The 576,716-nt window shown below is 38.1% G+C and overlaps 1 protein-coding gene across 1 annotated transcript; it reads left to right on the top strand.

Annotated features, from left to right (window-relative positions):
* Positions 1-107,842: 107,842 nt before the first annotated feature.
* LOC145983754 (solute carrier family 4 member 11-like) lies at positions 107,843-506,282 on the top strand. Its single transcript, XM_083116803.1, has 14 exons — positions 107,843-108,503; positions 321,102-321,186; positions 413,510-413,633; positions 422,878-423,087; positions 424,440-424,647; positions 436,380-436,493; positions 469,475-469,681; positions 470,585-470,786; positions 474,150-474,256; positions 477,328-477,493; positions 489,438-489,611; positions 495,591-495,786; positions 500,972-501,141; positions 506,216-506,282. Exons 1-14 carry the CDS (start codon positions 107,843-107,845, stop codon positions 506,280-506,282), a joined length of 2,691 nt encoding a protein of 896 aa, XP_082972929.1.
* Positions 506,283-576,716: the final 70,434 nt, after the last annotated feature.

Here is a 576,716-nt window from a genome sequence, read left to right as displayed (position 1 = left end):
TGCTTCAAATGTGGTGGAGGATTATACCGATGGAAATACAGAAACAATCCAATACTAGAACATCGTCGATATTTTCCATTTTGGCCCCTGTCTATAAACCTAATTTCAGATCGACAATGCGGTTGATGTTTTAATTAAATTAATTAATATTTGTTATCCAATATTTTCTCAATATGACGTTTATGATATTCTGCTGATTTTTCTCTCACCATTGATCTTTGTAATGCCCCGCCCCCTCCACCTTTTTTGTCCAGCACATGCTTGGTTTGCTACGCGCGCATGCGTCTCAAAAACACACCCACGCATTTCTTCAAATGTATACCTGCACGCTGCGACATGCAGTATCTCGCAGTTCTTAGTCATGGAATCCTCTATTTCGATGCCGCTGAAAAAAAGATTTCAACCGTACACTAATTTCAAGGGGGTTCTTCAGAAAGAGAGCGATCAGCATTTACCTGAAGAACAAAAACAAGTAACTAGTCTTATACGCCAGTCGGTATTATTTGATCACGTCTACTATTTGAATGCTTCGAAAACAAAAGTTATCTCAATCGGACTTTCCTCTCATCTGGATTTCCAACCTGTGGTCAGGCTACACAGAAGCGGGGCGGCCGGTGTTGAACTACAGTTGCAGGAGTGGCACGCTCTTCAGGAATTGTTTCCAGTAATCGACAATTACATCGCTATTCCAGGTGAGCAGCCTCGTGTTTCCTACCCACTAAGTGAGCAACATGAATTGCTGATAACCACACTGTACAATCGTCGTCAGATCATTATAAGGAAGAAACCAGCTTACGGTTCCCTGGAGATAGTGTTCATCGCAGAAAGTTCGTGGCGGAACTTTATGAAGATATTTGTGTGCATCGAGCATGCGAAAGTTATGTGTGAAACAGTGTCGCCGTATCTGAAATCATATTTTGGAAACTGTGTGGAATCTTGCATTCTCGACCTTCGCGAACAATGTTTCGGTTGCACAGATATTTCCCCTGTCCATGCATGTCATAAGGAGAAGTTTGTGCTTTCCCATCTACATGGATGTACAAAACCTGAGCCTTTGTCTATACAAAACATCGACGGAAAAAGACTTTCCAAAGAAGTGTTTGTTTTTTGCGAGAACATGCTTGTGGAAAAAATAGTGAAACATTTTAATTCAGTGGTTGCAGCAGAAAATGGATATGATAGTGACACAATTCCTTATGTGGGTGAGTGAACAAACTTGAAGAATAAAAACTTGTTAAATAACATGCTGATAAACTGGTGACACAATATAAACATTTTACATATGTATGTGTGTGTGTGTGTGTGTGCGGCTCTTTTGAATTTTGTAAATATTGGTAATAAACAGGGATAAAATATATGTCTTGGCTTTTTTTTCACTTAGCACCCCCTTTAAAAATCCTCATGGTTTATATTTTTACTGGTAACAATCGTTAATAACAACATTAATAATTAACTATATAATGAAAAAGTGTGTATTGTGGACTTGTCGAAGATAAAGCATGAGAGCTTTTCTTCACACTGGTAAAACTCGGTGTTAATAACAACATTAATAATTAACTATATAATGAAAAAGTGTGTATTGTGGATTTGTCGGAGATAAAGCATGAGAGCTTTTCTTCACACTGGTAAGAATCTGTGTTAATAACAACATTAATAATTAACTATACAATAAAAAAAATGTGTATTGTGGACTTGTCGGAGATAAAGCATGAGAGCTTTTCTGCACAGCGCTGGACACGCAAAGGCAAGTATCTTTATTTTCATTCTATTTCTAACAATGATTCGCTATTTTTTCTTGTCACTATAAAAAACTAATTCAATTTTTCTTTTATCACATCTGTCGCCATTTTGCTTGTTTTTGTTTAATTCCTCTTTATGCATTGAGGTTAATCGAAACATAACTTTAGACTTTTACATGGAATTGAAACATAGAATCTTGCCTCCTTTGATTGAATCGAACCTGTGACTCCTCTTCGATCACAAAACAATAGTGACGGCCATCTTGGTTATTTTACCTACTCTTTATGCATTTAAGCTAATCGGTACTGGGGCCCCACACGGCAAAACAACAGATTCTAATTTATCTTTATACATTAGCGGTAAAGTCTTTGCGTTGTAATCAAAAGGCATTTTGTTTTGATTTTTAATATCTGTTCCTGCCTAAATACTAATGGGGACTCAACACAATTCTTTTTTTTTTTTTTTTTAAACAACATCATTATCTGCCAATTTGACATTGTGAATCGAACCCGGGGACCTTTTCATTACAGCATAAACATCCTATTTCCAATTAGTTCATTTTCTCTTTGTGCACAAAAAGCTAATCGGAACTTTTAAACAAATACAATTGAATATCCAATTTTCACCAACATTGGGAATCGAACCCTCAACCACTTGGTTAAAACATCTCGCGGAATAAAAAACACCCCCCGCGCCGCGCCGCCCCGCCCCGCGCCGCCCCGCCCCGCGCCGCCCCGCCCCGCGCCGCGCCGCGCCCCAGTCGCCGCCGCCGCTAAACACAAAACGCGGCCGCCATTTTGATTTTATTCAAATACTATTTATGCACAGATGGACTAATCGGGACCTATAATGGCGGGACAAAACAATTGGCCTAATTTAACTACCTAGAGAATCGAACCCGCGACCTCTTCATTGCCAGGTGACAACATTAACCACTAACCCAACTCGATTTTCGAACTCAACCATTTTGTTGCCTTTATTTACACACAGGCTAATCGAGACCATTCAATATTGACATCGTCGCCTTGTAATCAACGGGTCCCAGGTTCGATACTCGGTGGAGGCACATAGTGGTCCGAATCACCACTTTTCAACTGTAGCTCCAATCCTGATTAGTTTTGCCGTGCATAAAACAGACTTAAAAAAACTAACTCAATCTATCAACCAATCAATATTGACTCTACCAGGAATCGAACCCTCGACGCCTCTTGTTTTACAGAGCAATAACCTTAGCCGCTAAACTTTCGGGGGTAAAGCACCTTCGGCGCCATCTTTAAATCATTTCTTCATGTCTTTGAATCATACGCAATGGTTGCGCGCGCATTTCCTCCACACACACACAAACATACGCACGTGTTAGTTTAGCATACATCAAGAAACAACGTGACAAACCCATTGACCCCCCTCCCCCCACCGCTTCCGATGTCTTCAAGGTGATCAGACACGTTCTGCTGACTCAACAATAAAATCGCTCGTACCCCGCTACAACCGGATGTAACGTAACACCAGGCGCATCAAATTTTTACTGACGCATAGGAACAAAATGCTGTCATTCTACTATCCCAAAATGTTATATTAGTACGGCCGACCACTGAAGAGGCACATTTTCACGATCTTTTGATATTTTCGTGGTATGTTGTAGCCGAACTTGTATCGCTTGATAGTGATATTTTTTATCAATCTGAAAAGCTCCTGGGTTCAATTCTCGACTTATTTTACTGTTATTATTACAAACAATTATAGTGTATTATTTGCTTTCGGTTATTCACACACCCAATTACGACATGTTGCAATGCTAGAGATGACGTTCCTTCCTTCATTTTTCATCGTGGAGGCAGAAAAAAACAAGAATTAGAGGGTTGTGTTTAAGTCCACTTATTGCACAGATATCGGAACTGGATCTACAGTTCAAACTGGATTATGACCCACGACCTGCCTCCACCTGGTATCGAACCTGGGACACCTAGATTACAAGGTGACGATGTTAACGCGACGCCATAGGGGACACACTATAAATACAAGGACATTATATGACTGTCAGAGAACATTTTTATTCCTCAGAAGCCAAAAGGGAAAATCATCCTATCAGATAGAATCACGTTTCGCAAAAAATCAGTAGAGATGCTAGAATTTGGCACTGACTGACATTGACAAGCTGATGTAAAGGAAATCAAACGAGAATTAACCAGCGAGGGCCCGGTTCGGTTTTGTACATGCTCGAACAGGAGAGAAACTGCCAGAATGCCTCCCCGCGAATTAAAACCGGTTGTTAGTGATCGTACCCGCGACAAGCTATTGCCTCAAGCGACCGTTAAAATTTAGACCACGCATCCCAACAATTACCTTGAACTTCTTTTCCCATGAGCTCTTTTCATTGCAACTGTGAGCTCTCTCGGTGCTGTGGCGAACCGCGCCGACCGTTCATAATAAGTTCAATGCCTTTGTCTCTGAATTTGGTAATGAAACATTTCCGAAAACTGGGACAAGTTGTCCATATAACACCACTAAAATTGAAGTAAATCTTCCGTTTCATATAGCTATTAGTATCTCATCGGTGCCCGAGGGCATTCACTGGTCGACATATATCGCTTCCTAGGATTCTGGGTTCGAGACCCCGACTGGTCATCGCTTGAGATTTTATCTTCTTCAATTTTATCTTATTTCATTCATCATCGCGATTGATTTACAGAGACAGAAAAGCCGTGAACAGAAAAATGCAAATATGCAAAATACGCACTATACTACTCTCAACAAATTTCGTGAATGATCCCACCCAGGCCCATTTCTTATGCACAGTACTGTGCGAATTACGTTTCTTGCTTTTAGGGGGTGTCCCCTCAGTGGCGTATTTGCGACATCGTTTTTGGGAGGGGAAGGACAGTTTAGTTTTTTGTGGTACACAAGCTTACCATTAAGAGACCATAGTGTGGGGGGCAAAATGTGAAAAAAGTAGGGGACAGCTGCCCCTCACGTACCCCTAATCGCTGCCACTTCCAGTCAGTAAAATAAACTGCCTTGCGGTGCTAAGTACTGTAGATTGATTCTAAGCAAAAAAGTTCATATGAACATGGGTCCGATTTTGAACGTTAACAGATATGAACAGAAATAAAAATGATGTAAGAAAACTTAAACAAAAACCGTAACAAGTAAAACATGGCAATGTAATGGTAATTGTGTAAGTAAATACGAGAAGGGACATGCTGATACTAATCTTGATTGCATGAATTTGTGGTGTAGCAGCAATTGGTACAAAATCGGACCCATATGATTCGTTTTAATGAAGGCATTAATTATTTTTTTTATATTCGTGGAAACTGCCATTATGTTGCGTTGATTCTACTGGCCTGTTTCAGTGTTGGATGGCAGGTAGATAATGGTCTAAAATAGTTTCCCCATTTATAATATTATAATTCATCATCTTTCTTGACATGAAACTAATGATATAAATATTCAAGTTATAAGATAATAATATAAAAGACGAAAAAAAGGTTTCGAAGAGTTTAATTTTCTTGCAAAATAAACATGACGGAAGAAATTAATTTTCTTATGTATTAGAAATAACGAAAGTCATTTAGTGAAGTCCAATTTTCCTGTAGGAGCGTTCTACACTGCCCAGCTTCAATACGTTGAAGACTTGGCATTTCTTCTTCTCAGGTTTCAAACACGAAAAGATTCTTTCACACGCTGCATTGGAAACTGGGATTGTTACAGAGAATACAACTAGAGTGTGATCCTTGTGAAATGCCAATTTATACTTTCCTAGGATATCGAAGAAATCCATTAAGTGAACTACTTTCTTTCCATCTTCGAAACGCTGAAGAGATTTGTGTAAAATCTGCGTTTCACCTTTCAGGGAAATAATATCACAGGAATAAAAATCTAAAAAAGGTTACAGTTTTCTCATAATTCAAGAATTGTTCTGACCCTGGTGCACCTCTCACTCTACCACTACACAATTACAGGCATCTATGGAGTTCTTGTAAATAAGTTCTTTGATTTTGGTATGTGCAAAGAGCGAACCTGCATCTAATGATTGAAGAGCGGCAAATCATAAAAAAATGTTCTTTTCCTGCCCGCGATACAAATTCCAGACAATTGACAACTGTTCCTTCCTCCCAATGTCATCTGTCATCAATGCGATTAGATTCGCTCTTCCACTTTCTGGCTTATTTTGCTGAGAATAAATGTGTACATTACGCAGATAAGTTTGTTTTGAGTCGAATTGTAAGTATAATTTGCATTTTAATGTTCAAGATCAATACAATCCCGAAAAATATTGCCTCATTTTGAAATTAACTTCAAGAGTACCAAGAAATGACCTCTGTTAAGGCTTTCCTCAGACTCCTCATCATCTCGAAAAGCAAGTCCCTGAATAGTAAGAAACCGCGATGCATCCACTACTGACATGTAATGTTGGTTTTCTTGAAATACTTTCACAAATTAGCGTTTCCACTAGCGATCCACTGTTAGAATAATTTGCCCGTACTATGATATTTTGTGGTCCTCAGGATGTCCGCGATGTTTTAAAACCAACCACATTTAACGCTTCTTTCCAGTTCATAGAACTAGTTAAAACTTAGGTTAATCGCGTCGATTACATGACATAAATGAATGAGATATCGCCCATGTCCAGGTCGGCGCTGGAATCTTGTCACACTAAAGTCACACTAAAACAGAATTATGTTTTTAATCAAGTTGGTATTATAAGCAGGAAAAGTGATCTCGTGAAGAATACACCACTTAGTAAAGGTGAAGATTGTCATACACTTAGAAATGAACTTTCTTATTATTTGATATTTCATTAACATCAGTTAGGGGTACCGGGCGAATTGTCTGACTGGTGGGAGCCCGCCCCCTCTTCCACCCCCGTCTGGCGTCGTCATTGGAGGGGGGGGGGAAGCGATTGAAGTTACCCGCCTTCGCAGCAGCGCGTACTGCTTCCCTCTGCTCACTTGATTTCCCCCCTTCTCTGCCACTGTGCTCAGCCTTGCTCCTGAGATACTGGGACAGGGTATATGGTTATGCCCCACGCGGCTTTGCTCTAGAGATATCCGGGACAGAGTATAGATAGACATGAAAAATCAACTCTTGCAGTCCTCTCCAGTAAGGGACAGACACGAGGCAGAGGAAATAATTAATGATTATGGAAAAAATGGTGAAAAACGTCCTAGTTAAAAAAAAATACATGACGGAAGCGTTATTTCAATTATTAAAAAAATTATTGTCTTTTCAATGAGAGCGATACTTGATGTATGTTTTTCATTCCAAACCCTAATTCACCACAAAATGTTTTTTTTTCTATATTTTCTGGTATAACAACATAGTCCCACACCATGTAACAACTAGCACCATCTCGTCTTGTTGTGACAGTGCACACTATCGGCTGAAAAATTATATTTCCACAAAAACTGTTAAATGCATTGCCTTTTTTTAAATTAAGATATAAAAAAAGATTCAAACAAAACCTAAAGCGACAAGCAAGTGGCAAAAATGGAACTTCTATCCCCAGTTTTCCATGTACCTTAGTTAAAAGTTCATAGAGTACAATCGTTTCACACATTGCTTATTAGAAACTGATTTTCACTTTTTCACACAAAAGCGGATGAGAACTAAAAGTCCACTGAATTTAGTGGAAGGAATTGCGAATTATTTATTTTTAATACGAGTCTATTTAAAATTTTTTATAAACGACTGAAAAAGGTAAAAAGAAAAATATTGCTTTTTGTTGAGTGTCTATACCCTGTCCCAACTCTCTCTGGAGCAAGGCCGGGCATAGCTGCAGAAAAGGGGAGGAATCGAATGGGCAGAACGAAGCAGTACACGATGCTGGGAAGACTGGTAACCGCATCCGTTTCAACCCCCCCCCCCCCCCACGCAATCCCGTTCCTCTTACGTGTTCTTTGGTGGAGCCATCTCGCGTCACTACTTGCGCATATACTTGTTTTCGTTTGCTTGCTCCAGAGATATCTGAGACAGAGTGTGGTTGGTATGGCGTCTGATTTCGCGGGTAACCCGGGTTCGATTCCCGGGGTGGGAGATCTAAGGTCTGAATATTTCCGTCCTTGTACCTGCATAAAGCGGCTCTGGGGCTCGCCCAGCCTCAATCCAATGGCGTGGTGCTGATGACATCACATTCAAAATGGCCAAGATCGAAAATGTGTGGACTCTACCCCCACATCCCCTAAATGTGCCTTCACGGCACGCTGCTATATGCACTGGGAACATAAAGTCTGGCTGCCTTAGCCGAGACCATGGACGGAAGTGCGCATGCGCCAACCGGAGGCGTTCAGTGGCTAAATAGGGGTGACGGAGCTTTGGACAGGAAGCGGTTTCCTTGAAAATCGTCTGCTGTAGAAACAGCAATGAAGTTTCAACGTAGTAGCCGCCAAAATACATACAGAGATATTTAAGGGTTATGTAAGCCAGTCATATACTATATCAGCAAACAGAACATATCAGGAAAGTATTCATATCGTCACATTAGTAGATAAACTTGTTTGTAAACCAGGAACTTTATTTTAGATCATTCAATTAAATTGATCTTCTTAGTAAATATTATAATTAGCACAAATGTACACAACATTAATCAGGATAGTATTCAATAATAATAATATTGTTGTATATAGTATTATAAATATAAATGTAGTAACTGAATGGCTTGTGACATTTTCTAGCATAACGAGTATGTTTTGTAGAATGTGCAACAGGGGCCAAAACGTCCCAATTTTCCTCATTCCACTTCGAAACGGTTTGTTGCGAATTGTAAGAGCCATCACAAACACAACAAGCGAACCCACGCAAGCGAAATACCACAGGGTAGTTTGGCGAGTGCTTCTCCCTGCTTCCCCTCTCGCGTTTGGAATCGTTTTCTCCAGGTAATAAGATTCAATGGAAAGTCCAATGGACAGACGAATTCTTTCTTGAACATGCATCACTGACTGACACGTACGTTTTTCCACACCAAGTCTTTCCTTTCTCACTTAATATTTGTTCAAGAACACAAGTACATTTACATGAATATTGAATTCATAAGTTAAAGTCGGCCCTTTAAAGTATTGAGCATGAAACTGAACCATAAACTTTCAAATCTTGTAAGAAATTGGCTCGACTGACTTTGGGATAATCTAATGGATCGTAAATTTTGGTTGTGAAAGATTAAATTTGGACACCGTGATTTTCAACCGAATCACCACGTAGGATTATAATGTTCATTTATGCGAGCTTGTCAGCATCAAATAAACAAACAAATTGCCACTCCATAACATATTTGACGCGAAATTGTTGACTAAAACGACCATAGCCAATGAAACGACACTAAAAACTGCTTCGAAGTCGTAAATGTTTGCGAATTGATCCACAACCAGTTAAATACTAAGTGAGGCATTTTGTACTTCCAGAATTCCGCAGTGCGATTTGAGAGGTGATTTTGCATAATACTGCGCTCTGTGGATAATTTTACACCTGTTTCTGATCTTAACGTTTACCTTATTCGGCACGAAAATGTCAACTTTAGAATCTTAATTAAGGAAGACCTTTTGAAGAGTTTATATCATTTAGACGGACAGGCTTCTAGAGTCGACTTCGAAGTAAGTAGAATGTTGCACCTTTTAGTCTTTCAGAATACAATTAAATGAGCGGATCCGTCTGTCAACTCTTATTCTAAACATTATAAGTTCTAACCTCATTGAAATTCTCACTTCAATTTTTCACAATACATTTTTGAATGAATAGATACCGTGAGGCCCGTACCAAACGGAGTGCCAAGGGGGAAATGATCCCCCTGGAACTGGAAAATGTTATAATGTGAACCTATAAATACCTTCGAAAATAACAGTGACAAGTTTTCAGATTTTGAAAGTTCGATTTTGTCCTTTGCATAAATGAAGGGATTGTTCGTAGAGAGAGGTAGGCTCCAGAAATCTGAGCCTGCAATATTTGGTAATTTTATTTATGCAAGGCTACCAGATTTCCTGATTTAGCGGACCCAACTTTTTCCTCGAACTACAGTCGTGATGCGAGAATGTCCCTTGTTGTGTGAACACACATTCAGATGTTCTTCATTATAATTGATTGATTTGCTGTTTTAAGTCCACTGTATGCACAGTAAGGCTAATCGGGACTGGACCTACAGTTTAAAGTGGGATCCGAAACACCATGTGCTTTCACCCGGTATCGAACCTTGATTACAAGGATACGACGGTACCACTTTTTTTTTATATTTACATTTCTTTTTACATTAAATTATCCAAATTACAATTCTTCTTACATTAAATTATCCAACTAAAATTTGCAAATAATTTGAATACATATGTTTTTTTCCATACACCACAAGAGTTTGCATAAGTATTACAAAAGTCTCGAAAATTTTCTGAAACCGGATTTTCTATATTTTTATACATTACAAAGGTGGCTAAAAGCCACTGTAAAGATTGTTGTTTGGTAGCCGGAAAAAAAAGTGAACTCCGGCTTTAAGATATAGTCTACCTTAACACTAGTGGGTGACAAACGACACATTCTACTTATACATTGTTGTAAAAATAACCTTGCCTCTTTCATTTTTCCACACTTAGTCAGGCGATGTTGGATTGTATCAGTTTCATTACACGTGGTACATAACGCATCTATACTAAATCCTAATCTAGCTCTTTTTTCTTTACAATCTATTAACTCATTTATCGCTCTAAACCAACATGATCTTTGTTTTTTTGTAAGGTGGCGTGCAAGTATATTTTTCCAAATTATGTTCCCTTTATAAGTTCGATATTTCCCCATTATGTGAAGCAGAAGATTCCTTGGCAATATTTTGTTTATAGATTTGACGTACAGTTTGTTTTGTTGGATCGTCATTTCTCATCAAAGCGTATATTAAATCAATGATCACAGGAGAGTAATGACTGAAGAAAGGTGGCACCTTTGGTTTGTTTACAGAAGACACCAGTGGAATTTCAGTGAAAAATTGTCGTAAGAAGTCAGCATTTGGTTCATTTACGCTGAACAGCCGCGCGACAAACCACTAATAGAACAAGGTTCTCGCTTTCACTTGGAAATCGATCAATTCAAGGCCACCCTGTACACAGGAACGTGTAAGACTAGATTGTCTAACTGTAAAAACGTTATTTTTCCACACAAATTTACCAATCAGGCCCTTGATTGTGGCCGTACATTGAGGTGTTAATGGTAGTATCTGACAAGTATACTATAATCTTGACAGGCCATATATATTTAAGAAAGTAATTCGTGAAATTAAACGTAAGTCAAGATGATTATATATGTGTAAATAATACCTTAAATTTGTACATAATTTCTGATAACTTAAGTTTATACTTTCTTTAATGGTAGAGCCAAAAATTATTCCCAATATCTTTAGCGAATTTTGCATTGGGAACACTGTTGTAGCTGAAACAGACCACTGTAACCCTAAAGCCATACAACGTGTTTTCAAATTGTTGACCTTGGCACCGGATACTCTCTCGTAATCGATAAGACACTTTTTTAAGGCCAAAGCATCTGCAGTGTGTTTACAAACAACCGTTACGTCATCCACAAAGGCGCTGACCTTCATGTGGAATCCGTTTACAGAAAATCCTTGAACTTGTTCATGAACATTACATAGAAAGGGGGCCAAACATAACGCAAATAGCGCCAGAGACAAGGGATTACCTTCAGGTAAGCCATTACTTACTAAAAAGGGCTTAGAGAGAAAATAATTTACCTTTGTTTTGATGTGTATACCTTCCATTAAATTCCGAATTTGAGTAATAAGGACCGGTTGTATACATGTAATTTAACACCTGCCATAAATTCTGGTGGTTTACACGGTCAAACGCATGAGAAAAGTCAACAGACACTAAGAAAGCATCTGTCTTAGTATTTTCACACAGTGAAATACAATCTCTTATGTTGGATAGCAGATGATATACTTTTTGATTACCTAGTACTCCATATTGAAAGGGCTGAAGTAATGTTTCTATATTGTTTTTTAACCTATTTAAGATACATCTAGTTAATATTTTATAATCCGTATTAAACATTGTTTTGGGTCTATAATCAACTGTCTTCCGTGGATTCTCTTTTTTTGCTATGAAAATTGCAACCCCCGTTTTACATAAGGTTCTCAGTTGCCCTGTCGTAAAGACTGCATTTACCCATTCTGTTACCGTAGGTCCTATAAGGGTCCAAAATTGATAATAAAAGGTACCAGAAATTCCATCTAGGCCTGGGGAGGATTTCGATTTTGCCGCACACACTGCGTGATAAACTTCGTCTATCGTAAATTCTGTTCCATTTTGTGTCTCATTTTCAAACTCAGCATGAGAACAATATTGTTGGATATATTATGTGGGATCAGACGGGAAATTACTTGGAACATTATATATTTCACAAAGGTTTTCCCGTAATAAATTACGTACAGTTTTCGTTTCTTCGAGAATATTTTTCTAGAATTTTATCCATTGTTGCTCGTCTTACTAATTTTACATATACACCGCGAACAGTTGTCGGTATCTGTATGGCATATATTTCATCTAATGTCAATTTAAAAGTTCCGTATATAAATTCATATATTTCAGTAGCACTCGGTTTAGTTGTTCCATTATGAAAGCTTACCTGAATGGTATTTTCACGCTGCATGATAATCGTATGTTGTCGGTTCAAGTCCATGCACAATTTCAGTGGGAAAATTCCCAATTTGATCGCGTACACAGTTAACCACGGTACTCGGTTAATTCGTTTGCTCACAGCAGCTCGCGAAACGTCTTTACTCTACTGAGCCGTGGCACTGACTGTTACTGCGCCATCGAGGAGCCCCTTCTTCAGTATAAGAATCATTGCTAATACGTATCATTTAATATTATTTCCTAAACATAGAATTATGATGGCTGGATAATGGTGTAAGAAAATTAAGAACATTTGAAAATATTTTAATTTTCAGAATACAGTACAATTCGAAAACTGCTGAGAATTGTATGTAAACAAAAAGCACTAAGCTGTACGGCATGTGACAGCCTTTATCTGTTAGCCAGTGTGTTCTTGATTGCTGGTTCGGTCAGGGGGAGGTCCATTGGTGAGTTTTTTTTTTCCATTCATTCATTCTTTGGATCATATTATTACAACTCTACAATTCTACGTCTAGCTATAGTACTACTATAGGGTTCGTGATCACATCTAATACTCAACAGCATTTAGGATCTTTTATTTTTTCCACATTCTCGGATCTTCCAGGTAATGTCTTCCTGTAGTTTGCACAGAGCCCTTCAAAACTTGTTACCTACTCAGAAATACAGTACGTGGCTAAGGAATGGAGGAGTGGAAGTTACTCGTATTACTGTAACCGTCATAACTACCATAAATTCAAAGCTTTCCCAACACTTATTGTGTCTGGATACTTCAGAAGACTGGTCTTTTATTGCCTTTGAGATAAATCGGAAAAAAGGAACCTTCAAGTTGAAAGATTTTTAAATCTGCAAAACTTTGGAAAATTAACTTTTCATCGTTGTTACGCGGTATAGAGATGTTATCGAGCAGATTGTGTTCTTTTAAATATAATTTCACTCTTTTCATACAGAGCTACGTTGTTTTTATAGGAGTGCCTCAAATCTTACTTTCATTGTATCTACCACAATGTGAATGAATGTATATAGTCAGTCATTTCACAAGAAGTCATACTTAGGCATTAACAACGAGAAAAAATTTCCTCGTTACATTATATTATAAGATGATATTGGAAAGGTTCAATTAGAACTATATTTTTTAGCAAATTTTAGCGTTATTAGTGGGTCAATAGAGAATGTGACTAAAACAATTTTTGAGGGCCCTATCTTATTTTTTCATCAACGAGCTGTAGATCAAATCCCGCTGCTAGTTTTCATGTTGTCTCTACAAACTTAGCGATTGATTGATTTGGATTTTACTCCGCATTTCTGCCAATTTTGGCTAATCGCGAAGATGAGGATAGTGATGATATGATGAGATTGATGAAGTGACACTTACAAATAACAACCATGCTGAGGCCGAGATTTGAACCCGGGACCCCTGGCGCCGTAGTGCATGCTGTGCTAACCACACCAACACGGAGGTCGGCGTCAATCTGGACGAGAGATTTTGCATATTTTAAACAAAAACCATGATCATTTCTTGTACCGTCATTCCATCTTTGTACCCTCATCTCATTCTCGCGATTAACTTAACGAATAAAATACACGATAATAAAGGTGACCAGCCAATCAGCATCAGGCTAGAGGTTGAGGAAATGCATGCATTAAAATCCTCCCTTAAAATAACATTTCCAGAAGTCGGGTTAGCTTGTAGGTCCCGCAGAAGATGAAAAATACGCACCAGTGGACATTGAAACCAAGAACTTTCCGAACTAAGTGAATAAGTCAACAACGTCAAACATGCCAATTTGGAGCGTAGAATGCTTTTCTGAGAAGCTGAAATGCTAGTTCTTTTGCTGCGAATTCTTGATACTTTCTGGTGCAAATTGACGATAGAGTTCAGATCCCAATCCGGGCAGTTTGTCATTTTTTTAAAATATATTTTTACCGAAGATTTGTTATACAACTGTGTCGTCTCGCTACAAGGAAAAGAAATCAGGTAACTTATTAAATAGGATGCTGCAAAGTTATCAGAGTTTGATGCATTTTCTTATTATCACGCCGACACGGCTAGGTACCTCTTTCAGTCCACACACAAGAATGAGACAGCTTTGCAGTCGACACAAAATGGGTAGACAGCGCTTTTCGCATTTCGACACAAGACTTCCTCCAGAATATAGAAGGAAACATTGGTTTCAATGCAACCCACATACGTGCATTCCTTTTCATTCAATGATAAGCTCCTTTGCTCTATCTTTCGAAAATCTGGGCTCCTCAGGAGCCCCATTAATCTCAGAAGGTAAAGTTATTGATTTTGAAAAGAAATCATAAACTTTTCTTGTTTGTGAGCTCGCAACACGTTAGCCTAAGACGTGGAGAGAAAGGGCAGTTTTCACACAAAAAAATAATATCAGGATTTGAGAACTAACTACGCCAATAATACCGTGGCTCTATTGAAACTTCATCAATTTTTCCTCAATGAAGAGAATTCCCGTTTTAACTTCAAGGAACAGAATTTCCAGAATCGAAGAAGGAGAGAATTGTTAAAACCTCAACTCTAAGGCTAAGCATTAATGATTTTGCAACAATATAACGCTACACCGGAAATAGGTTGGATTTTAAAACGCTAACTGGAAGTATGATCCTTCAATTTCATTGTGCTTTTACGAGAAAATTGAGTTGGACATCAATATTGGGAATTACTGTGCAGCAGGTAATTCTGAGTACCTTGTTTTCAAAGACAGTTTCGTGGACTCCAATTGGTACCGAGACTCAGCCAATCACAGCTTTTCCTCTGTTTCCTTTGTTAAAAGCGGATCTATATTTTCCTGCTCATTGTTAGAATTATAATTTACGCACCAAGAAAATAACGAGGCAATCTTTTAGTAACTATTCTAATATCTTGAATTAGTTTTTTATTATTAAATTGATACTATTAGCATTACATACATATATATGTTATTATATTTGTACATTGTTCCTTACATTAAAAGTAAATGTAAGTATAACATGGGTGTAGGGAATTAGAGCGCAATATATAAGAAAGGAACGTGCACACAATGAATCATCCTACTAACTTGTCGGGAAATTTTACACCGAATTGACAAGCTACACGCGACGTGTCGCTTGACATCCAAGTGGCATGCTAACTGAAAATTAACCTTAAGAAATGAATGCAAGCTTTCGCTTAGGAATGAAGCAACACGTTAGACGTGTGTATATAGGGTATCTCAAAAGTAATAGCGCAAACTGACACAGGTGAAAGTACACGATAATAAAAGCAAAAAAGTCTCAGTAAACATGGGTTTGCAAACGAGCTGTTTTCGAGATAATCGCGAATGTGTGGTTACAAGCCGCCACTGACTTCATTGTTTGTAAACGTCGTCCTAGTTGGTAAAATGCTAATAATACAGTAATAATAATGCTCTCTGAGGCGCTGATGTACCCTTGTAAATGTGCGGCTCTCGGGGTGCCTTCGAGCAGGGTATTTTTCTTGGTACAAGCGTGCAGCCTCCCGTGCATTGCCGATAGCCAAACCATACATGCATTGCATATCCGCATACTCTTCGCTGCTGTAAGGTTCCATTTCACTACGCAGTACAGCACAACTGACGTGACTCCCACAGTACGATTAGACTGTGTACTGATTGTATCCATCCTGTTTGATTACAACGCCACCTCTCGGAAATGTTCTGTTTTGTAAACAAAGAGCAAACCTCGGAACGCGCAAGGAGTAAAGCACTCTGTGTTTACAAAATGCAATCAGTGACGGCTTCCAACCACACATTATTAGCATTTTGCCAAGTATAACGACGTTTACAAACAATGAAGTCAGTAGTGGCTTGTAATCACACATTCGTGATTATCTCGAAAACGGCTCTTTTGCAGTCCCATGTTTACTGAGACTTTTTTGCTTCTATTATCGTGTACTTTCACCTGTTTCAGTTTGCGCTATTACTTATGAGACACCCTGTATGTAGGAAAAGTTAAAATAAAGACATCACAAGCAGGCCTGAAGAGATTAGGAGGAGAAAACCAGCTTTCAATATTATCGATAGGATTGTCAGTTAAACACAAATTATTATGTTTGAGTGACTGATTTGGTTTAACTTACTACGCTTTTTTGCCACTTTTTACTGATCGCGAAGATGAGGATGACTGACTATAAGATAAAATTGATGAAGGAACACGCACAAAGAATGTCCATGTCAAGGCAGGGTTTCAAACCAGGGACCTCTGGCGTCGTGGCGCGTTGTGCCAAACACTCCGCCACGGAGATCAGCTAACGTCAGTTAGAAGAGGCTAAGAAAAGTAACAAAACGAAGCAATGAAGTGTGAGAAGTTTCGAAGAAGTTTATGCAGAAAGATATTTGAAATCCGACAGAAACAGAAATCTTAAAGAAGGAAATATTAGAAATAAAAGTTGTGAAAATCATCTCAATCGTCCATTTGAAATCCAGTGAGTCTTTGCGGTATTGACGAATTGAATGTCATCAACATTTACCCGGGAAAAGATTTGGACGTAGGTGTGAAAGAGCCAAACGAATTTAAATCAATTAGACGTCATACTGGGATTTTCTTTTTCGTGGAACCTGCTTTGAACCTTGATGTAGATGTAACAAAAATATCAAGGACTGAACACTGCAAAAATGTAAGATACCACATAATTCTTTTTTCATTTTTAATTCAATTTTGAATTACTCCAATAAGTAAATTGCAGTTTTTGGGACTTAATAAAAAAACACGCTGAAATTCTGACAACTTACACTCTATTCTGAAAAACAAGCTTGCATCTTGCATTGCTTATTGATTTTTACCATTATCGAGCTTGTCTGTAAAAGGAAATATAAATTATATTGATGTCAGGGTGTACTTTCATAATTCCATAAACTGGAGTGTTTAACACAGAGCTTCAGGGGTCCCGGGTTCGAATCCCGGTTTGCGCATGGATGTTCTTTGTGACTCTGCCTTCATCAATTTCATAATATCGTCAATCATTCTTATCTTAGCGATTAGCGAAAAGTGGCAGGAAAACGAAGTAAAATAAACCAAATTAAAAATGCAAAATAAAATAATTCCATAAAAACTGAAATTTCATCTTGACTCTGATGTTAATTCAAAATAAAAGAATATTTAGTAGCATGTAAATATGAATAACTAACAACACCGTGCCTCATCTACCTCATTTCAATTGACGTTGTTCCGCACTGACATTTTTTACAGAAACAGTCATAGGCTGATCTAGATTTTTCTGGGGGAAAGGGGGCATCATATGATGTACTTGCGGGAGCGCGCATACACGTACATTTGATTGATTGATTTAATTTATTATTCCTTGCTTTCCTGCAACTTTTGGCTAATCGCCAATATGAGAATGAATGGTAATGAGATGGATGAAGGGACAATCACAAACATACATGGATGACACAACATGAGCCGCACCGAGGATTATACTGGCTATGAGTCCAGACGTCAGGGCCTCGTTAACCTGCACATTGCAGTCAAGGATGTACAGTCACGGACAATTTTGGATTGTAGGAATACCATTATATTTCAGTCGGACTATAACAATCCAGAAGTGTCCGTGACTGTACTACGTGGAAGGGAGGTAGACATTTATGTGTGTTTGAAAATGGTCACCCCATATACCCCATACGTAGCTACGTTTGTGTGAGTAGAGTGTGTATAAGGTGTTACCATCGGTGATGAACCTTAACAGCGTGTGGAGGACATTAACTCGACAAATTGTCTTAATAGTAATTTCCTCGTTTCGATGGCACGATTCCTTGAAGAACTGCACTTTGTATGCTATATGTATGCAACCACTTGACACACGAATTCGTTATTTCTGCCGGAGAGTGGCAAAATTTGTAGTACGATACGGTGATAAATGCACAATTTAAAGGAATATCATTGATTTCACCCTGAGTCTCTCTTCTACCATGATATTATTTCCATTTCGTACTATCGCTTTTAGAACCTTATCCGACAGAAGAAATAAATGTTAGTGGTAACTAAAAAGCTGTTATATGGAGTGGCGTATGGTTTTACGATTCCTCACGATACCTTTACAATACAAGCAACAAAAGGTTGCAGTTAAGTAAATTCTAATCAGCTCTTAAATTATACTATATTTTTTTTGCGTTCATATGACACTGTGCATTTTGCAAAAAAAAAAAAAAAAAAAAGTTGTATGTTAATGGCACTCCAAGTTCAATTTCCTAAATTTCTAATAGAAAATTCATCAACTCTTCTACTGTGTAGTGGATACTCCTATTTCTATCCTTTAATTGTAAGCCATTCTGCGACAAGAAGAATCGATATGAATTACAGAAGGACCTTGATGTTTGTAAAATAAGGCGAGGATTTGTAGACTTCTGCTCAGAGGTGGCACCCCGGTCATTCCTCGGGGTACAGCGAGTAGATATAACCACACAGTCATAAAGGAACTTTTGTTCCATAATATAAAGAGCATAGAAAACTTCATTCTATGAAACTTAATATGAAATTCGAAACAAACCAATTAATATTTTGTAAGTACACAAATTTGCACTAAAGATACAGATTTTTTTGACATAATAACATTAGAAGAAAAAAATCTATATAGTTCGTTACAGGATTCCTCATTACGCAATTTTTCAACATCTTATCTCTTGTTCTTTCTAAACTTACAGATTCCCTATCAGCGCCGTATGCTGAATGATTTCAATTATCTATGCAAAATTGTCGATGACAAAGTTTGCTCCAACTCACTCCTTAGAAAGGAATTCCGCTTTGGAGTGCATATGCGCACAACACGTAACACAAATCCATTTTACATAGAAACATCTAGATTGCACATTCAAAATATATCCCTCTTCTACAGACTTCCCACACAATATAATGACCTCCCATCAAGTGTTGACAGATTGTCTTTAGAGTATAGCTTTCGGTCTTCCACCAGAAAAAATCTTATTATCAAATAGTGCCATCTTTGACTTATATTTTGAAAAATTTTGTGTTATTTTGGTATTATTATTTTTGCTCTTTTCATTGCTGACAATTTCAGCGTAAAATGAACATTTGTGCTGTACCTGAAATTTGCTCATTAAATAAATAAGTAATTGTACAAAAAGTGGTGGTAACCAAGTACTTGGTGCAGAGTCTGAAGAAGACCTTGTTAGAAGGTTGAAACGGTACGTTTAGTTTATGTTTTATAATAACATAAATTTCTGCCTTGGTCAGCATATTGAGTTTTTCTTAATATATTTGCTTCGGTAAGTTGAAGAACATCAAGTATGTTCTTGCGAAACGGTGATTTTTATGTTCACATTTCATTATATCAAACGTTGTCAACTCTCACACTCGATTGATTGATTGATTTGGTTTATTTTACTTCTCTTTCCTGCCACTTTTGGCTAATCGCAAAGATGAGGATAAGTGACGGATGATATGATTGACGAAGGGACACTCACAAACACCCATGCCCAGGCCAGGATTCGAACCCGGGACCTCTGTCATCGTAGCGCGATGTGCTAACCACTCCGTCACGGAGGCTGCCCTCACACTTGACTTCGTGCTCATACTCACTCGACCACTCAATCACATATTATCACCCTGTCTCTTGAAAGGGTGAGTTCACCCGGAGGGTGAACACAAAAAGAGAAGTTTAGAGCTGCATAGTTAGTTATGTATAGCGATCAGCTCTTCGAGGATTTAAGTAGATTGACCTAAGCAATTATCTTATTAAGGTAAAGTTTTAGCTTGTTGTAGCAGGAAGAGACGCTAAACCACGAGTAAGACAGGCGAACAGGAGATTGGATACGGAATTTTCGATTGACAACGGATGTAGCGGATCTGAAGTGAGGCGGTAGACCACATCGAGTTAGGGTCGAGAGTAACTTGTAGATTGTTGCAGGAACTTCCTTCTTACGACTTGGCATTTCAACATTATCTTTATATCTTTGAACAACTTTGATGCATTTATCCTTTAATTGACTTGTATAATTGCTGGCATGAATTAGGATATCGCGATATATTTTCTAGTGTTATTTGTTTTTTAATATAAGAAGATAAAGTTCCACTTGCACATGGGATCGTGCCATCAAGGCATATAGAGGGATGTGGATGTAGGCTCCACACAATCTCGAGCTCGGTCATTTTTAGAGGTGATATGATCAGCACTACGCTCTGGTCGCCTTTACCCTCAATTTATTTGACAATGGGGAAATCCCGGAACCGCTTTATGGAGGGACAAGCCTGGATAAATTCTGACCTCAGATCACTCACTCCGGTAATCGAACCCGGATCTCTCGAGTGGCAGTAAGACGCCCAATTGGACCACAGCGGCTCCCGGGACCCCTTGATTATAAGGCGACGACGCTACCACTGCGCCATCGGGGAGGCTCTCCGGTCTCGATTAGTCTTTCTGTGCATGAAATGAACTTAACAATTCAATCAATCAATCTAAGAGTAAATATTCCCTTACTTACTTTTTTAAAACTTATATTCCATCTCTTGGAAGGTAAGCAATGTTTACTCTCCATTAATAAATTTACGGATCTCCTCGGTGGCCAAGGATGTTGAATAGTCGACTCTGTATCTAGTAGGGTGGAATTAGGATCGAACCCGGAAGTAATTACTACAGAAATGATCATTGGGGGTGTTGTTAATCTACTTCAGGGTAACTAATAGCCAGAATGCCAAAACCGTACGCCTTGGGGAAAAATTGATATCTAAGGAACAATAAGAGGGACTAGTTAGGCTTTGTCATGAATATTATGTAAAATACTTTTTGCCACAAAAACCCTATCAGAAGGTTATTAAGTATCCATATATTGTATCAGTAGCTGAAATGTGTTACATTTCAATGTATGAAGGTATAATAGAGCGTAAAATTCGAATTGTAGAAGTACAGGGTGGCTCGTAAGTTACCTTAGACATTACACATGGAACTAATGACGGGATGAGGAAACAATGATCGAAAGATTGATTGATTTGCTTTATTTTACTTCGCTTTTTGTGGCACTTTTGGCTAATTTGCGAAGATGGGGATGAGTGATGATATGATGAAATTGCTGAATGGACACGGTATGTGCCAAGCATTTGTTAAAATGGAAACTGTCGGCAACATGCCGCGGCGCAAGTGCCAGTGCAAGCGCCGCGGACAATGGAAACAGCCTGCAGCAAGTTCCTTGGGCACAGGCATGCGTACTGGGGTAGAAACAGACGACGTGATCACGACACAACGTCCTGTTATTTGAGTGTAGTTTTTGTAGTTGGTTAGTAGTCCAATCAGCCCGGTTGAACGTCCTCTATTGGGGCTCAGGGGGCTCGCAGTGTTGCCAGCTGCTTATTCGAAAAAATCACCAAGGTTTTTCTTGGTCTTACCTAACCTAAAGCAAGGAGCTGGCAATCTTGCTTGAGAGTTCACAAACCGGAAGTGGGGCTCAGGGGGCTCGCAGTGTTGCCAACTTCTTACTCGAAAAAATCACCAAGGTTTTTTTTGGTCTAACCTAACCTAACCTAAAGCAAGGAGCTGGCAATCTTGCTTGAGAGTTCTGCAACCGGAAGTGGGGCTCGCAGTGTTGCCAACACCTACTCGAAAAAAAATCACCAAGGTTTTTGTCTTGGTCTAACCTAACCTAAAGCAAGGAGCTGGCAACCTTGCTTGAGGCTTGTTTTACAGTGCATAAAGCAAGGTTGCCAACCTGCTGGTACTTTTGCCATGGTTTTTTACAAAAAAGAGAGAGAAGAGAGGGAGGGAAGAGTTAAACGGCCGACAGCCTACCTACAGCTTATTTTGTCTAACCTAGCCTAAAGCAAGGGGCTGGCAACTTTGCTTGAGGTTTGCTTTACAGTGCATAAAGCAATGTTGCCAACCTACATATACAGGGCAAGGAGAGTCGGCACTGCCGTAAAAGAGAGAGATGGATGGGTGGGAACACTACACGGGTTCAACGTCATCAAGTAAAAATCGCCTTAATGGTTTTTTCTTGTAAGGCACGATCTCTATTTTCTCGCGGTGTTACCAACTCCTACCTACATTTTTTTTTTTAGTTGGCAAGGGCTAGAGAGAGAGAAAAACTTATAGCTGGGAACAGTAACGAGCGAATGCGCCATATCGTAATTTTCCAACTCCCCGGGGGCCAATGTTTGTATATCGCAACCTTTGTAAACCTCTCTCTCTCGGGGAGGGGTGATGTGCCACATACACGCACACACACACACACACGCACGCACGCACACACATACACACGCGCATGTGCGCGCGCATATGTATTGTAACACAAACAAACAAACAAAATAATAATTGTTGTTTTTAGGAGGCCTGGCCCCTATAACCTCGCCAGGGTGCGTGGTGCCCAACCAAAAATGTAAAAGTTTTCTAATGGCTGCGGTTATAGATTACCGCACCTCTGTAGAGTTTCACGTGTTTTTTTTTTTCTCAAACTATTAAAGCACATATTTGAGGAAAACAACGCCACCCATATATAAATAAACCCTCAAACTAACACTAATTAGAATTAGCCTACAAAATTTTTCTCGTAAGGTATTTTTTTTTGTAAACACTCTACCACCAACAGATCACATATAAATAAACATACCCCCCAAAAAAATGCAATCTGAGAAAAGTTGCCCTGTGTGCAAGATAACCATATCAAGCAAATGTTTTGCAAGACATCGTCGCACCTGCGTGCCAGGCAAGCGTGTAACCGCTAAAAAACCATGTCCCAGGTGCGGTATACCTATTACCATTAATAATTTAAAGAGGCATATAACATCATGCAAAGTTGTCGTCGGAGCACCTGTCCCACAACCGTCGACCAGCTCGACCAAGAGGAAGGCGGAAGCAGCCTCCATCAATGCACCATCCGCCAAACGCGTCAAGCCTGTGGCGAAAGCTAACCAGTCTGCTTTCCAGCGGTTGTTAGAAGATTTTGTCATCACTTCGGAGGGCTCATGCGACGTGCGTAGCTTTTTGGAGAACGTGCGAGCCAAAATTATTTCCATCCTCGGTGATGCGCTTGCAATGCACTCCACCAAATTCTACGCATTGTTACGTTGCCAGTACAAGAAGCCGTCTGATGAAATTTACAGCTTCTGCCACAACACCAAGGCGAAGACGCTGCATCTGGCGGATGTTGACAACCTCGAGGTCATCTACAACCAGTTTGCCGATGAGCTGGTGGCAAAACAAGAAGAACATCAAGCTAAAGGCTCGGGGGGTTCGCTGTGTGGCGAGCCTCACGAACTGTGCGTCAAACTTTGCAAGTTCATACCTCTCTCCGCCTCCAGCTACGTCCCCTTACCACCTACCATTGCGGCAAAGAAGGCTGTCCTGAACATTCAAAACAGTGACGCCAAGTGCTTTCTCTGGTCGGTGCTTGCAGCGTTGCACCCAGTTGAGCCAAAAAATAATCCAAAACGTGTTGGCCACTACCTACCCTATGAGGCTGAGCTGGAAGTTGCGATGGCTGGGATCGACTACCCGGTAGAGGTCCCGGATATTCGAAAGTTTGAGGCCCGTACACACAACCCTCGGTTAGCCATCAATGTTTACGGTCTCACTGACGAAAATGCGGTGTACCCCATCCGGGTGAGCGACGTAAACGTTGATGGTGCGCAGGAAATCCATCTCCTACTTATCAAGGACGAGACCCATCACCACTACACCCTTATTCGCTCCCTCTCTAGACTTGTTTCGAGCTAGCGGAGCAGTGATAGTCACCACGTCGAGGTGTGTCGCAGGTGCTTGTCAATGTTCGACGGACGGGATCAACACAATTACCAACATGTTCGAGGCTCCAACATCGCTGCAGAGAAGCTCGCCAGCCACAAGATCTACTGTAGTAACAACGAGCCTGGTGTGGCAGTCTTGCCCAAACCTGGCACCGTGGAGCGTTTCCACATGCACGGTGCCATGGTGGAGCATCCCGCTATCATCATCGCGGATTTCGAGGCCTTCCTCAAACCCCTGTCCACTTGCGATCCCGACCCTGAAGTTTCTTCCACCACCCCTTACCAACTCCACGAGGCTTCGAGTTATGCATACGTTGTGGTGCGACGTGACCAGCACATTGCCCCCGAGCCCTACGTGTATCGCGGTCCCGACGCAGCCAAACACTTCCTCGAGAGGATGGTTGTCGAGGCCAACGAGATAGGGAAGGTACTGTTGGCCCCCAAATCTATACTCCCACTGTCCCCCGACGATCAACGTAGACACGACGAGGCCATCGCTTGCCCTGTCTGCGTCAAGGAGTACACCGCCAACAACCGTAAAGTCCAACACCATGATCACTTTAACGGTAGGTATGTTGGTCCTTGGTGCAACGGATGCAACCTCATGGCCCGGGACCCGCGATTTATCCCTGTATTTTTTCACAATGGCTCGGGATACGACTTCCACCACCTCGTCAAGCATCTTGGGTACGACGACATGCGAATCAACGTCCTGGCGCAGAACGAGGAGCGTTACATCAGTGTGAGCAAGTGGGTGCGAATTTCAGGATCACACTCTACCGTCGAGCTTCGCTTCCTCGACTCCCTGAGGTTCCTTCCGGCCAGCCTCGATGCTCTCGCAGGGAAGCTTAGCGACGAGCAAATGCTTATTACCTCCGGAAATTTTCCGAACTTGGACGCCGGTCTCTTCAGGCGTAAGGGAGTCTATCCCTACGAATACATCACAGACCCTTCCAAGTTCGCGGAGACGACGCTACCTCCCCAGGCGAAGTTCTACAGTCAGCTGCGAGGCTCGAACATCACCGACGAGGAATATCACCACGCCCAGTCCATGTGGCGCGAGCTGGGCTGTCGAACTCTCGGGGACTACCACGACGCCTACCTCAGACTTGACGTGACGCTCCTCGCCGACGTGTTCCAGATGTTCCGTGCGACCGCAATGAAGATCTACAAGCTGGACCCTGCCTACTTCTACAGTCTCCCCGGACTGGCGTGGTCAGCCATGTTTCTGGTGACGAAGATCAAGCTGGAGCTTCTTTCGAACGTGGACATGATGCTGTTTGTGGAACGCGCCGTGCGGGGTGGAATGGTCCAGGTGTCGCAGCGACACTCGCGCGCCAACAATCACCACATGGCCACCGGCTACGACCCCTCACAACCGTCCAGCTACATCATGTACACGGACGTCAATAACCTCTACGGACACTCCATGATGCAGCCACTCCCTTTTAGAGGCTTCGAGTGGGCTGACCCTTCCAACTTCGACGTCGAAAGCTTCGACGATTCGGAACATGGGTTCTTCGCCGAGGTGGATCTTGAGTTCTCCGAGAAGCTGCAGGATTTGTTCTGCGATCTTCCCCCTGCACCCGAGTTCAAGTGTCCACCCGATTCCAACCAGAAGAAGCTCGTCATGGATTTCGAGCCCAAAGAGCGTTATGTCCTGCACTACCAGAATCTCCGGTGGTTGATGCAGCGAGGGGTCACGGTCTGCGCAGTTCACCGCATCCTCAAGTTCGAGCATTCTCCATGGTTGAAGCCATATATTGAAGTCAACACCAAACACCGCACCGCAGCCACGTCCGAGCTTGATAAGGATTTCTTCAAGCTTATGAACAATGCGGTGTTTGGCAAAACTATGGAGAATGTACGGAATCGCATGGACATAAAATTGGTAACGAGGAAAGCACAATGTCGCAGGCTCGTAGCGAACCCGTTATTCAAATCGAGGACCATTTATAACGAGCAGCTTGCTCTGGTGCATATGAGGAAGGGTGAGGTAAAACTCGACAAGCCAATTTATGTTGGTGCCTCAGTATTAGACCTGAGCAAGCTGCACATGTTCGAGACGTACTACGACATATTACGTCCAGATTATAGCCACAACATCTCGCTTCTCTACACGGACACGGACAGCTTGGTGTACCACGTTCGCACGGACGATGCGTACGGGGATATAGCCACAGCTCCATCTTTGGTTAACCTCTTCGACACCTCGGGCTATCCCCAGCCGAACCAGTACGGCATCCTGCCCCGAAACAAAAAAGTGCCTGGCAAACTCAAAGACGAGAAGGACGGTGATGTAATTCTCGAGTTTGCAGGTCTTCGCGCCAAGGCCTATGCCATCAAAGCCGAGGGCAGCGTTACCAAGAAGGCCAAGGGTGTCGGCAGACAGGTGGTTCGGGAGGATCTCACATTCGAGGACTTCTTCGATTGCCTCAAGACCAGGTCGTCGGTTCTAAGAGAAGAACAGCGCATCCAGAGCGTCGACCATGTGTTGACCACAAACAAAGTTAGAAAAATTGCCCTGGATCCCAACGACGATAAGAGGTGCGTCCTCAAGTGTGGTATTCACACATTGCCGTGGGGGCACTATCGCTTAGCAGAAAGCAAAACCTGCAACATATGTCCATCTTCAACAGAAGATTCATAAAAACAAAACAAAACAAAAAAAAAAAACACTTTGACTGTCATTACAAAAAAACTTTGACCGTATTCTTAAATAACCAGCATGCCTATGAATTTGTTCGGTTTCAAAAAACAGATCATTATGGAAACCATACCAGATCATGAAGTCTTACCTTCCGTGTTACCTAAACTCAACGGTCTGTTGATCATTCACCTCAACAGCATTTGGACGAAACTGAATGACGATGTGGGCAAGATGTTTTATGTTTTTAATAACAATTTAGATTTCTACGAAATTCCGATCGACGGGAAACTTCAAATCACCGTGAATCCGGAGAACGCAGGCGAAATCAAAATTTCTACCGGCAAGAACATTTTTCGAATCAAGCACGACAAGATGCTTTCTAACATTACGTACGATGTGTCTGCAGGAGATTATTTTTACATGGAACTCCTCGGAGATTACGACAAACTCATTCCTCTCTTCGTAGAATTACGAATCGTCTATCCTATTATAAATAACCGTTAACCAAAAATGCCTAACGACATTTTCGGCAACACCAAGCGTGTAGACCACGCAGAAGAGATTCTCATGTTGGACATTCGAGTTAAGAAGTTGAGGACCGATTTGATCGCTTTGCAGGAAACCTTAAACAAAAGTTTAGAGTCGGAAATCGCTACGCTCCAAACGCAATGTCTCGACCCCATTCTGAAAATCGATTCCGAACTGAAGACGCTGATAAAAAATTATGTCGACGTACCTTCTTACGACAGCGTTCAAAATATACAGTTGAGCGTGGATTCGCTTCAAAATGATTTGGCCAAATTACAGCAATTTCAATCGAAAAATGAAGATTTGGAAAAACTGAAACTCGAAATCGAAGAACGAACTTCCGCAATAGAAAAGAATTTCTCCGAACTTCAAACCGTGGTGAACGATATAGACGCAGAACGCTTGCATGTTGTTGTTTCCAAATTACAAGAAGAATTCACCAGCACGTTGGAAGAAATTAAATCCAAGTTGCAGACTTTGGAAGATACAATGACGAACCTACCATCGTCGGACGAACTGCAGGTCATCGGTAAAAGCGTCGCGAACATAAAAATTCAATTGGAGGCCTATCAAGATTTCGAACACATTCAAACCACCATCGCTACGCTTCAGGCGTCCTTGGAATTGATCAACGAAGAAATTAAAAATATTCACGCTGAAGCGAGAGCGTTGACGAGCATTCAAGACACGTTGAGCACGGTTCAGCAGAAGATCGAATATTTAGAAAATTTGAACGTCGAAACGAATCTCGCTCATTTTCATCACGTACTCGACAACATACAGGGTGACTTGGAATCGTTACGGACGAGCGTACCTTCGAGCGAAGATTTGGAAAAATTGAAAACGGCGGTGACGGCACTATCCGATTCGAGCGACATCAAAAGTTCATTGAGCGATCTCGAGAGTAGGGTGGCCAATCTCCCCACCTCCAAAGAATTGCACGTTTTGAAAAGAAACATATCTCGAATGCTGAAACGACTGGAAACGGAAACGGCGAACGTGGAACAGATTCGAGACGAAATTAGTTCGCTGGTGTCGACGCTGCCCACTTCGCAGAGCGTCGCCGACCTTCACACGCAGTTTACAGAGATGCGAAGCATCGTGAACGATCTTACCGAGAAGAGCTCGAAATTGAATCAAGTCGAGAACCTTCAGAACATCGTCGTCAACATCAGAGATCAAGTTGGAGTGCTGGAATCCACGCAGGAATCGACGCTGGCCTCTTTCGGTGCCAAGTTGCAAGAACTCAACGAAAACTACAAGCAGTTGAACGTGGAAGTGAAAATCAAACCGTCGTTTTCTACCGTAACGGATACCATAGTCGAGCATTTGCTGCCCATCGAAAATAAACTCGGACAAGTTCACAGTAACCTCGTTAGCGTCGACACTAAATTCGCTAAACTGCATTCTCTGCAAGCCATCGAAATCAACAGCGTACCCAATCAACAAAGAATCTCCACGTTCGTCGAAGGTAACAAACTGTACATGTTGCATCCTTATCATCCGTACTACAAGTTTCTCCTCGATGGCACGATTCAGATAAACGAATTTTCGTACTGGTCTCACGGCAGAAAAGCTAGCGTTCCCACCATGACTTTGATATCGAATCGTGGTGTCCAGAAAGCAGGAAACATTCCTCTGGCACGTTGGAACGAAACGCGCAACATATATGAAATACACGAAGACGAAGATCTCACCGTTTTCGACGTGAGTGCCGGCGATAAGCTGATCATTCAAAACACGAGTGAAGTACCACCTTCTTTGAATCCCATCACGCTGGTGCTTCTCTTGAAACGTAATCTCTAAACAAAAAAATGTCTAGGCAGGCCATCGTCGAAGAATTGCATAAACCTGCACGCCGCAACTACGAACGTTTGGCTGTGGTAACCAAGGGCATCGACGACCTCTGGCAAAGTGACCTCGTGGAGATGAGTAGCGGCAATTTGAAAAACGTGCATAAATTGAACAAGGGCAACAAGTACCTTCTCACTGTCATAGACACGTTTTCGAAATTCGCATGGGCTCTACCTTTGAAGGCGAAAACGGGAACATGCGTCACGGAAGCATTCAAATTAATTTTTCGCGAAAGCGGTGGCAGACGACCACGGTTTCTGCAAACGGACAACGGTAAAGAATTTTACAACGCCGTATTCCAAAAATTTATTCAAAAACACAAGATTCGACATTATTCGACCTTCAGTCACATCAAAGCCAGCATCGTGGAAAGATTCAATCGAACCTTGAAAACACACATGTGGAAACGATTCACGCTTCGGGGAAATTACAAATGGGTCGACATCCTGCCGGAACTCGTCGACACCTATAATGATACGGTACACAGAACGATAGGCATGAAGCCAGTTGACGTTACCAAGTCTGACGAGCAGCGTTTAATTTCTACAGTTTACTGTCCAAAGTACACACCCACGACAAAAAAAGCTAAATACAAAATTGGAGACCGGGTGAGGATCAGCAAATTCAAACGCACCTTCGAGAAGGGATTCACAAAAAATTGGAGCACGGAACTCTTTACGGTGGTTCGAGTTCTACCTGGAAACCGACACACGTATATAATAAAAGATAGTAGCGGCGAGATTTTGAAAGGGAGATTTTACGAAGAGGAACTCTCTAAAACGAAACACCCCGACACGTACCTCATCGAGAAAGTATTGCGTAGGAAAGGTGACAAACTGTTTGTCAAATGGTTGGGACTTCCGGAAAAGAGTTGGATCGACGCGGACGAAGTGATCTTGTAAGTACGTGGAACGTGGTGAAGCGTCTACCGGATCCAGAAAGTCAAACGAAGAAAAAGAACGGTGAGTTGCTTCCCGACAGCATCCGCTGTCTGATCGTAGGTCCTTCGGGGTGTGGGAAAACGACACTGCTCGTGGACAATTTTCTCCTCGCACCGAATTGGTTAGATTGGAAGAACAGGCACCTGTACGTGTTCTCGAAAAGTTTGGAGCAATCCAAATACCAGCAACTGATGAAACTGTACGATGGTCTGGATATTGCAACGTTCGCCTCGGAAATAAAACCGCTCGACGATTGTCGTGAAAATTCAGTCGTTGTGTTCGACGACGCCATCCTGGAAAATCAAAATGAAATTCGCAACTTTTTCACGCAAGGTCGTCACAAAGGAATGGATTGTTTTTACCTAGCTCAAACGTTTTCCAAAATTCCAAAACAGTTAGTGCGCGACAACGCCAATTTCATATGTTTGTTTCGTCAAGATCACACCAACCTCAAGCACGCGTACGATGACTACGTAGGCGGAGACATGAACTACAATCAATTTTCGGAAGGCTGCTCTACTTGCTGGAACGGTGACGATTTCGGATTTGTGACGATCGACATGACGAGAAAACCCAACGATGGAAAATACAGAAACAAAATCAACGACTTTCTAAACGTTGCAACGTTGTGAGAAACGACGTATATAAATAACGTCATGACGAAACGAAAAATCGAAGACGAAAATCTCAAGCTTCGCGATTACCTCGCGAAACGCTTTAAAGGTTGGAAATCCGAGAATCGCGGATTCTACGAAGAGAAGAAACGTCAGGATCAACCCGTGATCGATGCCATCAGCAGTCTAGGTAAAGAAATTAAAAGTGTCACGGAACAAAATAAAAATTTGATTAATGAACTCGTACCGCTCGCAGCTAAAAGTTACGCTGTACCCACACCCATTTCGAGCATTCCTTCGACGCCGTTCGAACTGAAGGATGCACCGGCACGACGTCGAGCTATTGGTAGCACGTCGTCGTCTTCGGATAAAATTGAGTTGGGACCTTTGGCACGAGACTACCTGAGCACGGGGAAATTCGACAAGGATGAAGTGTTCGGATTGTATCCCAGCATGGAAACCAGCGAGGGTGGTGGTGTGGTGTGGAAGATTGGGAAATCGAAGGTGACCTTCGAAAACAACAACATTAAAGTCAATTTAGGCGACAAGGATAGTTGGAACAGGTATCCGGGTACGGTGGGACTGTGGGAACTCGTCGCCAAAAAGCAGCCGAAAGATTACACCGACGAAGATTACCAGAGTTACAAGGAAATTCTGATCATGACGGATGCCTTGTACCAGAACAACGACGCCTCGCAGAATAGGGTGAAATCGAGCAGCGGCGAGAAGTACAGGAATCTCATCAAACCGATTTGGAACCAGGTCAAAACAGGCAGCGGCGTCAAACGCTACAACACGTTACCCAAAGAATTATTTTGGGTGGACCACGTTAGGAAACTCGTGGACCGATTGTTGGTGATAGCCGGCGAAGAGAATGCAGGCAACCGTAATTTCTACAACGAGAAGGTTGGCATCGTGGACATGATCAGCACGAAACTTTCCAACTTCATCGTGAACGACGACAAGGGCATAGGTTACCTGATCAAAATCATCAACACGCTGCCTCCGAAATTCTGGAACGTGGCCGAAGGAAAAGGACTCGTGAACGACATCATCAACAAGTTACCTTTCGAGATGCATCTACCTGGCTACCAGTACTGCGGACCGGGTACCAAACTCGAGAAAAGATTGGAGAGAGGAGACAAGGGTGTGAATCCGTTGGACGCCGCATGCAAAGATCACGACATCGCCTACAACACCACGCAGACGGATCTGGATGCACGTCACGAAGCAGACAGAAAGTTAGAGCACGCAGCTTTCGAAAGATTCGTGAGTAGAGACGCATCGTTGGGTGAACGGGTCGCCGCACTAGGCACCACCATCGCCATGAACACGAAACAAAAATTGGGGTGGGGTATATAAATAACATACAGTAAAAAAACAACATGGATTGCATAACTAATTTGCCACCCGAGCTACTATCTAAAATATTCAAAAAGGTAGTTAACGGAGATGTTAATAAACTTGTAAACATAGCAAGAACAATGCCGGAATTTCGCATCCCTTGTGAAATGGTTCTCAAGGACCTTCTTCGGGAGATCAGCGGCCTGAGGTGCGGTGATCTCAACATTCTGCTTTTGGCTGCAGGGCAAAAATTGGACGATAGGTCGGACGAACTGTACGAGGCGATGCAGGGAAGAAGATGGTATACTGATGATTGGTACAAGTCTATGCAGGAGAAGGAAGATATCACTACGCATATCCTCGCGTTCTCCGAAGCACGGACTTTCTTCCTCTGTTAAAAAAAATCTTCGATACAAAACGTGAAAAAAAAAAAAAACTTGATATATAAATAACACACATCGTGAAAAAAAATAATCTTCGGTATATATAAATAACACACATCGTGAAAAAAAAAAAGCAATTAAATTTCTCTCTAACACTTTGAAATTTTTCTTTGATATGACGACCGAAAAAATAAGCGATCTCCAAGCATTAAAACAAATGCTAAATTTGTCAGTCGAGTATGTAAAAATTCAGGAATTGGAAGTCGACAAACCTTACACGATAACTTCCGGTTCAATCGTTTCTACCCAGTATGGTCCCAAGGTACGCCTGTTGCTCAACGCACAATACAGTCTATTTTTACCAGATCGATACGCTAACATGTTATCCGACGAGAAGCTATCTATTTTAATCGAGAACAAAACTCGAATCGTGTACAAGGGGACAAAGGAACTTCTTGGCAAGAAAACGAAGCACGTAATAGAATTTGTGTAACGACTGCGAGGCCTTGAAAATATATAAATAACATACCGTAAAAAAACTACACAAGGAAAAATCTCAGAATATATATATAAATAACATACCGTGAAAATAACACATAGAGCATCAACATGAAGCCCAAGGGTGTCGTGTACCAGATACCATACTCCAATCTAAAAAATCTAGGTGCTCTCGATGGGTTACTCACCAAGAAACAACGCGAGAAGAAACGTTATTGCTTGTCGAAAGGACACGGAATGAAATTGCTGCTCAGCACACCTCAATTGAAAAGATTGCAGCGTTCGCGGAAACAGCAAAAGATCGGAGGTTTCATATTCAGCATCCCGGCCATCCTGGCAGCATTGGGGGCCGTTGGAAGTTTGGCCGGCGGAAGTGCCGCCATCGCGAAAACCGTCATCGACTCGAAGAAGAACAAGGCGGAATTGGAAGAACAGAAACGTCACAACCTGGCCATGGAGAAGAAGGGGAAGGGCGTGATGAAGAAGTTTAAAAAAAAGAAACAGAAGCACTCACCAACCGAGACATTGAATCTCTGATCGAACCGTTACAAATCAAACACTTCAGAGGAGTTTTCATGTCCGACTCGTTACCTTCAACCGTCAAAAGAAGAGAATGCGGAGTAGTCAACTTGGACGGTCAAGAAAATCCAGGCACGCATTGGATATGTTACCACAAAAATGATGATAAAGCATTCGTTTTCGATTCTTTCGGAGGCGTTCCACCTACAAATTTAATTCATTATCTGAAAACGAACAAAACCTCTATATACTACAACGACGAACGCATTCAAAATTTCGGAGACGTGAACTGCGGCCATCTCTGCCTTTCCGTGCTCGCGTTTCTCTCTAAAATAAATAACCCTACGATCGAGGATTTCCAGAAAGCACTGTGGAACCTCAAACAGCATCACTAGGATGGGCGTGTTCCATCTCACGAGCGAATCTTCAATCTTGAAACTCACGCTGCACGACGACATCGTCTATCCTAAATCCGTGGCTCTGCGTGCATTCTACAGCATGTACCTCATACCCAACGTCACGCAGCACAACAACAAAATTAGCGTCGGAAGCGAACACATCGTCGTCACGCCAGGACAATACAATCTTTCCACTTTGCAAGCTCAATTACCCAAAGGCACATACCTTTCTTAAAATTCGGTCACGCACAGAGTGGAAATCCTATCCGCGACGGAGACCGTGGACCTGGGCACCATGGGAGAACTTTTAGGTTTCGAGAACAACACCAAACTCGAAGCTGGCATCAAGCACGTAGCAACCAACATTCCTAAATTTTTGGCCATAGAGACTCTGAACGTACACTGTAACGTGGCCGAAGGTATGATCACGAAATCTTCGGACGGATTGTTAGGAAGTCACAAGCAGACGGGAATCATAGCCACTTTCAAACCAAGTTCCGAGTTCATGGAACCGATCATCTACACGCCCTCTTCGCCGATCTATTTTCCAGTATGTCGCAACCGCATAGACGACATAGAGTTGGTGGTGACGAACGAGAAAGGAGACGTGGTGGATTTCGCAGGTGCCACTACGACGGCCATCGTGGAGATCAACGTATAATAAATAACCATACATGTAAAATGGAGCAAATCGAAAGTTACGAATTGCAATCTTTCCCTCCCAACCGTCGCACGTTCGCCAATCTGAACGAGGCGAACAGAGAGATCGAATACGACGTGGACGTAGGCGACGGATTCGTTCATCCTCACAGAGCGGACCTCTACCTTCAATTCGACGTGGTGAAGAAGGAAAGCGGAGACGCGTTTCCCGCAGCAGCAAACTTGATACTCGTGGACAACTTCGTGCCTCACCTGTTCTCCCAGGTGGAGGTGAGGAAACACAACACCGTCATCGACAGAATAGATTATCCAGGCATCACGTCGACGGCAGTGGGAACATTGAAATTATCCAAAACGGACGCAGCGTACTACCAGGCGGGAGGATTCGAAGCCGGGACCAAAATATCGACGAAAAGTCACACGGTGCTCTTTCCCATGCGTCTGCTTCCAGGATTCTTCTCGGACTACAAGGAGATCATGTGGAAGGGAGGACTGAGGGTCACGTTTCGAAGAGCGGCCAACGACAACGACGCACTGATGCGATACGCTACTTTGGGTCCGGACGGCACCACACCGATAGCCAACACTTTACCCGAAGCGGCGAAATGCGTCATCCGGAGCATGGAATTGAGAATGCCGGTGGTGGAATACGAAACGAACTACGCCCTCAAGTACAAAGCGGAGATCTTGAAAAGTCCGCAGGTGTTGATTCACTTTCACGGTTACCAGTGCGTGCAGAAGATGGCGTCGGGAAGTCACATGGAATTCGACGTGACGACGCAGTTCAACAACATACAGTTCGACATGCCAGATTTCGTCGTAGTGCTTTTTCAGACCGGGCGCGATAACAATCAGGAGAAAGATTCCAGCAAGTTCGACGACTGCAAGATCAAGAACGTTTATCTGAAGAATGGACGTAACGAAGTGTTCCCGCGTGAGAATTACAACCTCGACGTAACCAAAGACGATTACCTCAAACTTTACGAAGCGTTTTCGGCTTACAAACGCGTGACCGAGGGAAGCGTGGACATGTACTACACGCCCAGCGAATTCAAAGCCCGGAGACCCATGACCGTCATCAACACATCTAAGAGGAAGAAGGTTGTGGTCAACGATCGAACCAACATCAAGGTCGTCTGCGAGTTCCACGATGCCTTGCCCGAGGATACCCTATGCAGTGTCATCCTGATTGCAGAGAAGTCCTTCGCCTACGACGTGAAGAACGAGAGGGTCACAGAGCAGTTTTAACAAGTTTTTTAACATCTATTTTCTTGCACAATAAGAAATTTTCTGCACTAGCACAATCAGTTACAATGGCACAATACGAATTTCACTAGTTCAGATCACTTACAAATGTTAATTTCATTAGTTATCAGTCACAATATCTTTTTTGCACTATAGCACGAGAGACAATCAGAAAATTTGCACAAAAAAATTTGTTGTTGTTTTTACACGTGAAAATTAACAATAATTTTTTTTTTTATCGTTTCAGATGCTGTCGAAACATCAAAAACACATACACACACACTAGAAAAAAAAGCATGCAACTTTATTTGTAACACACACGCATACATTCTCCATCTTCATCAAGAAAATATTATAATAAACATAATCATTTTTTATCTATCTCATAATAAAACTCTATATCCAAAAATATCACAACATCAAATAACACTAGAGTCGTTAGTACACGTTGCATGCATTACGGAGGTCCTCTGTAGGGTTTCATGGAAGTTTGGGGGGAAAAAAAAAAACACGTGAAACTCTACAGAGGTGCGGTAATCTATAACCGCAGCCATTAGAAAACTTTTACATTTTTGGTTGGGCACCACGCACCCTGGCGAGGTTATAGGGGCCAGGCCTCCTAAAAACAACAATTATTATTTTGTTTGTTTGTTTGTGTTACAATACATATGCGCGCGCACATGCGCGTGTGTATGTGTGTGCGTGCGTGCGTGTGCGTGTGTGTGCGTGTATGTGGCACATCACCCCTCCCCGAGAGAGAGAGGTTTACAAAGGTTGCGATATACAAACATTGGCCCCCGGGGAGTTGGAAAATTACGATATGGCGCATTCGCTCGTTACTGTTCCCAGCTATAAGTTTTTCTCTCTCTCTAGCCCTTGCCAACTAAAAAAAAAAATGTAGGTAGGAGTTGGTAACACCGCGAGAAAATAGAGATCGTGCCTTACAAGAAAAAACCATTAAGGCGATTTTTACTTGATGACGTTGAACCCGTGTAGTGTTCCCACCCATCCATCTCTCTCTTTTACGGCAGTGCCGACTCTCCTTGCCCTGTATATGTAGGTTGGCAACATTGCTTTATGCACTGTAAAGCAAACCTCAAGCAAAGTTGCCAGCCCCTTGCTTTAGGCTAGGTTAGACAAAATAAGCTGTAGGTAGGCTGTCGGCCGTTTAACTCTTCCCTCCCTCTCTTCTCTCTCTTTTTTGTAAAAAACCATGGCAAAAGTACCAGCAGGTTGGCAACCTTGCTTTATGCACTGTAAAACAAGCCTCAAGCAAGGTTGCCAGCTCCTTGCTTTAGGTTAGGTTAGACCAAGACAAAAACCTTGGTGATTTTTTTTCGAGTAGGTGTTGGCAACACTGCGAGCCCCACTTCCGGTTGCAGAACTCTCAAGCAAGATTGCCAGCTCCTTGCTTTAGGTTAGGTTAGACCAAAAAAAACCTTGGTGATTTTTTCGAGTAAGAAGTTGGCAACACTGCGAGCCCCCTGAGCCCCACTTCCGGTTTGTGAACTCTCAAGCAAGATTGCCAGCTCCTTGCTTTAGGTTAGGTAAGACCAAGAAAAACCTTGGTGATTTTTTCGAATAAGCAGCTGGCAACACTGCGAGCCCCCTGAGCCCCAATAGAGGACGTTCAACCGGGCTGATTGGACTACTTTGGTTATCTAGTTGTACGTGAGTGCTTGTTTTGTGGACAATATGAAGTGGTCGAAAGATAAAGTAGTAAATAAAACTCATAGAGCAATATGAACAGGAGTCAGTGTTCTGGAATGTCACCAGTTCGAACTATAAAACTCAAACTGTAGGGCGATGCCTTGCAACGAATTACCGACATCATTGAAATCACTGTTGAGTAAGTTGAGAAGAAACTCCACACACTCAGATCACAGTATTTGAGGAGGGCCTCCCCGATGGCGCAGTGGTAACGTCGTCGCCTTGTAAGCAAGTGGTCCCGGGTTGGATACCCGGTGGAGGTACATAGTGGTCCGGATGTCACTTTAAACTGTAGGTCCAGTCCCGATTAGCCTTTATGTGCATAAAGTGGACTTAAAACACCAATTCAATCAATCAATCACAGTATTTGAGGGAAAAAATAAAAATCGAAAAGAGTAAAAAAAAGTGGTGCAGGTTCAAAGGATTTTTACGTTCCGAAATGGCAATACTACAACTTACTGAGTCTCCTGTCATCGAGTTCAACACACAAGTTCACTTAACCCGGTGAGTAAATAATGCCTTTACCGTAATGAATAGGGTGGCTGAAAAATGAATTAACCCCTAACCCTTCATTTTTTATCATTATTATAATCACAAAACCCGCCATAGCTGTATTGTCCATCTTTACACAAGTTAAATCACCAACAAATTATTACAATACAAGAGAACAAACACTGAACTACTCTACAGCACTGCACACGCTACACTGCGGTCCTGCACTCCAGTGTTGTTGCTGGGGCATTTTGCAGACGTAGTTTTGAATTGGAAACAGTGTACTAAATGACGCAAAATGGAAACATAGCTTTATGAGTTCGAAAACTTTTTGCTTCTGCCCTCGAACGTTAAGCGTACTACATGAAACAGACTGTGTGGTGCCGGTGGTTCAACGGTTGTAGCCTGGTTAAGATGCTCTCTTTGTGTCCAGCCCCATATTACTGGGTCTCACTTGCTAGTTGGTAAAGTTTTCTAATGTTATACTTTTATGTAACCAGGTAAACTATGGTAACGAATTGATCTGGGAGGTGAGGCCCTCCTAGATGGTGCAGTGGTAGCGTCGCCGCCATGTAATCAAGGGATCCCGGGTTCGATTCCTGGTGGAGGCACATAGTGGTTCGGATCCCACTTTAAACTGTAGGTCCAGTCCAGATTAGCCTTACTGTGCATAAAGTGGATTTAAAACACCAACTCAATCCAACTCAATGATGGAGATGAAACGTCTGGGGACATTAAAACCTGCACATGTTATAAGAATGTGCCGAACATTTAAAATAACATTAAATACACAGAAGAGCGGAGGGTCCAGCTCTTGCATCAAATGCTTATGGATGAGACGGCCGTGTCCAATGAGAAGCCGATTTAGTATTATCCTTTCTCTGCCGGAGGGATCGTGTGAGGAACGACATGCATCAATCGTGGATTTGACAGGGTGGAGCTTGTTCCTGTCAAATCCCAAGGAGGAAAGAAATAATCACATTCTGAAGGTCCCTGGCCGATGCAAAGTGGAAAGCTCTTTGCTGTCTCCATCAGCAGACTTTGGCAGCACCAGAAGCTGCTTCGTTGACTTTGATGGCCACGCTGACAGAGAAGGACGCTAATCGTCGAAACAATTCACTGGACTGTAGGGTGTCCGGAAGAGAGTGGTTCCAGACTCTAGAGCAACCTGAAGGAATCCGAATAAATGAGCGCTTTCTGCAAAGTGTGAAATTCAGCAAGGTACAGCGCCTTTAGAATTGCACAAAGGTCTGCCATGTAGATGGAACAAGCAAAATGTAAAGCAAAGCTGTAACTGTGCAAATTGACAACAAGGCACAACCCACTGATTCAACCGATATGGACCCATGCGTACAAACAACAGTAATATTGGGGTATTCCGATGGAAACTGTACCCTTAGGTTCCCCTGCCTTTGTGATAGCAGTTATGAGTAGACCTCTGATTTTTAGGTTCTAAAAAGTGTGCTTTTAGGTTCCTAAAATAGACTCTAAAAATCCTAAAATAGGTTCTAAAAATCCTAAATTAGGTTCGAAGAATCCTGAAGTAGGTTTCAAAAAACTTAAAATGGTACAAAATTCCTGAAAAATAGGTACAATAGTTAAATACAAAGTTTCACAAGAACCGGAAGAAATTTTAATAGGTACATATAACAACCAAATATTAATTTTCTAACCAAATTTTCATTTCTTTGCATCATTCAAAATTATCTATAATTTATTGAAATACTGTACTTGTGATGTTAGCAAAAGTTACTTGACATGAAAAATGAATCACCTATGCATAATTTGGTGTACAATATGAGGGTGGCTTGGTGGCTTTGGATTCCTTGAATTCTAGGAATTATACGTAAATTATTGGCTCTGGGAATTATGCGTGAATGTTGGCAAAACGTGACAAAAGGTACAAGCAGATAACGTTTTCTCTATTTTATTTTCTTCTCTGTAGACGTGAAAAATCCCATTAAATTTATACATATTTTTAAATGTCTTGAAGCAAGTTTCTCTCAGTTTAACTTTCATCTTTATCGATGAATAAAAATAAAGCTGCATAGAAAATAAGCAGAATGTTCTCAATCTGTTTACTTTATTAGTATCTTTTGCAGAACAATTTATCTGGCAGACGAAAGATTATTGCAAAATAAGATATCGTGAAGTTGATAAATAAATCTGATGAAACTTCCTATATCCTGAATACATCAGGAAGTTTGCATAACACAACACTGTGCATTATTCACATACCACAGAGGATGAGACAACTGAAGTAAACAAGTGAATGCCCTGGTCAACATGAAGCATCCAGAGAGAGATTAAATAAAATATAATCTTATAGATTAATACGGATGGATGGGATGGCATCGAGCGCAGATGGTGGCAATATTGAAGAATAAATTGTCTTTGTAGAGACAACGAGGGCTCTGATGCCTCCAAAGACAAGTACACGACTGGACCGGTAAGAAATGCACCGGAATACAGATGAATACCAGCACGACGAATAGCTTTGAGGATGCGAAGTTGAGAAAGAAGGGCAGTGGAATGCACAACACACCCACAATCGAGCTTCGACTTAATGAGAGAACAATAAAGTCGAAAGAGAAGAATGCGATCAGAACCCCAAGATGTGTGACATAGCACGTGGAAAAATTGAGACAGAGTACTTTAGCTGGTAGAGATGAGATATCAAGAGGCCGAAATCTGAGAAGTGCTAACCACGACAAAGTGTGTTCGAATGGATTGAGAAGTTCAAAAACGGTCGGACAAGTGTTAAGCGCGAAGGAGCATCAGAATGGCCATTCAAATCCACTTCTCACGACAACATTGAGCAAGTCCGTGCCATGATTCTGACCCGCGAGTAACTATCGATGAAGTGGCAAGTCATCTGCAACATTAGTCCTCTATATTGTGATGCAAGTCTTCGGTAAATTTCGGTCCCTGATACACCTTCAGACCACAAAAGAGAGATTACTGATCACTGTTCTTGTTTGGTATAAATGGAGGGTGGCGCGGCCATTATCACCCTGAGAACAGTACAAGATAAGAAAACAATAATTGTGAATCTCAAAAATACACTACATCAATGATAAATGTACACTTCATTGACATACCTCCGCAGAAAGTAGTGTGGACAACCTATAGAAAATTAAGGCAGGAGTGCAGATAATTATTGACCGACCCTCGTATGTAGAATGATTCCCCCAAGATTCCCATTTTGAATTGTCCTTGCATTGGGGAACATTCCTATAAAAAATCTTTTCTGTAGTATTTAATTCCAGGTTGGAGCAAAGTTTTAGTGATCGCTGTTCTTATTTGGTATAAATGGATGCTGCTGCGGCAATTTTTACCCTGAAAACACAACAAGAAAAGAAAGAAAATGATTTTGAAGGTCAAATATACACTAAGTCAATGACAAACAAACACTCCATTGACATACTAGCACGAAATCAGTGTGGGCAACCTAAAGAAAATTACAACAAAAGTGCAGATACATACCCTCGTATGTAGAATGATTTCCCCAAGCTTGCATTCTTTGTCATTTTGAATTTGAGTTGTAGCTACTAACATTGAAGATCATAACTAACTAACTAACTCTCTAGCCTTCTTAAACCCGAAGGTTCATGGCTGCAGCAACACATGCCTTCCATCTGTCCCTATCTTGAGCAAGATGTATATACTCTTTTCCACCCCTACCGATTTCCTTTAGGTCCATCTCAACGTTGTCCCTCCATCTTCGTCTTGGCCTTCGTACAGGTCTCTTACCATCAGGTTTCCCAACAAGAATCCTGTAAACTCCTCTTTCCTCTCCCATTCGTGCCACATGACCTGCCGACCTAAGTCTTCTTGATTTAATTATTCTAATAATATCTGGACATGAATACAAATTATGTCGTTCTAAATTATGTAACCTTCTCCACTCACCTGTCTCCTCATCCCTTTTAGGTCCAACTATTTTCCTAAGGATCTTATTTTCAAATAATCTCAATTTATGTTCCTCTTTCAATGTATGGGAGCAAGTTTCACACCCATATAATACGACAGGCAAAATTACTGTTTTGTATATTTTAACTTTTAGTTTCTTAGATGTTAAACGAGAAGACAAAAGTTTATGAAGATAGAAGTAACATGCATTTCTTGAATTAAGCCTACTTTTTATTTCCTCTTTAATATAATTTTCATTTGTTAATATTACTCCTAAGTATTTGAATTTGGAAACTGGTTCAGACGAGTTGTTATCAATAATTAGATTTTGATTATTACCTAACACTTGGTTTCGGCCTGTAAAAATATATTTTTAATTTTCTATTTGTTAACTTCCAAACCTATCTCTTTAGCAGTTTTGAAAAATATTTTAGCATTATTCTTAATTGTATTTATATCATCCCCTAATAAGTCTACATCATCTGCATATGCTAACAACTGAGTCACACCATTTAATTTTAGTCCTTCGTTAGTTTCTTTTACCTTCTTAACAGCAAATTCTAAGGCAAATTAAAGAGTAATGCATCTCCTTGTTTTAACCCATCATGATTTGTAAATTTGTCAGACACATTAATACCCACACGAATTTTACTTTGTTTCACTGGTGCATACTTTTATCATATTAACAAGTTTCTTAGGTATTCCAAACTCGACTAATATATTATATAATTTATCTCTTTGACCGAATCTCTTTTCTGTAGTATTTAATTCCGGGTTGGAGCAAAATTTTAGCTAATTCCACCCAACTAATCTGGGTACAAAAGATTTCAAATTCGAGTTCTGGCCTGCTACTTTGTGAGTGTCCTTTGAATTTAATGTAGCTACCACTATATCCATATCATCGTAGCCAAACGTGGCAGAAAAGCGACATAAACGAAGAAAATGAAAATTGTCAAATATGCGTATGGAAAAAATGATTCGATGTTTAAAATTTTCTAGATTTCGCTGGCGTTTCCAAGGTGGTTGAAGGAGGATGTAACCCACTTTGACTATTATACCGGTCTCTGTATCGGATTGGTTAACGAGGTTCGAATCCTGGGTAAGGAAGTGATGTGGCGTTGTGTTTGCTCTATCATCCCATCAGCGCGATACGACGCCAGGAGTCCCGGTTTCGAATCCCGGCCTGGGCATGGCTGTCCTTTGTGAATGATCCTTCATCAATTCATCATATCATCACTCATACTCATCGTCGCGATTAGCCAAAAGTATCAGTAATGCGACGTAAAATAACCAAATCAATCAAACAATGGCAAACCATCATTCCGTCAATACCTGATTCACCTCCGCCGCGATTGAGCTAGAAAAGTATGCCAACGACATAAAATAAAAAATAGTCGAATACAAATAACTCAATATTTGAAAACCTGGTGAATTATCCCACTTTAATCTTTCGGGACGCGCGCCGTTTGTAAATTTTACAACAGCAATGTTCTTTTGTTAATAACAAAGGCATTTGCTATCGTTGCAACCTGGCGCTCGTGTCTAATCTTTCATTTCACTCTCCTCCACCACTTTCATAAGTTCAAGTAACTCCCCTAAAGGTTTGTCAGTGGCAAATAAGGTTTCGAACAATGAGCGTCAGGGAATGTTGTACTTTTTACAGCCCTTCTCGTGAAGTATTTTATTTATGTTTGTCGTGCTGTTTGAGAGTGATTTTGTTTTACTCAACATGTCACATAGGGCCTCCCCCATGGCGCAGTGATAGCGTCATTGCCTTGTAATCAAGGGGTCCCGGGTTCGATACCCGGTGGAGGCACAAGTGGTTCGGATCCCACTTTAAACTGTAGGTCCAGTCCCGATTAGCCTTACTGTGCATAAAGTGGACTTAAAACGCAACTCAAACCAAACATGTCACATAGATTAGACAAGTAAAATAGAACGTTTTTTTCAAGAATCTTCAGGCGAAGAGGCCGATGTAGGCGTAATTAGTGATTTAGATGAAAGTGAAAGTGACCTGAGTGAAGGAAATATTGAGCACAATGACCATTATGATGAGAATGAGAATGAAGGTGAGGGTGACAATTTAGAAGATGCAGGTTTAAAGTTTCAATAATGTGTTTATACAGAATTTGTGCGTGGTAAGTACTTAATAACTGTTTGGTGCACTACAGAGTTTGGTCAGATTTCCAAGACTTGAAGAAAAACATTCTCTTGAAGCAGCATTCCCAGAAACAAAACATTAGCTTACAGTATTTTGATGGTAAATCCTCTTGTATTCTTGAAAATAATCTTGTAACCAACATAAAATAATATAATAATTTAGAATAATAGAATTGGTGTTTTAAATCCACTTTATGCACATATATAAGCTAATCTGGACTGGACCTACAGTTCAAAGTGGGATCCAAACCATTGTGTACCATGCCTCCAAAATTAATAAAATAAATGAAAACAATTAAAAAATAAAAATGAAATAAAATATAAATGTAAGATCATAAAAAAACATAGTCAAGACGTACAAAATAAATTAAACTCGTGAAACCAGCTAATTTATATATGTTGTAAAAAGTACAACGTGCGATTACTCGCGTAAGTGAAATAAGCGCGCGCCCCCAAAAGGTTAAACTGAAGGTCCAGTCCCGATTAGGCTTCCTGTGCATAAAGTGGACTTTAAAATAAACTAAAAAAAACGAGATTTGAAAGCGGCACAATTACATGAAGTATAAAAAGGCCATAGGGGAAAAAGAAAAGGAATCACCAGAACCTCGGTAGCCTGCACCATACATTTTTGTAAGATGTCGAGGTCGAGAGTCTGAATGTTCCATTAATTTATTTGATGCTGGGTCCTGGAATTTGTTTTGAGGTAAAACTCTTGATACAAGGATGTATAAATATATTTCAAATTGGTTAATTTCCAACTTGTAATTTGGTTAAGAAACAGCTGCATATTTTAAAATATTTAACACCATTCTGCAAGAAGATGAACAGGAACGGAACGCCATCATATAATTGCCTATTTCAAATATCCTGCATGTGCAAGTTTCGTCAGGGAACGAGGAACAGAAATAATTTCCAAGTAATGAAATAAATCAACAATTCTTGGAGCTCATCTCCGGCGAAGAGAACACCCGGTCGCTCAGTTTACGAAGTTCAGCTAGCTCTGCGATTGTAGCTGCTTGGAGAATTGCAGCAACTTGTTACCCGAGTCAATTGGATTGTTCGATATTGATGCAATTTTCACAATGAACCTCCAGACATGTTGGCTTTGCTTGCTAACAAATCCAGTAAACTGTTTGTGTCGACTTGGATCCCAGGTCCCGCGCGGCGAGACCAAGTGATGTGCTGTTGGAGCGAGCGAGCGCGGTCGTCGGTCAATATCACTCGAGCGTTCAGATCTGGAAGGGAGCCCAGCCGACAGGTAGATGCTACTAACGAGAGGCAGCGGCTTGCAAATAGAGCATGACGATTACTCAGCTGTATGTCGAAAGGTTCTAAAGGCATTTTTGTTTTAAAAAAATCCTTTTTTTCTTTCAAATTGAAGAAAACTATTATCCGGGAATTTGATTTGATTTTTCATTTGCTTTTGATTGAGTTGGTGTTTTAAGTCCACTTTATGCACAGTAAAGATAATCGTGACTGGACCTATAGTTTAAAGTGGGATCCGAAGCACTATGTGCCTCCATCGGGTATCGAACCAGGGACCTCTTGGTTACAAGGCGACGACGTTACAACTACGCCATCGTGGAGGCTTTCGTTTGTTTGGTATTTTTGTGATTTATTATTATTATTATTTGAAGGGTTAAATTTAAGCATACAGTTTACTTTACACTGATTCACTAACTATAGCTATTAAAGCAGCATTTTGTCCTACATGAATTAATGTGTTAAGCTATACAGTTATGCCAATTCTTTATGAATACACAGAATATTAACAATTACAAATGTATACAATTGAAAATCATAAAGAAGAGTATATGAACATGGCATTGAGGTCACTTTTCTGCCCCTTTTGGCTAATCGCTTTGAATTTGAATTGTTGTTTTAAGTCCATTTTATGCACAGAAATGCTAATCGGGAGTGTACTTACAGTTTAAAGTGGGATCCGAACCACTATGTGCCTCGACCGGGTATCGAACACGGGACCCTTGGCTAATCGCGACGATTAGCATGAATGATAATGGGATGCAATTGATGAAGGGATAATTACAAAGAACTCGCATACCCGGATCGGGATTCGAACCCGGGAGAAATTATACGTAAAATCACAGCACCTGAAATTAGTGCGCTAAGCAACTTGAAAACGCCGTTTGTCAATTTCATTGCGGAGTTTTAAGTTATAACACCATTAAGCTTTGTTTCCATGATATGAAAAACACAATATGCTGACCAAGGCAGAAATTTATTTTATTTTAAAACATAAACTAAACGTAACGTTTCAACCTTCTAGCAAGGTCTTCTTCAGACTCTGTACCTAGCACAAATGAAACAAGGTACAAAACAGGAAGGTGTATATATATATACACAAAAATCACTCCCCTCCACCACAATATTAATAGAAAGTTGTTTTTTCTGGAACATTCCAGCAGGTGGCCTTCCCTTGTCAACTGTACTTTCACCTGACAAGCGTTTTAGCTAACCATTTCCTTTGATCTGGAAAGTGCTTGGACTCTCTATCTCACGCTCCTTTTTCCTTATCCTTGCTTTCTTCATTCCTGCTCCTTCTTCCCTCCTCTTTCGCTCTTGTCCTTTACACTCTTTCTAACACCTTCTTCCATTCTTTGTTTATCTTCAGTCCCCCATTCCAGTTCATTGTGTCTTCTTCTCCTCTCTTCTCTATTTCCTTGGCCTCCTTCCATTTTCTCACTAGTACTCTCTTCTCCCTTGAAAATCTATTGAAGATAGGCTCACCATTTTTACGAGAGAATATACATTTTACGAAATGAAAAGTTGGTAGGAGAAGTTTAGAGAGAAAATAAAAATAAAGTTGAAGAAGAAAGGAGAGGGACCTGGATGGAAAGAATAAAGAAGAGAAGAGAAAGAAGAGGAGTACACCAGAAGGGGAGTTGTGGTAATAGGGAATGTAGACCTATCAAAAGAAGAGGAAGCTTTTTTAAAATTAGGAAGAGGTTTCAAAGTTATGGAAAGAAATGTAGACTATGAAGAAGTTATATATGACATTGAAGAAGCAGTGCTCCATATAAAAGAAGAATCAGAAAGAGACAAGATTAGAAGGAGAACAGCAGCCATACTGAAGAAAGAAATGGTAAAGCAGAGAAAGTAGATAATTTGAGTCAAAAGGAAAGGGAAGGCATGAAGAAAATCAAGACAAGAAGTGATGTGGTGGTAGAGCAGGCAGATAAAGGAGGAGCCATTGTAGTGGTGGAAAGAGAATGGTACGAGAGGAAGTATGAAGGCCTAAAAGAGAACGGATATGAGGAGATTTGTGGATCAGAAGAAGAACAAACTGCAGGAGGAGAGGATTCAAGAAGAGCATAAAGGAGACAGGAAGACTGCCAAGATTGAAAGGCTTTCCAAAGATACACAAAGAGGAGATAAAGTTGAGACCAGTAATGGACTGCAGAAACAATATTTTGGAACCCCTGGAACAGAAGTTAAAGAAAGTTATTGAAGTGTTAGTAACACAACAAGAAAGCAGAGCAGTGAGGAACAGTGAACAAGTGGGGGACCTCAAAGAAAGGACTTAAGTTGAATGAGATGAAGACGACAATGTTTAGCTTAGACGTGAAAAGTATGTTCCCAAGCATCAAGAGGGGACACGTTTTGGACATTGTTAAAAAGAGAACGGGACAAGAAATTATAGGAGAATGGGATAGTGAAAGGGTAGTGAAGGCACTGGAAACCAAATGAAATAACGGTTACAGTAAAATGGGGGATAAAATAATGTTAATGAGTGAAGGACTGAATATAGGCTCTAACCTAAGCCCAGCATTGGCTGAATTGGTTATGGATGAATGGGAAAAGAAAGTGGTCGAAATAGGAGGTGACAAAATTATTCTGTTTTGCAGATATGTGGACGATTGTTTTGGCATATGGAAGGGAACACAGAAGAAGTTATGTATGTGAGGTGACAAAAATAAATTTTATAAAGTATATGGAGGACAGAATCAAGAAAATATGCACGAAAGAATGTGAAAAAGAAGGCAAAATAAATAGCCTATGGAAACAGCTGGAAAATAATGGCTACGAGAAGGAGGATAAACTGGACATAAACAGAAGAAGGAAGAAAATTGGCAGGGGAGAAGAGGAAACGAAAGAAAAAGAGAGGTGGTTTGGAATAAGGTGCATGGGGAAGACCACAGAAAATATATGCAAAGTGCTTAGGAAAGCGGGCATTAAAACTCTCTGGAAGGGAGTGCGAGGCATCTTAAGAATAGCAAAGAATGCAAACGAGAGAAAGGAAAATAGAGAAGAGGAAGAGGAAGGGATTATCTACGAAGTGAAGTATAAAGAATGTCAGAGTGTGTACATAGCAGAAACGAAAAAGAGGCTGAAAGACAGGTTGAAGCAATAGGGATGATGTACGATTTAAGAGAGAGAGAAATGCGATATTTAAACACACGAGAGAAACAGGACATGACATAGAGTGGGATGAGGCTAAGCAGATAGGAAGGGAGAAGAGAGTACTAGTGAGAAAATGGAAGGAAGCCAAGGAAATAGAGAAGAAAGGAGAAGAAGACACAATTAACTGGAATGGGAGACTGAAGATAAACAAAGAATGGAAGAAGGTGTTAGAAAGAGTGGAAAAGACAAGAGAGAAAGAGAAGAGAGGGAGCAACAGGAATGAAGAAAGAAAGGATAAGGAAAAAGGAGCGTGAGATAAAGAGTCCAACCACTTTCCAGATGAAAGGAAATGTTTAACTAAATCGCTTTTAAGATGAAAGTACAGTTGACAAAGGAAGGCCACCTGCTGGAATGTTCCAGAAAAAAACAACTTTCTAATAATAATGTGGTGGAGGGGAGTGATTTGTGTGTGTGTGTGTGTGTGTGTGTGTGTGTGTGTGTGTGTGTGTATACCTTCCTCTTTTGTACCTTTTCATTTGAAGAAGACCTTTCTAGACGGTTGAAACGTTATCTTTAGTTTATGTTTTAAAATAAAATAAATTTCTGCCTTGGTCAGCATATTTAGTTTTTCAGTATTAAGTTCTATAAAATATGAGATGAAATTAATTACTATGAGTTACGCTTGTCCTTTGTAATCCTAATGTTCGATCACAAAAACATAATTACAAAGAAACCTGAAAGACACATGCTTACCGTTCATTATTTTTCAATGCTTCATTTCATTTCATTCTATGCTTTCCAGATTAAACTGGATTCTCGATGTTTGTGACTCCACACACTGATTTCCGATTAGGCGTGAGAACACCATGTAAAATCTATAATCGTGCATTATGCACACACACACATTGTACTCATAATGGCGAACCTACAGCTGTAGACTACTACAGCAGTGGACCTGCAAATTAAAATGAGACCTGCACCACTGTGCAAATGTGCTTCCGTTGGAAATCAGACCCGTGACCCGTTGGTTACAAGGTCATATCAACCCCCTGCAAAGCTGCATTGACCCATGGTGCCTGGATGCAAATGTCGTTTGGAATTGGATTTACATGTGGCGATATTTGGACAGAGACCTCACCTACAACTCGGAAACTAGAGCTTTTGTGTGTTTGTCTGAGTATCATAAGCAGCCCTGGATTATAATGTGGAACCTCGAAGCTAACATCATAGTGAGGGCTCTCTATATTCAATTTAAGCAAAGTTTGTCAGTTTTTAAAAATAGTTTTACCACGTTCAAATATCTAATTTTTTCATTTTGTTGCTAATTTGAAAGCAGTTTTTCCCAGTCGAGGCACTTTTTGCAGATGGTGGCTGTAGCCGTTCCCCTCCTCCAACAGAACTGAATTCGGGAGGATCGCATGTGCTGGTCACCATATAATGAGATATTAGCTTACAATCACAGAACCACATTTTGAATTACATTGGGTGAACTCAACTCTCTTAAAGACTAGTTTTATAGTTTTATACAAAACCCCACACTGACCATTATATTAACACAGATAGTATACACTACATCAAGATAACAGACACCACTCTGTTTGTTGAATTGTTGAACGGACTATTGTTCACACAATACAAGTCGGGAGTAGTACAGTGTTGTCAAATATTTTCTCGTATTACTAGGCTTACGCATTACATTGTGTTCGAGGCCTCCCCGATGGCGCAGTGGTAGCGTCCTCGCCTTGTAATCAAGAGGTCCCGGGTTCGATACCCGGTGGAGGCACATAGTGGTTCGGATTCCACTTTAAACTGTAGGTCCAGTCCCGATTAGCCTTAATATGCATAAAGTGGATTAAAACACTAAATCAACCAACCAACCAAAATTGTGTTCGAACCCGGTGGAGGTACTAGTGGTTCGGATCCCACTTTAAACTGTAGGTCCAGTCCTGTGGTAATATCCTTCAAGGTGGGTCCCGAACTAAGAAAGGTTGAGAACCACTCAGTTAGAGAGATTAATAGAGGAGAGAGAGAGAGAGAGAGAGAGAGAGAGAGAGAGAGAGAGAGAGAGAAAGAAGAAATAGGAAGCCAGAGAGAGAGAGAGACAGAGAGGGAGAGATAGAAAGAAATAGAGAAGCGAAAGAGAGAGAAGAAATAAAAATTTACAAGAAAGGCAAAGAGAAAGAGGAGGGAGAAGAAATTGCAGAAAATCAATAGAAACGCACAGGAAATGAGAGGGAAACTTAATTAGAAAAAGAAGAGAGGAAGTAAACATGAACATACATATACATGGGTGTGTGCGCGTTCACATTTACTATATTCCGTAGATAGGTTACGAGATACGAGTGGACGTGGACCAAGTGGATGGTGCACAAGGTTAAAGACTAAATTTTATATTAAGGTGGCGTGATGCGAAAGGAACAGATGAATCAAGCTGCGACGTGTGGTGCGAAAGCAGGACACGTATGGAGACAGTTCAGTTAATCTCGGATGGATGTACTATTGGTTGCCTGATTCCCTAACCCCGGTACAGCTACCTTCGGTTGTTTGCTTCTGAGTTCTCAAATTGAGCCTCCCCGGTGACTTAGTGGTAACGCCGCCCCTTGTAATCAAATGGTCCCGGGTTAGATACCCGGTGGAGGCACATAGTGGTTCATATTCCATTTTAAACTTAAGGTCTACTCCCGATTAGCCTATCCTTGCGAAAAGTGGACATAAAACCTAAAACTCAAACGCTTCTCAAGTTGAGTTATCTGGTGCCATGAAAGTGTCAACGTCGTTCACTATGAGGGAAAGTTGTATTGGATTCCGGTAGATGACGCTACCGTATTCACAGAAACTGGGGGTAGATGTGTATGAAGGACCGCAGTACACAGTGCAAAGGTGCTCTTAAAACTGTCCCAGTACCGGACTACAACGTCATCACCCATCAGCACTCCCAGTCATCAGTGTGTTCTCTAAATGCTACCAAAGTTGAAGTGGAGAGGATGAAAATAGCCTTGCTCGTGAAATTTTCAAACTAGAATTTGGCACTTTCAAACGAGAAAGGATACGATTTGGTGACAGAAGTGCCGACATACCACAACTTGAACATGTCTTTCTCCTATAAGTAGAGCCGGACACTGGCCGAGTGGTTAGCACATCGCGCTCCGACTCCAAGGGTCCCGGGTTCGAATCCCGCTCGGGCTTGGTTGTTTGTGAATGTCCATTCATCAATTTCATCATTTCATCACTCATCTCCATCTTCGGAAATTAGCCAAGAGGCACAAAACGAGAAGTAAAATAAACTAAATCAATCAATCAATCCTATAAGTAGAGAGACATTGAGTTTATTGAGTTTATTGAGTTTATTGAGCAATTTTCACACCGATAGTACCCCTGGGGGCATTGGTGCATGTACATTACAAAAGACATGTTGACATCGCACATATATATATCTATACATCAATTTGGCAATTTTTTTAATAATAATATAACATAATATAATAGTAAAACACACAATGACAAATTATTTGTTGAAGTGAACTAGTGCTGTAAAAGTACATGTTATATAGTGTATACAATCTAAATTTATTTTATAAAGTTAGTTAATTCTTGAAATTCTTGAACTGAATATAATGTGTATTCCAATAACAATTTTTTCACTTTACTTTTAAAGATTGTGGTTCTCTCAAAATTTTTGTAACTTTTTGGTAATATATTGTATAACTGGATGCCTGAGTAAAAAGGTCCTGTTTGGAATGCAGTTAGCCGCACTTTGGGAATGTGGAAGTTATCTTTTTGTCTGGTATTGTAATCGTGAGTGTCTATGTTCCTTGGATAGTTCGATTTTGTTTCGTGTATGAAAGTAAGTGTTTCAAGTATGTACAGACTTGGAAGTGTTAATATACGTAATTTTTTGAAAAGCGGTTTACATGTATCAGTTTTATGTGCATTTGCCAAAATACGCAATGCTCTTTTTTGAATTTTAAAAATCCTCTGCGATTGAGCCGAGTTTCCCCAAAATTGGATACCATACCTCAAAATACTTTCGAAGTTTGAGAAATAGATATTTAGCAAACATACTGTATTGAAACTATTTTTTAAGGTTCTTAATTGGTAACATACGGTGTTTAGCCTCTTGCATAAATGATCTATGTGTACTTTCCAGTTTAGACACTCGTCTATAAATATTCCAAGAAATTTTGTATTGTTAGTAGCTGTTATAACGGCATGCCCTACTGTGAAATTATATTGCTTAATAGAAGAGTTTTTGGCTCTAGATACACCAAATTTTATTATATTAGTTTTTTCGTTGTTCATAGAAAGTTTGTTTGCTGCAAACCAGCTTTGTAGTTCAGTAAGAGCTTCTTCCGTTTTTTGAATTAATGTTACATCGTTAACAGAATCTACCAAAGCCGTAGTATCATCAGCGAAAAGAGTAATTTGGGCGGTATCAACATTTGCTGGAAGGTCATTTATGAACAATAAAAACAACAGGGGTCCTAGTATCGATCCTTGGGGGATTCCAATAACCACATCTTTCAATTCGGAGTAATATGTTGTTTGCGTCCCATTATTGGATATGCTAATTATTGCAACGCTCTGTTTTCTATTCGATAAATAGGATTCTATTAATTTGTTTGATACACCGCGGATTCCGTAGTATTTTAATTTCTCTAGTAGCAAGTGATGATTCACACAGTCAAACGCTTTTGATAAATCACAAAAAATTTATCAAAAGCGTTTGACTGTGTGAATCATCACTTGCTACTAGAGAAATTAAAATACTACGGTTGTTGGGGACGACAAAGAATTCACGGACAAAGGCAGACATCGTACTTAGTGAAGACATGACAAAATTGTCGGATGGTTCCAGTTCTTTTAAAAAATGGATTATGTTCAAGAAAATGGAAATCGGTGTATTGTTTTTATTGACACAACCGGCGAGGTTTTCGTTGTTTATGTGTACGCCACTTTTATCTCCTGTGCACGATAGTTCCGGTAACATCCATTCTGATGCTGGCAGCTCCGACGAAGCAGTGTATAAGCTGATGAAGGGCAAATCAAAATTGACATACACTGAACTCTTCACCAAGTTGAGGAGAATTGACTGACCGCCTAATGCTGTGGAAATGGACGTCGAAACAGGAGCAAAGCAATCGATGAAATTAGTGTTTCCCGAAACTTCAGTATCTGGTTACACACGACTACACAAATTGTCCAGTCGCAAATCTGGAAACAAGCGTAAGGAAAGGTTTTCAAGATGATGAAAAATCTATCCGCTCAATCCACAGGACACATTTAAAATTCAAGGTACTTTCTGTTCAGTGCATGACTTTTGGCTTTTCGGTTTTGATTTTTGTTATTTGGCGTAGCTTTTCTGCCACTCCTTGCTAATCGAGACAATGAGGATGAGTGATGATGATATGATGAAATTGATGAAGGGACATTCGCAAACAGCACCCTTGTCCAGGCTGGGATTCGAAGCCGGGACACATTTGAAAATCATATGTTGAGTTGATGCATAAGTTAGTAGCGTTTCTGGCAACACTGCGGTGTTGGGAGTTTGTTTTCCGTTTAACGTTCGTCATTTGGAGGGGTATTCTGCTTATGAATACGCATTGAATTTTGCAGATTTGAAGGAAGCTAGTGTTATTTGTGGAAAAGGAATATGATGTTTTAAGTAGAAAAAAACTAATACTTCCGACATATTCTTCTGTCTGAGTTTAACAGAGGAACAAAGGCAGCAGAGGCGACTCGAAAAGTTTGTGCCGTGTACGGGGAGAATGCCAACGGAGGAAGCAGCGCAGGAAAATGGTTTTGTCATTTCAAAGAGAGCAATTTTGACTTAAGCGTTTCTCCACGTTCAAGAAGACCATTGGGCTTTAATGAAGACCGTTCAAACGCTTTAATCCACGATGATCCACGTCAGTCGACCCGAGAATTATCAAATGTGATGAACTGTGATCATTCAACCATAGTGCGACATTTGTATTCCATGGGAAAGGTTCAGGATACCGCACGCTTGAAGTGAAAACAACACAAATCAGCGAGTAAGCCAGCAAGATTGCAAGTGCTGCTGCAACACCATAATGCACGCCCACCTCCGCTAACATGACAAGAGTTGCTATTCAGGAACTTGGTTGGGGACGACCACACCCTCCCTCCCTTACTTCCCTGATTTTGCGCCCTTGGATTTCCATCTTTCCCGCTCTCTATCCAACAGTCTTAATGGAAACTCCTTTGATAACGAAAATGTTCTTCAAACTTGGCTTGGCAACTTTTTTTAACTTCAAATCAGCTGATTTCTTTAGGTGTGGATTCGAAAAGCTGCCCCATCGTTGGTAGACGGTCATAGACAATGAAGGAAAATGTATTACTAATCAATTTCCGTGTCTTACTCATCTCAAATGAGTATCAAATAAACTTTAGCCACTTTGAAAAAATTCTACGAACTTATGCATCAACCCAATAGTTATCCAAATGTAACGGCAATTATAATACATACATGGGTTGCCTTTTCCATATACAGATTATTATGGTCATTTAACTGAGGGTGACAACATATCTCAACTGATTCCAACGCAGCCACTTAAGAGGGCTTATGAGAAAGTGACAGTGTGTGTAAGTTATTTTTCAAGAACACGCCGGGGTCCCGGGTTCGATACCCTGTGGAAGCACATAGTGGTTCGGATTCCACTTTAAACTGTAGGTCCAGTTCCGATTAACCTTACTGTGCATAAAGTGGACTTAAAACACCAAATCAGTCAATCAAGAACACGCTGCGCATAAACGATCTGCCAATTAGAACGGCTTCATAAACGCAATATAAAGTTGCTAATAGCATAGCTGCAGGGGACAATCGTGGATAATAAGGACGGCATTAGAAAGCACATTTCTTTGACCACCAAAATTAAAGCCAGTACACACGTGTAAGTTTATCCAAGTATTTCACTGATGTAAACAAATCTATTTTTGGTAATTGTGGGATATTTAACAGAAATTTTACCAAAGAGTACAATATTTATTTTTCCACTAAAGAAGGACTTATGCGATGTCTATACTGATTACGATAATGGTCAAAACGTGAAGAAAGAAAGCTTGAGGGAAACATACAACTTTGAGTTTTCGTTTTAAGCCCACTTTATGCACAGATAGGTTAATCGTGACTAGACCTACAGTTTAAAATGCCTCCACCGGGTATGGAACCCGGGACCCCTTTATTACAAGGCAACGACGCTACCAATACGCAACCGGTGACACCCATCGATTGAGAAAGACCTATTTCGGATAGAGAACGCTGTAGATAATGAGTAATCTCCCAATCTCATCTCAAAAAATGAAGTAACTCAACACATTTTTTTACTCAAAGACAAATGGACCCAGAGGCTTATATGTCGGCTAGATGATCAGTCAGAAAAACAGTAAAGCCTTTTCATGTTCGCGAGATATGCAGAAAGTTGCAGAGTGTTAATATGGAGGTGGGAATTAACTTGAGTATGAAGCAAGAGAACGAGAAAGTTAAGTTGATGGACATAATATTTTGAAAGTAGAGTAAGGTTGTCCAGGGGTCTCTGTTCTACAATACATGCTACGCTGAAACAGAGTTCAAGGAAGCTAAACTTATCAAAAAAATAATATTTCAGAAGCAGAACTAAAAAAAATGCGATTGCAAATCTGGAGTTTTCAGTAGAAACAAGGATGATTCGATGAATTAGTTACAACGCAATATTATCTGAAAGCAGACTACTTGCATTTTTTATCCCTTATGAATTTCAAAGTTTGGAGATATACGCGTATCATGAAAAAGTTCATTACACCCAAAATGGATTCTTATTTATTTTACATAAATGGAAGGTCACAGTCTAGTAGAAGGAATGAGAGAGTTCTGGCAACAATCTTGTCTATGATCAATTGATACTATGGTCTATTTTGGCCAAAATTAAGCTATATTTTCATATCTTGTGGTGGATTATTTAGCTAATTTCTAGGTGTAGCAAATTGTCTAATCATGCTACGAATTCTAAATCCTCGTACTATGATGATTAACATTCTTGAAATGTCTAGCTTGAGAATATTCTACTCTCAGAGTTAAGTGACACTCTGTTGATTGGTTGAGAGTGTACTTATCTTATGCTCCAAACAACTTTACTGCTAGGTGTTTAGTCTTCTTTGAGAATGGTGCCAAGGTAGGTTTTTTTAGATATGAAAACTACTGACTACTTAATTACTAGTTATTTTTAAAACACCCTGCTTTGCTTATACCTAAGGTAGTTTCTTAAATATTATTTTGGTTACTAATATTAAAAAAAAAAGTTTTGACGCATCCTATGTGAGAGACTAGTCTAGTCTAGTAAATAAAAATATATTTTTTAGCAACTAAAATTGTTCTGTGACTCTCTCATTCTTTACATCATAAACAAAAGTCTTCCCTGCAATAAGAATAACACTACATAAAGTGTTGTCAGGCAGAGGCTCATGGAATTCACATACAATTTTGATATTTGTTCTATCATTGACTACTACTCGTTTTCTTTTTGATGTGTTTATGACAAACATTGGCCTGTGTGTTTTGAATTCACTGGGAGTATAGTATACATCTATGTTTCCCTCAGTCACTCTTTTGTAAGCAGTGTAAGCCTCATATAATTTGAGATAGTCATCTTGTGCTATGTCCAGATTATAATTTTCACGGGGAAAAATCTCATTACGTCCATTTTTAACATACATATTTTTAATCTTGCAATTATTAAATTTGCTGGAATATTTTTCTTGTGTGTTTTCTCTCCCAGTCTCGAACAGTACAATTACAAAATCTGGCATATCATACTGTATACTACTGAATTGATTAGTAGCATCAAATTCGTAATGTCCACCAGAGGCTAGTCTTTTGACACACTGGTAAGTGTAAAATCCAATAGGAACTTGTGGATTTCTCAGAATATTTGCTTTTTATTTGAGAGCATAATTAGTTTCGTATTCTACTACTGTATCCTCAGCTCCATGGTTTTGATAATACACAGGGTGTTGGGAAGTGTTGTACCATCTGCATTTAGGTACTCTAACGCATAAGAGCATTATTATCATTGGCTTCCCTACGAAAAGTAATTCTCAAACCACCTTTCCATATGATGTCCTTGTAGTCTGAGAATAAACCTGGCAGCAGACGCATGGAGAATAGTACTGTGTGTTTTTTTGTCAGAATTTTGGTTCCTGATTCAAATCCCCCCCGCCTGGTAATATGTTGCATCTACTTTGGAAAATTTAAGTGTTCCTATGGTAGTAGAAGTAATACTAGGATAGTCTACTCTATCTATCACAGTACCATGTTTTCTAATTTCTACTTGAGAGAACAAGTGTGATACAAAATCATCTACTAGTTTTATGTTTGCACCAGGGGGAAATGCTTCATTATTTTCATTTTTTACTACTTCAAATTTGATGTACAAGTCAGCCCTGTGAGGATGTACAAAACTGTCACCCACGTACACGTCAAATTCAATTTCACGATTGGGTTAATTGAGAGTAGTGTAATTGGCTATACAACCAGGACAACAAATGATGAGCTCCCCTCGGGCAGAATTGGCCACACTTAAAACAAGCTCAACATGCTCATATGAGTTTTTTGCTCAAGTGTAGCACCCCGTCTAATCCAAGATTTTTGTAAAAATGCCCTCGGGAATTTCCCGAAGCTACAGTGTACAAATGATGAGCCCCCTCAGATTGATTTGCCTACACTTACAAAAGTTGCATCAGCCAGCTTGTTGTCCATAAGCTTGTTAAAAATATGCCCCTTTTTGATATTGTTTTGGATACACTTGAAATTAAGCCAAAATCCTCATAAAACACACACCCACCCACACATATTTACTTCCGGTTTAAGTTCAATTGGATACCAGGTTCAATTTGTTTATCTAATATTAAGACAATGTAATATGCAAAAATCTTTTAGAATTGTTCTGTAACTCTCTCATTTCTTACATCATAAACATATGATTTTTCACCTATGACAATAACACTACATATAGTGTCATCAGGGAGTGTATCGTGGAATTCACAGATAATTTTAATAAAAACTCTCGGAAAATTCCAGTGAAAAATTATGACCCCTCGGGAATTTCCCGTTTTTTTCTTCTCGGACCGGCTTAGGGTATATAAAGAGATTTTGCATTGCATATCAGCCAGTATTGTGAGAGTGGCTGAGGAGTACAGATGTGTTGTTACAGTGCTTCTCATACTACAGGCCTGTTTGGTTTAATATATAACATTTCTTATTATTCATATTAAATATATTTCTGGTATATTGAACAAAAAGGGCTTATATTTTGTATAAAAAATCTGATATTTGTTGCATCCAGCTTGTTTGTTGTAATCCACTCTTATTTAGAGTCAGGCTTATATCTGTCCCAGCCTGTTATACAAAAATCAATACATAACACTCAGCGCTAGGTCATTGCCTTTCTAGGACATGCATGTCTGTGCAGGCATTTGCGGAAGGTCAGTGTAGATCAATATTTATTCTCTTTTTCCACTTGTAGGCTATTAGCTTTACAACCTGTCATAATAAGCATAGAGTTTTGGTTTAAAACCCAAAAAATTTTATATAATAAACTGAGAATAAAAATTAACAATATTAACATATTAAATATACACAAGAAATATACAAAGCACACAGCTGAACAAAATATATATATATTAAGTACAAAATTTTGAATTGAACCCCAGGAAATCTTATATAATAAACCAACAACAAAAATGCCAAATCAAAAATATTGCAATCAGTGTAATAAAAATATATCCAGCCCCAATTGGGCCAGACACCAAAAGAATTGTGACCCAGGCAAATGCAGAACTCCCACTAAAATATGTCCTAAATGCCACAAAATATTTAGCAAGGCATATTTCAATAGACATGTGGGCTCTTGTTCTGCACAGTTATCAACATTGCCCCCTCAACCATCTACATCTGGTCTGAAAAGGAAGCATGAAACACCTGTTAATGCTGGACCGGCAAAGCAGCCACGCTATGAACCCATCCATAGCAGTTTTAACGGCCAATTAAGGGATCACCGTTTTGTATCAGAGCCAAGATGTGACATTAAGAATTTTTTGAACAGTATAAATCCAGATGTGCAGGCAATTCTAAATGCACAAAATGGCTCTTATAAGCTGTCTCTCAAATTGTTTACACAATATAAGAAGCCAAACGGCACAAAATTTACACAGCCCCACATAAAAGAAACTGTACCGGTATATTCAAATGCAAATTCAGACAAAATAATAAGCAGTTTAATAGATCAATTGATTATTAAACACTCTGAATTTGCAGCAAAAGAGTCTGGATGGAGCCTATGCGGAACTTCACACAAGTTATATGTTAATATTTCTGAATTCAGCCCATTACAAGGATCTACATATTTGCCATTACCTGCCAATATTAAAAACAAACAAGCCGTGGTTAACATAGAAAATACCGACCAGAAATGCTTTTTGTGGTGTATTTTAGCTGCTTTGTTTCCAGTTTTAAATCATCCTGAGAGAATAAGTTATTATGAACACAATTTCGATGAGGCAATGGAGGGTTTAGAATATCCAATGCCTGTTCAGAATATTGATAAATTTGAAAAAATGCCAGGCATATCAATGGCAAACAATTATCTATTAATGTATTTACTTGTTCTACTGGCCGTGGCAATTGCTTGATAGATCCTCTCAGAATCAGTACACTTGATGATGAATCTGCTATTCCGATTGATCTGCTCTTAATTAAAGGGGATGGCACAAATCGTTACACTCTGATACATAATCTTGAAGCTTTAGTCATAACACAACTAGACAAATCCAATACAATATTCAAGTTGTGCAGAAGATGTTTGTCTGTATTTGATGGTCAAAAAATGGTGAAAGGGGTTCAGGAAGAGAATGCAGAAATTGCTAAAAAGAAGTTACTTGAGCATCTGAAATACTGTGGCAACCATAAACCTGTTCATATGGTGATGCCAATGCCAAGTGAAAATGCAAAATTCAAAAAGTTTGAAGCCTTGTTGGAACACCCAGCATATATAGTCTGTGATTTTGAATCAAATCTCAAACCTCTTGCATTCTGTAGCCCAGATCCTGATGAATCTTCAATTACATCATACCAGCTACATGAACCTTCCAGTTTTTATTATGTGGTTGTACAGGATGGGGTTGTTAGTAAAGAATATTTATACATGGGAGCAGATGCTATCAAAGAATTTGCACATAGAATAGAAAATGAGTGCCATGACATAGCATCTAATGTCCTATTAAAATCAAAACCCATGTTGCCTTTAACAGAGAAACAGATTGAAGATTTCAACAATGCAGAAAAATGCCCGGTATGTGATTCTGAATTTTCAGATGCAAATATCAAGGTGAAACACCATTCTCATACAGATGGTAAATTCTTAATGGCCCTGTGTAATAGCTGCAATATTAAGATCCAGAGACCAAAATTTGTCCCTATATTTTGCCATGGTGCATCCAATTATGATTTTCATCATCTGATCAGGTACGAGGGGTTTGACAAGCAGAATTTAAATATTTTAGCTGAAAATAATGAGAAATATATTGCCATTAGCAAAATAATTAAAGTTAATGGTGTTCCTATTCACTTAAGATTTCTTGATTCCTACAGAATTTTATCGGCTAGCCTGGCTACACTGGCCACTCAATTATCTGATGATCAATTCAAAATCACATGTGCTTTGTTTCCAAATCAGGACCTGAAATTAATTAGGCGGAAGGGTGTATATCCATATGATTATGTTACAGATTTTTCTAAATTTGATGAGTGTTCTCTGCCACCACAACAAGAGTTTTACAGCAAAATCAGAGGATCTGGAATCACTGATGAAGATTATCACCATGCCCAGTTGATGTGGAACAATTTAAAATGCCAGACATTTTTTGATTATCACAAGGCTTATTTAAAACTTGATGTCACTCTCTTAGCTGATATACTTCAAGCTTTCAGAAAATCTTCCATGCAAAATTATAAGCTGGAACCAATGTATTTTTACAGTGCTCCGGGCCTAGCATGGTCTGCAATGTTTTTAAACACTAAAATGCAATTGGATCTGATCCAGGATCAAGATATGTATCTGTTTATGGAACAATGTATAAGAGGAGGCATGGTGCAATGTTCTCAGAGATATGCCAGAGCAAATAACAAATATATTCCTGATTATGATCCAGCACTGCCATCAAATTATATACTGTATGTAGATGCAAACAGCCTCTATGGTTATGCTATGATGGATAAACTGCCATATGCAGGGCTTGAGTGGGTTGAAAATTTCAATATTGAAGATCTTAAAGATTTTGATGACAGTGACTATGGCCTGTTCTTAGAGGTTGATCTGACAATTCCAGATGATTTACACAACACATTTTCTGATCTGCCCCAATTCCCGAGGTTAAATGTTCACCTGGCTCTAAACAGAAGAAATTGATGATGACTCTAGAGCCGAAACAGGATTATGTCATATATTACAAAAACCTCCAGTTTCTGATGAATCATGGTGTTCAAGTGACCAAAGTTGGAAAAGTTTTGAGGTTTAGGCACTCAAGATGGTTGAAACCATATATTGATACAAACACAGAGCTTCGAACATCTGCAATGAGCCAATTTGATAAGACCTTGTTTGAATTGATGGTCCATTCTGTGTATGGCAAAACAATTGAAAATGTCAGAAAACATATTGATGTTAAAATAATTACTGACCCCAGCCGGAGCAAAAAATTGATTGCAAAGCCCAACTTCAATTACAGAAGAATTTATGATGAGAATATGGCACTTTTCAACATGAAAAAAACAAAGATTAAGTTTGATAAGCTTATTTATGTAGGGGCTGTGATATTGGAATTGGCCAAATTACACATGTCAAAATTGTATTATGATGTGTTGAAGCATTTTTATAAGGATCGTGTAAAACTGATGTACATGGACACAGATAGTTTTGTTCTTGATATTCAAACAGAAGATGTTTATCAAGATATAGCACAGCCTGAATTGTTTAAATATTTTGATACCAGTGAACATACAGAGATTCAACACCACAACAAAAAGGTGCCTGGCAAGTTAAAAGATGAGACAGTTGGTGATGTTATTGTGGCATTTGCTGGGTTAAGGGCCAAGATGTACAGTTTTGAAACATGTAGTGGCGCTGTTGCCAAAAAGGCCAAGGGCATTGGCAGAGTTATTGTTGACAAAGAGCTTGAATTTGAGGATTACAAAAATTGTCTCAAATCATGTAGCACAATCAGAACATCAGAAAATAGAATTCAGAGTGTGGATCACTTATTGACTAGCAATATTGTAAGAAAAGTGGCTCTGGACCCACATGATGATAAGAGATGCATTTTATCATGTGGCATACATACTCTACCATGGGGTCATTGTGATTTGAAAAGTGGCAAACAATGACCAATTACAGAGCATGATTTGAAATAAATAAACATGCCTATGAACTTATTTGGGTTCAAAAAACAGGCTATTATGGACCTGCCAACACCACAACCCTCTTCTGATATGTTATCTAAACTAAGTGCTTTGTTAATTATTCATCTGAACAGCATACTTACAGATGTTGATGATGAAACAGGTAAAATATTGTACATATTTAACAATAATTTAAATCATTACCAATTACCTGTAGGTGGTCAATTGCAATTTATTACAACCCCTGAGGGTAATGTCAAGATTTCAGTAGGGAGAAATATTTATAGAATTAAGCACTCAAACATGATTTCTGGCACTGTATATACTGTTTCTGCTGGTGACTGCTTATATATTGAGGTCCCTGGATCCTATGACAAGCTTATACCTTTTTTTATAGAATTAAGAATCAGATATTCAATAATAAATAACCACTAAAACAAAATGCCTAATGATATATTTGGCCATACAAGGCATGAAGATCACAGTGATGAGATTCTGATGCTTGATGTCAGAGTCAAGAAATTAAGAAGTGATTTGCAAGCTTTACAAACCACACTCAATGCCAGTCTTCAACTAGAAATTACAAATTTACAATCACAATGCATGGACCCTCTTCTTAAAATTGATTCTGAACTCAAAGTGCTGCTTCAAAAATATACTGATCTGGCAACATTGGATAATTTTCAAAGTTTAGAAGAAGCTGTAGCAGCTCTTCAAGCCAAATTTAAGACCCAGGCCATCAACTCTGAACAATTGAAACAGCAATTGGAAGAGCAGATAAATAATGTCCAGACACAGCTCCAAACAATTGTAAAAGCATAAAATCACAAGAAGATTTTGATCTAGTGATTTCCACTCTAAAGGAACAGATTCAATCACTCCAGATACCTAATCTGGACCCCTTGAACAATGCCATAGCCGAGGTTAAAGAAAAAATTGAGACACTTGAAAATTTTATGAACAACTTGCCATCTTCTGATGCTTTGAGTGCAATAACTCGGAGTGTTGCCAACATCAAGCTGCAACTTGAAACATATGAAGATTTTGGAAAAATTCAAAGTACCATAACCCATCTTGAGGGTACAATAGCAGCAGTGCAAAGTGATTTGACAAGTGTACAAGAATCTCTAGAATCTCGCCTGCCTGGTATTGTAGACACACTTGTCAGTGTCCAGCAACAGATCACAAAGCTTGAAAACCTCAACACTGAATCTGAGCTATCTCATTTTCATCACTTGATCGATGATATCCAAACAAAGCTTGAAATTTTATAACAATCAACACCCACTCAGGCAGATATAGCCCTGCTCCAAAATGCTATGCAAAATGTGGCTGATGCATCTGAATTAAATAATGTGAAATTGGCACTTGAATCTTTGCAAAATACTGTAACAAATCTGCCTACATCACAGGAACTTAAAAATATTAAGAGAGCAGTGAATCGCATATTGGAATCAGAAGATATCAAGAATATCCACACAGAGATCAAACAACTTACTCAGACAGTGGCCACTCTACCAACTAATCAACACATTAATGAACTGCATGCCCTGTTTGAGGATATCAGAAGACAGGTCCATGATCTTACTGCTCAAAATTCAAAATTGGCAGTTATTGAAAATTTGCAACAAATTGTAGCTAATATCAAGCAGCAGCTAGGGACCATGGAATCCAATCAAGCAAATGCTCTATCTGTTTTTGCCACCCAGCTTCAAGAGATTGTGCAACAATACAAGAAACTTATTGTGGACATAAAAATCAAGCCAGGCCATGATGATGTTGTTAGGACCATCAATGAGCACCTTGAATCTGTAACAAGCAGATTGCTTACAGCAGAAAAAGAAATAACCGGCATAATCGAGAATCCTAAACATACAGTAATTCTTGAATTGTACAGCATCCCCAACAAAGAATATGATTCACCATTTACACCAGGTGGCAAAATATATATGCTGTCCCCTGCACAATTTTATTACCAGTTTTTTGTTGGGGGCACACTGAGACCAATCAAGATCAAATATTGGCTACAACCACAGGCACACCACTACCCCACCTTATCAATAACAAATGCTGACAACAAACCAAAAATCACCAGTGTAGAGTTAGAGGATTTTACAGATCCCAATACATTAGAAACATCTTATGCTGAAGATGATGGCTCTCTGGAATTTCATATACAAATAGGAGACAAATTATATTTAGAAAATCCTGTAGTATCAGCTGCTGAACACCCCATAGTTGCAATATTCTTGTTTTCATATTATGTCTAGACAAATTATTGTTGATGAATTACACAGACAAGCCAGACATAATTATAAGAGACTGCCAGTAGTCACAAAAGGCATAGATGATTTATGGCAAGGGGACTTGATTGAGATGGCAAGTGGACAGTTGAAAAACTTAGACAAAATCAACAAGGGCTACAAGTATCTACTCACTGTAATAGACACATTTTCAAAATTTGCCTGGGCTGTGCCACTCAAATCCAAGACTGGAAAATGTGTTACAGAAGCCATCAGGACAATCATCAATCAGAGTGGAAGATCACCGAGCTATTTGCAAACAGATAATGGCAAAGAATTTTATAATTCTGTGTTCCAACAATTTATTAAAAGCCAGTCAATACAACATTATTCGAGTTACAGTGATCTCAAGGCCTCAATTGTAGAGAGATTCAACAAAACCCTAAAAAATCTTATGTATAAACAATTTACACTTCAAGGTAATTATAAATGGCTTAATATTCTTCCAGAACTTCTACATAAATATAACAACTCGGTCCATTCCACAATCAACATGAAACCCTCTGAAGTAACTTCATCTGATGAGCAAAAATTGATCAGGACTGTTTATTATCCTAGATACCAGCCAACAAGAAGAAAGGCCAAATACAAGGTGGGTGATCAAGTAAGAATCAGTAAATATAAGCACTTATTCAAAAGAGGCTTTACAAGAAACTGGAGCACTGAATTATTTACAGTGGTTCAAGTTAAACCTGGGACCCTTAACAAAGGCAGATTCTATGAAGAAGAACTCAGCAAAACTAAACAGCCTGACACATATCTCATAGAAAAAATCATCCGCAGAAAAGGCAACAAGTTATTTGTCAAATGGCTAGGACTTCCAGAACACAGCTGGATCGATGCAGACAAAGTGATAATATGAGCACCTGGGATGTTATAAAAAGGCTGCCAGAACCTGAACAGCAGATTAAGAGAAATGGCAAGTTGCTGCCTGAAAATATTAGATGTCTTATTGTTGGGCCATCAGCTTGTGGTAAAACTACACTAATGGTTGATAATTTTTTATTGGCACCCAACTGGTTAGACTGGAAAAACAGGCACTTGTATGTCTTCTCTAAGAGCTTGGAACAATTAAAATATCAACAGCTGATGAAGCTATATGATGGATTGGATATAGCCACTTTTGAACCAGATGTTAAGCCACTCCATGAATGTCTCGATAATTCTGTTGTTGTCTTTGATGACATTATACTGGATAATCAAAACAAGGTTAGAAATTTCTTTACACAGGGCCGACACAAAAACGTTGATTGCTTCTACCTGGCACAGACTTTTTCAAAAATACCGAAGCAGCTGATCCGAGACAACAGCAATTTTATATGTGTGTTTCATCAAGATCATACCAACCTCAAACACATACATGATGAATATGTAGGTGGGGACTTGAGCTACAATCATTTTTCCAAGTTTTGCAGTAGGTGCTGGAACCAGGACAGTTATGGGTTTGTCACAATTGATATGACAAGAAAACCCAATAGTGGCAAATACAGAAATAAAATCAACAATTTTCTAGACATTGAAACATATATAAATAACCATGAAAAGGCCAATCATTGATGATCTTAAATTAAGAGATTATCTTGTAAAAAGATTTAAGGGATGGAAATCACAGAACCGAAGAATTTATGAACAACACAAACAAACAGAACAGCCTATTATTGATGCTATTAGTGAATTAGGTAAAAATATCAAAATTGTTACAGAGCAAAATCAAAATTTGATCACAGAGCTTGTACCTGTAGCTGCAAGGAACATATTAGATTATCCAATCACCCCACTTTCCAGTATTCATACACCTAGTCCTGTTGGTCCTCGAAGAATTGAAGCTACTCTGGATCCTATTGAATTGGGTCTTCTTGCTCAAAAATATTTAAGCACACCTAAAGACAACAAAGATGAGGTCTTTGGCTTATATGCTGACACAGAGCGTGATGGTAGCATCATACATAGAATTGGCAATTTCAGAGTAACATTTATGGGAGATGATATAATTGTATATTCAGAATCTCATCTTGGACAAAGAGGTGGTTTTGTTAAATATCCCGGCACACCTGGATTGTGGGAACTGATGACTAGGAAAAGGCCTGGCAGCTATACAGATCAAGACTATGAGCACTACAAAGAAATATTAATAAAATCAGATGCTCTATACCAGAACAATGATCCCACACAAAAAAGAGTCAAGTCTAGCAGTGGAGCAAAATACAACAATTTAATCAAGCCCATATGGTCACAGATCAAGACTGGCAGTGGAATCAAACAATACAACACCCTGCCTAAAGAATTTGTCTGGGTTGATGATGTCAGGAAACTTGTAGATAGGTTATTGGTGATAGCTGGGGAGGAAAATGCTGGCAACCACAATTTTTACAATGAAAAGGTTGGAATTATGGACATGATAAGCACAAAATTGTCTAATTTTATAGTGAATGACACTAAGGGGATTGGATATCTTATAAAAATTATTAATACTCTACCACCTAAATTTTGGAATATTTCTGAGGGCCGGGGGTTGGTTAATGACATTATAAACAAGCTGCCATTTGAATTACACATTCCAGGCTATCAGTATTGTGGTCCCGGTACAAAATTGGACCATAGATTAAACAGGGGTGATCCTGGTGTTAATCCCCTAGATGCTGCTTGTAGAGACCATGACATAGCATACAACACACATTCTGATCTTGACAAGAGACATGTTGCAGACAAAAAATTAGAAGAGGCTGCATTTGGTAGATTTGTAAGCAAAGATGCTTCTTTGAGTGAGAGAATAGCAGCATTGGGGACCACCATAGCTATGAACACCAAACAAAAACTGGGGTGGGGGTTGTGAATATGTATATAATAAACCTACAATGAAGGCCAAGGGTGTTATGTATCAAATACCTTATGCAGGTCTTAAATCTCTTAAAACTATTGATAGCCTTTTAACCAAAAAGCCGCGCAAGAAAAAAAGCTCTTGTCTTGCCAAGGGCCATGGTATGAAATTGTTGCTTAGTACCCCCCAATTAAAAAAATTACAACAATCTAGAAAAAAATCACATGTAGGGGGTTTCATATTTACTATCCCGGCCATCTTAGCAGCACTTGGGGCTGTTGGGAGCTTGGCTGGGGGATCAGCTGCCATAGCAAAAACAGTAATAGATGCCAAAAAGAATAAGGCAGAATTAGATGAATTGAAGCGCCATAATCTGGCCATGGAGAAACAAGGCAAAGTGTTAAGAGAGCCATGAATAAGTTTAAAAAAAACAAGAGCCGCTTACAAACCAAGATATTGAAGCTTTAATCAAGCCACTGGGCATCAAAAATTTTAGAGGTGTGTACATGTCTGATTCTTTACCAGAGCAACCACTCAACAAAGAGTGTGGCATTGTTAATTTGGATAAGTACAAAAATCAGGGCACTCACTGGATTTGTTATCTTAAATATTTAAAAGATGAGGCATTTGTGTTTGATTCATTTGGAGGTGTTCCACCTGAAAATTTAGTACAATATCTAAAATCAGCTAATCTTTATTACAATAATGCCCGTGTTCAAAATTTCAAAGATGTTAATTGTGGACATTTGTGTTTATCTGTTCTTAGATATATGTCTCAAATAAATAAACCATCAATTGAAAATTTTCAAAAGGCCCTGTGGTATTTAAAACATCATGGGGGTATTCCATCTCACCAGCCAAAATTCAATATTGAAACTCACATTACATGATGATATAGTGTATCCCGAAACAATAGCTCTCAGAGCATTTTATGGCATGTACTTGATCCCTAATATTACACACCACAACAACAAAATTGCAGTAGGGGATCAAAAAATTGTCATCACTCCAGGGCAGTATAATCTGTCCACTCTAAATGCTCAATTACCCAGAGGTATAGTCTTAACTCAAAATTCTGTCACTCACAGAGTAGAGATTGTATCTGCTACAGAAACAGTGGATCTGGGTACTATAGGAGAGCTATTAGGCTTTGAGAACAACACAAAACTTGAACCGGCCATCAAACACACTGCTATTAATATACCTAAATGCTTAGCCATAGAGACTCTGAATATTCACTGTAATGTGGCTGAGGGTATGATCACCAAATCAAATGGCATAGGCACTCACAAACAAACTGGCATCATTGCAACATTCAAACCTAATTCTGAATTTATGGAGCCAATCATCTACACTCCATCCCCAACATTATATTTTCCTGTGTGCCATAATAGAATAGATAACATTGAATTGATGGTCACTAATGAAAAAGAAGAATTAGTTGATTTTGCTGGAGCCACAACAACTGCTATCACGGAGATTAATATTTAAATAAAAATACATACAAAAAAAATGGAAAATATTGAGAGTTATGAGCTACAATCATTCCCCCCAAACAGGAGGACATTTGCAAATTTAAATCAACCCAACACAGAGATTGAGGTTGATCTTGATGTAGGGGATGGCTTTATACACCCCCACAGAGCAGATCTACATCAAATTTGAAGTTGTAAAGCTCGATGGTGCAGATTATCCGGCAAATTCAAATATAAGATTGGTGGACAATTTTGTGCCGCATCTGTTCTCTGAAATTGAGATCAGAAAGCATGGTGGTGTTATAAACAGAGTGGATTATCCCGGCATTACCTCGACAGCTTTGGCCACACTAAAATTATCCAAAACCGAGGCTTCTTACTACAAAATAGGTGGATTTGAGGCTGGTGATAAAATATTATCTAAGAGCCACACAGTGCTGTTCCCTATGCGCCTGTTGCCAGGATTCTTCTCAGATTACAAAGATATTATGTGGAAGGGTGGTTTAAGAATCACATTTAGAAGAGCTGCCAATGATAATAATGCTTTGATGAGGTACAGCACATTAAACTCTACAGGGGAAGCTCTGCCCAATACCCTAGCTGATGAAGGCAAATGCATTATTCAGACTATGGAGCTAAGAATCCCAGTTGTTGAATATGAAGCCAGTTATGCTCTTAAATACAAAGCAGATATAATAAAAAATCCACAGATTCCTTTACAATTTTATACATATCAATGTGTACAGAAGCCTGCCGCTGGTACTTATTATGAGTTTGATGCTACAAATTCATTCTCCAGTATACAATATGACATGCCGGATTTTGTGGTGGTATTGTTTCAGACTGGAAGACACAATAATCAGGAAAAAAATTCAAGTAAATTTGATAGCTGCAACATCAAGAACATATATCTTAAAAATGGCGGAAATGAGGTATTTCCTAGAGAAAATTATAATTTAGACATGTCCAAGAATGATTTCCTTAAATTATATGAAGCATTTACAGCATACAAAAGGGTCACTACTGGCAATACTGACATGTATTACACACCAGATGAATTCAAAACACAGAGACCCATGTTTGTCATCAACACTTCAAAAAGGAAACAAGTTGTGATAAATGACAGGACAAACATTAAAATTATCTGTGAATTCCACGATACACTCCCTGATGACACCATATGTAGTGTTATTCTCATAGGTGAAAAATCATATGTTTATGATGTAAGAAATGAGAGAGTCACAGAGCAATTCTAGAAGAATTACATTATTTTAATACTAGATATACAAGTTGAGCCTGGTGCCCAATTGAACTTAAACCGGAAGTAAATATGTGTGTGTGTGGGTGTGGGTGGGTGTGGGTGTGGGTGTGGGTTTTATGTGGATTTTGGCTTAATTTCAAGTGTATCCAAAACAATATCAAGAGGGGCATATTTTTAACAAATTTATGGACAACAATCTCACAGAAATGCCTTTTATAAGTGTAGGCAAATCAATCTGAGGGGGCTCATCATTTGTACACTGTAGCTTCGGGAAATTCCCGAGGACATTTTTACAAAAATCTTGGATTAGACAGGGTTCCACACTTGAGCAAAAAACTCATATGGGCATGTTGAGCTTGTTTTAAGTGTGGCCAATTCTGCCCGAGGGGGGCTCATCATTTGTTGTCCTGGTTGTATAGCCAATTACACTACTATTGAGATTAGCAAATGTATGACGATTGGGAGGAAAAGATTGTAATTCATAACTTTCAATATGATCCATGTTAATGGTTATTTTATATATTAATTTCTATGATTGCTGCAGCAAAATCTACTACTTCATCTTTTTCCTTGGTTACTACTAACTCTATGTGGTCTATACGATTGTGCGATACTGGAAAATAGATAGGGAGGAGAGTGTGTAGATGTTAGGCTCCATAAACTCAGAATTTGGTTTGAAAGTTGCTATGATCCAGTTTGTTTGTGGCTACCTATGCTGCCATCAGAATTAGTAATCATTCCTTCTGCTATATGTGGCCGCGGTGGCTCAGTCGGTAACGCGTCTGACTACCATGCTCAAGGTCCCGGGTTCGATCCCCGGCCGGTTCAAATCCGGGAACTTTTCTAACGATGGAAGCGGCCCCGGCGCCTACCCAGCGTCGAATAAAATGGGTACCTGGGGGAAACCCTGGGGGGTAAAGGCGGTCAGGGGCGTGATGCTGATCACATCACCCCCACCCACGACCGGATCAAGAAAGTGTGGGGCGTTACCCCCACACCCCCTATACGCCTTCATGGCGTGGTGCTTTGCACAGGGGAACACTTTACCTTTTTACCTTATCTGCTATATTACAATGAATATTCAAAGTCTCTATGGCCACGAATTTAGAAATATTGTCACCTATGTGTTTGATGGCAGGTTCAACTTTTGTATTATTCTTAGTGGACACATAACGTTCAACTACTACGTAAGGAAACAAACTTACGTTTTTAAAAATGGAAACCACATATAATTTTAGTGCAATTGGAAGTAGAGAAAAATTCATTAAGAATGACGTTTGTTATATTGTATTGATTTGCTTTATTTTGGTTCGTTTTTTGTGCCACTTCTGGCTAATTTTGCGAAGATGAGGATGAGTGATGATATGGTGAAATTGATGAATTGATACTCACAAACATCCATACCCAGGCAAGGACTCGAATCCGGGCCCCCTGGCGTCGTAGCGTAATGTGATAACCACTCCGCCACTGGGGCCGTGTTACATTGTAATACATCAGGTAGTTCTCAAGTAATTGTAACTTGAAGTTGACGCTTGAAACAAACATCTCAGAAGTAGGGCTGTGAGATATTTCTTTATCGAAGCGTCGATATCGTAAAAACATCAACGTCGATATATCGATATCGGTAATATCGATGTCGACATGTTGATAATATCGATATGTCGAATATCGACGTATCAGATGTCGACATATCGAATATGGATATCGTAAGATCAACGTTGACATTATCGATATCGATATATCGACATCGATGCTCCGATATTTTTACGATATCGACACTTCGATATTTTGAAATTATCGACTCTACATAGATGTATCGAAATATCGCACAGCCCTACTTGTGTGATGTTTGTTTCAAGCGCCAACTTCACGTTGCAATTACTTGAGAACTACTTGACGTATTACAATGTAACAAACGCTATTCTTAATTAATTTTTCTTTACTTCCAATTGCACTAAAATAATATGGAGTATGAATTTTAAAAAAGAACGTAAGTTTGTGTTGAAAATCATACTTCCTTACATAGTTGAACGTATTGTGTCCACTAATTTCATGAGCCCCTCTCATACATTTATATCTGCGAAAGTATATTTTCAATATTTATTATTGTTGACGAAATATTTCCGGTGGTAATTTTATGTGACTCACCCTATATATATACGCATATACACTGAGCGCTCACTGAATTGCGACCAGTCCTTCAAACAACAAGGAATAGCCCAGCAGCTGCCCTGATCACATGACTGGAAGTATCGTGGTGAATGTATAGACACAACGCTACATGGTATAGGTCTTTTCAGTTCTTACAGAGGGCGCTCTAGAAACTGGCAAGGGAAGTGGGGAGCAGGGAAGCGACAAATTCAGCGCGATAAGAAAGGCAGCAACCTGTAGAACGAGGTTCACGTAGTACTTATTTGCGCCACGTCGTATCTCTCGGCGCCACCGCTGTTGTCTCCTTGGGCTGCGGCGAATTCCCCGCCCCCCCACTTCCCTTGCCAGCTTCTAGAGCGCCCGCCGTAAGAACTGAAAATACTTATAGTAGAACAGCACACGTTAAAATGGGAGGTGGTCAGAAGTTAACGTCGTTCCAAAAGGGCATGATTGTGGGTGCCCAAGCATCAGGTGCGTCAATAACCCAGACAGCGACACTGATCGGATGCGCCCGTTCCAGTGTAGTGAAGGTGTACAGAGTGGCAAGACAACGGCCACCAAGAGACAGAATTGCAAGGGTGTACGGAAAGTGACACCGCGGGGAGAGCGTCGAGTCAAACGGCTCGTGACAGCTGAACGCACCATCAGCGTCCGGGAATTAAGGGACCAATGTAACAGTGGATGCACAACACCCATACCCCACGCAATCAATGACATAAAATTCATCAGTGACATAAAAAATAATAACAATAAAACTTTGGATCTAGTGTTAACCAATGTTAAAGACCGTATTAATGTTTTAAAAAGTATGTTTCCGCTCCTACCAGTTGACGGACACCGCCCTCCTCTTATATTTAATTTACCCTTTAATTTTAAGTGCTCTCGAAATAAATTGTATTCAGCTATGGGTTTTAACTTTAAGCAAGCTAATTTTTGAAGATGTATCAGTATCTTGCTGGTGGTAGTTGGGAAGAATTGCTTCAATGTAAACACCCAAATAATGCTGTTGATAAGTTTTATCAGACCTTTTACGATATACTTAATAAACATGTGCCAAAGAAAAGAATTCATGAAACAAACTCTTATCCTTGTTGGTTAAATGTTGAAATAATAAGAACATTGAAACGCAAGGAAGTACATAGGCGTAAAAGACATATTTCTAATTATCATAATGAATGGTTTATTCAGTTACGAAGAGAATCTAAGAAGTTAATAAACTTAGCCTACAAAAACTATGTAAACAACGTGCAAAATGAAATTCGAAATGATTCAAAACAATTTTGGCAATATATTGGATGAAGGAATGGAGAAAATGCTATGAAGAAAAGTTCAAGGATAGGACAAATGAGCAAGAACAAGATGAGGAGCAGGAACAGGAGGAGGATGAGAGAATAAGAAACAGAGAAGAGGAGGAGCATGTAGAAGAAGATATGATGATAACAGAGAATGAAGTGAGAGAAGTAATTAAACGGATACGAATTGGGAAAGCAGCAGGATGGGATGGAATAGCACCAGAACTCATAAAATATGGAGGACCAAGAATGGCTGAAATACTACTGAATATATTAAGGGAAGTATGAAGAACTAAGACTCTACCAGAAGAGTGGAAAAGGAACATAATTGTGCCAGTACACAAGAAAGGGAGTAATAAGGAATGTGATAATTATAGAGCAATATGTCTATCATCAGTGGTATATAAGATGTATACGAATATATTGGAAAGGAGGCTGAGAAAAATCATAGAAGGAAAACTTGAAGAGGAACAAGCTGGATTTAGACCTGGGAGGCAGACTCAAGATCACATTTTTATATTAGGAACAATGATGGGGAAAATGCTGGACAAAAATAAAAGAATATACTTAGCATTTCTAGACTTGAAAGCGGCATTTTACTCGGTTCCTAGAAAATATCTATGGGAGGCATTAGAAAGTAAGGAAGTACCTAAGGAACTTATTAAAGCAATAAGAAGCGTATATAAGGATGTAAAAGGAATAGTAAGAATAAAAGGAAACGAGTCTAAGGAATTTCAAATAGAAAAAGGAATTAAACAGGGAGATAGTCTCAGTCCTTTACTTTTCATTAATGTAATGGATGAAATAACTAAAATTTGCAAAAGAAGAACCCCAAGAGTGCAAATAGGATATTGGAATATGAGAGTAGTACAACTGCAAGTACTGCTATATGCTGATGATATAGTCTTAATTGCTAGCAGTGAAGAGAATTTACAGAGGAGCGTAATAGAATGGGGAGAAGAACTTGCGAGAAAAGGGATGAAGATTAATATTAAGAAAAGTAAAGTTAAGCAGGTGGCAAAAGGGGAAAAAGATCATGAAATAGCAATTAGATATGGAAACGAGAACTTGGAAGAAGTAGATGAATATGAATATTTAGGAACCATCATAACAAGTGATGGTAGGTGTGATGAAGAAATCCTAAATAGGAAAAGAAAAGCAAATACAGTATATTATCAGTTCAGTAAAACAATAATGGGAAAGAAAGAAGTGGCAGTAAAGACAAAAATGCAGCTATACAAATCAGTATTGGTCCCTACATTAACATATGGAATGGAAAGTTTACCACTTCAAGATAAACATCTGAGTAAAATTCAGGCTAGTGAAATGAAATATCTGAGAAGAGCTGTTAATAAGACTAGGAGAGATAAAGTGAGGAATGAAAGAATAAGAAGAGAAGTGGAACAGGAGTCGCTAGAGAAAATAATTGAAAAGAGACAGCTAAAGTTGTGGGGACATGTATTCAGAATGAATGAAGACAAAAAGGTAAAGCAAATTCTAGAAGTAAAGGTGCAAGGTAGGAGAGGTAAAGGAAGACCGAGGATAATGTTTGAAGACAGAATGAAAAAGATTGGAAGAGAAAGGAATAAGACAATAAATATGATGAAGAGAATGATGAGAAACAGACAGGATTGGAGGAGATGGATCGAGGCAACCAACCCTACGCTATGATGGCAGAAGGGGACTAGAGGAAGTAAGTAAGTAAGTAAGATCCCCGTGGAATCCATTCCACGTCGTGTCCAGGCTGTCAGCCGAGCCAAAGGTGGACCAACAAATTATTAAATAGGTGGTCGCAATTCAGTGTCTAAGAATCATGTGCATATTTTGTTTGAGTAACTGATGGACATTATGCTTATATTCGCATATTTTTCAAGCTTCTGCCTAATTTGAAATACATGATCAACAGTTAATCTGTTATGTTATATACACATTAATAATAATTCATAATTTCATTAGAATATTTTCCCGATAACTCAATAGTGTGAGTCAAATGTTCGAAAGGTCATTTGTAAGAATCACAGTTTTGACTTCAACGGGAAAAAATACTTTCAGAACCGACGGTCAAAGCTTTTGTATTCAACGACCACATTAAAACTATCAACAACAGCTGCCGGTCTATTTACATGACGCTCAAAGGTTTATAATGCAGTTAGTTTTATTACTTTTTAAACAACTGGACAAAAATAGATTCTTCCCACTGTTCAGAAATTTCCTATATATATTTATACATTAAACAAATTGATCTATCAATTTGCGATATTAATGTTTTCCGCCATGTTCATCTAGTGATTCAATTTCAGTACTTAATGCTTAATATTCACAAATGTGCGAAGCGGAAAAAAAATTCAAACTGTTATATATCCTTTACACGCAAAGATATAGGCTACACAATAACAAGCATTCTTACGAATTGAACGGCTTGTTAACGAACAAATGAAACTGACTGGTTTAATACCAACCGCCTGGGGCTTTCATTGTTAAACAACAAACGGGTTCGAATTCTGCCCGAGACTCCATGTTTTGTTCCAATTAAAGATCAAAGCATCTGTATTGCTTATGCAATTTATTGCTTCTGGCACAATGTATTCAAAAATAAATATATGGGGTGGAAGGAATTCGACGAACGTGAAGAGATCTGCGAGATGTTCCCACTGGATTTTCAATTACATGTCTTTTATTTGTTCCTTATCTTCTTTCTTTCGCAACACCTACAGAAAATTTCTCACGAACTGTAAATACGTATATATTATATTAATCACTAAAAATGTAGGTGTGACCGATAATAAAAATAATATATGAAGAAATACAAATACAAACACGAGTATAATGTCTACTTCCTCGTTTCGCAAACACAACCGGCGAAACCTTAAACGAAATCTGTTGCAGTTGTATGCCCAGTACGTATCTGATGTGTAATAAGAACACTACTTTGAGAAAAATGCCATAATAGCTGTTCGCCTAATATCATTCATGTTCATAAGGTTTATACCCAAGAAGCTGTAATGAACCTTTTTGTTTAAGGTTTTATATTCTTGAATTGTTGAATTTCGATTAGTGTTAATTAAATCGCAGCCTATGCAAGGTGTATTATAAGTAATGGCGAAAACTGACACAGTTGAAAGTACACGATAATAGAAGCCAAAAAGTCTCAGAAAACATGGGTCTGCAAACGAGCCGTTTTCGAGATAATTGAGAATTGTGTCAGGGTGTATCATTACTTATGATACACCCTGTATATCATTACCTAACGATGGGCTGGGTCTAAAACAAAAGAAGAACGTCGGGGGGGAAGGGGTGTTCAACAAGAACATGGTAACTAAAAACAGAGTATAAAAATAGTTTTGGTTTGCGTTTTTCCTTTTTGTCGATACGCCAAAGTACGGGAATTATTACGTAGACAGTGTCGTGTTTTCCGTGCGAAATGTACAATGTTAATTTTGAATGTTCTTGTGTTCTTGTTGATTGTTATTGAAATATTTTAAAAATTGTTGTTTGGGCTCTAACTGGCTAAACTCAAGAAATTGTACATCTGTATATTGATTGCAAACTTATGTACAACGTTTGAAACATGTGATTATCAATTTTTGTGTAACTTTGGAAACAAAGTTATATCCCCCCCCAAAAAAAAAAGCCTTGAGAAAAGAAACTGTCTCATGTTCCCCACACAGGGAGTAGCGGACTAACTTTGTGACGACTTGTGGCAAGTTAGGCATTTAAATGGAGGACGTTGCAGAGCATATTTATTCCCTGTGCTTTCGAACGTTATAGAATCTCACACGTCGAACCTACAAAAATGTATATTGGTATTCACGTGTTATGTACCTTAAGGTGTTCCTTTAAATTTAATAATTACCATAATGTGATAACAATATTGATCTAATTTTTTCAATTGAATTGTTGTTTTAAGTCGACTTTATGCACAGAAAGGCTAATCGGGACTGGACCTATAGCTTAAAGTGGGATTCGAACCAGTGTGCCATCTGCCTCCACCGGGTATCGAACCCGGGATACCTTGATTACAAGGCGACAACGTTACCACTACGCCATCGGGAAGGCCCATAATGATATAATTTATTACCAAAAGAGAAAGTTATCCATCCAGTATAATATGTTACTGCATATTTGATCGATATCTGTGGACATTATCATCAATGATTACATAAAATCTCTGTTACCAGTTGCATTGATATATTTTTGTTTCAAGTGGGCAGAAACAGGGTTCGATCGCATGGAATTACTGTAACGTTATTGACTTTGTATCTTTACATTTAATATTCGGTGGCTAAGTCAGAAATGAAGATCTGCCAAGGATAAATCTGTACCTAAACACCTCATAATGAAACTTATTCCAGATGGCAATTAGGAATAAAAATGTTCAGACCGGGCTTGTTTTTCTACAAGATAAATTGGATCGCGACAAGAAGATTACAATGAAGTATGAGGTAGCAAGAAAACTGTAGAGATCATCCATAACGTTTGTTAAAGACATCACTTCAGCTGTTTCCTCCAAGTTCAGAGAAAACCACCAAATTGTCCCCGTTTGGACAGTTGTCAGGCGAATATGAGTTCACCCACGTCATACCCAATCTTTCTTGGTCAATGTTGACAGTTTCTCCTCACAGTCAGTGCCTTCTAGAGTGCCACACACGTAAATTTGCCGTTGCGTAGAAACGAATTTTCGTTTCGTCTCCCTCTCTCTTAGCATCATGTGTTCTACCCTGCTCGAAAACCTTCGCTATTGTTGCCACATTGTCATTCCATTCCTGGACACACTCGCGCAAACATCATTGAAAACAATTGAATAGCGCTCCAGCTCGCGGTTCCCACCGTTCGGTAGGGACGCTAATGTGGCAATATAGCACGGCGTAGTGCTTGCTTCTTTTATGCAGTGCATGTTCATTGGCTAGCTAGTAACTAGTGTTGCCAACTGTAATAATGAAGCACTATTTCTGTCACGGAAGGGGAAAAGGCAGGTAAAGTGGCGGTGAGTTTTGTTGGATTGGAAGCACCATATTTTTATTTTATACTAAGTATTTGACCGGTTTGACGTTGTGTGCGTGTATTGCGTGTGTGTATGTAAAAGTGTGTGTTTGCTAATGAACGTTAAATTCCATAATGCCTCCAGTTCTGTCGAAGTTGAAATCAAAAACCTTGCATAGCCAAGCTCGGGAAATTCTAAGCAACGTGCACGAGTTCATGAAGGAGGAAGCCAGTCATGGTGTTAGCATCCCAATAAAGCATTTTGGCAAGAGCAGCGAACAGCAGCAACAAATTGTTCATATTTCATAATTTTGGAATTATTCAAAATAAATAAATTATGTGGCTCCAACATCATTTCAACTCTGGCTCCGGCACGTGTTCTTGTAGAAATTGCATATAGGAGGCTGTCATTTTTGCTGCTTAATGCGATACATATTGTTTTCTGTGTTAAAATTGCCATGCTTTGATGGGTGACCAAGTTCATAGCAGGGCCGGCGGAAGGGGAGGGCGAACCGTCCCATCGCCCAGAGCGGCAAAATTTGAAGAGAAGAAAAAAATAAGCCTATTGAAAACTGTGATCGAGCGAGATATTCTTTTGCGCTGAATAGTATTGAAATAGCATAAGAAGTCTCATTATTTATTTTATATTTTGATGTTTTAGTTAGGAATATATTGATTTTCAATTTTCCGTTGCTGCGTAATGACCGGGGGGGGGGGGGTCGAAATAGAGCGGCAGCTGCCGCCACTTCCCAGGGAGGCAAAATGACTAGCGCCGGCCCTGGTTCATAACAAAAGAAAAAGCTGCGCAGCTTATCGTCTAGTGGCAGTATATGTACTTGTTATTGTTGTGGAAGCCGGCATCCTTTGTAAATGTACAACAAAGGCAACCGACTGTCGCCGATCTCAGAGAGGAAATAATAATACTGCTTCAGGAGGAGTGTTATGGTGCAATTGTAGCGGTTTAACCCGTTGGCATGTTATTATCTGCCGTTGCAGTTCCATACCAGTGTATACGGGTTTTGGGAGTGAAAAGTTAGAACGCCACCAGTGCATTAATGCAATGAAAAATAATATATATATATTTTTATTTTGTTTGAAATCACTCAAATAAGGAATCTTATGAAGAAGTCTTCTTTGCAGCATTTTTGGTAATTTTACTTATGTGTTAGTTCATATTTTGCGAATTTTTAGTCCATATGTATGTAGCTACATACAAAGCCACTTGTTAGTACATATTAATCCTAGTCCTGGTATAATGCATGACGTTTAAAACTCAACGTTAGATAGACCTGAATTCTCTAATTTTATTGTTGTACGTAACAGCTGTGCATCGGCGCACTGCAGCGATTTTTCTATCTGCTCCATTAGCAACACTGCTTCTTTAGTTGTTTCGCGCATCGCACGGCAGAATTATCTGCGCTGGCCTCTACGTCTCACCGAGTTTCAGACGTTTTACAACTTTTTATAAATTACAAGTGTTTTTATTTTCATTGTTTATGCAAGAATTATAAGAACAATCCCATAGTTGTGTTGTTTCTAATTATGCCAATTCCATCCCCTAGACTCTACATATGCCCAATTTCCCAAACACATCTATTGCGATAAATTAGTATAGTCACGGACACTTCTGGGTTGAAATGATCCCATTGAAAATCAATGGGTTTTTACAACCCAGGAGTTTCCGTGATTGTACAAGTTACTGCATGAGTCGAGTTATGATCTCACCTCGACAGGTTATGACTTCGAGTTCCGGCCTGGACATGGGTGTTTCTTTGTGTTTGTACTTTCATGAATTGCATCTATTCATCAGTCATCCTCCTCGTCTCAGTCAAAAGAGGCCGAAAAATGACCTAAAATAAAGCCACAGAAGTACTACATGAATGCTCATGTTTCTTACTATGTACTTGTGAGATTCATTAAACGCATCAATGTGTATTCATTTACATAAAATATCATATTAATGTAATTTCAAGTATTGACATTTTGAATTCATGGAACCATTATTTTTTGGAGACCATATTCACTCAGCATGACAACTTTCAAAACTTCTCTACCTCATATATGCTCACTGAATCAACGTTTCAGCCCCATAGTGCTCCAACTCATCTCTACTATGATGTCAAAGCTTCGAAACGAGACTACAGGCATCTCAACTTCATGCATTAGGCAATAATGCATGAAATAGCCCCCCCTCTCCGGTGGCGTAGTGATAAGGTAACGTGATCGCCTAGTAATAAAGGAGTCCCTGGTTCGAAACCCGATGGAATCACACAGTGGTTCGGATCCCACTTTAAACTCTAGGTCCAGTCCCGATTAACCTCTCTGTGCATAAGGTGGACATAAAACCAAAAGCAACTCAAATACATGATACGGAATATATGAAACAACGCATCACTAAAGCTATTGCTGGGTTATGGATTCGGAAGCCAGAATACATTTTGCTTCACGAATGTTATTACTGTATGTGCTTAGTTACATGAATTGCACCCAGTCAAATCCACTAAACTGGATATGTAGTGTGGTTTATTATTTATTGATTTGCTTTATTTTACTTCGCTTTTGTGCCACTTTTGGCTAATTTGCGAAGAATGGGATGAGTGATGATATGATGAAATTGATGAATGGACACTCACAAACATCCGTGTAAAGGCCGGAATTCGAAACCGGCACCCCTGAAGTCGTAGCGCGATGTGCTAACCACTCCGCCACGGGGGCCGGCTTACGGGAGTTGCAAGCTGCCATTACCCACGAGGTGCATGTGATTCACCGCGAGCTGTTGTATCGCGTCATGGCAGACTTCTGGCGGAGAATGGAACTCTGCATTCAAGAGGATGGCCGCCACCTGCGTGACGTCATTTTCCATACCTGACTATGTCAACTCAAATGGTAACTGTTGCCCTTACGTTTCGTACAAATAAACTCATTTTCACTTGCGCAGCAACTGCGTTACTCTTCATTTGATAAACGTCCGTTTCCCACAAGTCACCCTTTCATTGAAACAATGCATTAAATTTCTTTATTAATTTATTATTAGGTTTAAACAAGTATGCTCTGTTATCAGTGTGCGAATTAACGGAAGGGGGCAGGGTGCCAGGGATTTCCCCGCAAAAAAGGTTATCCTTGCCAAAATAAAATTACTTTATCCCTGCCAGGTATGTTTTTATTTCCCTCAAGGAAAATAGAATTGAAAGCATTTAGTATGACATCTCTAAACGATGCAACATATGCAACTGAAAAATCATTCGTGTCCATTAATGATCCAGTCATCAAAGATTTCCTTGTCGAAAAGTATACAGTATTGTGGATTAAGGTACACCATTCTGCAACTGACCAACTTCGCCGAGCCGAGACAACAGCAGACTATTTTCCACTTAAGTTTTCATGGCATAGTGCCGGTATTGTACAGTCACGGACACTTCTTGGTTGTAATGATCCCATTGACTTTCAATGGCATTGCTGCAACCCAGAAGTGTCTGTGACTGTACATGTATTAAGGTGTCACAAGAAACTTGTTGGTAGGTTAGATGGACATTAAGTTTGAACTCGGCAATAGAAGTGTGGTGAAATTTTCGTTGCTACTGTTACATTACCGGCTCATGACACTACTAGTTCGATACCTATTTTTGTGCATTAGTTTCTTCTTAGAATGAATATATAAAGGTTGCCCAAATGAAACTAAGACTTTTGTCGTAGCGTCGTAGCTTAACTACGCAGAGCTTTGAGTTTGCTCTGGTAGGTGGCGTGTTATGTACGAAAGTATACATCGTATACGTGGTATGGTCTGACGGCGCAGCGTGATGTTTAAATGTGCAGAAGCACGTTCACAACATGGATTCGTCCAAACGGCCCAGCGAGCAGTTATTCAATTGCACAGGTGTGCGACGTTTCCGCTGGGAAGTCCTCGACCATCCTCCCTACAGCCCCGATATCTCGCCCTGCGACTACCACATCTTCGGGCTACTAAAAAATAAACATCTGAAGGGCCGACGGTTCGCCAACGATGCTGAGGTCCGTGACGCCGTTGAAGATTGGTTCCGCAGTCAACCACGGACGTTTTTCGCTCAGGGTATCCATACCCTTGTGACGCGCTGGGATAATTGCTTGAACAGACAAGGTTGACTATGTGTAGAAGATATGTCACCCATGGATCACTTTTACTTCCTGTATGTTCATATATTCCAACCAATAAATCATTACAGAAAAAAAAAACAGTCTCACTTTCATTTGGGCAACCCTTATTCTAAGTGTTTCTACATTACATGTCAATGTTATCATAAGATTTAATGACCAAAGTTAGAACCAATGTTCTAAGGCATTTAGAACCACAAGGCAATAGTTTAGTTTACTGACAGGTAGCATACACAAGTTTGCATATCCAAAAAAACCTAATTCCCGAAATGAAATCGCAAATACGCCACTGTCTGGGCACCTCCTCCAAAGCAAAAAGCTTAATTTGCACAGTGGCTGTTATTATTTAACAACTGCTACGAAAAAAACTCGAATTTAGAACACTTCGGCAACTGACAATTATAGCTTGTTCTGCAACAACGTTTTTCTTATGCTTTTCTGACATAACTAAACCAACAATCAAAGAATACGATACATGCCTTTGAAGATCATGACAATTGTTGAAAAGTCAAGGAAATATGTTATTTGCTTGTAGTAGGAAGAAATTATACATATTTAAAAATTAAAACTGGTCTAAAAGACACGTTCGTCGTTACAGGTTACAAATAATAATAATAATACTAATACACATGTATTGGAGATTCTGCCATAATAATTTTAATGGCTGAGAATCGTTGAATATGGCTGACCTAGAGGATTCGTGTTCACCTAGAAAGAATGTTCAGTGGCTGCTCACTTCGGACATTAACTCTCTCCTGTTTTCTGCCAAGTATTCGAGACGCATTGCCAACATAGCTATGAAGTGCTCATTAAGAAATTTTCTACGTGACTGAGATTTACATACTTCATTCACCGGGAACCACTTCCTCTCTCGTTTAATGAAAACCTTAAACGGCCAAGCTCATGTTAGTTAAATTAAAGAACCATTCTTTATTACCCTTTAAAGTCGAAAGACAGGTTTTCATTTTTTCTCTAAATTTCTATATACTGTACTCTTCTTACGCTAATACTGTAGACTTTTCTTTTGTGGATAGTTTAACCTCTGGGATATATTTTAAATTCATTTTCCTAAATTCTCAATTTCTAATGATCAAAATTCCATGGAAGCACAATTATTTGTACGTTATCGAATGTCTAGCGATAATGGAGGATGGAAAATTTGACCAAAGTTTGGGCAACAAGAAATTCAATTCAGCAATTTAAATTTCTTTTTACGGTTTTTGTCTGTGCAGTCATGCATAGCGCAATATAAATCCATTATCTTAAAACAATTATTTTTGTGAGTAGTTTAACCTCTGGGATATACTTTAAAAAGATATATTTCAATTTCATTTTCTCATATCAATTGTCTGGAAGTGGTAACAAATGACACAAGTGACTCTCATTTAATTTTGTTGGCAGATTGGGAATCCGTTTCATATGAGTTGCACATCATTTCATTGAATATTGATGTGAAGCTTATTTGTGGGTACTTTGAGATTGTTTATCCAGATTTTTCAACATGAGGAAGCGTAAGGAACGTTTTACAGGACATACAGAGATAATTTTCCACTGAAAATATTATTAAACGTTAAAAGTGAATAGAAAAGCCAAACGAAATGAAGACATTTCTGTTCGAACCATTTTGAAATCAATGGCAAGTTATATACTTACATATTTCAAATCGCGATTTTTCTGTTGTAAACCTCACCTTAGCATTTTATTTGTGCATCCTTGGGATATACTGATATATCGAAATAAACTTAACATGTCATATAGTCCCTTTTTTGGCCTCCTGAGACATCAGATAGAAAAGTAGTTAGTCAAGTAGCGAAGACTCATAAAATAGTTTCGCAAAACAAATTCAATACACTCAGAAAAAGTGTTATAGAATCCAACTATTTTCCTATACACTCCACACCTGGTTCAATATCTGCTCAAATCCTTTGTGTATAAGCAAACAGACAAAGAATTTAATGTTTTGTATTAGGAAAGTTCCTTAATTTGAATCTGTGTGACTCATAGAAACTCTGACGCCAGGGGTCCCGGGTCCGAATCCTGGCCTGGCATAGATATTTGTGAGTGTCCATTCATCAATTTCATCATATCATCACTCATCCCCATCTTCGCAAATTAGCCAAAATGGGCACAGAAAGCGAAGTAAAATAAATCAAATCAAATCATAGAAACTCATATTCAAATTTAGAATACATTTGAAAATATGAGAGTGCACGTGGAACTGTTATATGATAATTGAGGCTTTGGTTTTTGCTTTTCGTATTTAGCTTTCAAATGAGAAACTTTTTTCTTTGGTTTGCAACAAAGTCGTCCTTTTCTGCTCTATCCACCACCCCTTGGCTCTAATAAGTACTTAAAACCTAGCGTTCATTATGTTTTAAAGATAGCACGAAGGTAGATGTTGTTAGATTATGCCTAATTTATACAATCGACCATACAGTTAAGTGGTATGGTCACTACTACCTAACTGGCGACATTTTACCCCTTGTATCACCCTAGATAGCAGTGTGAACGTCTACTAGAGACACTGCAACCGCAGGTCTCGTGTCCAAACTGGGTGTCCTGCGTGGAAGGCATATGACTTATGGCCTTGGTCACTGCGGTAGAATAGCAGTGCAGAAACAATGCATTGCGCAAGCAATGTATAAGAATGAATTTGCCACTCTGTATTGATTTCCAGAATTAAACTCGTAGCTTTTACCGGCAACAATTTACAAACCAGAGATTGCGTTGTTAATGCTGTGGACAAAGAAGAACCCTCTCGGTTTGGAGGTCAACCATTTCTTCGATTCTTCTCAGTTATAGTTGAAGTCCTGATTCGAACGCCAGTTCGGTATCTTTGACATAGCTCGAGAGGAGCCGACCGTAGGCGTATTTTGTTTCGAGCCAGCACCTGTTTTTCTGAGAAGCGCTGTTGCCATTGTTACCTGTAGTGTTTAGACATCCAACACGAACTGCGACGACGTTACACTCCCAAGGTCTCCACTTTGTACACACAGAAAACTAAATGCATCATATCGATTGATGCACCACAATGCATCGATTGATGCACTAAAGTGTGTTTTATGGCTTCTTCAAAGAATCAGATTTACATTTGATGCATTTGAGTGCATTTTTGTATGTCGTGAAAGAAACACCGAAGTGCATCACTTGATTCAAGTGAGGATTTCTTTCAGTCGAGATGCACTTCAATGCATCAGTTGATATTCCTAGATGCACCTTCCAGCAGCTTTTTGGATGATGCGCTTAAACGTTTCGTCTGAGCTACAGAGTTTATGTAGCACAGACGATATGTTTAAGTGCATCATCAAAAAATATGCAGGAAGGTGCATCAAAACGCATCAAGGTGTATCAAAACGCATCAAGGTGCATCAAAACGCATCAAGTGATGCATCGAAGTGCATCTCGTCTGAAAGGAATCCTCACTTGAATCAAATAATGCACTTTGGTGTTTCTTTCACGACGTACAAAAATGCATCCAAATGAATTAAATGTGAATCTGATTCTTTGAAGAAGCCATAAAACACACTTTAGTGCATCAATCTATGCATTCTGGTGCATCAATCGATATGATGCATTTAGTTCTCTGAGTGTATATAAAAATTATAACACTACACAATAACACAATCTCGCTAAGATAACCGAAACCTCGCGTTATAGAATCTAAAGAAACAATTGGCAACATCGCATTTACTTCACGTGGACGACAAGTACTGTCAGTTCCTAAAACGGGCGCTATTGGTGGGATAGTTTTCAGGGGAGGATGAATATACTGTTCTCCACGTGAACTTGACATAAGGTTGGCAGAGGAGAAACTGATCTTTCGGAACTTCTTTGAAGTAAAGTGGAGTTTGAATCAGAACTTCGTATACAGTATCTGCCACCAAATAATGGAATTCCCTTCCAACCTCTATAACATCCATCCAGTGTCATAAGCAGTTTTTTGACATGTATGCAAGAACTACCAAAACTAAATGTGCTACCTTATACCAGTTATCCTAACCATATACACAGAAAAGTAAATGCATCAGCTGAAAAAAAATGCACGAAGTCTTAGCTTAGACCAAATGTTTAAGTGCATCATCGAGAAAGATGCAGAAGGTGCATCAAAAACGTCATCAACTGATGCATTAAAGTTTGACTCGATATAGAGGGAAATACTCGCTTGCATCATATGATGCACTTTGGCGTTACGTTTACAAATGATGTAAAAATCTGCATCAAACTGTAAACCTGATTCTCGACAAAGAACAAAAATCACTATTTAATGCATCAATCGATGGTTTTTTGGTGCATCAAATACATTTGCTGCATTTACGTTTCCGTGTGTAGACTCATGATGTGTCAGTGGCAAACATAGACTTTCTGGTGTAGTAGACAAGGCTGTGTCAAAATTTGTGCCGCATATTCAAAATAAAAATAGTATAGTGTATTTTCCTAACATTTACATTGTTATTGCTTGATCCAAACAACAATTTATTATCCAATAAAAGGAAATAAAGTGTTGTAGTAAAAACAAATTATACTAATCATAAATATTGCATTCCATGGTGTTAATTTTTAATTTCAGACCCATAGTTCAGAGGTTAGTGGAGCGCGCTTGGTAACAAGAGATCCTGAATTCGAAATCATCTAAGGCTTCGGGTCATATTCACTATTATTTACATACAGTGGACTCTTTGCAATTCGAACTTGGATAATTGGATTTATTCTGTAATTCGAACACAAATTTTCCTCCTTGGTTTTATTACATATTTCAATGTTAAAAATTCATATGTAATTCCAATTTCCGAACCTTTTACTTGGATAATTCGAAGGCAGCTATCCAGAGACAGCCGTAGGGAAGTAAATGTTTCTGTTTGGTAGTACGCAACCTTCATCCTCTCCTCAATAACAATTGATTTCCCACTTTTAGCAGCTTTTAGTCCTTGAACTCCCTCCCAAACTAGCCAATGATTTCTGAAAGCAATCTAATCTACCCTCAGTTATCAGTTGTGATTAGTCATTGTACATTCTTTGCAATGTCGAAGCATGGCACATTGAATCTCAAGCAAACGTTAATGATGACTTGTTTCACGCAATAAAGAAAATTTTGTTAACTGTGTAAAAATAAACAGTCAAAAGTAAATAAAAATCACCTTCTTTACGTGTATGTGATTTTGTGTGTTAATGCAGTGTACTTAGTTAGGTTTTCCATTTGCAGGTAACTTATTAAATATCGTGACAGGAATTGTGTTTGGCTTGCACTATAGGATCACTGGACCAAGCACAAGATACGGCAATTTTTACGATAAGGTCCACTCCCATGTTCATTATTTTCGTTTATATTGTAGAACAGTAGTTTAATTTCATTGAGTTTATTTAATAATGCATGTTTGTGTAAATTCATATTTTGGATAATTCGAATTTTTTTGGGCCCCTTTGGAGTTTGAATTAAAAAGAGTTCATTGTGCTTTCATTTTACTTTCATCACAAAATTTGCCTATTGCATTTTGAGAGGTGTGGGCCAGCAGGAGTGGCCAGCCTGATTTTAGGTCAGCCCACACGTGTCGCCTCTGTGATGTGCCAAAATGAAACGAAAGACATGAGGAGGAGAAGGAGTGAATAATATGTTTCACAAGTTTTGAGAAAAAGAATGTAAAAAAGTAGTGGTATTTACGGTAGGGACAGTGCCACTTACAAGTGTAGAAAAGGCGAGGCTATTTGATTGAACAATCAGATTTGCTTATACTTAAAACAATGCCAAGATGGGGCATGTACCCCAATTCTTCAGGTGTGATATGCTCTGATTTTTAAGAAATTCTGAATTTCTAGTGTAGAAAAGGCGAGGGCTCAACAGATAGATTTACCCATACTTAAGGCAATGGCAAGAGGGGCTTATACCCTAATTTTTCAGGTGTGGAGGTTCGGGTTTAAGTCCTCATAAAATATGAAGCCTCCCCTGATGGCAAAATGATAATATTGTTGCCTTGTAAACAAAAGGCTCGGGGTTCGAGTCCTGATAAAATATTTAAGATTGAAATACATGTGGCAAAATAATATGTCCACAAGTGAGATTTTGAGAATAATTACTGCTAGTTGATAGCCCCCAAATCTGAAACCCTGGTAAAACAATGTTTTACAACAATATATTGTACAAAAACTGAATTTCTCAATTTTCTTATTTTCTCATGTTTTATAACCACTTGCTCAATACAATAGAAGAATAGTGGGTAGGCATAATTAATTGCCTCCATGTCCTGCCGGCACGCAAGAGATAAAATCTACACGCTAGAAGGGAGCATTAATGATTTTTCTGTACGATTCACTGAAGGGGGCATTAATCTTTCTGTGCGACAGGGGGAAAAAGTGTAACATGTCTGCAACATGTAAAAGTGTGACAAAGATTATTGAGATAAAAATACATATTTTCACACAGTGGCAATGAACTGACCCCCTTCATGCTAAAAGCAATTCTATTCTGATAATATGAGCCTAGGCAAAGACTTAGAAAATATTATGGCAGTTCAAAATCCAATTTTGTCTGTATTAAGGTCTCAGAACCTAGTAAAATGTGGGCATATTCCATATTGAGAAGTGTTAATATTGTTGCATTGTAATCAGGGGCTTTGGGTTCGAGTCCTGATATAAGATTGAAATAAATACAACTGCCCACACATAAGATATTCACTGCTAGCTGGTAATACAGTTGAGGTTTCAAAGCTGGTAGAGTGTCTGGGGCCTCTCTGACAGCAAAGTGTTGGTATTATTGCTTTGTAATCAAGGGCCTCTGTGTTTGAATCGGACCTCTAGAATTGCTCCGTGACTCTCTCATTTCTTACATCATAAACATATGATTTTTCACCTATGAGAATAACACTACATATGGTGTCATCGGGGAGTGTATCGTGGAATTCACAGATATTTTTAATGTTTGTCCTGTCATTCACCACAACTTGTTTCCTTTTTGAAGTGTTGATTACAAACATGGGCCTCTGTGCTTTGAATTCATCTGGTGTGTAATACATATCTGTATTGCCAGTAGTGACCCTCTTGAAAGCCGAAAAAGCCTCATATAATTTGAGAAAATCACCCTTGGACATGTCTAAATTATAATTTTCTCTAGGAAAAACCTCATTTCTGCCATTTTTAAGATATATGTTTTTGATGTTGCAGCTATCAAATTTACTTGAATTTTTTTCCTGATTATTGTGTCTTCCAGTCTGAAACAATACCACCACAAAATCCGGCATGTCATATTGTATGCTGGAGAATGAATTTGTAGCATCAAACTCATAATAAGAACCAGATGCGGGCTTCTGTACAGATTGATATGTATAAAATTGCAGAGGAATGTGTGGATTTTTTAGGATATCAGCTTTGTATTTAAGAGCATAGCTGGCCTCATATTCAACAACCGGGATTCTTAACTCCATAGTCTGAATAATGCATTTGCCTTCATCAGGTAGGGTATTAGGCAGAGCTTCCCCTGTAGGGTTTATTGCACTGTACCTCATCAAAGCATTGTTATCATTTGCAGCTCTTCTAAATGTAATTCTTAACCCACCCTTCCACATGATATCTTTATAATCTGAGAAGAATCCTGGCAACAGGCGCATGGGGAACAGCACTGTGTGGCTCTTGGATAATATTTTCTCACCAGCTTCAAATCCACCTATTTTGTAGTATGAAGCCTCTGTTTTGGATAATTTTAGTGTGGCCAAAGCTGTGGAGGTAATGCCGGGATAATCTATTCTGTTTATAACAACACCATGTTTTCTGATCTCAATTTCAGAGAATAGATGTGGCACAAAATTATCCACCAATCTTATGTTTGAATTTGCCGGATAATCTGTTCCATCGAGCTTTACAACATCAAATTTGATGTATAGATCTGCTCTGTGAGGGTGTATAAAGCCGTCCCCTACATCAAGATCAACCTCTATTTCTGTGTTGGGTTGATTTAAATTTGCAAATGTCCTCCTGTTTGGGGGGAATGATTGTAGCTCATAACTCTCAATATTTTCCATTGTATGTATTTTTATTTAAATGTTAATCTCTATGATTGCAGTTGTTGTGGCTCCAGCAAAATCAACTAATTCTTCTTTTTCATTAGTAACCATCAATTCAATATAATCTATTCTGTTATGACACACAGGAAAATATAATGTTGGGGATGGATTGTAGATGATTGGCTCCATAAATTCGGAGTTAGGTTTGAATGTTGCAATGATGCCGGTTTGTTTGTGAGTGCCTATGCCATTTGATTTGGTGATCATACCCTCAGCCACATTACAGTGAATATTCAGAGTCTCTATGGCTAAGAATTTAGGTATATTCATAGCAGTGTGTTTGATGCCTGCTTCGAGTTTTGTGTTGTTCTCAAAGCCTAACAGCTCTCCTATAGTACCCAGATCCACTGTTTCTGTAGCAGATACAATCTCTACTCTGTGAGTGACAGAATTTTGAGTTAATACTACACCTCTGGGTAATTGAGCATTTAGAGTGGACAGATTATATTGCCCTGGAGTGATGACAATTTTTTGATCCCCTACTGCAATTTTGTTGTTGTGGTGTGTAATATTAGGTATCAAGTACATGCCGTAAAATGCTCTGAGAGCTATTGTTTTGGGATACACTATGTCATCATGCAATTTGAGTTTCAATATTGAATTTTGGCTGGTGAGATGGAATACCCCCATGATGTTTCAGATACCACAAGGCTTTTTGAAAATCTTCAATTGATGGTTTATTTATTTGAGACATATATCTGAGAACAGATAAACACAAATGTCCGCAATTAACATCTTTGAAATTTTGAACACGGGCATTATTGTAATAAAGATTAGCTGATTTTAAATATTTTATTAAATTTTCAGGTGGAACACCTCCAAATGAATCAAACACAAATGCCTCATTGTTTAAATATTTAAGATAACAGATCCAGTGAGTGCCCTGATTTTTGTACTGATCCAAATTAACAATGCCACACTCTTTGTTGAGTGGTTGTTCCGGTAAAGAATCAGACATGTACACACCTCTAAAATGTTTGATGCCCAGTGGCTTGATTAAAGCTTCAATATCTTGGTTTGTAAGCGGTTCTTGTTTTTTTTAAACTTATTCATGGCTCTCTTATCACCTTTGCCTTTTTTCTCCATAGCTAGATTATGGCGCCTCTGCTCATCTAATTCCGCCCTATTCTTCTTGGCATCTATTACTGTTTTTGCTATGGCAGCTGATCCCCCAGCCAAGCTCCCAACAGCCCCGAGAGCAGCTAAGATGGCAGGGATAGTAAATATGAAACCCCCCACATGTGATTTTTTTCTAGATTGCTGTAATTTTTTTAATTGGGGGGTACTAAGCAACAATTTCATACCATGGCCCTTTGCAAGACAAGAGCTTTTTTTCTTGCGCTGCTTTTTGGTTAAAAGACTGTCAATAGTTTTAAGAGATTTAAGACCTGCATAAGGTATTTGATACATAACACCCTTGGCCTTCATTGTAGGTTTATTATATACATATTCACAACCCCCACCCCAGTTTTTGTTTGGTGCTCATAGCTATGGTGGTTCCCAATGCTGCTATTTTTTCACTCAAAGAAGCATCTTTGCTTACAAATCTACCAAATGCAGCCTCTTCTAATTTCTTGTCTGCAACATGTCTCTTGTCAAGATCAGAATGTGTGTTGTATGCTATGTCATGGTCTCTACAAGCAGCATCTAGGGGATTAACACCAGGGTCCCCTCTGTTTAATCTATGGTCCAATTTTGTGCCTGGACCACAATACTGATAGCCTGGAATGTGTAGTTCAAATGGCAGCTTGTTTATGATGTCATTAACCAGGCCCCGACCCTCAGAAATATTCCAAAATTTAGGTGGTAGAGTATTAATAATTTTTATGAGATATCCAATCCCCTTAGTGTCATTCACTATAAAATTAGACAATTTTGTGCTTATCATGTCCATAATTCCAACCTTTTCATTGTAAAAATTGTGGTTGCCAGCATTTTCCTCCCCAGCTATCACCAGCAACCTATCTACAAGTTTCCTGACATCATCAACCCACACAAATTCTTTAGGCAGGGTGTTGTATTGTTTGATTCCACTGCCAGTCTTAATTTGTGACCATATGGGCTTGATTAAATTGTTGTATTTTGCCCCACTGCTAGACTTGACTCTTTTTTGTGTGGGATCATTGTTCTGGTATAGAGCATCTGATTTTATTAATATTTCTTTGTAATGTTCATAATCTTGATCTGTATAGCTGCCAGGCCTTTTCCGAGTCATCAGTTCCCACAATCCAGGTGTTCCGGGGTACTTAACAAAAGCACCTTTTTCTCCGAGACGAGATTCTGAATAAACAATCAGATCATCCCCCATAAAAGTTACTCTGAAATTGCCAATTCTATGTATGATACTGCCATCAAGCTCTGTGTCAGCATATAAGCCAAACACCTCATCTTTATTGTCTTTAGGTGTGGTTAAATATTTTTGAGCAAGAAGACCCAATTCAATAGGATCCTGAGTAGCTTCAATTCTTCTAGGAGCAACAGGACTAGGTGTATGAATACTGGAAAGTGGGGTGAATGGATAATCTAATATGTTCCTTGCAGCTACAGGTACAAGCTCTGTGATCAAATTTTGATTCTGCTCTGTAACAGTTTTGATATTCTTACCTAATTCACTAATAGCATCAATTACAGGCTGTTCTGCTTGTTTGTGTTTTTCATAAATTCCACGGTTCTCTGATTTCCATCCCTTAAATCTTTTTACAAGATAATCTCTTAACTTAAGATCATCAATGATTGGTCGTTTCATGGTTGTTTATATACGTCTCTACGTCTAGAAAATCGTTGATTTTACTTCTATATTTACCACTATTGGGCTTTCTTGTCATATCAATTGTGACAAACCCATAACTGTCCTGATTCCAGCACCTACTGCAAAACTTAGAAAAATCATTGTAGCTCAAGTCCCCACCTACATATTCATCATGTATGTGTTTGAGGTTGGTATGATCTTGATGAAACACACATATAAAATTGCTGTTGTCTCGGATTAGCTGCTTCGGTATTTTAGAAAAAGTCTGTGCCAGGTAGAAGCAATCAATGTTTTTGTGCCGGCCCTGTGTAAAGAAATTCCTAACCTTGTTTTGATTATCCAGTATAATGTCATCAAACACAACAACAGAATTATCGAGACATTCATGAAGTGGCTTAACATCTGATTCAAAAGTGGCAATATCCAATCCATCATATAGCTTCATCAGCTGCTGATATTTTAATTGTTCCAAGCTCTTAGAGAAGACATACAAGTGCCTGTTTTTCCAGTCTAACCAGTTGGGTGCCAATAAAAAATTATCAACCATTAGTGTAGTTTTACCACAAGCTGATGGCCCAACAATAAGACACCTAATATTATCAGGCAGCAAGTTGCCATTTCTCTTATTCTGCTGTTCAGGTTCTGGCAGCCTCTTTATTACATCCCAGGTGCTCATATTATCATTTTGTCTGCATCGATCCAGCTGTTTTCCGGATGACCCAGCCATTTGACAAGTAACTTGTTGCCTTTTCTGCGGATGATTTTTTCTATGAGATATGTGTCAGGCTGTTTAGTTTTGCTGAGCTCTTGTTCATAGAATCGGCCTTTGAGAATTTCTCCTCGGTGATCTTTTATTATATATGTGTTAAGGGTCCCAGGTTTAACTTGAACCACTGTAAATAATTCAGTGCTCCAGTTTCTTGTAAAGCCTCTTTTGAATAAGTGCTTATATTTGCTGATTCTTACTTGATCCCCCACCCTGTATTTGGCCCTTCTTGTTGTTGGCTGGTATCTAGGATAATAAACAGTCCTGATCAATTTTTGCTCATCAGATGAAGTTACTTCAGAGGGTTTCATGTTGATTGTGGAATGGACCGAGTTGTTATATTTATGTAGAAGTTCTGGAAGAATATTAATCCATTTATAATTACCTTGGAGTGTAAATTGTTTATACATAAGATTTTTTAAGGTTCTGTTGAATCTCTCTACAATTGAGGCCTTGAGATCACTGTAACTCGAGTAATGTTTTATTGCCTGGCTTTTAATAAATTGTTGAAACACTGAATTATAAAATTCTTTGCCATTATCTGTTTGCAAATAGCGCGGTGATCTTCCACTCTGATTGATGATTGTTCTGATGGCTTCTGTAACACATTTTCCAGTCTTGGATTTGAGTGGCACAGCCCAGGCAAATTTTGAAAATGTGTCTATTACATTGAGTAGATACTTGTAGCCCTTGTTGATTTTGTCTAAGTTTTTCAACTGTCCACTTGCCAACTCAATCAAGTCGCTCTGCCATAAATCATCTATGCCCTTTGTGACTACTGGGAGTCTCTTAAAATTATGTCTGGCTTGTCTGTGTAATTCATTAACAATAATTTGTCTAGACATAATATGTAAACAAGAATATTGCAACTATAGGGTGTTCAGCAGCTGATACTACAGGATTTTCTAAATATAATTTGTCCCCTATTTGTATTTTAAATTCCAGAGTGCCATCATCTTCAGTATAGGCTGTTTCTAATGTATTGGGGTCTGTAAAATCCTCTAACTCTACACTGGTGATTTTTGGTTTGTTGTCAGCATTTGTTATTGATAAGGTAGGGTAGTGGTGTGCCTGTGGTTGAAGCCAATATTTGATCTTGATTGGTCTCAGTGTGCCTCCAACAAAAAACTGGTAATAAAATTGTGCAGGGGACAGCATATATATTTTGCCACCTGGTGTAAATGGTGAATCATATTCTTTGTTGGGGATGCTGTACAATTCAAGAATTACTGTATGTTTTGGATTCTCGATTATGCCTGTTATTTCTTTTTCTGCTGTAAGCAATCTGCTTGTTACAGATTCAAGATGCTCATTGATGGTCCTAACAACATCATCATGGCCTGGCTTGATCTTTACGTCCACAACAAGTTTCTTGTATTGTTGCACAATCTCTTGAAGCTGTGTGGCAAAAACAGACAGGGCATTTGCTTGATTGGATTCCATGGTTCCTAGCTGTTGCTTGATATTAGCTACAATTTGCTGTAAATTTTCAATAACTGCCAATTTTGAATTTTGAGCAGTAAGATCATGGACCTGTCTTCTGATATCCTCAAACAGGGCATGCAGTTCATTAATATGTTGATTGGTTGGTAGAGTGGCAACTGTCTGAGTAAGTTGTTTGATCTCTGTCTGGATATTCTTGATATCTTCTGATTTCAATATCCTATTCACTGCTCTCTTAATATTTTTAAGTTCCTGTGATGTAGGCAGATTTGATACAGTATTTTGCAAAGATTCAAGTGCCAATTTCACATTATTTAATTCAGAAGCATCAGCCACATTTTGCATTGCATTTTGGAGCAGGGCTATATCAGCCTGAGTGGGTGTTGATTGTTGTAAAATTTCAAGCTTTGTTTGGATATCATCGATCAAATGATGAAAATGAGATAGCTCAGATTCAGTGTTGAGGTTTTCAAGTTTTGTGATCTGTTGCTGGACACTGGCAAGAGTGTCTACAATACCAGGCAGGTGAGATTCTAGTACATTTGCCAAATCACTTTGCACTGCTGCTATTGTACCTTCAAGATGGGTTATGGAACTTTGAATTTTTCCAAAATCTTCATATGTTTCAAGTTGCAGCTTAATATTTGCTACACTCCGAGTTATTGCATTCAAAGCATCAGAAGATGGTAAATTGTTCATAAAATTTTCAAGTGTCTCAATTTTTTCTTTAACCTCAGCTATGGCATTGTTCAAGGGGTCCAGATTTGGTATTTGGAGTGACTGAATCTGTTCTTTTAGAGTGGAAATCACTAGATCAAAATCTTCTTGTGATTTTATGCTTTTGACAATTGTTTGGAGCTGTGTCTGGACATTATTAATCTGCTCTTCCAATTGTTGTTTCAATTGCTCGGAGTTGGTGGCCTGGCTCTTAAATTTGGCTTGAAGAGCTGCTACAGCTTCTTCTAAACTTTGAAAATTATCTAATGTGGCCAAATCAGTATATTTCTGAAGCAACAATTTGAGTTCAGAATCAATTTTAAGAAGAGGGTCCATGCATTGTGATTGCAAATTTGTAATTTCTAATTGAAGACTGGCATTGAGTGTAGTTTGTAAAGCTTGTAAATCACTTCTCAATTTCTTGACTCTGACATCAAGCATCAGAATCTCATCACTGTGATCTTCATGTCTTGTATGGCCAAATATATCATTAGGCATTTTTGTTTTAATGGTTATTTATTATAGAGTATCTGATTCTTAATTCTATAAAAAAGGGTATAAGCTTGTCATATGACCCAGGGACCTCAATATATAAGCAGTCACCAGCAGAAACAGTATATACAGTGCCAGAAATCATGTTTGAGTGCTTAATTCTATAAATATTTCTCCCTACTGAAATCTTGACATCACCCTCAGGGGTTGTAATAAATTGCAATTGCCCACCTACAGGTAATTGGTAATGATTTAAATTATTGTTAAATATGTACAATATTTTGCCTGTTTCATCATCAACATCTGTAAGTATGCTGTTCAGATGAATAATTAACAAGCCACTCAGTTTAGACAGCATATCAGAAGAGGGTTGTGGTGTTGGCAGCTCCATAATAGCCTGTTTTTTGAACCCAAATAAGTTCATAGGCATGTTTATTTATTTCAAATCATGCTCTGTAATTGGGCATTGTTTGCCATTTTTCAAATCACAATGCCCCCAAGGTAAAGTATGTATGCCACATGATAAAATGCATCTCTTATCATCATGTGGGTCCAGAGCCACTTTTCTTACAATATTTGAAGTCAGCAAGTGATCCACACTCTGAATTCTGGATTCTGATGTTTTGATTAAATTCTGAGATTTGATGCAATTTTTATAATCTTCAAATACAAGCTCTTTTTCCACAGCTACTTTGCCAATGCCCTTGGCCTTTTTGACAACAGCACTACATGTTTTAAAACTATACACCTTGGCACTTAACCCAGCAAATTCTACAATAGCATCACCACATGTCTCATCTTTTAACTTGCCAGGCACCTTTTTGTTGTGGGGTTGAATTATTGTATGTTCACTGGTATCAAAATATTGAAACAATTCAGGCTGTGACATATCTTGATAAACATCTTCTGTTTTAATATCAAGAATAAAACTATCCGTATCCATGTACATCAGTTTTACACGATCACCATAAAAAGGTTTCAACACATCATAATACAATGTTAACATATGTAATTTGGACAATTCCAATATCACAGCCCCTACATAAATAGGTTTATCAAACTTAATCTTTGTTTTCTTCATGTTGAAAAGTGCCATGTGCTCATCATAAATTCTTCTATAATTGAAATTAGGCTTTGCAACCAATTTTTTGCTCAGGCTGGGGTCAGTAATTATTTTAACATCGGTATGTTTTCTGACATTTTCAATAGTTTTGCCATACACAGAATTCACCATCAATTTAAACAAGCCCTTATCAAATTGGCTCTTTGCAGATGTTCGAAGCTCCGTGTTTGTATCAATGTATGGTTTCAACCATCTTGAGTGCCTGAACCTCAAAACTTTTCCAATTTTGGTTACTTGGACACCATGTTTCATCAGGAACTGAAGATTTTTGTAATATATGACATAGCCTTGTTTTGGCTCCAGAGTCATCATGAGCTTCTTCTGTTTAGAGCCAGGTGAGCACTGAACCTCGGAAATTGGGGGCAGATCAGAAAATTTATTGTGCAAATCATCAGGAATTGTCAGATCAACCTCTAAGAAGAGGCCATAGTCACTGTCATCAAAGTCCTGAAGATTCTCAATATTGAAATTTTCAACCCACTCAAGCCCTGCATATGGCAGTTTTTGCATCATGGCATGACCATAGAGGCTGTTGGCATCTACATACAGTATAAAATTTGATGGCCGTGCTGGATCATAATCAGGCATATATTTGTTATTTGCTCTGGCATATCTCTGGGAACATTGCACCATGCCTCCTCTTATACATTCCTCCATAAACAGATACTTATCTTGATCGTGGATCAGATCCAAATGCATGTTAGTGTTCAAAAACGTTGCGGCCCATGCTAGGCCCGGGGCACTGTAAAAATATATTGGGTCCAGTCCATAATTTTGCATAGAAGATTTTCTGAATGCCTGCAATATATCAGCTAAGAGAGTGACATCAAGTTTCAAATATGCCATGTGATAATCACCAAATGTCTGGCATTTTAAATTGTTCCACATCAACTGGGCATGGTGATAATCTTCATCAGTGATTCCAGATCCTCTGATTCTGCTGTAAAACGCTTCTTGTGGTGGCAGGGAACACTCATCAAATTTAGAAAAATCTGTAACATAGTCATATGGATATACACCCTTCCGCCTAATTAATTTCAGGTCCAGATTTGGAAACGAGGCACTTGTGATTTTGAATTTATCATCAGATAATTGATTTGCCAGTGTAGGCAGGCTAGCCGACAGAAATCTGTAGGAATCAAGAAATCTTATGTGAATAGGAACACCATTAACTTTAATTATTTTGCTAATAGATATATATTTCTCATCATTTTCAGCTAAAATATTTAAATTCTCCTTGTCAAACCCCTCGTACCTGATCAGATGATGAAAATCATAATTGGATGCTCCATGGCAAAATATGGGGATAAATCTTGGTCTCTTGATCTTAATATTGCAGCTTTTACACAGGGCCTGTTTATATCGACCATCTGTATGAGAATGGTGTTTCACCTTGATATTTGTATCTGAAAATTCACAATCACATACCGGGCATTTTTTTGCATTGTTGAAATCTTCAATCTGTTCCTCTGTTAAAGGCAACATGGGCTTTGATATTAATAAGATGTCAGATGCTATGTCACGGCACACATTTTCTATTATATGTGCAAATATTTTGATGGCATTTGGTCCCACGTATGAATATTTTTTAATAACAACACCATCCTGTACAACTACACAACAAAGGCTGGAAGGCTCATGTCGCTGGTATGGTGTACTTGAAGATTCTTCTGGATCTGGATTGCAGAATGCAAGAGGTTTGAGGTTCGATTCAAAATCACAGGCAATATATACTGGGTGTTCCAACAAGGCTTCAAACTTTTTGAATTTGCAATTTTCACTTGGATTAGGCATCACCATATGAACAGGTTTATGGTTCCCACAGTATTTCAGATGCTCAATTAACTTGTTTTTTGCAATTTCTGCATTCACTTCCCGAACCCCATTTACCATTTTTTGACCATCAAATACAGTTAAGCATCTTCTGCACAACTTAAATATTGTATTGGATTTGTCTAGTTGTGTTCTCACTAAAGCTTCAAGATTATGTATCAGAGTATAATGATGTGTGCCATCCCCTTCAATTAAGAGCAGATCAATCGGAACAGCAGATTCATCATCAAGTGTACTGATTCTGAGAGGTGCTATCGGGCAATTGCCAGTGGAACAAATAAATACATTAATAGATAATTGTTTGCCATTGATATGCCTGGCCCTTTTTTCAAATTTATCAATATTCTGTACAGACATTGGATATTCCAAACCCTCCATTGCATCGTCAAAAAGATGTTCATGTTGTTTATAATAAGTTATTCTCTCAGGATTCCTTGAAACTGGAAACAAAGCAGCTAATATACACCACAAAAAGCATTTCGCGTCATTATTTTTTATATTGACCACGGCTCTTTTGTTTTTGATATTAGCAGGTAATGGCAGATATGTAGAACCTTTTAATGGGCTGAATTCAGAAATATTAACATATAACTTGTGTGGGGATCCGCATAGGCTCCATCCAGACTCTTTTGCTGCAAATTCAGAGTGTTTAATATTCAATTGATCTATTAAACTGCTTATTATTGTGTCTGAATTTGCATTTGAATATACCGGTACAGTTTCTGTTATGTGGGGCTGTGTAAATTTTGTGCCATTTGGTTTCTTATATTGAGTATACAATTTGAGGGACAGCTTATAAGAGCCATTTTGTGCATTTAGAATTGCCTGTATATCAGGTTTTTTACTGTTCAAAAAATTCTCAATGCCACATCTTGGCTCTGATACAAACCGATAATCCCTAAGTTGGGCATTAAAACTGCTATGGATAGGTGCATGGCGTGGCTGCTTTGCAGGTGAAGCATTAACAGGTGTTTCATGCTTCCTTTTCAGACCAGATGTGGATGGTTGTGAGGGCAATGCTGATGACTGTACATAAGAATTACACTTATGCCATTTGTAATATGCCTTGCTTAATATTTTATGGCATCTTGGACACATTTTTGTGGCTTTTCTGCATTTCTTAGAGTTACAAATACGGCAATGCCTAGCCCAATGAGAACTAGATATATTTTTATTACACCGATTGCAATATTTTTGTTTTGGCATTTTTTCTTGTTGTTTATTATATAAGATTTTCTGGGCTTCAATTCAAAACTTTATACTTAATAAAAAATATCAGTTGGGTTCAGCAGTTAGTGGCTGAGCTGGTGCTTTTATACCCAAACAACAGCAGTAACTAGGTTTTGGTGATAGTTTTGCTGATGTACAACACACTTCACCAGGTTTAAAACCTCATCTCTATATCAACTAAATACAATTCAAAATTGGATTTTGAACTGTGCAATAAATATTCTGTAAGTCTCACTTGTGTTTATATTAACAGAACAATACAAAACCAGAATTGTATTCAGGATTGTATGTGTTCATACAAAAAAGCCATATTTTTGACAAGTTTATAAACAACAATCACACAGATATAGCTTTTACACACATGGCCGAATCTGTCTGAGCAGAGGAGGGAGGGGGGTTTCAGATTTGGGGGCTATCAACTAGCAGTAATTATTCTCAAAATCTCACTTGTGGACATATTATTTTGCCACATGTATTTCAATCTTAAATATTTTATCAGGACTCGAACCCCGAGCCTTTTGTTTACAAGACAACAATATTATCATTTTGCCATCAGGGAGGCTTCATATTTTATGAGGACTTAAACCCAAACCTCCACACCTGAAAAATTAGGGTATAGGCCCCTCTTGCCATTGTCTTAAGTATGGGTAAATCTATCTGTTGAGCCCTCGCCTTTTCTACACTAGAAATTCAGAATTTCTTAAAAATCAGAGCATATCACACCTGAAGAATTGGGGTACAGGCCCCATCTTGGCATTGTTTTAAGTGTAAGCAAATCTGATTGTTCAATCAAATAGCCTCGCCTTTTCTACACTTGTAAGTGGCACTGTCCCTACCGTAAATACCACTACTTAAAAATACGTGCAATGTTAAAAAATAACTATATATTTTCATGTTACACCATCGATCTTTAACTAACGGTAGGGATGTCATAGGAGTTGTTGCAGGCTAACGAGGCTTTCGACCTACAACCAGAATTATCCATTGCGGGTTGTGTGTTTTATCATAGACAAGAAGACCATAACCTACTGTTTTGTTAATAAGAGGCTCATTAGCGCAAGATGATTTTTAATCATGAGATCTATCCAAATTTTTTTGTTGTAAGTGTTCCCCTTTCATATGAACAGTTCAATCAAACCCATTACCCAGAAGACAGTTCGAGCACCATCGCTATGTATGTAAGGTCTCCCCACCGATGGCGTATTGGCAACGTCGTTGCATTGTAATCAAGGGGTCCCGGGTTCGATACCCGGTGGAGGCGCATAGCGGTTCGGATTCCACTTTCAACTGTAGGTCCAGTCCCGATTAGCCTATCTATGCAAAGAGTGGACTTCAAGCAAGAACTCAAACCATCGCTATGCTCAGAGCTTGAATTGGAAAATGGTAGCTGGGGTGTTTGCTCGAGCCTTGGGTTTAGCTTGTGGGCGGATGTCCCTATAGTTTAACATGGTGACAATAAGACAACTGCGGGGGGGGGGGCGAAATTTTGCTAGCTGGGGGGAAACCATCACCCCTCATTTCGAGCACTGGTTATGTTATTGATTTTTATAGCTTTTGTCTAGTCTTCCGTCGGGCGGCCTACATGCTGGCAAGGGAAGTGGGGAGCGGGGAATACGCCGCAGACCAACCAGATAACAGCGGTGGGTTGTCGATAGGTAATTGCGTCTTTATTGTACTTAGCTTTTCTGCCACGTTTAGGTAATTGTAAGGATGAGGATGAATGATGATACGATGAGATAGATGCAGGGACAGTCACAAGCACACATGGCCGACACATCATAAGTCCAGCAGAGGATTATCCTGGCTACAGGTTCGGCCACCAGAGCCTCGTTATTCTGCAAGATGCAGTCCAGGGTGTTCTACATGGAAGTGATGTTGATACTTGAGAGCGTTTCGAATGGCACTCCTTACACCCCGATAGGTCATTGTTAATAGCGCCACAAGAGCATTCTTTTTTTGTGTACGTAAACCAGCAATACAGGATCGATTTTTCTCATTAAGTGACAGTCCATTACCTCATTTCGTCCACCCCACTCCCCATAGTACTTCCAGTGAGGACGTATTTCGAGTGTATTTGCTCATATAAAGGTTGAGATTTGTAAAAATAGTACTGAAATTATTATTTTTTAAAAACATTTCTGAGTTAATTTTTACCAGTTCGTAACATTTTGAAAGATTTTTGTCATCCTTATACCTTCCAATATGAGTGGGAATTCATGTACAGGGTGAGTCAAAAATATGGCTACACGCTTGAAGTAAATGTAGTGTGTTACTGTAGAATGTAGAGGGAAATGGCGAATGGAATATTAAACTTGACATTTCATTATTTTTTTCATTTCAGATAAGTGTCACGCACCGGAGGTTACGTCATTAGCCAAGATGGTGCTGAACATGCAGAAGCAGGTTGCAGTTTAAGCGTGGCCAATTGATCGTGAGACTGGCGAGACGTGATTTTAACGTAACATTTTTGCCGTCGACTGTGGGAAAGTGGAGAAAACGACTGCTTACATCAAATTGTTGATTAGTTTAAGTCCATTGCTGTGCTAACAGCTCTCACGATGATTCTGGTATGTAATTGCCCACGCTGCAACTGTAACTTGCTGCTGAATGTTCAGCACCATCTTGGCTAATGACGTAAGCTCGGGCGCGTGACACTTACCTGAAATGAAAAAAAATCAATGAAGTTTCAAGTTTAATATTCCATTCACCATTTCCCTCTACACTGTACAGTAGCTAAAACACTACACTTACGTCAAACGTGTAGCCATATTTCTGATTCACCCTGTAGATATCATGAAGCCACATTGTCACCAGCGTGACCAGACATGTGACAACTATTTTAATTTTAATAGGATGAACAGGATGAACTCCGCCTGTGAATAAGGCTGGAAGGCTATGAATACATTGTGGAGACATGAAAAATAAAAGAAGTCGAAAAAGTTGTTGGAAGTGAAGTAATATTATCACAAAACTGTTAATAATTATAATTATTATTATTATTATTATTATAATGTCGGCATTCTATTTTTGGTTGCCAGGGCCAGGGATTTACAAACCTAGTAACAAAGAGTAGTGTTGTTTGAATAATCTGTCTATGCTAGAAATAGCATTCGCCATTACAATTTTAGAGATCAACCATCACAGTTTCATAGCGCGTTGAGTATTCAACTCACGGCCTCGTCTTCAAGGATTCTTGATTCGAGTCCCGAGCCGACCAGAAACTTCTTTGTTTGTCTAATAATGCTACATAAGTGACGTTAAATTACAAAAATTCTCTTACTAGTTTAGAGAAAGAGAGAAAAACAAAATAAATTGCATTTCCTTTCTCGTTCGAATGTTTAGAACGTTATCCACTGAGAAATAACAATTCGATCTGGGTTAGACTTCTGGAAGACGTCTTGTTCGGTGACTGGTGGAAGAAGCTGTGATAGGCTTTGGGATACAACTCTTATCCTTGACGCCTTGATTCGTTTCGATTTCTCCACAAGCACGCAGGGATGTTTCCTCTTGGGTATCGGAGTCTGCCTGGGACTCTCACCAGACAGCCAATCGAGAATTCCAATTCAGCCGCGATCAAGGACATTGTTCATCATGATTATTTTACTACTTCGTCCTAATCTTGAACCCAACGGCAACAATGCATAATGTAGTGTTATCAAGTTCCGTGTCTTTGACTTTCCATTAAAGATTGACAACTAAAGTTTCTAAGTTTCTCCTCAGGCCCGTCTGGCAAATTCTGACCACACGTAGATTTCCTTATATTTTACATGTTTAAACTCATGATAGAAATAATGGGTTTTATCGAGTGATTTTTAATGCCACGATTTTTATTTCTACTTTTAGAAATCATAATATGTAGACAAAATAAGTTAAAATAGACTTTACTTTCACTATATATATTATTTAAAGACAGAAACTTCTAGAGGAAAACAATATATGCAATGTATGAATGTATATATATTTGGAATATTTTAGCATCGGGGGATTTAAGTTTTTTTGCAATAGTTCAATTTTATTAATATTATCTGTGCTTTTGTTTCACTTTTGTATAATCGCGGCTATGAAGATGAGACATGTGAAAAGAAACAGCCATGCTCAAGCGGGACCTTTTGAGGCCAGGGGTCCCTGGTTCGAATTCGGGCCAGGACATGGATGTTCTTTGTGAGGTCCCTTTATCACGTTCATCATATTATCGCTCATCCTCATGGTCGCGATTAGCCAAAAGTGGCAGAAAAGCGACGCTAAATAAAAAGATCAAATCAAGCGGGACCTTTGGTGAGTAGACCTTGAGACGACCATTCAACGTACTCATACACCGAGGAGGCTGTTATTAATATTATGGCTATTGGAAATAATACTTCAAGTTGTAGGATTTTTGATTGATTGATTTGGTGTTTTAAGTCCACTTTATGCACAGTAAGGTTAATCGGGACTGGACCTACAGTTTAAAATGGGATCCGAACCACTATGTGCCTCCACCGGGTATCGAATCCGGGACCTCTTGATTACAAGGCGAATACACTACCACTGAGCCATCGGGGAGGTCTCCAGTTGTAGGAATACTGTTCTTTATCCTGCGTTTATGAACCGATTCCAGTACAGAGACTTGCAATTTACAGCTTCAACGACTCATCCTCTTTAAGCTAGGCGTACATTCAGATCTGGACAGTATTGATTAGACTGTACGAGTTAAGAAGCAGGGAAAACAGACGGAAAGATGGACGAGGAAGTATATGCTGTCACCGTGGAATAAAACGGGCACATTAAATCTTTATTTGCACGGGTCGAACCGTAAAAAATGGCTAATAAAATTTCGTACGAGAATTTTAATTGCGTGTCTCAAGTTTTGCCCGACTTCATTTATTTCTGTCTACGTCGAAGTAACGGTCGAATTACAATAATATATCTTTACACATGTTCTCTGCGAACGTGACAATGCTGATGATTAATCTTTACAGTAAAGAACTGAGGTGTGTCACGTTAACATTATTAGCGGCACAATTTCGTTATTCGTTCGCCAATAAAAGTTCGCATTAGCAGTTCGATTGTTTTTGTTAACTTCGGCAAATGGTACGGGTCGTGTTCCGAAACGACCCATTTCCTGCCCTGCCATACCACCGCATGCTCTTTTCGGAACAGCACATTACGGAACGCAACGGAACGGTTCGCGATTCGGAATCAGTGTTTATATTTACATGCAGAAGGTGCGGGGGAATCATGTTGGTAATGCTCGCGTCGATGAAATGTCTCGAAGCATGCGTAAAATGTTGAGCAGCATCGTGAAGTTGGAGGTATTTATGAGGTGGTGTTGTGGGGCAGGGTTTGTGTCCGGGCCGAATCGAGCGAGCTAGGCTCAGCAGAGCTCAAGCGCAGGAGCACACCAGCCAGAGATCTCTAGTTCCGCAGTCTCCTGCAAGCGCGCTGTGGAGACAGTCCCGTCAGTTGTCAAACAAAGTTATACGTGATACGAGCTGCATTAGCCCGCTTTCTTGACCGTCCGTAATGTGATTGCGAGCAGTGTAGCTTTTTTGAGTGCTCACCTGTGATGCTTTCGTTTCGTTTCGTGATTTCGCTTCCAGTTCGCACGGGAAAAAGAGAGGTTGTTTTGTGCAGAAGTGGTGCTGTGTAAATTAGCGAGATATTTTGCGAGCTACTGATGAACATTTCTGTTTGCGTTCGTACTCAGCCATGGAATCCAGTCAGCAACAACAGCAAAAGCAGCAGCCTTCTTCCAGCCAACAGCAGCAGCAAAAACCTCCTTCCGGTGTCGAGTCTGGTGAATCAAGAGAAAAGAAAGCGCCACCAAAAACTCTAGAGTTGAAGTCGGTGCGGGTGGAACCAGAAAATAAGTGTTGTGATGTTGTCTCGCAGGAGAAAAAGCCGTCCCCGAGTGTTTCCGGCGAAATAACCGAATCTCACTATTCGGTCGCCGAGACGGGGTCTTTGGCCTCCTTGAAAAGGCCCGGGAAGGCGGCTGTCGTCGGGTCCTCATCCTCCCTGCCCCTTCCAGTATCGCCCCAACGAGAAGCCGATACTCCAACAACAAAGCCGTACGTTCACGGGCTCAGCAAGCCCCTGTCACCGGTCAGGGCCAAGGCTTTTGACAAAACCAAGGGCCCCCCGGTGGACCCGGTACTGGAGGAGGAAGGGTCCGACGACGCTGGAGGGGGGCAAACATTGCGACGACAACAAACGACGAGGACATCCTTGCATCATTTCCACGAACGTCGTCGCCTCTCTCGTCGGTCGTCGTTCCACACGGACATGACTCCCACGGCGACATGTCAATCGTGTCCTCTGCATCACGTAGCACCCGTGAAAACTGAACCCGTGCCACCACCAAATGTCCCTCAGACCCGACGCTGCTCCTTGACGCTACCCTATCCTAACCTATACGGTTCATGGCAAACTGCGGTGGTCCCTATTACAAAGAGTAACAGCAACGAGATACCACTGAACACATGCCCACCCCCTCTTCTGAAGAGGCGAAGCATGGTGCATCTCGACTTGTCTCGGCTTCATACAGGCTCCAGCACTAGCACTGCCCAGCCCATTTCAAGCGAGCCGCTTATCACAACGGCAAATGCCCAAAAACCGGCTTCAATAGCTCCGATTACACCTTCGCCCGTGACACCATCTTACCCGGCCGACCATCCGTTGCTACCGTGCAAGCCGCAGAATTCACCGGTCGAAGTGGACTTGATATACTGCTCGCTACAGAAAGTTCCAATGAAGGACTTTTGCGCGGAGGTGAGGGCCAGCATGGACGTTGCACACTTCATGAACCAGGCCGTTCTTTTACTTGATGTGACTGAAAACTCACTGGAACGAGTTGTGGAATTGATGTTACACAAAATGCTTGATAGTGAGGAACCCCACTGCTCAGTTGAAGAGGCAAAATCTGTCCTTTTCACCAACGATTCAGGTAAGTTTTACTATCCACTTAATATTTGTATTACTATTACATTTTGGTGGTGAACGTTACTCAACATGCCTAACTTGTTTCAAAGTCTTAATTGCAATAATTTTGTTTCAATATCAAAATTAACGTGGAACTAATAAGTTAAATAAAAATAAACGGTAACATTTTTAATTGGTAGAGAAAGGGATCTATAATAAATCGTATTTCTGATTGGTGTTTATTGACCCCTTTTTATTTTTACACAACCTTGGACATTATCTTGCAAGACAATAGAATGATATTTAATACTTATACTAAACAATAATGTTTCTAAAATAAACAGTATTCTCCCACTTTTATACTGAATAAAAATTAATAATATTGATTAAAGGAAACAACTTATGAGCACACGGCTTCATAACATTTACATAACAATCATCCAAATCAATTTGCCACGCTTGTCCCCCGCACCTATCTCGTAATTCAATACCACAACTGCGCCATCAACCGGCCAGTAACGAAAACAATAACACCGCACTGCTGAAAATATGACATTTCATTTTCCGACATTAAAACAATATTGAGACCAATGTTGTTTTAGAGATTATTAAATGAAAACTCGTTAGTAGCCAAACGTGTTAATTTAAAAGCAATTATTGTGTTTTTCTGCTTATGTGGTACTTTTGGATAATCTCGACGATGAAGGTTAATGATGAATAGATGAAACTGGTGAACGAATACGCATACTCAGGCCGGGACTCGAATCCGGAACTGTCGGAACAATGTACGCGCTCGACCACCAGGCCGGCTAAATATAAGTGCAAGCATGCAGCAATATCCGTCATTTATGTGGTGACAGGTTTGGAAGGTTTGGAACAATAATGACTCCCTCGTCAATTCTCATATTTGTGTAAATATATGTCCTGTTAAAATATACTTGGGGGAGGAAAGGATAATAGTCAAATACTCCGAGGATACATGCAAGATTTTTTTAGAAACTCGCTATGAGACGAGTCTCTGGTTCACTCTCTGCTAATGTGCATCGAATAAAATCGAATCAACAACATCGTTGCATCATAACATTTTAGTTTCAAATTCCATAATCACATTCAGATTGTTGAAACATGGCATCACACCCATTGATTCATATGATGCGTCAAGCGCCACGCTCTTTCCTTACATATACGATCCAGCATTTACTCATAAACGCCGGCTAGGCTTCCTAATAACGAAAAGTATTGCGAAAGTTCAGTAATTGATCTAGAGTAACTTGTTGAAGCTACATTGTAGTCTCATTCTTGGCAAATCATACATTCTAAAATATTTATATTGTATTTTCATAAATGATAGGGTTTGCGCGAACGAAATCATCATAACTACATGCCTGAAGAGGAAATAGGTAAAAATTTTGGTTCGTTGTATATTTAAAGTCGACATCTTTTTCCTTAGGAAACAGAAATAATTTTACGTGGAAATTTACCTTTCCATATAATTCCATAGCACAGTAAAATCGCCTTAAGTATTATCATGGTTGTTGAGGGGGGGGGTCTAACCGGTCCCTGACCTCCCTGGAAATTGACATACTTTATTTACAATTACAAGAAAGCAGAAAGCATGTCATTTTTAATGTTGATAACATAAATATAGTTCAGTTAGTATTCGAACAGAATAACCAAAATTAAATCGACGTTAGATTTTAAAACAATGAGAGTAAAATACAGGAGCCAGATTATGTTTTCTTCCCTTATTGCATAATTTAATCCAACGAATAAATGGTTCCACAGTTTTCAAAATTCAAAAAATTTAGAGTTTTATTTAAGAGGCCAAAGAACATAAACTATGACTAAAGTTTCCACACTAAAGTTTCTTGAACGAGGTATGTAAAAGTTAATAAGAAATTAGACGAACCATGAATTACACTAACTTATGAAATGCAAAATAAATAAATAAATATATAATGAAAAATACTTGGTTTTGCTGGATATTCACACATCTTGTTGATAGTAAGTAGTCTCCCCAAGATTGATTGATTAATTGATTTCCTTTATTTTACTTCGCTTTTTGTGCCACTTTTGGCTAATTTGCGAAGATGGGGATGAGTGATGATATGATGAAATTGATGAATGGACACTCACAAACATCCATGCCCAGGCCGATATTAGATCCCGGGACCCCTGGCGTCGTAGCGCGATGTGCTAACCACTCCGCCATAGAGGCCGGCAGTCTCCACAAGAATAACAATAATAATTTGGTATGAAAACGGTTTACTTTTATTACATTATAATAATTATTATTGTTATTACTTTTATATTCAAGCCTTATCAGTGCCTTGACCACCTAACAAGAATTTCTGGCGACGCCCATGACTATAATGTGTAAAAAATAACTTTACGACATATATATATCCATAAAATATTATGTATAACCATTATTTTAAGTTATACGAGTTTTGAAGATTGTCATTAGTAACAATATACTTTATTTAATTTAGAAAAATTGATTGATTGAATGATTGATTGATTGATTTAGTTTATTTTACTTCGCGTTTTGTGCCACTTGGCTAATTTGCGAAGATGGGGATGAGTGATGAAATGATGAAATTGATGAATGGACATTCACAAACAACCAAGCCCGAGCGGGATTCGAACCCGGGACCCTTGGCGTCGGAGAATTTAGAAAAATTATGTACTTTTTGTTCTTATTATATTTGAGTACATGTTACATGTATTACTGGTTTGCAGTTACTGATGATTATTTATATGCTATGATGCCATTTAAACATACAAATATACTTTCGCATACTCTCGAATACTTTAGGCTTCCCCGATGGCGCAGTGGTAGCGCTATCGTCTTGTAATCAAGGGGTTCCGGGTTCGATACCCTGTGGAGGCACATAGTGTTTCGATCCCACTTTAAACTGTAGGTCCAGTCCCGATTAACCTTACTGTGCATAAAGTGGACTTAAAATACCAAATCAATCGAATGCTTTAAAAGCAAAGGGGAACGAAGGTATATTTAGTATGCAACATTTTTTAAAATTAACCATAAAAACAACTATAATTACTTTCGTGATTTTAAAAAAAGAAGCAATAGTAAGTACGGACATCGGACTTGTATATTTAATTATAAAATCGACGGGTCCCTGTCTAGATTCCAACAGGAGTCAAATTTGAGTGATTCCAATTCCACTTAAACTGTAGGTTGAGTCCAGATAAGACTATGCGAGCCTTCTACAAATTTTTAAAAAATGGTAAAATTGTGGTGCACAGAATATGTTTCCAAAGCGTTCTTATTTTTAGAACATTTACGTGAAATTTCATAACATTGTTGGATTTTTTGAGTGTTTTTTCTTCAACCATATTTTCTGAGTTTATTATTGGTGTCTTATCACCAAAGGACAAACTATATTTCGAGTTAAAAGAAATACAATCTCCAGTGCACATAGCAATGCTGATTGGAGCATTCAGTTGCTTGTCATAAATTTGATCAGAACCACGTCCGATCGACTATATGCGTAAGAATTGATATCAATGTTTCACAAGACATAAGAAAGTAATGATTATACTAGCCGAACAAAGATCTAAACATATTTCTCGACTCGAAACTGCTTTCACTGAGAGAGAAAAGACATACGGTATATCTCCTTTATTGTAATTTTAGTTATTGAACTTCACTTTTATACTTTTTGAGAGAGGGAAAGGAGATCAGATAAAATAATAAAAAGAATAAACACCTTTTGCTTGACGAGGATTCAAACCCAGAACGCATTTGTAGAGATCGTAATACATAAAAAATTCCCGTTTCATACGCTATTTTTAAATTTAACGTAGAGAAAGAAATGCAACGAAAGTGAAACGCACATACAAACAACCAGGCTTCTTAAGTTGTTTCCATAATATCTCTCGTACTAAGGTTAAAGCTCCATAGCTTGTTCTGGCAGAGGTATAGTGGACTCTTCTCATTACAGAAGACTATTGGTTCTCTTTATTATTGCTGGCCCCCGTGGCAGAGTGGTTAGCACATCGCGCTACGACGCCAGGGGTGCCGGATTCGAATCCTGGGCTGGTCATGGATGTTTGTGAGTGTCCATTCAGCAATTTCATCATATCATCGTTCATCCCCATCTTCGCAAATTAGCCAAAAGTGGCACAAAAAGCGAAGTAAAATATAGCAACCTATCAAATCTCTTTATTATTATGGCTCATTACGCCTGGTTCTACGGCTATTATCCTCGACGTTGAAATTTGTAAATAACTACGAAATACAACTACACATGTAATTTACTTGCAAATATACGTAGGCAAATTCATATGTTTTAATATTAATATGTTTATAATTTTTCCTTCTGTTTTAAGGTTTACGTCATCAGGCTATCAGGCTTCCTAAATACTTATGAGCCGACCTCCGTTGCGGAGTGGATAGCACAGAGCGCTACGACGCTACAGGTCTCGGGCTCGAATTCCGGCCTGTGCATGGGTGTTCTTTGTGAGTGTCCCTTCACCAATTTCATCACTCATCCTCATCTTCGCGATTAGCCAAAAGTGGCAGAAAGGCGAAGTAAAATAAACCAAAGCATTCAGTCAATGAAGATACATATGAAGCCAGTTTTCTCACTATGCCTAATTCTAAGTAGTAAAAACCAAGTTTCAACTTAATTAGGGTTTTAACGGTAACTTGTATACTCGGATATGCGACGATAGATAACTTCGTAGCTATCTCAACTTACGGTGAAGCTACTAGGCCATGGTTCGAATCCCGGATTCTTTCCATTTGTTGTTTCATTTTCTGGGTGTTTGTTGATAAGAACCCTGCAAAAATCTATCTCTAAACTAATCTGTGTTGTAACTTTATTGAGAGCAGAGTTCTTATTTATTTTTCTTGCTAGCAGCTAAAACCTCGCAAGCGCGTATGCACGTTCCCACGCAAATTCTGACCAATCGCTACTGACAAGGCAGATTTCTCACCTACGTCCCTCCAAACGTTCTATACTCTATGCCCGGAATCTGTGGTGCAATAGCGCGCATAGCTTCAGAGAAGTGGGGGAATCTAGTAGCCAGAGCGAAGCAGTAAACGCTGCTGCGAAGACTGGTAACTGCAGTAGCTTGTCCCCACCACGCAATCCCGTTCCCTCTCACGTGTTCATTGGTGGAGCCGTCTCGCGTCGCTACTTGCGCAGAGACTTGTTTTCGTTCGCTTGCTCCAGAGATACCCGGGACAGGGTATACAAATAAGCCCACTGCATGCTGTTCGTTTTTAAACACACACAAACAAATGAAAGCATTCACACCGAATTTTCATAAAGGCATTGTACTGTACTATAAAGCTTAGACTTGTTTCAGGTCATCATGCTTCCAGTAAACCTAGCGTGTAGCATGCAACAATAAAATAATTTTCTTTAGCTTAAAAATACGTAGAATTAATATTTTCCATAAATATAAAGCAAAAGATAAGATCCGAAGGGGAAATAACAAGTTCGATGTAAATAATTGAGTTGCCTACTTATTTCCTTATTTTTAGTAGGTGTTTGCAAATATATTTAGAAATTTATTTTCAATTTAGTTATCCGTGATTCTTGCATTGTATCAATCTTATGATTTTTGTAACCCCATACGTCGAGAAACATAATCAGGATTGATTCGAGAAAATAGAGAAACAGTTGAAATTTCAAGTTGTGTTTATTTTGTAAATACATTTACAAATATGTTATCTTCTGTGTTTCTTCCCCACATTCTAATTCTTCCTGTCTCATTAGACAGAGATGGCTTTTTAACTAGCATTTTTTTTAAGAATGTTGCAGCTTTCTAGCGTAGCAACGTGATGATCATGATGGTGGTGATGATAATAAAAACGGAAAAAGAAGCATCTTTAAAAGTTAACTTTAACTGGTATTTCTCATTCTCTCTCTCTCCGCTTACGCACCGCGTTATGTTAATCGCGATAATGGAGCTGGATGATTATTGTTTGAAATAGATAATCGAACATAGTGTAACACAATGGGATTCACTCAAAGTCTATGTCGGCGAAGTTGCTAGTCAACTTTATGAGGTAGTATGGCAAACATATTCGGGTATAGCTGTATGGGGAAAATAGAAGAGTTTAGAACCTCCCTGATGGATTAGTGATAATGCCGTCGCCTTGTAATAAAGAAGTCCTTGGTTCGATATCAAGTGGACCCACACAGTGATTCGGATCTCACTTTGAAATGTAAGTCCATCCCCAATAAGCCTATGTCCAACAAATTCAAGAAATGTAAGATGCCAACCAATTATACAACTCTTAGAGAAAATATATAACTCGTGTAACATTTTGCTTCATACATTAACTGCAAGAAGACTGTCCTTTACTTACTGGTGACCGAAAAAACGTGCGTTAATTTTCATCGTTATATATGGAAATATAGAGTTTGGGTAGTGTTGCCCACGGGACGAGACGGGACAGGCTTTTAAAAATTCGAGACGAGACGAGATTGACCATGTGTCATAAGACAAACGAATATTTTCGAGACGAGACAGCATTTCCACGAGACTCCACGAGACGAGACAGGCCAAAGTCTCGTCTCGTGGGCAACACTAAGTTTGGGAAACTCAAAGTATACCTTAAACGTCACTGACAAGTAAATTCTTTGTTCATACCACTGTCGTAGGGAAAAAGTAATTGTTGCGTTCATTACTCGTTACCTTAAAAAGTAACTGATCGCTTCAAAAAGTAACTAGTTACAGTTAGCAATACTTGAAACAGTAATTTGGTTTGGCAATTAGATATTCACTAAACAAGGATGTGAGCATTTGAGCTTAATAATTCTGATATAATTTTCTTTATCTCGCTTGCATACCGTACTAGAAATCAGTGCGAATCAATTTACTTCTCGGTGTAATTGTCAACACTGATTTCTTGTCCAGAACATCGGAAGTTGCCAGGGATATAGTACCAATTCCCGCTGAACCCGTCTATCCCTATTCTAACCAATTTCATTAACATATTAATGACCGCTTTCATATTACATTGGGACATACGAAATGCTAATAACTGCTGCTATAGAACGTCGTGCCTACTTGTATTGACCAATGCTTAATTTTTAAATCAGTTGCTGAAGTTCACGTACCATTTTCTTCTCCAGCTTAGTTCAGGCAGAATAAATGTGAATAACAGATAGTATGTTTCACCTATGTTACTGTAAGAATGACGAAACCGGCCTCCGTTGGTTGGTTGATTTGGTGTTTTAAGTCCACTTTTATGCACAGTAAGGCTAATCGGGACTGGACCTACAGTTTAAAGTGGGATCCGAACCACTTGTGCCTCCACCGGGTATCGAACCCGGGACCCCTTGATTACAAGGCGGCGACGCTACCACTGCGTCATTGGGGAGGCCCAAACCGGCCTCCGTGGCGGAGTGGTCACCTTATCGCGCTACAAAACCAGAAGCCCAAGGTTCGCAACCTGGTAAAGAACAGGTGCATCCTTGTGTTTGTCCTATCATCAGTAATAATTAGTTCATCATTCACTCTTGTCGTCGCGATTAATCTAAGAGCTGCGTCAAATAACCGAAATAGAACAGAAAAAAAAAATGTAAAGTTGACGAACTGTATCTTTGCGGGTGATCTTGGCTACTCCGCAGCATTTCCGTTGTTGGCAACTACTCGTCGTTTGATTGGTCGGCAGCTCTCGCAAAGTAAGAGGAGAATGACGCTCAGTGGCTAAGGTGGCCTGTAGCTCCTCCCCTCGCTCCTGCGCAGTTGATCAGAATTCACCCGCAAAGATACAGTTCTTCAACTCTAAACCAAACGATTCAATGGAAGTTACTTCTGTGAATATTTTCACAGATTACAAACTTTCGAGAAATGTTACAATACCCTCAGCTGTTCTGTTACATATGAATTCTATCGGGCAGTTGGAGAGAAAACAGAGAGGAAAGCTGGGTGGAGGAAGGGGGGGATGAGGAATAATGAATTTTCTGAGCGTGACCTTTTGCACGTCGATTCTAAAGCAACAAGTAATGAAGGTAACAACTTCAACAAGTTCGCAGGTTTATATGCTTGATAGTCAAGTCTTACCGAACCACTTTGATGCGTGTGGGAGGTGGGAAGGGGCGAGTGAGGTGCTTTTGCGGTTCTGCGCTCACCTGTTGGGTCAACTGCCAGCCTCCGTTGCGGAGTGGCTAGCACAGCGCGCTACGACGCCAGGGGTCCAGGGTTCGAATCTCGGCATGGATGTTCTTTGTAAGCGCCCCTTCATCAATTTCATCATATCATCACTCATCTTCGCGATTAGCGAAAAGTGGTAGGAATGCGAAGTATAATAAACCAAATCAATCAGTCAAATGTTGGATCAACTGCCTCAATGGGCAGGAGCATTGCTTAAATCAGGGACTTTCCGCCCATGCTTTCCGATTTGAGTCCTCGCCTAGGCATGTATGTTTTTTGTAAGTGTCCCTTCAACAATTTAATCTCATCGCCGTCACGTCTATCCAAAATCAGCACAAAGCGACTTAAAACACATAAAAAATGTTGAACTGATGTGCAGGCCTTGTTCATCCTAAAGGAGGAAATGGAAAAACGAAGAAGGCTTGAAAGTTGCCTTTAAAGCAATATGTAATTAGCCAAAAAGTCAGTAAAGAAATAGTATTTGATATTTACTTATCTTACATAAGCCTTCTGTTACATTTTGGCCTCCCTGGCGCAGTGGTAGCGTCGTCGTCTTGTAATCAAGGGGTCCCGGGTTCGATATCCGGTGGAGGCACATTGTGGCTCGGATCCCACTTTAAACTGTAGGTCCAGTCCAGATTAGCTTTACTGTGCATAAAGTAGACTTTAACCACCAAATCAATCAACAATCAAACCTCCTTCTGCTTTTGGCTAATCACTGTGATGAGGATGCATGATAATCAGATGAAAGTGATAAAGTAACACTAAGGAAATTCCGTGCCTATGTCAGTGCTAGAACAAGAAACCGTCAATTACACCTTGAGTCGACAACTCAGTGCTCTTGGGCACCGAGCCAGTGGTAATTTAGTGTTTTACAGTAAAAGTTAAGGAAGCTTATCTTTAGTTTACTGGAACTAATTTTATTTTCATGTTTTCATATTACATTTATTTTAATGCTAACATGTTATACATTAACATGTTAATACAATATTATTTTCACAAATATGTTATAAAAAGTATTTACCTTAATATACCTATTTTTATTATTGTCCAATGGAAGAATCTCACTAGTCATCTTTCGTCGAATGTATCACTCAGCTTACCCCAAGGTTGGAGTAAGATCCTGAAGTGCCTGGACATTGATTGTACTGTATAAACTTTCATTAACTTTTTAGAGTAAAATTAATATATCAAATTTGATTCTAAAGCCTTGTATTTTATTGCAATAATATTTGCAGGAAAGTTTGATTTATTATTTGGCATTGACCAAAAAAACCACGGTCTCTTTTTCGATTTACCCTGCATATAAGAATTCTTGGAGATACAATATCTATCTCTTGTTCCGCGAAGAATGGATACCTTTTTGTTATTAAATTTGTTCAAATATTAGTCAGAACTGACACCCTTTTCTTCATCGCGAGCCGCTTGCAAGCCGTAAAGTTTTGGTCAGCATCTGATAGGGGCAGAGTCATTATAGTACTTCCAGAAACCTAAAGCATCCCATAATGCAGGTGTAATTATGTTTGTTTAAGTCTCGTGCAGACACCGGCCTAATTGGGAAGGGATCTGCTGGCTGTTTATTTTCCCCATTTTCTCTTCTTTCCCTCGGGAGAGCCATTCTCTGCGCTGGCACGGTTTCAAACAGTTCGATGTGGCGTGTAGTATTCCCAATGTGCGTTTATAAGCCTTTCTGCAGTGTGATTTGTCAGGTGAATAAGTGCCTGAGTGTGCTCGATATGGAAGTGAGTTACTCCCACTTTGCAAGCTTGTCCTTTTTTTTCCTATTTTTGCTGAAACAAAATATGATGTATACCTTTGGCAGTTTTAGCAGTTCTGTATTGTAAATCAACCTGTATCTGATGGCGACGGGCGACGTAGTGAAATGCTTATAATTTTCGTTTTCAATCATATGTGCGAAATTATAAACATGTTATCCATTATGTTGGAAATTCAAGTGATATAGTAAAACTATAACGTTTGGTTTCGATTCATATAATCGAAATACAAACGATATTCTCACAACACTGATAACTCGTTTTCATAATTTGATTTACATTATTACATTGTAATCAAGGAGATTCAGGTTCAATTTGTAACTAATTCCATTATATAGATTTCACTCTAGGCTGTAGGAATAGTTCCGATTCGGCTATCTTTGTACGAACAATGGTGTGAGAACGAACGTGAATTAATGCGATTTATTAGTTTGTCTTCGAGATTAGGAATAAACATTAGCACCCTTACAATTATTTTACTGTATCTCACGTTTGTTTTTAATGCACAGCATTTGGAATAAGATTATTTATGATACAAACTACACGTTCACATTTACCGAGATAAAACACTAAATGTAAATCTATCTCTGTGGAATTACAATTTAGTTGAATGAACTCACTGATATATGTATTTTATTGATTGAGTTGGTGTTTTAAGTCCACTTTATGCACATTAAGGCTTATCGGGACTAGACCTACAGTATAAAGTGGGATCCGAACCACTATGTGCCTCCACCGGGTATCCACCTTGATTACAAGGCAAGGACTATACCACTGTGCCATCGGGGAGGCCAATGTATTTTGCTACATGATAATATATTTTGCCTCGTGAAATGACTGTTAGTTTCTATAATATTATTTAAAAATTGGGAGCGATTTTGCAATAACATGAATTTCTTCATTTTGTTTGAAATTCGGCATACTCACTAATTTTCGCCCCCTAATCACGAATCTGCAATTAAAATTTGGCGCTCACACATGGAAATAGCAAAACAATTTCTACACCCTCGATTTCGGACTTTTTTTTTTGTGAACATTATGTGATGCTAATTATGAAGAACATAAATCTGGAGCGCGGAAAGTACTATTTACCAATGTATAGCCGACTGAAGTTCAGATATTGCCGTTTGAAATTTTTGAGTCCAAATTTCCCACCGATTCCGGGCTTCGCCCCTGGGGTAATTTACCTACCGCCCCTAACCGCTACCGCGGCCCCGCCTCCGCTCCGCTCCGGCTACCCGGCTTTCACTATAGAGTCCCTTTTAAAGGCATGTTAGAAATTGGCCGGATTCACCTGCCCCCAAATAAGCGCCATATTTCAACTGCACATTCATGATTACCATACCAAAATTAGTATAAGTACACCGAATTTCAAACAAATTGCAGATATTTCGGTTATTCTAACTAACGTAACCTATCCAAGTTTAAAAAATTCCAAAGTCCGGTCCGTTCGTAATTCAAGGCACCTTTTCATACCCCACATGAAAAAGTAACAATGCGGCAACTCTGTGGACACAGCAACAAGTACGCAACGAATACCGAACCTCACTTGTCCACATCAAATATGGCTACCGCATTAGTGTATAGACAATCATACCGGTGTTAATTCTACATAATTTAGGAATTTCTATACGTGAGCACCAAATTTTAAGTACAGATTCGTGATTAGGAGGCCCAAATTAGTAAGTATCCGAAATTTCAAACAAACTGGAGAAATTCCCTGTATTGTTAAATCATACCAAAAATTGTATCGGATTTACAATGACAAACACATACACGGTGTATCATGCCTAATCAAAATCTCTGTAATTAGAGAAACATAATTGCACATACAAGATATTTCCGATATTTGTTTCAGCAAACGAAAAATATTTTCAACTTCATCTAACTTACCTCTCCAGAATTGTATAGGTTGAAGGCATACATAGGAAACAGAACAAAATTATATTGCAGAAATTAACTAACTAAATACAGTCAGCACGTTTACTGCGTATTATCTAGAAGGCAAGAACACTCAGAAAAGTTTAATTTTCTCAATTTGTAAATATAGAAATGAGGTCAGTTAATTTTAAACCGTGTGACCTAGTTTCAAAACATATTTTAACGTCAGCGCGAAACAAGTAAGTCGAGTCACATTTTAACGAGTGAAGTTTCCAACTTCTTTGATTAAAAATAAATTAGATACGCTTGAAGCAATATGTCATACGCATTCGATCGAATATTTCAGGAATATTCCTGCAATGTTTTTATTTTGTACGCTCTGTACCTATTTCATCATGTAATTTGAATATAAGGCTTCTCCGATGGCCCAGTGGTAGCGTCGTCGCCTTGTAATCAAGGGGTCCCGGGTTCGGTACCCGTTGGAGGCACATAGTGGTTCGGATTCCACTTGAAACTGTAGGTCCAGTCCCGATTAGGCTTACTGTGCATAAAGTGGGCTTAAAAACTCCAACTCACTCAAATGAATTTGAATATAATTATAATTTGGAGAAAGTGTTGTACCTAAGATTCACGCCATTCTTTTTGTTACATAGTGTTCAAATTTAATTAAATAGAAATGAAGTGTCTGGCTAGAGTTGACGAGCTGTATCTTAGCTGTCAGGTTAACCCTGACCAAGTCCGGCTATGGGGTAACAAGGGGAGGAGCTACAGGTTTTCATAGCCAGTGGCCATTTTTTTCTTCGTAATAAATGTCGATAACCTCAAGGCGAGTAGGTGGCAACTGCGGAAATCTCTATCTCTCTCAAAATCACCCGCAAAGATACAGCTTGTCAACTGTAACTACAAGAAAATACATTCCGAGACGTTCCGACGTGTTGTCAATAGGTACAAATGCTAAACACAATATTCAGTGGCAGACTTCTGTGGTGGAGTGGTTAGCACAGCGCACTACGACTCCAAGTATCCCGGTGTGTGCATGGGTGTTCTTTCTGAGTGTTTCTTCATTTATTTTATCCTATCAATACTCATCCTCATCGCGATTAGCCAAAAGTGGGAAAGAAGCGACGCTAATTAACAAACATCAAATCAAGTCAAATAATAGACAGTGACGTGTTCACAATATTATAGTGCGGAAACAAACTTTTATTTTTTAATTTGTAGCTGCAAAAATGTCTACGTCTCCATCTTTCGCGTTCAATATGTCGTTAGTGTGCATCTTAAGAGACTTTGCAACCGACTTGTGTTAACTTCGCTACGTCGTCAAATTAATCGCGGCGATGACGAGTGATGATTAAATGAAATGGATAAAAGGACAAGCACCATAACCTGACCAGGATGTGAAACCAGATTCTTCGACCACTCGTCAGCTTCTCCTACATTTGCACAAGGTAAATGTAAAACACATGCAAAAAATATGAAATTTTGTTTACTTCCTCCCACTTTTAATATTAGATTTATAATCAGAAGATGCAAATTAGTATTAACACCATATTTACATGTTTTAGAAAGCTGTTGTAGTAGATATTGTGGAGGTAGGGCAACACACATTCTTGATTTCGGCTACACAGGTTGCGATGTGAACATACTCAGGTTTCGGCCGCCTCTTCCACCCTCCTCCCTAGGGTTGCCAATGGATTAGAGGATGCCAGGGGCTGCTTTATGCTGAAGAATTGCCGGAAGAATTCCCACTTGAGATTACTCATCCTGGGAATCAAAACAGTCTCTCCAGCGTGGCAGTCCAACATGACCACCGCAGCTTATAATTTCCAGATATGGTGATTTTCACTTTTTAAATGCACATTGCTAACAATTCCGCTCAGGTTATCCAAATGAAACAATCGCCCTCAATTTGCACACTATTTGTGAGACTACCCAAAATTAATTAAGTGGAATAAGCTGCATATAATCTAAAATTGAAATTTGCTGCACATGAGTAGACAGTAGTAACGGAAATTTTCAGGATCCTTTACTGTTGTTGAAGTCTAATAACTTCATCGCGTAATCTTCAGGGCTATGAATAGTATACTCATGATTTCGATGCCGAACGTTCCAGGTTCGAGTAACACTCTGGTGTGGGTGTTCCTTTGCGAGTACCCCTTCATCTATTTATTCTAAACCCCTTCAATCCTCATTGTTTGCTACCTGGCGCAGGCACATTGCACCGTATTTTGGATCCCACTTTAAACTCTAGGTTAAGTTCAGATTAACCTATGTGCATAAAGTGGACTTAAAACAACAAATCAGAATCAAAAACTCATTGTTTGCGATTAGCCAAATTGAAAAAAAAACGACGGCAAGTAATGAAAGTACATAATATGCTAGTTGATATGCAACCTCTTATATACGAATGCATTTTGGGTTGTCTAGCTTCCAAGAGAAACGAGAGAGAGAGAGAGATTGAATGAGAATATTTAGGCAAAGTTTAAGTTCACCTTGTGCTCAAATAGACTAATCATTACTGAATTTACAGTTTAAAGTAGGATCAGAGCCTCTGTGGTGGAACTGGTCGTCGAACTCGGGACCTTTTAATTACAAAGCGACAGCGATAGCCACAACGCTATCGGAGAGAGTGTAAAAGTATTGATTAGTTGATTTCGTTTATTTTACTTCGCTTTCCTGCTAATTTTGGCTAATCGCGAAGGTGAAGATGAATGATGCTGATGAAGGGACATTCAGAAAGAACACTCATGTCCAGGATGATTCGAACCCTGGATCCTTGGTGTCGTAGAATGCTGTGATATCCACTCCGCCACGGAGTTAGGCGGAGTGCAACAGGATTATGCATGTGTGGCATTATATAAAGGCATTATATCGCAGGAACGTAAGGATCTTAGTTTACTGAAAATATGAAAATGCTTATTCAGTTATGGATCTTTGGATCCAATGTGTTGTTTATTACCCAGGTCGACGATCGTCATCAACCTCCTACCTTCCCGCAGGTCGTGCTGTTTCGCCCATCTTCCCCAATTGTGAAGATAGGAATGTCACGTTCGGTCTTTTTCCCATCTCATCCTTCCCTTGGGACGTGATGTCCTTTAAGATGGTGTCTGGTAGGATGGCTTTTTGCGGTCGAATTGATCCATGGAATAACATTTTTCTCATCACTGTGGTAACTTGCGTTACTTTGCTCTATGTAATTGTAGTAATTGCCGACTTTTCAATGTTATGATATTGAGAATTCAGCATTCGTCTGTAGAATTGTTGTTGATTCGCTTTTTGTGCCACTTTTGGCTAATTTGCGAAGATGGGGATGAGTGATGACATGATGAAATTGATGAATAGACACTCGCAAATATCCATGCAGAGGCCAGGAGTAGAACCCGGGACCCCTGGCGTCGTAGTGCGATGTGCTAACTACTCCGCCATTCGTCTGTAGAAAATGTTGATTGAATGATGATATATCTTTATTTTAGAAAGGTCTTTTAAAAGGAACGAAACGCATATCTGGAAACATACATTATTGCGTACTTAGTAATATCCAGAACAAAACAAAGGACTGTAAGTACTGAAATATGTAAGCTTTTGAAACCTATTGTAAACAATTTGAGTGAAAAAAATTGTGCATTTTGTTATAGAGTGAATCCATGTTACAGAACGCCACTCGAAAAGGAACCTGATGAAACACATGCAACCTTTCATAACACATTAGTACTACACGTTGAACATATCAAAACTCCAAATGTGTGTCAAGTCCACTTTATACTCAGAAGGCTAAATTGGGACTGGATCTACCGTTTACAGTGGGACTAGAACCGCTGTGCAATGTGCCTTTACCGGGATCGAACACGGGATCCCTTGATTACAAGGCAACAAAAGCTGAACATCTCGCTTGTCACTTGGATGCAACTCTAACCGGGCCGTTTAATCTACAGCTTGTGCAGTTTCATCTTGGTCTGTTTGTTGCCCATGTACGACGAATGCTTCTTTCCAGACTGGAAAGAAATGTGGTTAGTCAGATATATGCAGTTATTGGCGAAGTGTTACTTTCCAGTTCATATGAAATCCACCGTGTTGCGTATCTCCTGTCACTTTTCACTTTGGTGATGAATTTGTTTTTATTTAAACAGTAAAGTTTTATGTGGCACTCCAACTTATTAAACACAGATTTGCAGTGATCAGGAGATCATTTCAATAAGATTTCATTTTTGTTAATTAGCGTCGCTTTTCTGCCACTTTTTACTAATTACGGCGATAAGGAGAATCATGAAATTCATGAGGGGACACTCACAAAGAACGCACATGTACTGGCAGCGATTCGAACCCAGGACCCCTGGCGTAGTACGTATAGCGCGCCATTTCATTAAGAATATAACATTTAATTCCAGGAACATTAGTTGACTTCCTGCGGACTCGAATTAATTGTTTCTCCGTAATAACTCAAAGTCTAATAAATAGATTTTGTCTAAATTTGTTTGAATGGACAGTCGATACCGATACAAACATGATATCGCCTTTCTCCCTCCTGTGCCACATCTACCAACTTAATTACATGAAATTTGAAAGTTTGTGTACCAGCAATCTTTGTTGCCAATTCCTTTCCTTTATTTCTATGAATGAAATGAAGAACAAATACAGTACTATGATTTTTCGATTTGGCAGTAGCGCACTTGATCTTCCATCGCATGCCAGAAGGCTCAACCACCTTCCTAGTTGAATGAGATTTCAGGGGTAACCAATTAGCGTAAATTCAAAATACTCGATAATTACCGGTGGCATCGTACCGTGTGTTTAATGAGGCATGCATTTAAGCGAATACACCGTAAAACTCTGACTAGCATGATTCAAAATGAGAAATATACACTATGTCGAGAAGTCGCAGTCACTAACATTTCCTTAAAGAGTCAAGGACCACACGAGGGACAGATAATAAATAATATCATACAATCAAAGCTATAATTAGTGACGTAACAGTTATCACCATTGCAAACTATGATATTAGCCTCCGGTGGAGACACATACGGTTCGCATCCATATTTAAACTGTAGATTCAGTGCCGATTAGCCTATCCGTGCATAAAGTGGAATTAAAGGGAAAATATAAAAAACTTGATATTGACCTAAAGCAACCATGAGTTTTATTGAAAACACACTCGTATGCACCGTAATTAGAAGAATACTGCGATAAAATTTAGCTAAAAACGTTTTAGATATGAAGATACAACTTATTTAAGGCACACTCAAGTTCAGAATAGTGTGCACGATTAGTAACTATAATGATAATACCGTGCGTTCATTTCGATCTGCACCCGAGAGATCGAGAGAAGCGTGGCGGGCGGCGCTCCCGCTTATTTTTATGGACTAATGCAAACATTTATATAAATATTGCAAAACGAGCACTAACCTGTGTTATAACACGCAAAAGTTCTTCTGTAATTCATCACACAAATAAATACGCTTTAGAAACGATGTTAAGAGCCACAGATAATAAAACATTTTAATCATAGTTTTGACCAGTAACGTCCTGGTTAAGTTTATATCCTTGAAAAAGTTTTGTATCGATGGGGATCGTTTGGAGGTTTCGAATGTGCAACACTGTATCAAGATTACGCTGCAGACGAAACCGTCAAAAGTCAATGGTTTTCGTGAGCTTCCTTGCAATCCGAAATCTCCGAGCTCTTGTTCCTTCACGACTAGATTAAGACAGAGCTGTGAGTATAGTGGCGAGCAGATGTATACCAAGAGCGTGTTAATTTCGTACTGTGCGCAAGAGAGTTATTCTTGGTTACTTGTGTTATTGCAGTGTGTGTGTGTGTTGTGTCAGTGAGACGATTGGAATGCCAGCTCAAGTTTCACTTTAGAACAAAGAATTTTTATGTATGACACTTACCTTAAAACAGACTCGTGTCGGGAAGTGTGTAGGCAATTTGTACATAAATTCCCAAGCGTTTCACCTCCACATAGAGATACGGTTAGACATCTTGTCCTTAAATTACGATAAACTGGATCGTTAAATTTTAAAACACCTAAGCTAAAACGAGTGATTCTAACCGAAGCAAAACTCGATGAAATTGGTGCAGCGTTAGAACGTTCTCCAAACAAACCTCTACGCCGTGTTTCACAGGAGATGGGCGTGTCAAAATCATCAGCACATACAGCCACTAAGGTACAAAAATTAAAACCGTACTCTTATAACAAAGGTTAGTGCTCGTTTTGCAATATTTATATAAATGTCTGCATATGTCCATAAAAATAAGCGGGCATTACAGGCCGCAAATGTCGGCATCTCCGTCAGCGCCGCCCGCCACGCTTCTCCCGATCTCTAGACCGAAGATCGAAATGAACGCACGGTACTTTGATTGTTTCTCAACATAGGTCCACATTTACTGCATAAATACACACTAAGTTATTCGTGCCCCACCAATATGTTAGGAGCACAATTTGATCAAAATTGAATTACATTGAAGTTTGATTACCTGCGCAACCTCCACGAGTTCGTGATCGGCGATCGCGTAGGACCTTGCTGAGCCTGACCCGAGACTGTGAGCTCGCGGTTGCACGGGGAATCAATCGCTCTGTATGTGCAATAGAAGAGAGCACTCGGTACTGTTGATTTAACGTCGATTTTGTGACGATGAGGATGGATTTGATAAGTGGACAAGCAAACACTCACGTCCAGGCCTGGGGCTCAAATTTTCAACCTGACATAGTTAGTCGAATACTCAACGCATTCGGTCACCGAAGTGGCAAGAGTATGTTTTTTGTATTTGTAGAATCTTAAGATTGTAAGAAATTGACGAGTTATCTGCCGGACGCTGCTGAAATAAACTGAAATATTTGTAATAAGAGTGTCAAATTTATGTTCACTAAAACTAACGATTCTTTGATTTATACCTCCTACAATGCTTTCCAGACTCTATATTTTAACAATATTTTGTTCCGACAAAATGGAAAGTAAACGGAAAGTTAATTCTTTCTTACGTTAGTTAGACTCATCCCTTTTCCCCATTAAAATATTTCTTCTTTCTTGTTTTGTTTGTATATTCCCTTTTTTCACTTTTGTTGATTCATTTACATTTTTTTGTGCTGTGTTTTCACAGCCTTCTACTGTTTTGTTTTTCTCGTCAAGGGTGAAGGGTGGGAGTTCATTCCTTACAAACAATCGAAAAACCTTACTAACTGAGGAAGTAGCAATCTCCTCTTTATTAAGATTCGAACCATTAGGAATATCAGTTTCTTTGTCTTGTAGAAGAATGCTAAATAATTCTCTCTCCGGATGAAACAAGAAAACGGATTCAGGCTTCCCTTCGTTATCTTCAAACTAAAGAGAGAATTTTGCAAAATGTCACTAAAGTCATTTCACGCAAGTTAATTGCAGTAATGAGAGTTGAAAAAAGGAACCAAAACAAGGACAGTAAAAATAATGTAAGAACAAATGGAGCCCCTCACTTATTCTTATGCAAAATTTGACCTCTGCAATACCTATTTAGGATTCTGATTGTTAATATGCAATTGTATTCGTGTATTGATATGTAGTTACTTTGTACGGATAATATTCTGTACTAATTAGTTTCTGGTACAAATTGTTTGAAGCATATGCAACTTTATTTCCAGCTTCACATGTTTTTATAAATTTAATTCATACATAAAGTCACGAGAAGTAAATATACTAAGTTACTACAGGATCCCATTGCTTATTAAGAGCATACAGAGCGAAGAATCCAATGGTGTTTGGATCGAATCCTGGATAAAAATTGATATTTCTTCGTGTTTGTTGTGTCATATATTTCGGTTGATAATGCTCCACCCTAGAGGTATAAGATTGAGGTAAGATAACAAAAGGACAAGTATTTTGTTTGCTTGCTTCATTTGCAATATATTATTGTACTCACTGTGAAAGTCATGACATATAAGGGGACGGTTAGTGGATGGCTAAGAGGTCGAGACTCCTTAGCTACGAATTCTGAAGGTTTAATTGTGCTCGTTCTTTCCTGGCTTTTCAACAGTCATATTTTTTTTTATTTCTCATATTTAGCGTCGGTTTTCTGCCACTTTTCGCTAATCGCGACGATGAGGATGCGTGATGATATGATGACATTTATGAAGGGACACTCACGAAGAATGCCCATGCCGAGATTCGAGCCTCTGGCATCGAAGCGAAGTGTGCTAACCACTCCGCCACGGAGGTCGACAACGGTCAGCATTCATCTCCGTCATCGCTAATAAACTATATTTTTGTCTCCGGAATCCGTGGAGTAAGACCGCGCATAACGGCAGCTTCAGCCGCGTTTTTCCCTCCATGCACTCACTTTCTCACGCATTCATTGACCGAGCCATCTCTAGCATACAAGTTTTGGAGACGGGTTGGATGTATGCATCGAGAAATCCATTGCATGCCTTAAATTACTGGGAATATGCAATACGAATTTGTGGGGCTCCCGTTGTGTCCTGCCCATGTGTGTTTGTAAGTATCCTTTCATCTTATTGCCATTCATCATCATCTTTGCAAGATCTAAAATAGAACAGACCAATTAATCAATGAGTCAACATTTGATGCGTACTTAGCAAATGAGAGTTACCAACTGAGGATTTATTTTGGAACTTTTTTCAACGTTTGTTCTTTGTTTTTTGGACGCAAAATATCTTTTGCGATGCATTTTGTCGGCTTGTTTTTCGTTAAAGATAATGGAAAAATGAATATTTTTCGGTTATAAAATATTTTAAGTAACGTTTTTTGTGAGTACAATACACATTTTGTACAAAATATGCTATAAATCTTAATAAGAGACAAAAAATATGGCCGCCCTTCGTGGCAGAGTGTACAATACACATTTTGTACAAAATATGCTATAAATCTTAATAAGAGACAAAAAATATGGCCGCCCTTCGTGGCAGAGTGATTAACACACTGCGCTCCGACGCAGGGAGTCCTGGGTTCGAGTGTGGGTATTCTTTGTGAGTGTTCCTTCATCAATTTCATCACATCATAACTCATCTTCATCTTCGCGATTAGCCAAACGTGGCAGAAAAGCGAAGTAAAATAAACCAAATCAATCAATCAATTAATTAACAAACAAAATATAAAAGAAATAAGCATATTATGCAGATGCTTGTTCAATCTTCTTGATTACACCAAGTTGTATGAGACAGATTTCGATTGACGAGTTAAACCCAGCAGCCACTGTTTATCATGAACAGAGTGTTGTGTGTCTTTGACATGCTTGAATGATGTTCTAATGGGCATCAGCAGATGAGCAAGTAGTCTCTGAAACAAGCGTAATTTTCTCTGTGCCTAATTGCGTTTATTTGATTACTAACGATCGTTAAAACCGCCAGTATCGCACGTGCGCGATATTTGTAATTGATATATTGTATGTGCTTTGTAAACTATGCTGTGAAATTAACTCTAAACTCTCCTAATTTACTCGCTTTTTACCACGTAGGGATACGATTCCCTTGGTAATCCTTTGTCTTATTTATTGGTTTTAAATTCTACACTGAAATCCATAATTTCTCTGTTATTGCATTTAATTACATTATAAAATAATAAGAATAGAACGAACACTAAGAATATACCGATGAGATATTAATTTTTATTATACACTTGTGGGAAACCGTGGACAAGTTAAGAAGAAACCACAGAATTCAATACAGATATTATTAAGTAAAACAGTCATAAATATATTAATAAATTCATTGCAACATAATATTTAACGAATTAATAAAAAAATGCACATTTCACGATTGGATTCCTCATATGTTTAAATCATCCGGTTTTGAAAATTTGACTATGTTATTATTGGACTTCTAACTCATACCGAGATTCAAATTTACATGCCCATTAGCGTGAATTGGTGGTGGAAGTAAGACTGAGTGGGCAACGAATTTACTATTTTATCCACAAAGGAAACATATTTAGGAGGAAAGTTACCTAGTCTACAGTTAAATGGCAATTATGTTATCTCTCTCCTTCCATACAAACCAAACAAGGAAAGTCAACCAAGCCAAAATTTAGCTTTATTGCACTGTAATTTGCTAAAGATAAGTGGAAATAAATATTCATATACTTTTAAAAACAATGACCTGTACACTGAAATAGCATCAAAAATGAACTTTCATTTTTGAGCTTTCATTAGTAATTGGAATAATTACATTTGTTCGCATGCTTGAGATTCAAAAGGATAAATATCTCATTGACTATATTGTTTCCATTCTCTAGACATTGAAATGTACAATCTGTAAACAATGTTGTCTGAGGTATTTATATATGCATCACAATGACTAGTGTTCACGTAGTGCTATAGGTTTGTTTGCATGCGCACTTAAGTGTATATATAATTCGATACATATCACTTGTGTAAAAGAAGAAACTTTAAACTTTGACCCTAACCAAGATAATAAGTCAAATGTTTTTCTTTGCGCTCCATGTCAACTTTATTTTACCGGTGTATCGAAAATCTGACAATTGTTCTAGATGCTATTCAATTCTAGTTTCGGTCATAAAAAGAAAATAAATGTTGGAAACGTAGCTTGAAGTGGATGTTAAATAGCTCTACCGGTCCCACAGGCAAGAAGACGAGAAAGAATAGGTTATCGTCAACTCAACTTAATTTTACTCTAAGTCCCAAGGAAATCAAATTGAATTTTAAATTACCTACTTACAATTCAAACAAGAAATCGACTTCCTGGCCAATTTACGTGGAAATATCTGTAACGATTTCCATTTATGGCATGGAAAGAGTTATTTTCAAAGTAGCATGAGAAGAACATTTTTTAATAAAAATGGAATGATACTCGTACTTAATGGCTTACAGAAGATTATTGCTTAAATCGACGTGAGTGAGTAGGAGAAAAACATCGCTAGTGGTAAAATATTTAAAGCAATTGATTGAATTCAGTATTCTACTAGAAACTTTAATATTTAGCCTTGTTTATGTGACATATCATTCCAATTACATTACATTGTAATAGCAATATACGAGGGGAGAGTGAAAAGTTTTAAGCCTCACAGGGAAGGGGTGTTTGAGCTACAGTTTCTCATTATGATTTCTCTACATAATCACATAATCTCTATAATCACCCCCAGATCAATGCACTTATGCATTCTGTGCTGCAATTTCTTTACAGCCATCTGGTAGAATGATTTGTCCTGAGTCTCACACAACTGAATGACCGCCTTCGTCCGTGTGGATGTGACGTCTTCGAAGTGAATTCTTCATAGCAGGGAAAAGATGAAAATCTGACGGTGCAGGTCGTGCGGTGAAGCCACACTCGACCATAGCTTTACAGTAATAAAGATTTTATGCATGAATTAACATCCTATGAAATTAAATATTGATAAATAAATTCTAGCATAATCATAAAGAGTAATAATAGTTTCATTACGTGTGTAGAATTGTTGACAAATATATGAATATGAATGACGAAGTGGTAATGTCGTCTCCTTGTAATTAAGTGATACCGGGTTCGATAACCTGTGGAGGCACATTGTGGCGCGGGTCCCACTTTAAACTGTAGGTTCAGTCCTGATAAGTATTTTTGTGCATAAAATGGACTTCAAAAACAGAAATTCACAACTAAAATATGATATTGGGATTATGATAGTTGTCAACCATTTTCAGCAGAACCTTTCGCAGCTCAGTATAGTTGATAAGAAGGCACGGTATCGTCTCGCGGCCCGGCAGTTGAGAAACAATGCACTAGATTACTTGACCATGTTAACTGATCTATTTTGGACTAAAGTGCCTCCATATTCTGGCTTTTTCAAATAAAAACAATCACATCGTAAACGGCAAAAACACGGCCTATTTTCACGATGTTGAAGGCAAATTACAACCTATAACTGCTTCAAAAAAACTTGATAAAGCAAAAAGAACGTTGTGCTTAAATCTTAAATCATTGTTAAAACATTGTACATATAGATACTTTATTATATCAACAAATTTGAGCTTCAAATACGTTGTAAGGCCTCCGGTTGGGCTCCCTTCTAAGTCTAAATATAGCTTGTTAGAGAGCAGCATTCACTGCGCAAACGCGAACAACAAACGGAAGCGACACGATGCACGATATTGAGAAAACGACACAGTCCGAGAGACACGTAAGCGACATTTCGACACGTGCATCTTGCCGTGCCTCTTCGGTCCGAAAGGTTGCATTGATTACTGAGGGTTCGCTTCCAAACGACACATGTCGCGTGTCGCATGTCTCTTCGGTGTGAATTCTCCTTAAGGGCTAGCGATTGTAGGTAACAGAACTCGGGAAAAGAAAGTTGAGAAATCGGTTACGGTTAGTTCATATGAACACTCCAGCCTAACCATTACAAGTGCGTAGTTAGAGATCGGTTAATTCATCGAACTCTCCAGCCTAACTATTGCCTATTTTGAGCAGGAAGAAGGTTTATGAGGAAAAGGTTTATAAACGCCTTACCTTGACTCATCTCACCCAACAGGTCAGTAGGTGCCGGAGCTTGCCCCGAGTTGATACCTTCCTGGAGATGAGGCCTGCTCGAGAAAAGTGGGTGTATCTGGAGTCTGTTCCTTCCCTGGAGTCCTTGTCAACTTTTAACATCAGTCAGTAGCACGATGAGTGGGCAGGAGGTACACCTGTCCATTGCGCAACGCATCATTATCAACGAAGGGGTAAAACCAAGTGAAATTTTGACCAGACTTCGAGCACCGTTTGGTGAGTCCACCCTTTCAAAGACCCGTGTGTATGAATGGCACAACATGTTTTTGGGAGGACGGGAAACTGTGGAAAATGAAAGACATCAACAGCGGCCAAGGAAAAGCATCACTCAAGGAAACATTCAGGCTGTTCAGGACTTGATTGAAGGTGACCGTCTCTTGGCAGTCAGTGAAATTTCATCTGCAGTGGGCATAAGTTATGGTAGTGCTCACACGATCATTCATGAGAACTTGGACTACAGAAAAATCGCTTCGAGGTGGGTCCCACGCCTCCTCACTGAGGAGCAGAAAAAAGTTCGACTGGAAATCTCTCAAAGGCTCCTGGTTCGTTATGAGAGGGAAGAGAATGATTTTTTGCACCGTCTTGTCACCTGTGATGAAACCTGGGTCCACCACTACACACCAGAGTCAAAACATGCCAGCAAGGAGTGGCGGCAAAAAGGAGAGGCTGGGCCAGTCAAGGCCAAAAGCCACGCATCAGCTGGGAAGATTCTTGCCACAGTTTTTTGGGATTTCAGAGGTGTCATTTTTATTGATTATCTTCATGAAAGAAGAACAGTAAATGCTACTTACTATTGTCAACTCCTGGAAAGTGTTAAGGCTGCTTATCGGACCAAACGACGTGGTAGACCCATCAGAAGTGTTCTGCTGCTTCATGACAACGCCAGACCTCACACAGCTGGTGCAACACGTAACAAATTGGACAAAATTCATTTGACACCACTTGAACATCCTCCATACAGTCCAGACTTATCCCCTTGTGATAATGAATTGTTTGGACCCCTGAAAGAAGCACACGGAGGTAAGCGTTTTCAGGATGACGCAGAAGTGGAAGAGTTCGTGTGCAACTGGCTGCACACACGACCGAGAACTTTCTGGAACAAAGGGATTGCCAAACTCCCTATCCGCTGGCAAAAGTGCATTTCAGTTCAAGGGAGCTATGTAGAATAGTAATTACTTTGTTTTGTATTTGTATTTTGTTTCAATAAATTATGAAAAATAAATTCCCGTTTATATTTAATTCACCCTAGTAAAATAGACAGCAGAACGCAAATGAACGAGCTAACCTCAGTGGCGGAGGTGTCCAATGTTCTAATCCAGGCTTCATCATCATATCTCCTCATCGTCGCGATTAGCCAAAAGTAGAAGAAAAGCGAGGTAAAATAACCGAACTCAGTGATTCAGAACACAAATGAAATACAGATCAGAATAGTGTTTCGGTTGAATGTGTTCGGATGTTTATTTTTGCTTCATGTTTTGTCAGTGATTTGTGATTGCTGTTACAAGTCGGAATACACTTTTGGAAGTTGAACAAAGGCTATTTTTAAAAGAACCTGCTTCCCCATCTGCGTTCCGTTTGCAGCCACCCCCTATTTTACTACTGGGCTCGTCCAGCTAGCGCATGACCCCCGGCGTCGATCGTCACGATAAAAGAAGACTGACTGTAAGGTAAACTGGCATAATATCGGATACCCGCCCAATATCGGATACCATCATTTCTCGGCTCGTGGGTGCTGCCATGTGCAACAATGCACTGAACTACGTTCGTCGATTGCCCCCAATACTTTATTGTGAGTGGGAACGCTCTTGAGCACACTGCGCGTGCACGATCGACGAAAACAGAAATTTTCAGTTTCTGAGTTTTTGGAAGCATTACATGATCAAAGGTTTTCACATTGAAGGTAAGGAGAAACTATAGCTTACTTATATTTAATAGAAAGATTGAATATTAGAGTATGTTGATATGCTAGTCCTATTCGGGTAAATGTCTTTGTTTGATATTAAGGTTATATTTCCCACGAGGTCGCGTTCGGAGTAATATCTGATAGGGAGGCCTGTCAAATATCGGATATCAAATTGGTCAAATTAACATTCCCCAATCTCAAATTGCGGCACAAAACATGTCAAGAGCAATCCGACTCAGAAGAATCTGACACTAATTTGAAAATAAATAATAGGTTGCTTCTATCATGAGATGTAATTTTATTTCAAATATAATGTTAATATATATATATTATATAATGTTATAATTCCTATCCGACATTCGGACGGCTTTTTTCGATTCCTCAAATTAGAATTGTTTTTTTTTTATTTTGTACTGTACAACAAATAATTTAACAATAAGGGAAATAGACACATCACAAGGCAAAAGGTTAGGTACCAATAGTTCATATTACCAAAAATTATGCATTTCTGTTAAATTTTAGTGGGTTAATTATGGTGATTTCAAAAAAGTATCCGATATTATGTCTGTTTACTCTACATTTCCGGAGATTCAACTTTCTTCCTCTTTTATGTTGCATTTCTTTCAGCAGCGTGGCACGAAAGTAGTCGATTCACCGCCAGCATAATTCACGGTGCGTGAAAGTCGCGTTTTCCAACCTAATTGAAACGGATGGCAACGGGAAAAGCACTTAAGTAGATCCCCATGCAAAACAACCTCGGCCACGAGTGTTCCGGAGGAAGAAGAAACCCTACTCGGGAGTCTGGGCTGCAACAATGAGTCAGCGTGAACTTTTACATTATGAAGACAAGTCCCAGAACTTACGATCTTCTTCGGATCTAGGGGGCCTCTCCATCATTGCCTTTCTTTTTCCACTTGACTCTGCAGTTTCTGGACTACATCTTCAAACAGTAGAAAGGAGGTCGCAGAAAGGATTGTTTCCATCGCTTCAATAGATCAATGGACAAAATGTCTTCTTCAATTGCTTCAGCCATTCTGGCGTAACCTCCTACGCGTCTCTCTCTAGGTCCTCAAGTCTTCTTTCAACTATCGAGTGCCGAAATGGCTCTCCTTTTATGTACTTACATATAATCTGCAGACTTAACAGCTTTTCTGTTATTTATAAATTGTTTGTGAACAACCTGCAATCAACAAATTAATGAAACTAATTGAAGACCGTTAATTTTCCTATTATATTGGTACGATTCAATCTCAACAATATTTCCACTTATGAATCTGGCAATAAATTTAAAGAAAAAAATAAGAATCATTATTAAATAATGATTATGAACGGTTATTTAATTATTTTAATATTTTTTCTCTTCTGTTTCGTCGCCTTTTCTTGTTCTTTGTGTTAATCGCGTCAATGATGAAGAATAGTTTGAGTTTGGTGATTTAAGTCCACGTTATGCACAGTAAGGCTAATCGGGACTGTACCTACAGTTTATAGTTGGATCCGAACCACTTGTGCCTCCACCGGGTAACGAACCCGAGACCCCTTGATTACAAGGCAACGACGCTACCACTGCACCATCGGGGAAGCCGTATAATGATAATGAATTATGGTGAGACTAAATGGATGAACAAGTATATACAGGTGACTATGCAGACACAATAACTGAACATGAAAAGTGTTCATGTCTCCGACTATGATTTCTCGGAATATCAACAATCACCTTCCTAGATTTCATTCAGTATTTCGAAAGTGCAGTTCGTTCAGTGTGACTCGGGACCGAGATAGCGCGTGAGTGCAGAACGGCGAGACATGGCCCACATGTCGGCATTTTCGTTCCGTAACGTCCCGCTTATTTTTACGCACATATCTTGAGCATGCACACAATTATATTTATATTGCATAACGAGTACTAACCTGTATCATAAGAGTAGTTCAAAGTGGTGGCCGACTGCTTTCACACATTTCCGTCATCTTTGGCTGAAATGTTTATTGTAGAATTGTAGAAACGGATTTAGTCAGTATAAGGTTATCGATACCTTTATACTTCCTATACAGCACCCCTAAAGAAGACATATCACAATTACATATATGTCATGAGACTGGATATAGTCGATGCATTGTAACATTACAGGGATATGAATGATATTTCGCGTGCCATGCCGACTTTATTATGTGAATTTCGTACGCTGTTGCAACATGATTAATTGTAATTTTACATTACCACAGCTGCTGCAAGAGAGACACGCAGACAAACTACATTCTCACTTTGATGTTCTAAACGAATTGATACTTCTTGGATGTAGTTTGCTTTGTGCGAGACAGGTAAATGAAATATGACGAACCTAGAAATTCTTGGATTCATTTCTCAAGCACCTTGTGATTGATTTTTCTCGGGGAGATTTTCTCAACCGCTTGAGGCGATTCCTTGACACATCATTTGTTAGTTGATAACATAATCCTTCATTCTTCAACACCTGCAGAATTCAAGAAAGTTTTCAGGTTTATCTAAACATTTTCCGATTGAAACACCTTTATCTCTTCGATTTAAAATGATTATCTTTGCATGTGACAGAATATCTTTCTCTAGATGAGATATTCGGCAGCATAATTGCAATTTTAAAGTCATGAAAACATGCATGATAGAAACTAATGCTTGATTTCTTTTTTCATATAGAGCTCATGGATAGCTGATGTTTTGGAAAACTTTTAAGGAATGGCTATGAGGGAGCATTTAGTGGATGTAAAAAATATACTAAGAAGCTAGTTTTATTTTCAGGGTATTTCTTATTTTAGACTTTTCATGACATTCCTAGTCATATCAGATTATGAAAGACAAATATCGAAATAAGTGGAATCTAATGAAGACACGGGTGTATAATTATGTTTGCGCATTCATCTATTTCATCAATTCATCCTCATCGTCACTTGGTTCTTGGTCGGACTACACTTTAGAACTACTGGTAATGTGAAACCAATGCAAGTCACTGTTAAGGAACAGTGTATCATTCAGGGAGCCGAACAAATACTACATGCTCAAATTATACATTAGCTAGCTACCTCATGTTTGCTTTACTATTCGACATTGTTAGCTGCGGTGTCTAATCGACGGTGTAGTCATTAATCCTGTCGCCTGTAGGAAACAATGGGTCCTAGGTATAATCACCGGTGAAGGCGGTGCATTTACATAGTGGCTCGGATCCCACTGTAAACTGTCGATCCAGATCATATTAGCCTATACTGGCATACAGTGGACTTAAAACAGGCTTCTGACATTAGTCTTTTGCAGGTGTAAGGACAATTGACGTGTATCCCGTTTAAGATCGGACAGCTTTCTTGCATTTTTTGTTATTTTACCTCGTCTTTCTACCACCTTTGGTTAATAGCGATGATGAGTGATGAGATTAAATTGATGAAAGAAGACTCACAAAGAGCACCCATGCCCAGGACGGGACTCGAACCCTGGAATTTCCGTGGCGAGATTGTAAGTCGATAACTTATCGGTTCGGTAGAGTTCACAACGTCTTCTCTACGTCGAGTGAAATGTATTCATCATTCTGAGTTTAGATGGGGAAGGAGGGGGGTTTATACATTTCTTACTTAAGCGCAGAGCCCAGGATAGAGCTTTCGGAGAACTTCTGTTAGTATTTATTTCTGTTACTTAACGTCGCTTTTCTGCAACTTTTGGCTAATCGCGATGATGAGGATGAGAGATGGTTCAATGTAATTGATGAACGGACACTCCAATGACACCCATGCTCAGGCCCTTGCTCGAACCCGGGAATTTCTCTGAAAAGTCTGAAATTCGACAACTTAACGTGGTCGGCTATCGAGCCCACAGGAACTTCTTCTAAACAACAGGTTGAACGTTACATTTCTTCGTGCATTATGATAGGAGTCAATAGTTGATCTGGTGTGTTCTGGGAGCATTTTAGTTACTAGATTAATATTATTATCATTTATCATCACACTTCCTTCAGCATCGGAAATATAGTTGATGGGATGGAGCAAGGAGAAGAAATATCAGGATGCACCACTTATCGTGATATCATTATAAAGATTAGCACTGGCTAAAGCAATATGCTTATTATTACTTGAAGTGAGACAGAAGTGTCAGGTAATTTGTTATCCTGTGTCGTGGAGCTTGGAAAGATAATGGAAATAGTGGATTTGTATAATGAAGAGTTTATCGCCAGGCGACTTCAGCAAAACGTTTCCAGAATTCCCCTAATCAGCGTCCCTAAATCATATTTTCATCCACCACGAGTAAAGCTTTAAGACGCAAAACTGTACCTTACAGGTAAGCTCACCATTTCCATGAGCATTTAAGAGAGAATTACGATTACAGAGGATTCCAAGTGCATAAGCCTGCGTTACATGGCAAGTTTTCGTACTCTGCTAGTCTTGACGAGTTGTATCTTTGCGGATGATCCTGGCTGCTCAGCGCAGAGAGAAGGAGAGATTTCCGTAATTGTCACCAACTCGCCGTGTGGTTGGTCGACAGTTCTTACAAAGGGAGATAAAATGATGCGCAGTTGCTATGGCAGCCTGTAGCTTCTTTCCTTGTTATTGCGCATCCGGGCTTAGTCATGGTTCACCAGCAGAGATACAGTGCGTCAAATCAAACACTAATAGCCCATACGTACAGTCACCGGCAATAAAAATTGGATACCTAGATCCTGAAATACTCTCATCCCTGCAAACCATTATGTGTGTTGCCTAACCCTACGGCGGTGGTAGAATTTGCCATTCAAAATTTGCTTTTAAAGTCCACTTATCGCAGTAGAGTTAACCTTGCAGTAAAGCCATTTTCATTGCCGGTGACTGTACATCAATGTTTATGGTTACAAAGCTTATGAATCCCTCTCGAAAACCTGCAGCGTCAAGATTAATGCACGAAAATAAAATAGGTTGCTAGTCTACAATATAAAGTTTGGTCTTAACGATTCTTCGAAATTCAACGCCGATATTATTATATCATTTTCATTTGAATCTATCGCGGTTTCAATATCCAGAGCGGAATCACAGAACAAGTTGTACTTTCACTTGAAATTTGGCCTTGTAAGCTCAAAGTGGAAGTAATAAGGAGGAGTAGCCTGGAGTAGACACCTAATTCATCGTGTGCGAATTATTAAAAGACGATTTGAATTCGTCTGCAAATACGTTATCCTGAACATGAATTACGTTCTTCCCATCTGGTGAAAGGTGTTGGCCGCAATCCTAGAAGATCAGAATATCGACCCTACCGCGAAACTCTCCTTATTCACCAAAACTTGTCCCCAAATGACTTACGACCAGCACAAAATCAATGGCTGCTTCGGAGACTCAATATGGTAATGTTTGTTTCGACTCCTGTAGTTCAAGTCCCGATTAGCCTATCAGTACATGAAATGATCTCTTCTACATTTATTTTACGTTACCTTTTTTTTTACCTGTTCGTTAATTGAGACAATAAGGATGATTGATGAAGTGATGAAAGCAAGATAGGACAAAAACAATAAGCTCTGATTTTATAGCGTGCTACGCTGACCATTACGACACGGAGACCGAGGTACGTTTTAAACTAACTAACTAACTCTCTAGCCTTCTTAAACCCGAAGGTTCATGGCTGCAGCAACACAGGCCTTCCATCTTTCCCTATTTTGAGCAAGTTCTATATACTCTTTTCCATCCCTACCGATTTCCCTTAGGTCCATCTCAACGTTGTCCCTCCATCTTCGTCTTGGCCTTCCTACAGGTCTCTTACCATCAGGTTTCCCAACAAGAATCCTGTAAACTCCTCGTTCCTCTCCCATTCGTGCCACATGGCCTGCCCACCTAAGTCTTCTTGATTTAATTATTCTAATAATATCTGGACATGAATACAAATTATGTAGTTCTAAATTATGTAACCTTCTCCACTCACCTGTCTCCTCATCCCTTTTAGGTCCAAATATTTTCCTAAGGATCTTATTTTCAAATACTCTCAATTTATGTTCCTCTTTCAATGTAAGGGACCAAGTTTCACATGCATATAATACTACAGGCAAAATTACTGTTTTGTATATTTTAACTTTCAGTTTCTTAGATATTAAACGAGAAGACAAAAGTTTATGAAGAGAGAAGTAACATGCATTTCCTGAATTAAGCCTACTTTTTATTTCCTCTTTAATATAATTTTCATTTGTTAATATTACTCCTAAGTATTTGAATTTGGAAACTGGTTCAAACGAGTTGTTATCAATAATTAGATTTTGATTATTACCTAACACTTGGTTTCGGCCTGTAAGCATATATTTAGTTTTCTCTTTGTTAACTTCCAAACCTATCTCTTTAGCAGTTTTGAAAAATATTTTAGCATTATTCTTAATTGTATTTATATCATCCCCCAGTAAGTCTACATCATCTGCATATGCTAACAACTGAGTCACACCATTTAATTTTAGTCCTTCTTTAGTTTCTTTTACCTTCCTAACAGCATATTCTAAGGCAAAATTAAAGAGCAATGGAGATAATGCATCTCCTTGTTTTAACCCATCATGAATTGTAAATTTGTCAGACATATTAATACCCACACGAATTTTACTTTCTGTTTCACTGGTGCATACTTTTATCATACTAACAAGCTTCTTAGGTATTCCAAACTCAACTAATATATTATATAGTTTATCTCTTTTGACTGAATCATATGCTTTTTTGAAATCAATGAATAGCTGATGGACATTTTGATTATATTCCCACTTTTTTTCAAGTGTCTGTCTGATGTGAAAAATTTGATCTGTAGTTGATCTGTTACGTTTAAATCCACATTGATAATCACCTATAATTTCATTAGCATATGGGGTTAGTCTTGTTAAAAGAATGTTAGATAATATTTTATATGTTGTTGAGAGTAGAGAAATTCCACGGTAATTATTGCAGTTCATTTTATCACCTTTTTTAAACACAGGAACAATTATGGATTCTTTCCACTGTTGAGGGATTTCTTCTTTATTCCATATTAAACAGATTAATTTATGAATTTGATACATTAATGAATTTCCACCATATTTAATTAACTCAGCTGGTATTAAATCAATGCCAGGTGCTTTGTTATTCTTTAGCCTTTTAATAGCATCTTTAACTTCAGTCAAGTTGGGTTCTGGAACTAAAGGTTCTGCTGTGTGTACTTCATTCACTTCTGATTTATCTCCTACATGGACATTTAAAAGGTCATTAAAGTAGTTCTTCCATCTATTTAGAATATCACTTGGGTCAGCTAGAAAATCACCGTCTTTATCTTTTATCAAGTTTACTTTAGGTTGCCACCCCTTTCTAAATTCATTTACACCTTTATATAAATCTCTGATATTTTTATTTTTGCTGTTTGTTTCAATTTCGTTAATTTTGGTTTTCAAGTAATCTCTTTTTTTACTTCTAAACGTGCGGTTAACTTCTCGCTTTATTCTATTATAATTGTTTAGATTTGTATCATCAGAGTTATTTAACCACCTAAGTCTAGCCTGATTTCTTATTTCTATTAGATTATGACATTCATTATCCATGGCTTACTTTTTCTCGGTTTATGGTATCCTATACTTTCTTTAGCTGCTGATTCTATTGCATTACGTATGTGCTCCCAATTCTTATTTACGTCTGTTTCATTTATATTTTCATCATCATTTAAATCCTGCAAAACATCAAATCTATTTGACAGTTTAATTTGGTAATCTTTCTTAATTCTTTCATCAGTAAACTTTCCTGTATCAAATTTTAGAACTTTTAGATTTTGTTGCTTATGATTTATCACTGAGAGTCTTTCTCTTAATTTAGCAATTACTAAATAATGGTCACTAGCACAGTCAGCACCTCTATGTGTACGAACGTCAATTATACTAGTATGCCTTCTCTTATCAATGAGAATATGATCTATCTGATTGTGAGTTTTACCATCTGGAGAAGACCAGGTATATTTATGGATATCTTTATGTTTAAAAGTGGTACTTTTCACAATTAAATTCTTTGAGGTTGCAAAAGTAATCAATCTTATACCATTATCATTACTTAATTCATGAAGACTTTCTTTACCAATCGTGGGTTTAAATGTCTCTTCTTTGCCAATTTGTGCATTACAGTCACCTAACAGAATTTTCATATCATACTGAGAAAATTTATCAAAGACCTGTTCTAACTCTGCATAAAAATCATCTTTAGTATTATCATCTTTATCTTCCGTTGGTGCATGTATGTTTATTAAAATAATTTTACACCACCTACCCTGTAAACTGCATATGATATCCTATCATTAATAAATTCTACTGTTTTAAGAGCCGATATAATTCTATTATTTATGAAAAAGCCTGTTCCAAAATTATGATTTTCAGTACCACCATAGAAAAAAGTATAATTTTTAGTTTTACAATTCCCTTCTCCTGGCCACCTAACTTCCTGGACAGCTACTACATCTAATTTATACTTAACTATCTCATTAACTGTACACTGAAATGCCCCAGGCCGGTAAAGGCTCAGAACATTCCAGGTGCCTAATTTAATATCCTTCTTCCTAACGTAGATCTTATCCTTAGTCCATCTTTGTCAAATGTCCCATCCTAGACACACAAATCTAATTGCTTGAAACTATTTGATTTGTTATTAAGCGTTACTTTTCTGCCACTTTTGGCTAATCGCGACTATGAGGATGAGTGATGATATGATGAAATTGATGAAGAGACACTCGCAAAGAACACCCATGCTCAGGCCGGGATTCGAATCCAGGACCCCTGGCGTCGTAGCGTGCTTTGCGAACCACTCCGCTCTTACTATGATTAGGTTTACACTTTGATGCATTTTTGTATACCTTTTGTAAAGGTAACTCCAAAGCGCATCATAGTGTATTTCCTTCTATGTCGAGCTGTTCTTTAATGCATCAATTTATGCGTTTTTGATGCACCTGCCTTCATCTTTCTCGATGATGCATTTAGTCTGAGCTAGAAACTTCATGCATTTTTTGTTTCAACTGATACATTTACTTTCTCTGTGTAGTATATGCCAACATAGATTCTAATTCTATGTATGCTAGCTTTTGTAAGATCTGGTGACCTCAGTAGGAATTATGTAGGAAATCGCCTGGAAATGCCATAGTTTGTTAAGTTCCCGTTAAATTCACTGTTATTCCCCATTCTCTTTCTCTTTCTAATCTCACTTCCTTTTCTTTCCTTACAATTCCACTCTCACAGTTCATCTGACATCTCTTTCATTCCCTTTCTCTGACTGTTTCTGTTACTTTTTCTTCTTCTCCTTCCTTTCTTTCCTTACCATTCCTCGCTCTCTCTGTTCATCTCGCATCTCTTTCATTCTCTTTGTCTGACTGTTTCTGTTACTTTTTCTTCTTCTCCTTCCTTTCTTTCCTTACTACTCCTCTCTCTCTCTCAGTTCATCTCGCATCTCTTTTATTCCCTTTCTCTGACTGTTTCTGTTACTTTTTCTTCTTCTCCTTCCTTTCTTTCCATACTATTCCTCTCTCTCTCTCTGTTCATCTCGCATCTCTTTCATTCCCTTTCTCTGACTGTTTCTGTTACTTTTTCTTCTTCTCCTTCCTTTCTTTCCTTACTATTCCTCTCTCTCTCTCAGTTCATCTCGCATCTCTTTTATTCCCTTTCTCTGACTGTTTCTGTTACTTTTTCTTCTTCTCCTTCCTTTCTTTCCATACTATTCCTCTCTCTCTCTCTGTTCATCTCGCATCTCTTTCATTCCCTTTCTCTGACTGTTTCTGTTACTTTTTCTTCTTCTCCTTCCTTTCTTTCCTTACTACTCCTCTCTCTCTCTCAGTTCATCTCGCATCTCTTTTATTCCCTTTCTCTGACTCTTTCTGTTACTTTTTCTTCTTCTCCTTCCTTTCTTTCCATACTATTCCTCTCTCTCTCTCTGTTCATCTCGCATCTCTTTCATTCCCTTTCTCTGACTGTTTCTGTTACTTTTTCTTCTTCTCCTTCCTTTCTTTCCTTACTATTCCTCTCTCTCTCTCAGTTCATCTCGCATCTCTTTTATTCCCTTTCTCTGACTGTTTCTGTTACTTTTTCTTCTTCTCCTTCCTTTCTTTCCATACTATTCCTCTCTCTCTCTCTCTGTTCATCTCGCATCTCTTTCATTCCCTTTCTCTGACTGTTTCTGTTACTTTTTCTTCTTCTCCTTCCTTTCTTTCCTTACCATTCCTCGCTCTCTCAGTTCATCTCGCATCTCTTTCATTCTCTTTGTCTGACTGTTTCTGTTACTTTTTCTTCTTCTCCTTCCTTTCTTTCCTTACTATTCCTCTCTCTCTCTCAGTTCATCTCGCATCTCTTTCATTCCCTTTGTCTGACTGTTTCTGTTACTTTTTTCTTCTTCTCTTTCTCTGTCACTTTCAACATATTTTCATTCCTTAAAACAACACAGGATGTAGAATAAAAAAGTAATGAAGATAGTGGTGGACAATATGTCTACCATTATCTTTGCTGTTGACTGTACATGGATACGAGAAATTGTATTTGAGTACATTCGGACGATCCGTTTCAAGATGGTGGACGAATAATCAATTTTTCATACGTTGCGGTCATTCGAAATTCTGATGATTTTTTCGAATATTTGTAAGAAACTAAACTGGCATCAATTTTAGAGCACTATTTGCAGTTCAACGTCGATGATAAAATTTTACAACACAATTGTGTAGTTAGGAGAGGAGTGGAGGCAAAGTCGTAAACGTTTTGACTTATACAGTGCCTTTCACTGTCGAGTCTTCCGTGAAGCGGCGGCTAACACGCCAGGCGGTGGGAGGGCGTCTGCCGGCATTTAGACCCACAATTACATGCTGACCTAGGCACTGGACGCGTCAGTGCTTCAGTATCCAGATAGCTGGTGTCCAGTTTGCACGTGTTTGTGAAGTGTTAAGGTGTTAACAAGTGTTTTACATTGTTTTGTTTCAGTTTACCTATTACTGGTGTTTTTCTGCTTACTAAATGCCTCGTACAATTTACAACAACGAATTTTTATGTACGACTCTTAAGTCCTTACGAATTCATCTAGGGAAGTCAGATGGCATTTGTCAGAAGAATCCCCAGATGTTCCTGTTCCACACAGAGACAATGTTCGAGAACTTACGAGCAAATTTAGGGAAACAGGGTCTGTTCTTGATAAGAAATGAAGGGGAAATGGTGAGTGTTTACTGGGGAGAAACTAGACGACGTTGAAGCACGATTGGAACACACTTTTCAAAAATCCCTCCGGCGCTTTGCTCAAGAAACAGACATATGCATGACGTCTGCATGACGATGTACCAAGCTTTTAAACCTGATGCCATACATCAGAAGAATTGAAAGAAAATAGGAGGAAAGAAATTGAAGCAATTTCGGAAGAGGAACTGATACGTGTTAATGAAAATTTCCTTAAAAAGTGCCGTAAATGTGTGGAAGCAGGAGGACAACATTTCCAACACCTCTTATAACAAAGTACGTGCTCATTTTAATTTTAACTGTCCGTGTAATTGTACCAGCTTATTTAATTACATAGCTAGCGGTTCCAATTACGCGGATGTAGCATCCAGTTTGCCGGCAGACGCGCTCTCGCTGCCCGGTATAATAGTAGCCGCTCCACGGAAGACTCAGCCGTGAAAGGCACTGTATAACTGTAGTGAAAATAAAGATTTTGTGCTGCAATTCTTGCGGCAGCTAAATTACTTCGAAACTTGGCATTTTATAAATTGAATAAAAATCGGTCCACCAGTTTCATCGACCTAGATTTTTTTTAATGTGATGTCTTTCGAAGTTCGCAGTAATTTTAGGGCAGCACTTAAGCTTTACTTTGGTAATGAAAACTATTAACTACAATCTGCCTCGGGAATCTCTGTAGCAAGCGAACGAAAACAAGCCTTTGCGCAAATAGTGACTTGACAGGGCTCGACAAAAGAACACATGAGAGGGGAAGTGAGCGGATGAAGGAGAAAACGCGGCTGCATCTACCAGCCGTTTGCAGCAATGCGCACTCGCTTTCTCCCCTTCTTTTCCGATATGCAAGGCCTAGCTCCACAGATTCCCGAGACAGAGTATAGTGCGTTATTAGGGAGGATCGAACGACCAAAGTAAAACAGCGTATCGCCAATATTTAAACCACACCAAGTACCGTAAAATCAGATATTTTGATCTTAATATTTTCACGGTAGCTTAATTCCTTGAAGGACTATTCTGGAAACCAGTAAGACGATTGCGTATGTCGGAAGGTCAAAATACTCAGCTATTTTATTTTATTTATTTATTTTTGATTTGTGATACGCACAAAGTGAAAATTTCTCACCTACCCCTTCCCTCCCTCCGTACGGATATGTTTTCGCCGGCCTACGCGACGGAGAGGTCATCACACCGTTCTACGATTCCAGAGGCAACAGGTTCGAATTCATCATCGTCGTCATGTTTAATCCAAAAGGTAAAAACGGCGTTAAGTCACCAATATAATCTTGATAATATTTCGTCGCCTTTCTTCCATGACTAGTCCAGAGCTCCCACATAGAACTCTAGGTATACCCTTTCCCATCTATCTCTAGAGGAAGGCCTCGAATAGCGGCACAGAAATCGAATGAGCAGAGCGAAGCATTACTCGCTGCTGGGAAGGCTGGTAACTGCAGTCGTTATTCCCCCTCCACGCAATCCCCTATCCTCTCACGTTTTCATTGGTGGAGCCGACTCTCACCTCACTATGCGCAGAGACATGTTTTCGTTCACCTTCACCTGCTCCAGAGAGAGAGAGAGAGAGAGAGAGAGAGAGAGAGAGAGAGAGAGCAACAAGATAGCGCAACAAGGAACGTGAGAAAGAACTAATGATATAGATAATGTGTGAGAGAAGGTAAGATACACACTAACCACTGAAATATACTCTGTCCCGTATATCTCTGGAGCAAGCGAACGAAATCAAGTCTATGCGCAAGTAGTGACGCGAGACGGCTCCACCAATGAACACGTGAAATGGAACGGGATTGCGTGGAGGGGGAAGCAACTACAGCTACCAGCCTTCGCAGCAGCGGGTACTACCTCCCCTTCTCTGCCGCTATGCGCTGCCTTGCTCCGCAGTTTCCGGGGATAGTGTATAGAAACAAGTTAACAACTCAGCCATAGCGATAGGCGAATTTATCGTTAATACTCCAATTAATGTCATTATCTGTTTCTACGACACAAACACAAGCACAAGTTTTCTTGTGGGTGTTCTTTTACAAATTTCATCTAATTACTATTCTCACTCATTGTTACGATTCTCCCATAGAGACAGAAGAGCGATGTGAATTAATTTATCAAACATTACATTCTTACATTGTATGTAACATTGGGTTGTGAAATTGCCATATAATCGAATGGTATCATTACCAGACCTGTATTTCTCGGGGCCTCTACATTGACGGGAGAAGAGAGAAATTTTTGCACCAAACGGAAAAGTAAACATTCTGATACAAGCTCTAATTAAATCATATAATAACCACATAACAAACATTGTGCAATAGCAGAAGCTGAACAAGTTATTCTAATTCACTTACGTGACATTATCATAAATTGTATCAAAATTTCATAAGCTATTCTTTCATAATTATGCAGATTTGTACTACCCGTGACAATTTGTACCGAATTTCTGAATTATGACATTGATTAATTGATTCCTTCACTTATACATACTACGTTCGGGGTGGAACTAAGATGAAAGTTGCGGAGAGGTTGACCAGTATCCCTAAAAGATAATACGTCGACTAAAAATCGTTAGGCTGTAAGATAAATCATTTTGTCTTATATCTAATCTCAGTTTGATTTCAAACTTCATCCTGTTCGTTGAATAATTCACAGGGGCTTTGGCAAGGACAGTGATACGGAGTCTCACTGGAATCCATGGGTGATCGATACGGAACTGCAAACGACAATGTCGCGTAATGCGGACATTTTGGCGATCGAGAAATGTGCTGCTTCGTGTTCATTTTTATTTCTTGATTTATGAACTGTCCGCAAGCATAAATATAATTTATTCATATACGGATTGCTACACAAAATCAATGATATAGTTTGTTTTTTCTGTTGCTTTTTTAAATCGATTCTTCAAAAATACAGAGTGTTTCTAAAGTTCGTTTCCAGCGCGTAGGAGGTGATCCTACAAGTGAAAATAAACACACAAGTTCATGTGACGAAATGCCGAAAACGGCACCCATTCAGATTTATTGAAGTGGGAAAAAGTGCGAAAATTATGTTTACATGGAAATAGTGGCACAACGGCCAACCATATGACCGAGGCGAAGGGCATTCCACAAAGAAATGCGGATTGCTCTATTCAAAAAAGCACATGGCAGATGTGTGAAGTTGATGAGCAAGGGATTCCCCAAAGGAAGCGAATGGGTCTGTTGAAGTCATTGGGGTAGGAAAGGGTTTAGCGAGATGTGTCATCCACGGAAAGTGATATGTGGAGACTGACAACCAAGATGAAAGCAAATATCTGTAGTGGACATCACCATTACGTAGAAAACAAAGATGGTGGTGGTGCTGCGCTAGATTGCATATGTGTCGACATGTTCTCTGTGTGCAGAGTGAAGGTGCCGAGGGAACCACATCACAGACGATTTTCAAGCTGTCTGCCATTAACTTCCACACAGAGATGACAACGATTGTCTAGTGCAAGCAAACTACCCCGCGGTGTCTCCTATCATCGCTGCGGCGACATTAATGCGTCCAACGAGATCCTCGGCTGACACGACAGGTGTTTCGTATACGAGGCGTTTCATCTCTCCCCATTGAAAGAAGTCCAGGGGAGTGAGTGATGTCCGGCTATCTTGCTGGCCAGGGCACAGGCGCACCCCTACCAATACACCTATGTGGAACAAGCCATTGAGGAAGTGACGCACATTTTGGTCGAAATGTGGTGGTGCACCATCGCGTTGGAACCATAGTCCTTGCCTCAGTGCCAAGGGCACGTCCTCCAACAGTTCAGGCAAAACATCCGGAAGAAATGCATTATATGTGCCACCACACAGGCGAACAGGGAAAATGTACGGCCCAATAAAAAGATCATGCACTATCCCACACCACACATTAACCGAAAACTTGTGTTGATGGTGTGCCACGAGAATTGCAAGTCGATTTGCAAAATCCCAAACGTGGCTGTTTTAACTATTCAACACGCCCGTTTTAGTGAACGTTGCTTGATCGGTCCACGACACCCTGTTCGCAAAATTCGGGATAATTTTCACCTGATGCCAAAACCATTGGCAAAACGCCACACGTGGGCCGAAGTCCTGAGGTCTTTTGGAGTTTGAAAGGGTACATCCCCTCTTCGGACAGGACACGCCAAACATTAACATATGGGTACTGGCTTTAGCGGGTGTACTGGTGTCAGGACGATCCCTGATAATGTTTAACACCGCATCCACAAACTGATCTGTGCGCACACTTCGTGGTCTTCCAATTTCGACGGGTGGTAGCACTGATCCTGTTTCCCGAAGTCGAGTATGCACTCTTTGAAAGAAGGTGTGCGACGGCAGCCTCCTATTTGGAAAACGTTCCCCATACAAACGCCGTACTGAATGGCTATTATGTACTTCCTGTCTCGCCATAAATGAGATGCATGTCTGCCAGCTCCTCTGCGGTGTATGCAGCCATCCCTATTGCTGGATATCTGCCGATCCGTAGACGACAAACGCTAGTGCACTGTACACGATGAGCCGTGCCTATCGATAACACCTATCAGTGCCTATTGCGAGGTTTGCCCAATTCAAGTTCACGTCCTTCCACTCGTACGTATTCAACCGCAAACGTGTGATGGTAACCTGATGCTCGGTGATGCTGATATCGAAGTACGTGAAGCACGAATGGCAACGATCGGTGATTTCCTGCCGGAAGAAAACTACTGTGTTAGCGCCCCTAGCGGGAAACGCCAAAGTCAAGGTCACGCTTTGGCCTTTCTGCATGTGGGTACGTACAAATATCGACAACACACCATCGCAAACAAAAATATCGCCCACATTACATCGCCCGTGTCGCCCCTGCTAATCACTCCATTAAACCCTTCCCTACCCCCCCCCCCCCCGACTTCAACAGACCCATTCGCTTCCTTTGGGAAATCCCTTGCTCAACTTCACACATCTGCCATGTGCTTTTTTTAATAGAGCATGCCGCATTTCTTTGTGGAACGCCCTTCGCCGCGGTCATATGGTTGGCCGTTGTGCCACTATTTCCTTGTAAACATAATTTTCGCACTTTTTCCCACTTCAATAAATCTGAATAGGTGCAGTTTTCGGCATTTCGTCACATGAACTTGTGTGTTTATTTTCACTTGTAGAATCACCTCCTACGCGTTGGAAACGAACTTTAGAAACACCCTGTATAACACTACTATTTCTGACAAAATGAGTATGTTACCGTTCGTTCAGTTCGTTTTCATCGGAAAAGGACTGAAAACATTACACAACATACCTACAGTTTCGATTTCTGTTATTTTACGTCGCTTTTCAACCTATTTTTTTAATCGCGACGATGAACGGTTAGTTGGTTGGTTGATTTGGTTTATTTTACTTTGCTTTTCTGCCACTTTTGGCTAATCGGGAAGATGCTCAGGTCGGTATTCGAATCCGGGACCCCTAGCGTCGTAGAGGGATGTGCTAACCACTCCACCAGGGAGGTGGGCTATTGACGATGATGGAATTGATGATGGAATAAGCACAATGATACACCCATGTCTTACCCAGAGTTCGAATCTGAGATTTCTGGCTTCGAAGTGCAGTACAGATTCATGATTGCCAATGAAGACTACATGTTCAGTGGAAAGGCGACAAAATCTTTAGTGTGTTATGAACATCCTGTGTAACCAATCAATGTGAGAGTCGCCCTCTTGGTTATGATTACCTCTGGCCAAACGTTGCCAAGCTCTTCCTTAATGCAGAAACATGTAACAGGTTATGTTGCATATGTATGGAGTGGGTGGTGTTACATCCATAATGGAAGGGAGAGGGTGAACCCGGCAAATTCTCTCTACCGACGTATCTCCTGGCAAATTAATGCTCCGTAGTCTACTATCGTTTGAGTACATTTCCGACAGAGAAAATAAAAATGACAGTGGCAACTGTAAATTTTTAATGCATGGATGCATAGATACAAGATAAAAATGTCGAGGGTTCATAATGTTGAAACTAGGAGTCAGGGAGTAAAACGCTTCCAAGAAAAAAATGTTTGCCTTTATGTTATCTACACAAAGATACCATATTCAAGCCATGAAGGCACATAGAGCGTTTAGAACAGGAATGGGCAACTCGGCTGCACTTAGTAGACTCGCGAGCGCTCTATGCACTGCGAGTACCCACCTACAAAGCACACCTCAAGGCTTTTTGCCTCGCTCACTCTCTCCCAGCGTTGCCAGAATGTGTGTATTATCGGTGACTGCCAAAATTTGCGTGAAATGGAACGATTAGTGTTTAAAATTACTGTAGTCTATAAAAGTATATAGGCAATATTATTATTATGTTTTACCGATCTAAATGTTTTCACATAATTAGAAATCTTTAACGAATCTATACAATCTTAGTTTCTTACTGCTACTTTTCCTTTGTGGACCTCTTTCTGCCACTTCTGAATTATTGCCTCAGAGTGTGCAAGGAAACAGATGCAGACGGAAGGAACACGGGAAACTTGATCAGGATAGAGGGTCAAAAACAGCATGAGATGAAACCTCCAAATTTGTAAAAATTTTAGAACTAAACGCAATAACATGTCAGCGTATTTTAGTATTCTAGGCTTCAAATGGATCCATATACCTTACCAAAAAAATATAATCCACTCCACAAGATACGTTTCTTATTAATAATCTTGTTTTCGTTACTTTACCTCGCTATTCAACCTCTTGGATTATTTCAACAATGATGAATGGTGATGTAAATGGAGAATAAAGAGTGAGCCACTGAGCTGCTCCTGTGGCCAAGGGCATTGAGTGTTTTTTGGCATCGAAGATGCCATGTTCGTGTCCTGGCTGGGCATGAGTGTTCGTTCATCTCTGATCATCTCATTCTCATCGTCGAGATTAAGCACATGTGACAGAAAAAGCGACATAAAATATGAAATATAATAATATAACAATAATGCATGGTTTATATAGAATTCGAGCGTCGTCGCCCTGTAGTCAAAAGGTCCCGGGTTTCATTCCCGGTTGAGGCACATAGTGGTTCGGATCCCACTTTTATAATGGAGGTCTAGTCCCAATTAGCCTTATTGTGCATAAAGTGGACTTAAAACACCAACTCAATCAATCAAACAAAAGAATACGAACTTGGGAATCTTGTTTTTGTAGTGCATTGCCGTAACAACTTCACCAGATAGCCAAGCAATGCAAATTTACAAAACGCAGGTCATCTTCGAATTACTGTAAATTAACGTCTCCGCTTTAACCTCCACCCCTTTAAGTCTCCTTCGCAAAACATGGAACAGTTACCAAGGTGAATAATGCAAAAAAATACTTTGCAAATTTGAATTATTTAAACGCCTTTCTTCCCCTGATTTTAGTATGGAAATTTCCTTTCCTTGCTTCTTATTCCGGCGTTGGCAGCCATCTGATAATCATAGTGTCGTTAAACGTCCTGAATACGAGTGTTTTTTGTTTTTTTTCAAATTTGAGTGTGTGTGTAACTTTCTAGCAGCTTCCGTATATTTCGTGCGTAAGTCACTGGCAACGCTCCTCCTTCTTCTCCGTCTTTTCTTGTAAAGCTACTGGAATCTTGTTTGCTCAGATTTCCACACGTGCATACGAGAGCGCTCTCTTCACAAACTTGGCGAGTTGCCCTCGCCTGGTACAGAGATTGGATCTCACATATTCTCGATCTCGGCCCTAATGGAGGTGAAGTGAGGTTTCTATTTATATAATAGAAGCATTGGCGCGTTTCAAGAAATACTAATCTGTTCGAAGTGTAATAAATTAAGAGTGATTCACAAGTGTTAGAACAAGACATAAATACTGGATTTGACTACATTGCATTACTACTTAAGCAAGACAATTTCAGTCTTAATACACGCTAAATTTATATTGCACGTAAATCTGTACTTCCATGAACTTTGTTATTGACATTTGGGACGTGCATTTTGTCTCTATTTCCTGGCAATCAACAGAAATGCTATTTTATTTCATTGTCGCTCTCAAAATTTCTGCAATTCTCCGTACTTCATTGGTTTCCCTCTTGCTTGACAATCTGAACAATATTTGCGTCTTATAATGCAAGGCTTAACTGCCCGATGCATGGCGTAATCCCTCTCAATAACCGTTTACTTTGACTGCAGGTTTTCCCCATAACATTTCTAGAACAGTTCTCTCTCTGCAGCGGTTATTAATGATCTCCCCAAAGAGATTTCTCTGACGTACAGTATAAACTCGATAATTTTTCCCGCTGTTCCAGATTAAAAGTAAATTGCCGACCTATCGATTTGTACCAAAACATCAAAGTGCACAATATACATACTGATACGGTGCCATGATGGGTATCTGTCGATCATTATTGATTCAGAATGACTTTATGAGCATCAAGTTGATCATCGTTTAAACATTAACTGTACCGTGAAGATGCTTCGAATTACGCGAATGAGGTTTGATTATTGTGGGTCTGTATGTACGTAATTGCTCTTGAAATTTTTGATTCTTGCATCAACCAGCTCTGAAATTATATCTGCCTGGGATAATACGTCAGCAACGAGGAAGTTTGTTCATATTTCAATTGCTATTGTGGTATTTTATAACAGTACCGGCTGTATAATTATATATTTTTCCCCAATTAGAAAGGTTCAATCTTGCGTATTGATATCGCCATTTCTGATATCAAGATAATAGCATTGGAATCTGTAGGATCCTAACCACAGGAATCGCACAGAACAAATGGAATAGGATTTCCTGCAGTCAGAGCCGAAAAATTGTTTCATTTGGAGGTTTCAGGGGGAATAATGGTTCGGATTTTACTTTAAACTGTAGGTCCAGTTCCGATCAAGCTGTGATTTGTAACAAACGTTTCGATTTGGATGTTTTACGCGACGTCAAAACAGCGATAATTTCCCCATGACCACAAAAATCTACCTAAACTAAGCCAATTAATTACTATTCACATTTAACTTAATCATAACTATAAGAATGAATGGGGATGATGAGGAAAGGTAATGACTAAAAACTGGTGTTATGCTGTTATTAATTTACATAAATTTCATGCTGTTACTAGTTTACAATGTATTCTTGAAGTAGTTGTTAATACTAGCCAATATTATTCGAAAACCAATTAATTGTCTTGTTAATTAAATACGCCTATATAAATGAGTTGGAAACAAAAAGGACCCGAATTCAATCAAAATGGAAACTTTAATTTTACTCTAGGTTTAATATAAAATTCTCCAATAACTTCACCATTGATTCTTCTTACAATTTAAAGAACAAGTTATAATTGAAAATAAGTAATGGGGAAAACAATACAGTAAATGTTCACCACTTATGATTAGAATCTATTATTAGTATGTATATTGTATGTTATTGTGAGTATTTTTGTTATTTTTGTGTTGACAGCAATATGGTTGATGAGAAGCCAAAAGAAGTTCCTTATTTTTATACTCTCACAGGTAAGGTTATATGTAAATTTATCTTACATATTACATGTGTTTCGAATATTCGTGTTCTTCAGTGAAAATACAAAACTTAATCAATATATTGTACCTCGGAATTACAAAGCAAAAACTGTTTTTATTTAACTCGATGGTTATTAATAAGACGAAAGTTTAAAAAATAAAAACGGTTGTGAATCCGTTTTATGACGCTCCTTTCGATTTACCACGTGTACGGTCAATTTCAAGTGCAATTTGAGAAAATTAAAGCAAGAGTTTAAGCTTAAATCATACATCATTTACATTCACTGACGATTTATGCAAGCAGTGAAATGTGTAGGAAATGGAACTTACACATCGTAAATTTTAAAGAAAAACTGACAAATGGCGGAACATATAGACATTCAACAATAATATAGACACGATAAATTCAGTGACCGAATACAAATGAGCAAGGAAAATTATATATATTTACATTTCTTACATGTCATTTTTAAGCACCATATATTATTTATATGGCGGTGCAGATGGATTAGCGGATACGATATAATTTGCCCGCATTCCATCACTTTATTACAACTTAGAAATGTATTTTTCTTTCAAAAATAAGATTTGATTGTTTTTCCTATCAGGAATGTTTAGGCTTTCAATGTGAATATTATTAGATAAAATAGTTTTTCAAAAAGAACATTTAAATGATAATACTCACACTTGTGTGCATAATATGAGCGCGGATTGTAGAACAAAACAAATTGGATTGTCGTTAAGGAAAATTAAATTTAAAAAAGGAATAATAAAGGGTGTTTGAGTGCAGATTTTCTACATCACTTTGATGCAAGGTTAAGAATAGAACCTACAACATAAAATCTACGTATTTAATATTCTATTCATGGTATTGGGCTTAAATTTCATTTCATTAAAAAATAATAAGTGTTTCTCAGAACAGAACAAAGTTATCAGTCTCGCTCCAAGAGCATTCAGGCTAGGTACTTTGAAATTAACTGCAACATAAACTAGGTTTGTTTGGCGTTAGCTACGGTTAGTGTTTACATTTCATTACATATAATAAAAGGGCAAATTATGTTTTACGTGATATTTTATTACCTCTACTATTTTTTATAAACTTTCTAGGTTGATTGCTTTTCCTGTTTCCTACCCCACACTGAAACAATTTAATTAATTCTATTTGTAATAATAATTTGAATTCACTTTAATTATGAAGCAAACTAATCTTACTAATAACGAAATTAATCAATTGCTGATTTGAAAACTCCGAGAATTAGTTTTCACCGTGTTGCTGTAGCTCCTGTCTGATCTTACGGCGGGCGGCCTACATGCTGGCAAGGGAATTGGGGAGCGGAGAATACACTGCAGACAACAGCGGTGGCGCCGAGAGTTACGAAGTCGCGGGAGGAGGTCATGCGCGCACCTCGTTCTACAGGCTGCTGTGTTTCTTATCGCACTGGAATGGTCGCTTCCCCGCTCCCCATTTCCCTTGCCAGCATGTAGAGCACTCGCCATAAGACCAGTCAAGAGCTATGTTGAGGAACACGACGTATATTTCACAAGTTCTCATCTTTAGAGTTATAAAGCGCAGCGTCATGAATACAAAGAAAATAACGACTTTAATGGTACATTGGCCACTCGACGATGCCGTCAGATAGTAAGAGCAGTGCCGGATCTACAAGCCACAAAACCCCGCAGTGCGGGGGGGCCCCTGGGTCAAGTAAGTATTTAGGGGGGCCCTCAGCCTTTGGCATAGTAGAGGGTTCGCATATGCGTATGTAAAAAATAAGCGTAGTTACACAGGGATACAGAAATGAATACAATATATACAGGTAAAGGTAAAGCTAAAGTTCCCTGTGCATATAGCACCATGCCATGAAGGCACATTTAGGGTTTGTGGGTCCCACATATTTTCGATATCAGCCATCTTGGAGGTGATGTGATAAGCACCACGCTGCGGCTGCCTTTACCACCACCTCCCGGGTACTTTTTGATTTGAATGTGGGTGGGCCCTACAGCCGCTTTATGTGGGGACAAAGCCGGAAAATTTCCGACCATAGATCACCCACCTCGGCTTTCCCGCGCGGTAGTCAGAATAAAGTCAAATCAGGCATGAATTTCATGAGAAATGCAGTAGTGAAAGTTTCTTCAACCTATCTTTAATCAGGTAAAAGTTACGATTGCATGATTGTAACAAATGTGTCATTTTCCAGGTGTGTGTGTGTATATATATATATATATATATATATATATATATATATATATATCACATCAGCCCCTTCCCATTTAAACATTTTGAGTTAAATTCAATATGAAGCTTGGGACACACGAATGTGGTTCCCCCTAAGCCTAACCTATATATATCGTAACTAGGAGTCGGAAGTTGAAGACCTATAAATTGCTAAAAAAAAGACCTATAAAGATACCTCAAAATATATAAAAAAGAACCTAAAAACGGAATAAAGGATGTATAAATGTGATCCAAATTAATTAATAACTTCAGTTTTAATCTCCCCACCCCCTCCCTCTGCGCGGCACCTTGAGATCTTTACAGGCGTGTGCGGTCTGGTCGTATACACCGTGCTGAAAGCTTCAAAACAAGAGAAAGTTGCCACTTACAGCGCGAACTTCCAGACAAGTTACGGTTAAAGGATCTTGAACCGTACCTGCTTCAGTCGTCCAAAAATGTTTCAGGGATGGTTCAAATATATTTATTTATTTTATTTCTTTACTACAGAAAGGATGTTTAAGAGGTGATGAACTGATGATGATTCGAATTGAGAATGTGCAGTAAAAACGTAGTCCAAAGAAGGTGAAGTTGCAAAAAAAAGCCGCTTAAGACCTAAAAAAAGGCTAAACAAGGACCAATGAGCCAAAAAACGCCGAAAAGGCAAAAAAGGACAAATAAAACCCACCTTTCTCTGGCCTACAATGGCCCAAAATGAACATATATTATGTTGGGCCTCGTCTTCTTACACTAGGGAAAAAAATGATTTTTCCTCAAATTCCGAGCCCTAATCATGACCACTTGTACCCAGCCTAACTCCTTTACTTTTTATAGGGGGAGTTAAGGGACTTTCGAATCACCCTCTAGGCTCTTTATAAGTGACTTGCACTTGGTTAACATTAGATCCATAATTACACACACACTATAAATTATATATGTGTATTTGAATTCATATATTCGTAAATTAATATATATATACATGTGTGTGTGTGAAGGTACGTAGGTAGAGGGGGCCTTTGGTAATATCTTGCGGAGGGGCCTAAGACTTTTAGATCCAGCACTGAGTAAGAGGTAGTGCAGGAAAGAAGTGTATCCAGCGTCGAACCTTGAAGCTATCGAGAATCCAACGAAACATCTGAAGGTTTACATTTACCGTACCTTTTAAACATTTAAAAGAGAATATGTGGCGTGATACATTTTGTGCTTCGATATGTAGATTTTGATCGAAGAGATGACGTGTAAGCACATGTCATTCACACACATCAAGGACACCACTCTCCTTATTTGATATGCACGGAGATGATTTTTGTAATGGGAGTTACCAGAACTGCTCATGTAAAATGCTCAAACTGTTATTGTGCAATGAAAATTGTGATATGTTAGGGCTGCTCTTTAGAAGACATAGAAACAAGTGAGCCCCGAGGACCCTTAATTCACGAAGCGAGCTTCCACTCACCATCAACTTTCTGTCAACAGGTCAATTCGCTCAAGTTGCATGCGGCTGCCACAGTACTTGACTGGATACTTCTATCAGCGGAGCCGGTTATTGGCCTATTTTCACCACGCTGTCCTAGGCATTTTGCAATATTGTGACATTTATAGCACTCAAAATGAGAACATGCAGACTGCGTCTGTTAATAAAGAGACACACAATCAGATGCCAACTTCAAAGAACTCCCTCTTGCCATGATAAATTGTAACGGCGAATTTTCTCTTTATGGAGTGACTATGGAGGAGCAACAACGAGTTTCAGTCTTTTTCCATCCAGGCTTAAACTGGGATACAGAGAACTGGATTAGTCATTATGCAAGTAAAAGGTTATTGTACCAAAGCCAGTGGAGTACAGGCAACATTTCTTAAGCGTTACATACTGGGGACTTATTTGAAATTTGTGATGTCCAACGAAATGTTAATATCTTCCAAACCTAATCCTTTTTCTCTCAATAAATCTTTGGTTCGAGTCCTAGTTGCAGGTCTTGAATGGCTTATATATTGTACAGTCACGGACACTTCTGGGTTGCAACACTTCGATTGAAAGTCAATGAAATCGTTAGAACCCAGAAGTGTCCGTGACTGTACACCCTAAAGAATATGCAACTAATTTGCCACTACTTTGGGTAACTCGACACTACTTTTGGCGTTCTTGATCGTAATGTTTGGTGCTTTATTTATTTCACCATTGGCTGTCAAACAACACCAAGTATGAAGGCCGTTAACATTATACTAGGCGTTGTGTTACTACTTTTGGTGGTACCCAGTTTCATGTTTATTTAGAGTGATATTGAATACACTTTCTTACAGAATATATGTTTTCCTTCCCAGCAGTTTAATGTGGTTTATTGCATTCTCAATTTTATTAGTTTTATGATATTTGATAGGATTGGTCTAGTATATTGGGATAGTGGATTTGAACATTGGTAGGGATAAGGCTACTTTCACGTTGCTACGTACGTCCAAATAGAAGAAACGGAGTCACACAGTACAAATCTATACCATGTCCCAGCTAACTGTGGAGCAAGGCTGCGCATAGCGTCAGAGAAGCGAGGGAAATCGAGTGGCCAGGGCGAAGAAGTACGCTCTGCTCGAAGGCTGGTAACTGCAGTCGCTTCCCCCTCCACGCAATTCTGTCCCTATCACGTGTTCATTGGTGGGGCCGCCTCGCATCACTACTTGCGTAGAGACTTATTTTCGTTCGTCTGCTCCAGAGTTAGCTGGGACAGAGTATAGTCATTATTTCTTAGAAAAATTCTTGTTCATTCATTTCGCCAGGAAGATTGTTGATGACATGAAATTCTCAAATTACACGTGACAAGCAGAGGGAGATTATTCATTGCTTTTCGCAGAAGATTTCTTCAGTATCGTGTTCTTCTTTACCTGGAATCGTCTCAATTTTTTGTGATTTCATCCGGACACGATGGTAATCATTCCAAGAAGGTTTTTGGTCACGAATAAAGTATGAAAGGATATCCCTGTTGCTTCCAGGAAAATTCTCGAGTTTCTGGATCTTCAATTATGTATGATTTTGCTTTAACCAACAGTTTTTATAACGCTATCTCTCCGTTCTCATGATTACTCCTTGTTATTCGTCAAACATACCTTATTAATTGGTAATCAACGACGTTACATTCGTAGAAAAGCACGTACACGGAACCGATTTTGCCATTGTATCGAATGACATATTGGAATAAGCTTTATTCTTTCAGTGTTTCAAATTATTGGCCAACAAGGGTGAATTGATTAGTTAGACTCCGACACCATTCATTCAGTGGCTGGGAAATCAATCATAACGAATAGTTTTGTCTTGGCTTAGAAAAAAGTTGGTGTGAAAGATTTTCAGCCAACTTTGACCCTGTTTTAGTTTTGAAAAGATCAGTTTTCTACATTCAGAATGTAAATATATCTTGCACAGTGCCATGAAGCCATTCAGGAGGTGTGGACGTAGGGATCCACTAATTCACGATCTCGGCCACAGTGGAGTCATGCGGTTAACACCATCCTCCAGCCACATTTATCCTGTCTTCCAAGTTGACTCCGGATACCCATTCATTAGAGGTTGAGTGAGTCCCAGAGCCGATTTCCGCAGGGACATTTAGGGAAAAATGTCTTCCTCACATCATCCAGTCCGAGAACGGAACCCAGGTCTCCCACGTGGCAGCCCGTTCCCACCGACTTTTAGAGTAGAGTACCTAATACTTTTAGATTTAGAGTGTGTATTGTTTTGTTATTTTACTGTAGTTGGTCTATTGAACCACGGTTTTACGGAATGTACATGTTATTTTGAAATGGTCCTTTGAACTTTTGAAGAAATAAATATGCATTTTGTTTTCAATAAACGAAATACACATATGTAACCACAATGAATTGAAATGCCAATTATCACATAATAAATGAAGAAACTTGAGAATTACATTTATATTTCAAAGCCACGAAGACTGATTGTCCCGTGTGAGATGCCCGTTTGATTCTTGGAGTTGGTTATTTCACGTGTTTTTTTTTTGTAATAATACTTTCATAAACTGTTTTTGTGCTCACACAACCTCTAACCAACGGGTACCTGGTTCTAATGTTCGAAGCGATGTGCTGATATCGCCACATCAAGTATGGCCGAGAACAAGAATGGGTGAAACACTTCCTAGGTGCCTGCCTACATGCCGTGGAACAATGTGCAGGGAACAACTTTACCTTTGCCATAGTTTTTCACAGTGTTATAGAATTCATGCAAATCCCTCGGCAAGGAAACAAGTTGCTATACTAACAGGGTCGGGGGGAGGGTATAATATTTACGCCCCTTGGCTATCCTTTGTGTTGGACCCTGCCGACATAATCATTATTATTATTATTATTAACAGTTTTGTAATCACGGCACTTCCACTAATTGCACACTAGACGCACATGATTAAAATGTATTCTTTTGTTTTTCACTTTTCGTTTAATAGTGCCACTTGCACTATAGCTATATGTCGCCGCACAACACTAATACCGCACACGCACCAAACGAAAAGAAACCGTCACTACATTACGGTAGTCACACTGGCCGCGAACTGAGAAACAAGGAGGTTGATTTCAACCGTCAATATCCCTCTACTTGATTTTCAAATGTTGGTATTCAAAATGTTTACATTTGTTTCCTCGAGGAACAATTGTTTATATTCGAAAATAAAATAAAAGCTCGAAACTCCTTCCTTCTACATTTTTTCATGAAATAAGAAAGTAAAAAGACTATACATGTTTTATTTTGCTATTATCACAATGTTAAGAAATTTTAATAGTCGTTGGTCTTTGTCACTTCCCCTTCAACGTCTTATTTTTGTGCGGCCCCTAGGCTATAGCCTAGGATGATAGCGTAGTGGCAAATCCCTCCCTGTACACTACAAAGAATAACATTGGAAACAGTTTCTGTAATTGTTTTGTACTTGGCCGGGATTTTAAAGTGTGCATTTGCACAATTTCATCTTCACTTTCGCGATGATCATTGTTAATACTCAGTCGTATCTTAATTTGAATTAATGAGAGAGTAAATAATCCTTAGGAAAGTCAGCTGAGATAATCATTTGCAAGTAATAACCTTCCAATGCATGAACAAGTGGGAACGTTGAGGTTATACCTTCCATAGCCTCTGAAGTCTTAAAAGATAAGAAGATAAGTGAGAAGAGAATGTAGGAAAGGCATGCTAACTCCCGTTTATGAAATTCCTAGGCACGCACCTGAACCGTAATTAGTTTACTCAGAGTCAAACTTGAATCAGCTGTTCCGCAGAGGAGGATGGATAGATATGAAACGAGGTCATAAATTAAAGACGAGTTCAATGGGTCCTCGAACTCATCCCGTGGATATAGCTAAACTATTCTTTGAACCCATTACACTATTTCACTAGCGTAATTTGCACACCGTGTTTTGTCAACATAAGGGACGCCAAACGTTAAAAATAATACCCTTGGTTGTATAGTTGATCCACAAACACACTGACAATAGTTATTTTATTGTAGGAGCACAGAGTACAATATATGAACAACACTAAACTTATATATTTACATGTGCAGAATTGCATTAGGATGTTCATTCTCTGTATTATACTTATTTGTATTTAACCAATATCTATCAACTATCGTTGATGAGATGAACAGCTGACGGCAAAAGTGGACAAATTTTCCAGTGCTAGTATTATTCTATTTTACGTTCCTTTCGCACCTATGGGAGGAATTTTTGTTATTTAGCGTCGCACTTCTGCCACTTTTGGCAATTTGCGACGATAAGGATGACTGATGATTAGATGAAATTGATGAGGGGACAATCACCCATTCCAAGGTTGGGATTTGAACCTGGGAACTTCGGTGGCCAGATTGGAACTCGACTATTTATTGCGCTCAGCCACCACGCCGGTGATTTGATGAGTTTTTGTTTAAAGTCCATTTTTATGCACATACAGGCTAATCGGGCTGGACCTACAGTTTAAAGTGTGATCCGAACCACCATGTGCCTCCATGTATCGAACCCGGGACTCCTTGATTACAAGGCGAAGACGTTACCACTATGCCATAGGCTAAACCCAAGCAGGCTATCCAAGGGAAGAATTGCAGTGATGTCGCCTGCTATTATATTTGCCGCCAGCTTTGTCAATGATTCGGTGGAAAACGTCGAAGCATTAGCAATATATTTCTTAAATAGCACATAAGACTTGCCAGCATAAAAATCCTCCCAAGAAAGAGATGGATGTACTCTCTAGATTTTGTGACGCTGAATCTCTAAATAAAACAGGGTGGCCACTCACCGGGAATTCTTGAATTCCGGAAGTTATGTGTGAATTATTGGCTCCGGGAATCATACGTAAATTCTGCATGAATTTTTCTTCGTATACGTGAAATATTGAAACTTTTATTGATTCGAAATGCCATTGAATTTATACATATTTGTGAATGACCTGAGGGACGTTTTTCAGAATTTAGCTGTTATTTTTATCGAGGAAGGAAAGGAAAGTTGCGTGGAAAGTAAAACAGAATTGTCTCAATCCATTTACTTTGTTAGTGTTCTTTGTAGAACTATCTATCCGATAGACGTAAGATTATTGCAAGATAAGTTATTGTGAAGTATTAGGTAAATTTGGGTCTAAAATTCTTACACAGTTAACAATTTTTAATAGATTAGTACATCCCGTAATATTTGTTACATGCGTATGTGAAATGGCAATTGCGAACTCCTCACCTTAAATTATATATTTTAAATGTATGTGCCGTTTAATTGAATTAGAATGTTTGTATACATGGGAATCACACAGCTCCTTTATATTGTTAATATATTTGTGTGTGGATGGTGAGAGGTGGTAATATGTAAGGTTGAAATAGAGAAAGTATCTGCTTTTGGCCTTGAATTTTTGGAAAGTTCGCCTTGAAAACCGGGAATTATACTAGAATTTTTTCATGGTCATCCTGTACAACCAAGTTGATCAATCGACCGCGATTTTAGTTATATAAGCCTTCTAAACTAAAATATAAGGTGTAAGAAAATTCCACACAAATTACTATTTTTTGATAGTATTTTTCATTGGTAGACAAATAGACAGTGACGAAACTTGCGGGGTCTCCTAATTGACCTAACCCACCGAAGTTGTCAGGAAAAATGTGCTGATTTAATTATATTTTATTCACAATACACATTTACTTGTGATATTTTGGGGTATATTAAACATGACTGTAGATGGTGCCGTACTTTTGTATTGTACAGAGTAATGCCACATGCTGAAATGCTAATAATTTCTTAATACAGGCATTCCAACAAAAGATAGAGTATCTCGACGGAAATTCTGTATTGAAACCCGTCGAACATGATAAATTAATATCAGTATCAGAGCCATAGTAATAGTATACTCTGGACTCGGAACTCGAGTCGGAAGTAAATTTTGCAGAAGAAAAAACAAAAGTAATTTTATGTAGATTCAATAGAACTTCAACCAGAAAACTACCCTGACCTGTTGTATTCACAAGAAGGATAATGTGGAGATACTTTGCCTAGTGGTTCGGATTTCACTTTAAAACTGTAGGCCCAGTCCAGAATCTGAGTATAAAAGTGGACTTACACAATCCTTCAATATTCAACTTATTTTTTTCGCAAAATGTGTTACGAAGGCTAGAGAAGATATGTTTTCTGGAAGCATAGTATCAGAATAGGTAATTCAGAAAAAAACATAGGCAGTTGATAATGTCGCTAATATTCAAATAATTAATAAATAATCTACCAAACCTGTTGACCTTGTTGTTCATGGCAAGTCAGACAAAATACATTTCATTTCTAAGAAACTGAAAGAATCTACTTAACTTGAAATGCCTGTTGGAAACAATCATGGAAAAAGAAAACATTTAATATTTTCTTCCTCGTCTTTCAGCCTGTGTGTCTAAAGCTCTAAAATATGAAAATATTTTTTTATCAATGTGTTATTTCATAGTTGAAAACCCCGAAGCCTTTGATAAAGAACAACGACTGCCGTTTGGTGCCTTGTTTTCCAACCAATTTGTAAAGCAAACGCAGCAAGCGAGCAGGACACTGCATATGAGCAGGATTTATATTCCGCTACTAAAATGATGCGTTTGAGCGGAATGAAAGATGGCTATTAAAACGACCATAAAACTTGATAAACTGTTGGACTATCAAGTTACATTTAGATAAAGTGCTAACAGAAAGTCTTAAATCTCCACGTTTTGTACTTCGTTGCATCGCATTTACGCACCCAAAGTGAATTCTGTACAGCGGCATTTCTATATCTGGATGAAAAGCATCCGAACAGTAACGTCATTTAGGTGTAAGCTATTTTTGCCGTTTGGAACAAATCCGTGACTAAAGAAAGTAAGAAAATTCAATTGAGACAATTCCCAATTCCAGTATGTTGTTGGTGAGACCTGATTTTGGAAGCAGAATAACAGCTTCGTTTCAAATCAGATCATCGAAACTCAAGTATTGAACCACTGATTCGTTGTTACTGTAGCTATAACTAATTTCCTTTCTGAAAGCACGTAGCTTACATTCACACCGAAGTCAGTTCAGTGTGAATGCTTTTCACTTGTTTCTACTATACTCTGTCTACGGAATCTGTGGAGCAAGGCCGTGCATAACGACAGAGATGAGTGGGGATCGAGTGGGCAGAGCGAAACAGTACCCCCTGCTGCAAAGGCTGGTAACTGCAGTCGCTTTACCCCCTCCACGAAATTCCGTTTCCTTTCACGTGTTCATTGGTGGAGCCGTTCGCGTTCACTACCTGCGTAGACTTGTTTTCGGTCGCTTGCTCCTGAGATAACCGGGGCAGAGTATAGGCACGTATTTAAAACTATATTTCGGGACGGGTTCAATAATAAAAAGATTTTTTTGATTATTTGGTTAATAAGATTAACATGTATATTATTAATAAAATATTAAATGGCTAAATAAAATTATTATTATTGTTATTACTACATTAACAGGTAAAAAGATGATATAAGAATAGAAATATAAGAGCACGTATAAATCATTTTTAAATATTGGCGTTTGTTTCTTATGTTAAAATAAGATCACTAAAATTTGTATGAAACTAGCTGCTCTAGCAAAGAAATTGATGTCAAAAATCTTTAAAAATGGATGATTTATTGAACGTTGTTAGGCCCAGCTGATGAAAATTAAACTCTCTTATCATTTTTAAAGCGTATTATTAACAGTAGCTTTATGCAAAAATTCTCTCATTGCTTTATAATCACAATCTAATTCTTACCTTTATGTACGTTGGAAATAAATCAATTTTATATTACACGGCAATGAACAAATACTTTGCTTATTTAACTTTTTATTTATGGACTATACTCTGTCCCGCTGTCGCTGGAGCAAGCGAACTAAAACAAGTCTCTGCGCAAGTAACGACTCTAGACGGCTCCACCAATGAACACGTGAGAGGGAATGAGATTACGTGGAGGGGAAAAGCGACTGCAGTTACCAGCCTTCGCAGCAGAGTGTACTACATAGCTCTGCCCACTCGATCCTCCCTTTCTCTGCCGCTATGCGTGGCCATTGCTCCAGAGATATCCGGAACAGAGTATAGTAAGATTTTTTAGGCGGGGAGGAGGGGTCCAGCGACCCTGGACCCTCCTCTAAATTAAATACGTCCTTGGTTAATACATGTTTTCAAGACGAATAATATGCATTGTGCTATTAGGAAAGAAAGTAGCTGCTGATTCGGTGTGTGCTATTCATAAGACTGTCTTTTATTCTCATTCAAAATTATGGGCATCAAACAAGTGGTTTGCGTGTAATCTAATTGGCTACATCCAGGCAAGATTAGTCTTAATTCACCTTGAATTGGACATTGCACACAAAAGAATGTGCATAGTGTTGAGTAATGTAATACAATGTGATACATTTATGGTTACTGTCAGTGTGTGAATTATTTTGAATTGGGAGAGGCAGAAACTATCCATGGTTGAATTCACCCTGCTAATGTGCGCGTCAAATCTCCTGCATATGGCGATAGCCAATAGCACCGCACTGCAGCGGTGCCATGTCAAAATCTCACACTGAAACGAGACAGCGAAGGTTGAGCGAAACGCCTTCTCACGGAACTAGGCAATGCCGCACGTCTGTGATTCGCTTGCGCTATTCAGCCTTTCAAGGCCATATGCAGGAGATTTGACGCGCACTCTATCAGCACATCCACTCATGTTTTGAGGTAGTAAAGCAATAATGTGTTTTAACATTAAAAATATCACTCACTTGTAGACAATACACCTCACTTTCCTACGAATTAATACTTTGTCCCATTGCAATATCTACTAACTTTTCACGTTCGGCCTCTGATGTTGCACTTAAAATAATTATATGGATCTGCCTGTATGTCAGTTTCAATGATAACCTTTTGGCGTTTTATGATAACTTGCATGATAAATGTACATGGTTTTAATCAAATCGATACACCTGCGGAATGCACTGGAGTTTCCCGTGCTGTGAATTGCTACATTGTTAATTTTTTTTAGCCTATACCAACCTCCTGGTATTTTTTACCATTGAGATGAGTGTATACGCATGCTGTCAGTTTCACATACTCACATATGCACTGATTACACACGAAAACAGCCAATTTAAACTTATATCATGAACAGCAGATGTATCTGCGCTGCAGATGCCTATATTGTGTTGTGAAAAGGAGAGTACAAAACCATGGGTGGACACGGAAGGGGGTGAAACCGAGGTATCTCCTCCACATCGCAACCTGCTTATTGTTACTGGCGTGTTTTCATTGCAATATTTTGCATTAAATACCTTGATGAGTAATCGATCTCAGAGCCGGACTGTTGATTCAGTACTAATATATGTCGGGTCATCGTCATATCACGTGTCAGATAATGAACAGTAATTTCTCGATGAGGTCGAACATAATGAACGCCGAATACATCTCAGAACAGATGTTTACTATTGATGGAGGGAAAAAGCGCAGTACGAGAGTCATATTCGAGTCATAACATGTGATTTTAACTTGATATAATTTTTTAAGAAGCTTTTATTCTGTCTTTGGAATCTCTGGAGCAATCGAACGAAAACAAGTCTCTGCGCAAGTAGTGACTCGAGACGGCTTCACCAATGAACACGTGAGAGGGAATGGGAATGCGTGGGGGGAGCGACTGCAGTTACCAGCCATCGCAGCAACGTGTACTGCTTCGCTCTGCTCACACGACCCCCCCCTTTTCTCTACCGTTATGCGCAGCCTTGCTCCACACATTCCCGGAATGGAGTATAGTTTCGAAAAATGGTCGTATCATGACGTATCTTGCATATATTGTAAGCGAAATGTGGCATATGACGACGGATTTGTGTATGCCAGCAACACTGTCGATACAATGGATATTGAAAATTTCTACTCAGTTGTCATTTTTAAGGGTGCGTGATAAACAGTGCCTGCTCATCTACTTGGAATATAGTTCTGGTTTATTGCCGTCACGGGAGCCACGAGTGTACCGGGTTTGAGTCCCGACCATGGCATGGTTGCTTCATTGCATTTGGTTTTTCGTCTTTTCCATCTACATCGCTGCAAAAATATTAAAGGGATAATGACGGAAAGTAGTGTTGCCCACGAGACGAGACTTTGGCCTGTCTCGTCTCGTGGAGTCTCGTGGAAATGCTGTCTCGTCTCGAAAATATTCGTTTGTCTTAGGACACATGGTCAATCTCGTCTCGTCTCGAATTTTTAAAAGCCTGTCCCGTCTCGTCCCGTGGGCAACACTAACGGAAAGTAATCGAAATACAAACATAAAACACTATCTCACGATTTGGCACACAGGAGATGTAGAAATTTTGTGCGAGAATTGAGGGCTTGACCAGGACTCGAACCTGAGTCTCTGACACACCGTGCATTTTCCCTCTATCAAATTACGTACTATTGGAATAAAATACATAGTCACATACACATTCAATTGTATATCTTTTAATTGTTTCTCTGCTGTTTTTTTTTCATTTAACATAATAAGTTCACGAGAAGTAATCTATGTGAGAGAACACAATTTACTAATTAGAAATTTATATTAATCGTAGGGCGCACTTTTTACGTTTTCGGATATACCAATGTAAATTTGAGGTCATATGTGCTCATTTGTTGGCTTCGTACTCGAGTGTATTAAGTGGTCGACACTCGATCTAGTTAGTCATTTAAGTTCCCAGGTTCGAATCCCAGCCAGGGCATGCGTGTTCTTTGTGAATGTCCCTTGATCAATTTAATCTAATCACTAGTCATCCTCATCGTCGCGATTAGCCAAAAGTGGCAGAAAAGCGACTTGAAAGGACAAAAATACAAATGAGCTCATATTGGATTTTAGGCCGTAAGAATCCCGGCCATATTAATAAATGTAATCAGCATTCAAACCACCCGTTTCAACTCATATTAATCTTTAGCGAAGTATTATCGACTTAAAAGTCATACGCATTCACCACCATGAAAGGAATTCGTCGAACAAAACTCTCAGAAGGAATAAACGAACTCGAAAAGGCTAAAATACTAAGCTCGGATGCACAACCTCTCTGATATTTTAAATTGAGTTCAGTTTCTTTTCGTCTGAGCGTGATCTATGGAGACATGAGAATAGATGCAGCTCGGAGGGTTTATCCATTATTGTGGAGAGAGGCTGAACGGTTTGATCTCCAACTGAGGCATCCATGGAAACATCTCCCATAACGCAAATTGAAGTTCTCCCCCTCCATTGCTTTTTTGCATGGGAACAATAACACGATTTGAGAATGAATTCAACGAGGTATTTCATGCACCTGATAATACACGAGGAATACAATACACGAGGAATTTTATTAAAGCATCGACGTTGAAAATATCTTCAATTGGGTTTGTAGAAAAAGTCTCTTTACTACATACTTTGAGATAAATGCGTTCTTATTTTTATGTCTTTTTTACCACTTTTTTTATCCATTAGAACATGCATAGGACAGAATTGAAAATATTTCTCAATATTATTAACCTGCCTTTGGACAATACTGCTCCGTTACTGTGCATAAACGTAAACGATTCATTAGCAGAATGATAATATTTTTTTCTGTTCTCTGAAAAATTGTTCTGTTAAAACATGAATTGCACTATTATTATTCAAAAATAAATTGCACATAGGGTAATTGGAATTATACCTGATTAAAGTGAAGACAAAGGATGAGAAACGTGTTCCAAAATACCTTAAATAAGGGGCTAATTTTTTATATAAATGTGATTTTTATCTAGCAGCGAAAATATTTGGAATTTTTTGAAACACGGAGCACTTCCCCGTGATATAATTTTTAAATCAGGATGAATTACTTAACATTTTGTCGTTGAAAACTAAAGAATATATATATAAAGTTTGGACAGAGGGGCCTGCGCAGGAAAATATTTTGGAGAAGTTTTGTCTAACAGGGAGAGATTATCGTGACAATATACAAGGTGTCATAAAAATGGCGCATGCGAACCACACAAACACATATAGGACATGAAAACAATCAACTTGTGTCAGTAACATTTTTCTCATTTGTACGTCGTTTTGGCGTTACGACCTTCTAAAAATTCCATTTTGCCACCTGTATCCTGGCAACCCAACACAACATTTGATCGTATCTGTGACGATTCTTCCTGTCGTGAAACGGCGAGTATCAGTGTTGCTTTGATTCATTTGATTTATTTTACTTCGTTTTTCTCCCACTTTAGTTAATCGTGAAGATGAGGATGAGTGATGATATGATGAGATGGATGAAAGGACGAGCACCACAGAGGATTTTCCTGACTGCAGGTCCAGGCGTCAGAGCCTCCTTAGTGTGCAAAATGCAATCTAGTGTCTACTACGTGAAAGATCCACCATTTTGATGTGTCTAGAAAGGGTCGCACATTGAACCTCCGACGTATTACAGGAATGCTCAATCAAACCCTAAACAGATATGACTTTTTAAGAATTTAGAATAATCACCAAAAATAATAGAAACCAAAACATATTTTTGAAATCTCCGACATAGAAAATATGTTTAGATGAACAAAAACATCATCTCGTCATTTTCTTTTAAACAGAATGTACATTTTTCTTAATTGCTATTTTACGGCACTTTTCTAGATCTCTAGATTAATCAAATTAATCAAGAAAATGAGGATGGATTGTGAATTGATGAAATAGACAAAGGAATGAACATAATCCATGTCTTACCCAGGATTCAAACATTGGAATCCTGTATTCACAGCACGCCACGATAACCACTGCCATACGGAGGGTGATGTTTATTTTTCTTGAAAGTTTGACTAAGATCAGGACTCTATACGCCGTATTCCCTCTGGTTAACCTTACTCATTAGCGTACACGTTCTGCAATAGAATGCATATACTTTGCATTTGTATATTTGTTATTTATCATCACTTTTCTGCCACTTTTGACTAATCGTGACGATGAAGATGAGTGATGATATGAAGAAATTGATGAAGGAACACTCTCAAAGAACACTCATTTCCAGACCGGGATTCAAACCATGGATTGATTGTTGTTTTAAGTCTATTTTATGCACAGAAAGGATAATTGGGACTGGACCTACGGTTTAAAGTGGGATCCGAACTACTGTGCCATGTGCATCCACCCGGTACCGGTATCGAACCCGGAACCCCTTGATTACAAGGCGACGACTTTAACCACTCCACCACGGAGGTCGGCTACAATTCATATACCTTCTTCTTTCGTTTCTTTTATATTTATTTATTTACGTAATTTGGCCATCACTCACAATTTACAAAATCAATGTCAAGAAGAACATAAAATACAATAGCATGTGTATACTGTAGCCTTTATATTTAAATGCAGTCATTAAAATGCTAGTTCCTTCTTTTGTTAATAAAAAATATGGGTATATCATCATAAATAGTGACATTTTTATTGTAGAAATTAAAGATTTCATCCGGAAGCAAAATCCAAAGTCAATGGAAACTTAGTCTCAAACGTTTCATAAAACTTAGTGTGTACACTGCGAAATTTTTTGAACTACAGCAATGACTAAGATGGTATGAGACTATAAGCACCCACAGAAATATCAATTGATATTAAAAACGGATATGTCCTGCACATATTTTGGACACATAAGCCTGTATAATCGTGGACTGGACCGTTGGAAAACAACGTGTCACTTATACATACTGTGGGCTTGCATCAATGTGTAGAACAGCTGTCAAAATTTAGTTCAATATTGGGAAAACTAAATGCTATTCTGCATCAGACGAAGTACTAGTTTCGGGACTGTAGACTTACTGGAGCAAGATTTCTGCAATGGTGCTAAATGTGGATCAATGATTCCGGTGAAAAGAGCATTCAGAGCACGTTATGGAAGTCAGCCGCACGGACAGAGTGCCATGTACCCTTGGCTTGAACAGCTGGAGAAAAAAGGGCGTTTGTCCAAACGAAACAACACATCACGTTCTGCGTGGATATTTATGCGTAGACCAAGGAAACCAACAAGAATCATATTCCGAGGTGAACTGTATTGATACCGTTCCATATACTCTGTCTCTGGAATCTGTGGAGCAAGGCCGCGCGTAACGGAAGAGAAGGGGAGAGCAGAGAAGTGCGCGCTGCTAGAAACTGCTCATAGCTGCATTCACTTCCTCTCTCACGAGTTCATTGGTCGAGCCCTCTCGAGTCACTACTTGCGCAGAGACTTGTTTTCAGCGTCGAATAACATGGGTACCTGGGGGAAACCCTGGGGGGTAAAGGCGGTCAGGGGCGTGATGCTGATCACATCACCCCCACTCACGACCGGATCAAGAAAGTGTGGGGCGTTACCCCCACACCCCCTATACGCCTTCATGGCGTGGTGCTATGCACAGGGGAACACTTTACCTTTACCTTGTTTTCGTTCGCTTGCTCCAGAGATTCCCTGGACAGAGTGATGCAGAGATACGTGCACTGTCGAATTATTAGATCTCTAAAATCTATAGGGTGGGTGAGAGATAACTAGGTATTGAAAATTTGCTGTAGTTTTTGTAATATTTAAGCAATCTCAATGAAACTTTCTGTACATACACATTATTGAATAGGATTACGTATGTGCATACGAATTTCACAATACGTTAGCCGATAGGGCTGTAGGTTCATATATTGTGCATGACACCATGAATGGCGAACGCTACCTTACAATATTGAAAGGGTATGTTTGGCCCATCGTATCTCGCTGGGGAAACTGGTGAGCTTGTATTCATGCAAGACGGCGCGCCACAACACTTTGCACTTACTGTAAGGACCTGGTTGAACCACAGTTTTCCGGGACGTTGGCTGAAACGATGAGGACCTCACGAATGGTCTGACAGAAGTCCAGACCTCACGCCCTGTGGGACTTGGAAAAGGAGGGTGTACAAGGCAAAAACCCGCACTGTGGAACAATTGGAGGCACGGATATTGGATGTTATCACAAACGTTCCGAAGGAATTCCTACAGAAGACCGTCGATTCCATCCAAGTTCATTGGAGGAAGCTGATGGATGCCGCCGGTGCCTACGTTGAATTCTGAGCTGGCACATATGTAATGCTATTCCATAATGTATATCTACAGAAAATGTCATTGAGATTGCTTAAATATTACAAAAACTACAGCAAATTTTCAATGCATAGTTACTTCTCAACCACCCTGTAGTGTTATACATGATCGTATAACATGTATAAAGTTGCACAACTGAGTATAGCGCGATTAATCCATTGGTAATATATTGATGAGATGAAAGACTGGCAATCCCGTATCGTTCAAGGAACTAGTTGTCTTCATGAGAAGCCCTAGATACTTCTCTCCTGCAATTGTGTCGTTATTAATTTTGTCAATTGCAAGGATTCTTGTCTGAGATGCTGGTTAGCCATGAAGAAAAAGGGGAAAGGGATTCAAATCGTATATCTGAGAACCAATAGAAGGCAATTACTTCCGAGAAGTATCATGTTTCATTGAATACGTTTTCGTCTTTATACGCTATTTCGAACAAAGACCAGATTTAATTTTTAGAGCACAATGTCGATCCGGGTAGTTTCAAGTTGCTGTAACCATATGGAAATATGAAATTGCACAGACAATTCGTACAGTCTTCACTTAATAATTATGGGGAGTACTTTGTTGAAAATCTGCATGACACTTGATTCCAGAGCTCGTTCAAGTTTAAAATAATATTTTCCGTTTGCATTTGCAAATGCTGCTTTTTCAAAGTTTCTAAGAAATGTTTTACATGAATCATCAATATCCAGTGATGTCCAGTGTTGTGTACTGCGTAATTCAAGCAGCGTTGTTATTGAAAATTCTGGTCTTGTCACCCAAATTCAGCTTGTTGGGTATATCAAACTCAAAGCGCATAGATATAATGGAAATTATCCTATTCATGATATGTTATAGTTGCCTCATTCAGTGCTGGACTCATGATCTCGCCATCGACGGTACCAGGTTCTAGTTCTATCTTGGGCATCATCTTCGTCTAATTATCTTCATCGTCGCGATTAGCCTAAAAAGGCAGGAAATGTCAAGTACCATATTATGTTATGAGCAACATTTCACACGTTGCAAGATTTGGATGCAGATATTAATTGCGCACTGTTTAAGCTTTGCTCTAATAATTTGGGGAGTATGTGAAGTAAATCAACATGATCTAATCAGAAGATTCAAATGTACAGCGTGACCAAGACAAGAATACCCCTGTAGCGCTGTTGTCGCAGCCACAAGAGAAAGGGAAAAGAGAGGAGAAAACAAATGACTCTGCACTTTAGTTCGCGAGTTTGCCGGGGGCGTTCTTATCTTGGTTAAGCTGTAAATGTTAATTCAAAATTATGACCTAATGGATTGTTGATATTTCAAAGAAATTTTCCATCACCATTTACTTCAAGAGGTAGAAAAGCAACATAAAATGTAAAGAGATTTATTTATCTGCAAATATTTTCGTTAGATCAGAATGTCACATGAGTGTTTGGGGAATGTGGTTGCAAAGGAGTTACAAATGCATAAAGTATTACACCTAACGTATCTATAAATAATTAAAATTTGTATGTAACTACAAAACTGTAACTACTTAAAGTCATTGATATTTGTATGTTTGTTTTTGTTATGTATCTAAAGCTGCTTTGTGCTTATATACACGTATTTACAAACAGTTGTAAAAGAAATAAATGACTAAAAGTACGGCGAAAATTAATCATAGCAAGTTAAATATTCATGATATCTAAGCCCATACCCACAATAAATATGAGTCACGAATCACGATCAAAAGTGCATATAACTAACCATTACAAATTGTTTTATCTAATGATATATTTTAAAGCTCAATTTTTAAAACTTTTAACAAGTAAATGCCAATCTCCCTAAGCCATCGACTCAAATCCCAGATATGAAAATACATGGCGAACTACCAAATATTCTTATTTATTGATATAGTATATGAAAAAGAATTAAGATGTGACGAAATAATTATTTCTAATTTTCTTGCAACATACATAGGAAGTAATTTCTTAATGATAGTTTTAAGCATAGGAAGATCAGAAAACCAGCAGGATCTGCAGTGTAACGCACTCAGTCACGAGCCACTGAAAATATCGATTTGCATGTTTAAGTCTACTTTATGTTCAGATAGGCTAATCGGGACTGAACTTCCACTGTGATCCTAACCACTTGTCTGTGTCCCCACCGGAAATGGAACCCGGAACCCTTTGAAAGCATGTTAAGAAGTTTTGTCGCCAAAAGAAAATGTAGAGAAAGTTTGTTTTACACAAAGCTTGGAGGTCTCATGGTACAAGAAAATTCTAGTAAGACTGGCTATGTTTAATTGAAAAAATAAGATAAAAGGGAATTCGTTACAAGTAAAGAGAAAAGTTTTAATTTGATGCTTGTACCACGAGACCTCAGTGGTATTGGAACTTGTAAACTTCCACCTAAGACTCTTGAGTCAATTACTTCACTGCTCGGTCCTTGGAAGACTTTATTCTTTGTTCAAGAAACGTCTTCAACTTCATTAAGAATTTCATGTGAACCTGGAAGACAAGATGAGCCAGATTCTGTGTGTGTTTCGTAACATCTACCAAACATATTACTTAAGCTTACTTAACCTATCTACTTGTGTTGCTTCCATGTCTACATTTCTTTTTGTAGTTTGAACAGAATATTCAGCATCGTCTACTAAAAACGTGGTACAAATATGCAATTATAAATAACTCGGTGGTTCCTAGGACAATGGACCTTCCACTAGGAAAAAAATGCTTTGAAAAGAGCTACAAAATGAGAAAAAATAGATACTTGAAATTTTGTAAAATATAAATATAACTAACCATCTGGCGTAACTCGGTCTAAAAGTTATAATTTAAATTGTACATAGGGAACCTCACGGTGCTAGCTTAGAACTTCCACATATAAAAGTCCGGAGCAGGTAACGAAATGTATGACGTGAAAGTTGCCGTGTCAGACAAGTTTTAGTTTTGGAGAATTTGCCAAAATTTAAAGTTCACGTATGACTATTTTCTTCTTATTTAAACACATATCGAAACAGAGTTTGCTTATAATTTTAGGGTTACAAGAAATATACACTAAATACAATTAAAACTATAAAATCGTCTCTTAGTGCAGTAGTAAGGGAACGAGGAAAATCTTTTTATACAGGTGGCTCAAAAAGTCACTTAACACCCCCAGTACAAGGCCACTGCAGGGCGCAACATGGAAATGGTGATGACCAATCGTTATCAGGCCAAGGGGGAACCACATTGATGCCACCCGCGTGGTCGACGGCCATCTTGATGTCCGCCATCTTGAATTCAACTTCAGAATTTTAAATGGGAAGGGGGTGATATGATATATCAAATCAGGCTTAGAATTTCACGAGAAATGCAATGGTGAAGGTTTTTTCGCCGTATCTTTAACCAGTAAAAAGTTATGACTGAATTCTTGTACCAATTTGCTCTTTTTCGAGGTGTTAGAAGAATGCCTTAAAATTTGTTTAGCGCATCGATAATGCATCGAGATCAAAGTGATGTCTAGGGAGAGAAGTTCACATGTCATTGCACACGATTTTAATCGGATATCATCCCCGAAGAGCTGTGCATTATGAATGGTTGTCGCGAACAATTACAGTGTGACGCTTCCATTAAATGAAAAGTCCTTCACAGTGACAAGGCTAATGTTTATGTTCATAAGGAAGTTCATAAACAGAATATTCGATGCTTTTTATCTGATAACTCATTTTCGACAGATCAAAGCTGAATGGTTAGTGCTGGTAAGTTAATGGTGTGGCGTGCTGTGTGAAACACGATTGGTTAGTCAATTCTCCATCAACGGAACCTTAAATGCTTAGGGCTACTTGAATTTGTTAAATAAACAGGTTTTTTCATCCTTGCTTATGGAAGAAGGTACTTTTTACAGAGTTTTTTTCAATAGGGAGGAACACCAGAACACTATGGGAACATTGTGAAGCAGTTTCTGTCCAAAGTTAGTTATCAGATGACAAGGGTCGCATATTCTGTTTATGAACTTCCTTATGAACATAAACATTAGCCTTGTCACTGTGAAGGACTTTTAATTCAATGGTAGCGACACACTGTAAATTGTTCGCGACAACCATTCATAATGCGCAGCTCTTCGTGGATGTATCCGATTAAAATCGTGTGCAATGGCATGTGAACTTCTCTCCCTAGAGATCACTTTGATCTAGATGCATTACCAATGCGCTAAACAAATTTTAAGGCATTTTTCTAACACCTCGAAAAAGAGCAAATTGGTTCAAGAATTCAGTCAAAACTTTCTACTGGTTAAAAATACGTCGAAGAAACCTTCACCATTGCATTTCTCGTGAAAGTCTAGCCTGATTTGATATATCATATCACCCCCTTTCTATTTAAAATTCTGAAGGTGAATTCAAGATGGCGGACATCAAGATGGCAGCCGACCGCGCGGGTGGCATCAATGTGCTTCCCCCTTGGCCTGATAACGATTGGTCATCACCATTTCCATGTTGCGCGCTGCAGTGGCCTTGTACCGAGGGTGTTAAATGACTTTTTGAGCCACCCTGTACATCCGTTCATCGTTGTTCTCTTTTGTCTCTTCTCAGATGCGACATCACCTGTATCTAAGTAACTGTTTTGATATTAAATGTTCCTTGAAATCTCTCGAAGTGTCGTTTTCCGGTTCTCTCAACAGTCTGTCAACAATTTGGGTGTCCATTTTTTCTGGTAATTTCTCTACACTGTTTATCTTTCCTGATAAAAGCGTCCTTCATGTTCATCACTGACTTGCACTTGAGTTGTGGCGGAAATCACCATGACTATGATGGTCCTTGATCTTAAAGACACGTTCCAACTAAGTAACTTTTTATCACATTCTACAACCATTCCTTGCAATTTTGAATTTTATTCTTCCTCAGGAAAGTGTCTGCGACAAGTACAACTTTTCTGTCCTGCCAGAAGAGCGTTGAATTTGGAAACCTTTGTAAGATATCTTATTTCAGCATCGGTGAATATCCATTTCTATAATTCTGCAGCACTAATGTAGGGAAATTTCATTTCATGTACTTTAGTGTTACTGTTCACGTCCATTGTCTTCAAAATATTTTTCATGAAGCTAAGTTTGATATGAACTAATGGCAGAGATATATTCTGAGATTCAACCAACGTTTTCCAAGATACATTATTTTCTTTGGGATTATGATAATTTCTTTCTGATCTGTGCTTTCGATACGGTTAGCTCAATCCCATAAGAATCAGCAGAACCTTGTGTACCATTCCTTGAAAGCCAAGGAGGCGCGAGATAACCTTAAAATTATCACATATTTTCCAGTTTGTTTCTTAGTGTCAGTGACGTAAACAATAATGATTGAATACAGCTCATTAGTTTAGTTTTGTTTAGTTTATTTGAGAATTATGATTTTGAGAATTGTCTTGGAAGAGTAGATGAAATATACTGTTATTATTTTGGTTTGCATTTGTGCCCAAATGCCATTTGTGTTCATAATTCAATTTTTTTTTAATGAAGATTTAGAAATGTAATTTTATTTTGCTACTTCGATATATTATCTTATTCGGTGGCTGTAATGTGATAGATTTATCGCTTAGTTAAATTGAGAGTGCAGACATTTTATACATCAGAATCGCACCTTGTAACTGAATGTACAGAGACTATATAGCTTTCTATCCCCTTCCACAGCTACGAATACCTGAACGAATTGGACAAGTTTTGAGATTTCATTGGTGTTCATGCAACGTTTTTCATATGGCATTTTAAAAAGGGTCATATATTTTATTTTGTCTGAACTCTTTACAAAAAACTATTTGAAATAGAAAATGCCATCAACAGCCAGTTGAAGTCAAATGGTTAGTTGCTTTATTTGTTTATAGAGCAAAGGTAATCTCGATCCAGTTAGGTGAAATGAATATACATTGACATGCTCAGAAAAGATGGTAGGATTTTAGATTGTCCTAATATCGAATGAAAATGTAGTTCTGATTTAAATGCAGACGGACACACACACACATAATCCATACCCCCATCAAATCATATCTACCTCAGTTGACGATTCCTTTGTGTGCTACAGTGGACAGACGACCAATGCTCTTACGTTTTGCGTTTTCAACTTTTGATTTAGTCCACTTTATGCAGAGAGAGGCTTCGAGACTTGACCTACAGTTTAAAGTGGGATCCGAAGCACTGTGCAATGTGCCTTCACGAGGTTTCGAACAAGGGACCCCTTAATTACAAGGCGCTATGCTTTAACATAAATCGTCAGTTGTAAATAGGTGCATTAAAATATAGGGTAGGCCAAACGAAACTATATCCAAAACAAAGGTGGTAGTGTCCAGTTTATCATCACTTAGATCAGTTGTTGTTTCTTCATCACTAAGGCTGCCGTATCTTTCTCTGTGTGCAAACTGGATATTTTACCTTACAAATTAGAGAAGCACTCTTAGTTTAATTTAGGTATGGTTTTGTTTGAGCCACCCTATTCTTCCCTTGCAATAAAAATTATATTTCATTATTCTCGAAGCTCTCCTGGCGGCGAATACTGAAGAGGTTTTCTCGGGCAATCAGTCAGGTGATTTCTGGATAGGCTTCCGAACTTTCGAGAGCTAACGTCACTCTCATCTTCAGGGATTGAAGATCCATGACTGATTGCCCAAGAAAACCTCTTCTATATTTAATTTGTTATATTTATTTCCCATTTTTTTCAATTTTTTCAGTGTTCAGTTGCACTTTGCTGTGACTTTCTGTCTTGTCTTACTCATACCTAAGTATGTTGTTTTGCATCAAATAAATAAAAATGTAATATTATAAAGATAAATCAAATGCATTCCTTAAATATAGTCGTGTATAGGAGATATTATTACATTGTTCACTTTAACATTTATACAGTTGCTGTTCGGTATACCTTATTTAATGCAAGTACAAAGGAACATGGCACTTAAGGTTGCTATGGATTAATTATAATTCAACAATGCCTCCTTGGTGACCGAGAGCCTTGAGTGCTCGACTCCTCATACGGCCATTGAAGGTCCTGGTTACGGTTCCCAGTGTCGGTATTAGTGTTCTGTGACTATCCCTTTATCAATTTTATCTAAGCATGGTGATTAACCTGAAGAGGTTATTATTATTCAATAAGCAATATTTGGTACTGTTTCCTTCTCACTATATACCGATATTTTGATCAGAAGTTTGCAATGTTCTAAAATCTGAAATTAAAGCATCAATTGTTGTTTGATGTTATCATCATCATCCCCATTATTATTATTATTATTATTATTATTATTATTATTATTATGATTGACGAACTCCTGATGTTTCGTCAACGACATCGACATTACTATTGGAACTCGCATTAACTTAAAAAAAACACAATAGTTATTTACCTATATTATTATTATTAATATTCATTAAATATGCAATTCCCGCATTATATATTTACATATTAATATAACAAACATGTAAAATATATCTCATTCTTTTGCTTTCATATCAATGAAAGACTTTTATTCTAGATAAATTTTCAACTTAGTGTCCAAAAATTTTTCTCTGGCAAGTTTGTGAATTTCCCGAAAAGTACAGTCAGAGAAAGTAGTTCTTGGGCCACGAGACCTACGATATCGTAACATCTTAAAGCCTGTTGTCTATGCAACCCAAATAACCACATTGTCGCTTAGTTTTGCCTGGCGGACCTGGATTCTCGGGAACGATTGAGTATTGACAGCACCGTGAGTCACACCCCCAAGCCCAGCCACAACAAACAACAGCTGACTGCCGTGAGACCACCAGAAAAAGTTTTAGGAATTGGTTTCTTAACAACAGCTAATAGTAAGGAAATTTTCTCTTATCTGATATTAGAGTCATTGTCAAGAAAGTTCACTGAAATGGTGGTTTTCATCGAATCATCATCGCGCAATACACATGCTGTCAACCCAGAAATCCTTGAAAAAGATTGGAGTTAAAAACAACTACTTGACAAATGAGAAGACGAATCGATATTCATTAGGCCCAACTTAGAATTTTGTGTAAGGCATGGATCATCATGTCATCGCCTTTGTTGACGCAAGTGCTAGACTAGCAATATAAAATAAACAAAATTAAGATATTAATAAATAACATTCCCAACGATTTCACGCAGCGACTCAGTTGCATGTAGACAAAGTTTCATTAATCGGGAACCAAGGGCCCCCCTCGTTCTGCTTCACTGTCATTTTCCCTCCACTTTGCCTGCCGCGATTAACCTGATGTTGATTAATGCAACATTAATTAAAAAAACAACCAACGAAACAATCCACAAAGTGTAACAAAGCAGCGCATATTATGAATACGTAAATTATGTGATATTATGCTAATTTAGAATTTAGTAATAAAATGGGAATTTTGGGGGCTTCAGTTAACTGGATGCACATCCATTACGTAATCGCGATATCATTAAATTGTACGAAGCGTGTCTACACCTACGTAAAGTGTCAGCCCCGTCAGAGGCGTGCGCAGACCCTCTGATTAGGGGGGGGCAAGAGCCTTGATGATAGTTCAGGCGGGAAAGAAAAACGTAATTTCATCTCACTTGTTTGAATTTTATTGCATTGATGGGTGTGTTTATATATACAGCCCTCCCCCCGCCCGCCACACATATACATACATATATACGTACATATATATACAACATACACACACACACACACACACACACACACATATACATATACATATATACCAACAGTAAAAATCATATAAATTGTCTCTCAAATGTGCGCGTTCCTTTTAGCAGCAGTACTTCTCTCCTCGGTAATTTAAAATGCATTCGCTCGCAATAAATTTTCAGATCCAAATTTTTGCAAAATGAAAACAATATCGATTTAATCGCCATATTATTCTCTTTACCTTTTTTTCATTTAGATCATTTGGCGTCCAGGGTTAACTCCCGCCGACCCCTAGCTACGGCTCTGAACTTGACAAGACTGCAAGAAAAGCAGATATTGCGAGCGAAGCGAACAAGAAAATTTTACAAAATGTATTTATATTTGTATAAAATTTGAAATCAAGGAGGCAATTGCAGCTCTGTCCTCGCCCCTTCCCCCCGCAGGTGCTCTTGGCGGTCTGGAAGAAATAATGCAAGAAAGACGTAAAAACTAATTCCATCTTTAATATCCTTTTATCCTTCTACTCTTAGATTCTGCTAGTTTTGCTTTCCTTTACTTCCATGTTTGCCCCCTTAAAAATGATTTCCGTTCAAGGTTGAGGGAGGGGGCTGTGGTTGCGCCACTGCACCCCGTTCCCCCGTAGTTGCTTTGAACTTTCATCGCCTTGAAAATACTGAATTTTGTTTAAGAGTATATTATCGTTTAATAACGGCGAAAAGATTCATCTATCCTAAATTTATAGGTGAAAATATAATAATATAGGGGCATAGTTGTCTGGAAGGGGGGCAAGGATTGCCACATCTTCCCCTTAGAAAACGAATGTCAACCAAAGATTACGTTTTCACATGTATAATTTGATTTCAGTCATAATAATTTACATTAATTATGGTAATGAGGATGCAGGAATGCGAGAATTTCAAATTCAAGAGGTGTCTTTTGAGGGGGCAACACTATTATCGGGGTAATATGTCACATGGAAAAATACCTTGCTTGTTTCTTCGTGGGAAAACAATCTGCGGACGTCCATGATTAGGGGGCATTTGCCCCCCCCCCCCTGCCTCCCTGTGCGCACGCCTATGGTCCCCGTGATGGAATATGTAGTGCAAAGCCAGCGCTTTAAGATCAAATTGGTTTTGTTTTTGTTATTATTAGTAATTACCTCAGTTTTCTTCCTCTGAAGTTAAATTATTCATCACGACGATTTACGATTACATTAAAGACATGAATGAACATACACAATGAACCCATTTTGGTCGAAACTCGAACTCGGAACCTTGTTCGGCAAAAAATACAAATATCCATAAGGTTAGTGTAAACTGGCACCTGTTTATTTAGATTGTTCTTTATGTTTCGTGTGTAGTTAAAGATAGGAAAAATGGTTGTGGAAAGATTAGGGACATAAGAATTCCATCCGTGACGGAGTGTTAGCACAGTGTGCTACGATGTCTGATGTGCTGTGTTCGAATCCCGTCGTGGGTATGGGTGTTCTTTGTGAGTGGCCCTTCATCAATCGTCGTCGCGATTAGCAAAAGGTGAAAGAAAAACGACGCTAAATAAGAAAATAAAAAGAGGTTAAAAGAATCATTCTTATTTCCGGACGTGTCCTAGATTTTATAGTGGTGTCTGGCCTCCGGAAGGAATTTGAAAGAAATCTCAAATGTCTTATACGTATTTTGGGCATCACGTAACTTCAAATTAGATGGAGAAACAGAAAATCTGAGGGGAGTTTGAGATAACATGGTTCCTTGGAGAAGTATGTTTAAATCAAAGAGTGTGCAAGGTTGCTACTGGATGTTCAGAAAAAATAATTACAATCCCAGCTCCGAAATTACTTCCCGATTTTCTAGATCCGGAAAAGTTCGGTTATATGTATAAAAATGCTTACTTTGTGAAGGTTTATCGATACTATAAGTGTTGGTAATTTGTCCGAAGTAACAAGTTTCATTCCAGAAATTACATAAGCAGTCATTGGAGAAATAAGGCACACGATTCTGTTTTTTCCCAGTGTATATTAGTTTTTTACATTTCAATAAACAAGAACTTCCAGACTTTGTTTATGAAATTGTGAACTTTTTCCTTCCCGAATTCATGAATTGCTTTCTCTTCCTCGCCCCGCCTCGACGAAAAACGTTCTGTCTTCCATACACAAGTTGAAAGCACATAAGGCCGTGCTATTAATTAGCAGTTGAGGAATTTTGAACTCAACCGTTCACTTCAACATTAATTTTTGAGCTGAAGATGTGTCACATTCTCGTTATATGCTACAATGTCCTAGTAACCTATTATATTTACTGCAAATACGTTCGTGTCCAACATTTTGAGACAATTTGTCCTACTTTCCGCTGAAGATTGATCTGATAGCCCTATGTGAGATGAGAACTGTTTTTACTCAATTTCTGATATAATTTATTGCAGCATTCCTTCAACTTCTATTACCTTGTTATTACCTCCAATGCTTGCACAATTTTTCCTTCGTGCTCGACCTTTGGGTTCAGAAATGTTTACAACACCCCCATCTCCCGCGTGTAAATAGCAGGCAACAACACTCTGGATGACCATAATGTATACAACTTGTTTACTACATATTTTACGAAAATATTAGAACGTTAGATTCATATAACTGTGGATTGGAAAGAACGAAATAAAGTACCTGTTTTATACGCACACTGGAACGAGCGGAGGCCTGCTGTGAGTCACTCTGGCAGTGAAGGTCACTGTTTGAAGGAGTTGGTTCTTGCTTGTTACAAGCAGGCGCCTTATCTCTGCTCAAGGAAACACGGAAATCTTCGTTACTTTCTTTTTTCGCCAAACTAATGGTGAACATTTACAGGAACGTATGGAGTAGTATCGTATTCTATTGCAATTAGATTTCGTGACGTTTAATAGATATCATAACAATATGTAAATCTCTTTTGTGACCTACACTGAATTTATGTTAAAGTTTCATTGACATGTGAAAGCAGAAATTTAGAGATCCTTCTTCCTTACGATTTCTAAACAATCGAAGAGTGTGGTGAACGTGAAACTACTTTGCAACAACGATATGTATTATACCGTGCGTCCATTTCGATCTTCAGCCGAGAGATCGGGAGAAGCGTGGCGGGTGGCGCTGACGGAGATGCCGACATTTGCGGCCTGTAATACCCGCTTATTTTTATGGACATATGCAGACATTTATATAAATATTGCAAAACGAGCACTAACCTGTGTTATAATTTATCATCTGTAATTCATCCAAGTTCTGCCCTTATATACACAAAAAATACGCTTTAGAAACGATGTTAAGACCCACAGATAATAGAACATTTTAATCATAATTTTGACCAGTAACGTCCTGCTTAATTTTATATCCTTGAAAGAGTTTTGTGTCGATGGGAATCGTTTGGAGGTTTCGAATGTGCAACACTGTATCAAGATTACGCTGCAGACGAAACCGTTAAAAGTGAATGGTTTTCGTAAGCTTCCTTGCAATCCGATATCTCCGAGCTCGAGTTTTTTTGTTCCTTCGCGACTAGATGAAGACAGAGCTGTGAATATAGTGGCGAGCAATGTAAACCAAGAGCGTGTTAATTTCGTACTGTGCGCAAGACTGTTATTCTTGGTTACTTGCCGTTACTTGTTTGTGTTATTGCAGTGTGTATGTGTGTTGTTTCAGTTGGAATGACAGCCGCAAAGTTCACGTTAGAACAAAGAATTTTTATGTATGACAGTTACGTGAAAACAGACTCCTGTCGAGACGTGTGTAGGCAATTTGTACAGAAATTCCCAGGCGTTTCACCTCCACATGGAGATACGGTTAGACATCTTGTCCTTAAATTACGAGAAACTGTATCGTTAAATTTTAAAACACCTAAACAAAAACGACGGATTCTAACCGAAGCAAAACTCGATGAAATTGGTGCAGCGTTAGAACGTTCTCCAAACAAACCTCTACGCCGTGTTTCACAGGAGATCGGCGTGTCAAAATCATCAGCACATACAGCCACTAAGCTACTAAAATTAAAACCATACTCTTATAACACAGGTTAGGGTTCGTTTTGCAATATTTATATAAATGTCACATATGTCCATAAAAATAAGCGGGTATTACAGGCCGCAAATGTCGGCATCTCCGTCAGCGCCACCCGCCACGCTTCTCCCGATCTCTCGGCTGAAGATCGAAATGGACGCACTGTACAAAGAGTTACGTTGACTACGGTAATGAAGAATTGAAAGTAGCAGAACGACTAAGCTATTATTTTGTCAATATTGGGATTGTTAATGAATATTATGAATGTCAATACAAATTGAAAAAAAAAATACGAAATTTCCATTGTGGCGTTCCAAATCGTTAATTTTTCTCTTTCCACACATTACTTTGCTACTAGATATTTGCATGCTAAGATGTAGAAAGTGCTACATTTTCAGTCTGTGGAATTGAGATTTCTTTCTGAGTGGGAGAAAGATCACCTCACATGTTTAGATTATAACCCCCCCCACACACACACACGCACACAAAATATATCGGCTGTTGTTTTTATAACGAAATATAACATGTATGAATTGTGTCAAGAAAAATTGGAGCCTATTCACATCCCTACGGAACTTGGAAGAAACCCCACGTAGAGATTGGGAAGTTCTGTTCCGACAAAATCGGGGTGTATAGTTAATTAAAAAGCAAAGTTCTACCTTGTGCTTTACATCAAGCCATGAAGGCGTATAGGGAGTGTGGAAATAAGGTCCCAAGCTTTCTTCATCAGACGTAAGGTGGGGATGATGTGATCAGCACCACGCCCCTGGCCGCCTTACCCCCCCTCCCTTCCCCACAGTTTTCTCCAGGCACCCACTTTATACGACGCTGGGTGGACACCGGAGCAGCTTGAACAGGTGGACAAAATCCAGATTCTCCCCTGTCGGTGATCGAACCCAGATCTCTCGCATGGTAATAAAACGCCCTAATGACTGAGCTACTGCGGCACATATAGTATAGTAGCCTATGTAATTAAGGCAATAATTGTTTTAACGTTTCGTTCAACGTTTTTAGGCGAATCATTTTCGGACATATAACGTGTAGCTCTTGTCGGTTCTGCGACCTGGCTTGAAAAAAGGCGATTATCTGACTAAACATTCCACCTGACAAGTCACGTGACTTTCTTACATTTCCTGTGCCTGTTGGCTTTTGCATGAAAGACGAGTTGCTCTTGAGACAGACAGAATCACCCGATCACCTAATGGTGCAATGTGTGTTGCCTACCCTTCCGGCATTATTTACTGCCATTAAAGTCTTATGGGGAAGAACTTTTTTCCACCACTGTACACCCATTTTTAATATCTTAATTTTGATATTTTGCTGTATTCAGTTCTAACTCTCTGAAGCTACCTCTACACTTAGAGTAAGACAAAAAATTAAATTAATAATATTTTGGCGAACACAAAACATGTTAATTTGTAGAATTTCTGAGAAAATGTGGGTACTGAACCACAGAACCAGCCATCACAAAATTGAACACAGCACAGCGCAGTTAAAAATTGTTGTTTCAAAAATGTGTCTCAACAATTTGATATACTTCTTGACCAAAATATTGTAAATTAATTGTGCAATAATAAATGATAATTAATAATAAATATTGATGTTCGCTGTCATTAAGTGAATAACTAATTTATTACATATAACTGACACACTTCTTATTTATAAAACTTGGACTTTAGATTAAAATAACCTTAAAAATACAGATTTTAATTCCTTAGTTTTAAAATAAATATGCAACCAAACCAACTAGTAGAAGGGTTTAATTTTGAACTCAGAAAATCACACATATATGAAAACATAAAACAATCTTATAAAATCGCACAGGTGCTATCATTACAAATATTCAGTAACATAGTTACTTGCTTCATATTTCGAGTAATAGACCGCACACACTATTTGAAGACGTTCGTTAATATTTCGTAATTGAAACTGGCACCCACAACTTTGTTTAAAAATCTCATTTTAATTTCGCTTGCTGACGAATAAGTTTATTAAATTCTGAAGGGATCTCTTATATTGATTCAAGAGGATAGATTGAAAGGAAAGATATGACACATAATTTCCATCATGTCTCTTTTGGGTGTGTACACATATTGAAAATCAGTTGCATCCGAGTATGAGAATTACTATCTAGGCAATATCATTTTCCCTTTACAATTTCAATCAAACTCCATTTTTATAAACATCGCATGTAGAAAGTCTGGACTGACTTTGACTAAAATACAAAATAAATCACAACAAAAGAGGTTTGTGTAACAATAATCTTACAAGAAAAGTGTGCGTCTTCTGTATATACCTATAGTCCATCGATAGTGACAGATTTTCCACAAACACTAAATCCAATCTGCTAAAATCGAACAGAGGCAGAATTCCAAGTAATCGTAAGATTGCTCCATCTTTGTTGCCATTCATGTCTAAAGTTCGAAAATAAGAATGCGTTTTAAGGCTTCAACAGATCAAAGGCTTCGTTTTCTCAGAATCACTTGGAGATCGTTTACAAAGCCATCCATTACTCCTACCAAAGACCCTTCCCATTGTAATAATGACGAGTACGCGCTTCCAGGTAAATCAAATGCCATTCTTGCATCTGAATATTTCTTTGATAGGAATGTATTCTTGGTGAATGGGAGGAAGGAAGCAACTATAAATGCTTCCAAGAGACTGTATTTACGAATTAAGTTGTTTCTCAATTTAAGAAATGTGGAATAAGCTTAACATTTTTATGGGAAGGTATTCCCTGACTCCTTTGCTTTCAATTTGTACGCGGCTTGTCGCAGTATAATTCTAACTACCGAAGGTTTCTGGTTCGAGTTATGACCTAGGCATGGGTCTCTAGTGTCATTTTCAACGTCTAAACGTCACATGGTCGTGATTACCTAGAAGTTGCATAAAGCAACGTAAGATAAAATATGAATAATACAGTACGTTAGTTGTCCAGATTTGCATTATATCCTAAAATAAAATATTTACAATATAATATTTAATAATTTATAATGTAAGATTTGCATTTTATTCTCATTTAGAATATCATTCAAATCTCATTTTGATTTCGATTTGTTAATTAATAGTTACTATTGCTAACATTTGTTGAATTTACAAAACCGTTTCGTAGCACTAAAGTAATCTTTACGAAGATACATGCATGGATGGTGTTCCAGGAAGGGGAGGAGGATTCTCATGGGTTGCTTAGCCCCTTTTTCCTCAGTCATCCTAAAGGTCAACGTCGATAACGTGGAAATTTGGTGCATTTCTATTTTTTGTTATTTTACGTTGCTTTTCTGCGACTATCGGCTAATCGTAACAATAAGAAATTGACGAAGGGATACATTTTTTCAATGTTCTGCCTCATCGCCACCCGTTCAGCGTGTGCCTTGGTTTCTGTGGGTTTAAACCAGGATGTCAGAGCCGCATTTTCAAAATGAGATTCTTAAGGGAATAGTCTATATAACATCGACGAGTTTATTATATGTCACCACCAAGCCGGTATGGAAATGTAAAATATAGGGCAGACTAGTAATAAAAAAAAAGAAAAAAAAAAGGAGCCACAACACCCACTTCTTCCATGCTTGAGGTCGTATATCCTCTTCCGAAATTTGTAGTTACGGCACTTCATGCATACGTGCCTCTCTGGCAAACATGCATCTTCCCTGCTTGCAACAGAACTCTAGGCTGCCCTAAATTATAGTAAGGATGCAATGCATTTTTCGTCCAATCGCATATGGAAAGGTTACATCTTAAATCTATCAGTACCCTTCCACGCTGGATTATGTGGCGACAGAATCAAATATTACAGAATCGTTTAGAGATCTGTGCAGCTTCCCTCATAGAGAGTATCCAAGGCAAAATCAATACGATCGCAGAGGAAAAACAAGGTGCGCAGCCCGAACAACTAGGCCCTGTGGCTCGGCTCCGATCTTGGGTCCCTGGGATTTGATCTTGTAGCATCGGCTTGCTACAGCATTTCAAATTATTTTTGTCGCTTTCGTGACTGCGCTGCATGGGAAGCGATCCACCACGGATTTAAATAAAAGTAATTTGCACCCAAAGTATGTACGAGTATGTGTGCTTTTAATGCTTTTGTGGGCGTTATATAACCTCACTGTAATCATGTAGCTTCCCGATTTCATCTTGTATTATATTATTTGGAGAAGGATGAAGTGCGTGTGGAACGAACCAGGTAGTCCCTATCAGTAGGCATCATACGATGGAATCATTACAATGAATTTATCTTCCCTGCATATGAAGATTGATATGATTTGTTGTTTTAAGTCTATGCGCAGAAAGGACTGGACCTACAGTTTAAAGTGGGATCCGAACCACTGTGCCATGTGCCTTGCCAATCATTGATTGCAAGGCGACGACGTTACCTCTACTCCATGAAAATTATAGCCATGCGGCGTATATTGACTTCTTTATATCTCAAGAAAAAACCGTTTGGAAGTTCGCAATTAGAACAGTCTAAAAGCGACCCGTACAGTCACGGACACTTCTGGTTTGTTGCAACCAAATTTACTTTCTGTGGAATTTTTACAACCCAGAAGTGCCCGTAGCTGTATAAAGAGATCTTGGTAGCAGAAGCAAACAACATGTTCTCGTAGTTTCAGGAACTGAAGCATTCCACTGAATAACGATGTATTGCACTTTTGGGAATGTGCCGAGTTACCAGTGAAATCATCAGGCTACAAGCTGGGCAGTCATAACGGATGTTGCCCAAAGATTGCTACTGTGTTTGTATAAGGTTTTATGTTGTTTCTACTGTAGTCCAGTAACATACAACTGGTTTTATCCGTTGTTCTCGCATTCACTGAAATGTGACATACAGCGTTATTCGGTGGAATGTTTCAATTTCAGAAATAAAACTTTTCCACCTTGTTCTATTAAAGAGACCTTCTCTTGTGTCTCTTCTAGGTAATAATTAAACTGATATTTGATATTGCACCAATCTATTGTACTAATGGTTTACATTAAAAAAAGAAACAAGAGTTCTTTCAGAAATAAAGTCAGTAGCTGTTTTTGTATTTCTTGACAAAGAAGAGGGGTGCTGCTTTAAATATGCATCGCTGTCAACAAATGAAGTGTTTAACGGCGAGTGCATCCTGCAGCTTTTCAATAAATAGATTGACCCCACTTCATTATTTAGTCCAAAGTACATGGCGAAATGAAAGGGTGGTTTACTGTATTTGCTGCGGATTGACATAAAACAACCTTAATACAGAATTCACGCACAAAGTACTTTCGACCAGCTTTCAAAACATTATTTGGAAAACTGCGCAAACAAAGCCAAGGTACCCTAGCAACAGAAGGCATACATACAACACAGACAGACAGGCAGAGAGAGAGAGAGAGAGAGAGAGAGAGAGATAGATAGATGTATACAGAGCAAGTCATCTCCCTTCGTAATTGGTGTAGAATGAAGCAGAAGGACAGACCTTGGATCGTAGGCAGAGGCTGAATCCATCCGACTGACAATAGACCTTTGGCCAGCTACTGTTTCTAACGACAAAGAAGTATGAGTCACAAATCATCATATCCAAACATTATTATTCGCATGGGATAGTAATATCTCACCAATAACATAACACTCACCTGAAGGATTTGAAGAATATGGGGGCAATGCGAGCTCGAGCAAATCTTTTCTAGTGTATTGAATTATTATATGGTACTTTAAAAAATGAACAAATCTTTCTTATTCGCAAAATGCAATTTGTATTCGCCAATCACAACAAAATATAATTTTTCTCGTTGAGGGTATATTTTATGGAACTGATTTTCAAGTAGGTACATACATGACATTAAAAAATGAAAGGGCCACCTCGATGGCAAAGTGTGTTAAGTGGTCGATACCAAACTTCTTGGGTGGGTGTCCTTTGTGACTGTTCTCTATAATCAGTTTCATCGAATCATTAGCAATCCCCATCGTAGCGATTAACCACAATTGGCAGAAAGCGACATAAAATAACGAAAGTACAAGCAATATAAACAAAAGTAAAATTGTTTCAGACAGTACAGTGATTAGTTCGCTTTCTTAACATCAAACAGCATTTACAATATTAGATGGGAGGTGACCAAGGTGTTGGAGCGCTCATTCCTCTTGTTTGCACACCAGAAAACTTTCCAATGCAGGAGTAACTAGACAAAATTTGTAATTTTGTTATGGATTTTTCAGGCAAAGCCAGTGATTGGTTCTAGGATTCCTTTCCAAATCACACTTCAATTATTTATTTTACTTGGGCAGCCTCTGACTTTACGAACCATCCACTTTTATGAAAGTCGACCTTCAGAAGGCAAAAATCTCTGCACGTGCTGCAGAGAAATACTCTAGGGAATTAAGTAACGGTTCAGAAAATGCAATTATTGTGCTGCATGTATTTTAGGAAGTTATTTTCTATTTTACCAAAGGTGTGGAATTAATTTCTTTTTCAGAACAATTCCATTATGCAAATTTGTGATGATGGTTTTAGTTTCCTTCTAAACAAGATTGTTAATTGTACATGCATATTTCCTGATCAAAAATATTAAATTTCAAAACGTATAAGGCAAAATCACATCAGAAAGAACTTTTTTGGAGAGTCAAACGCACTGAAAGTTCTACGTCTCTCCTTATTTTTAATTTATAGATTTATTTTATCAGTATTCATCAGGCAATTCATTTGTAAAGTGTTGCAACACCTTTTAAAAATTCTGGGTCTGTGAATTTTCAACGAAGAGAGTCCCATACCCACTGGGACTAAGAAGGTCATGTATCAAATTTATCTAGTGTTTGCCGAATGAACAAATCTTAATTTGCATTTTAAGAATTTACTATACTGATTACACATAAATATAAATAATTTTTAACAAAACTTAATTCTGCCAATGAAACCACTGACCTAACAAATTTTGGGCTAGTGATTATTATGAGGGACTCTTATTCGGGGAGTCACAGGATCAAATCCCGTGGCCGGCTATCGTGACTGAAGTTTCTCCGTGGTTTTCCTCAGCTACTTCAGGCGAGTGAATACAGCACTTTAATTTTAATAATGAAATACAGGGTGAGGCAGTCAAACGGGAAGATTAAAAAAAAATCACAAAAAATAGAGAGAGCAAATATTATTTATTTGTTGAACATGAATGTACTGTACATGAGTGGAAATTACTAGTGTACCTGCAAAGATGTTCATTTTTTTAATATGGTGTCAGTAACATGGCGTCCTAGGTGTTGCACACATTGTCGGAGTCTCAGAGTAAATTCGCCCATGACGTTTCGTAGCATCTCCAACGGAATGTTGTGGATCTCTTGCCGAATTCGCTCCTTCAAATCATCCCTGCTTCTTGGGAGGGTTGTCCTTGAATACTTTGGATTTGAGGTAACCCCAAAGGAAAAAGTCAGGAGCCGACAAATCGGTGAACGGGCAGGCCACGGAATATTACCGAATGTGCTGATGAGACGACCATGAAATGCGAGTCTAAGCACATCCATAGACACTCTGGTAGTATGGCTAGTTGCACTATCTTGCTGGAAGAGCGTTTCTTCATCTGAGTCATAGTCATCGAATGCAGGCACGAAAAAAGTTACCGACATGTCAGTATAACGTCCAGCGTTTACCGTCACAGCGTACCGCTCAAGGTTACATACACCCCGCACTCTCATAACCCTCAATCAAGTCCGCCAGCCACTCCTGAAATCTTGCATCTCGCAACGTCATGGGCGGATTTACTCTGACACTCCGACGATGTGTGCAAAACGATTGTATGAAAAATTCGCTCAAATGGAATGTTGCGAAATTTGCGCTCAGGTTCCTGGGGGAAAGAAGCGCACCTGCGTATGACTCACCGCTGAGAGCAATGCACTCCTTCGCCACCATTTATTTCATATCATTTCAGGTGTGACTTTTAGATCCTATCAGAGGCTCCCGTCCACGCAAAGTTGTCGTAGTTTTTTGATTATTTTGTCGAGAAATGGCTGGAAAATGAAGAAATTCCTCTCGAAGTTTGGACGTGTTACGTACAAGAGACGGCACCGAACTACGAATGCTGTTGAAGGATGGTATAATCGCCTAATCGTCTAAACACCTAAACAACCTACTTGGACGACCAAATCCCAGAATCAGAGACGTGGTTCCTTGCTTGAAGAAAGAAGCGGAAAATTCGGGCTTCTTGTACAATATCTCTCAACAGTTTTAGGACAACGGCATTTGAAACTAGGAAATCCAAATTACGTAAGGTGCTGGTGGGTTGCGTGTAGAGTTAGGCTCAATTTCAGGGTTGCCACATGCACAATAGACATTTATGCAATACGCGAAAGGAATAAAAGCAAGTATTTTTGTATAAAACTCTAAACAAATATCAGTATTACATTTGTCGCAAATAAGAAATACTTTCTGAAAGAAAGAAAATAGATTTTCTTGTATTTCATCGTTGATGGGTCTACAACACAAAGGAAAAGAGGAGAGAGGAAACGAAGGGGGACAAAACATGAGAAGAGAAAACAGCGAGCGAAAGAGAAAGAGGAAAGGTAAAGGAAGGAAGAAAATATAGGACAGATGTGGATAGGAGAAGTAATGAGGAGAAAGCGAAAAGATACGAAGGAAGATGGGGAAAATAGGGCAAAGAGGACAAGAGAGGAGGGAAACGAGATGAGAGGAGAGGAGAAGAGGACGTTTGAGAGGATAGGAGGAGACGAGAAGAGGGGAGCTGAGAGTAGAGTAAATGAGAGAAATTGAGAAGAACGAAAAGAAGAGGAGAAGAGTGCAGTGGAGTCGGAAATCTAAGGCAGGAGAGGAGATAAGAGGAGTGGATAAGAATGGGATTGAAACAAGAGGCGAGAAATGGAGGGAAGGCGATATGACATATAAGCAGAGGAGAAGGGGAGAAGAGAAAAGATACAAGAGGAGAGAAGAGATATTTGCAGAAAATATCGTCTCAGCGTCAAGAATTGATGTATTGATCAAATTATCGATATTCAACAATATTTTAAAATGTATTGGAGAATGTATTAGTTCGGTGCGAAATGCCTTTTGGCTGAGTTCAGAGCAAGATAAAATCTTCCACGTAAGATCTTTGAATTTACCTGCGATTATACCACTAAAAACATAAATGTAATTTTCATATTTATAAGAATTATCCATTTTTTCTCCACTTCTCAGTTCGTTGAAATGAAGGACTTGTTATTTAACATTTCTCCTTGCCCTCCATCGTTAATTCCAAACAGAATCATTGCATTTCACACTGCCTGGGCAATGAACACAATGGGATATGTCTAAAACTTACGAAAATGTTCTGCCACCGGAGGGGTTTGAAGCTACGACCATCAAGTTGACAATCCTTAACGGTAACCACTACCCTACCATCTTTCGTTCTTGAGGGAAGGTAGGAGGAGCTGACTAATGTGAAATGTAGATGCAACTCTTCTCCTACATGTAATGTGCAAAGAAGACTTATTTTTAAAAAAGAAAACGAAGGTAGTACGAATCGGTGCAAATATTTTATGGAGAATTGCACATGATGAAAAGTTTTCATTCGATATTTGCGGAGGTATCCTCGCACTGGACTCGAGTAGGAAAAGTGGTAAAATTATTATGTCCTGAATTAGCACAAATATAAATAGTAAATTCATTAATATTTGTCAATGTCTTCGAAGAAGTACACAATTATCGTTAGAGTATCATAATTCAGGATCTTATAGTAAAAATATCCCTTTGAACATGTGTCAATTCAATTATTTGTTTAATTTATTTTTAGTAAATCCCAGATGCAGAACAATGTAGCCACTTTACACTGCTATAATGCTATTACAAATAATGTTGCAATGCTCTTGTTTAATAAAAGGAGATTTTCAAAAAAAGGAACACCTCGTAAGGAGACTTTATCCTGGGACCTCTAGATGTCCAGTCGAGAACTGTAACCACCAAAACACGCCTTTACCTTTCATTGAAACAACAATTTTTATATATGCAGTCACTCCAATATTGTAAATATCGTTGGATATTCTTGTAGTTGAACTTTTACTTTAATTTTGAATTCCTTTTCTTGTATTAGCAGCTATCTTCGAGAAAAAAAATTCGTAGTGATGAAGAAAAACGATAATATTTGTAGCTGTTTCACGAAAACTAGAAATGTAGGCACTTCCACACATGCTGTGCAGGTAGTTTGAGGATTCGCAGGTTGAAATAAAGCTTATATTATTTATAATCGTCGCCGCCTTGTGATCAAGAAATCCCGAATTCAATACCTGGAGGAGGCACAATGTGGCCACTTTAAACTGTAGGTCGAGTCCCGATTAGCCTTACTATGCATAAAGCATAAAGCGTAGTTAATGCGTCCTGCAATGTAGAAGCCTCTAGATATTTTACATTAATAATGCCCAATCACAATAATAAGTTAAAAGAAATAACTCGCATTTTCACAACAGCTATCAATACTCTCGTTTTTCTTCATCACTTCGATCTTTTTTTTTCTCGAAGATAGCTGCTAATACAAGAAAAACAATTCAAAATTAAAGTAAAACTTCAACTACATAAATATCCAACGACATTTACAATATTGGAGTGACTGAATATATAAAAATTGTTGTTTCAACGGAAGGGAAAGGCGTGGTGTGGTGGTTAGAGTTCTCGACTGGACATTTAGAGGTCTCAGGTTTGAGTCTTCTTACGAGGTGTTTTTTTTTATTCTCCTTTTATTAAACAAGAGCATTGCAACATTATTTCTAATAATAGTGTAAAGTTTCTGCATTGTTCTGCATCTGGAATTTACAATTCAAAGTAGGGATACCTTCGCAAATATCGAATGAAAAATTTTCATCATGTCCAATTATCCATTAAATGTTTGCGCCGATTCTTACTACCTTCGTTTTCTATGTTACAAACAAGTATTCTTAGCACATTACATGTAAGAGGAGAGTTGTATCTACATTTCACATTAGTCAGCTCCTCCTACCTTCCCTCAAGAACGAAAGATGGTAGGGTAGTGGTTACCGTTAAGGATTGTCAACTTGATGGTCGTAGCTTCAAACCCCTCCGGTGGCAGAACATTTTCGTAAGTTTTAGACATATCCCATTGTGTTCATTGCCCAGGCAGTGTGAAATGCAATGATTCTGTTTGGAATTAACGATGGAGGGCAAGGAGAAATGTTAAATAACAAGTCCTTCATTTCAACGAACTGAGAAGTGGAGAAAAAATGGATAATTCTTATAAATATGAAAATTACATTTATGTTTTTAGTGGTATAATCGCAGGTAAATTCAAAGATCTTACGTGGAAGATTTTATCTTGCTCTGAACTCAGCCAAAAGGCATTTCGCACCGAACTAATACATTCTCCAATACATTTTAAAATATTGTTGAATATCGATAATTTGATCAATACATCAATTCTTGACGCTGAGACGATATTTTCTGCAAATATCTCTTCTCTCCTCTTGTCTCTTTTCTCTTCTCCCCTTCTCCTCTGCTTATATGTCATATCGCCTTCCCTCCATTTCTCGCCTCTTGTTTCAATCCCATTCTTATCCACTCCTCTTATCTCCTCTCCTGCCTTAGATTTCCGACTCCACTGCACTCTTCTCCTCTTCTTTTCGTTCTTCTCAATTTCTCTCATTTACTCTACTCTCAACTCCCCTCTTCTCGTCTCCTCCTATCCTCTCAAACGTCCTCTTCTCCTCTCCTCTCATCTCGTTTCCCTCCTCTCTTGTCCTCTTTGCCCTATTTTCCCCATCTTCCTTCGCATCTTTTCGCTTTCTCCTCATTACTTCTCCTATTCACATCTGTCCTATATTTTCTTCCTTCCTTTACCTTTCCTCTTTCTCTTTCGCTCGCTGTTTTCTCTTCTCATGTTTTGTCCCCCTTCGTTTCCTCTCTCCTCTTTTCCTTTGTGTTGTAGACTCATCAGCGATGAAATACAAGAAAATCTATTTTCTTTCTTTCAGAAAGTATTTCTTATTTGCGACAAATGTAATACTGATATGTGTTTAGAGTTTTATACAATAATACTTGCTTTTATTCCTTTCGCGTATTGAATAAATGACTATTGTGCATGTGGCAACCCTGAAATTGAGCTTAACTCTACACGCAACCCACCAGCGCCTTGCGTAATTTGGGTTGCCTAGTTTCAAATGTCGTTGTCCTAAAACTTTTGAGAGACGCTGTACGTGAGATCGTAGTTATATTTTGAGGTAAAGTGAAGGAAAACTGCATACCAAAAGCTGGATGCAAGAATCGAGAACCCAGTAAAGAGGTACGAAGAAACGGGTAACATTAGATCGTGTCTCAGAGCGATTTCATTCTTACTAAAGTTGCAGTAAACACGATAAACCGATGATATGGCAAAGATTTCTAGCAAGAAAATAATGACGAAAGTTTTTATAAACAGATTTTAAACACGTCTAAATAGGTGAAAGATATTTTAATTATTTAGCCAGTCCACAGCTTGGAAAAAGTGTGATGGGAATCAAATAAGAAATAAATATAATACATGAATATTTGCTTTTTTTTTAGGGTGGGGGAGGGTCATTAATGGTTCTTGGAAGTGTTAGCGGATATTTCACTGAGCGGATATTTCGCTGAGCGGAACTTTCGCGACAAGGACGCCATCTTAGTGACACCATATTAAAAAAAATTAACAGTTTTCAGGTGCACTAGTAATTTCCACTCATGTACAGTACATTCATGTTCAGAAATTAACTAATATTTGCTTTCTCTATTTTTTGTGAATTTTTTAAATCTTCCCGTTTGACTGCCTCAACCTGTATTTACAAGTTACTTGTTAATTTTCAAACAAACGCACGCACACACACATCACATAGTGTGTGTCTTTAGAAACATTTGAGAAAATTCTTTCAATTTAAGTGCACATTTTTTTAGAGCATAGGAATACACTTTTTAGTCATGACGGTAATAGTTTTGCGGCAAGAGCATTTAAGAGGGGCGTAGGGGGGGGGGCTTGCGCTTGAAAGGCCTGTCCGTCAAACATAAATACGTATGTCAATCTCAGCAAAATAACTCGCTAGTTAATAATGGTGGTTTCATATTGCAATGGCAAGTAAGATTATACAACACCCTTCGAGGCAGACATATGTTTACTCATTGGAATAACAATTGGACACGAAGGAATCCCACTTTACGCGCAGTTTCCATTGAAGCCCCGCAGACATTTTGATGCAACATGACAAATTTCACGACAATACATGGGAAGCAGTGTCTTTGTCATCTACGTGTGATCTTGCATTGTCGTATAAAAAAGGCCCGCTCACGTGACGTCACAGAGCAGACGAACACGAGACCCCTAGGGCAGTACGCCAATCCCAACACGACCCTCGATCGATCACTCGCAGTGACGTTATGGCATCAATCATGATGCTTGCCCACGTTATGACACTAGGACAAACGTAACTCTCTCATTCATGAAGGTTGTGTTACTTGGCTAGGTAGATTTGTATGATGAAGCAGGTCTAGTTCGTAAGGAATTCCTACACATAAGTAGCAGGTGTGCTTATGTAGTTCCTATACTCTGTCTCGGGTATCTCTGTAGCAAGGCCGCGCATAGCAGCAGAAACGGGGAGAAAATCGAGTGGGCAGAGCGAAGCAGTACACGCTGCTGCGAACGCTGGTAACTGCAGTCGCTTTCCCCCTCCATGAAATCCCGTTCACTCTGACGTGTTCATTGGTGGAGCCGTCTCGCGTTCCTACTTGCGCAGAGACTTGTTTTCGTTCGCTTGCTCCAGAGATAAACGTGACAGAGTATAGCTACTATTTCGGTGTGTGATCTCTTGATTTAGTGTCTGATACTGTAATTTAAATTTAAATTGACGTTACACCGCTGAAAATGGATCTCATTCAAGAAGATTCGATTGTATGAGTAATTTGGTTTATTTTATTTAGCTTTCTGCCACTTGGCTAATCGAAAAGATGAGGATGAGCGATGAAACTGATAAATCGACACTCACAAAGAACACTCATGCCCAGGCCTGGATTCGAACCCAGGACACCTGCCGTCGTAGCATATTGTGTTAACCACTCCGCCACGGCACTCAAATCGGGTATATTTCCGTTTGCGGCTATTCTGCTCTTCAAAGGTTGTGTCATATTTATGTTACTAGGCGAGGTATGGATATATATATATACATATAGATAGATAGATATGTAGATATATAACATGTGTAGATAAGGAGACGGTAAACACTTAAAAAGCACAAAAATAAGAAGTTGATATTTCGCGGCTGTCAGCAAGAGATAGAGAACCTACAGTTTAAAGTTGAATCCGAACTACTATGTGCCTCCACAGGGTATCGAACCCGGGGTCGTGATTCTGAAAGAGCTTTACGTTCCGAGTTGGTCGTGTGGGTACTCGTAGATTGAACGGATTGATTTGATATTCGGCTTTAATTTTATCCTCGAATATTTTTATGCAAAAAAAAAAAAATGATGTCTGCTTGTTCGCGACGAGTGTGTGGTGGCTGGATATTCCAAACAGACATAATATCTGTTTTATGGTGTCTCAGAGAAAGTATTATATTGGGAGGAAAAATCTGAGGACAGAATCAATCCTGGAAAGATATTTTCAGAAGACATGGTCCAGATAGAAGAGCAGTATTATATAGAATAGAGTAGATAAATGATTTGAAAATTATGCTAGTGGATAAATGGTTTTGGAATTCAGTGAACCTGTATATTACTCCACTACTCAACAAGCAACAACTCGCCAGTAATTCAAGAGCAACAGATTGCCTTGTGGTATCAGTAGTTGAGCAACATCTACACTACTTAAACAGCAGAATCGAAAAATCAACCAATAACAGGGCTGGTTTGGTAGCTCAGTTTGCAGCAGACTTCGGTAACTGAATTGTCAGCCACGCCAGAGGTCACGACTTCGAAGCATAGGTAACTCACAAAATGAGAAATATTTAATCTTAACTGATAATGTTTTCCTGCTTAAGGACATTTCGGAGAAGCTCCTTGAAATACATGTTTATTATTATATCTCTTATTTTTCATTGTTTTCTCTCATTTTTGGCAAATCACAATGATGAGGACTTTTGATGATTACATGAAATAGATGCACACAAGGAAACACATATGTCCAGGTCAGGATTCGTGTCTTCGGTGGCCAGATCATGAGTAGAACATCAACGCCCTTGTGAGTATATTTAAGTAATTCGACATCGGATTTTTAGTGCCGGCCTCCATGACGGAGTGGTTAGCACATCGCTCTACGACGCCAGGGATCCCTGGTTGAATCCCGGCCTGCGCATGGGGGTTTGTGAGTGTTCCTTCATCAAAAGCATGGTATCATCACTCATCTCAATCTTCCCGATTAGCCGAAAGTGGCAGAGAAGCGAAGTAGTAAAACAAACCAAATGAATCAATAAATCAACCGGGTGTGTACTGCTTTCAATCTGAAAAAGTTAAAGAAAAAAAGAGATCTGATGTCAGTGTATTTTTACTTGAGTGGAAGCAAAAAATTGATTTTCCCGTTGTACAGTTCTTAGAAGCATGTTCCTTTTTAAATGCATCGAACGAAATAAAAACTTTTTAAAAAATAATGAAAATGCCATAGACGTTACAAAATACTGAGAAATGAGCAACAAGCCAAAAATGACTAAAAATGTTTTAAAATACGATATAAAAACAATGTTTTCAGGTTTTAACTGTAGTTGCTATTATGCTTAGCATCGTCTTCAAGATCCAGGGAAAATATGATTTTTCATCAATTCCCGAACGCCGCTCATCACAAATACTTCCGGCTCGGCTTAATATAATTCGTTTTGGTTAAGAGACGCACACACACACAGATTAATAATAATTCCCTTTATTACATTATTACATTACATACTGAATTTGCATTATCATATAATTTAGACAATTATCAACTATAAGCAACAATCATACACAAATATACAGCTATTCAATACATGTAATAAGGGGGGAACCCCCGAAGTAAGCCCGGCTCCTCCCGCCTACATTCGAGGGTATGGTCTTATTGTCCTGGTTCCTAAAAATATACCAGGACGTCAGTTGCTCCGAATTTGACGGTTCCCCCGACTTTATTTCCTCTATTTATTACTATTTGCATTTTAAAATAGGTATAATAATAATAAATTGTAATGTTATACAAGGAACATATACATGATATAATTGATGTACTTTATGTGATATTATTTCTGTTCTGGAATCCAGAACAGATGACATGACATTACATTACATAACAATATTAATAATATTATTTCAACAACATCATGAAGAACATCTTCAATAACATTCTCGATAACGTTTTCCTGGCAGTGAGACAAGCATGCATAATATTGGAGTCGCAGAAGATTCCGTTCCGGCATTCCAGAGCGGTTTGATGTACAAGATTATTTTCCTCATCACACCCACAGAACCCAACTCACAAGTCCAGAGCCCCAGTCTGGCATACCAGAGCAGGGAGCCCAAAGAAAGGCCGCATCCTGCGCCCACACTGATTGCTATTCATTAATTAGAAAGAAGAGATAAAATTAAAATTTTGGAGTGTGATATTTGTATTTGTATTTGAATTCTTTAGGGTCGTTACCGCCGCGTGCACAACTGCTGATCTGGCACACGTCCATGCAAGAGTGCAGCGTCTGCATTCCAGGGAGGGGACAAGGGATCACGACGGACAAGGAGCAATGTCCGTGTGAAGAACGATGCTTTATTGTCGTTGCTTCTCTACATTATAAAATGGCATCCTATCACGCCCGTCTCACTACCAGGGGTCATAACTTTTTGTTTTATTACATTATTATTTAATTATTTAATCAATGTAACGGGAGTGATTAATGTTTATGAAACTAAAAATATCCCTTTATTACCTTCACCTGTTAAAATTATATATGTTTAAAGTACAAGAAATATAAACATTAATATATTACATAAGAAAAATAGAATATGTTTAACCATGCTAAGCGTACAACTTGTGTAAGTTAATTGAACGCAATGAACATACATATATTAGATGTTGTTAAATTATAATCTTAAATTGTAATTCTAATCTCAGTCCCGAGCTCAACTCCCAGGGAGTCCACTGGCTTCCAGCGGTGATTCATTTATTTGATCTAATTTGATCAGATAAGCTTTCTTAAGTAAATTAAAAATCTCCAGAAGGGAAGCTCCCGGGATGTCAGTTTCTTGTTTTGGGATTTTTTTTTTTTAATTAATTTTTTTTAAATTTGTTTCTTTAGCATTTTTTGGTCCTCCCTGGGGATCGAGCTGACATCATTTACTTAACACTGCTGTTCCTCCTAACGCCGTTCCATCCGTCTCATGTACTTCCTGTGTCGCTCCCCAGGCGTGCGAGGTGGGTGGATTCTTCTTCTCTCGGCCGCCTCCTTCGTCCAGCGGCGACATCGCAGCAGCGACGCCCCGACGCACCCTCCGGTGACTCCTCTTCGGGGAGGGGCTCGGGAGGGGGCGCAGGGATTCCTCTCCTCGGATTTCTTCTTGGTGTTTCGGCGGGGGCTGGGCGGGGCAGGGGGGCAAAAGGTCGCCGGCGATTATCTCGCATGAATATCTTCAGCTCCGCATCGGACACCGTGTCTGCCAGAGCATTTAGTTTATCAAAATGTGGACTCCTTAGCAGATTGTAGACGTCCGTGTGGGGAAGTTCCCGCCTCGCTGCGATGATAATTTCGTCCGAAGCTTGGCAGAAAAATACCTTATGCTCTGGGGTGTCGATTTCCGTCGTGCAGGACCTGCAGAGATCGTTGTTTCGTCTCTCCGTTTTTAAAAGATGGGTGCCGTATGGGCCGTGGCCCGTGAGAAAATGGATCAAGCCCCTTGAGAACCCCTTGTTTTTATGCACCAAAGGCTCGTTCGTGTTCGGCATGAACTGGTAGAGTCTCCTACCCTTCTCGGAAGAGCTCCATTCCCTCTGCCAATCCTCTCTTACTCTATGCTTTATGTCACGGAATGTTGGGTAGAAGTTTCCTAGCATCTCGGTTATCTTTCTTTCGTTGCCCTTCCTGAAAAAGTAGGAAAGGGCCCGGAGCTTTATAATGTAATCCAACGGCAAGGTGCCCGTTACTGTGAGCAAGGCTTCGGTAGATGTTGTTCTGAACGCCCCGGTTAGCCTGAGCAGAACCTTTCTCTGCGACGATCTGAGTCTATGCACGTATGTCGATTTCCCCAGGGATGTCGATGCCCACGCAGATGCACCATACGATACTATCGAGTCATAAATGGAGACCAAGTACGTTTTCCAAGTTGAGGGTGGCAGATGGAATTTGTTGGAGGCTATCGTGGCCACCTTGTTCATTATTAGTTCTGCCTTAGAGGTAATGGTTTCGATGTGCCTCTTGAAAAGCAGCCCCTCGTAGAGAGTGACTCCGAGATATTTTACTTCCTTCACTCTTTTGATGGAATTATTATTTATTTTAATTGTAGGGTTTCTGTTAAAACTTAATTTTCCTTTTAGTAAAACATAGTTGGTTTTATTCGCAGAAAGATCCAATTTGGCTTTGTTACACCATTGCGTCAATCTATTAAGAGCAGTAGAAGTGCGTGATTCAATCTCCCGTCTGGAATTTCCAGTTATCACCAGCAATAAGTCATCTGCATACGCAATACACTTGTGTACTACCTGTAGGCCCTTCATGACTTGGAGACATGGTTCGAAATTAGCATTCCACAAGTGTGGACCGAGTACCGATCCCTGTGGGCACCCTTTAGATATAAGTTTGTTGATTTTTCCTTCTGGAAGAGATAAAAACACTCTCCTGTCGGTGAGGTAGTCAAGTAAGATAGTGTACAGTGTCCCAGGACAGTCCAAGTTCCGCAAAGTTTGGAAGAGGTGGGGCCACCAGAGGTTGTCGAAGGCCCCCGATATATCCGCCAGCACCGCCACCGCATATTTCTCATCAACCAAGCCAATCGTGTTTAATAGATTGTTTATAGCGTCTTCGGTAGATCTGCCTTTCGTGAAGCCGAATTGAATGTCTGAGCTGTTTGTTAAAGCTGTGAATTCCAAAAGTCTTTTAGTCAGTAATTTTTCGAATATTTTTCCCAATATGTTGATAAGACAGATCGGTCTGTACGACTTGGGGTGCGTTTCCTCTTTTTTCCCGTCTTTTTTAATAATAATAAGTTCAGATTCCTTCCAAATTTTCGGAAATTCCTTAGCAATGAGACATTGATTGTACAGAGACGTTAGGAAAGGGGCGATTGCCGGGGTTGCCATTTTAATGATTTCGGCAGGAATTTTGTCTGGACCCGGTGATTTTTTGCTTCTTGTGGCCGTGATTACAGTTATGACCTCCTCCACGCTGAAGGGAAGGAGGGGTCTGTTGTTGTTTTTTTCTTTATAATTACTTCTGATGTATTTATGGGTGTCGTTATCTTCATTTACGTTATCATCGGGAAGTAGAGTGTTAAGTAGCAATTCCGCTGTGTCTTGCAGGTCCTTGGTGTAGGTGCCGTCCTCTTTCTGCAGAGTTGTAAAACCAGTTCCAATCTTTATCTTGTCCATTGCAACCCTATAGGGGAGTCCCCATTTGTCATTTTTTAATTTTGATTCGACAAAGCGTTTCCAGCTATTGGTTTTAAAGTTCTTCAGCTCGGCTTCGTATCTGCTCTTGGCCCTCCTGTAGAGATCTAAGTTTATTACCCTCAGAGCGTGTATTCGCGTCCTCTGGTACAGCTTACGCGCTTTCTTCATGACTTGCTTTAGGTTTTTAAGTTTTTTGGGCCAGAGCTTACCAGATTGTCTCCCGCTGGACGATAATTTCGGGGTTGATTGATCTATTGCATTTTTTAGTTCTTCTGTCACGTATTTTGCCCATTCATGCACGGTCTTTGTAAAGTCCACCTGCGGTGGGAGATTTATTGCTTGCATAAGAAGCCTATGATTAGTTTTTCTCCAGTCGTACGTATTTTCGGCCTTGCTTGAGGGTTCGTTGATGTCGGTTAATAAACAGAAGGTGATTATGTTATGGTCACTCGTGGTTTCCATGTCGAAGACCTTCCACTCTCGCACTTTTCCTGAGAGTTTGTTGTTTGATAAAGTGATGTCTATGTTGCTGGACGCCCCCGCTCTTCCCCTGTACGTTGGCGGATTTCCAGGAGCATTTTCGACAAAGAGGTTGTGGCTCGCAATAAAATCTTCCATCAACTCTCCGTTAGGATCCGTTGTGTCGCCGTGCCACCAAGGGGAGGAAGAGTTCGCATCCGCAGTTATCAGTAATTTGTGGATGTTGTAGGCATCGCATGCTTCCCCAATCTTGTCAAGAAAAATTTCGAGGTTAGTGCTGAATTGACAATAACTATTTATAAGGATGAACGTAAAGTTTTCTAGGGAGAGTTGTACACAATTAATGTGCGAGTTCGAAAATTGAGCGATTTTGGTTGGAATGATGTTCTTGTTCATTAAAATTACAGCAGCTTGTGGTTTCTCGCTGTCATGTAATACTTTTATTCCTGACGGTACGTATGGTATTTTACTATTAATAGTATACGGTTCTTGAATGGACAGAATATCAATTTTATTTATATTTGCGAATTCAAATATTTCCTGGGTAGCTAGTTTTGCACCATTGAGGTTGGCCTGTAAGACTCTTATTTGGCCGTTCATGGATGTCTGACGATCTGGTAACATTGCGGCCATTCTTTATGGTGGATAAACGCGACTCTTCCGTACGCCCTTGCGAAGTCAGCATAAATGTCTTCACACAGATTGTGAGTGAAAGGAAAATGGAGGCGCAAGTAAACCTCGTGTAATTATTACAAACGCCAGAGCTGATGGTTTGAAATTGTCCCAAGAGCCAGTTATTTCCTGCTGATGAACAGATAATCATAGTATACACACATAGTAGTGCACACATAGTGTAATTGATACTTTGTTCGAGTTCGTTGCTAATTGGTTAGGCACATTACAGAACTGGAGTGGTGATTGTCACTGACTGGTTCATAAATTCTACTTTCTTCTTGTGATAATCCCACAGGTAGATTAATGAACAATGATCCTTGTCTAGTGCTAATGATTGACCTTCTGCATTTGCATTTTCTTATTTTGTGTCACTTTTCTACCTCCTTTGGCTAATTGCAACGATGAGAATGAATTATGATGACGATGTGAAATTTATAAAGATACAATTGTTAAGGTATACCTATGCCTATATTTTGACTATAAATCTTGCAAATTCAGGTATACCTTTAACTTATACATCAATAATAATAATAATAATAAAACAATAATTACGTCATAATTTTCTTTTTACATGTGAAAGCCAGTGGCGGAAATGTGCTTATTTCGTTGTTAACTACGATATCTGTTATTAGGGGCAGTTATAAAGATAATGTAGTATAAGAAAGAGACAAATATTATTATGTGCACAAATATGGACAAAATATCCCACTGGTACGTTGTGAATATTTTGATTCTTGAAAGTAAATGTATCGATCGGATAATGTACACAACAAATAGGAAGATTTCTTAAAGTGAAGAATTTTACATGACACCGATGTTTTACTAAGCGAACCAATATATTCAAAACTGAGCATGCCCTTTTTAAACAAGAGACATGTCCAATAATGCATATTGTTAAATAGTTGGTAAGAAATAGCGATGGACAATTCAGAGTAAATTAATACGAAGTACAAAGAGACGATTTATTTCTGATTCAGGACTTCACAACTCAGGAACTATGGAAAATCCAATGAAAACGTTGCCATTTCAGGAACTGATCTATACCAGTAGGATATTTCAGTGAAATGTCTTCCAAACTCTGGACATTTTATTAACTGCCTCGGGGAAGGACGAATCGGTGTTTGAAATAGTTAACATCACGCATACCTACGTAACCACCCACCCCGCAATCCCGTTCCCTCGCACGTGTTCACTGGTCAAGCATTTCGCGTCGCTATTTGCGCAGATATTTGTTTTCGTTCGCTCGCTCCAGAGATTCCAGCTACAGAATATAACTAGTTCACCACGGAAGCCGACTCATTTTTATCTTATGAGATATTACCTTGCCCTTAATCAATCAGTGAATCATATAGTAGGTTTCCGTTTGTATTGTGCATTTTGATTTTATGTCCATTCTCTAGTGTTATCGGGCAATCGTGACAATGAAGAAGAATGCTGATTAAAGAAAATTAGTGGAGAGAGGATGGATCACGCATACAAATTAAGATGGCACAAGACAAAAAATACAACACAGATTTGCGTGTCAAGCTCATCGGTGATGGTTACCTTAGTGTGTTATGAAGTTTAGATTTGAATCATGAGTAAGGTATGGACGTATCCTTATGGCATTTCATGTATTTCATATACTGGGTGTATATACAGTCGCTAAAGCCTCGTTAGCGTGCAACAATGCAGTTTCCAATGCTTTCTATTTGGGGTTCACATTTGAGTGACTTCCGGGCCTCCCCGATGGCGCAGTCGTTTTGTAATCAAGGGGTCCCGGGTTCGATAACCGGTGGAAGCACATAGTGGTTCCGATCCCACTTTAAATTTTAGGCCCAGTCTCTATTAGCCTTACTGTGCATAAAGTTGACTTAGAACACCAACTTAATCAGTTGAGTAACTTTCTAAAAGGTTACTCCTTACACCTCATGAAGTATGTTGCAAACGTGTTTTTACGTCTGTTGCACTCAACGCATTCTGCAAACAAAACCTTAATATAAGCTTTTATATAATTCAGAATAACAGTCTATGCCTGATTTTATACTCCAACTTAACTAGAGAGTAAAATATATCACGTCTCTTCTCCACAGTGACAACTAAGAACCAAGCTTAATATATTTTTTTGGCCCAGGCATATTCCGACAGTGGGTGTCCTCACATATCTTCCTTTTCGAGTCACCGTATCTCATTCTACAGCAGGCCGTAATGCCTTTATGATTCTTCCATCTGGGGTTCACATGAATATTTTTTTAACATTTCAATTAGGATTTATGTGGCTAAAGAACACATTATCCAAATCAGTCCCGTTTTCCATTCTCTTATTTCATCAGCGGATGCCCGAGTTGCCTCTGCTTGGCGATCGTCCAGATGTTGTTAGTATTGTCATCAGCAGCTTGCGGATTATATAACTCGCATAAATATCTTCCCAGCATCTTGCACGGAGTGTAAATTTTTACGTTCCAACGCACCGTAGGAGAGAAGAGATTGGATTTATGTTTGGGAGGTCGAGAGTTCGAACCCATCCTCAAAGATAAATTGCTAAGTGAACCATGCCATTAAAGCACGTATACTCTGTTCCCAGAATCTGTGGAGCAAGGCCGCGCATATCAGCAGAGAAGGGGGGATCGAGTGGGCAGAGCGAAACAGTACACGCTGTTGCGAAGGTTGGTAACTGCAGTCGTTTTTACCCCTCCACGCAATCCGGTTCCTTTTACGTGATCATTGGCGAAGTCGTCTCGCGTCACTACTCGCGCAGACTTGTTTTCCTACGCTTGTTCAATATATACCAGCGACAGAGTATAGGCTGTGGAGGTATGGCCCCACCAGGGCCTCCGATGACGTAGTGATAACGTCGTAGTCTTGTAACCAAGGGTTCCCGGGTTTGATACACGATGAAGGCACATGGTGATCCGGTCCGGTCCCGATTACCCTATCTGTGCATATAGTGTCCTTAATACAAACCAAACAGGGCCGCACACAGGTAATCAGACGCCCTACAACAGAAATACTGCGCCTTCTATCCTCACAGTCAGGGAGATCTGTAATTTTACCTCTGTCCCAGTCAGAAGCTTTCTTATCTTTCTTAATACAGGGTGGGGCAGCGTTCATAGTACATTTTGAAAAGCACACCATAAGCGAACAACAGCTTGTACAGTATTTATTGCTATGTCAAATACAGTACAAGACACAAGAATGCCATTTACTAAGTAAGGTATTGAAGTCTGTTTGCACCATTCAATGCTTGAAGATGACCCCGTACAAATGGCGGCTCCGCTGCTGCAGACATTCCTCCACGCAGCGTTGAGAGATGTCATCACACGTTGTAGCATATCTCGATGGATCTGGGCGACAGCATCTCTGATGCGGTCCTTCAATTCACCCAAGGTGGCACAGCGCGTTGCAAAGACTTGGTGTTTCAGGTACCCCCACAAGAAAAATCTCAATATCCACGTCCATCATCCGTAATTGCGGCAGACAGAACTCTTGCAGCATTCGTAGATACCGTTTTTTTTTTGTGACAGTCACAGCCACACCCGCGTCGTCTTAAAAAAAATACAGCCCAATAATTCCAAATGACGCTACACCACTGCATACAGTGACACGGGTGCTGTGCAAGGGCTTCACATGGAGTAGCTGCGGATTCACATCACTCCAGTAACGCAGATTTTGTTTATTAACAGCACCACATAACTCAAAATGTGCCTCGTCTGACATAAGTAAGATGTGTGTCATCTGTGGACTTTCCTGCAGAAGTTTACACATGGTTCTGCAAAACCATTCGCGTTGAATATCATCCTGAGGCTTAATTTCCTGCACTACTTGGAGCTTACACGGGTGAAACTGGAGATCCTGGTGCAAAACCAGTCTGAAGAAACGCCAGGAAATACCCAACGCTTCCGAATGTCGCCGTGCAGATCATTTTGGGCTAGGAAGAACTGCAGCACGAACGTTTTCAATCACATCCGGTGTACGCACAGTTCTTGCGCTCCCTCCGGGCTTCCGATTACAGGCAGAGGCTGTTGCTCGAAAGGAACTGAACCACCTGGTAATGGTTCGTCGTTCTGGCGCTTTCCCATGCTGTCCACAGTTGAAATGTCGCCTGAATATTCGCTGCGTAGCAACAATAGAGTCATTATATATATATATATATATATATATATATATATATATATATATATATATATAAAAACCTTTCGACAACAATGGCACACTGCTCAGCACTCCACCCCTCCATGACAAACAACCAAATACAACCACACACAATGGCAACTCCTACACAACTGCACGCCGCAGCCTTCTCGCGCATAGATTGCATTACGTGAATGTACTACGCAAGTCAAAATGTACTATGAACGCTGCCCCCACCCACTTTAACCATTGTTGCAACATATTCCTCCGTATTCATATCTTTTTATATGCATATCGTGGTTTCTATTAATGTAGAAATACACGACGTTAAAGTAGTCTTAAGCGAAGCTTCAAATTCTGACAAATATATTAAATGTACATGTAATTTGTAATTATGAAGTAAAATTGAATTTCAAAATATATATAAAAGACAAGTGAATATGAACATTTACGCTCTGACAAATGCGAAAATTATGTTTATGAAACGACGTGAAAGTTTTGTTTGGTTCATTTTTGCGATACTATTAGCCTGTTGCGATGTTACAGATACAGCCTGTAAAAACATACTGTATGTGTGTATATAATATATATTCACCATTTTGCATCGTACCAGTAGGACCGAAATGCATGTAATTTTTTCACTTCCGTCCTTGTGGCAAATGTCCATTGCCGTTGCTTGCAGCCTCCCCCATGGCGCAGTGGTAGCGTCGTTGCCTTGTAATCAAGGGGTCCCGGGTTCGATACCCGGTGGAGGCACAAGTGGTTCGGATCCCACTTTAAACTGTAGGTCCAGTCCCAATTAGCCATACTGTGCATAAAGTGGACTTAAAACACCAACTCAACTCAACAACCGTTGCTTGCAGAGTGGCTAGGAGATGTCATGACTTGTCATTGGCCAAAACGTTCCCAGAAATCCGTTCCTCTGGACTCCAGCACCGAACTTTACTCATGGGAAGTCTGTTTCCCAAGAAAATATCTATGTACATCTTTTTCAGGGTTGCTTGCCAGTGATAGCCCATAATGCTAGTATGACATTATTACTAAAATATCGATTCACTATTCAATCAGGTTGTTGATCATGAAATGTCGGATTTGTGCAATCTCATTATCAAAATATTACATTGGCTCCTTTAGATCCAAGTCCTATATTATATTGTAGCAAGTAGGATAACTTTTTTTTCCTGAAATCACTTTGTAGATCCACAGTTTTGGTGCAAGAGAGAACTCAGGTTTTCAATCTTTTCAATTCTCTGCATGCTCAAATTCAGGAAGTGAGAAAGAGAGAGGGGCGAGGAAGAGAGAAGATGAAGATGAAGAAGAAGAAGAAGAAGAAGAGGAGGAAGGGATGGATCACCAGCTTGGGTCCGAACGAGAAGGAATAGAAATCCCCAACTACCAGAGTGCCGGGTACTAGGTACATCCAAACTCCAAAATTAAATCTTGCCTCCACACCGGAGTAAATGCATTCAAATCTTTTCACGACCGATGTCCCCGGAGACCAGTTCCCATCTCCTCACTCTTGACCACTTTCCGCGCAGCTCCAAACTCGGTAACCTAGAACCCTGGGGGGTTCCCGTCCAGTTTCTATCTCTGCCTTCCCTGATCCCAACTCATATGCTGCGCTCAGAACTGCACGGTGTACTTTCTCTTACTTGTTACTCTATTTCAGTACCAACGGTGTAGGATACATAAATGATATCAGGGCTCCTTGGTAGTGGCGGCTCATGGTCTGGCTCTAAGGTTGTGCACTTCAATCTATCGTCCAGAAGCGTTATACCACTCCTGTGAAATACTCACACCCGTTTTTGCGTACATAATGAAGCTTAATATATTGGCAATCCAAGTTTTGATCACCTTTCACTGAGCCAGACCCTGTGGCCGAGTGGTTAGCACATCGCGCTGCGACGCAAAGGGTCCCGGGTTCGAATCCCGCCCGGGCTTGGGGCTTGGTTGTTTGTGAATGTCCATTCATCAATTTCATCATTTCATCACTCATCCCCATCTTTGCAAATTAGCCAAGAGGCACAAAACGCGAAGTAAAATAATCAACATAAATCAATCAATCAATCACCTTTCACTGAAAATGGGGCTATGATAGAGTTATAGATATTTCATGATTTTTTTAACACGAATTTTTTTTACAAATTTCAAATATTTCGGAAATTATCCGACCAATCACGAGAAGAGCGATGTTATTGTGCAGTATGTAATTCAGCATTCGATAACCTGACAAAATCACTCAAAACATAGAAATACCGATCTACAATATCAATACTATTGTTCGTAAAAACTTTCTCTCCCGCTCTGCTGATATTAATGAACAAGGAGAATAATAACATTGGCGTACACCAAAGAAGCCGATCCAACTACCACATGGAGGAAATCAATTGTAATCTATCTAGCTGTTGTTTATTTCTAATGACAGACTGATCAAACCAAGCAAATCAAGCGAAATCAAGAGAATAATAAATGTTAAAGCAAATAACAGTACTCACTAAGTTCACACTGCCCTGCTTCGTAATCGTACTTCAGAATTTTCATTTTCTTCCGCCGCATCCATATTACTGCAGTTGCTACAGACAGACTTTCTAGCTAACATCCCTCCAAAAATTCCATAACGTTAAGTCTGCTTTCGCTATGTACAGTTTCCCTATTCATCATGAAATCAAACACTTTGCACTGAAACAGGAACGACCTTTTGACAGCTATAAATAATTTTGTAACGCAGTAAGAGCCACACAATGCAAAACAGCTTACTATTTGATGCACGCTCCCTCCCCGCGGGTTGATAATTCGGCTACTGTGCCACAGAGGGCGTTTATTTTGACCAAGATGCACGAAGCAAAGGCATGCTTAAAACACCCGTTTTGGTTTCAGTTGCCCTCTCCTCCATTTCTTCCCCTGTTATGCTCGGGACAATATACCATCGAAATTTCCCTTTTATAAACAAAATTCCTCAATATGATGTATGGGTTGCATCGACTGCGTCACACGATCTCCAATGGAATGGGTTTGCAACACTGCATTTGCTCGCACACAGATCGCTGCGTTCACAGCCTTCCTAAATGATGCAACCTCCCCTCACACGGCGCTCAAGCCAAAACGCCCAATCAGCGTCCTGTACGCGACTGCTGCAACAGCGTCATAACGAGCGAAACTACCATTGTGTTCCAGCCCCGATCGCGGCCTGGTTTACGCGGGTTGATATCACGGATCGCAGACTTCTCTACCATCTCTCTTGGTGGAGCGGCGTGGGAACACTTGATGTTTCGAAGGAGATAGAGTTCAATAAACAAGTACAGTGGAACCTTGATGAGTCGAACCTCAACAACTCGAATAAAACCTTGATAAGACGAATTTTGTACAGTTTATGGGATGCCGTTCCACCTCAATAACTCGAAGGTAGACTATGGAAAACCTGTATGAGTCGAAGTTAAAATCTAGTCACCTCTATAACTCGAAGTTTTAGTCCCACGGACCTCAATAAGTCGAAGTGTAGTAAACTTTAGACCTCTATAACTCGAACTTGGTAAGTCGAAATCCTTGATATCTCGAATTCCCCATCCCCTACATGTTCGAGTTATCAAGATTCCACTGTATAATAATAATGATTTGCATTACAGATTTATTTGTGCACGTGCGAATGTGCGAATAGGCAGAATCCACTAATGCTTCTTCGTAGGTTTTGAGTTGAGAGAGACCAACATATACTCAAGTGAATGTGCTACTGCGTTGCTATTTCTGGTTCCTGTTTTCCGGTTCGTTTGAGTTCATCAGCACTTTAGCTAAGATCTTCTCAACTATGGGCGTCGCCAGAAATTTTTGGAGGGGGAAGGGAGGTGTATATAAAAATAGATAAAAATAACCATATAATTTGTTATTGAACAAGAAAAAATAAACCAATTTTATTTTAAATTATTATTGTTGTTATGCATTCCTCGTTCAAGAAAAGGCTGTAAAATTAGAGGGAAAATTTACTCATAGTGTGACGTCTCACCTAATTGTTGGAATTTTGAAAACTGTGGAACCATTTATTTTGGATTAAATGGTAGAATATGGAAATATAACCGGGTTCTTGTATTTTACATTTAATTTCTTCGATCCAATGTAGTTTTTTCTATAGTTATTTTGTTCGAATACTAAGTAAATGAACTTTATAGTTGTTAACAAGAAAAATTACAAACTTCAAATGAACGATGGCAATTCCTTGAGGGGAGTCAACGGACCCGTTCGACCCTCCCGACGCCATGTGCTTAATCCCTCGTATTTGTGGAAGAGCGTTCTCGTATGCACGTTCGGGCTGCATAGCGAGTATCGTTGTAAGAGAGGCGGAAAGGCTTCATCGGTCGCGTTCGTGCAGTGGAAAAACTCTCGCTATCTGATTCCTGAGTAACAGTGCAGTGCGGCATTGTCATCCCTGTAAAAGGGGGCGCCTTCACACGAAGTATTTGTTAATTTGCACAAGCTGTTCCCTCCCATTCCTGCTCCGCTGCTCACTGGCCTTCAGGTGTAGCGGGCAGGCGGGAAGTTCGCACCGATCGGACGATGGCCACTAGAAGTACGTTGAAGCCTAATTTTAGACAATTGTAAACGTTAACCATCCGAGTAGCTAGGCATTGGTTCACCGAGCATGGTACCAAATTATCTACAAATATTAATCACTATATTGCGGATGTGCAAAGGCATTGTGAGCCACACAATGTTAATTTTGAAACTCACTTTTTTTATTTAGACTGAACCTTAATTGATTGATTTGGTGTTTTAAGTCCACTTTATGCACAGTAAGGCTAATCGGGACTGGACCTACAGTTTAAAGTGGGATTGAACCACTATGTGCCTCCACCGGGTATCAAACTTGGGATCCCTTGATTACGAGGCGACGACGCGATCGGGGAGGTCTTCAAACTGAACCTTAAATTTTGAAGCAGGCAACAATGGAAAAGTTCATACTGAAAGAGACCTAACTAGTGTGATGCAAGAACTTGTTCAGTGCAGTAAGTAATATTTGAACAAATATCTACGGACTGCTGCAACTCTTCCAAAGAAGATATCGATTGAAGCTCCTATGAAGAACCTCTTAACAGGCTAACGTTCAGAATTGTGTACAGGGACTAACATATTACAACAAAGACCGTATTAAATGTGTTTGTGAGGAAGTCAAGGTGCGTGTCCATTGTAAGGGACACAAACGACAAAAAATTACCGTTGAAAATATACCCAACTGTATTAATGGTGAGTTGAAGAGGGGATTGGGTCTCCCCGATGGCGTATTGTTACCGTCATTGACTTGTAATCAAGGGGTCCTGGCTTCGATACCCGGTGGAGGCACATAGTGGTTCGGATCCCACTTTAAACTGTATATCCAGTCCCCATTAGCCTATTTGTGCAACAAGTGGACATTAAAAAACACAGAATCAAAAAGTGTTTTTTTTATGAATGCAAAGTCTAACTTCACTTTATGCTGAGATAGGGTTATCGGAAATGGCGACGGCGTTACCACTACATAATCTGGTAGGTACATTTATGAATACAGTTGTCATAATTGATATGCATGATATATGTATCGTAGTACATACATATCAAGTTGTTGCAGTGATATTTTCTATTAACAAGTTTACAACACAAACATAGCGGGTTGAGCTGGGTCCTCTCCGAAAACATATCCTGGATTCTCCCCTGGCTCTAACTCTAAAAGATGTACTAAATTTAAGTGCCTCCGCGAGATGAGGTACTTGAATCTCACAACCAATAGTTTCCGTGGTCGAGTTTACCTATTCTCTGGGTCAAATTCTAAGGAATATCATGGATATAGTCTCGTTTAAACTCCATTGGTACTAGTGAATTTATAAAGAAAATCTACTATCTCAAGATTGTAAATGTAGTAACTTATGAATCTAGTTAAGGGTAGAAAAACTTCACAACTTCACAGTTGATTATATTGGCTATTTAGTCACAAGACTCTCTTTAACTGGAAATTTCTATACCTATTACGATACACAACGAAGATGTGATGTTAAGCACTCTTTATATATTTATTTATTTATATCTTGAACTCAACAGGTACATACCTAATTACAGAGCCCATATGAAGGATACATAGTCAATACAATTACATATATTTCTGTAATATAGAGATAGAAATTATATATATATAAATATATTAACGATATTTATTTTATATATATATATATATATACACACTTTATCACACAATTTCAATACGAACTTATGTGTTTAATCTTAGGCCATTGTGTTAATAGTGGCTTTACTGAAGTCCCTTAGGTTCATAGAAAATATGTCAATGGTGTTATTCTTGATTAGCAAGTTATTGTAACTGGTGCACATTCTCCACAATGGAGATTTCTTTTTAATTTCGGATCTAGCCTTCTTTATAAGAAAAACTTCATTCTTTAGTCTAGTTTTCGACGACGGGATTCGAAAATTAATCTGGCAGAGCATCTATTTCGTGATTTAACAATTTCCACAAGAATACTATTTCATGTAACGTTCTTCTGTGACACAGCTTTGTAAACCGACATTCATATATTAGGTATATTACTTAATGGAATTTATTGATATTTAGTGTTAAATCATTGATGTTTGTCCACGTTTCTAACTTTGTAACATCATTTTGAAGTTGCACACTGTCATCTTGTTTGCTTATTTTCCTGTAAAATTTCAGGTCATCTGCAAACAGCAATTTGTGTGAGTTTTCAAATGAATCAGGCAAATCGTTAATAAGTAATGTGAAAATAAGTGGTCCAAGGTTAGACCCCTGAGGTACTCCTGAGGTGACTTTTATCTCGTCGAATGTGTGGCCTTTATACGTTACGTACTGCTTACGGTTCTGCAAATAGGAAGAGAACACTTGACGCAGTGGTTCAGAAATATTGAAGCATGCTAATTTACTTAATAGGATATCATGGTTAACCAAGTCAAACTCTTTGCAAAAGTCGGTATATATTGCGTCAACCTGACCTCCTTCGTCCAATGTTGAACTAATAAAATTGGTAATATCGGAGAGATTGGTCAACACCGATCTACGTGGTACAAAGCCATGCTGAAACGATGATATTACAGGTTTTACATGGGTAAATATGTAACAGTGCATGATTTTTTCGAATATTTTTGCTGGGGCTGATAGTATACTTATTGGTCGGTAGTTTTGTACGTCATTAGGGTTATTGCTTTTGGGAAGTGGACAAATTGCCGTGGCTTTCCATTTTCAGGAAATTTGTGTTTTGCAAGAATTAAATTGAAAATTAGATATAATGGGTATTTCAATATATTACTGCAACCTTTGACTACATAGGCGGTATCTTGTCCGGTCCGGCTGATTTCTTAGGTTTCATGTTTTTAATTGTTTTTTCTACGTCTTCAATTCCTATCTCTGTAATGTTAAGATTATCCAAAGTTTCATATTGTTTATTGTTAGGCAATACTTTCATGTCATATCTAGGGGCATCTTTTTTATACACCGACTGAAAATGCTGTGCAAAAGCTTCGTCTACTGAACGTCGGTCTGGCAACACTTTATCTTTGAACAGTACACGGTCTTTGTTACTTTTCCGGCGTTTATTTGATCCACCAACCCATCTGAAACCCTGGCGCGGGAGCAGTGGCGCTAGTGTCGCTACTTAAAGTTACGGGAAAGCCTGTAGTTCGCATATTTTCCGAGGTTTCAGAAAGCTTGGTGGATCTATAACAAACGACCAAAACTGGGTGCTATGTTTTCCAATATTTATTTCCGAATTGACAACATAACTGTTGTATGCATCAATAATTTCCTTCCTAACCATTGTTCGAAATTCGCTAAATTTATTGTAGTGGTACCGAAAGTCTCCCACCTGTTTTTCTCACTTCTTGTGGTGGTAATGTTTTCTACATATATTTTTAATAATGCTGCTTGTAAACCAACACGGGTACTGTCTTTTGCGGCTTTTAATTAAGGGTACACATTCATCGAATATTTTATATATAATTTCATAAAACACGTCTATAGCTTGATCAACGTTATTCTTTGTTATCCGTCTCAGCCAACCTAAAATGACAGAGTTTATCGCATGTTAATAGTGAAGAGTTAAGGAAACAGTCATATATGAACTACATGATACTGTTTGATAAATCTCAATGTAGATTTTGGCCTCTACGATAGCCTAGTGGTTAACAATGTTGCCTTGTAATCAAGATTTTCCGGGTAAATTTCTGATGGAGCACATGGTGAAGTGGTTCGGGTTCTATTTTATTCTGCCTAGTCTTGGTTAGGAATGCAAAGAATAAAGGGAATGTTTGAAACATTGTTAACGAAAATTTCACGTCAGTGTAAAATGTATGCATGGGGGTGGTGTAATCTTTCCTTTGATTCAGGTTTCCTTTAAAAGAGTCACTTGCATGAAACTATTGCAGTAGGCAATACCTACGACATATTCCTCATATTATCGTTACAAAATTCCTGAACACGCCACCCATCAATGGTTACAGTCAATACTTGGATGGAGCGCTTCCATTTAAACCTTCATCTAGATATCCTTGCCAGAAATACGCTAACGATCCATATAGTATATAAGAATGTATATTTGTATTTCATTTAATGTTGCCTCTCTGCGATCTTCTCTGTAGGTTACTCCCAACTATGGGGACGAACAGTGAATTGTTGAAATGAAAGACAGACAATTCACAAAAGAATACCCCATTCTTTGAACCTTGTTTAACATGTTATGATAAACTTTAAGCCACATGTCCTACTCACAATCTCTTCAACGAAAATTATTGTTTTTTCTTTCATGAAGTTGCATCTAACAATCATTAGTCATCCTCATCGTAGGTATTAATCTAACGTTTGTGTTGATTGATTGATTGATTTGGTTTATTTTACTTCGTGATTAACCAAAAGTGGCAGAAAAGCGAAGATGAGGATCAGTGATGAAAAGATGAAATTAATGAAGAGGCACTCACAGAATACACCATTCACAGGCTGGGATTCGAACCTGGGACCCTTGGCGTCGGAAGTCGGCCACCAAAGAGATGAATGATAACATTTTATGTAAAGGAATGTATAATTTAATTAAGTTCCTACATTAGCCATACGATTATATATTTCTTGTATTTTCTGTTATTTCACGTCACTTTTCTACTTCTTAGATTAATCGCAAAAATGAGGGTGAATGATGATGCGATTAAATAGATGGTGGGCCAAACACGATGACACATCGATGGATACAATTCAAACCTAGGACCCCCGACGTCGCAGCGTGTTGCAATAACCGCTCCGCCACTGAGGCTACTAGCATTAGCCGTACGAGTCAACGTCCTGCAAGCATGTACTCAAAGGGCGCAGCTCACGTAGGAATGCGAAACGATAAAGTGAGCGGCTTGCGGAGTTCAAAGAGCTCACGCGAGAATTACATTCACTCGGCTGCCGACTCGGAGGGTCGTTCTCTGTACAGACCCAGAACAGACGACTTTGTGGCCTTCGGCAATGCCCTGTATCCAGCAAGCGTATTGCAGATTGACGGCCACAAAAATGGCAGTTTTCGACTCAGCTTCCTTCCATGCTTGCATTTGTTTGTAACACACTGAATGTACTAGTACTATACAGACCTCTTCAAATAAGTAACAGGAGTTGAAATTGTGCAGGACAGTTTTCTGCAGTTAATTTCTTTGTTAAAAGGGAAATTACAAGGGAGAGTCAAATGAAAGGCTTAATTTGTTTTGTTTCTTACCTAGTAGATTTCTGTATGTAGGGTTGCACAAGTTTGCTGCATTTTAGCACAGACTTATTGCTGATCTACATATTTTCAAGTTTGAGTTAGTGCCTGTATACCTCAAGAAGAGTAAGTATTGGGGTCCACGTGCAGTCACTTATGAGCCACTGAGAAAGTGTTTTCACCCATCTGCCTGCGAACTAAGGCCATTGTGGAACTTTCTCCTCCATTTGTAAACTTGCTGGTGTTGGTAAGCATGCACAGAAATATTGAATTTTCATTTCCCGAGATATTTCTGTTTTAGGCTGACAGAGGGCAAGGAACCACTCCTCGTCACTGGTGTAAGTGTGTAGAGGAGGCACCATCTTTAAAGTTACAAAATAGCCGTTTTGAAGCTCACTTGATCAGTGTTACAGCCATGAGATTGTCTTATAAATAACAGTTAACACCTCATGTAAATTTGAGATGCATGCAGTGTGTGCTGTAATTTTTGTCGGACTTTTAAGATTTTCAATAAACTCATGTAATACATTCCCCGAACTCTTCGAATGTATTGAAGGAGCTGGTAAACATAAAAAATGGAACAAAATTGATGATGGGAAACGGAAAAGCAATGAACGAAAATGAGACCCATGAAGCTACTATTATTATTACAGTATATTTAAAATTCAGACTTATTCAAAGGCTTAAAGAAAATTGTAGCGAAAAGTTTACAGTATCATTTTAGATAAAGTACAATAAGAGACCCAATCGAAAGAAATGGACATTTGGAGTAGGGTATTCACTCTTACTGCTCCAGAGGAAGGACGCATGCAATGAATGTTGGGTTGATTCTACGATACAGAGTACAATACCTTGTAGTTAATGCAAAAGTAATTTAACCCTGAGTTAGCTTTAGATTTTCAGTTATTGGTATGAGAGTATAAATATGAGAACAAAGTATATTTCTCTTCCTTCCTTTTCCTTTAATAAAGAATATTGTAGGAATTCGGTGCAACATGTGATCAAGTGACATAGGACACTGAAAACAGAAAGTGTAGATCGTGAATGCAGCCTTTAAGAGTTGGCTGGGAGCCGTGCAATATAAGTCACAACGTCCAAGTTTGGAATGTATCCAAGCCCATAACAAAGAATAACGGCTTCGACATCACTTTCGTAAGAAATTGTGCATGAAATTTTCCGGTTTGAAAGAAAATGTATTTGATGTGGTGTTTAAGCTTGCATTAATTACATGATTCAAGTACCATTGCACTCATTATTTGTTGCCCACAGACAGACATTTTCAAGAAAGGAAGATTAAGTTAGATATACTCTCTCATGCTTATATCAGCATTAACTTCATGTTCATGGAAGTATTCCAAGAATTCAATTCCAGATTAATTTAAAAGCGTTTATTCAAATAGGGTGCTAATTATCTTTCTTTAGTATCAATTAGCAGTGTTTCAGAAACTGTTAAGACTAGAACATTCAATTTGTTGCACTGAGAAACCTGTCAATTACTAGCTTAAGAGATTTAAACTAACCCTATTGGTGAGTTTATGTAGACCCATGAGAGAAAACAATTACAACTGAAATAATATAAAGTTAACTTTATGAGTACAATGCAAATACCTGGTATTTTTGTTTATTGGGCTTTAGAGGAAGTGCCAAACTAATCTAATTCTAGTCAACACATAAAGGTCTAAAACCTTTTTCTGATTATTACAAATAATGTTACTGAGCCTCCCCGATGGTGTAGTGGCACGAGTAATCAGGGGTCCCGGGTTTGATACCCGGTGGAGGTGCATAGTGTTTCGGAAACAGCTTTAAACTGTAGGCCCAGTCCCGATTAGCCCATCTGTGCATAAAGTTAACTTAAAACAAAGATTCAAAACTCAAACAAGTAATGTTACAATACATATTTTTTTCAGTTCATCTAAAATCCTTGTTGATGGTGCAAATAGAAAGATAAGAGCATCAAATCTATTTGGTGAACCAGAAATGCATCCATTTATGCACTTAAGTTTTTGTTCTTTTTTGCCTTTTCCAAGAATCAGGTTCACACTTTAATGCATTTTTGTATATCGTTTGTAAAGGTAACTCCAAGTGATATGATGCAATTGAATATTTATTTCTATGTCGAGCTGTGCTTTAATGCGTCATTTGATAAGTTTTTTATGTACTTTTCTGCATATTACTTCACGATGCTCTTCAACATTTGGTCTGAGCTACAGACTATATGCATTTTTTTTGTTTCCACTGATGCATTTACCTTTCTGTGTGTAGTCACGGACACTTCTGGCTTGTGAAAACGACATTGAAAGTCAATCTGGTTACAATCCAGAAATGCCTGTGACTGTACTACAATACACGAATTGTTTCGGATTGGTCTCGTCCGAAGTACCCTCCTACCTAAATAAAAAGCAACGACATTTTCCTCTATGCAAGATAAGTCATTGTAAACTTAGAGAGATAAAAGCAGGCTCTACCAGGACTCGAACTCAGATCTCTAGCATACCCTGCCATTTCCCAAACAACTGAGCTACCGAGAAGAATCCAGGGTTGACTCAGTAGCTCCGTTGTTGTTGATCTCAGCACAGATAAGTTAATATTAACTTATTTGTGATCTCAGTTGGGAAGTGGTCATCCGCGGGAGGGAGGATATGGGTGTATGTGTTGGAGCAAACTATAGAGAAAAGTACGAAAATTTGGTACAAAGTAGATTAAGACACGCAAGAAGTAGTCCGTATAATAATTGACTTTTAAATAGAAACAAGTTTTGTAGAGCAATGGAACCGTGTTCAATACACATGCGTGCGGGTCGTCATCGAGCTAGTCAGCGCAACACACTACGAAATCAAACGAGTGCCAAATCAGGATAAAATTTTATCCGGATGTCGGATAATTTTCTATCCTGATTTCAAATAACCAGATTCGGATTATCCGATTTATCCAGACATTCAGATTATCCGAAATGTTCTGATATCAAAATATGTGCATTATCCGTTTATCCGTTTTACGGGCTTCCCACATATTCTTTTATTTGCCATGTTCGTACTTCACTGTACGAATTTTCTACAAATCCTTCATCATATCTGTACTATCTCTATATCCGGATTATCCGTTGCATTAGAAACGGATAATTTGTAATCTGGATATCCGTTATCCGGAGTTTGTGGCCATCTTTAGTGTTGAACCCTTGAGTGTTTGTCTCATCATCCATTTCATCGATTCGAATTAAAGTAGACTTAGCGCTTTCTTTTGTAACATATAGTTCAATAATAAAGAGAAATATATTGTCATTGCCTAACATTTAAATTCACATTAAATTTGATTGTATTAAATTATTCAGTGTTTAGTGAAGCTGTGTTTATATTATTTTCATCGATACTATGTATTTAAAGTCATGCTTCATTTACTCTCATATGGATTTGATATTTGTACAATTTGTGTAATTAATCTTAGTGTTCATCGATTATCGTGCGATGTATTATATGTTTGTATTTGAAAGTATTTAGCGATACTCTGTTGTGATTGTACTATATTGTGTTTCTATTTTGTTCTGTAACTTTGTATAACATACTTACTGCCTTTTCTATTCTCTATTTTCTGTATCTTTTTCGTTGTATTTTGTAATTCTGTAGTTCTGTAATTTTGTAATTTTAAAAATGTATATTTATTCTTTATTATAAATGTATTTAATATGATCCTTTGTAATTGGAACAATATGTTCTGTTAAGGATCTTTGCTAAATAAATAAATCATCCATTCCATCGTCGCGATTAACCCAAGAGACAGAAAAGAGATGCAATATAACCGGAATAAAAATAAAGAAAGAATTCTCTAGGTCACTGCAATTGTATATCTCCTGTGCAGGAGAAAACATAATGAAGCTTAATTCGTACGTTTTGTAGCTTAGACGCAGGACAAGTCAGTCGTTTGCTCAGTACTATTTTTTCCGTAATTGCTCTTTCGGATTGCAAGACGCCTTTCATGCAGTCCCAGGAGAATCGCCTGTCGCATATGTCTTTCGACACTCTCCAATAGAGTGCACGACGACAGACATTACTTAACCTCAGGACAGTTATTACCTATAGAGACTCATTTTGTTAGATTTAAGTGACACATCGACAAGCATATCCCGCAAGTAGAAAAGGGATTCGAACAACATCTTGGACAAGGTGGGGAAATCTTTGAGGCGCTAAATTAACTCTTTGTGTTATGAGTAATACCGGAGGAAATTGATTATAATTCCTTGCGCTGCATAGTATTTGATAGGCGTTACAAGATATGTGTGCTTCATTTGTTAATATCTGCTCAGAATATAATGCACTCATCGTGTTAATAAATTTTCTTGCTTTGAATTGAAAGTAGTCTAAGTTTGAGTGTTTTTGTATTTTTTGTAGTGACGTGAATGTATGTACACATTATCAAATAAACCTATCATTTCCCCAGTACCTCTCAAGTTATTTCCAACAAGATAGAAAACAATATCAGTAAATTATAAGATAAAATAATAATAAATGTTAATATTAACAATTTATTGACAGATAAACTACCTACGAACAGAACAGAAATTCATGTGCAGTATCAAAAACAGGTTTCACAGCATATGTGCAATGACTGATGAGTTACTGTCATTTATTGAGGCAGTTCCAGATATTGCATGCAGTAGCCATTTTACAATCTCAAAATCATTAATAATTAATCAAAAATAGCCTCTCCAATGGCGCAGTGGTAGCGTCGCCGCCTTGTAATCAAGGGGTCCCGGGTTCGATACCCGGTGGAGGCACAAGTGGTTCGGATCCCACTTTAAACTGTAGGTCCAGTCCCGATTAGCCTTACTGTGCATAAAGTGGACTTAAAACACCAAATCAACCAATCAAAATCATTAGTAAGAAGCAAAGGATACATGTAAATATATATAATAATACAATAATAAAATAATTCCAAGATGGCATTATTTAAAGAAATACTATCTTGTTTGGGTGAATGCCTGGAAAGCACACTTTGAAGACAAGGTATCCACACTTAATAGAAGAATGGGTGGAATATAAACAGAAAAGAATTGTTGATTTTCTAATAAGTTATTAATTATGCGTAGTGCAGATGGGCAAAATAAAGTGAAGTGGAATTCCAGAGGAGGAGAGTTATGGATTTTTTCTAGTGACGAAATTTGTGCAGATAATTTTATTCCCTTGATTGTACGTTTCAAACGAACAAGATTTGGCAAATTTAAATGTTGAAGGAATTCTGTAATGATCTATGGGTAGCTGGGGAACAATGAAGGACGGAATCAGTTGTAATAAGGTGAGTGGGAGATGTTATGGAACAGATTGGAAATCGATATTTCGTTGATTATATTCGTATACAACACAGTTTTTTTTTTAACTGAGTACGGATTATGTGCATGTTGTAATTGTTTGAAGTTCATTCTCTTCCTGGAAAGTAAACCAAAGACCTACATCTTTTGACAAAATAAAAATCGATATCCCATAAAACATTTATGATCGATGTGTTGTTGTAACTGAATCAGATCCTTCATCTTTATTCTGCTATTTTTACACTCTTCAGTTGTTTTTTGTCTTCGTTGCCTATCACCAGCTTAACCCCATTAAGTGCAGCACTTAGAACTGCACTTAGAATTAAAGTCTCTATTCGGATTCAAGTGGATCCGTCTATGAATATGTAGATGAATCAGAAGTGTCCGTTGCTGTTCCTGCGCAGTTACTCGTTTCTTCCTTAGTCGCCGAAGCGTCATACGCTGTTCACTTTCTCACGGTCAGACTCAGTTGTTCAATATGAAGGAACACAGAGAGTTAACAGGTGCGTCTCTGCCTGTTGTATGGTAGACATATGTTGCGGAGCTTCGTTGGTGGTGGCCACGGACACGTATATGCACTTCCCTCATGATTGACGGATGTGAAATAGCATTGACGTTGTTCCGAAACGTACCTTTGCATTAATTTGTAAGCACACGTGCATCAGTTGTCTGCAGGAGATTTAAATTCGCCAGATTATGATTTCGGCACGTTCTTCGATAACTGGGAAAAATTCAACATCAGATTTAAACAAATATCAATGCATCACCAATAGCTTGCATTGCATGTGGTCGACATTGCGATTCTCATGTGGAAAATGAGCTTTTCATGAAGTATTCACATCCAGTGTCTACTTAAAACTGAATTTTAGTTGAGGCAGCATTGTTGTGATCTATTGTCTCCTCTTTTTGTTTGCATTGTATTATTATTATTATTATTATTATTATTATTATTTTTGCATTATATCGTTTTTCTAACTTTGTAAGCTAATCAAAATAATTGGGATGAATGAGGATTAGACAAAATTTATTGAGGGACACTTAAAAAGGAACACCCATGCTCAGTTGAAACTTGAACCCGAAACCTTTGTTTGTGAAACCGTGATTCAATCATTAAAAGTGCTAATTGATTGATTGATTTGCTTTATTTTACTTCGCTTCTTGTGCCAATTTTGGCGAATTTGCGAAGATGGGAATGAGTGGTGATATGATTAAATTGATGAATGGACACTCACAAACATCCATTCCCAGACCAGGATTCGAAGCTGGGACCCCTGGCGTCATAGCGCGATGTGCTAACCACTCCGCCACTGGAGCCGGCTGAAAGTGCTAATCTAAACTTCTTTGCTAACATAGCATTTCTCCTAAATCTTTGCAGATTGTCGATATAACCTAATTTCATACTAAACACTAATATAAAAATAGGCTTATTACGGTTCTTTTTCTCTGAATATTATATTTGGCATTTGATAAATGCAATTGTCTCTACATGTCCTAGATACCGAATTAATTGCCTATAACTACCTATTGAAATCCGTATTTAGTCTTATTCTCTCCAATTATCATCTTCTCAATTGCTCCATATTTTTCTTTATATTATATATAAAAATCATTTGAGAGCATTATTCTCAAATTCTGTCAAGAACAGTTACTTTGATACGAAAGGGACGGCTGATCTCAAAACTTCCATTAAAAGTTATTTGTTTTTTATAAATTGTTTTCCAATCACTACAAGAATGCATACATAATGTGTGTGTTTTACCAGTCTGTTGTTTTTCCATTGTCCTGTCTGGTTTTAACTGCCACGTTTTGTTACCCATACCATATAAACATTATCATTAATGCTACTTATATGAACAATGGACTTGAATTATGTTCATATGCAACTTTTCCGCCATTTGAACACTTTACGCAATACCAATTCTTCACTATGTGATTAGAAAGTAAATGTGTGCGCTTTAATTTTATGTAGATATTAACGTTAATGAAATATTTTCCTGCTTACTTGAAAATTACTTGTGACATTTATCCACTATTTATTATTTTATGTAGTTACAGTTGGCATAAAATATGTTGAAGTTAATCAAGATAAAATGTTAATCCAAATCTTTCCTATGATAAATCCTTAGATGTATGCGTGTCGCATATTTGCATATGATTTGGTTTATTTGCCCATGAGGGTGCAGGCTGAATTCTTTCATTTTCATGAAATATATTTTTAACGTAGGGTGTACATGATTTGAATTAAAGTCATGAATATTAATATTTCAATGTACTGCCACCTTCTACCGGAACATATTATATGGGCGACCAGCATAAATAAGTTTAAGTTACATTGTTTGAGTTTCATTAACACAACTCTTTGCACACACGTTCAAATTAGTGAGTTGGTGTTGCTCCATACAGCTAATAAAATGAATTTAAATGAAAATACAAAATATGATATTTCATATCGGCCTTTGGAATTTTTATCTGCATTTCCTTTGAGATAAGCATACTAAAATTATTTTTGTATTTTTAATAGCTATCTCCTCTACTACACTATTTTATGAGAGCAATTCAAATTAGGATAGTGGTTTATGAATAAGTTGGTAAAAAGTAAACACGTGACTAATCTTAACCACTGTTTGCCTTCACTGGTTATCGAACCTTGATTACAAGGCGATGAAGTTACCATTGCTCCATCGGAAAGGTTTCAGTTGGATTCCTTCATAGTACATTTAACAAATACCTTAAATAATTTCTCCTAAATTGATTGATTCTGTCCTCAGCTTGTTTCTCGCCATTGTTCGCAACAGAATACCTTCCCCAAGACACCTCCATAAAACAGATACTCCCTCTGTCCCATAATTATTGTTCTGTACACTTTTGTTTGGTGTCCGATAATCAGGGTTTCGGAGCGGAGTGTGGAGCGTACTAAAGGAGCGCTCCGGAGCGACTTCGAAGCGTCATTTCTACTCCGCTCCTCGCTCCGGAGCGGAGCGTGGTACGACAGCACTCCGATCCGGAGCGGAGTGGTTCGACTTCTTGAGAGACACGCTCCGCTCCGGAGCGGAGTGGTTCGACTTTTTGAATCGCACCCTCCGATCCGGAGCGGAGCGTGATACAACAGCACTCCGCTCCGGAGCGGAGTGGTTCAGCTTTTTGAGAGACACGCTCCGCTCCGGAGCGGAGTGGTTCGACTTTTTGAGTCGCACGCTCCGATCCGGAGCGGAGCGTGATACAACAGCACTCCGCTCCGGAGCGGAGTGGTTCAGCTTTTTGAGACGTACGCTCCGATCCGGAGCGGAGCGTGATACAGCAGTACTCCGCTCCGGAGCGGAGTGGTTCAAATTTTTTAGACGCACGCTCCGATCCGGAGCGGAGCGTGAGGCAACAGCACTCCGCTCCGGAGCGTGGTGCTTTTGACAGCACGCTCCGATCCGTTTAGGAGTTTCTTTTACACGAATGCTGTAATGCAACTATGAATAATGGAATGGGCGCGTTAAAGCCGACTTCCGTGACGGAGTGGTTATAATGGGACCACATGGAAAAGAGCAGTCTTGTTTCCACGTACTCTAATTGTTTGTCTGTATGATCGCCCCCTCTTGGAGGGGAGGGACAGAGTGAATCATGCTTCCTTATGGCCCTAGTCGAACGGGTGAAGGAGGAGCTGCACGGGGACTTTTGACCGAAGCTTTTTTGTTTGTGGTCGCTCTGACGTCAGGGATCCGTGGGGTATTTCAAATTTTGGATTGTGACTCTTAGATATAAGAGTTTGAATGTTATGTGTTGAATGGGTTACGAATAATTTCGAGCAATCAATTTTTTCTGCTTTACGGATTTTTCCGACCCACCTCCCCCATACAACAGACAGCTTCGTTTTGTGCCGTATTCCGTGTTCCTTGCAGGTGACTCAGTGCAATCGGCTAGCTCATTGGTCTTGTGCCCGTTTCAAGAGGGGAGGAGGGTGAAACTGGTACATAGCTTGTTTGTGTGTGCTTTCGGGGTTGAGAACTTCGTTCGCTGCGCTGTACGTTGCGTTCGACTTATCCGTACATGGTAGAGACATCGCCTTTACCAGACAGATCAAGTGTTGCCAGTTGTATTAGAATTATGCTACACCAATTCTGGCTAGATTGTTCTCTTTTAAAAGTATTACTTGCGCGTGTTATTCTTCTCTTCACTGTCATAAAAAGAAGCCTTTAAAAGCTGTGTTCTCTTGTATCATTACATGCATATTATGTGTGCTTGTCAACGGTGATGTATGGACATTTAATGAAATTTTTAACGCCGCTGATACATTGACGTCTTCAGGATTTTTTCCAGGAAGGGACAAGCAAGATATTTGTCCAAGGGAGGGGGGCAGAATGAGGCAGAATTTCCCCAAAATAGTATTACTCCCATTAAAAATATTCTACAGTTTGAAGTTATCATGTTCCTGCAACGCCCTTGCAATAATTAACATATATTACTGTGACTGAAATGAAATTATATGCGTGAAATATGTACTTCTTGATTACCTTTAATTTCCGGGTGGCGTGGCCCCCTCCATTTCCGGACGTCCATGCGAATGGAGAAATCATTCCAACCAGTATCGTTTAATAGAATAATAAGGTGACTAGATTTGTTAAATCAATATAAAAGAACAAAAAAGAACGAAAAAAATCCGTAATTGTTAATTCTATGCATCATAAGCCAAGAGAATCATGGAAGATCTATACTGTAATAATGAATTGAAGGAAACCATGCAGAGTTTTTATTTATAGTCTACATATTCAAGTAGGAATGGAATGGTGCACAAAACGAATTAGAAATATGTATGTAAAAGAAAACCAAGTATTTCGATAAAGTTATTTCTATAATTGTAATCAACAATAACCAATTGTCCTTTCAACTAAGTATAAGTTTCAATTTGTTTTTTCCGGACTTTACCTTGCCTTTAATCGTACATTTCTCATGATCCGTAATTTTAAACAAATCCTAGATAAGTCGGTAAAAAAATAGGACCCCGAAACTATGGAAAAGAATTATACTGTGATAGAGAAACAAACACAAAGGAAACACCAATGACATTAACGCGGGTCAAACCAACACCATTTGTCGTTGAGAGCTGAACTCAAATCCACGAACTCGCTGAAATATTCCCATGGAATTCATTATTCGTCTGATATTGAATACCCAATGATGCTTTCTGTTATGTAATAGACATTTATGAAGTGAATACATTATTAGAACTTTGCCAGATTTCAGAAAAAAAACACACACACACACACATACGTAAAAGATATGCATAAGAGGTTGTTCATTTGGAAATGAATTTCCGAGTTGTATTTTTATGATTTTGTGAATAGATTTAAAGGAAAGTGACATCTCTTATTGTTAAACAGAATTACAAATGTATATTTGCTTAAGGATTAATTTATCACAATATACATTGCAATTATACATTCAACATACGTTGAAACAATGCCTTTTGTTCTGGACTTTTGGTGGATTTAAGACTCAACAATACGCTATCGAGAATAGACCTACAGTTTAAATCCTACCTAAAGTGGGATTCGAGCCACTATGTCCCTCCACCGGGTATCGATCCCAGTGCCCCTTCATTACAAGGAGACGTTGTTACCACTATGTTATCGGGGTACAGGGCGCTACTTTCTTTTTCAGTACACATTTATCAATTCTCTCATTATCATCGTCGCGATTAGCTAAAATTCAAAGCTAAGTTACAAAAATCAAATCAAATGCCATCAGTGAGGAAGGCACGTATTGCTCGCAGCCCTGTTTTTCAAAATGAAACCATAAAATTCAGGACATGACCCTATCCAAGTAGATAATATTACATTTTGTGTTTATCACGGTTATTAAGGTTTATACATCTTGTTTCGACTTATCTGCTGACTACACATTGTTCATTACTAAAAACTTCCTTTCGGTTTGCTGTGTACAACGTACTTAATACAAAAAAATATTAATCTTATACGTATACGTGTTCTGTCTTTCTAGACTCAGAAAGTTAAATATAGCAACATTCCATTCGTCGTTCTTCCAAAATTTTTGCAATTTTCTTATAACCACCATGCCTATTTCCAGGTTACTGCTTACAAACTTGAAATGTTAGATATGGCAACCAGACATTTTGTAATTTTTGCAGCAGTATACGTATGTAACCATTAAATACCTATTTCAACTTCCTGCCTTTAAATTTGGGAAAAATAATCGATATGACAACCCTGTATTTCATACTATTTAAATTCCCCTGTTCTGCTGTATACAAACAGCATTCCGATTTTCGACTTTATACCTTCATAAAAGTAAACCAAATGTGGCAACTTACATTTTTGGTTAAGCCGGTTTTCAACTTTCTAGTGTCAGAATTTTTGAAAAGTTAGATATGAAAACTCTGTATTTCAAATTTAAACGTTTCCTTATTGGCCGACGGTAACATTAATAAGCATGATTCCGATTTTCAACTTCATACATTCAAAAATCGAAAAGTTAAAATTAGCAAACTGAATTTCCAATTACTTTAAACTTTTCCCTTTCGCTACATTCAAAGTATCATACATAACCAGGGTAAAAGAAAGTAAGATATGGCAATCATGCACCAGCGAGTGTATTACATGAACACCTGTCTGCCTTTTATCTTCCTCCGTACAAGTTGCTTCGCCTTTCCTCTGCGCGCTTTTGGCTTTTAGAAGGTCGAATGGATTCTCTGCAGTAGTTTCGCCAGTGTTACTCGAACCAATATTCCGGAATAAGTCACTTCTCCCGCGGCGTGGACTGTAACGTCGGACCGATATGCTGAAGTGCTTAGCCCGAACCAGAAGTTGAACCGAAATGAGTTTCAGTCGCGATCCCTGGTGGCAGGAAATGAGAGTGGTTCCATTCTCTCAACTTATAAAACCACAGGTGGCACACCTGCTATTGAAATATATTGTCCCCAGAAGTAGTAGTCGAGTAGTAAAAGTGATAATGATAATGTAATAATAATAATAATATCGCTCTCTTCACGAAAACAGTCCAGTGAAGATCGAAGCTTCCCCTTGTCTCCTCCACACCCCTGGCCCTCCAGGTTTGCCACACTTCTTCTACGCTTCACAGTTGACACATTGCGCGTTGTACAGTCACGGACAGTACGTATGCGGTTGATTGTGCCTTCCTTGGTGTATTGTGTAAGGATTATTCCTTGCTTATTGGCAACACTGTAGGTGAGTGACGTAATCTTTTCTGGACTGTTTCCGTGGCGTTAGCTTTAGTAATAATCAGTTTTATAACAACAATAACGGGCGATTTTCAAATGCGGTACAAATTTCACAAACAAAATTACTAATGTACTCGGAACCTTTGATCGTTAGTTTTCTGTATACACTCGTATAATCCAACCTCGGAGCGCTCCGGAGTCGCTCCGGAGCGGAGTGGGCAAGTTCTTAGAATATCGCTCCTCGCTCCGGAGCGGAGCGTCACAAGGTATCGCTCCGCTCCGGAGCGGAGTGAACCGTTTCCTAAAATTTCGCTCCTCGCTCCGGAGCGGAGCGAGAAATTTTCCAACTTCCTCTGCTCCGATCCGGAGCGGAGCGTGTCATGGTAGCGCTCCGCTCCGGAGCGGAGTGAACCATTTTCTAAAATTTCGCTCCTCGCTCCGGAGCGGAGCGAGAAATTTTCCGATTCCCGGTGCTCCGCTCCGGAGCGGAGCGGGATAAGACATCGCTCAGCTCCGGAGCGGAGCGAACCATTTCTTAGAATCTCGCTCCTCGCTCCGGAGCGTTGGCAACAGTCGGAGCGTTGATCCGCTCCGCTCCGAAACCCTGCCGATAATAATTGTCCGATATGCAAAATGTGACATTGGTGTATACAGAAGAAGAAAATGAAACACGGGAATGAGTCATACAACGTTATTACTCAAGGATCAGTACAAATTGGCCGATCAAGTATCCAAAAGAACATAAATAAAAAGTTACCATTTTGGCATACCGGACTATAATTATGGGACAGAGGGAATATTATATACCTGTTTTGAATATCCAGCCACCACACACTAGCAGACATGAAATGTTTGCATAAGAGCATCAATGGTAAAATTAAAACAGAATTTTTAGTCAATCAGTACGGGTAGCCAGAGGGCCAACCCGCAGTGTAAAGCTTTTTCACAATCCCACTACAAGACTCTCCCTTCTACAGCGACTTCTTTTCTATAGCATTTCGCACTTATATAATAATCTGCCTTTAAATATTGCTATATTCTTGCCAGAACACAATTTCCTACAATCGTTAATATTGTATATGTAACTTTTGATTTTTTCTGTGCCATCTTTTAACTATTACTTTTTATTTGTCATGTTGTTTTTCTGCTGGTACTGTTTCAGAATAAAATGGTCATTCACTAGTGTTGCTATCTGAAACATTAGGTAAACATATAAGTAAAGATGACATTGATATTAGAATTAGTATTTAATGTAATATATTTTCGCTGGCCTCCGTGGCGAAGTGGTTAGCACATGACGCCAAGGGTCCCTGTTTCGAATCCCGGCTTCGGCTTGGATATTTGTGAGTGTTCATTCATCAATTCCATCATATCATCACTCATCCCCATCTTCACAAATTAGCCAAAAGTAGCACAAAGAGCGAAGTAAAATGAAGCAAATCAATCAATTATTATATTTGCGCATTATTCCTGAAACGTTAAAAATGTATCATCCGCTTAGCTTATCTTTTTGCATCACTCACTTTCATCATTAACTTTTACGCATATTGGAAACAGGCTTTGATGACACAAATTACATCACGTGCTTTCCTGAAATCTCACTGAGACGCTGCTTCATGTTTTGCAGATTGAAACAGACGTCTGCGTGTGGGGGTTACCCTGACAACGAAATGTCAAATGGATTTGACGTTCTGAAGAAACTATAGGCACATTCTTGACTGAAAAAATAACTCATCCACTCTGCGGCAAAACGGATACTGTCACATTTTCAGTCGAGGATGTGTGTTTAGAAAGTTGAAATGTAGTTACATTTTAAATTGTAATTTTAATTGAAAATTGTACCGTCACGTTCACTTATGCGTTGTAGTGGTCAGAGGCCTGCGCCGTACAAGGAATTACGCCTAACATAATATGCGCTGCGAACACCCTGTTAGATGTTTCATAACCTAGCTTCTTTTGGAGAAGTCTCCCAAGCATATATATATGCCTTTAAGTAGTGTAATTTATGCTACAACCAGCACGAGAAAGTATGAACCCCCTTCAGGCAGATTTGCCTACACTTAGAACTTGCTCAACATGCCCATATGAGCTTTTTGCTCAAGTGTGGAACCCCGTCTAATCCAAGATTTTTGTAAAAATGCCCTCGGGAATTTCCTGAGAAAGTATGACCCCCCTCAGATTGATTTGCCTACACTTATAAAAGGCACTTCTGTGAGATTGTTGTCCATAAGCTTGTTAAAAATAAGCCCCTCTTGATATTTTTTTTGGATACACCTAAAACTAAGCCCTAGCATCATGTTTTGCATCAAATTATGATGCAAGAGCTTTTGTTTTATGCAACAAATTATGATGCAAGAGCTTTTGTATTATGCAACAAATTATGATGCAAGAGTTTTTGCATTGTGCAACAAATTATGATGCAAGAGCTTTTGCATTACACATCAGTTAGTATTGTGAGAGTGGCTGAGGAGTACAGATGTGTTGTTGCATTGCTCCTCTTATTTTTTTTAAATATCGCAGATTTGTATAAATTGAATTATAGGTTTGTTTGATTCAATATATAGAATTTTCTAATATATTGAACAAAAGGTTTATATTTGCCCTAGTTTGTTTTACAAGATCAATACACGACACATGGTATTAGGTCAATGAATTTCCATGCACATCACGACATGCCTGTGCGGACATGCAATTGAGAAAGGTCATTGCTTCAGTGGATCGATACTTATTCTATCTTTGTGCATGTAGGCAATCCTGTACAACCTGTCATAGGTTTATTAAGTATAGAGTTTTGATTTGAACTCCAAGAAACTTTTTATAAATACCAAAGCCAAAAATATTAACACACATACACACACATATACACACACTAGGTATACAAAATACACTGCTGAACCCAACTGATATTTTTTATTAAGCATAGAATTTTGATTTGGACCCCAGGAAATCTTATATAATAAACAACAACAAAAATGCCAAATCAAAAATATTGTAATCAATGCAATAAGAATATATCCAGCCCCAATTGGGCTAAGCATCAAAAGATTTGTAATCCAGACAAATGCAGAACTCCCACAAAAATTTTCCCTAAATGCCATAGAAAATATAATCTGGAATACTTCACTTATAAACATAAGGGTACTTGTTCTGCACAGTCATCAACATTGCCCCCACAACCATCTACATCTGGTCTGAAAAGGAAGCATGAAACACCTGTTAATGCTGGACCAGCAAAGCAGCCACGCTATGAACCCATCCATAGCAGTTTTGCTGGCCAATTAAGGGATTACCGGTTTGTATCAGAGCCAAGATGTGACATTAAGAATTTTTTGAACAGTATAAATCCAGATGTGCAGGCAATTCTAAATGCACAAAATGGCTCTTATAAGCTGTCCCTCAAATTGTTTACACAATATAAGAAGCCAAATGGCACAAAATTTACACAGCCCCACATAACAGAAACTGTACCGGTATATTCAAATGCAAATTCAGACAAAATAATAAGCAGTTTGATAGATCAATTGAATATTAAACACTCTGAATTTGCTGCAAGAGAGTCTGGATGGAGCCTATGCGGATCTTCACACAAGTTATATGTTAATATTTCTGAATTCAGTCCATTACAAGGTTCTACATATCTGCCATTACCTGCCAATATCAAAAACAAAACAGCCGTGGTTAATATAAAAAATAATGACCAGAAATGCTTTTTGTGGTGTATTTTAGCTGCTTTGTATCCAGTTTCAAGGAATCCTCAGAGAATAAGTTATTATAAACAGCATGAACATATTTTTAATGAAGCAATGGAGGGTTTAGAATATCCAATGCCTGTTCAGAATATTGATAAATTTGAAAAAAAAAGCCCGGGATATCAATGGCAAACAATTATCTATTAATGTATTCACTTGTTCTACTGGCCGTGGCAATTGCTTGATAGATCCTCTCAGAATCAGTACACTTGATGATGATTCTGCTGTTCCGATTGATCTGCTCTTAATTGAAAAGGATGGCACATATCATTACACTCTGATACATAATCTTGAAGCTTTAGTCAGAACACAACTAGACAAAACTCATAGAATATTCAAGTTGTGCAGAAGATGTTTGTCTGTATTTGATGGTCAAAAAATGGTGAATGGTGTTTGTGAAAAGAATGCAGAAATTGCTAAAAACAAGTTAATTGAGCATCTGAAATACTGTGGCAACCATAAACCTGTTCATATGCTGATGCCTAACCCAAATGAAAATGCCAAATTCAAAAAATTTGAAGCCTTGTTGGAACACCCAGCATATATAGTCTGTGATTTTGAATCAAATCTCAAACCTCTTGCATTCTGTAGCCCAGATCCTGAGGAATCTTCAATTACATCATACCAGCTACATGAACCTTCCAGCTTTTATTATGTGGTTGTACAGGGTGGTGTGGTTAGTAAAGAATATTTATACATGGGAGCAGATGCCATCAAAGAATTTGCACATAGAATAGAAAATGAGTGCCATGACATAGCATCTAATAATTTATTAAAATCAAAACCCATGTTGCCTTTAACAGAGAAACAGATTGAAGATTTCAACAATGCAGAAAAATGCCCGGTATGTGATTCTGAATTTTCAGATGCAAATATCAAGGTGAAACACCATTCTCATACAGATGGTAAATTCTTAATGGCCCTGTGTAATAGCTGCAATATTAAGATCCAGAGACCAAAATTTGTCCCGATATTTTGCCATGGTGCATCCAATTATGATTTTCATCATTTGATCAGGTACGAGGGGTTTGACAAGCAGAATTTAAATATTTTAGCTGAAAATAATGAGAAATATATTGCCATTAGCAAAATAATTAAAGTTAATGGTGTTCCTATTCACTTAAGATTTCTTGATTCTTACAGAATTTTATCGGCTAGCCTGGCTACACTGGCCACTCAATTATCTGATGATCAATTCAAAATCACATGTGCTTTGTTTCCAAATCAGGACATGAAATTAATTAGGCGGAAGGGTGTATATCCATATGATTATGTTACAGATTTTTTTAAATTTGATGAGTGTTCTCTGCCACCACAACAAGAGTTTTACAGCAAAAACAGAGGATCTGGAATCACTGATGAAGATTATCACCATGCCCAGTTGATGTGGAACAATTTAAAATGCCAGACATTTGGTGATTATCACAAGGCTTATTTAAAACTTGATGTCACTCTCTTAGCTGATATATTGCAGGCATTCAGAAAATCTTCCATGCAAAATTATAAGCTGGATCCAATGTATTTTTACAGTGCTCCGGGCCTAGCATGGTCTGCAATGTTTTTAAACACTAAAATGCAATTGGATCTGATCCAGGATCAAGATATGTATCTGTTTATGGAACAATGTATAAGAAGAGGCATGGTGCAATGTTCTCAGAGATATGCCAGAGCAAATAACAAATATATTCCTGATTATGATCCAGCACTGCCATTAAATTATATACTGTATGTAGATGCAAACAGCCTCTATGGTTATGCTATGATGAAAAAACTGCCATATGCAGGGCTTGAGTGGGTTGAAGATTTCAATATTGAAGATCTTCATGATTTTGATGACAGTAACTATGGCCTGTTCTTAGAGGTTGATCTGACAATTCCTGATGATTTACACACCACATTTTCTGATCTGCCCCCAATTCCTGAGGTTAAGTGCTCACCTGGCTCTAAACAAAAGAAATTGATGATGACTCTAGAGCCGAAACAGGATTATGTCATATATTACAAAAACCTCCAGTTCCTGATGAAACATGGTGTTCAAGTGACCAAAGTTGGAAAAGTTTTGAGGTTCAGGCACTCAAGATGGTTGAAGCCATATATTGATACAAACACAGAGCTTCGAACATCTGCAATGAGCCAATTTGATAAGACCTTGTTTAAATTGATGGTCAATTCTGTGTATGGCAAAACAATTGAAAATGTCAGAAAACATATTGATGTTAAAATAATTACTGACCCCAACCGGAGCAAAAAATTGATTGCAAAGCCCAACTTCAATTACAGAAGAATTTATGATGAAAATATGGCACTTTTCAACATGAAAAAAACAAAGATCAAGTTTGATAAGCCTATTTATGTAGGGGCTGTGATATTGGAATTGGCCAAATTACACATGTTAAAATTGTATTATGATGTGTTGAAGCCTTTTTATAAGGATCGTGTAAAACTGATGTACATGGACACAGATAGTTTTGTTCTTGATATTCAAACAGAAGATGTTTATCAAGATATAGCACAGCCTGAATTGTTTAAACATTTTGATACCAGTGAACATACAGAGATTCAACCCCACAACAAAAAGGTGCCTGGCAAGTTAAAAGATGAGACACTTGGTGATGTTATTGTGGCATTTGCTGGGTTAAGGGCCAAGATGTACAGTTTTGAAACATGTAGTGGCGCTGTTGCCAAAAAGGCCAAGGGCATTGGCAGAGTAATTGTTGACAAAGAGCTTGAATTTGAGGATTACAAAAATTGTCTCAAATCATGTAACACAATCAGAACATCAGAAAATAGAATTCAGAGTGTGGATCACTTATTGACTAGCAATATTGTAAGAAAAGTGGCTCTGGACCCACATGATGATAAGAGATGCATTTTGTCATGTGGCATACATACTTTACCATGGGGTCATTGTGATTTGAAAAATAGCAATCAATGCCCAATTACAGAGCATGATTTGAAATAAATAAACATGCCTATGAACTTATTTGGGTCCAAAAAAACAGGCTATTATGGACCTGCCAACAGCACAACCCTCTTCTGATATAATATCTAAACTAAGTGCTTTGTTAATTATTCATCTGAACAGCATACTTACAGATGTTGATGATGAAACAGGTAAAATATTGTACATATTTAACAATAATTTAAATTATTACCAATTACCTGTAGGTGGTCAATTGCAATTTATTACAACCCCTGAGGGTAATGTCAAGATTTCAGTAGGGAGAAATAATTATAGAATTAAGCACTCAAACATGATTTCTGGCACTGTATATACTGTTTCTGCTGGTGACTGCTTATATATTGAGGTCCCGGGATCATATGACAAGCGTATTTTTTTTTATAGAATTAAGAATCAGATATTCAATAATAAATAACCACTAAAACAAAATGCCTAATGATATATTTGGCCATACAAGGCATGAAGATCACAGTGATGAGATTCTGATGCTTGATGTCAGAGTCAAGAAATTAAGAAGTGATTTACAAGCTTTACAAACCACACTGAATGCCAGTCTTCAACTAGAAATTACAAATTTGCAATCACAATGCATGGACCCTCTTCTTAAAATTGACTCAGAACTCAAATTGCTGCTTCAAAAATATACTGACTTGGCCACATTAGATAATTTTCAAAGTTTAGAAGAGGCTGTAGCAGCTCTTCAAGCCAAATTTAAGACCCAGGCCACCAACTCTGAGCAATTGAAACAGCAATTGGAAGAGCAGATAAATAATGTCCAGACACAGCTCCAAACAATTGTCAAAAGCATAAAATCACAAGAAGATTTTGATCTAGTGATTTCCACTCTAAAGGAACAGATTCAATCACTGGAGATTCCTAATCTGGACCCTCTAAACAATGCCATAGCCGAGGTTAAAGAAAAAATTGAGACACTTGAAAATTTTATGAACAACTTGCCATCTTCTGATGCTTTGAGTGCAATAACTCGGAGTGTTGCCAACATTAAGCTGCAACTTGAAACATATGAAGATTTTGGAAAAATTCAAAGTACCATAACCCATCTTGAGGGTACAATAGCAGCAGTGCAAAGTGATTTGACAAATGTACAAGAATCTCTAGAATCCCGCCTGCCCGGTATTGTAGACACACTTGTCAGTGTCCAGCAACAGATCACAAAGCTTGAAAACCTCAACACTGAATCTGAGCTATCTCATTTTCATCACTTGATCGATGATATCCAAACACTACTTGAAATTTTACAACAATCAACACCCACTCAGGCTGATATAGCCCTGCTCCAAAATTCTATGCAAAATGTGGCTCATGCATCTGAATTAAACAATGTAAAATTGGCACTTGAATCTTTGCAGAATACTGTATCAAATCTGCCTACATCACAGAAACTTAAAAATATTAAGAGAGCCGTGAATCGCATATTGAAATCAGAAGATATCAAGAATATCCAGACAGAGATCAAACAACTCACTCAGACAGTGGCCACTCTTCCAACTAATCAACATATTAATGAACTGCATGCCCTGTTTGAGGATATCAGAAGACAGGTCCATGATCTTACTGCTCAAAATTCAAAATTGGCAGTTATTGAAAATTTGCAACAAATTGTAGCTAATATCAAGCAACATCTATGGACCATGGAATCCAATCAAGCAAATGCTCTGTCTGTTTTTGCCACCCAGCTTCAAGAGATTGTGCAACAATACAAGAAACTTATTGTGGACATAAAAATCAAGCCAGGCCATGATGATGTTGTTAGGACCATCAATGAGCATCTTGAATCTGTAACAAGCAGATTGCTTACAGCAGAAAAAGAAATAACAGGCATAATTGAGAATCCAAAACATACATTAATTCTTGAATTGTACAGCATCCCCAACAAAGAATATGATTCACCATTTACACCAGGTGGCAAAATATATATGCTGTCCCCTGCACAATTTTATTACCAGTTTTTTGTTGGGGGCACACTGAGACCAATCAAGATCAAATATTGGCTTCCACCACAGGCACACCACTACCCCACCTTATCAATAACAAATGCTGCCAACAAACCAAAAATCACCAGTGTAGAGTTAGAGGATTTTACAGATCCCAATACATTAGAAACATCTTATGCTGAAGATGATGGCTCTCTGGAATTTCATATACAAATAGGAGACAAATTATATTTAGAAAATCCTGTAGTATCAGCTGCTGAACACCCCATAGTTGCAATATTCCAGTTTACATATTATGTCTAGACAAATTATTGTTGATGAATTACACAGACAAGCCAGACATAATTTTAAGAGACTGCCAGTAGTCACAAAAGGCATAGATGATTTATGGCAAGGGGACTTGATTGAGATGGCAAGTGGACAGGTGAAAAACTTAGACAAAATCAACAAGGGCTACAAGTATCTACTCACTGTAATAGACACATTTTCAAAATTTGCCTGGGCTGTGCCACTCAAATCCAAGACTGGAAAGTGTGTTACAGAAGCCATCAGGACAATCATCAATCAGAGTGGAAGATCACCGCGCTATTTGCAAACAGATAATGGCAAAGAATTTTATAATTCTGTGTTCCAACAATTTATTAGAAGCCAGTCAATACAACATTATTCGAGTTACAGTGATCTCAAAGCCTCAATTGTAGAGAGATTCAACAAAACCCTAAAAAATCTTATGTATAAACAATTTACACTTCAAGGTAATTATAAATGGCTTAATATTCTTCCAGAACTTCTACATAAATATAAAAACTCGGTTCATTCCACAATCAACATGAAACCCTCTGAAGTAACTTCATCTGATGAGCAAAAATTGATCAGGACTGTTTATTATCCTAGATACCAGCCAACAACAAGAAAAGCCAAATACAAGGTGGGTGATCAAGTAAGAATCAGCAAATATAAGCACTTATTCAAAAGAGGCTTTACAAGAAACTGGAGCACTGAATTATTTACAGTGGTTCAAGTTAAACCTGGTACCCTTAACACATATAATAAAAGATCACCGAGGAGAAATTCTCAAAGGCAGATTCTATGAAGAAGAACTCAGCAAAACTAAACAGCCTGACACATATCTCATAGAAAAAATCATCCGCAGAAAAGGCAACAAGTTATTTGTCAAATGGCTAGGACTTTCAGAACACAGCTGGATCGATGCAGACAAAGTGATAATATGAGCACCTGGGATGTTATAAAAAGGCTGCCAGAACCTGAACAGCAGATTAAGAGAAATGGCAAGTTGCTGCCTGAAAATATTACATGTCTTATTGTTGGGCCATCGGCTTGTGGTAAAACTACACTAATGATTGATAATTTTTTATTGGCACCCAACTGGTTAGACTGGAAAAACAGGCACTTGTATGTCTTCTCTAAGAGCTTGGAACAATTAAAATATCAGCAGCTGATGAAGCTATATGATGGATTGGATATAGCCACTTTTGAACCAGATGTTAAGCCACTCCATGAATGTTTCGATAATTCTGTTGTTGTGTTTGATGAAATTATACTGGATAATCAAAACAAGGTTAGAAATTTCTTTACACAGGGCCGACACAAAAACATTGATTGCTTCTACCTGGCACAGACTTTTTCTAAAATACCGAAGCAGCTGATCCGAGACAACAGCAATTTTATATGTGTGTTTCATCAAGATCATACCAACCTCAAACACATACATGATGAATATGTAGGTGGGGACTTGAGCTACAATGATTTTTCCACGTTTTGCAGTAGGTGCTGGAACCAGGACAGTTATGGGTTTGTCACAATTGATATGACAAGAAAACCCAATAGTGGCAAATACAGAAATAAAATCAACAATTTTCTAGACATTGAAACATATATAAATAACCATGAAAAGGCCAATCATTGATGATCTTAAATTAAGAGATTATCTTGTAAAAAGATTTAAGGGATGGAAATCACAGAACCGAGGAATTTATGTTCAACACAAACAAACAGAACAGCCTATTATTGATGCTATTAGTGAATTAGGTAAAAATATCAAAACTGTTACAGAGCAAAATCAAAATTTGATCACAGAGCTTGTACCTGTAGCTGCAAGAAACATATTAGATTATCCAATCACCCCACTTTCCAGTATTCATACACCTAGTCCTGTTGCTCCTCGAAGAATTGAAGCTACTCAGGATCCTATTGAATTGGGTCTTCTTGCTCAAAAATATTTAAGCACACCTAAAGACAACAAAGATGAGGTCTTTGGCTTATATGCTGACACAGAGCGTGATGGTAGCATCATACATAGAATTGGCAATTTCAGAGTAACATTTATGGAGATGATATCATTGTATATTCAGAATCTCATCTTGGACAAAGAGGTGGTTTTGTTAAATATCCCGGCACACCTGGATTGTGGGAACTGATGACTAGGAAAAGGCCTGGCAACTATACAGATCAAGATTATGAGCACTAAAAAGAAATATTAATAAAATCAGATGCTCTATACCAGAACAATGATCCCACACAAAAAAGAGTCAAGTCTAGCAGTGGAGCAAAATACAACAATTTAATCAAGCCCATATGGTCACAAATCAAGACAGGTAGTGGAATCAAACAATACAACACCCTGCCTAAAGAATTTGTGTGGGTTGATGATGTCAGGAAACTTGTAGATAGGTTATTGGTGATAGCTGGGGAGGAAAATGCTGGCAACCACAATTTTTACAATGAAAAGGTTGGAATTATGGACATGATAAGCACCAAATTGTCTAATTTTATAGTAAATGACACTAAGGGGGTTGGATATCTTATAAAAATTATTAATACTCTACCACCTAAATTCTGGAATATTTCTGAGGGTCGGGGGTTGGTTAATGACATTATAAACAAGCTGCCATTTGAACTACATATTCCAGGCTATCAGTATTGTGGTCCAGGCACAAAATTGGACCATAGATTAAACAGAGGTGATCCTGGTGTTAATCCCCTAGATGCTGCTTGTAGAGACCATGACATAGCATACAACACACATTCTGATCTTGACAAGAGACATGTTGCAGACAAAAAATTAGAAGAGGCTGCATTTGGTAGATTTGTAAGCAAAGATGCTTCTTTGAGTGAGAGAATAGCAGCATTGGGGACCACCATAGCTATGAACACCAAACAAAAACTGGGGTGGGGGCTGTGACTATGTATATAATAAACCTAGAATGAAGGCCAAGGGTGTTATGTATCAAATACCTTATGCAGGTCTTAAATCTCTTAAAACTATTGATAGTCTTTTAACCAAAAAGCAGCGCAAGAAAAATAATTCTTGTCTTGCAAAAGGCCATGGTATGAAATTGTTGCTTAGTACCCCCCAATTAAAAAAATTACAGCAATCCAGGAAAAAAACACATGTGGGGGGTTTCATATTTACTATCCCAGCCATCTTAGCAGCACTTGGGGCTGTTGGGAGCTTGGCTGGGGGATCAGCTGCCATAGCAAAAACAGAAACATAGCAGAATTAGATGAATTGAAGCGCCATAACCTGGCCATGGAGAAACAAGGCAAAGGTGTTAAGAGAGCCATGAATAAGTTTAAAAAAAACAAGAGCCGCTTACAAACCAAGATATTGAAGCTTTAATCAAGCCACTGGGCATCAAACATTTTAGAGGTGTGTACATGTCTGATTCTTTACCAGAACAACCACTCAACAAAGAGTGTGGCATTGTTAATTTGGATAAGTACAAAAATCAGGGCACTCACTGGATTTGTTATCTTAAATATTTAAAAGATGAGGCATTTGTGTTTGATTCATTTGGAGGTGATCCACCTGAAAATTTAGTAAAATATCTAAAATCAGCTAATCTTTATTACAATAATGCCCGTGTTCAAAATTTCAAAGATGTTAATTGTGGACATTTGTGTTTATCTGTTCTTAGATATATGTCTCAAATAAATAAACCATCAATTGAAAATTTTCAAAAGGCCTTGTGGTATTTAAAACATCATGGGGGTATTCCATCTCACCAGCCAAAATTCAATATTGAAACTCAAATTACATGATGATATAGTGTATCCCAAAACAATAGCTCTCAGAGCATTTTATGGCATGTACTTGATCCCTAATATTACACACCACAACAACAAAATTGCAGTAGGGGATCAAAAAATTGTCATCACTCCAGGGCAATATAATCTGTCCACTCTAAATGCTCAATTACCCAGAGGTATAGTTTTAACTCAAAATTCTGTCACTCACAGAGTAGAGATTGTATCTGCTACAGAGACAGTGGATCTGGGTACTATAGGAGAGCTGTTAGGCTTTGAGAACAACACAAAACTTGAACCGGCCATCAAACACACTGCTATTAATATACCTAAATTCTTAGCCATAGAGACTCTGAATATTCACTGTAATGTGGCTGAGGGTATGATCACCAAATCAAATGGCATAGGCACTCGCAAACAAACTGGCATCATTGCAACATTCAAACCTAATTCTGAATTTATGGAGCCAATCATCTACACTCCATCCCCAACATTATATTTTCCTGTGTGCCATAACAGAATAGATTATATTGAATTGATGGTCACTAATGAAAAAGAAGAATTAGTTGATTTTGCTGGAGCCACAACAACTGCAATCATAGAAATTAATATTTAAATAAAAATACATACAAAAAAAAATGGAAAATATTGAGAGTTATGAGCTACAATCATTCCCCCCAAACAGGAGGACATTTGCAAATTTAAATCAACCCAACACAGATATTGAGGTTGATCTTGATGTAGGGGATGGCTTTATACACCCCCACAGAGCAGATCTATACATCAAATTTGATGTTGTAAAGCTCGATGGAACAGATTATCCGGCAAATTCAAATATAAGATTGGTAGATAATTTTGTGCCGCATCTGTTCTCTGAAATTGAGATCAGAAAGCATGGTGTTGTTATAAACAGAGTGGATTATCCCGGCATTACCTCCACAGCTTTGGCCACACTAAAATTATCCAAAACCGAGGCTTCTTACTACAAAATAGGTGGATTTGAGGCTGGTGATAAAGTTATATCTAAGAGCCACACAGTGCTGTTCCCTATGCGCCTGTTGCCAGGATTCTTCTCAGATTACAAAGATATTATGTGGAAGGGTGGTTTAAGAATCACATTTAGAAGAGCTGCCAATGATAATAATGCTTTGATGAGGTACAGCACATTAAACTCTACAGGGGAAGCTCTGTCTAATACCCTACCTGATGAAGGCAAATGCATTATTCAGACTATGGAGCTAAGAATCCCAGTTGTTGAATATGAAGCCAGTTATGCTCTTAAATACAAAGCAGATATAATAAAAAATCCACAGATTCCTTTACAATTTTATACATATCAATGTGTACAGAAGCCTGCCGCTGGTACTTATTATGAGTTTGATGCCACAAATTCATTCTCCAGTATACAATATGACATGCCGGATTTTGTGGTGGTACTGTTTCAGACTGGAAGACACAATAATCAGGAAAAAATTCAAGTAGATTTGATAACTGCAACATCAAGAACATATATCTTAAAAATGGCAGAAATGAGGTATTTCCTAGAGAAAATTATAATTTCGACATTTCCAAGGATGATTTCCTTAAATTATATGAGGCATTTACAGCATACAAAAGGGTCACTACTGGCAATACTGACATGTATTACACACCAGATGAATTCAAAGCACAGAGACCCATGTTTGTCATCAACACTTCAAAAAGGAAACAAGTTGTGGTTAATGACAGGACAAACATTAAAATTATCTGTGAATTCCACAATACACTCCCTGATGACACTATATGTAGTGTTATTCTCATAGGTGAAAAATCATATGTTTATGATGTAAGAAATGAGAGAGTCACAGAGCAATTCTAGAAAAATTACATTATCTTAATACTAGATATACAAGTTGAGCCTGGTGCCCAATTGAACTTAAACCTGAAGTAAATATGTGTGTGTGTGGGTGTGGGTGGGTGTGGGTGTGGGTGGGTGTGGGTGAGGGCGGTATGTGTGGGTGGGTGTGGGTGAGGGTGGCCTAGATTTAAGTGTATCCAAAAAAAATATCAAGAGGGGCTTATTTTTAACAAGCTTATGGACAACAATCTCACAGAAGTGTCTTTTATAAGTGTAGGCAAATCAATCTGAGGGGGGTCATACTTTCTCAGGAAATTCCCGAGGGCATTTTTACAAAAATCTTGGATTAGACGGGCTTCCACACTTGAGCAAAAAGCTCATATGGGCATGTTGAGCAAGTTTTAAGTGTAGGCAAATCTGCCTGAGGGGGGTTCATACTTTCTCGTGCTGGTTGTAGCATAAATTACACTACTCCTTTATTTCATTCTGTTTCGGTTATATTACGTCGCTTTCCTACTTCCATGGTTAATTGGTGAAAATTACGATGAATGGTGGTCTGATAAAATGAATGATATTACGAACTCGAATTACATTTCGCTCTGTGAACCACAGCAGCTTATAAAAACGGTTAGACTTTGGATATTTTCAATTTCGTATGTGTAATTTCTTATTTAGTTTTCTTGGCACTTTTGAGTTATCGCGACGATGATGCAGGATGATTAAGTACATACATAAAAATACGTACTAAGCCCTGGACTCGAACCTGGAAAATATAGATGGCAAGATCGCAAGGCAATTCAAAAACGTTCGGGACCAACTTTTCAATTACAGTGGACTCTTTTTAATTCGAACTACTTGGTAATTCGAAAAGAAGTTTATTCACCTTGAAATCACCTTTAATGATACATGTTTTTGTTAATTCGAATTTTGGATAATTCGAAATTTATGCGCGTCCCTATGGAGTTCGAATCTGTACTATTTTAGTGTTTTATAAAATGTATTGGAGTGTATGCTATGCCAAGTGCTAGGAATTTTGTGAGGCACGAAAGAGTGATATTTCAGGGATGAATTTCTGCATTCGAAATTTTTCATAAAGCATTACAAGGTGCCAGTTTCGAAAATCGCTTGTATACAGCTAGAGTGTCGTTTCTACCAAATGAGTGACTTCTTCTTTATTATTCTGTTGTTTCTGCTTGTTTGAGTGGAAAGCTATTGCTAATTATCTTGCAAGGAGCTACTTTGCAGTTTCTTCTAAGGCTTTTCGAATGACAAGACACCATGAAACCGACACTTAATTAAAAACGTTAATGTTCATATCTTATAAAATATATCAAAGGACATGGTCACTTTGTATACCTGCTTGGTCAACTGAAAAATTGATTACCGCACATCTCAACGGCCAATTAACATTGTATGTATATATACGAATATTTAATAGACTTCGACCAAATTGAAATGATGTTAACTCAGGGGTGCCCATCCCCCCCAAGGCCAATGGCGCATCCCCCCAAAATCATATCATGCACCCCCCCCCAAATCATATCATTCGTGCCCTAAAACCATATCGTAATCCCTATAAAATATTTATTTACGACAGCGTGTCTACCGAAAGTAACTTTCTTCTTAGCATTTTGTTACAAATGATGCACCTGCTTTAAATTATGCAGCATACCAACACGATGTTATTAATGAATATGAAGAATATCGCTTACACGTATGTCTTGTAATGCAGCTATAGTATAAAGCTTCATATTCACCTCAGTAAAGCGTCAAACACGCACTCTCGCAACCCAATACTGCGAGCGAACGAGCAAGAAAATTTTTACATCCATTTCTTTGCAGGCTTTCAAGAATATCAATTTAATGGGGTGTCAATACTTTCTTAGGATCCCGAGATATTTAGTCTTTTCCAGCTTCTCTTTTGCCACATTCGGGGTCGAAAACGTGTGGATACCATATTGCTAAATACAGTCTCCAACATTTAATGTTCGAACTCTCTCTCCACTACAGAAATCCCTTGACAATCTAAGATGTAACACTTTATCAAGAGCTTCCTATCTCCCCCTTTAAATTTAATACTCATTCCTACCACCAAAATTTCCATGCCAATTTTAGACTTCCTGTTGATATTGAAGAGTGGATATTGCCTCCTCCAAAAAATTAATTCTCAGGCTCCACACCAGAATTTCGACAACAGTCTAAGACAATAGTAATCACAAGAATTGGATCCCTCCCTCAATTTAATGCTCAATCGTCCTCTAACGAAAATATCCGCCATAATCTAAGACCTAGAGTTGGATACTGTCCCCCCCCCAACGTTTAATTCAGAATCCCCCCAGAACCCATGAGTCAATTAAGGCCTAATATGTAAGATTTGGATATTTTTCCTCCCCTCCCTTTCGATAATGACCTTAAGCACTTTCTTTTCTTCCTAATGGAATAAATATGGTGCATTTAAGGTGTAAAATTGTTACTTGTGTCCGGATGAAAATATACAAATAAGAAATTTGAATAACTCGGCAACCGTTGGTGATAGAAATGTCTGGTTACGTTCATTTTGCAAAGGGAATCATAGAATCTTATGATAACCAAAAGAAAATTGCAGTACTCACCTCAGTAGATCTCAATGTGAGCTCTTTTGGTGTCTCGACAAACATCAAGTCGGTACTCAACCTCAATCCATACGTTGCGCAACGTTTGCGTGTCACAGACATGCATTGATAATTCTTTCTCGTAGATCGTCCAACCCTTGCACAGGTGTTCAGAAGAGGGATCATAGAATTATTTTACCAGCAGATGACGACAACAACAACGAAACATGAGTACGCGCATGAGCCGCTTTGTTCTTGAGTAGTGAGTGAAATGGCGTCGTTTACTGTGCGTCAGAAAGTTGAGTGCTGTTTTTGGTTTGCGGAATTTAAGTCCACTGTAACAGTGCAAAGGAGATTTAGGCAACATTGTTAGATGGCACAAACAATTGCTGGTAAATGGTTCTTTGTGTAGGAAGAAAGGCAGTGGTAAGAAGCGTGTGAGCGAGGAGAAAGTGATTGTAGTGAAGGAAGCTTTTCAGAGAAGTCCGCGCAAATCAATTAGACGTGCCAGTTCACAAGTGCAAATTCCGCGTTCAACTGTGCACGATATCGTACATAACAGGTTAAGGCTCAGAGCGTACAAGTTACAGCTGGTTCAAAAACTTAGGTGCACTAAAAAACTTGCTAGGTTTGACTTTGCTGTGGAAATGCTATCACGCATTGATCAGGACAATGAATTCCTTACACGTGTTGCCTTTTCTGATGAAGCTACCTTCCATACATCGGGAAAAGTGCATAGGCATAACTGCAGGACATGGGGTGAGCAAAATCCACATGCAGTTATTGAAAATGAACGCGACAGCCCAAAGTTAAATGTTTGGTGTGCTTTGACACGAGATTCTGTAATTGGACCTTGTTTCTTTGAAGGGGCTACAGTTACAGGAGCAAGTTACCTTGAAATGTTGGAACAGTATGCTGTACTCCGTGTACCTCATGGGTACATGTTCCAACAAGACGCCCCCCCTCCACATTATGTCCGTTGTGTCACGAACTTCCTACATAACCATTTCCCTGACAATTAGATTGGGAGGGGAGGTCCTATTAAATGGCCTCCAAGGTCGCCCGACTTGACTCCTCTGGACTTTTTTCTGTGGGCGTATGTCAAGACCATTGTCTACCGAATACCTGTGCAAGGGTTGGACGATCTACGAGAATGAATTATCAATGCATGTGCGTCTGTGACACGTCAAACGTTGCGCAACTTATGGATTGAGGTTGAGTGCCGACTTGATGTTTGTCGAGCCACCAAAGGAGCTCACATTGAGATCTACTAAGGTGAGTACTGCAATTTTCTTTTGGTTATCATAAGATTCTATGATTCCCTTTTCAAAATAAACGTAATCGGACATTTCTATCACCAACGGTTGCCGAGTTATTCAAATTTCTTATTGGTATATTTTTATCCGGACACACTATTTTGGAAAATATATTTATGTTGAATTTTACATTATCTAAACGAAAAAATCCTCCCAAAAAATCTCGATGGCGCAGCCTGCGCCATAATCTCCCCCCCCCCCCCCGTGGGCACCCCTGTGTTAACTTGATTTTAATATGATTCCGAGAGCGCAGTACAAACGCATTCCAATGCTATTTTGCGAAGAATCGTTAATTCAGCTTGTCGATCAACACCTTCTTAAAGCCACGCTGGATCCTTGGCCTGCATCACAAAAGTCATTTTCGAAAATTACTCTCCTTTCAAATAAACTGCTCTGATGTTTCAAATTCTGGAAAATTACATAGTTTCGAATTTCTTCCAGAGCATTGAAGTGTACATTTGTATCGTTTGCTTTTGCTGTTGTCTAGATATCTGTAATTAATAGTTACGGAACAAGCACCATAGGCCTCTGGACAATAGGGAACGAAAATCCACTTGATGCTCCAGAAGGAATTCTACACAGATGTATTTTTTCAAAATTTGGAATATGTACCTGTTTCTCGAAAGGAAAGGCATTTTCGAAAAATACTTTGCTGGCGGAAGCCAAAGGCCCATGGCCGTGAATAGGAAAACTAGAATGCTTTTCCAATATCTCTCGCTGCATCACAAATATAGTAAGTACAATCTATTTTTATATCACGCCGAAGAAATTTGATCAACGTTCTGTCACTTTGCAATGTTATTCATGTCCACTGAAGATAACACAAACCGCTGGCCAGAATAATGTTCCTCTTTTTCTTCATTTTATGGTACTTCAATTGTCCATAATGGAGAAGATTAGTAATACAAATAGAGTTTTGACGAGAGCGTTGACAAGACACGCTGTTGGAGATGCACACAGCTCGTAACAATGGCTGTCATAACCGTCGTTAACTACCACGGCAGTTTGTGGTACAAGTTATCTTTACTGCGCGACACAAAAGTACAGAGCCATTTATGAACAAGGAACGACTTATTGCTCAACTGGCACAACATGCAACGAGCAGTTTAATATACTGCCGCCTAAGTAATTTACTTGCACTTGCACTATTTGATATAGTTAAATGCTCATGATTACCACAGTATGAAGCGATTTGAACACAGTGAGATGATTTTCCGGTGCTAAATGTTGTATTTTTTCTCTTTCCCGATTCCTGCACATACGCTACTCGCTGATTTTGCCAATGGAAAATACACAGCAGAGACCGTCCTGGTGGACTCTGAACCCAGGACCATGCTATACATTCAAATCCCAAGGCACAGAATAGTAATGTGTGTTAAGATAAAAAGGTTTGCAGTTAAATACAAGCATACCCACGAAAAGGAACGAAATTGTTTCCGCTGTACTGCTTGAATGATTTTCTGTAAACAAACATTTTATAAAAAATGTAAAGCAAAAATAGAACTAAACATTATCCTATGAAGCGAGACAATTTTCTTCAGAGCAAAATAATGTAACAACAACTCGATATATAACATTTTCAAGATTCTTTGTAGATGTCTTGGCTAGAAATTTCATATGAGACGTATTATCAGTCAGAAACTCTCGTCAAAAGTAGTTTGAAATACGGATTTGATTTTTTGAGAAAGTTGCCACAATCAAAAACAAATTGTCAAACAATATAACATTTCTTAGTAATACAATACTTTTTGTAAAAGAAAGAATCGCATACTAAGAGTTCCAAGTTTGACTTGAAACACTTACTTATAGACTAAGAATCTTTAATTTTAAAATCCTGGTTTTGTGAATTTATACATTAATTTTCGAACATAATGTTGCTCTTTTGATACTAAAGAAACATTGAATCCCGTTTACTATGTGTGCTTTCAACATGGTACTTATTAATTTCTACTTTAGAAGTAGCAATCCCGCTCAGGGGTGTACATACTATTTTCTGTAAAATAAATGTCATTCTAAAATTGACATAACAGTTGCTTGAACAACGTAAAATGTCAGCTAGGGAAATTGTTTCTATAATATATCATAGGAAAATGCTAATTATGTTGTAAGCATGCGTTTAACTAGAATATATTTTATCTAGTTACCAGATTGCACTCATTGATTTGGGTTAAAACTATTGTTGATCTCGCTTGGAAGTAGCCAGAGTTGATTGGAAGGAATAGTTAGTGGGATAATAAATGTACATCAGAATTTGCCGTTAACAATTCATTTTCTCTTTTCACGTTCATAACGATAACTGATCAACATATTCAATTTGCAATATTATCTCAAATTGATTTGAAATGTATTTAAATGTATATTTCAATTTACGAATTATTATTTTCATTTATCGGTTTAACTGTTCTTCAAGAAGAAACCTCCCGAAACGTGACATTTGCTTATGATTTGAAATGAGTGCCCACTCTTCTGGAAGCAGGAAATTGAACATTTGAGAGAATCGGAGAAGTACGACCAGCTAGCTTCCTGCTAGTATCGAATTCTCTCTCATTCCTCAACAAAGTGATCTTTGATCTTTTTCTCGTGTAGAAGGAGGTATTTCAAAGGCACGGAATATCGTTAAAGTGGAAACAGTCCCGTAAACTACCAGTAGGTAGATTGAAGAACAGAAGAACGGAAGAACAAGTAATTTCAATATCAGGCAATGCAAACCAATTTGCATATACATATATACACACATTCATGTGTGTGTGTGTGTGTGTATATATATATATATACTGGGTGTCATTTTAGTAGCACCCACGGACCACAGAAACGTGGAGAGGACATAAAACAAACAACAAACAACTTTTCTCAGTAACATTTTTCTCGTTGGTGCGTCATTTCGGCACTACAGTCGTTCAAAAAAAGCCCGTTTTGCTGCCTGACTGATGGCAACCCAACACAACATTTGATCGCATTTGTGATGTCATTTCCTGTCGTGAAGCGGTGCGTGCCAGGAACACAAATATTCTTTGAAAAATGACATAGCCACATTATGTACCGTAAAACAAAGCAAGAAAACGCGTTCAAAAACCCAACAGGAAGTGAACCAACAATAAGAGAAATGCTAGGAAAACAACGTATTCAAAAGGGAATGGTAAGATCGGATTTTGTCTATTAGCCAGCATGTTAAATATTTGTAAATCTCGTTGCCAAGTTGACATCTACAGTTTAGTCCATTCACTTCGTCTGTTGGTGGTCCACTGGTTATCTGTGACACACTGAACAGTTGACAAAATAAAAATGAAAGTACTCAAAATTCCAAAGGTAAGATATAATGTAAGGTATATTCAGGGCATTATGAGGCAAGTGACAAAAATGGTTGAAAATACATGGATATAAGTAGTAGTAAATCAAGCTCTACGACGACTGTGTTTATCTATGCACCGGATACACATGTAATAGTGTGCAACTGTTAACATGGCAGTATATTCGCTACTGATTCACTGTTTGGTTGTTACTGTGGTTGCACGTGTTTTAACCATAATATAACAATGTGAAACTCGGATACTTCTGTTATCAGCACCACAATACCACAACGCATGTATCAGGACACAAACCTTTAGATATCAACCTTGCAACCAGATTTGCAAATATTTTACATGTAGTTGGGCGTAAACAACCACATGTAAGCTGCAAGTCCAATAAAATTTGTTGTTGCCGATATTTGACATGTACGCTGAGACAAAATCCAAGATTACCACTTCATTCTGAATACGTTTTCTACCATGTTTTCTACAATTTATCGTTGCTTCACTTTCCCCTTCCCCTGAGAGGACTGCTGGGTTTCTGGCGCTGGTAAGTCGTGATACCCTGGATGTACGATCTACTGGACTCCTTCCTCGCTTAGTTTTACTGCTAATAATGTGGTTGGTAGTCTGTTTTTTTCCACAAAATTTGTGTGTTCCTTGCAACAGTGCCGTGCGCTGTTTCACCGCAGGAAATTACATCACAGATCCGATCAAATGTTCTGTTGGGTTGCCATCAGTCAGGCGGCAAAACGGGCTTATTTGAACGACTGTAGCGCCGAAACGACGCACCAACGAGAAAAATGTTACTGAGAAAAGTTGTTTTATATATATACAGGGTGTCATTTTAATGGCGCCCACGGACCACAGAAACGTATAGAGGACAACTTTTCTCAGTAACACATAATCACATAAAATACAAAAATAAAATATATATGAACACAATTTTTAAAAATACATAACGTCATAATAAGGTAACATACGTTTATAATAACTTAAATTTTCTTATTTGCTTACTTTATGTTACATGGAATATGCAATGATGGTGAAGCGAATAAAAAAATATCAATTGTTGATCTAGGGTTGGAGCCAGTAACTGCTTCATTAACTGCATGATCACAAATGTAAGTGTAACAATAAATGTGCTATGTTTTCAACTGATTCAAGTTTGTAACCCCTTGATAAATTATTAATTAACTCTTGCAATCAATGGGTCTCGAGTTCGATACCCGTTGGAAGCACAGAGTGATTTTGATCCCAATTTAAACTGTAGGTTCTTTGCCAATTAGTCTACCTGTGCATAAAGTGTACTTAAACCAAAATCTTAAACTCAAATTCGATTCAAGTATGGTAAAGTATAAATATTTCTCTAATTAAATTTGAAATCATAGTAGTATCCGAGCAGATTTGTAATTTAGGAAATAATTGTATTATTGGAAACAAAAGTTTTTCGAACATGTATCATAAAATAGCCTAGTTCATAATCTTGCCGTCCTACATATAATGTAAGACGTTGAGAAGTAAAGCATATGAGTTGCCCATACTAATGTCTTCTGGCTCTGAAATGAAACTGTAGTGGCGTTTGTTGAAGACACCATTTCTTCACTCACTTCTACCTACTTAAGAATTACAGAGTAAATTCAATCATAAAAATTGACCGGGACCTGAATACGCGACGAGTCCACATACCTGTCTCGTTCGATCTTTCTTGTAACTGCCTCTTACTTCATACAGATGGACTTTGGCCTTTTTCTCTACTATAGCTAAGAAACCACTCAATTAATGAAATCAATTTATGAATATTGCTATGATTTTCTCAGTTTTTCTTAGCTAGCTTAACGTTACATTTTTGGTTTGAAGGTGAAGAACAAGAGTCCTATGTTGAACATTTATCACAATAATTTCTTTTATTTTTCTCATTATCAAAATAAAGCAATAAGCCAATTCTGATTTAAAATATTTAGACGAATATTATTTTAAGGAAAGTATAAAGGTGCGCTATGATGCCAGGGGTCGCGGGTTCGAATCCTGGTCTGGGCATGGGTGTTGTCTGTGAGCATCACTATACCAGTTTCATCATATCTTCACTCATTCTCGTCGTGGCGATTAGGCCAAAATGGCATAAAAACGACGCTAAATAAAAGTCATACTATGAAAGTTGAAATGCCAATAGTGTGCGCAAATTAAGCCTAGCTTTGATAAATTAAGGAAAATTTATAATTAGATATAAATTGGCAGAAATATGTTGAATGATATCCTGTACATCGTTATAAATCCCTAAGAAATACGACTGGAATTTCATCCGTAATATTGGAAAATGGTGTCGAGTGCACTAAATAACGATAGTTCCTCAAGTAGTTCGTGAAAGTGTTTTTTTTGTAAAATAAGAAGTTGCATTGAATCAAAGAGAAATCGAATTAAATTCTTCAAGGAAGGTATCCGAACTATTTTCTGCAGGACATACTTCAAGCATCTACATGCAAGTATCATTCATAACAAATTCGAATATGGAATTTGCACATTCCGCGATTCATAGAAAGTTGGTAATTTGCAAGAGTATTGCATTGAAGTATAGCGTTGAACGGACACATGTGACGTTCTCTCATCTTGCACAGCAACTACAACATCTGTCTTCGTTTACCATCTATTTCTTCATCTATGATTTGATTTGATTTGACTTAATTTGATTTATTCACCTTAAGGATTAGATCCGCGGTAGCTCAGTCGTCGTCGAACTCCGTGGTGGAGTGGTTAGCGCAGAGCGCTACGACGCCAGGGGTCCCGGACTCGAATCCCGGCTCGGACATGGATGTTTGTGTTGTCTGTATTCAAAGAGACGATATAGAGAACTGAGTAACAGTGTTATATGAATGAATGAAGTGTGATGGGGGAAGCTGCCGCTTAGGGACTTTCCTTAAAAAGAAAAAAGTCGTTAGGGCGTCTGACTACCATTCGCGAGATTTTTTTCTACCTGATTCAAGCGGCTCCGGCGCCCACCCAGCGTCGTATAACGTGGGTGCCTGGAGGAAACTCTGTGAGGTAAAGGCGGCCAAGGGCGTGGTGCTGATCACATCACCTCATCTTCCGCCGAGATCAAGAACGTTTGGAGCCCTAACTCCACACCCCCTATACGCCTTTATAGTGTTATGCAAAGCACAGGGGAACACTTTACTTTACTTAGGAGGTTTACATCGATCAATGGTTTCGTCAATTACATGATGTCATATTACATTCCATATTACAATAGAGTACGTTGTTGTGTGTTACACAGCTTATGATCCAATCTAATATAAAAATGTATTTGAACATTACATAGATTTTGAGTGTATATACACATATTCATAATAATATAATAATTTACAGAGTAGGCAGATATGTTTTTCGCTGTTTTTAATTTGTTTCAGTGGAATTTTTCAGGTTTAAAGTTAACACTGATAGTCTTTCTTTCTTGTATGTGTAATTGATTGTGACTTAACCAATGGGTCACCTTATTCATAGGTTTATTAGTTTTGGCCTGAAGGGTCTCTGCATCATAGCCCAGCAGTGGTATCTGGTACTGTGTCTACTGGTTTCATATGGTTTGGAAGCATCTTTCTACAGAGAAACAGTATAGGTTCTAATATAGAGCTCTGTTGTACTTCGTGTGTTCATTTCCTGCAGAATATACCGTTTTCTTCAAAGTCAAAATCTTGGTTAACAGATGATCTCAGAGTGTGCCTTCTTAAGTGATGGATTTAGTTATGCACGGTTCGAATCCTCTTCTGTTCATTCTTTCTCCAGTCTTTTTTATGTTATATGTTCGAAAAACTTTTGTTTCCAATAATACAATTATTTCCTAAATTACAAATTTGCTCGGATACTACTATGATTTCAAAATACTCCAAACGTCATAGCCTTTCGTCTTTACTGCCTTTACATCTCGCACTGTTGCTCACTAAAGTTCCAAGTCCTCTTCCAACTGTATTTTATTCAGGAGCTATTTGGGAAATAAACTATAATAGTGTATATTGCCATCATTTTCCAACATGGTGGGCGCCAGTCGGATTACCTAAAACACCATTCCACACATTCTTGCCAATTTTTTCCTCATTATAAATACTCGTATTTTGCTCAATTTGCTTACAGTATAACAAGTTTTATTTTAATCTTTCTATGTCAGAAAATTTTTATTTTACAATTTAATATGTGAAGGGTACAGTGGAAAAACATTCCACTGTTGGTGAAAATTGATATTTGATATCATTCTATTGTAGGGGTGGTGCACCACATCCTCACATGCGTAATTTTAGGAAAAACACTTCTAGTCTCACAGAAATCAGCATCTAAAAAATGTTTATCTGCTTCATTCTCTAGCATTTTCACACTTCAAATTGCATTCCTGTAAAAAAGTTCAAAAAGTGGACTTGGATTGTTTTTCCTCTGAACCCTTCATACAGATCAAATTAAACGAAACACTTTTAAGATATTGTAGATTTTGAAGTTACTTTGTACGTTCAAAGTTGAGCAAATTCCAGAAAAAAATAATCGTGTTTAATAAGTAGACCTCGGATTTGTAGGTTCTAAAAAGAGTGCTTTTAGGTTCCTAAAATAGGCTCTAAAAATTGTAAAATATGTTCCTACAATCCTAAAATAGGTTCTAAAAATCTTAAATTAGGCTCAAAAAAGCCTGAAGTAGGTTCCAATAAATGCTAAATGGTTCGAAATTCATGAAAAATACGGATTAGGTACAACCGTTAAGAAACAAAATTTTAATTTTTGGATACATTGGAATCGCATGGACCCTTTATATTGTTAATATATATATTTGTGTGTGTGTGTGTGTGTGTGGGTGTGTGTGTGTGTGTGGGTGTGTGTGTGTGTGTGTGTGTGTGTGTGTTTGTGGTGAGAGGCGTTAATACGTAAAATTGAAATAGAGAAAATATCTGCCTGTATCATTGAATTTCTTAAAATTTCGCCTTGAAAAGCAACAAGTATAGTTTAATTTTGTCATGGTCCTAGAGTGACCACCCTGAATACATAACAATTTTTTTCATGTTATCCACAGTCAAACTTCGCTTATTTCTGTGAGGATTATCTTATGTATTTAACATGATCTTTCAACAAAAACAGTGAGTGGTGCAAATTTGAATGTTCAAACGTTACTTTGCAAAGCATGAATGCCACAAAGCACAGAACGATCGTGCTGGTAACAGTGGTGCCAGACATTTTGCTTTGTTTAGAGCTGGAATTTCCGAACTTTTTTTGTTTCACGGCGCCCTTAGTGTTTCAAAATCTTTCCGCGGCGCCCAAGAATGAATGTAGGCTTGTCTAACACTTGCAGAGCTCAGTTAGTGTGCTTATGTTGCTTGCCTCAAGTTAAAAATTAAACACATATTTCAAATTCAGAAATATTTTATTTGTAAAGGACTAAATAAGCACATATTTCGAACAATCATATCATTGATTTAATATATTGGAACATTTCGCGGCGCCCCTGTAGGCCAACCACGGAGCCCTAGGGGTGGCGCACACTTGGGAACCACTGGTTTAGAGCTTTGAAAAACATCATGTACTTGGAGGAAGAGAAATTGACAGAAAGTTTGTTTCAAACACGTTAATCATTGACTTTTTTCGGTACCAAAGAAAGAAAATACCTCTGTGTGATACAAAAATCCTGAAAAACCTTGAAAAATACATAAAAACCTAAAACAAGGTTTGATTTAGGCGGATATTCATAAAATATGTTCTAACAAGCAAAATAGGTTATTTTAGGCCCTATAACTTCGTCAGTTGTTGCGTTTTTAAATGAAACGCTGACATAACTTGTTATTTCTTATTTACCTGCAAAGGAAAAAATAGGTTAAAAACCTAACATCCGACGTCTATTAATAAGTAATACAACATACAAAACTTGCATTATAACATTATAATGTAATGTAATGTAATAATAAAAATATAATTACAATGAACACATTATAATCATAAGTACCAGTTTGTATGATTCCGCAAAGAAACTAAGGTTGCGAATTTCTTCCCTTCCAATAAACTATATTACTTAAAATAACATTGATATTCGCTTATTCCATCTGAATGAATCAAATCTGATAATTAATTATTTTTTTAATCGTCTTCCTTCTTTCTTTCCTATGGCATTGAATGTCAGTTTCAGCAGAACCTCACTTAACTTACTGTAGTTATAAATTAAGCAATCTTGATTGCACATTGTGTATATTATTCAATCAAAAAGCTTCCTGCTGCGAACATTGTGACAGTCACATACACACGAGAAGTGGTTTCGATTGACGTGACATGGAACTGAACTAAATGCGAATTACTCTCAAGAGATTTCCAAATTGCTTACACACCATAGAGCCTGGTTTCCTGTAGAGTTTGGATAACGATTTTCTGTGTTATTTGTTAGAACGGCAGTAGGCAACTAGAAAACCACATCAATCTACGAGCTTCCACAATTTGTACCAGTAGCTGAGCACACTTAAAAACGAATTAATTGAATTCCACATTTTAATCGCTCTGATGAAAAGAATCAAGCTGATATCGTAAATAATTTTCATTGTATTTGTTATTATGTAATATTCGAAATTTAGAAATAAATATTTCACAATGCTTTCCTTTAAACAAGCTTCTTACGGCAAACATGGTATAAATTATATTTTTACATATGGTCAATTACATCTACAAAAAAGCTGGTTCTTTTTAATTGAAAGAAAAAAGTTTGGTTGAATATTCATGGTTGCTATAAACGAGAAATACCTATTACTAAATTTGGTAATTTTTGACAGAGATTTGGTATGAATTACTAAAATAAGTAATGGTGATCGGCTTGTCGGCAATTAAACAGTCAAGGCCGTCAATTTTTCTTTATTCCAAACAACACTTCTTTCTACTACAAAGGATTTATTACCAATATTTATGATATGGTCAAGAAATGAGATTTATAGGATCAAATAACATTCAATCTTTGTGTAAAATTGAACTGATCCTTTCTACACTACTGAAATAATTTTTGCATAAATTTTTACTTGACTGTAAACACCTCCAAAAAGGATTTCATCACATAATTATAATGAATGTGGAAAAACATAAATTACTGGTGTAATGTGCATATCTCGGGTATTTTATCATTGAATATGAGGATATGAGAAATCGTATACATAGTAATCATGGAAACACTATAGTGTACTTTATTTTGCACAGCACCTTTTCTAACATCTGTTCCTACATATATGTATGATACAGAAATACACAAAGGGTCTCCTCGATGTTGTAGTTGCCTTATAATCAAGGGGTCCCGGATTCGATCCCCGGTCAAGGAGCATTGCTCAGTGATTCAAATCCCACGTTGAGCTCTAGGATCAGGCATAAAGTGGACATAAAACGAACGTTGACAGATACACAAATTTTGCTACAAATATTTTTTTATAAATTAATCTGCAAATAAATATATATCCCTAACATGAATTAACTAATAGTTTTTCTGTCTCTCTTTTGCTTGCAGGTATGGAATCTTATGTACCTGGCAGCAAGAAAATTTCAGGTAATTCATCTTGACTTGGTTAAGTAATCACGTTGTGGGTAAGAAATAGCATTCTCTTAGAATCTCTATCTGCCTATCTTACCCCCACCCCGTCTCTCTCTATCTCTCTCTATCTTATTATATTCAACGAGACAAGAATTTAAATTCAGTTATAGTATTTATTAGTCGAGGTACAGGATATGAATATCTTTTTGTCCCTTGTTCAAATTTGTCCACCTTATGACGTTAACAGAAACATAAAATAATCTACCTATGTACATTCACTTCGATTGTCCATGAAAATTGCTTGACTAAACAATACTATTACTGCCGACATCTCTGACACTACATAATGACGATGATTAGTGAATAATGGAAAGTGATAGTAATATTTCTAACGGAGGAAAACTTGGTCGTCCTTGAGTATCGTCATCATTCAAAATAACTTAATTGATCCTAATAATTCAATTTAAACTGGTTATCTTAGCTCCGTGTTATACATCCACGTACACTTGTAGCAATTAGCCTTCAAGTTAAGGCTTTTCATGAATTTCATTGCCACGATTATCGTCACAATACAACTAAACAACAAAACATTTCTCAAACCCAGTGGCAGCCATTGGGTGCCAAAACTGGGGGTCAAGGAATGTTTACTTCTTCTTTGTAGACAAGGCTTAGCATTAAGAAGCCATAGTGCACGGACAAAAGTGTGAGGCCTCTGACCCTTGACCCAATTAATCGCCGCCACTGCTGAAACATATAGGGTAACTTCGGTGAATAACGCCACCAATTGGCCATTTCATTCTAGAACTCATACATTTTTATTGTTAGGAACATGAAACTTACATGTATAGGAGAATGAACTTTCCTCTATTGTGTAATAATAAAATATTGATTGCACTGTTATAACGAAAGCAATAAAATACTAAATTCTGTGTTAATGCAAAATGGCGTTATTTCCAGACCTGTCGGGTAATAACGCCATGTTCTTAATTACAAGTAAAACATTCACATTATCCTAATTACAAGTAAAACATTCACATTTTCTTTACTAAACTGTACTTGGAAAAATAATTACTGTAGTAAGTTATTAGAAAAAACATGTATTTTTTTGTCTTTTCGCGATACCCAGTCCCTCAAAGTTCTGCGAGGAACGTGCAGCACATGCTATCTTCATCCCTTGTTTGATGGCCGCCATAGCTTGCCTCAAGTCATCCACTGACCATTTGGCCCGTATATTTCTACATTTCCTCGCCATCTGAAAGAGGAAATTAGCCGAGAATAAATATCTGTACGCCTCGAAAGTAACTGAGCAAGGATAAACCTATTTTCGAAATCAACATTTCCTTAAATTTGAGTTTAAATTGAGTGGCGTTATTCCCCGACACGATGATGGCGTTATTTCCCGAAACAACAGATTCCAGTTTAACCAACTGTTCTAAACTTACGACACCGACCATGAAAACCGTACACACATCATTCACTTACGTAATAAACGTATTGTGTACGTACAGCATTGTTAACATTTAAAATCTAATCCTACAATACAAAAACACTCACCTTTGTCGGCGCGATGAAAATGTGGACCCTTTTTCCTCGAAACGCAACTCAAACTTTTACACTGTTCAAACTGTTTCTCTTAAATGAAGGCTCGACAATGGCAACCGTTCTTATCAGCAATGCTACCAGGCACCATTGTTTATCGCACAACGGTGAGTCACACCTTAACTTTACATGCGTCCATGTTTTCAGAGTTGAAACTTTGAAATGGCGTTGTTTCCCGCCTGGCGTTATTCACCGAAGTTACCCTAATATGTATTATGTTACGGATATAATTCTGACTGAGTAGTTACTCATACTATATTTATAGCTTTTACTTTCGCCTTAATTACTGGCATTATTTTATTATTTAAGGTTAAATAATAAAATATTTTAGTCTACAATTTCAATTGTCGATACATTATTAGAATGAGACTACACACCGCAGCACTTGCTGCAAAATACTATGAATGTGAACTTGCCCAACGAAGGGGTTTCTATAACTACTGGAGGTTCAACATTCGTCTGATTTGAAATTAATGAATAAGAACAACGAAAAAAATATTAATAAGTTTAAGGGGGAAAATATTTACGAAGGTTACGGAATAAAATTTATTATCCTCAGAACATAATATAATATTGCCCTCTTATATCCTCTGAATATAATGATTATCCTTCTATGTACTTGTGTCAGCTCGAAAAATTACTAACGTTTGTACAAAATGTTTCCTTACAAAGCAAGGGTTTATAATGCCTTTATCAGTTATATAGTTATAATGCAGTTATCGTTTCCGTTTTATATTTTGAGCAAGTAACGATATTAAACACTTGAATCTATGTAAAGTTGAGAAATAATGACATGGTGGAATAAGTCATTTGTTTTACTCACTCGAGATAACACGTCATGACTTATCATCAAGTTACGAAATACCTTATTCAAATTCTGATTTCTAGATGAATTTGACCACAAAAGCGATAAATCCGAATGTTATACGTTAAATTTCAATACTAGAACTTGTTCCAGAAAAATGGGATGTTTATATCTTGAACTTTAACATCAGTTATTCTAGAGAAAACAGAAAGAAGCTTGTTTTCCTGGAGGACCATTCTTAACTCCTGATGTGCGTATCTTCTCTATAAATAAAAAATAAAATTCATGCGATTTCAATGAAAAACTTGGAATTTATTGCCTCGTAACGTTGATCATTTTGCTTCTCCAGAGAGGACCTTCGATGAGCGTTTTCATTTGTCGATTTCGGTTGATTGGGTGCTATTTGAATCTCGTAAGAGCTTAGATTGGTGTTCCTTTTCATTTAGTGACAGTTCGTGTTTACGCTCGCGGCACAGATTGTGTAAAAGCCAAAGAGATGAGGGAAGCAAAAGGAAGTAGAACTGCAATGACATTCCCAATCCCATGGGTAACTGCATTAAATGGGAAACCCATGTATCATAACTGGAGAAAGAGACATATGAAGTGCATTTCTGTTTCGAGAACCCTCTTAAAGTAGAACATTGTTCTCATTCTAGTAAATATATACATATTAATGAGAATGGTTCTTCGTTCTTGGCCTTCCCGATGGCGTAGTGGTAACGTCGTCGCTATGTAATCAAGGGATCCTCTCACTTTAAACTGTAGGCCCAATCTAGATTAGCCTATATGCGAATAAAGTGGACTTAAAAAACAAAACCCATTACAATATAACCTCAATTTTACACTACTCATTGTCAGATTTCTTTTGTTTTGCGTAGCACTACGTTTCGTGAGAGCTACTTGAAAGCTACTCATATAAGCTAAGTATAGAGCTGTGAATCTCAAACCCTTACCAAATATGTTCAGTTGTCTGTGTTTACAGCCAAACGTAAGCTGGCTTTTCATCTCACGCACATTTTATAGTAATAGTGTTTTCCGTTTTCCTATGATTTATGGAGCCTAACATTACATCTGGTCCAGGCTGCATATCTAATGGTTACACTGGTCAACAAAAATGAACTCTTTACTTTCGCAAGAATTAAATTTAAATGTATTTTTTTTTTGTGCTGAATTCGAATGGGCTTTCAGATTTTTCTCCATCGGGTAGTGGTTTTGTGAGATGTCCTTAAAGTTTTATAACGTTAGTAGTCTACTTCAGTCAGTCTAACTTATAAATATACGAGTACGTCTCATTCTGAGTTACTTAAAATGTGTATGAGACGCTTTTTCGGTTCGGGCATAATTTGTTTCTTCATTTTCCGCCAGCATGCTGGTACTCCATTTGCCTTGGTAACTCTTATCCGTCATAGAAATCTGCTGATGGAGAGACCCGCCATGCTCATTAATGACAGCGCCAAGATTTTCTGGGAAGATATGAGTCCAAGAAGTCAAATTTTAACGACAGTTTGCATCCCATGGATTTGTATGAGTTCACAAAATCACTCACTAGAACACAATAGTTTCATGCTCCATGATTTCCAAGAAAACAACAACAGATATTTGTGAATGACAAGGATTCAACAGTTGCTGAAAATTTTCATGATGCATTAATTTCTCTTCTATGAGCCCCAATAAAAAGTCATTTTCAGTTTCGCATCACTTAGTTAAAAAGTAAGATTGTGATGAATATAGGATAACGTTTTTCGTCTGATTCTTCTTCGGCACGAGTTATTTCAGAATCAGAGTCACTTAGGTCACCAAATATGGACTATTTAGTACAGGAACTTATTCACTATTCAAGACAGGCTTCTTTGCAGATGATAAATTAGGATAGTTGACTATATATTTTGTTTTAGATGTGATTCATCTAATGTTGATTAAGCAGAAATAGCAATCAGCTGAATGCTCCTTCGGTTCCATCCAAATCATAGGAATTGCAAATTGAATATGATGTGAACCATTTTTCCATTCAGTCAAAAGCCTAACAAATGATACACAGAATATATGCACGACTCACACTGTCGGTTGAATACTGACTCTCTCCTCACATAGCAATGCTATGTATGTTCTAAGCATGTCTGCATGTTACTTAACATGATAGTCTTGGCATCCTGTCTCTTAGCACATCGAATAAAACACTAAGTATAGAGTTAATTTACCACACTAGAATTTGAAAAATTAAAGGAAACGAAGACAACAATACGCTTGACGAAAATGTTCTAATTGCATATTTGAATTTACGATAAAAAATGCACTAATGTCACTATTATGAGTTCTTGTGAAATAAAAAATAATGTTGGCCAGTGTTATCTGGGTGTTAGTGGCAATGATGGTTTACTTACGTGGATTCTTAATCTGTCATCAATTAATAAAAACAAAGTTGAATATTCTTTTACTTTTCAGTAGCTCACAGTTGTATCTTTCACTCTGAGAATATCCATTCATATAATGTCGTAAATATGTACATGTACTTTGGCATTCGCCTTGTAATATGTAATTAATTAATTATTATATTGATATTTTTATTGATATGTACTAAACGCCGAACACATACAAACTGCCTACATTCATCATATGGTTTTCCAATATTTTTATTTCAAATTTACATAAGAGAAACAACCATTATATGTATTGTATTCATGCTTTTTATTTGTTTGAAATAATATGAAAATCATAATATTTTAACAATGTAAACATGGAGAAACATCAGAACATCTTGCATAATTAGCTTCGTCGTGTAAGGCAAGCAGTAATAAGTAAATAAATAAATTTACTTTACTGTACGCTTATGATAGAATTATGCACCCATTGCTCCCCATCGTGAACACAGTATCGCAGATGAAGTATGAGCTCGTGAAGCGTCAATGTTAATCCCATAATGGCGCTGATCCCTTCACCTCCAAGAGTTCATCCCCGTAAACTACAACAATGTCCAGAAATTCAATATACTGACGCCATATTTCCGTTATGGGAGTTCGTTTATGGGGCAATAAAAGTCTTTTTCTCTCGCTTAAGACTGATAAAACATGGAGAGAATGCAATATGTCCACGTCAGTTTAAGGCTTGTTGTGAAACTTTTTGTGTGTGAAATGTGGCAAAAACTTCGCTGTTTTGGTTTTAATGCCGGTTTTGCACTGTAGTCAATAGCACCGAGAGTAGTAAGTGTCGTGGAGAAGAAAGCCGTGAGTATTCCAATCTGGATGTCGTTTGCTTTGGGACCGCAATAGTACACTGTCTAATAGTTTAAACGCAATTCATGTCGTATATGTTGGTAGGTCATTACTACTGAAACAGCAACATCTTCCGTCGCATGTTTTCCAGGAGTAGATTAATCATAACTTTGGGTTATTTAAACTTTCTTACAAATATACACTCGCCGGCAAAAACAATGGGACACATAGATCCAGAAATAATCGCTTTCCTGCAAGACGTCATGTGTGTTGCCTAACTCTACGGCGGTGTAGTCGAGTAAAATTATTGGGTAACGTAGAAGTAATTGTAATAAAATATCTTGCAACTGTTTCTGAATGGGTAAAATGTGAGGAAAACGATGGTAAAAAGTCTACTGCGCTACGGAGCAGACTAGTCCAAAAATGGCGACCATACCCAAAATGGCTGCCATGCGAGTGAATGGAAAACCTTTTTTCGTAGCTTCCCTAACAAATGGACAGTTTTTGCATATGAGAAACAGTATTCTAAGCAGAAAACTCTATTAAATGATACAGCACATATAATAATATTAATAATAATAATAAAAAGCCCACAGAATATTTTATTAACATACAAATTTGTGATAAGAAATGTAGCTGAACAACAAGAGAGCTCTTTTTTTACTTGCAAAGAGGGTGAACTGAACAAAGCAGTTATGTTATGGTTACTTAAAAAAAAAAAAAAAGGATTTAAAAAAATTAGTAACTCAGCGAACAGCAAGAAGAAAAATAAGCACTCTTCGCATAATTAAAATTGCATTTTCTACAGGAGAAAGTAAAATGTTATTCTTTTTGCCAACTGACACGTTTTACATGGAAAAATTTATTTTGAGAAGTACAGTATGGAGAGCGAGGCAAGGCGAGAGCTTTTTCCAAGGTCTGACGTAGCAGTTATTATATTACCCATACCATTTTGCTACAATTATGGTTGCCTAATGCATGTTTATCTTGTATAACAATCATATGTACTTGTTCCTTACATACTTCGTAGTCGGTAAATTACTTTTTACTTCCTTTTTTTTCACTGCACAACATGCTCTTGTACAAAATAATGACAGCGATATCATCAAAAGTTTTGATATACTTGGCGTCCAAGTCTACTAGTCTTGCTTGGCGTCAACCTTTCAAACACGTTTACACACACCCATTGCTAGAGTACGCATATGTCACCTCTGATCTAAACCGACTTGCATACGAAGATTTACACACCAAATCAATTTTTTCAAAGCATCTGTTGTACCAACTTTTATTTTTCCATTTAATAATATCACAGATCTATAATGATCGAAAAGGAAAAGTCTCGATCAAGCGAAAAGTATCGTTCTCCAATCACAATCGCACGAAGCAACAGGTAAAGCATTGACACCAGAATTAGTCATCATCACTTTCTGATACCACTTCTGTCGGATCTGTTACATTATGACATATGATTCCATGGCATTCATTGCAAGCACTTTTGCAGTCAAGACCATGTTTCATGAAGTTGAACTGCATGGTAGTACACTGAGTTATAGAGCAGCCAAACGTTATGAACTTCAGCAACTGCTCAGGTGCAGGGAGTTGGCCCATCTTCACTGGTGACAGATGGCCATCACGAAGTTCCCAACCCCATTGGAGCGGATCGAGGTCGTTGGAAAGCCAGACCTGAACTTGAAGAAATACGCGTTGAGAGTGATAGTAGCAGGCATCCTCAGTAGGCGGAAGTCCTTCAGGCGTCACTTTAGCTGTCGACTGTTTTCGAGATAAACTTGTGATAGCGAATGTCATTGAGAGTTTGACCGATGCGACCCCCATATAGACACGCCAAAACCTTATTACCAGATGTCTTAATTTGTTCTGTGTTATCCCTGCAGTTCTGAAGATTGCGGCCTGTTCTCGGAAACACCCGTTTTTCCCCAGCAGTAGAATGGAATCCCGTTTCCCTAACCCAAATGGTTTAGATGTAGTGTTACATCCCAGCAGTGCATGAGCGAAGAGAATGTTAGAGCACACGGCATCACCCAGTGTTTGTTTCATTGCCCTGATGTCGTAGACCATCACACTCTTGGAACTTTTTTTTGGCTCAGGACAAAGAAAGACATCATTGAGTTTGTTGTCGAAATAGTGCATTAAAAGGACTGGGAGATCAGTGTCTTTACCAATAATTTCTGTCGGACACACCTGCGATCTTTCAATACATTCCTTTACAATCAGGACATCTGCGTCACCAGGAGCATGTTTGATGCGCAGCTTGCGCAAACTTCTCAGCCAATAGTGTTACAAAAGTTTTTGCTTGTTCTCTTTGTTGCTCAAGAGCATGTCCTTGGTGATGGCGAGAACTGTCGACTGAGTTACATGCACCTTTGGTCCCTCCAAACCTCTTGTGCGTTTGCAGTGACCCTCAGACTTGGTTGATAGGTGTTCTCCGCGGTAGGCATCAAAGATAATAGTTGCTTGCCCGAACTTTGACTGAACATACTGGACATATGACAGGAACAGTGCTTCAAAGGTTTGTTGCTTACTCCAAGGCAGACGGTGAAGCAACCACCCACCACCAATGACATAGTACAGATTTCCTGGCGTAGTAGGGGTTGCCTGGCATTGGCCGCGCAAGTACGTTGTAAGCTGGACCTTTCCATAATCTCTCGTGAGTCCATCTCTGTCAAATATGGAAGCTGGGTATGTACATAACTCGTAACGGAAAACATTTTTCAGATTGAATTCACCGCTCTGTGCGCAAATGAGAAGACGCTGGAAAAACAGTTGTGGGTCTATGTAAAATGTCTCATCCTTCGCTTTAACTACATGTACTGCCCTCATTCGTTTCACCATTTTGTTTCTCTTGAATGAAAACTGTGTAACCGCTTTATCGTTCATGTCATCAAGAATTCTGCTTCCTACTTCACTAGCCATTTCAGGATTCGTTTCTGCAGAATATGTGATGCCTGTAATTACTTTTCTCAGATTTGGGTCAGGATGGAAAACGATGAGCTGGTCCACAAATTCCATAATTTTTTGTGCGTCAGCGTTGGTCCTCTTCATTCGGGATTTCGTCAGAGTTACATGTTGCTCATTCAGCACCTGTTGAATCCCAGCAAACTCTTGAATCCCGTGGTTGAGGAGTGCACAAATGGGGCGCGACATTACCCATAGGAGCTGCTGCTGTTGTATCATCCCTTTTCCATGTGTAAACCCATTACTAATGCCTTTTACGTTCCTCATTATTACTTGCTCAATTATCAAATCTGTGGAGAGTCCGGCCCAAAACCTATCACTCCGCCTTACAACATGTAGTCCAGTCATGAAAGCTGCGTGTGCATTTAGAGCCACATCATCAAGCTCTAACATGCTTTGCAAGTAGATACGAGCTGAACAGGCGTACGAATTATGGCGATATGTTGCGAAAAAATAAGCATTTATTTTACCGTATGCAGATGCATTTCCCAATTGCCTGTTCTCTCAGCTTCGATAAATGTTTTCAGGATATCCACCATTTGAATGTACACCATCCAAAGTGCAGCAGTTCTGCTGGTTTTCAGTTCCTCTTTTGTTTCCTTGTTGTGAAGTGTGCCGATTACGTCATCAGGAATTTCGGAGGCCACCATTTCTTCTTTCAGAAGTCACTCAAATGTTAATCGTGCTATGGTTATACCATCGCTTTCAGGTTTCTTTGTACTTATTGCTTCCTTAGCTAGAATGGTGTTAAGGACTGATGACACAAGTATGTGGCCACGAATAGCTCTGGCGATTGCTTTGCCCGACAGCATATGCTTCACTGCGTTTCCTGCATACACAATCTCCAAAATTTCAGCCAAACCGGACCTGTCATGACAAAACCAATGCACCCAAGGAAACTCATAATCGTGTGCAAACCGCCTAGTCTGTGGATGGATTTCTTTAACGGACTAGCTTCTGGTGTTGCTTACGATTCCAAATGCTTTTAAGTACAACGGCTGATCAAAGGTTACAATGGGAACTTGGTAATGACGTCCTGCATGCTCTGCTATAAATAACAACGTTGACAGAATGCAAGACTCCTTCGTTGGGCCCATGTCAATCATAAGGAGGAAAACCACCGATGATACAGGAGGATGTTCACCCTTGTGTATCAGCTGACTCACGCCCTGCCAGCCAGGCACTTCACTAGTGACAGATAGCCATAACAAAGTAAGTCCGTTAAAGAAATGCATCCTCAGACTAGGCTTTATCATTAGCTATGGACAAGTCGGTGGCGAAGCGTGGTCTGAAGTAGCTATTTGCTGCGTTACTTCTTTTTTTAAAGCAACCATAACAAAATTGCTTTGTTCAGTTGACCCTATTTGCAAGTAAAAAAAGGAGCTCTCTTGTTGTTAAGCTACATTTGTTATCACAAATTTGTATGTTAATAAGATATTCTGTAAATAAACTACTCTGTGGGCTTTTTATTATTATTATTATTATTATTATTATTATTATTATTATTATATGTTCTGTATCATTTAATAGGGTTTTCTGCTTAGAATACTGTTTCTCATACGCAAAAACTGTCCAATTGTTAGGGGAGCTACGAAAAAAAGGTTTTCCATTCACTCGCATGGCAGCCATTTTAGGTATGGCCGCCATTTTTGGACTAGTCTGCTCCGTAGCGCAGTAGACTTTTTACCATTGTTTTCCTCACATTTTACCCTTTCAGAAACAGTTCCAAGTTATTTTATTACAATTACTTCTATGTTACCCTAAAAATCGTCATAAGTTTACCAGTCTAGTGCGGTGGTAGAAGTTGCCATTGATTTTTTTCCTATTAAAATCCACTTATCGCCGTAGAGTTAGGCAACACACATACCGCCTTGGGGGGAAGCGATTATTTCAAAATCAAGGTGTCCCGTTTTTTAATGTCGGTCACTGTACATAAAGCTACTTTAGGCAAACTCCCCTCAATTAATTATGTTTTTTTTAAAAAAAAAAATGTGTGTTGTTTTTGTAATCTTCTTTGATCAACAATTTTTTGAATATAAGCTGTAAAGGTTAATTAAGAAAAAATTAACCTTTTCCTGTTTAACCGCTTTATTAAAAATACATTATCCTGATGCGAACCTCCCGATGGCGCAGTGGTAGCGTCGTCGCCTTGTAATCAAGGGGTTCCGGGTTTATTTCCTGGTGGAGGCACACAGTTGCTCGGATTGCACTTTAAACTGTAAGTCAAGTCCCGATTAGTCTTACTGTGCATAAAGTGGACTTAAAACACCAACTCAATCAATCAATCAATATTATCCTGATGCTACGACGCCACGGGCCCAGGGTTCGAATCCCCGCTTGAGCATGGGTGTTCTTTGTGAGTATCACTTCATCAATTTCATCTTCGCGATTACTCAAAAGTGGCAGAAATGCGAAGTAAAATTAACCAAACCAATCCATCAATTGAATTATTCTTTCAAGGAATGAGACTGTTTTGTTTAAATAAATTATGCAATTACACGTGTGAAGCGGAAAATGTGTTATGTCCATCACATACAACACCTAACACGTAGTACATTAATACTTAATAACGTTGTTAGTACACGTGATGGACTATAGTGTGTTTCTGTTGTGCTTACGGCTCTTTTACTTTCATACGCAAATCAAGAACGACAGTGACATGGTTAGAAGCACGAGACCACAACCATTGTTATATTGATTGGTTGCATCCAACTTCCCGTGCAATATGTAGCAGATACAACATGCTTGCACCAGATTTGTCTGCTACCAAGGGAGGGTTTGGGCCTTGAATGGAAATTGCACCGAATTCATAAATTCGAATACTAACATTTAGCTTTGTAGTTGGATATTTAAAACATATGCACACGTGTGCCAATGATGTCCGCTACAAAGCAAGCAAGGTTACAAACGCTAAACGAATTAATGAATTTTAATTTACATAAATATGCACAATCCTTTTAAAAATACCAGTACTTAGTTATTTTTTAACCCAACCTATTAAGGGCAGAATTAATTTTACTCGTGCCCTCCTGTCTCAAATGTTGTAAATGAGTTTGAGCATTTGTTTTAAAGTCAATTTTATGCACAGATAGGCTAATCGAGGCTGGACCTACAGTTTCAAGTTGGATCACAACCACTATGTGCCTCCACAGGGTTACTAATCCGGGACCCTAAAATTTTGTAAATATGCATAATGCTTAGTTGCGAGCGTATTTATCAATGTTTTAAGAATGCATGTTGAGGAGCAAGAACGTTTCAGATTTCGGATGGAATTTATTTGGTTCTTTAGTTTAATATATATATTTTTTATTTTCTGCTACATGTTTTAACCCTAGCTTAAATTTTATTTATGAAACTCATTAATATTTTCAATATATTTCAGCCTTTCATATTCTTGTTTGTCTTTTAAGCAAAATTTCCTGTTGTCTCCCATCATTTGTTGTGAACTTATCCACCCCACCATATCGTCTGATGCTGAGGTACGAGGTCGTTCTGCAAAGTGGTCATCTTCAAGCTTGTTACATTTAAATTCAGCTACTTAGCTCTTATATGTTGCTTAAGAAGAGGCATCTGCCACCAGCTTAGCCAGGAAATCTTCACGCATCTTATTTGGCATCATGTTTAATTTAGTAGAGGTATTTGATCACAGCCCGATAGGTAATTCCCTCCATTGTGATAAACAGGTTGCATTTGCTTCTATTCAGTTACGTGCAAACAAAGAAAAGTCATGTGGTTTATGGCGTATTCATATGAGGGATTAACCCGGGTTCGAATCCCGGCCTGGGCATGGAGGTTTATGAGTGTCCATTCATCAATTTTCATGATATCATCACTCATCCCCATCTTCATAATCCGAATCAAACTACATTTTCTAATAATTCTAACTAAAAGTATGTTATTGCATTCAAATGACGCGAAGCAAACAGCTCAAATAACCACTGCCTGTTATGCGAAATAACATATTTTTTGTACGCAATATATAGTTTGACACAAATCTCTTTCCACTCAATTTAAAACTGGTTAGCTGATTACCAAGATACCTATTTTAATTAGAAAAAAAAATAATGTTGCGGAATTCTTATCCGAACCCGTTCAGTAGATATGAATAGGCCAAATTCTTTGGAAGTTGCTTGTCTTAGGAAGACATTCAGGTTTGGCAAAATTTCCATCGCTGGTTCAAATGTAGGTTTGTATATTACATCAGCAAGCGCGTTTACGCAAAATTGCAAGACACACACAATTATGCATCGAGGAATGGATGTCGCTTATAACCAAACAGTAAAAAGCACTTCAAGTGTGTTGACATTCCTTTGCTTGCCTGGAAACGTAGAGATAGCTGACAGCTCCTCTTCCTGTCCCTCTCCCCACATCTCTCCCTCTTTCTCTCTCTCTCTCTCCCTCTCTCTCTCTCTCTCTCTCTCTCTCTCTCTCTCTCTCTCTCTCTCTCTCTCAACCTTGCTCGATCTGCCTCTTATTCTCTTTAAGCCAACGCCGCTTTGAAGTGGCTTTCCGAAATTGCGTGCTGCTTTTATAAATTGCTTTAGATCGTTCGTGTGGAAGAGGGGTGTTTCTCTCATGCTTCCTCTTTTATTTTTGTTTGTGTGTTTGTTTGTTCGTGTTGGCCTTTTCATTTCGATATTTGGATTTCGAAATCTTTGGAGATTATCATTTCTGGAACGTAACAAGCATATATATCTGCGCGAAATTGAACTTCCTGATTTCCTATCGCCTCCTTTGAAAAGACGAACAAACATAGACAGTTCAATACCTCTTGAAGGGAATCCAAGCTACCTAGAGGCTTCGCTTTACGCGACCAAGAATCGCCTAACATGTCGAGCTCATAACTGAAGACCTAATTGTGGGGTTAATTATGACACTGACTTTGATTGCCTTTAACGGAACAATTAGAACACTGAATTGGACATAGGACAATCAAAGAAGCCGCCCACGTAACCCTGAATACGCTTCCAATAAGCCATGCTTGTGTGGAATTAAAGCAGATATGGCAAAAAAATAAAAATTGCCAACATAAATTAAGCAAAAATAGAATTCTGTAGAGTGGTAGAGTAGACATTTTATCACAGATAAATTTGAATTTGAATTTAAAATTTTGAGTGAGTCAGCACTTAGGCTATTTTGCACCCTTCACATTATACGGGGGCCTGCCCCTTATCATTACAAATAAAAACTCTAACGTTGCATGACGAAAATCATAAAATATTATGACTTCTGTTAAAAGCTGAGGCTGTAAACGGGCACTCAGCACACACAAGGACAAAAAACAGGACAACACAAAAATTATACTGGCCATAGTGCCAGTCGCCAGAGCCTCGTTAGTCTTCAGTCCAGGGTGTACTACGTGGAAGTGAGATTGACTTTTGGGTGCCTAGGTGGAAGGTACCCCTTACACCCCTATCACAGATACATGTTTTATATAATATTATACAGGGTGTCATTTCAATGGCGCCCACGGACAACAGATTCGTATAGAGGACATCAAAACAAACAACTTTTCTCAGTAACATATTTCTCGTTGGTGCGTCGATTCGACGCTACAGCCGTTCAAAAAAGACCGTTTTGCCTCCTGGATGCTGGCAACCTAACATAACATTTGATCGTACCTGTGATTTCATTTCCTGCGGCGAAACAGCGCACAGCAGGGTTGCAAGGAACAGACAAATTTTGTCAAAATGTACAAACTACCAACCACACAATTAGGTGAAAATGAATCGAAAAACGCGTCCAGTAGACCAAACATCATAGCCTACCAGCCAGACGATCAACAGTCATCTCAGGGGGAGGGGAAGTGAACCAACGATATGGGAAATGGTAAAAACATATTTAAAATGAAGTGCCAATATCGGATTTTGTCTCAGCCTACATGTGTTATCAACAACAATAAATGTTATTGGAATTACAGCTTACAGGTGGCTGTTTGCGCCCAGCTACATGTCAAATATTTGCAAATATCGTTGCAAGGTTGATATCTTACAGGTTTGTGTCCAGATGCTTTGTGGTACTTTTGTGCTGATAACGGAAGTATCCGATTTTCACGTTGTTACATTACGGCTAAAACACGTACAACCACAGTAACAATCTAATGATGAATCAGTACCGAATATACTGCCCTGTTCACAGTTGCAAACTATTACATGTGCATCCGGAGCATAGATAAACACAGTCGTCGGAGAGCTTGTATTACTAATACTTACTATATCCCTGTATTTTCAACCATTTTTGTCACTTGCCTCACAATGTCCTGAATATACATTATATTATGTGTTGCTTACCTTTGAAATTTTGAGTTCTTTCATTTGTATTTTGTCATCTGTTCAGTCTGTCAAAGACAACTAGTATCAGAAGGACGAAGTGGATAGACTAAATTGTAGATTCCAACTTGGTAACTAGATTTGCAAATATTTGACATGTAAGCTGAGACAAAATTCGATATGACCACTTCCACTTGAATTCTATTTTCTTCCTACCATTTTTCGTATCGTTTGTTTCCTTCCTATTAAGTTAAATAACGTGTTTTATCGTTTTGTTAGCTATGTCGTTTTTCACAGAATATGAGTGTTCCTGGCAACCCTGGAACGCATCGCTTCACGACGGAATATGACGTCACAAATTCAATGAAATGTTGTGTGTGGTTGCCAGCATTCAGGTGGCAAAACAGGCTTATTTGAACGACTGTAGCGCCGAAATGATGCACCAAAGAGAAAAATGTTACTGAGAAATGTTGATTGTTTTGATGTCCTTTATACGTTTCCGTAGTCCGTGGGCACCATTAAAATGACACCCTCTATATTATATATTTATACATTACATAATATATATAAATATGTAATGTATTATTAATCTATAAGACGTTAATCTATGTTTTTGGTATTACGTCTGGCGTCTGGAAGGAATTTGAAAGAAATCTCAAATGCCTTACACGTTGAGCATCACAAAGATAGTAATAATACGTCTTTCAATTCGAGAAACAGAAAACCACATTGAAATTATTATCTCGTGAGGAAATTTATTACTCTACAGAATGCATATCAAGGACATTGTAAAGTTCATTCTTTTCTCATCGAAAAAATCGTTATTTTTAAATTGTATATGTATAAATGTTAACATTATTTAAAATTTTTACTGTGCATATTTTTGACTGCGTGTACTACTATCTGCTTATATTGATCTGGTAAACCTATAGTTAGCCTATAGGATTAGTAGCAAATTTACGGGTCCATCGTAGTTGCGATCTCTAGCATTGGTAAATTGAAGAAAAAAATAGTTTATCTGAGTCCAAGAGAATAGATGCTCTTTCCATTTGTGTCCAATTAAGATTGCACCAATTAGGAAGTGTTTCCATTGATCTTATTTAACGTCGCTCTTCCACCACTTTTGGCTAATCACAACGATGAGGATAAATGATGAACACAGTCTGTCGCAGTAGTCTGTGGAGCAACACCGCGCAAAACGGTAGAGAACAGGAGAAAGCGAGTGGGCGGAACTAATCAGTAAGCGCTGCTGCAAACGACTGGTTGCTGCACTCGCGTTGCCCTTTTTACGTCTCACGGGTTCATTGGTCGATTTTTCTCGAGTCACCACTTTCGCAGAGGATTAATTTTCGTTCACTTCCTCCAGAGATTTCCGGGTCAGAGTTGTGCTGGGAAATTTTATAATGCACCTCTGGGCAATTCGGCGAAACGGGAAGACACGGTGCAGGTGGAAGCTTTTGATATTGCTTTTTCACGTCTTGAGAATCAGAACAGTGACCATTCTGACTCTGATGAAATTTTTCCCAGAGGCAGATAAAAGGAATCCAAGTTGACCTGAAAATCCGATATGCGTGGGTTTTTGGAAGGATGAACATACCGGTATACGTATGGTGTACGAATCAAATTAGGAATATGTGACTGCCGTGGTACCAAATATTTCTACGGCTACACTTTAGATTGGTTTGATTTGATTTGGTGTTTTAAGTCCACTTTGTGCACAGTAAGGCTAATCGGGACTGGACCTACAGTTTAAAGTGGGATCCGAACCACTATGTACCTCCACCGGGTATCGAACCCGAAACCCCTTGATTACAAGGCAACGACGCTACCACTGCGCCATCGGGAAGGCTACACCTTTGAGTCTGGATAGAAATCAATATTAAGGACTCGTGAGTTTTTAAGCGGCTTGCATTAGCGTGCCCATATTGCCTTCTTTATTTTTAGTAGTCAGTTGTATATTTCGCAATTATTCAATTTATTGCGCAATCAGATCAAAAGATGATTATGACTTCACCAATCCCTATTCATGGGCACGCCACCAATTGTAAATGTGCAGAAAACACAATGTATAATATTCTCTAATGTACGCACATTTTCTATTTTCTATTAATTTTTTAATCATAATTTCCGTTTGATTGGAGAATTCTGTGCTCAGTAAACACGCACATCGCATATACGTGTTGCGTAATGGTGCCATTTGGATTTAAATTTTCGGTAATTAGCAATATTATGGAAGCAGGAAATTTATACAGATATTTCGGTTTAACAAGTTAAATTTATTATGTTGTGCACACATTCAAAGATTTTTCCAACGGCTTATACTCGGTGGTTCTGTTGTGCTAGACTCTTTAGCAGATTGACTAGCATAGTGCGATAACAATGCAAAGGTCTTAGATTCTTATCCTGGTTAAGTTGCCTCATTATAATTCATCACTTCACCATTGATTATAATCTGCAATCTTGTTAAGGTATAGATGCCTCATTCTATTTCATCAACTTTCCATTAATTCCAATCTGTGGCTAAAACGTGAATACCTCATTCCATTTCATCACCTCACCAATTATTCTAATCTTCACTCTGATTAAGACCTGGATACCTCATGCTATTTCATCACTTCACCATTGATTCTAATCTGCACTCTGATTAAGACATGAATACCTCATTCTATTTCATCACCTCACCATTGATTCTACTCTTCACTCTAAGTAGGATACCTCATTCTATTTCATCAGCTCACCATGGATTCTAATCTTCACTCTGATTAAGACATGAATACCTCATTCTATTTAATCACCTCACCATTGATTCTAAGCTTCACTCTGATGAAGACATATGTACCTCATTCTATTTCATCACCTCACCGTTGATTCTAATCTGCAATCTGGCTAAGACACGGATACTTCATTCTATTTCATCAACTCACCATTGATTCTAATCTTCACGATTAATCTAGAAGTAACAAAGCATAATTCTAGTAGAGGATTTGCAGTTGCACTTGCGTTTTTATTCCCCTTGCAGCCCCAAAAATTGAAGAGACGGGAACAAGAGACCAAAAGAAGACAAAGGCGCCTTTGGCGGCAAGTAAGAGAACTACCAGCCCCAGGGGAAGCTCTGGTCTACGATTCTTCAATCTATTCACCGACGCTAATCGATTTCTGATACCAAAGGCGAGGGTCCACTCTCGGCAATACAAAAGCATATCCTTTCAGCCCTACGGTGCACATTGTTATTTGGCCTCTTAAGAACGGTTTAGTGATGCTGACTCGGGCGTGCTTAGCACTTCGAACAGTTCTGTATGTGCCTCGTCACTTGGGCAACGTACTCGTGGCCATCTGGTTGAAGTTGGCTGAATTTTGGGAGCAGGAAGGGGGTGGGGGTGATAAAGAAATTTTATGTTCGATCATAAACCATGCTCTGTTGTTAAAAGTTATTTAATACCACCGTAAAATGGAATCAACCTATCGGTTCATGATGGCACAGGATGGTTAGTCGAAAAATACATTTTTGCACAGGAAACTAATGTTACCGCATATCATTTTTCTTGTACACTTTCATATTGTGTTCATTTGTCAGTATATAAATCAGTATTTGCAAAATTAGTTTCTAAATATTGCCACAATTGATTGATTGATTTAGTTGTTGTTTTAAGTCCACTTTGTGCACAGTAAGGCTAATCGGGACTGGACCTACAGTTTCAAGTGGGATCCGAACCACTATGATCCTCTACCGGGTATCGAACCCGGGATCCCTTGATTGCAAGGTGACGACGCTACCACTGCCCCACCGGGAAGGCCCGAATATTGCCACAAGACAGACTTTTCGTATGTTACTAAATTACATACGTTGCAGCAAATATTAAGACTTCTGTATTATAAATTAATTTAGAATCTTGAGGGATATGATATTGAATTGATTAAAACATGGGAGAAGTAAATAGGACCATTTTTATCCTACTCCTTTTGGCCCTTTAGGCCAGAAGCTACAAATAATGAAACGTTTTCACAGGAAGACGGGCCATGCTGTACACTATGTACCGAAAGCTACATAAACTCCAAACAAAACATTGCTCTGAGTGATTAGATTTATAATATTCCATAGTACTAATTGCCACCGAGAGAGCATATAAGCCCAATAAAATGTTAGTATTGTTTCAAACCCAGAAAACAGAAATCATTCTTGAGCAAACAAAGTGGAAATATTAGTCCGCCTTCGAAATATGTTGTATCGTCTAGGAAATTACGCCAAATATACAAGAAAAATAACAATGTAGCTTTCTGTTATCGTATTGGCAACAATACATTTTATTAGTTATAAAAATAAAGTTACAATGGTCCCATTTGCTAGATATAAAAATTTTCATGTGAATGTTTCAAGTATAGTTACTACGCTGAAAATCACAGGTACACAATGGGAGCTTTATAAGATAAAATTTCAAATTATGAAAGTGGATCAAGAAAGTCATGTAGGTGCAGATTTGCTTTGAATAAATACTATTCAAAGTCATGTGCTACCAAATTTCACAATTTTGGTGATGATATGTTTGTGGCTTCTGCAGTACCTGAATGTAATTATCAACTCAGGTAAACTATACAGTTCTTCACATGGTCAACATAAGTTTTACGTTAAACAATATGCCATGTTTGAAATTTATTGTTTGTAGCGACTTGAAATATTTCGTACTTATAACGAAATATGCCTATTTAGTCGGGTTTTGTGATTTAGTGAGTAGGATAGTTTCTGTGAAAGCAATGGTCTCGTGTTCAAATCTCGGACAAGACATGGATTTGTTTGTTTGTTGAAGTACAACTGGGTGCGTTAACATTACTTGCTATTTGCACTCGTCTTAAGTGGTTGATTTCCACAAGTTTATCATTTTACTATGCCTGTTGTGATTTACTGGAATATCAACTATCTGATCAGAGTCATCTTCAAGGTAACGGAAATCAAGCGAAAGGTGCTAAACCCTACATTTGACCAGCCTCTGTGAAAGGTCTTTCCAGTTTCTTCTCCTTAGCTCCTTTCACTTTCTATTTATAACTGCTCCGTTGCTTCAATCAACACCTCCATAGCTATTGACGTAGGCATACTCCAGCTGCTAAGTAACATGCGGCCATGCAAAAGATTACCGCTGATATATAACAAGAGTAATTATATGCCTGCCAACAAAGGAGTGTTCAATACCTGGCCAAGCATAAGAAGCGGGATTATATGACGGGATAACTAGATATCGTAGGTTCAAATTTGAATTGCTAGGTTCAAATTCTGAGTGAGGCATGGTTGATCATCTATTTCATCAAGTAATTATTCATCATTGTCAATGCGGAGACAGCAAAGCGATAAGTAATGGAAATACATAAGACATTTAGTTCCAAGGCATTTTAATATCATCGCAGTGCCTGAAGGTGAAGATGAAGATACAAATTATAGTCGAAATAGTGGAAATTTTCCTGGATTTGTTAGAAGTAATTACAGAATATTTTCAAGCTTCCAATTAGATATTTATTTATTAAATTATTACACACAGGAAATGCTCTCTGAAGCTTAGCGATGATAACAAAACGAACGAACATGATGACAATTCATTTTTATGCAATTTTATCGTCTCATATGCTCCCTTGGAACTTGAAATGCATGCCACATAGATGACTAAATATCCTCAATATCAAACAGTTTGAGGGATATAAATATCAAAACATTTCCAATTTGCATCACGCTTTGTTTATTCTCTTTCAAATCGTATTTGGATAATGTACGCATGATTTATCCGAAAACTGTTCATCGGATCGAACATCCAGAGAGACATATTTAATGCCGCCGTTGTCCACCATTGTTTGGATTCTGGCAATTTATTCGCAGTCTTTGCGCATTCATAGACGTTAATTGGTTACAAAAGAGAACACTGTAAAAGAGAGAGAGGGTATTGGTATGCAACTCTGTATGGATAAGTACACATTTACACACGCTTGAAACCACTGAAATTTTAATAGTTTCCGAAACATGGATATTGATTGAGGCTTAAGCAGTTTACATTCCACTGATTACACACGTGACTATTTCCACAGAGAACAAAGGAAACATTGTTACCCCGAGGTTCTACTTCCATTATGTTGCGCTCTGGTGGAAGGTTATTTTCTTGGCTTCTTTCTTATTCCTGTTTTCTGCGAAGTGCCTCTAAGACTTCAGTATTTCGTCATTAAAAATGCATAATCAACTCTTGTAGAGAGAGGTGGTGGCTGATGATGCCTTTAGCTTTACACAAGAAATTTCGTTAAGAAGAAAATGAACACAAATGTATTTACGTCCATTCAGATTGGTATTTTTGCGAAGTTTCTTTTCTGTGTTATTGAGAGATTGATACTTTTATTTTTTCACAATAACAAAGCGTGCATTTGGTGGCAACTGTATTGAGATATTCATATGTAAATTGACATCACTATTCAACTGACATTAATGTATCACTGCGATTAATTAATATTAATATTCTTGACAAGCCAATTGAAAAACAATGTGCAAATTTTCCAATTTGTTGAAATACGCACTCCTCTAATAGTCCAAACCTGCTCTAGGAACAGAAAAGAAACATATAAAATGGCCAATGCTTGCCATTCTTGCAAAACAATTAAGTTGCACTTGGTACTATCCACGATAGTTCATAAAGAAACTAAATTCAAACAGCAGAAACAGTCTGGTCATTCAAACATGTTTTCTTAAATTATACTCGATAAGAATTCCTCGTTGTAGGAATAAAAAAACACGATTTTCAGTTGTATATCTTTCGAGAATCATTGCCCTTTCTCGTCTGCGATATTTGGCAAGCATATAAATAATGAATTGAAAGTGACAGAACTAAGAATATCAATAGATGTGCTGTTACAAAACAGATTATTAAATATCAACAGTCGATTCGACATTAATCCCTTGTATAATTATTATCATTAATAATAATAATAATATAGCTATAGCACCATTAAGCCTTGTTTCCATTGATATGAAAAACTCAATATGCTGACCAAGGCCGAAATTTATTTTATTATAAAACATAAACTAAACGTAACGTTTCAACCTTCTAGCAAGGTCTTCTTCAGACTCTGCACCAAGTACAAATGTAACGAGGAACAAAACAGGACGATATATATACACAAAAATTCCTCCCCTCCAGACTATTAGAAAGTTGTTTTCCTGGAACATTCTAGCAGGTGGCCTACCCTTGTCAACTGTACTTTCACGTGACAAGTTGACATTTTCTTTCATCTGGAATGTGGTTGGACTCTTTATCTCATGCTCTTTTTCCTTTTTCCTTTCTTCATTCTTCTTCTCTCCTTTTTCTTTCTTGTCCTTTCCACTCTTTCTAAAACCTTCTTCCATTATTTGTTTATCTTCAGTCCCCCATTCCAGTTCATTGTGTCTTCTTCACCTTTCTTCCCTATTTCCTTGGCCTCCTTCCATTGTCTCACTAGTATTATCTTCTTCCTTTCTATCTGCTTAGCCTCATCCCACTCTATGTCATGTCCTGTTTCTCTCGTGTGTTTAAATATCGCATTTCTCTCTCTCTCTCTTAAGTCGTACATCATCCCTATGTTGTTTCAACCTGTCTTTCAGTCTCTTTTTCGATTCTCCTATGCACTCACTAGAATACTAGTGAGAAAATTGAAGGAGGCCAAGGAAATAGAGAAGAAAGGTGAAGAAGACACAATGAACTGGAATGGGGGACTGAAGATAAACAAGGAATGGAAGAAGGTGTTCGAAAGAGTGGAGAGGACAAGAGAGAAAGAGGAGAGAAGAAGGAAGAATAATGAAGAAAGGAAAAAGGAAAAAGAGCGTGAGATAAAGAGTCCAACCACATTCCAGATGAAAGAAAATGTTTAGCTAAATCGCTTGTCAAATGAAAGTACAGTTGACAAGGGTAGGCAACCTGCTAGAATGTTTCAGGAAAACAACTTTCTAATAGTCTGGAGGGGAGGAATTTTTGTGTATATATATCGTCCTGTTTTGTACCTTGTTACATTTGTACTTGGTGCAGAGTCTGAAGAAGACCTTGCTAGAAGGTTGAATCGTTACGTTTAGTTTATGTTTTATAATAAAATAAATTTCGGCCTTGGTCAGCATATTGAGTTTTTCATAATATAGCTTTATTCAGCGAGCAAGGTTCAGCATATAGCTATTGTTCTCCCACATAACCCTTATCAGGATGCAGTTTACATATATATAGATACAGGTAGAATATAAATTCAATTTAAAATGAATATAACACAATGAAAGTAAAGATAAAAAAGCCCAAAAAATATTTGGGTAGCCCTAATCATAAAAGCAAGACAAAACTACGAAGTGAGTTTGAGATTTTAAGTTTGTGCACAGATAGGCTAATTGGGACTGGAGCTACAGTTTAAAGTGGGATCTGAACCACTATGTACCTCAACCGGATAGGAACTACAAAGTGTAGGCAAAAATGTATAAGTTACCCTGGGTATGTGTGTTCAAAAGGAAAAAAAATAGCTAACATAAGTCATACTCGACACAATTCCCGTCAGTCCAGACGCCGGAGGCTCATTAGTCTGCAATATGCAGTCCAGGGTGTACTATGTGGCATTTGGGTGCCTTCCTTGCATCCCTGGAACGCAATAACTCGGCAAAATTAACACGTTAATGATGATAGTCACAATAACGATTTTTTTAGATTATTACTTAACGCACATAGAAAATCGTTTCTTTAAAAAAATAATTGACGGCGCAAAGTCAATCACAATACATTTGAAACTCTACTATATCTGCTATTTTTCTTACAAATGACGCGATAGTACAATGTTTATTTAAATTCCTATTAAGCATCTGTATTTAACTGACTACGATGCACAACATTTCCTATTTTGAACTTTTATATTGGAATATTTGCATAAATATCTAGAATGTCATAAATATTTTTTTTACAAATAGGCTGTACTGTACGTAGAGGAGAAGGTCTAAATATGGGCGAAGGTTTAAATATGGGTTTTGGAGTTTTCAGAGCTCCCGGGTGCTGCAGCCTGGTAGGGGCTATTGGAAGTGTTTATCTGTCAAGGACAAAGGTTGCGACGCCAATTCGCAAGAGAAAGTGGTGGTTAGTTTCGGCCTTGAACGCTGTTATAGAATTGCGACCTCCGAAAACTTTGTGCAGGCATGTTTTAACTCGGCGTTTTCTGAATTCTCATCTGCTTTGTATCGGTTATGATATTAGCGGTACATAAAACAAATGTAAGCTTTTATAATGCCATGATTTGTTTGTGAAATATGTACCACAGAGAGTGAAAATAAATTGAAGAAGAAAAATAGCGTGATGGTCTAAATATGGGCTATGACATGAGGTCTAATCTTGAGATCACATTTTCAACAAATATTTGGTTGTTTTTCGTAATTTCGATTTTTCCCATTCCGCGTGATTTTCAAAACAACAGATTATTCATAAATATGAATTTTATAATGATTTAGCGATAAATGACTGTTTTTTAAATTTTAATTGCTTTTTGTGATATTGCCACTAGTAGCCCATATTTAGACCACAATTTAATTACATCATTTTACCATTTCTTGGAAATTGCTTTTTTTTTAAAAAAAAATGGAGACCTTCTATACTTTAGCATCTATGTATATATTTCATATATCTGCGCCAATTAAGATTGGAATTATCAATGTACTAATTGTATAATAAAAATATAAGTCTTAATTAAGCAACTTAAACAATTTAGATTATATGTTTTTATACTGAAAATATTTATTGTGCCCAGAAAAAATAATTCCAAATGCACTACACACAACACGGGCTTAATTTTCATTCAAAGAACTAAGAATAATATAACATTTTCAGTTTACAGAAATAAAATTTAACCAAATTAAGAAAAATATATTTAAAACATCTATAAAAACAGCTATATCGAGGTTGAATTGCGTACATAATAATCTTTATTATTAAGATGTAATTAGTAATATTTCCTTATGCATGTTTAACATTTAATGCATGGTAACTTTATTTAATACACATGAAAATTGTGTTCCAAAACTTACCGTACTGCAAATATCGTAACATGTAATAAGTATTGCCAATACTGAATTTTTTTGTGAATAGTGTGCTTGTCATTTGAAATGACTGACTACCAATCTTTGATCAGTTCAAGTGGTGTTTTCTTCTAAAATTTAGCCAATTAACAATTAGTTGAGAATAAAAACCATTTAGATTAATGAGTGAAATTTATATTTAGTAGGAGATAACAATGAGCGTTCAATATCAACAAAAGATTTAATTAATTTACAGTCCAATTTCCTTCGGCTTAGAAGTGATTGATTTTCTCTTTCGGCACATTAAACGATGCGACTCCACTCCACTGGGACGACATCAAGGTCTTTCACCTAAGCTGTCATTTCATTATAGGAAAATACGACCTTTGGGGTCAGGACAGCCATTATGCACTTCAGTTTCCAGATGAATCTGTTTCACGGTTAATTGGAAAGTTCTTCCTTCCTCTTTGACGGACAGCTGCTATGTCGGTGCGCTGTTCAAGATAAATGCAGCACCAAGCAAGTGTTAATTGGGAAAGTTACTGCCTCACCGATACACGGGGCAGCGTTTGATGTAGGGTTGATTTTTTATTGGCATCTTGTTATTGATATCAAGTTTAAGAATTGATTTTTAAAGGATTACAAAATTGAAATTTTGATGGCTTAAAATGTATGCGTTGCACATTTATGACATAATCCTATTGTTAGTAATGTGCACGTATACAACGTGTCAGCAATGAAATGTCAATAATATTGCTTTTCAATCAAACTGTACCAGGTTCGATCCTTTGCACTAAATTTGTTTGAATTTTATTCCGTGACCTTACTCATTGATGTGTTTTATATAAACTTCAGCCCTCTTACGATATACGAGTACATAAATATCCCCACACAAATAAGTTTTGTAATTTGGTTATTTATCGTATCTTCTTTGCTACCTCTTTCGACTAATAGCTGATGAGAAGACGAAATTAATATAAAACAGAACTAACAGAATTGAAGCTCTCATATAATGTTCGAAACTCAAATCTATGACTTTCGAAGCCGAGCTCACTAGCCGTGCATTGGACGTCCTCGTTCACATGTGCGCATGAACATCACCAATCACGAAGGCTATATATTCTCAATCATATGTAGTTTTATCGATTAGAGAATGGATAATTCAAACCTATTTTTCGAATATAGTCCAAAATTCCACTACAAGAATGTTTGAAATTTTGGTAATTAAAATTCTTCGACAGTAATTCATGAGGTTATAATTGATCGATTGATTTTACTTCGCTTTTTGTGCCACTTTGCTTAATTTACGAAGATGGGGACGAGTGATGACATGATGAAATTGATCAATAGACACTCACAAACATCCATCCCAGGCCGAGATTCGAACCGGGACCCCTGGCGTCATGAGGGTTTAAAATTTTCAATGTACTACACATATGAACGACTGAATTTATATTTTACAATACCATATCATTATCTCTTGATCGTGACAGCTATAAACTAACTTGCTGACAATCATGGGAAGATATCGTAAATTTCCAGTCGAGAACAGTATGGATTTTGATTCAGTTGTCGAACAACCCAGTGTTGCAAGTCCAAAATTTCGCATGCTCTATTTCCAACTTTAAATTGTTTATCGCCTTCATAGTTCTGTATTTGTTAAATCTGTGTTCTCAACACACAGGTCTATAATTTTCTTTCTTTCTTATTATTTTACGTCGCTTTTCTACTTCTTCGGTTAATCGCGATAGTAAGGATGAAGGATACACTGATGAACAAATGGATGATGGGACAAATACAATGATACATCCTTGCTTTATCCATAATTCAAACCTGGGGGCTCGGGTTTCGTACTTGCATTACGCTGACCACTCTGTCATACAGGCCAGCAATTTTCAGTTTGAAAAGTATCTTAATGCATGAATACATATCAAGATTTTTGTATTAGAAGCAATGTTTTCATTTTTTATGTCAGCTTTAAAACAAGTTTTGTTATAGATAACTTTCTAAATGAAGATCATGTAATAATCGAATAATTTTATAGAGGTTTTATCGGGTTATCGATAAATGATTTTTAGAGAATATTTTAGTATTTCAAGAGCTAACGCTGCTTTCATCTTTAGGGAATGAATCTTTGATCGTTTAAATGAAAGTGACATTAATTCTCGAAAGCTGGTAATCTTCTGCCGAGCTCGCCTGATCTTAAGTCAAAAACCTCTTCACTTCAGTCCTTGAAGATAAGAGTAACGTTAGCTCTCCAAAGCTCATTATCTTCTCCAGAACCTATCTGCTCGTTAACCAGAATGAGCATCATCTCATTCCCTAAGATGAGAGTGACGTTTGAACTCCTGTATGTATCTTCTCCAGAACCTATCTGATCGTTAACCCGAAAGAACCTCTTCACTTCTGTCCATGAGGATGGAAGTGAAGTTTCCTTTCGAATGGTTTTCATCTTCTCCAGAACTTACCTTGCCGATGACCCAAGAGATTTGATTGATTGATTTGCTTTATTTTACTTCGCTTTTGTGCCAGTTTTGGCTAATTTCGAAGATGAGGATGAGTGATGATATGATTAAATTGATGAATGGATACTCACAAACATTAATTCCCAGGCGGGATTCGAATCCGGGACCCCTGGCGTCATAGCGCGATGTGCCACGGGAGCAGGCTAGATGACCCAAGATAAATTACCTATGTGTGGGCAAATTACAGTGTTGTGACTGGTTATGTTAGCTTTTTTTATTTCGTATTTTGAGCTGAGATGCTCGCACTAAGCACACCCATAGAATTGAATTTTTATTGTAAGTCCATTTAATGCATAGATAGTCTAATCGGGTCTGGGACTACATTTAAAAGTTGGATCCGAACCACTGTGCAATGTGCCACACTCATAGATTACACGATCTGAAAATGAAATATTATGACTCGAGAAGTAGCTACTAATTTATTTATGTATGGTGTGGTTTTTGTATAGATTCATTGTTTGCTTCTTACTGTACAATAATATAACCTGACTGTGATTTATAATAACGAAAGTACTCGCTTTCTTATCTCTGTGTTTTCACCCTTCAAGAATTTTTTGTTCGCTTTGTTTTGCAACGTGGGCCAATGGACAGATTCGTTGCTAATGCATGTGACGAAAATGGCCCAGGGTGATACTCAAAGATTAGCACCTCTTAGTCCCTCTTGCATTCTCTTTATCACTTGTGGTCATTAGCCGGAATCTTGTTGTCCATTAACTTCTCAGTTTAAATACATTTTACTTCTAGACGAGGAAGCACGCGTACCTAATTTCATGGTTGGAGATTTTCTCTACAAACTTCAGCATCCGCTGGCGTTGTGTTATTGATTGTATCACTTAGCTGGAGGCCTGGCGAGCATTCTTGTTTCTCTCGTTCCCCAACGCAACATTTTATTATCCGTGCTTGATGAGAGACTGAAGTTTCAAAGCCCGAACTTCCCTTTGGGGAGCGTCTAGCTGCTAAGTGTATCTATTTTGTCTGTACCGTACTAAATTCTTACATTGTCGGCTTCCGTGGCGTAATGGTTAGCACAGCGAGCTGCAACGCCCGTTGTCCCAGGTTCGAATCCAGGCATGGGCATGGGTGTTTGTGAGTGTCCATTCATCAATTTCTTCTTATCATAACTCATCCTCATCTTCGCGATCAGCCAAAGTGACAGAAATGCGAAGTAAAATAAACCAAATCAATCAATCAGTAGGTTCTTACATTCATACAAACATACTTTTCCATGCTTTTATTCTGATGTTTCCGTATGTGAGCGCGTGCGCATGTGTGAATCATCGGACAATTGTTGAATTCCTCTTATTATATAAAAAAATATAACATTTTCAATCAATTGAATAAATATTTTGTCTTGTAATCAAGGGGCTCATAGTTCGATGTCAGTTTGAGGCACATTGAACTGTGGTTTGGAGGATCCCACTTCAAACTGTAGGTCGAATCCTGATTGACCAATCTGAACATGAAGTGGGATTAAAAAAAAATAAGTCGAATGATCAAAACACACTGTTGGCCATCCTGACAGTTTTTTCGTGGTTTTCCTCAGTCACTCCAGGCTAATACCGCGATGGTACCCTTTACGAAAGCCATGTACGCTATCCTTCCATCACACTCTAACCTGTACGAAGCAATAGACCTAATGGTACAAACAAGCAACCTTAATAAAATCAACCAAGCAACCAACCAGCGAATTAGCTAGCTTACCATCTAACTTCACATCAATAAGTAATACCAGCTGATAGTTTGGCTGCAAGCAACTAACTTTAATATCAGTCATGAAAATGGCTATAACAGATAAAGTGTCATTAATAAACAAAGTGTAAATTTAGTATTTTTCTCAACTGAACCAGCATGGACAATGAAATCGTTGATTTCGTTGCAATATAATCGAACTATATCTTATTATCGGCTGTCGATGTCCTGAAATCGTATCTACGAGTATGTTATCAGACCTTCCTTGAGAATATGAGAAAGCAGAAGAATCGCATTTGAGTACTTGTATTTACCCATAATGCAACTTACTTCATTACTCATATTATCAATTCTCATGATATGAAACTGACGTAAGTAAGATTTTCTTTCAAGTATGCCTTATTATTATTTTTAAAGAAAGTTACCATGGTGAGAAAATTGAGTAGAGAATGTAGAGGATATAGAGTTTTTAAAAATATTTCAGTCTTTACAGTTTCATACTATTTTCAAATATGTCAATTATACACTAAATTGGCAAGTACTTAAGTATGTAGGCTCACATACGTATATTAAAAGGTTGAAGAGAAAACCAATTCAGCGAACACTGGTCATTGTCTCCTGTAATCTCTCTCTTTTCATCACTCTCTCTTTATTCCTCATCCCCCCTCTCTCTCTCACACACACACACAGCGCGTGTGTACAGTCATGGAAAAATACTTCCTCCATAGAACCTTAATGCCAGTAGTTTTATGAGGAAAGCACTTCTTTCCATGACTGTACGTGTTTGTTTCTTCAACCTTATGTCCCTCTCTTTGTTCTTGGCTCTCTTCTGCCCCACGTTCTCTCTCCCTCGCCCTCTGCACCTCTTCCCCACTGTCCCTCTCTGTATGTGTTTCTGTGCATGCGAGCATGTTTGCTTCTTTCACTTTATTTTGCTCTCTGTGTTCTCTGCTCCACTTTCCCACTTGCACTCTCTCTCTCTACATCCCTTTCTGTATGTAACTTCTTCTTCATATCTCTCTCTCTCTCTCTATCTATCTTATTCACTCACTCACTCACTCATACTCTGTCCCGATTATCTCTGGAGCAAGCGAACGAAAACGAGTCTCTGCGCAAGTAGTGACGCAAGACGGCTCCACCAATGAACACGTGAGAGGAAATGGGATTGAGTGGAGGGGGAAAGCGACTGCAGTGACCAGGTTTCGCATCAGCGTGTACTGTTTCGCTCATCTTACTCGATTTCCCCCCTTCTCTGCCGCTATTCGCGGTCTTGCTCCAGAGATATCCTGACAGAGTAATGTGCGTGTGTTGCCCAGTTCAATATTTATATTTGCGGATGCTAACAACACCGTGAACTCTTAAGCCAGTTTATGCCAGATAGTTCTATTTATTTTTGTGTTTTACCACATACTAGATATCTGGTCCTTTTAATTTTGCAGCCCGTTTTCAACCCCCACCCTCTAGTGGAGGGCTGATCTCTAGCCCACTCAAGCCCCTTCTCTTTAATGAGAATCTGTTTATATGTATGTGTGCTACTTTCCATTTCTGCCTACTTTTTTCTTTCCCCTTAACTTCCTATTTTCTCATCAACTCACACGTGCATTCACTATTTTTCATTGCTTGAAACTAGTGTATATTATCAGACTTGAACAAATAAATGTTTCTTCTGCATGCCAACTTTGGTGGCAGAATGGATTGAGCGCTCGACTCAAGATCTCCAATCTAAAGATTCTGGGTTCGAGAGTGGCCATGGTGTAAGCGTCCCTCCATGTTTCTTCATTCATCCAAGATTAACCTAAAGAGGCAGAAAGTGCGATGCACAGCAACCTAGCAACAGCACCAAACCACAAATTCGTTTTCTGCAGTTCTGAACTGCCACTGGCCTCCCTGCTTTTTTCCGTTCTGACATTCAAGACTGGGAAGAAATTGTGGCTGAGGTTGGTATAAATGTCGAAACGGTCACTTCGGCGAAGTTTATATCTTTCCTTGCATTTTTCATCAGCTTCTATTAAAAATGCATGCCTCGTTGGTTGGTTACGGTTCCTTTGGATCCTAAGAGCCGCGGAGGCAATTTTCACCTTTCGCTACTCTTTCGTTTGCCTTTTAAACAACCTCCAGATGACCCTTAACTACTTCCACTCTGAGGAAACGGTTCTTGCAACAGGTTCGCGTGAGAAAAATCTGTTAAGAGACTTTTTATTTTGCTATCAAAAAAGTCTATAAAGTCTGTCTATTTTTCTATGTGTAAACGTTATTTGTATTAGAAATGTAAATCCTGCTAATGCATATTGGAAATGAATATAAATGGCTCGCACACTATTTGTTCCAAGAATGCATTTTACATCTGAATATTTTGATTGAATAGTATTTATTAAAGATATATACATCAAAACTCTTGTACCACTACGTCATCGGGTAGGCCCCTGAGTCCCAGGTTCTAACTCTGTGAAAGGTGTGGATGCAAATACCACTGTGTTTATTCCATCGTCTATTCATTCGTACATACTGATTTTTATCTCTTGTCGCAAACTTTTAACCACCATTAATAACATTTATTAATATTTGTTATGTTGAATATGATACATTGTTTCAATTCATGTGCCACTTTTATCAGTCCTTTTTCTTAATTCACCTTCAGCTATCACTTTCGCAAATATATCAGCCGATTATAAAAAAAATACTTGTTCTAATTCTTCATGTAACATAGGCTTCCGAGTCTAACATAAAATATTAACGTTGACATGAAAATTTCTTGACTTATTTATTTCTCACGTGAATTATATTTATGTATTTTTTTATTGAAAAAGATTTGAGATACAAGACAAATGGTCATTTCACGCTGAAATATTCAACAATGAAAAGAGCAAAATTAAAAAGAACAAAATAACGCTAATAAAGCCAAAGATGGCACAATTTTATATTATTTACCACATTTGTTCTGATGGGAGACCGAAAATCAAACTCCGAGGAAAATATACGAACACTTGATGGGAGGTCGTTGTATTGGGAGAGAAGTCTTTAGAAGAGAGATCTTTCTTGAATTTCCAGCCTGAATTTTCCTGTGTAAAATAGGTTTGTGTTACGTGTTGTGCACAAAGCCACTCGAAAGTAGAATTCCTGAAGGTGTTGCAGCGGAATTTACCATTGACAATTTTCTATAGCTATTTGAAATCATTCAGCCAGCGGCCCTGATAGGGAGTTTGTAAGATTAGAAAGGACAAGAGATGCGGTGTTGAAAAATTGCGTAAAGAGGGAACTCTAAGCAACAAAACTAAGAAAAGTAAAGGGCGAGTAAAAAATATATACTTCTTGAAGGACGTATTAGGTCGACAAACTTTCAGGATGACAACAAACGACCTAATCTTCCTTCTCATTCAGAAGTTCATTTATCTACGAACTTTGCTCCTCAAATTTCTCTCAATCCTCACGATCGTTCCGAATTCCTTCACATTTTCTTGGAGCCATCATTCCTTTGGAACTGGAGACAGCTCTGAGCGGGCACTTTTTGTCGCGAGGACAAAGACTTGGCTTGTAACGTCTGAGATATTCCAGAATATTCAAGAGCTCCCTTATTATGTTAAGTACATCTAACCAAAGGAATACAGATTATTGAAGGAAAAGCGAAGTTGTGCTCTACATTCCTGTTTCTTGCAAAACAATTCTCGATCTGAAATTGATGCCTTACACTGCAATTCCGTAAAGCAACATAGCGGATATGAACTTAGATTTATTCTTTAATAACAAATCTAAATATTTACAACTAGTATCTAAAATTATAATTAGCACTCTCTCTTGAATGTGTTTCGACTTGAGAAGTGCATTAAAATTGATTGAAGTCGCTGAAGCCCTATTCGATGCCCTAGAATGTCGAGTGGCCGACTCACCATCCAGTTACCCAAGACGCGGGTTCGATTTTGACATGGGTGTTCAATATTGTGAGTGACTCTTTATAGGCTTTATAGGCTAGCAGAGCAACGACTTTAAATAATACAAATTTCAAATATGTATTCCAAAATACTCATATACTGACAACAAAATAACTTTTCATAATATTACATATTGATAGCTCATCGAATACTTCGTTTACAGTACAGTAACAGGGAAAATTTAAATTACGAAAAATATGTGGACAATTCTCAATCCCATTTGTTCAGAACCTAAGAGACTTTAGATGCAACCTCCTGAGATTTGTCCTACTTAATTTAGCATTACAGAAAATTCGAGTGTGGTATTTTGCTGCGTTAATTCACAAACAGAAAATAAATTAGACCCAAATCGTGAACTACACGCTAGCACATATGTATATATCAGAGATGTATGCTGATCTCAATATCTGGACTATACTACTATGACACGCAATTCTAGGTTATAGAGCCTTCCCGATGGCGCAGTGCTAGCGTCGTTGCCTTGTAATCAAGGGGTTTCGGGTTCGATACCCGGTGGAGGCACATAGTGGTTCGGATCTCACTTTAAACTGTAGGTTCAGTCCCGATTAGCCTTACTGTGCATAAAGTGGACTTAAAACACCAAATCAATCAATCAATTCTAGGCTATGGAGGAAGGGAGAGACCATACCCGCGCAAACGCCGCGTATAAGTGGTTAGACACACCCATTTCATGTCTGCGTCTTCAAGGAAGCCACGTTACCATGACAACGGCAGCCAGGTTGTAAACTCCTGAGGCATCAGGTTGCCAGCTCCTGATAAATCATGTTGCTAACTCCAGAATTAACATTATCTTCATGTTGAAATGAATAAATGTATCCACAATTTCTAATGTATTTCTCTTCTGTATTTTAGTTCGTATCCTTCAGGCTTCGCAAATAGCCTGCTATACAAATAATAGGGAGTATTAACGTTTAGTAGTATATAGATTAATAACATTTTCACAAGAAAACAAGTAAAATATTTGTAGCAAGCTTTCTAATTGCTTTTGTTTTTACAATGATCCAGCTTTCTCTTGTGCCAATGTAGCCGAAAGTGGTTTATTCTGTTCAGATCCCAGAATCCACGAACCACAAAATATCGGTCTTAGATCCAATAGTAAGCTACTTTGATAGAAGTAATAGAGGACTCCAGTATAAGAAACCTGATAACAGGAATGAGCCTCGAATCTCTGACCCAATGAAGATCTATTTGACTGGCTTTGATCTTGAAAGATCTGTTTGGCTTCTAAGATATTTTTCATATCACATAGAATAAGCATAAATGCAAAGGCTGCACAGAGGGCATATTCTATCATTGGTGTATGCAATAGGTAAATGGTTTCTGAACAACGCGAAGCATAACACGAATTTATTTATGTACTCAGGCTGAACTGTTACTTTAAAAAAAGTAAAAAAAAATAATGCAAGAGCCATTACGTAAAATGGTAATAATGCGGTTGAAATATTAAATACTGGGAATTCATTGACAAATTGATAATTATTACTCTCAAGCTTATGTGCTGTGTATACATTCTTGTTTCATGCATATTTATTTAAACGCCGGGGAAAGCATGGTTTTATGTGCAGTTGTTTTCAGATTAATGTATAATTTTCCTGTTTTATTCGCAAATGTATCGTATCCTGCAAATTATGCAACATACAAACATGAAAATTCATGCACCAATACAAAAAGGGCACTTTAAATCATGTAACATAACATAACCCGTGGCTCTACAGCCCAGCTTGTAAGGGCCTTGGCCTATATCCTGACTGCCAGTCTCCCTCTCACAGTCATACCTAGAGGTGTGGAGTTCTTCAACCGGTAATGGGGTGAGGTTGGGTCAGCACGTCGAACCCCCAGCCGTTATAGGAGATTTTTATGACCGCGTTACGCTACTCACTCGTAGCTTCCCAATTTCCTCACGATGGTTGGTTGCCACCGGTCCTATACACAGGCTGAGAACCCAGAGACTGAATCCAGGCGGACTCGAACCCATGCCGTTCAGCAGTCGGAGCCCAAAGCACAGCGCCTTAGACCGCACGGCCACGGAGGAGGACACATTAAATCATGTGCTTATGATATTAGATGAAAATCATAAAAGGAGTTGTAGTGTAATATGGTCGATTTAATATGTATTTTTTAAAGTTTCGTCATACTAAAATAATGTAATCACTACACTTCTCTCAAAGAATGAATAATAAAATTTATGTTTTATAGATATTCAAATAACTTCTGTAAAAATAGCTTACCACTTTCAACTGTTAACACGTTTCTACTATATTGTTAGCATTCAATTAAACAGTACACTCCACCCCACTAAGATCCCATAATATTTTATAATACAAAGATTGTTCAGTTGATAATTGCATATTAACAAAGCATGACAATCGAAATTCATTATTTTATCTTGAAATTTTTAGCTGATGTATCTGTTCTAAAGTATCTGCACAAATACAGCATAATTGCGGGTCAAAACGTTCCGAAAAATCCCAAGCAGAACGTAGTTTAAAACTACCAACGTGTATGAAACCAGAAACAAATTTTATTAGTTGGGCTGCATGAAATGAGGCTATAATAAATTTGTGTTGGATGTAGAAATTCGGTATTGGAGTCTGGAACTTGTCAGAATGGAAACGTAGCTTAAGTAGCTTTCTTCGGACAGAATCCTGGAAATACCCATCAGTAGATATGTCAAATGAAGAAAAGGAAGGATAGGAGGAAATGGTGGTGGCCTTTGTCAAATATTTTATCTCAGCGCTTACCTAGAGGTAGAAAGCGTTGAGAGTTGGACTCTGAAGCTCACCACCGACGGTTTCATATTCGAGTCCTGGCATGGGGAGGATTTCCGTTGTGAATGTGCCTTCTCCAATTTCATCTTATCAGATTTCCCCATGCATCCTCATCGTCGCAATTAGCCAAAGGTATTATATATGAAGGGCGACGCTAAATTAGACAATACAAAATATATAGTAGCTATTGAGAAAACCCACGGAAACGTCTCGGTAAAGATGTCTTGATTCTGACAGCAAAAACGCCATCATTTTCATTGAAATTTTATTTAATAATAATTATGGCTTCAAAAGTTACCAGTTCAGAAGTTTTTGTTTTATTTTCGTTATTTTATTTCTTAAATGTAATGTTTCTCTGAGAACTAATGTTTTTTTCTTTCATTCTTGATATTTCATTTGTTTAGTAGTTTAGTAATTTCGTCTCTTAGTCGCATATCGAAATCATGACGATGAGGAGAAATATTGAACAAGTGGAATTTTGGTTGATTTGGTTTATTTTGCTTCTCTTTTCTGGCACTTTGGCTAAACGCAAACATGAGGATGACTGATGTGATGAAACTGACGACGGGACACTCACAAGGAACACCCATGTCCAGGCCGAATTCGAACCCGGAACCTCTCGCGTCGTATAGTGTGCTGTGCTAACCATTCCGCCACGGAGATCGGCGAGTGAAATAGATGACTCATCCTTGCTTCACCTAGGATTTCAACATAAGACACCTAGCTTTGTATCAATTTACGCTTACTACTTGACCACAGAGGCAGGGATACTTTGTTTTAAGCATTCCTTCAAAATTTGAAAAACAGTTACTAATCATTCCCAGAATCTCCAGACAATTTTGCAAATTTGCGAGTTCACTTTCATAATGGAGTTTAAGATATGGACACTTAGATAATCCCGCCTCATTCATTTCAAGTTTGACGTGCTTTCAGCGTATGTCTACCTGGAAGCTGTAATTTACCTTAATGATCATCCAAGTGATGCTAATTATAAACTAATTGGTCTAAGGTTCATAGCTAAAAGACTTAAATTATTCAACGTGCACCTAACGTGAATACTCGCTAATGATGGCACCCGACGAGGAAACCTTTATATCGCTTTCCTTGTGATGGTGTGTATTGCATTTTAGTTCCATGAGCTGGGAAAAATTAACTGAATTAATTTCTTTTAACTGTATTTAATTACGACTACGTGAAATCGTAAACGTGAAAATTGGCTCTAGTTTAAAACTATTTATTATGGCATTTAGCAATACAAAATTGTAACATCATGTTATGTGTCTCGATACTGATGCATTTTAGATTTCTGTTCTCTACCATTGTCATAATGTAGGCCTTGTAAACAAAATTAATCTACCTAGGTATTAAAATACATTTAAAAGAATATAATGTAAAATCACAAGGTTTTCTTGTTCAGCAGCTCTTAAAACAAGAAAACGTTTTGTTGTGCTCAAAGAATATTCTTGGCAACAAATTTTCCAGAGAAATACTTTGTAATGCATCAGTTATTGTCCTTAGTGTGGACCACACTGTTACACTACCGTCATTGATATGTGAAGAGATTATATGTAGATGTATGTATATATATATATATAATATAGACACACACATTGATGACGTTTTATTTTACTTCGTGTATTTGCCACTTTTGGATCTATGTGTGTGTTTTTAGCCGGACAATACTAGCTTTCCTATGTAGCTAAATTATAACCCGGTAAATGGTATAGTGGAAAGAGGTCAGAATCTGTAGTAGATTAATTTTGTAAGAATAATTTACTGCGTACATGCTATGTTCTCATTTTGCAGCTGATAATTCTGAATTAGGTGAAGAACTAATAGGAAAAAAAGTATATTAAAAATTTGATTTCTAACTAAACACACACTAAAATTTTCTAATAAGTATGTGAAATTATTGATCTAATTTTCTCTATTGATTGATTTGCTTTACTTTACTTGGCTTTTCTCCCACTTTATTTTTTTTTCTGTTACCCCGTTTTTCTCCTACTAACTCTTCACTTAAGTCAGAGGCACCAGTCGAAATTGCTGTTCATGCAATTTGAGCATTAGCTGAACAACATATGTGGTATCTTACATTTACTGTTGTGTAAATGCTTATGTACATTTATTAATCATAATACCTACGTATAGCAGTTGTAAAATATGATTGAAATTGGATTTCTATTTTTGGAAAATAAGGGAAGTAGATGTGCACAGAAATTCTCTCTGAGAATTTCAAAGTTCCATGAAGGCTAATACTATAAGGTTTCCTTCATTGTTAACATGGTCCAATGAACACGACTTCCCAACTAACTGTGTTCGACAAAAATCTCACACTCTTTTATGAAATTTGTTCTTTAGAAAAAAAAGTCGTTAAAAGAGAGTGCGATGATTAAAACACACATTAACCAATATACAGTGCTCAAAAAAAGTTTTGCATATTATGATTGCATGCGGTTTGAGTCGCGATATCCCCATAAGGTATACAATGTTTATCATGTGAGCAATGCCCGAGACAGAAACCGACATAATGCCTCAAGTGAGTTCGATATTCAGCAGATAGAGGGCAGTATTGGTCACATGATCCCTGAGCAAATTTGAAAGCAGCCCGATGGGAGGCATTGTCCGTGTCTTGTGAGTTGGAAACTGCACAGAAAGCGGGGAAAACGAAGGGCAACATGCCTCGAGCAACCGTTTCTGCTACGGACCGGATTCGAATTGTAACGCTGCTGCAAGAGGGATATCGCCAAGTAGACGTTGCTGCCCGTGTTGGAGCGAGCCAAGGTGATGTCTCTCGAGTGTGGAAGAAGTTCAGGGAGATACAATCAGTTGCTGACCGACCAAGGACAGGGCGGCCACGTAAAACAACACGCAGGGAAGATCGGTACGTGGTGAATTCGGCACTTCGTAGACCCTCTGCAACTGCTTCCAGTTTGTGCAAAGATCTGCGGAGGGCCTCAGGAGCGAACGTTTCCAATCAGACAGTGCGGAATCGACTTCATGACGAAGGATTGACATCAAGAAGACTGATATCCAAGGTTCCTTTTAATCCACACCATAAGAGAGACCGTGTAAGGTGGGCAACAATGCACAGTGAATGTAGTCAGAAACATTGGGAGCACACGCTCCTTACAGACGAGGTCACATCAGAAACGCTATTCTCGAACCCGTGGTAGCAGGTTTCATTCAACTGTGGGGGATAGCTTCACGCTGGTGGATGATAACGCTCGACCACATCGAGCCAGAGTGGTTCAAGAGTTCCTTGATGTGCATGGCATTCGACGCATGGTGTGACCGGCGTATTCACCAGACATCAACTGGGTGGAACATGCATGGGGACACCTGAAGCGAGCAATTGTCAGCCGCAAAAATCCTCCTGTGAACAAGGTGTGATTGCGGGAGGCTGCCATTCAAGAGTGGGACAGTCTTCCTCAGGAGAAGTTGAATGCTCTTATCCTTAGCATGCCCCGTCGTGTTCAAGCATGCCTTCGGGCTCGAGGTGGCTGGCTATACACGGTACTGAACTCCCATCTGTTGATCCCAAGCATGCCTGCGAGCCATAGGTACACGGTATTGCACTGCCTTTCTTTTGTGTTTCGCATCCCACATTTTCAATCTTGTGCTTGTGGTGTGATTCTGGTATGACTTTGTTTCTTCTGCATGGCTGCACTATTTTATTTCTGTTTGTATGTCTCCCCTGTACTCTGAAATATGATTCCATATATCTAGTACAAAAAAATGATCACAAACCCTGAATATGCAAAACTTTTTTTGAGCACTGTATTAGTTAATGTATGAACCAGATGGTGGATCTTTAGAAACCTGGAAGTTAAATTAATTTTAATGTGCTTTCTGATTCTTAATATGGTTGAAACTTACATCTACGAGTCCTCTGATTTCCAAGCGGGAGACACGGGTTCGATTCCCGAAAAGGGTTGTCTTGGGTAATATTTTTATGACAATTTTTGTCGTACCGAAAGCTGCCCTGGAGCTCAGGTAGTGCCTAACCGTAGGGCGATAAGTGGATTCTAATAGCAAATTTTCAATGGCAACTTCTGCCACCGCCGTAGAGTTAGACAGAACACATAATGCATTGCAGTGAAATGAGTATTTCAGGATCTAGGTGTCTCATTTTTATTGCCGGTGAGTGTACTTATAACTCTTCTAATTAAATAGGAGCATGTTAGGCTGGGAAGAAACAATAATATAATATAATTCTTGAAGCTTTCCTGGCGGCGAATATTGAAGAGGTTTTCTCGGGCAATCAGCCAGGTGATTTCCGGAAAGGCTTCCGAGAGCTAACGTCACTCTCATCTTCAGGGAATGAAGTGCAGAGATGGATAAAATAAGTCGGGGTGGCGTTATATGTATTTGGTGTGGGAGGGGTCCGGTGTAGGTGGCGGGCCAATCAGGTGGCGTTTCTCTGACGTCCGCGCTGCAAGTCGACTATCGCTAACCAGGCTGTTGAGGTGTCACAAACATTACCAGTGCGTAGTTAGAGATCGGTTAGTTCATTGAACTCTCCAGCCTAATTATTGCCTATTTTTGTGGGAGCAGGAAAAGGTTTATTATCCATTTTGCCTTGACTCATCTCACTCAACAGGTTGCTAGGTGCCGTGGCTTGCCGCGAGTTGATAGCTTTCTGGAGATGAGGCCTTGCTCGGAAAAAGGTTTATTATCCCTGAGGTGTCACAACCATCGAGATCATCAATAAATAATGAAATTACTGGGACCTTCTCGTCAAAGAAGCAATAACCATACACGGGAAATTTTGAACATTTCCATCCCGAAAATTTCCCGACTTTGTCGAGAAATTACGAATTTTTCCCGTCCCAAATGTCGGGATGTAAAAAAAATTCCCGTCCCGACCCAAAAAATTCTGTCCCGCACACCCGTAGAAAATTGTCATAATATTCCCGTTGTGTATACTTTTTATACTTTATCTTGCAATTGAAACAATAATTGCATTGAAGCATTCGCGTTTCTAAACTTATTTACTTCTTCTATTTAGTGATTTAATATTTTCTTCTTAGAATCAGAAAATGTCGATTTAGTCTTACTAAACGCTACAATACAATCGAGACTAAAATCGAGTAAATCCTACTTAGCTCAACCGGGAAAAACCCGTTCCTTATATATATTTAGCATAGACAGTAGCTAGCTACTATACACATCATTTTCAGTTCGTGTGTTTTACGCCTGAGGCCTGAGTGAATAAGAAGCTTGTGACTGTTTTCCTTGATGATGAGCGTCTTGTTATTTGCTACTATCAGCGATTGAAACTTTTTAAAATCTTAGAATCAGAAACGCTACAATACACTGCATACAAGAATCGGGCCAATGGTCGCTTTAAGCATCACAAATCTCCAGGGAATATACCTAGATAGCACACAAGCTTGCGGAAAGCTTACGATAGTAAGTTTGAAGTAATTATGTGGTACTTAGCGTGGGTAGGTACATTTTTAATAAATATAACAATAGACACACCCATTTAATATAACAATAGAGATACTCATTAGACATAAACAATAATGACAAAGTGAAATAAAAACCGAAATACAGTGTTAAGAAGTGAAATGTGGATACATTATTATGTTGTTACCTGCAGTCGCTAGATGGCACTCGCAAAATGTATAAAAGAAACTTAAGTTTTCGTAACACAAATAATGGTATATTTGATTATAAATATAATTAAAAATTGTGTTTTAATACCCTTTGAAAGATGTGTGAACATTAAGCTACAAGGATGAGAAGAAAATGTAATGTCGTCAATAAAATTGAATCTCTCATGACCAACCCTTCCGTTTCATGACCACATAATCAGGAGCTATGTGTGTTGGAGAAAACTGACACACGTACTCAAGAGATCGGTTAGTTCATATGAACTTTCCAGCCTGCTTATTACCCAGTGCGTAGTTACAGATCGGTTAGTTCATTGAACTGTTCAACTTGACTAGTGCCTATTTTAAGGGGGAGCAAGAAAATTAACAACAAACATTGGTGGTTGACTCTTGCATGCATCCTTTCATATCGAAATAATATCCAAAGTACGTACAAAAAAGTCTAAATAAAAGCATAATGTCCAGATTACGTCTCACTTGACGTCCAAAACTGATCCGAAAATGTCCTAAACTTATCCTTTCTGGATATCTTTTGGATCTCACGTATGCGAACAAATGGATATCCAGCAGATATCCAGTGGATGCCAATTGGACAATCCTGGATATTGTGTGCTGTGTGGGACCTTGCTCCGGAGATAGTTGATACCTGTGGTTCTGTTCTGGTCACATCTTGAACTTTCGTTTTTGTTTCAATTATCCTCCCTGCACATTAAGTGGTCCTAAGAAAACTTTGCAAACTTGTTTCTTCTATAAATTCCTTAACACGAATCATTTCCAACCTCTGTAAAAGAGTAGTTATCATTCTATGATGCCAGGGTTGCTAGGTTTAAATCCTGCAGAAAGCATTGATTCTCACCGTTGGGTTAACGTAAAGAAGTAGATAAGCTGCGTTAAATACCAAAAAAGTTTCAAAAATGCACAAATTCGAACAGAGGTATAGTTTTAGATAATATCTTCTTTAGAATGCAAAACGCTGATGTACGTTATACATGAAGCTAAACTAAATCCCCTTGCTGAAAAGCAAAGAGCGGCTCAAGGCGGAAATCTGATTTCTCATTGGTTGACACGTGGTCAGCTCACCGATTCCCATTTCCTCTTTTTCCGGATATTCCGAAACAGAATCCCCTACTTATTATTCAAGAAGTTCCCTTAGGATACTGGAAAATCTGGTTCCACACTGGGAATCGTACATGAAGTAAAGATATCTGACCTCAAAGCTTTCCGGAGAAGCAAAGTTGTATATATCTATCTGTACTCTTGCGTGTGTGTGTGTGTAGTATACTGAAACCAGTAAACGCATCAATATATATATATATATATATATATATATATATAGATAGATAGATAGATATAGATATATATTATGCACTTTTGCTTAAACACTCAATTATTACTGTCATGGCTCTGATGACCACTGCTAGCATGATAATAATGCATTTATGTTCATTGTTTTTGTACAAGTAGTTCCAGTATCAGGATGGGAGAATATGTTTTTCAATGAACAATTATGTCAGATGAACATGTGTGCAAACTTTTCAAACTTAAGGGTGGACAAAATTCTGACCATCCTGGTAACTACGACCCTGTATTTACTGTTAAGTTCAGGTGTTATAAAATTGAAATCTATGATCTGCAGAACTCATACAAAATCTGCATAAAAGGTACAGTTTGTGGCAAGTTAGCTGGGTACAATCATGTTGTTTGAGAAATGTAAAGAACTCTAAATTTGGTGTCTGGTTGCCGATCTGTGGACTTAGATAGAATTTATGTGGTACGGAATCTCGGTTAGAAATTTTCTGTCACTTTCCTTCCACATGTTGTTCCGTGATCCATCCAGCCTCCCATTCGTGGGTACCTGCGGGCAACCCTTGGAGCAAAAGACGCCCGGAGCATGGTGATGACCATATCATATCCACCGTGGCCGAGAACGAGTATGTTAGGAGTTGGAATTTACTCGCGAATGTACGAGGGGCTCATGTTCCCTCAGCAGACACCTGAGACTTCTCTTCGAAATTGCAAACAACTTCTGCATGATATTTTTCTCACAAACTCGAGCATTAGCAGCCGCAGGGGACAACAGCAACCACATGTTTCACAGTAAAACATGCGTAGAATAGTTGTCTAACTGTACTGACGGAACCAAGTTACTCGATTTTCTGTACACGCTGCGTATCACCAAGCCACACACAAAGGTATGAGTTATATGTGCCTAGCCTAGAACATGAATGAATGTGTAGAGTGAAGAGTCATATTTTTCAAAAAAAGAAAATCTTGCAGCATTGAAAACGTGTTTATGTTTCAGCATATACTTTCATAGAACCGGTTATTAGTATGTCACGGACACTGCCGGCTTGTAATGAATGCATTGACTTGCAACGGAATCGTTACAAGCCGGGTGTGTCCGTGACGTACAACTTCCATTGGGAGGAAAACAGAGAAAGCATAATAGCTCAATTCTGGATTGCTTCTGCTGCTTGTAAAAGTGATACACACTACAGTAAATCATTAATTATTATTATTATTTTAAAATCTAATTTTAAAATAATTTAAAACAATTAATAGGAGCAAGCTTGCTTTTATCTGCTTATTTCTATGCCCTATGTAAGACGTGCTAATGGCATTATTTTTTATTAAGAACAGTTTTGTTCCAACTTAGACAAATATTACAGAGACATACAACTCCAAAGTTGCCAGTGTCCCTGGGCGAGTGGTTAGCGTAGTCCTCTACGAAACGAACAGTCATAGGTTCGAATCCTGGATAACACATGGACGACTCATTGTGTTAGTTCCTTTAGCTATTTTATCATTTCACCATTCACCCTTATCGCCACGATAAACCTAGCGAGACAGGAAAGTGACAAAAATTTATAACCAGAAATACACAGAACTGAAGTAATCGCTTTAATATTAAGTTTTATCAATTTATTAGTCCTATTAATAAGATCACGAAACTTTATAAATCATATATTTATATTTTGTGATAAAAGTTGTTTTTCTTGTATAACAACACTTCCCTAGGTATTCTTTTGTAGTTTGGTTTCATAATTGAACTGCTGTATCAGTTAATCTACATGTCCATAATACCTATTAGGCCTTGAGCTGTCGGTACCACTCGGGGGGAACGGGTTCTAATATGACTTTTTGGTAAGGTTGGGATGCCTAGAGATGGAAAATATGTGATAGCATGTCATAACTTTTTTCCTTCTTGTGTTATCACTCCATTCCCCAGATACCTTGATGTAAACGGAAAGTTTTTATATATTTTTTTACTTTTACTATTATAAATGACAATTATAGTAATTATGATCTAAATTATTAATAATCATGATAATAAATTAAGATTATAATAATTACACTAATTAAAATATGTGAATATTTATTTGACAAGTTGGATGGGATTTAGCACCATTACTGAATTCAATTGGCTATTTGCCTATATTAATGCCGATATATCTGAATTAACAACTGAAGTGCGCAGCTGTGTGCATGACAGTAGCAGTGCAAGGACAGTGTAAGAGTTCATTGAGGAACGTGGTAAGTAGTACAATGCCTGTAAAGTTCGATTTACCTGAATCAATGGCGTGGAGAGTCATAGGAAGGATGGAAGCTGGACAGACAGCGAGAAGTATCTGTAGCCCTTGGAGTGTCACAAAGTGCATTTCTCGACTGTATATTCGGTTCCAAACAACGGAAAATGTGCGATGAAGGCAAGGTCAGCAAGCAACGACAGCAAGAGACAATGGGTACCTCTTGGAACAGACGACAGAATGCAACGAAACTAGAACATGCCATTCTCACAGCAATAGGGCGCAGGTGTCGTCTCAAACTGTCTGCAATCGCCTTCTTAAAGATGGCCTCTATGCATAGCTATAGACCCATGGTGTGTGTTCCATCACCGTACAGCTTTCAGTCCGTAGAAACTTGGCTGAGGAACATTACAATTGAGGCCACAACTAATGGGGTTGAGAGGTGTTTTCCGATGAGTCGCGGTTCATCCTCTAGCCTTGTAATAGACGTACCTAATCTGAAGGGTAGAACACTATAAAATTGCTTTTGTGCAGGAAAGATTCTAAAATGGAGGTGGTAACTAATGGTGTGGATTGGAATCAAACTTGTGGCACGTACGGACCTCCACGTCATACGAAATGCCAGTTTGATGGCCCTTAGAAATGGGAACGAGAACCTCAGACCTCTTTCATGCCGTGAGCAGATGCAGTAGGTGATCGTTTCCTTTTCATCGGCGATAATGCTCGTCCTCACAGAGTTCTGTTAGTGCACAAGAGGACGAGGACGAGGGAATAGAGAGTATGGAATGGCCAGCGTGATTACTGGACTTAAATCCCATAGATAATGTCTGGGATGCGCTTTGCAGACGCATTGTAAGTAGGATGTCACCTCCCTCAACTCTTCCAGAGCTGAAATTGCCCAAAGTGAAGAGTGGCGAGGAATTCCCCGAGCTCTCTTTGATCACCTCATCGAGTCCATGCCACACAGATGTGCACTGGTGTTGGCCGTTCGAGATCACACACCATACTAGGGGCGAGTTACTGATATGACCCTGTCCGTTTGAGCTGTTCTATTGATACACACATTGCTCTATAATGACGCACATCATGTGAGCATTGGGTCAAGCGACTGTAGGGTCTTTCTGTTACCTGTACTGATCCATACTCTACTGTATCTCCTCTCTGAATGTTCCTTCAGTTGCATAAACATCGACTCTGCATGGTTTTCGTCTTTCTGTTTCTCTCTTGATCCAAGAAGAAGGCAGTGGATAATAATGGTAGGTCAATCATCAGAGAAGACACTATTTGGTCGAATTATTGTGACAGCACAGAATCGGGATCTTCAAATGGGCTTTCTCTTAGAACCATTATCATGGGCATTAGAGACATACTTGTAGAGAAATGTTTCCCTCCCTGAGGAAATACCTGGAAATTCAGCCACGGCGATTAATGGTATGACTCTTATTCAGAGAGTAAAAGAAGAGGAGTCAAACTTTGGTGAGGTCTATCTGCATGGTCCGTTGCTTTGCGGAAGGAAATAGGAGTCCAAGAATCTATGTCGGTTTGATACGTACAATGAGACGTCTATAAAGAACACCGAAAGGACAATCACGTGGGGAAGAACTCTGGCATCAGTCACAGACCATCTCATCTTCCCAGATTGTCAGAAAGCTAAGGAAATTCATAAGTCACGTAATGAATAGAACAACTCTAATTGCATTTCCTGGAAATCAGAGGATTTTGTTAAACGTTTGAATACAACACTTCGCGAACTGTGGAGATAAATGATGTAAAATCACATCTGAAGGAAGCCCCAAAGTGCTCAATCTCCACAGTAAACATGAAGAAGGGATGGTAATTTGTTGGTGAATACTGCCGATGCTAATGAGAGGTTCAGATGACACAGATGTGTGTATTATGTATTTGAGATTCCATGAAAGAATTATAGATAAGTTATGGTCCTCGACATTAAGAAAATAGCTTCATTTCTTATTCAAAATGTTTGTGGAGATATGATAAGTCTCCATGCGCATTTGCAGGAAAAGGAAAAGTAAGTGCATTGAATATCCTTCTTGTAAACAGACATACACAGGAAATATTTTCGCAGCCTTGGATGCCAATGGAATCTCAAAGAAAAAGTAATGGGCAAATTGTAGTTCTCGTGCTTACTGTGTGCTCCAAAATCTTCCGTACATTATGTGAATGACATGGCATGTTGTCTATTCTGTGCCAAGAAGGGCGAGATAGACCTTCATCAACTTGCACCTTGGAGGAGCTGTTGTAAGAAACATGCTTAACGTACGATTATCAATCCGCTATAAGCAAGACATGTCTTCTGAATGACCATGTATACCTAGTCCAAGTGGGATAAGGTGGCCATTGAAAAAAATACGATGGAGCAGAGGAGCTGGTATTGGTCTGGATGGAGTGGCAACCAGCATCTTAAACTGTGTTAGATACTAGCTTGCAACTCCATTAGAAACTGACTCCCCGATGATGCAGTGGCAGCGTCACCGCCTTGTAATCAAGGGATCCCAGGTTCGATACCCGGTGGAGGCACATAGTGGTTCGAATCTTACTTTAAATTATTGTAGGTCCAGTCCCAATTAGTCTTACTGTGCATAAAGTGGACTTGAAACACCAAATCAATCAACCAACCAATTCATTAAAATCTACAAACTGCGTCTCCTGTCTAAATAGTATCAGGTGCACTGACAAGTGCAGACTACCCACATGTGAAAATCAATGAGGAATGACACCTACTCAGAAGATGATGAATGTAAATAATCAAATTTTGTTTATGTTAAATTATAACATACATGCGCAAATAATATTTAGCCACTATCATTACTGCAAATTGTAAGTAAATTTTCTGCATTAAATCTCAGTATATAAGCAATACAATAAAGTTTCATTATTGTTATAAGGATTATATTAATATTATTACACTTTATAATTATAATTATTATAAAAAATATTGAATTTAATAAGTTCGTTGAAATTAAATTTATTTATTCAAATATTTTGATGAACTTTTATACTATTTATAAGAAAATATGAAAAACCATTATTTGTCGGCTATGGTTACTAGTTCAATAATATTATATAGAAAGCAAAGAGTTATGAGATGCTATCACACATTTTCCAGTTCCAGGCATACACAACTTACAAAAAAAATCATATATGAATCCATCCCTTCGAGTGGTACCGATCGCCTAAATTTGAGGCTCATGGACTATATCGAATAGTTAATTTTACATCTCTGAATTGATGACAACCATGTTTGAGTTTTGTTGGCTGCGGTGTCATGTTTCTGCAATTCTGCTCTGTTTCAATTGGCCGATGTCTGGGTAGTGTATCTGATTTACGCTTCCGTGAACCACTTCCATGTCTACCATCTGCTCACTTCTCTCTTCTCAATTTTAGCATAATCGGCTACCCATAGCGTGCTTCTGATGAAGGGATTAAAAGCAGTTCATGGTAGTTTGGTGATAATTGGGTTAGTAACAGTGGCCTGCTTCCATTCTCTTGTGAACAAGCCGAGGTCCTCATACAAGTCCGTGAACAAACATAGAGAGCCATCTCATTACGTGCAATTCTCTCTTGTTAATGTCGTTAAACAAATAACTTTGAGTGCTTGGTTTTACCTTAATAGAGCAAACGTTTGAGTAAAGTCACTAGTACGATGTCAAACTTACGGCATGAACGTTCCCTAAGGATGGTACAGCCTTGTTGAACCACATAATCATACCCTGTTCCAATATTTTGATGAACTGCTATGTATACATACATCTGAATATTCCGAGTTCGAGTCCCAGCGTGTGTTTCTGAAGCTGAAAAATTCCAAGTCAACGTTTGGAAGGAAACTGATGTGAAAGATTTGAAACGTAATGTAAACTTTACTGTATACAATTCTGCATGAAGCAAGTTCTCTTCCATGACGTGTGTTTCCCGTAGTTATATATACTAACAATATATTCCTGCGGGGGGGGGGGGGTAAGGAGTGACCACCGCTTAAGGCACCCTGAAGTCAACCTCACTTCCACGTAGCCAACATCCGTGGCAAAGTGGTTAACAGAGCTCGCCACGACGCAAGGAGTCCCGTGTTCGAATCCCGACCTGGCATGGGTGTTCTCTGTGAGAGTCCCTTCATAAATTTCATCATATCATCACTCATCCTGATCTTGGCGATTACCTAAAAGTAGCAGAAAAGCGAAGTAAAATATACCCAATCAATTACTCATATCAATCACTCCCATTTAGTACACCCCGGTAATTGCAATCTGGCAGGCCTTACGAGGCTCTGACGCCTGGTCTCACAACTGGTATAATTCATTGTGGGGCTTGATTTATGTTGTCTGCATATGTTTGTGATTGCCCCATCATCCATTTCACCTTATCACCAAACAGCCCATCGTCGCGACTAGCCAAATTTGACAGAAATACGACGTTAAATTAACTAAATCAAGCAATCCATCAATATAGTTTGAAAATTTTCATGTCATATTGAGAATAGGGTAAAGGTTGGTAATATTGTGATATTTTAAAGAAAAACACTATTTATTTCCAAACTAAATAAGAGAAAATTAATTGGCAATGACACGAGACATGTACACAGCTTCATTAAGTAATGTCATTATCAAAGAAACACACTGCACAAGTACATTAAATATTTTTCAATTAAAATATTTATGTCCACAGCATAGAGTAATATTGTGACAGTGATAGTAATATTATGATACAGGATTGCTAATATTGTGATATTTTTTTTAAAAAACGTATGTATTTCACATAATTAATCAATATAATAATCTAGAAACTTATGTAGTAATATTTTAAGTGTCTGATATAAAAGGTTTGGCAAAATTCAAGTTCTGTTCTTAATCACTGTCATTGTCCACAATTATAAATTTTATCCTGGTTTGTCAGAAAGTTTCAGTCTTATTAAGTGTTGTTTCGAGCTTTCGTAAAAGTCTTGAACATTTTCCTGGTTCGCTGTTGAAGCTCTACTGCTGCCAGTTTTTCGGGGGTTCGCAAAGAAAGACCGTACCTGTCCCTAAAACGGGGCCACCAAAACGGACCTGCTTTTCCTTTGTATTCATTAAATGGGCTGGTCCTACAGGAAGCTTATGGTAGTCAAAATGCTAGTTGCTTAACATTACTAATTGATAAACAAAAACCAAGTTCCTGCATTTCAATGAGATATTTCACGAATTTCCATAACATGAACGTCCGCCCAAGTTTAGGAATGTCAATTTCTACATCTGAAGAACTGTCCGAGGTATGCTGCTTTATATAGAGCTTGAGGGTACTCCACGGAATCCCAAACTCTTTTGAAGCCTTATATATTGTCCAATGATGATGAATTATCATTTTTACGGCATCTTCAAGTTTACGGGGTCGTAATCACGCCGTTTGCGAACCTTTCCGTCCTCCACTGCTCGATCTTGCAACACTTTCCTGTAAGAAAGAACGCCATGTTCAGAAGCTTCTAGCAGGGACATGACTCATTGACAATGGAATTCTCACACAGAAAAAAAAATACGTCTAAATATGCAGTATTAACACACCGAATTTCATTTTGATATTACTTATAGCATCTAACCAGTTATTACTTCTCTTAAATACAACATTTTTGTATCAACTTACCTCTTTTCTTTGGTGTTGTTCATTTTCTTTGCTCCTGCACGTGTCATTCTTGCGAGACACCATTATGCTCACATAAGGTCCACTTCTCGAGGAATGTAGGCAAGCAGAGGGAAAACTTCTAGCTTGTTTAGCAACACTGTGACAATATTGCTATAGTCACATTATTACCAACCTTTACCCTACACAGTTTTTCAACTCTCTGTGCGTTCATAATTGAACACGAAATGATCTACTGAGTTAACTGTTTGTGGACATATCTATATTGAGCTCTGTTGAGTATTTTATGATATCCGTTCAGCATGAGGCATATCTCACAAACTTCAAATGTATTACTATATTTATGGTATGTTTAATTCCATCATTACACTGCACAGCATTAAAATAATTGTGTTAATAAATTAAGGAAGAATCACATTGTGCTAATATTCAAATTTGGCGTATAAATTTTACCTTCATTCTTTATCTTTTGATAATTTACACACATTTTTTTCTTTAGTTTGCTATTCTCTCAAATCTCTCGTAAGATATTGTGGACAATCCACTGCCATGAATCACATAAGGGGTCAATAAAAAGTACATTATAATTGAATATCACGTGTATAAAACAGAAAGTTACATTGACAATCAATGCGAGTTTCAACTTGTTTCAATAATTAACAGGGGACTCATAACCACTTCGATTCATCTAAATGAGAGGAAAACACGATACGGCTACCTACTGAACAAATTTTGAATGAATGTAAAAACTCGTTAAATACCAGTGATATTGAATCAGACAATCCTCTGTAAACCGTAGCCAACTTGAAGTAAAATGATAAAAGGTAGAGCTCCACCCTGTGATTTGCACTGTACCGAGAAGGCGCATAGGAGTGTGTTGTAAGGCTCTGCACATTCTTGATCTCCGCAATAGTGAAGGTGATATGATTATAGTATTATGCCTTAGCCCACAATAGCCACCACACCCGTACGCGTGGTTGTGAGTCTGTGTGAGCCCAAGATTTACCAATATCAGGACATCGTCGGAACTCTTTATCTGAGATTACCCAACCCAGGAATCGAACTCGGATCTCCAGCATGGCAGTCAGCAAAGTTGAAGTAGAACAAATATTCATTATTTATTAGCCGACCTTCGTGACGGAGAGGTTAGCACGGAGCCCTACGACGTCAGGGGTCTCGAGTTCGAATTCCGGCCTGGACATAGGTGTTCTTCGTGAGTGTCCCTTCATCAATTTCATGTATCATCACTCATCCTCATCGTTGCGATTAGCCAATAGAGGCAGAAAAGCGGCGCTACAAAATCAATCAATCAATCATTTTTTATTAGTTGACCTCTTTGTTCATCTAATGGAGTCTTAAGATTTTATAGCGTTTTTATATCCGTATTTATATACTGACAGGTCCGGTTTGAGCAAACTCGCGTCCAGTTGCGTAGTACAGCAAGGGGTGCGTGCAGTGCGAGCTTACCGCCTGCACACTGCATCTCAGGGCCAATAAGCAGCAGAAGAGTGGGCGAGCCGCTTGTGTTGAGAGGTAATAAAAAATAGGGTAACGGAGCCCTCCTTCTCAAGGAACCACCTCCCGTTCCTTCTACCATAATGAAAATGCCACACCGCATGGTTACTCACGAATCAGAAGATCAGAGGTTTACCGACCTTCTTACTACGCTACAGTACCGCTCCTCGCTCTGCAATCCACGACAGGCGAGAGTGTTCTTACGACAGGGTTGGCCATACGGCGAAGATAACAAGTGGGTGTTAGTAATGGTTGGTTGATTTGGTGTTTTAAGTTAATTGGGATTGGACCTACAGTTTAAAGTGGAATCCGAACCACTATGTGTCTCCACCGGGTATCGAACCCAGGATCCCTTCATTACAAGGCGAGGTGTTAGTAATTAAATGAATAGTTTAGTATTTGTTTGAATTAGGACTGAGGCTTAGCACTTTGTACCGATACCTCTCACTGATTCCCACCGATACCGATGCTTGAAAATTGTAATAAAAGTTGTAGTTGTTCAAAATATAATAATAATAATAATAACAACAACAACAACATTAGTGTAAGTATTCCACTCAAATTATGTAAATCAATTTACCACGACTTTTGCTTTAGAATTACCTACATCAGAATATTAAAATACATATTCTGTTATCGCAAAGTTCAGTTTTTTCACACACAATTTGTGCAAAATTAAATGAAACTTCACATTTTGCATAATTTCCATGATAGTGTCGCACGGCATTTTTCAGGACTCCGTGAAAGACTAAACCGCCGGAAAATTTATTGGCAAATAAATTCCAACCGATACTTTCCGATACCGATACATCGGCATCAATTCAGCCCTAGTTTTATTTAAAAATGCTTGGCTCAGTCGTTGCCATTTGATCATGAAAGCAAAAGGTATAAGCTCTTCAGAAACTGCCGCTTTATTTTGACAAAATAATAGTAAATTACTTCATTGTGGAACTTACCTTACAGTCCATCTTCTGCATTCAAATCTGCAGTAAGCGATTATATTAATTCACCATGCCTCATGTTACTACCATGAGCTATTCAATCCCATCGTCAAATTTCGGCCAGAGCTCTGCCCCATGATTGTAAAAAAACATGTCAAAATCTTGGGTGTTCGATTGTCAGATGTCATCATGCTTCTTTGTGTTTATTCAAATATAAACTTCACGATGCAACACATCTTTGAGAGTTAATTTCCTCTGGGTGACGCTTGTTCAGAGCATTGAGAACCATGTTAGATGGCTTTGTATAGTGGAGTCCACTCCTATTTCTTTCAAGTAGATGATTCCCAATTGTACTCACGAGTGCTGAGTCAACACCGAGATTCTATCGAGTAGCAGGATACTAACAGTTCGTCTACAAGGGAGCCTTTTGCTTAATTGAAGATCAGATCAAGGCCAACAGGTACGTCACCAAATAATTAAGTTCGTGTTCCAAATGCATTTGCAAGTGCGAGTTGAACGAATCATCTATGCATTTAGCAAATAATCTGAAAATTTAGATACTTGTCGAATCTATAAAAATTCTAAATTTGTGGTTAAAATGTGGTGATTGCACTTTACAAATTTCCAACTGATAGTAATTTCCTATCAGAGATATTTTGAACATCACCAACTATACTAACTTTACATCAGCACTCTCCTCACATTCTAAATAACTCATTAAAAGCAATCATAACGCATTATCTAAATAACTATATCTGCAAACGAACACATACTATACAATAAAGGATTCTGTGCGAAAAATTTGTTTTTTTGCTGTTTACGTCTAAAATTTCTTCATGATTCAGAACAATAACAATAAAGTGGATAATAAACTTATTTATTCCATTTTTTGTTGCTAAGAATCTGCACGACCACTGAAGAAGCAACAAAGAATAATTTTGTAAGGTTTCTGGGGGTAAAATCGATCGATTGATTGATTTGCTTTATTTTACTTCGTCGTCTTGTGCCACTTTTGGCTAATTTGCGAAGATGGGGATGAGTGATGACATGATAAAATTCATGAATGGACAATAACAATAAGGGGGGAACCCCCGAATACAACCAAACCTCCACCCGTATGCATTCGAGGGCATACGCTTGTCCCAGTGCCTCTGCAATAAACTGGGACGTCTTTTGCTCGAATTACGGTTCCCCCGTTATCGTTGTGCACTACTATTTTATTGATAATTGCAGATACATAAGACTGAAAATAAAAAGAAAACAATACAAGATTAAATAACATAGTTAATAAATTGAGTTACATTACATTACATTTGTAGACAGTACAATGCTATACATTTTTCCACGTGAATAAGTATCTTCCGTTACATATTGTTTGTATTACAATTTTAGGTGATATGCTGTAATGTGTGGTGATCTAGCATGTACCGGATCCCGGGCTCCAGGATCTATGAGTGAGAAGTTTTTGGAGCTCGCACGCCCTATACATTACATAATACTGTTTATTGATGCATCTTGCATCAGGAGCCGGCAACCGAGAGCGGGTGAGCTCTTGGTTTAAGACCATTTATTTTTATGTTTTGCAATTATTGTTGTCAAAGAATGCTCCACCCCAGAGGCTAGGTGTTCCGCTGTCGGTGTCCAGCCCCCATCTGTACAAGAGTTTGGGATTTGGAGTTGGTAAAGAGTGATTATAGCGCGCGCGAGTTTCCTTAGAACGGGTATGTGTGGTTTCTTAATGCTTTGAGATAAAAATTATATATGAGATAATAATAGATATAAAAATTTAAAAGAACATAATAAAAAAGAAGAAGAAGAAAAATGGATGGACACTCACAAACATCCATGCCCAGGCCGGGATTGGAACCGGGACCCCTGGCGTCGTAGCGCGATCTGCTAACCACTCCGTCACGGGAGCCGGCTGGGGGAAAAATCGAAACATAGACTACATGAAGATGGATAATTGTAAGGAAATATTCATTATTATTTATGTGAATATTGCATTAACATATTGATTGTTGCAAAATTATTGCCTAAGATACTTCTCTCAAAATTAAGCATATTTAAGAAGTTCTGAATAATATATAAATCAGTTTCCTGATGACATCATTAAACATTGATACATATGGTTTATGGTGTAGAAGATAATAATATTTTCTTATATCGTATCATCACAATACACATAACTAAATGATAAAGTACAGTGCAAAGTGCCGTGGCTTACATTTGGAAGGGATGAGGAGGTAGGACTCCAAACATTCACAGTCTCGGCCATTGTGGAGTTGATGTGAACAGCACCATGCTCCCGCCGCATTTACACCCCAGGGTTGCTCGCGCGGCTCCATATGCTAGAGGTGGGTGAACCCCAGAGTCGTTCATGTAGTGATATTGCTGTAAAAAATTCCCGCATGAAATCCTCCGCGCCGGGAATCGAATCCGGATCATCGCGTAGAAGTCAGACGTGGATCACGGCTGCTCTTATGAGTATAAGTTAATTTTAAGATATGACTACCCATTGCTATAATTCTCAATACTTTAAATAATTTAGCCACGCTTTAAAGAAATGTGCATATTGAGCTATCAAGACCCCACATCCGTTGTAGTTTCACAGTAGCCAAGCATTAGCGATTGCTACACAAGAGCACAATACTGTTTTAGTCACGCCCATTAGTCTATCTCATTCAATTTCTCTATCTTATTCTTATTTTTGTTCTTTCACGTCACTGTTCTGTCTCTCTAGATTAATCGCGACGATAAAGAAGAACAGTGAACCGGTAAAATAGATTTTCCGAAAAACGCAAGTTATCCCGGCCATGGCATCCGATTTTTCAGTAAGTCCTACGTGTATATATGAATATTGTTTTCATTTATTTATTTATTTAGCTCGTATTTTATATAGCGGATATTAAGGCTCGTGCGCCTCGTAAGGGTACAATTTTATTGTAAAATTTTAGTATCAAAGAATTCAAAACTCAACGTTTTATGCAAGACAGCAAATCTAGTATTTCACGAAAAGGCAACATTGCTAGGTCCATGTTACTCAGTTTTTTTTTTTTGTTTTTTTTTTAAATTCTCTGTATGTTATTTTTCTTGTGCGAAAATTTGGCACCTTCAAAGAGTAACAAATAAAAAGAAAATCATACCTGGGCGATATGTCAGGAGCACTAACCTGTCCGTGAGTTAGTACACGTTTTTCATTACTTGTTAAAATAACTTCAAGCCACGATTTCTTATTTCCACTACATTAAGTTTAATTAAGTGGGAAAAAAAATTGAGAGCTGCCATAAGGTCACTAAATGTATATGAATCTGGTCTATCAGAGAGCAAATTATAATCCGTATACCCCACAAGCAAATCCTTATAATATCGTGGAAGAAATTGAATAAAGTTGTCCTCAAAATTCTCAAAATTTCAATCGAGTACTTGGCATACCGTTCACGAATATCTCTAAAATTATATGTTTAGTTTGTGCCATATATTGTGAAGGAGGCATTGATCCTTGCGAATTCCACCACGACGTTTTCCCACTATATCATTTCTGTATAACTTAAAATTTGGTAAATTAATCAGATTATTCGATAGTGATTCTACCAACCAAGTTTCACACAAACAAATCATGTATATATAACTCTAAGAAAGTATCGTAGAATTAATTGAAATTTCTCCTGAGCCACTAACAGTTTAAATACGTTACTTTCATTGACCTTGGGAAAGGTGCTAGTATATCCTCAATAAAGACACTAGGAGTTTAAAATACTTGCGTGTTTGAGTCTACTACCGTAAGTGAACTGAACGTAGAATTTACTGAACGAGGATGTTCGTGCACTATATTCAACTCTAACATGATAAAGATTTAAGTATAGTCAATATAGCTACATACAGTACCTTATGAGTTTAAAATTTTCCACCAAAGTACCATGTTTACATTTCAATTACTCTTTTTCATACCAATATATGATAACCTCCTTCCTTTCCACCTATCGTTCGATATATTCAGAACTTTTAACAAACGAAATACGCATATAAAAACACACATAACTATGTAGTACATAAAACGCCCCTGCAGCCCCTTTAATTTGAGGAACATATGCTAAGATCGACAAGCATGTGCACCAAAAATAGTTGCGAAATAATATAGCAAATATAGTAAAGTATCAAGCCTTCGGCTACCAAGTTGCCATGTATGTTTATGTACATTATCCTATTTAATTATTATTCACAACCAAGCAAAATGTACTATAGTTGATTTCTTGACGCAATAAAACGTTTTACTCCATCCTTAGTACCGACAATTCTCGTATCCTGGCAAAACACATTATTACATCCAAATATCTCTGTTATAGCCATGAATTACATAGGTCCTCCTTAAAGTAATGTTAAGTCCTTCGAGACTTTTCTTGTTATTGAAGGCATTAGTCCTCGTACGATAATTTGTAAATTTGGCAATAATGGGACGGGTTTTACCAGGTATTATAGCTTAGGGCCTATTCTATGACTTCTACTGATTTTATTTGTGTTTATTATTATACCTAGTCATTCCTCAACAGTTTGAGGGCGATTCCATCAGTATCCTCCAGTTTGTGTTTCACTTATACCAAAAATACGCAGGTATTTGAGTCTCTTCCAACTCAACGATCTTATCCTGTAATTGTTCAATCACCCTACTTCTTTGTCTTTACTTTTCAGTTCTTTCTCACGGCCACTCACTTCATCTATATTAAATTCCAATACTCCTTTGAGTCTATCTACAGATACCTTGGTGACAGACTATGATAGAATCGACGATCAACGACAAAATCTCTGGGGTTTGTACTACTACCTCTTCACATACCTGTTGTACGAGTTCTTGCTGCTGTATCGCCGTTGTTGTTCCTTGGGAACTGGTCACGCGAGTTGTCTTGTCAGAGCGAGTAGGCACCATATCATGGAATTAGAAAACTAGTTCACTTTCACATACACCGAGAATTTCAATGCAAAAACTATAATGAAACTACACTGTATGATTCCACTTAGTTGTTATTTCACAACACAACGTACATGAAAATACACTGCGCTATATGGGGCAAAACTCGGAGCACGGTTTGTTGGCAACCATCTTGCATCATCACTGCGATGCTCATATGGATTGAAAAACAACCAAACTGAACTTAGCTAGATTACATAAAACAATTTTCTCAACCGTATAGATCGTTTCTGAAAGAAGATCAACGTTACAAATCCATGCGCAGAAATACTGTTTACTGTGCCAGCATATTTCTGTGTTCATTGAATGATCGTTTGTATTTCACGTTTAATTTATGCAATTTTGCTAATAAATGTGTTTCTTTTTATTTCATGTTACTAGTTCACTTACTGGCTCGGACAATGCAGGGAACATGTAACCGGGAAGGAGGAAATTTCGACTATGATCAGTCGTGGATATGCGCACTGTAAGTACCTGAATTTATTTCACTTCAAAAATGAGAAATATGTTAATAAGAGAGTGGTAATTTGAAAGAAAAGAACATTGGAAAATTTGACGCAACAGCTGAAATGTTGTGAATTGATAGCGTAATACTTAAAATGATTAATGTCACATAAACTTCTATGAATTATGAAGAAAATCTCTCGGGTTATCGACTAGGTGAGCTGTGGAAAGGATTCCAAGCTTTCGAGAGCTAACATCACTCACCTTCGGGGTAGAAGATGAGAGTGACGTTAGCTCTCGAAAGCGTGGATACTTTTCCAGAACTCACCTGGCCGATAGCCCGAGCTCATCTTTTCATATATTCCTTGACAGAAAACCTTCAAGACTTACTTCTATGATTTGCGTTGGTCACATCTCAACATAATTCCTGTATTTAAATGTGTGTTTATATGAAATATTCGCCGTTCAGATGTGTACATTTGTGTGTAGTGTGATGCTTTATCAGGCGCTTTCTTCGCTTTTGCGCTATTGCGCTAAGATTCTGGTAGTTTTTATCATAAACGTGTAGAAACTGCCACACTGTCTAATAGGTATGGAAGGCTTTATACCCAATTCTACTCAACTTTCCTCGACAATTTATTCATCCCACGTTTGAAGAGAATATCACATGGAAATTGCATATATGCAGGTTCACACGTATCTGGCGTCTTGACCCACATCCAGTATCCTCTGTAGGATATATATTGAGTGTTCTGTTTATATGTGTTTGTGACTTCCTTTCATCAATTTCATCTTATCCTCATCTTCCAGATTAGCCAAAAGTGACAGAAAATCGAAGTAAATCAGTCAATCGATATTTGATTCATTTTATCCATGCACAAATCCTCATGTCTTCAGCAAAATTGCATGTACTTCTTGCACTCATGTCTAATCATTACTTATTATTACAACTTGAATGCATTGAACAGTAAATTTGATGACGGTAACATAGATTTTCTTCATGGAATAAAATCATAAATCCATGGTAAGAAAATGATATAAATTGAAATTATGTGACAAGATGAACACATGTATACATACCTGCTATAAATTATCTGCGTTTACGTGTCAGCGCGTTGATTGCAGTACCGTGCAGGAATTTGAATTCAACCAGGAATTTGAATCTTGAAGAAAGTCATGGCTGTGTCATTTTTTGTCCCATATATTTAATAGAATCGCCATTCATTCTCATCGCCGCGAATGACCTAGAGTAAGAAATTTCACTTAAAATCGTATCATTCTAAAGAATGATGGGATCAGAACCAGTCACTTTGCAATTAATTGCTGGGTGATGTAAGCTATTCATCATTCATCCTCTGATGAGAACACTCGTCATTGGCATGACGAGTTAACGCTTGGCAATACGAAAGGCACAAATAAGATTTAGGAACTAAACTGCTAGAAAAGACAATGGTCACTCGTTGGGTTTTCTGAACCTTTGAACCTGAATCATGGCTGGGTCTTAGGATAGTTACCTGTCTATCTGATGAATGAAGATAATTACGATGAATAAAATATATGAAGTCCTCTGTTGGCTTCTCTATCGGTTGACCAGAGCGTCGTCTCACTTCTGCTCCACTGCTCTCCTAACCTCTACTCCCTTCTCAATCCCAATCCAAAGTCAGTCACCTCTCAGCTTGTCTCACCTCTATATTCCCTAGGCCATGGAGCTCTTCCTCCATGCCGAATCGTGTTTTTAATTGCCACTATGCAAACCGCTGACTCCATAGGTAGAAGAAACTACCTGTTTCCTGAATAGCTCAGGAGGTTTGCATAGCACAACACTGTGCATTGTTTACATGCCTCAGAGGCTGAGACAACTGAGAAAACAAGTGAATGCCCTGGTAAACATGAAGCATTCAGAGAGGCTTTTATAAAATAAACATATAATCTTAGGGATTGATACGATTGATTGATTGATTGATTGATTTAATTTATTTTACTTCGCGTGTTGTGCCTCTTGGCTAATTTGCGAAGATGGGGATGAGTGATGAAATGATGAAATTGATGAATGGACATTCACAAACAACCAAGCCCGACCAGGATTCGAACCCGGGACCCTTGGCGTCGCAGCGGGATTGATACGAAATTACTAAAATAGAAATATACTATATTTACAGACACTCTCAAGTTCTACATTGTGAGACATACTATGTATGAATGTGGTTAGAAAAAGTAATGGAAATTTATTTTTTTATCAGAAGGTGATAACATTTACCAGCTTGATATTTATAAAACCCATAAATAAAATATATATTATAGGTGTTCCTTTCTAAATTTCTTTGACTTTTTATTGGGAGTAATGAATATCGTCAGTTAAAGTTCGTTTATTGTGATTCACATATAATTTTCCAAGTTAATTTGCTAACAGTAACACACAAAGAAAATGATGCGTGCCACAATGTTTTAAAATACATTCTTCGGCTGAATATTGTCCCACTGAAATATAAGGAATCTTCCCTTTAAAGAAAGCTCTACTTCAAAATGCTTTCATATTGCTATATAGTTTCCTCCTCCCTAGGAAATATTTTTCTTATCTCATAGTCATTCAGACAAATTTCTTCATTCCATTTAACCACTTCCTGCCATAGAGATCTTCACGTGTCCTCATGTTCTTTATCTTTTCCTGCTTCGCATCTTCACGAATGGGCTGCATCTTTTATGGTTCACTGATACAATCTTTTTCTCCTTGCCGTTAGTTGGAAGACGCTTTTGCATTGCATGTTGTAATTATGATTTGATCTTCGACAATTGTATTGTATTGTTGACAATAGACAAGTCAAATTCCCTCTCGACACACAAAAACATAATATGTACGATCGTTTGTGTGTGTGTGTGTGTGTGTGTGTTTCTTTTTAAGCCTGTAACGTAAATACTAGATGGAAGACTGGATTCTTTGCTTGAAATACGTAAAAGGTTCAAATAAAATGACAAAGAAGTCTACGAATATTTCCTCCTTATATTCTCACAAACAGAAATAGAATAATGACTATTCAATATTTAATCTTCATCCAACAATAATTTATTTAATTCTAGAAATTGGTCAGGAAAGAGTTCAATTTTAGTGTACCACTATATCAAAATAATCTTGTTATAAAATATAATTAACAAGTGAGTTTTAAACATCTCGACACATTTATCATTATGAAAATTTGGAAGTGGTTTAAAAATGACTAAAATTTGTGACAGGGATGGTATTATAGAAAGCTAAGTCACTACATACTAAAACAGATTTTACAATCAGAAAGAATTGTGAGGGAAAAAAGCAAAGTCGATCGACTGTTTAGTATCTAGCTTCGACAAGCTTGCTAACTTTCACTTGATGCGCCGAAGTTAATTGGGCCTGTAACGTGTTTTATAATATAAGACCACCAGCAAATTGAAGTGGTTTCTTTATAATAACAATAAAGTGTAATGATATTTCAGGGGATGGCCACATCCCATTTAAAAAATCATCTTGCATAACTAACAGCTTCAAAATTTTTATTTTAAAAAATGGGAGTCAGTAACCTCCACATTATAAATTTTTATGATCCATAATTTGTGTACAAATTTTCTGTTCTATATTAACTAATAATCTGATAGTAAAATATAATTAACGAGTCAACATTTTAAAACTGAGTTGGTTGAGTTTGTTTTAAGAGTCCATTTTATGCACAGAAAGGCTAATCGGGAATATACGTACAGTTGAAAGTGGGATCCGAACCACTAAATACCAAAAGCATATTTAAAATGTTACCAAAATATTAAAAATTCTTGGGGTCAAAATAAACCCCAAGTATATGCTATGTAAGGGTTAGCGTTCCTTAAAATAAAGTTGTAGTGTTGCAACAAAAAAAATATTTATGATAGAAATTGACTTTGCATGATTTGTTGAAAATGTCGTAAAACTGGAGCAGGGGAAATAAATTTCAGAAGTGGGAATTCCCTCTCTTCCTCGTCCATTTGAGCAATACGTATCCCCTATGTGAGACGTAAAATAACTAGCATTCAAACTCAAACATCTCTCAGCGATGCTTCTCCATTTGTTCCCCATCGGTCCCAACTGCAACCTTGCAGCGTTGAAGTCAATGAAGCAATTGGTAGAAAGTGCGAAAATAAAACAAGGGAAGTGCTGCCGCCGGGGTTAGCCATAGAGACTCTCCAAGGGAACTGGGCTCCGCTGCCATCCACTGTCTATTGGTGAAGTTCCGCGACGGCGCAGTGAGGAAAGAACTCTGCGAGATCGATTCTTGGCCCAGTTGGGCCCGTGAGAGATTTTTGGCGACCGGCATCACTTGAGTAAGCTTTCTCGAATCCCTGTTTCCTCCCACGTCGCATCGCCATTCTGTGCTTTCGACCCTCCCTCGTGGTTATCGGGTCTAACCTTGGATCTTGAAGAATTCCTGGCGAAGAGTTGATAATTTAAGACTCTCGGTTTTCTTTGGAGTGCGAGTGTGAGAAGCGATAACAGAAGCTGGCTTGTAATTTGATTCTTCTTCCGGAGGCCTTACTTGATAGCAATTAAATATTAATCAAGGAGGTGTCATTCAAGAAATCATCAGGAAATATATTTTTTAAAAACTACAAAAATTTGACTTTTGTTGTTTTAATATCACACATATATCAGTGCCAACCACGGTTGGACAGGTCATTTTCTCGATACGTATATTAAATAAATCACATAGATATTACTTGTTGTAGAAACCCTACTTTTACGTCTGTATAAAACACTTTTATTAAAAGTGTTTTACTCAAAACAATTCGATGGATTCATATTCACTCCGATGTTGTTTAACCATAAATTCTGTTGTGTTCCATGCAATCGCTCATTGAATTACTTTGTGCTTAAAGAAACAAAATCATCATTTTTTGTATTTCTTTTGAAATGGGAAGGATTTGATTTTTTCTTTCAAATCCACTTTATGCAGAGAGAGGTAAATCGGGACTGGACCTACAGTTTAAAGTGGGATCCGAACCACTGTGTAATTGTACCATTACCGGGTATCGAACCCAGAAATGGGAAGAATGAAATGTCACTTTCGATCTTTTGTGTTTAATTTAACCAAAATATGCATCATGAGTCATGCATACTTCACTTGCAAAGGCAGAAAACTCTAACTCCGAAAAATAAAGGTCTTTAATAATTCGATTTTGACACTTAGTTTAGACCTGTAAACATATATTTAGTTTTCTCTGTGCTAACTTTTTACCTAATCTTCTAGTAGTATTTTAGAACATATTACTCATAAATGTATTCATATTTATTCCCTAGTAATTCAAAATAATCTGTATACGCTAACAACTGAGTTAGTCTATTCAATTTTAGTCGTTTTATAGTTTCTTTAACCTTTTAAATTGCATATTCTAAGGCTAAAGTATAAGATCATATAGCATCTTATTTCTTTAAACCGACATGGATTTTAAATTTATCTGTTTCCTAAAGTTTATGGAAAAAAGCGTGAAATGTTTTTGTCCTCATAAGAGGCTCTCTTCACCTCTTACTGTCCAACGTTTCGGATCCGTTTCTGGATCCATCCTCAGGAATCTCAGGGATTAAACACATTAAGAAAGGGTTAAATGGAAGGCAAAATACAAATGGAACGTGCTGAACATAAAAGTTAAGTAATCATGGGTATCCTGCTACGAAAGGAGGTTTGTCTTTAACTCTCCACTTGGCGGCTGAAGCACCCACTCGGAGGAGCCGGAATGGTTATAATGACCACTTGGTGGTCCCCTTGTTAGAGAAGTCTCATATTCAGGAAATAGGCTATGGTTGGAAATATGTGATATGTATTCATTCCGGCAGATTTCAGGAGATTTGTTTTATTTTCCATAAGTAAGTGGTAATAAATATAATTCTAAATTCGAATTTCTTGACCATTGAGTGCAGACTTTCAAGAACACCCGCTTGTATAATATTCCGTTATGTAAGTCATTACTCGTTTGTTTATAATTATATCGGGGATTCCAAGATGGCGTAGAAGAAACGTTGTCGCCTTGTAATCAAGGGGCCTCGACTTCGATACCCGATGGAGGCGCATTGCGCAGTTGTTCTCAACCACTTTAAACTGTAGGTCCAGTCCCTATTAGCATATCTGTGAATGAAGTGAACTTAAAATAACAATTTAGGATTCAAGTGGCTCCGATTGATTGATTTGCTTTATTTTACTTCGCTTTTTGTGCCACTTTTGGCTAATTTGCGAGGATGGAGATGAATGATGATGTGATGAAATTGATGAATGGACATTCACAAACATCCATGCCCAGGCCAGGATTATAACCCGGGACCCCGGGCGTCGTAGCACGATGTGCTAACCACTCCGCCACGGGCTCCGAGTTCGATACCTGCTGGAGGTACATTGTGCTCCGGATCTCACTCTAAACTGAAGGTTCAGTTCCGATTAACCTATATGTGCGTTAAATGGACTTGAAATCAATTTGTTACAAAAGTTCTTTCCTTCTGTTTCTAAGCAAGTTGCAACGATAAGAATTGTAAAATTAACCCACTATATTGAGAAAACAATCTGAAAAACACTCCAGTCGATAAACGGGAATTCGAACCCGAAATCTCTATACGTTCGCAGCAATATATACGGCCCAAATCTCCAACATGTGAAAACACAAGATATTAAGTTACGTTGCCTGAGATACGCATGTAAGTGGAACTCGCTGATACCGTAGTGGTCAGTGTTATCACTATTAAACCAAACGTACCAAATTTTGATTCCCACTCCTTAGAACTGTTATAAACAACAGGTCCAGTCACAATTAGAAGCGCGATAATTTTACGTTTGATAATTGCGAATTTCAAAGGACGTTTTCAACCTTACAACGTTGACTTCTCGTTATAACCACTAGAACGTTCACCGAATTGACGGTGTAAATTTAAACGAATGCCTTCTCCAGTTAATGACACTGCATGAAAACCCCAAGTCTCAGCGGGTCTCCTCCAATGGGAATTCTGAGCTTCATTCAATAGAGACATGCAATGTGCGATAGTGAGTGGGTAGCTGCAACTTGTAACGGTACTTTTTTTTTCCAATTAGGTGGAAACAAACTGAACGCAAGGTGCGAGAGCTTGTATATAAGCCTAGAAAATCATCTCCACCTGTTAATTTACATCCTCGCAGACGGGGGATACTTCTAAATCACGAAAGTGAATCAGCTTCTTAATAATATTTTTTGCAGTGGTAAAGTTTTTCCTTTATCCCCTTTGCCAGACCCCGTGGCGGAGTGGTTAGCACTACGACGTCAGAGGTCCCGGGTTTGAATCCCGACCTGGGCATGGATGTTTGTGAGTGTCCATCAATTTCATCGTATCATCACTCATCCCCATCTTCGTAAATTAGCCAAAAGTGACACAAAAAGCGAAGTAAAATAAATCAAATCAATGAATTAATCTAATCAATCTTTATCCGCTTTATGCTCAGGTAGGCTAGTTGGAACATACTCCTGTTCTGGTAATATTTTTATTAATAATTATTATTTTTAATAATAATTTATAATAATTTTATTCATTACTTTATTAATTATGAATAATAATTATTTGGTAATTTATATTTGTATGCTGTGGAAAGAAACGTAAAACAGAATTGAACCGCCAAGCCATCAGAGTTTCTTATTTGGATTTACGATGTTTTTCAATGAAAATAATGTCAAAGCCAACAGTACTTTTTGAGCGCAGCACTTTTAAATCAACAAACGCTTGTTTCACTGTTTATGAAGATTTATTTAAAAAATACTGAAATGATAGAAGTTTCTATGCAGATTTTTAACACAGCACATTAACATCGGTTTAATTTAATAAACAGTTAGTTTTATTAAACCTGTAAATTAAATCGACGAATCGTTTCCTATATCCCAAAATTTATACACGGTTTAAGCATTAGAGAAACAACAATAACTGCAAAAAATATTATACGTAGTATATAGTATAATAGGATCCAGACCACTGAACTGTGTCCATACCGGTAATCGAACCCGAAAGCTCCATTCTTTTCTTTTCCACGAATTTCAACTGAATAAAGTTTGTTATAATTTCGCATGCTCTTTGTGGTATTGTCGCCCATCCAGAAATGTCTGATTTATCTGTCCTGATTCTTATATATTCACAAAATATTGCGCATGATATAAATGCAAAGAAATGGGTAAGAATAAATTGGAACCCAACATATAAATGTACAAGTTGAATGTTTGAACACTGTTTTTCAGAATTTTGCTCTCCAGTTTAACTTTTTTCTGGCTCTGGATCATTCTTCTTGCATAAATGGACATGAAATATTATCTGCTTCTGTATAGGCAGTCACAAAGCCAGAACGGTGCTCCACCTCTGTTATTGCTCCCTAAGGAACAAGATGAGGAAAAACGGCAATTAAACAAACTTTCACCAGAATATGCACTTTGCATGTGACATGCAGAGTTTGCATACAAGTGGCTTTCCCCGTTTAATATTCCTGCCCCTCTCGCACAGTTTTTACTGGCGACATTACTGGGTAAAAATTTTAGCAAATTCATCTGAATGCAATGAGGACAGGGCCTACTTTCTCACGTGAGTCTGAAAGACAACATACAAATGCTTCTGTAAATTCCCGTCACCCACTCAACTTGGGCATCTCGCATCAAAGATATCATATATATATATATATATATATATATATATATATATATATATATATATATATATATATATATACACAAACACATAGCATATAATTAAGAAAGAGACGGTGGGCCAGCCTGTATGGGTCCTAATCATATATACATATTTGGGCCTCCTCGATGGTAGCGTGGTAGCCTTGTAATCAAGGGCCGCCGGGTTCGATACCTGAAGAGTCACATAGTGGTTCGGATCCCACTTTAAACTGTAGGTCTATTCCTGATTAGTTTATCTGTGCATAAAGTGAACTTAAAACAAAAACTCGTATGTAGGTATGTATATTCTTATTAGGGGGCAACGGTTCTTGTCAGTCGTTTTTTCTTCTATGTTTGAATATTGTGCGTTTGCCATGGAAATGATAAAATAAAGGAACATTCTTCAGCCTTCTACCTTGTAACTACGTCCTTATGTAGTACTACTCCACAGACTTTTATTGTAGAATCACGAGTCCATCTTTCGCTAATAATATCATGCTGGCTGCCCCCCGTGGCGGAGTGGTTAAAACATCGCGCTACGACGCCAGAGGATTCCCTGGTTCGAATCCTGGCATGGGCATGTATGTTTGTGAGTGTCCATTCATCATTTTCGTCATACCATCACTCATCCCCATCTTTACAAATTAACCAAAAGTGGCACAAAATGTGAAGTAAAATAAAGCAAATCAATAATAATTATTATAATAATATCATACTGGCATTACGTGATATGATGTGCAAGCAAACCTTAATAAAAATTAAAATTACTTGGGAAAGAGATCCCCGTGAGTAAAATTTAATGCTGGAGTCCAGAGGAACGGATTCACTGGTAATGTCGTGGACATTGACAAATCGTGACATCTCCTCACCACTGCGAGCATCAGCAATGGAGATTAACCGCAAGGACGGAAATGAAATAATTACGTACATTTCCTCCCTACCGTTACGATATATCGAAAGAGACAAGCATAACGGCGAGAATTTTCAGTGAAAATTGCTACAGAGTTCGCGCCAAGTTAGCATTTCCGCCACTCTCGCTGCAAACGCAAATTGTTTTCAAGAACATAATTTAGAACATCATATATCCTAATGTTTGTAGATGTATAAATAATATACCATGTCACTGAAGCAAACGAACGAAAACAGGAATCTGCGCAAGTAATGACTCGAAAGAACTTGACTATACCTGCCGCAAAATTAGTTTGGTATTGACGCTTGAGAAGCACGTGTTGAAATCGGGTCTACGGCACTGCGGGAGGGTGGGTTGCTGGCATGCGAGCCAATCAAAATCTTCCCAGTGCTTCACCCAAGCCCTGGTTACCTAGCAACAGACAACGTTTATCTCGGTGTTGCCGCTTATCTGGCGATTCTTCCTGCGATCAGATTTCATGTTGTTGGGAGAGGACGTGTTGTTTGTTTGTTGCGTTGCTGTGATATTTTAACCGGTCCGTTGTTTAGTGTTTATTGAATTTAGAGTATTCTTTGTTATATATAGCGTGTTGTTTTAGTTGTTATTTTTTGTACATAATTTTCTGTGTTCTTGAGTGTGTCGTGAGCTTGTGTGAAGAATGTCAAGCACAGGAGGCAATACTCGAGATGACAATGTACCAAAGAGGCCATGCACTAAAAGAAAAAGGAATTCTTCTCAAAGGACAAACGCGGGAGATGGTTTGTTCTGAGCGCAAATAATTTGAGCAAGAGAAAAACAATGGGGCTCCAATCATTTCTGTAAATAAAGTTCTGGACAGGACTGCTGCTGCTTTCGGCGTGTCTAAGAACACTATTGTTACTATAGGGAAAGAAAAATATAATGTGGTAGAAATAAATAAATAAATGCGAGGCTTCAAAATTGGAAACCCCAGGAAAGAAGAGGAATATCAATAAACGCGTGACATATTTAGATACCTTTCAGCAAGATGCTATTCGTCGCCATATTTACTCTTATTATAGGAGGAAAGATTATCCTGTTGGGAAACTGCGAGTTTCGTTGAAAGATTCGGCATTTTTTCAAGGTGGGGAAACATCTTTAAGGACAGTCATAAAATATCTGGGATTCTCATACAAAAAAAAAAAATAATGGACGCAAAATAAAGTAAAGTATGTAGGCATATGGGGATGTGGAGGTAAAGCTCCACACATTCTCGACCTCGACCTAGGCCATATTATGGAGGTGATGTGGTTCACCAACCGCCTTTACCGCAGGTTTGCCCCAGGTACTCACTTGGGCTGAGTCGACCCCGGAGCCGCTCGGGATATTTGAAAAAGTTCCACAAACCACCGCGGGTCTCACACGTGAAAGTCAGACGCCCCACCAACTCAGTTGTGGTATAATTGAAAGATGGGCAGACTTTAACGGGGACTTCGGAAAGAAATGATTATTGAAAGTGTATATACAGAATGGATTGAAAAGGTAACCTGTAAACAATGCTCGTTTCGTTAATTCGTTCATGTTGTAAGGGAGATGGAAATGAAGAGAGAAAACAATAACACATTCATCATTGTTGTCATCATTGTTATTCCGTTTTCCTCGAAAAACAATAACACATTTCATCATTGTTCCTTTTCATAACACGTTTTCCTCGACACAGCGTCAGACGGCTGCACTGCGTACCGTACCGTACCGCATGATATGGCAACACCGTGACGCGTGTTCCTTCAGCTCTCAATACCAAACTAATTTTGCGGCAGGTATAGTGAACGCATGAGAGGGGAACTGAGTACTACATGAATAGGAAAATGAGGCTGCAGCTACCAGCTGTTAGCAGCAGCTCGTACTGTTTCTCTCCGCCCACTTGCTTTTCTCCCCTTCTCCCGTTAGAAAGAATCTGTGAGCGACTTTGCTCCATAGATTCCAGCGACAAAGCATAAATGTCAGAAAGGGTGGCGTTAATTATGCAGCAACTATTTGCATCGTTAGTGTGATATTTTACATCACTCAATCAGTAGATTGGCAATAATGTGGAAAATGAGCATGTAGTATTTGTGATTGAATTGAAATAAAATGCAAACACAATTTCACACACCTTATCCTGGGTGCACCAGTATAAAGTGCGTTGTATGGACAGTTTTCTTGAAAAAGTATTCTAAAAGAGCACACCGTACAGAATGCCATTTGCCGACTAAAACCAAAACCAGAGTAATATATATATTTTTCTATTTTCTCAATCTGTGATTTCCTTTTTTATATATTTTTCATGGTATGGGATATATGTATCCTTACATATCCTCAATTTATATTCTGGTAGTTTGAATTATTACATGTGCTCAAAATTTAACCTGCTATTTTGCATTTCTAGGAATTTTTACCGGAAAGTTCTCAGCATACATAAAATTGTATTCCTATCTTCTATTTTTATAAATAAATCTAATCAGGAATAACGTACATCATAATAAGTCTGAAATATACTTTAAAATACTCTAGGATTCACTAAGACTAAATAAAATTGAGTACATGGGGTAAAAGGCAGTTGGAGCGTGGTCCTGATTGCATCATCTGCAAAATAGTCAAGAACAAGAATATATGGACCCCTACCTCATATAGTTAGGAAATTTTACCTGCTCTAACACGCAGCAATTTCTAAAGTAAACAAACTTTCCTACACGGCAGGCAGGCATCACCTAACCTAAATAAATATAGAAATACAAAACCAGAAATAGCATAGTGGGAATCAGTAAACCCTAATAATAATAATAATAATAATAATAATAATAATAATAATAATAACATCAATAATAATAGTAATAATAACATCAATAATAATAGTAATAATGATAACAATAATAATAATATATTCCGTGGCTTAACTTTTAGCTAAAAGTATTTTTCCTTAGTGATTAGAGAAATCATTTAAATAAAAAACAAAACTTGAAGTTAAAAATTGTTAAATATAAGATCCAAAGCGCAATAAATAGAAAAATTAATACAAGTCCTGTAAAATATTCAGTTAAAAGTTGAAAAACACATTTTGTATCGAAAATTTAATAACAAATCTTGCCTAAATTGTATAAATTGAGTTATTTTGGTAGAAATAAGCCTAAACTTGTAAAGTAACCAGTTAAAAATTGACAAAAAACACATTGTGTGTTCAAAATATAATAAAAACCTTTGCCCGAATCGAAAATTTGTGTTATTTGAGTAAAAAAGCGTAAACGTGTAAAATAATCCGGTAAAACTTGGAAAAAATATCTTTGTGCTTCCAAGGTATAATAAAAATCACATTCAAATCGTGATATTTGAGTAAAAATAGATATAAACTTGGAAAATAAAAGGGTAAAACTTGACAAAGCATGCTTTGTGTGTCCAAAATATAATAAGAAACACGTTAAAATCGTGTTAGTTTGGTAAAAATATGCATAAACTTGTAAAGTAACCCGTTACAAAAGTTAAAAATTGACAAAACTCACTTTGTGTGTTCAAAATATAATAAAAACCCTTGCCCGAATCGAATAAATCGTGTTATTTGAGTAAAACTGAAGCCTAAACTTGTAAAATATACCAATAACAGTTGAAAAACACACTTTGTGTGTTGAGAATATAATAAAAAGTCTTTCCTGATCGTTTAAATCGTGTTATTTGAGTAAAAACAACATGAAAAGTTGTAAAATATTGGACATAAAGTCAAAGTTTGGTAAAAATTAACTCAATTTTATAATTAAAAAACACGCAGTAACAGAAATTTGGTAGTTAAACAAACATCCTGTTGGTTATAAATCAATAATCAAAGGGTCCGAGGTTCGACACCCCGTGATAAAGGCAAATAGTGGATCGAATCAACTTTAAACTTTAGGCCCAGTCCTTGATAGCATTCTCTTTTTCCTAGTTCAGATAAAACCCTTACGCTTCGTTCTTCTTGTTCAGAGTAAAGTTCCCGCTCCAATCTAATTGGATATCCAAAAATCCTTTGTTCTTGTGTTCTGGGTAACCTTGTCCTACTTTGACGTAAACATATTCTAACATAAAAACGTTCCAAACCTAAACCCCATGCTACAGCATCCCGTGCCTTAGGGGCAACCTGAGCGGAATATTAATTGGCTAAAACCTGTTCTATAAGCTAGGCATAGCTTCAACGATTTTACCTTGACCGCGCATTCTCCGACATCCTTTGTTGTCTGGTTCAATCCCTTCCCTGTCCTACGCTGTTACATACCTTTCCCACATTCTTGCGTTCTATGTAACCTTGGCCTATTTGGGCTACAACCGGTTGTGAAAATCTACCGACGCGTTTTCTAATTGCTCGATCGGGTTCTTTCTTTGTTCTGACATCATTTGACCTTGACCGCACATTCCCCAAATTCCTTTGTATCTACCTGCGCGGAGTTCACCGTCTTTTGTCTAGCGTCTCGGATCAACTTCTTTCATACCATATGACATTAGTACATAGTACACTATAGTTATTACCAGTACATATCGTGGGTTCGAGTACCGGGACCGTCCTAATTCGTAAATCTTAACCAGTGGCGTCCCGTGCGGTTCACATACGGATGTTCACAATAAAATTTTTATACGGCTTGGAGATTTACTACTCTCCCTTGTAACTTCATCTTCAATATTGAACAAGTAAGAATAACAGTTCAACTTATTTTCAACAATTTCCCCCCAAAATCATGCTATATCTGAAGCATTACAATACTTTTTTATTCAAATAACACCCTTTTAATTACGTTATTTACAATTAGTGATGGCTAGTGCAAACTAATTAGTATAACATGCAATCTCAGGTATGTACAATGCAAGATTATCATGCTTCGCAATATACTTTGTATTACGCGGACCATATGTTAACCAACCACATTCATTCAGCATTGAAAGCACGTGCATCGTTAGCGGGGCAGAGAGGAGGATGCGTCCAGTCCAGAAAAAAATATTTTGTATATAGTATAAGATATTTGGGTATTATACAGAATGTCCCCTCGCCCCGCAAACAATAACTCGGTTGTGATGCTTGTGATTGAAGTATCAGTCAATGTGACATTGCTTGTATTCCTTCTTTCCTAGTGTTTCGTATTTTTCCTCCTAGCCATGGTTCAGAGAGAGATTGATTTTCGACCATTTAAAGCAAGGGTTCCCAAACTTGTTTGCTTCACGGCTCCCTTAGTTTTTTCAAGACTTTACCGCGGCGCCCAGAATGTAGCCATCTCTAACACTTGCAACGCTCAGTTATTTGTAAGATTGCTTGTCTTAAGTTAAAAATTAAACACGTATTTCAAGTCCAGAAACATTTTATATGTAAAAAAAAGTACTAAATAAGCAGACTAACTGACTAACGATTCAGTGAAAATATCGAAACATTTCGTTGCGCCCCTGTAAGCTAATCACGGTACCCCAGGGCGCCGCGGCACACACTTTGGGAACCACCGATTTAAAGCGTATAGTAACATCTGTTCGTCGTTGTCATTAACATATTTACCCGTCGTCGCCTTGTAATCGAGGAGTTCCGGTTCGAAACCCGGTGGAGGCACACAGTGGTTCGGATCCCACTTAAAACTGTAGGTCCAGTCCCGATTAGCCTTACTGTGCATAAAGTGGACTTAAAGCACCAAATCAATGAATCAAACATATTTACTATCCTTGATCTTATACATTGCACGAAACGAATCGTTCCAATCCAGATGCAGTCTCTTTTTAAGCGAGTCGCATGTGCAAATGGTAAAAAAATGCCCAGGATGTGTCCTCTGTTTGTCCATGAATTGCCGCCTCCAAACAATAAACAAGGAAAACAAAATTGCGCGTTCACAACGTTGCACCCACATAACCAATTGTACTTCGTGTACCAGTAATTTTTTTAGTGTTCTTTTAATAACGCATTTGCTAGTACTTACCTCTTGTACAATGTAGAGGTCCGGCTGGTGAGGGCCCATCTTTTTTACTTGAGTTCGTTCTGCTTCAATCGCGAAAATGACTTTTCTTTCAAACTCCTGACAGTATTCATAGTGTACAAAACACAACACTACACTACACACACACACACACACACACACACACAGCACAACACACACGCACGTCTGAAAGCCAGTGCACATAAATTCACAGAAACCGCTTGTCAATAGATATCTTCCTCTCGACATCGACACTAACCACCTTTTACCCGTTGCTGCCAAAGAGCAAAGGCCTTTTTGTTGCCCCGAAAAACTAACGATACTTGATCTTTCCAAAACAAACGTGCTCCCTTGCAGTTCTTCCAAAGCAGCAGTGTTGCCAACAATTGAAACTCAGAAGTTTCTAAATCTTCAACATGCGCTAGTTAAAAATCGCTGAATCAAATTTGCTGGTGAAAAATGCAAAATGTATTTTTTAAAAATGCTGTGGGGAACAACTTACATCAGGTTTATTGAATGTATGTGCGTTTATATGCACATTAAAAATGCATTTAATTTCAATTGTGATAATTTAAATGCATATATTATTTCAACTTTCTAACTTCAAAAAAAGAAAATATATATGTAGCAAAAATACAGATCTAGTTTTCTGAAAGTTATATTTTGTTCTTTACAATAAGCATATTCTAATAACGTAGATAATAGTAAAAATGATTTACTAATATCAATTGATAACTTTTTTCGGTAACAACTATTTAGGCCATACGACCAGAAAAATGCGCGTTGAATTGATGTAAATGTAGTCGGCACTTTCCTTTGCAATTTAAGTTGGTGAGAGTTATTTCCTTGGCATGAAAAACGTTGATTACTAAAGGAAGTTGCACAGTCTGAATTGCCCTTAGACGCACATGCGCAAATCATATAAACTTTGAAAGATATTATGTAACTCCTGCAGACTAGTTTCTAAAGAAAAGTAATTCTTGGCGCCACCTATGTTGTCTGGTTGGTCTGTTGCGTTTTCCCCGCTTCCCACTTCTCTTGCCAGCATGTAGGACGTCCGCCGTAAGACTAGACAAGAGTTTTATGAAAAGAATCATTCACGTCTGCTAGGAAAGAAGTTGTTAGCATACTCGTCTGAATGTCGCAGTTTCAGTGGCTAATTCACCGTTCGCTTCCATTATGGCGGGCGTGTCGTCACAAAGCAATAGGAGCTTTCATGCAGCTTTGCTCTCCCGAATACCAGCAGCCCTCACTCTAGAGTAAGACAATTCAAACGAAAGCAAAACCTACAACAGCAGTCGAACGACCTGCTGCAACGATAAACAAGCGCTCTCGGGAGTTTATGCGGATCGTAATATAGCGCAGGGACAAGAATTTCATAACTTAGGAAACCATGGACTGCAAAACAGGAGCACCGCCAAATAACAATAACACTAATTTTCTTTGCCCTTTTATATATATATATATATATATATATATATATATATATATATATTACTTTGCTATTATTGATTGATTGATCGTTTCGTTTATTTCACTTCGCTTTTCTGCCACTTTCAGCTAATTGCGAAAATGAAAATGCGTGCTGAGATGATGAAATTGATGAAAGGACACTCACAAAGAAAACGGCCGGGATTGAAACTCTGACATCGTAGCGTGCTGTGCTAACCACTCCGCCACGGAGGCCGGCGCTTTGTTATTATTATCTCTCCTGTTTCCAAAATTCATCAAAGATGATCCTAAAGTTTCTGTTCTTGCGTCTGTATTAATACTTACTAGTAATTTGGACAGTGTGTCTATATGCAACTCCCACTTATATGATTTTATTCTACTTTTTACAACACGAGTTAAAGTTTGTGTAAATTTATGTTTGTTTTATATCTCGTCTTTTTATAATTATTTTATATTTGTTTTCTCTTCTAGGTTTTGATAGTATAAACAGTTGTAGTTAGTAAAACTTCGTAATCAACATTATAAATACCATAATTATACATATACATTAATAAATATAGAAACTTGTATATTATAGGCTTGCTGCAGATTCTTATCTATATTTGTTCGTTTTCTTCCCGCCAGTATTTTTAAAATTTTATTTTCTATATATTTTTTTTACTTTCAATCTCTTGAATTTTAAGATAGCTAGCAATTTTTATTACATAAAAAAGTAAAGTGCTCCCCTGTTCTTTGCACAACGGCATGAAGGCGTATAGAGGGTGTGGAGTTAGGGCCCAACACTTTCTTGATCACGGCCGAAGGTGAGGGTGATGTGATCAACACCACGCCCCCGGCCGCCTTTACCCCCCATAGTTTCCTCCAGGTACCCACTTTCGGGCCTCCCCGATGGCGCAATGATAGCGTCGTCGCCTTGTAATCAAGGGGTCCCGGGTTCGATACCCGGTGGAGGCACATAGTGGTTCGGATCCCACTTTAAACTGTAGGTCCAGTCCCAATTAGCCTTACTGTGCATACAGTGGACTTAAAACTCCAAATCAATCAATCAATCAAGGTACCCACTTTATACGACGCTGGGTGGGCACCGGAGCCGCTTGAACAGATGGAAAAAATCCCGGTTCTCCCCCTAAGGGGATCGAACCCGGGTCTCTCTCATGGTAGTCAGACGCCCTAACGACTTTTCCCCCCCTTTAAAACGACTGAGCTACCGCAGCTTTCCAATTTTCATTACGTATCGAGAAAATACAATGCAGATTGGTTTGCGAACAACAAGAATTGTATTTTGTTGGCTCATCTATTTTATTTCATTTTCATTTCGCCTTTTAACCTATTTTACTGCCTTCTTAAGTGCATATTTTCTCTTTTAGTGTCCTTTAAACTTTTTATTCCCTTTCTTTCGTTCATCCCTTGCCAACTTTTCACAATCTTTTTCGCTTTTCAGAATTTACTTCCTTGTTTTCTTGTATTTATGTAATTCTTCACAGTTTTTCTTTAGTAGGCCAGCGGTTCGCATCCCAATGTCAACTGTAGGTCTTTTCCCAATTAGCCTTTCTGTGCATAGAATGGACTTTAAAACAAACTCTAATACAACCGTAATTGTAGTTTCCTTTTTATACGCGCAGCTTTACTTAATCGAGACGATTAATGACGAATAAATACATTGTAAAATAATTAAAGACATGAAGAACAAGAGCAAATAAAAATTCGTGCCTTGTCCAAGTCACGAACCAAGATACCCTGGTTTCGTAGGACACTACACGAACCACTTGGGCATGTGATTGATCTTAGATTCTTGTGTTTCCGCCTTAATTTGTTTGAAGCAACTTTTTAGTGAAAACACATTGTAGAAAACTGTATCCTCAAACGTATTCAATCCTCGGGGAAGCCAAGCAAGCTCGTTATCTGGCAGACTAACGATCTCGCCAACGAAGGTTCTCCTTCGAATCCTTCCATGAGCGCTCTTTTGTGAGTTTTCATTAGTTGTATCTAATTATTTGCCTAATTAGGCTGAAAAGCAACGTAACATTTTAAAAATCAAAATACATCACGCATTCCAGTACCTACCAATTCAGAGCCGACTCTCAGGGTGTAATCCTACCACAGGATAAGGCGAGTAATGGAATTCGTACGGTTGCCATTCCAACCAACGCGAACATTTTGTCCTTGTAAACTCCATTCACATCTTTATCTTCTTGTTTCTTTGTATCATTTCTAAACTTTCAACAATAGTATAGTAATCTAGGTCCATATCATGATATTTGATACTGATAGTACTGTATTTAAGGAGGAAACTATTGCAATGTCCTTGACTAAATAATTCAGTAGAGAACGCATATACGAGGGTCATTCAAAAATAGCGAGATTGATTCATTCGAAACACAGTAAACACACAAGGTTAATAACACTTATAAAGTACCCTCCTTGCATCTGCATTCAGTTGTTCCATCTGCCTATCAGTAGCGTAGAATATTTAAGCAGGCGTGTTTCGGCCTCTTGGGCCGTTCTTACAACCAACCCTTGTCAAAGATACAATAAATGAATAAAAACATAGAAAAAAAACACATTGATCATGATAATACAATAAATATAATATAAAGATTATACAATAATAAAATGATACATTGAATTGATAAGTATAAAAGATAAGTAATAAGTCTTCAGTAGTTCATTGTGTTTGTGCGGGGGGGGTGTTAGGTATGCATTGTGTGATGTGTAAGTGCAGGTGCATTTGTTTACATATGAAGGTTAATGCTGGGACAATAGTAAGTTTCTTAGTTGTTTGTTAAAACTTTGATGGCAAATAATGTTAGTCAATGGTGCAGGCAGTTTGTTCCATTCCCTGATCCCTGTAACAATGAAGGACTTGTTATAGGTGGCAGTTTTATGTTTGGGGATTTTTAGATTGTGTTTCTTGATATTATGTTCGTAACTAAGACTCTCTGCGCCTCCTCTCCGCAACTTTCAGTTGTGCGCCCCTATTCATTTGAAAAGAAAAAGCTTTCATTTCTACAACATTAATTCACGCCTACATTTATATGAGGTATATACATGTAATTTTAATCAATGTTAAAACTAGTACGAAAGGTTAAGACAACAGATAAACTGTAAAAAAGTATATATTATAATTATATATGAAAATATACTGTTACTACAAAAATTACGATATTGTTAAATGCCCATTATCAGTTCTCTATTAGCCTTCTTGTGCTAGTTTGGTCCAGTTTTCGAGCCCGATAGCTTTCGATGCTTAACAGCGCCAGCCCACTCAATCTCACTCTTGTCATTGTGCTTCTCAAGTAATTTTTGATCAAGTTTAGCTTGGGAAACGACTTCTCAGCTGATGAAGAAGTTACATGCAGGGTCAAATACAGTACATAAGCAGCGCATACGTCAGGAATTTGTTTTCTTGCCAGAGGAATTCTGCAAATTCGCTGAGGTTCGACATAATTATTCTTTTGATTTTAATTGACACTACATTCCGAAAACAATTTCTGTAGCTGTAGTGCAAGATACATCTTCTTCATATTTTTCACAGAAATTAGTAGCAGATTCCACTACAACTACAAAAGAAACTTAACAACGTACGGGAGTAGCACAATTTCACCAAACTTTGCTGAAACACGAGCGTGGTAACTAGGGGCGGGGAGGGTGAAAGTCAGCGTTGTCAACGCATTTTCTTGAAGAGGTTTTCTCGGGCAATCGGCCAGGTGATTTCCGGAAAGGCTTCCAAGCTTTCGAGAGCTAACGTCACTCTCATCTTCAGGGAATGAAGTGCAGAGATAAGTCAGGGTGACGTTATATGTATTTGGTGTGGGAGGGGTCCGGTGTAGGTGGCGGGCCAATCAGGTGGCGTTTCTCCGACGTCCGCGTTCCCAGTCGACTATCGCTAACCAGGCTGGGTCCAGTTCTTGCCTGTCGTTTCCCCTTCGGTAAACTAATCGATGACTTGAACTATTCAGCTACTTTTCTAGTGATTAACATTTTCTGTATGAAGTTGTAGGGGAATAAAACTATGATATGTTTGATTGAAGATACATTTTAACACCGAAAGGAAAACGTTTGTGAAATATCGGTCTTTCTTATTTATCATTCTTACTGCGCCCCCCCCGCACCGCGGTGGTTGCGGGGGTGTTATTTACGCCACGGATGCCTATCCACTTTTGAAATACTGCTTTGTACCTCTTTCTCAAGAATACCCATCACAGCATTGCTCAGTTCTTCATGAGAAGATAATATGGGTCTACGAAGCTCTTTTTTTTCATCTAAGGAAATAGGTAAAAGTCACGGAGGAAAGACTAACTGGGAAATCTGGTTCACGTGTCCGCTGAGGACACATTATGAAGCGATTGGCTTTGCTACTAGCACTGCGTACATGAGGCATGCACTTCAATGCAACTTCCCTGTTCCCCAATGGTTTTCGGATGAAATTGCAACAACCGAAAGTAGTATACAATATACTATAACTGGAACACAAAAGTATGACCCCCCCTCACATTGGTTTGGTTATACTTAAAACTATGTCAAGATGCTTATATAAGCTTATTACCTACAGTGTGCTACTCTGTCGAATCCAAGAATTTAGTAAAATAGCCCTCGGGGATTTCCCGTGAAAAGTATGACTCCCCTCAGATTGATTTGGCTACACGTACAAAAGCTGCATCTGTCAGATTGTTGTCCATAGGATAGTAAAAAATATGGCCCTCTTGGCATTGTTTTGGCTACAATTAAACGCCAAGGTGCTCATATGAGCTTATTGCCTTTAGTGTAATACTCTGTAAAGTGTAATCTTATTAGCTACATCTACACCCACACCCACACACATTTACTTCCGGTCCACTTCCGGTTTACTTGACAGACACCTGTGGGTTTTCAAGTTTTTTTAAGTATAATATATAGTTTTATTAAGTATATAGTTTTTGATTTGAGCCCCAAAAAATTATATATAAATACCAAAACCAAAAATAGTAACACACTAAGTATACACACTGAGTATACAAAGCACACTGCTGAACCCAACTGATATTTTGTATTAAGTATATAGTTTTTGATTTGAGCCCCAAGAAATTATATATAAATACCAAAACCAAAAATGCCAAATCATAAATATTGTAATCAATGCGATAAGAATATATCTAGCCCTAATTGGGCTAAGCACCAACGTAATTGTGATCTTGAGAAACGCAAAATGCCCACTAAAATATGCCCAAAATGCCATAGAAAATTTAGCATGGCATACTTCAATAGGCATATATGCGCTTGTTCCGCACAACTATCTACATCGTCCCTACAGCCATCTACATCTTCTTCTGGTCTAAAGAGAAAGCTTGTTACATCTGATAATACTAGACCAGCAAAGCAGCCATGCAAAGCACCCATTGATAGGAGTTTTAATGGTCAACTAAGGGATTACCGTTTCGTATCAGAGCCAAAATGTAATATTAAGAATTTTTTGAATAGTGTAAATTTTGATGTGCAAGCTATTCTAAACGCACAAAACGGTTCTTATAAGCTATCCCTCAAATTGTACAGATGGGGGACAAAATAATACGAACACCTGTGAAAAAGTATGCCACATTTCACACCGGCAGTACAGCAGCACCACCTGGTACTGAAGTCTGCCACCTAGTGGCTGTGAAGGGGAAGGTATTAGTTTGCCAACAGCAGTCATTGGTGGTGCATTCGTCTATCATACGCTCTCAAGAGACACTGCAATGTCAGACCCGACAGAGTTCCAAAGAGGCATGATTGTTGGAGCACGTTCAGCTGGAGCCACGGTGACTGAAACCTCAAAGCTTGTTGGGTGTGCAAGGAGCACAGTATCAGCCGTTATGACAGCGTACACAACACAAGGTAAGATGGCGTCTTCAAAGCACAACAGTGGACGAAAGACAAAGCTTGCTGCTCGGGATAGGAGGGTGTTGAAGCGCATAGTGGCCCGAAAGTACAAGCAATCGTTATCCGAGATAACATCTGAAATGAACAGGCATCTCCAGGACCCCATTTCAACCAAAACTGTCAAAAGGGAACTCCATGCTGCAAACATTCATGGCCGAGTGGCAATTCGTAAGCCATTGTGACATCACGTAATGCTGTCAAGCGACGCCAATGGTGCAGAGCTCACAGAAGTTGGTCCCCACAGCAGTGGCAACAAGTCATCTGGTCTGATGAATTAACATTCACGTTATTTCAGACCACGGGGCACGTTTATGTGTGGAGAATGCCTCGAGATGCATTTCATCCTGACTGCCTCTTGCCGACTGTGAAGCATGGAGGTGGGTCCATTATGGTATGGGGCGCGATATCTTGGCATGGTGTGGGACCACTTGTTTTTCTGCATGGGAAGATCAATGCCAGTCACTATCGCAGCATTCTGGGGGATCATCTCCATCCTTTTGTCCAGACTTTATTTCCTGGGGACCGACCGCTTTTTCAAGACTACAACGCTCCTATCCACACTGCTGGGTCTGTCCAAACATGGTTTGAAGAACATGACGATGAAGTAGGACATCTTGAATGGCCCCCCACAGTCTCCTGACCTGAACATTATAGAACATTTGTGGGGATATTCGGAGTCCAAACTTCGTGCTCGAAGTCCGCCTCCAGCCACACTTTCGGAATTGGAGACTGCTCTGGAGGAAGAATGGCTCCATATTCCCTTAAACATTGTGCATGACCGCTATGCGTCCATCCCACGTCGCATACAAAGTGTACTTCAGTCACAGGGTGGTCCAACCCCCTATTAATAAAGATTTTCTCTACATTCACAGGTGTTCGTATTATTTTGTCCCCCATCTGTATACTCAATATAAGAAACCAAACAGTACAAAATTTACACAGCCCCACATATCAAAAACTGTACCTGTATACTCAAATACAAACTTAGACGAAATACTAAGCAGGTTGATAGACCAATTGCTTATCAAACATTCTGAGTTTGCTGCTAAAGAATCAGGATGGAGTCTTCGTGGATCTCCACACAGGCTCTATGTTAATATTTCTGAATTCAGACCTCTACAAGGTTCTACATATCTGCCTTTGCCTGACAATATCAAAAACAAAAAAGCCGTGGTTAACGTAGAAAATACCGACCAGAAATGGTTTTTGTGGTGTATTTTGGCTGCTTTGTTTCCAGTTTTAAATAATCCACAGCGAATAAGTCATTATAAACAGTACGAACATGATTTTGATGATGCTATGGATGGCTTAGAATATCCAATGTTTGTCCAGAATATCGATAAATTTGAAAAAGAGGCCAGAGATAGCAATGGCCGAACGTTATCTATTAATGTGTTTTCTGCTGCTCGTGGCGATTGCTTGATAGAACCTCTTAGAATCAGCAAACTTGATGATGACTGCTGTCCCGATCGATCTGCTCTTAATTGATAGAGACGGTACATACCATTACACTCTGATACGCAATCTTCAGGCTTTAGTCAGAAAACAACTAGGCAAATCCAATACAATATACAAGTTTTGTCGAAGATGTTTGACTGTGTTTGATGGTCAAAAAATAGTAAATGGTGTTTATGAAAAAAAATACCAAAATTGCTAAAAACAAGTTGGTTGAACATTTAAAATACTGTGGCAACCATAAACCTGTTCATATGGCTATGCCTAAACCAAACGAAAATGCCAAATTCAAAAAATTCGAAACCTTGTTGCGGCACCCAGTATATATAATCTGTGATTTTGAATCAAATCTCAAACCGCTCACATTCTGCAGCCCAGATCCCGAAGAGTCTTCAAGTACACCGTATCAGCTACATGACCCTTCTAGTTTTTGTTATGTGGTTGTACAGGATGGTGTTATTAGTAAAGCACACTTATACATGGGGAAGATGCTATCAAAAAATGTGCACGTAAAATAGAAAATGAGTGCCGTCGCATAGCCTATGATATATTATTAAAATCAATACCTATGTCGCATTTAACAGAGGATCAGAACGAATATTTCAACAGTGCACAAAGATGCTCGGTATACAATTCTGAATTTTCGGACACAAATAAGAAGGTGCATCACCATTGTTATACAAACGGCAAATATGAATCCAATTATGATTTTCATCATTTGATCAGATACGAGGGGTTTGACAAGCAGGATTTAGATATTTTAGCAGAAAATGACGAAAAATATATTGCTATTAGCAAGATAATCAATGTTAATGGCAGGCCTATACACTTAAGATTTCTAGATTCATACAGATTTCTGTCGGCTAGCTTGGCTACTCTGGCTGGCCAATTATCTGATGCCCAATTCAAAATCACATGTGACATGTTTACAAATTTGGACTTGAAATTGATTAGGCGTAAGGGTGTATACCCATACGACTATGTTACCGATTTTTCCAAATTTGACGAGTGTGTTCTGCCACCGCAACAAGAGTTCTACAGCAAACTCAGAGCATCAGGAATTAGTGATGATGATTATTGCCATGCCCAGTTGATGTGGACCAACTTAAAATGCCAGACGCTTGGTGATTATCATAAGAGATACTTGATACTTGATGTGACGCTCTTAGCCGATGTACTTGAAGCATTTAGAACATCATCGATGCAAAATTATGAGCTGGACCAGGTCCATTTTTACAGCGCTCCAGGCCTAGCATTGTCAGCCATGTTTCTGAAGACTAAAATGGAATTGGATCTGATCCAGGACCAGGACATGTATCTTTTCATCGAACATGGTATACGAGGGGGCATGGTACAATGTTCTCAAAGATATTCCAGAGCCAACAACAAGTGTGTTCCCGATTATGATTCTGTGCGACCATCGAACTATATATTTTATGTGGATGCCAACAGCCTGTATGGTTATGCCATGATGAAAAAACTGCCATAATCAGGGCTTGAGTGGGTCGAAGATTTCAACATTGAGGATCTTCAAGACTTTGATGACAGTGACTATGGCCTGTTCTTAGAGGTCGATCTGGCAATTCCTGATAATTTGCATAGCCAGTTTTCTGATCTGCCGCCAATTGCTGAGTTCCAGTGTCCGCCTGGCTTTAAACAGAAGAAGCTGATGATGACTCTAGAGAAAACCAGGGTTATGGCATATACTACAAGTTCCTGGTGCGTCATGGTGTTCAAGTGACCAAGGTTGGCAAAGTCTTGAGGTTCAAGCACTCAAGGTGGTTGAAGCAATACATTGATACAAACACCGAGCTTCGAACACGTGCGGTAACCCAATTTGATAAGACCTTGTTCAAATTGATGGTCAATTCGGTGTATGGTAAGACCATAGAAAATGTCAGAAAACATTCTGATGTCAAATTGGTTACTGACCCCAGACAGAGCAAAAAATTGGTAGCAAAGCCCAATTTCAATTACAGAAGAATTTATGACGATATTCTGGCGCTTTTTAACATGAATAAAACAAAGATCAAGTTTGATAAGCCTATTTATGTAGGGGCTGTAATATTAGAATTGGCCAAATTACACATGCTGGAGCTTTATTACGATGTGCTGAAGCCTTTTTATGGTGATCGTATAAGACTGATGTATATGGACACGGATAGCTTTATCCTTGATATTCAGACAGAAGATGTCTATCAAGATATAGCAGACCTTGCATTGCTTGACTATTATATTTTTAATACCCCTAGTACATTGAAAATGCCAAACTAGTCTCTTCAAATGCAATACAATAATCTATGCTATAAAGCTGATTATTTTTGTGAATTTACTTTTAACACGTAGTTACGAAGTAGGCTTTAAAATGTATATTATAACGAAAAGGATTTATCAGGAGTTTACTAAGATATTGGAGATTACAAAGAAATTTATGACTTGGGACAAAGGCACTTTCTGCCCCCCCAAATTCCTCAAAAATAGCAGATAATACGTATATATGTATATTAACATATAGGAATGTAAATTGTTTATATCAATCATGCCCCCCCCAAATATATTTAAGTTAGCTATTTCGGACTCGTCTGTAAAGAAAGTTCGCTGGAAAACTTGGCTCGATTCTAATGGTAAACAAGAGTTTCTCGGAAAAGGAAGACACAGTTTTGGAGGGGTGAATACCCTGATGAATACAAAAATTGCTCTGTTTTGATGGTCAAGATTAGTCACCCAGAGACAACTTTAGTTAGGAGCACTATACGGGATTGTGGTTTCAGTTCTCAAAGCTTCTTTACATTCTGTAAAAAATATCTATTAAGGTAAATTTTTTGACCGTTATTTTAAACATATCATAAATATATGTTAGAATTGAAAATATGTTTTGTTACTTTCTCAACATTGGCTACATTACGTACTCTAATAATGTGTTCTCTTAAACCATAATTTTAATTGGCACCGCCAAAAAAGCACTCTTGTGTCCCGAAAAGATACACAATATCCTACTTTCCGTACATTTTCAACGTGTCTATGTTAATTATAATGCTGAAATTGAATGATGAGTTTATAAAATAGATGAAGTAACACACACAAATCCACACATTATCTACGATTTCATATACGACTCTTTTTTATGTGTGCTCTACTGTAACCACTACAGTGGATGGACAGAGATAATATCGTAAATGCAGCTTTCAATACTGATATACTAGAGGGATAGCACATATCTATGTAGCCTACCCTTGAAAAATTCGCATCCAATACCACGTTATCAGCTATCAGTTGGCAGTTTTCAAGGTTTCTGAGTTTTGTCATCGCATTTGTAAACAACAAATTGGTGTCTTCTTTTACCAGCTACAACTACAAAACAAATACATTTAAGGAAATCAATTTTTCTGCAAATTTATAATGGCGCATCTATCTTCAAACACATGTTTCCAATTTCTTAATTTATGAGATGAAGCAATGAAACAACCTGGAGTTCGTACTAAGGACCGAAATCGATTTTTAAATAAAAAAAAAGAATTTGAAGAAAGTAGCGCAGAATTTGAAATCCAACGGAAACTATATTCGTTGCATGCAATTAACTGCATCTACAATAGTCGCGATGGCAATTATGATTTAATTGGCTCTAGTGACGATTGTATGTCTGTTCACGTTACACAGCATTCAATGATAGCCAGAAACTTCATGTTAACGAGGAAACGAGCAGACATTCAACAATGGAGCTTTGAAACAAAAATAACCAACAGTAGACCAGCAGACTGTGTTGTTGGAAGTGGTTTTGCGTGTAGTCACTGCTATATCAGATAAATCTATATTAGGAGTTTCATCCTCATTTACTTGAATGTTATAAAAATAATTTGTTACTTGCTGCAGGCTTTTATCAGCATATGTATATAATTATATTTAAATATTTTTTTGTTGGCTTAAGTAAAATGCTGCAGAATAGGGCAATATTCATTATTATCAACATCATATCATGTTCAAACTAACTTATTCTATTTTTTGTCAATTTTGAACAGGTTGTTAAATCGAATTTGCTCTTTTTCTCTCTGATTCTCATCATAGCATTCACGTCGTTTATTTTTAGTGGTTGATTTGGTTTATTTTACTTAGCTTTTCTTCCACTTTTGGCTAATCGCAAAGATAGGATGAGTGATGATTCGATGAAGGGACACTAACAAAGAACACTCGTGCACAGGCACGAACCCATGACCCCTAGCGTCGTAGAGCGGCGTGCAAACCACTCCGCCGCGATGGTTTTACGTTGATTTTCCAGACTTATTCAAGTAGTTCTGCGTGTCTGTTACTAACTGCCGACCGGTATTACATCCCGGATCATGTTGCACCATAAGGAAGAACGGTTGATATTGGCTTCCAAGAAATTGCAAATAAAATATTGAATTGTTCGTGGATTGATGACGACTGCGTTGTCGTTTTATCACAATATTCTTTTTTTTTTAAAGTGAGCAACGCAACGTATGAATATCTGGCGAGACTGATTTTACACCAGGCATTTTATGAATGAGTATAAGTATGGTAGCATAGTCGGCTCTTTTACACTCACCTCACTTAGAACTCCGGCATTTTGTTTCTTTATAAACCATATTTGCAGAAGATACAACTCAACCTACAAGTGTGTCAATATACGCTGTATAAAACACACCTTTCTTACTAACTTTTTTCACGCTGTACAATTTACCGACAAAGATTCTCTCCATTAAGAAGCGTACCAGTGAGTGGCCGCGGTGGCTCAGTCGGTAACACGTCTGACTACCATGCTAAAGGTCCCGGGTTCGATCCCCGGCCGGTTCAAATCCGGGAACTTTTCTAACGATGGAAGCGGCCCCGGCGCCCACCCAGCGTCGAATAACATGGGTAAAGGCGGTCAGGGGCGTGATGCTGATCACATCACCCCCACTCACGACCGGATCAAGAAAGTGTGGGCGTTACACCCCCTATACGCCTTCATGGCGTGGTGCTATGCACAGGGGAGCACTTTACTTTTTTTTTACCAGTGAGAGAACCAATCAATCATTGGATATTCTACTCACACGAAGCAAAACGTTTGGCAGGAAGTAAACATTGGTGTAACGGACTATAACGTTGCCACTTTATCTTACAATTAAGCATAATATAACTCTCCGAGAATCCTTTCAAATAACTCTTGCTAAAAATAGTGACGCTCAAATGTCTCTGTTTGAGACAGAATGACCGCTATGGTATTGGAAATTTATTTTCATCTCTGTTTTGGACAAAATTCCCGGTTGTTGGGCATTTTGAACTCTTGCCTCATTTAGCAAATGGCTCCAACATCGTGAGGTAATTTAAATTAATTGCTTTTGGAGTCGGACGATCGTAATGAATCATATAAGAACAGAGGTGAACGAACATATGAGGGCAACAACAGTGTGGAGTCCGTGACGAATCTCTATGGGATGTATGTGACAGGAAAGTATGTGTGTCTCTTCCAGTACGGAAGATACCATTTACATGGTGATTTTGGATTGTTTTGAGGAAAAAATAATAAAATAATAATGAATGTGCTATCTTTATTAATGCCTTGAATTAGTTAAATTTATTTTTTTGAGGTAAAAAGCTTTAAATATTAACAACTATATCTTCGCGAATCCTTTATTTTTTTATTAGCCATACGGTACTTCAATAGTTAAATATTTGGTAACGAGCACTAGAGTTAACTGTCTCCTTTCTAATATCTATGTTTGTTGTCCTCTATAGTATAGTAGTTACGTAACTTGCTCCTTGACAAGAGATCCTAGGTTCAAATCCTAAATATTTTTGTGTCTTTCTTCTCATACATTGCATTTTTCTGTTGTCCTCATCGTAACTAATGAATTGAGAAAGTTCAGAATGCAAAGCGATGGGAAAACGGCTCTTTGAAATGTAATGGCAAAATGGGAAAGAAACTGCGTTGAATGTGCTATTCTGAAATGATTTAATGGCAACTACGGGTAACTACAATTGGAGATTGAAGATTTCTGGTTAATACTCGGAATCCTAGGTTCTTCAAACATGTCGAATTAAACAACAAATAGTTTTGTGCACAAAAGGCAGATGAGTATTCGTATATGAAAAATAATAAATGCATTTGCATTAGCGATCATTTATATTATTTGCACAAACGTTTTCGCAGTGTTGAGGTCACTAAATTCTTGGTAGCAGGTTTGAAAAAAAAATCAGCTGTTAATAAACTTTTAAAATTACGTCCCTTTACCATATTCATACACGTTCATTTAATACAAATCCTATTGCTTTATTGCGGCAAAGAATTTTTCATTATGTCAAACAATTTTCTGTGTCGCTTGTCTGCTTATGCCTTGTAAAACGTCGACGTTTTGAAAGCAGTTGAAAATGTCCAGTCCGCCCGCAGCCAACACTGTCAACAGCAGCACGGAAAATGTTTCTGTTATTTGCACAGACTAAAGACAGTGGGTATGTTATGGCTTTGAACAGTGCGAATCTAAAAGGACCAGTTGAAATGTCCTTAGGTTAAATCCAACGTGGGCTTTAATGCATGAGAGATGTTTAAAAAGAATTCACTCTCTCGTTCACATATGTTCTTTCTCTGTGTGTGTTGTTTTTTTATTCTTCTTTAACTTAGTTAAATATTTTCTATCCTTAGTTCTTAATTTTTAAAACCTATGAAGCATTGTTTTTACTTTGCATGAATGAAAACATCAGAACAATATTTTACGTATTATGAATAATCAAAAATATAATATTATCTGCATAGAACCTTCTTTATACGTTTGAGTTTTTATTGTTTCAAGTCCAGTTTATGCTCAGATAAGTTGATAGGGACTGGGCCTACAGTTTAAAGTTGAATGCGATCCACTGTGCAATGTACCTTCACAGGCGGATATCGACACCGATTACAAGGCGACAACGTTAATATTACGCCATCGGGGAATTTCTTGTACGTTAAACGTACTACATTTTAGCAGATGTTAATGCATATTGTAGCATAATGCGCTGTGAATCCAGGGGACTTAGATTTGTACACTGGAAAGGGACGTTTGTTTGTCTTCATCATTTTCATCAGCTCATCATCATCGTGGCTATTAAATTGAAGAGGTAGAGAAGCGATGTTCAATATGAAAATACAAACAAACATTGTAGCACAAAAAATAACCTTTGAAGGTGTGTTTATATATATATTTCACGGTCAAATCGTCCGCGGAGCGGCGGCAAGCGCACCTAGCAGCGAGAGTTCGTCTGCCGGCAAACTTGATGCAACATCCGCGTAACTGCAAACGCTAGCTAGCTATGTAATGAAATAAGTTCGTACAATTAGATGGATAGTTACAATTAGAATAAACACATACGTTGTTATAAGACGCGTTAGAAATACTTTTCTCCTGCATCCACACATTTACGGTATCTTTTTATCAATTTTTAACTGACACGTATAAGTTTCTCTTCCAAAATAGCTTGAGTTTCTCTCCTGATATTTTCTTTCAATTCTTCTAATGTATGGCTTCAGGTTCAAAAGCTTGGTAGCTCGCCACGCAGACGACTTAAAAATGTATGTTTCTTGTGCAAGGCACCGGGAGGATTCATTTGGGTTATGTTCCAATCGTGCTCGAACATCGTCTACTTTCTCCTCAGTAAACACACATCGTTGCACCCTTCGCTGCTTAACAAGAACAAACCCTGCTTCCCTAAATTTGTTCACAAGCTTTCGAACACTGTCTCTGTGTGGAACAGGAACATCTGGGAATTCTGCTGCGAAACGCCTAATAACTTCCTTCCCTACAAGAATTCGTAATGGGTTAAGAGTTCTACATAAAAATTCGTTGTTTTAAATTATACGGATAGCGTGGCATTATTAGACTGCAGAAAAGAACCTGTAATATGTAAACTAAAACAAAACAATCTAAAACACTTGTTAACACCTTAACACTTCACAAACACGTGCAAACTGGACTCCAGCTATCTGGATACTGAAGCAGTGATGCGTTCAGTGCCAAGGTCAGCTTAAAGCTGTGGTTCTAGATACCAGCAGACGTGTTCCCACCTGCCCGGCGAGCTGCCCGGCGAGCTGGCTGCCACTCCGCGGACGAATCGATCGTGAAAGGCACTGTATATATAATGTGCAAAATTTTAGTGTGATTTTTATTTCAAAAACTTATTTTACAATCGTAGTTATATTTCTTGCAATAACATCTACGATTTGTAATAAACAAAAAATATGCTGAAGTTATTGAACACAACGTGTAAAATGCAGTTGACTAGGCATGTTCAATTATGTTCTGTGTGTTTCACTATCAAACAGAGTATCCACCAACACGAGTAAAATATTTTCTTTTGTCGACTTTGTTCAGAACAATAGACAGACACTATGCCCAGAAATGAAATTAATATTTCAACGAAAACAAAATATTCATGGAACTTTTATGTACTCTTATACAACAAGATATGTATCAGGCTTAAACATAGATTATACAGTTTGTAAAAAAATAATAGCGACACATCATCCTCACAGCAGTTTTCATGAATATCAGTATGTAACACCGGCATATAAAAAGCAAATTAAAGCAGAATACTATTGGGTTTTATGGAACGCCTCACTTGTTTCTGTATTGTTAATACACCCTCCACATGGTGCTGAAATCGTACAACCATTCAGTTTCTGAGAAAGCAGTTGCTGTGAAGGCGTAAGAAGTCTGTGTGAGGAGCTTTTTTTATCGGCGTTAACTGACCGCATGGTGACATTTTATTGTTTGTGCAGTGACATTTTATTGTTTGTGCAGTGACTGCGTATTGTTTCAACAGTGTCGCGTGATAGTATTGTTGCTGTCTGGAAAGTGTGATTGAGCTGAAATGGGTGAAATATGTGACATTTCACCTGGCAAGCAAGAGCAAATCCTTGCTTTGAATAGTGAAGGCAAATCCCTGAGACAGATTGTTGGAATACTGAAAATTCATCATTCAACAGCAGGCCGAGTTATTAAAAAAAAAGAATGAACGTCAGAAATCGTCTTTCAGACAACATTGTGACAGAAGGAAGAAAACATCACCTAGGGCAGATCGCAAAATAAAAACAACAGCATTGAAGACTCGAGGACTGAGTTCCCGCTAGATTGCGTCTCTTCTGCGAACGGACCTTGAAATTGATCTCAATCATACCAGTGTAGTGTCTCGATTGCGACAGAAGCCGCAGCTGACATAGCCCCACAGGACAGCAAGACGTGAGTCTGTGAGCCGATACTGAGGATGACTGGAAACTTTTGATTTTCTCAGATGAAAAGAAACTTAGAATTCTAGGAAACGATGCAGGTGTAAAGTTGTGGTTAAGAAAGGGCGAGGAACTTCAAAATGACTGTATTTCTGAGACACAGAAATTCTCTGGGGAAGTAATGGTATAGGCTTGCTTTACAGATAGAGGTGTCAGAAGGATCAATATATGTGAAGGATCATTTGATTCTGGAAAATATCTGCACATTCTACAGCACAAAGTACTGGTAACAGCCAGAGATCACTTTTCTAGGTCAAATATGGAGTACTTCATCTACCAGGATGTCAATGCAGCATGCCTTCAATCACAAATGGTTAATCAATCGTTCACGGACATGGATATTCCGAGACTTCGTTGGCCATCTAACTCCCCTGATATAAATCCCATTGAAGATCTGTGAGCCATTATTAGTAGAAAACTGTGCAACAAGACATTTTCGAGTAGGTTGGAACTCATAGCGCAAATCGTCAGGGTTTGGTTTCATGAAATCGAGGTTGAACTTTCCATAATCTTGTTGCAAGCATGCCTCGACGATTGGTTTCTTGGAGAAAGCCAAGGGGGACATAACAAATACTAGCGAACTGTTTTGTACCCGTTGGTAAACGAAATGTTGGTTTAGCTTATGTATTACGAGCAAATCGCTCCTGATGATTTTCAGTTGATGTTTATTTGCAATTTTTAAATTATACCATACATTGTATTATTGTAGGCTACACTCATAATTACATATATATGCATATAAATTCAATATTATGTGTTCATTTGTTTCAAATTTTGGTGTAAATGAGGATATTGTAATAATCATTGACAATATACCGGGTGTCCGAGAAGTCTTTGTATGAAAACAAAAATTAACTGTATCCGCTATATGCAACATAGACATGCAAAAATAGTACCAAAATGTTCGGAAACTATTCAAGTTTTTTTTGTTTCAGATTTCAGTAGCGTTGCAGTAGTGTAGCAGTGCCAGTGTCCAGCAAACCGGAAATGTACACAAATCAGAAAAAGGCTGAGTGTGTCCTGTGGTTTCACGAGAGCAGGTCACAAAAAACAGTGCAGAGACAGTTTCAAACATCGTGCGTATCTGGGGTAAAGAGCCCCCTCATGAGGTGAGGAAGTCGACCATGGGCAACCCGAAGCTGAACGTTTGGTGCGCGCTGCTGCATGACAGAATAATCGAACCATTCTTTTTCTGTGAGGACACCGTAACATCTGGAGTGTATCTCGACATGTTGCAATTGTTGCTGTTCCTCAGTTGCTAGAATACCACCCAGATGTTATCTTTCAACAAGACGGTGCACCGCCACATTGGAGTCTGGAGGTTCGTTCCTACCTTGAACAGACATTTCCTGGAAAATGGATTGGTCGAGATGGACCGACGATGTGGCCTGAACGATCTCCAGACATAACCCCTTTAGATTTTTTCTATGGAGTTATGTGAAAGACAATGTCTACAGAACTCCTGCATCCGATCTTGCAACTCTGCAACAACGGATAACCCAAGTCATCACATCAATCCCTCCTTTGATGTTGGCTAATGCATGGCGAAAAGTTGAATTTCGACTAGATGTACTCCGTGCTACCAAGGGTGCTCACGTGGAGATTTATTGATTTCTTTCCTATTGCCAATAAAACTTGAATAGTTTCCGAACATTTTGGTACCATTTTTTCATGTCTATGTTGCATATAGCGGATACAGTTAATTTTTGTTTTCATACAAAGACTTCTCGGACACCCGGTACATTGTACTGTGATGAAAAAGTAGTGTTAACCTTCATTCTGGTTAATATATAATTTGTAAACCGTGTGTGAGCTAGTGTTGGTATTTTTTTTCTTTACAAACTGTAATTATCAACCAGTTCTCTTTATGATGACTTAAATATGTCATAGAATGAAAATTATAGATTGAGAAAGTTAAGGAGATCGTAGTTTTCAAGTTAAGGTTATCCTAAAAAAAGAAAACTCTCTATCTTTCGTAGGTTTGAAATTAATTTCAGAACGTTGCGCTTGTAATCTCTATCTTATTTGTAGTACAGCCTGGACTGAATTCTTGCAGACTAACTGGGCTCTGGACTCTTAGCCAGCATAAACCTCTTTGAAACTTGTGTTGAGTACTGTATATGTGTGTTTGTGATTTCATTGTTCTCACCACCCATCCTCATATTCGCGATTAGATAAACGTGGCAGAAAATCGAAGTTAAATTAAACAAATCAATCAATTAATCTAACTTATTTATTCTCTTGCTAAATTTTTCAAGTGTTTTTTGGAATTTCAAAGACCGAGAACGTAGTTGCCCGTTGTATGAACACGCATTTGACTTTGTAATTTTCTCGCGCTTGAAGTAGACATTGAACTAGAAAGACAACATTGCAGAGAAAAGCATGAAAAATATTGGAATCCCTAGAAAGTTTTCAGTGAAGAATGAGTGGCACGACGTATGTCCCGTCTCACAGCCCACACTGGGAAACATGGGCGAATTCTCGAACTCAACTGATGAAGTTCGAAGGGACAATAAGATTGTTCGATGTCTCCTGAAATAGGTTTCCGAACTATTGAAGAGGTCCTTGAACATTTCCACCTTTTCCTAGTCTCTTTGTTGACTCGATTTTTTATTACTGTGTGTGTGTGTGTGAACGGGGTCTAGTAGAGTATTATTCTATTTTCTTCTTTCTTCATCTTTCCTGTTTCAAGACCTAAAATACAATATTCCAGTACCAGGTTAATATTAATAATTTACATAAATATGTGTTTATATAGCATGGCATTGAAGCTTTCAGGAATCAGGAAAAGCAAGAGCACAACCTTCATTATTCAATACGCAATAAACATCATCAATTGAATGATATCAGGCAGCTCCACCATCACGATTCTTGCTGTTCTCCTTTGCTGCTTCTACTTTGGCTTTCCACGGTATTATATCAATAAATTATATTAATTTGGAACAACATGGTGAAGCTTTTTTCACTGTTGCTGCCAAACCTATTCAAGATGTTCTGTTCCAAGCATAAACGGGCCTCCCAGATGGCCTTGTAATCATGGAGTCCCGGGTTCGATACCCGATGGAGGCACATACTGGTTCGGATCCCACTTTAAACTGTAGGCCCAGTCCCAATTAGCCTTACTGTGCATAAAGTGGACTTTAAACACCAACTCAATCAATCAATCAAACCAAGCATAAACGAACATTCACTCGACAATCTTGGGACGAGGATGCTATAGAACGCACCAAGAAAATTTTCTCTAGATCCCTGTAACGACTTTTCGGGATTCCTCACACATATTTTGAACATGGAACAAAGATTACTGGGATTTACTGTTAGTTATGTACCTGCTCTGGCTTTCGAACTTGCCAGACAAAACAAATTGCCTCACAAATCTAACAGAGAAAAGAAAACGCAGGAAAATGTGAGTAGGCTACTACTAATTTTTAAAAGGAAATCCTGAACTATCGTTCAGAACCTCAGAGGTTATTGTTATCTGAACTACTCCAAAAGCACAAGTTCACACCTGATAGAATATCCAATGTGGAAAAGACCGTAATCTATAAGATTCCTAAGTAAAATCCTAAGTAATTGCTTTAAAGGGTAGAAAACAGGTCGGAAAATTGTCATCAGCAGAAAGAGGGACACTCGTAACTGCTACAGTTGCTATGATGCTGATGGAAACTTGCAGAGCCGAGTACAAAGAGACTTAACCTAAAGAGCAACAGGATAGGGGGGCACACAAAACTATGCTGAAGGAATTCGGAAAAAGAATACTATGCCTAATCTCTTGGCCTTCGCAGGCTAAAAAGAAAGAAAAATCAAGCTTTGATGAATCGGTCTCTGATGCTTGTTTGTTCTGCAATGGACTTTTTCTACAGCAGCCAGTAAAGAAGAACGGATTCAATGTTTGGAGTGTATAAATTGGGCACGTGATGAAAATTATGACAGATTTGTGTGTGACCTTTGTGCATAGAAAATGTTGCTCATCTCATATGAATTAACCTCTGCCAGTGTTCTTTCAGTCCATTTTTTAATTTCGACATTGTTAGGAAATTATCAGCAGTAGGTATTCTTCCACAACATTCTTCCTCAAATCGTTCGTCCATCGTTTTAACATGTCTGATCTGCGATATGCCTTCTGGAAACAAAAGTCTACCAAGTACGGTAACGAGTATCGTGTGAGGCGAGAACTAGTAGGTGAAAAAGTAACACACCACAAGTCCAAGTCCAAGCAGGAAATCTAGCCTGTATAATAAACCTTTTTCGAGCAAGGCCTCATCTCCAGGAAGCTATCAACTCGCGGCAAGCCACGGCACCTAGCGACCTGTTGAGTGAGATGAGTCAAGGCAAAATGGATAATAAACCTTTTCCTGCTCCCACAAAAATAGGAGGCAATAATTAGGCTGGAGAGTTCAATGAACTAACCGATCTTTAACTATGCACTGGTAATGATCAGGCTGGAAAGTTCATACGAACTAACCGATCTGAAATGAAAGGCAGGAAATCTAGCCTCGTGTGATTCAGGCTTTATATAAGCGGATCCTATCCGAAAGATGCCTGGTCCACAATGTGTTTCGGAGCGTTGCGGTTAGGATCTTCATAGTGGGCTCTACTTACTACTCAACGTTCTCCACAATGTATGTGTATGTACAGTATACATATAAATATAATATGTCTATATCCGTTTTAATTAATCATACTACAACAATTACTTTATAATAAAAATAAAATCTATATAAATGATGGAAGCACATTTTATTTACAATTTCAAATCAACTGTCATGTAGTCTATGTGAATAAGCTTTATTACCATTGTTTCCTATTAACTAATATTAAAGTAAATAAGTGAATAATGTGTTCTTCCTTTTAATTCAAATAAAAATTTTGGATGAAAAATAAATATCTCATTACATAAAGAACACTTCTGATTACTGTCCAAATTTTCCAAATAATACTCCATAGTGTGCGAGCATAAAATGCTATTACAGAATTATGGACATAACATAACAACAATTTTCCTTTTTTCAATTAGGAACAAAATTATATTGATGAGAAGATCTAATTTAATTGCAATTGCAAGATGAAATTTTACTGTATCAATCATGGTCAAACCTATCGTAATTTATCGCATTATAGATTACCCAGAATCAATTGTGTAAATAACATTGGTTTTAATATTTCCAGAGTGGTTGATAACACATTAACCAATATGCAAAATGTCACAGTAAGCCGCCAGACTCAACCACTTGCTTCAGAAGATAAACAACACCAGCTCTCATAATTGAGTTTGCATTGAATTGCCCACATATAATAAAACAAAGCCAGATAAATTCAGTATAATTCTAAGAGAGCTAACTGTGAAAAATGCAGCAATCCTTGCTAATATCCATATGATGGAGCTGGTTTATCTTAAATGCAACATACAACATGAAGCAACATATAATTATAAAGATGAAGAGGATTTCTCGGGAAATTACCTGGTTGATATCCAGAGAAAACCTGTGCGATAATTCGAGAATAAAATTCAGACCTGCATCTTTGTTAAAAACAAAATATGCAAGGAAATTCCAATTATAAGATATGTGAGCTGCATTCGTTAAGAATAGTAGAAATAATAAAACAATATGAACCCTAGTTTACCTGACGGGAGAAGGGGGGGTGGCTGTGAGGCCCACCACCTCTACTTCTTCGATTTTTCAACTGTTAAAATTTTTATAAAAAGTTGAATTAAATTACATTGTTCCATAGGGTGTTCAAAAGAATTTCTGTATTACTTTTGTTCATAAAAAGATAAATGTAACGTAAATAGGAGGCAAAATGCACTTGATAGCCCTATCAGGCGCCATCTTTGAATGTGTGTCATTCCAGACACTCTTGACAGTGAGAGTGTACAATTAGTTGGTAATGAAGGTAATTTTTGTAAGTATTATAATTAATAAACAACTTCACTTTGAAACAAAAAAAAACATTAATGAAAAATTATTGTTTTTTGTGAGTTTTATTGAATGGTAAAATATTTGTGACACTCATGCATTAATTGTTTATTATTTTTTAATGGTGGCAATTTTTTTAATTATTATAATTAATAAATAACTTCACATTTGTAATAAACAAAGAAAGCGGTGATTCAAAAACAAAATGGGTTCTCGAATTTTAATGATGAGAAAAGGTGTGGACCTGTGAGCCCCCCCCCCCCCCTTCAGGTAAGTAAGTTTCTCGTACGGCACGGGTAAGCTAGGATTAATGTAAAATAGATGTTGGAAAGAGAACGGAACATATATTAAGGTACAAAGTTATTATCAGCGTCTTTGTATGTTGTTTCTTTGTACGTGGTGGCTGTGACCAATTCTGGAACCAACCCTCAGCAGTGAGACTTTACTTGGTTAGCATATTTCTGTGTTCTAGTTCAGAACTTGTGCATAAGTGTTCCTTGACATGAGTTTGACTGAAAAAGTACTTTAAGAAAATGCTTTCAACTCCCTATTTATAGTAGGATGTGAATATGTCCTGTTTCTGTACAACTCACTGGGTAATGTATTTTTAAAACAGTCTAATGTTTACGCCCACGAATGTTGTAAAGTCTGAAGCAAAATTAGGTTGCACCTTCAGTGTTGCCATATTTAATATTTTGATTGTAATTAACAATATCAGTGTTCCCTGCTTCTTAAGAGTGTTTAGCACAAGAAATTCATATCAGGGGAGGGAACCATTTTATAAAACTTTTCAAGTCAGAGTGTCAAAAGTCAAAGTTTGATTTAGGTCCACTATATGTGGTACGAAATCAGAAAGTGTTATTTTTCTCTGGCTAGTTGTAATGTTATCTGGCTCGTGACTGGGTAAGAAGTGCAGGGTTGGAAAGTGACGCTTAAAGAAAGGTTTTGTACTTGACGTTTCAAATGCACATAAACCACGTAAGATACGTAGAATGCGTGAAATCTTACAAATGTACGGACCTTTGTCCTGCGGCAGCCAAGCCGTTTTCTAAGATTCTCTTGGTTTCAAAAATCTCCTATGATATTCCAAACTCTGAAAAATTATATGCATCCTACATAGAATTTCCTTCTAGAGCTTTCACGTGAATCTTCGTGTGGTTTGCTTTCGGTGTTGTCTAGATATTCACAATAGTTTCGTAATTACGTAAGTATAATTTCCATCAATGTACATAGACAAAAGAAAAAGTAAAGCACACGAAAATGCACTGAATGCTCCAGAAAAAAAATTGAGCAGATTTAACTTTATAGAATTTGGAATATCACAGATGTTTTTCGAAAAGAGATTTCTTGAAAACTGCTTGGCTGGCGTAGGCCAAAGCTCGACAAACTATAACAATGTAGATATTCAAATTGATTGAATTGGATTGTTGTTGATTGAATTGTTGTTTTAAGTCCACTTTATGCACAGAAAGGCTAATCGGGACTGGACCTTCAGTTTAAAGTGGGATCCGAACCACTATGTAATGTGCCTCCACCGGGTATCGAACCCGGGAATCCTTGATTGCAAGGCTACGACGTTATCACCATGCCATCAGGGAGACACTAGATCAGGGGTCTTCAACCCATGGCCCGCGGCCAGAGGTGTTTGAAAAATTAAGTACTGAACATAAAAACCGGATTAAGTAAATGGTAGATGGCAACATCTTACAGTTCTCAATGTCGCAGTATAGCTTCGTGGCCCGCGAAAGTCATTGAAATTGTTAATGTGGCCCGCACTGTCTGACGAGTTGAGTTCAAATTCTACTAAATCGATTATTACATATAAATATTATTTAACTACCGGAAAGTTACAAAAAATGTGGTGTAGTTTGTAAGTATGATGCAACTTATGTTTAAAATTCTCCTATGCGTTTTGCTACCACCTCTTTCTCTTTGTTTCCATTATTATTTGTTTTGCAAACTTAAGCTTAAACACAATAAATATAACAATTTTAAAATTTATGCTTTCTTTATGTCATGCTCATTTTCTACTCTTGTTTTTACACTTGATTTTCACAATCGGAAAAATTACATATTTGTTTTGGAAAACAGGAAGTAATCATTTGATCGATTTGGTTCATGTTTTACTTAAATTTTCGCCCTTTTGTCTAATCGCGAAGATATAAGCAGTCTTGCTGACGTATGATAATGAGTGCGTGTGTGTGTATATACACATACATTATTTCTTTTTCGAATAAACTTTTTAGAGACGTAAAAATTGTTTTCTGCGCCAAATAGTTTACTATAAAATTTAATCGAATTTACATTAAAAACTTATCTGGTTCTTAACCTGCCCAATCCTGGCAGTATCCCCCTCGTATAAATATCCACATTGCCTTTTCTCTTCATTTACTTTCATTTACACGTCTCGCTTCACTTTTTCCTAATTCGGTTATTAGACGTCACTCTTCCACCTTATGTTAATCGCGACAACAAGAATAACAGATAACCTAATAACTTAACATAACCTGTTGCCTCTGATTTCCACCACGTTATGCTGATCACTCTGTGACAGAGTCTTTGTTACAGAAACCGGCGAGATGTGTTTCGTAGAACGTCTACGCAGAACAGAGAAAGTTGAGAAATTGGTCTGGAAAGCAGTGTAAGGGATTATATGGTTCACTTCTCCCTCCCAGCGGAATGTAGGGATTACATACCGCCTCTAACCCTTGAGATCGAGTCGCTAATACTCTCATCGCTAAAGGGGAGTTGCAATTAAACTCTGGAATCTAAAATACGTATGTTTCCAAGATTTCCTAATTGCGCTTTACCAGAAATATCTGTGATGGATGCACTCACTCAAACTACGCAGTTGCTGATGACACAATAATCTGTCCATAACAGCAAAATATAAACACAGAGTATGCAATGATACGCAATGGATACGGTGAAATTCAAAACAGGGCCTTAACTTTTTAACTTATTATTATTAGAATATGTTTTTAGAACTTTATATATTATTACCATGAGTTTGGACACTATTTTCACCAATTGTGTTTCTATCCGGACGTAATTCTATCACAGGGTATAGATGAATTAAACAGAGAAATTATTTTTTTCAAAAAAACAACAAAAAAAAAACAACAACTTGAAACTACTTCTTCATCTAATATATAAAATTTGTAAGCATAATTTTGGTTTAAAATTAATCTCTTACGTCCAACCAACAACACAAGGTGTATTTTGTTTTCTTAACAAACAATATTCATAAAGCGCTTAATTAACAAATTCCATACTTAAAATCACAACGCACGTATCGAACTCAACATAAATTAACTTACGAACTAGAAGAACAAGTAACAGAGATATAGGATTTCGTTCTCAAAACCAGAACGTATTATTTTCAGAATTAAACAGCCAGTTTTTTTAAATAAATCTTAAGTTCTCAAATGCTCATGCGACACCAGCTCACATGGTTTCCATAAATACTGCAACGCAACATGCCATGAAAGCACATGAGGAGAGTGTGAAGGTAAGTATTCTCGATATTGGTCATAGTAGGCACTGGAGCCGCTCTTACCCACCAATGTCGCCCACCAGGCAGATATTGATCAGATCATGATATTGGCGGGAAAAGTTACACCTGAAATCTCTCACCCGTTAGTCGAACCCAGATTCCCCACGTTAGAGTCACCGATTGGGTCACCACGCTTTTGCATACTTAGTGCTTGACATTTACAAGTAAATAGTTGACAGCCTGCGTTCAACATCTCACAGGTTCTACACTGCTGCTTCAAAAAGCTTGCAGATGACATTTGCATCTATACTCTGTTTCAGGTATCTCTGGAGATAGCAAACGAAAACAAGTCTCTGCACAAGTAGTGACGCGAGACTGCTCCACCAATGAACACGTGAGAAGGAATGGGATTCCGTGGAGAGAAAAGCGACTGCAGGTACCAGCCTTCGCAACAGCGTATTCTGCTTCGCTCTGCCAACTGGATTTCCAACTCCCTTCTCTGCTGCGGAGTATAGCCTCTTTCACCCAAGCTGACTATTCACGATAAATCAGTAAGACTGAATCTGGATGGTGAAATCGTGACTGTGTGTTGACATGGTTGCATGAAAGTGCAGTACAACAGGATGATGTAAAAGCGAATACTCAGTTGCAGAATGTCTGAAAGACATTGGGTGCTCATGATTGGGGCGAGCAGTAGGTTAACGTGTGTCACCAACATTTCGAGAGAAATGGGCGTGTCAAAGAGTTTGATTTCCCGACTGATAAACGCCACTGATTCCAGAGAAACAACTCTGGAGGATGGTGATAGTAGAGTGAAGAGTACAACAGACCGAGATGATTGTCATATTGTCCATTTAGGGGAAACTGTCACTCCAGCAGCAGAATTAGCAGAATACCTTACAAGTGTTTCATAGAGCAGCAGAACTATTTCAAATCGACTGAATGGTGTCGAGTTACGTGCTTGTAAGCCTGTTAGGTATGTTCGTTCTCTCGCCTCCACCAGCGCTCCAGATTATACAGGTGTCGGACCAATGTGAGTGGGCAAGAATCATGTTTTCAGACGAATTCAGATTCAGTGTCACTAATGATTCTGGATGTTCCAATGTGAAGAGAATAGGGAACACATTACCGAAAACAAAACATCTGTAAAGTTGGTAATTACGGTGGTCCTGCTGTCATGGTATGGGTGGCCATTGCCAGAAAAAAAAGGAAAAAAGAACCGCTGCGTGCTTTACAGCTGAAGCAGTCTTTGGAGAACGGTATTATGCTCAGATTCCGGACGTTTATGTTTATCTGTTCCGTTGTAAAATGTTCCATGTTCATTGTAGACAACGCCCATCCACACAGAACCGCTCGAATTGCTAAGATACTGAAGAGTGAAGTCATAGAGTGCATGGGTGGTCTACGTATTCACCGGACCTGAATCCAATTGCAATGGTTTGGGACAATTTCGGAAGGCACTTTGCGGAGAGATAACCACCAATCCGGACTCTTCGGGACTTTACAACTGCCTTAGAAGGATATGAGGGAAACTTGCCAACAGCAAACACCAAAACAGCTTCTTGGATTCACATGATGTATTGTTGTTCCATGTGGTCATACGGTTACTTGGCCAGACCTATGAATATTCATGCAAAGTATCTCTTTACTGTCATCGGAAGTTGGTACCCTGTACCTCCCTTTCTGTATTGGTGCCCTGTTTCTTTCCATGGCGAGGAATATCAAACAAATAACGTTAGGATGATGTCTGTACTCGTTTGTGTTCTTCCACAAAAGTTAAGACACAATATGTCTGTTTCTTGCAATTACAAAGCAGTGTATTTAGGATAATAAACCCCTCAAGTCTAAATCATAGAAATAAATAGCAAAAATGACAAATAATTTGTTCTTTTAGGGGGAGATGAAATGTACAGGTGGAATTAAGTACACAAGTAATATTGTACAGAGGAGATGTCGTTGTTTCTCTACCAACCACAAAGTTTACAATCAACTAACACAAGAAGTGTTTTTAAATTATAAATAAATTATTTAAAATAGTGTAGAGTGTCACACTGATCACTCTTTACACGTATTTTAAACTTTAAATTATTACATTGAAATTAGCCTATATGTGTAATTGTCTTCTTCTTTAAAATATTGATAAAGAGTAAACTCTGTTACAGCATTCCAACAGAATTACAATGTAACGAAACTGTTTGGGTCAACATAAGAAAATCAAAATCATATGCATTTGATAATACAAAATTTAAAAATTAATGTTTTAATTGAAGTGCTTGTGGAAAAATTGTATATTAGGATTATGTACATCATAATTAAATAATACGAAGTAGTAAAATATTATTCTAAATTACAATGCAGTTGTATTCAATAATTCCATTATTATTCAATATTACTGTTATGTTTACTTTACGCAGCTTTTCTAACTCTTGAGTTTTTCGTAACTGGATAGAAAGATCATTCATCTACACCAACAAACATAATAGTTACCAAGAATTATAATCTACGATACATGTCTCTGTAACACGTTGTGCTAACCGCTTTGTCATAAAAGCCGACGAGAACAAGACGATAGAAGACAAAAAGAAATGAAGAAAATAAGGGAGCTCATTAAATACAGGCAATGAAAACGGAATGAATAAAATTCTGTCACATTTGAGTAAGAGAGAATTACGATATTTTGTATAATAGTTTCCAGAAATAGAAATAATGTTCTTTCATAACTTTCATTGAATAGGGCAATCGTGAACTCATTATATTACGTTCCATTCAATTAGAAATCAGGCTAGACTTAGGTGGTTAAATAACTCTGATGATACAAATCTAACCAATTATAATAGAATAAAGCGAGAAGTTAACGGAACGTTTAGAAGTAAAAAAAGAGATTACTTGAAAAGCAAAATTAACGAAATTGAAACAAACAGCAAAAATAAAAATATCAGAGATTTATATAAAGGTGTAAATGAGTTTAGAAAGGGGTGGCAACCTAAAGTAAACTTGATAAAAGATAAAGACGTTGATTTTCTAGCTGACCCAAGCGATATTCTAAATAGATGGAAGAACTACTTTAATGACCTTTTAAATGTCCATGTAGGAGATAAATCAGAAGTAAATGAAGTACACACAGCAGAACCTTTAGTTCCAGAACCTAACTTGACTGAAGTTAAAGATGCTATTAATAGGCTAAAGAATAACAAATCATCTGGCATTGATTTAATACCAGCTGAGTTAATTAAATATGGTGGAAATTCATTAATATGTCAAATTCATAAATTAATTTGTTTAATATGGAATAAAGAAGAAATCCCTCAACAGTGGAAAGAATCCATAATTGTTCCTGTGTTTAAAAAAGGTGATAAAATGAACTGCAATAATTACCGTGGAATTTCTCTACTCTCAACAACATATAAAATATTATCTAACATTATTTTAACAAGACTAACCCCATATGCTAATAAAAGTATAGGTGATTATCAATGTGGATTTAAACGTAACAGATCAACTACAGATCAAATTTTTCACATCAGACAGACACTTGAAAAAAAGTGGGAATATAATCAAAATGTCCATCAGCTATTCATTGATTTCAAAAAAGCATATGATTCGGTCAAAAGAGATAAATTATATAATATATTAGTAGAGTTTGGAATACCTAAGAAGCTTGTTATTATGATAAAAATATGCACCAGTGAAACAGAAAGTAAAATTCGTGTGGGTATTAATATGTCTGACAAATTTACAATTCATGATGGGTTAAAACAAGGAGATGCATTATCTCCATTGCTCTTTAATTTTGCCTTAGAATATGCTGTTAGGAAGGTAAAAGAAACTAAAGAAGGACTAAAATTAAATGGTGTGACTCAGTTGTTAGCATATGCAAATGATGTAGACTTACTGGGGGATGATGTGAATACAATTAAGAATAATGCTAAAATATTTTTCAAAACTGCTAAAGAGATAGGTTTGGAAGTTAACAAGGAGAAAACTAAATATATGCTTACAGGCCGAAACCAAATGTTAGGTAATAATCAAAATCTAATTATTGATAACAACTCGTTTGAACCAGTTTCCGAATTCAAATACTTAGGAGTAATATTAACAAATGAAAATTATATTAAAGAGGAAATAAAAAGTAGGCTTAATTCAGGAAATGCATGTTACTTCTCTCTTCATAAACTTTTGTCTTCTCGTTTAATATCTAAGAAACTAAAAGTTAAAATATACAAAACAGTAATTTTGCCTGTAGTATTATATGGATGTGAAACTTGGTCCCTTACATTGAAAGAGGAACATAAAATGAGAGTATTTGAAAATAAGATCCTTAGGAAAATATTTGGACCTAAAAGGGATGAGGAGACAGGTGAGTGGAGAAGGTTACATAATTTAGAACTACATAATTTGTATTCATGTCCAGATATTATTAGAATGATTAAATCAAGAAGACTTAGGTGGGCAGGCCATGTGGCACGAATGGGAGAGGAAAGAGGAGTTTACAGGATTGTTGTTGGGAAACCTGATGGTAAGAGACCTGTAGGAAGGCCAAGACGAAGATGGAGGGACAACGTTGAGATGGACCTAAGGGAAATCGGTAGGGATGGAAAAGAGTATATAGAACTTGCTCAAGATAGGGAAAGATGGAAGGCCTGTGTTGCTGCAGCCATGAACCTTCGGGTTTAAGAAGGCTAGGGAGTTAGTTAGTTAGTCCATTCAATTAGCAGTTATTACGCGAGGAGTTCAAATAAAATATTCAACACCTATGGTAAAATTCAGCAAGACATTAATATATTATTATTGTGTTCGATTATAAAAACTTGGCTTAATTTCTCAAAGAGTGTGATATTACCCATGCACTGTTTGTTGCAAATGTTAACTGACGAATATCACCGAACTTGTAATAATGAGTTAGTAAACACTGAAACCAGAAAATAAATTATTTTATTGCAATCAAAAATGTATGCAACACAACTACTTACTTCAAATTGATAACAACCGTTGCTTTTATTACGAAGCTTTGTTAGTGAGAAGAATATGAGATTTCACGAAATCCCTAGTTTGTGTAACCCCTTGGGCCTTTGAGTTTCTGATTTTAGCCCATAGGCTAATCAGGACTGGACCTACAGTTTAAAGTGAATCCGAACCACAATGTGCCTCTACAGGGTATCAAACCTTTTGACCATTGTTTTCGTTGTCATTGAAATTTAAAATCTGATTGAGTGCCTGAGCATTCTGTTTCCGTCGTTTTTCGTATCGTGGAGAGGTTTTCGTAATTTTACTCTTCCAGTAACGTAAACAGAATTATAATGTTTACGTGGCATTCCAGGATTATCAGATCGCCAAAGCAATATTGACAGGGAGAGCCGGGAGGCGTTACTGCCAAGTTTTTCAATATCCTTCTTTGTCGATGCCGTTCTTTTTTTTTTATTATTTAAGACGTAGTTTTCGTATCCATCCAAAACAAACATAGAGATACTGCTTGTGTTTATCGAAAAAAACTTCCTCAAGTTCCCCTTTCGAAAAATATCTTGAATGATGATTCTGAACAAGGGATTCGAAAGTGATACTTTGAGACATTCACATGCTAAAGGTATTCCATAAATTTATACGGTCGCATTCCAAAAGTCACCTCGGCAAATTTATGTTAGAATAGACTCTTGTTTACCCTCTTGATGATGCTAAAGAGATGTGAATATTGATTGAGAATATGTAAAGTAGATATCGAGTACTTTTTGAGGATCAAAAGTGAACATGGAGATTTAAAGGCTCTGAAATTGTTCCTCGCACCATATAGTTCTTGATAATCTCTGCAAAACATTCATATTTCATTGTCTTTCGTGACAACTGTGGGTGTTTCAAATTTTCGTCATATTTTTTTCTTCAAGTGTTCGATTCATTGATTTGCTTTATTTTACTTCGCTTTTTGTGACACTTTTGGCTAATTTGCAAAGATGGGGATGAGTGATGATATAATGAAATTGATGAATGGACACACGAACATCCATGCTCAGGCCTGGTTTCAAACCCGACACCCGTAACGCAATGTGCTAACCACTCCGCCACGGGGGCCGGCTTTCAAGTGTTTGAGAATTACTTTTTAAGAGTAATAGAATGGCAACTATTGTCACTTGATTGAGAAATGTATTTTAGTTACAACAACTTTACTTGAATTTAAAAGTACCTAAGTTACAGCATCAATACTGGTAGAACTATAACTAACTGTTACTATACTCTGTCCCCAGAATCTCTGAAGCAAGCGAACGAAGGCAAGTCTCTGCGCAAGTAGTGACTCAAGAGTACGCAATCAATAAACATGTGCAAGGGAACGGGATTACGTGGATGTGGAAAACGAGGCTGCAGTTGCCAGTCTTTGCTGCAGCGTCGTGTACTGCTTCGCTCCGCCCTCCCCTTCTCTACCGTTATGTGCGACCTTGTTCCAGAGATTCCCTGGATATAGTATAAGCGTAACAAGACACAGGTAGTTTCACTTACCTTTATTCTCTCACACAATTACTTCTTTATCCTCTTTATTGCTGAATATGTTCAGTAAATTAAACGGACGCAGCATTATTATTTAAAGATAGGTCGGTATCACTCTTCTACATTCGTAGGTTAATTATGAAGATGAAGATGGATGATGAATTAGACAAACACACTTGCCTGATTTAACCTGACATTGTATATTTTTATTTATATTATTGTACGCCTCTTTCCTGCCTCCTCTGTCTAATTACAAAAAATGGTATTGATAATGATTAGATGAAATCGCAACATAAAGAGACACTCATGCCCAGGCCGGTACTCGAAACCAGAACCTTCGGATGTGAGATGGTGAGTCGACTGTCCAGTGCACTCAGCCATCAAAGCGGTTTACCTAGCTACATTCGGACCCAGCGTAGCATCATAACCACTCCATCATTTAGAGCGGCAAAAGGAAAGCTCAAGTAATGTCATACACTCGGTTATAGCTCTTGTCTAGTCTTACGGCGAGCGCTCTACGTGCTGGCAAGGGGAGTGGGGAGCTGGGAATACGCAGCAGACCAACCAGACAACAGCGGTGGCACCGAAAGTTTCGACGTGGCGTGAAGTAGTACTACGTGAACCTCGTTCTACAGGCTGCTGCGTTTCTAATCGCGCTGGATTGGTCGCTTCCCCGCTCCCCACTTTCCTTTCCAGCATGTAGAGAGCCCACCGTAAGACTGTACAGTGTCTCTCAAAAGTTTTAGGACAACAACATTTTAAACTAGGCAACCCAAATTACGTAAGATTGCGTGGGTTGCGTGTAGAGTTAAGCTCAATTTCAGGGTTGCCATATGCACAATAGATTTTTACGAAATATGCGAAAGGAATAAAACCAAGTATTATTTTATAAAACTCTAAAAAAATATGAGTATTACATTTATCGCAAATAAGAAATACTTTCTGAAAGAATAAAAATCGTAGTTTTTCCCCCTACATTTTTTTGGCTGACACAGAAGTTTTCACAACACGCCCACATCTCGTCCCCACAAACGCGGCTAAAAATATGGAAACAGTGACGTATAAATTAGCAATAACAGCACAAAATGAAGCCAATTATCAAGTGGAATATCATCTGTCCCTGAACAGTAAGTATATATATATATATATATATATCCTTTAGCGCGACACAAATGAAAAGTCTCATCATAAGGACGCTGCAGCTCAGTTCATTGCTGATGCAGGACAAATTTCAATCTCATTTTTCTCACTTATATAAAAAAACACCTCGATAAAACTTTCTCAGAATAAAGAGGAAGGATGGTAGTTAAAAATATCTAAAAATGAGAAATATTGATTGGGCGTGTTGGAGCTGTTCGAACTTGAAATTTGAACATTTGAACAGAGTGTTCAAATTTTACTAAGTTTCAACATTTGATCATCTCATAATATACAATCGTCTTTCCTCTTTACAACGAGCTCAATAAAGCTTCTGTATCTTCATTCGTTCCCGAGATATACTTAATTGAAAAGAGCATGTTGCTCAAAAATGACATTTTGAACAACCCTCATTTCGTTCCTTTCTTATACGAAAGGTAATGAGCTTTTCTTGCATATGTATTTTTTTATGGGATATAATCTCAAAAAGTTTCTTTTCTTCCTATTGCAGACTCGTAGTTTCGCTTTTGGCCACCAGGAGGCAGTTTAATGTCTACCACTGGACAGCAGAAAGCGTTCTGTATTCTCGATTTTCATACCAATAAGTCTGTCGTGCTTGTTCAGCGGCATTTCCGAACAAGATTTGGGGTTGAACCACCTTCTGGCAAGTCAATTAGAAAATGGTACGCGACATTTGAAGAAACTGGTTGCACCTGTAAGGAAAATCGACCGACCGGAAGGTTTATGGTCACATTTTCCCCACTGTGACTAAACTGCCTTCTGGTGGCTGACAGAGCAACTACGAGTCTGCAATAGGAAGAAAGAAAACTTTTTGAGATTATGTTCCATAAAAAAATTACATATGCAAGAAAAGCTCATTACCTTTCGTATAAGAAAGGAACGATTTGATTTGATTTCAATTTAAAATTTTGGGTACGTCAGCACTAAGGCTATTTTGCACCCGTTACATTATACTGGGTCCAGCCCCTTATCGTTACACATAACAACTCTTAACGTTGCCGAACTAAAATCATAAAATATTAAAATCTTCTGACTTTCGTTAAAAGCTGAGGGTGTAAAGGAGCACTCAGCACAAATAAGGACAAAACACTGGACAACACAAACAAAATTATACTGGCCATGGGACCAGTCGCCAGAGCCTCGTTAGTCTGCAGTCCAGGGTGTACTACGTGGAAGTGAGGTTGACTATTGGGTGCACTACGTGGAATGAGCACCCCTTACACCCCAAGAAAGGAACGAAATCGGGAACATCATTTTGACTTACGCTGTATATACGTGGGTTAAGTCATGGGAACTATTCTTTTTTTCGCGAACAGGGTACAACACGAAATATAAGATATACGTTTGAAAGTGTATGGAATGTACTTTCGAAAGAAGCCACTATATGTTGTATGTGAACAACGGTGGGGTAGTAAGCACGCACCCAAGTTCAGTCGGTGAGTGACAGCGTTCGAAAATGGAGGTCATTAAACAGGCGTAATGTTCTTAAGTTAAAATAGCAGTTCTCCGCGGCAGAAATGCACGGGAAGCACTGGGTGTGCATGCCATAATAAAACACAAGTGAATAACCTGGGTGAATATTTGAAGGTTGTTGAACAGTGTAGTCTTGTCTACTTGTTGTTCATGCCATAATGAAACACTGCTGTCCAATGTCCTGTGTTCTGCCTCTTCCCTACGAGAGTCTCCTGCATCCAGACTTCATCTTGTGACTTCATTCGAAGGTATATTCTATACACTTTCAAACATATATCTTAATTTTGTTGAGTTGTCCCCTGTTCGCGAGAAAAAAAATAGTTGCCATAGTTGCCATGATTTATGACTTAACCCTCGTGTATATATATATACATACACACACACACATTCATATATACAGACATACATACATTCAATAATATCAACATTTATTTTCTTCTTTATGGGCTTATCTCGGATTGCTCTACACTAAAATCTTTGGTATTGTTTATCAGGTAATGGCAATGTAACACAGAGCACATACCAGAGGGCAGACGTGAATCACGAGTACTCCATTCAAGTCTCCGTCTCTTCAGCTGGTGCTTGACATTGCCATAAACTGTTTTAGCACCGCTTCTTCTGTCCTGGAAACCATAACAAAGATGGTATTGAAACATTAATATTGTTTCGAGGAAGAGGAAGCGTCTCCTTCCCTTTTATTGCATCAGGGGCTGAAAGAAGTTATTATATATTGGTCTGTTCATCTCCGCTTGTTAACGTTCCCATGTAGAGGTTTTATAACAACGACGAGCTGTGATTTCGAAATGTGATGAGAAATAATGAAGCGGGCAAAGACGGAAAGTATGTGGAAAGGAAGATGTTTGTTTGTTGCAGATCCTTGAGAGCAGCAAACATTTGTTACTTTATACTACTCATGCCAAAGGCCATCACTTCGTCTAGTTGTTGCAAAGTTTTTATTATTATGAACAGATTTATGTGTATGAATGAGAAATAAGATCAGGGAAAGATATGGGCAAGAGAGATTTCTCAAGGGTATGGCTTATGAAAGACAAGATGTGTAATGAGAATCAAGAAAGTGACGGAGCAGAGAAAGTACAAGTCAGAATTACAAGGGTGAATGATGCATATATGAGTAGTGTGGAGGGCAGGTTAGGAAACGAGAAGTATGAAATTTAGATGGATAGAAAACTGTGAATAGTGGAAAGAATAGGAAAGGAATGGGTAAATATGAAACCAGATGGAAGGTAGAAAGACAGGATCAAATGGAAGGACTTGATCTCCATGCTAACTCTTGGGAGGATGGAATTGATGAGGATGAAATGTTTGGATGTTAATCGTACAATGCAGGGGTGGAAAATGGTCAGTAAAATCAGTAAAAGTCAGTATTTCATCATAGTATGTAATGTGTCATTTCTTTTTTTTAAAAAAATGGTCAGTAAAGTCAGTATTTCTTTAAATGGTCAGTAAATTAGTTACTTTTTTTTGTTTGCGCTCCCTACAACTTCCCAGTGAGTTATCATATTTTCAAACAATGCAGTGTCAGGCATATTCTTTTTTATTGTTTCTTCTATCATTTCTTGAATATTAGCTTTTTTCAATTACCGAAAAGTTCTAATGTTACTGCCCGAGGGCCACATTTCCTACTATGTTGTTCTACTATGTCGTGTATGTCGTGAATGTCAGTGGTATTTGATCCTTCATGTGCCGAGACCAAGTAAATTCGTTTTTTTAAAAGTCGATCTCAATACTTTTACTCGTAAATAGCCTTCTATTAAAAAGATACTATATACGTTAATTAATATGTACCCTTGCAATTTAATATTAATAAATACATTATTGCATAACTATAGACAGCATTAGTTCGATTATTATTTCCACTCGAATTTATTAGTGAAAATTGCTGCCGTGGTGTCCGTCCGTCAATATCCACATTTGTAGACGGGAATAAACGCGCCCCCCGGTTAGATCCTTTGATGCATCACCGCCACTGTCGCGAAACCGTTTTCTGTTATCGCAGTGAAACCCAAACCAAAGGACATCTATCCAAGTGATTGCCAGCTCGGGCTGCAAGTCGCGAACCTCGCGGCACGGTAAAATTGATATCAGGACCTGCTATCAGGACATGGCCCGGCAGTTGAGAAACTCTTGTGTATATGAGATCAATCATACCTTGTTAATATCACAGAGGAGTTCTTTCAGATGGCAAGAGCAGCTCATGTTCATCACAATCAACATTGTGATCAAGATTGTACTACTGAAGGCAAGGAGCGGAAGAAGAAAGAATTGAATGAAGGAGAATGGCTGTGGAATTAGAAATGTCGATGAAGGTAGAAAATGAAAAAAATAGTATAGGAAACAAAACTGGAGAAACTGAGAGAAAAGCAGAATGAGAAGAGCATGACTGCTCAAATGTTGCCAAGTAAAGAAGGCTGCTGAGGAAAAACCACATGTTGGGAGTCAACATGGCTGAGCCCATGCTTGAAGGGGGTGGAAGAAGCAATAGAACAAAGAAGAAGTCTGATGAAGTCCAGAAAACTATAGAGAAAGAAGAGTTTATTAATATTTCTTTTTCAGCAAAAAACAGAGAGACAAATTGAAGGCAACATATGCTTTGCATATAATTTAAAATGTAAGAGGTTTGTTTTGTGCGTGTGTCTCATATATATATATATATATATATATATATATATATATATATATATATATATATATATATATATATATCAATGAAAATATTAATATTTGTTTACATGTAGTTCTTTATCTTTGAACTTTGACAGGATGCTTGAAACCATAATCATAGAAGGGTGGAAAGGGGCGAGGAAAAACAGTTTGTCACCTAAACTTCGTCATTCGCAAGACATTGTCGTTTTTATCACAGTGTCATGTATCCTGCAACTTCACCAAGCCTCTGCCTCCACTCACTTAAATCATTCCATCGTTCTCCTCGGCCAATTCAGACGAATGCTGGGATCGTATGTACCTGTTCCCGAACGATTTCATTCATAATTCATTTCTTCCTTTTAATCCTTCGTCCTGGCATCTTGCCCGTAGCAGTTAGCATACCGTAACAATTAAGTCAGCAACGACAAAGAACTCGATTGCGGCTTTGGTCCTGACACTACATAAGATAAATGTTGCTTGTGGACTAATTGCCGACTAGATGTGGTCTATGTCAGATCTTTAATTAACAATTTATAGATTTTTTCCACCTGTTCAAGTGGCTCCGGTGCCCACCCAGCGTCGTATAAAGTGGGTACCTGGAGGAAACTCCGGAGGGTAAAGGCGGCCAGGGGCGTGGTGCTGATCACATCACCTCCACCTTTGGCCGTGATCAAGAAAGTGTGGGGCCGTAATTTAACACCCCCTATACGCCTTCATGGCGTGGTGCAAAGCACAGGGGAGCACGTTACCTTTATAGATAAATATAGAGTGGATTGATGAACACAATATATCGAAAGGGCAACGATATATTGCTGTTGGAAAACCCTTTCTTGAAAGTAAATACAGTGGACACTTTTTAATTCCAACTCTAAAAGGACACGAAAAAAGTTGGATTTATCCAAAATTTGAATTTACAATGGTTTGATTAGGTTTATTTTACATCGCTTTTCTTCTACTTTTGGCTAATCGCGAAGATGAGGATGAGTGATGATATGATGAAATTGATGAAGGGACACTCACAAAGTACACCCACGCCAAGGCAGGGATTCGAAACCGGGACTCCTGGCGTCGTAGCTCACTGTGTAAACCACTCCACCACGGAGGTCGGCAAAATTCAAATTAACAAAGCATGTATCACTAAAGATGATTTCGAGGGACCAAACTTCTGTGCGAATCACCGAGTAATTCGAATTATCCAAGTTCGAATTAAAAAGAGTCCACCGTATTAAAGAGAGTGATTGCGGTGAGTTAATGAGATTATGAAAGATTTTTATTATTTGTGTCTATTTCTAGTAACGACATATGAATTTTAGCCACAATTTTCTGGCTAACGATTGCGATAGTTGAGTTATAGTCTCTAATGATTTACGTTCATAAGCCAAGTCATAATCTTTTTGTTGTTCATTATTGTCACCCAAACAATACAAGAGTCAGATATAAAGAGCGCACTACACTTTTGACGAATTCGTCCGATAAAGAAAATATCTGCACCACGTTCAAATGAAATCTCAAACAATACCTGTTGGAACAGAACTAGTATAAAGGGACCAAAAAGGAAATGTTTTACTTCTCTTGGTTATTTTTATTATTATTTTCTCTTTAATATTATCATTATTATTTCTGCATAAAGTAATGCCAAATTATATGTAACTTTCTTTGTTTATGTTATTGTGACATTTTATTAATTCTGTAATTGTTTATGTATTATCATTTTTCATGTATTATTTTATTTTTATTTAATTTCTTTTGTTTTATTTCTCTTTAATATTATCATTATTTTTATCATAATATATCACTATTAGTATTAATGTACCTTTCTTGTGTTCATATTATTGTCATTTTTTATTCAGTATATATGTGTATATTACGTACAGGGTGGGATAAAAGTCGCTTTCCCCACTGCATATATTAATACATAATTTGATGTATTATCATTCTTCATGTATTATTTTTATATTCTCCTTGTCAGGCTACTGTGGACAAGGAATGGTTGTAAGAGCGGCCCAAGAGGCAGAAACGCGCCTGCTTTAATAAACACTGTTGTTGTTATTATTATTATTATTATTCAGTGGTATGCGAAACACGGCAGCGCACACCAGAGCAACTCGACGCCAGTGTTACGGCTTACACTTATTTATATGGTGTTGTTGGTTCTGCAGTTTTCTGCCGCTTACGCTAGTGTAAAACTTCTGCCGAAATCTGATCCAATGTGACCATAACTTTACCCGGAACTGCGAGTTGGCAGTTGCGCAGTCATCATCATCTCTGTCTGCATTCTTATATCTATAAGAATCTATATCTTTTTTCCAGTCTTACGGCGGGCGCTCTATATCCTGGCAAGGGAAGTGGGGAGCGGGGAAGCGACCAATCCAGCGCGATAAGAAACGTAGCAGCCTTTAGAACGAAATGCAACTAGTAGTTCTTCCCCTCGACGTCTTAACTCTCTGCGCCACCGCTGTTGTCTGGTTGGTCTGCTGCGTATTCCCCGCTCCCCACTCCCCTTGCCTGCATATAGAGCGCCCGCCGTAAGAGTAGAAAATACCTATAGTAACTAACCCTTTCCTTCCGATATATTTTATGAAAAAAATACAAAATTTGACACCTTGGTGGAGTGTTTCGATTTGATCATCGTAACTTCATTCTTAAACATCTCACAACCAACTTTTTGGCTATGCGTCGATACGTTTCTCAACAAACGGCAGGTTTCGTCCCGATAATGTGGCATTGCTTTCATAATCAATATTTCGAAACGAGTGTCTCCACTTGTACAGTCATTGACGCTTCTCCACAGTGGTTCAAGTCCCACTTTTAACTGTAGACCCAGTCCCGATTAACCTATCTAAGCATAAAGTGGACTTGAAGTAAACTTTTACTTTTGACTCGCTAACTTGAAAGGTTTTCAATATGGTTTCCTCCCCCTACCATGAGAGACATGTCTCATAATAGGATGTCGTACACGTTTCATATTGGGGGATGAAGGCCTCATTTTTCAAAAACGCTTTGCGCCTAGTTTTTGCATTATTCAGGATAATGTAGTCACCGGCAATAAAAAATGGAACACCCACATCCTGAAATACTCGCTACCCTGCAAGGCGTTATGTGTGTTGCCTAACTCTACGGCGGTGGTGGAATTTGCATTTGAAAATTTGCTATTAAAATCCACTTATAGCACGCATTTACTTGGTTAACATCCAAGATCTGAAGAGAGCTACCGCCACGAACGTGGTGGGGATAAACAGCGTGCGAGTAGTTTTCGTCCAATCACACTCAACCTTCAGCCAATGGGCGCAGCTGTCATTCTGCTCGTCTACTCCACGTGGAGTCTCAGACACATGACTGTGGCTATGCTGTTGCCGTACTTTGCAACTTCGATGTGGAGACCGTGGGAAGGCGGAGAGACAAGGTGGCGTAGAGTAGATGTAGAGAGTAGATGTGTGGCAACACTGTGGGTTGAATGTGATTGTTGCAGCTGGTGGGCGGCTCCGTGGACTTCAAAGCCAGCCGGTCGTTAACGTAGCTACCGCGTAGACTATATTTCAGGATCTAGGTGGCTTATTTTTATTGCCGCTGACTGTACATGGACTCTAACAACAATGAGCGAGAAAAATATATTGCCTCATGAAAGAATAAATCGAAACACCAGCTTTTCAAGGCACTGTAAAGGTACCCAACTAGTATCCTTTCCACAATTGTGATTCGGTTGGTGTTTTTATTTTTCATTATTTTACGTCATTCTTTACCTATTGATTAATCGTGGTGAAGAAGTTCATTAGTGAATTTATGTAAGAGAGAAAGGAATAAACATAAAGAAAAGGTCAAGATTCGAACCTTTGTTGCACCCTACGCTCCACTTCGCTTCGGAAATTGGAGCCGTTATGAATCATTTGCTTGGCAAGTAAAGTTTGAGTTTGATATTGGGAGTGTCTCATATTATATTCACTCACCCTATAATGATCTGGGAGTGTACCTTGTTCGTCTTAAAGAACTGTTCTTGCCGTAGAATCATGAGTTGCCTAGTTGCAGCTGTCATGTTGATTTTGTTGCTCTTTTATTCGTTTGCAGGAGATTCCAGAGTTCACTTTCCAGCCCTCAGAATCCAGTTTGCCGCCTTCCTATTTCACGTTTAAAAGCCACTTCTCTTCTATATGAGCATACTCTTTTTGCTACGATCGACGTTATGGCCTTGTAAAATGAGGGAATGTAGGTGATTGGGCCGTAATTTTCTGCATTAGGTCTCTCAATCCCCTTGAATATTATGCGCATAATCCCTTCTGCAAGATGTGAAGTGCAGTGATCCAAAGGGTGAACAATACCACAGTCGTCCTTTATTTAAGGGATCCCTGGTTCGATTCCTGGTGGAAGCACGTTGTACAGTGGTTTGGATCACACTTTAAATTGTAAATCCAATCCCGCTTAGCTTATCTGAGAATTTAAGGGGACTTAAAAAACAAAGAAGAGCGAATACTTTGTGAAATCATATTTGTTATCTGCTTACACGCAGGTTTGAAACGTATATACCAATAAATATGTTAATTCCATTAACACGAGTTTTACAATTTTTCTGTTACTAATGTGCTTGGCAAGATATGTTTGAGTTACATCAGTTAATTGAATCATTCTTTCGAATTAGTTATCAATTTGTACATATTTTTGACTTCCTTCATTCAAACATTACTTCTGTATGTAGCATTCATTGGAGGATTGATTGATTTGGTGTTTTAAGCTCACTTTATGCACAGTAAGGCTAATCGGGACTGGATCTACAGTTTAAAGTGGGATCCGAACCACAATGTGCCTACACCGGGTATCAAACCCGGGACACCTTGATTACAAGGCGACGACGACCACTACGCCATCGGGGAGGCCCATTTATTGGAGGAGTAAGTTGGTATGTGTTTACTCTTATGTTCAACTATTATTCCTGTAATGGTTTTATGTTATGATACGCCAAATTCAATATCCACTTTGCAATAAGAAATTCGGCTCTAGCCGAACATTGCAAGCACACACAACTCCAAGCAGGGAAGCGGGTATTTCAGAATCTAGGTATCCCATTTATATTGCAGGTGACCGAGTCCAGTTATCCTTTAGCCTGCTGTTGTAATGGTACCGCAGATCCTCAAAATATTATTATAATGCTTATTGCAATTATTATTTTGTTAGACAATTTACTATGTATTAAAAGTAGATTTTTTTATAATAATTGCTTTTGAACAACGTTGATATTGTTGCAAACCCAATTTCTTTCGTTTTTGGAATAAAACTTTTTATGCTTATGAAATAATATAAATTTCGGTTGTCACATTTTACTCTTCAAATATCAGTGAAAGTACGCGCTGAATAGAAAAATTGTTTCTGCAAAAGTTGTTTATTTTTGTAAGAGAAATAAAAAAAATATTAAACAAGAAAATTAGGTTTCCATTCATAGAAATTTGAGTGACCTTCAAATGACCTTGTAAATGTCCCCTTACTAAACACATAATTACATTCGCTTCCTCCCTTGAAGTCAATTAAGTTTCATTCGAAACATTTCTTTCGAAAACGTTTCCTTTGTGAGATAATTTGCATTATAAACTTCAATGGTCCACTCTGAATATACGATTACAGGAGTCTCCGTATAACAATAACAAATTTGTATAACGAGTAGAGGATATCAAAGCGAACAACTTTTTTAGTAACATTTTGATGCAGGAGTTTGACGAAAGTATGGAAACACGACGACGTGGTAAAGGGAAAAATTGACACACATTTGCCTACTGAACTCGGACGTGGTGCGACGTTCATTAGTTTTCGCTTGTCGAACCTGGTTTACCACTGGTAAGGTAAACCAGGTGAATGCCAAGAAGGAAAGAGTGACGTAACACACAAAGTGTGGTCTGCTGAACAATGAATGACTTTCGCCTGGTTTGAAGGTCGGTCACGGTTTAGGGCACCCCATCGTGGTATTCTGCAGGCCTCATTCCCACCTTGAAAGCTAGAGTCGCTGCTGAAGTTTTTTTTCCGATTCACACCACTGGAGCTGTCAATCACAGTTTCATAAACATGAAGGCAAGGTTTCACGCCTTCCCTGGCCGCCACAGTCGCCAATACCAATAACTGTGGTCGGTTGTTGGATAGCAGTGTTTGGACCCGTTATCCGCTTCCGGTATCCCTGCGGAATTGTGTAGGCACAGATGTATAGGATTCCATTATCGTATCTACCATTCAGGACCTACATTTGTCCATTCCAAGGTGATTTCAGGTCATCCTCGATGCCCAAAATAATCCTACGCTATTTTACAAGGGTTGGATAAAAAGTAATGGCAACACTGGTGTAATTGGTACTTGACTGTATTGGCAGAGGAGCACGTGTTACATTCCTTCAAAGTAATCGCCCCTCATCTCTACGACCTTCTGTCACACGTATGGAAGGCGTCGTACACCGTCAGCGCGTCCATCTCTGTCGATGTCCCGCAGTGACCGCCCTATAGCACGTATGATGGCTTCGCGCGTGTCGTAGTGCTTACCGCCCAGTGGTTCCTTCATTTTGACAAAACGGTCGTAATCACACGGTCTCATACCGGTGAATACGGCGGATGTTCCAGTACCTCCCACTACCAGTTATGCAGGAGCGCCGTCACATTGTTCGCAGTGTGACACCTTGCATTGTCAAGCAGGATGATGGGACACCGTGCCGTCGCTTCCTTCTTAATGCGAGACGAAGGTGGTGTTGCAAGAAGGTGCAGAAGTAGGCTGCGTTTACCGTCTGCCTGAGAGACGTTGTTCTTCTTGCCTAAACATATTGTTAGGGCGCTTGCACTCTCGTCCTCTGCTTCAGAGCACTGCTGTTTTTGACTGAATAACATACAATCGCTCCCACTCACTGTACTTCCTCGTCTGACATTCCTTTATCAGCCACGAAACAGTTGTGGCGCTGTGACTCACCCCTTTCACGGGACAGCAGTGTTGCCATTACTTTTTATCCAACCCTTGTAAATGAGAGAGCCCGGCTTTTACCAATTTTTTTCCATATTTTTGTAAAGTCTCTGTATCTGGGGTAATGTTTTGACCTACAAGCCCTCGAAAAAACGTAAATTTTGTCCTGTATGTATGCAACCGTGAGGCACAGGCTCGTGGTTGCCACTGCCAGTTATATTTAAATGATGAAACGACAATTTATTTTAGTATGTTGCAGAAAGACTATGCAACCAATTAATGCAAGGGAGTTTGAATACATCTGCTCGAAAACGTACGAAACACTTCTCTAAAGCACAAATATAAAACAGGATATGTAACGTATACGTGGAGATTGACACATGAGTAGGTTTCAAGGGAAAGGGCTTTATCCTGCCGAAGTCTCTAATTTCCACAGGGTCCAGCCCTTTTCATATGTTTTCCAACAGAAAAATATTAATGACAGTAGCAACCATCAGTCTGAGCCTCATAGCTGCATACATACAGAATAATAATTGCTAGGTTTTCGAGAGTCCGTAGATAGATATATCATTTAACCATTGCATTAAGCACAGGGTTCACGAATAGGCGAAATATAAGAGTTCTCATGGCGGGACTCAAACCCTTAATTTCCGGCAGCAGGACTGCGAGTTGATCACCTCTTGTCTTTAGTAAGCAAATTACGATCCAGTTAACCGAAGCATGAACAAATTAATTAAGTACTTTATGAGAGGACAAGAGAGTGCTTGTGTGGGTCATGAGAGAGATTTATCGGCTCTTACATCATTACCTTGTTGTTTACATGCTAATTTGGTTTGTAAACTAAATCCCTATCATCATAAAAAAATTGCGGGGAACATAAATTAAGAGTATCTGAAAATATAATCCTTAGAAAAATATTTGGACCTAAAAGGAATGAGGAGACAGGTGAGTGGAGAAGGTTACATAATTTAGAACAGCATAATTTGTATTCGTGTTCAGATATTATTAGGATTATCAAATCAAGAAGACTTAGATGGCCAGGTCATGTGGCGCGAATGGGAGAGGATAGAAGAGTGTACAGATTTCTTGTTGGGAAACCTGATGGTAAGGGATAACATTGAGATGGACCTAAAGGAAATCGGTAAGGATGGAAAAGATTGGATTGATCTTGCCCAGGATAGGGACAGGTGCAAGGCTTGTGTTGCTGCAGCCATAAATCTTCTGGTTTAAGAAGGCTAGAGAGTTAGTTATAGGAAAATCGCCAGTAATACACGGGTTGCAGAATGCCATTCATGAAACATTTCTTACTATTTTGGATATAATCTGTAGCTATTTCTATTATACATATTGTTGCGTGACTCAATTTGAATTAATGAATGTATTGTACGCATTATGAACCGTGCAGCCGGTCCTGACCGGAGAAGGGAAAGATGAGGAAGACCGAGCCAGCATTCTTTCTGCACTTCCCTGGCCTAATCGCCGCAGGCTGACAAGCTCATCGATGACGAATACGTTCCTTGGTTCGATGGTGCGACCCGTGAACTCGGACACAAACGACTCTTGTGGACTTTGAGCGGACACGACACTTCACACGTGGGATTCGCGGGCCTCAGGCTGTGCCCTTTTCCAAAACTGGGCCTTTTTATTGCCTTACAAGGGACACTTTCATGTCGTCCTTGCAATTTGTTGTCCTTTTCTACTGCCAGATTGCACACCTCTATTAGGAAAACAAAGCAGGTAGTGTCAAAAGAATTTCCTAGAGGCATGCTCGATGATGTTTGCCTGATTAGATGAGCGTACTTTACAGAGAGAGCGATCTATTCCATGATTTTTTAGATTCGCCCAATTTCCCTCATATATATATATACATACACACACACACACACACACACACACACACACACACACACATATATATATATCCGACATCACTTTGAACCGATACCCATACCGATACCCTTACCGATTTCCACCGATACTTGAAAATTGTAACAATTAAAACTTATTCAAAATATATTTATAATTCCATTCCAATTATAAGCATCAATTTACCAGAGTTTTTCTATTAATATTTAAAAATTACATCAGGATATAAAACATACCTGTTATGTAATAAAAAAAATACAGTATTTCTCATAATATTAGCACAAAATCAATGGAAAATTAATTTTGCATAACTTTCAGGATAATTAGACTGGGAAATTGTCGAGCGGAATTTTTGCAGAAATACCAAGTCGAATTTGACAACACTGAATCAAATGGAGACATATAGGGCCCCATTTGTGTGGCATGTCCGCTTGAAATTCCTTCGCCGACATCAGTTGTAGGAGGAGGTCCTTGGTTACATTTTTTCCCTTCTCAGTGTCTGCGTTGCTGCCACACTTGAAACAATAATAGTTTTTCTTTTAGACACCTAAAGTAGAAAGATAAAGCTTTCCAGTGACATTAATTTTGTACGGTTCGTAAAATAGGAAAGCGCAGAAACTTCTCAACACCTCCTCGTATTATAGAGTATTAGTCTTAGTATTCGTGAGACATTTATAGTAAGTTTGATTCCTCGATTTGTCTAATTTTATCATCATTCTTTGGGACACAAAGGTCAATGACAACAGGTTAGAGATGCGGCAAGTGTATGTTTGTCTTTTATATATAATTCTAATACTAGTCTAAATAGGAAGGGAAAGTTCCAAAAGCAAAAAGGATGTTCACTCTTATGATTTGAACCTCTCCTTCTTTGAATACATACTTAGACGGAAATCCTGAAACATATTCTACGTTGAGATTATGTATGAGGTTTGAGAGAAAGTAATATACCCAACGGAATGATAAATAGAAGTGGCTTCTTCTTTCCTCGCCAATTCTGTGGAAGGAACTGCCACATTTTTCAAGAATTGTGGGCCAAGAAAGCAATTATTCAAATGGTGTATATTCTCATTTTACGAATGGGAAAATAAGTTATATATTCTTTCCTTTTCCTGTGCGTGTCTTAACTGAAAGTTAATATATCCGGGTGATTTGTTGCATGGGCACGTTTCTGAATTACACTGTTCAACTGTGTAAAAAATGCAAATGGTAGAAAACTATTTAAATATTCCAAGAAAGCGGAAATGCTGCCTAAAAGATAACAATACTATTTCTCCGTTTATTAAGACATTAGTAAACGGAGAAATGACGTTACTATTATAGTGTCATCCTGTTACTTTGCTTTTTTTAGGATGATCGTGAGAAAAAAACAACTCCACAGAATTAATAGAAAACATAATATGAAAATCGCTTAAGTCGGTTTCCCTGTTTTTCTATTTGCTAGTTGTTATCTACATCTTGATTTTTGATCAAAACACATTTATTTTATGAAAGATTTTCTCATGTTCAAGAATTTACGCTACACATAAAACTTGTGAAAAATATATTTTGTAAACATGTTTGCGTTTTATTGTTTTGCTATGTTTGCATGTTTTGGTATTGTTCATTGCCATTATGTTACAAAAAGTGCAAGAGAGTTACGTTATCACCAGTGGACTCACTATTTTTGGTTTATGTTGAACAACAGTGAATACTACGTGGATTTCCGATTTGTGCTTAAGGAAATATGTTTAAGCTTTCATTCATTTCATTATAGCTTGACTTCTACACAGGTAAGAGTTCGCGATGTTAAAATAGAATTGAATTTGCAACCAAAATGATAGACACCTGTACATCTGTTTCGTACAGGAAATTATGACCCATGACATGATTTCAAAACAATGCTCTTGTCCACCTTAGGGTAGACCTCTGCGTGTATCCAAGTCGCTCCCCCATTCTGCACCGAATATTTTGTCATGAGCTCATTATCTTTGTTTACCTACAAGCTACAAATGACGACAGACACTGGCAGAAGTACAAAGAGCTATAGAAACAGTATGAAGATAGAAAGGGGTGAGTGGTCACTATAAGCAATGATGTGGTCGACTTAGCACGTACAATTAATGTGAAGATAATCTTGTTATCATCTCACTTGAAACACACACACAATGCTGCCACTAGAAAAAAGCATATGTCTTCACTTCAAAACTATTACCACGAGGAGGTCCTTTAGTGACTGCTAATAAGTCAGCGTCCATTGACAGCTTATGATGTGATGGGATTCTTTGGTAAAGCCTACATAAGATATCAGACTGTAGAAATAGCCAAGTTGATATGAAACATCAGGAATGCTGATTTCAGTGCTGAGACTCAATTCAATAAAGCGTTTTGGAAAAATTAACTTCATAATAATAAGTCTCACAATTTTATTTAAATTTAAACTTTAAGAAAGTCCTTCTATATTGAACATTTTATATCCAAGTGAACATTAAGAAAGTTACAGAAGGAGAACCAATTAGGAAGCCAACTTTTATTGATTTCCTCCATATATATACGTACAAACATACATACATATACACATACGTATATAATACAACAACAAATTTAAAGCTCTGGTCAATAGCAACATAACCAGAAATGAAGTTTTAGTCTTATTCCATTTTATATTTCAGCTTATTAGGAACTAGTAATTCCATAAAATCAACAATATCATGATATTTCTAATTTCATGTATTTCCTGAATCATTTCGTCACCGAAATTGTTAGTTTTGAGTTCTGGCCTGGGCATGGGTATTTTTTCAGAGTGTCATCAATTTCACCTGACCATCATCCTGATAGTTGCGTCTAGCCAAAGTGACAGAAAAGAGACGAAAGTAACAAAAATGCAATGCAAATGCTCATATTCATTATATTTGTACAATGTATATGATGCCTCTCTCTTTCTCTCTCCCTTCCCCTCTCTCTCCCTTTCTCTTTTTCTTCCCTTCCTTCCTTCTTTGTTTCTTTCTTTCCCTCTCTTTCTTTCCTTCTTTCTTTCTCTCTTTCTTTCATTCTTTCTTCCCCTTTCTTTCTTTCCATCTCTGTCTTTCCTTCTTTCTTTCTCTTTCTTTCCTTCTCTTTATTTTCTTCTTTCTTTCTTTCCTTCTGTCTTTCTCTTTCTTTCCTTCTCTTTACTTTCTTCTTTCTTTCCTTCTTTCTTTCCTTCTTTCTTTCCCCCTTTCTTTTTCTTTCCTTCCTTCTTTGTTTCTGTCTTTCCTTCTTATTTAATTCCTTCATGCGTTTGTTCTCTCATTTCATTGAAACTGTGTGAAGATCAAGAATATTAAGAAGATTTATCCAAACTTGTAGTTGATATCTAATTTACTTTCTGTGATTATACGCAGGGATGCAATAGAGTGAAACTGTTGTATACATTCCTGACTCGGTATTTGAAACCGTGCAATGATGTTTTACAAACTGAAATCTGTATGAACTTTTCGCTGAAAGTGTTCAGTATAAATTAGTTTATTTGCATTTGCAATCATCGTAGATAGTCTTGCATCATTTACTTGCAATTGACCAAAGATGACTTACAAAGTAAGGCACGAAAAAATGTTGGGATAATAATCCAGGGGTAAAACTATATGATACATACGATATATACAGGGTGACTGGTAATTAGATGTATTCCCTGAAAGGGGTTAAAGTAGAGACAATTTGCAATAAATTTGACCATATGATACCCCGTCCGAAAATTAGTAGTTTTCGAGATAATCGAATTTCTTTTGTTTCTTTAAAAAATTACAATTTTCCACATAAAGAGATGAATTGAGAAAAAACTGCTCATTGTATGGAACTTATTTCAGCATTTTCTGATAGCTAACAAATAAGTGGTTCGTTGAAAAAAAAGTTTTTCCCAAATAACAATCACGTGTAAGTAACGCGTGGGTCTAAACTTACAAGTGATGATAAAAAAATGCACTCTTAGTTTACTTTGCAACGTATTAATAAGAAAAATGGTATGACACGAAGCGTACAAATTACTTAAATTACTTCCTTGTGACATCTGTTATCCAACAAGCTACAAATGTTGCTAACATTCACATTTGTATACAAGAAATAATACTTCATTCATCTTCATGTGAATGGAATCAATGAACAATACAATTAAAGAACATTACACGTCTTGATCAAAGTGGGCACCTCCGTTAGGAATGCAGGCACGAAGGTTTTTGCGGGCATTTGATCTCTTAACTCGTGATGTGATGGTGTCCTTGATGTGTTGACCAGCTGTTATGATCCTCTCCCTGGCTCCAAATGTAAAAGTCGCAAGGCGTCAAATCGGGAGATCGAGCCGGCCAGGGAATCGGGCCGCCTCGGCCAATCCATTTCTTTGGGTAATTTTCATCCAGCCACTGTCGCAAGCACAGGCAGAAGTATGGATGGGCGTAATCAACAATCATTTGATCGAACCATTTTTCCTGCCGCAAATCTTAAATGGCATCACCTATGAACATTTTGTGAAGAACGGGGTGGCAATGTTGTTGGAAGATGTGCCTCTAGCTACAAGACGTGACATGATTTATCAGCATGATGACTGCCCAGCTCGATCCCCCGATCGATTTGATGCCTTGCGACTTTTACATTTGGAGCCACATGACAAGACACCGGTAAACTCGCAAGAAGAGCTCAGGGAGAGGATCTTAACAGCTGGTCAACACATCAAGGACACCATCACATCACGAGTTAAGAGATCAAATGTCCGCAAAAACCTGCGTGCCTGCATTCCTAACGGAGGTGCCCACTTTGATCAAGACGTGTAATGTTCTTTAATTGTATTGTCCATTGATTCCATTCACATGAAGATGAATGAAGTATTATTTCTTGTACACAAATGTGAATGTTAGCAACATTTGTAGCTTGTTGGATAACAGATGTCACAAGGAAGTAATTTAAGTAATTTGTACGCTTCGTGTCATACCATTTTTCTTATTAATACGTTGCCAAGTAAACTAAGAGTGCATTTTTTTATCATCACTTGTAAGTTTAAACCCACCCGTTACTTACATGTGATTGTTATTTGGGAAAAACTTTTTTCAACGAACCACTTATTTGTTAGCTATCAGAAAATGCTGAAATAAGTTCCATACAATGAGCAGTTTTTTTCTCAATTCATCTCTTTATGTGGAAAATTGTCATTTTTTAAAGAAACAAAAGAAATTCGATTATCTCGAAAACTACTAATTTTCGGACGGGATATCATATGGTCAAATTTATTGCAAATTGTCTCTACTTTAACCCCTTTCAGGGAATACATCTAATTACCAGTCACCCTGTATATATAATACTATATACTATAGTGTACTATAGTATGTGTATAACTTTATCGAATATGAATTATGCATAAAATGACCTAAATGGGTTTTTAGAATCAGATTATGTCGTGTGATTCTTGAATTTTGTATTTGTATTTTTTTTATTTATATTCGGATCTCTGACACTTTTGGTTGATTAATTGCTGCAATGAAAATTTAATAAAGAGAGACTTTCTCACAAAAAAAACGTAAATGCCCAAGTCAAAACTCGAACCTGGAAATTTCGAGGCGACTGCAACGTAAAAATGTGGAAATAATAATGATGCATCTCTTACAATAGAAATCTTCATATTTATAAATTCCACTTTCAATAAATATGTACTGAGCGCCATTTGTTTGTTTACCAAAATAAATTTCACACACCAATTGTCAATCAATTGGTTTGTTTCCATTTTATTTCGACAAATAAAGTGGTATGGATGTTGCGAGTTCGTTAAATTTTGTTCCATGTTATTACATGCAGGGCAATTATATAGCTGTTGATGGGTTTTGGTTTCCCGCCATCGTAATAAAGTTGCCGAGTGTGTGTGTTTTGTAGGTAAATCGCGGAAAATAGGAAAATATATGCACATTGAATATCAGTAATCAGGTGTCATAATAGAGATGTAAAATGTACGAGAAACATTTTCTTTTCTTTTAATTTAATGAACTTTGAAAGTAAAGTGAATTCAGTTTTGTTGCACAAAGTGAATAATTATTTATAATCATGGAAATGAAACCACTATTTGAGTCTGTTGTGCATCATATTTTTCGGACAAAATAAATACCAATTAAGTTCAGATGAAAGCAACTATAGAGGGGGATGCAAAAAAGGAAAATTGCTATGAAGAGAAACTGGAAATTGACATAAAATTTACAAAAATAGTTTGAATCTTATGAGTATGATAAATACAAGTTTAGAAGAATGATTGATTGAGAGAGTGCTTTATTTTACTTCGCTTTTTGTGCTACTTTTGGCTAATTTGCGAAGATTGGGATGAGTGATGATGTGATGAAATTGTTGAATGGACACTCTCAAACATCCATACCCAGGCCGGGATTCGAACCCGGGAACCTTGGCTAAAAAGGTAGAATGAAAGCAACATATGGCTGCATAGAAGAATTTCCAGAGAATAAAAGTACATGTTTACAGTTATATCAGTCAATATGCTAGCGATAATATAAACTAAGGTCATTGTTCACGAGATAAATTCATTGACAAACATGCCCATACATTTGAGGAGACTTCTCCAACTCTCCTTTGGCCGGTCAGCATCCAATCGATAAACAGTGCAGCACGCGCTGGGAGAACCGTATACCCACAACCATTCAGGAACCGACAGTTACATGTAAGAGCCACTGAAGGAATTTTTTTAAAACTTGATTATTCTTCCTCCAAGTGTCAACCCCGAACAACTCGGACATGGCGGAGCCTGAACAAACGCAATGAAATATCTACCTGACACTTTGCTTCCTGTAAAACCATAATTAAAAATTGCCCACAAACCCAAAAACAGGTCTTGGCAAGACCACGTGACGAAGTGGAACCTCCGCCACAGACATAGGCGCGCGCACGAGGGGGCAGGGGGGGGGGGAATTGACCCTCCTACTTACGGACGTTCGCAGTTGTTTTCCACGAAAGTATGAGCAAGGTATTTTTCCATGGGGCATATTACCTCCATGATAGTGCTGCACCCTCAAAAACACCACTTGAATTTGAAATTATCGCATTCTGCGTCCCACCCATTACATAATAATTAATATAAATTATTATGACTCAAATACTGAAACCAAATTATACGTGTGAAATATATACTTTCAGATTGACATTTGTTTTCAAAGGGGGAGGTGTGGTCATCCCCCTCTTTTCAGACATCCCATGCCCCTACATTATTATACTTTCACCTAGAAATTTAGTGTAGAGGTAACTTATTATTAAACGATATTATAGGAGAAAATGAAGTATTTTCAAGATGATGAAAGTTCAAAGCAACTACAGGGGAAGTGGGTGCAGTGGCACAACCACAAAGGGGACGAGGTGTATTGCCAATTTCCAACCTTGAACGGAAATCAATTCTAGGGGGCAAACATTGAAGTAAAAGAAAGCAAGACTAGCAGAATCTAACGGTAGCCGGACAAAAGGATACTCAATTAGTTTTCACGCCTTTTTTGCATTAATTCTTCCAGACGGCCAGGAGCACTTGCAGGGGGCACACAGTGGCAATTGCCATCTCGACTTCAAATTTTATACAAATAAAAATACATTTCGTAAAATTTTCTGAGTCGCTTGGCTCGCAATGTCTGCTTTTCTTACAGTTTTGTCAAGTTCATAGCCGTAGCTAGGGGGCGGCGGGAGTTGTCCGACGCCGAACAATCTAAATGAGAAAAATTGTAAAAGAGAATGCGATGGCGTCCCATGAAATGTTTTGCGCCCTTTTAAATCAATATTATTTTCAATTTGCAAAAATTTGGATCGAAAAAGGTTCTTGCTCGCTTCTCTCCCAACTTATTTTCTGTAATGCATTGTCGGTTGAATTGATGTTTTAAGTCCACTTTATGCACAGTAAGGCTAATTGGGAGTGGACCTACAGTTTTAAGTGGGATCTGAACCACTATTTGCCTCCAGCGAGCCCGGGACCCCTTGATTATAAGGCGACGACGCTACCACTGCGCCATGGGGAGACCCTTTGTATTGCATTGTAAAGTAAGAATAACTAACACTAAACATACATCAGACACATTTCAGAGACAATTTATATCATTTTTGCTGTTGGTTTGTTATGGGGCGGATGAATTGATTATGTGATGTATTTAAATTATATATATATATATATGCACATGCACACACACACACACACACACATATATCCATCAATGCAATAAAACTAAAACAGTGAGGTAAAATGAGGTTTTTCTATCTCGACTGAACTTTCAAGGCTCTTGCCCCCCCCCCTAATCAGAGGGCCTGCGCACGCCTATGGCCAGATAAATAACCCTCCCAGTCATTCAGTTTACATTCAACTTTGCGCTGTAACCAAGCATATGGACGCCATCTTGTGTTGAGGAACTACTAACAGATGACAAGATAAAAATAAATACACCACCCTGAGGACAGAGATAGAAACAGTCTCTGAAAAGTAGGTGCATAGAAACTAAAACCAGTGATTAAAAGTCCAACAATTACACATTTAACCAATCACCACTGATCAGTTATAATCACCCAATAAAAATGGGACCCCTATATCGTGAAATACCCGGTTCCCTGAAATGCATTGTGTGTTGCTTACCTCTATGGGGACGAGCCAACTTGAATAACAACTTTTCAATAGGTTATGTTACCGCCTCAGAGTTAGGCAACACAAAGAACGCATTGCAGGAAAACCAGTATTTCAGGATCCAGGTGATCCATTTTTATTGCTTGTGTCTGTACAAAGATGAATTTCGAGTCTGTCTGGACAACATTTTTCGGAGATTTAGAAATGAAATCATGAACTGCATTAGGGCATAATTAGTGCTATAAGTTTTCATAGAAAGTTTCTAATATAATGTGTAGTTTTGAAGGGGTAGTGGATGGATGCGTATAGGGCCGGTGGCAACCCACCATCGTGAGGAAATTGGGGATCTCCGAGTGAGTGAGCGTAATCCGGTCGCGACGTCCTTCAACGGCTGGGGTTTGGTCGGGCTGACCACCCGTCCCCCTAATCTGGCTGCAGATATCCACGCCTCCCTGGTGGCCCGCGTGGGAGGGAGGTCAGCAGTCGGTAGGTAAGCCAGGGCCCAATATTGGGCTGTAGCGCTATAGGATTACTTTTTAGTGGATGGATGCAATCGGTCAAAATTTCAAGATGGCGGAATTGAGACATTCACAACTTTCAAAACTTTGGAAAACACACTTCCTATGGTTGATGCCAAGTAGACATAATTTAATTTTAATGTATGTGTTGTATAAACGGCTCATGAAGCTTGTTAAATAATGGCATATCTATTCTATTAGAAAATATACACGGTTATTACGAAATAAATATGTACCCACTTGTTTACGTTTCGTTAAAAATCTCTTCTGAAAGTACCTTCACTGAAATGATAAGCTGAGACCTTTCTCAACTAATAGAAATCAATCTTCTGAAAGCTCATCAACGGCTACCCAAGATGTGTTCCTCGGGCTACCAGATATCTGTTTTTTATCGTCTTAAGACACCGCCTCTGTTAATGACGCTCAGGAAGTGAATTATGCAGACTAGTTTTCTCAGGTGGAAGAAAAAGGAATCAGAGACGGCAAAAAGGTTGAAATCCCGTTCTATCCCCCACGCCCACTCTGGATAATAAATAATAGGCCTGCCAAGGAAGAAGCTTCCTTCCATCTTGAACGCTGCCTCATCTGTTTCTTTGTTTCGTCCTTTTTTTTTTCATTTTTTTTTTCAGAATAGCCACTTCGTTTCTCCGATCCTCTCAGATTCTGTTTAAAAAATTGATTTTTAAAGATACTGTCCTACATGTCTCTGTTTCAACATTTCTGGGGCAATTCTGTACACGTTCTTTAGCTTTCGAAACATTGTTAAATATGATATGTGGTCTACCGGATGGAGTAGTGGTAACGACGTTACCTTGTAATAAAGGGGCAGCGGGTTCGATACCCGGTGGAAACACATTGCGCATTCGTTCGGATCCCACGGTCCCGTCCCAAACCGTAGCCTCTTCTTCTTAGATGAAACCAACAGATATTCGCAGTTTGCGACTTGTGTGCCTTTTCCTGAAAAACCTAGATATTTTATTTTACTTTGCAATTTTAGTTCATCAGACTAACATGCGTTCTTATCTCTTGTTTATTTATATTTAACTAAATTCTTATTAGAGTATAAAATACCTTTCACTCTTCATAAGTCATGCATTGTTCTCTGCAGTTTTCAATGCAACATTTAGGCTTTTTGATCGCGCATCTTACGCTTCACATCAGGGTATGATCCACTTAATTTAATATAATTTATAAGTTGGTTTAAGCGAAATTCTCCATTTTTATTCTCTTAATATATGATGTCAATATTACATTGCAAACAGTTATTAATGGTTTCAATGTCATTTACCGGAAAAAAGGTCCGTATTACTTTGGATTCGAACATGCAAACACGAGAATCAAAGTATTGCTTTAGACTGCACTCACGATTTTGAACCGTAAAAAAGGTAATCATTTTACGGGGAACGTGAAAGTTGGTGTGTTGGATTGAGTTGGTGTTTTAAGTCCACTTTATGCACATTAAGGCTAATTGGGACTGGACCTACAGTTTAAAGTGGAATCCGAACCACTATGAGCCTCCACCGGGAATCGAACCCGGGACCCCTTGATTACAAGGCGGCGACGCTACCACCGTACCATCGGTAGGCTCTGAAAGTTGGTGTGTATTGATAGAATATAGCTAATGTCATTCTTAACGGAAAGGGTAGCGTTTTAGCTTTAATGTTAGCACTGACAACTAGGAGGCGATCTCAATGATAACGTGGCTGCATGCTTGCATCACATACACAAGTATATTGTCTCTTCGGAACAACGAACCTGCTTGCAAATTTGCATCTTTGCTCCTTTCAGATTACCTACATACGAAGTGGCTTACAATTCAAAAGGTTTTGAAGAAACCTCAGTTTTATAAATAAAGTTGGATGAAATTAGACAAAAAAGTTATCTTCTGCTGGGATCGAACTCGGGTTGCCCGCAAACTTGTCCGACACAACAACCAACACTCCAAACGGGACAACACCAAACTCTTTCGCAAGTAGTCGACTGATTTTACAGATTGCTAATTCTCATGCGTAGGCAGGTGTGTCTTGCACTTTCTGTGCTTTTGGTATTTGAGTCACCATGGTCTCTCCCTAGGTTAATCACGGCAATAATGAGGAATGTTTTAGACGAAGATTATAAATAGGCACACAGTAATAATAACCCTTGCAAAAATGCCAGAACTCGAGCCTGGAACCTTCGATGCGAGGTGTGTCATTTGTTCGTACTATCTCTGCGTGTTTTCGTTAGATTCATGGTATTTCGTGAGTTGATATGAACAAAGTAAATTAATAAGACAAGTGGATGGAAGGAAGTGTAGATTCATAGCCACGGAACCATTGAGAAGATATATTTAGCCTAGATAGAGAATCTATATACCTATGCCCTTGTTATAGAGAACATATTAGAAGAATGAAAGAACAGATTAAAAATCAAATATGATATGTATCCTTTCGTCAAAATGCCTAGAAAACAATATTACATACATCTTCACTGACAGAAAAGAATACAATATTTTTCCTTTGGTGGGGATCGAACCTAGGTCTCGCTGATGAAAGCTGTGTGCCCTAACCAACACTCACTCAATCAATAACACTACATTCTCTTTTTTCCAGTCAGTCTGTTTCCTTCCTCAACACGTAAAGAAGAAAATTCATCTTAATTTCTCTCATAATTGTTTCAATGTCTATTAATAGAAACCACTTATGTCAAAAATGGACGCATTCTTTCTGTGAAAAATCCCATGTTTCGCACATCCTGCTTCTCCATTTACTGTTATTTGGACATTCACTTGGTAGTTAAAACTTAGCTTTGTGTGTTTGTTTTCACGTGCATGTGTGTGAGAAGAGTGGTGTGCACGTGTGTTGAATGTTGTTCTAGGTGTTATTTTCGTTCAAAACATTAATATAATTGTAAAATATGGAATTTACTGTAATGCAAGGACTGAAAATATAAACCAGGTCCGTCAGGTTCGTTCCCAAACAACATTAAATAAAGTAACATAACGTGGACCGAGTATTGTTCCATGTCGAGAACACGAGACATTACGTCCGACAATCTTCACCTCGTATTTCTCTTTGGCATCACTGCTCAATTTACAAAGATGTATACCCCTAACTGGTATACAAGCCGCAGAATTGCAATGTTGGTTTAGTTGTCTATTCACAAGGCGCTTGGTGGTCAGACATTGTGGACTTCTTCAAAGGGGTCGTTAAAACCCGGCAGTGTCCGTGACTGAACATAAGACTCCACATATTTTCGATCTCGACAACATTGTTGAATTTTTTAATTTGTTTTCTTATTTTACATCACTTCTATGCCACTTTTAGATAATAACGACAATGAGAATTAATGATGATGATGAGATGACATTGCCAGAGGGTCGCTCGCTAATAAACACTCATAAACTCTCCAGGGCTCGAACCCAGAACCTTCGGTGGCGAGGTAAGTGGACAAGTTAACACGCTCGGCCAACGAGCAAGCTTGAAGTTATGCGATTAGCAAAATTCTCTAAAGGAGAGGGCATTAGAATGTATTGAGAGACAACACTAGAAACAATATCCACTCCTGAGTCCTCAAGTGTGGTTTGTTACTGTCTCCACAACTCGATGGAAATTTCTTGACTAAAATAGTAATCACTTCACTCCGAGGATTTAGTGTCAGAGTTCGTATTTCCTTACATCTTTCCATGAGAATTGCATCCCACTTCTGCTCGTGACTGTATCATCGCTCACCGCACGTTCTCAAGACCCTTCAGTCAGACCTCAGAATCGATAAATGTGACTAATTATATACCTGATTGTTGTGCCGACCTCCGTGGCGGAGTTGTTAGCACAGTGCGCTACGACCCCAGACGTACCGTGTTCGAATCTCGGCTTCGAAATGTCCGTTTATCAATTTCATTATTTCATCTTCGCGATTAGCCAAAAGTGGCAAAATACGAAGTAAAATAAACAAAATCAAATCTATAAATCAATCTATTCGGATTGTAGTGATGTTTTATTAGTTTATGTCGTACTCCTGCCTCTAGTTTAATCGCATGAATAATGATTAGATGAAATAGGTGAGAGACGGCCATTTTTTGGACAGATTAGAACTTAGGACCTCTGATTTCGTAGAACGTTATGCCATCCACATGCCAACGGAGACTGGCTGATATTATGCTTATAAACTTTGACTGATAGTAATAAAATTATGCACTCACTCACCCCATATCCATGGATGAAAACTGAGAGAAAATATGGAAGAATGTGAATATTCAGAGTTTCCAGATTCACATTATGCACAGATAGGCTAATCGTGACTGGACCTACAGTTGAAATTAGGATTCGAATCATTGTGTAATGTCCATCGACCGGGTGTCGAACACGGAACCCCTTGATTACAAGACGAATATACAGAGGATATTTCATTCTGATAAAGAGACAGAACTGATAAGAAGGAAATTATAATTTTGGTGTTAAGTTCAATCATTTATTTATTTATTTTACTGTCGACGCTCATTTCATTATCTTGCATTTATTTCGGATAGTCTTATGAGTCTTCTTCAAATCTATTAATGCATAACAATCTCTGCACCATTTGTGTTTTCCATCAGAGTTTTATGCAATTTTGTGGGAATCCTATCTTCGCTCGTTGTTTCAATGTGATCTGATTTCCACAATAGACGACGTCTGGCTGGTTCTGAGATAATGAAATTCCTCGTCCCGCCTCCCTCTTCCCAGAACTCTTCATTTCATGTATTTTACGCTGATTCCATGAGTTTATCCTCGATATCACCCAACCGTATTATCAATACTCGCACTTCAGCAGCTTCAAATCTATGTAAATTACTCAAGCATCAACCCTCCACGTTTTCACTTTGTTCACCGCAACAAACCAATCGTCTGATGTTCTTACAAAATAACATTATGAAATAAACAACATTCTGAACAAGTTATAGTCTCGCTCTCATGAATTTCATGATCAGTTTGCAGTCGGGTGATTCAATGTTAAATCATGCGGTTTTGACCCTTGACCTCTGGAAATTTGTCCAGTTTTTTTTCTTTCAGGAGGTGTGTGCTATATTAAAAATATCTTCGAAAAAATACCGGTTTCACCCACCTAGTTTGATTCGTTTCCGAGATATAAATATTTTACATAGTCAAATAATCAAAGTTTAAGTTCGCTTTATGCTCGGATCTGCTAATCGGGATTGGACCTACAGTTTAAAGTGGGAACCGAACTACTGTGCAATTTGTCTCCACCAGGGAAAGAACCCGGGATCGCTTGATTACAAGGTGACAGACTTACGCATGAGGGGGCTCCATATTCGCATGTGAAAATACCATGTTTCGTAAATAAACGTTTTAAAAAATCCGTAAAAAGTGGACAAATTTCATTTTTTTTTCAGAATCCTTGTATGGTGCTTCACGAAACTAATTTCTACATCTGCTCAAAACAAATAATTATAATCCGATAAGTCAAGGGCCTGATTTGACGTTATTTTATTCTGTCACTTTTTCATGTTTTTCTCTAATAAGAACTTATTTCAAAGATAATCTAATTTAAATTCGACCGCTCAATAGCCACTGAATCGGCTAGTATTCTTCGTAAAGTGCCAACTACGTATATGCAAAGGAGCGTTTAGCTTGAAGCACTACGGAACAAGAAGTCCCAATTTCGAACTAGTCAGTCATGAATATACATTTTTCTTTTCCCAATTCTCATTTCATCATTTCAAAGCAACGTAAAATAACCTAAATATAAATAAAATTGAACATATTGTGGAAAAGTTTAGGACTTATGACGAATGTGGGGTGAAATATGTCACTAAAGATGCATTCCTTGCATTTACATCTCTATTTTTCCTATCCAAACGTGATTCAGCGACCGGACATTACGAGCGCGTTGATCAAGACATCTCAGTGGTAGGGCTAAGATAAAACAGCAGATGAAGTGAAACCATGTCAGATGATGATTCTTGGATGGCAAACCCAGATTCTACGAAATCTGATTAAGAGCGAAAGACGAAAAGGTCAAATTTTTGACACGAGAGTATGTGTTCTCTTACATAAATAAAATGACAACGAAGGAAACTCCTTAAAAAACAAACAAAAAGTAATATGGAAAATTAAGCACCAGTTCTGTGTTTTACTCCCATTCCTTTCATCATATTGAGTTCAGTTGATTTTGCTTCAGAAGCACACCAAAAATCGAAGTATTCTCATGTGTAACTTTGTGAGTGATGAAAGTCATGTATTTTACTGTATGTTTGAAAATTAATTATTATTAATTTTATTAATTATTATTTAATTATTATTATTATTATTTCTTTAATTAAATTATTCAATTGTCATTTTCGTATTCAATACGTTGAGTTACATAAAAACAAACAAAGGGCAAAACGTATTATTGAATGTAATTGAGGAAATGAGATTCCTGTATATGTGGTGAGGTGTTTTATCACAAAGGTCGTAGGTTGGAATCCTAAGTAAGACACGAGCGTGTGTTTGCCCCATTATCTATTTCATCTCATTTTTAGAAAATAAAGTAAACTAGCATGTACTCTGAATTATATTGTAGTCCCAAATGATGACTAAAACGAAAACTCTGTGCCAATAATATATTTAAGTCCATCAAAGCTTCAACTTAGATATATCCGATATTACACCCCCCCACACACATTATATATATATATATATATATATATATATATATTTCATATAGAATACACATATACATATATATACATAGGGCCTTCCCGATGGCGCAGTGGTTGCGTCGCCGCCTTGTAATCAAGGTATCCTGGGTTCGATACCCGATGGAGGCATATAGTGGTTCGGATCCCACTTTAGGTCCAGTCCCAATTAGCCTTTCTGTGCATAAAGTGGACTTAAAACACCAACTCAATCAATCAATCAATATATACGTACATTAAATATGTTTCTGGAATATTGGGGACCACCCCGTACTCTGCTTGCGATGTACTTGGTCACATTACATATTAAATGTAAATGATCGGGTATTGCTTTTAAACATACTATAGATTTTATTCTTATATATCACTTTTGTGACTCATTAATCAAATCGCAACGATAATTAAGAATGATACGTAATTCGATTAAATTGATGGACATTTACGAAAATATACTCGTGACACGTCAGGAATCTAACAGAATCCTACGGTGACAATCGTGAGTGGGCCACTCAATGTGCTTAGCCACTGAGGTGGCACAACCTTTTCGGATATATGTACTTTAGTGTCCGAAAGCATTGATAAATTCGCTGCGTATCACATAAAATATGTCCAGATTGAGTTAACAGGAAACTCGATTGCCATGTCATGGCAACAAAGCCCCTTTAAATTAGTAGGTTCAATGCGAATGAAAACTCTATTAACGTAAATCCTGAAGTAATTGTGCGATATTTACATAGATTTTATTCTGCATGAGTTCTCCAATTTGTTTTATATGTGTGTGTGTTTTTCAAGAGCAATGCATTATAGTATTTTTATGAACAGAATACATATTGACCTGCAGAGTTCCACCTTAGCTTTCGAACTTCTAATTCAAATATAAAGTGGTCCTCTCCGATGGCGCAGTTGCCTTGTAATCAAGTCACATAATAGTTCGGATCCCACTTTAAACTGTAGGTCCAGTCCCGATTAGCCTTACTGTGCAAAACGTGGACTTAAAACACCAAATCAAATATACAGTGTAAATATCTTCCTGCCACATTTGTTTGTTCAAAGAAATTGTCTATTTGCCGTGCATAGCATGATCCAAGAGTACTTATTTAATTTTAAGTGGGTACGATAACTATGTACCATTTGTAGATAATACATAATAAATTAGCACAACCCATACCAATCTAGACTTAAATTACAAATGAAACAAATTTGCTGGTGTCTTGCAATTTGGATGACATTTCTTTCTGCATTGTGTTTGCAACTTTTTTGCTTACTGCAAAATCGCAAATATAAACACTTTAAAATAATTTTACTTAATTGGGAGTTGAATGCCTCCTAAATGACTCTGATAGATATACGATTTCATAGCAGTTTTGCTGATGTAAAGAAATAACGAAACATCATAATTTATATTCTTGAACCTTTCATGTGAATTTCATATTTCGATATAAAAATATTATCAAAAAATATTTCTATAGAAAATTATTTCAAAATCCATATTTTGTAGTGTAAATGCCTTGTCAACAATCATAAAAATCACATGTACATATACTATTAGCAAGCCTGTGATATAAATACCTTCACAAGCTTTGAAGAATGCGTCTCGTCACTATATATATATATATATATATATATACAGGGTGATTCTAAAGGTATAGTACAAACGAAAACCACAGATACCTCCCATGAAATAGAGACGAAAGTTCCCCTTCCACTTTGCCGAGAGATGCCTCCGTGAGGAGCTAGACAACGCCGAAAACGTGTGAAAATGAACTTCACACTTCTGTACAGCCAGTACCAGTGAAGATAGAAAGGCGGAACAAACGAAGTCAAAGGAACACCAAAGTCGCCCATCCGAAAAACACTAGGCGGCAGCTGCGCAACGCATGCGCATGGGGTTCCACAAAGGAAATAGGAGTGTCCCGCAAGACAAGTGAAGGGAAAGGGTAGCGATCGACAACGGTAGGGAGAAAAGAAGCAATGAAGCATGAAGTAACAATTGCACAACGGGAAACAAACACATGCAGCGCGTGGGGAGTCCCCAAACACAGTGGGGAGACACATCAGCAAGAACAAAGCACGGTTCAACAAAAGAGAAAGAGGACCGGACGGGGAATGGTACCTGTCAAGGAGACAACAAATGCGGGACGAGGGATTCCCCGTAGCAGCACCGAGGGGATGTCACATAGAGGTCGTGCGCCAGCAGGACAAACACAGCAACTACGAGCACAGCAGATTTATTGCCACGCAAAGGTGCACTTACAGATACGAATAGTACGTAGTACGTAGTCGTACCCCGGACTGACGTTGTTACAAAAGTTGCTCAAATTGACGACCACCACATTCAATGCAGGCATTGCAGCGTCGCAGGAAATTCTGGCGAACCCTATCAAAAATCCCTGACATGGTACACACCTCGGCCGATGCTGCAAGTATCCGCGCTTCCAATGTTTCCTTGTCAGGCACCGGGGTCTCGTAGACGAGTGTTTTCACATGGCCCCACAAGAAGAAATCCATTGGTGTGAGGTCAGGCGAACGGGCGGGCCAGGGGACGGGGCCCTCTCTGCCGATCCAGCGCTGTGGGTAGGTACGGTGCAAAAGGGTTCGCACTGTGCCATCAAAATGTGCAGGCGCTCCATCCAATTGAAACCACATACGATGTCGCACGTTGAGGGATTCATCTTCTAGCAGCTCTGGAAGGACTGATGCAAGAAAGGTGCGATAGAGGCGGCCATTTAAACGTGGTGGCAGCAGGTATGGACCGATAATCTGTTCATCGATGATACCTGCCCAGATATTCACTGCAAACTGGGTCTGATGGTGCACCTCGACTGCTGCATGTGGATTTTCATAATCCCACACATGGCTGTTTCGGCAATTGAAGATGCCCTCACGGGTGAATGTTGCCTCGTCCGTGAAAAGCACATGGCGCAAAAAACGGGGATCGTCGGTACAAAACTGCAACAGTCGTTGACAGAATTCCACATGTCGTGGGTAATCCCCAGCCTGCAACGCGTGGACTCGCTGCGGATGATAGGGATACAGCAGATCATCATGAAGGGCACGCCACACTGTCGACTGTGATACTTCCACTGCACGTGCAATGCTACGGGTGCTAGTGGACGGTGTGTCGTCCACGCGAGCAAGTACGTCCTCCTCGACCGCCGCGGTGCGCACATGTCTTGGGTGACCGACATGATGGCCTGCACGTAACACACCAGATTCACCAAGGGTACGGTGCACGTTCGAAAACAACCTGCTGTCGGGTTGTCGCCTCTCCGGATACCGTCCGCGATAAAGGCGTGCAGCTGCTCGGCCATTGCCATCTGCAAGGCCGTAGACAAAATGCATGTCCCTCAGTTCTACAAATGTGTAGCGTTCCATGGTACGGTGAGGATAGTGCCAATTATGGAATACTGTACTGCAGTGCACAGGTGGCACACACACTGGTCACAACGGCTTCGAAACAACGTACTCAATTGTCGTACGTCAAGCACACCACCACCGCACCGGCTCTTTCACTGACACGCTCCCTGACGCTGCACTTCCAATCAGCCCACACGTCCGCACGGCGCTGTGGTACAATCAGCTGACGTTCCTGAGCCACCCGTGCCTGTGCTCTTCACTACCTGACCACTGCCGTCAGGTGGGGCCATGTACTCTGGGGCCTTGTCATCGTGGAACACATGTAGCGTCCTTCATTCTTGCCCCATTCACCCACAACACGTACTTCGTCCGTCTTGCTCGAGCCGACGGGGAGCACTACGTACGATCGTGTGGTGTTTGTGTACACCAATGTGGGGTAACCCAGCAGTTGAACAGACGTGCATACCCCCACGTAGCTTCATTACACGATTGTCCCACGCAGTTTATCTGTCCAGCCTTGCTCGGCCCGGTCTCACAACCACGCGGCAGTGTGCGGCTGCGGTGGTGTGAGGCCACGCTTGGTTTCGGAGCGGAAGGCTGCGGCCGAGGAGGGAGTCGATTTGTTCGGCTGGGGTTGCGCTCGGAAGCAAGCAGCCGCGTCAGGTCTGGGAACGGTGGACCTGGTGATCGGGATGGAAACATTCCGACCTTGTCCATTAGTGTCGTCCACCGTACGGAGTGGTGGGGTCCGTACGACACTCCAGCAGCCTTTCGCCCGCTCCCACCCAGAGATGTGTCTCCGGCTTCATTTCTAAGAGGCTGATTGGGCCCCATCACGACGTTTGTTACAACGTCAGTACGGGGTACGTGGTCCTATCTGTACGTGCACCTTTCATTAGCAATAACCTCCTGTGCCCGTAGTTGCTGTGTTTGTCCTGCTGGCGCACGACCTCTGTGTGACTTCCCCTCGGTGCTGCTACGGGGAATCCCTCGTCCCGCATTTGTTGTCTCCTTGGCAGGTACCATTCCCCGTCCGGTCCTCTTTCTCTTTTGTTGCACCGTACTTTGTTCTTGCTGATGTGTCTCCCCACTGTGTTTTGGGGACTCCCCTTGCTCTGCACCGCCAGCGCCGCCATTTCTGCCCCGAACCATGTACGCGTCTGTTGCCTGTCGAGTGCCACGGACCACTTTGCTTGCAATCTCAGTGTGTTTTTACATCCTACTTCGTCCTCCCGTGGTTCTGCAAACCCGCACTACTTTTCTTGACTGCACTGCTTCAGTCATGGTGTTTGTTTCCCGCTGTGCAATTGTTACTTCATGCTTCATAGCTTCTTTTCTCCCTACCGTTGTCGATCGCTACCCTTTCCCTTCACTTGTCTTGCGGGACACTCCTATTTCCTTTGTGGAACCCCATGCGCATGCGTTGCGCAGCTGCCGCCTAGTGTTTTTCGGATGGGCGACTTTGGTGTTCCTTTTGACTTCGTTTGTTCCGCCTTTCTATCTTCACTGGTACTGGCTGTACAGAGGTTTGAAGTTCATTTTCACACGTTTTCGGCGTTGTCTAGCTCCTCACGGAGGCATCTCTCGGCAAAGTGGAAGGGGAACTTTCGTCTCTATTTCATGGGAGGTATCTGTGGTTTTCGTTTGTACTATACCTTTAGAATCACCCTGTATATATATTATATGTATGTATGTATATACGTATATTGTTCATTAACATTACTAAAGAAAATATAGCTGTCTTGATATTATTCCTTGTATACAAATAACTTGCGTGAAACCGTTTTAGCTTAGTGGCTAAGGTGTCGACTTGTAATTGGAGGCCGGAGGTTTAAATCCCGCGGCAGATGATCCTAACTGGGTTTAGTCCGCAATTTTTGTAATTCGTTCCCGTTGGAATACCGAAATAGCACGCTCAACAAAGGACATCAACGTCTCTTCCACGTCGCGACTAACCAAACTGTAAAACAAGCATTTCGATCATCCGACATAACCAAAGAAAGAACAGTTACAGAATTAAATATTCTCCAGTGCTCATCGTTATTATGTACAATCATGATTTAAGTTGCTCAGTCGTAGTTAAATATAAGTTGAAGAAACAATAGGTAATCCGGCAATTAATTCTCTCTTTAATCAAACTCTTAATTTTATTCATAAATTGTGTGATTATTATCTTCAACATTGAATTCTGCGACACCATCAGGAAAATCTAACCGAACCCAGTTGATCAGTTTTATTATTCTGTTTATATCATTCTATATCCTGTTGCTTTACCCATAATTCCACGTGGTTTTTCCTGGGCTACAACATTTTGATCTCTGACATATTATGTAATGGTATAAAAATCTCGACTGTATTCAAATGTCATTTACATGTATTCCCATGTTATCCTTTCTACCCACAGAGTATCGCCCAACAACAGTTTCCTCTTAATGTAGGAAGAGAAAAGAAAAAAAATGTTTTTTTCTCGTTCACAAGGGCGCGTTGATTAGCTTCTGATCAATATTTAAACAATGTAAATGCACGAATTAGTTACTAGGTAAATTTTTGTCTAAACAATTGAAATACTGCCAGTTGTAACGATGCGTTTCCTTCTGTTGATTTATTCATTCTATTGGTCCACTCTTTTGTGTTGTACATCAATATTGTTATATTTTTAATATACGAGTACTTAGGAAACACGGTGGTTATGCAAATTTGTATAAACACTGTGTTGCCTCATTATTTGAAAATATAAATAAGATAGCGATGTTCAAGTTCGATTTGCATTATTATACATATATTATTTTCTGCTTCAATCCTAGCATAAGCTTTGATTTTCCCTTGTAAGTGTCTAATCGTGGATTTCATCTAATCATGTATCATCTTCATCATAGCGTAAAATGCCAGAAAAGTGACGTAAACTAAGAGGCATATAAGATACCGCCCAGGGAGTCCATAAAGTCCTGCAAGAAACTAAAACTCTATAACTTGAAAACTATTAAGTTTATTAACAAAATATTTTGTGTGTACTTACAGCAAGGTTCAAAGTTTATTTCCTGCTTGTTAGGTTCATCGCAAAACCTCCAATTGTGCACCATTCACGTCCAAACACTGTTACAGTCTTTTTGTGAAACCGAGAATTGCGTGCTGACGGTGCTCTCCTGGGATATTCAGAATCACATCCCTTATTTTTTCTTTTAGGTCATCCAGATTAGCTGGTTTCTGTGAATACACCTGTCTTTACATTTCCCCACAACCAATAATCGCAAGGTGACAACTCTGGTGATCTTGCAGGCCAAGGTGTAGGCCCCTCTTCGCCCAATGCATCTACCTTGAAATTGTTCGTTAAGAAACTGGCGAACGTCAAGGGTAAAATGCTGCGGCGCCCCATCTTGTTGCATGTGGACGTCATTGATGATGCCTAACCTATTAAGTTCTGGCACAAGGAATGTCTGTAGCATGTTCAGATAGTTGTTGCCATTTACCGTGTCTTCCTCGAAGAAAAATGGACCAATGATGTAGTCCATTGAAATTGCACACCACACATTCACTTTGGGACTACCCCGAGTTTGTACTTCAAACTCGTGTGGATTTTCAACCCCCCAAATTCGGCAAATTGTGCATGTTCACTTTTCCCGACACATGAAATGTGGCCTCATCTGAGAACAGAATCCGAGACAGAAGGTCACCATCGCCTTGTAAACGTGTAAGCATTAACCCACAAAACAACATTCTCTTGTCACAGTCTTCGTCTTTCAGATCGTGTACAAATTTTAACTTGTAGGGCCGGGCCTTCGCCTTCTTGCGTACGATGTTGTGTAATGTTGACTTCGATATTCCCAGTTCCAGTGATCTTCGTTTCAGCGATTTCATTGGACTCCGATGCACGCTGTCCTGCACTGACTGAATCACATCGTCACTCGATCCTGGCCTTCCACTGCGTGGCAAATCTGACACACTTCCCATTGCCATGAACTTTTCATACCATCTCCTGATACTTGAATTTGCTGGGGGTGGTTTCCCATATGTTGTCTGGAACTTTCTCTGCACTGAAACACAAGATTTTAACTCTGCAAACCACAGAACACACTGTACCTTTTCCTGGATGGACGCCATCTTAAGTCACATGATCACGTGATTACCAGTGCAAGCATCACTGAGCAGTGTGGCCAGAACAAAACTTTAAACTTCCACCCTTCTCACCCCAAAAATATGTATTGTTAAACGCAACAACTAAAAAGTTATAGAGTTTTAGTTTTTTGCAGGACTTTATGGACTCCCTGTATTTAATGGTATGAGTATAGTATTCTTTCCTACTAATGCATACTGAAGTGAAGCTGTGTATTATTTGCACTTTAAGCACATATAGTGTATTTTTGACTGGACCTACAGTTTAAAACACTATGCGCACGGTGGATTGAACCCGGATCCCTTGCTTACAACGCGACAACGTTACTATGGCGTCTGCTAATGCATACAGATGAAACTTTAGCGAAACTTGTATCTTATCACACTTGACGTTTGATCATCTGGATTGGCCATTTGTCGTGAAAGAAGTAAAGATTTAAGTTACAGCCTAAATTAACTTGATTGGCTTCAAGTGAATTAGCCGACCTTCGTGAAAGAGTGGGTATCACAGCACACTACGATGCCGGGGGTCTCGGGGTAGAATCCCGGTCTGGGCATGCTTGTTTTTTGTGAATGTCCCTTCACCAATTGCATCACATCATCACACATAGTCGTGATTAGCCAAAAAATTGAAGAAAAGATGAGCTTAATAACGAAAATTAAAATCAAATCGAGTACATTTAATTATTTGTAGTAACTCATTCATGCCAACTAAACCACTTGAAGCACAGCACTGATACCATTATTGGCTGGCGCCTTTTACCTGTAAATTTTGCGATGAAACTTGAATAAATCAGTGGAGATAACGGGAAACTGGAATGTTGGAAACGCAGTTTGAGCGACACAAAAAATATCAACTTCCATTCAGGGCTTGAAATCTATGGGCTGGAAACAATAACTGCTTATCAGTTTCATCTGAAAGACTTTTCCAAGCTTTAGCTTTTAACATCACTGGATCATCCGTCAATCAATTTTACGGCTGATTTAACCAGTTCCCTTTTCTCTTTTCTAGTTTCTGTTACGGTTGTCTAAAACAGAGCAAAATAAATTATAATCTAATCGTGGAACATGAGTGGCATGATTGAATCCCTTCTTTTCAACTATGGGCCATCGAGATTAAAAGTTCAGGAAATTTTCTCACCTGCTCCCGAAGATGAAATAAGGGATAACACTTGATTTCGACGTTACAGGTTGCCAGTGATACCTATACATTGCAAATAATAGACAGATGCATATCGTTACACTTATTTAGTTCTAGTGCATATTCTCTTAATTTCAACTATAATTTTTTTTGTATTTTTTTTGTATCAATAAAGACGGCGTCATTATTCTCTTATTATTATTATAAACTTTTTAGTTATCTACCGGCTAATTGTCCCAATGGTCCTGGGCTAGGATCCCGGCCAGGGCATTGGTGTTTTCATTGTTCAAATGATGACTAGGTTTTTATAATCACAGTGACATTTTCATCAAGGATAGAAGTTTGTCATGCAAAATACAGGAAGGAAGAAGTAATGTCAATTATTTCTTAATTTGTGAAAAACTTTTACATTACCCCATAATGCCATAAAACCTTTTATTTAACATGTTATATTTAATCTGTATCTTCTTGTACTTATATGAAAATAAAAATGAAGTATACGTAACTAATCAGTGACCAAGCATTTTAAGTGGTAGACCTGAGATCTCGCCACCATAAGCTGGCCCCTGTGGCAGAGTGCTTAGCAAATCGCGCTACAACGCCAGGGGTTCCGGATTCGAATCCTTTCCTAGGAATGGATGTTTGTGAGTGTCCATTCATCAATTTCATCATATCATCACTCATCCCCATCTTCGCAAATTAGCTAAAAAGTGGCACAAGAGGCGATGTAAAGTTATGGAAATCAATCAATAAATCAATCAATTTCATCATAACATCACTCATCCTCATCTTCGCGATTATCCAAATGTTGCAGCAAAGGGAAGTAATATCTCATACTTTTTGTTCTTGTTTTGAGGCAAGTAGCTGTTTACTTGACTTTCAAAATTATTATTGTATTTTTCTTCATCCACGTTTCCAAAACACTAGAGAAATTTTCAACATAAAGGTGATGGAAACTTGAAGCCGCTTTCCTGTTTGTTTCTTTCGTAACGGTAAAAGCAACTCTCTTACCTTGATTCGTTGAAGACCCGTTGTAGCCGACTAGTTGCAGGATCCAATAAAGAAACCTGATCTGGCCAATTTCTCTCGACCTGTGGTTCCTGGAACTTCTCTCGTTGCTGGTAATTCTCGTTTCTTTATTAGTTGGTACCGTGAGAAAATAGTGAGAGATGTGTAAAACACACACACACACATACAGAGAGAGAGAGAGAGAGAGAAAGAGAGAGATAGTAAGGAAGGAACGAGAATTATCAAGTTATCAATTTCTGTAATTTACGTCGCATTTCTCTTGGGAGAAACACACTGCCTTAACGGTTGCTCGAACTTGGCTTCTAAGACTTTGTAGTGAGTTGTGATGACCACTCCGCTACGAAAGTATAAAAGTGGAGATGTTGCAGTAATAGAATATTGATCTATTTGTTAGTTTTTGTTTTTTAAACTTCACTTTTCTGCGACTATTGGCGAATCGTCAAGATGAGGATGAAAAGCTACTTAAATTACCGAAATTGATAACTGGATAATTCTCATTCCTTTCTCACCTTCGCCTCTAACTCTCTCAGGAAGTGGTATAACAGAAAGCGAGATAGGGAGAGAGAGCTTACCTATTCATTAATACACAATGTTTTATCGTGGGAATATTGTTTCAAGACAAGTTATATTTAATCAGTTTATTTTGCATATATTTGACGATAATTGCGAATGTTAAGCTCTGTGTTCGTAAATTTGGTAGAAACTTCCTCCAGTAAATGAAGATTCATTTAGTTATATAAATATTTTTTTCCATTGTTATTATTGTATATCGTTTCTCTGTATCTCTAAGTAAAGATGAGAGTAGGATACGAGAGGATAAACACAAATCAATGTCCAGCTTGGATTCATATTATACCTTAATTCAATAAGAATGTGAATATTTTTATTGTTAACAAAATTTCCACGATATCTTAGCCGCCGTACATGAACATTGGATCAATATTCCATTGATGACTTTTGTACAATTAACTTCATTATCGAACATAATACCACATATTACCAATTACACAGACTTTTTGGAAAACTTCAAAAGTTTCAATATACAATATTGCGTATGCATCCACAACTTTAGCTCAAAATTGGATTCTCCGTAGTTTCCTGTACAATCATGAGCAAGATTTCTTCTTCAATTCCAGCCTCAGGAAGGAGATGTTCTTGAAATCAGCGCGATTACCTAGCAGTTGTCGAAGCTTATAACCAAGAAAATGCCTGACTTATTTTGTGATCCTATTTCCAAAGATGCGATTTCTTATAGGTTTGCCCGAGGCTTTCGTTCATCTTTTACAGTCATTAACAAAAGTGCGTAGTAACTGGATATAGCTAAGACTCTGAACTAATAGCAAAGAGTTGCTTTTGTACTGTGTGTAGTCTTATATGCTAAATGTAATAACTGACCAGTAACACCTTAAGGCTAGACAAATAACATTTCAATCCTTCTGCTTGTGTACTAATCACGAATATTGTAAATCTTAGTAGACTGAGCAGTGATAACGAAGAGAAATACGAGATGAATAGTAGTAGTAGTAGTAGCTGAGTTAGGGTCACTCAGTTCCAATATAAGCTGATTTAGGTAATACGGGTCGAGAAAGTAGCAGAGTTAAGGTCACTCGGTTCGAATAGTAGGTGAGTTAGGATCATTCCGTTCCAAGAGTTGCTGAGTTAGCGTTACTCGGTTCCAAGTGTACATGCCGGGTTAGGGTCACTCGTTTCCAATGTGTCATGTTTTTCGAATGAAGCAAGGTTCCGTTTCGGGGTTTGTTCCTTTATTGACTGCTGCTTGCGTGGGCTTCCCCAATGACACACAGGTGGATTGATTTGCTTTAATTTACTTCGCTTTTCTGCCATTAGAAAATATGGCGCAGTGGTACCACCGTCGCCGTTAATAGTTCCCAGGTTCGATACCTGGCGAAATACATTGCACACTGACTTCGATCTCACTTTAAACTGTAGGTCCAGTCCGATGAGGCTATCTGACCACAAAGTGAACTTAAAACAAACTTTGACTTCTCCTTGCGAGCAAACCTATTAAATTTGCTTCATATTTATGTCTCGTGCATTAAGGTAAACTCTATGTTATACAAAGATATTGGAGGAAAGGACATCGAACACAGACACACACACTACTCTGCTCACACACGCAAAATAAATGTCACATTGCATTCTTCACAATAACAATGTATCAATTATTTTACAAGTTCATTATTCATATAATGCAATATTTAGCAGAGAAAGTAAAATAAATTTAATTTCAGGAATTGAGCATTTTTATCCTGGCTGAGAACTAGAGAATGTCATTGTGTTGATAGTGTGTTCGTTAGCATACAAAGCTTTCTTCAGCTGACTATCTGTTTCATCCCAGCCAAAGGCACTTTTGTTGCTTTTCTATCGGTGAAGAAATGTACACTATTGAATTCCAGGCATTTTGACGAGGGAAAATGTATCATACCTAGTATTATCTGTGTCCATCCGTTTTTTGTAATAGGTCATTTATCTCAATACAGTGTATAGATACCCCAAAGAAAGGAATTATATCTTCTTCGAGACATCTCCTAGCTACAATTCGTCACCCTCTTTTCCGACCGATTCCATTTACTTGCCTGTTCATAACACCCAGCTATACATGATAATACACTTAACTAAAACGCACAATTTTTAAAAAAAATCATGAATATTATATGTATGCCTCTGATAGTGATAGCAAGAAATAATGATCTGATAGTTCTCAGGTTCGGGTCTGGCTTTCTTGTGGGTATTAATTTCGGTAGTTTCATCTAACCATCATTCATCCTTATCGGAGCGATTAGTCTACGGAGGAAGCTTGCGTTACAGTGCGATTAATAACGTAGGCGACTTCCGTGACCTAGTGGTCAGAGTAACGCGCTACGAAACTAGAGGTCCAAGGATCGAATCCTGGTCAGGCATGGATGTATCATTGTCTTTGCCCCATCATGAATTTCATGACCATTACCACCATTCTGTAACTGGTTTACTGAATGAGAAGAGTGAGTGGTGAACCCCGACCTCTCAAATTAGAGCCTGCCCCCCTTATGGTGACGGAGTCGTATTTGGGAGGTCGGGGCTCAAAATCCAGAGGTTTTTCATCGCCAGTTACTCTAGGCGAATCATTAGATGAGACAGTCGTTGAAGGCCACGACCGTTCCTTTCATTCTCTTGTTTCTATCTTTTCGTATTTCGTTCATTACATGTACGTGTAATTAACCAAGAAATAAACCATGCTAAATGATTTTGTTCATACAATAATGAGACATTGTAATTACTTGTGTTCCCAAGCTAAGGTTCTGTGCTACATATATCAGAAGATACAGTTTCTATATGTTAACTATGTTAAAGCTACTCTATGTTTTGTGATACGTTAAAATGTTGAAGGTCTGAACGAAATGCTCTGTACTTGAGCTAGGATATGGTTCCGCAAATTAACTGAATTTATGTTTTTATCCTCTTTTCAGGTGCAATTTACCAACGCTGCAACGCAGACATGTCGCTATTGCGCGTTTGAAACATCCTGCGAATTTTGGTAGCACAAGTCATGAAGTTCGACTCTTCGTCTTGGTTCTGTGTCCAAGCAAAGAGGTAAGAATTCATTCAAATATTTATCAGTGAAGATATACGTGTGTGTCTGTACATACTATGTATCATAATTCCTCCCGGGGTTTCGAACGATTATAGAACAAGATCTATAACACATACATCAAAAAGGTGCACATCAGTACACAAAGTTTCTCTCCAAGTCTGGTGCGTACGTACCTTACAGGTGCTCTATATGTGCACCTCTGGTGACGCGGGAGACGCCAGACCTGAAATCAAGTTCCTGCCACACACGTCCCGACATACGTATCACGATTATTACCAGTGACTGCATGCATGATCCTTTCTTGCAGTTGTGCTAAATCATGTGGAAAAAGGGGCACGAACACTCGATCTTTGATGTAACCCTATAAGAAAAATCGCATGGGGTTACGTCAGGTGAACGTGGAGGATACGAAAGATGGGGAAAGTCATCTCGAGAAGCACGTCCAATCCAACAGTAGGAAGTTGAGCGTTGAGGCAAGCACGGACCCCTCACGGAAATGTAGGGGAGCCCCATCTTGTTCAAAAATGAAGTTCTCGCTATCTTCCTGCATTAGCCACTGTTGCAGCATGTCTAGGTACACCCGTAACAGTTGGCTCCACAAAGAAAAAAAGGCCCATATTCATTTGACGAAGAAACTGCACAAAACTGCACATTCACTTCAGGGGAATCACGGATGTGTTGCACCACAAATGAGAGTTTTCCGTGTCCCAAATGCATACATTGTGACGGTTCACCTTTCCAGGTAGGTGAAACGTGGCCTCGTCACTAAAAATCACTTTCTCATCAAAACCAACTTTTTCTTGCTTCTCTTCGAAATCCATACAGAACTGGAAATAAATGGAAATAAATGTGATCCTGGTGACTCAGCGCTTGCAACGGCTGCGCCCGGTATGGTTTCAAATGAAGACGTTTACGTAGAATACGCCACACAGTTGGCTGCGACATCTGAAATTCCCGTTTCGCGCGACATTTTGACTTCTTAGGGCTCCTGGCAAATATTTCTCGCACAAGGTTTACGGTCTCAGCCGACGGTCCCGTCCGCCCTGTTCGTTTTGCATCGCGCAGACAGCCAGTCTCCTTGAACTTCTACCACGCACCAATTGTCTTGTCTATAGGTGCTTCTGTTCGACATTTCGTACGATATGTCTGTTGTACCGTCACAACCGACTAACATTTAGGCCTATTACGAATACATACTGGGAGAGATTCTTTATGTACTTATATACACCTTTTTGCTGTACATGCTATAGTTCTTGTACTAAACGTACAATAGAGGACATCAAAACAAACAACCTTTCTCAGTAACATTTTTCTCGTTGGTATGTCGATTCGACGCTACAACAATTCAAAAAAGACCGTCTTGCCGCCTGGATGCTGGCAAACCAACACAACGTTTGATCGTATCTGTGACGTCATTTGCTGCAGCGAAACAGTGCACGGCAGTGTTGCAAGGAACATACAAAACATTATTAGCTGTAAAACGAAGCGAGAAACGTATAACCTACCAGCCAGAAGATCAGCAGTCATTTCAGGGGAAGGGGGAAGTGAACCAACGATATGAGAAATGGTAAAAAAAAAAGTATTCAAGATGAAGTGTCAATATTGGATTTTGTCTCAGCCTACATGTCAAATATCAACAACAATAAATTTTATTGGACGTACAGCTTACATGTGGCTGTTTGCGCCAAGCAGCATGTCAAATATTTGCAAATCTCGTTGCAAGGTTGATATCTACAGGTTTGTGTCCAGATGCTTTGTGGTACTTTTGTGCTGATAACGGAAGTATTCGAGGTTCACGTTGTTACATTACGGCTAAAACACGTACAACCACAGTAACAATCTAATGATGAATCAGTAGCGAATATACTGCCCCGTTCACAGTTGCCAACTATCACATGTGTATCCGGTGCGTAGATAAACGTCGGAGAGTTTGGTTTACTACTACTTATATCCCTGTACTTTCAACCATTTTTGCCACTTGCCTCATAATACCCCGAATATACATTATATTATGTGTTGTTTACCTTTGGAATTTTGGGTTCTTTCATTTTTATTTTGTCATCTGTTCAGTTTGTAACAGACAACTTGTAGCAGAAGGACGAAGTGGATAAACTAAATTGTAGGTGCCAAATATTTGACATGTAGGCTGAGACAAAATTCGATGTGACCACTTCCACTTGAATTCGATTTTCTTTCTAACATTTTCCTATAGTTTGTTTACTTCCTGTTAGGTTACAGAACGTGTTTTCTCGTTTTGTTTACGGTACATAATGTGGCTGATTGTAGGTATGTCATTTTTCACAGAATATGCGTGTTCCTGGTAACCATGGAACGCATCTCGTTACAAATGCAATCAAATGTTGTGTGTGATTGCCAGCATTCAGGCGGCAAAACTAGCTTTTTTGAACGACTGTAGCGCCGAAACAACGCACCAACGTGAAAAAAAATAATGTTACTGAGAAACGTTGTTTCTTTAATGTCCTCTATACGTTTCCGTGGTCCGTGGGCGCCATTAAAATGACACCCTGTATATGTATGTATGTATGTATGTATGTAATTGCACAATTTCATTTCAATTCCATATTTCTAAACACGCACAAGCACAAGTTTACAAAGCTAATTCAATTATTTTAAGTATTATATTTGTATTTTAGGCTACCATATTTGAAAAATAAGGGATATAAGTTTTAGTCATATACAATAAACTGCTTCACCTATATCATAATATATTTCTAAATGTCTTTCTACGATGTCCTTGAACCGTGGAAACTGCGGGCTGTCATTGCGAGCCGGAGCGACGGCACGCGCGGTGTCTCCACGTTCAACACCCATCTCTACTCCTTTGAATAAAATTGTATATAAAATCGATTTTGCAGTGTGAATTGTCAATGAAAATCTGTTTTAATTACAGTTGCAAAGAGCCTCAAAACAAGAGCAAAATCGTATATTTAGGGCTCCGCGATACAAAAAAAAAAGATGTTTCAAAAAATTCATAAGAACCTTTTTTGGGCCGATTTTAAAAAACCTAAAAATTAAGAATTGTATTAAAAACCATCCTTCCTGCACTGTATTTAAATTTCATAACGATCGGACAGCAAGTTTTTTTTTATTTATAGAATTTCAAAGAAAGCGGTCGTTTGAAAGACACAAAAAAACGGCACCTTTTTGTTATCTGAAAATGTGTCCCAAAGTTTGCGACGGCCGTGGATGCAGTGCAGGGAACAAGACAAAAACCAATGCTAGCTGAACTCTGGTATCAAATTGCAACGGTTCGTGCGCAACGGATATGAAATCTGTGCTTAGGAATGTGGCTGCGACGACCCATGACACTTGCTTGGAAATTGCATACGTGGCCGGAAACAAATTAATCAACAAAAGTGGTATGACATTTACTTTGGAGCTTTGGCGTGGAGATAATGGGTGTTTGTGTTTGTGTGCCTTCGTTCCTCCGGAAATACACAGAAGCGTGGGCGATCGGAAAATAACAGCACAGGCAGCTGAATCATCATTCAATTCCATGTATCTTACTTCATTCTGTCCAATTACTGTTTATTCCTTTAATTTATATATTCTACGAATATTATGCACGCTCCCGCCAGAAACTAAGAAATACACTACTTTTTAAATACACATTAATCGAATGAGATTATTTTTTATGCTCTGTTCCAGGAATCTGTGGATCAAGGCCATGCATAAGCGTGGAGAAGGGGAGAGACCGAGTGGGCAGATCCAAGCAGTGTCTCGTTCGCTTGCTCCACAGATTACTGGCGCAGAGACTTGGCCAGAATGTTCATGAAATGTATGATTGAATATTATTGCTATACTTTTTTGGGAGCTTAAAATATGCACAGAGGCAAACCTTGAGTTGGGTTTTTGTTTAATTCCACTTTATGCACATTAAGGCTGATCGGGACTGGACCTACAGCTTAAAGTGGGTTCCCATCCTCTATGTTCCTCCTCCGGATGAAGCAAACATTATGAAAATGAACAGCAATATTGTATCATTCATTTTACTCACCCCCCCCCCCCCCCCCCGGCCTGCCTTTCTCTATCTATCCGTCTATCTCCGTCGCTCACTCTGCTGTGCTTTGTAAAGATATAATGAGCATACAGGTGTATTTTTAAATAACTTTCTTTTTTCTGTGTCGTCATCAACGAAAAAGTGTCATAAACTAAAAAGAATTTATGACATGTACGTACACTGACAAGGTAGTTACAGAAGGATATTTGTGTCAAATTATAAGTATTCTTTAGAAAACAACAGGAGTGTTCCGTACAGAAGAAACTTTGTAATTTAATCTTCGCCATTTTGTCCGCAACATCGCCATAAATTCACTTTTTATCCATTGTGCCATTCATCCCTCAGTTTTTAACTTTTCTCAGAAAATTAATATAACTATGGTTTTTATAGAAAAACTATCCGCCCTTTCCTTTTCTAATGGCAATTTAATTTGAACAATGTATAAATTAACTCTATATATCTCCATATAAAATCACGTATTTCGGCACTGTGGAACAAGTTGACATATATAATTAAATGTAATGGTTCAAGTAACTACTAAACTTAAAAGTATTACGGAAATATTTAGAAAAATCTCTAAAATTAAATCACTAATTATGTCCTATACTTAATTAAATTGAAATTGTAACTATAATTTCGTTGTGCTTTTTATATATAAATGCTAGGAAAAGAAACATTGTGCCTCAATGTTATTTTATTCTATTGCAATTTTAACTATATTTCAGCCACACTTGTTGACGGAGTTGTTAGCACAACATGCTACGACACCAGTGCACCTTTGTTCGAATCCTGACCTGAATATGGATGTTCTTTCTGAGTGTCCCTTCATTAATTTCATTGTATCATCAGTCATTTTCGTTGTCGCGATTAGTTAAAAGTGGAAGAAATGCGACGTAAAATAACCTAATCAATCAATCGGCTATATTTTCTTCGCATGTTATCTCTACAATTACAATATTGATTTTATGCCGTCCCCCGTGGCGGAGTGGTTAGCACATCGCGATACGACACCAGTGGTCCCGGGTTCGAATCCTGGACTGGGCATGGATGTTTGTGAGTGTCCATTCATCAATTTCATCATATCATCACTCATCTCCATCTTCACAAATTAGCCAAAAGTGGCACAAGAAGAGCAGTAAAATAAAGCAAATCAGTCAATCAATCAATCAATATTGATTTATGCTGAAACAATTAACGTTTTATAGGTATTTAAGGACTGCTATTAGCATGCAATGTTAATTGGGCATTCTCCATTGTCTAGTGTTTTATACATATTTATGCTAACACTACGTTTCGAGATAGCACAATTCTCTCTTCAGATGAACAAATTACTTTTGAACAAAATATAGAAGAGACGAGAGAAGGGGTGCTCTCTCGAAATGTAGTGTTAGAATAAGTATAGTTAAAAGCACTAGACAATGGATAATGTCCAATTAACATTCTAGGCTAATGTTGGTTCATTGTCACTACCATTCAGAGAAAGGCTGTGTATTGAAACTAGATAGAAGATTCAACACGTAAAATCAGACGTCTCTGTGATCGAGCAAGTGTAGTGCTCGACTCATGAATATTTCGGGTTCGAATCCTGGCCTGGGCGTGAGTGTTTCCTTGCGAGTGTCACCTTTGATTCTAATCGTAAAAACAAGGAAAATACAAAAATCAATTTTTCTTCTTAAACCAGTGACGTCTCCGTAGTAGAATGGTTAGCACAGCGCGCTACGGCTCCAGGGGTACCAGGTTCGAATCCCGACCTGGGCGTGTGTGATCTTTGTGAGTGTCCCTTTATCAATTTCATCATATCATCACTCATCCTCGGCTTTGCGATTAGCCAAGGAAAGGCAGAAAAGTGAAGTCAAATAAACAAAATCAATCAATCAAATCGACTTAAGTAAACACGAATCAAACCACGAATGATAATACTGATGTACGAAGAAGTTGCGAGTGTATCATTTGTCCTTTCCTTGCCTGTAAGCTTATCATTTCCAAGTACTTCTTCTGTCAGAGCCGTAATGGAGCTGGAGAGGAAAAAAATCGCTACTCTTACCGGCCTGCTACCACAAAGCACAGACCGATACTCTCCTGTAAGAAGAACTTATTTTAAGTTGCCCGTCTGCTGTGAGGAAAAAAGGGTGGAGAAGATCAATAGGAGATCAATAGCATCTTTCTGTGTCCACTTGAATAAACAGAAGGAAAAAAGAGTTTTCCTCTGCAATTCAGTGATGCAAAATTTACAAATTGTGTTTACATATAACACCAACTGAAGCGAGCATCGCTGCGCTTCATGATTGTGCAATCGTTACCAGAGATACTCATATCTATTGCAAGCGCTCACTGCTTCTGTGCTTCCCTTGTTTTCCCAAGGCAAAGAGCCTTGCGTCTTCCTTCTACGTGACTCGCAAACGAATGGGTGGATTAGTATCTGTACAAATTTTAAAGTATAATTGCTTTGAATGAGTATTTTCGTTCTTTGTTCGTCTGTGAAAGATGTTGATGCATTGGGCAGTTGCATTTCGTCTGGAATCGATTGATTCTTTCCTTCCACTTACATTTGTCTGTGTGATTGTTCTTAGATCTTTTCGTGGAATCGTGCTTATGTAATTATGAATTTTTATTTCCCCCTTGGTTATTTTACCCCGCTTTTCTACCCACATAGCTTAATCATGACGTTGAAGATGAATGACAAACCACTGTTCTGGTAAACACGCGCCTTAGGTGCGCTGTGACACCAAGGGTCCCGGGTTCGAATCCCGATCGGGCTTGGTTGTTTGTGAATGTACATTCATCAATTTCATCATTTCATCTCCCATCCACATCTTCGAAAATTAGCCAAGAGGGACAAAACGCGAAGTAAAATAAACGAAATCAATCAATCAACATATGTGCCTTAGGCAAAATTCAAACCTAAGAGGGCCCCCCAGTGGTAGCGTCGCCGCCTTGTAATCAAGGGGTCCCGGGTTCGATACCCGGTGGAGGCACATAGTAGTTCGGATACCACTTTAAACTGTTGTTCCAGTCCCGATTAGCCTTACTGTGCATAAAGTGGACTTAAAACAGCATTGTCAATAATGGAAGCTATACTGCTTTCATTTCCAAACTGCGCTTCAAGGTCACGGCATCGTCTCCCCACGCAGTCGCCTGTTCCCCTACAAACACAGCCTTCTGCCTGTTCATTCCGTGCTGCACGGGGAATGCATAGGAGTGGGAGTGAGGAAGAGAGAAGCGCGGAGCTGGGTGGATGTCCTTGAACCGCACAGTCGAACTGAATAAAATATAGTGTTGCTTGGCATAGCGAACACAGCGAATACGCTATCCCGGGAATCTTCGGAGGAAGGTTGCGCGTACTGGGAGAAAGCGCCACCGGGAAGAAAGTTCCGTTGTTTGTCTCATAGAATTAAACGGCGCAACCCACTCGAGTGCTGTGATCCGAAACGCGAGGTATCAGTGTGTGGAATTATCATGCGAGAACCCCGGAGATTTTAAGATAATATTTTCCGTTCGCGGCGTCTGGGAATTCGCTCTCGTGTCATACCGGCTGTCTTCGTGTCGTTCTTAGATAAAACAAAACAAATAAACAAAAGGCAAATGCCATAATTTCCCAACACACGGCGGTTCGGAGCGGCACGGCGCGCTACATGGGCAAACCCTTTCCCCTGAAATATTCCGCACCGCGGTTCGGAGCGTCATAGTGTGCGACAAACAAATGGAACTCAATCTTCGATCTTCTCGAAATTGAAAGCATCTTAGCCATATCATGAAGATATGTATAAGAAAACAGAGAGAATTGGTTTCCAAGGAAATGGTATGGAACTTTCGATTATATTCATTGATTTTGTTCATTTTTACTTGCTCTCTTGCCACTTTTGGCTATTCGCGAAGATGAGGATGAGTGATGATATGATGAAACTGATGAGGGACACTAACAAAAATGTCCAGGTCGGAATTCGAACCCGGGCCGTAGCACGCTGTGCTAAACACTCCGCCCAGGAGGTCAGCATGAAACCTTTGGGGGGGCGGGTAGTGTTACATTTGTGGTGGTTCTGGTGGTTGCATGTGCTGGCAGTGACAATATAAGCCATTTTCTGTAAATATTATAAGCAATGACGTCGTCGCCTTGAAATCAAGGGGTCCCGGGTTCGATACCCGGTGGAGGGACATATTGTTTCGGATCCCACTTTAAACTGTAGGTCCAGTGCCGATTAGCCTTACTGTGCATAAAGTGGACTTAAACACCAACTTTAATTACAAGCAATGATTGAAATGATTCCCTGAAAGTAAGTAAATGTCCATAATTTTATAATTTCAATTCATTCTGTACTTTGTGCTGACTATTGTTAATTTCGTTGTATTTAAAACAAAGTGTGCCGTATTGGAAACAGTTTTTTCTTAACAACACAATCTGCAATACATTCGAAAACTCAAAATCACGGTATTAAAAACAGACACTCTTGAATTTATATTTCTAACTAACTTATCACTATATTGAAAGTTATCATAAGATTCTTGTTTTGTTTCAATTCATTAACAAAAACACAAGAGTCTTGAGGGCAACCTCTCTTAGGAAGGACCGATGATAATCAATTCCATTACAGAATGACATTCATAAATGTACAAGCGGATAACCATAACTTGTATTTTTTCAGCGCTAGATCAAAATATCGAGTAAGTTGGACGCTTGTACTTTCATTTACTTCATCATCATCATCATCATGCGATACCATCATAGCGGTATGTTATTAGAAAAACATCTAACTTAACCCGTGCTGCAGTTGAAACGTAGTCCAGTGGTAGACAAAAAAATCTTTTTTTTTTCTTTTTTGTTATTTAGAGTCGCTTCTCTGACGCTTTTTGCTAATCGCGGCGATAAAGATGAGTGACGAAATTGTTGAAGGGACACTCACAAAGAACACCCATGCCCAGGCCGGGATTAAAACTCGGGATTCCTGACGTCGTGCTAACAACTGCACCACAGAGGTCGGCAGAAAATTACAACAACGCACCTTATTTTTGTGTCAGCAAAATATGCGATCACATCTATCATTTTTAAGATAAGGATTCTAGGAAAGGGTTTTGTCCTCCGTTCTTCTTTTGTTTTTTACAGCAGCACCAGAAATTACAACAAAAAAGCCACATTTACTTACGATTCAGAATAAGAGCCTAGAATAACAGCAGTGTATTTATCGAAAGAATCAGTATTTATGATAAATATTTTTGGTCTCTTTCAGAAAGGAACGAAGAACGCTCTGGAAACAGGACGCACTTTTTGCACTATTCTCTCGGACATGGATTTCCGCCAGCGTCTTCTGGAAGCTCACACAGAAGAAGAATTCAAAAGGCTTGTTTACAAACAGACCCAAGACCTAGCAGAGGAAACTTGTGAGATCGACAAGGGAATCGTCGACAACCACGCGGTTTCGTCTTCTGAATACGAATACGTAAGTCACGCACAATTTATTTTTACTTCCCGAGGTCAGTGCGTAGATGGAAGATCTTCAAAATGCAAAAACTTTCCTCAATTTGACGAATTTTATGTAAAAGAAGTTATTGAAGCAAATATGATATTTTATCAACAATCGACATACAATTTGCTGCTCGTTCAGGAGCCCTTGAAAATAAATATACAGTTTTCCTCCTATGTTTTTACTTTGTGACCTCTTTGTTGATATCACACGACTCTTATCTGGCAAACAAAAGACTGGTGGAAGCTACTGGGTACGTTCAAGAGCTCTTTCCCTCGTCTCATGCCGTTATAAATATAATAAAAGTAGAATCTTATGAGGAAGTTATTGAAATAAGCAATATGCCCAGTTTGGATTAAAAAATACCGAAGCTTTCAAATACCATTACACAAGAAGGGAGCAAATCGTTGAGTCGTATAGCTTGCAATGGTTGCGTACATTTCACTTGCTCTATTTCGAATTAAGCGCTGGTTTCGTTAATGTTATTTTATTATGTGGGTTGCAACATTTAGCTATTTGCACTGGCCACGGGTAGTTTCAGTGACTTTCTTACATAAAATTTTGAGAAATGAAGCATGTAAAGAAGCCGCAAGCTAAAACGAAAGAAATCAGTAAGAGTAGAGAATAGACACCACAGATAATTTTCTTGCTGCGGTTGCAGCAGACACTCTTAACATGAAATGTTTGCTCTCAGGATTCACTTACAAGAAGATAAGTAGTATTTCGAGTATTCTTTTTAAAATAACGCATGTAATCCTTTCAGAAATATTTATTTTATCATATAAACATTTCAAGAAAACGTTGAAATATCATACCTGCTTAATTTCCTTGCTGTGAGAATGTGATAGTGGTTCTTTATTAGCGTGGAATATTAGAAAGAATAATCAATTCATAATTTCCTATTCAAATAGTGAAATCTATTTCCATAGTAATTTCTTCCATTTTCTCACACTTGGGTTGCTGAAACGATATACTCCACTGAATTGATAATATTATATCTGCCAATGTGGCAAAGTAATTTTGTTGTTTAAGAAGAAAAAGTGTTCTTAAGGATCTGTACCTTTGACCGATGCCAGAGCAGCTGTTTTTTAATTTCTTCTTCTTTCAAGAAAACGCTTTTGTTATTTCAAAATCTGAAAAATTGCATTTCCTTCTAGAGCATTCACGTGGATCTTAATAGACTTACGCAGCCACGAAACTATGGAGACGGCCAAGGCTCCAGCCGAGCCTTAATGCAAAGCATAAAAAGAATTAGGACATTGACATGTTCGTTAATTATTATTCAAGAAATATATTCTGAGAGCTTCGATCTTTTTCTTCTTTTTCAGGAAGAGAAGTTCTGTCAGTTTGGTAGAGGTATTCGTGAAGACACTGAGCGTCGAATTCCACACTACATTTCGGACTACAGGGATGGATTCACTGGCCCTAGGACTGTCCACAAAGTGGTCTCCACTACGCTGTTCCTGTACTTTGCCTGCATCCTTCCAGCCATTGCTTTTGGGGTGCTCAACGATCACAATACCCGCGGGAAAATTGGTAAGCTCCAAATTTGATATATAATACGTATATGTCTATATTTCTATTAACTTTTTTATGATAAACAGTCTGCAGGTTAACACATGATTGGAAAATATACGACTGCGGAGACACCAGACCATGATTTATGCATTTAACTGAAGGTGTAGAACAAGAATTTATAGTATCCAAGAACTTGCGGCGTACGTGATGTCCTTAAAATTACTGTAAGTTTAGTTCCTTGTGTTCTGAAAATGTATTGTAGGAAGAGTTGTCAAGAAAACTGTATAGCACGGTATAGCAACATTGCAAATTTCGTTTGTTTTTTCATCCCCTATCTTGAAGCTGGTCGTCCACTTAAATGCAATATGAGGTATCTATTTGCCGTAAGAATATTCCCGCTACAGGAGCTGTAAATTTACAGGGGTTATCTTAGTCACAAAATTGAGGACTTACCCTCCTTTGTCTATCCCTCCTATATAGAATATCATATTTCAAAGATTCCATTGACTGTAGTGCCTCTGTGAGTTTCGTTTCAAATGCGCAGAAATTGTTGCCTGTACAGAGTTTTCAAAAATGACCAAGGAAATTGAAATAATTGTGTACTTACTGTGACCATTTTGAACTGCACATATATTCGTGTTCCAAATCTCGATATCGATGCATATAATTCGGTACGTTGCTCATATTTTACCATATTTGATTCTGTAATGACGTATTTTCTTATGAAAATAAACTAAAACAAAAACCTACAATTACTAAGGTAGTAACGATAGAGGAAATTACAACACTAAGTTAGAATTTCATGTACAGTCATGGACACTTCTGGGTTGCAACAATTCCATTGTAAGTTAATAGAATTATTGCAACGCAGAAGTGTCCATGACTGTACGTACAAGTTGCTGCATTCCTCGCCCGACAGAGGAGAAAGTGTGTTGCATTTTTCATCAATTTCCTCATCTAACGTTAACTTTCGATCTCGTGGTTCGCGAACTTGCCAATATGGCTCACTGCCACGGTAACTAATGTCTAGATCAAAAATGATGCCAAAGAGGAAAAGTAATGGTCTCGGTAACTTCTAAATGGAATTTAGAATCACCAGTTGCAATCTGTTTAAAAATGAGATCGTATTTTCTCCATACAGAATGTTTTGTTTTTTTTACAAAAATGTCTAAGCAGTGTTGATCACATCGTCAGCACTTTGGCTATTTTGCACCCGTCACATGATACGGGGTCCAGCCCCTTACCATAACTAAAATAACAGAACTGTAATGTCGTGTAACTAAAATATTAAAATATTCTGACTTTGGTTAAAAGCTGAGACTGTAAAGGAGCACTCAGCACACATAAGGACAAAAAACACAAAGAATTATACTGGCCATGGGGCCAAACGCCAGAGCCTCGTCAGTCTGCCAAATGCAGTCTAGTGTGTACTACGAGGAAATAAGGTTGAGAATTGGGTGTACTACGTGGAAGGGCACCCCCTTGCAGCCCACCACAGCAATGAGATCGTCAATGTGTGGATTCACTAACTCCACACCTCATGTGGGCCACGGTGTTGTTGCAATTCGCAAGAGAATGCTTTAACTATAGTTACTTACATGAAAAGATGATAATATATATAACTGATTGCCAAAATAAAATAAACAATCGTCTGCTTACTTTCTACGAATTCAGTTAAGCAACTTGGAAACTACAATGAGGCACAGAGAGGCGGCCATATCTTCCATCAGTTCCTAAAAACAACCAACTGGCTTGATCCTTTCCCTTACCTCCTTTCATTACCCAACTGTGTTTAAAAACTTGGAAGATCGAATATGCATTTTGCCACCATGGTGGATCTTGAAGATGCGTTGCGACAGCGTCATCAAGAAGAGGTTGTCGAAGATTCCGATAATTGCATCCTCTTCGCGGCATCTCATGTCAAATTCATCAGCATCCTGAACGCTGGATGAGCGATAGGTGGATTGAAGATTGCCTGTTATCACCTGAGAAAGTAATTAAAACATGTTAACGGAAAATATCACCTTGAAATGATGACTGGATTTTCCGAAATTTGGTTGAAGGTTCAGTTTCTATTTGCTCTTAATGTTAACTTACTAAAAAAATCCTATGTTATGTTGAATAATATAATATTTTCCCAGTTACTTGATTGTCAACCAAAAATCAGAAATATTCATGTGTTTTTAATTCTTCTGTGTTAGTTATAACAGAGGGTTAAACAAAATTGTTTATTATATTTTATATTTTTGTTATTATGTTTAATAACTGGAATCTATTTATTAAGTAACAAAATATTTCAGCATTATTATTAAATTTTAGAAGTATTTGTCTCTAACTTTGAAAGTTCTTATTCAGTTTAGTGATATATTTACGTATAATTAATGATGTTGTGTCAAATGATGAGAATGGGCTTGTTATCATTTTCAGGATTTATATTTTGTTGTTTTATGATTTACTGTGGTATTAATATTTAATATTTTACTCTGAAGTGAAGAAAATATCATTTCTGGCCCTAACGAATTATGATTATGTTATTAATGCAAAACTATATTCAACAAGATACATTTGTATATTTGAATAAGATCGAATACTTGCATCTGCATATATGGTCTCCCTGATGAAGTAGTGATAACGTCATCGCCTTATAATCAAGGGGTCAACGGTTCGATAGCCAATGGAGGCACCTAGAGGTTCGAATTCCACTTTAAACTGTGGATCCAGTCTAGATTAGTCTATCTGTGCATAAAATGGACTTAACACAAAATTCAAAGATATCAAAGATAGTACCTTATATTTTGCTTCCTTGATGGCGTAGTGGTAACGTCGTCGCCTTGTAATGAAGGGGTTCCGGGTTCGATACTCGGTGGAGGCACATAGTGGTTCGAACCCCGATTCAAACCCTAGGCTCAGTCCCTATAAAGCGTGCATAAAGTGGATTTAAAACCTCAAAACCTAAAAAGTTACTTATCGCCATTTTCCTTTACTAAAATTGCTATTTTTCTACTTTTTTTTCTTAACTTGAACTTGAAGAAAAATATATATATGATGATTTTCTTTGGACAGCGGACATTGGTAAAAATACAAGGGTTTAGATGGAAAATGAGTCTACAATCTAGAAATTTAAATTAACCGAAAAAATTAAAGAAGGAAAATAGTTGCAATTAATGTTGCCTCAATGTTGACAGGTTCGGAATAGAAACTAGTGCTTCTCAGTTTTCGTGATACAAATAACTATCAAACTAGTAGAAGGTAATTCTGAAAGAGCTATCTGCCTGTGGACTGCACCTTCCACTGGGACGTAGGAATGTGTCGAGGTCGGGCCCCGGACATTCTCGATGTAGACCTTACTGGGAGTAATATGATGATCTCCACGATCCGCGCACCCTGTCTCCCAGAGTTATTCAAAGTTCTCACTGATTAGAGGCTGGGTTAGTCCAAGAGCCACTTTATGCAGAGATATTGTCGACAAAATTGCCGCCTGATACCATCCACTTCGGTGATCGAAGCCAGATCTCCCGCGTAGCTGCCAGGCGCCTTTGACTTTTAAAGATATTCTCTGTGCCTCACTTGTCACTCTATTTAGATCTCTTCTTTTAATATTTCAGTTTATTTCTCACTTTTCATTATAAAACAAGCTTTACCCAGGATTCGAACTCAGTACCTCTAGCGTCGTGGCACGATGCGCTAACCACTTCAGATCGGAGTCGGCTCCCGACTGAATACCGTGGCTCTAGAATACACAATAAAATATTTAATTGATTTTACTTCTGCACTCATATAGTAAAGAGAATCTGCCACACGGGTTCATTTTCCGCATTGGACGATCTGTGATAGGAATTTCTCAGTCAATGTCGCTGCATAAGTAGCTTTGGAGCTTACTCAGTCTCACATCAATCGCAGCCTTCAGTAACAAAGACTGCCGGAGCGTGTTGCTGATCACATCATCACTGTAGCAAGAACCGAGAATGCGACAACCCATTCTTCAAGCCACTCTGTGACTTCATATAACGTGCGATACACGAGGATAGTTTTAATTTAAGGGAGTGGTCAAGCGTAACGCGCTGTGAAACCTAAAGTCTCACGTTCGCACTCTGGACAAAGAATGGTCATATCGTTGTGTTAGTCTTAGTCCCATCATCTATTTCGTTTTTCGTACTCATCGTCGCGATGAACCCACCAGTTAGAAAAGCGACGTAAAATAACAGAAATAGAATGAGTAGAACTTGAATGATTGGCTTCTTTGCTTCTGACTCTCTGTATGGACCACCTCCTGGTTTGGATCTGGGTTCTTGTAGTGCTCCAACTAGAACTAGAGTAAAGTAATTGCTATACAGACGTCCCATCTGATTTCGTAATAGATTGGAAGTATTTACAAGGTTGTCAACACACAACAAAACGTAAAATGCTCTCTAAAGTTATATATGCACATATGTGAAACTACGAGGTCTCCGCGATGGCGTGGCGGTAACATCGTCGCTTTATAATCAAGGGGTCTCTGGTTCGATACCCGGTGGAGGTACAGTGGTGCGGATCGCCCGTTAAACTGTATGTCCTGTCTTGATTAGCCTATCTGTACATAAAGTGGACTTAAACAACAATTCAATCAATCAATATGCAAAGCTACGGCTGACATTTTTACACGATTTTTTTTGTCTCATTTTACGCTTTGAACTTACCATCTGTTTTGGTATAGATCCACCAAGCTTTCTGAAACCTCGGAAAATATGCAAACTACAGGCTTCCCCGTAACTTTAAGCAGCGACACTAGCGCCACTGCTCCTAATGTCTGCTTTTTCTGTTAGAAAGAACCAAACGCACAGACGAAATTTAACTCCCGATTATCACTCTGTTCACAATCTTTCCATTATAACTGAAAACAAACCGCGAATGAGATTCTGAGCGCGTCTTCTCTCCTCAAGCGTTCTGTCAATCGGAAGTACCTTCAGCTTGGAAATTGCTCCTCCCTACGTTAATCCTTGGCAACCCACAAAAGCCACTCAAGTGCTGATGAGCAATTCAGTTAGTGGGGATTGTGAGGTTTCCAGACATTCCTGGTAAGACTAGGAGTGAAGAGGCATCCTATAAAAATTAAAATAACCTCAAAAAATATGAATTTGATGGACTGAAAACCTATTGGATCATTTAACAATCAACCTTAGAGGAAGAACGAATCATCTTTGAGGTTTCATCTTTCATGTGTATAAAAGCATTATTGGAGCAGGAAAATCCAATTTCAACTAGATTTTATGGGCATGTAGGTAAAGTAATAGCATTAAGATGCATAAAAATAAGATTATATTGCTAGATGTTAATTAGACATTCTAAAGGTTCAGTTTGTAGCTTACATTTCAAATAAAAATATAATCGCAAGAAAAAATATATTTTGCATCTCAGTCGTTCATGAGTGCAGTGCTGCTTCAGAAGATTGCAAATTGGAGTCCCGTCCTGAGCATAGTGTTCCTTCGACAGTATTTCTTCACTAATCGTATTTAATCTTAATTATTTTCCTTATTGTCACGATTAGTCAAAGGGGAACGAAAAGTGACACTAAATGAAAAATATATAGAATTACACGAGTTATGATAACGGGATATTTATTTAAGGATACGTAGGTCTCTTCTCTTAAAACACAGATTTCGTGATAACGGGTTGCCTGATAGCAACGCTTTCCTTAGGTAATCCCAAAATAGAATACTCTTTATAAGAGGGCTTCCCAGGTGTCGCAATGGTAGCGTCCTCCCCTTGTAATCAAGGGGTCCCGGGTTCGATACCCAGTTGAGTCACACAGTGGTTCGGATTCCATTTTAAACTGTAGGTCCAATCCCAATTAGCCTTACTGTACATAAAGTGGACTTTAAACACCAACTCAAAAACTCTTTATAAGAAAGATGGGATAGCACCCATCTTGGGAACCCAGGTATTTTCTCTAATAATATTTTTTATTATTATTTTATCCACTCTGTACAACGTTGTTCAAGTGATATAACTTACGAATCAGTGGCAACAAGTGAAATAACGCTAAAAAATTATTTTGAAAAAAAAAATCGAAAACATTACGAATAATGTAACCGATCGGGATACATTTTAACAACAATGGTTCCGTTCCGCACGTTTTCTCACGATAGTTATTTCTGTGTTCAATCTTTCAAAAGTTTGTATTTGAGCCATTCTACAATATGTCTCCACTGGTTATCGAACCAAGGACACCTTTATTACATGGCGACGACGTTACCACTACGCCATCGTGGAGGCCCAAATTTTCAAGCTTTCAAATAAAGTATACTTTCATCCGTTACTAACGGACCATTATAATCTGAATCGTTGCATCTTGTCCTCGTTTTATGAAATTTCTGTGGACCTTCCCGATGGCGTGGAGATGTGGCTGTGGCCTTGTTTTAAGGTGTCCTGGGATCTATCCCCGGTGGTGGCGCATTGCACAATGGTTCAGATACCACTTTAAACTATAGGGCCAGTCCATATTAGCCTACTAGGGGATATAAGGGTTGACCTTCTTCTAAGGCACCCAATAGTCAAACTCACTTCCCCGTAGTACACCCCGGTAACAACTTCTTGCAGACAACCGAGGCTCTGGCGCCTGGATCAATGGCCAGGATAATCATCTGTGAAGTTGTGTTGTACTATGTTTGTCCTTATGTGTGCTGAGTGCCCCTTTTCAGGCTCAGCTTTTAATAGGTAAGGATATTTAAGAACTCGGAGACAGTATAGTTTTTGCTATTTTTAAGTAATGAATTGATGGTTTTCAAATTGAATTAGAAACTGTTTAACTGACCTATTTTATATCCTTGTTAGGGACGTGTCATCAATTTTGTTTAGTTATCCCCGTATTGTGTGACGGGCAAAAAATGACTGTGTGCTGAAATTCCCATAATATAAACATCAATTAATCAATCAGATTAGTCTACGTGAGCATAAAGTGAACGTAACTTTAAAACCAGGGCTCGAAATGGACCGGTTACGATCCGTGAATATCTGGAACCTTCCCACCATTCCATCTCGTCAGAAATGGCAACAGATCCTTCCGGTTTGTTTTTTTCTTATTTCTTTTTAGATATTTCACAATTTCCTTTTCAGTGTGAACTAAATTGATAATGCTCTTTAATATTACATATTACGAGAACATTCATATAAGCTTTCCCTCTACGTGGAGATGCGATGTTGCAGCGAGAGAGCTTAGCAGAGTATGATGGCATCTATGTTACCTTCATCATTCTCGTGGCTTGTGGTTTTCGTTTTCACTTTTTTATTTGTTAATTATTATATTTGTCGTGCCTTATGGATTCGATTGTTTTGACAGATTAACACAACAGTAAAATTTCAATTCTGTCAAACATAAGCTTAATCCCAGATCACACGCAAAATAGCAATATGGAAATATCTTTCACGTGTACAAATTGATTTTTTAATATGTAATATTAAGACAGAGTATCGAAGATATGTACTGTAAATTCAAAAACACTTTTCCCAATTGGACAAGCTGACTACCATTACAATTTCCGCCTGTTTAAATTTTTGAAATGAGTAAATTCCTTAAGATTTTTTTTACTGTTCGATGTTTATGTAACTATTTTAATATTTACTATTATTAATTGTAATAGAACGCATCATTTTACTAGTCGTTATATCGTCGCTCTAGTAACCAAATAAGAAAACGTTATGTTAACGAAAATAAAGCGTTCCGTTTCGTGAAAGTTTCCATTCCGAAGCTCTGTTTAAAACCCGAACGAAATTCCTGGCTACGTTGTACCCAGAACGAAACGATAAAAATTTAGAAGTCCGTCACGAGGGAATTTTCTCAATGCAAAGCAACTGATTCTAGTAAAGTTAGCTCGGCCATTGCAACAGCATAAACGCTACAGGAACACATGTTCCGTTACTGGCAAACAAAATGCCATGTCCTTCCGGTTTCCTCACAACAGCTTGCCAACATAGATGTCACAGCTCTCCCTGCGGATGAACTTCCTCTCGGGTTCTAGCCGGGATCTGTGTCAGTCAGTCGCCTAGCAAGATCCGTACGCCCCCAGATCGATAACGCAATGTCACTGTTCCAGAGAACACGACCCTGGAATTTTTGGCGCTAACGGGCAGACCAAGTGATACAATACCCGGCGCGAAATTTAGGTCACAGATCGCAAAAATGCGCCGCCATTGGTTGGAAGAGTCAGATAATATTTCTGCGATACTAGAATTGCAATTGTTCTGCAAGGACTCGAATGAACCTCGAAAAATGACTAACTTATGCAACCCAACCTACAGTAGACGTTCGTGTGTTGCCTGTAGGTTTAGGCGCTCTTTCACAATTGCAATTTTCACACTACATTTGTAAAATACGTAACACAGCGCGCTACAACGCCAGGGTTCTCGGGTTCGAATCCCAGCCTGGACATGATTGCTCTTTGTGAGTTTTCCTTCATCACTTTCATTGTATCATCACTCATCCTCATCATTGTGATTAGCCAAAAGTGGCAGGAAAGGAAATTAAATTAACCAAATCAATCACGTATATGATTGACTTCTTTTTCCCATTACCAGCGCGTTGTTAGAAAACGATTAGCTCATTGAACTCTCCAGCCTAGCTATTACCTATTTTTTGGGGAGCAAGAAAAGGTACTTAAAAGTTCTTACCTTGACTCATTCTCACCCAACAGGTCGGTAGGTGCCGGGGCTTGCCCCGAGTTGTTACCTTCCTGGAGATGAGGTCTGCTCGAAGAAAAGGTATTTAAAAGTATTATGAATGATATCAAGAGAAGGGTATGAATTCTGAGATGAAATACTGTCACATCACATTTCAGTCCGTAAAATTCTTAAAGAAAGGAAAACATTTAAGGAGTTTCCCATATACTATAGCATAGTGACGTCTCTGAACCAAAGAAAAAAGATTTGAACATCATGATAAATTTGTGTAAACGTTTCCTTTCAGTAAGTCATATCACAGAATATGTAATTAATCTGGTGCTGTATATTTACTCACACAAAATACATTTCAAGTTTCGATAGATAGAAAAACGAAACAATGTGAAAGTAGCCGAAACGGTTTTGGAGAAAGAAGGTTTAGATTCAGGTCGTATGCTATCATTCTAGGACTGCTATTAAAAAAAACAGTAACTTGTTCCAGATCTTCTATTTATTTATTGAAATTTCCAGCACAGTAGAAGCCATTTTAAACCGGAAAGAAACTATAGTAAAACAGTAGAATAACATTAAAAACACAAATAAATGATAACATAAAAATAAGCAAGCCAAAACAGTACCAAGGTAAAGAGATCAGTATCACAAAAGAATTACTTATGTGCAATTTGGACGAAGAAGAAGATGTTACAACTGTTATGCTCAGCATGCGAAATGTACCAATATTGGGTCAAAGTTAACGTCAAAGTTCGTATTATGCTCACTTTATACACAGATAGGCTAATCAGCACTGGGCCTAAAGTTTAAAATAGGATATGAACCACTATGTGCCTCAACCGGGTATCTAAGTCTTTGTTACAAGGCGACGACGTTATCACTATTCCATCTTAAAGATCTGAATATTGGGTCTAGTTCTATTCACATGTTGGTATAAAATTAACTGCATCAAACAAAGTGAAGGGTCTATTTCTTACATCATAAGCCTACCAGTTCCAGCGCGACAATTTTTGTTCATATGTTCTACCCAATCGTTCTAAGGTTAGTACAAACTTTTAATAACTCTCCCTCTGCATTTAAAATCGATGGAATCGTGTTTTTCTGCGAATCGATTTCTGAGCAATCAAAAGTGAATAGGAAGTAATTGAAAATGTTTTCAAGATATGAGTCTATTTATTCATTCCAAGATCAAATAAATAACATACAGGTCGAAAGTTTTGTTTTAAACCCACTTTATGTCCAGAAATGCTAACAGGCGTTGGACTTTCAGTTTTAAGTGCGATTCAAGTGAATGAAAATGTGTCACTACCGAGAATATAACTTGTGAACGCTCTTTAAAGAAACGTCAGTATTAGAAAAGTAATAGAAAGAGAAGAGACTCTTTTTAATGGGTGTGTGCATTCGAAATTTGATATAAAACTAGAACATTTTACATTAGGCTTTGAAAAATACAAGTTCAATATATATTGCAATTGTGAATATTATTACTGTTATTTGTTGTAGTGGATGAAGTTTAGAAGTGTTTGAAAAAGTAAAATAATTATATTATTTCCCGATTTGGTACTAAAATAACATAAAATATAAAACAAAGCGTGCTTGTTCGTATCTCGTTTTTAACTTGTTTCATTCACTTCCTTAAAGTTAATCTTGAACGATTGATTGAATTGCTTTATTTTACTTTGCTTTTTGTGCCACTTTTGGCTAATTTGCGAAGATGGGGATGAGTGACGACATGATGAAATTGATGAATGGACACTCACAAACACCCATGCCCAGGCCAGGATTCGAACCCGGGGAATCTTGAACGAAAAAGCACAATAAAACAACTCACCGCTGGTTGGTATTCAAACTTGGAACACATGTAAAATTTGCCTACTTATTGTCTTTGAAGACAACTTCATGGATCTTAACATGTGGGGAATTTCAAACATCTTAATTATTGTTTTTACAGCAGTTTCCCCTGATTTCGTCTTTAAATTATTTGTATTGTAATAACTTATGGTGTTACTTTCATCATATACGTACCGAAATATGTACTGGTCTTATTTTTTCAACTTCCAGTGCTCCAGTGTCATTCTTGTATTGTGAATACAAATACTCAATGCGGAATATACTGCTTAAGGACTTGTTTACGTCATAAAGTATATTACTGTACTGTAGGGCATTTTCTAACACATTTCTAATGTAAATAGTTTTGTAGAAACAGGCCATATTAAATTCCAAAGAAAATAAGTTGCAAAAACTGACTAGACCAAATCAAAAGGCTATAAATATTTCTATCGACTTACGCGTTATTGCAGAGTTTCGCCTCTAGGCTAATTTTAGCATTTCCGACTCAGACTGATGGAGAAGATCTAATTTGAGAACTAAAAGATAGAGAAACCCCAGGACTGAAAAGGATAGTTGAAATTTTAACATTGCAGACCCCGTGCGAAGAGAAGTCTGTGATCCGCCAAGATAAGGCACGGCGGCTAGACAATGCTGATAGTTGGAGAATCAATTTCACTTGTTGAAAGGGCGCATTCACCGGGCTTTTTAAAAAAGGGATTTGAAAGGGAAAGTTAAGCTCCTATTCTCACGCGAACGGAGGAAAGGAGATTTTGTCAGATGCTTTTGTGTCTTTTTGTACTGCAACGTGAGAAGATGCCTTTCAAGAATTCTGCTGAATGGAAGGTGTGGACTGAAGGCTTCAATTGGCATTTCCAAGATGGAATGTAGCAAAATTCCTCAACATCACACTTAACTCTCGACTATGGTGAACATTCATGCATACTATATATATATATATATATGTGGTATGTGTGTGTGTGTGTGTGTGTGTGTGTGTGTGTGTGTGTGTGTGTGTGTGTGTGTGTGTGTACATGTATAATATTGAAAAGGAACATTGGTAAATATGATGCAACGAAATAGTTAAAAGATCAACTTTATATATTTTAAATTATGTATATTTAATTTTTATTTATTTTTACTCCAGTTTTCTTTACATTTTCTTTTATTTTGAATAACTTTTCATCCTTTCCTTCATTGACAACATGTTCATAAATATGTTTGGAATGTGCATGTTTCTCAAACCTGTGGTTCGTAACTTCTCTTTTTTGTATTTTCAGACGTGAAGAAGGCTATTATTGGTCAGACGATAGGTGGATTATTTTACGTCATTTTCAGCGGCCAACCACTGCTCATTCTTCTCACCACAGCTCCACTTGCTCTTTACATCAAAAGTAAGTATTATATTTTATTCCATATATCATTCATATAATGATCGTGTTCATTCAATATTTGATTTAATTTTTTGTAATCTTACAAATCTTAGATATTTTAACTACAGATATGTCCAAGGTTTAGGAATGAGTCTCGGATATTTCTATTACATAATTTTTTAGTATTTTCTTAATATTATATCTTTCCCTTTGGAGACTTAAAAATCTCAGTCACTGTACAAATATTAGCACCAAATACTTGTCGGTAACTTTTCCAAAAGCTTCTAAAAATATACATGATCTGCACGACCAATTACCAACAGTGAAAATGTATAGTCGATAAAGAAAGTCAAATTCTACTAAATTGTATGTATTTATATCTTAAAGAAGTTGTTCATTAGCTTCTGTTACGGTGAGATAGCGGTAAATTTGGACTTAGAAGAACCCTCCTATACAGGGTGTATCATAAGTAATAGAGCAAACTGGCAGTTGAAAGTACACGATAATAGAAGCAAAACAGTCTCGGTAAACATGGGTCTGCAAACGAGCCGTTTTCGAGATAATTGCGAATGTGTGGTTACAAGCCGCCACTGACTTCATTGTTTGTAAACGTCGTCCTAGTTGGTAAAATGCTAATAATACAGTAAGGTTCCATTTTCACTACGCAGCACAACTGACGTGACTCCCACAGTACGATTAGACTGTGTACTGATTGTATCCATCCTGTTTGATTACAACGCCACCTCTCGGAAATTTTCTGTTTTGTAAACAGAGCAAACCTTGGAACGCACAAGGAATAAAGCACTCGGTGTTTTCAAAATGCAATCAGTGACGGCTTCTAACCACACATTCGCACACATTATTAGCATTTTACCAACTAGGACGACGTATACAAACAATGAAGTCAGTGGCGAAACCACACGTTCGCAATTATCTCGAAAACGGCTCGTTTACAGACACATGTTTACTGAGACTTTTATGCTTCTATTATCGTGTACTTTCAACTGTGTCAGTTTGCGCTATTACTTATGATACACCCTGTATACAATATTCTGTACCAATCTCACATTCTTAATGCATTTCTCCTGCTCACAGTGACAATATGACAATGTGATTTCATTTTTGACACAGTAAGTGAAGCTCTTTTTAAATATTAGAGTTGATTTCGTTAGGCCATTCTCTGTGGAATATAAAATATGCAAGAACTAAAGTTCTTGAAATCAAAATATGGCCGCTTCAGTTTCAAATTGGTTCTTGTAATAATTATGTAATAAAACATACGTACTTGCGATGAAACAACATGTGAGGTAAACGATGTCACTCAATTACACACTTGGCAAGGGTTGCGTGTGTTTGCGGCACAACATTTGAATATGCTGTCATAAGATCAACCAGATTTATATTTCATCAAACAGGGACATCTGCTTACTAGGCAAAAACAGTGAAACTTCAGGATTCTAGGAATATTATCATAATTGATTATTTTAGCATTGGAAGATAAGCCTAGTACTGTTGACTGTGAATACCTGATATTCATAGTTACCCAAATCGATGAAGATCAAGATTCCGCGCATTGCATTTTAAAAATTGGCAGGCAAGCCTTATACTATGCACGGCTATTATTCAATTTACTCAGAACGTAGGATTACACGTTTCTATATATATACCACCTTCCGTGTGGTACGTTTTAAGAATTCGCAGATGTTTTCGCATATCTCATCATTACTGACCTTCTTTAACATTTGCAAATAAACGTAATACTCTATACTGAGCATGACTATCGATCGATCGATTGATTTAATTTATTTTACTTCGCTTTCCTTTACTTACTTCTGCCACTTTTGGCTAATTGCGAAGATGATTGATTGATTTGGTTTATTTTACTTTGATTTTTGTGCCACTTTTGGCTAATTTGCAAAGATAGGAATGAGTGATGAAATTGATGAATGGACACTCACAAACATCCATGCCCAGGCTGTGATTCGAATCTGGGACCTCTGGTGTCGTAGCGCGATGTGCTAACCGCTCCGCCACGGGAGCCGGCTAATTGCGAAGATGAGGATGAGAGACTAGGTCATGAAATTGTTTAATGGACACACACAATGAACACCTATTCTCAGGCCGGGATTCGTACCCAGGACACCTGGCATCTAATGCACTGTGCTGATCACTCTGCTACAAAAGTTGGTACACAACTATGGACCATATTTATCCATATCAATGAATTTTAGGTTTGAGCTTAAGATTGTATTCCATTGGGTCAAATATCTTGCAGAAACAAGATAAGCATGATGAGAAACGTATTAGTGTTGCATTCTATGTTTCAAAAATGCTTAACGATAATGCGTATTTTAATATGCATCTACGTGGCTCTAAAATTAACTGAACTGATCTGGAACTCAATGAGTATCATATATTAAATATATAATATAGTTGATGTATCAGTGGGTGGGAAATAATTATCCCAAGTTGGGATCGCCCAACTCCTTCCTTCAAATCGCACCCTGACTACACCAACTTTTTACTTTATTCCTTTCTTCTACAGAATTCTCCACCGTTTTCTTGTTTTATTGAGTCTATAGAAAGGAATGTGACAAGTACATCCATAGGGTTTCGTTGCCACGCAAGAAGCACGAGCCATCGACATTGTATTAGAGGTTCGTAGTAAAGAAATTCCTGGACCAAAGAGATAGTTGAATATCGATCCACATTTCGCCTGTCTCCTTGTTCCAGGAATTTCTTTACTACAAACGTCTAACGATGACTTTCAGATATTCAGTTTTTCTGCGAGCCGCTCACAATAGTAACACCACCCACAGAAATACTCAGATTCGCTTGGAAAGATTCTCATAGTCGTCACTATTTTCTCCGGAACAAATACTTATCTTTATTACTTCAGTCTGCATCTCACTTGTTCGTTCAATCGTCTGTTACTGATTCACTCAATCTGCAAGAATGAAATAAATAATCCAATTCACGCTATTTTCTCGCTGATGAGTCGGTAATAATAATAACAGCATTCTATATGATACTGGATCTCCACCAACATATTCTTTGCCATTGGCTTTTGTAGACGGGTTGTCCAGGAGGGCTGACGCGCTCCAACGTTCTTTCCAAGAGGCCACAGGAGACTGCAGATCCAGCCCGTTGGCTCAAAATTTCCAGCGATAGAGTTCACTTTCTGCGGCTTCGTGCCATCTGCAAGCGTTTCTTTGTTTAAATTAGCCAAATATAATATCGCTGTATCTGTCAACTGCAAAAATCAACACTATTTACTGTGTTTCCACCTTTACAGATTTTATAAATATTTCAGGATGTTTCTGCTTATAAGTGGTACATTCTCACAAGACTCCCTATTAGGTCAGTTCCACTAAAAACATTTCCAGCTATTGATTAATTGATTTGCTTTATTTTACTTCGCTTCTTGTGCCACTTTTGACTAATTTGCGAAGATGGGGATGAGAGATGATATGATGAAATTGCTGAATGGACACTCACAAACATCCGTGCCCAGACAAGGATTCGAACCCGGCACCCCTGGCGTCGTAGCGCGATGTGCTAACCACTCCGCCACGGGGAATTTCCAGCTATGAAACTAAGATATTTCCTGCTTGGTATAGCCATCCTTTCTTGGTTTTTATGTGAATGATAACAACTCAACTTCCCGTGACATGCTCTCCAGCTCTCAATAAAGAGGCAGTGAGACATAAAAGTACCTGGTACCCATCTAATCGGATCAATATGAGTGCAACACAATCACCCATACTTAATTTAGGCAATCAACAATACAATTTTAATCTAATAAGTTTGGACACAATGACAGGCACATCCATCCATGAATTAGACCTAGGGCTCGTAACTTTGTAGCAGCCCACCACGATGCCCGGAAGCACATGAATCTCGTCGGTAGCATATAAGGGTGTCAAGAGGAAGAACGCACTTTCTCTCCGAAGCTATAGTTAAATAAATAAAAAAAACAATAAGAGTAATAAACAAAACAGAATTTCCTCGTCAATAATACTAAAAAATTTGTGAATTTTATTGAAAATAGTAAATAACCATGCCTCATTCAATTATTTTCTCTGTACCTCAATTGTCACTCTATTTACGTTTATTCTTTTAATTTTTCAGTTTATTTCTCATTATTCGCCACAACCCAAGCTTTACCAAGAATTCGAGCACATTATCTCTGGCGTCGTGGTTGGATACACTGACCATTCCAGAACGGAGTCGGCTCCCAATTGATCACCTTAGCTCTAAAATACACTACACAATGTGTGACTCGACATCTACTTTTTTCCATTTTTACAATTGCTTTCCCCAAAGATTGCTGGTTTCTTATGTTTCCTTATTTTGTTCAGTTGTATCTCACGTATGTAAAACAAATTAGTACACGTGGGTCTGACGGGCCATGAGCCTTAATTTATGGTATGTTGCAGGCTGTGATAAATATACGTTTTCTGCATTGTTGTTGATCACTGTTCGTATTTCATCTGTTGGGACTTTTGTGAAGAAGCTCCTACATAAAGGCTGGTTCTACATCATGTACTTTCGTCGCCACCAATGCCTGTTTCTTCACGGCCGATAGTACGTCACAACTTCTCATTCAATTTGCTTCAGACGGGAAACATCTTCTACTACTCTACCTTATTGGTCAGGAGTGACTAAAAATGACATCTCAGGGTCTCTAGGCTTGTGTGTTCAATCCGGCATTTATGTTAGAACGTGCACACCACCAAAACCATGGAATGGAGCGTGGAGTGCACTTTCACTTCGACGGCAACCACAACAGCTTATTATGTTTCCAATGACAACCACTCCAGTTGTCTCCCAGGTCGAGTTGAGTTCTTCTTCGACTATTTTATTTCAGTCAAAAATGTATATACAGCCTCGTTTCTAGGTGATAGAGAGAAATAATGATTAAAGGTATAAAGTTTTTCTCCTGTACATTGGCATTGCCTGAGTTTGAGTTTTTTTTGTTTTCAATCTTCCGTATGTACGGATAGGCTAATCGGGAATGGACCTACAGTTTACAGTGGAATCTGAACCACTATGCGCCTCCACCGGGTATCGATTGATTACAAGGTGGCGACGTTACGACTACACTATCGGGAAGCCCGTCTTGGCACTTGATTTGTTTTTATATTTATTTGGCGTCGCTATTCCGCCACTTTTTGCTAATCGCGACAATGACGATAAAATTCCATGAAATTGATGCCGACTTCCGTGACAGAGTGGTTAGCACGGCATGCTATGACGCCAAGGGTCCCATCGCGGCCTGGGTGTTCTTTGATGACTGTCCTTTCATCATATCATCAATCCACTTTCCAGCGAGGGATATACTTCGGGTACCGACCTGGTTGGAGTTGAACACGACATAAATTAAAATAGGATGAAGATTATTTTTAATATAGTGGCTATTACCGTAACTCAACTGTGAAATTTCATTGAAATCGCTTTGCGTGCGCGTGCACCTTGTAAGATTGGCAGCTTGCGAGACATTCATCTTCATCCTCGCGATTAGTCAAGAAGTAGCAGAAAAGCGAAGTAAAATCAACAATATCGTTGAAATTGATTACAGGACCCCTTGTGTCGTAGCGCGCTGTGGCCTTGGCATTGCATTGTGCCATGGGGTCACATTGGCGGTGTTAAGGTAGGGCTACACACACTATCGGTCTCGAACCCAGTGGATGGGGTTGTAAGAGAAACCCTTTCTAGAGACACCCAAATGTCAACCTCTCTTCCACGTAGCATGCTCTGAGCTGCATTTTGCAGACTATGAGGTTCTGGCCCCTGGACTCGACGCTAGGATAATCCTCTGCGGGGATTGTGTTGCGTCATCCCTGTATGTTTTCGATTGTCCCTTCATCTTATCACCAATCATCCTCATCTTCGCGATTAGCCAAATAAACTTATAATCTAACACAGTGGAGGTGACGTGGTGAGCGCCACGCTCTGTCCACCTTTGTCTCCAAGTATATATTGGCGAGAGGCTGAGCAAACTCCAGACCCACTTATGCAAGAACGACGGAAAAATTCCCACCAGAGATCACCTATCTCAAAAATCGTAACCGTGTCTTCCGAGTGGCAGCCGTATGCCATACTGGCCGAACTACAATAGTTTTCGTTACAGAAAAGGAATAAATGATTATATTCTTTGATAGACAATTATTTTTTTCCACCATTTTTATAATTTTAAGTACGAAGTATGAGGTGTCGTGTAGGAGGTCCGCAGGATATTTCCTAGGGAGGGTCAAGCAAGCTACTTTGTCCAAAAAGGGGCAAAGAAGCTTAATTTCCTCCATAATAACGTTGCTCCATCAAAAAACCCTTCTTCAGTTTGAAGGGATCATGTCTCTGCAACGCTATTATAATATTTAACATAAGTTACCCTGCTAAGTGAAATTATATGCGTGAAACATATATTATAAGGTTAATCTCCATTCTCCAGGGGCCTGTATCTCTTCCGGACGCCCATTGTGGTAAAATTGTCAGGATTCTGCCTGATTTTCCCTTCACTGTAGGGAATTTTCCCTCAGTCGGAAACACTGCTTCGAAACCACGAAGCGGATGTGCGGATTGTCTGAAAGTTGAGATATGGAGTCTCCCTGCATTGAAATTGCTCAACGTGCACGCTGTGGCTGTCCACAGCTAGCGTACGTGTGTGACCAAATTGCTGACCAGCTATGCGAGATCCTTCCAGCGAATTGTTCACATTTGACGTGCGCTTTCCCTTCAGCCGGCTTCCGTGGCGGAGTGGTAACGCGCTATGAAGCCAGAGGTAGCAAGTTCGAGCCCTGATCAACACCTATGATCGTCCCATCATCCATGTCATCTGCTCATTCGTTCAGTATTATCGTCTCGATTGATTCAAAAGGTAGAAAAAGCAACGCAAAATAACCCAAATAATAAAATAGTAGTAACAGCTTTCGCCGCAGACAATTCCGAACGGCTTCGAAAAGTTATTTGTAAAAAGAAATACAATTCGTGTTATTTAATTTTGTTCTGTCTGCTGGTTAGTGGGCGATAACAAGTAACATTCTAGGCTCTCCCACTCGGATTTCGCGTACGTACAGTTTGTAGCTAAACGGTTTATTCGGCCCCCGTGGCGGACTGATTAGCACATGGCGCTACGACGCCAGGGGTCCCGGGTTCGAATCCTGGCTCGGACATGGATGTTTGTGATTGTCTGTCCTGAAAGTCCTGAAATAGAGATTTGAGTGGAATTTTATGAGTAAATGGAGTGTGGTGGGGGAACCTTCCGCTTAGAGGCTTTTCTTTAAAAAATATAAAAAAAGACTGTTAGCGCTCTCGCCTTTGGTGCGAGCGGTTCTGGGTTCGATTCCCAGTGGATGCTAAAAAAAAATTATGTTGATGCAGCATCGTGAGGACAATTGTGGAGCTGCTTGAAAAGAAGAGGTAGCGGGCTCCGGTCTCGAAACAGCGACGATGGGAATCGATGGACTGGCCACCGAGTTTCGTTTCAGAGTTTGAATTTTCCCTAATTTATTTTGCTAATGTGCCTCATTAGGCTAATCGCTATTGGCCAATTTAGCACGTAATCTCCCGCCATTCAAAAGCGATTACTAAGTATTATGAAATGTGATGATATTCATACCTAAGACATTCGGTCAATATTTAATCATATCCTTTTCCAGACTTCCGAGCAGTACATAGAAGTAGGCTGACCGGTACTATACCTTAGTGCAACCTATCTTGACAGTGACGTCAGCTGGGACCGCACTGCAACTTGATGTATCACTCCGCGCCAAGCATGAAAAAATTTCTCTGCCACATTTTCGTCTCAAGAGTCCAAAGAGAAACCACATAGGAGGAGCGGAACGTTCTTGTGTGCAGCTGATCTTCATGCGGAGAAATGTAAATGCTTGTGGCTAACGAAATACGAACATGAAAAGATAAAGAAATTACAAAGTAAGAAATATATTTGGACTGAGAAAATAACGGACTTTTAATGTTTTGAAAACATGTAGTAAACGAAGTACTGACATAAAGTAAACATTGATTTTACGAGTCTCTCAAGAAAGCCACTCTTGATGTAATTTTTTCTCGAAGCATTGTTTGGTACAATCTCATTGCGAACAGAATGATACGGATTATCCATGACAATTACGCTATTTGGTTGCAGTTTGGGTAGAATGTCGACGATCCACGTCTCAAAGCGCTGTCTCAACGTCTTTTCACGAACGAAACAACAAACAAACTCTTTCCACAAAATCATCTTCGCTTCCTACATACACAACATCGAACCTTCCATTTTTCGCCTGGGCTGAACTCTGAGCCTAGATGGAAAGCATACCAATGTGACAGGCACGTATGTAGAAATACATTTCGGGGAAGTCCGACCAAGTGTCTCAATAATAATAATAATAATATAATTAGAAAAATTATATTGAATTAAAATAATATTAATTAAATATATAAATTAATAGTAAAAGAATAGATATATAAGATCTATTCATTATGTAATTTACGTGTGTTTAAGACCGCCAAAATTTGTGTAAAAGCAACAGCCTGGCAAGGAAAATTTTGTCAAATAGACATAGAATTGAATATTTATTGAATAAAAAAAGTACTTAGATCATATTGTAATAGGCAAAAATAATTGTACTTGAGTTGTTGTTTTAAGTCCACTTTATGCACTGAAAGGCTAATCGGGACTGGATCTATAGTTTAAAGTGTGATCCGAACCAATATGTGCCTCCACCGGGTATCTAACCCGGGACCCCTTGATTACAAGGCGACGACGCTACCACTGCGGCATCGGGGAGGCTAAAAAAATAATTTTACTGTGATCGCTTTTAATTGCCTATTGGAATTGACGAAAAGTAAATTTGGTGATTAATATTTCTTGCATATTATCATACGTAGTAGTGTGTATAAATCTTTGGAAGCAGTATGAGCCAAATTCCTTGCCTTTCAATAAGTTCAGTGGGGTATAATCATTGATTGTACAACAAATGCTAAACAATTATATTTTGAATATTTAAAATTAATACTTGCTAAGTCTCTCGGAAGGTGGGGGTCCGAATGCCATGGATCACCTAAATACATGCTTGCAATGTGAAACAACTGTTGTGCCCTCCCAAGCTTTGATTACAGAATGGCCGAAGGCCGACATTAACTCATGTCTCAAACATGTAATGAAGATTTTTTTTTTTTTGACAGCAATCCGATATCGCTTTATTGCTGCAGACATTAGTGAAACCAAGCAACAATGTCGTCTACGAACGCTTCCTTATCGTAATACAAACCCAGGTCGTACAAAACACGCCTCATTGTTGATGTACCTATAGATCAGGATCTCAATGAATTGCGGCAGCCACTTTTCCCACTGTTGGGAATTTAGCTTTCTCATTGCCCCTAAACGTTTTTGTGACAACTGAAATCAGCGTTTCATCACAAGTACGTCGCAAATACGAATACGTTTACACCCCCCCCCCCCTCCATATGACTATTCAAGGTTTTCCCTTTACAATGCGATTTAAAGTAACACGCAAGCAAAACTCTAGCCCGGATCTCGCTCGCTGAGGACGTGTGATAGCCAGCAGACAAAGACAGACTCGCCCTTAACCTCACTTAGACCTGCAAACACCTCCGATATTCGGGTCAACGAACCCACGCATAATTTTTTTTAGCTTTGACTTGCAGCAAAACAATCGTACCGGATACTCTTCATTTCAACAGGTTTTTCAGAATCTAACATCTGCAATACATTTCTATGTACTGTATACGATGCAACGTGCTTCAAGTAAGGAACTATATTTTTGTGCTCAAGTCTCGGGAGCTTGCCGTTCGAAGGCGCGTTGCCATCCCGTATTCATTATCGGAATCCAAATCAGTCTCGTATTATGGTTATGTGTCGTGCTCATTTTAATGATTATTTATTATACTTGTACGTTATTATATTCTGCAAGAATCCTCGCATTGTAACATTTTGAAATTCCTTCCCTTCTATCTTAATCTAATGAATTTCATTCCCTTGTTTTTCTTTTTTCCGAGTGCAGGCAGTGAAAGTACGAACGCTGTTACGACATCACTGTCAAGATAGGTTGCACCCGAGTATAGATCTCTTTGAAATTCAAATATTCCTCCACTGAAGGGCACATCCGATTACATCTTGATTACAGATCGATAACGTTAATACTACTATAATGACCTCATTACAGACCAGCAGGAGCAGTGACGAAGATACCGGTTTCGGAACCCACACACAAGCAGAACTGATCAATTGATTCATTTGGTAAAATTTTACTTCGCTTTTCTGCCACTTGTGGCTAATCGCGAAGATGGGGATGGATGATGAAATTGATGTAGGAACACTGGCAAAGAACACCCATGCCAGGACTTGATTCTAACCCGGGACCACTGGCGCTGTGCTAACCACTCTACCACGGAGGCATGCAGAACTGAATAAGGGGGCACCTATATAAATAGAGTTTGAAATAATGGAACAGAGCTAATAATGATATGGGATCATTTTACCACACTGTGATGAATACTATAGAAATCATAAGGTAGACATGTTTTGGACTTCGCTGAAATGTAGGTCTTGTAGTTTACGTTGGACTCTACTTGCTATAATACGTGAATCTTGCACCACTAAAGTAAACACCACGAAAACTGTCCAGTCAAGGTCAAAGCTTCCCCTTGCCTCCTCTACACCCCTGGCCCTCCAGGGTTGCCACACTTCTTCTAAGCTGTTCGGTCGACACTTCGCGCTCTGTACGTATGCGGCCGATTGCGTCTTCAATGGTGTATTGTGTACGGATTATTTGATTTTGCATTCATTATGAATGACATTGAGGAGCAGCGTAGTAGTGTATTTTAGCCGGTTCTACGCCATCCCAAGTAGGTATCCCCTATTTTCTATGGATTTAGCCTCAGTTGTATCATATTATGACGATTTGTTTTGTGGATTTTATGGTGTTCGATGACGTTCCAGTACAATTTTCAACGCAACTCTGTCTTTCCTACCTCATCCTTTGTAGGTATGCCACGATCTTACGTGATATAACTTAACCTATTCACTTTTTTACGAGTTAGGTCACATACATTCACTCCAGTTGTGACCTGTCATGAGGATTATTTTTTTTAGATCTTTTACACTAACCTACGTGTAGAGTAGTATGAAACGGTAGGAGCTGGAGACGCCCTTTGACTTACTTTTGATTTTACGGCCTTTTACGTGCTAAGCTAACCTACAGAGAGAAAAAATGCACAGTAGAGGCTCTGGCAACACTTTTTCACCAATTGCAAATTTTCGCCATGTTTTTTCTTACGCTTACCGCTTCCTTTCACCTACTTTTTATCTTTACGATCTTTTACGGACTAAACTAACCTACGTATGCATGTTCAAGAAGAAAAAAACAGATTTTGACCAAGTGTAACCGTTTTCATGATCCCGTCGCCATTTTGAATTTCTTCCAGTCAGGGAGGACATCGAGACGATGCTAACGCAAAAAAAAACATGTCTCTAAAATCATCCTTTCGAAAGTTACGAGCGATCGAAAAAGAAATTCGGCAGTTGGCAAGGGCAAACTATTGCACAACATTTTGCAACAAGTTATTACGTAATGTAATGTGATGACTCATATCTAACGTGACCTCTTCTGATCGGTTGAAAAAGTATATATAAGGCGGTACACAGTGCAGATAAGTCAGTTCCGTGAGAGCGGTTGAAGAGTACGGACGTCCTGTCGCAGCGCTCCTCGTTTTTACAAAACGTATAAAATAGTTGTTTAACTTGTCTTAAAGCTACATTCGAACAATTATTTCAAGTTTAAAGTGTCTTTTGAAGGTGTTTCATAGTGATTTCGGTCAGATTGAATTTTGACTTGATCGGACGTTACGTGTTGTCCCCGAGAAATCCTCTATAAATAACATACTTGCAAATTCTATCGTAATTGCGACCATAGTCATTTAACTTGTTTTAAAGCTACATTCGAACAATTATTTCAAGTTTAAAAGAGTCTTTTGAAGGTGTTTCATATTGATTTCGGACAGATTGAATTTTAACTTGATCGGACTTTACGTGTCGTCCCCAAGAAATTCTCTATAAATAACATACCTGAAAATTCCACTGTTGTTTACTTGTTTGTGTGATTCCCTAGAAAGCGTATAAATACAGCATTAATAAATGGCATCCAGCAGTTTCACTCGTAAAAATGATGAAACCGAATGCGATACTTGCGGGAAGTTAATCTCAAGAAACAATTTATCAGTACATAGGGCAAGGTGTAGCGAAACGGGTTCAGGAATAAATCGTTTGTTACCTTCTAAACCCTGCTCTCAATGTGGAAAGTTAGTTAGCATTCCTAATCTAAATAGGTATCTGAAAATTAGCAAACTATCGACCGGATATCTACCGAAAAGAAAAATTGATAATCCAGGAACTGAAGCTTCTACTTCAAAACAAATTAAGTTATCCAATGAACAAAATCCAATTAGGTCTGCATTTAACGGTCAGCTCGAGGATTTCCCTTTTACGTCAGAACCAGGCCGTGACATTCCTAGTTTCTTGAGTCAAATAAAAACATCTATAATAAATATTCTGAAAAATAAACTGGAAAACAATTCCATTAAAGTATATGTTGATCTATTTTCTGAATACGAGAAACCCGATGGCACAACGAATATTTTTTTTATCACAGAACGAAAAACCAGGTTCTTTATTTGGCAGACATCGATAATTTGGACGACTTCTATTCTAATTTTTCCAACGAATTGGTTAAGCAACACGATGATTTCGAGGGTAAGGGATCAGGTTGGTCATTATATGCTAGTCCTCACACATTAATCGCTCATTTAAACAAATTCACACCTCTTCGCGCATCCAGCTACGTGCCTCTTCCACTAGACATTCAACATAAGAGGGCTGTGCTGAATATTCAAAATAATGATACAAAGTGCTTTCTTTAGTGCATCTTGGCGGCTCTGCATCCGGTTTATTGGTCAAATCATCCAGAGCGGGTTAGTCATTACACACAATATGTTGATGAGATTGAAAAAACTATGGTGGGTATCGAGTATCCAGTTGCTCTTAAAGATATATCAAAATTAGAGTAGCGTGCACGAGACGGGGAAGGCAATCGCTTAGTCATAAACGTGTATTCCTATACATCAGATAAACATGTCGTACATCCCGTCAGAATAAGCAATATTGATGACGACAATGCTCGTGCAATAAATCTTCTTATTTCCAACGAGGATGTTCATCACTACTGTCTTATTCGTTCACTTTTCCGGTTGGTCAGCGGTCAAACAACCAAGCATGAACATCATATGGCTTGGAGTGTAGTACATGTCCACGTTGCCTCTGGTTACTCTTTTGTACGCGGTGTACGCTTCATAAAGTTTGAGGTAATCGTTGGTGTTAATGTCGAGGTTGTAATTCTCGCGCGGGAAAAACTTCGTTTCTTCCGTTCTTGAGGTAGGCGTTCTTGATTTTGCAGTTGTCGAATTTGCTGGAATCTTTTCCTGGTCGTTATCGCGTCCGGTCTGAAAAAGCACAACCACGAAATCTGGTATGTCGAACTGTATGTTGTTGAGTTGGGTCGTGGCGTCGAATTCGTAATGGTTGCCCGAAGCGGGTTTCTGCACGCACTGGTAACTGTAAAACTTAATGTGTACTTGTGGATTTTTCAAGATTTCCGCTTTGTACTTGAGAGCGTAGTTGGTTTCGTAATCTACCACAGGCATTCTCAACTCCCTGCTCTGAGTGATGCATTTGGCTGCTTCGGGTAGGGAATTGGGCAGTGGCGTGCCGTCGGCGTTCAAGTTACTGTATCGCATCAAAACATTGTTGTCGTTCAAGGATCTGCGAAAAGTGTATCAGGATAGACGATGTCAAACATATCCCTAAGATTACATTATTTCATATCTCCAGTAAATTTGATAAATTGGAGTTGCGTCCCTCAAGTTCTCACACGATGAAATGTCAGTCGATATACTTTATTTCAATTATCGGTGAAATACGATTGATTGAGGTTAAATAATGAGAATATTTTTATTTATTTATTTTGATTTAGTTTATTTTACTTCGCGTTTTGTGCCTCTTGGCTAATTTGCGAAGATGGGGATGAGTGATGAAATGATGAAATTGATGAATGGACATTCACAAACAACCAAGCCCGACCGGGATTCGAACCCGGGACCCTTGGCGTCGCAGCGCGATGTGCTAACCACTCGGCCACAGGGTCGGGCAAATAATGAGAATAGTCTGAGCCGACAGTAGATTTGTTCTCTGTCAAATATACTATACTACGTCCCAGGAGTCTGTGGAGCAAGGGAAGGTGAGAACGCGAGTGGGCGGAGCAAAATAGTGCGCGCTGCTGCAGCCGCGGTTCCTCGTCCATGCAATCTCTTTTCCTATAACGTGTTCATTGGTAGAGCCCTCTCGAGTCACTACCTGCGCAAGGGACTTGTTTCCGTTCGCTTGCTCCACACACACTCCTGGGAAGGAGTATAACATACGAGGAAGTTGCTGTGAAAATACTGTGTTAGTGTATATCATTTGAAAGGCTCGGGTATAAAACATGGTAAGTGACATCTTGGTCATTTCTGAGTTCATTAAGAAAATAGGTTATTTTAAGCTATACTGTAGATAAATTGTTCTTGTGTTGTGGTTACAAATATCGGAAGGCTTCACTGAGTCCAATGCAAATTGTATAACATGGCAATTTCACTCGAGAATTAAAGGATGGCACATTCTACTTTGCAACTCAAAAATGACCAAAATGTCACTTAACATGTTTTACATCCGAGCCCTTCATTTTATTTCCCTTGCTATAAATTCCATGAAATTTCATTCAGAGCTGTATCAAGTTATAATAAAATAGAGCTGCGTACGGCTGAACCTCGCCCACTAAATAAAGGAATAATAATAATAATTATTATTATTATTATTATTATCAGTTATTATCATCATTTGCATTTTATTGGCATTTTTCTTACGTTACGCCGCTTTTCTTCCTCGTTAGGTGAATCGCAACGACAAGAATGGATCAGTAAATAAAATTGATCTGAAGATACATACACACAAAGACACATTCATGCACGGGTGGTGACTCGAACCCAGAACCTTTGGTAGCGGAACTGTTAATCGATGACTGAACGCCCTGGGCCACCGAGGTGGCTGTATTCATTATGTATGCCTGTACTAAAGGTGTGTTGTATTGGCTTGAATGCATCCAAATGCAAAGCAGCTCAGACCTGGATTTTGTTCCCGAAGTGTCGGCCTTATCTTTACAACATTCGTTGCAAGAGGCGATCCCAGGGAGTAGTCGATATCTACACACCCTTCCCGTTACGTGACATTTTAACAGTGGTAAATCTGCTGGTAATCATTAGTTCCAGGTCGTTTATAGCCCATTATCTTTATTTCGTACACGATATCTTTAGCATAGTCCCAGAAGATGTGCCCATGGGATTCATATCTGGCGAAAGAGGTGGTCATGATATGGCGTCTCCGTCATGGAAATATTTGGTTTTGAGAATCGCGAATGCATCGTCCCAGTCAGGAGAACGCATGCCTTACTAGAAGGTCAATTTATCGAGGTAAACTAAAGCAGAACTTACTTTTTCAAGTAGAAATAATTTGATATCATGTGACCGACACAGCACGTTCACCGTTGAGCTATTCTGTCCAAACTCTCTACTCGCAAAAGTTTTTTCTGTTCCCAAACCATCATATTTTTCACCTATCCTCGGGATTTAAAGGTTTCCACTTCAGTAAAAGAAAAACACCAGCGTTGTTGCGACATTTCTCGAGAAGAATCTTCCTTTTCAATTAGTAAAATTTACTTTCAACAGATACCTGTAATATGACTTCAATAATCTTTAATATATTACGACAAATGTGATGCATGCATGTCAGCAACTGTGAATTTTTAATGGCTTTTACAAACTTGAAAACAGGCTTTGTTGATAACCTGCATAAAATTTCCTTGCGTGTATACCCAAACATAATCACACTTTATAGCAAATCTTACACACATTCTTTGCAAAGCTTCTACATACACGAAGGAAATTATGAGCTGAAAAACACGAGAAAAATTAGCTAATGTTGTAAACCTGTACTCTCTCATCAGTAGTTTGCTAAATATCTGTTACCTCATTATCTGTGTAACACTCTTCACTTCGAAAGAAATGTTGAGATTGATAAGTTTGAGGCAAATATACAGGGTCCAGCAGAAGTAACGCCCGTTTTTCATGAGTTGTTAATTTACACCAAATCTCTTTATTAGAGGATCAGAATTGTACAGATTTCTTACAGAAAATTATAAGCATGTAATAATGGAACACAATACCACATCACCACACTGAAAGCACGTCACACGATATTTTAGGTTAAATTTTCAAAATACTGTCGATCTCGTTCGAGACATTCACATACCCTACCAACCACACTCAAGCAAATCTTAAGACATAATTCGACGGCAATGTCAACAAATTTTTCTCTAATGCTGTCTTTCAATTCATCAACGTTGCGGAGTTTGCTCTTGTACCCAGGGTGGATAATAATCATAATTTTTATTTAAAAAAATCATTTTGATAATTTTTTATTTAAATCGGATTTTGTTATTTAAATCGATTTAAAAAAACACTTTAAATTACTTGTATGGTTTTAGCCCCAGATATAAGTTTTTTTTATAGAATGTATTTTTCTAGTAAACGGCCAAGTAAAATATTTGAACAGTTTGATTAAAGGAAAGAAAAAATGCAAATATATATTTTTCTGTTTCTGATACTGTATGCATGAACCTACTATGGAACTGTTTGTTGAGTGTGTTAATGAAACTATAATAATTTCAGTAACTTTTGTTCCAGTAAAAATAAATCATTCTGGATGTACTCTATAATTGTAACTTAAAATATTTTTATAGTCATTGTAGCTGAATTTTGGCAATTTTATTTAATGATCATTTGCAGAATATCAGCTGCCATGTTTATTTACAGTTTAATGATAACGAAGCTATATATACGGTGTAACATGACTGTAATTTGTATATTATTCCACACAAAATGTTTGCTTTTTTATTTTGCTTTTTTTTACTTCGCTTTTTGTGCCACTTTTGGCTAATTTGCGAAGATGGAGATGAGTGATGACATGATGAAATTGATGAATGGACACTCACAAACATCCACGCCCAGGCCGAGATTCGAACCCGGACCCCTAGCGTCGTAGCGCGATGTGCCAACCACTCCGCCACGGGGGTCGGCACAGAATGTTTGCTATTTCTGCCGATAATAATTATTGAATTTTAAATCAAGATAAATGTAAGCGTGTTTACAGTTTGCATATAACATGTCCTTTCGTGTGTGCTTCACACCATGAGAACATATATTTTGTTTCCATTCTTTTTCTTTCTTAGAGTCTAATAAACACTATTAAATGGTTACAAGTTAAATGTACTTTCACGAAAAGTGATTCTGATATCTACAAAATCCTTATGTACATTATTCTATAAATTATTTATTGAAAGTGATTTAAATTGATTGTTTTTTTTTAAATAATCATCTGATTAAAATAAAAAATCACCTGATTTAAATGAAAAATCACCTGATTTAAATCGCGATTTAAATCAACCTGATTTAAATCAATCCATCTTGCTTGTACCCAAGATCTGTAACACCCTACAAAAGGAGATATCGGGAGGAGTTTATGGTTCATTTTACTTAAGGAAGCCTGGAACACAAAGTTTACTAAGACAACTCGGTTGCAATTACTTCACTGCATCATATTACACTACTTAAAGATGGGCGATACTTCTGCCGGACCCTGTACATTTGCTTAATTTTGTTGATTTCCTTATTATATGACGTAATTACTGTGACAGTACTTGCAAGAAACATGAACCCTAGGTCGTGGGCGCATATCTCAATCAATGTTCCAAGTAAGGTTTTCGATTCTGCCTCTAGGAATACGTGATCTACTTATAGGCTCTTGACTCTTCTTTAGTCAAGTTTGGTTAATTGTTGAACGAAAATTATCTAATTAATGCCATGCCTTTTAATCTCTTTGCTTCACTTCACTTGAGCACAAAGTTCAATTTCATCTTGGTCTTCTCTCTCTCTCTCTCTCTCTCTCTCTCTCTCTCTCTCTCTCTCTCTCTCTCTCTCTCTCTCTCTCTTTCTCTTTCTTTCTCTTCACTCGTTGCTCCAGTTCGCTTCCCTTTAGCTTTAACGTCTCTTTAACGACTTTAACTTCCTCAAAATGACAAACTGTTAACGTTCATTTATCTTCCATGAAGAAGATGTGCTTAGAACAAACAGAAATCTGCTCTTTCTTTCCAGCTCAGCCATTTTCATTAGGTGATCTTCTAAAGCATTTGGGAAAAATCTCTTCAAAGGAGTCTCTTCTTTTTTCTCTTCATTTTTAAAGTTTTTTTACACATCTTGTGTGGAATACGAATTTTTACTGACCTTTTATTTTCTTTGATTCTGTTGACTTGAAGCTCTCCCCGTTATAGCATTCGTAAATTAGACATTTTTAAAAAAAGTTTAAAGTTGTGTATACCGATATCAACATTGGCGAAAGCTAATATATCTATAATATTGTGTTTCCCAATAGCGTAACATATACAGTAGTGTCTTAATAATCCGAGGTAAAAAAAAAACCTGAGCAAGACTATATAAAAAAATTGGCTGCTTTGGAGGCGGCAATGCACTACGTAGAACAGCAAGAGACATATGCTAATAAGTTCTCATGTGCATGGAGAAAATTCCCAAAAGGAATAAATAATTCCATGAGAGAGTTTCAGAATGCCCCAAAGATATATAAAAAAAAAGTAAAGTGTTCTCCTGTGCATAGCACCACGCCATGAAGGCGTATAGGGGGTGTGGGGGTAACGCCCCACACTTTCTTGATCCGGTCGTGAGTGGGGGTGATGTGATCAGCATCACGACCCTGACTGCCTTTACCCCCCAGGGTTTCCCCCAGGTACCCATGATATTCGACGCTGGGTGTGCGCCGGGGCCGCTTCCACCGTTAGAAAAATTCCCGGGTTTGAACCGGCCGGGGATCGAACCCGGGACCTTTAGCATGGTAGTCAGACGCGTTACCGACTGAGCCACCGCGGCCAAAGATATAACTAGATTCTTATTATGACGTAAGATTTCCATTAGCTCTCAAAGAATTTTCTTGATTAAATTTGGTATATGTTGTGACAAATTATGAGCATTTCTATACATTTCAGTTTATTTTCATCACTTGTGAGATGTAAAAATAAACAAAGAAACTTGCCTTCTGCTTATATCAAGGTTAGCATAATAAAAGTAATAATCATTATTTTTATTGTGTTGTTGTTGGCTGAAGTGATGGTATGAATACAAGTGCTTGAGGAAAGTGGACTTTTGGAGGGTTTAACCCCCCTAAGAACTACTTCCGAAATTATAATATTAATATTTAATCATGAAGAATTAGCTTTCTTTATCCATTTACATGTCTAATTGTGTATACATGACAGGGTCAAAAATGCCATAAAATAGTGTGTGTATCAGTTATGACTCTCTCACAACCCCTCCCCATTTTTTTCTTGACACACGCCTGCTTGAATATCCAGAAAATAAATCTTATATCAGTAACTTGGCACTCCCTCCTATGCAAATTACTAGCGATGCTAATGTTGTGAGCACATAGAAGGAGATCTGTTGATCATCGAACTGCCTCAAACGTTATGTAGAAAGCAATGCAATTTGAGCAGTTTGTTCCTAATTGCTAAGAGCCATAAACCTGGCCCTCCCAACCTAACCACATATGCATTATTAGAACTAGTCGGATTTGTAATTGCAATAAACGCATATGTGGTTAGGTTGAGGGCTCTTAGCAATCGGTGCTCGTAGATAGACCCATTTTAGCTAACAGATTTTAAAATATTTCCGTGATAATACCAGTCTTCAAATATCACAAGCGCTCATGGAATCATGACACTTTGACGCCTTCTTCGAATTCCGTCGGTTTCTAATGGCGTCCAGAAAAAGGGCTAGCATGTCTGTTGATATGAAGGGGTGGCAATTCACGTGCGTTTTCAAGAAACAGGATGGATATTTTGAAAGAAACCTTTATTGAGTCGGACAAGTACGCCTCCAGATAAAACGCATCCCAAACAATACAAAGAATTTTTATTACATTTGTTCTTTACCAGTGCACATGATTGAAATCAAATAATAACAATGGATTTGTCTTAAAATTAAACTAGACTCTGTCGGCAACCTTACTAACAAGAACTAAAGGAATGTCTCTCCTTGTTATCAGGGGGCTGTGTAGAAAATACCCAGAAATTATTGGAAACGCCTTTTTGAAAGCCTGGAATTGTTTTCAGTAAAAGTGTTTTCAAACGTTTCAAGTTATTTCCGAACGGAAAATAGCGCAGTTCGCCCCCATTCAACGGCTGGCAAAAAATCCAGAATTTGCGGATTATTTACCCAAGAGCCTTCCCAAATGAACCGCCGAGGACAATAAAGACATTTTTGAGGCTGGCAAGTATGCTGAGCGCACAATAGAAGCTCCTGTGGTGAAAGCAGATAACTGAACTAATAATTAACTGGCGTCTGAAAACAATGCTTTGGCACCTCCGAGTGTTCTTGGTTTCCCTGTTCACTTTGTTCATCTGTTTCTATGCGCGCTCCAGCGAGATTCCAGGTAGAATATCTGTGCATGTGGGATGTCCGCGTGGTGTTGCAATTGCAAACAATCCATACTCCTGTTCAGTTTGGTGTTTGTTACCAAAAGGCATTTTGGTAAACCGCGATTGTTACTTAATGGAAAATTTCGTTTGAGTTTTTGCTCTGAGTCCACTTTTACGCAGATAGGCTAATCGGGACTGGTCTACAGTTTAAAGTGGGATCCGAACAATTTACGCCTCCGCCGAGTATCGAGCCCGGGACCCCTTGCTTACAAGGCAACGACGTTGCCATCGGGGAGGCACACTTTTAATGGTAAAGAAATGTGTAATGTGTGTGACGATTCGTAGATTAAAATTTTCATATTAACACTTCCATGTGCATCAAATTTTGACAAATATGATATTGGTTATTGTTATACAAAAAGTCTCAGAAATAAAGTGTGGATCCACTTTGTTATTGTCCACGCCCGAATGTAGGGAGCTTGGGGGCTACGGCGCTGGACTTCAGTCTGTAAAGCGACCTCCAGTGGAGAAAAATTACTTTTAAAATGGCCACAAAATTTTATAAACAAGATATTTGGAATGTGGCAAAAAATATGAAAAATGAAATACACTTAGCCTAAATGTTATAACGCAAATTGTATTTTGGGGGACCTTACGATGATGTTACCCGTATGCTTCCACATATTTAAATATGGGCCTGTTTTCTTGAACAATTTGTTTAGTTTTGACTTGGTCTTCCCAAATAACTATAGCTTTCCCTCTTGGCCTTTGCTTTATTCGCAGTGACGATTTTATGGTTAGGTTGAACATCTGTATTTGGTGTCCCTCCAAAAATAATACACTTTCATGGTGGTGTGCTATGCAGTTGAACAAGAAGATGAAAATGTTAAGGCACAAATATAACGTTATCATAATCATATAGCCTGTAATTCCCATACTTTCCATGTTCCTCTTAATGTGTAATAGTGAATCAAATCAAGTGATACACGGAGAGTAAGGGGTGCCCTTTCCGAGGACACCACGTAATTCACCCTGGACTACATTTTGCATACTAGCGAGGCTCTGGCGTCTGAACTCACGACCAGTGGTATAATCCTCCATGGTGCTGGTGTTTGTGTGTGTTCTTCCATCTATTTCATGTTATCACCATTCGTCCTCATCTTTGCAATTAGGCAAAAGTGGCAGAAGCGCGAAGTGAAATAAATCAAATCATTCCTTCATTGATTCAAGTGAAACACATTCTAAGATATATATTTGATTAAAATACAGGGTGGTCCAAAAGCATAAAGACACCCGAATAAAAGTTGAATGACATACTGTTCCGCAAAACAAACACTGTAGGTTTGTAATAGGGGTGGTGGAAATGATATAGGACATGTGACGATGACGGCCGGCGCCTTCAAACCCGTCATCTTGAATTCAACTTCAAAATTTTAAATGGAAACCATAGTTTGTGACACCTCAATTAAATAGGAAATTTTCTCACAAGTTCAATGGTATGCTTATTGTTGATCTAGCACCAAACGTGACGAAGTTATTAACGTTTCTATGTTGTTGTCACCCTAAACAAGACTAGTCATGAACCCAAGATCACACACGTTTAAATGATGGTGTTCAATGTGCCGACCATCCCAATGAACTGTTAAAGCTAATCTCGATTCCCATTCGTGCAAAACCCTGCTTAAAGTGTCTGCGTCAATGATTCTTTGCTTAAGATTTTCTACATCCAGAATCTTCACTGAATACGCAATGGGCTTGACATGCCCCCACAGGTAGAAATCTAGCGGAGTAAGGTCTGGGGAACGGGGTGGCCACTCCACAGCACCTCACCGACCAATCCAAGTGTTTAGAAGCTGCATATCCAGGTACTGACGAACACAATTGTCGTGATGACGAGGAGCGCGATATCCTCTTCCAGCATTCGACGATACTCCACCGCCGTTAAGTTCCCGTTGATGAAGAAAGGGCCCACAACGCGAATCCCCCGCTCACCTCACCACATCATCACCTTTCCGTGAACACCTGCAGATGCATCATACCAATATGGGTTACTGTCCGACCAATATCGGACGTTCTGCTTGTTTAGCTCGCCCAACAGTAAAAGTTTGCCTCATCAGTGAAGAGCATTTCGAAGGCGAAACGGGGGTTTTGCTGTGTTTTATCTATGGCCAATTCCTCAAATACCACACGGCGATCAGGATCGTCTTCTGATTTATGGATAAGTTTCAGCTTACAGAGGTGCCACTTATGCACGCTCAAAATCCTCATAATGGACGTGCGGCGTTCGTGGGCTACACGACGAGTTCTCCGTTTTGGACTCTTGCAGAATGCATCAACACTGCTGTGGATGTTGCTTCATCCGTCGACTTGCGTAACCTGCCTGATTTGCGTTTATCATCCACAGACCCGGTTTCCAGAAATTTGGCAAGCATCTTAACGACGGTACCATAGTGGATAGGAGCCCCGTCAGGGTGACGGCGCTTCAAATCATCTGATACCACCCTTGTGCTTCGCTCACCTGCGTCAAAGTCATGCTGTGTTACGTCGCCTGCAACACTAAAGCAAACAAAGAAGCGTTAATAACTTCGTCACGGTTGGTGTTAGAGCAACAATAAGCATACCATTGAACTTATGAGAAAATTTCCTATTCAATTGAGGTATCACAAACTATGGTTCCCCTTTAAAATTTTGATGCCGGCCGTCGTCGTCATATGCCCTATAACATTTCCACCACTACTATTACAAAGCTACAAGTTTAGTTTTGCGGAACATTGTCATTCGGGTGTGTCTATACTTTTGGACCACCCTGCAAAAATCTTGTAAATTAGGCTATAACTTTTATTGCAAACAATTTCCTGTCCCTTAATTTATTCAAAAGTTACAATGGAAAAACTAAAAAGTACCAGAAAAATCACGCTTTCAAAGATTATTTTTTAAATTATGGTAAAACCACCGATATTAGTGCAAAGTTAAACAGTGTGTTTTTTGTACCCCATCTAATGAGGATCGAGACTTAAAATGAGTATCTGCTTTGCTTACCACCAGGGCCGGGCTGGCCCACCGGGCAAAATCCCGGTGCGCCTTCTCGTGTCGGCACAACTCCGGAAACACACAGGCGCCTTCTTTCCCTACTGCTCACAATCGGTCACGGATATAGCAGTGGTGAATAAACCTTTTATTTGCTGTTCCCTCATGGACTTAAAAATCAGATAACACCACTGAACGGCCTGGCGCGAATTGAAAAGAAGCAATGACTAGACTATGAAGGATCAGTAAAAATCAGAACTACTTTCAAATTTTTCCTTTATTTTTATTGGTGGTTTTTAAGAATTTTAAAATATATTTCAATTTTATTATCGTGGGTTAAATTGCTGTGCATTCAAACTTTAATAAAATAATCTGACACTTGTTATATTGTTATTTGCGTTAGTAATAACAATATCTTGAATTTATTGTCTTCTTTTAATGTATAAAAATATGAATCTGAATTCATCCTTTAGCCGGTCTCTGTGGTGGAGTGATTACACGCCGTGTTATGACCCTAGGGGTCCCGGCTTCGAATCCCGGCCTGGCCATGGGTGTTCTTTGTGAGTGTCCATTCATCAATTTCATCATATCATCATTCGTTTGTTTGTTTGAGTTGGTGTTTTAAGTCCATTTTATGCACAGTGAGGCTAATCTGGACTGGACCTACAGTTTAAAGTGGGATCCGAACCAGTGTGTCATGTGCCTCTACCGGGTATCGAACCCGGGACCCCTTGATTAGAAGGCGACGAAGCTACCACTGCGCAGGGTTGTCAAAGGTCCAAGAATCCATAAATTCTAATGGGCTCCGCTGCATGACCGGAATATTTATCCTCGCACAATTTAAATTCGGTCCAACTTGCCACACAAACACCAGCACCATGGAGGATTATACCACTGGTCGTGAGTTCAGACGCCAGAGCCTCGCTAGTATGCAAAATGTAGTCCAGGGTGAACTAAGTGGTGTCCTCGGAAAGGGTATCCTGTACTCCCCGTGTCTCACTTGATTTGATTCACTAGTACACATTAAGAGGAACATGGAAAGTGTGGGCACTATAGGAACTATATGATAACGTTATATTTGTGCCTTAACATTCCAGGAACCTTTTCTCCGGATCAATTTAAATACGGTGAAGGAACTTTTTTCAATGAAACATAAAGCAACTCAGGTTCATTATTCTACTTATCTCCTTTCTAAGGTAAACTTTAATTGTTGCGTGGATGAATGGTGATAACATGAAATAGAGGTGGTGGAATAGATAGTAACCCAAGCAAAACAGCCCATGAGCCCCTTGTTGTTGGTTTCCATGACTGCGTTATGCTATTCAATCATACCTCCCAAATTTCCTCATAATGGTGGGTGGGCCCCGGTCCCAAACACTGGACCGAATTGAAATACTTTAAACATAAAAAGGTTCTTTACAGTCTAGAACCCATTTACGCTTGCTGATTTTCTCTCCTGGACCGGAATTGAATTTAATTAGAATTCCTGGACCTGCCACTGCCAACCCTGCCACTGCACCATGGGGGAGGCCCCCATATCACCATTCATTCTCATCTTCACTATTAGCCAAAAGTGGCAAAAATGCGAAGTAAAATAAACCAAATGAATAAAGACAATCAATCATATCAATTCAGCCTTTACTGTAACACTCGGACATTAAAATCAACGATTTTTGGAGCGCCCCGTTGAGGGAAATTTCCACCGCCTTCATAGTTCCAGTCCGGCTTTGCTTACCACCATTAGTTACAGAGATGTAGGTAAAAAAACTAAGAGTCTGCCAAGATTGGATGGGATGCTGGGAGGGGGAAAAAGCGAGGGGAGGACTTTTGTGATTTTGCACTTCAAGTGTGGTGATCTGACAAGTGACCAGAATTTAGCTCTTAAGGAATAATTCCCAACATTAGACACTTTTTGCCATTCATTGAGTGGGCTATTACACCTTTGAAACAAGCCTAAAAGTCTTAAAACTTCAAGTGCTTTGCAGCACGCCTTTCCATTGTTGGATGAAATAGATATTTTACATGGTTTATTTCCTTGGTGAATGGCATCAGTTGAGTGTAATGACCCTCGAATGATATAATATGTTGGATTACTGTGCTTTCGACATGCTGATTTGTAGTGATTAGTTGCGAGTCAACACTGATGCAAGTCCAATGTGACAGCCAGCTGCACAGTATTTATAAACAATAAAAAAGCTTGAAAATCATATTTTTAAAATAAGGGAATATTATTTTAATGCACACATACAAAAAATTACAATCCAGAATAAATCAGAATTTGTTTTAAAAAGAAGTGTGGTTAAAAAATGTGTGCTCTCAAAAAAAATCATTTTGTTAATATATGATTCAGTTGAATTTTTTTGTATGAAAGATTATCTCAGACTCTCTCTCTCTCTCTCTCTCTCTCTCTCTCTCTCTCGCTCGCTCTTTTGCTCGAAAGATTAAAAATTACAATATTAAATAAAATATTGTATTAGAGAAATATAATTTTTATTCCAGCCAGTTCTAAATTAAACTACTTTCGACTCTGGATAGAACTGCACAAAAATCTGTTATATTTCCATCTTAAACAGCTCTTGACTTCCAGCAGTTTACCTGACTTGTAAGGAATACACAATTGTACCCCAGTAGTGCAACTATTTGCACGGATTGCAGTGAAACTTTTAAAATTCATTTCAATCATCACACTTGTATATTAATAGATTATAGTTACACAGTTCAGGAAGAGCGATTCCAACTTGTATACTTGGTTTTAAATTTAAGCTGTTATCAAATGATGCATGTGATAGCCTACATGCCTAGGCATGGGCGTCCGGAAGGGGGGGGCAGGAGGGGCCGTGCCCCCCCCCCTGGAAAATGAAAGTCAACCAAAAATGATGTATTTCACACATATAATTTCATTTTAGCCACAATAATATGTGTTAATTATTGCATGAACATCATAAATTCAAATTTAAGCAATGTTTTTTTTAGAGGACAACACTTTTTGGAGAAAATGTGCCTTGTTTGGCCCCCCCTGGAAAAAAATACCTTCCTTGCCCCTCCCTGGAAAAAATCCTGCGGACGTCCATGTGCCTAGGCATTAATTATTAAGTTGGTTATATATTATTTCCCACGCAACAATTAAAGTATACCTTAGAAAGGAGATAAGTAGAATAATTAACCTGAGTGGCTCATTTAAGAAGGAAATACTTCAGAACCTCAAGAGAGACTGAATATATTACGATAGAAATTCATTGGAAAACAGCATGAAAAAGGAAAGGATGTTTCCTTTTTTCATGTGTCACACAGAAATAAAGCACACCTTGCACCAGTAGAAGATCTTGTAGCATTTCCCAGCATGCTTTGTATGCATTGTGCAAATTTTCAGATTTTCAGAGCTAAGTCTTCTTGAGATGGAATTAATTAGGTTCAATTGGACTGCTTCCTGCCAGTTTAGGACATATGATGCTTAATGCCAGTATATATAAATAGAATTGTTTAAAATTTAATGACGTATAAAAATAACATCTAATTAGCACCTTGAGACAGAATTTTGTTAACTACTTATGCTAAGAAACAAAAGAAATTGAGGTGGTGGAATAGATAATAACCCATGCAAAACAGCCCGTGAGCCCCTTGTTGTTGGTTTCCATGACTGGGTTATGCTACTCAATCATAGCTCCCAAATTTCATCATAATGGTGGGTGGGCCCCGGTCCCATACACTGGCTGAAATCTTAGGAGAAAGTTGTTACACGTCCCCACAGGAGATTTGAACCAGCATGCATCTCATAGCCTGAGCCCAAAGCCTGATACCTTATACTGCATGGCCATTGTATTGGATGGCGGAGTAGATACCTAATTTAATATGTCAACCTTAGAAACAAGAAATAATATTTTCACAAAGCAAGACATAAAAATTAAGAAAAATTAAGATTAAAATGATGCAATCATAACAATATCACGTAACTAACCACTGCACCATGTAGGCTAGATAAATACGTACACTGGTCACTTTATTATGAACACCTACTCCATCTCCTGCCAAATAAAACAGTATATTAAGTTATTCATGTTTGAGAAGTTGCATTAGGTTCTTTACTTCCATTTGAAGGTAATTTTGGTGCCAAAGCTTACCTTATAACTGTTACCGAGTAATTGTATCTATTCTATTTATTTGCATGGCGTGCCTTTCATGAAATGGCTTCTTACAGCAAAATAGTCAGGGCTCTATACAAAATGGTGTCATGAACATGGAGCCGATTCAAAGGAATCCAATGGCTCTCACAGCCACCAGATCTCAATGCTTTAGAATATCTTTGGAATTAGGTCAAATTAGTTGTTCAAAGAGACAATTTATCCCTGAAAACTCTACAAGATCTACATAATGTCACACAATCTGTGTGGATCAGCATATCTGAGGAACATTTCTGAAAATTTAGGAAGTCCATTCCTGAGAGAATTACAATTCTTCCAAAGTCAAAATAAATAAGAGTCCCACTTCCTGCCAGGTGGTGTTCCTACTTAAGTAGCTGCTGTGTGCTTGTGCATGTGTGTATTGAGGGGGTGGGGGTAGATAAGTAGAGAGATGACACCCAATCAAAAATTTTCTATATAGGGGATGCTCTTGAGTAAATCAAATTATATGGAATTAACAAATAGATTTTCAAAAAGTATCAATGAAGAGTTTTTTTCTATTTTGGATGTGTGACAAGCAAGTGCTAGGGTCAGTCATAAAGTCTTTATTATCGTAGTGATGAAATTGAGCTGGTGTCATGAATGCCTGGCGTGGGGTTAGTCCTTCTCTACATATGCACCATACAGGGCAACGCACTTCTCCCAGCGGTGGATGAGCTGGTGGAGGCTCTGGTTGTAGAAGTCCACTTTGGCTCATAGGCGTGCGCAGACCCTCTAATTAGGAAGGGAAAAAGCCAAAGTTCAGTCAGTGAAGAAAAACCTTATTTTATCTCACTGATTTAGTTTTACTGCATTGATGGGTATTTGTGTGTGTATATATTATATATAAATAACATATTATTTAATACAATACATAATCAATTCATCTGCCCCATAAAAACCAACAGCAAAAATTATATAAATGGTATCTGAAATGTGGCCGCTCCTTTTTCTCCAAAGCAAACTGTCATAACAGCAACTGTTTGAAGCACTTAGTTGTTGTTAGTTCTCTCAGGTAATTTAGAATGCATTACAGAAAAGAAATTGCGAGCGAAGCAAGCAAGAAAATTATTCGATCCAAATTTTTGCAAATTGAAAACAGCATTGATTTCATAGGGCGCAAAAGTTTCCATGGGAGGGCATGGCATTCTCTTTTACAAGTTTTCTCATTCAGTTTGTTCAGCGTCCAGGGACAACTCTCGCCACACCTAGCTACGGCTATGAAGTTGACAAGACTGTAATAAAGTAGATATTGCAAGCGAAGCGAGCAAGAAAATTTTACGAAATGTTTTTTATTTGTATAAAATTTGAAGTCAAGGGGGCAATTGACCCTCTGTGCCCCCTTCCCCCGTAGTTGCTTTAAACTTTCATGGCCTTGAAAATACTTCAGTTTCTCCTATAATATCATTTAATAACAGAGATAAGATTCCTCTATACTAAATTTCTAGGTGAATGTATAATAATGTAGGGGCATGGAAAGTCTGGAAGGGGGACAAGGATGACCACACCTCCCCCTTCGAAAACGAATATCAACACATTAATTATTATGTAATGTGGGGCCCAGGGGGTCAGCACTATTATCAGGGTAATAATGGAAAAATATCTTGCTTGTCCCTTCGTGGAAAAATCTGAGAACGTCCGTGATTATGGGGGGAGGGGGGCAATTGCCCCCCTTGCCCCCCTGTGTGCACGCCTATGCTTTGGCTGCCGAAGAACTGCTCTATCTCAGAAATCACCTCGTCGTCGTCCTGGGGGCTCTTCATGTGAGGGAAGAGATAGAAGTTACTGGGTGCTAAGTTGGGTGAATAGGGTAGGTAGGGCAGAGTTTTGAAACCCAACACAGCCGCTTGTGTCACCATCTGCTGTGCAGAATGAGCTAGTGTGTTGTAATGGAGCAGACGAACACCCTTGGAGAGTTTTCCTTGGCTCTTTGATTTGATGTCCTCCCGTAACTTGGTTAGGAGGTCATGGTAGTACTTTTCTGTGATCGTTTGACCCTTCCGAGCATAATCTGTGAGAAGGACTCCCTGGCAGTCCCAAAAATACTCAGCATCACCTTTCCCAATGACTTCTGCATCTTTCCCTTTTTTGAAGGTGTCGATGCTGTGTGCTTCCACTGTTTGCTTTGTTGCTTTGTCTCGGGGTCCTAGTGGTTTACCCAGCACTCGTCCATGGTTACCAGCCGATGAAAAAAGTCGTCAGGATCAGCCTGGCACATCTGCAACAATTCCGCAGAAGTGTCCCTTCGGCGTTCCTTCTGCATGGGAGTCAGCATTCGCGGAACCCAGTGGACAGTGACCTTCGTCATATGCAGAACGTTGTGAAGTATGTTGCATACGGACCCATGACTTATGCGGACAGTTTGTACTATTGAATCGAGGGTGATGCCTCGATCTGTGAGCATCAAAGCCTCTACTTGTGCTGCGACTCCTGGTTCTTCACTGAGCGATGGCCGCCCACTTCGTGGTTCGTCTTCCAAACTTGTTTGCCTGCATTGAAAGTGCCTGCGCAACTTTATCACACTATCATAAGATGGGGCATTTTCGAGATACGCACTGATTGGTTCTGCATGGAGCGCCTTAGCGTTATCCCCCTTCAAAAACAGGAAACTTACACTGTCTCCACTGGGGGTGCCTTGTTGGAAGCAATGCTCCAGCAGGGATGTGAAAAACATGAAAAACACAAACATTGGCTTCAGTCTTGTTTTGCACTACGATACCAATCCTCGTAGGCAGGGCATATTTGCTTCAAATGTATTAGAAAGACATAATTTCCACTGAATCATGACATGATTCAGAAATACATTGGGCACTTTATAGACTCAAGGTGACTTGTGCTCACATTTAAACTGATACGTAAATAAAATTACATGTAATGATTATTTATATCCTTTTATCATAAATTGCATCCATTTGAAATGTTAAATGAATGATTGACTCAATCCCACCACTGTAGATGGTATTATCGAGAAGAGATGAAACAAGGACTTGGCAGTGTCTGGGTGCATGTCTCGTTCCCAACCTCATGTCGATTTATTAGCATCCGTCTCATTATCATCTCATTTTATATGTATCTGTCTCAGTCCCATCTTAATTTATAATCATCCATCTCATTCCTGAAAGGCAAGTCTTGACCTCATCTCGGTCTCATCTTGAATCTTGAAATATACAGAATAAACACTTACAACAGGACAGCACACAAACTTTCACAGCATACAGAGGCTATTAAGACAAACAATTTTTTTTAATAACTTTCTTTATGCCTCATTTTGACAATACACGCCTTCAAAAAATCATAATTTTATCCTGATTTAGGAGATTCACAATTGACAGCCATGGGTTGAATCTGCAAAATTATGGTATGGACAAAATACCTGATTTATCTATAAATAATCAATGAATATACCTATTTGGACATATATATATATATATATATATATATATATATATATATATATATATATATATATATTCACAGAAATTTTGAATTTTTCTACTGTCCGGTGAGTGTTTCCTTTTACCTTCTTTTATATATATATATATATATATATATATATATATATATATACCTATTTCGTATATCTCAAAAAGTCACATTGTAACGTAAATTTGGTTTAGGTGAATTTTTAAATATCGTATGAAAGTCTCAAATAAGATTGAGAGCCTCGGCAGTCTCATCTTGATTTTTCAGAGTTCTGCCTTATTCTCAATCTCATATAAGCAAGTCTCAAAGGGTCTGGCCTCATTCTCATCTCAGTTTTTACAAGCCCATCTCAGGCTTGTCTCGTAACCTATTCATCACCATAGGTTCCAGGTTTGGCTCCTGACCTTGGCTTGGCTGTTCCATTGTGAATGTCTTTTCATTAATCTCATCTTGAAGTGAAAATTGTTAGGTGGGGGAGATAATTAACCAAGCCTTGGAGATTGCAGGGAGATATTTGTATGTGAAACATGAGGGAACTGGTTATCGTTATTCATCTTCATTGTCACCATTAGCCAAAAGTGGCAGAAATGCAACTTGAGAGAAGAGTTGTAATTAACTAAATTAATCATTTATCTACATCATTGCATTGCAGCCAAACTGACAGACAAGTTATGTAAAAATAGGACAAAATTCATCCATTGGAAAAGTATATTAACTAAAGAAAACAGTCATTTACTGCAGGAAATTCATAACTCTTTTTACCATATCACTACTTACATTCAGGAAATTGTTGTGTAAACCTGAGTGTTCTAAACATCTTGTAATTTTAAAGTTTGTTATTCCAGAAAGTGCATATAAACTGTTGTTCTTGTAACAATATTTTCTTTGAGAACCTATACATTGACAATGAACAATGCTGTTCACATGTTCAGCTATTGCTACTATCAGTATTACTCTGTCAGAGCAGTGGACACCCTCTACTGAGTAGCTGACAGTTGCTAGGATGTGTAGCATCTACAAGAAATGGTGCATACGTTTTGCACTGCAAATTTTAACATACTTGTGTTTTTCACAGTAATGAATTACTTTTTTGCTGTTGCTTTCACAGCCTATGTCAGAGTTTAGAGTGTGAGCAGAAAGTGCTACACTGCCACACCTTCATAACAGAGGACATTTCTACTTCAGTGATGTAGGATGTGACTTTTAGCTATGCTTGAAGCCTTATTTCTCAAGAAGGAAAACAAATATCACTGAGATATTTTAAACATCTCATCATTATTTCCATAAAATGAATGGATTTAAAATGTATTTCAGAAATGTCCACTACTTGAGATTTCTGAAGATTACATGAAATTGGTACCCCATGGATAAACAGAAGGAAGAAGTATTTTAAAAATTCTATATATATTTCCATCGGTTATATATGAGTCATTGTATGTGTAGTATCAAATATTGAAACTGCACTTTAATTGATTGACTAATCGTACTATTCAAGACAATCTGTGTCCCATTAAGCCTTTTTTTTGTATTTCTATTGGTATCTAAAATATAGTAGGCCACATAATATTGATTGGTTATAGGCATGTACAGGTTGATATGTCATAAATCACTATTGTACGCTTGGATGTGACAGGATTTTTCAATCTATAAAATTTTATTGTTATTAATTGAACTAACAATTTCAATTTACTTTTAACAAAGATAAAGCATGTGTGTTACATTTCTCTATTCCTTTCTACCTTTGCAGTAATCTACAACATATGTGAAGATTTCAAGCTGGACTTCCATGCCATGTACTGCTGCGTTGGTCTGTGGAATAGCTTTTTCCTCATTCTTTACTCATTGTTTGATGTTTCTCGTCTTATGAGGTGGTCCACTCGTTCCACTGAAGAAATATTTGCTCTGTTCATTTCCATAGCATTCTTTGTAGATGCTATCAGGGATATGGTGAAAAGTAAGTAACGTAGACTACTTGAATTAGGTTAACTAAAGAATGATCAACTAGTTTTTCAACTTGTTCAATTTCCAAATTAACTAAATGTGAGATAAAATTCAGTGCAAGGTAAAAATAAAAAAAATATCCATTTCCCACCTTACCCTAAACATGTGTCAATTATATTTTCTTATTTCTTTCCCATTCAGTTTTCATGTAGATAAGATCTATGATAAAGAGATCATTATCAGCACAGTTATTCAAATTCAAACTTCAGAAACCAGAATCTCCTATATTTTCCTAGCATTATCATTCTTATTATACAAATTGTTTGTTGTCATTTACAGAAATGGAATTACTGATTAAACAAAAGTACATCTTGCAGCAATATATAAAGAGAGACGAAAGGAATTTTAAAGAAAATAAACTAAAATTTAAGACAGTACCAACAAATATTATTCCAAAAATTTTACTATAAGTAATGTGTATTTCTCATTATTTTTTATCTTTATTATGTAATCAAAATTTGCACAAGACCATGAAGAATTACAATTATATTCTGTGAGAATATTTTCTTGAAGCTATATTAAAATGAAAAATGACATCTACTTGAAATTTTATCCAATTTGCTTTCATATAAATAAGCACAATTATGATTGATTGATTGATTGATTTGGTGTTTAAAGTCCACTTTATGCACATTAAGGCTAATCGGGACTGGACCTACAGTTTAAAGTGGGATCCAAACCAGTATGTGCCTCCACCAGGTATTGAACCCTGAACCCCTTGATCACAAGGCAAGAATGCTACCACTGTGCCATCAGGGAGGCAAGCACAATTATACACTTACATCTTGTAATAATTATTATAATAAATCAGTTGAAAATCCATTAATAAATGTCCATTATTTATTTTTACTTTCAGATTTTGAGGATAATTACAACACTGAAGCTTGTAAAGCATATTCCTCTGCATCATCGAACAATCTACAAAACATGACAGACTTAAATATAACTTGTGCATCTACTGGTCGAGTTGATTGCCACCGTGAAAGCAGTGTGTTGTTTATATTGCTCATGCTAGGAACTCTTTGGTTGGGTGTGTCTTTGTACAACTTCAACAAAACGTAAGTAAAATACTCGGGAAAAAAGTACAAGAGATTTTTTCAGTGCCACAAGTACATTTTATTAGTGATATAGTTACGCTAAAATTTACAAGTTTTCATCATCATAGAACATAATGTAAACACATAAAGGTGTGTGAAAACAAGATGGGAAACTTTAGATGAAGATAGACATCCATCAAGCCTAAACACAAAATGTACATATATTTCCTTAATTCAAGATACCATTTGGTTCATGAATGACAAAATAAAACACACACATATAATTCTTAGTCAAACTTGAAATGCTTGAGTTTCAACATTACCAAATGTCATTTTTTCACATTATGTAAGTACAACAAAAAATTAAATAATGAACAAAAAGAGAGAATGTACAATTTTCATTGAAGAAAGTGTTAACACATCACAAAGTGATGATGCAAACAACATATACATCTTATATATTTTCGACAAATTGTTTTCATTTTAATAATTATTCTTGGTGCCATATAGTGCTAGAACATACAACTCTCAGTTGATAAGAAATGTGCTTTTGAATAATTGCATTTACATTATGATTTATTAAAACAATTTACATTACTTAATGTGCAACATAGCCAATCTATCAAAAACTTAAAAAATATTAACATTTGCACCATTTTTTTAAAGATTTCTTGAAAAATATTTTCCTTGATAAGTGTATCAGGAATTTTTGCAAGTGTTGAATCATTGTAGTGCCACAGAGACAGTATATTTAATAGAATATGTTTTCTTTAATTTTCTCATATTATAATATGTGTTATCAAAGAAATATGACATATAAATATTAATGACATTTATAATCATAAAGAATCAATGTGGATTATTCCTATGTAGCCCACATTGTGTACTCTTTCAATTATTTAAAAAATGAACAGATATTATTTATTTAGCCTGTTCATGTCATATTTTTTCATTTAATTGTTATAATTAATTGATCATTATTTTCTTTACTTAAGAATTGTTACTTTGTACTTTAAATATACTGTATGTCACCAACAGTCTCATTCTTCACTTTACTTTGTTTCTTATATTATAATTAGTTAAACCATTACATGCCATGCATTTTGTGTTCTTCATTTTAGCCATAATAAATGATAATTATTATTGATTCATACACTGAAATGAAAGTTGAAAATGGCTTGGTTAAATTAAGCAGGAAACATTCAAACTTAATTTCCCTCATCATCACAATGCGTTAAACTATTAACATAGCAGTAGTAAAATCACAGGTAGAAATAACAGCACTAGTTTAGAACACAAGTCATCCTAGAACCAAGATGATAAACAAGGCTGCCTTCTCTGATGGCATAAAGACAATGTAAGCCTTGTAAACAAGAAGTCCCAGGTTCAATACCCAGTAGAGGCACATTGCACGATGGTTCACATTCCACTTTAAACTGTAGGTACAGTCCCAAATAACCTATCTGTGCATAAAGTGGTCTTAAAAATACTACTCAAATAATGATGAATGATGGTAAATAGAGAAAGTGTCCCTTGTAATTTATATAATATCTTAACAATTACAATGAGAATATTCATGTTAATCTTTAGTTTTTACATCATCACCAGCTACTTTACACATGACATCTATACTTTCCATTCCTGGGATCAGTAATACAGTTTAAATGCTACCATGTTGCCTGTGACAGACATCATTTTCTCATATGTTTTACCCTTTAATGTGGGCTGGGGGGGGGGGGATTAAGGTTCATGTCATTTTCAAGTATTTTTAATTTTATATTTCAAAACTTTTATCATTCATTAAAGTCAGTTGCTTTTTTATTAAGCTTTGGCTTTGTGTGTGTGTCATATGTAAAGAGAATGAGTGCTCCCACAAATATTTTTACGTCCTTTTAAAATATCCTGTAAAATATCTGTACGCAGGATGTTATGATCTTCTTTTGGCTTGTAAGAGGTATGTTTTCACATAAACAATGTTCCTTAAAATACATTAGAGTCAGTTACACTGAAGAAACACATGCCTATCTCCCATGGGTATGCCACTTTTCATAAATATTGCACAATATACACCTGTTTGATACCTGTTATGTGATTAATTTCAAGATATTCTGCAGCCATTATGCACTTCATAATTATTTTTTTTATTTGTAGATATTACTGCCAATTTTTTTAAGATATGGTATATTTTGTTATGCTTTTATTTATTCTGTATTAATTATATTCTGTAGATTAATAGTTAATTCAGTAAGTTAATAGCATCATCAAGCAGTTTCTTCATTGGGATAATGTCATCATCACATCTTTTTTCAGTAGTGAGTATCTGGTCTCAAAGTGTGTGTTGTTAAGTACATGTAACTTTGAGTTATAGTTTGACATTACTGTTACTTGAAAGATAACTCTTTTTAGTAAAAGAAATTAAAAGTTGATTGGACTGCTCTTGTTTGTATATTTAGAGGGAGAATATGTTAAGCATATTTAGTTTTGGAAAATAACCTGCCTAGCTTCTTATATCAGAATTTACAGTTTTACTCTTTTCCAATGGTTTAGATTTTATCAGTAAAATAGTGGTGCTTACTATGTATGTAAGTGGAAGTCATAGCCACATACAAATTCAAAAGGAAATTAGAGTTGGTATGAACAGAGTTTTCTGTGTAAGGAAATAAATAATATGTTACTAAATTTTAATTATAAAAAAAAAACCTGGGGACATGGAACATAGATTGGGTTAGCTGGAAGAAAGGAGTAACTCTGAGTTATGTTTTTATAAGTTTTGAATGCTTGAAGTTATAATGATAACATGACACTACATGGCATTATTTCGTTTCAATTTTGTAATAGCAATCTAATAAAAGTTCATATTTTTTGTAAAAAAATATTGTAAACATCCTCATTATTGTAGAGAAGCTTAGCCTTCTATGTGGAAAATATTATAAATATGGTAAATTCACGACATTACAAACTACAGTTGTTGTTTTTCATCCATCTTGTATGGAAGAAGAGTGTAATTCAAAATTTTGAAATGCTCCATTCTCATAACCATATTGAAATATTATCCATGAAACTCAATCACAAGAGGATGTGTATCCTAACAATATTCCAGTATAATGTTAGGATACACATCCTCTTGTGATTGAGTTTCATGGAAAGATGCTGAGTGCAGATAGTTTTTGTTTATCACCTCCCAACTATGTGTTCTGAGTTATGCACTTCTTTCATCTAATCCTTCAATTAATTTGTTATCATATTCATTCGCATTTGTAATACATTTTGTAAATCTCCGTAGGATTTATATTTATTGCAAAAATTTAATTCTTTACAAGTTGGAATTTTTCCAAGCTAATATTTATTTTTCTATTGATTTAAAAGATACATATTTATTCACAGGCCATATCTTCAAGCAAGTAAGCGTGAAGCATTGGCAGATTATTCTTTACCTGTTGCAGTTTTAGTGCTGAGCTTCATAGGATCATACTTTTTTGGTGATATTGAGTGTAAGTTTTGTATATTTATCTTAGATGTTTAATTTATATGTATTCATAGGCAAGGTTTAAGCAAGTAATGATATTTTATGTTTATAAAAGTAACCATTTTGTAATAAATGAAGTATCAACCAATGTCAAGCCATCTGATGTAGGAAGAAGGCATTTATTAGAGGCATAACAACCAAATACTTCTAAAAGTGAGCTCTGTTCAAAATATGATGTGAAAGGCTCAATCTGCCTAATTAGTAGTCAAACGAGCATACAGAAATTATACATTTCTATGTTAAAATATTGGAGCCACAATGGCCCAGCTGGTGGGGCATCTATCTGACTGGCATGTGGAAGACCCAGGTTTGATTCCCCGGGTAGATGGGAATTTTTTTTTTTACCATATCCCTGTATAATGTGGCTCTGTCGTTCACCCAGCCTCTAATAAAATAAGGTACCTGGGAACAACCCTGGATAAGGGCAAAGACAGCCAGAGCATGGTGCTGATCAGGTCATCTCCACAGCAGCAGCAGTGGGGATCATGAATGTGTGGAGCTTCTACCTCCACAGCCCTTCCTCTGAGCATACATGGCTTATTACAATGTGCAGAAAAATGCTTTGTTAAAATATTATGCCCTTATTTCTTCTTCAATTCCAAATGTTCGTGTAAGCTACAGGAAAATGACTAGCGAGCGTGGGATGAGGGATATGCCTATAACCAACAGAATTGTTCACGGGGTCATTCCATGTCAAGTGGCCTAAATTCAGATATGGTCCTTGCTTGACCATCTTCAATTTTGATCAAACTTCTATAGGTTGTGCATACGTATCCCACATGGAGACCTGCAAAGTTTCAGATTCATAAGTAGTTTATTTGGGACACCAGGGCTGCTTCTATGAAGGTCACTTTTCAATGCTGTGGCAAATACGAATGTTGTGATGAATTCCTCCCCAAACTTGAGCAAGCTGTAACTACTGAATAAATTGATTTGAAAGGATGGTATTTCTCCAGTTCATGGGTTATGGGCATATCGTAAAGCTGCTCAAATGATGTCCTGCATGCTCAAATATTTTTGAGTTATCCATCCTTAGCCCCCTCCCCCAAAATTTAGTTTATAAATTTGAACCCATTTTCAGAAGCCTATATCTCAAAACTAACACACCTAATTTGATCATTGTTAGCATCACTGAAGAGAACACATCCAAGTTGTCTGTCTAGAAACCCTGTGTTTCTTTTTGGCATGTAGCCACCATATTGTATTCAAAATGGTGGAATTTATATTTTAATATCTCTTGTTTCTTGGATATTTATCAACCAATTTCAATTTTTTTTAAAATTTGAATACTCTAAATAATATCTTAAATTGTTATTCTTATCTTTTTTTGCTAAAATCAAAAATACTGCTAGAAATTGGAAAACAAAAGTAGCATTTTAAGTAATATGACCAATTTATGCTTTTTGGGAGAAATTCACCTGTAATGCAGGATTATCTGGTTTCTTAGATCAGGTCTGACTTTATGCTGGGGAAAAGCCATTTATGGTGCAGGATGCTCAGAAAGTAGCATGTTCTGATTCCGGATGTTGATAATAATGACGAAATTGGCTGCTTCCAATTTGTACCCAATGGATATGTCAGCACAAATAAAAATTTGGGATTAGGACATGTATGGTATGCCAGGACTGCAAAAAATACGACCATATCAGGCCCACCTCTGCTTCATATGGTTGAACGTGCAGTTCATTACTAGCCTGTCTAATGGAATTACATGGATTCCAAAAGAATGCCTCACACACCCGTTCCACATCATTCAGCCACATGCTTTTTAGGATGTTTCCCAGTTTCTGAAACCAAATTTCTGGTATCCTTTAGAGTCTTATCCCAATGATAAATGGATTGTGTGATGGAGATTCATGTTCCATTCCCTTCATGCCTTCTGCTGAACACTTGTCACTGATTTCAACTCAGCCAACCACAACACACACACTGCACTTTGTGCTGTGGCATCCACATCTTGAGAACTGTTCTCATGCCATTTCTGTGCATTCGTGACTCAACAGCACTATTGATTGTACAAGTTTACTACTGATATCTGGGATACATGGTCTATCGACTGAGCTTCACAATGAGGCAATATAAGGAGTAGTTTTCACATTATAAGCAGTTATTTTTGTACACCTCTAGGACACCCTATATATAGGGGGCCCTGAAACCACCTTGATGACTTACTTCTGTGTAACAAATAATAAAGGATACAACATAAAGAAATAGAAAGGCATAGTGTATCCAAAAAGCATAGGCTCAGCAATTCAACACTTTTCCATGGTGAAGATCTTACCATTAACCCAATTCCCATCCTCTTTGGATGTTTTATCTTCAACTAATAGTAGTGAAACAGAAGTTACAGGATATGATCCACTTCTCCACTCTCATCTTGAGCGAGGAGCAAAGAGGAAGGTTTTACAAATACATATCTGGAATGGACAACAAATATCAAGGCAGATAGAATACTGCATTTTTGGCAGACTATTGTTGGGTGATGAAGAGGAACATTCATGGCACTTCTTTTATTAGTGCTTGTAGGAAAACAAAGAGGTGTGCATTTATAACATAATCAGTCACACCTTATTGAACTCTATTGTTATATTTTTAATGTGCTTTTGTTTTCCTATATGTAAAAATGTAAGATTCATCACAGTATTGCATCTCCAGTGAATTGTTTAGTGAAACAAACTTATTAGTGTAAATTGTTTTCTTGAATTCTGCTGCAGTTTACATTTCCCTTGTGTAAATTTATTTTCTTATGTTATGTAATAAACGTATCGTAATGGTGAATATAAGAATTTTGATTCAAAATTGTGAAAAATCCTGATGTGATTGGGGAAAATGGATGTCATTCCTGTGATCAGTATTCAAAATACTTCCAGAATCACCTATTGGTTTGGAATTTTTTTTTTAAATGAGTTGTTTGTATTTCCTGTTTGTGACCTTCGATGTATGTTGAGCATCTCTTATATTAACTACTTCCTATATGCCATGATAGCATCAAATATATATTTTTTTTAATTTTCCATTTCTGTTCTTTATTTTTAGTGGAGCATTTCAAGTATGATGACAAGGAAGTTTTCCATGTTGCTCCATTGCACAAACTTACATTTGCAGCTGCTTGTGGAGCAATGGGTCTTGGGTTTTCCCTTTCATTATTGTTTTTTATGGATCAGAACATTACCAGTGCCATGGTGAATAATCCTTGTAACAAGTAAGTATTTCTTACTGTTGTGACTTGTGTGCTTTGCGACTAAACTAAATTAAAATAAATCTGCATTTCTTATTGTTTCTCAATTATCTTCTTGATGTACCCTTTGAAATTATTTTTAGTAAACGTTAAATTTAGTATGACCATAATATCTACATACAATAAGAGTTATGTATTAATTTTGATCAAAAAATTTCTGACTTTGGTTTTCCTGTTATTTTAGTAATTATTTACCTTACAAGTTTCACATTTGACATATGTATTTCATCTAAGTTTTACTTTCTTTGCTCAGAGTAATTGTAATAGCTGAACAAAAAATATAGGAAACTGACTTTTTATTTTTTCAATCTCTCATTGATTAGGATTATCTGATTTGTGTTAAGTGAAAATTAAGACTTTTGAAACCATATCTTGAAAGAAACATGCTACTGAAAGTGTTATCATAAATGCAGTAGTACACACACACACATGCAATAGATCATATTCCATTCTTGCAATATGTGAAGGAAAATTGTACTTTCAAAAATTGTAGTTCCTTTTTCAGAGGATGATTCTCTAGTGTTACTAATAATTGACACTGAAACAAATCCCATACATAACAAGAGGGAAAGTGTTATGCACAATGCTTTTCAACCAGTCACAATTATTACAATGCTAATTCAATTAAAATTACAGTTTTGATTACTTATCTCTTCTGAGTATATCCAAAATAGTGTAGTATCCTATTCATTCCTGAATTTTACATAGATGGAAATTTATACTGTTTTCAGTAGACAGAATCTACTGTTATCAACTGAACTCTACTGTGTCTCCCGGAAATCTACTGAAACTCAATGGTTTCCTACTGAACTTCTACTGAACAAGTTCAGTAGGCCTACTGTATGTGTGCAGTAGAAGAAGTACAAGTGAAATATTCTCTTCAGTATTACATGCAATATTGTATACAGTTCGCTGTAAATTTAACTTTTCATTCCTGCTGATTTACAATTTGCTTTTATATCTATTTGAAAATCTAAACACAGTAGATGTTTCAAAACACCTATAGATCTACTAAAAACAGTAGACAAAATTTTCAGCAGAGTAGTCATTTATGTTTTTTAAATAATGATGTATTCTTCCTCATCTATTTTAATTAATTTACATCATACAATTGTATGAAGGCCCATATATCCCTATATTTTGTAAGGTGTATATTTGTGTGTGTGTATAATGTATGCATGTTGTGTGATTATTGTTATATTTATGAGTAAGACGACATTATTTTCTCTGTAATCATGATTTTTCTTGAAGCAAATTAATTTAATCCAAAGGAAATGTATCACAAGAAATTGTGGATACTTAAATAGAAATCAAATTTATCTTACAAGAAAGAAGTATATATGCAAACAGCTGAATTTTATTTAATAGTTGAAAACTGTGTGCTCTCATTTGTAAATGTGCTTATATTCCAAATGAAAGTGCAAAAATGTAACTTACAATGATTCTTTCTTGTTGTTAGATAGTACATCAAAACCTCACTTGACGCAGTACTACTTTAGAGTTGGCCTTATTCAACTCTGGTAATGTTAAATATATTCATATTGACATATTTTTTTACTTTAACAGCTAATTTAAATATCTGCTGTTTTCTTTTGTATTTGTGACTTTTGAACAATCACAACTATGTCATGATAATTTGCACAACTGTGCATGTCATGAGCATGCACTGCATGACTTAATAAATTGTGTAATAAACATTTGAAAAATAAGGTAACTTAAGTATGAAGTATGAAGTATGGTAAGGTATAGATTGATTTTTTGGCTAAAAATTGCTTGTAAGTGCTTTTATTCAATAATAAGGCTGCTTCTAATGTGTAAATATTGTCACATTAATGAAGATCAAGCAATGCATGACGTTTATATATGATGCCAGTTAACATATAAATCATGCATTATTTACGATCATATGTTATTCAACATATTTTTCTTCTTTTATATTAGCTTGATGACTTTCATTGCCACATTATTTCTTATTGAATAATTAACATAGTAGATATATGCTTACAATTACATTTTTAGCTTCTGCATTAAAATTGAAGGTGGAAAAGGCATAACTCAGTAACATAAGTAATTCATATAAATGAAATTCTATATGCATATGATATATATTGCATGTTTTACAGTGAAATCTCAGTTTGAAAAAATAATTTCAGCATTTTTTAATTGAATTGTTATTATTTATAATAACTTGTACAGTCATGGACACATCTGACTTGTAACAACCTCATTGACTCTTAATGTTATCATTACAGCCCAGAAGTGTCCGTGAGTATATGATAGTAAAAAAAAAAAAACTAGTCCAGTACTATGAGGTACCACTATATGAATGCAAGTTTTTAATAGAAAATGCAGACTTGACATTTAACTGTAGATAACAGATTATAATATTTTTCCATTTGTTGAGTTTGATTTTTTATTATACAGTGTGAGTTAATGTTAAAGGGATAACTGTGAAGAAGTGAAAAAATGAATGATTATAAATAAACACAAAAACAGACATTCCTTCCCTGGAGATCAAAGTGTCCATTGTGTCCTGTTGGCATTGAACCCAGTTCATTGACCAGTTAGGAAATTTCTAATATTTTTTTTATATTCTAATATGTTCTCGTTCTGTTGACTGCATTGTTGTATTTCTATCTGCAGCAGTATAGTATAGTGAAGGTTATTGACACAGTGCTCTAGTGAATGGAGCATCTGACTGGCATGTTGAATTTCGAGGGTGGGGTGATCTCTGGTGGGAATTCTTTTAGCAATATTTCTGCATAAAGCAGCTCTGATCTTCTCAATAATGGACACCTGTAGACAATCGTAGAGGGAATTATATGACCAGAACAACGTGCTGAATTACATCACATGCACTGTGGCTGTAGTCGAGAATGTGTGAAGCTCTACCTCTACAACCTACATGTGCCTTCATGGCATGAGGGAATGCTCAATAAAGAGCTCTGCCTTTTTATATAATGAAAGTATGATGAAATATGTCACTGATCATAGTTTTATAAATACTTTTTCTAAAGGTCAAAAAGTTCACAAATAACTTTCAATATCACATTGTTCTGTATAACAAACTCTATCTGAACTATATTAGATATTTATGTAAAACTGTGCAAAAATTATACATGGGTCAAATTATGTGAAATATGTTTCATAGAACAAAATGAAACTGTTGAAGTTAATTTTGTCACTGTCACTGTTCTTGCTGTTTGTAGCTGTCCATCAGCTTGGGCTGAGACATTCTTTTAGAAATGAATGTTTAGTTCCTTTGTGAAGCTAAAATATGCAGGAAATGGAAGTTGCAAAATTTTGCAGATTTTGGCACATTTTCTCAAAATATATAACACAACACATTTTGTTACGTTAGAATGGAACCTTGTCATTGGTTTTATGATAGAGTATATTTGAACTTTGAACTTCTCTGATGTAGTCAGCACCTAAAGTTGATTGATTGATTGATTTGTTATTTTAAGTCCACTTTATGCACAGTAAGGCTAATCGGGACTAGACCTACAGTTTAAAGTGGGATCCGAACCACTTGTGCCTCCACCGGGTACCGAACCCAGGACCCTGAAGTTGAAAATGTTAGCTGGGGAGGATGTTTTTTTGAGCTGAGGCTTAACAGGGAGATGCTTCTATGGTTTAACATGGTGACAATGAGACAACTGGGGAGATGCTTTGCGAAAAATTTTGTAGCTGGCGATACCATCCCCCTGCATCCCCCTCACTTCAAGCACTGGATGTAGCAAATCCTTTGTGCATCCATTCCATGCTTCAGCTCTTTGCTCTTTGAATCTGGTGTGTAATGATGTACCCATGTCCAGTACTCAAAGTGAGGGACCATGGGGGGATGTTATCCACTCAATTAAGATAATTTGCATAAAGCATCCCTCAGCTAGGATAATTTGTGTAAGAATCCTTACACTTGCTCCATCTTCTCCACGTTGATCCATAGAAGCATCCCTCTGCATATCTGCAAACTCGACCAGAGACCTCCCTGATGGTATAGTGCTAATGCCATCACTTTGTAATAAAGTGGTTCTGCATTTGAAACTGCACAATATGTTGAAATAGGGTGCTATTTATGCACCCCTCATGCTCATTCATCTCAAAGTTAGATGAAAGACACAATTAATACAATCGCAAATTCACCACAGTGCTTGTCATATTCTTTACAAAATAAAAAATCTGGATAATAATTTTGACACAACATACCTGTCTACATCTTGCTCCAATGTCTGAGAAGTCTAGGGAAATGACAGAATAGATGGCTAAATACTGTAGTAATGCATCACTTGGACAGAAGAAAACTATTTTTGCTAAAAGTGTGGTTAATATATGCTGTTTTTCCTCTAAAACTCATTATATTCTCTTCTACACACTCCTTGGGTAACTTTAGTTTAAGATGAATATCAATTTTGTATGTTATGTGCATAGTTTCTGAAACTCCCCTAAAACTGATTGAGTGACAAACATTCATTTATTTTCTAGTAACCAAAATTTCTCCTTCAATTATTCATTATTATTTTTTATCAGACTTGATTGTTAAATTTATTATTATAATTGTATGCAGTGGCATACCCAAGGGGGGGGTGGTAGGGGTTTCTAAAAAAACATGAAGTGTGGGATAGGTGGCAAAATTAAGGCTGACTACCAAAAAAAAATGTATATGTAAACCTGCTTTTTCGAAAATTCTGAGCATGTCACTGATTCTATGACTGTATAATATAATTATGAGAAATTTTAGGGTTTGTATGAGGGAAACTTATACTTCAACCCGGCACACCTGAGATTCTTAATCGAGCAGTGGAAATATGTAACATGTTATTGGCCTGTTGGAATTATTTCATCATTCTTACATGCCAGAGGTGTATTCATGGCGTCAGTCTTTGATGATGTCTATGCAGAACAGAACAGAAAGCAAATAACTGAGAAATTCCACATCTTCTTAATATTGAAAATTGTATTTTTCTTTTCCTATGAGAAAAAGTAGTTATCATCATATGTATTCATTGCAAGCCATTTCTGGGGAGGGTCACTGCAAGGCCAATGATGACTAATTAAGTGTTTCTTTTATTTTTGTATAAAAATAGTCTCTATTAAAAATTAGATATACTCTGAGTCTGCCTAGATCAAGTTTACATACATACAATACATCAGTGCTCAAAGTGGAAATTGTTAAGTGCTTGAGCCTTGCAGCTAGCTGGGGGATGTTTCTTTGTTTATATATGATTTAACATGGGGACAATGGAACGGGTGGGGGGATGTTTTGCATAATTTATCCTAGCTGGGGGATACCATGCTGCATCCCTCTCCACTTCGAGCACTGATGTGAATATGAAGTGGTATTCATTTCCTGGGCACTGTGCCCTAATATGAGTGTCTGGTGCCTACAGGTGCCTACAATGCTGTTTACAGTGTTTTATAGATTCTGAGTGTTGCATTATAATATCATTCATGTGTTTTTCTGAAGTGCTTGTTCATTTTCTTCCATTCTAAATAAACATGGAGTGACATTTTGTGCAGATTCACTCCAAACCCAGGCTCAAAATACACTGATACCACAACTGTCCCTTACAGTTATATTAATTCTCCGGACAAAAATCCAGGATGAGAGTAACTGAATTGTGTGAAGATACCCATGATTTTTTTTTTTTAAAGTGAAGGGAAATCTTGGTGTAGATTTTTCAGTCTTAAAAAAACACATTGCATTAAATTTGTGTATATTTACTAATTTTTAAACCAACAATAAAAATACCAGAAACTTTGTTAACAATCTCTTGATAATGTGCTGGATATGTACTGTCAGTTTTGAATTGATGACATGTGAAAGCACGAAACAATACTTGCTTCAAGAAGAGGTCAACATTTGAGATTGAATGGAAATATTTGTTATAAGTGTGACTATTCAATGTGTGTGGAGGTAGGAAAGGGTCATTTGGTCTATTGGGAAGGAATTCCCTGTCATCTGTTAATTTGCACCCTGAATATCACCCCAATCCCAGAAGTACTTTTTCCTCCCAAAACAAATTCATTTCTTATCTAAAAAATTGGCTAACATAGTACTGATAAACACAAAGTTTTTTTATGTGTTTTGTGGGCTAGACTAGGATAGGGTTCCCAGACATTTCAGAAAAAATTCGGGACACTCATTTTTCAAAGCTACAATGCACAATACATCCTTCTTCTAACGGAAAGTGTTATACCTTGTTTTAAAGAATGACTACTGATTATATCTTCTATAAAAATATGAGGGTAAGGAAGCTTGTATTTATGGGGCTTTTCACACAAAATGATATTAATTTTTTTTAATTTTTAATGCAATATTCTAGTATTATCACTCACTGTGATATCTAATTGACTGATGAGTTCCGTGTGTGTGCAGAACACCAAGTCAGTGGAGTTTAGTAGCCCTTATCTCTGCAATGCTTATAAGAGTTTCTTATTACGGAATGTTTACAGTCGTAGGTTATCACAGTGGATTAAACTTCTCCAGTATGGGTGAAAATAGAAAATAGTGAGGCCAGGTTGACTCAACGATTCCTATTGTTGAAATACAGGACAAAAAGCTGTCTCGAGGACTTTTGTCGGGACAATGGGAAACCTTAACTAGAAACGGGATGTTCCCGTATTTTACGGGGCATTTGGGAACCCTAGACTAGGACTCAAACTGGGTCTCTGGGATACTGTGCCATTACTCCAACAACTGAGGTACTGAGCCAACCCTGCCTTTTCCTGTTGCTGTACCTGTGTGGAATGGTCTCTGCCAGTGTTACCACAACAGGATTTGTTGCCTTTGAAACACTGATAACATCAACAGTGCCTAGTTTTTCCCAGCATAGAGTTGTAAATTATTTATAATTTGACACACACAGTAGATGTATTATGCAACAGTGACAGCCAAAAACCAGGCAAAGCCAGGGCTGTCTCTGTAGCTCAGTTGGTAGAGAAATGGCATGTATGTCAGTGACTTTGATTTCAAGTCCTGGTCGAGCCTGCATTTTCTCTAAAATTTCCACATAATATGTCTCCTGTGTGTGCCAAATCGTAACTAACAAAGTTTTATGTTTGTCTATTTGTCATATATATTTTGTAATTATTAATATTTACTTGTTTATAATGATACATTAATTTTCTGCATATTTGGGGAAAATTGTTTATTTCGAATAAAGAATAACCCTAAAACAATTAGGTGACAAAGATTATGTTAAACCTGCACATTAAAGTGAAGCAAATTATATCATAAATATTGAATTAAACATTCAAGGTGACATTGTGTTTGTTTGTGATAGATATATTTAAAGAACAATTGTAAATGTACATTAGGATAGAAAAAATTGATGTCTTATTTGATCTGCTTTCTTCTCTTTTCTTCTCTATTAGGAGTTTGTGTGAAATTTACTTGCTTATGCTTATGACACTTTGCTCATAAATCAGTGATTTGAACATGTTCACACAAATTGACTGCTAAGAGTGCATGAAAAGAATGCATAATAAAGCAAGAATACAGATACAATTTATATCCTGGTAGCTTTGTAAATATATTGCTACAGCTAAAGCATTGTTACACTTTTAACACAAATTATGAAAAATGCATGAGAAAATTATATAACAATATTTTATATAATTATTACAAATTTCAGATTGCTTTATATGCATGATTTTTACTATAAAATAAGTTTATATTAAGTAATATTTGTAACTCTTTTTGCACCTGTATATATTTTCATGATTCTCTATTGATTATAAAATAGGTCACACATTATCAGCAGTTTGAGTATTATTAGTTGCATATTTGTGTGAACTACTCGTGCAATGGAAGTTATATACCTCTTATGAACTTTGATGTAACAAATGCAATGGAATTTTGTTATAGACATTACACTTTATGTATTTTTATTAATACCTGGAAAATATTACACTTAAATATCTTAATCATGTCAATATAAGGGTTAAAAATATTGCTGTTTTATAAATAGGACATGGACACAATTGAAGTGTAGCGAGTGTTTGCTTTTATTTGTAATACCATTTGAACTCATATGCATTGACCGATTAAGGAGAGTATTTTCGAAAAAATGTATTGGTTAAAACAGTTACAAAATTTCTTCTCCAAATTCTCAACTTTATTGCTTGCTGCCCCTATCCTGCTGTTTATGTGCCACGAATTTTATTGGCACCAAAAGTAGACATACCAGTCATAATATCTGAGCATTTATAAGTTTACTGGTTCAAATTTTTAACCCCCTGAATCATATGTTGTACAGCAGGTTTAAACATGAGTCGAATTCATGTTTGTAAAATGTGCTGGAAGAACTTTCACATTATCTATTGTGGTTCTGTGTGTGTTTCTTTGGTTTCTCTTAAGGTCCTAAAATTACTAATATTAAGGGTCTCCTCTTACATGGTCCACTTTTAAGAGAATTGATTTGCTTTATTTTACTTAACTTTTGTGCCACTTTTGGCTATTTTGCGAAGTAAGGGATGAGTGATGATGATATGATAGAATTGATGAATGGACACTCACAAATATTCATACCCAGGCTGGGATTCAAACCCAGGACCCCTGGCATCGTAGCACGATGTGCAAACCACTCCGTCACGGGGTGCTGGCACTTTTTAGAGAAGTAATGATTAAGAGAGAAGTAACGTTATCAAGAAACGAACTTCATACTTCTGTGATATGTTTAACAATATTTGTTATATATAACAAGAGAGAACCATGTTCAACACAGTAAAAAAATTGAAAGCAATGCACAGTTGACCAAGATAGGAATCATATCTGCCTTTTATGAAATTTCTTGGCATGCTACTCTGAGAATGGGTATGTATGTATGTGTAGGCATGACACATATGCATACATACATGATTGTACGCAAGTGTGCTGAATTTTACACTCTATCTATTATATTTGAAAAAAAGAAAACAAATTAGAAGGGTGCTAAATCATGAGTGGAGAAAGGAAACACACACAATGGTTGATATAGAGTGTTCTTCAGGGTATAGTGAAACAATTCATGGGACCCTGAAGTGTAGCCAAATGAACATTGTAGAAGGTGATCATGTGTTTAACAAATGGTGCTCATTCCAGTGCTAGAATCATAGATATATGGTTGGCTGGTTGGATAGGTGTCAGGTGAAATGTCAGAAGTAGTGATGGTGATGGTGTGTTAGCATGTTTGGCCCACAAAGGCACTAAATAAAGTTAGGGGAAAAATAACTGCATATTCTTATTTCTGAGAAAACGCACATCTTAAATGCCACATGACCTGCTCCCACTTGAAAATCTGGAGGTAATTCCAAGATGGCCACCTTGATGCATACTGGACCTATCTGGTGTGCTCCCACCCCCATTATCCATATCCGAAGTTTCATCATCCTCTGTCAAGATGTTTTAAAATTAAAAGGGTGCTGCTGGACTTTTCCTCACCCTGTATATTATTACAAACAATATGTATACATGCTAAGCTACTTTTGATTAAGCAATTGACTGAAGAACAATTTTCTCAATAGGCCTACAATATTGTCAACTCACCCCTTCTTTCTTATCGTCAACTCACACCCCAATTGCCACATTGGAATTTCTAGTCATACTACTGCTAAACAAAGCAGTTTAACAAAGTATCAGAATGTAGTATCAATACAACTTACCATAGGCTTCTCAATAGCCTTACCATAAACCATCATGCTTACTTTGAAAATGTATAAGAAAGAATATAGAGTTGAGAAAATTTAATTCGCAAGTAGGAAATGAATTTGTTTGTCATGCAGTAGAAACTTCGTGAACAAGATGCTCAACTTCTTAGTTGTGAATTGTTCCTAGAGATGACGCATATTCACAGTAACCTCTAATGTTGTCAACTCTCATCTAGTAGGAATAAAAATACACTTTGTCAACTCACCCCAGTGTCCCCTAATTGTTGGTATGGGTGGCAAGTGTTGAAATGTTAGTTTTGAAAAAAATAGGGAGGTTTGAATGTGAAAGATAGGGAAGTTGTGAGGTTTGGGTAGGTTTTGCACATCAAAATGTACAGGAGCTTGTGTGGGGTGTGAGAAGTGCATCAAAATATTGCTGATGTTGGGAAGGTGACAGAAAGCCATTCTCTATCTAGATTTTTCAGGATCATTGTGGAGAAAGGAGAGCATGTTCTTTTCTTGAGGTGAGGTGACAGATACAGGACAGTTGGTGTCAGTTTATTATTATTTTTTGTAATTTTGTAAGGAGCATATAAGGTTTGTGGGGAGATGGTTATAGTCGACTAAAGCTTGGTGCAATCTAAGTTGTAGAGGATGTGTTGAATAGTTGTCTTCTGAATGCCAGTGAAAAAGCGACAACTTTTTTCATATGGTAAGGATAGGAACTGGAGCAATGGAAGTAATGGTTGGGAGGTTTGATGTTGATAAAGTTTTTTCTCCAAGTGACATCCCTCAATGTAGACTTCTATATTCAGGAAGGTGACTTGGCTGGTAAAGTCCACCAGATAAGCTCCAATTAAACTGTTTGGCTGCAAGAGGATGTGTGCATGAGGAATGGAATAAATTATGTTCATATTTAAAAGAAACCATACAAGGGGGTTATCACGCATGAGCCAGTAAGGTATCTAAACACTGATAATGAAGAACCAATTGTCATCACTGTACCTGTTGAGGTTACTGTTGTGCTGGCCCATGGAGAGCATCTACGTTAGGCACAGCCCAAACCTCCACATGGACTCACTCTATGGTGCACACACTAAGGCTACTCACTTCTGACTCTCTGGCCACTAACTTCCAACTGTCCCAGCGACCTCTCATCACCGGGGAGTTGGCTTGTGACATGCCACCTCCCCCTGAAAAGAAATGGGGTTGACCAGGGGACAAGCCTATTTCTTTATTAACAATATAGGTTATAATTTAAGATGTACTATAAAATTTATGTACGTAGTAAAATGACATTATCCATCAATAAAGGAATGCACCTCGTATATGTCGCATCTTGTCACAAACAGTGTCTACAAGTTAATATCGGCGCATATTCATATGTAATCACAGAATAGTAAGGTTTATGTAATATCACATTAAGTTGCACTATATCACTGTAGAAAAATTAGTACACAAATTTGAGTTAAGGCACCGTTCTATGGTGTACAATAGAGTGAAATGGAACAAGAAAAGCACAAATATGTCGATCTCATGATGAGCGCTGTTGTAAACACTGTTGAACAAAGACAACTTATCATGGTTAACACAGAAACAAATGTTAAGTCAGGTGTTGTCAATAATTCTGGAAGAAATGTACATACATTGATGTTGATTGAAGACAAGATAATGTGTACGAAGAAGATTCAACAAGGAAAGTTCCTGGAATAATATTGATTGTGCCTCTGGATGACATCTGGAGAAATGATTGCATCTTATTTCTACAACAAAGTACATTAGTGATGACACTAGCATTTAAGTATCAGTGTTTAGGTGCCTAATCCACCTCAGGCATGTTCACTCCCTCACCTGTTCAGCCCGTGCATAATAAATTGGTGAAGGTAAATAGAGCATTAATTTTCCCCCTTCTCACATATGCATACATCCTTTCACAGCCAAGCCATTAGGCAGGCAAAAAGCCTAACTCTAATGACCTAAATGAATGGCCAGCTCGTGACACTTGGGTTGATTCTTGATTAGGATACAGAACAACTTGGTATCAATTTAAATAAAATATCAAAGACTAGTTCATAAATTATGGAGAGAATTGCAGTGGAATTTGATGGTCCAACCACTTGCCACCAATTGAAAAGGTTTTCTAAGCACTGTAACCTAAAACCCCTGAACCTTACCATAACATTATTTTTTACAAAAATTTTTATTTTCAGTAAATGGAACATATTTTACACATTTGTTGTGTTCTTGTAAAATTGTTTCTTTCCATTTTTATTTACAGGTTGAAGAAGGGTCCAGCTTATCACCTGGATCTGTTTGTGGTAGCTATTCTTAATGGGTTCCTATCAATATTTTGCTTGCCCTGGATGCATGCTACATTGCCTCACTCTCCACTCCACGTACGAGGCTTAGCTGATGTTGAGGAAAGAGTGGATCAAGGCCATGTGTATGAAATGTTAGTATTTTTAATTGCCAGCATGTGCCATATCAAACTAATAACATTAATATTGTATTAGTGACTGTACTAGAGTATTTCAGGTAATAAATGAGTTGAGTTGTGTTTAAAGTATCATGTGCTCTTTGGGTTCATAATCAAAAATTATATTATTATATTAATGAGTCATCAGATATAGACCATTGGTTCATGCACATGTGATTACATGCTCATACCTACTCCCTTGCTCAATAATAGTTCACTTGCACAGAGAGACAGGAAGCAAAGTTAAGATAAGTTGTATCTTCATTGTCAATATAGGCTTGCTAATAGTTCAACAAATGTATTTTGTAGCTCCAAATAGCAACATAAATCTCGAAGTGACACCTACTGAATATTCACAACATCCAGTCAAGATCACATGGATAGTTTTCCATAAGATATCTATTTCTGGACATAAATGAGACATTTTGAGGTGTCTAGAGAACATGTATGTCCCTATGTTATAAAAAATGGACATTTGTTGTTTGAATATTTTGATTTCCTTTGGATGTTTTCTGGACTTCTAAAAATAGATATGATTATAATTATATACCTGTTGTTCAAATTATACACCATGTAGCAGAAACTACTGCCATCATTTACATCCTTACATTTATCACTTCTCAAAATATTATATATACGTTTTATGATATAAACACCTTAACATTTGGTTAAAAAAGAAGTAAAGCTCATTTTAATCTAGTTAAGTAATATTTATTCAGTCAAAGCTGCAGTGTTCAGTGTCTCTATGGCACATGACTGCCATGTCTCAGGGTCTATTCCCAGGTGGGTGATCTCAATGCCCCTGGATAAAGTAACTTTGGGACTCACCCAGCTTCTAATCAATGGATATCTAGGGACAGTCCTGTGGGGTAAAAGTGCAGTGCTGAGTGTGGTGCTAATCACATCATTTCCAATGTGTCTGAATTCAATCAATGTGTGAGGCTACCCTACTTTAATGCCCTCCGTGTGTCCTCATGGCAAGGTGCAATAAGCAGGGATAAACCTCCCTGGTATAGCTGCCACCTTGCAATCAAAGGGTCCTAGGTTTGATCCCAGGTAGAGGCACCTGGCACAGTCGTTCAGATCCCACTTTAAACTGTAGTTCAAGTCCCAAAACTTGCTGGACTGATCACTTTTTGATGGCTTGTCCACACCACAATTAAAAGAATTACAACCATGTCTGGAATAATCTGCTATGTTTGCAAGGTGAAGTACCTCAAAATATAAATTTAATATCTGATAAATGTGTGCATTACATTTTAAAATTTCTTTAAAACAATGGCAATGATGATAATTTGCCGGACAATATTAAAGATATTGAAAATATCCTAAGCCTGTTTTTTCTAGGCCTATCTGAGTTGAAATTGGTTTATTTTAAGAATCTCCCTTACACAATATAGTGATACAAGAACATACTTTTTTTTCTACTATAAGTTAAGCTTTCATTGGTACAAGAATATAGAATCTTTTACAAACAACATATTCTTATCACGTGAATTGCATCAAAAATAGATACGGAGTTTGGTTTTAAGTTCATTTTATTCACAGGAAGGCTAATAGGGACTGGACCTACAGTTTAAAGTGGGATCCAAACAGTTTCTTTCACTTTTGGCTAATTACGAGGATGAGAATGAGTGATGATATGATGAAACTGATGAAGGGAAGCTCAGCTCACAAAGAACACTCCCATGCTGGGATTCAAATCTGGGACCCCTGGCACCACAGTGCACTGAAAGTTGGTTGCACTTTTGTGATTTTTTTCAGTTCTAAATGTTTAATGAATATGGGCAGTTCTGTGGCACATTAATATATTATTGTATGTAAGAAACTTTTGTCTACTTTACATAAAGAGGACTTCACCACATACCTTTCAAAGTTATGCACGAGTGGAGTGTTCGAACTGAAGGGGTGGCAGGAGCGTGGGAATAACCCCTCTTCTAGTCCAAATATTTCAAATTTAACATTTCTAAATTCACTCCCAACCAGTAAAAGAAGATTCCATTGTCTGAGAATGTATGAACTATCATTGTTAGCTTTCATTATTCAACAATAATTTGCAGTTTTTCACTTAATTATTGATTTGTTTGGGAAAATTGTACTAGGTCATGTGAGATCCAGAGGGATGTAACTCCAATTTATAAAATACTAGCTGATTACCCAGCATTGCCTAGGTATTTATTTATCCCAAGCTTGTATTAGACAGGAAAATAATGAATTCTAACTATAGTGTAAAATGTAACTAATTTTAAATGTGATCTTGAATGTCATCAATTAGCTTAGTAACTCCAAAAACTATGGATTCGACACTAATCTAGGTCATTTGTGGCATTTTATTTTTAACCCTCTCTCACCCTCCCCTCCCCCACCCATGTCGATAGGTGAGGAACTTGGAGTTGAACTGCATTGCGAGTGTCACAAAAACTATGGATTTCATTCGCAACACAGCCTGAATGTTAGACAACCTGAGAAACACTATCATTGTTCGGATTGCATAGAGTCACGGATGTCTGTTTGTGCGGAATTTCGTATCGGTGGTTTTCGATTATTTTTACATGTCACCCCTTCCCACCCCACCCCCAGGGGTGGCAGGGGTGTCTTACCCCCACAGTATTTATTTTCAGATTGCAAGTGATACGTATACCAAGTTTCCTTGAAATTGCTCCCGGTATTCGAGAGTTATGCCGGAACAAACAAATATACACACCCACACACACACACTCACATACATCCATTTTTATATATACAAGGTGTTTCGTAAGTTCGTTTACAATGCTTGGGAGGTGATTGTACGAGTGAAAATAAGGTGGAAAGTTCATGTAACGAAATTCCTGAAACGGCTTTGTTGCCGAGTTATTGGCGTTTGAAAACGTGGGAAAATGATTTTCCGAAGTGAATAATGGCAAAACGGGTGGAGAGTAGTCGTCGGTGTTGGGCGGTCCACTAAGAAATTGGTACGCTCTTGTCAAAAAATCATGTAGCAATGTTGTGCAATGTCGGCGCAAGGGATTCCCCAAAGGATGCGAACGAAGATGTTGACGGGAGTGGGATGGGTGTGCGTTTTGCATGAGCTGGTATCAACGAAAATTGGCATGTATTGAATGGCACCAAAAAACAAAGAAAATTTCCTGAGCGAAGGGCACCATGACGTAAAAACGAAAAAAATGAACTGTCATAGGTTGCATACCCTGAAGGGCACACAGTATGCTTAATGGAGATGTGAAGGGAACCTCATCACAGACGGTTTTCAAAGTGTCTACCATGTACTTCCAAGCAGAGGCAACAACGGCGAATCAAGGATTGTCTGGTGTGACCCAACAACCCCGGCGTTTCTGCTATCGATGCTGCAGCTACATTGATACGGGCAACGAGGTCCTCGGCTGACACGACGGGTGTTTCGTAACCGAGGCGTTTCATCTCTCCCCAGAGGAAGAAATCCAGGGGTGTAATATCAGGCAATCGAGGTGGCCATGTCACAGGCCCTCCCCTGCCAATGCACTGGTTGTGGAATACGGTATTGAGGAAATGGCGCACATTCCGATCGAAATGTGGGGGTGCACCGTCATGTTGAAACCACAGTCTTTGTCGCAGTGCCAAGGGCACGTCCTCTAGTAGTTCAGGCAAAACCTCACTGAGAAATGCTTGATAAGTGGGTCCACATAGGCGAACAGAGAGAATATACAGTCCAATCAAATGGTCATGCAGTATCCCGCACCACACATTCACTGCAAATCTGTGCTGATAATAATAATAATAATAATGCCTTTATTTAGCAGGCGAGGTTCAGCCGTAGGCTGCTCTACCACCTAACCCATGCACTAGCAGTGCATGTGGATTATCATGTTCCCACACATGACTGTTTTTACTATTGAACACACAAGTTTTCGGAAAGATAGTACCGTATTCTGAGAATTGGGGATAGTTTCAATTTGATGAACAAACCATTGGCAAAAGTCCTCACGTGGGACAAAGTCCCGAAGTAAAAGATCTTGCACTTTCTTCAATTTGTACAGGTGCATCCTCTCTTCTGCCAGGACTCGCCACACATTCACATGGGAGGTGTTTCGTTCGTGGGCTAGTGCGCACATACTGGTACCTGGATGATCCATCACTGCAGTTAGCACATCTTCCACAAACCGTCTTGTTCGCACACTTCGCGGTCGTCCAACTTCTCGACGAGGTGGCAACACTGATCCTGTTTCCCGAAGTCGAGTGTCTACAGTTTGAAATAAGGTGTGCGATGGTAACACCCTATTTGGAAAACGTGCCCCATACAGACACCTTGCAGCACGGCTATTACCTCCAGCCTCCCCATAAACCAGATGCATGTCCGCCAGCTCTTGGGACTTGTATGCAGCCATCCCTTACACCGGGCTACACCGGCCGTTAACACTAGTACACTTCACAGAACACGATGGTCTGTGGCTAAGAATTAACACGTAACACTGCTAGGTCAAATGTTTGACCAACACTACTGTCCAAGAACCTCACGTCTTTCCATTCAACCGTGAATGTTTAACAGTTCATGCACACAAAGCGCAGTAGTAAAGTCTACGTGGCATGTATGTAAATGAACAAGTGTAGTGTAAAGGATGATATCACATTTTTGGAGTTTTATTGTCTCTAGAGCTGAGTATATTATTTTCAAACTGGGTAATCAAAAATATTCCACCCTGTATAATTATTAGGGACATTGAATTTTTGCGATGCGCAAAATCGCGAAATATGAAAAAAAAAAAAAAAAGTGCAATTTTGAACATTGTGCACATAACTACACCCCCAATGATGAAATATGCATGAGTTTTATTCGTGAAGTAATGCGAAATGTGTGCTTTTCTACGAAATGAACGCTTTTTCGTGAAATAACCATGAAATATCATCAAATTAAGTAGAAAACACACAAAAACTGGCAATCGAGGTTGTGCGCGCAAACTGTCGATTTGTAACAAAATGTTTGCCTAAAGTTTCCTACCACTTGCAGCTGGAGAACGTTTTATTTTCGATCACATCAGGAAGATGCTGCAAATTGGGATTTCCCAATTTCTTCTTTTTTTTCAGTGCAATTATCAATGGCGTCGATTTGGGGGGGGGGGGTGCGGGGTCCTTACTTCTTTGCTCCTGCACTATGGCCTCTAAATACTAAGCCTTGTCTAGCAAGAAAAGTAAACTATCCTAGCCCCACCCAATTGCCACTACTGGCAATTACAGTTGAAATCTATGTACTTGTGTATGTGTACAGTATATAAAAATGAAGTAGTTTATCAATTCATAGCTCTTTTGTATGTTGTTTCCTCTCATGATGAAAAAGTGTGTGCCAATTTTTATATTTTTTTTCCACCGCTGGTATATACCGCTGATCTTACATTTTATTTACCGCTCTCCTCAGTTTTTATTTACCATAAATTTGTCTCCCTAATATTTATATTGCATATGTCCATATTGTTCCCCAAATCCCAAAAAAAAAAAATTTGAAGTTTGTGCCACTGACTGATTTGTCAAATGCTTGTGATAGAATGGAAAGTTGCACATAACTGTACTTTTGTAATAAAAATTGGCTGTTGATTTTAATAAATATACTTTAAATACTACATTTTGTTGCTATTATTATTGTAATGACACTATTCGAATTGACTTCTATTAGGTAGGTTAGGTCATAATACTAAAAAAAATATCTACAATGCAAAACAAAGTTCTGAAGTCCTCCTCCACCCTCTACACTTTGTGTAATTTTAACACTGCATGATAGTAAGTGCATAAGTTTTACTTAATTCTTGATATCACGTGATATCAAATATGTAAGAAGGAAACTTGTGAATTAGATACAAATCAAATTGAAGTAAATGTGTATATGTTTAAATAAATTTAGGCTACAGCTAGATTACAAGAGCAGTTGTAATTATACTTGTTATTATATGCAATATTTTTTAAAGTATAATTTATTATGTTTTTATTTTCCAGCATTGTAAAAGTGAGGGAAACAAGACTGACAGGAATGCTGTCACACATCCTTATTGGCTTGTCTATATTTCTCTTGCCCTATCCAATGGCTTATATACCAACAGCAGTTCTTGATGGGTTGTTTCTTTACATGGCTGTAACATCATTAAATGGGAATCAAATGTTTGAAAGAATAACCCTTTTATTTATGGAGCAGGTACGTTAGTTCTGTTTCATATATAGTAACTTCTATCTTACCTGTAAAAGTACGATACAATTAAATCAAATTTATGTTTACTTCTTTGCATTTTCTTTACGAACATTTTCCAAAGTTTGAAAGTCTGAAAGTTGTTATATACAGTGTGTCCTAAAATAATTATCAGTGTTTCATTGTCGTTTAATTTCCTTTATATGTGGGGTAGAAGGACAAAGCTTATATGGGAGTAAACAACAACTCAACAAGTTTACATAATGTACCTTATAAATGTTCAATGTGAGCACATTTCGTGATACAGTACACATCCTTCCAGTAGTCCAATGCTTCTCGATGCTTTCATTCGACACACTTGGAAGTCCAGAACTCTTCCCTTTGCAGACACATCCAGTTATTTGAAACTTATTAAACCATCAACGAATGTTGTTATCTGATGGAGGGTCACTTCCAAATCGCCGTCAAAAAGCTCGCTGAACTGACACAGCAGAACCACACCTTGCAAATGCAATGACACAAAAAGACTTCTGCATGTAAGTTGCAGTGACGTGCGGTGACGTCGACACTTGGGATAGAAGTCAGTGGCATGCTCAAGGGGGGGTGGGGTTGGTGTGGGTCACACTCCTCCCCCCTTTAGGGCCCATTATTCCTAAAAAAAGAATGTCAATAACAGGAAAAGATTACAAAATGATGAATGAGTACTAAAAAAAGTACACATAAACCCAACCCACATTCGAAAATAAAAAACGATTTGATTTTACTACTAAGCCAGAGATCCTGAGTTAGAATCTCAGCTTGGCCATGGATATTCTTTGTGTGTGTCCCTTCATCAATTTTATCATATCATCTTCGTGATTAGTCAATAGTGGCGGAAAAACGAAGTAAAATAAATGAAATCGAGCAATCAATTAATGATTTGATTTCATTTTTGTTACTTAGCGTCACTTTTTTGTCACATTTGGTTAATTGCAAAGATGATACGATAAAATTAATGAAGGTACAAACACAAAGAACACCCATACCCAGGATGGGGTTCGAACCCGGAACTCCTAGTGTCGTAGCGCACTCTGATAACCACTCCCGCACAGTTGGTTGATTTGGTGTTTTAAGTACACTGTATGCACAGAAACAAAACAGGAAACAAAACACACTTTTTGTAGTTTCTTCAATAATATTCATTTGACTTTTTGAGTTCTGAGATACATTTTTCATTCCAAATTATTTTATTATTCACTGCAGAGTACAACACATAGGACAAGAATGTGCACTCATCACGGGTTCGAATCCTGGCCTGGATTGTTCATATGAGGTCCCTTCATCAATTTCATCATATCATCACTCATCCTCATTTTCACAATAACCAAATGTGGCAGAAAAGCGAAGTAAAATAAACCAATCCTACAACAATATGAATGCACGTTCTCTTGCCCAAATAAATACATCCGTATTTATGACTGTTAGAGGCCAAGAGTAGTATATTTAAATAAAACACTACTAAAACGAGAGTGAGAGAGAGCCCGAGCACATATTTGTAATTTAATCATTATATATTCCATACTTGAAAAAAAAGAAAGAAAGCATAACATTATTGTCTGCACATAACACGTTCCCATTTCATAAATAATAAAACTACATCCCATATTATACATACATATTGTACAACGTGTAAAATGTTGTGTAAATACAGAGAACTGCAGAAAATTTTACCCTGAGTTCTTTAGAGGATTTACAAAAAAATCTATGAGAAACCAATCCCCTACCTGTCCTATAGGAGATAGACTGCGGGACCTGAAAGCACGGGCTTTCAACCATTACATCGGGAGAGGGGTAGAAATCTTCCTTTTCTTTCGGGCGGCCGTTTCTACCTGGAAACTGGTCAGACGGAAGAAGAGCGAGCTAGGGTATCCAGCCAGCTTTACCCGTGGAGAAGACCGATGGACGAGAAGAGCATGGAAAAAAAAGGTGTTGCATATGAGCTGTGGTGGCTTTAACAATACAATAAATATTGTGATTTGAATATAATTCGAGATGTGAGATTGATTGATCTATCTCTGCTAGACTAGCTACTCCTCAGTGCACGTCACTGGTAAGTTGCTTTCTTATAATGCACCTATGCCGCTGTGACTGATGTGAAAAAAATTATAACCGCTCAGAGTAGCAAACTCCCAGAGCCATTTTTATCGTGCATATATGATATAAATATTCACCTACATTGGCTGCAATATACCAACTGCTTGAAACCTCGATAATCATTTTGGGACATGTATATTATGACAAGATATATATAAATTAGATACATAAAACTTCTCACATTATAAATCCAGCATTCGTACATTGAATTAAAATTAAGTACTCTAAAGCAAAGTTGAAATTCAAATGTTGTCTGATACTTTCAGGGCATGCTAAGCATGATAAAATTTAGTTGACAAAAATAAATAGGAGATCACCATTATTGCTTTCATGGTATGCACTTTCATGCACCTGTAGAATTTTAACTGTTTAATTATGTATTTTCATAACTTGAGCACATCTTCAGTACAGAGAATATATATGACATCCAACATTCTCTGTAGTGAGGATGTGGATTAGAAAAAAATGATTAATCTTAATTTTGTTTGGTAAGTGTTTCATGTTTACTTCATACATATTATATGCATTTTAAACCTTCCAATTATTTCCTTTTTCACATTACACACACACACACACACATGCACATACAGGGGCCAAAAAGAAATCTGTAATGGGACTGAAACACGTGCACATAATGTGAAACATGCACTGCAAACAAGATGTTGCACATTGTATAGCTCTCTGGAAGGAGACTCAACAGGTTCCAAAGCCTATCAGATTTTCATGTTACCTGCCAATTACTCCAGAACTAAGAAGTCAAGGGTGTCACTTGGTTCATGGCCAGTTTTAGGAGTCAATAATATATACCTTTTCTACCATAGAGGAAAATTAACTTTAAAAATGGATTTATCTGCATTCCAAATTTTTATTTAAATGTGAACGTTGCTTAGGCTGGAGTCGACCTTTGCTCAATGGCAGTGAAGCCATTTTCGAAATTTCCTCTCCTTTTGAAAAAATTCCATGATATTCCAAATTCTGAAAAATTACATCTATTTAAAATTCCTTCGAGAACATTCACATGAATCTTTGTGTGATTTGCTCTCACTGTTGTCTAGATATTCAAAATAGTTTCATGGCTACATAACCATATTAAACTTTAATAAATTAATAACTTAAAATTTATTAACAGCCACAAAACTATTGTGAATTTCTAGGCAGCAGCTAAACAACAACAAGCTTTCCCTGAATGTTAATAAAACAGTTCTAATAAATTTTAATCCAGCAAAACAAATAAAAAACTTAAATATAGTTATTAACAATGAAGTCATAAAATAATGCAATGCAATAAAACTCTTAGGAGTATGGATAGACACAAACCTGTCTTGGGACATGCAAATTACTAATTTAACTCAAAAGTTAAGCAGGCTCTGCTACATGATGAGAATTTTGAGAAATGTTTTAACTTTGAATGATTTAAGGACAGTATATTTTGGATAGATTCAACCTGTACTTACATATGGTATCTCTTTCTGGGGCAGTTCACCCAAAATGCAGAAAATTTTTATTTGGCAAAAATGCATATTAAAAATTATGAAGAATGTATCCCTCTCAAACCCAACAAAACAAATTTTCAATGAATTTCAAATATTACCTCTTCCATGTTTTGTACATATTAGAAACGTTGTACTTTATTCATACTAATTCTAAAATCTTCTCAAAAAATCTGGACATACTCAAGTACAGCACTCGTATGCATAACTCCCTCCACCTTTCTACTGTCTGCACATCCAAAACACATAGTGGTCTAGGATTTCAAGGTGTAAAACTCTATAACAAGCTGCCAGAGGAATTCAAGAATCATAATCCAACCAAATTTAAAATAACAGTAACAAGCTTGCTTATGAAGTATTTGTTTTATAGCACAGAGGAGTACTTAGATCATATTTTTCATTAATAGACAGACATAACTTTTGATTTTTTCTTCTATTTTTATGTTCACTAATAGCCATAACCTTTGATATTTCTTCTATTTTTTATGTTATTCTATACTCTTTTATACTTTTTAATATGCATAAGTATGTGTTAATTCCTTTGTACTCAAAATTATACATGTAATTGACCTATCCCATATCATAGTGCTATTTGTACTTATATGATCAAGTAGATGGAAATAAATCATATCAAATAAATCATATCATATCAATGTACATATTATTGACACCTGAAACTAGGCACGAACCAAGTGACCCCTTTGACTTCTTAGTTCTGGAGTAACTGGCAGGTAACAAGAAAATCTGACAGGCTTTGGAGACCTGTTGAGTCTTCTTCAAGAAAGCTATGCAATGTGCAACATCTTGTTTGCAGTGCAAGTTTCACATTATGTTCACCTGTTCCAGGCCTATTGCAGGTTTCTGCTTTGGCCCCCGTGTGTGTATGTAAAGTGAATGGAAATTGCATATATTTTAAATCTAATCACACCCTCAGAAATGTAACTTCTCCAAAACTCTGATCTTACCAGAAATATATGTATGATTTTCATTACTAGGAAATGTTACATTTACCATCAATTGATTCTCACTGAGACTTTGCTATCCTGTAAAAAAGCACTCTGATTGTTAGAGTCACAATCTTGACTCAATAGTTCCAGGTCTGAATCACATATAAGCAAACCTAATCAAAATAACAGTACATGCAATGAAATTTAGTTTGTGTTTGTTAGTAGCATTATATTTCTCTGCAGAAAAGTTTGTTAGGATATGCCAGGAAGTGAGAGAAATATAACATGTTTAATCTAATAACTTGTTTCTCTGAAGAAATAAGTTTCATTTTTTCTTTTACCTAATAAATACTGTCAGTCCAGTATCTCTAATTACATTTTACGGCCATTGTAGGTGTTACAATCACATTGATCATTATCTTTATCACAATGAGCAAAGGTATTGCTTATTATCACAAACGAAAAAAATGAAATATTCTGGTCTGTCTGAAAAATAAATGTATGTAATAATGGATTGATTACATTTCATTTCCTTGAAAGAACCAAGGTATTAATTATAATTTATAATTGAACTCTTTGTTTTAAATGTATTACTTGTGTGATTTCCATATTTGCTTTTAATAGGCTGCTTATCCTCCAAATCACTACATTAGACGAGTTCCACAAAGAAAAATTCATGAGTTTACAGTTTGTCAAGTTGCCCAATTGGTTTTAATGTGTGTTTTTGGATTTGCTCCATGGGCATATATAAAGATGATATTTCCATTTATGATATTACTCCTTCTACCAATAAGGTATGTATTTTATTTGTACAATGTTAGAAGTTAACTGTTTTACATTTTGCAAGGATTTAAATGTGTAGAGGCTTGGATTCATTACCTAACCCAGATGTTGCTTCTTATCCGTGAATCAGGATAGCATATATCATGCTATTGCCTCTAATCTTAAAAGATGCAGTCAAATTAGAAGTACAAGGTATGTACTGAAAGTAATGAGCCAAGTGATATTACTCAAAGTTTAAAACCAATATTTTTATTCTACCTATAGTAATACATAATTTGGACCTTGTTGTTCCTTTTTCATATAACATCCAGATCAGCCAACACATTTGCACCACTGTAACGACAGCTGGAAAATGCTCCTCTTGTAGAAGTCCGTTTCGGCACAATGTACCTCCGGCAAACCTCATTCTTCACCTTGGCACCCATCTTGAAATAAACTTGTGATAACCAAGAGTCTTTATGATGTCCTGTGTTCAGATAATGTGCAATTTCTCGTACAGTTAACTTCCTGTCATTTTGGATAAGCTCGTCAATCCAGTGTTGCGTTTTGTTGCGCGTGGAAGCTGTATTCGATCTGCCACTACGAGGTTTATCAACAATGTCTGTGTTACCATCTGCAAAATGTCTCACCCATTATTTCACTGTAGTCTCTACTGTAACCCATGTAGGCACCTCCACAGAAGTTCAGCAAATGCTGATGAATTTCTGCACCTCTAATGTTTTCACTAACAAGAAATTCCACGACTGCACATTGACAAATTTAAGTGTCTGTGGACGCCATTTTTCTCTTACCAACAGCACTGACAGCGAAAGTGCACATGTGTCTGCATGTGGTTCATGCAGTTAACAGCAGATGGCTGTATCTGCCGTACATGTGGTTTCAACCAAAATGGTCAAGGTTTGAGAGTAATCGAACAAGGCTCACGACTTTCAGTATGTGCCTTGTGATATATTTTAGAAGCTGTTATGGATGTTTCAAATATTAATTCACCATGTAAAGTTTTTTAACATAGGATGTCCTAATGCAAATTAGACGTTTCTGAGAATGCTGACAATGTTGTGTGTGTGAAAGGTGAAGATGCTTGTACATATTTACTTAAATATTTTAAAATTATTTTATTATTGTATTATTTCAATTCCTAAAATTCAAATAATATTAAATAACTCTGAAAAATCTTAATTTGCACATTCAAATATTACTTCAAGGTACCGTATTAAGGTCAGGATTCAAATAATGCAATGTGCCTTCTTGAAAACAGGGAATTAATTTATTATTTTGTTAGCACATGCTAACATTACACGCAAAGAAATTGAAGCTGCATTTACCACATAACTACTATATCTGTCATTTGTACTACTCAGAATCTGACTTGCTTGATATCTTATTGGTTATAGATTGTTGAAAGAAGTGTTCGATGAGAAGAATTTATGCTGTAATAAACTAGTGCTTGATAGGTCTTTGAGTACATGACTATAGATCCCCCCACAATCAGTTCTCCATATTGGAGACTTTAATTTGATTCTTTCCTCAAGTGGAAATTTTTCTGCCAGTGTCCATGCAAAAGTGGCCCTACATCTGCTATGTACAGTCATGGACACTTCTGGGTTGTAACAACCCCATATATTTTCAATGGGATTGCTTCAACCCAGAAGGGTCTGTGACTGTACCAACATAATTCAGTGCAGTGAATCTGGGGATAACTTGATCTTTCAATTCTTCGATCCTTTAAATTCCATATCTTCAATTTTCCTGAAACATGGATAGTCCACCATGATGCCAGTTGTTACTTTTGACTGTGTTGATTCAAATTGACATGTAGACAGATATCACAATGAACTAGAACTTCGTACTTCTCTCAGTGCATAACATTTTTTACGAAGATATATATATGAAAGTGAGAGAAGGTCAAGTCAGCTACTACTTTGCCCTTCTAATCCCCCTTTCCATTGTGAAAAAAAAATTAGATAACTAAATGCATTTTAGCTGAAATATGATTCTTTATGTGTGGTTTAGGATACATTATGTGTAACTTATATCACTGAAAAATAACTCCCCACACTATCTCTTCACCGCTCGTGTTTGTCTGACTGAATTAATAGTAAAAAAAATAATTGGATGTTTGAATTGAGTAGATAAATCGACAGATTAACTGACAACGTTTATATTGATATTTTGATCCAAGGAATTTTGTTTTTATTTCTGATCTATCAAAGGATAAAGAGATATTTTGTCTAGACTTACTATCATTGACTTCTGTACATAATGCATGTTCTTAGTATATTGATAGTTTATATTCAGATTCGAGAATGAAGTTTCTTACAGAGTATCCATATTACTTAAGGAACCATCAAAACAAAAATGAACTCCCCTCTCCCCAACAGTCATATTTATTAAGTATTAGTTAGAAGTGAAAAATTTAATAAAGACATCTGATGACTGAACGCAAGAGATAATTTTGCCACAGAATGTTCATATTCAGTGGTTCATAAAGGGCGTGCCATGGCAAACTATGGTGCTATGAACTTCTGTGACCTAGTGTTATATATTGTGCTATTTATTGAACAACGAAGGCATGAATTTAATAGATCAGGTCAGAAGAGTTTAAATAATAAAAAAAAATGTACTGTATGAATGTGTGGCAATATTCCACAGGACGAAATGGTGTGCATTGATCCAAAAAAGTTTGAGAGCCACTGCTCTCAATAATGGAGTATAAAATCCATTATCTCAGGTAGGGAAATGGTTAAATTTTTGGTTTCTTTCTTAGTGTTGCCTAGAATTGAAATTCTTAGGTCATAACTACCTGGGTGGACACAACAACCAAATTTATCACAAAATATCTATAAATTTGTAATGTAGTATGAGTTTAAGGTTTCTCAAGAAACAATTTGAGACCCTAGTTGGAAAACACTAGAGGAAAAGTGTTAAATTTTTGTTATATTATCTCAAGCTGGAGCTGAAACTCTCGTGTAAATCCTGTACCAAATTGTACCTTATTGGCCTGTCTATCCACCAGTCTTTATATTGATTGTATAGTTATGGACACTTCTGGGTTATAACAATTCCATTAACTTTCAATGGAATCGTTACAACCCAGAAGTGTCCATGACTGTACAATATAGGTTCCAGGACAGGTGACAATCATCTGTCATCATACAATAAAATTGTATATTCCTTTTCTGTACAACTGCATCTACGTAGCCTTAAAATGTGAAGACAGTGCATCTTTCATGCCATGTTGTCACAGGGTATTTACAAAACCTTGAAAATGATAAACTGTTGGGGAGATGTCAGGAGAATATACTGAACGAGACAGTACACAACTCTGTGACCATTTTTTGGGTAGCTTATGCTGTGTGCAGGCGACCAGTATGCATGAAAAGGAGAGGCCATGAGACTTGACTTCTTTGGTGTGCAATGGCAGTGATTGATTGACCTTGGTCCAGGAGTTCAATCAAGAGCTGGTATCAAGCTTACCATAGCTTGTGTCATAGTTAGTCTGATACAGCATGCTTAGTGCAAGCCTGTTCTTCTGTCATATTCTTTGCATAGTGAGATTTTAGCTTGCACAGAAGTGCAGTAAGCATCACTTGGCAAGCTTGCTGCTACTATCAAGCAGAAATAAACATGTTCACTTGACATGACAAGCATGTTTCACTGGCACCCGTGGCAGAGTGGTTAGCACATCATGCTATGACACCAGGGGTTCCAGTTTTGAATCCCAGCCTGGGCATGGATGTTTGTGAGTGCCAATTCATCAATTTCATCATATCATCACTCATCCCCATCTTCGAAAATTAGCCAAAAGTGGCACAAAAAGTGAAGTAAAATATACCAAATAAATAAACCAATAAGCATGTTTCAACTTTGAAGCAAACTTAATGTTTTGCCTGCAAAAATGAACCTTGTGTTGCAATGCCCAGAATTCAGTGAGTAAAATCTTCTATGGTGTAGTGATGGCTTTTTGATCTTGTGAGGTAGCTCACCTGGTGACAAGCGCTAATATGAATGTAGCACAAGTTGTACAAAGCAATTTTCATCATAAGTAATGATACTCTCCAATAACAGCTCATGTTCATGTCTCTAAGGCAGCAAGGGACACATTGTTTGATAAAACCTCTTGTTGGCTTCTGCATGTAGGTGATCTTGGCCTGTTGTTTCTTGCACATGCAATACCTGTGCTCTCTGCACCTGCAATTTGTGAATTAATCATGTTCCCTGGATTCGAATCCTGGCCTGTGCATGGGTATTCATTCTAAGTGCCGTTTATCAATTTCATCATATCATCACTCATTCTCATCTTTATGATTAGCCAAAAGTGGCAGAAAAGCAAAGTAAAATATACCAAATCAAATGAAAATTAAATATACCATGTCGTGTAAAGTATCAATCAATCAACTCAAGGTCTGCCTGCATTGTCTCATCTTAACACATTCTCTGCCACATCGGTCATAATGACCGAAACCGGCGCACACCAATCACACCATGTTGGACATTCTGTCCGAAAGATGTGGGTTGCACTTTGTTTTCCTTGTGCACTATTGGTCACGAGTATAACAAAGATGCACATAAGGCATGACCAACAAGGTATAGGGAGTTGAGTGCACATAATAGTGTTTTGTCTGTTCTGTTGTTTTTTTTTTACAGGAAAAAAGCTAAATTTACAAAATAAAGTTCAATAACCACTTTGGTGCAGGAGGAAGAAATTGGTGAAACCACCCTGGTAGGGATCGTGTTAATCATGGAACTTCCAAATTGAGAACTGCCCTTAGCAGTCACTTAAAGTGTCCACTATAAACAAATAACATATGTTCCGCTAGTAATTCTTTCAAGCTTCACAGTCTGAATCATCAATAGCAGTGTGGCAAGATCTTGCTTTTAATATAAACTCTTACATGTACTGCAAATTCACTCATGTGTCTTATAGAGCCCTGACTATCCTTTGGGAAATATATTCCTACTTATTTTAATTTCTTATATATGCACCTTGCTTGAAAGTTGATTCCAAAATCTGTAGCTAAGAGAAATTCAATTATATTATTTTTTTATGGTAGAATATACTCACAATAAGTTTCTCTATTTCAGACATCGGCTTGTTCCATTAGTTATTGAAGACAGATATTTAGAAGCTTTGGATGGAGAACATCAGTAGTTTATTTTCACTTATTGCATGAAAGTCTTTGTTTTAGTTGTGGTGATCTAAGAGTGGGATATAAACAAATTTTTCTCAATATTTAAATGAGAAGCAATAATTTGTGTTGTGTGAGTAATAGAGTGCCAATGATCTTACCTTAAGGACATTTAATTTTCTACAAGAAAGAATAAAGAAAGGAGTAGTGTTTTTTCTAGAATGTGTGAGTTCCTTTTTTCTCCCAGACTTGGTAGTTCAGACAAAACTAACCATTCAATTAATCAGCCTAACTAAAGTGTGCTTTTATGGAAGTTGATTCCAACATAACCTGTTATAGTGTTACTAGAAGTGCACTTCACAAGTGACAGGTATGTTTTTTTTTTGTTTTTTTTGGAGTAAACCCTACTAATAGAGTGAGTGAATCAGTGCTCCATAGGATTTACTATTTAATGAAACAGGTAGTTAAGAGACCAACTCTGAAACTCACAAAATTGATTTCAAATCTTCAGAACATCTTAAAATTTATATAGCGTGTTAAGAGTATCAAACAGTTGTTAGTAGTAACTGTACAAATGTTGCTATTTGGTCAAGAATGTGTTATACATAATTGTATGATTACTAGAGAAAGTAATTAGGTGTACATAGGTCGTGCTATAGAAGCTTCTGAAGTAATCTACATGAGTTTTGGATGAGGTCTGAATAATTCAAAGATAACTTCCTCTTACTCATGACACGATTTTTTGTTTCCCTTTTTTAACAGACATAAAGAAAGTAAAGACCAGTGTTCAAGTTTGCATGGTATGATGTGATGAGGGTTTTTAAATTGTTGCTGGGGAAAAAGATATTAATAATGATATTGTTATGATATAAGCAAGGGACTTTATTTTAGTATATACACTATCATAAGTCAACCAAAGGGTAGACAAGATTTATTTGTAAACATACGTATGTTTACTGAATATACACAAGGAAAATATTTGGATAATACCCGTAGATGTGTGTAGACATATTTAAATATAAATATATATATATGTTTCTTGTTGAATCATACAAGAACTATTTTTGATGAATGTCCTTGTTCGGATCTGTTGCAGAATGTAGTTTTGGAATGATGGTTACAAGCTTGCATTATATCAACCTCTTTGAGATTCATGTTTATTTTGTATAGTTTTTAATCCAGTCCATGTTATTGTAAAAATGAAACATATATTTTATTGTTTATCAAAGAAGATATATTTGAAAAACGATTTTTCTAGGTATAATGAATCAATTGGTAAAGATAAATGCAATTTTTATGGAGGTATTTTGTGGAGGTATGAAGTGAATTTTAAGGGCAAGTGCTGTTTGAAGGAAATGCTCAAGCATTGGATGCTTAACAGGATAAGGCAGTTTCACAATTATTGATTAAGCTTTATTTTGCGTAACTTCAACCTGAAATAAAATTTCAATGTTGTTCTTCAAAAACTAATTCGTTTTGAGGACCTTAATTCAACAGATTTCATTTGTATGAGAAATCGTTCTGATGAAAGTGCTATTATGTATATATGACAGTATTTAATCATGAGTATCTATTAGTATTTGTGTTTATCACATAAGATCATATATTAAGTGTTAGAAGATATTTTTAGATAGTACGTATTTGTGATGTTCTGTTGCATGAACTGTGGTTATTGGATTGTATTTCAGCTACATATTTTCATTTTTTTAAATCTTGCAAGGAATTGAATATTTCCTGTGGTTGCCTAAATTTTATTTGATAGCAGGAAGAAACAAAATTTCATTCTCTGAAATAACTTACAATCATGAAATTACTTTATTAATATAATTATGATAAAATTTAACTTTAACTTGTTGTATGAAATGCAACTGTGTCAATGAGAGCAATTGGTATAAGGGTACTGTTTTCCTGATGAGGGGTAACCAATGCATTTACATATTATTGATCTGACTTTCAACTATATTCAATATGTATGTCATATTTTAATCTAAAATACATTGCTTATGGACATTGAATTTGAGTAGTATCTATTACATATTTAATGTATGTTTCCTTGGCTTGGTAAGTCAACATTTTTAAAAATGATGTTTGTGTTCATGTCTCACCAAACTTATATTTTTAAATTAAATTTACCATGCCTATCAAATTACAAAATGCAAAGCACAGGAATAAAATTACTGTAGGAAATTTGTAGAAGTATAACCACTTATACATGAGTGAGTAAGATAGGTTACAAGGTTTTTGTTTAGAGCATTGCAATCTATATGTACATTATGATATAACTAACATTGATCATGTATTCTTTCAGTTTCTTCATAGTTTAATTAAAAATGGCATGTACTAATTATTAAACAATGTGCATGGTTGTGTGGAGAGTGCAACTGTAAGTTGCATGTTATATGTTAACAACTCAAACGAATTATTATGAAGACAATAAATCATGTAAATATGAGCATTTCATGTGAAACTGTATAGCCAAATCCTATTACATTATTCTTCTTGTTTGAGAACATACACCATGCATTGGTATTCAAAATTTTCACACATTTGCTTGCTTTTGTGAAACTTTTTTTTAAAATATTAAGTTCTGTTAATGATGTGCTAATTTACTTCATCAATAGTATACCCACACCAATGTATTTAATAAGAGTACATTTATAATTATAAATGTTATAGCATTATAAATGTAAAATTATTTGTTGAAGAGAATAGCAAATGGATTTTTTATTTTTCTAGCAGAAAAATATATACATATATAACACTTAGAAAGTTATTGTTCATTAAGAAATTGTACTATATTATTTCAATGCATGTGATGAGAGAAAGAAACTTTATTCTTGATTAAACCATGATTTTAATGTTAAGAATATTTGTCAGTGAATATAGTTGCTGAGAAAAATTTGAAACATCATAAATTCGGACAGCAATATATTAATGTTATTGTTTTCGAATAAGTAAGAGATATAGAAAAATATGACACTCTATTTTGAATATTGTTAAGTGCATACTTTGTTATGTGAAACTAAATAACAATTATAACTATTTAATGGGGTCCATAACAAAAAATGTGGAAATGTTCTGAACGATATCTTCATAGTTACAACCACCAAACTGTCTATATCTGTCAAATTCTTGTTCATTGTTAAAATATTTATATAATTTAGTATGTATACATTATCAGTGTGTTATATATTTATTGTATTTTTTATATATATACTAAATACTATGGTAAATTTTACAGCACTTCTTTGCACTTTGAACAGTAGAAAGTGAATGTGTAAATTAAGTTATGACATATGCATATTAACAGTCTTAGTACTTGTACTTTGATTTGTATTTTAACATTTTATCTTAAAAAAGAAAGCACTGGGTAACAGTATTATGGCATATGAACACAAACTTCCTCTCCACACACACACACACACACAGATGCTAAATCATGAATTTCGAAAAGTAACTGTAAATTGAAAATTTTGAGAGAAATAATTCACTTGCATATGCATCCTTTGTTTTCAATGCATTTCCTACACCACTGTACCAACTTCTTTATCCTAGCAGAATGCACTGCTTCTTTGACTTTGTAATCACTCTGAAATCTTCATGTTCTGAGAAGGGGGTTCAAACGCTAGATCAAAGCTGTATGATAAAATGATGTTAGGTGTGACATGAATGGTGGCAACAGTTGCAATGGCCATGTGGAAGCATGCACTATCATGAAGAAAACAAGTGCCTTTGAACAAAACCCTATGTGGCGGCTGCATATTGCACACAACATGACATATTTGAGATTATACATAATAAGAGTATTGGCAGATCCAGTGCCCAAAGTAGGGGAAGATGATGCCACCCCCCTCCCCCCCAACTAGGATAATTAGAATAAAGCATCCCAAGCTATGATAATTTGTGAAAGAATTGCCCCACCTGCTCCACTGTCACCGTTTTGAACCATACAACTATTCCCATGCCCAACTAACAAGCCAGAAAGCACCCCCCACCTAGAAATTTCCACTTTGAACACTGCTAGATCCAATACTCACATCAAGTTAAAAAAAAACGTGCCTGTTCTGATAAATAATGGTGTCAGCACAGCCAACTTTCATGTTGTTGATAGCCATGTGAGGTAACTGTATTATTGCTCATCACAGGTAGATGATCATCCATGTGTAAACAACTCTACCCACTGTTTACTTTTCTCTTGCAAATATAACAATCTCTATACTGAAATAATTCTTGAAGCTTTCCTGGTGGCATGTATTCTTGGGCAATCAACCAGGTGATTTCCAGATAGGATTCCTACCTTTTGAGAGCTAACGTCACTCTCTTATTCAGGGATTGACATCCTATCTGGAAATCACCTGGTTGATTGCCCGAGAAAACCTCTTCATCAATCTCTATATTGTTGCAATATTCTTCCATAAATTTCACAAGGCTTAAACTGTTTGACCACAAAAATTTAATAACTGCTCTCCCTTCCTTTATAATGCAAATGGTGTCCTTCCGATCATGCCATCTATTGGGTACTGTCAACACGTTCTGTTCCTTTCCTATGCAGGAGCTGAAATTCCTCCGGTATTCTTTTCTTAAAATACTGTCAATTTAATTTGTAAACACACACTTTTAATTACATGACATATATTTCCAGTGTCATTTCCATAATTCATTGTATTTTATTGAAAAATATTCTACTGGTATACACTTTAAAAGAGGCAACATTATCTCAGACAACATAGTTGAATATGCTATCATTAGCAAGTGGAAGATTCCCACCCTAGCAAATAGTCATTTGTGCTAAAAAAAATGTTGTATTTTCCATGTATGAAATGAGCAAAACTCAAGACATTTATAATTTGCTGAATTTGTATTAGGTACAATGAGTTTTATTTATATGCATGATTATTAGATACATTAAAATGTAGTATTTTGGCACTAATTTTATGTAGTGTGTGAAGAATTTTCAAAATGATAACACTTACAATAAGAAAATTAATTAATCCATAAGAAAGAAATATATTGTGAGCAATATCTTTCTGCAGATTATACAAATTTCGAGCTCAGTTCTATGCCTAAATTGAGCAAAATCAACATTTTATTGTTAATTGTGATGAATGAGTAATACTCTGATATTGCCAAACAGCAGGGCTCCAAATGGGGAAGAAAATAGGGGAAACCTTCCCTTTAGCCAGAAAAAAAATGGTCACGTTGAATCAAAAGCATCCTATCCTCTTATACTCTGTCCGAGGAATCTCTCGAGCTAGCAAATGAAAACAAGTCTCTATGCAAGTGGTGACTTGAGATGGCTCAACCAATGAACTCGTGAGAGGGGAAGGGAATGCAGCTACCAGCTGTTTGCAGCTGTACACACTGCTGTGCTCTGCCAACTTCCTTCCTTCCTTTCTCTTCTGTTATGCATTGCCTTGCCCCACAGATTCCAGAGACAGAGAATAACAATTTCTGCCTCAAGTGTTGACACACATGTTATCAATATCAGTGTTCGTTTGTTTTGCAAGGAAGCATTCTTCATATATATATTGTCAACACAATTTTTATATTCTAATGTCAGTGGGAACTATAAATAGGTACTGCATGGATGCATACACACAGGATAAAAATTCAAATTCTCATGTGTGCATCCAGTTTTGATTATTTAAGAAAAGTTGTTTTGCGTTGATGTCCTCTGAAAGCTGTGAAAGTTTGTTGATGTAAAGCCAAACCATATGTAAATATAAATGAAGGGAAGTGAACCTACATTGGACTGCTGATTAATTTTTCCTCCATGACTTCCATAATGTTAAAATTATAATTCATTTTTCACTCTCAAAAGATTCTTTCAGTAGTTGCTTAAGAAGTCCTTATTGCAGAATCGATTTAAAAAAAATATTTTGAAGACCACAAAGAAATTTAGCAATATAGTGCCACAAATGGTAATTTTTAAATGGTGCCCCAAAATAGGACCCAATTTTTCATCCCTAAATGTAATTTGTTCTTTAGAGAAAATGATACCAAAATTGGGATTGCAATGGAATAATTATGATCAAGAACTTGGAATATTGAAGAAACTTTTTCTATAATGCTCTTCATGGAAGATTGAATTATTGATAGAGTTTGTGTTTCAAGTCCACCTCATACAAAATAAGGCCAGTTGGGACTGGACCTATAGTTTAAAGTGGGATCTGAACCACTATGTGCCTCCACCTGATATCAAACCCCAGACCCCTTGAGTACAAGGTGACAATGTTACCACCATGCCATCGGGGAGGCCCTCTTAATGGAAGAAAAAGGATAGGATTTGTCTTAATATGAAGAAAGAGTTTCTTCAATCTAATGCCAGTTCCATAATTCAAATAAATTCATCTCTCTATTCTCCTGAGTACTCATTTAATAAAGACAATGATAACAATCTTGAAAAAATGGTAGCATTCATTTTAAGGTAGAGGATCCGAATTTGAAATGACTAAGGTGCCCAGCATGGAAAGAGTGACATTTTAAAAATCATATCATCTAATATTACCTGTCAGAAACAGTTTTATGCCTATGTAATATGTTATCCCTACTCTGTTTCTACATAGCAGTTTTCAGAGACTAACTCATCAGTTTAGTAGTGAAGAAGTTCAGTAATCACAAAACTGAAAACAAAATATTACTTAATTGACAAAATATAATGGAGCCATAGTGATTCCTCAAGTTCATGACATCAGTCTGAAATAGTTAGTTGATTTAGCACCTGTCTGCAGCTCTATATTACCAGAATAAGACAGGTTTTTTTCTATACAAAATGTAAGATAACCTGATGTATTAGGTGTTGCAAGAAGTGTGTCGTGTAGATGGATTTGTTGTACCTCAACAACTAGTTATTAGTTTACTTTAAAAATGTCTTTATATTTTATTCATGTTCTTGTTAAACCTTTTTTTGTGTGTGTGTGTGTGTAAGCACCTTGTTCTTTCCATAATTTATCCACACACTCCAACACTCCAACAAAATTTTAACATAATCCTATTAATTTTTTGACAAAGCTCTAATTTATGGTCATTTTTGCTCTGAATTTAACCTTACACCCCACCTAAATATGAATTTATAACTCCTGAATGGAAAAATTTTGTTGTTCTATCTTGGTGGTGGACGGCATTTGCAGCCCACTTTTGGCACTCTCCTAGAACTTTATTTCCATGGGCTGCACAAGATTGATTATCCAGGAGCATGCTATTCTCCAAGTGATATCCAAAGTCAGAATTATAATTTACGTTAAGGTTGTAACTGCTTGATGCTTCAAGAATAGCTTGATATTTGTAACATTTAAAGTCTGAATGAAATTTTGTGTTACTTGTTTTAGTGTTATATTGCAAATGTGTGGGAGTGAGGCTAAATTGTCCTCTGACAGGGATAGAGATTCTGTCCCTTACCGTGGCTGTGCAGTCTAAGGCTTTGGACTCAGGCTACAGGATGCGTGCTCATTCGAGTCTCCTAGGGGAAAGCGTAACAACATTTCTCCAGTGTATGGGACCCGTGGTCACACACCGCAATGAGGAAATTGGGGTGTAGTAGTGTAACCCAGTCATGGAAACCTACAGCAACGACTGGGGGTTCATTGTGCTGACCACATTATTATTACAAACTAACGATAATAAATTTTATTTGAAATAATAATATTAATAATAATAATAATTATTATTATTATTATTATTATTATTATTATGTAAATGCGGAGAATGTAGCCACCAAACGAGTGAATACCAGCACAACTATTTTCCATTACTTCTTTTGCATTTTATGGAGTTAGTATCTGAATGCATTTTGATATTAACCTTTGCACGTCTCGTTCAGGAAAGGTCTTTAAATGTTAGGGGGATTTTTTTTTATAAAGTGTATTGTGTGGCCTCTCACCTGTAACTGTAATTATTAGAATTTTGAAAACTGTGAAACCATTTGTTCTTTGGATGAAATGGTAGAATATAACATTGTTCCTGTATTTTTCACTCCATGTTTTTGATCCAATGCATTTTACTTTGATTATTCTGTTTGAATGCTAACTAAATTAACTTTTTTCTGTTCTTAACAATAAAAGTAACAAACTTTCGGCTTTCTTTTATCTTTAAATGAACAATGTCAATTTCCAGGGGGAGTCCAATGACCCATTCAATCCCCCTCCCGATGCCCATGCATGCAATATGGTTAATTGATGGATTGCTTTTGTTTATTTTACATCGCTTTTGTGCCACTTTTGGCTAATTGCGAAAATGGGGATGAGTGATGATATGATTTAATTGATAAATGGACACTCTCAAACACCCATGCCCAGGCCGGAATTCGAACCCGGACACCTGGCATCGTAGCAAGATGTGCTAACCACTCTGCCACGGGGGCCGGTTACACGCAATATGGAAATTACATAAATAATTTTGAGCAAATAAGTCTAGCAATATTTCTGTAAATATACATTGGACACCATTTTGGACATTGTTCAAATTTAATGTTTAATGTTTCTTCATACTTCATTCTTGAATAATCTTTTAATTTATATTTTTGGCACCAGAAGATAAACTACTAAACTCATCAGTAAAACTTCTTTTGTGATAACATATGTACAGGATTGAAACCTTTTTAATGTATTATTTTGGAACTCTAATTATTGGCAATTTGTTATGTATAAAATACTGAAGATCAGTTAGGTCTTCTTATTATCACCCATTTTGAAATATGCACACAAATTGTGAACAAGGATAAAGTTTCTTTACTTTTTAACATTATAAAAATTACTGCAATGACTATACATTTATGACAGATCAGGTGTTTCTGATCCAATGTGGTACTACTACTTTTTTCCATAGAGAGCAGGATTTGACTTAGTAACACTCATTAAAAATATTGTTTTTATGTTACTTCTAATTTTATTGTACTAAATTCATGCTAACCAGCAAGCAATATAGGGCACGATAAATCTGCCTGGGTGACCAATCAAATTAAATTGTTCAGCAGCATTGTTCCTCTAACAAAGCAATCAAATGTATTTTCAAAGTCTTGACATTAGTTGAAAAGTTACAGTAACACAGTTCATTTATTTGTAGCATTAAAAAAAAGAATTTATTTACAAATTGAAACTGTTTCAAAACCTGCCCAATGATACAAGTTATTATTTAAAATTTAAAGAGTTTTTTTTTTTTTTTTGGCTTTAAGTGATGCACATTTCAAACTTGTAACAATTACTTCTATGAACTACTAATTAGTGCATATTTCAATTGAAGGGTGTGCTGCAAAAAGGAGGTAGCTCCACTTTTGGAGGATTTAGTGTTCTGTACCTTATCATGTGCAATAAAACCGCCACTTTCAGTTGGTGCAGGAAAGGTGAAGCTCCAAGCGGTAGTTCTCACGTTACTCACAAGATGGAGCTGACTGTCATGTTCGTTTAGTGCAAGAAGGAAGTACCTCCTTGGAGCTGCCTGTGTTTTGTGCCAAATGCCTGGTATGGTTGTTTGACGTGAAGGGTAGATGTTAGGTACCTGTTCTGACTTCATTATACAACTGTATTCTTATCTATTTCCAATACAACATTACACATGGTATGACTTGTTTACACCAATCTTTTCCCTACAAATAAACAGATCATCCATTTTGTGGCAACAAAGCGGTAGCTCCACCAACAAAACATGTGCCAGGTCATCTAGAACATATGTTTTGGGTGAAGATATTGTCCCCATTCTAAAGGAAGACCTAGAGAATGTATTGAAACAACTTTTGTGCAAATAACTCTCCATTTCAGATTTCTAAACATTTTTTTTTCACTTTGCCAATAATTTATCAAATTGGAGCTACCTCCTTTCTGCAGCAAACCCTTCAATTGTTGACACACTGAATATACATATTCATATTTAATTCATATATGATACATAAAAAGCAATAAAATATCCTGATTTTTCTGAGCAAAATTTATTTTCTTGATGTTAATCAATCAATTAATGTTGTTGATGTGGGTCAATGAATACTGTTTTTATAAATAAGAAAGTGTATTTTTAATACATACAGAGTCATGCATACTATTTTCAAAATTAATATTGGATATGAAATATTTTTCAAGTGTTAATATTTAAAAAAATTGACACACATGGAATTTTAATACATACATGTATAAAAACTGTGGAATGCAATAAATTTATAAAATATATAAATATATATGTAAAATTATTGAATGCAATATTTAATAGATCATCTCTATCAGTTTGCTGTCTTCCATTAGCTGTTACTGGCAAAATTAAAAATATATTTGTCAGTGGCAGTATGTATACTCAAGTTTACTGGCATTATTTTGATCAACATAAATTTAGTATTTGTACACATTTCACCTTCAATTGTCAATCATTATCTTAACTGTCAACCAGAAAACTATATATGTAAAGAGAAAACATATTTGCAACAGTCTTTTAAGAAACCTGCAAATGTAAATATTTTGAAATATTTTTTTTAGTAATCTGTTAAATGTGAGCTTTAACAAGATAAAAATTTATGACATGGAAAACTGTTTATAATATATTGTTACATATTCTTTAAGAGCAATTCAAAACAACAAATTAAGTTTCTATGAAGAAGGAGACAAAATCTATTTTATGTAGAAATGCTTATCAGATCAAATATCTAAAAATGTGTGCAATTGTCCCTTCATGTATGACGATTGATACATGTAAATGAGTAAAAACTTGTATGAAAATTATAATAATAAAGCTTCCTCAAATTGTATCATATTGTGTTGTAAATAAAATGTTAAAGGAAACTTATTGTTACAGTTGATGAGAATGTTGAAATATTAAGGTCCTCAAAACATAACCACTTGTTCCAAATAAATTTTGAAAATTGTTAAACAATGCTGCTGTAACCCACGATATGAGGTTTCCTCTGTCCTGTGATGGGTGATATTCTGAAATCTACCTTATTTCTTTTAGTATATTAGAACTTTTTGTTGTTTTCATTTCACTGTGTATAGAAATATGACCAGTTTATATTTTATTGATATGTATGTTGCTTTAGGTGAGTTAAAATATACCAAAAAATGTTGTGGTTGTTCTTCCAATGTCCCTAATAAATAGTTAACATACATTAAAGTGTTAACCAATGCTCAATTTTAGTAATGTTAGCAGCCTCAGTGTATAAAACTTGTTACAAAATGTAAAATGCTTTGTTGTGTGTTAAATAGTTCCTCATCATAAGAAGGTCAAGAAGTGGCTAGCTCTACAATTAATCTCTCTTTGAGTGAGGAATGTTAATGATTTGTTAGAATTACACCAACACAATGTGATATAATCAGAAAAAAAAAGTACTTGGGAATTATAAATGTCACTGTGTGAGGATTAACAGAATCTATGTTAACATCAACACTGATCCAATTAGTTATTAACAATGTTGATATCTGTTTACGTAAGTGTAGAATATACAAGAACATTCAGTATAGACATGATTTCAGGAGATAATACTGAAACTGTATGTCATTAATTATTAGTGACAAGGCGTTGATGTTGAGTATTCTGTGGTTTAAAAAAAGAACACTTACTAGTTTCTTTGTTTTTTAAGCAGTGGAAAAAAAAGATTCACGCACTTAAGCAGCATGATAGATAGATAGTTCCCTTCTTTGTGCTTATTATTAAAGAGTCTTGTTTTCTGTATGTATTAGTGAAGAAGTATACTAAAACACTATGTACAGTCACATCAAAAAAGTTTTGTTAAATAATCCAATACCTGGTTAGATTGAATATTTATTTTTTACAGTTGTTACCTACAAATTATCTCTCAAGTTAAAATTATTGAACTTACTGTGTAACTGTGCTGTCTGATTAGAAGTACTATTAAAAAAAAAAAACAATAGTTGTGATCAGTAAGTCATTGGTGAAAAGTTGAACTCCATTTTAGTGATATATTTTGTAGTATCAGCAACAGCACAGTGTCACATGAGAGTGGATGAATTTGTTAAGTTTACTTTTTCCCTGATATCAAATCCAAGATGCTGGATGCTATATTGACTGGCTAATTAAAAGCTCTGTTGCAGTAAAAAATCTTTATTGTGTAGAATGAAAAATACGAACAATGTAGATTTTTCAACAGAACTTTTGAAATAGCTCTCCACTACTAAAGTTGAAAAAATATGAACCTTTGCATACTGGTTTATTTTGTGATGAATTTGTCATTATTGTTGTTAAGGAATGGAACGTTTGATTGTACGAAGTGTACAATAAACTTTTACACTAAATACAATATTTTCACTTTCATTCTCTGTATATTAGGACAATGATAATTATATAGTAATCAATTTATTATGCACTGTTGTTAATAACAATAATTTCCCTGGAATGTCTGTTTTATTAAAGGCCCCACTGTGATCAAGTGAATGGGTGATTCAAGATCTCACTCGAAGGCTCCCTTTGTGAGTCAAACACTTGGACATGAATATTTCTTTTCAGTGTTTTTTTCAATTTCATGCAACCATCATCCACCCACATCATCACAGTTAGCCAAAAATGGCATGGAAATGTTCATGCTGAAAAGTGATATGAAAATATGTACACATACAAATTGCAACAGACACAATAAATTCAAAAGTACTATGGAATCAATTGGACCTTGGATTTGTTCCAGCATGCTAACATGTAATCCAGAAGGAGGTGATGCCAAGACTTGGTTTCTGAATACATAATTGAAGCATTCCACCGAATAACGCTGTATGTCACATTTGGGAATGTGCTGCTTACCAGTGGAATCATGCTGTGGCCCTGCGGCTGCAGGCTCCAAGCTGGCCAGTCATATGGTCAGATGTTACCTAAAGATTGATACTGTGTTTGCATAAGGTTTTATGTTTTTTCTACGGTAGGCAAGTAACATACAACAGGTTGTATCCGTTGTTCTCGCATTCACTGAAATGTGCCATACAGCATTATTTGGTGGAATGCTTCAATTATTATTGACAATCCAAGGGTTACATATATAAATTTTGCAGGCTTTACAGGAAAAGTATGTTTTTATAGAATAAATATGTGCGCTCATGCATTTCCATCGTAATTAGTGTCCACAACTACAGATAATCAGGTGTTTTCATCTTAAGAAGCCCAAACAAAATATAAGTAAGTTTGTTTAACCCAACTGGAACTGACTGTTATCCATCTCATGAGGAATCCTGCTCTTTCTTTACATATCAGACTTCAGATGAGGATCATCCATATTTCAGAAAGAAGAGCTATTGTGTGATTTTCACATTGATATTCATATGCAGCATGTCCAAATTAATTTAAAATGGCTACTTTTGTCTCAGTAGCTATGGTGGTCTAGTTGATAGGGCATCTGACTGCCACTCGGGATAACCCAAGTTCAATTCCTGGGGTTGGTAATCTAAGGTTGGAATTTTTCCGACCTTATTCTCACATAAAATGGCCCTGGAGCTCACCCAGCCTCAAATCAATGGGTACGTGGGGACAATCTTGAGGGGTAAAGGTGGCTGGAGTGTGGTGCTGATCACATGACCTCTAAAATGCCCAAGATCAAGAATGTGTGATCACATCCCCTGAACGTGTCTTCATGCTATATGCATGGAGAACTTTACCATTACCTTGCTTTTGTCTGCAATACACACAATAAATCTAAATTTGTTATTCACTGCCATTAGATGAAATTGATGAAGAAACATCCCCAAAGAATCACCAAATGGCCCCATTGGAAGTTTAACCCAGATCGATTGCTAAATTGTAAGTAGGTTTCCCAACACACTCATCCACTGATTGATTGATTGATTTGGTGTTTTAAGTCCACTTTATGTACAATAAGGCTAATCGGGACTAGTCCTACAGTTTAAAGTGGGATCCGAACCATTATGTGCCTCCACTGGGTATTGAACCCGGAACACCCTGATTACAAGGTGACAATACTACCACTGCACCATCAGCTAGGCCCACATCCACTGAGGTGACAGTATGATGTAAAGAAGAATTGATAACTACTACCAAGCATTTTTGCCAATTCAAAATATTGACACCTGTGAACAATGTTTGCTGTGTCTGGGTGAAAGCAAGAAGATTATTCCTCACTTTTCATGCCATGCAGTGTTCGTCCAAGAGGATGAGAGATGGATGTCATTTTGAACTGTAACAGGTAAAGTCAAGGAAATATGGATATGGTCTGCTGGAATGCAAAACGCCCAAAAACTCGAGTGGGAGGTCTGAGTTGGCTAATTATCTTTAATTCACATCATACATTTTGATAAAAATAAGGTTGCATGTATTTCTTTGGCTAAAATTTCCCTTTGTGTGTTTTAATTTTTTGTTAATTTTTTTTGTGTTTTTCTGATGTATTTTGCATGTCAACTCCATGTATAGTTGTGAGCTAAGATTTCAAACAGCTAACCTAAAATTGTTGACTACGCTAAAGGATTTGAATATATCTTGAGAGAACTGTTCAATTCATGCAGACTTTAACATGTCTAGAATACCAGTGGACTATAGAGATGGAGAACGGAAATTATTTCAGCAGAAGTTCTCCTATTGCATTCCAAAAACATGATCCTGACCATTTCTGATTTACTTCTTTTTTTTTTCAACTTATAATGAGGTTTCATCATCAAACAGGACTGTAAATATGTTACAAGTGATAGTTTATTTGAAGTCCATTTTACGCTCAGATTGAAAGTGGATGTAAAATTTAAAGTGGTATCTAAACTACTGTGCAATGTCCCTCAACTAGGAGCAAACACTTGATTAAATGGTGACAGCGTTACCACTACACCATGAGGGAGGCTCACCAGACCCGAAACACCATGCTTCTCTTGGCCTTCCTGATGGCATCAGGGCCAGCGGAAAGGGAGGTGGGTGGGCAGGGCGAACTGTGCCACCACTCAGAGCAGCAAATTTTCAGGGTGGCAAAATTTGAAGAGAAGAGGAAAAATTAAACCTATCGAAAACTGGAAAGTTATAATATTATATTTTATAACTTGGAAGTTAATATCTGGCAACTCACTATTTTTAAGGGACATATCAATAGACTCACTTTAAAACCACTGAGTGCCACAAAGTAGGATAGCAGATTCGATGCCTTAACTCCGTTGAGATATCAAATGGGAGAGGTCTATGATGCACTTCCTTCAAATTATTAGCGACAATAAAACTGTCCAAATGGTCACACATGAGGCTCAGTGTATTGCAAACCAGTTGTATGGCTTTACATTCCTTTGCTTACTAGTTATCTGGTATGACTTTTTACTCCACGTAATGTTATGAGCAAATGTCTTCAAAACATTAATCTACGATGTGTTAGATAATTTCTTGCTTTGAAAAAAGCAGCAGTGATGAAAAATTTCAAAGTTTCTTAGATGCCACTTGGCAGCCTAGCAGGGCCTCCCTCCCTCCACTCTTGGAGACATCGGGGGGGGGGGGGGCGACCTGTGAGTCCCAGTTGATGAGAGAGAACTGGCATCGAATTTAGATATAGATGATCCAAAGATAGGCAACACTGTACAGGGTTGAAATCGAAAGTAGAAGCAGTTTCAGTATGATGAAACTGTTGAAGATGCACAAAAATGGTACAAAGTTGATTTTTATTACCAAGTTCTAGACGATTACTTCATTCCAAGAGAAAGATTTGAGCAGCTTAATCATCGTAGTGAATTTTCAATTTATTTTATGATATTAGTAAGCCTTACACCAAAGAAGACCTTAAACTGATAAAGGGTCATGATATTGCACCTAATGTGTGTGTAGAACTTCAAAATTATTAACTTTGTCGGTAACCGTGGCAAGTGGCGAACAAAGTTTTTTTGGAAATTAAGCTTTATAAAAATACTATCTTCCATCAATCATGTCTGAAACACGCTTGTTTCCATTTTATGCAAGATAGCATTATACAAAAAAAGAAAATAACATGCAAAGGTAAAGGTAAAGTTCCCTGTGCATATAGCACCATGTCATGAAGGTACATTTAGGAGATGTGGGAGTAGGGCCATACACATTCTAGATCTCGGTCATTTTGGAGGTGATGTAATCAGCACCACTCTCAGACTGCCATTACCTCAAAGGGTTGCCCCCATGTACCCATTAATTTGAGGCTGGGTGAACCTAAGAGCTGCTTTATTCAGGAGTAACGCAGGAAAGAATTCAGACCTTGATCACCCACATTTTAAAAAATCCAATCATATATCACAGACCTACAACGGTAATCATATAAAGTCAAGCTTTCATTTATTTCCTAATCCTTGCTTCATTTAAGATACGTTTAAGAGAGAGAGTTTTCATAAAATATAATAATAATATAAAATTAGTGTCGCATTTTTTAAAGTCTAACTGTGGTCAAACGAGATATCCATTTGTGCTTAATAGCATTGAAATAGGGTAACAAGTCTCATTATTTATTTTATAGTTTGATGTTTTACTTAGGAATATATTGATTTTCAATTTCCTGTTTCTGTGGGTGGGGAGTTGTTTGAAAGGGAGCAGCATGTGTCCCCACCACGCAGGGTGGCAAAATGACTAGCGCCGGCCCTGGATGGCATAGTGGCATCACCTTGTAATCAAGGGGTCCTGGGTTTGATACCCAGTGGAGGCATATAGTGATTCAGATCCAACTTTATACTGTAAGCCCAGTCCCGATTAGCCTTTCTGTGAATAAAGACAACTTAAATCAACAGTAGTGTAGCATTCTAGTATGCCATTATGTCCGGCATTCCCTGATTTAAAATTTTTAAAATGCATAAATGCTGTAAATATAAAGTAAAACTTGACTAATTCTATACATGTTTGAGCTTTATGCCATTATAATAGCTATTTTTCATGATCCGCCTACAACACTCCACTAACAGCTCTCGTTGTAGTGTTTTTCTAATGTCATTGCTTCCCGGAACACCAACTAGGTTTGGCATATAGGACTCTGCCTGCTTGGAGAGAAAACTTGGATCTCTACAGCATGCACGAAATGCTCTCTCTCGTACACAGGCATACGGAACAACTTGATTTTGATGTGATCCTTCCTGCCTTCCGATGCATATGACAGAAATAGAATTCCTACCCAGTTCTTTGCGCTCCTGTTGTGTAATGCTACAATACACAATATTGACTGATGTAACTTTACTAAACTCAAATATACCATTTCTTAATGACTACTGCATTGTGTAATTTATCGCACAAACAGTGAAGTGCATTAAAAAGTAAAAGAACAACACAGTTTTTTTCAAACAAGTTGATAACGTTCTCATGGTAGAAGTTCAGTCTGTGGCTGCTCTATCTAACCGGGAAAACTAATTTTTAAAAAATATATATTTTTTCGTTTTCTACTGCTTAATATTTTGCCAATGGAAATGTTTAACATTCGTTTCAAAACTCCTTACATCGTATGGTCTCTGGATAAAATGATTTTAAAATGTTTATCAGCATTCTCAAGATTCAATAAAAAAACAGTGGTCTGAATTACTAATCGGCACTGTTACATCAATAGAGTGTACGATAGTTGGATCATCCACCCACCTACATGTCAGTGTGTTTTGCACAGCATGCCAGGGATGTCGTTAGGTGGCCCTGGCAAACGTCCACGTGGCCCCGGGAAACTGTTCTGTATTTGCTGAAAATTTTACTTTGATGACAAATATTGCAAAATAATTCTTCAGTAAATTTTGCTTGCAGTTTGAAACACTTCTTCAATTTTCAGTAGAGCAAGGCATTTCTTTCCTATTTCCCTGTTTCTTGCTTGTTGAACACAAACAGATGTATTGAGAGGGGATGCAGTTAATGGTTTTGTGGTCCGGCCCTGTCAGGAAAGTCTGAGACCTATTGAAAATGCACTTTTCCTCCCTGCTGCACACCAGATCCAGGATCCCTCCAAAACCCACACTTTCTCTTCATCTGGCCCTGCACTGGCACCATGGACGCCGAAAGGACGACACAAACAGGAAGATTTAGCTACGGGTGGCTAGAACTTTTTGGGTTAATTATTTTATGGTTCAGAAAAGATATTCCCATGTGTTTTAAATTCCAAGATCAGAATTCTATTGCATGTCCCTCTTTCGGCGTGGGAATGAATGACATAGCAGTTCTTCTCACATGCACTTAACCCTCCTGCTAATGACCTGCCCTGCAAAGGAGAGGAAAGGCCACTTTCTGAAAATTCGGAGAGACATCAAAGCGGTCGGTTCATCTGTTGATTTGGTGGACAGTTGATATCTGTCAGATAGTTTGAAGTAGGATTTGTTGTCCGAGCGGTGTAAACTTATGTAAACGTGAGAAGATAGCATCACGAAGTGCTTGTGATCTCGTTTTCCTACATCGCGAGTAAAATGTCCAATGAGAAGCTGCCAGATTGTCTTCCTCTGGAAACAATGGATCAGGATCGTCTGATCGTCCAAATATCCAACATATTTGCATTCTAAAAGAGAGTCTGACTACCACACAAGATCCTGGGTTCGACTCCCAGGGTGGTTCATCTCATGTATAATGAAGAATAAACCACGTTTCAATTAAGGAAAGAAACTAGGTATGTAGCAATTGTTTTTACAGCCGTCTGCATGCTCTATAAGTATTATGTTACAAAATTTGTAAACCTTTCTGACTTTCTGTGATTTTTCTTCATTTAGCCTCCACCTGATAATGCGGAAGCTGCTGCTGTTTAGGTGGCTAGGTTGGCTAGACATACAAATATAATTAATCCCTAGTCATGCAGCGAATAATACTTATAATATAATCATGCGTAATGGAGAATCAAATAACTTATCAAGTATTTTCTGTTTCTATTTGTTGTGCAGTGGTTAACAAGGTACATTACGATGCAAGGGGTCCTGGTTCGAATCTCGGACTGCCCGTGTGTGTTCTTTATGATGGTCCTCTCATCAATTTCACATCACTCATTTTCATCTTCATCTTCACGATTAGCCAAAAAATGTCAGAAAAGAGAAGTAAAATAAACCAAATCAATCATTTATATATTTCTATATTACGTCGCTTTTCTACATCTTGAGTTAAATGCGACGATGAGGATGAATGATGAACCGAATGAATGGCGATGGGACAGACATGATACAACTGTACCTGTCCAATGTCTGTTCTGTGAAAATTACAGAACACATTCCTACCTGGAATTTCCACTAATCTTTAGAATTATATCATGTGTTACTCTAGCAATATTACACTTGTGATTTATTAGGGTGTATGGGATTCCGTATAATGTTGTATCAGGATTGGGGGGGGGGGGAATTCCCTTCCAGATTAGACTTCGGGAAATGATTTCACAATTTTTATTACCTAGAACAGTTGTGACATTTTGAGTAGTATTGTATTAAAGGTGTCTAATGTGTTTGGATGTTTTTCTTGGATGGGTTGCTATGAACTTTGAATTGCTTAAATTTTTGTTTCCCAAGTCTATCTTTTGGTAATAGTGTGGTAGAGAGAGGGAGTGGATATTTGATTTTTTTTATTTTGCATTGCTTTTCTGCCACTTCTAGCTAATCGCAACAACGAAGAATGACGTGAAATTGATGAAGAGACACTCATAAACAGTGCCGCAACTACAGGGGGCAGGGGGCATTGTCCCCTCCCCCTGCCCTTGGACAGAAGTCCATTCTAGGGGAAGCAAACATTTAAGTAAAAAAAACAAGACTAGGAGAATCTAAGAATAGCAGGACAATTAATTGGATACTCATGATGGAATTAGTTTTACGTGTTCCTTGCATTTTTCTATCAGACGGCCAAGGGCACTTGCAAGGGATACAGAGGGGCAATTGCCTCCCTCAATTTCAAATTTTATACAAATGAAAAAACATTTCGTAAAATTTTTTTGCTCGCTTCGCTCGCAATTTCTGCTCTTCTTATAGTCCAAGTTCTGATCCATACCTATGGGGCAGCAGGAGTTGGCCCTTGGAGCCAAACGATATATATGGAAAAAAAAGATGTTAAAGAGAATGCCATGGTGTCCCGTGAAATTATTGCACCCTATTAAAACAATTTCTTTCTATGAAACGTAATATGAAATATTAATGATTACACTGTAATCCAAAAAGTCATTGATCAATCAGGGGATTCCTATTTGTCAGGTGTCAAAAAATGTATTTCGACTATAATATAATACAATTCACAAAATATTTTGCAAAATGGTTAACATAACCAGTAGGCAAGCGTTGTCTGTAGTGATGCAAGAGTCTCCCCTTTGAAAGAAATAGAGTTCGTAATGGAGTAAGGGACACATGTTTTAATGTTTTAGCTAGTACAAAAAAATGTATTAGCTACAAATTTTTACACAATTCATCAAAATGTAGGTAATATGTAACCATTATTATTTAATTAATTCGATTTTTCTTGCATAACACAACACAATGGTGGTGTTGGATTCTCGTTAGATTCCTTTGTGTGTAAAAATCTTGCATACTGGAAACTAGAGGAAATCATTATGAAGCATCGTTTATAAAGGGCTCCCTTAATCAGTTCTGCAGAGGCGCCCAAAGTTGTTGGTGCATATTAATCATCTATTAACATTATCGACCTGTAAATATCAAGTAGATACAGTCCCTATTAGCCTACCTAGGTATTTATGTTAAACTTCATATTCTTTGGCAATCTGGGAAGGTCATTATCGAAATATTGCTATTTGATGTTGCTCGAAGTTATTTTGTTCATTGCAGTTTCAAGATATTATCCCTTTTCTCTTACTTATCTCTTTTGGGGGAGGGGGCAAGTGCCTCTGTGTACCATGTTATATCTGCCAATGCGACACAATAAATTAAAAATTTGCCCCCTCTAGGATTGACTTCGCCCCCCCTACAAAGAATTCCTGGCTATGGGCCTGGCCTGACCACCAGGGATCGAACCTTGAGCCTTTCAATTGATTGATTCATTTAACTGGTGTTTTAAGTCCACTTTATACACAATACGGCTAATCGGGACTGGACCTACAGTTTAAAGTGAGATCCGAACAACTATGTGCCTCCATCGGGAATCGAACCCGGGCAGGTTCTTGAACCTGCCAAACCAAAGATGAGAGCGTAATCATTTGAGCGTGTGGGAACTTTGTTTTATCCAGTGCCATCATATATTCAGTTTTCCACACACAAATAAGATTAATTTTAAGAAATTAGACGTGTGCATATAATTTCTTATCGTCATCATTTCCCAAGTGAACAATCAGATGCCATAGAAGACTTGGGCCAGCCTTTTAGAATAGTGCTTAACGCAGTCGCCTTGAACTAAGAGATACCGGATTCGATTCCGGTATGAACTGTATACATGAGATGCCTAGCTTGAACTCATTACGCACACATTTCATATTTGCACTGTTGCCAATACTTGTAAACCTGGTTCCAGCACTTTATATCTAAAACCACTGAAAAGGGTTTTATCTACTTCTCAATTTTCTTCCAGCAAATTTTCAAATCTAAAGACTAATAACATTGTTCTTGGTGTATCAGCCATTAAGCTAATGAGTTCATTCAGCATTTAGTTTCCCGAATAATGTCTGTGGATTTCAAGAGAGCATATCCGTAGACTGTTGGGGGCTACAGAAGAAAATGATGTTCCTTTCCAATTTATTGATTGATTGAGTTGGTGTTTTAAGTTCACTTTATACACAGTAAGGCTAATCGGGACTGGTTCTACAGGGTAAAATGGGATCCGAAGCACTATGAACATCCACCGGGTATCGAACCCGGAACCCCTTGATTACAAGGCGACAATGCTACCATGCGCCACCGAGGAGGCCCTTGCTCCTTTCCAAGACTATATATATATATATATATATATATATATATATATATATATATATATATATATATATATATATATATATAAATGAAAGAAGGTAAAAGAAAACACTCACCGGACAGTAGAAAAACACACCGATGATGCTATGAAATTAGCAAAAATTTTGAATTTTTCTACTGTCCGGTGAGTGTTTTCTTTTACCTTCTTTGATTTTTACTTAGCCCTTTTGGCCCTCCTTGCTTTTATCCATTATATATATATATATATACATATACACACACACACACACACATACATGTATAATGTATGTATACAGTATAGGCCTTATATGGTGTATAAATAGTTTGTTAATTTATAATAGTTTGATAGAAAAATCTTACGTTTGGGCCCCCCAAACTGATCAACCTAGCTACGTCCCTGCAGCACGTTAAGATACCAGAGGGTCCTGGTTCGATTCCCAGCCTGGATATGAGTGTTCTTTGTGAGTGTCCCTTCATCAACGTCATCACTCATATTCAGCGGTGTAGTGGTAAAATAAATAGTACCAGGACGGTCCCTTCCCTTCGGTGTTTTCTCATAATAGACATCTTCGTGTCACTAATGCGCCTGTTTCGAGACATATTCACTGCACAGTATTTCATAAATTGAATAAATATTATCGTAACCTTCCAATTTCTCCCATAATGCAGCAAATGCCAAATTCCAATTTGGTTTATAAAAATATAAGAACATTTTGATATGCAACTTGCATATTAATCATTAAAAAACTACGAAATAGAGGATAGATCAAAGGTTAAAGTAATAATTGTAACAGCGAAAAATAAGAAGAATATATTTAAAGCTTTATATGTAAACCTTATATTTTCTTATTTAATAAACGTTTTATTGTAAAAAAAAATCGCTTTCAGTGCACTTTTCAGAAACTGTAACAGAAAATGTGTGTACACTTTTGTGTTCGAAAGTTTACCCAATATATTGAATATGTGCAATATGTCAAAATATTTTAGACCATTTTTTCATTAGAAATGCATGACAAATGGAATCTTGACTCACCTATCAGAAGAATTTCCATATTCCGCTCTCCTCCTCCTCCTCGTCCACACACTGTCAAGTTCTGGTGTCATTAGCTGAACGGTAATGCAGTAAGCAAGAAGTAATGTAGGTGTCAGTGTTCCATTTAGAAAGAGGTGGTCCATTGAGTTTTATAAACTTTGCACACGAAACATTCTGTATCAGTAGTTTTGTTCTAAGTTTATTTACAATTATGTTCGTTACACTCAACCCACATTCACACTCAGCTGTGCTGCATGGTATTGACTGAACTTCACTTGTTAAGGGAAGCAAGTTGTTCGGAACTTTCTTTTCCCCTTCATCTAAGTATTCCCGGAAACCATTTACTATTGTCCTTGCATTAGGAAGACGAAATTGTGAACACATTCTCATTACAACTCTCTTTGCTGTACCTCAGATTATTTTCACAGTCTTCCGGCCACATGTCAGGATTTAGATCTTCAAAATCCACCAGCACAATTCACATTCACATTCTTTTTCAGCACACTGTTTTGCTACAACATGAAGCAACAGTGGTGAAACAATGGGCATTGACATTGTTGACAATACTTGTAAGAAACTGCAGTCTGTTTATGCAAACTATTTTCTTGTTACTTTTTAATCAAAGTCCTGAGTAAGTCATGCTCTCTGAAGCTTTCATTACTCTTTTTCTTTTTGTCCTGGGTTTTCTTTAAATGTTTCAATAATTCTGATACTTCTTCTGATTAATTTATCAGAGCGGGTTACAGTAACTTTTCTCTCCTGCAGTTGCAAAGACAAATTTGCCAACTCTTCCAATACATCATACATCAAAGCTAGATCCTTTAAAAACTCCATTGATTCCATGCATAAGAACATACCATGTAATTTATTTCTTTCATTCAGTGATCTAGCACCATCATTCACAGCAGTTTAAAAAAAAAGTCACCAATGCTACATACGCATCCCATACTGCAGAAACTGATCTAAAGCTACTTGAAACCCACCGTGAATCTAACACTCTGTCAATTTTGTGTAATTGCACACTTACTGAAGCTGCGACTCTTTTCAGTTCATTCATTTGTTTTGGTGATTGATTGAATAAAGCATACAATGTGTCGATGAAACTTTTGAAAGGATTTATAGCATTCATGTCAGCAATAGAATCATGAACAGCCAGTTCGAGTCGATGATTAAGACAGTGCCATACAATAATATTTGGTTGTTGTAACTTGTCCTTAAGAAGTTTTACAACACCGAAGAAACATGTCTGTTAACCCATAAGAATACAGACAATTTAAAATTTCATTGGCTATTGTGATTGCTTTTTGATCACTGAGAGTTACTAAATCAAGGAAAACTATTTTGTCTTTACCATTTAGGGTGGTTTTAATATACAGGATAAAAACTAATTCCCTGCCTAGAGTTGTTGATTCGTCTAATAGGAGAGAACATTTATTATCTTCGGAACTTAACTTCAATGTTAACCTCTTCTTCATTTCAGATGATATGTGTCTAATTATTTCGGTACTACTATAACGAGAATGAAGAAGACATCAAGACCGTTTTCCCTTTGCAAATTGATTAGAACCTTATGATCACTGAATGGTCTATCCTTCTTAGCTAAATAGTACGAAGTACTGAAGATTCTTTTCTGTCGCATCAATCAAATGCTCCTCTTGTTTTAAAGTAGCATTTTCAAATTTCTGTTTTTTAGATGCAGCAAGAATTTGTGTTACCTTCTGATGTGCTACAGATAGCTGGTGGGCCGAAATTTTTGTTCTTAAAGACTTCAACTGTTGTTCTTTATTTGTGCCATTAAATGAAACTTGACACTTAACCCATTCCTTACTTAATGATAATCCCTGACTGTTATCAGGCCCTAAATAACCTACGGAGCAACAATCATCACACCCTAAATACCCATTTCTTGCTATCAACCATGTATGTTTTTTGCTTACGCTCCAACTACTGTTGCTCAGACCATATAGAGTGAAAATCAGAACACGAAACATTACCTGTATTGGCTTTATGTTGGAATGTTGCTGTTGTTGTTGTTGCCGTTTCTGAGGTTGTTGCTGCTGGTGTTATGTGTGATACACTTGGTGAAGGATTAACACTGTGCACAGCCAGTACTGCAGAATCACTACCATTGTCACTCATAGTTTTATTTTCTGTTTTTTGTACTTTTTGGAAATAATTTGTATCCTTGTTCTCACACCTTCTTTTCATTTCGAATACAAAATCAGAGCGTGACCGAAAATACATTTTAATCACCTCAAAACTCACAATGCAAAATGCTAAAAACAAAAGAACAGACGCAAGTGAGAGTCAGCCACAAATTCTCCCTTTTTTATGCTTCACCATCTTATCGCAACTAAAATCCATTGTTCAGAGCAAAAATGCTGGTGGTGTCGGTCTTAGCTTCCATTGTTGACACAATGCAGCCAGCTGATTGATTCTTTCACCTAAATAACAGTTGCTTTACTGGCCTCTTACATTCATAACAGAGTAGATGTATTTTATTATATCAGTTAATATGTTTTCGATATAGGCCTACATATATTTTAAGAAAGACTTTTAAAGGAAAAAATAGTTATTTCAAAAAAAAAAAAAAAAAGGAACCAGGGTGGTCCCAGGGGTTAAAAGAAAGTACCGGGGCAGCACCCTGCTGTCCTACCCTCGCACCCCTGCTCATATTCATATTCGCAATTAGCCAAAAGTGGTTGCAGCAGGTTTTCACATATGTAGTTCTAAACGTGCACGCAAGAATATAGTTCCACTGAGACGGGTTCTATTCCGACACAACTGCATACTTGCAAGAAAACAGTTATTTAATTTGTAATATACAGACAAAATAATACATCTATTAGCAGGTATGGACTTAATTGGTTGCAATCACTGTGCAGACGAAATTAGAACCGCACATTCGCCAACTGCAATGTGTATTGAGTTGTATGATCCACAACAATGACGTCTACTGTTGTTCTGGATTCGCTTGTGATTCAGGTAGGTTTTTTAATTACTTGCATCATGCCGAAAGGTTTCCTTGATTATAAAATATAGTTTTGCTACACATGTGTTATGTGTGGTCATGTGGAGTTACTGGTCTCCTAATGGGCACCTCCCCAGATGGTGGATAGGGAAATGCCCACTAGATATAGTGGATACTGGGCAATCAAAACCAGAACTGCTGGCCTGCAGTTAGTAGAGGGATCTACAAGGCCTAGGGGAAGAAAACCCTGATAACAAATCACCTGATCCTCTAGGTTATGGGTTGGCTGTATGGCCTTCTACCATACCCCATAAAAGAACCTGCAGTTACGGAAACAGCCTCGGATGAAGGATGGAAACAACAGGAGATAACCCCGCCAAAGAAAAAAGGATAATGACGTTACTATAGTGGAACCACAAGGAAAGAAACCTGTGCAGACCCGCTACTCCTGTGCACCGCACTCCCACGAAGAGGAGAAGGAGAGAGTGAACCATGCTTCCTTATGGCCCGAGCCGAACGGAAGAAGGGAAAGTTGCGTGGGGACTTTTCGTCCAAGGTTTTCTTCCTTGTGGTCACTCTATATAGCAACATGGAATGTAAGAACCATGAAGATAGCAGGAAGAATGCAGGAAATAGCAGACATAGTAATAAATAACAAAATAGGTGCAATAGCTCTCCAAGAGATAAGGTGGCATGGAAAGGAAGGATAGATAAACCCAAATACACAATGTTAAACAGTGGAGCAAGGGACGAAGTAGGGTTATATGGAACTGGATTCATAATAACCAAACAAATGAGAAGAAACATCTTTCAGTTTGAACCAATAAATGAACGTATATGCAAAATGAGACTTAAGGGTATGTTCAGAGACATTAGCATGATAACGTTGCATGCCCCAACAAACGAGAAAGAAGATAATGAGAAAGATCAATTTTATGATCTATTAGAAGAAACTGTAGATAGAGTACAAAAATATGATATGTTAGTAGTGATGGGAGACTTTAATGCTAAAGTAAGAAAATAAAATTTCATGAAGCGAATAGCTGGAAAGCACACACTACATGAAGAAACCAATGAGAATGGGATGCTCCTTAGTCAGTTTGCTATAAGAAACAAAATGCTGATAAAAAGCATATTCCACCCACATAAGAACATACACTTAGGTACAAGGAAGTCACCTGACAATACGGTTAACCAAATTGACCATGTTTTGATAAATGCAATGCACTTTTCATCAATACTAGATGTCAGAAGCTAAGTCAAGCATCAAGTCAACCTTGCAGCAGGTTTTCGCATATGTAGTTCTAAACGTGCGCGCAAGAATATAGTTCCACTGAGACGGGTTCTATTCCGACACAACTGCATACTTGCAAGAAAACAGTTATTTAATTTGTAATATACAGACAAAATAATACATCTATTAGCAGGTATGGACTTAATTGGTTGCAATCACTGTGCAGACGAAATTAGAACCGCACATTCGCCAACTGCAATGTGTATTGAGTTGAAGAGACACTGAAACTTTAGAGCGAGTCGAGCGAGACTGAATGCGTTGCAGAACGCATGGAATCGGTGATACCAGTGTTGCACATCCCACTATTTTAACCCTACGTTTATTGTAGAGCGGCGAGAATGGCTGAATCTCCTGTTCAGCGCGCGGTTTTACCCGAATGTTATTTTGGGCTTCATCCGAAGGGAAATGCTCTTCAAAGTCAAGCAAGTTGTTTTAAATGCATAATCCTCCTTGCGGCAACAAGATCAAAGTAAAACAGGGCGTGAGGTGAATGTGCGCACGAATTGTATCACGGGTCTTGAATGATTTGCGGTTTGAGTTTAGCAAGAGGAAACGATTGTTTGTTGTTTGACGACAAAAGAAACTCCGCGGTATTAAAAGATATTGCAGTGAGAAGAAACATGTTTATTATTTGGACGAGATGTCCTTCAACTCGGTGAGTGGGGGAAGGGGGAATAAAACATGGAAGGATACCACCATGCAAAACCACCGCCAGGGCTGAAGAAACCCACAATGAGGGGAAGGGGGAGGCTTATTGTTTCACCCACTGGCATCAATGAAAGCTTTGTTGAAGGCGCATATTTACTGTTCCGCGCAAAGAAAGGGTGATTATCAGCAAGAAATGGACAGACCAAGATTTGAATCCTGGTTTAGTGAAGTGATTCATAAATTGAAACCAGAGTAATAGCAGCAGACAATGCACCTGATTGTATATATCACCAATAACAAATCATGCTTTTTTGGTGGTATAACTTGAATTGCGTGTGTCTTACAGGGACGGATGTATTGCGGATGAAGCAACCACGTTTTTCATAAATGTATTTCTTTCTAAACCAAAAACAATAATTTGTCATTAAATTCAAGAGGGGCCTATTGTTGTTTACTTTTATCTCCGTTTATTTTTCATTTTGCGTGCTCGAAATATACACACATGCTCTCATGTTTAGAAGTTATTTCGCTCTTATATTAAATAATGACACATTTATTAAATAATATATGCGCAGAAAGTACTTTTAAAATTTTATGTGTCAGGAGACAAAGAGAAGCAAAAATACATTCCACTTGACATGCATGCGGGTTTTGATGTGTTGTGCGGTTGGCAATACTGTGGATTTTCTCAGTGTCTGCGATGTAAGCAGCTCGGCGGTTGAGGCAAGACTGGCACGGAAGATTCTCAGCTCAGTTCTCGCGCGGATTGATACATAAAACCTGCTGCAAACTTAGCCTGACGCGCGGCTTATACAGGTCCAAACTGTGACTCAGATCATTTTCTTGTAAAAGGGAAAATTAGAGAGAAGTTAAATAAAATGTACAAGAGGAAAGGAGATGTAAGGAAGAAATGGAACTCTGATAAATTTAAAGATAAAGAGATTAAAAGGAAGTATCAAGAAAGTATTGAGAAGAAGTTACTAGAAAGAAGAGCAACGATACAAGGAGAAGAATCAATTGAAGATAAATAGGGAAGAGTAAAATATATATTAACTGAAACAACCGTAGAAGTAATAGGAGAGCAAAAAACCAGAAGAAATGAAGAGTGGTTTGATGAAGAATACAGAAATGTAATAAAGAAGAAAAACGCAGCAAGAGAAAAAATGTTACAAAGGGAAACCAGGAATAGCTATGAAAAATACTGAGATGTGAGAAGACAAGCAAATAAAATATTCAAGAGCAAGAAGAAACAGATGATACAGAGTAAGATAGTAGGAACTGAACACTTGAATAAACAGAATGAAATCAGAAAACTCTATGCTGCCATTAACAAAATTACGAAAGGATACCAACCGAGAAAAATAGGATGCAGAAATAAAGAATGTGAAATAATAACAGACGAAAATGTGATGATCAACAGGTGGGTAGAATACTTCAACGAACAACTTAACATAGAAGACGCAGAAGAGATACCAAAAGGGACATACAAGGAGATGAAAGAATATACAGAAATTAATATAGGAGCAGTCCAGTGATCAGAATGCTACATTTTAAAAGCAGCTTCACTACAGCTATGGCTACTCTTCCAAAAATGTAGCTTTGCTACAGCTAAGCTACTTCTGTTTGGTACTGCGCTACTTTTTCACCACTTTTTCCTTTAAAAAGAATAAGGATATTCAATAGATTCCATGATTTATTATCATGATACCCATCATTCTCTCATTTTGATAGCAGTGTTGCCACAGTAACCTATTTTTACTACAGAGTTTGAGAATGATATGTGTGCTTATATAAGTGGCAAATTAGTACAAATTAGATATTCGAGTATTACAATTAGGGTGTTACTCAAATTTCACATATTTTTATTTATTGTTATTATATCAACATATTTATATTGAAGATAAATAGCATTTGGTCGGATTATATTGATGTATGTCATTTGGTTATCTGGATATCAAAATTATTCACATAGCAATGAAATAAATTATGTGGATATCTATAATCTGCGATATCAGAACATTTATCATCTAGATTATCCATGTTGACATTATCTTGTAATATATGTGGTCTTTTTAAACTCCTACACAAGTAGGAGTAAGTGTTATTGTCCATTTTTTGACACTGTTGCCTCATAGAAAATTTACCTCAAAACTCCGGGAAGAAATGTAGCTGTAGCGAAATTTTCGCTACAACTACAGGAATTTTGTAGCTTTGCTACAGTGACAGCTACAATTTTTAAAATGTAATGCTGCTACAGCTACAAATTTTGTAGCTAGCTACAGTAGTGTCACTACAAGTAGCACGCTACGTCTGACCACTGAGGAGCCCCTAGGAAAAATGATCAAAAAGTTAAAATCCAACAAGTCCCCTGGAAGTGATGACATTGTGGCTGAAATGATAAAGAATGCAGGAGGAAGTATTATAGAAGAAATAACAGAGCTCATTAGCAGCATATGGAATAAGGAGAAAATGCCTACAGAGTGGAGAATCGGTATCATATGTCCTATACATAAAAAAGGAGACAAATTGGAATGCTCAAATTACAGAGGCATAACATTACTGAATTTAATGTACAAAAATACTATCAGGAATCTTAAATGAGAGAATAAAAAACTACACAGAGATGATACTACTGTAGATGAATATCAGTGTGGATTTAGATCAATTAGAAGTACAACAAACCAACTATTCGTAACAAGACAGATAATAGAAAAGCACTATGAACATAATGTAACCCTCTACATACTTTTTGTAGATTTCAAACAGGCCTTTGACAGACTAACTAACTAACTCTCTAGCCTTCTTAAACCCGAAGGTTCATGGCTGCAGCAACACAGGCCTTCCATGTTTCCCTATCTTGAGCAAGATCTATATACTCTTTTCCATCCCTACCGATTTCCCTTAGGTCCATCTCAACGTTGTCCCTCCATCTTCGTCTTGGCCTTCCTACAGGTCTCTTACCATCAGGTTTCCCAACAAGAATCCTGTAAACTCCTCTTTCCTCTCCCATTCGTGCCACATGGCCTGCCCACCTAAGTCTTCTTGATTTAATCATTCTAATAATATCTGGACTTGAATACAAATTATGTAGTTCTAAATTATGTAACCTTCTCCACTCACCTGTCTCCTCATCCCTTTTAGGTCCAAATATTTTCCTAAGGATCTTATTTTCAAATACTCTCAAGTTATGTTCCTCTTTCAATGTAAGGGACCAAGTTTCACATCCATATAATACTACAGGCAAAATTACTGTTTTGTATATTTTAACTTTTAGTTTCTTAGATATTAAACGAGAAAACAAAAGTTTATGAAGAGAGAAGTAACATGCATTTCCTGAATTAAGCCTACTTTTTATTTCCTCTTTAATATAATTTTCATTTGTTAATATTACTCCTAAGTATTTGAATTTGGAAACTGGTTCAAACGAGTTGTTATCAATAATTAGATTTTGATTATTACCTAACACTTGGTTTCGGCCTGTAAGCATATATTTAGTTTTCTCTTTGTTAACTTCCAAACCTATCTCTTTAGCAGTTTTGAAAAATATTTTAGCATTATTCTTAATTGTATTCAGATCATCCCCCAGTAAGTCTACATCATCTGCATATGCTAACAACTGAGTCACACCATTTAATTTTAGTCCTTCTTTAGTTTCTTTTACTTTCCTAACAGCATATTCTAAGGCAAAATTAAAGAGCAATGGAGATAATGCATCTCCTTGTTTTAACCCATCATGAATTGTAAATTTGTCAGACATATTAATACCCACACGAATTTTACTTTCCGTTTCACTGGTGCATACTTTTATCATACTAACAAGCTTCTTAGGTATTCCAAACTCTACTAATATATTATATAGTTTATCTCGTTTGACTGAATCATATGCTTTTTTAAAATCAATGAATAGCTGATGGACATTTTGATTATATTCCCACTTTTTTTCAAGTGTCTGTCTGATGTGAAAAATTTGATCTGTAGTTGATCTGTTACGTTTAAATCCACATTGATAATCACCTATAATTTCATTAGCATATGGGGTTAGTCTTGTTAAAAGAATGTTAGATAATATTTTATATGTTGTTGAGAGTAGAGAAATTCCACGGTAATTATTGCAGTTCATTTTATCACCTTTTTTAAACACAGGAACAATTATGGATTCTTTCCACTGTTGAGGGATTTCTTCTTTTTTCCATATTAAACAAATTAATTAATGAATTTGACATATTAATGAATTTCCACCATATTTAATTAACTCAGCTGGTATTAAATCAATGCCAGGTGCTTTGTTATTCTTTAGCCTTTTAATAGCATCTTTAACTTCAGTCAAGTTAGGTTCTGGAACTAAAGGTTCTGCTGTGTGTACTTCATTCACTTCTGATTTATCTCCTACATGGACATTTAAAAGGTCATTAAAGTAGTTCTTCCATCTATTTAGAATATCACTTGGGTCAGATAGAAAATCACCGTCTTTATCTTTTATCAAGTTTACTTTAGGTTGCCACCCCTTTCTAAACTCATTTACACCTTTATATAAATCTCTGATATTTTTATTTTTGCTGTTTGTTTCAATTTCGTTAATTTTGCTTTTCAAGTAATCTCTTTTTTTACTTCTAAACGTGCGGTTAACTTCTCGCTTTATTCTATTATAATTGTTTAGATTTGTATCATCAGAGTTATTTAACCACCTAAGTCTAGCCTGATTTCTTATTTCTATTAGATTATGACATTCATTATCAAACCATGGCTTACTTTTTCTCGGTTTATGGTATCCTATACTTTCTTTAGCTGCTGATTCTATTGCATTACGTATGTGCTCCCAATTCTTATTTACGTCTGTTTCATTTATATTTTCATCATCATTTAAATCCTGCAACACATCAAATCTATTTGACAATTTAATTTGGTAATCTTTCTTAATTCTTTCATTAGTAAACTTTCCTGTATCAAATTTTAGAACTTTTAGATTTTGTTGCTTATGATTTATCACTGAGAGTCTTTCTCTTAATTTAGCAATTACTAAATAATGGTCACTGGCACAGTCAGCACCTCTATGTGTACGAACGTCAATTATACTAGTATGCCTTCTCTTATCAATGAGAATATGATCTATGTGATTATGAGTTTTACCATCTGGAGAAGACCAGGTATATTTATGGATATCTTTATGTTTAAAAGTGGTACTTTTCACAATTAAATTCTTTGAGGTTGCAAAAGTAATCAATCTTATACCATTATCATTACTTAATTCATGAAGACTTTCTTTACCAATTGTGGGTTTAAATGTCTCTTCTTTGCCAATTTGTGCATTATTGCACAAGAAAAGAATTATTGCAGATCATGAGACAATTAAACTACCCAGATAAAGTAGTGAGACTAATAAAAATGATCCCTGTGCATACAATAGCAAAAGTTAAAGTTGGAAATGAGATAAGCACTTCATTTGACCTCAACAGCAGAGTAAAACAGGGAGATGGGTTGTCAACTACCCTTTTCAACATTACACTTCACAGAGCCATTAGTACAATTAACAAAAGGCAGACTATATTTACCAAGACTAGTCAAATCTGCACCTATGCAGATGATAGAAAATTCAATTAAACAAGTATTTCAAGAACTACCAAAAGAAACAGAAAGTAGGACTACAGGTAAACATCGAAAAGATTTGGGATTTGATTTAATTTTGTTTGTGATATTGCCAATGTATTCAATGTATTTCGTTTTCTGCAGTTTTTTAGATTGGCGTCGTAAATCGGTGAAAGTTTTTCATGTGTTTTCATTTGGAAATGTTTTCCAGATATCCCAGGGCTTCTTTAGGTTGTGAAGGGCAAGTAGAAGTTCAGGGTCACACCAAGAAGGAAATTTGCACGATTTATTTTTCTTGAGTGGCACATAGTATTTTATTACTGCGTGAATCACATCTGTCAGCATGTCACACGCTTCGTCCACATTTTTACTTTCCAGGATTGTCCAGGGGATGGAATCCAGAACCGAAGGGATGTCGCCCCAGGGTGCTTTGCTCCAAACAAGGTATTAGCATTCTGGGGTAGGAGATCCTTGACTCCTCAGGTGGTCAGGGAGCCAAAATACAGTGTCCAGCAATTCGTGGTCTGAAGGGATGAGGTTTCTCGAAGGGGTGATGTGCGCTGAAGGGAGTGAGGATAGAATGTAGTCCTGGTTATTGTCTTTATGCGTGTTGTACATATTGTGTTGTTGAAGTCGAGGCCATGTATGAAGTGATCCAATGCCGTGCGTAGAGTCGGTCCATGTGATTGAAAGATTAAATCACCGAGGAAAATTACATCAACCATAGAGGATGCTGACATCACAGGTAACAAGCCTCCAGAACTGCTACAGGGCAAGTTTTGTGTGGCCTGTTAAAACAACGGATGTATAGTTTGCTTTTTTTGGCGAGAAGCACCTCCACCCATAGGATTTCACAATTACAATCCAGATCACTTTGATCCACACTTCTCCATTTGTTGTTCACAAAAAGCATCACTTCCCCGCCCCTTGATCCTCTGTCTTTCCTGTAGGTAGTGAACTGTTTTGAAAATGGCAGTTCACAATCCAGAACACTGTCCTTCTGCCAAGTTTCGGTTATTGCAATGTAATCTTGTTCCATAAAGTATCCCATTTCTATAGTGCAGTCAATGAGCTTATTTTTGATACTCTGGGCATTGTGATATTACACTTTATAGTCCCCACACAACAGCACAAGGAAGAGAAAGTTCAAGCGCCAGTGATGAATTCTTATGATACCTTTTTAATCAGCAAAGTTATAGAAACATAGACCAATAGTAAGTATAATAACTTTAGTTTCAATTGCTATTTTTTTAAAATTCTTGTTGTTTAGAAATGTACACGTTACTTTTTAAAAAAAACTACGAAGTGGCCACTTTGCCCACCTTGGTTGGGTAAAACCAGCACCTTGCCACTTTACCCGCATTGGTAAATGAACAAATCACATTGATTCAGAGTGTGTATTTAATCAACAAAAGCTGAAATAATACACATTAAGAATAAGTATTATGTTTTTTAAGTATTATCTTAAGTATGAAATCTTTGAAAGATAAAGTAAATAGTAATTTGTAATCAATTGTCTATCAATAAAGGATTAGGCATAGGGTCTATTTGCAAAATTCGCACTGTAACTCATCATCTTCTTCGTCTCGACTGGCACACTCTTTATGTGCCCACTTCTTACATTTTAAACATCTAATCCATCCTTCATTGGCTTTCGAGTTTGAGTTTGCAAGGCACAAAGTGAGAAAAGGCCAAATTTCTGGAATTCCTTTACATGTAGTGAGGCGATGTTCATTTGTATCCATCTCTCCACATTTTCATTCTGCGTCATCATCCTCTTCTTCTTCGTCTGGTTCAAAAGTAAGCTGTCTTTTTGTTCGAACTGCCTTTTGAGTTTGAGTTTTCTTCTGAATGTTAGGCTTATGTTTTTTATTAGGTGGGAGGCTTTTTTTTCTCCATCCTCTTTCTCTTCTTAACCTCCTCCTCTTGTTTTTTCTGCTTTTCTGTAATTAGTTCATTTTTATAAGGACTGGATGTTATAACAGCTGCTCTACCTTTGTTCCTATTTTGCTTTCTTTACTTTACAAAGGTCTGTTTTGGTAGAGGAATAATTACTGCAAACAAACTTCACGCTCCACCACTGGGTCCAGCCATTGCCACCTCTTCAGCCAAAACTCCACCACTGGGTTCATCCACTACTTCCTCTTCAGCCAAAACTCCACCACTGGGTTCATTCACTACTTCCTCTTCTGTTGAAATTGGTCCATCTCCATGTTCATCCAGTGCATTTTCACAGTTTGCTTGGTCTTCGACAACATTGAGATCATTGTTTTGGGGGTTCATCGGAATGTCAGACACTTCTGCAGTTGCAAAATCAGCATTAGAAAACACATCGGGGTCCAAAGGAAAGACCCCTCACAAAATTAAAGAAGTTTACTAATTTGGAACTGTGTTATGATCCTTCCAGGGTTGTTTTGGAGGAACTTCTCACAAGCTTGAATGTAATAAGTCTTAAAGGGGGCCATAAAGGACACATCCAGTGGCTGCAGCATGTGGCTACAGTGGAGAGGCAAACATACCACTGTTGTGTGATTTTCCCTGGCCTTTTCAATAAAGGCCAGGTTCTTAGTGTGGGTGGCATGACCATCTAAAATTAGAAGGGCTGGATCTTCTGCTGCAGGCTTGACATGTTTTACAAAATGGTCAAACCATTGCATAAAGATATCTGTTTGCATCCAGCCACTGGGATTGCAGGTAAACTCAGATCCAGAAGGAGCTCCATCTGTAAGCTCGGCTTTCATTTTTTGCTTTGGAATATAATAAATGGAGGAATGAAAGTGCCCCCAGCAGACATGCAGACTGCAAATGTGGAGAGTAAGCAGAAGTTATTGCCACGACCTGCCTTCTTCCTTTCAAAGAGAATACCTTCAGTTGCGAGTTTGAATGGTCAGAAGGCCAGTTTCATCAACATTGTATATCCTATTAGCAGGATGGAAGTGGTTGTCTTGCAAAAGTGTTGACATTAGTTTTATTAAAACCTTGGGCTCTTGACATGAATGTAGCCTCTGGTTTTCTCAGAGTTATGTTAGGGTGCCTTTATCTGAAGCCAGCTACCCAATCCCTGCCTGCCATCTCCTTCTCTTTGTTGAATGGGTGAGGAATATTGTTCTTCTCTGCAAGAAAATACACCAAGTAGCATAAGTCATTTAGGGTAATACCGTAGAATCGTCGTTCCATGTCAAATATATGGTCACAAAGTTCCATTTCCTGTTGCTCAGTAAACACTTTTCTGTAGTTACCTAGAATTTTCTTATCTTCAATTGAATCACGATTTTTATTCAGAATTTTCCTATTAAGGGTGTTCCTTGGAACATTAAACTGTTTCACTGTAGTAGCAAATGGCATCTTGTCTCGTTTTACAGCTTCTATAGCATGTTGCATCGCCTCCGCATTCCACGACTGTTGTGTAGATTTTCTGACGTATTTGTAGGGCATCTTGCTGTCCTGTAACAATGAAAAATGGTTAAAATAGGATTTTGTGCTGTAAGGATATTATTAGGCCTATAGGCCTAATATAACTTACATTTAACTGAGCATGGGCCGTTTGTAAAAAATATTTATTTGGATGATTTTGCTGTTGTTGTAATTTGTTGCTTTCGATCGGCCACATTCGTCGTCACCATTTTGAAGTAACGAATGTGAAAATCATTGGTTTTCAGGAGAGCATAAAAAACACTTAGGGTAGCTATTGTAACGATTTTCAGCATTATTCCATTTATATAATTTTATACTGGCTGAAACTCGTTACAACTCCTTCGTTATGCGCTCAAAATACGTAAATGAATTGGAGTTAATTGCATCATCTCTCAATAGATGGCAGCACTTAATCCTCCCTCAATTCGAAACTGTTTTCCTGATAGCCTACATCAGACAGTTCAACGCGGTTCTCTCACGGGCAGCTGCAAGGGCAAGCGAGTTCTCCCCCCCCCCCCTCGCTGAGCAGCAAGCATTACGTAATGCTGAAGTTTCTGACTTCAACGTACGAGTGGAACATAACGTTTTGACTGGAGGTACGGCATAGTTTGAAACGGGCAGTTTTAAAAGTGAAACTACGTAAGTTGTCCAGTCCAGGCTTATGCACGAAAGTGTATGTAGTTATGGAATTAATGAAGTCTACATACGCTGAATTTCGACAAAACGGTACGATATGGTGAAGTTCCAGTTGCTGTGATACGTCCCGCGTGTTACTAGCCATATCCCTTTTCCACTACACTCTAGCTATTTAGAAGGACGTAAGATGGTGGTAACGAAGAAAGTGTGGAACGCCGTTATGTACTAGTTCAGGAAAAGTGATTTTGGATTATTAGTGCCGTAGTTTTGTGGAAAGATGCGTTTATGCCCCAACCCCTCTTTGAATTGCAAATCACCGTACTGACTATTTAAATTTTGAAAAGTGAACAAACTGTAATTGTGCCGAAGTCAGTAAATGCAAACTTTACGAGTACCTTGATTAAATTTGGCCTTTGTCGTAATTTGATAACTTTCATTTGAACTTATTGAATTTTGCAATACGTACGAAAAATCACGTTCGTAAAATCGAAGAACACAAAAGGGTGAAAGTGCAAGTAAATTGGAGAACGCAAATAAAAATTGTTGAATTAAATATTTGGTTTTGATTAAAGAAGTCCGCAAATCACGAAGGAGAGAGAACGTCGCGTGAAGTGAATTGAGTTAACCCCAACGACACGGTCATTTACCCACGTTGTTTTTCAATACTGGTTTACCTATTCTTAAATTCCGAGTCTAACCCTTTACCTTGGTGAGCATCTATTGCGTAGCCTAGTAAATGAACAAGCATTAATTTGTGGAATAAGAAAGCACATGAGTATATTTGATTAAATCAAAATGATACGATAGTCAAATTGTAAATAAAAACTTATATGATTAGTTAGGTTGATTTGGGCGTTGAAAGCTGGTAAGATAATTTTGCCGGTCAAAATTACAAGGAATCTCTGTATTCGATTTTTAGTAAAAAAAAAAAAGTATGATTTTACAATACCGGACCCTTCTCCAATTTCGTCCATATTTCGCATACTGACTAATTTAGGGCTCCTAATCACGAATCTGCGGTTAAAATTCGGCGCTCTCGTGTGGAACTTTCAAAATAACGTGTAGAAGGTTGTGATTTTACAACACCAAAAAAAGGCATAATTTCGTTAATAATTCTAATACTCACTAATTATGGAGTCCTGATCACGTATCTGCAGTTAAGATTTGGTGGTCACGTGTAGAAATTGTAAATTAACGTGTAGAAGTTGTAAAATAACGTTGTGAATTACCACGGTGATCGTCGATACGTAAACAACGAAGCCATTTTTTCTCATGTGAACAAGTGACGTTCGCAACTCGTTACGTTGCATTCAGAAGGTTGCTAAAGTGTTGTGCGATAAGTGAGACCCGTTATTCGCTACGTTGCGTTCAGTACACAAGAAGGTTGATAAAGTGTTGTGCGATAAGTGAGACCTTCAGTTCGTCAGTTGTCCATGTGAGGAAGATGGTGTGTTTTGAAGGAAGGAAGTAATGTCCATTTTTCCGTAAGTTTTGCTTTGGAAAAAGCCATTTCCTCTCTGATTTTCTTCATATTTGGCATACTTACTAATTGAGGCCTGCTAATAACGAATCTGAAGTTAAAATTTGTCGGAAACGTCTAGAAATTGCAAAATAATTGCGAATCATTGACGCTAGCCTCACGAACCATTGGCGCTAGCCCCACGAACCATTGACGCGTGGTTAAGTTAGGCTAGGTTAGGTTAGGAAACAGTTAAAGTTTCGTGTCGTGGTAGTATCAGGATTTATAAATTGCAAAATAATTGCGAACCATTAACGCTAGCCCCACGAACCATTGGCGTTAGCCCCACGAATCATTGGCGCTAGCCCCACGAACCATTGGCGTGTGGTTAGGTTAGGCTAGGTTAGGTTAGGAAACAGTTAAATTTTAGGGTCGTAGTAATATCAGGAATATATATATTTCGTTCTTTAAGTATTCGAAACGGAAAATCTTGCGATAAATAATGAGCAATTGTGCATTGTCGGTTGCGATGCCTGACCCTCTTATTTTGCAAGTTTGACACGTGAGCGCCAAATTTGAACTTCAGATTCGTAATTAGGAGTCCTAATGTAGTGAGTATGCGAAATATGAACGAAATTGGAGAAGGGTCCGGTATTGTGAAATCGCTCCATTGCAAGATTGTAGGAAACTGTCACGGTACATTAAACGTGCCAAATGAATTGTAAGTAAATGAGCAATTTTATGCATGTCAGCAAATGATAACAAAATGAATTACGAAATAATGCATCCTTGAACAAGTATACTTGTAAAAAGTTATTGCTACGAAAACAAATTGTTGTTGCATATACATATATAAGGTGCGTTGCAAAATGATAAGAACGGTACCGCAGATAGCGAAATGGGGAAAACAAAAAGTAAACGGAAAATAAAAACGATGGCCACGGACACAGATAGACGTGTGTATTATACGAAAGCAGTTACTGTTCGCGCAGACGGGTATATGTACGAGCAAGTACGAAAACATGGCACATGAGGTCGGTCGAGTGTTGCAAAATGATAAGAACGGAGCCAGGTAACGTCTTTCCCGTGACACCAGAGGCAGCGAACGAACACGTCTCAGCACGCACCAACGGCAGACAGTTGTTAACAGTGATTTGCCCAGGAAAGGTGGCGAGGAAGTCGTGCGGACAAGTGTAGTAGAATGGGCCGTGGAAAAGCGTTGTCAGAACGTGAAAAAGGCCAGATATTGGCTTATAAAGAAGAGGGAGTGGCTGCGAACGTGATCGCACGTCGGCTTGGGCGGAGTGCGTGTGTGGTGAACAATTATCTGCGATTAAGGGAACAATATGGTATAAAGAAAGCGCCGGGAAGGCCGCGAAAATTAACGCCGCGGCAGGAAGGTTCTGTTGTGAGGAAGTTGGCAGCTGGGAACACATCACTTGGACAGTTGTCTCGCGATCCGAATATGCGTGTACATAAATCCACGCTCTGCAGGACCGTCGAACGGTGCAATCGTCTTCTCTATCGCAAAGCCAAGGTACAGCCGCGAATCACTGCACAACATAAAGATCGGCGAGTCGACTGGGCCAGGACGTGGAAGGAGGAATGGCGGCGTGTCATCTTTAGGACGAGAAAACAATTCAATTTAGACGGTCCAGATGGCTGGCGGTATTATTGGCACGATCTACGCAAAGAGGAACGGATCTTCTCCAAGCGACAGCAAGGAGGGCAGTCTCTAATGGTGTGGGGTGGCTTCGGATATCATGGCACCGCCAACCTAGCATTTCCTACGAGTATTCTGAATGCACCAGCATACCAAACCATACTGGAGGACAACCTATTGCCTTTTGCTGCACACATGGCTGACACCCCATGGGTGTTCCAACAAGACAGCGCCACAATACACACGGCCGAATCCACTGTAATGTGGTTTCCGGAGAGGAACGTCTTTGCAATGGCTTGGCCTGCTAATTCTCCAGACGTTAATCCTATGGAGAACCTTTGGGGTATTCTTTGCCGAGCTGTATACGCCAATGGTACCCAGTATGACAACATCCACGATCTACGACATGCTATTGTTGCTGCATGGAACGATCTCGATGTTACTCTGTTGCAAACACTCGTGGATCACATGTGTGATAGAGTTTTCCGTATTGTGCACCGACAAGGTTCCTTTATTGGCTAATAAGTGATAGTGTTCGTATCATTTTGCAACGGTCGGAGTAGCCTGTTTTGTCTTTTTTTCTAAACTGTACATATTGCCCTTGTTGTCACATGCCTGTTACTTTTCAGAACGATTTGTGTGCTCTTTCTGTAATAATATAACCATTGATTATATGTTCGTACTCTTATTTTCGTTACTTTGTACACTTTCCACAGCGTTCTTATCATTTTGCAACGCACCTTATATATTTAATCAAAATCAAATACTCTTCTCTCTTGTTACTTGTTATATGAGAAATGGAATTCTTGCAAAATTACGTAAGTTGAATAAACCTGTTGAATTGTTGAAACTTAAAGCTTACCTCTTGGTTATTTACAACCTGACATTAGATTGTCAAAAGTTGACATCGGTAGAAAATCATGCTTAGTTAAAAGTGATGGTAGATTAGTTAATGATATAAGATCTGGATATGCTTAAGTGTATGATAATCATGACGTATGTTGTAAAATGCAAATTCACAAACTGGAAAGTCTCGTGAATATTTTTTTGATTTTCAGGTGAAAAAACACTGTTCTTATTGTATTTCAATCGTGCAATCTTTATTTGGGCTCAGTGCAAGACTAAGCGATTGAAGACCTTAGTAACCTTGAGGTGTTATGAACCACATAACAAATATCTCAAACTTCCTACGATTTTGTACGTTCTACTAATTCTTGATTAAAATCCGGGTCTCCAATTTAAGATATTTATGGTAGCTTCTCCCTTTAACTAAAATTAGAGTAAGTAGATCGTTACAAAATTCATGGTATCAGACCATGGCTATTTAAACTGCCTGAATTATAAAATTAGGACACTAGACCTTGCTTATTATGCGGCTGAAATGCAATTCTGGGAGTGAATCTTCACAAACATTTTTCGGGAGTGGACATATTAATTTATTTTTTTTTGACATTGAAATTTCATTTTTTCTAATGTAATTTGACATTTTTGAAAAATAAAATTTCCTTTGATACCACCTTCTGGAAATTGAATTTTGAGGTTGGATAAGAATTAATAACTTTGATAATCAATTACAATTTTTTGCAGTGGCAAAGTATTTTTTTTCCATACAAATAATTTTTTTTGTTTCTTTTCGGCTTCACTGTGGAATTTTGTAACGTGTTGCATTAATTTACCTTTGGCTGGAAACTTATATTTGATAACCATGCCTCCACCAGATTCTCCTACAAAAGAGGATTTCACACTTTTGACGCTGACTTCATCACAATTTACCTATCCTAATCCTCCACCTCTCATAGGCTCCCATTTTTCTTCTTCACATGCATCGCTCTTTGCGGTATCTATTACATTATTTCCTGCATGCTTTTCCCGCTTTTCTTCTTTAGGCACGACTACTGCCTTCACTTCTGGCAATTCTACAGTAACGGTTTCTAGTTTAATTACAAACCCCATTTCTTCAGCGACTGCGTCCACTTCCCAGTCAGGATCAGTCCCTTCGGACTAATCATTACACTAATCGTTACACTATTTTTGAAGTAGTAAATCGGCCTATTTAAACATGTTCGCGATTCAAAATTTTTGGCATTCTTTTTGTTCAGAACATAACGTTTTTTTGTGTTCAGTGATAAATAATTTGTACTTAAATTATATTGAAAACTGTTGAAAGTGACAAATGCGATTTTCCACATTCGTTACTTCAACGTGGTGACGGCGATATATTTTAAACCGATTTTAAACGTGCAATCGCATTTATATAAATGCATTTTCACTGTTACATATCATAATGTTTTAATATCAATTACTAAAAATGGTTTAGGCTAAGTAACATTTTCTTACGTACAGTGACGAAAAAATCGTTGCCGGGCAAAGTGGCCATCTGGCAATTTTACCTGGTCTGTTTCGTGGTCACTTTGCTCGGAATGACACCATTTCAAAAACTGTGGTCTAACGTCTAACCTACATGACTTAGCGTTTTTAAACATACATCATTTAAAAAGTTATTTCACGCTGATCAAACAACACAAGAGCATATAATTATAACACTTACTATTATTTAGCTATAATCAACAATTTGTACCACTTACCTAAAATCAGACTTGCGAAAAAACAATAAAATGAGTTCACGTCTAGAAAAGTGCAACCTTCCGTTTCAAAGTCACAGACCACATTGGCAGCATCCGTGGCGACTGTTTCGCCCGGCTCCCGCGTAGCGGCAATACTATACAGCGAAGAAAACTCATATGGCTACTTTGCCCGCACTGGCCACTTTACCTTCCTTCCTTCCTTTACTATTATGTCACAGATTTGACATAATTTGTGGCAACAACTAGTTGCATTTGATTAGGGTTTTGAGGATCATCATGACAATGACTAAATTGAATAGTACATTAAAAATGGTAATTAACTTAGGCGTACGATGAAATGTTTATGTGGAATTAAACTTGGGTTTCTGGTGGGATACATTACATGGGATATCAACACACTGTAATTACACAAAATACTGGCGATATTATTATCCCTTAAAAACCATACCATTTTAACCGTATAGGGTTGTGAGTGATTTTGTCAGGTTATCGAATGCTGAATTTTCTACAGGTCTCGAAAGAGACAAAACAATGAATGTTCTCCGGTGATCGATTGAAGAAATCACTGGGGTATTTCTAAATTGTAATAAACCTTATTTTTATAAATTTTCATGAAACTCTGCTATCGTCTCATTATCAGGGAAAGGTGCGTCATAACTTGGATTGCCAACACGATTAGCAGAAATAATTGGGTGGGAGTAACAATACTTCTTCTGGACGCGAGGCCAGGGGCGATTCCTCCATGTAGGAAGTGAGGAACTTCCTACAGTTCATTTATACTTATTTCAAGTTCTTTACTTTTTAGGAGTTTAATGCTCCAAAGACGATGGATTTGCTGCCGCTCGCTGAGGAACATGGGCGGTCATCCTACAGACAGATGGGTGAGGAGCGGATGGGACAGTGAAGGGATGGGGAAGGGAGGTTGTGAAGATCGGCGAGAGCCGAGGAACCAACAAGATTTTCCTCAATCAGCGTTGCCAACTCCAACATAATGGTACTAAACAGTTTGATCCTTGTTGACACTTAGAACCCTGCTTTTGGTATAATGGTGAAATCGAGCATAATCTGAAAAAGCCAGTCCCTGAGAGAGAGAAATCGAATTCAAAGGAATATGTTTTCAGGGGGAAAAAAATTGTCCAAATCTAATTTCTGCTTCACCAGAGGACATATGTTTCAAACGAAAGGAAGTATTCGACCCACCGGCATGCTCTTTTACAACCATCATACCACAATCCATCCTCTATCTTTTCTTCATTCTACCCGATTAAGTTCGTCACGTAGAAATCGGTAGAACGTTCGGGTTAAACAATTTTCTCAAACCCTTTTAAGTTCTATGTTGAATCCATGTCTTTTGTTGCACCATTTTAAACAATTTTGGGGGGAAATTTACACTATTACATAGCTGTTAATAATAAGTATCGCAAGTAGTTGCTATCTGAGATAAGGCCGGTCGCTATTTAATATTCGCAATTCATTTGCACGGGTTTTAATTTATTTGCAAGTACTTAGAGTACTTTACATTTATTTATTTGCATGTTTATAACTTTTTATGAATATATATTTATTTATTTTATGAATAATATGTATATAAAAGGTAATTAGAGGTATTAAATGCTATGCATATGGTTTTATATTCATTACTGCAAAGTATGTAATGTATAAAATGTTAATATTAATGTTTATAATATTGAAAATAAGTTTTCTATGGTTTATGAACCGCTATGAAGGGTGGTAATGGGTGTAGGTATAGGTCCAATTACGATTTAGGACGGTCCCGGTACTCGAACCCGCGATATGTAATATTATTAATTAGTACTATGCAATAATGTATGTTATTATGTTATGAAAGACGGTGGTTTCACACGCCAGACAGAATACTGTCTCCGAATCTCGACTCGGCGGTGAAGGTAGACGAGAAAGGAATTTGGGGAAGTGCGGTGATGCCAGACAGAGAGAATGAATTAATATTCCGCGCAGGTAGACGAGAAAGGAATTTGGGGGAAGTGCGTTCAAGGTGAAAGGGTTGTGGGCGGGATGTTGTTGTGACGGTACAAATACACAACAAGTCATTTTGGGTAAAATAAATTGGTTAGAGATACGATCCGCTTCGATTTCAGGTGGAAAAAGAAAATGTATCACGGGGTGATTGAGTCCCTTGAAAAAATACAAAAGATTGTAAAATGCTAATTTTAAAAGTCTCCTCTAAGCGGAAAAGTCCGTCTGTGTGTGGAGCGATACGGAGTTTAAAATAGTAAGCGCCAAGGCAGGTACAGAATTTGGACGTAAAAAAAAAGGATTTTAAGTTAAAAGGACATGAGGTGAAGGTGATATAATTCAAGGCGGGTGGACGTAAGGAATTTATCTAATGGAAAGAGAGGCTGTGGGTTTTAAATTTGGACGTCTAGAGTTAACGAGGCAGCGTGAATTTAAAGAGATTGTTAGTTTCCAGTATGGAAAATAGGGGTGGTTGGAAAAGGCCGTGATTCTTTGGGGTATTTAAACTTGGGAATCCGAATTTGTCCTCAGATTTCTACTTTTTTCTATTGAGTTTGCTGGTGTCTGCTGAGTTTTCTGTTTTTGAAGATGATGATTCATATTGTAAGTATTGCATTTTTTATCTAAGTACAAGTGTTATACGAGAATGGAATTTGACTAGTGTTTTATCCGAAATACAAACTAACTTGTCAAGTTCTATCTCGGTTGTGTTTTTTTGTTTAGCGGCAAAGTGTTTAGCGTGGCGAGACGGAATAAAAGTGAATTGTAGTAACAGTCGCGATTAATGTATTTGAGATTTGTGCAAGATCCCTAACAAGGATCGAACCTAGGACCGTTTGCACCAACAATATTAGCTTTTTTACTCTACATATAACTATAAACCTTTTATTTTTAAAAAAGAAATAAAACGCACAAGTCTACTACATACAAGTTTATTGTTCTAAAACTAATCTACTACAAAATAAATACAGAGTCAAAGTAATTTTACAAAAGGTTACACATACCGTTAACACAACGCTTTACAGTTTTTTTTTATAAGTCATTTTGTACACATGTTGTAATACATAGCGTTCACACAACGCTTTATATTTTCTCAAGCAAAATTGTACATAGATAGTAAACAGCTTTAACACTACGCTGCTATATTTATACATTATAACTACTCAAAGTACAATGCTTTTAAGTTGTTACTTTGTGGAACAAATAGCTTCCCAAAACTCGTTCTCCAAAGAAAAATCATATGAGTGAAACCGGTGCGAATCCAACGCACATATACATTCGGGTATATACATATATCCCTGCCCACAAAAGTGAAACTTTTTTGTTGGCTTTTCATTATATTTAAACACACAGTGACGTACGGGATTACCGTACAATTCTCTTCTGCGTAATGTCTGTACTGGCGCCCCAGAAAAGTACACTTTATTATTATTACAGGTGATAAATTCATTTATATACATTACACCTTTTTGTTCTGTTTTTGATTTGTTTGGAGCCCACAAATCATTGCATGTATATGCAATATGATGATTATTATAGAAAAATGTACTATGCAGAAATTTAGTATACAGTTTCATAACTAGTTCGATATCTACACTGTCCACTTTTGCATTGAACGCCTTTCTGTCATGTATAAATATTCTTTTATGAGCCTGCTGGAAGTAGCAGCAAATAACACCCTTGTAAGTTTTGATCAACTGTTCCATTTTCTCTTTTTCTATGCACTCAAGATTTAGACATTTGTGAAGTTCTTCTTTTGGTTCGCCAAGTTCACATTCAGAACATGTAGGGTTGGGATATTTTTCTACTATTGCTTGTGCAATAGAGAAAATAAGACACTGGTCTTCGATGCAGTATTCACTGCAGGCACACTGTAAATTAATTAAAGGCACTTGAGAATTTTGTCCATACAATTCTGTCATTTCTTTTTAAGTTTGTTCCAAACAATGACAGAAAATAGGTTAGGGGTAACTCACGGCACATATAATGTAAAAACATAATACAATAAATTCCACACATTGATGAGTTTGGGTTTTGAACCACCGTTTCACTGATGCACCATGATATACAGTTCTTTTTTATAAATTTTAGTACATTTGCACTAGGAGGCTGACCAAAACTATCAAAGTACATGGCCTCCTTATCACTGTTTATAAACAAACTTGTCCAGTGTATCCCTGGTCCAGATTCATTGTCGGTGTTAATAATCAATGCAGCAGGCAATTGCACATTTTTTGGCAATGTGTTATTAGCAAAAACACCTCGAAAAATAAAAGACAGACATTTGTCTGATTGAACAGTTTTTTCAATTTCAATGTTATTCATTGTTCACTATCCGAAAATGCACTATTTTCGGAAGAGCAACCTTGCTCGGATAAGTAATACACACTTGAAACGTCGTTGTAAAACGAAGCTAAAGAGGAATATCCACTGTCTGATGTTGAGGTGTTCTGTTTAGGTGCAGTCCTTGTGGCTTCTCCTATAATATGCTGTTGAAGCATGAAGCTACGGAGATAAGATGCGTATAAATGTGCGTCTCTAAGAGCACATTTGATTGTTCTTAATCTGTGATAATTGCGACAGCAATTTTGTGCAGGGAAGGCTAACAGTGACGCTTTAGGGCATCCTAGGTCCTCGAGGTTAACCACAGTGCGGTGAAGTACTGTAATCAGAAACTTGCATTTATCAGCTCCAAAAGAATAAATAACTGATGCGTTTTTGGTGTACTGGGAAAGTACGGAAACCAATTTTGAATAGCAAAGTTCACCGATAGGCCATTCGAGAGAATGCTTGTTTTGTGTTTGCCACATATTTTCGTTTTTTGCTCCAATATCTAAAGTATCCCATTCGTAAGGTGGTAGAAATATCCATGTTTGCATACTATCTGAGTCTGCATCGACTATAGCTAGTTCTTTAGGAATAAAATTGCCAGAATTGTCTCGGAATCCTTGAAAATCAACGACAGCCCTCATATTGTGATCCGTACACCTTCCTGGCTGGTACTCAACTGATTATTATTTTGTATTATCTGGGAAAATACCTCTATGTTTGTCTATTTGGAGCAGAGAATCGAACTCTCCATAAATAATGCACGTGACCGCCGTAGGCAACGGCGCAGAGAATGACAGTTTAGCACTTACACTCCCATCGCGTAATATGTCCCAAGTAGAGTCAATTTCCATTGTGGGTGAAAGAATAAAGGGATACAAAGCAAATCCATTATCAAAATCTTCTCGGGAGAGACTATTTCCTGTATCCTGGTAATGTATTCCCGTTCCAGAGAATAAATTGTAATATGCTTGGATAATATTTTTGTCTGTGAAGCTGGGGCAGAGAGGTTGGTTTGGAATGGTTCTAGTTCCAACTTGGAGTTGAATTTTATTCAATCCGAAATGATGGAAATTAAAAGGGTTTTTACGTATTTGACCATTGAAAGCTGAATTTTCAACAAAACCTAATATTACACGTTTAGGAACAGTACCTAAAAATATATTATCTAGATTATAAGAAGTAATATTTTGAGGGATAGTTATTGATTTTACTTCCACGCGTGTAATTGGGTATTTAGCTGTAGTAGTTTCAAGAGCATTTGCATGAGCAAGACCTATATCTGGAGATACAGTAACTCTTTTTACATAAAGAGAAATGTCCTGTATTTCTACACGATAAGAAGAATTCTCGGCGGCCATCAATGAAAATGCATCGTTTGATCTATGTAATTTAATTCTCATGGACACATTGACGAGGTTGGCACATAAAATCAGAATACAGTCGCCCATACATGTCGAATGACCGACTTTGCGCAGCAAGACTCATTCGTTTTTCAATTCCTTTATTTTCAGTTAGATTTTCTAATTTCCCAGGCGTATCGCGATACCAGAGAGCAGCAGTGAGATGAGATTTTTTAGCCTCATTAGAATAGTTGAGTAATGTTTCAATGTATGCCCTGTAAGCGTAACACCCTGCAGAGGACGAAATCAATTTGTCATTTAACGAAACGTCGACCTGACTGAATGCTGTATGTAGAAAATTGTTTCCGGGAGCAACCAGGTTATCGGCAGCTAAGGCCGTACCATCTGGTTTAGTTATTTTACATTTTAGGTACAGATAAATGTGAGCTGGATCAATGTATTCCCCACTGTCTCCAGTAATGGCGAACTCTACTGGACTGTTACTAGTTAAAGATGAAATGGGACGATACTCCACTAAACAAGAATTTTCAATGCTAGTTTGAGTTAATGGCAGAGAAAACAAATCCAATTCTGTATTTGTGCATTCCGATGAGTTACAGTTTACTAACGACATGGTAGTTAATTAGCGAATATATCTCTGTGTACCCTTCGCCTTTTTTTGCGTGACTGGCAGGTAATAAAGGGTGGTTCGAATTTTATAGTTTTACCCTTTCTTTTTTGTCTCCCCTTTCCTGAAAGAATCTGAGAAATTTTTCTCTCCCCCTTTTCACGAAGAGCTTCTCCCGCCTGATTTACACGATCTCTGAAAGATTGTTTGAGAGGCCTGTTTTGTAAAACATCCCCAACAAATTCCATTCCCGAATGTAAAGCTTGCTGGCCAATTGCTTTAGTACCCTGTTTTGATAAAGGGGCAGCAAAACGAAACAAGCTTTTAAATATTGAACCGAGGGCTCTGTGGCCTTTCTGATAGGGAGGACCGGAAAAATAAGGTAAACCTGTTCCCGCCTGGTTGAGATAATAATCTCGATACAACTGACGTCTATCGTATCTCATTGTCGCTTGAAATGTAGTTTAACACTCAGATCTCCGAAGGCAAATGAGAGTTTACGACCTGTGTTGTCTCTTAAAACTATTTCTATTGTATCAAATAAATATTTCGATACAGGCATATAATGAACGGGGTTAAATATTATAGATTGTGACCGACCATAAGGGACCGAAGAAAATGTAAACATTCTTAAAAGAGGTGCCTTTGTATCTCCTACAAACTGGTAACTGAGTACATTAGTGTATACTAAAACCTGCTGGGGATAACCAATATTTAGGTTGGTCTGTTTCGAACTATGATGTTGTTTAACAAGAATTCTATTTGGTTCGAATCCTAACTGCAGAGCCAAAATATCAGAGAAGTTCAGTGTAGATAATTGTGCATTGTATTTTCCCTCAACAATATTGCTGGACGAGTTATAACCGAATCGAAATAGCCCTTCTCCAATATGATCTTGATTTAAAACTTGTAAAACAGACTCCACATTTGAATAATATCCAGGGGGAACGATTGTTTTACCACTCTGTTTACTTGACTGATCCGAGTCTTGGTTATAATAAGTCCACATAATTTCATTTTGTCCTTTTTGAATATTAAACAGACTGTTTGTGAAATGAATTTCAGACAGACCCACTAACCAGCCTCCAGACTCGAGCTTAACAGCATTAGAAAGTTTAGTTAAAAAATGAGAAGGTGTATTAGTCGGAAAAATATTTTTGGATGCATTTGAAACCAAAGTTACATAGTAATCATTATCACTGCCTTCAGAAATCATTATTCCACTTTTTTAAAATGTAATGTAACGCTTGACGCTCCAAACTCAAATGGAAGCAAAGTTCCATGCTCTGTTTTTAATATAATTTCAATTGTTTCAAAGTAACGCTTCTCTACTTTTAGATACTGCCTGGGCTCAAATATATAACTTTTTATTGCTCCATATTCATAATCAACCACACTAACCGTTCGTATTACAGGACCTATATTTGCTTGATATTTGACAATATCTGTGCATATGTTGATTTCACGGGGGATATGATAATCTAAATTACAAGGATAAATAGAACTTGATCTTGCCGTACCTGGACCAATAACCGAATGTATAGATATTTCTGACTTAGGAGTATCCAACGAAAAACCAAACACTGGAGCTAATTGTGGAGATATATACAATTTCATAATTTCATCTTCCTCTAGCGTTGTTTGTGTATACATACTATGCGTGGACAAAGTATAGCCAAATCGGACATGTTGAGCAAGCAGTTTTCTTTTTGAAGGGGGAATATTGTTTAATAATAATTGAATATTGGAGTAGTAACCTTTAGGAACTATACTTTCACTATAAAAAATTTGGTCCTTCTTTTTCGGTTTAAATTGATATGAAATGCTATTTGTATCGGAAACAATATTATAAAAACTCCAAGTTAAATGAAGCTCTGTGGCCGCCACCACCCATTGTTCATTTAATTCTATTGGTTCGCTCAGCTTAGTACGGTTATGTGCTATTTTATTATCAGGAAACAAGTTCAAGTTTACATTGGAAGGTAAATGTAACATAGAATTCGTCCAGCGGCATAATGGCAACTAACCTAAACACGCGTAATATCTGATTTATGTACATAACTTGCACATGCGAGGGGGTAGTTTTTCCATTTTACTAGAACAAAGTCTCCCTTTCGTTTTAGAATTTTCTCGATAGTAAATGGCTTGTCTGGATCAAGTGTAATTTTTTGTAATTCTGGTTCATAGAAAATGCCTTTGACAGGATCGTTACTCCAGTCTTTTATACGATATGTAGGGGGATCAGTACTCATACGATCGCTAATTATAAAAATTTCCTCTGTCCAACTAGGTAGATATCCTTTCTCGAATTTCATTTTGGCTTTACTTATCCTTACGTAGTTACCGATATTAAATTTAAATTTGATATTATTGGTTTTTTGACTTGTATTGTTTCTAGACTGAGACCAGACCTGCAGCGCATTATTTTCGCTCACTTCAACAGGAGCCATTTTTATAGAACGGTGATACGAGTGATTATATGATTTTACTACAAGGGGGAGAATATCTACATAACGATATGTATTATTGGCTGAGAAGTGTTTATACAATTTTGATTTTAAAGTACGAATAAATCGTTCCACTACTGCTGCCTTTAGTTCTGAATAAACGCTATAATGAATAATATTGTACTTGTCAAACACTTTTTTCACTTGGGCGTTATAAAACTCTTTTCCTTGATCTGTCTGGGAGTAAACAGGAGGATATTCTAACATGTTTATAATCTTAGTGATTGCTTTTGCCATAATTTCACCCGTTTTGCTTTTCACTGGTATACAGAACGCTTGCCTTGAAAACACGTCAATTGCACAAAGTATATAGCGCATACCGTCATTGTACTTGGCGATATTCTGCATATCTGCCAAATCCATTTGCATAAGTTCCAGGGGAAAAGTGGTTTCGTAACGTTTACGTGGGAATTTTTTTCTAACTGGAACATGTAAAGTATATGCATCTTGTTTTGATAGCCACTCAGAAATATTCTTTCGTGATTGCGTAGAATGTTTGGATAATTTTTCAGTATTGGAAAATGAAGTCGGTAGTTCATGTGTATAATACAATGTTTTAAGATCCATACTTTATATATCTTCCCATATAAACTCAGCTTTCCTATTTCTTGAAGGGGGTGGGGTCGTGCGTGTAACTATATATTATTTGGGTATGTTTAGAGAATGAAGGATAGATTGGAACTGATCTCTCCCTACAGGATCTCTACTTTTCTTACGGTGGCGAACAGAATCATTAATCAGATCTATGATATTTGAACCCTGAATTCTTTTTCCATTTATGTACACTGTTCCATATGCGTCCCAATTTATATATTGAGAAGAGAATAGCCTTTTAAGTAAAAGTTCTGTTTTCTTCTGAACAGTTTTCGGTACTGAAGCAAGAATTTCTTCCCTGAGAGTAACACTAGGAGGGGGGTCGTCTTGTTGCACTGGTTCACTTATTTGTGGCAGCTTATTTTCTTCTTCGATCAATGGTAGGTGTGTGGGAATAGGCTTAGTAAAATTAACAAATTGTCGAAGTGCCTGTTGGTAAAGTTTCCATTTTTCACTTTCCCCTATATCTTCACGTGCTAATATTGTACGAATATTAGAATCTAATCTTGATTCGTGTCTCTGAGCTTTCTCAACGGAGGCATGCATATTAGTGGCAAAGTCCTCGGGAACAAGAATCATTTTTCTCACGCTCATTGTGAAAACAATGCACTACCTAACGCTGATATAATAGGACCGATTAAAAATGGCAAAAAGCCGGCGCCTTTTTGAATTAATATTTTCTTTTTATTTTTGAGCGAAGTGCCCTTCGCCGCTAGTTTACGCAAACTGGCTTTATACTTTTGAAGCTTAGTTTTTTGTACCCCTGAAAGCGGAATATTACCGCGTACGGTATTGGCTGCACATTGTCCTAGTACACGAACTAGTCCTGGTGTTGCTCGTTGCAAAAGGCGTTTCCGTTGAATAGGTTTTAATTTACACAATAATTTAAGTGCCGGAGCATGTTCTTTTAGTTGTGATGTCATTCTGACGTTCGCACAAGAAATGGTTTGTTGACATGCTTTCCAGTGGCATAAATAGCCATTTGTTCATCGGGGAAAATATGCGCCCTCATACGTAAAATTTCAGGTGTATTTTGTGTTAAATCGAACATTAAATAACTGTGTGGTGTTTCAGTTGCATCTTGAAAAGCTTCCAAAACACTTTTACTATTGTCAGGTTTGAATTGTCGTGCTAAATGGTATATTTGGTGTTTGTCACGTGGATTTTTGAATATCACAAGATAGTGTGAGTTGAGGCTTATGTCTCTCATTTTAGCACCTTTGTGAAATAAGTTTTGTACTATAAAAATAACACTTATATTTTTGTGATGAGAATATTTCGTAAATATATCTGCGACTGCTGAATCTTTGCTGCTTTCATTCATTAGATCATCAATGACTATTAATCCAGGAGTTTCAATATCCATATTTGCTACATCAGGGATTCCTTCAATAAACTGAATATTTGTATTTTTGCTTAATTTTAATCTGGGAGGAACCGCACCATACGCCCATATTACTGTTTTTGGAACTTGTGTAAACATTTTATGTTTATAAAATAGAAGCTTATCCACAAAAGTGGTTTTTCCACTTTGTGAGGGCCCACAAACCATCATTGCTAACGGGTGTGTAAAACGCAATTCCATGTTGAACAACACACGTTCTCTGCTTGAAGCGCAGACACACAATGGCCCAAATATATACCACAAATTAATTTTATCTTTTCTTTTCAGGATGAAATATAACAAGAATGTGTTATCTGCTGGGAGGTGGGGTTCCGAGGAAAAAAAGCCCTCATGGACCATATAAGGGCGGAACACCGCCTGCGCCCGGTGTCCCCTCCCTCGTCGCGCCGGAGGCGAAGAACATCTGACAGATGTAGTGTCTGCGCCAGGCGGAGGATCGAGGGGGAGTGCCCCTGGATAAGGACCCAAATAGAGATTTTACAGATGGCCCTTGGACTGTAAAGAACAATAAAAAATAAAACAAAACACTCGTTTTTTATTTAGATTCCATATGGAACCGTCTCAAAATTTTCAATTTTTCTTCGTTTTGTGTGGACTGCTTGGTGTGTTTTCTGCTCAGATTCAGAAACAATTTCAAAATTGGCTTTTCGTTTAATTTTACGGGGGTTCTCAACAACTCGCTTTTCAATTTCCCCTTTGACCAGTTGCTTAAAATAATCAAAATTAATCTGGAGTCGAGTTCTGTAATTCATGGTAATGCCCCTTACTTTAATAACATGTTTCTCATCCTGAGGATCATGTTTGTTCACCATTTTATATGCATAGTTTTTGGGACCACCACCCAAAAAGCATGTAATTTGGTAGGGCTCTTTAATCTCATCAAGAAATGAGCCTGTAGGAATAAGTTTTTCATGTTCTCTTTCTACATAGAACACAGAGTCCGTATCCACGTAGTGAATACTTTCCTTGACTTTGTCCATAAAAGAATATAAGTGCATTCTTCCATAAGCAGTAATAAACGCAGAGACAAGTACATTTGAAAGTACTAACGGTTCATTTTTGCTTTCCAGATCAATATAATTCACTAATAAACAAGATTCGGAAATAGGAACAACATTACTGATTTCATACTGTGGATTAAACACTATATCATGGAATTTCTGTTCTGTATTTACAAAAATAGACTTAGTTTTTAAAGGATTTTGGGCAAATTTCCCGTAGATTGAATTCAGCAGAATTTTGGAAATAAAACGAAGTCCAGGGTTAGGTGCAATTTCATCTTTTACAAGTTGAATTCCCTCACGATCGAAATAATCTTGAATATACTTGTCTTTGTCATGTTCTGAACTGCAGCCGGAAGGATATCCTGAAGACTGTTGTTTCAGTCTAAGAAATGTGTCTACATAGTCTTTGAACACATTATCATTCTGGTCAGCCGAAGGAAAATCCCAAATTTCATATATTTTTAGTATTTTGTACCCTTTTTTTGCAGCTAGTTTCAGTTCTTCCGATACCCAGGTGCCATGTAAGTATCTTTCTTTATCTGCGTGTGAACATTGTTCTTGATTCTCGCTTTGTGCACAAGTTCTGCATAAAGCAAACATTAATTTGTTATTGCATGACATGCCCAGTACTGGTAAATATAAATCTTTAGGGGGGAGAATATCACATTTTACAACCCCAAACACATTATCCAAGGTAGGAAACTCTGACGTGTAAATCACTGGTTTCCCTGTAGGCATTTTTCTTTGCTTCATCATTGTAGGGTAAAGGGAAACTACATCTAGCAGTTTCATGCTCGTATTTTCATTCTCTTGTTTTTCATAAACTGCCCTGAAAAGTTCAGTGCGTCCCCCATTAAAAGCTTGTTTTGGGATAAGTGGGTTATTCAGAGAATAACAATTCTCAGCAATAAATTTGCGTAATTCTGGATCTTTTTTAATATCCTCATTGAATTCACATTCCCATTTTTCTACAACCGTGTACCCCATTTGCTCTAATATTTCGTTACGGGTAACAGTACGTTCGTACCTATGGTCAAGGGTCTCCCCAGTCTCGTTAAGAGGCTTATCTCTGTTGTCAGGAAGACAAATCCGGCAAGCATGGTAGTAGCAACCTTGGAAACTATAAACAGTTTTGCTTTCTTCATGGAGCCCATCCAACTTATAACGTCCTATTTTAGCCTCCCCGAGATTCCCTGCGTGTCTTAGAGTGATTTTTTCAGTATGTTCTACCCACTTTAACCACTTTAAGGCAATTAGAGACTGTTGGTCTTGTTCCCGAAATCCAAATGGGGGGACTTTAATAAGAGTGTTTTCTTTAAGATATTTACTTCTAAATATCAAAGACGCTAACGACGCAAGAGTCGCGCAGCGAACAAAGCACTGTATTCCAGTCAGATCTTCGATCAGATTAGAAAATTTAATACATGCAGCAGCAAGAATTTCCACATCTTTAATACAGTATTCACGCAACTCTTTTTGAAAATCAAACATTTTCCCTGCTTGCACCGTTTCCTCGTGCCATTTTAGCATCTCTTCTCTTTCCTTGGGGGACTTGGAATCTATATCATAATATTGAATATCAGGGAATGGACCTACATAATTCTGATTTGCAGGGGTTGAAAACAAATACGGAAAATCACCTTTCTGCAAATCTTCAGCTAGTCCCAGACTTGCAGGCAGATCTTTCAATTTCATGAGCATGAAATTCAACGAGTCCCTGAAAACTATTTTCTTGGTAATAGACATTTCTATTATTTTCCTACCCTGCATAATTACGGAGGGGGTAATATTCTCTTTAGTAATCAAGTAATTTAAAACAAAATGTGAATCGTATCGCCCTGCATTATGTGCAATACACACAATTTTATCAAACCCTTCCCTTGGAGTTTGAATATATTGCATAAATTCTTGAATATTGGGGAAAATATGGACACGGGGACCGCACGTCTCGCAGAAATCTGCATCAGTGTCTTTACACACATGACAATCTTGCTTAGCAACAGCCAGATTGACTTCGTGTTTCTGGTCATTTTCTCTTTCTACCAGCATACACTCAAAATCATAGAAAATATAAAGAAATTTTGCACTTGGTTCGGGCTTAACAGGCTGAATATAGCATTTGTGTGTTGGTTCTACAAAAGCATTACAGCTTTTACAAAAGAATTCATCGCATTTGTGTGGTGTTTTGCGCAATCTCTTGTTCACTACTTTGTAACATACATTACATTGGTGAATGGTTTGGCAAACACTTGATTTCCGCCCTTCTGTGCGCAAATGATTTTCATAACATTTCGGGGACAAAAATTTCCTGTTACATGCAGAGCATTTTCTGGGGATAGTGTTAGTGGATTCATTGTATTCACTGTATTCACACAATGCACAATATCTCGTGCATTCAGTATGTTGAGGTTTATTATTAAATCCGACTTGGCATTTTGGGCAGTAGTAATTTTTCACAAAAAGTGTGGGGACAGAATTAACTATATCAAAATGTTGATCGTGATACAGTAAATTAATCTGTTTAGGGGCGAACGGTGTTGACCTAATAACTTCATACTCCCTTTCCCCCTCTTTCATTGAAAACACAACAATTTGGTACTCTGGACCCAAATAGTTCTGAAATTTAACGATGTCCTCTACAGTGCATCCATTGGTTGGATCGACGCGTGCTTCATGGCATAACCGCATAGCAGCTTCTTTCAATTTGTTATCGTATCTACGAAACGATTTGATTTTGTTTGTGTTCTTGTCAATTTTGGCTTGCGCAAATACAATAGCGCGCGGCAAGCACAAATTGTCATCGTTAGTCAAAACAGTGATAGCCCGCTGTCTCTGGTTAGGATTGTTTATTGATAGTAAAGGGGCGTATTTTCTATAAAGGGGGTATTTGTTCTTCCCTCTACCGCGCTTGGGTTCGACAATATGCGCCATGCATTTCAAACAGTTATCTACAAAGAAGGATTCATTGCTGTTCAGCACTTTGGTTACATAGTGTTGAATAATTTTAGGATTTAATGCCGAAAGGCTGCGCCAAGGTATATAAATATCCTTATTGGTTTCATTGCCGAAAATAATCAAACCAACCTGACTGTCCGGTGCCACATCAAAAAAAATCTTTTTCATGAGAAATTGGAACATGGACCCAACCAAATATTCAGGGTCCCCCACAACCTGATTAGGTATTTCAATGGATACCTCCCGCCCTAGCATTCCGAATCGTCTAAAATATCTTTCTCTTTCATCCACAATAGAAAACTGACTTGCCCCCACCCCTAATTGACACATTGCTGTTTGCACTGTCTCACAGAAAAAAGTCGGATCACATGAGGGGATATCGTCATGGAAAATAACTCTGTCACACATATCATAGTATGCATTAACGAGTTCTAGTGGGGAAGTATACTTTCCAGAATGAAAATTACATATAATTTTGTTCGAAGTACTCACCGCAGTATGGTTAGCCTCGTTTGTGGAGCTTGAAGACGCCATTTTTCACTAACAGATTCTTCCAGTCGCACGCACACAGACAATAGAATCACCTGTAAAAAATAGAAAAATAGTTGTAGTACTTGTTCATATTACACATATTTGTTTCTTGCTTCGGTTCATTATTTGGTTTAAAATATTATTTAAAAGCACCATACATATATGTAACAATTCACTTACCTTAATTATAGCTTCTTTTGAGTTCTTTGTCTTCAAATCTCAGACAATAATCACAAGTTGATATCTTTTCTGACACAATGGTTCAGAAATTCTTCTCAAACTAACATCTTCTCGCTTTTACGCGTTTTTTTATACTTCATAAGCAAACTGACGCTTTCTCTGATTGGTTGAAATAAAACCGACGCGTTTTCTGATTGGTTGAAATAAACCGACGCTTTCTTTGTTCTTGCGTTCTAGTTCACCTTGAACTCCTTCCCATCATCCTTTGTTCTAGTGTTCTCGGTAACCTTGGCATACTTTGACAGAAACATGTTGTAGCCTGCAAGCGACGCGCTGTTTCAAAAAATTTGACCCTTGCTGTGCATTTCCAGACATCCTTTGTTGTCTGGTTGAATTCCTCCCCTGCCCTACACTATTGCATAGCTTTCCCCTGTTCTTGCGTACTGGTTAACCTTGAAAAAACCGGTTCTGAAAATCTACCGACGCATTCTCTGATTGGTCAATTGGGTTCTTTGTTTGATCTGACGTTGTGACGTCATTTGACCTTGAACGCACTTCCCCCAAATTCCTTTCTCGTCTACCTGCGCGGAATATTAATTCATTCTCTCTGTCTGGCATCACGGCACTTCCCCAAATTCCTTTCTCGTCTACCTTCACCGCCGAGTCGAGATTCGGAGACAGTATTCTGTCTGGCGTGTGAAACCACCGTCTTTCATAACATAATAACATACATTATTGCATAGTACTAATTAATAATATTACATATCGCGGGTTCGAGTACCGGGACCGTCCTAAATCGTAATTGGACCTATACCTACACCCATTACCACCCTTCATAGCGGTTCATAAACCATAGAAAACTTATTTTCAATATTATAAACATTAATATTAACATTTTATACATTACATACTTTGCAGTAATGAATATAAAACCATATGCATAGCATTTAATACCTCTAATTACCTTTTATATACATATTATTCATAAAATAAATAAATATATATTCATAAAAAGTTATAAACATGCAAATAAATAAATGTAAAGTACTCTAAGTACTTGCAAATAAATTAAAACCCGTGCAAATTAGTTCTAAGTACGTGCAAATTAATTAACACCCGTGCAAATGAATTGCGAATATTAAATAGCGACCGGCCTTATCTCAGATAACAACTACTATCGCAAGTTCAAAACTTTAAAAAAGTAGATGCAGAATTATTATCCGAAAAAGATAAATAATTAATAATTAATCCTAGCACAATTTAGAAGCATTTAGCATAATTTCGAAGTTTAAGCAACACTTTTTATTATCGTAAATCCACACGAGGACAGGGAGGGGGAAGAAAATCGAAATTCTTGCATAATCTGAAATATCGTCAATGTTATTTTCGTCGGTTTTTATAGTTTCACATTTAAATATTTCATAGTTCAAAGTGAGGAGCAAGGGCCCCTTGCCAAACCTTGAGCATAGGCCTGCAGCTAATATTCCAAATGCAATGGAGTACTGTATAAGCAATACGTGTGAATGTAATTGAAACCTTTCTTCAAACCTTCCTCGGTTTACCATAACTTCTTCCTACACTCCGAAAAAGCCGCGAGGCTGAGGTGTAGATGCAGACCCAGATCACCAGCCACCACTAGCCCAGACTGCTTCCAGTTCTGAGGTGTTTCATTGGTTGCTGCGTGTTTCATAACTAATTTAGGCCTACACACCAGATTTTTTTTTCTAAAACAAAACAGAAACAAAAATATTTTCACATTTGCAATGTCGTTCGCTTCGCATTCGCACGCTTTCACTCTAAGAATAACATTATCGGTCAGGTCAACGGGGTCAGCCCAGTATTGACCTTCAAGTGGTGCCACCTACTAGCAATTGTGCATACTATGAGAAGCTGAGCATCACCGTATTCAAACATTGCTAAATCACGTGATCATTTAATGGGGCTGTTCATTGCCAAACTTTTCCGGTGGCGGCGCCACCTCTGTTGTGTCCCGAAATAATTTCGTTCGTCACTTGGTTGCCCTAAGTTTTTCATTGGAACGCGATGGGATGGCTATTCAAACGTTATTTTCAACGAAGGTAAGAATTTATCATGTAAATCGACAATGAAAATGGGTTTAGTAAAGTCTTAAGATTATGTAGCAAGTCATACGTTACAGTCACGGACACTTCTGGGTTGTAACAACCCCATTGGCTGTCAATAGGATCAGTACAACCCAGAAGTGTCCGTGACTGTACATTCTCCTGAAACTAAGCATTAATTCATGAAAGGGTAACGGCAGGGTAGCTCAAACGGGCAAAATATGGCATGTTTATGCACAAAGAAAACTAAACTAGACTTCATTTGGGTCGTTCCTAGCTGCCATGGGTCGATAATACAAAAATTAAGATTCTTGCACTACGCAATATATTTTTTTTTCTGGTTGCGCTATGTGTAATTCAACGGCGGGAGTTGGAATCGGAGAAAGCACAAGAAACTCCCAAAATTATTAAGTGCGTGAGCACATGATATATATTATTATACACTTTGATACTATTCCCTATCCGATAACTTAATACTAACGTATTTTTTCATTGTATTTAGCAAGCAGACATTTTCCCTCGTATTTTCATCCATTTTTTGGAAACAATAATTTTAAAATTATAATTCCGTAAATATGAAATCCCTAGAGGTTGCGAGAAATGGAACAGAATATATCACATTTTTTTAATAATTATTATTCTCGATAAATGTGTATATATAAAACAGAGAACTATATTTACTAGTCATGCGGAAAAGTATGATATGACGTAAAAAAAAGAGAATCTGTTATTATGAAAACTATAAAAATAAAAGTATAGTCGCATGGAATTATTGTGTACTTTTCCTTACCGGATTCACAACAATAAAGCACTTAAATTGTGAATATTGCAAGTGACGTAAACAAGTGCTGTGCAAATTTTAAGCCTTTTTTTGAGTTTCGATATCTTTTCTGTTGTTGACGATCTTATTTTCGAAAATCTTATTTTTACAGCACTGATTATTCAACTATAATGTTCAGACACAAGGGGTGTAAGGGGGGTGAACTCCCACGTAATACACCCAATTGTCAACCTCACTTCCACATAGTACACCCTAGACTGCATTTTGCAGACGAACGAGGCTCTGGCGACTGGTACTGGCCAGTATAATTCTGAGTCTTGTCCTTACGTGTGCTGAGTGCCTCTTTACAGCCTCAGCTTTTAACCGAAGTCAGAATATTTTAATATTTTAGTTACGACACAACGTTAGTTATGTTTATTTGAGTTTTGTTAACCTCAGTAAGAATATTTTAGTCTTCCAACGTTACAGTTATGTTATTAGTTACATTTTAGTTCAGGTAAAGAGCTGGACCCCATATAAAATGACGGGTGCAAAATAGCCTAAGTGCTGACGCACCCAAAAATTTAAATTCAAAATGTTCAGACACAATTTCTGAGGTTAAGATGAAATTAAACTTGAAATTTAATGTAATAGCAGCACCTTCAGCATCAAATTCCCCATGTATTTAAATGGGAGAACAATTGCCCATCAAAAGCGTGGGGACACAACAGGGCTGCTGCCACCTACAATAGGTTGCTTTGGCCAGGCCCATTGTCGTCTGTGGCGAATGACATGTATTCATTACGAAGTGCTTGTCAGAAAAAGTGGGGACGGGGAAGGCGGCAAACTGGTTCTATGAAATATGCACAACGTTGATAAAAATTGTAGCGATTTCCGGTAAATAACTACGTTCATTATACAGGGTGGTGCAAAATTCCGTTTACAACGCGGAGGAGGTGAATCGCCAAGTGAAATGAAGACGAAAATATAAATGGAATTTTGTCGAATGACGCACCGTGTCAGAGCTAGAGGATGCCGAAATCGTGTGAAAATGGACTTCACATAAAGAAGATGCGGCACGATATCCCCAAAGAAAACACACCTGGGCTAGGGAATGATGCACAAATCGCGTGTCGAAAATGAATGCGGAAGGGATTCCCCACAAGAAGTGAGGGATTCCCGGGAATATGTCCGACATGGAACGCAGGTATCGAATGGGGGTACAAAGGGAAATGACGGAGGTCACAGCACATGAAGAACATTTCGCCAGGAAGTGTCCGAAAAGCAGGCTGCAGAAGGGGATTCCCCAGAGAAGAGGGGATACAGACAACATGTGCAAGAGGTGTATGATGACATACACGTACACAAGTAATAATCTTTATTGGCTGTGGGAATGTCATACGATACATATCGCAGACGTTGTTGAAAATGTCCGCCAACCACATCTACACACAGACGGCATCGGCGTAACAGGGACACTCTGGTATACTCAAATACGTTGGGCATGTCAGTGATCATCCCAGCAGCGACGGTAACTCGAGCAACGAGGTCCTCCACACTTTCCACCGGGGTTTCGTAGACTAGCCTCTTCATTTCGCCCCACAAGAAGAAATCTAGCATTGTGAGGTCGGGTGACCGAGGTAGCCACAGAACAGGTCCACGCCTACCAATCCATCTATCACCGTATGTATTGTTGAGTACAGCTCTGGCTCGGCGGTCAAAATGTGCAGGGCACCGTCATGTTCATACCATACATCTTTCCGTAATTGCAAGGGGTACATTTTCCAACAGTTCAGGTAGAACGTCCCGTAGGAACACAATAGTTCCCACCGGACAAAGTATTGGGCAACACGTACGGACCTATCAGGTTGTCCCCGACAATGGCACACCACACATTCACTGCGAACCGTCGCTGAAATTGACGCTCAATGATTGCATGCGGGTTTTGCACATCCCACACGTGACTATTATGGGTATTGAAGACGCCTTCTCTGGTGAATAGTGCCTCATCGGTCCACAACACTGCAGTAGGAAAATTTGGGGTTTGCAAGGGTTTGTTGCAAATACCACTGACAAAAATCAAGGCGTAGGGGAAAGTCCGTCGGCTGCAGGTGTTGCACCCTCTGCACTTTGTATGGGTGCATACCGTCATCGTGCAGCACGCGTAACACATTGGCATGGTGCGTGTGTCGGACATGGGCAATGGCACGGGTGCTGGTGCCTGGCGTCTCCCGTATCCTGTCCAACACTTCCTCCTCAAATTGGACACTGCGCACACTGCGCGGTCTGGCACGATCCCACACCCTAGGTCGTACAGATCCAGTTTCACGTAAACGAGCATCCACCTGTTGAACAGGACATGTGATGGTAGGCGCCGATTTGGAAATCGTTCGCGATACACACGCCTTGCCTGATGGCTGTTTTGGTGTCTCTCACCGTAAACGAGATGCATATCGGCAAGCTCGTTGGTGATGTATGTCGCCATTGTCAGGCTCACAAAGAAGCACACGAATACGTACGAAACTAACTTGTGATGTACCGTTCACGACTACAGCACTGAAAACTCCACACAGGTGTCCACCCCGTACAGACAACATAGATGGTACGCACTACGTACTTCTTAACGGTCACTTTAGCAATGTGCTCAATTTCACCACACGCCTCAGGATGAACACCTTGCGACAACACGCGTAACTGACAGGCAGATCACTAGTCGCGTACACTGATGCGTTGTTTGTACGTACGTCTACCAGCGATAGCGGGCCGTGACAGGTAGCATCCCGCTGAGCGCCTCTAGTGGAGCTTTATGTACTACTACGTCTTCCGTCGTAGTATTTGGAGCCGATATCAGTACGTGCTGGTCGTTCTCTCATGTGTACGTACGTATTTCATTTCTACGTACAGCCTTGGATACTACTTGTGTACGCGTGTGTCATCATAGTACACCTCTTGCACATGTTGTCTGTGTCCCCTCTTCTCTGGGGAATCCCCTTCTGCAGCCTGCTTTTCGGACACTTCCTGGCGAAATGTTCTTCATGTGCTGTGACCTCCGTCATTTCCCTTTGTACCCCCATTCGATACCTGCGTTCCATGTCGGACATATTCCCGGGAATCCCTCACTTCTTGTGGGGAATCTCTTCCGCATTCATTTTCGACACGCGATTTGTGCATCATTCCCTAGCCCAGGTGTGTTTTCTTTGGGGATATCGTGCCGCATCTTCTTTATGAGTACTATTTGTCGGCATATGAAGGTGTGAAGTCTTTTCACACGATTTCGGCATTCTCTAGCTCTGACACGGTGCGTCATTCGACAAAATTCCATTTACATTTTCGTCTTCATTTCACTTGGCGATTCACCTCCTCCGCGTTGTAAACGGAATTTTGCACCACCCTGCATATAAAATTACCGAAAATCCTACAAGTCTCATCTCTCTCTATGTTCTTGGCGTAAAACGCTTAGGTAATACATTAAAACTTGCGAAGTTCTAAAAATTCACACTGTGTGGCAGCACCTGTTCAGCTATTCTCGGCCGTTTCTTGTATCACACGAGTAGTGCATTGATGTAACAGCAGCGCAAGGTGAACCAGCAGTTGGTCACTCGCTCTGGCTTCAACCAGTCTTGATGCGGAAGCAACACCTGCTTCGAAAAGAATCGAATTGGGGCTCGCGTATACTTGGACCGTTTCGGCAAGTGCGATGCCTGGGGAAAACGTTCACGTAGTTGTAAGTATCGTCAACGAACTATAATACTTTAACTACTGACGATATTACGTGGAATGAACGAGTACGCTTATGACTGGTGGGCAAAGTTGGAAATTCACCCCCACGTTTCTTGGACTCGATAAGTATTCGTCAAGCAATCGTGGAAGGAAGGAGAAACGTCGACGCAATTACGAGAACATCATTTGAGGTGCAGTACAAAGGTATGAAACTTAGTGCTTTGTCAAAAAAGTGTGGCCATTGTACTTAAGTGTTACAAGTGGTTTATTACGAATTTAACAGTGCTATAATCAGTGATTTTGGTGAAAGTGTAAAAGTGTTTCAATTCTACCTTTCTTATGTAATTGGCACGGCTGTTACACAAAACACACTTTAAACAACGTTCCTCCCTTTTTTCTAATGCGAACCTGGTGATTTAGAATATTTCGCGATATCATTGCTTGTAGAGGAAAATTATGTAATTTGCAATTCTTGCGCTGAGCAAAGTAAAAAGTTGGACCAAAAAAATACTGTACAATTTGAGAAGTTGAATTGCATTTTTCTTAATCGTCGCAAAAATGCAACTGACCTAATCGAGACGTGTGACAATAGGTGCATAATGCATTGCTAACGCACTTACGATACCAAAGAAAGTAATTCCCCCCTTTTTACATCCACTTTTTCTAAAAGAGCATATAATTTAATGCGTAGTAAATCTTGTACTGTTAATATGCAAATATATATATATATATATATATATATATATATATATATATGGAATAACTTTTAAGGCTGTGTGATAAAAGCAGCGAGGTTGTTATTGAGAAATACAAATGAAAGCCATGTTAGGGACTAATGTTAAAATTATGTATTGAGATTGCCGAGTGTTGAACACTGGCGTGTTTAATAGGATTTTTCTTGCTGAGCAAGAATACAATTTAGTTTTAAGGAAAATTATAGATACCGTGTTCTTAAAGTTTTTGAAGTACGCTAAAGGGAATTAACTCACTTTTACAATTGTAAAAATAGCATTTAATTGAACGCACGATGCATTGTTTAATACAAAAACGGTATCCCATTAGGGTTATTGAAGATTATTGATTGTATCATTAACATTGTTAATCGTCAAGAGGTAAGGTCTAGATGCTTGGTTAGCGTAAAAAAACCGCAAAGCAGAAATTTATGATATGAATGCATGTTTGGCATCGGAATATTGACGTTTGTAAAAAGAAGTAGTCTAATTGTTTCCAAGGTGCGTGTTACTATTATAATCTTGTTGTTGAAAGATAACACATTTTTTAATACATTTTTTATTGACATTAAAAGAGAAACACGACTACAGTAACTTTATCTTAACAAATACTAAGTGTGGCCTAATTTTATACGTGTGCATATATTTATGTATGTGTAGATACGTAATTGGTAACCAATGGTAAATGAAATTTAGTTGTAAGGAATAACAGTACATTACGCATGCACAATTTTGAAATTCTTGTCGCGACACTTATCTTGCAGATGTACGTAAAACCCATACGTGAACTTAAGCATAAGGTATCATCCCTTTGGTACAAATTGAAATTTAGGTATTCTGTGGCATTTGGAAATAAGAGTTTTGGGTCCAGCCAAACAAAGTTAATATTGATGTGCTCTGAACAACACACCAAATACATCACGAAGCTTCCCCTTCATTTTTAGCAATTTTGTACGGTCTTGCTAGTAATACTTTTTGATCCCGGCCTCAAACTATTTTGGTAATTTTGGTAGCAATATTATTATTATTATTATCCTAGCAAGCTAAACGTTACAAAATATATACATATATAAATGTCCTAAATTACACTGTACTGCAATTTGAACTTAGAATTCATACATGCAATTTATAAAACGGAAATCTCAGCAAAACATCACAGTCGCCAGGTTGCAATTTTGAGTCTCCATGGCGACCGGGTTTTTTCGAGCCCTGTAGGCTATTATAAAATGCTGTCATGCAACTCTTTACAGTCGTCTATACGTAATGCACAATTTTAGCCATGTTCTCAATTTTCTTACTACTTATTCAAACTTTCCCACCATAAGCATTAGTAGTAGGAAGCACAATCTCACCTCCTTTGTAGAGCTTGAATACTTCATTCCTAATGCAGTCTATAAACTTGGAGTGTACGGGACAGAGTTTTTTCTTGGTCTGGAAGAAAATGTTTTAAATCCCGATGTTCGGGACGGGAAACATTCGCAATATCTCACCTAGTTGGGAAATTTTCGGAAAGGGAAATGTTTGAAATTTCCTGACGCTCTGGAAATCTCAAATTATACACGTCATTTTCAACTTAAGTGATTGTATTTGCATTTCTGATAAAAACTAACAATTTCTGGGTGGTTCCACACACTTACCATGCAGAAAACGTTGAGAATTAACTACTTTTTAAAGTGACTATTTCGAATTTCCCAACTGTTTGGGTTCCCGAAAAGTAGGGAAGTCATTGCCTGTGAAGTTCGAATCTGGACGTGAATATTTTTACCCGATCCCGGTACCAACTTTTTGGAATCCCGCACACCCCTACTATAAACTCATGTGCTGTCAGATATGCTTTTTCCTTTTCTTTGTATATGACAGGGGTTCCCAAACGTTTTTGTTTCACGACGCCCTTCCGCGGCGCCCAAGTCAGAATGTAGACCTCACTTGCTGTTGAGTTCCTTGCCTTAAGTTAAAAATAAGGTAGTGATTGCTGCTACAACTGGTTCAAGCATTGCCATTGGCTGGTAGCTTTTTGGGGTAGTAAATAATCTGTGGTGGTTAGGTTAGGCCAACATTGGGTTAGGCTATACCTTGTCCCAGCTAACTGTCGAGAAGGGCGGCGCATAGCGGCAGAGGAAGAAAAGTGGTGAAAGCGAAGCGTTGCGAACCGTACGGTCCTGATCGTACGGACGTACGGTCCAGACTTAGTCCGTACGCTAAATGTCAAAATTTGCAATTGCAGTTTTATCCCTAATATTTCTCTAAAGGTAGTCTCACACGGTGGTTAAGTTGGTCCTCACTTCGCGACCCACCTCCGACTCGAAAGTACCATAAATTTTTTTACGTTTTCAGTTCGCAAAGGCAGCAAAAGGGGTCTCGCACGAACTTTAAAATCGCATCTTTAAAAATAATGACTGCACAAACACGGTACCGGTATATCAATTCGCAAGTTTAGATGCTAATAACTACTGAAGATTTGGGAAAATAATGTTTTCTCATAAAAGAATAACACAATAACATTGGCACTGTTGGAAAGTGTAGCACATGTAACCCGTGGAAGTGGATATGAGTGTATAACATGTTATTTCAATTTGATATACCACTTTACGGACACAGTAGAATAAAGTTGCATTACCCGTATATTACGATAGAAGTTGTACGTATATTCTAATGGAACCCTTCTCGTACGGTTTTGAAATATATCTCCCAATACGAACTATATAGTCAATTAAATTACTACATACACTTCACATATAAATTACAAATATTTTATTGACACTTCTTTGCTCCTAAAACACTTATTGTGGAATTTACTTTGAAGTCCATGAAGAACTAATTACAATTCATAACTTATATATCATTACAACACTAGCAGATTAATGTACTGCGATGCTACACACAGCAGTCTATTTGTTACAGCCAACAAACCACAGAGTACATACATTCGTATGTGGCTGTTCAGTGTTTACTGTTTACTTTAAAATAGTATTCGCTTCGGATGTGAAAGTAAAATAACAGTATCACAGTAGCAAATTTAGACATACGAACTATTTATTTAAAACAGTACTAATTAGTAGACTCTTCATTCAACAAATAAAATATTCGCCCCAATCATTTATACCTACATTGATCGAATGTTTTTCTTTAAGCTGCCTTGAATAAACAGTCGAACATCTATTGCCTTTCTTCTTCTTCTACTTCCTACTTCAGCTGGCCAGTGTGCTCCTCAGTTCTTATTGGCAGTTCTATGGTATTAAGGATGGATTTAGGGCCGATTTTTCAATGTTCAGTTAAGGTTCATGTTAGCACGTAACTGAAAGTTTGTGAAAATTTTGGTTTTTCAATGTACAGTTAGCTCGTAATTGGAACTCTGGTGGCGATTATCTTTACTGGTACTTCTTCTTGCAGTTACCTGCCTAACTGGATGTTGCAAAGCAACATGCTGCCCCATGTAGCTATCGAAGTTCCACACTCGCAACATCACTGTCAGATTAAACAAGATATGATTCATAAAAATGTTAAATTTGTACAGAAGAAGGCTTTAGCAGAGCTTACCAATGTCCATGCAAATATGGAAATTAAGCAGCGTACTTGCTAGAATTCGCTTGGTGAGGTTGTGTTGGAGAATTTGTGACAAGGATATCCGTCCTACCAGGCGGTTGAATCTCCAAACGGTAATTTGGTGCAGTGGTTAGCAGCACCACCTTGCGGGGCGTGTTGTGTTTTGTAATATGAGTTAGAGTCCTTGGACGCGTCCGAATCGGCAGCAGATGTCACCTAGAGCACCGTTCCATCCGGGGACTCAGCCAACATCCGTTGTCCGACGTGGACGTCGGAGGGGAGAGCAGAGAGGAGCGATAGATGCACGCTTGAACTCGCCGTGACCCTTGGCTTGGCAGCCATATTCCAACTTTCGCTTTGTACAGACATTTACTGATTAGACGATGTACAACTCAGTGATACTTTAACATTTTATCGATAATACTAAATGTAGAAAAATTGTAAATGATGAAATAGCATGTTACATTTTTAATATGAGTAGTAAATAGGTGGAAATCATTGAAACGTGTGGTTGGCGTCTGCCTTCTGCTTCCATCTTGTGTGCTTGCGCCCTAGAGCGCGTTGTGGGTGACGTTAGTGGCGACACCTGGCGGGAAAAGTGACAACCGTACTGCAAGGGGACATGTAGATTAGGACGAGTTCGACGGCGGACGAAAGCAACTGAGAGAACGGGACGGAGCGCTTGCCAATCCGGACACGGCCCTGGTCACAGATCATCTTTTTTTTAGGGGGGTTGTCAATTATTTATTACGTGCGTTGACTTCAATTCATGTTTTTTTGTTAAACTATCTTCTAGGAAAAATATTACAGTAAATTTTAAAATTATTATTACTCGTACCTTTATATTTTTAGAACTTGACCTACAAAGCATGCTTACTAACATGTCTTTTCTCGCTCAACAAACATGTAGAGAGGTGCAAAGCATGCAGTCAAATGTACAATATCTACATATTAGCAGACAGATATTATTAATGTTTCGACTTTTGAGTTCTTCCCGCTTCTTCTACAAGAAAGTTGCGATTGCGCATCATAACAGCATTTCTCCCACATGGGATAGACTTTTATTAGAAGAAAGCCAAATCTGTAGTGTTTGTTTTCGTTAATTTATTTCGTAAGCACGCAGAATGTATATGCGGCCATTGTTCCATTCATTTCTCGCATA

The sequence above is a fragment of the Lepisma saccharinum genome, chromosome 2 (assembly GCF_977018435.1).
Source record: "Lepisma saccharinum chromosome 2, izLepSacc3.1, whole genome shotgun sequence".
Lineage (NCBI taxonomy): Eukaryota > Metazoa > Arthropoda > Insecta > Zygentoma > Lepismatidae > Lepisma > Lepisma saccharinum.
Note: the sequence above shows the minus strand (reverse complement) of the source record. Positions and strands in the feature narration are given on the sequence as shown.

What these genes read in the sequence shown, in the direction of transcription:
- LOC145983754 (XM_083116803.1), top strand. Translation starts at nt 107,843, where the DNA reads ATGACTCCCACGGCGACATGTCAATCGTGTCCTCTGCATCACGTAGCA. An exon ending in TTGTACAACTTCAACAAAAC is followed by an intron (nt 470,787 to 474,149) that starts GTAAGTAAAATA and finishes ATTTATTCACAG; the next exon opens with GCCATATCTTCAAGCAAGTA. An exon ending in CAAGGCCATGTGTATGAAAT is followed by an intron (nt 489,612 to 495,590) that starts GTTAGTATTTTT and finishes TTTATTTTCCAG; the next exon opens with CATTGTAAAAGTGAGGGAAA.